Source organism: Falco peregrinus, chromosome 2 (assembly GCF_023634155.1).
Source record: "Falco peregrinus isolate bFalPer1 chromosome 2, bFalPer1.pri, whole genome shotgun sequence".
NCBI lineage: Eukaryota > Metazoa > Chordata > Aves > Falconiformes > Falconidae > Falco > Falco peregrinus.
In genome coordinates this window covers 36,213,493-36,790,208 of record NC_073722.1, presented here as the reverse complement: position 1 = coordinate 36,790,208, position 576,716 = coordinate 36,213,493, and the positions used below count along the sequence as shown (strand labels likewise).

At 37.4% G+C, this 576,716-nt stretch overlaps 1 protein-coding gene across 1 annotated transcript; it reads left to right on the top strand.

Annotated features, from left to right (window-relative positions):
- The first annotated feature begins 90,862 nt into the window (after positions 1–90,862).
- On the top strand, positions 90,863–575,834 carry GALNTL6 (polypeptide N-acetylgalactosaminyltransferase like 6). Its single transcript, XM_055798003.1, has 12 exons — positions 90,863–91,239; positions 261,690–261,798; positions 286,985–287,123; positions 305,090–305,256; positions 493,053–493,238; positions 498,779–498,962; positions 531,512–531,629; positions 541,991–542,098; positions 554,223–554,444; positions 562,698–562,814; positions 569,511–569,660; positions 575,351–575,834. Exons 1-12 carry the CDS (start codon positions 91,111–91,113, stop codon positions 575,516–575,518), a joined length of 1,797 nt encoding a protein of 598 aa, XP_055653978.1. The 5' UTR covers positions 90,863–91,110; the 3' UTR covers positions 575,519–575,834.
- The last annotated feature ends 882 nt before the right edge of the window (positions 575,835–576,716 follow it).

Sequence of the window (576,716 nt, the reverse complement as noted above, 5' to 3'; positions counted from 1 at the left end):
GAGCTTAATTAGAAATGGTTATTTTTGACAGAAATTTTGCAGTTTTACTTAACAAACATAATAAAATATTCACACTAGGAATTAAAAATAATTTTTCCTTTACTCTTTGAGACAGGACTTAAGTGGGAATGTAACACATACAGGGATTTTTTATTATTATTATTTAGCAGTACATTAATGCAATGTTATAGCCAAAAAAGAATCTTCAGTGTAGCAATCTTTTTACATTACCATATAGGCTGTGGTTTAATAGTATATTGACAGAATACCTAACATGTTTGATCACTGCAGTGTTTCTCAGAACCACTCATCACCTTTAGCAATGAGTCTGCGAGAAATGTAGCCAGATATGGCCAGTATGGAGCACAGAAAGTACTTTCTGTCTTCAGGTTTTTTATTTTACATTATCACATTCTTTAAACAGTCTGCCAACCAAAAAAAATCCAGCTATTTTTTGTTATATAACCTAAGAGAAATAACAGTAATTTCATTGCAGATGATTCATTCCCATCCAAACAAATTAATGTCATTTAATAATGTCAAAAATTGATGTTCAGAATAGCAGAGAAAAATCCAAGAACAATATGTTTGCCTGTATCTGTCAATCTTTTGCAAGCCTTTTTACTCCTATCATTTCACCAAAGGTTATACATGCAATGAGATTTACGTGAACATGTCTCAGCCTTCATAATTGTGACACTGAATGTATAGTAAATATTTCAATTATAGAAAAATTCTCTTTTGGAAGCAGTGGTAACTCTTGCAATAGCCCACTGGAACAAGTTTTGGGGCTTTTGCAAAGGTTAAGTTTATGCCACATACAGATCTGTCAAGGCTCAGTGACTAAATTAGACCTGTGGTGCACTTTAATGCCGTACGATCGCTGGTTGACAAGTATTGCAGGGTGACCTCAGTAATATATAAGCATCCAATTCTCAGCCTCCATACTTCTTTAAATATTTGATATTTTCCCCTTTCCTGCTTCTAGCTGATCCAGTTATTCCTTACCTTCTGTCATGATTCCTAATGACAGGAATTGTCTGGCAGTGTATACCTGCAACATGGAATCTTGGAAACACGTCTGATCTTACCCAGCCCAACAGTTCCTGTCTCCTCTTTTCTAGTTTGCTGCAGTTCTGAGCCTTTAGGGTTAGGTTTTTTTCTTTTGTTTGGGGCTTTTTTTTTTTTTTGGTTGGCTGGTTGGGGTTTTTTTGACGGAAAAATATTAAGTGCAGAAAGGGAATGGGAATCAGAATAGTAAATACTCTCATCCTGAATAATACGATATTCCATTCAAGTGTATAGTTTGTTTATTAATATACCTCATTCTTCTAGGATGCCTAGACTGTCAGAAATGTTAAGAAAACTTGATTAAATTTATTCTCCCGAAATCTGAGCCCCAAGGTACTCATTTTGCACCTTGGTCAGCTGATTCAAACGCCAACTGATGTATAGCATGTCTGTATTACAAAAAGGTATGTCACATTGACTGTTATATTTCAACAGGCAAACACAAGGCACTGATTGTATTAGCTTCAGATGCTCACTGGTGTATCGATGATATCCTCTGTCCCATTGTGGCTGTTTGGATGCTCAGAAGACTCTGAAGGTCTCTAAAACTTGTATCTTTTACAGCTGATAGGTCGAGAGATGTGCAGATCAAAGGGCTGCTGTCCTTTCTGGCTGAAGGCCAAACAACTTAGAACAATTCAGCAGAGAATTTGAATTGCTCACTCCATCACCTATAGTGGAATAAGACTAACAGTCAAAATTCTTTTTAAATGATCAAAATTTTATGCCATGGTAGGCTCAAAATGTTGGAAACACGTCTTATATATTGGGAGTTAAAATATCAGATTTGGATACCTCTGGCAATGTCTTTGTCTGGTGCTGCTATAATTTCAGCAGCACCTGACAGCTGTAATAGAGATCGGTGAGTTATTGTAAATAAGTTGCTCACCATGTAGCTTTGCACTGGAAGAATATTTAGTGAAATTAGTGTCAGTGTTAGCGACACAGTGAAACCCTTGGGCAAATCTAGCAGGAAATTTAAAAACTAATAAAGAAAGAATATATGTATCTCACCCTCCTTGTCCCTGTAATGTATAAACCTGGGGACCCTTATATCATGTAAATCTCCCATCTAACCTGAAATAAATTTTAATAATTAATTAGTTACAACAGTATTGATATCTCTTCCAAAAATTCTGATAGCAAGTTGGCCAGAGCTATCTTTTTCTGATAAACCTTAGACATATGTATCTTTGACCTTGGGAAAAGACAATCTTTCCTATTGTCTGAGTGGCTTGACAGCCATGCAACACAAAGGCACAGTTTTCTTCCATGTTTATTAAAGATTATCTACCCTTATTTTCCTTAAATACAAAAGTACGGTTTGGTCTAAGTGGAAGAAAATACTGCTTGTCTTGGTTGCGGCTGGGGACATCCTGGTCAAAGAAAAGGAAGACCAGAATTTTTCAAAAATTATGTACCGAGTATGAAAGGTGAGAACTGGGAGCAGGGGGAGCAGGAGCAGGAGGGCTGAGGTGTTGAAATGACACAATACACGTGGAGGGATGTTCTGTCCTGGGAAGAACTCACCAGGAGGCTGCTGCTGTCTCTGCCTTCATCTGCCATAGCAAATCTGCAAGTAATGTGTTGTTTTCCTGGTGCATCAACATGCAGAGGAATCAGCCATCTTAGTAAGCCTCAGAGGTCTTCCTCCTCTCTGCTCATGACAAGAAGTGGATAACTGCCTGTCCATTGGATTATAGCAGCCACCACAGATTACTCAGGCAAGGCAAAGAAATGTCTTTACATGTGCTTTTGAATGTATCTGCCCACTAGTCTGCCCAAGTTTTACATCACATCAAGAGAGCAATTCCAGCTCTAAATTACAGTAAGATTAAGCATACACCTTTCTGGTGTTTTTGTTTTGGGTTTTTTGGGTTTGTTTTTTTGTTTGTTTGTTTGGTTTTTTTTAATGTATTACAAAGTGATTTAATTAAGTAAGGTTTGGTTGTATTAATGTCAGGTATTCACTAACAGACTTCCTGCGCTTCAGAATATCTTCAGTGCTGATAAAACCAACTCTAGCGAAGGTTTGCTAAAATGTAAATTCCATGTGTTTACTTCTGCATTTCAAACCTAAATGGTACAAGCGGTTTCCTTTTAGCATTCACATTCATTCTGGGTTTATTTATAATCTGCTGAGAACAAAAAAAAAATCTCAGTGTGAGTTGCCTTATCTTAAATAACGGACAATGGAGCCAACATGTAAAACCATCTATTAGCATGTCAGTCAGAGTGTTGTTGTACTCCCCCAAAATAGTAGGCCTACTTTAAACAAGACTGTGATTTATGATTCAGAATCACAAAAACTCTCTTTCTGAGCCACTAAAGAAGACATCTGGAAAGAGCAGATCTAAGCCTATTCAAACCTCAGAGATTTTACCTTTTATATATTCAAATTATCTGCTTTCAGAATTGAAATAGTGTTTCAGAATGACAAAAGGAACTGATCACTGGTGTACAACAGGCTTCACTGGCAGTGTACAAGAGAGGTTTTGTAAATGTGGCATTAAGAATAACTGGTACCTATTTGGTGTGAGCCAGAAAATAAATTCAAGTAAAATATAAATTATAGTTCTTAGATAGAAGCTCCCTATAAATTTATGTCTAATATTAATAATTATATTTCTGAGAAAATTAAGGAACTGGAAAGGCTATTGAATTCAGGTTTTAGGTGAAGCTTTAGGAACCTTGGGGTTTGTCACGTACACAGTAAACAAAGGCAGCTGAAGGATCCTCACACACTGAAAGTCTACGTGGTCAAAACTGAAGCTGCAGAAGGCAGAACAGAAACATGGTTAACAACTGTCTAACGTTCATAAAGTCATTGAATTCTTGTATGAAGTTTGGTGATGTTATTTTAAATGCCTACTTTGTGCTGAGTGTGAGATCTCAAGCTATAATGTAATGAATAAGGATTCTGATTCCAGCATATTTAAGGGTAAAACTTTCATTGGCTTCAGCTGAGCCAGGAAAACACCCAGTAAGTATTTTTGCATGTTGGAAATACAGTGTAAAACATAGAAACTACCAGTTCTGAAATCTGGCTCCATATATTTGAGCCCCTTGTCTCTCTTCTCCGCCTTACCATGCCACAAAATTCCTGTTCATCCCTTTTAACATGCTTGCCATACTGGTTTTTTTTAAAAAAAAAAGAAAGAAAAAAAAAGAAAAAAAAAGAAAATGGCACACTATACAGAAACTGGTAACATGCTGATAGACCAACTTCTGAACTGGAGTGGAAGTACTTTGTAGAAGGTAAGTTGGAAAAACTCACACTGAATTTGTCAATGCAAAATGTTAAGTCTTGTATCAGCTTTGTAGAGGATTTACCTACTGAATCCAAGCACGTACAGAACTGTGCCAAGAAATTTCAAAGGTGACCTTCAGCATCACTTTTGTGCAGGTGTGAACTGCCTCTCAGAAAGTGCTAATTCTGCACACACTGAAACCTACCACTGGCTTCAAGTAAGGGCAGATTTTTTCTCTAGAAGAGGCATTTCCAGTAGTGATGAATGATGTAATGGATTTTTTATGTGAGCAAATGGACATTAAGTGTACATAATTGTATTTCCTTAGTATCATTTACCGAAGTTCGAAATGTGTAATTCATTTACTGTTTTAGAAATTGTTATTTTGGAGTTGTGCCAGAAATTAGAATGAAAATTAAAATGACCATAATATTATTTTTAATATGGAGTGCACATATAAATGGAAGGAACCAAATCAAGATGTAATTCAGACTCATTATAAATAGCGTCTTAAGGCTGAAATGTGCTGATATGAAAAAACAAAATAAGTACAGGATTAATTATACAGAAAAATAAAGTGAACACATGCAATAAACTAATTAAATGTGAACTTGTTCATAGAAAAAGAATGTTTGCCCTGTCCAGAGATAGATTTAAGGCCTACTGATAATTAGAAAATGCTGCTAATATTACTACAGGACAATAAAAATTCCTATAAAATATTTCATCAAATGAAAGGATTTGTAATACAGGAAACTGCATATATTTTTCATTTCTTTTAGTACCATATGCTTCAGCAGTTTTTAGATACACTGCCTTCTAGAAGGCTGTATCTTCCGGATGGCACTGGCCTTGCAATATTTCTGGTCTGCTCTCTCTCTCCTGTAACAGATTGAATTTGGTATTGAAACTCTTCCAGGTTATTTGGAGTATTTACACCTCTTTCACCAAACAGTAATTAACTTGTTTCATGATCAAAATTCATCAGGACAACAAATTACTATAACAAATATTCACCTTTTCTGTCCTTGGAGACTTCTGAGGTGTAGTTTATGGGCAATACTAACTTTAAATGAAGAAGAAGAAATTTAGAGTTACACCAAGGGTTGTGTATCAAGAGGTACACATCCAGTAAAAGATCTTGTTGCTAGCTAATGGGGATAACACAGAACCATCAATGAAATATTTACAAGTTTTTAAAAGGCATGTAGCTGTAGCTTTTCTTGTTAGGCATGGGTTTCCTTTAGCACAGTATGGTGATTTGCTGCTATCCAAGGATGCTCTTATCACTTCAGCATTGTGTGCAATGCATTCAGATGGCATAATGTATCCAATTTTCCTGTTTGCTACATTCAGTACTTAGGGACACCTTTCAGAAAGGATCAATCATTTTGTGCATTTCTACCAACTTTTAGAAAGGTTCCCAGACTACTGTAGGACCACATTTTTTGTTATTGTTCAAATTTTCAATTTTCAATAACATCCGTAGAGCCTGGCCATTAGAATTATCGGAACGACACAGAGGTTTTTATCTAATTTTAATGACAGTTGTATTCATCTTTATTATATATATTTATGCAAATTGCTAGCTAAAATAGAGATGGCACTGAATTGAAATGTTGATTCCAAATACTCTGAAGCTTTTTAAATGGGTGAAGTACAGATTCAAATTTTGTGTTTCTCATGAGATTCTAGCTAAAAGGTAATTATTTCTGCCATAATTACTGTTAATCCCAAACTTCTAAGTATGATTCAACCCTGAAGTCTCCTCAATATTAAAGATTTGCTCTCTGTCATGGTGAAATGAATATTGATGAAAATAGAGGTTCAAGAACAATAACAGTTCTTATTAGTCAAAATTTCTGCTCCAGAGACTTCTTGGCAGGGTTTCTGAAGCACTGATCTAACTCCAGCCCAACACGCACACGAAAAAAGACAGAGTAGTTTGTGGCAGGTAGGCACTGCTCTGAGCTGGGTCTCTAAGAAGAGATTTCAAAGCATTAAGAAAGGCACAGACAAGGGTCCGAGGGTCATAGCCTTGCCTACGACATCTTGTTTGAGCAGGAGTGAGGTAGAGGCTGTTCCAGTAAGTGTGTGGAGGCACTCATCAATGAGAGAAGAGAAACAAATAATGGTCTCTAAGCACAGCAACAACAGTTGTTCTTGAGCTTTTTTGTTTCAAAGGATGGATTTTTTATTTTTTTTTTCCACCCATCTGTGTACTCTGAATACATATACATGTTCCAGGAACAGGTGAGAACCCTGTGAAATTAAATATTTTTTTTTTCTTACTTGTTATGTTTCATCCATAACTGGTGGTTGTTTTTTTTTCTTTTTTCACACTGTGCTTTTCTTTCCTGTGAAGAGGCATTTCCATTTGCATTTAACTTCAGGCCAAAGCCAAGACCCACTGATTAGAAGGAGTATTTTTTTGAGTTTTAGAGACACCTGTCTTCTACAATCCCTGAGGCAGCACCACTTATAGAGAGTGTTTTGGACCCTTTATGATGTTACATTATGGTGAATTTTATAATTTACTACTGCATAGGGTGCTAATAAATGCCTCTCTAATAGGTGAATACTTTTATTCCTAAAATGTCGATTACTGTAAGTGATTCAGAAATCCTAATGAATAGTTATGTATAAGGAAGTCATTTTGAAAATGAATTTTTGGAGCGTGTGGAAACACAAAGAAATGCAGCTTGCTTAGGAGGTGCTGATGAGATCAAACAAGTCCAGCAGAAAATGGAGTTCTTGGACTTGAGAGGAATAATTTTGTTAAGTGTGAGCAGATATGACTCTCAAAAAGAGTAAGCATCCAAATAAGAGGCATTTAATCTTACAATAAAACAGTGCTTGAAGCATTTGCAAACATTCATCAAATCCTTTCAGTATGGGCAAGGAATATTTTAGGCTAGATTGTCATGATCCTTTCTGGCAGAATTCAAGTTATGAATACAAATAGCCTCTACCTAGATGGCTAACAGCAACAGGTTACAGGATGCCTTAGGATCAGTACTGAGATTGTATCTTTGCACACACAGCTGGCTTGAAAGGAGCACGGGGAATGAGGAGGTCACAGGCTGCTCCTGGGTATGACGTTTCTTACGGCAGTGTTTAAATTTGTAATTTTGGCTGATATAATTTCCCGGTTGCTATACCACAGCTCAGACCTGCATTGTTATACATTTCTTCCCTGGGTTCATTTCTTTTGGAGAATTTATTTCTTGTCTGGGCTCAGTCCTATAATATCATTTTCCTCTCAAGCTTTCAGTAAGATTCCCATTTCACTTGTCCTCCAACTAAAAACTTTCTTCAATATTTCAGTTCTATAGTGTTTCTTCTGTCCTGTTAAACTTCAGATGCTGGGGAGCTTGGAGTTTAGTTTTTGGGTTGGATTTTTGGGGTGGGTTGGTTTTTGGTTTTTTTTTTTCAGTGAAAATGTAAGCCTTTTTTTTTTTCTGCAGGGTTTTTTGAAGCTTTCCCCAGAGTGTTTGAGAAAAATCTTCCAAATAGCTTCTGGCTTCTTGCTCTTCTTTTTTAGCTCTGCACACAACACACACAAAAGTTTCTCTCTCCATTTTTTTATTCCCCTCTGTGGAAAGAAAACCTTAAGAAAGGCTGTCTTTCTCTTTGCTTACTACCTAGTTGTCTCAAACACTCTTTTATTTCAAGTATTCAGGTAGAACTGAGTGAAATTATTTATTTTTTTATTTGCTTTCAGGTAAGACTGGATTATCTCATGATGCCTTGCATTACAATTTGAGCTATAAAGGATGCTGCTGCCTACATACTGAGCCCTGTGTGCTAAGATGCCTGAGGATATGCTGTGCCTGATGTGCAAACCGCCCTGATATCCCCTTGCACATGTCACATGCCCTCTTCTGTCCACAGTTCAGACAGGATCCTAGGAAACTAGACATAATATGAACGTTAGCAATGCCACAGCATTGTGTTCAGGCTGTGAGTCCTGTGTTGGTAAAAGTGATCTTTTAATTGCTGATTTGAATCCAGAAATTAACACAGACAAGAATTATACCGGGTGGTGTAGACTGTGAAATGAAGACAGGAACATTTGAACTGCCAGCTACTGAAATACAAATGGTTCAATATTACGCCTGTAGTTTCACTGAATAGAGTATGCTATCACTTTCGCAATAACACTTCCATGCTGACTGCTGTGTACATAAACTCTTGTTCAAAGTATCACCAATGAGAATTGTGATAGCTTGTAGACACAGATAGTTATCTCCTAGTACTTTCATCAGGACAGCAGATTTTGGCACATGGGAACACCTGAAAATGCTCTGGGGTAACCACCTGGTTTTGTGAAGGATGATTTGTTCCATAACGTTTAAGCAGTTGTTATTCTCAGAGAATATCTCTCAGAAAATTGTCATTTTGTCAGAGGATGCTATTTAGCAGACTGGCATCTAGGCAGTCAGGCAGATTCAACTAGTGTTACTTGAAAACCAAGCAACGGTTGGTTATCAGCTGCCAAAGGTTACAGTGAGGCGTATTCACCTATGGGAAGTCAGAGAAGTCTGTTTTGATAAACTAGAGCTTCTGCTTTTCTTCTGTCACTTTGGATCAGGAAAGCAATGGCTGTAACACACAGTCTCAGAAAATGCTTTTGGTAGTCAGGCAACTGTTTTCTCCAGAAAATGCAGTGAGTGACATGCATGCTCTCATGGAAGTGCCTGGGGGAGAATCCAAGATCATGCAGCTTTTGGGGGAAAAGGAAGAGCTTGACCAGTTCAGCATCTACCTAGGGACATGAAAGGTGTTCTGAGTCCTTTATGTAAGTTTTTGGTCCTAGAGGACCTGGCACTCTGCTCTGTGAACTCGTAATGGGTAGCGCAGAATTTAAGCTTCCTTCTGTGATTCTTCCTAACCTGTGTCTGCTTTTGTTCCAGACTTTACTGTCACCTATCTTTTCAGAGTGTTTTTCAGGCATCCAAATTGATGGCACCTGGGCAGGCACATCTTGACCTCAGAATTTTACTGTGAGCCCCATTATTGGTAACACCTTTGTATATATTCAATATTCTGAAAATGATGACAAAAGTCATGGTTTCACCACTGAGGAAAGAGGATAAAATTTACAATGGAGAGGGAGCACTAGCTATTTTGGAGTTTTCATACAAGTATTCAGCACATTTAGATCCCAAATTAATAGCTGATAATCAAGTTATTTGGCTTACCAAAATTTATTACATAGTGTAATATTTCTAAAATACTAAACAGGTAAAGAATGTTATTCAGACATTAGATTTTTTCAGAAAGGAAAATAATTCTTTCAGTGCAGACACTTCTGGTAACATGGTAAGAAAAAAATAAATCACATTACCAGTGGAAGAAGGAAATGATCCTAGAGGAACATTTAATCTTTCCTTTTGTATACACAAGGATAGAACCCATACTGCTTTAATCTGGGGTTGTATTGGTCTCAGTTTGCTCCAGTGATGGATAAGGATGTGATTATTTGTGACAAATATGAATTTCTTGTAGGTATTTTATATAAAAACACAGAGAAGTGACAAGAAACCTAATAGGCATTCAGGCCACAGGGGAAGTTTAATCTGGCTTTGAACCACATTTAGTTCAGAAGGAGTGTACTGCTCTCATCCCTGAATGAGATTTAGTTATTTTGTGCACAGATTATGATATCACCACAATAAGCATGACAAATGTTCCAATTTGAGCAGGAATCCTTCCTGAATGCTAAAGATCTCTTTACAGGCATTGACTCTGCATTTCTAATTTCCTAACCCTGTTCATTATGAAAAATATATGAGACATCGGCAAGTCCATATTTGAATTTAAAAAACCAAAAAAGTAAAGATGGGAAAGAAGAATTAAAATTTAAATTCCCTGGGAGAAAGGTTTCTTCCCTATAAACACCCAGACACATCTCTTTCTCCATTAGAGAATTCTTAATTATTTTGGGGGTCTCTCCAGTACAAACTCTTCAGGGGGGGCCTTCCCAGTATTGTGTTTTATCAGGTGCTCCTAAAAAGTGTTTACTGTACAATTTCTGTAGGATAGATCAGGCACGTGTAGCCTGAACACTCTGAGTCCAATCTAACAAAGTGAAAAGTGATGATATTTGCTGACAGCAAAAGTTCTTTCACAGGAAAACGCAGGTGAAAAATTAAGAGGTTTTGTACCAGGTCTCAAATATAGGTAGCCCAGTACTCTTCCAGCAAAAGTATAATGATCACTCATAAAGCTTTCCAGAGAAAGGAGGACAGAAGGTAACGTTAAGTGAATAAAAATACATTTTGCACCTTGATTAAGTTTATTTGTGAGGCATTTTGTATGACAAAGCTCTTGAATTTGGCACTTTGGAATCAAGGTATTCCTAAGACTTGTTATTAGCAAGTAAAAGATTTAGTGGTCTTAAAAAGTCCTTGAGGTGAGTACACTTCCTATTTTTTTTTCAGTATGCACACCTGCCTTGCTGAGATTCTCTATTAGTATATTCGTTGTTTTCATTTTTGTGTTTTGTGAAGCTATCCACTGGCCTCAGTCTGAATAGAGCTCTTATTTTGAACCGCTGTTGCTTGATCACTTTAATTTTAAATGCTTTTTGGCTTTTTCCTTTTGTATAATAGCTTGTCCTCATACAATAGCTGTCTATAACCAGGAGGTTCTACTGAAGATGGAAAACTAATCAAAATTTGAACTGGGAAACAGTGGCTGATGGTTTGGAGTGTCAGTTGGACTGTGTTCATTATGGTCACATGAGTTATAAAAACTAATTTTTGTTAACATACTGCATTTTTTTTTTTTCAAAATTTCTCTTAAGAATAATTGCATAAACCTAGTTGTCCTGTGTAAAATTCAGCTCAGTCACCCAAACCTCTATTTATCTTTTGGCTAAGTTCATGTGATAACACAAAATGATGCCTTTATATATACACTATGTATATATTGTATTTCCATTTGTAAAGATACTTTGATTAACTACTTGGTGAAACATAACTGCCCAAATGCAAGATGATTCTAACAGAAAAGTTTAACTGTAGTATCTATTTAGTAATAAAAGTAAACTTATTTATTAAGAAAAATAAATCTTTTATAATTGGAAGTAATCAGTGTACTTCATGTAATCTGGCAGTAAATGACTGTGCACCCACAGGGCTACTTAAGTTCAAAACCAATTTGGTAATCTTCCAACTGGAAATTACAATAAATTAAGGTCGTTTCTCCAAGGAATGACGTAAACACTTAAGTAATGGAGCTCCTCTCTTTATGTTGAATCACACAAGTAAAATTAGAGCCTGCTTAATTACATCTATTGTTGAATGTTTCGATCAGGCATTTAAATACCTGCAGTGGGGCTCACAATCACATTTCTCCTTGCTAAGCTGGAAACATTAAACCCCCATGCAATCAGGGCAGGCATATCTGTTCTGCACTAAAGACAGTGGGAGAAAACAGGCTAACTAGTAAACCTATCAAAAAAAAAAAAAAAAAAAAAAAAAGAAAGAAAAAAGCCCAACCCTATAGATTTTGGGGGTTTACACTTCATATTAAACTATATGTTGCTGTCTATTATATTTTTACACCACACTATTAAAAAACCCCATAAATTATCGGTTGCTCATAATAACTTACAATTTGTGGTTTATTTTTGCAAAAGATATAAAGGCACAGGATATAAGGCTAAGTAGGCATTTTCTCTTCTTGTTTCTCCACATGTCTATGTAATTTTGCAAAATATACCTTATCTTCAAAGGAGAGGCTGATCAGTCTGGGACCATATAGCTGGATTGTCTTTAGACTTCTCTAAACTCTGAAAATTATCATATGTAAATACTGTCTTTTTCTAGTGTGACTATATAGAAAAACTCCTTTTGGCACTCAGAATTTGTTTATTGGCATTTTTTATGGATGTGATCTTTAATCAAACAGCCAAGTTATTCAGCGACACAAACCCAGATTTTTGGAAATAAATGTTTAAGCAGCTGAAGTCCTCAATGTGCTTTCCATGTGTCAGTCCTGGTAGCCTGACTGGCTTTTGCAATCCACACAGGCTGTCTGAGAGCAGTACTGCACTAAGAAAGATGATTCAGCTTGGAGCCAGTGTGTGCCTTCTAAGAGAACAGTCCTGAGACTTCTGGTGGGATTCTTTGCTGTTCAGTTTACTCATTAACCTATGTAATTCTTCATGTCACGATTCCTTGTTCTCCTTCCTAATTTAAGACAGCAAGACCAGAAAATGCTTTCTCATAGAGCTTGGAGGGGTAGAAAGGAGGGACAGTATTGCACTGAGCAGATGGGAATGTACAGATGCAGCAGGATTTAATTCAGGCCATTAAGTTTTATAAGCAATGGACACTAAATTTACAAACACCTGTGAATATCATGTTTTTCATGTTTAAACTTTTTGGCTTTTTGAGGTAAACTGATATGCAATAAGTTGTCCTAGAAAATGCAAAGAAGGACTACATGCAGATGAATGAGACGAAAGCTAAGCCTGTGCAAACTGTAGTTCATGTTGACAAGTGAACTATGGAGCCTGTGTTTTATTGAATTTTGTTCAGTTCAATAATGTATGAAAACGACAGGAGGATACGTATTAGAGTTAATACATATGGATGTTACAGTCATGCATGAATATTCTGGACATAAAGCAGTATTTAATCATCTTTCTCAGATAATAGTGTTTGATGTTCTCAGAAGTACTTTAAATATAAGCAGGTAGCATTAATAAAGCAATAGAATTAAATTTTAACTGGAATTTTATTTAAAATTTTGAATATGTATCCAGGTATCTTCAGCTTCTGGACTAGATATCCATGATTTTCAATGGCTGCATAGCATGACCATAGTTCTAGGTAGTCAATTAAAAGCCTATTCATAACAACATATGAATAAGCCAAGACCCCCCACATGGCTACAAGTCTGTACTGTTGTAAGTAACACTCACTTTCCTGTAGACAAAATTGGATGTTTCTGAACAGTAATTATGCTTTTGCAATACATTATAATCGGATGAATAAAGTTGTGTTTTTCTTTTTATATTCTGTGGAACCAGAACAGTGGTGGTTGAGAGATATTAAAAATACATTAAATCAATTTCTCTTCCTTATTTCACATGGCATTTTATGTTTCATTGTATATTTATAATTAGACTTTGTGAGTATGTAAATGATACGCGTGAAAAAATGTTCAGTTTAGAGACTCATTCTTAGTAATGTTTAACAACTGAGTTAAAATGATTTTTAAAAGGTTCTTTTGATCTGTACAATAACATAACAAAACAAAAAAAAAGATAAAAGATATATTTCAACCTTGCTGAGCAATTAAAATTTGAAAAATATTTATACTCCTACTGTAAGTCATTATTAGTGCACAAAACATGGATGTTTCAGAAAATGGAGGAAAAAAAGACTAAATCCATTCATTGTGCAAAGATGATAAAAGACTCTGAATTTATTTAATCCTTGATGGAGGGTTTGCAAAGCCAGTCTTTATTTTATCTCAATGTTGAGATACTTGCTTCATTGAAAGAAAAAATGTTTGCCATTAGCTTCAACAGAAACCAGATTTTTCCCCTGTGAAGGGCAGAATAATGTAGAGATTTCATTTATTTTCTCAGTGGGGTGCTTCTTATAAGGTATTAGAGAAGTTTCTCTAGATATGTACTCAAGTAAATTTTGCCCAGTCAGTATTAAACATCAAGATGACATTCGGGGTTCCAGGAACTAAATTCCGCTTTTAGAATGGTTCAGTGAAAATATTTAAGCAACGGGAATCTAAAAATGTTGTGACTGAGTTCTGGCGTCCATTTCAAATACAAATGGACTTGCTTCTCTTTTCAAATTCAGCCCAGCTTCCCTTACCTGGCTGAGCATTCCCACCTGGCTGGATCCACATAGATCCCTGTTTTGTCTCCCGTGTGGGTTTTGTGTCAGAGGTGCTGGTTAGCATGAATCCCAGCAGTACTCACCATCTGGCACCTGAGCAGAAACACAAAGAAACACCAATGTTATGTGTAAAAAAAAGATTTGATTTAAGGTGCATGTAAGTCAGCAATACTTTTTAAATGAAAACTGTATGCTCTTGAGGCAAGTTGTTTCAAAATTGAGAAGGTTATGTTTTGTATTTCTGCATACAGAGCACACAATGGTCTCCTCCACAGCAGGCTACTTTGAAAGCTCAGCTAAATAGGATGAGACTGGAGCTTTCTTAGTAGTGAACTGAGCTTTGCTGTGAAACTAGTCATCCTTTTCCTAGCCAGAGACAGAGACTTAATATATACTTCAACCTGATGAAATTCTTTATAATATGGCCAGTGGTCATGGCTCAGTTTATCTCACTTCAATTTCAGTGAGGATTGGAAGGGCCTCTATATTGATTATATGGATTATTTTGAAATGCTAAAGTATAAACAAATAATTTAAAAGAGTAATTGCTTATTCTATACTGGTTGGCTGAGACCCAGTATCACCTGCCTAAACAGCTGGTTTAGCTCTAAAGTTGCAGATCATGAAGATAATTTTAAAATTATGCCAGTAAAGGAAAGTTTAGATTATTTGTTCCACTTTTTCTGTCCTTTCAGTATTTCACCATTAAACTGTTCCTGCCAGAAGCAGCTTTTTGACTAGGCTTCTGTGAATACCTCCCCACCCCCCCCCCCCACCCCCCCCCTTTAAGACAGATCTTTTCAGTTTTGTAAGGCAGAGGGGAAAAAAAACCCTTGATGATCTCAGAAAGACCTTAATATGCCTGCTCACTCTGTGTATCATAGTCTGAAATGGATACCTCGCTTTAACCATCTGTTAGTATTTCTGTTACAACAATATCTATATATTACATTTGATCAATAGTTCCTCTGTGGTAGACATTGTACCCTATAGTACAATACCATCCTACCTCCAAGAGCTTATGATCTTAAGGTCCTAGTCTTGTAATGGATCCCAGTGACCAAATGGAGCACCAGAAAGCCTAAAGAAAAGCCCATAATATTCAAACTTATGGACCTCTGATTGTAGAATCGTAAAAGCAGCAAGCAGTGCTAGCAGCAATAGGGAAGAAAAATTTCAAGCTCCTTTTGTTATTTTATAACAAGGATCTATTCAGCAGTGTCTAGCGTGCCAGCTAGCAGACTAGAGTCAGAGTACTTTAAGCAATTTCATTATAAACCCTGCTATTCAGAAATTCATAAGACTGCTATAAAACTTCACTTAAGGCTGATCAGTGCCAAAGAACATTCCTTTTCCACTTAAAAATAACATGTGGCTGCTGTTTGTAAATGATAGGGTTGCAAAAGTGGAGAAAGAGAGATATTTTCAAAGGCATAAATTGGGTTTGGACATCCAATCTCTGTTTCTTGAAATACCAGTCACTAAATTCAAAACAAAAAAGGTGAAGAAAAAACTTTTATACAATTCCTGTGTAGCAAAGCATAAATTTTGATGAATAGGAGGAAGTAACAATGGAAATTTGCCTGCATAAATTCTTTTCCCACTCAACAGGCTATTTTTTCCCCCAACTTTGTCTTTTAAAATTATAATTAGATTTTGGATTATGTTCTTTTGGTGATTTAAACTTTAAAAGGACAAGTTGCTAGAGTTTCAAAATTATCTTCTATAACTTCTCCTTCACATAATTTTATACCTGCCCATATTGTCGTTTTAACAGCTTCCTGCTGTGATAAATTGTAATGACTATCTGCCCATGATCACCTGTCAGCTATAAAATATTGCAATATACATTTTGAAATTGGACAAATTAATCTTTGTGTGATAGACTTTTCCACTGTCTTATTTCTTATATACCTCTGTAATATTTCTTCTTCTAAATTTGGCTGCCTGCTAATTAATAAAATTAAATAAGAAAAGTTAGACAAAGGAAATTAAATTCCAAGTTGCCAAAGGACATAAGAGTTTGAGTAGTATACACAAAAGGTATGACAAATCAGGGTTCCTGTTGCGCCTCTGTTCTTCAAGGATTTACAGACAATACAGGTTGTAACATCCCTTATTTTCTTTCTTTTTTAGTGTTTATAGCGAGTATATATGGTATTTATAATACTATATATTTGCTGGGTGTAGTCCTTTCCTTCAATGCTCTAATTTCTAGTAAGGTGCAGTTGGTCCTCAATGACTTGGAGATAAAAGTCTCCCTTACAAGCACTTCACCTCCTCTCCAAGAACAAATTTGTCAGATGCTTTCACAGCACATTCTTGACCCAGACACAAAAAAAGAAAGGGTAGCTCCAGATGTGAACAAAAGAGAAAGATGATTTTCAGGGAAAGGGGTTTCTGACCGTTACTCCAAAATGAACAACTGAAAAATAACTCCTAATGACTGCAGGGTTTAGCTTCCTTTCTTTTCTCTGGTGCTTCCTTGTATGGTGGAAGATCAAGAGAATGCCACTCTTGATCTCTTCCACTGTGGAAGACAATCTAGTAAAAATGAATGCAGACATATCACTACACTGACCTAGGTCCTAGGAATACTAGAGGACAGGATGTTTTTGCAACTTACCTCCATCCTTCTGAGTCCTTAGGTTTTGTGGGAATAGATTGACTTCTGCTTACAGGGTACAGAGCCTCTACCTTCTCCCTCTTAAAATCCTCAGGCACTGAAAGGGAGAATCCCATGGAGTTTCCTCTTTGCAGGAGATACAAAATATGTCTAGATCAGTAGAATTTCTTAAAATATCTTTTAGTTGCTGTTAAACCGTTAGCCAGATCAAACTCAGAATTAAAAACAACCTTGTGTCTCCTATTATATCTGATGACCTTTAGCTCAGAATCCCTAACTAATTTTAGAAAGGAAAAAAGGACCTGATACAATAGAGAGGTAAGCCTTCACTAATCTAGCACTGTGCTATTATTTCCGTTTCAGATATATATTGCTATATCCACATAAGTAATAAAGGAGAAATAACATCGCTGGATTTTCCTATACAGGTGGTTCATCATTTCATATATACGTACATCAAAAATAGTATATGTGTACTGTGTGTTTTGTTGTGACATGGAAAATCTGCTTTTCATAGTAGTACATGATGGTAGGAATCTTTTTCTCCATATATGACATGGCATTGAAATATGACGTGTATGATTTTGTGGGAGAATAACAGTTTTAACTATATTACATGTTTAAAATCCCAAGTGAACGTAATATAACTTTACTAGCTCATTTCTCCTGAGGCATCAACACCATTTATCACTACTGCTTCCATCTGGCATGTCTGAACTATCATGATCAGCATTTTATGTGAAAATGAAAGCATTCAATATGGTCTCTCTTCTCTAATGCTCTGAGGTCAGATACAATACTGCTGGAGGCAGTGAAGATGCATTTTTATCACACGCTTGAGCAACATCCATTTGACATATTTTATAGTTTTCTAGGTTAAGACCAGCCAAACTTTTTCTTCTTAGCACTGACCTGGCATGGGGTCATTTGCTTTAATAATAATCTAAGATTAATTCCAATAAATTTAATCTAAGATTAATTCCAGTAAGCTTTGTTATACTGCGGTGTTAAAAGTCTGGCACATGCAGCCAAATATTTGGGTGCTGAAAACCGAATTTCTAGTGTATTTTTTGCAGAGCTTAGAAAAGCAATGGAATCACTTGCCCAACTGTTTTCTTCCCAAGGAATGGCTGCATGTGGTTTGCTTACTTGAGGTCTTTGGGAAGAGATGTCAGATACTCTCCTTTTCTCACAGAGGATTCATGGAATATGGGCTGATGACATAGTTAAAAGTATCTTGTAGTTTAGGTTTAAAACTTCCATTTCAGTGTGTAAAAATATATGGCTGTTTCTTTTTACACTACAAATTCTTGAGTCTCTGTCAATTTCTAAGCCTCAGTAATCCATCATATGAGAAGCAGAGTTACCACAAATATGTTTTATTATCAGCTCCTTCATAGCCTTTTGGGATCATTTTAAGATAGAGGGCAAATTCCGGAATAAAATATTGAGTATGTAACTCTTTGTAGATCACACCACAATCTTTAATTCCTTTAAAATTCATTGTAATAATATATATCTACTTACATTATTTCAAACTCCATTTTTTAGTGTGATATTAAACTAAACACATTGTTTTTATTGACATTGTACAGGTCATGAAAAATTTACTATATCCAGGATGCAGTGAGTACATGGGAAGTTTTGGATATATATGAAAATTTATTCTGAGCATTGCCTTTTATTGTTTCATGCTATTTGTTGGTTGGGTTACGCTACGGGGCAAAGAATCTTCCAAAAATTGTCATTTACTAAGATTAAAGAGCTGGCACTTGATGGCAAGCACTGTGAGTTAGTCAAGAGAGAACAAGTTCTCTCTATAGACTACTGCTTCTTTTGTGCGTAAGAATTTACTCATTGTCACTCATGGTGGTTGTAAAAAAAAATAAAAATGTTCTCCATGCTTATTGATTTTCAGTAATTGCACATTAAATCTACTGAACAGTGAATAAAGGGTCAAATTCTAATACAACAGCTAGTACTTTACGCTGTTATTGATCTTGTATTCTTATAAAAACACAACCCTGGTAGCATATGATACAACACTACATGAAGACAACTATGATCTTCCTCCACACGTGTTTTAAAACTGTAATCAAATAAATGCATTCAGAAGGCTAAAAACTGCTTGATGGAAAAAGTAACTGAAAACCCTCACACCCTGTCAGTGACATTTTTTCATTCTTTATTACCTTCACAATCTCCCCGTGTTGCATAGATGCTGTCCTTTTGAAAAACAAACAGATAATTTCTGGGGTTTTCAGATATTTCCTAAATGAGAACAATCAGCAGTTATCTGCAATTTACAGCATATTTACAGTATTTACCATGTTTAAAATACAGTTGTAGTTAATAGCAGTCCCTCCTTAAAATGTAGTGATGTGACACTATCCAGGAGTTCTTACAGTGCCAGTGATTTCTACAGTCATGTTTCAGGGTGGACCTTCAGCTTAGAAACTCAAATGTTTTAGCAGATACTTCCATTACTTCTTTATAACAAAAACTTGGAATAATTCCTCACTAACTTTCCTCAATTCAAAAAAAAGTTCCTAATTCTGAAATACCTTCAAAGTCTTGGAGGAAGACTGCATGAAAACTGGCATTTTCCTTTGGTTTCAGATACTGTTAAGAAAAGAACACAGAATTTAAATAATCCAGTGTAAGCAATCTAACACAATTAAAAAAAAACCCAACAAGTTAGTGTCTTAGTTTTAAGATATTTGCATTTGATACTTTTCTGACGGTGCCTGTCTCTAACATGTAGAAAGTAGCTCAGCAGAGCAGTGGCAATATATTGGTTTTTTTCTTATTGCTGATTTTCTCTCAACTTTCTACAATCCTAATATTGAAAAAGCAAATAGTTTCTCTTTTCCTTTCTTGAATTTTCCACCGTTGTGAAATCTTTGCATATTTTTAACCTTTAAGCAGCCAGAATTCCTTATTGGTATCTGTAGTCATCTGTCCTCTTACACTTGCCAGATTAAAAACTAGAAGTTCACTATCCACTAAAATATTCAGTATTAAAGAGTCCAGAGTATGAATGTAATTCAAACACAGTACAGCATGTATATAATTTCAGATGTTGGAAGACATTTTTAGTAGGAGAGAAAATGTAAATAACTCAAACTGCCATACTCATTTCTCACTTGATATCTCTTTCCCTCTCTCTTGTGTAGTGTCAGTAACCTTGACCATAAGACAACATCCTGAGGAAGAACTGCTGAAAGGAACTAGCACCAGTGCCAAAATCAAGTTCTGCTTTTCTGGAATAATAGCTCAGGTAAACTATAAACTCAATATTCAGGCATAAGCTAAATTATATAAATATATTCAGAGTCAAATGATATCAGTAGAAAGCCTCCAACTATCTTCAGCATACTTGGATCATTCAGAAATTTTTATGAGTAATTCAAATAATAAACATGTATAAAATGAGAGTCTTTGCACATCATTCATGAAAGATATCAAAAACCTGAGATATAGTGAATACACAATATGTGATTTCTCACTAAGCTGATTCTGATGCTTACATAATTATTGGTGGTCCTTTTTACAGTCTTTCCAACTATGGCCCTTGCTCTGAGTGTTACAGGTTAATAAAACTTTGAAGTCATTAATTTTTCTTTGAAAATGAGGAATGTGTCTATATTTTAAGATAAATTTTAAGCAAATATAATTTTAAAAAGGTAGTGAATTTTTTTCAAATAAAGTAGATGAAATATTTGTGTAAAGATAAGTCTGTTCAGTTAAGATTCTTTGATTTTGATAGCTGAGGACTAAATTTTGGTAACCATTTACTGCGTCATGAAAGCAAAATGCTGAAATTGTTCATTTTACTCTGATAGCTACTGAAAATGGGACTTCTATTAAAACTGTCTTAATATTGTCTCTCTCTTTGAATTTTATTCAGAAAAGCATACATCCCTGTAGTTCTGTTATATAATATATTTGATGAAAGCTTTTTGAGGGGAGGAAGCATCTCTGTACTTATATCAAATAGGTTGAAAAAAATCAGACAGCAAATTCTCTCTAGAACTGGGAGCACTTTTTCTCAAATAATTACATTTCGCTCTTAAATGATGGTTTGGTTGGGGTTTTGGTTGTTTGGTTTGGGGATTTTCCCCAAATTCTCCCTCATTCATAGATTAAGCTAAGCACATAATTACCTTCATGAAATAAAAATCAGACTTTTTAAATATTCTTCATTCATTTTTGTGTGATTTTCAGAGATAATAGGGATATCTTGCCAAGCAACTCTTTGTTTTCATATCTCAAATAACAAAAAAATGATTAAGAGGGACATCCTACAATAACTATATTGCCAGTCCCTATGTCCAGTATGTAACAAATAGTGTTCACATTGAGGTTATTTTAATGCGACATTGTAAGAAATACAGTAAAGCATTTATTTATAAACTGGTGTTCATGCTGGTTACTTGTGTCTTTGTATCAAAATGTGAACTACTTGTTTTTATGTTATACTGGGATTATTTCAGAAAAGTCATTTTCATCACTCTTCTAGCAGATTTGAAAATAATGGAAGATCATAAAATCCTGCCTTCCACTCTATCACTTCTTTTTTTAATATGGCATTCTACTCTATTTATTGAATCAAATTATAGGAAATGTCCTGTATAGTTATGTTCAAATTATAGTCTTTAAACTCCTTCTAAAGATGCTAGGAAAAGTAACTTAGACAAGTCAGCTCATTGTCAATCAGTCTGTATGCATTAGTCAGGAGTCCACTTTACAGACTATACCAGAGGTCTCTTGTTTGGGAAAAATCACTTTTTAATGAAGTATTAATTACATAAAAATTGAGCAACTCTCTCATCAGTTTTATGGGGGACCTGAGACCAGTTGTCTGACTAAGTGTAGCTACTTCAGACAGGGAGAAAAAAAAAAAAAAGAAAAAAAAAAGGGGGAATAAAATGCCATTTAGATTTATAAAGCAAAAAAAAAAATAGGTTTCACAGGAATTCCCACAGTATCACAAGCAGCACTTTACAACAGTGAAGTGAAAAGTTACCATTAGTTCATCTTTGGAAATCACAGCTGACCGGAACACAGGCACAGCCCGAACAGATCATAAGAATAGATCTGCTGAATGTACTGTCTTCAAAAGCAACCCCCAAATCATCTGTCCTATGCTAGAATAAAACAATCAGTGAAATGGAGGGGGGGGGTGGGGGGTGGGGGTGGGGAATAAATCTCTGTGAGCAAAACCTGTGCAATAAGCAGGCTGACTCCCTACCAAACTTGTTGCTTAGATGCTGACAGGATTCATATCACCACAAACTGCAGAGTCATTGGAAATGGAAGAAATTGCAGATGTCAGTAAATCCTTCAAGGCAGCGACAATGGTAAGTTCAAGCAAGGATACAGGAGTCTACGTAATGCTTTTCTGGAAGAAACTGAGAAGCAGCCACTGGGAGCACTCACAACCGAACCAACCTCTTTCATCACCTGCTTTAGTCAGTATGTCTTGCACAGGACTGTGGCTTTATTTCCTTTACCTGCGTATGCTGTGAAGACCTCAGCTAAAGGCAGCCCTTCTTTACTTAAATCCAGATCCAGCTTATGTCAGGACATAGCTAAAGCCAGGTTAGGGCCTGAGCTCAAGCCCCAGCTCCATATTTCCACTTCAGTCTGCCAGCAAACCTGGATGCGTATGCATGTAAACATATGTATATCCCCATCCAAAAGCATCTTTAGAGAGCAAGTGAGCACAGGATAAGGGAAGCTTGGTTCCTACAGGGTTTTTTTGTTGTTGTTGTTTGGTTGTTTTTTTTTTAATTCAGGAGATTTTTATATATTCTTTGTCTAACACTGAAACCTGACTTAAGCATCTTGTCTCAGGTTTTGAGCAGAAGAACCTCTCCTCCCAGCCCCAGTTAACCACCTGTGAGCAGAAGGGAAACCATTCCAAACCTAGGAGCTTTCTGGTGCAGGTGACCTCGGCTGTGTCCTGTCTCCTCCCAGTGGTGGCACGTGGCTGACTCCACTTCTGCCTTATGATATTCTGCTTGCTGTGAGAAAGCAGTCTTGAAGTGTGACCCCACTGTCAACAGGAGCACCCAGGGGACCAGGAGCTTGAGACAAGACCCACACATACCACCTGTCCAGTGTGGATAGTCTTGATGGTGCCCAAACTCAATCTTCTCCTCTACGTTTCACTCCCATGTAATTCTAGTGTTGTATCTCTAAGGTCAAAATTCTTCATGTGTCTTCTTGGTCAGGCTGATCACTTACACTAGGATCAGAAATCCTGTTAGGAAAGCTTTTCAGAAGGGAGTATTTAGAGACGTCGCTGAAAAACCTTGTGTTAATGCAGTGCTTAGTGTTGTGCTCAGTAGCACACAGATGCAATGCATACCTCGAGGAGAAGATAACAATCGCAAAGCACTAAGAACTGTTATAAACTCTAATTTTAGCTACATTAGTTCTCTAATACAGACATTTAGTTACTTTTAGAAAATGGATATTTCCAGAATAGAGGCAAGGTTAAAAGACCTCCATTGTTATTACAATTTCTGTTAATAGCGTGAAAATTACTTCTGCTATATTAACATAATAATACCAAATACAAATATATTTACATTATCACAACTGTTTTGCACAAATTTTTGAAACATTAATCTCTGTTAATACTGACAAGTTGAATATTTTAACAATTTTTTCTTAACTCACTGCCTGGCCATTAATATTTCCAAATAGCTTTTCTCATTCTCTGAAAACACACATTTCAGTATTCATTGAAGGAATTAAAATTAGCACAGATTTGGAGAATTAAACATTACTGGCTAGGATAGCAAAGAGTCCTGAGGGAATGGTTCTTCCCAGTTTTGTGAAATACTGTTGGAAACCTGTGGGAAATAACTAATCACTGAGATTTTTTTTCTAGCTTCATATATTCTTTCATGGTCTTCCCAAGAGATAAACATGTTTTATACACTCTCTAAAGGGAAGAAAGAATGGCTTGATTCATTTTATTTATTTTTTAATCTCAGACTGGGAATCCTTTGAGCAGTCAAAACTAAAAAGGAAACTCTAAAAATAAGAGTTCCTAAATTATTACCATCCCAAATTAAACTGTGCATCTGCATGGTAGCCAACAACAACCCTGACAGAGGTCCTGAAAGGCTTTAAGTGCCCAGGTCAAAAGTAGCCATTTACTATACTAAAAAAACCCCAGAGTTTATCAGAAATATTTGCTTTTGTATTAAATAGGATGAGATTAGTGTAATATTGCATATCAAGCAGTATCTCATGAAGAGAATAATTATACATTGATTTATAATTCTTTTTCCAGATGGTTTTATGTGGTTTATATACAGAATTCATGTTGCGAATGGTGGTTTCAAGCTACCGTCTCCCTGGTGGTTTTGAAAGTTTCATTTCAGCTGTCTCTACCACCCTTCAAACATACTTATTGAATATTCCTTTTCTTTTTTTTTTTTTTTTTCTTTTTTTGCTACAAATAAGTAATACATTGGGGAAAAACATGAAAATGACCTCAGAAGAAGATACATATTTGAGTGGAAAATGCTTGTATGTTAGAATGTACGTTTGTGTTTAATCTGAGTTTATGTACCGCTTTCCTAACATACAGGATATTAGACACTGATTTATGGCCATTTCTGTAATTCCCCTGCAGTTTTATCATGACAAAATTACATCCTTAGGTAGAACTGAAATGTCAGTTGATGATTAGTGTGCTATTATACCTGTTCACTGGATGGTAATGGGAAGTGTCTATAAATCTACCTGTTAAGAAGTCAATACAGAGTACACCAGCAGTTAACTTGGGGGTTTGCTATTCTTAGGTTGGCAATTACATGTCACGTTGAAGACTTTTATTAAGCCAAATCTTGAATACCTATCAAACAGTACGCTTTTTTGCAGAAGCATCAACAAGAGCTTATTTTTCACTATTTTATGGTGATCCAACAGATGACAGTTTATTGCAAACTGGCAAAACGTACATCACAAATGAGCTGAGACAAGTTAAACAAACCTCTCAAGATCTAGGACATGGCATTCACTTTCAGTGTGTGCATGATAGTTTCTACAAGCCTGAACAAAATCCATTATGTCATCTGTGCTCAATGAGGCTAGAGAAAGCAGAAACATTAGCATCACTGAAGTGTCAAAAACCAGACCTATTTGCAAGTGTTGAGTTTGAAGCACAGAAGGGAACGTTCTGCACAGGATCACGAGCTTTGCCTAACAGAGACACGCTTGAGATGTGGGCCAAACAAGTCTCAGGCATCACAGCTTAAAGGACATATTTCACAGCACGTTCATGCCTTGGCTTTTTCTAGTTCTTTATCATGTTTCAGAGCAGTATATGGTAGAGAGATGGAACAGGAGAGGATCCACCTCTGAATTCACTGAAAGAAGGACTGTGCCCATTGCATCAGTTAAAAAAAAAAGTATTTCCTTTAACTGGGGGCAATAACAGTTAACAGAAACTACAGTTTATAATTCTAGGTTTTAAAAGATCCCACAGCAACCAATACATAGTGCCATCAAAGTTTTAATAAGTGGTCGTTACATACTTGTGTCTCAAGATCTTTTCCTTGGGCTTCCGATTGCTGTCTGTGAAGCTAATAGCACATGAAAGGAGTGAGGTGGCCAATTCACTTTTAAAAGAAGTTTTGGAACTGCTGTGCAGCTGAAGAGTGACACAGTTTGAAAAATTCCTCAATCATTGCCTTTTGGGTTTTTTTGGTCGGTCTACGCTATATCTAATTCACAGTACTAGGTCCCTGCTTATTTAGAAAAACAAATCAAAACACAAAAAGAATGTGTGGAGAAGCAAGGTTCTTTTTCATTAATGCACCAGAACAGTTCCCATAGCAAGGTGCCAAAACCCTCACTTATGATGAACGTACTTTGATGTTCATTTATTGGGAAAACCTTTGACTAATAAGGAATAAATATTTAGTGGACTTGAACCTAGGTTGTGCTTCAGCGGTTTTTTCCTGCAAAATGACAATGATATTATTTTCTTTATTCCATTCTTTGTTTACCTTATGTAAAAATAGAGGTAAAAACATTTACAGTGAGATTATATGGTTCAAACTTTTGTGCTTGACCAACTATATTGGAACTTAGTCACACATTTAAGGAATGTGAAATACTTTGTTTACAGAGGGCAATCAGTGTCTGCAAAAAATGTTGTAAAAGTATAGAAAATATCAGCTTACTATTGTGAAGTTTACAATTTATTTATGTCAGATCTCATTATGTCAATGCGGCTTTTGTGGAAAGTAAGAAAATAGTTCAATACTATTTTAAATGTCTGTCTTTCTGCCAGTTATAAAAAGAATCTTAAAGACTATTCTAAAAGAAAATGAAAATCTTATTTGAAAGCCAATTCTTAAAAGCACTGAACAGCACTCATACCAGTTTTCCTGAGCATCTTTCACCTGCTTTCTGGTCTTGCAAGCTGTTCTCCATTTCAGATATTATTTCTCATATTTTCTGTAGTTTAATACGTGTCTCCTGAGGCTGGATGTGGATTCAGCTATTCCCATCTACTCTGTAAAGCCTACAATTAAGGCTGTATCTCATTTTTAAAACTCATCTATTCCTTGGAAGAATTTTGAGCCTCTACTAATCAGTAAATGTAGGAAAAAAAATTGCTACAGTACTTATTACAGAGAAGAATGTCAGTTAGATTTGACAACTTGGACCAATTTTGTTTCACCTGGGATCTCTTACAAAATGCCATTCCTTGATTGCTTCCACTTACTTCTGCTCTCATATGACCTCTTTTCTGTCCTTCTCAGTCTTTCCTTTCTGCTACTGTTTCTCATCTCCTTTCAGCTTTCTTCTGATGCTTTTTTTGCCAGGTTTCTAGTGTTCATAACAATTTAGATTAACAGTTGACACAATGTTTCTTGCTGTATGAATATTTACCATGCATGTATTTTAATTCATATTTGCACTATTAATACATCATGATAAAATCACAATGCTGGGATTTTTGAGGGCATAATTTACATAAAGCAATTGTTCTTTATCCAGTATAATTAATTGAGTGTTATTCGGTGGGTAGATCTTCAAGGCTTTATTTCCAAATCTCTATGTTTTCTGTATCAGTAATGAAGACACTGAAAACTTAAAATTAGACTAACAAATAATGTCATGTACTTAATCAAATCTAAAAACTGTAAAGCCAAACAGTAGGTAGTAACTTACTGTTTCTTTGTACTAATTCTCTGTAGAATTAGACTGGCTTGAATTTGACATTGCTATTTTATAGGGTAACAGCACTGAAACATGTTTCAATGTTTACAGAAATTTTAGTGGGAAACTGGGAATTTCAATGCCCATAATAGATGCTGATGTTAGAGGAACTGAGGAATTACAGACATATAGAGACTCAGAGAAAGACTGGAGAAGAAAAAAAATACATGAAATCACTATTGCTTTATCAAAATGACACAATGCTTATCTATGATGGAAATTATTTTGTAAAGATATGACAAAAAGTTGTCACGCTTGAAATTATAATCCTAATTATAATCACTCCTAAAATAGGGAAAAATCAGCATGTCTAATCTCGGGTCTCTCACAGGCAAGACTGGCAAGAGAAGGGTGGATGAATTGCCAAAAAGGCAAACACTATCTTTTTAGAGAGGGGATTTTATTATGCAGCTTCTGTTTCCCCTCCCTACATCAGAAAAGGTCAGTGTTTCTGAAGAGGAGTATAACATGCCTTGTAAGACAGCTGGGACCCTCATAACACTCCCTGAAAATGATTGTGCATCTCTTGACAGCAGTAAGTATGAGTGACAGACAGCACTAAGCATTTCAGTGGTTCAATGGCATTAATAATTTCAGTCAGTGGATAGATTACAAATATTTGGAATTACACAACAGAGTTCTCTAAATTGATGTTGTCTTCTTTGCCTGGAAAAGACAGATGTGAAATTAAAACTTATATGCCCGTTTCAACAAGCACCCTAAAAGCCTCAATTTCCTGTAAACCTCATATTTTATGCTGTTTAGAACTCGCCTGGTATCTTGGTTGGTTTAGGGAGTGCGAGCCTGAAACTGCAGAAGCTCATGGATTGTTTGGTAGGTACAGGTCAAACTGACCATCGAGTAAAAGGTGCATTTCTTATGAGTATGTTGGGTCCAAACTGATTTTGTACTCAGAGGTAAATTTATGATGTATGAGATATATGTCCTTACTAAACCATAATAAGGTCCAGCGTGGTATTCTGCTACACAGTTCAGGAAGGGACCAGACTCATCCTGGTTTGTAGAAAATGAGGCAAATGCCTAAGTTAGCACAGCTTGCACTCCTTGTGTTCACAAGAAGATGAATGTCTGAGCTAATTCATGCAGTTTACTAGAAATTTAAGTTATGAGAGAGTGCATTACATACAGCTGTGGTGTCTGATGAAAGCTAGTCCCTGCACTCTGTGCTGCATAAACCAATCTCTGCTATAACTTCACTCAATTCCCCAGTTGTCTTCCTCCTCCTTCCTACCTGCTAGAGAACTGTGATGTGTTAATTACCTAATTAACACATCTCCTTTGTAATTAACCTGGCCTTCTCTTTATCCTGACCATTCACACCAGAAAGAAGGATGTCAGGTAGATCAATTTACAGCAATCTAAGCTGTTTACAAGCATATTGGCAGTTTAAAACAAATAGCATGTTAAAAAGGTCTCAATAAGGAAACAAGTTTTATTATAAGCTACTGAGGTAGCAAAAAATGGCATTTTCATTAAAGTAATATCTATGCTTGTCTTGGTTTCAGCTGGGATAGAGTTAATTTTCATCCTAGTAGATGGTGCAGTGCTGTGTTTTGGGTTTAGTAGGAGAACAAAGTTGATAACACCCTGATCTTTTCAGTTGTCACTGGGTAATGTTCACACTAAGTCAAGGACTTTTCAGCTTCTCAGGCCCCACCAGCAAGAAGGTGGGAGGGACACAGCCAGGACAGCTGACCTGCACCAGCCAAAGGGATATTCTATGCCACAGAGTGTCATGCTTGGCATGTAAACGGGGGGGCAGTTGGCTGGGGGTGGATTGCTGCTTGGGGACTGGCTGGGCATCCATTAGTGGGTGGTGAGCTATTGTACTGAGCATCTTTTTTTTTTTTGTTTAGTTTGTTGGTTGGTTTTGGGGTTTTTTAAGTTTTATTTCTTTTTTTGTAATCTCTCTTTTTATTACTATTATTAGTAGTATATTTTACTTCAATTATTAAACTGTTTTTATTCCAGTCCACAGGTTTTACTTTTTTTCTGAATTCCCCTCCCCATCCTTCCAGGGCAGGTGGGTGAGCGAGTGGCTGCATGATACTTAGATGCTGGCTGGGGTTAAACCACACTACTTAGCAACAGCTAAAACATCGGTGTGTTATCAGCATTATTCTCACCCTAAATCCAAAACATGGCACTGTACCAGCTACTAGGAAGAATATTAACTCTATCCTAGCTGAAACCAGGATAATGCTGTATTCTGTAATGCCCAGGTTGGAAAAAGGTAAGGAGCATTTGCTAGAAAAAAAATAAAAATATGGAAAACATGTTCCACTGGGCAGAAAAAAGGAAAACAAAAAGATTAGTCTGAAACAATCACCTGCTGGAAGGGTGCAGGATCAGAGAGAACATTTCGTGGCCGCAGCCTTTGGGTGAGGCACTGCTCATTCTCTCCTGTTTGGAGCATGCTGCTTTGTGTAGGTGGGCCTCCTGGGGAAAATCCTGCTAAAGGGTGGTTGAGAGCAAGAGATTTTTGGAGGTACACTACTGCTTTATTCTATTTGATTTAAGTGGATGTTGTTATGGAGGGATTTCATTTTTAATTTGTATGGTTGTGAGTGTAACAAAACATTATTAAACAACTAAGGCCAATTCAAAAAGGAGTTCTTTGTTACATGCGCATTGCTACAAAATGCTGCCTGTGCCTTGCTGTTAAGTGACTGATCTCATGTGTGGCATCCAAAACCTGATGGGAACTGTCCAGTGTAGAGTTGTATTTTAAATTGTTCCCTTCCCAGACCGTAGGTGACCTACCTTCCAGAGGCTCAAAGTTTTATCTACTTTGGAACTCTGGTATGGAGAGATTTGTTGACAGTTCTTCTTTAGAAAGAAACGTTAAAGAAATGAGGGGGGGGGGGGAAACGACAACGACGACGACACACGACATGGGACCAAACAACCCAATAGTTACATTTCTGTGCTGTCAATGGTAACTGATTACCATGAGAAGTCTAGTCTGTAGTAATTTAGGTATCTTACCCAGTTAAAGTTTCATAAAAATATATAAATAGCCTTGGCACCGGCTACTTCCCTTTGTAGGCAAGTTTTTTGGGGGTTCTTTTTGTTTCTTTTTATTTCACTAGTTCTGTATGTCCTCTTTTTGTTTCTTTTTTTACAGGGTCTTTCTAACAACTGAGTTACTGTGTAAAAAGAGTATTCCCATGCCATGGTTAGAAGAATTAAGAGGCCACTTAGAACAACATTATGTGTAGCTATATTCTGGAGGCATTCTGTGAACGCTTTCAAGCAGTAAGAACTACAGAAAAAAAAATAATACTGTTTTTGTATATGATATTAGGTTTAGGTGGGAGACTCTATCATCTTGTCTGCTCATCTCTGTCGGTACTGAGGTGTTTGTGGAAATGCACTGAAGAAAAACTTTCAGCCCTTGAGAAACTATTAGGATAAAGAAGTGGCAGCAACAATGACGATTTGAAGTGTTTTAAGTGTGCTGAGATAGATAAACAGGGATTTCCAGAACTGTAAATTCTGACTTAAGTGGCTGTCTTCTGTCTAAGTTGTGCTTTAGATACTGAAAATTTGTGTTAAATCAGGCTACTAAAGCTTAGGTAGGTGTGGTATAAACCCAAAAGAGTCATAGTTCTAAAGCTTAGGTAGGTGTGGTATAAACCCAAAAGAGTCATAGTTCTATATTCCTTGGGTGCAATGAAGAACAAGTCAGACCTTTTTTTTTTTTTTTTTTTTTTGGTTTGGTGGTTTGTGGTTTTTTTTACTTCTTTTCTCCCCACCCTTCTCACAGTCTGACAGCCTTTTTCTTAAGGAAAAGTGAGAGCTGGGTTTGAAAAAGCTTCCAGCAAGCCTTTTCAGCTTATTTCTAGAAATTTGGCCAGTGTTCAAATGCAATGTAGTAATTAACTCATCCCCAAACTAGGTGATTTTTCAACTCTTTTCTAAAGATAAAATTCTTTCTATTGGAAATGAAATTTCAGGAGCACCCTCTTGAGTGCAGTGCACACTGTTTGGTGATGCATGGCATGAAGGATGCAGTCCATATGCTGCTGTGTGACTCACAGCAGAGAATGTCCTCAGTGCGAGGGGATGCTGTCAGTTTATGTTGCTTTTTAAATTTGAGTTCCTTTGCTGTAGTTGTTATTCTGGAAACATGATCAACTTAAAAAATTAGTGCCTGAGTTACACCTTTAACAGATATGGATACTTTGCTGAAAGAAAGCAAAACCCCATGACATTTTTCACTTTGCTCTATTGCAGTCACCTGCCTTGGCCAGAGCTTAGGACTAAGCCTGTAGATGTAAAGCTTTGTCTTACCTGTATTTCTGCAGAGGTTGCTAGGACAGGAACACAGGCTGTCAGAAATTAGTGTGCATTATTCCAAACTTCATGTCATCAGGAACTGATGTTAATGAGTCCAGGCGCTTGGTATGCTGCAGGACCTGCCTACCAACTCGTACAACTGTGGGGAATGGACTTGGCCAAGCAAGCACAGATACTGTTCTCCGTGCGGTCTTTGAAAGTGCATCTGTGTGATTCTGAATGCCCTTACCAGCTCTGGGCAACTCGGTCTTTGAAGTTGATGGGGGTGTGCAGCAATAGCTCTTGGTATCGACTCCTTCATTTGTTGGGAAGGATCTGTACCTTTGCATTCTAGCTAAGAGCTGGCTGCCTTCAGACAGGAAGAAATTGGCTTCCCAGTGTTCCTGTAGGAATGCTACCTGCCTTACAGCTCTTATTGTGTGTTCTTCAGTCCACTTTAAAGCAGTATGAGGAATTTTCATTCATACCAGCACAAATGTTCATTGAAGACAGTAGGTGGCCCTGTACCTGTGCTATGTCCCGCTGCCTTTAAAGTCAGCATCACGAAGTAACCACACGGCTCTCAGGAATGAGGTTCTGTGTGAGCCTTAGTGTTGTTTCTTTATTGAGCACATTACTGCTCCAAAATGATGGGGAGAGATGACGAGCATGGACAGTTGTAGATCTCCAAGTTAAAAAATCCTGACCATTGAAGAGTGAAATAAACTACACATTGTACCCTGAGCAACAGCCAACTAAATCACCCCTGATTGTTCCTGACATCAGCCTTTGGGATTCCCTCTTTCCCCCTGAACTGTGCTTTGTAAGAGGAATTTACAAAATAAAAAAATTGCCAACTGCTATTCAAATGATAAGTGGTGCATGCTAATTACATTTTATATGGTGATTAATTAAAAATAACCATGCAAATGTCTAATTTAAGAGTTGCTCAATTCACTAAGTCTTCAGACACTGCCTAGCTGCCCTAGGCATTTGGTGGTTAGGCAATTTATTCAAGCTTTCAAAATATTCTCAAAATGTCTAAGATAATGAAGGTTCTTGAAAAACTTCCAGCTAGCTCGGAATATATAAACAGAGGTTTCAGAACAGTAAAATAGCACTGCATATATTTGCATTTTTGAGCCGAAGTATTCTGTGTATACATAAAAATAGACCGGGAAGGGAATAATAGACATTCTAAATAATCTGGATATTTAGCTGCACCACATAGTGGACTAGTTCATAGATTATTTCATCGGCTGAAGAAAAATAAATATGAACTTACTTAGATCCAACATTTTTATTTTTATTTTTATTTTTTTTAAATAAGGAGCTTTTCATACAGATGTGGGCAGGGACTTTGCCTTATTCACAAATAAATATAATTTTATCAGGAGAGCTACATCATAACTATTACTTGGTTCAAATATAGTGAATTTTAGTTGGTGGAATATGCAGTTTACACAATAGATTATGATGGCCTAGTGGATGGCAGATGAAAATACACAATAGTGCTGCTTTTGGCCGGGGCAGAGTTAATTTTTTTCATAGTAGCTGGTATGGGGCTATGCTTTAGATTTGTGCTGGAACCAGTGCTGGTAACACAGGGATGTTTCAGTAGCTGCTGAGCAGCGCTGGCACAGAGCCGAGGCCTCTTCTGCCTCTCACCCACCCAGCAGCGAGCAGGCTGGGGGGCACAAGGAGCTGGGGGGGACACAGCCGGGACAGCTGGCCCCAGCTGACCCAAGGGATGTTCCAGACCATGTGGCATCATGCTCAGGGTATAAAGCTGGGGGAAGGAGAAGGAAGGGGGGCATGTTTGGAGTGATGGCATTTGCCTTCCCAAGCCACCGTTACATGTGATGGAGCCCTGCTTTCCTGGGGATGGCTGATCACTTACCTGCCCATGGGAAGCGGTGAATGGTTTCCTTGTTTTGCTTTGCTGGTGTGTGCAGCATTTGCTTTACCTATTAAACTGTCTTTATCTCAACCCGCAAGTTTTTTTTCCAGTTCTCTTCCCCATGCCCCTGCAGGTGGGGAGGGAGGGAGTGGCTGTGTGGTGCTTAGTTGCCAGCTGGGATTAAACCACCACAAGAATTTGGTTGAATTAATGAAGAACCTTTTCAGAAAGTAATGATTAAAAGTTTACAGAAATATAATTCCCCGTTTTTGCTAATAGTAAATTAATGTTAATACTTTAATTGCTATTTTAGAATCTCCATATGCCTTTGGTAGAATTTTTATTGAATTTGATCAATAAATAACCAAAAATAAGAGAATTAATATGTCCCCAAGAAAACCTCTGCATTTAATTTCATGTTTCTGCTTATGTAGGAAACAGTACTGTAATGGCTATTGCCATAATTCTTCATAGACAAAATGCTTGCAGTATCTCTGTCATACAACAGAATATATGATGTTCCACAGCACGATACTCTCATGACTTACCTTTTTTTTTAGGTCTTTACCAGATATACAAATGTTTTCCACAGAGGTGAATGAGTCTTGGATTATGAAAAATGGTATTAAAAGCATCTTGACTAGGGCAGATTCCCCAGTAAAGGAATAATCAATACAGCCATCCTGAAAAAGAGAATTATGTTGTGAGGGCATTAACCATGCCATTCTGGGCCAGTTGAGAATTGTTTCATCTCTGAAACTGTTCCAGTAAATTCTACATATACAGCAAGTTTATGTGCAGGAATATGTTGTTATTAAAACAGAGAAAATTTAGATCAATAAATGCAGAATGCGCTTATTTTACCATGCATTACTGATGTTCCTACTGCTCTCCAAATATTCCATCCAATTTTTCAAAAATTAATTTAGTAATAAGAGATATTTGTTTTCTGGGACTATTCTAGTTTACGGAAGGTTATAAATAGAGTGATAAGATTCTGTATCTGCAGACATTCCTACCTGCAAACACTTCACAAGCATAAAAATAAAATTTATTAGTTATAGTATTAATTATGAAGTATTTCTCCAGGTTTTATAAATAGCACTGTTTCTTGCCACATACAGTGAAACCCACAGTAGCTGAGATTATATAATGACACTTTCCATTGTTCTCTAAAATGAGTTTTACACACAGAATAATTGTTCTACTTTTAATGTTTAAATTAAACTTATTGTTGAAATACTTTGCATAGTGGTTGCATAGAATCATGAATAGCAGATAGAAAAGACATAACATGGTAGATTTTTTATATAGATAAATAGATATTTTTTTTTTAGTTATCCCTTTTTTAATAAAAAAAAAAGTTACTGGTTTTGTAAATTATTTTTTTTTTGTTCTGAATTATTCAAGCATTTCAAGTGATGGGATTCAGGTTACTTCCCACTTGCAGCACCCATTGTACCCATTCCATCAACACTGGAATCTTCACGTGTCTGCCAACCCCCCTCTTTGTGTGTCCGGAAGTTATGTTTGGTATCTATTATTCTAATATTTTCCCAAAATTAAAAGAGTTTTTGCTGTTTGCTGATGACCTGCCACCTGTGGAGGTGTCTGGTGTAGTTCAAGACTTTACTAGGTAATAATTCAAATACCATACTTATTACAGAGAAGTATTTAATAAGCTCTGTCATCTCACAACATTCTCTATTTCCAAATGGAGATGCTTCTTCATTGAGCTAAGGTCCTGGGTTTTCTTAAGGAGTGCATTTAATCTGTAATTGTTTTAACTTGGGATGAGGTGCCAGAATACACATCTGTAGCTTTCTCCAGATTTGCAAATACAGCTCAGACCCAGTTTTTGGATTCTTAATGACCAAAACCAGTTTTCTGAAGCAGCTATTTTTTTCCAATAAAAATTTTATATATATAAAAACATCCCAGATCTCACCCATAGCCCAGCAATTAGAAGTGATTCCTTTTTCCAGGATTTCTCCAGGATGTTTGAATTAGAAAATTATTTTTTTAAAACATCCATAGAATAATAACACAAAAGATGGAAAACATAATACATATCTTTAACAAATTATTCTACTGCTTTTCCATCTTTTGATTAAATTCCTCCACACTGAAAGTCCTCCAGATTGGTTTCATCATAATATTAGTCCAAATCAGGCATGATCTTAGGTCAAAATTAGTGATCATCAATTAAGTACCTCCAGTATGTAAAACAGAGGTATACTATTCTGGGTTTCTACCATTTCTTTTTCCTTTTCTCATGTGTTTTTGCAGTCACAGGAGGTTTTACTGCTACAGTTTCATAAGTATGTTTTATTTTCACCTGGTATTTGGCAGACTAGCTCTCAGCATGGAAAATATTTCCTGGGAAGCTTGAAAAGTCCATTGAACCATTGTTGAGAATCAGCAGAGTAAGGAATAGAGTTGCTGTTTTAGGCAGAGCACTGTACATCCAGCCCTACTCAGGCCTGTTTTACGTTGGTCAGCAGCATGAGAGAACTAGCCAGGACCAGGCGGCAATCAGCAACTCTAAAACATCCATGTGTCATCTTCCAACCACACTCTCTTTGTTGAGACAATGATAAAGGACAAGGCTACTTGGGAAGGTGTATTACTGCACTGAGCCTCCTGCCGGTATGGTCAAGGGAGTCCACAACTTCCCTCTCTCATCCCACTGGAGCCTGCTGGCACCCGCTTCCAGCCTTTGCTGGTAGCCCCTGCAGGTCAGGTTCCACCCTGGGCTCTGGGCGGGCAAACACAGACAGCCGGTCTGTGAAACGGGATTGCATCGGGCAGATCTTAACTCCCCTTGTCCAGGCATCTACACTTGCCTCCTGCGTGTTGACAACAGGTACCTCTAGCCTGCAGAACAGTATATGTCAACTGATTTGCTAATTCTGATGAGCCCTAAACAATGCTGTTAATTAAATTGCTGTTCCAATGGCCTCAACATGACTGACCTGTTTTTTCTCCACCCCACCCCAACCCACCCCTTATTTTTTGGTCAAATCTTAAAACCTGAATGAAATGGGAAACTGCCTAATAGATGTCTTGCTGAGCTTGTTCTTCCTTTTCTTTCAGGGTATACAATGTTACATATCCATTAACGTATAAAGAGTATAAATCTAATATTTCAGAACAATCATGACTCCATCTAATTCTTTGCAATTCTTTTGTTCTGTACTTTATCCCCTGAATTATTTCTAAAGAATTTTAGTAGAAAAACTTCATTTAAAAATTCTGCAGAGAAAAATACCTGAACATTTTCTAAGCTCATTTACCCTTTTTACAGACCCAGTTACCATAACAACTTGTATTGTCACTATAGTAATATTCTTTTATTATGAAACACAGGGTTTTTTGTGCACAAGATATTTTCATCAGCATCTTGACCTTCAAAGTTAAAGTTATTTTAAAGTATTTTCTGGAAAGTATTTCATGGTTTCACAGGACTATATATGCAAGGGATAATTTTTTTAAAAAGGGGGGGCGTGGCTCTTATTTAAAAAAAATCAAAAAGCTTCTCCTCAGAAATAACTGAAATCGTACATACTTGTATTGTTAGGCTCTTTACTATCCCCCTACAAATTTATTTTATTTACTTCCTTAATTCATTGTGCTATGAAAAGTAGAAAAGGTAAATTTTTTTAAAAAGCTTCTTTTTGCTTCTCACATAGTTCTCTTCTCACCTTTACAAGGGTTTTGCTTGAAAGCTGATAATTTCTATTTATATATGTAAGAACCTGAGGATAAAAAAAATAAAAAATATTTTGCAGGGGTTTAGGAAATGCTTTCTGTTTCAAACAAAAAAATACATAGAGATAAGTATTGTAAAATAATAATATGTCGATATAATAAAAATATAAATGATAGAATATGTGTTATTGCATATAATATATAATTTATAAAATAATAGTTTGCTCTTTCTTGTGAGAAATGTCTAAATTTTTGGTAAAATGATTAATTTTTCCTAGACCCAAACAATGTATAGTAAGGACACTATTTTTCTACCAGCTTCTGTTTATTTCTTGCTTTAGTTCCCTTCCCCACTCCCCTCCCCTGCCCCCCCCCCCCCCCTTGTGAAATTTTGTCTTGCTTTTGCTGTATAATGAGAAGCTGGTTCCCAGCTCTTACTCTGAGTCTCCATGGATAGAAGACAGTCGATCCCCACTACTGTATTCTAAAGAGAGACTTGGCAAAGGAATCAAAGCAGTTAAAAGTCAGGTTCTCTACAGCAAGCTGTTTCTTTAAAAACAAGCAAACCAATCACCTGAAAAAATAGAATTGAGGTTTTCAGAGAGATGTTATTCTTAAGCAAGGTGGTTTTTAAACTTATACATAAACAATGTTCCCTATCAGAATTCTAATGTTTGTTAAAAAGTCAATTTGATTAGGAGGTTGATAAAGCAAGTTAGATATTTTAATTTCATAATGTCTGGTAATGTTTCTGATATCTATTTTTGGAATAATCTTTTCCTCATTGGTGTGTCCTGCCTGGGGGCCACATGTTTTGAAGGTACTGTCCTGGGAGGTGAGAAATATGAAACTGAACATTTCCGCCTGCTTTTTGTGACATTTTAATGGGTAGGGTCTGTGCAAGAAGGTTTAGCAACGACATCATGACTGTCCTGAAAACAAGTGATTGCTACCAGTTCTTTTTCTTGTTAGTCTCATCCTTTAATACATAAAAAACAAAGTTTAAGACCAGCAAATTGAGTTCTTTGGGCGATTTACTGGAAGAATGTGTGTTTTATGGCTCTTAAACAGACTGAACATAAGCGTTGAGCAGTGAAATATTTTTTCTCAGAACAAGGACATATGTAAATAACTTTAAGACCAAAAATGTTTTTTAAAGACAGTGTAATTAAACTGCATTATGAGATGGAATTTGAGTAGATGTTAATGCTTGCAATGTTGGAGTTGGACTGTTGGAAAACTCCAGCCAAGTCCTGATTCAGCTGTCTTCCTTCCTACCATTAATGATACCCTTTCTGCAGTTGTAATAAGTGTTGGTAAATTTTCTCTATGTCATCACATAAAGACTGTAGAATATATTTGTTCTGATGTAAAAAGTTTTTAAAGGTGCATTATTTCAATATTGAAGTTTTCTGGTCCTGAGCATCTTTTTAGATGACACTTTCTGCTTCAGCATAGCCACAGCTATATGCTCCATAATGAAGCCACTAAGATAGTTCACTTATCTCTTGTTCATAGACAACTTTTTTTTGTTGAATTTTGTGTAGAAGACTACAGTCACTAATCAGATGCTCTTCATCTGAGCTATTTTACACTGCTTTAATTATTAATGTATTGACCTATGCAAATGTAACAATGCTAAGAATGCTATAGGTCATCTTTGAATGCATTTTAATGCCATGATTGCAAAATCTATGAGTGTTCATTTTCTAGAAAGAAGGTCTACAAGGCATTTAGGTTATGAAGAATTTCCAAATTGTATTCAGTTATTTTCTGTTCACACATTTGGCATTTTGTGGATTTCTTTTTTCATACTGTACAACCTTGTAAAAAATATTCATGCTTCCAGTAATTGCACCGATAAAACACCAAAATGACTTTTAGTACTGCCTTTCACTATTTTTCATTTTCATCTTACCATCATTATCTCATTTCTTATTACTGTCTAGTCTGAGACTATATAATAGGTCTTTAGGAGAAAGAATGCTAGCTTTCAAGTAGGTATGAGACAATTTTTATTCCAAATATTTATCTCTATAAGAGTATATCTACTGTATATACACTGATAGTATGTGTGCATAACAGTATTAGTTATATATATCTAGCAATTCCTAGTGCACATACACTATCAGTGTGTATATAATACTCTATTTCTATATAATACCATGGATTAACAACAGTATTGCAGTTGCAAATTTATGGTCGCAACATAGAGCCTCTGAAGCGATTACACTGATAGGTCTTTGTTTTATAAATGTGAAAATTTATCTTCTACATGTTAAAAGCAAAAGTTCAACAGTATTTTTTCTAATAGCTTTTCTGATAAGTTGTTATTTATGTAAGAAAGGTATTAAGTTTTTGGTTTAATGTTTGCATTAGAGGGTATACTACATTCAACAAGGGTTTAAATAGTGTATACCCATGAAATACTTTTATGCCTTGAAGGGGCCAGGACCATATGCAGTGACTGTTAGTCGTCTCTGGAAATGTTTAATTTTTATTAGAAACAATGAGGGAATTCTTACAACAAAAATTGATTTGGACTTAACTCTGGTTTCCTTTTATCCTAGTAAATAATAAATTCTGTGAAAAATAAAGTTACCTATATGAGATCAAAGGCTGATACTAACATTAGGTTTGTTCTGGACAGAACTGTGTTTTACTCCCAGTTATGTCCTGTGCACAGGCTGTTGGAATATAGGATTGTGTTTACGCTGCTGTGGAGGAAAACTTGGGTACAGGAACCCAGAAGGACTCCTAATTGCAGAAGCCCAGCAGAGGTATACTCAGCCCAAGCTTGCCACTGTGTATTTCTTCTGCCCTGCAGCAACATCAAATGATCAATGTCACACAGAAAATCTGGGACCCTGTAAGGGTTCTAGTATTGTATTTGCAAAGGGGCCAGTAAGATCTGTAACTCAGCCTGTGCTCAGGTTAGACCAATGTGGCTGCAATGTGTAAAACTAGATGTCATTCGGCTACTAAGATAGGTGTCTGGTGCAGGGGTTGGGGAAAATGCTATACAGTAATCTCCACCTTAACATACATAACACCTGAATTTTAATGTTAGAGAAGTCTGGGGAACACAAGGACTGAGGCCGTACTAGGTGAAGTCAACATTCATGAGAGAAAGTAGATTGACTAGATTTTCATGTACTGTCTTATATTCATTTTCTCAACAAGATTTGTTAACAAGAGGACTAACAAGAGGACTCTCCTGCGTTCCCCTTCTCTCTTCCCGCATCTCATTTCTCACTAGAGATACTGTAAGTAAAGCTGTTTGCAAGTCTATGCCATCTTTTGCATCTGAGATACTAAGAATGTTAATTAATGAGCTTCCTTTCCAGCCCCACCCCCCTCATTTGTAAGCATTCTATAAGCCTGCCAGAACAGTCATGCAGTACTTGTCAAACAGGCTTGTTAAGAATTAGCTTGTATTTTCAGGGTCAGTTTGAGGAACTTTTTTTTTTTTTTCTTTATGTTATGCACTTTCTAAACACAGTCAAGGAACTTTTTGGGTCTCATTTTGCTCTCTTAACATGCCCATTCACAGGTTTTAATGAAAAACCTACTCAATGATGCTGTACGATTAACCACTCACTATTTTCTTTTAAGTGTGAAGAGAAAGATATGCAACCATGTTGGGTTTCATAGTTAATTATAGGATTTTTCTACAAATAAAGCCAAGTATGTACACCTAAAACAAGTTCTAAATTATCAAGTTATAACAATGATGTTGTATCTTTCAGTGGTATTGGAACTAGAGACCCACAGCACTAAATTTGGTCCCATAAAGTTCCACTTAGACTTCTGAATTTAAAAACACAGTCCACTACTGTTTGAACCTCAGTATGAGGATCAGTTATGTGAAGGCAACAGCTGATTCCAGACTCCACACAGAGACCTACCACTTGTCCAGGTGTTGGTGGAAAAGAAGAAAATGTCCCAGCACATTAGAAAATGTTACAATTTTGAGGGTCTTAGGGCTCTGGTGACAAAACTACATATGTGTTCTGGTTTCAGCTGGGATAAAGTAGCTAATAGCTGGTACTGTGCCATGTTTTGGATTTAGGCTGAGAACAATGTTAACACACTGATGGTTTAGTTGTTGCTAAATAGTGCTTACACTAAGTTGACGACTTTTCAGCTTCTCACATCACCCCACCAGGTAGGAGGCTGGGGGTGCACAAGAAGCTGGGAGGGGGCACAGCCGGGACAACTGACCCCAGCTGGCCAAAGGGATATTCCAGACCATATGGCATCATGCTCAGGATATAAACTAGAGGGAAAGCTGGCCGGGGGCTGCTGCTTGGGAGCAGGCTGGGCAGTGGTTGGTTGGTGGTAAGTAACTGGTTTTCATTTGCACCACTTGTTTTGCTTGGGTTTTATTTCTCTCTCTTTTTGTTCTCTTCCTTTTCATAACAATTTATTATTAATAGTTTATTCTATTTCAGGTTTTAAACTGTTCTTATCTCAACCCATGAGTTTTCTTACTTTAACCCTTCTGATTCTCTCCCCCATCCCACCGGGGAGGGAAGCAAGTGATAAGCTGTGTGGTGCTTAGTTGTCAGCTGGGGTTAGATGATGGCAGTATCATAGAATCATAGAATGGTTTGGGTTGGAAGGGACTTTACAGATCATCCAGTTCCAACCCCCCTGCCATGGGCAGGGACACCTTCCACTAAACCAGGCTGCTCAAAGCCCCATCCAACCCAGTTTTGAACACTTCCAGGGATGGGGCATCCAGAGCTTCTCTGGGCAACCTGTGCCAGTGCCTCACCACACTCACAGTAAAGAATTTCTTCCTAATATCTAATCTAAATCAGTTTTAAACCATCACCACTTGTCCTATCGCTACAGGCCCTACTGAAAAGTCTGTCCTCATCTTTCTTATTAACACCCTTTAAGTAATGGAAGGCCACCATAAGGTCTCACTGGAGCCTTCTCTTCTCCAGACTGAACAAACCCAATTGTCTCAGCCTGTCTTCATAGGAGAGGTTCTCCAGCCCTCTGATCATCTTCATGGCCCTCCTCTGGACTTGCTCCAACAGGTCCGTGTCCTTCTTATGTTGGCATCCCTAGAGCTGAACACAGTGTTCCAGGTAGGGTCTCATGAGAGTGGAGTAGAGAGGGAGAATCAACTCCTTCAAGCTGCTGGCCAGGCTTCCTTTGATGCAGCCCAGGATTTGGTTGGCTTTCTGGGCTGCAAGTGCACATTGTCAGGCCCTGTTGAGCTTCTTGTATGCCCACCAACGCCCTCAAGTAATCTGCTCAGGGCTGCTCTCGAATCCATTCTCCACCCAGCCTGTATTGATACTGGGGCTTGCCCCGACACATGTGCAGGAACTTGCGCTTGGCCTTGTTGAACTTCATGAGGTTCACATGGGCCGACCTGTCAAGGTCCCTCTGGATGACATCCCTTCTCTCCAGCATGTCAACCACACCACGCAGCTTGGTGTTGTCAGTGAACTTGCAGAAACTGCACTCAATCCCAGTGTCCATGTCACTGACGAAGGTATTGAAGAGCACCAATCCCAGTACCAGCTCCTGAGGAATGCCACTCATCACCTGTCTCCACTTGGACATTGAGCTGCTGACTGTGGCTCTTTGAGTGCAACCATACAGCAAATTCCTTGTCCACCAAGTGGTACACCTGTCAAATTCATGTCTCTCCAGTTTAGAAACAAGGATGTCATGCAGGACAGTGTCAAAAGCTTCGCACAAATCCAGGTAGATGACATATGATTAAATCAAATGAACATTACACTGGTTTCTCCTCCCCCATCTGCTGGAGGGTATTGAAGTTATAGGTTTTAACAGCATGAAAATAGTTTTGTGCGCTAAACTGTAAGAGTGCAATTCTACTAATCTGAAACCTAGTTAAACTGAGCATATGCTACTTTTAATCCAAAATTCAGCAATCTCTATTTCATTCTTTTCAAGATTTTTTTTAATGTTAGCTCAGGTAAGGCTAACTGGAAATTCAGATCATCATGTATCTGCTTTCCCTAGAGATATTTTGCTGCCTTGAGACAGAACCATATTTTTACAGCCTTTTTTCCCCCCACCTATTAGCAATAATCTATAAGGAGCTATAATAACATCATATAGTTTTTGTCACTCAGGAGATCAGGTGGTAAAACATCTACCAATACCTTCCCTAGTGAGAGAAGCTTCATGCAACTTATATAAATATCAATTTTTATGAATTTAGCCACCATAGATTTTTTTCTTACATGGTCTAAAATGAAATATTTAGGTAAGTCTGCACATGTTCTGCTTCAGTTCTTATGCAAAACCTCTGTATAATATTAAGCTAACTGTTTGAGCACTTGCACACTTTAACATTCGCATCACCAAGGACAAATTAGGGGTAGTAGGTAGATCATATTAACATTAATGATATTTTAGAAATAAAACACAAGACTGTAGTAAATAATAGAATGCACCATCCATCAATTCTCTGAGTCTTATGGCAGTCTAACTGGAACAGTTCCTGTTACTGTCACACTTCTATTACTAGCATGAAAACAAACAAGCCAAGCCAGAAAGACTCCTTCAGGAAGAACAGATACAACTTGGAGTCATTTCATGCCCACTTCAATGAAGATTTTGAAAGACAAATAGAAGTATTTCTGTTCAAATGGCTTGTAAATCTTGAAACTACTTGTAACAGTTTTGGAGAACAGTTAATCTCAAAAAAACATGAAAGTAACCTAAAAGTTACAGGTCTGTCTTCAGACTATATACCTCTTTATCTTGTTGAATTCAAATGACATTGGTGACACTATATAATTCATTAACCAAGACACTGTGAGTTTGGGCTTTTCTCCTGTTCTTAAAAGTATCATTCAGGAATGTTAGATTAAATTAAACTCGAATTCTACTTTCAAATATTTCCCAATAAATCCAAATAACATCAGGTAAATCACTTAAATTACTCTTTCTTCCACCATTATTAATTAGCACACAGTATGGCCAAGTTTATCCTTTTTGACAATGAAGCAGTGTATCTACAAATCTACATTATGTAGTATTTCATTAACTTACTAAAAAAAATGTTGTTTATAATAGAAGATTTCTATACAGGCTTAGACACCTTAAAATTTAAAAGAAACACTTTAAGAATCACCTTGCTGAATTTAAGAAATTCTGTTTCCCATGTCATGGTGCCCATAGGTGACTAAATACATATTATCTGAAGCTAAAATGAGGAAGAGAACTGCTAAATCCTTAATGGTTATATAGAAAACCTTCAGATATTCAAAGCAACTGTTTAAGGGGCTAATCTCAAACAACATGAGCTTGCCACTGATTTCTGAAGGTCAGAGGATAGTCGGAAAAGGTGGAAAGTCTTAAAATGCTCGCTAAGAATCAGAGATAAATTAGTCTGTAGTTTTTAAGGAATGCCTTAGAGGTGGGGTCATCGTGTGAAGGAAATAGGATGAGAGTTACCTTTGTAGTGTTGGCACATGAGGAAGAATTCATAATAATAAAATATTCTTGTATATTTTCAGAGAAAAATGAATAATACTGAATTAGGAAGAGGAGCATAACAGTAAGAACTTGTTTCAAATAAACTCCCCATTTCTCATGACTCTCACATCCTTGATTCCTAATGATTCCTAGCACAATAAAATGAGTAAGTAATGACAGCTCAATTTCATGCTTTTCAGCAGTAGTAGCTGAGTCTTGCTCACAAATGGGAAAGCTTGAAGCCCAAATCATTCCAAAGTTCCCCCACAACAGTGATTGTGCATTTGCATTACTGCTTATGTTGTCTGTTTAGATAGCAACAGAGCCAACAACCCATTCGGTGCCTTCTGAAGCACAAGTGTGTTGTTTTTAAAAGATTAATGGTTCTGTAAAGCAGTAACATGCGTAATTAAGAAGCCTACATTCCTACACCTAACCTGATTCAGTGCCCTACACTTAAAAGAAACATAAAATTTGGCATTCTAGTTGAGTTGTGTCACAATATAAACCAATAGTAATTCAGTTATAGAGCCTACAACAAAGTAGAATGAAAGCAAGACTGAGATTAACTTGATCTAGTTAGAATCAAAGGCACCTTTTTATCAGGTAAGATAGAGGTCAAATTATGGAGAACAGTGATACAATTGTTGGATCTGGAAAAATTAGGAACAGTATCACAAAAGGAAGGCTATGGCTAATGGCAGCATTTACAATGGGTACTTGCGAGGTAATGGAGCCTTCAGTGGTTAGCACGGCAATAAGCTAAAGGTAAGCCATTATACTCCAAATAACATGTAACTGTAACCAGCAGGTAGCCATAAATTCTGAGGTTACTGTGGAGGATATTCAAAGCTGTCTGAATAGCTGTTTCTTGCTTAACCGTAACCAATACACAGCACAAATGCACCAGAGGGCACCAAGGGCAGCCATAACTTTTCTTTATCTTTGTATTTTGTTTGCTTAGTGTGGGAGATGGGCTTTCTTTCCCCGTTTATGCATTATTTTAACCCACTAAAACTATGGATATATCTAAATTGGCCCTGATTATGACTGAAACCAATAATTGTAAAGGAATACATATATTGTGTGTTATGGTATGTGGAAGTTTAGTATATTCCATCCAAGAAATGTTGAAATGTTGGTTAGAAAATCTTGTTATAAATCTTGCATTAATCCTTTCTCATTGAGTGGTTATTCATCTCTGAGACCATTTCAGTGATTAAAAAGTAATTAATTCTAACCTTGTGAAAAAGTTTAGTTTGTGTAGATAGATTTCAGAGTAACACGTGCATGTGGGAAAAAAGAAAGGGGGGAAGCGTCATGTGCAAAACCAGGATGCAGCAAGTAAACCACACAAATATCACAGGACATAAAGTACTTTAAACAAACTGTAGTGACTAGAAATATGGGGCTGATAAGCATGCAGAGATAATTCTGAGCTAGTTCCAGAAATTCCAAAGGAAACTAGCATCTTTCTAAGTGATAGTTCTTTAATAATGTATCCTGAATAAACTGCCAAGAATTACAAAACAGTATGTTATGCACTAATATAAAGCTATTGGAAAGATATAAAAAACAGACTGCCTTTTAAAAAAGGCTTTCTTGATTTTTATGGGTAAAATAATAATCTTGAACACGTAGGGGATTCTTCTCCCCTCTACCCAGCACCGGTAAGACACATCTGGAGTGCTGTGTCTCAGCCTGGGCTCCTCACTACGAGGGAGACATGGACATACTGAAGCCAGTCCAGCAAAGGGCCATGAATATGATAAAGGGTTTGGAGAACTTTTCATATGAGGAAAGTTGGGACTGTTCAGCCCAGAGAAAAGGAGGCTCAGGCTTAGCCATGTGTACAAATACCTGATGGCAGGGAGGGATGGAAAGTAAAGACAACAGATGGTATTTACTGTTGCTTTTTTTACGATTGCCCCTAATGGATATAACATTAGTCATGAAAAAATTAGGGATCTTGGTAGCTGTAGGCAGCTCCAGTTAAATAATTACAAATAGTGTAAAGGTTATCGTATCTGATTAGACTAGTAGTAAGAGAAAATATTGCTATGGTTAGGTAAATGAAAATGAAAAGGCAGAGTTCTGGAGATCTCTGTAAGGAAATGTGCCATGATTAAAAAAATAAATAAATTTGCATGGCCTCTTCTACTCCTGAAATAAGATTAGAGTGGACATAGTCTTCACAAAATGATTTCTTGTTAGTGTCCAGCATCTCTATAGTAAACACTCTGGTAAGGCATGGGAAGAGAATAGGAGGAAAGCTGGTAAATAGTAATAATATTTGGGAAACCTTCATAAAGGCTTTTGTAATGGTAATTGTTATATAAATGTCTACAGAAGTTGAAAATCTCAGTGGACCTCTGATAATAAACATGATCGGTAAGAAGTCCAGAAAATTGCACTGCATGGTTGCTACTACCTGGGAAGGTATGTTCACTCAATGACTCACTGCTATATTATAGTTTCTCTGCCTGAAACTTAACGCCAATTTAACAGACATTGACCTTCAATCATCTGTGTCTTACAAAGCTTTTGATCCTTCTTTCTTTCTTACTTTTAAAAATCAGCCGTGTTTACATTAGTACTTTATACACGAATAACTCACAGATCTTGTGTACTTCCTGAATTCATAGTGCAGCTTCTTGACCCAGAAACTACAATGGTTCAAGTGCATCCATATTATACTGTGTGAGGCTATATTTTGAGTTCTCAGCAAGATGCAGTATTCAAATAGTAAACCACACTATTTTTCAGCGTAAAACAGCTCCCACATTTATGTTGTTTTCTCGAGACTGTAGGTTTGGATAGCAAGTCCTGAATTATGGAACAGGTTTTCAGCTGAAATTTGCTGTCCTAAGGAAGAATGGCATATGAATGCTTTTGTATTTCCAGCTATTTAACTAGTGTAGCACTTTCAGATCATTAGTCTTTGCTGACAGAACGGTAGAGTTTACATCAGTTTAAAAGTCTACAAGAAAGAATTGTGGAAAGGCAGGCTGATTCACATAGCATTGCTTCAGCTTGCTTACTAACTGAAGATTTTCTTAAAAGGTATGATAATCCCTCGATTAAATCCTTCAGTGAAAGATAAAAAGTAATGAAACTTTGGAAGTCCATAGAAATACCTGTACCATGAGCTAATAGTCTTTCAGTTCATTAGTTGAGGAGAATGTATTGTAAGGTTAACTTGGTGATGTGCTGAGAAATTGCAAGACCAGACTGGAATGGTGCTGCACTCTCTAAGAATCTGATACACAGAAGGATTAAAATAAAATAATTTGTAATATCATATTTAGTGATTGTTATACCTTTCAGTATTTACTTATCTCATAACACAGAAGGTGTTGTGGGTTTTTTACCATAGCCCAAAGGGAAAATGCTTGAATATGACTTGCTAAAATTGACCTTTACTTACACATTGTGACTTTTACATGGCAGTATTATGATAAACTGACTCTAGCCTCAGATTTATTACTCCATCCAGACCTTTGGTTATATTAGAATATTGCTTTCAACCAGACTAAATAATAATGTCTCTGTGAATGTAAGGAACTGGCAGATCTGAGATGTCAATTGCCAGCTCAATTTTCCTTTCACCTGGGAGTACAGCATGTCACAGCACTTTATTGATCTAAGAGCCATTAGAGTTCAGTGTTATAACTCTTCAGTTTTCCACACAGTGCAGTACACTGCACTGTAAAAAAGATGAAGCATGAACTAGAGCATGACTCCAGTCAAGACTGGTCAAAATCTGGAATGTCTGTTTCATCAGAAATAAGTAAAATTATTTTGAAATTTTTGTTTTCCTAAGTTGGAACACGCCATCAAAATCTCTTAGGAAAGATATTTTAAAAGATCCTTCAAAAAGTATTATTGCACAGTATTTTTAGAATATTCTGGAAACACACTTTTTTTAAGATTTAAGTTTTAAGTGCTTAGTTTTGATGTTACTGGAACACTTCAAACAATTGCATTGTTGCAACTACATTATGCTCATTTTGTGTACGATACAGTAAAATATTTTGATTTCATGATTGAATGTAATATTCCAAATGAAGGACATCATTTCACTGCAAAGAAACTTCTTGAGAATTTTTTCCCCTAAATGTCAGTGATTTTGATAGATTTTGGTGATACATTTTGATTTAATGAAATTGGTATCTGCTGATAGAAACTGTTTAAGTAAAGAGAAATTTTTCAATCTGCTGTAAACTAGAGGATAATAATGAATAAAACCACCTCACTTCAGAAGAATGTTTGTATTTCTGTATAAGAATGTCTTTCTGTTGCAGTAGCTTCATGTGCCATTGCTTTTCAAATAGGGATTGAAATCAGCAGGATCCTTACTTTAGAAAGGACTATGATTATGATCCTATAGAAACTTGTATTATAAAAATAATAATTCATTTACATAAATGTAATTTACATCTACATAAAGATTAAAGAGGTTGGCCTACTATTCTTATTGTGCTGTTGGTGCCAGGATTCTTCCGGATACTGAAGCACATGACTGCTAGCATTCAGGCCTACACCAATTTTTAAACATGTTCATAAAACTGTTAGTTGTTATTGAGTCTTAAAACAACTTGTCACATGCTTCTGTCTACTGTGCTGTTCTATGGATAAAGAGCAGAGCAACTTATTTTTCCTTTTTATGAGGCCCTGTAACTTTTATAATTTAATACTTTAATATTTAATATGCAGATTAAGCTATGCTGTCTCTATTAGAATTATTTCTCAGGTATTCATGCTGGCTCAAAGTGAAAGTAAGTAAGTAGGTAAGTATCCATAAAATAGAGATAATTTAACCAGGTGTTTTCTAGAAGACACATTGTTGAATTCTTCTGTTCTTCCAATGACATTTAATTAGTAGTGGAAAAGGAAAGAATTTCTCCATAGATCAGCAGTGTATAGTTTTGTGGTTTGATATTTCCTTCAAACTAAATACATATTGCTCAGTTTTTGTTAATATCTTAGGTAGTTTTGTGCAATTATTTTAAGTGCACATTTTTTCTTCCTTACTCTTGGTGGATACAAACATACTTTAGAATCTACCAAAGCAACTTAGGAATGGAGGTGATAAATAAAATAAAAAGTATTGATACTGTCTTACAAATAGCAATATCTTTCAGATTCCTATTTGTTAAAACCTAATTCTTTCATTATTATACTTTAATACATACTTAGGCACTGTATGTGATGTTCTACACTTAAATATCATCTGTAAAGTTCACTGGCAGTCATTTCACCATCACAAAGAGGTCTCCAGTCATCTTGCTTTAAAATCAGAACTTGCTTTAAAATCAGACACAGGATTTCACTAGTTTGTTGGCAGTAACAAGGTTATCTTTAAAATGTTCCTGTTAAAGCAGAAGTACTTTCTGGAAACAAAGTCAGTATGTGATGCCTTGAAAGCAGCCATCAGTCAGCAAAATTGTTGTAGAAAAATATTCCACCAACAGTTCCTCATTTCATTTTACTGATGAGATAAGGCCAGTATGGCAGAAACAGTTTGCTATTCCAAGACTCTAAACTTAATCTCACTTAAGGAAAAAAAAAATAATGGTGGGGGGAATCAATTGTCATTTTCATCTTTTTAGAAGACTGCATCTTATTTTACAAAACAAATACATGTTTTTATTATAATGGAGGAAATAAAAATGAAACTTCTATCTAGAAATTACTGCTTAGCTTATTGCTATTTTATGAGCATTTCTTCCCCCTGACTGAGAGCACAGTTTAATTGCTCAATAAAATTGGAAGGTTTTAAGACAAAAAATCTACTATAAAATTAAATGAGATTTTAAAAATGTATGCTAAACAATGTGTCAGTTCATTACACCAGTGTTGGTGGTTTTGAGAGCTGAGAATTAAAGGGTCAGATTCATTAAAAATATTTTGATGTCAGATGAAGTTGAGGCAGCTTTTTGTCCTAAGTTTACAGCATACTCATGTTCAGCAAAACACTGAAACAAAAATTTTGAGGAACCAATCACTACTGGGGGATGTGAGGTCTTCATTCAAAGATAACTCCATTTTTCCAAACGAAAGAAAAGAATCGGATTGCAACACTGTGTTGTTTGGGCTCTGTGACATTTTGTCTGTGAACTTCATTTGCTGAGCAGTGATAAGGTAGACAAATAGAATTCTCCGTGCCTACTCTACTCTTCAAAAATTAATGAGAAAAACAGTAAAGCCTAGGTTTCAAAGCTCCTGAGAAGAGGATGTTGGAGATGCACCATAGGGGAAGGATTTTTGCCTGCAGCATTCTTACAGATTCACAAAATTTGTGAATAAAGCCAGTGCCTGACAGTTCAATACGACGGCACTCCGCAAAGCCTCGCTCAGCCATTGCATTCATCTCCACAAGGTGTTTCTGTGCTGGAAGGAATGCTCCAGGTTCTTTAACCCTCAGACTATAACCAGGGTGCTCTTTCACGCTGGCACTGGCACCCTGTCAAAGGAAAAGTCAAGATTTTCAGGACTGTGGCCAGACAGCGGTCTGAAGGACAGGCCCAGGACTGCTGTCCAGCCTGGGTTTCCCCCTTGTGTGCTTGCACAGGAGACAGGTGCTCCCGCCTCTGGCAGGACCTGGGCTGCCAGGGGCCATGCCCCCAGGCACACTATGGGCCATGCCCCCAGGCACGGTGGGTGCAGGCCATGCCCCCAGGCACAGTATGGGCCATGCCCCCAGGCGCGGTGGGTGCAGGCCATGCCCCCAGGCACAGTATGGGCCATGCCCCCAGGCGCGGTGCAGGCCATGCCCCCAGGCACTGTGTGGGCAGGCAGCAGTGCTGCAGGGTGCAGGCTGCCAGAAACCCTTGAGGAAAAAGTTTGAGGTCAAGCAGAGACTTCCAGTCCCATTTTGATATAAAATCAGAAAACTTGGGAGCATTTGGGGTTTTTTAGAATTACTTATACCAAAGGAAAATTCAGGGGGTTTATGAGCCAATGTGATATTAAATTGTGAATCCTTTTGAGAATCCTGGCCAGGATTAAAGTGTATCGATGAAAGAAATATTATGGACAGTTTTACACATTTTTGCTCTCATTTTTTATATATATTTCATTGTCTGTTAAGCCCTTGCACCACTAGAGAGCCTAAAATAACTTTCTTCTAAAGCTGAAACCAAATGGACTTCATTATAATGAAAATAGCATACTTTATTCTTCATTATTTCTTTGTTTCACTGTTAACCTTTGTACCTCATAGCTTTCCATCTGCTACTTGTCTTTGTTCTACAGGATCTGAATTCCACCCTAATAAGCCCAAACTGAGTAACAAGATAAACTCACTGGCCCTACTCTCATCTTCAACCATGGAGGTAGGACATTTTTTACCTTTTTTTTTACATTTGCATGTTTTACCCCTAAATCTCAGGCATGCTTGTCAGAGAAGTATAAAACTTTATAGGGATATGCTAGCAGAACTGCTGAATCTCTTTCAGTTCTCATAATCTGCACTTAAATTTAGACTCCATTTTGTGGATATTGCATGAATTTTTGAATTTTTTCCTTGGTGAATGATTACGTCGTAACAACACAATATCTTTTACCACACTGCTGAGCAAAAGGTGGTACAAATTTTAAGTCACTGACGACTTCGGAATGAATCATCTACCATCAGGGAACACTTCTCTGGACATGTTACTCCATTTGACACCTCTGCTTTTCTGAGATTAAGTCTATTTACAGATTTCCTCTCAATATTTGCTGTAACAAAAATATATGCATGGAGCATGTGGAAGAATGCCTTTTATAGAAATGGAAAAGGGGAGAAAGATCCAACTCAGAAAATTTCTGGACAATAATACCTATTGATGCTTCTCTACAAAAAGGTAACTATTAGATACTACTTTATCTGTTGCAACCTTGTAAAATGCAGGTAGAGATAAGCTGCCTTTTCAATTCATGCTTCCAGTTCCTTTAACACACTGTTGCAACCCCAAAAGGAGTCATTTAGGACAACCTCCCTCCCCTTGGGACCAATGACCAAGTTTGTGATTCCCCTGGACTGAATTAAGGTGAAATGACACCAACCAGCTAGTTTCATGATTTATTAATACAAAATATAATGCATGTGGTTAGATACGATAGCTCAATGGTGATTACTTTAACTGGATAAAGTCCCATGCCAGGTGTTGGTACTTAGATCTGGTCACTACTCAATAAAAAGAAAGAGAGGAGAAGGGGGGATGGGGAGAGAGACAGAAGAGATATTACCACCCATGTTTCCAGTAGTGTCCCGTTGCTCCTCTTTACCTTAGATGTCTTGATGGTAGGGGTCCCACATGAGCTTTTATCGACTTGAGCTTTATGCTCTCAAGAGGACACCACCTCCTTGATTACATACAAAGCGAGGGTGGGTGTAGTCTGTGTCTGTGCAAGTTCAACATGTGAGTGGTGGTCACAGGGAGTCCTCACTGGTGGTCATCAGGGGTATTAGGCAACCTCTGCTGTGCACAGGAGCAGCTGCCTGATGTTACCACAGCAGTTTTTTCCAGGAAGTGCTAGCACTAGCTAGAACTTGCCTTTGGGAGAGCTAAAGCCATTCCCCCCTGGACCACAGTGTGGTTGCTAAGTCACGCACCAGCGGCTCACTTTGCAGCTACAGCTCCTTTCAGTTCCTCTCCAGTTTGAGCAGAACAGCTTTGCACCAGCTCCGCTTGACTTTGTGCACTAAGCAGTGTTTAAGATAATCATCAGTATATCAGTTCTTTACACATACCTTTGATACCTGAGAGACAAGAAAGAATATTTATTTTAATTTGTACAACAGTGAAACAGTGGCTTTGAAATCAGCCATTAGCACCATAAAATGAATGGCCTAGTGTTGCAGCTCCTGAGCAGAGAAATCCTGTTGACTTGCATGGGAATTCTCAGATTACAGCTGAAAAATTTAATTTTGGATTGATCCTGATAAATTTTCTCCTTATAAATGCTTCATGTTACAATCAAAAAAGGTGATGATAGTCATTCTTCTACCTACTTCTAGAACTTCAGGAAAAAAAATACCATCTTCCTTCCTTTATTCCAGAACGTGGAAACTTTTAATTAAAAACAAGTCCTAATATTTGGACATTAAATATTGCAAACATTATGTGAAAATTAAGAATCTTATAGCCATTTTTACAGCTAAATGATTTTAGGGTTTTATATACATTTCATTGTCTGTTAAACTTTTGCATCACTAAAAAGCATAAAATCACATCTTCATATCTATGTGGCCAAATCTGTGCTTAACAACTGTTAGTGGACCAGGGGCTTTTGATAGCTCTTGATAATGAGTTATGTAAAATGACACAGTTTATGACTGCTACTGAGCTTGCAGCCAGATGGTTAGTCTCACTTAATTTTCCGTATTATCTTTAACTATTTTTGTGAGTCAAGAGAGTCAAATATTTATTAGTGCAATTACATGTGTGATTGTACTATAGGTATCTGAGTAAGAGATGTATGCCTTCCTGTATAGATCTTTTGTTGAGAAATGCCCTATGGTTTGCTGAATAAATCGATCATTCAGAATTTCAAATGTTTTCTAAATAGCGTTGGAATAACATCTACCAAAGAACTCTTTCACCACTTCTGTATTCCCAAGGCTTTTAACTGTTTAACGTACCTGGAAAGTGGTTGAGTTGTGAGTGACTTAAAGCATTGTGCAAATTAACATTTTCTATTTTGATAAAACTATATGGTAAGCAACGCACTCATTCATTTTGAATAAGCATTGCAAAATCTGAAATTGATGGGCACTGAATCTCCCACTGTGTCACTTTCTGAACCAGCCTCAGTACTGAGTCTGAAGTACTTTTTCAAGCTTTTTGGTACATAAATTATGAAGACATACTCTAATATTTTATTTCATTTTAGAAAACCGCGACCAAAAATCAGAAGGAACCCCACTGCTCTTCAGAACATGTAGGACTCAGCAGACAGAAGTGAAAGAAACTTTTCTATTTTCCTCTGCCAAGACAGCTGGGTCAGTGAATGCAGCAGGCAATGTACTGAAAAGGTACCTGTCTTCACCCTAAAGCACTGAGAGAGATAATTCTTGGTTGTTGTGTTTTCTGTGATTAGAATATAATTTTCAATCATTCTGGGTGCACTTAAGTTGTAAGTGGCTCAGGATGCACGTAGCAAGTTATTATACTGCTGGTCAATACTGAAAGCTTTATGAGCCATTCTGTATCCTGATTTGTTAAAGGAAGATAAAACAACATAAAAATCAAGATGAAAGGTACAAAAAGCATTGCTACTTTGGTTTTCCTATTTATGAAGCACTGAAGTGTAGAGTACTGTAATGATAGCTTGTATTAATTTTAACAAACTTGAAAATCTTGCTGACTAACATTTAGGTGCTTTTTCATTCTTTCTCATCAACCTTTAGCTTTCTGCTGGAGGCACCACATTTGTTATGTTAATGTATACAGATAATTACAATGGTAAAATGAACCACCACCACTGGTAAAGCTAAGAGGCTTTAGAAAGTTTCATCCCACTCAGTTAAAAAAAAATATTTATATTAGAATACATGAATTGTGAAAATACCAGTTTTATTAAGACAAAACCCATTTTTATGCTGCTTGCTAAAGAGCTCCAATTCTGTTAGAAAATATTCTGCTTCTTAAAACTAGCATTTTCTGGTTCTTGCTTTCTACTTACACATGAGCAGTGGAATTTTTCTTCAGAAACTACCCAGGGGATTTGAAAAAAAAAAATGTAATGACTCTTCTCACAGATTGGTCTTTAACTAAAGGTTAAATTGTATAGCAGGTGAAACTCTGGTGATCCCAAGTCATCTGTTGGAGGTGATCTTTAGCCTTTTGTAAGCAGAGCTTTATTTTGCAAAGACACAGGGGACATGTTGTAGGGGTGATAGGGTATAATGCCTATGTGTTGTACTGGAGAACTGAAGAAGAAAATACTAAAAAGGGAATAATAAGTGTTAAGAGAGTAACATATAGCACAGAAAGCCCCTCCTCTTCATTTCAGCTTAGGAAATAGAAAAAAACACTGGTGGTTCATTTGGAACCTTAATCCATAGCTGCATCTACTGATGCTGCTTCAAAATCTGCTTATGTCTAGGCAGAATATTTTTTATATATGTCCTGTAAACACTACAGCTCTTAATGTTTTCTTTGGCCTTTGTTCTATATTCTGTTACCCCATGTGAAATTCAACCTGGGAGCAGACACTGGGGACAGGATTGCATGACAGTCAATGAAGTTGTCAAATTAAAACTTAAACATGACATGGACTCTGTGTTGGCCCTTTTCTGAGGTGGAATTTGACCTTTTTTGGCATGAATTTCTGACTTCTTCCTTTGTGAGAGGCCTTCTATTTTGGTTATGGAGTCTTTGAGCTCTTTACAAATGAATATATATTTTAGTCCTTTACTAAAGAAAGTGACAAGAATACTGACAATGAAGTAATGTCTTTCCTTTCCATCCTTATATTTTAGTGACACTCGTCAGGGAAAAAGAAAAAGGAGGAAACACAAATATACCGTACCTTCATAATAATTATTTGTAAATAATATCTTAAAAATCTTCTTCCCTTTTTTTTTTTAACCCTTTCTGTCCTGTTTCAATATCAACATATGCCCTAAGGGGACATTACAAAGAGTGTAAATATGTTATTACCATTTTTTCTATTTCCGTGCTATGCAACAGAGTAATCAATATTGCAACACTGTAATTTTTTTTTTTATCCTCCTGATTTTATTAGGCACAAAGAAGGCATATTGCATCCACAGGTATTTGCTACTAACCTTGCCTTCATATGATTCTTGATAAAAATAAGGATAATATCCTGTTTTAAATCTGCAGACGTGGATGTGTTCTGCAGTAAAGTTTTTCTAAATACCAAGTTATAGAACTTACTTTTAAAGCCTGTTTAGCAATGACCTATCAATACCTGTATTCCAGAACTTAATTAATGTGCTGTTTTTTCAAATACTGTGGTGATTTTTAAAGAATTTTTTTTACACAAAAAGTTTGTAAGGAAATATTTATGCATATAGCAATTTAATTTCCTGTATACTTTGTGAAGGTCACATTTTTAAAGAAAGCATAAACAATTCAGGGGGAAAAAATCCTACATACACACAAGCACACATGCAATCTTATGACATAGTTTGTTGTGATAAAACCAGAAATCAAGTATAGTAGGTATAAGGGAAATGTTTAGGCTAAAGAACAGTGGTTGGCCTTGTGTGAAGAGAAGAGGAGAAACAGTAACCATAAGCAGTTTTCCAGGGTTATTAAAACAGTCAAGTGTTAGAACTGTGTACTGCCAGACAGAAACAAGGCATATGGCAAAGTTGTTGAATATCTTATTGCAGGAGTTGTAAACTGGTTTCAGCTTAGGCCAGTCACTGACATTCCCCAGAACTCAAACCACAGCTTCTATAATCCTTCTACAGTATTCTGCACTTGTGACATATGTAGTGGGGTTTTTGAAAAAAATAGGAATAACGGTCTTGCATTTTTAAAGTACCTTTAAGAGGCAAAAACACAAAGGAAGTGCTTGATATCAAGCTAAATAACTGAAAAAAGGAAAGTGTTGTTTTCCAACTTTTTATGCTACAGCTTCAAAGTGTGATTAACTGGTTGTTACACTCTGTTATAAATATGCTTCAACTGAAGAGCTGCTCAATTGGCTGTTAACACTTTAAATTAATCAGTGTGTACCTCACATTCAGCTAAAACTCATTTTTGTGACTGTAAAGTGCCATCTTTGTCTTTCTCTAGTACAATATATATACATGCTTTTCTCCACAATATCTTTTAAATGGCTCTAAAGTGATCTCCAGGGAGCACACTTGTCATGAGATAATTACTGTCCTGTAGTATATGAAACTCTTGGCTGCACTTCATATTTTAGGATATCCCAGGAGAATAATCACTGTATTACAATGTCTTTTCTGTTGTGATTTAATATCTTCTTACACTGATTGACAAAGCAGTCAAGATGAAATTAATTTACCTTGTACAACTAGTTCCCCAGCACAGTTTGAAGTGAAACGACATTGGGTAATGCTGTTCAGAAGTGTATGACAGCCCTCCTTTCTGAAATTACACTTCAGCTACCAGCATTTAAAAAGCTATGAAACATGACATCTGGCAAGCTTATTCTTCTCAACCTCTTTTTATAATTAGGCTTAAGATCTCACTGGATATCCCCTAGCTGAAGATGCACAAAGCATAGCTGCTGATGCACAGATAGGTATGTTGATGCACAGATGCTGACTGAAGATCTAAGTCTTCAGATCTTAACATACATAGGTGGTACATTAACACAGAGCTGGAGAAGATGCTGACATTCAGCACTTGAGCAATGCACAGTATGGGCCTTGTTGGGGTTAGGTCCCCACTGCCAGGTGGGGCTGGCTCCTGCAAAGCTAAACCAGATTCCTAAATACAGGAGTGAGTAAATCAAGAGGAACTGTGCGGGCTGACTTCACTGACTGGTGAAGGGAGCCGGTAATTGCTGAGGAAACCCCTGTGGTTATGTCCACTTCTTTCCTCAGAGATTCATACCGCTGCTTCTCTTAGGCTCTCCCAGGGGTGTGAAACGCATCTCAGCCAGACTAAAACCTGGGCACACAGCTGCTGGGGCTAAAATGGTTACCATTCCTGACTACATATCACCCTCGCTGAGCTTCGGTGTCATATACCAGCATTACACGGTGCAGCTCTTCACCTTGTTCCCCTCCCAGCCTCGGCGGTGCCTAGCTGCCAGAACAGCACCTTCTTGCTCAGGGGGCGTCAGTAAAAAGACCTGTTCATAGTACTTTGAAAGGAAAAGGAAACCAGGTCAGAGGCAACTTGGGAAACAGAAAAGAAAAAGAAGCATTTGCAAATTCAAATGAGTATTCTAATTGTCAAAAGAAGGATGACTGCTTTTTAAAGACAGGAGTTTGGTTTTATGAATGCTTTTGTGATTGCATGTGTTCTTGAAGTATATCCACCTGCTTTCACAAAAAATAAACAACACACCTTAATTTTTAGTATGGAAAGGAGGCTGAAAACCATTTAAATCACTGTGTGATTTACTATGAAAGGAAAAGTAAAGTTATATGAGAATTTCTGATTCCTCTTTCTCCATCTGAAAGACAGAGAAAAAGAAAAATATAGCAATGATTCGTGATGAAATTTATGATTTGCCCTTAAGATATTTATGAAACTATTATCTTTATTTCCCCTTTTTCTTCTCATATAATTTGATTTGTTGGAAAATTAATAAAAGAAATTACATACACAAAAGCATAGCCCATAACTGCTGCGTACTCAAATTGATAAATGTGAACCATACTCAGTGTGATATTTAACAGAAATGAAAATGTGACGGTACTAAAGTTATATCTCTCTTTTTTTTCTCTTCATTGGCTCTGCTATTAAATAAAAGGAAATCAGAATATTATGCATCTTGACAATGGACTCTTATGTAGTGAAACAGAATTTAACATTATTAAAATGTGAGTTATTCTTGTAATTGCAATTTTTCTTCAACACTGAAACAGTGATTGATGTACATAATATTCACTCCATAAGTCACAGAAAATATAGTAACAATAAATTTCTTAAAGCAATTAAGTTGTCTTTTCTTAACACTGAAATTACAGTTAAAGAATGCTTATTAGGTTAATAAATGTTTTTGTTGCATATATAATTGAGATTAAGGTCAAAACTGATCTACAGTGAATCAAAGTGTATTTTTACACATAATACGCTTTTAATAATATGTCTGCTTGCTTATACAGATAACCACAAGCTCAGTCTATGCACTTTGATCCAGAAGTGGAAACACACCACTGGAAAAATCACAGAAATAAAGCTTTGAAAACAGATAAGCCATTCCAGTGCTTTCTTCTTTGATGCTGTAGTAATGTGTTTTCTCTGTTTTGCATGTAGAAAATAAGAATAAGAACTTTTTCCTACCTTTCTGCTATGTTGATCTTCGTCTCTTGTACCATCATAAAGAAAGGTCTCAGATGCAATGGTAACAGTGGCTTATGAACCTGAGATCACTAAAAACACTTTATCATTTGAATAAAATGAAGAATGTGTTTTCTTGTGGAGCCTAAGGAAATCAAAAGAGGGTAGAAAGGCCTGGAAGAATGATTTGCACAAAACAACGCAAGCACAGCATGCAGGTATAACAGTGCCGTGGTGTCATGCAACAGACTTTCATAGCTCAAATAAGAGTGACTTTTAGAATCACTTTAAAAACAGAAATTATATAGATCCTTCCCATTGTGGCTAAGAAACCATTTGCCGTACTTTGGTAATGCATGTTCTGTGATTGTTACATGTTTCACAGAAAAAGTACTTAGAAAATATTTTCTTCTTAGTTATTTTTGCTACCACTTCTTGTGATTATTAACACTGAATTGTCAGTATGTGACTCAAAATATATAATGAGGGCATTTCAGAAATCCACAAAATTATCTGAAAAAAAGCTTTAGTCTTACTCTCATAATCCAAAGTCTCACTGCCTCTTTATAGGTTATAAAATAGAGGCCTCTTGTGAGTTTGGAGGTTAGACTTCTTGAATTCCTATTATTGGAGGCTCAGTAAAGCATCATGTGCCAAATATTTCCCTAATGCAAACTTAAATGTTGCTAGTTTAAGATTGAATCTTGGAGGGAAAATTCCACGTGTGAAAGCAAAGCACCTTATTTTCTTTAAAATATTGTTGTTGTTTGAAGCTGTTCAGGGTGTATACCACAGCTTTGTCAAATTTTCTACCTTTTTCTTAGAAAAATTTCTGAAGTGTGTTTCTAAGCAAATAACAACTCTGTTGTGTGCATATGCATGATGTTTGTTCTAGGTAAATAGTGGCCGTGAAGTCTTGCCATGTTTATTTCTGGATTTCCTGATCTGGATTTGCTGAATCTGCCTAAAGCACTGTTTTTCACCCATGAGCAGACTTTTGACATAAAGAGCAAAAGAACTGACAGGCAGGAAAGGCTTTGCTTCTCTGGGAGTCTAGGTCTTCATAATTTATTCCAAGAAGATCCACATGAATTTTCCTGGATGAAGTGATTAACAACAGGAGGTTTGCTGTTGTTCAATGGGATCAAAGCTTCACACCAAACTGCTGCCTGTAATTCAGTTACACAGCGTCAACAGCAGAAAAACCCCAGCCTTTTCTTCATATATGACTTGTCTGCATCTTTGCTTTCTACTGATTTGTAAAGTAAGTGAAATATGTATGCCTGAGCATCCAGCTGTTACTGTTGGCGAGCCTCCAGTAGCACAGGTTATAGCATCCCAGGGTTACAAATTAACACTATCATACTAGGAATGTGGTTGGTTGGTTGGTTGGTTGGTTGTGGGTTTTTTTTTTTCTCATTCTAAATTTCTGCAAATGTAGCTCAGCGTAAAGCTATGTGTTTGTTCTCTCCTGGATGGTAGCTCTGACCTTCAACCAAATATTTAAGAAACTCTGCAGAGCCTGATGTGCTCCACACTGCATGATTCAATGGGAAGGAAGCCTACATCTACAGGAGGTCATCGAGAAAGTAAAATAAAGCAGCACTCTGAAAGGAACAGCAGCAGGACATGGCTCAAAATATTATCAAAGGAAAAAATCTGTTTTCTTAGAGGGCAGCAGTTTCCATTGCAGAGATAATATATTTATCTTTTAGATAGGTATGTTATTTTCAGTGGGGTGTCATGGCATTCAGACAAAATGCCCCACACTTAAAAAGAGTTTTTTAGGACTTATTGTATGTTCTTAAAAACTGCCTGAATGTGTGTCTGCTGCTAGGAAGATTCTAAGAGTTTAAAAAGAAAATTCTGCAGCTTCCTCACCTAAACAAAAATTGTTTCTTTTTGCTTTAAAGGAAGGGACACAGGTAAGTATTAGAAGTATTGGTTGCAACTTGAACTATAGATCTTGTATAGGGTGGATGTGGTAAAAGCATATTACAGAAAATGCTTCTTTACGGTCTCTTTTTTTTCTTCAGAACTTATTTCTAAAGGGAGAATTTAGGCTCTCATGTACAGGTCACGAGCAATACTTTTAAAGAAAGACACAAAACCAACACGTTGCTGTGCGACTTTGTGATTTATGGCAGCACAGTAAGGCCTTTGCTAAGTTTCACGTGACCTCACTAAGCTCCTTGAGTCCTGCTTGAGCAAGTGTATAAGCAGTTAAAGAATGTATGTCATAACAAAAACACTAGTATCTGATTGTCTTCCTTTGTGCTTTTGAGTGGTGTTATACAGAATTTGAGTCACCCGGACTTTCCTCATGCTCCTTCAAACTATTCTGCTTTAACACAGCTGCTTTAGATAGATATCGAAATTTTGAGCGAAGGCACAAGTGACAGAAAACATGAGAGCAGAGCCGAGGGAAGGAAGGAAGGCTTCCTCTGACTCTGCACTGGTGTGAGAACCTCTTCAGTCCTCGTCTCTAAGACAGTAGCTGCTGGGGAGGATGATTGCACCTGTTTAATTAGATGTTTATGCAACAGCGCTATACCAGCTGTCAGTTCTAAAAGTCCACTCACTGAATGTAAGGGAAGATGTTTCTTTTCCCTACTGTTAATTACCCTATGTAGTTCTATGTTAGATTCATCTCAGTTAATTGTTCAAAAGACTTGAGGATGTGTAGCATTATCTTTTGCATTGTGTTTTTTTTTTCCATAAAGCTACACATAGGTGTCTCATATATGCATGTATACACACAAATGTTTACACACATATGTACATATACTCACACATAATTGAACCCAAATTTATAATAGATTTTAAAGTGTAGATACTGCCATTAATATTAAAGCATTCATTAAACATCTTATTTAAAAGTAAATTTTTATAATCCTATATACACGTACTGTCATTAAATATTGCAGTATGTTTTAAATATTGTTTGAATGTTCTATGATTATAATAAATATATACATTAAGACTGCCTGAAGGCAAAGGAATGTCAGAAGGAAAACATGATGGGAATAAAAATTACATTAAACTAGCCTTCTGTTACTTAACAGGCATGGCACTGGCAAATGTCAAAACAAATAATGATTACTGTGTGCAAATACATATCTGAATGATATTATAGAGTGATTATGCCATGAAGCCTGTACCTTTCTGAATGTTATATAACCTCTCCCTCAGATTTTGCCCAATTTGTTTGCACTACTCTAGGTTTTAATATGAAATACGGTAAAATAAATGTAAACATCTAAAATTAAATGCTGTGCATAGTAGTTTTCTTTTTAGGAAAAAAACCAAAACATAATACCCTCCCCCCCAAAAAAAAAATCCACCTCCCACCTTTTAAAAATCATAGCCATGAGCAGATTTATTAAAACTGCTAACTGAATTATTCCAGTTATCAAAAAGCACTTTGCAACTTGAAACTTTAGATACAAGTATGTGATATGAATGCTTAACCATCCTGTTTTATCTGAACATGATTTGATTGGCTTAGCATCCCCTGCTGCCAAAGTGCTGTAGCATTAGAAATGTAGCAATAGCAGTTGTGTTGGGATGATCCTACTGATCGGAGCAACAAGCCGTCACTGCTGTATCCCATCTCTGACAGTGGCCAGGCACAGGTGCATAGGGAAAACAGTGAAAATGAAGGTAGATGCATGATCCTTTAATATTTCCTACAAGTTTTTTCTTAAAAATCAATAATTTATGTCTTACATAATTTTCTTCTGCATCACATACACTAGCGTTTGATGGGGTTTTTTTGTTACTTCTGTAATTATTTCTTAACTCATTTTGGCCACTGCTATATGCCATGGCAGATTTATGCAATTTTACAGCTGGTATTTTCTTTCGCTTGTTTTAAATCTGTTGCTTGATAGTTTAAGTGTGTGTCACCTAGTGCAGGGTTTTTTTATAGGAAAAAGTGAATAGATTTTTTTTTTCCACTTAATTCAGAACTTTCATAAGCCTATAGCACTCTATCAGATTCTGTCCGAGCCACCCCTTTCTTAAGGTGGATAATATACAAGAACCTTTAGATTCTTACATAGAAGCCACTCAGGGGTTAGCCTCATCACCCTTTTTTTTCTAACTGTAGGGGTTTTTTGAAAGTACTATATCTGTATTACAGAATTTATAATTTTTATTTGCACATTGTTGCAGAACAACCTGGATTTCTCTGGGAAGCTGAAATTCTACCAGTGATCTTCCTTTCCTCTGGCAGTAAAGGTGATTTAAAGGGTAACTAATATTCTTAACATGTTGGCAATTTCACATTGAAATATTGAGCAAATATCACATGATCTGTGTGTTTTATTAATATTCAATTTATTGATCTGTTTTTTAAAATGATCTATTAACCTATTTAACTGAAATGATTCCTCAGACTTATCTCCTATAAAGAAAGCTCATGGTATCAGCTTTCCTTAGGCTTCTCTGTTATGAACATCGAGGCATTGGGATGCTCAAATTTTCTGTGATGACTTTTTCTTCCCATAGCATCCTTTATGTACCTGCAGGATCTATTGAACCTGAAATTGCTGATTTTTGGCACAAGATTGCAAGGCCATACAGCTATTTGGCAGATTCCATGATAAGTCTGTAGAATTAGTCATAGCTTTGGGGTATTTACTAAGACTCCTCAAATCTTTTCTTTGCCTGGCATCGTTAATGGTTTCATATTTACGTTATGCAAGATAATGATTCTCCTGGTCTGATTTGCTCCTAAATTCCCTGTCTTTTATGTATTTTTCTTGTATGATCCTCCTGTTTCATTTAATTATGGTACATCCTAAAAATAAGATGGCCCCTTTGTCAGAGCAGGGGCTTTTTAGATGTGATTTTGGTGTGATGTTTTTTTTATTCTGATAGGCTAATGCGGTGTCTTTAACTATTTTCCATGCTGTGTTTTACCCTTTCAGCTGCTCATTTTCATTTCCTTTTTTTACAAGCTTCACATTTTTATGTACTGCTGCTCATTGGAGGTAAGAAATAGTATTATGAATAGTGAATACTGTATCTCTTTTCTTCTATAAGGATATAGGTCACTGTTACAAAGTCACTATTTGATTGGGGTATTTTGAACCAAATCCTGCCCTTGTTCTGAACTAAATCAGGCAGGTTTTTTTTCTCTTTTTGTGAATTCTGCAATGAGTTGCTTTTATCAGCAGTCATATATGACCTCAAAAATCTATGCTTTGCATTATATGCCATCTGACATTTATCCACTGTGGATTATGTTCTCATTTATGGTTTTATTGACCACTCTTGGAACAAGATATCCATTAATCAATTTAATTGAGCCTTTCTTCCGACCTAAAAATAGATCAATCAAACTTCTGATCTTATTTACTCATATACAGTAAACTGCACTTGCTATTAAAATGGATCCCAGAATTACTTTGGGAACTTTAATTTCAAAACGGCCATGGGAAATCTAGTCCACGGATAAGGAATGGAAAGAAATCAGTTTTTAAACAGGGAAGGGAGGAAGGAATACTCCATAAGCTGAAGAAACTGGTATCAGGACATGTTTAAAGATCAAAGCAAATTTCTCCAGAGTGGGTAAAGATAGCCCACAGAGGAACTGTGGAGTTCTAGAAGAGCGAAATAAACTTGCCTACAGAGAATAGCAGATAATATTGTAAAACTTAATGATTATGAGGTTACACAAGACCCAAACAATAACTCTGAAAATTCCCCCTTTCCCCAAAAACTGCCGGACAATAAATGGCTTTTTATGTGGAGAAAGAAGAGCTAGAAACTGTATTTTAATTTAAACTTTTGTCAGTTGTTTCAGGTGGATTTTGTAATTTGATGTGACAAGGTTTCAAGATAAATGAAAGAAATAAGCATTTTCCCAAATTACTAAGGTATGTATCTCTTGTGCTGAGTCTGTGCACTCACTATGACTAGATTTATACTTAACTCTAGTATTCCTTCCCTGAAATGGCAAACACACCCATGGCAATTCATACAGATGTCATTGTAAATGAAATGCTAAAGTACTAGCTATGAATTACCTATCTACATAACCTGTACATTACTTTTAATAATCCATTAAAGGAAACAGACTGTGTCATGTTCAAGGTTTGTGCTATATCTCAATGAGCAGAAGTCACTTGAGCTCTACAGTTGCGTTCATGCACTCTAGGAACATGTCCTCATGCCTCAGGTGGAGAAAGGTCTTCAGCATCTAATCCTTGTAGCCCAGATCTCCAAGGCTGCAAGAAAAAGATGTTCCTGTAGCTGTTCAGAAAATACAGTCTCCCTCCCTGGGCCACAATCCTGGAATGAATAGTTGAAGTCTAGGGCATAACATGGCATAACTGAACAGGGAAGAAATGGAAATAATAACATATCATTCTGATTTACTACACAGCATAAATGCATGTATGAAAAAAAAAAAAAAAAGACCTTTCTTTGATAACTCTGCAGAAGTGCAGTGGTCACTTTGAGGGTTTTCTTATATGTCAACGTACTTCTGCCTCAGAACCCTCTTGATGCCACACTAAAGTTAACGTTACTACATAACATATGCATACCATAATTCCATCTCTGGAATACAGCCAGGCTGGGTCCTCTTAGAGAAGAGGTCTTTTGTAAAGCTGGTGTCAGATCTTACAGCTTCTGTATATACTAGCCAGCCTCAGTCACTAAGGACTACTCAAGTGTTTACAGTGAATTACAAAGAATTTACAGGATCATTGTGAGAGAGAAAAAAAAAGTTTTGTCTTCAGAAATGCTGACAATCTCTTAATACAGAAAGACCAGTATGGGTGCTTTATGATCCATATCAAAGAAAGATTTTGATGGTGCTGATATTTTAGTACAGCATACAGTTTAGTACATAACAAGAAACAGTCAAAAGAATAAAACTACATGGCTGGGATTCAAATATGCTCATAAAGCATAGTGTTTGGATGCTCAGTGAGCTTTGTAGCCCAAATAATTCTCACTTGTATCACATCAGAAGCCTTAGGCACTCTTGTCCTATGATGGCATCTTGTTAGCAAGCAGCACACCCCAGCAGAAACAAAAGCTTAGGGCATCTCTGCCTAACTGCCCATGAACTCTAGTTTCGTTAGAATTCTGCCTACAAGAGACTTGGTTACTAATTTGATTTGTAGAAGAGCAAAACCCCGGCAAATTAAAAGCAGCAAACACTCCCAAGCAATTTACTGCAAAACAGAATAAATGGGTAACGGCTTTAAATGAATCATATTCCATTAATGTCACGTAACAGCAAAAATAGGATTTTTTTCCTAGTTTATGAGTAATGCTGTCTTGTTTGAAAACATCCATTATTGGAAGCATCAATAGTAAAGATGGTTTATAGACAAGAGTTGATTATGTTAATCCTCGATTCAGAAGTTGCCATTTACACAGTATTGTCAATTTCAGGGGACAATCAAGTCATCATCACCTTACTCAAAAAGTGTTTTAGAGTTCACAAGAGAAATGTATTTGGAAAACAATAGGAAGATTTTCATGTTTAACTTCGTTACCACACACTTACAAGTCATGAGAGGTATTTCTCACATGTATGACTTGTAGTCTAGTGAAATAATTGCTCAGACACCTAGGTTCAAGATCAAATAAGCTGGGCACCCTCACAGTGTATTTTGCCATTGTTTTCCCATTACAAGTTTTACAGGACATTGTAACAATAGCCAACTGCAGTAAAAGAAATTAAACAGGCAAAAACTGGAACAGATCAGTCTATTCTAGGTTTTGACATACAGAAGGATTTGAGAATCCAGAATGTCTTGACACAATTTTCAGGGTCAGAGCTAAGGCAAAAATTCTCAATTATTTCTTGAAATAGGAACATTCCCTACAGATATAAAAATATAGAAGATATGAGGACTTCCAACTACAATGCTAGATAGAATGAAACATTTCTTTTAGCACTGGCATGCTGTGCTCTTATTCATTCTCCATGCACTCATTCTCCACCATCTTACTGGGTTTTTTTCCACAATTTCTGGTACTTTTCCATAAGCAAAATAAAACAGATGTGTCAATTTTCACACAGAAATCTCTGCTTTTGATGCTCAGCATCATTCATTGTTTTATTTCCCTTTTTTTCAAAAACTTTATTTTAAAGCTAAGATAAAGTGTAAATTGTTGAAATTACTCCTCTCCTGATTTTAGTTTGTGTATCAATTTTTACTCATTTTAACAGTGCCACTATCGTCTTATGCTTAATTTACATTAATAATCCCAATGTCTTCATTTGGTTCCTGTTGCGGGACCGAAAGCCAAATATGCATCTTTAATCACATGCCTGATGAGCCCATTTGGCATTCAGTCCCACAACAGGAACCAGATGAAGTAATTTGGATTATTAATGCGAGTTAAACACGTAAGTATTTTTCTGGAATAATAGTCAATTGTACTTAACCGTTCCTCACACTCAGTAGAGATTACTAAAGTGAATTGTGATTAGCCTATAATTTCTAACAATCATGGAAGCAAACTACAAATTCTCCTTGGAGGCTGTTGAGGATTGGTTTTTATTCTGAACTATAAAAGATACAAACTACAGAGTAGGTACAGCCTATAGAGATGCATGCTATGAGTAATACTTGAAAGCGTATCTGGCTGATACCTGTGTGAAATACGGTAATATGCCCTTGCCATAGAGGGTGCTTAACTGCTACAAACCCTAGTGTTATTTCTATGTTCTTAGTTATTAAAATATCTACTTACTAGCTAGAAATAAAGAGTGGGTTTTCTGTAGAAGGAGGTCGATAGTGGATTCCCACCAGAATCTCTGTTTGAACCCATGTTGATTAATGTATTCCTAAATACCCTGGAAAGGAAGTCAAGGAAGTGTGAGTTAATGGTTTTATGTTAAACCAAAATTATGGGAGTGTAGTAAAGAAAAGGACCAACTGTGAGTAATTATAAAAGGACAAAAAACCCCACTGAGTGACTGGGTGATAAAATGGCTGATGAAAATAACACTGTGCAATGTAAAGTAATAGAAGGAAAATATTTCAACTTTATGTATGCAGTGATGAGCTCTGAGCTGACTATTATTATTCAGGGATGAGATTATGAGACTGCAGCAGATAAAGCCATCCACATTACGATAAATGTTTTCTAAGAAAGCAATATTTCAGTGTACAGTGTTCTGAAAAAGCAAGCAATGTCAAAAAGAGGAGCAAACAGAAAAAGTCAATCTGCCACTCTGAAATTATGGCATCCCCTTCTTTTGCAAACAGCACAGTGCTCTGGTTCATCTTGTCAAAAGGGATAGAGTGGACCTGCATGGCAAGGTGTGACAAGGGTTCAACAGGATGCAGGACTTGACTGGGCATTTGGTCTTGCACACTGTGGCTGTTTTCACAGACTAGCCAACCTGTCAGCAAGGTGAATGCCTGGGAGAGAAAACACCCAATTTGGCCCAAATGTCCAGTCCACTTGCAGAGCTGTGGGACACAGAGAAGCCCCTGCATAAGACAGAACATCCCTCTGGGATTGGTGTCACACAACCAGAGTGACTGTGCAACCTAGTGCTGATTTGTTGTTTTCTGTCTCGGTGCTCCTTCAACTCTTCAAGGTTCATTCAGCTTGTTGGTGACAAGTTTCTCATGTCCCTGTGACAGGCTATCACAATTTAATAAAGAAAAACACTCTTTATGAATGATACAGGTACCACACTGCTTAGTCTGTGATACATCTCAACCTCTCAGCCATTTTTTCCCGTTTTTCCGTGCTTTTAAGTGCCGCTTTAGATGACAGTGGAACTAGCTTGACACTTGCTCAGCAGCAGTTAACCACAGACTAAAAAAGCTTTTATAACACTGATTATAGCTAGTTGCAGTAACATTCAGATTTTTCATGTAAAGTGGAGTGCTCTTTTTTTCTTTCTTCTGAAAGTTGTATTCACATAGTTAAGCAGAATAACTTTTCATTTGTGATGCAGAAATAATTTTCAGGTCTGGAAAGGTCAAACGGCTCATGGTCTGTACTATTTCGACAAATTGGCACCAAAAAAAAAAAAAAAAAAAGAAAAAGAAAAAAAAAAAGAAAAAAGCTTGGAAATTCGCAAGAAGAAAATCCTGTCTGCAGAGAACCTGCCCATGGAAAGGAGCTGGGTACTAAGTGACAAAGGAGAAATACGTTTCCTGTCCTCAGCCATTTGTGCCTTTCCTAAAAAGAAAGAGGGAGGGAAGGCAGTTCTCACCATTTAGAAGCTTTGTGCAATAGAGACTACTACAGCAATAAAAACCACAGTAAGGATCCTTAGGGTAAGAGTGGATAATCAAAGGAACTAAGTTACTGTGTCCTAGATAGATACCACTTAAGAACTGACAGTGCAGGCTCCCTTTATCTCATTCAGCTATGAAATGCACTGGTTTAATATACCGTGCTTTGGTTTTTAAAAATCTGGATTTTGATAATTTCCTCTGTTAGGCTGAATTTGCTGGGGAAGCTACATTTTTATTTGTAAGCAAAAATGCATTGGTTAATCATAAAGCGTGGTGTACTCTGTAATGTGGCAGATGGGCATGGACCAGCTAATGCCTCTGACTGAGTCCTACTACCTCTAAGATGGTTGTGAGAAACTGCACCGATGAGACCCACCATCGCCCCAGCAGATGTATTGTCTCAACATTGCTATGGCAGGAAACTCATGCCATCACCACAGTGAATGACTACTGCCCCAGAAGAGATTTAAGGCAGGAAGACAGCACCGCTGCCACCGCAGAGATTTATCTATACATTGTTAAAGGAGGAAACTGACTGATGCCATGGAGCAACGGGGCAGGCTGATCCTGCAAAACTTCACCAAACCCCTGTGCACGTGCCCAGACTTGGGGTCAGGGGGGTCAAGGTGCCCGGAGGCCCCTGAGGAATGTTGGGCACATGCATCATTGCCGGGTGGAAGGTGTGCTTGAGCAGAACAGCTTGTAACGACTCTATGAAAAAAACGGAACCAACTAACATGGAACGGAACATTTGCCCACCAGACTTGGAAACGAATCGGACTGTCGGGATGCCGCAGCTCCAGGGCGGTAGCTATTGCTTTGAACTCTTTCCTTTTCTTTCCTTCTTTCTTTCCTTCTTTTCTCTCTCTTTATCTCTCACTCTCTCTCTCTCCCTTTGCATTCACAGATTTATTGTTGGACAAAGTTCCTTGGCTGTTGACTCCGTTTTGAGCCTTAATTCTGTTCCCAAGAATACAAACAGAACCACGCTCCGGTCTCAGACTGACATGTGACAATGGCAGGCATTAATCTAGGGCTGAATAGCTGTGAAGCAATGGACTTTTTCAGATATGCATAATCCTGTTTAATATGGTCATTACAATAAAAAAGCAGAACAGTCAGAGTTGATCGTATCTAATCTTTCATATGGTCTTCTTGATAATCATTATCCACTAGAGGGAGCTGCTCTAGAAATATTTAAAAAAATAGGTTTTATTGTCAATTTTGGCTTCAAGGTATAATTCTTTCTTACCTTCAGCCTAAAGGAATTGGGATGTTTTAGAAGTATGTGTGCTAAAGTAAAAGATGAATCTTAATACATGCAGTATGCCTTTTTATAACCATGTGTCATGCTTTTATCCTTTTTATAAACAACTTTCAGTCCTTGGGTTCATGAGAAAAGCTAATGCACAAGGCTCTGTGCCAGTCTGAGGGCATAGTTATTAAGATATGATATTAATGGAAATGACCTCTGTCAGTAAGATGGACTAAGCTTGCTTCTGAAAGCCTATCTGGTCTTTACCAGTTTTGTATTTAGATGCTCCCTTAGGCACATCAGTGCACTGGCACATAAAGTTACAGAATTAAAGGAATGTAAATTCACCACTAAAAGTATTGCTAGAAATAAAGAAGTGAAAAAGTGCACACTTGTTCAAACTTTGTTAAGCCAGTGACTTCTGAATACCAAATATTTCCTCTTCTAAAATGTAGACTGGACTGCGTAGAAGTAATTGAATCTTTTAGTATTAGACTAATTTGATGTCAAACTTTACCGGTGTGGTATCTTCCTCTTGCTTTTCTTTGTTTCCCAGTGCTGTGAAAGAATTCAACTGGGTTATAGATAAATTTTATTATACTTAGTTATAATTAAAGCTTACTCATCAGAATAATCCTGTCAATCCTGAAAATTAGATACATGTATCATCATATATTAAGCTGTCTACATCTACACCAAATATTTCCCAAATCAACACTTTTAACAGCAAATTACATAGCAATTTAGGTCAAGTCTGCGGTTTTTAAATTCCAACTATTTATCTTGATCATCCATTGGATTATTTTTCCAGAATGTGTAAATGAATAGGTGTTTTTAAGAATTAGTTGCTGGAAGTGTTTGGTTTTCCTTATTTTTCCACTGAGAGCAAATACAATTGTGTTTTAAGTTGATTTAAGAGACTTTTGACTTCATAGTTGTCGTGGTCTACATCTATAGGGCAAACAGGATTGGCCCTCAGAAAATATTACTTTCTATATGAATTTTAAAGTTCCCTGTATGTAGAACAAAAAGAGCCACCAGATGCATTTTACAGTATGTATTTTATCTGTCTCCCTCACAAAGAAATATAATTACCCACCTCTAGAGGACACTGAGAAAGGACAAAACGCAAAATACTTTGAGAGAAATACCTTAACAGCCAGGGACTAAATTTCTTTGCTGGAATGCTAAAGCTGTAGTACCTTATTTTCTAAGGTTATATAAAATGGTAATATACCCTAAATGTTTTGATGCTTTGTTATCTACAGAAAATCAATATTTCTTGCAAGTAGCCACTGAGTCTGATCAATACATTCTGCTCCAAAGTCTGTGGATGTGTTTTCTAAAAAAGAAGATCTTTTGTATCCAAACAGTAGACTGATTAAATGCAATTGCCTGAGATTAAGTTTGAGGCAGATTTCTGAGTTGATGTGCCAGTTGCATCTTTTTGAAAAGCTACAGGTAGCTGCAGCAAAATGCATTTACAGCTTCCAATATGCTTAAACCTAAATGATCAGCAGCATGCCTGAGGCTGTGGTGAAAAACTAGGGCAGATTCACTACCTTAGAAGCCAATAAAGGCAACTTTGCTACATGCTACAGCTGCTGGAAAGGGAGAGCATCCATTCAGCACCTGCTATATTTCAAGCTCTATTGAGCTTCTTCTGGGCAGCTCATCTGATAGCCCTGAAGGAGAGTTTAAATTTGAGTGAAGCCCAAAGAAAAAAACAAACAAATGTTTTGTGCCTCAAAGCACTAGATAGAAAGACATTTTATACATTGCATAAAGTAGTAGCTAACATACATCTGTATATGCTTTACATAATTTTATAAGTTAGTCTTCTGTTTAAGTGACAAAGGGAATGCCTGTAAGCCTGACATCACCACTTCTTTTTGACAGTTCTTGCAGCAGAAAGAGGCACTTTGGATACAATGTGATGCCATGGGATCATTCCTGTGAGTACCTTTAGTGGTCACAGTTCCCAAAAGTCCCAAGTCTGGATACTGGTCTTAAGACATAAATTTGTAATAGGAAATTTATAATAAGGAAGAGTTATTACTTGAACTGTTGTTGAAATTTCTACTTTAATGTCTTTTCTGCCTTGATGCATTGTGTATAAATTCTTGGTACAGCTTCCACATTGGGAAAGAGCATCAAAGTATGTGCTTTGGAGTTCAAAATACATTAATGCAGGTGATTCATGAGATTCCCCAATCATCATGGCTTTCTTAAATCAGGACTGGTTGTCCCAGCTTTACACCAGATTATCAGCAAAGTATTTCATTGTTGCCTTAGGCTTTTTTGCCAAGAATTATCCTTTAATTTAATGTCAACATTATCAGTTCATGACATGGTATTTTTCAGACAGAAATGTCATGTGTCAGACACAAACTGTGGGTTTTTTAATATTATTTGATTTCCTGCTTTTTTCTATATTCAACGGCATACACAAAACTGCATGAAAATACACGGGGTTTTTTTTCCATTCCAACTAATCAAACTAGAAGGGCTGCTGAGGCAATTAGTGCAGAAAGGTATGGAAGGAAAAGGAAACTTATTTTTTCAATTAATTTATTTTTCATAGAGATAACTTTTTCTGAAGTGTGATTAGAGCTGAAGAAAGAAAAATAATTGCACAGAACCAAAAATTTCTGGAAAGCAGCTTCCCAGTTACTATAGAGGAAGGATTTTAAAAGCCTTGTAAAAATCTGGAGTTTATCTCCAAAGCATCTGTCTGCTACTTCAGATTTGTGAAAACTGAGAGTCACCAAGAACACTGAAACATTAAAAGCGGTAAGGTTATTTTATGTTCCCAGCACAGAGAAAAGCTATAGCTGCTTCACAGATACAGAAAGGCAAAAAGGAATATTCTGAGACTGAGACTATTTAGTCAATATATTCTCTAGGGAAATTACGAAGTGATTAACAACATGAAGCAGACCCAGAGCATACAGCCAGGAATTTATCTCTTCTAGTAAGCAAGACATGAGAAGAGGCTATTGCAATGGTGTTATTCAAAGTTTCACTGGATGCAGGTATTATTGGAGCATTTAGCCTGACCTCCATAGTAACCACTCTTTATCTTTTGCCAAGATATCCTGTTCTGAACCCCAAAATATTCCTGTATAAAGCATGTCTTCCAGAAAAGTAGCGGGTGAGTCCACCTGTTGTTTTAATAAGGCACTGCAAGAGTTAATCCCACTCATTTTTGAGATTGCATGCCTTTTCTCGTATGACTGTGGGTGATCCTAGACTTTCAGTGCCTGTTTCTTAATCTTGTCTTTTTTAAAGTGTTATGTGGTGTATTCTCCTTGTGAAGGTACTTTGGCACTACTTGAATCACCACTACTGGTGGTAGGGGCTGAGGAAACAAAAGCAGTTTGCAGTCTCGCACTGTAAGCAGTTACTTTGTCACATCCATCAGAAGATGCATCTAATTACCACCAACACATTTGACCTAGTAATGCTTAAATCTTCTAACTCTGTAGGTCCATTCTGCTATGCATTTTCCACAACACCTTTAACTTCTTTTATCAGGTTTCTATATTCCATAGGTTTGAAGTTTACATTGATTTATTTTCTATTTCCTCCTTGCTGTTTTCTTTTGCTGTTAAGTACAGTCCTTACAGTGCCCTGAACCAGGATGTGCTTTTGGATGTAAATCTCATCTTTGTAACAGGATTATCGCCACACAATTCTTCCTCTCCAGCTGCCACCTTGTTGTTAAAGAATTTCCACAATATTTTGACAGCCTTATCTTTACACATTGTTTTCTAACCTATTTTGCTTACTATGGCCTTCATTTGGGGGAAAATCACTCCTTCGGAAATGTATTATTAACCCAATTCCTAGTGGCTGGGACTCTGTTCTTCTCCCTTACGGAAAATCAGTGGGCAGCTGCATCACTGCTATTGGTTTGTAGGTTCCAAAACAATGTCCAGTTCTGTTATTGATTAATCTTTATTCAACATAATGACATAGAACTTAAATTAGAATAGCAATTAAGAGCAGCATCTTTTGAGCTTGTAAGTTATCTTCTTCATTTAGTGTTACAATTATTCTACTGTTTGGTACCCTACATGCTTTAATCAAACTGTATTGCCCAAAATCCAGGTTTTCTTAATGCATGTTAGAAAAATACTTAAGAATTACCTTGTCCTGGTAATATATTTTTTTTAAAATGACTGTTTCAAATATTTGTATGATCTTTCTTAATTATCAGAGTTTTTTAAATATGTTTTTTTAAAGTTATTTATTGCATTGATTCACATGCATTAAGGTTCTGAATTATCAGTACTTGATTTAGAGATTTGTCTAGTATGAAATTACTCCCTCCACATTTTTTTTTCTCTTTTTTTTTTTTTGTTGTTTGTTTGGTTGGTTTTTTACCTTATGTTTTTAACATTGCAATGAACTGACTTGTTCTGCCAGGTTTCAGGCAATTCCTTTCCTCTTCTTGTGAGTCATAACAATTATTTTCCTTAGCAAAACAACTGGCACTGGTTATATAAGCAGTTTCATATTCCTTGTCAGCTCAGCTGAACTTATTTGCAATATGCTGAGTAGGAGTTTGCATGACAGTTGTCATCGCAGCACTCTTTTCTCCCTGTTGCTAATGCAACAGCCTCCTTGATGTCCAGCTAGTCTCTGAGATCATTAGCTTATTATCATCATCAGTGGAAATGCAGACTGCTCTCATTGTCTAGCCTCCTCCCTTATGGGGATGTTGTATGCTATTTTGCAAAAGCAAATCTTCCACTTTGCACCAACTATGCAAATATTGGTATGTCTTCAGCATTTGCAATAGCAAATTGTGCTGCAAGAATAGCTCTAGAACTTTGCTAATTTCTGAAATCTTCTGTTATTGAGGTAAGTTTCTGATAGAAAAGTATGTCATTAGAGGCAGCATATAATTTTATAATTTCATGCAATGTACAGTTGCATTTTTACTTTTGCTCCAGGCAATTGGCACAGTATCTTGTACTTAGTACTGAGAGCCTTTGCTCTTACCTTAGCTGCAGTAATGCTTCCATCTCTTTTTCTCCAGTCTGAAATACTGTGTAAGTAGATACATCTCTTAACTGAAGAGCTTACAAATTAGAAAGGTATATTTCAGTTCAAACGGTACTTCTCAGGATTGATTCTTACTTCAGAGCTTACTTAACCTCTAACACTAAGACAAATGGAAATTCACTACTAACTTGCAATGTATATTTCAATAGCTAGTTTTTCCTCATGTTTAAATGAATGGTTTAAATGAATGGAGATGGATTGAGTATGATAGGCCATCAGCTATGTATGAAAATGTACTCTGTTAGCATTCTACATCCATCTCTGAATAGGAAGTACCCCCTCCAAAATGAGTACAGGATGTTCATGCCTGTTGCACATGCAACCTGAAATTTTATAGTCCCCTAACTGCTAATATACTGAATGACTCTCATACATACAAATGAACATTTCACACATTTTTGTAGCTCATTTGCCTTTATAAGTATTTTTAAAGGGCACAGCCCTGAAAATTATATCTCCAGAAATTTGCAGAAGTGCCATCCTGTTACCACTCTTAAAATGAGAGAGAACTGTCATTCCTAGTGTGTTAGTTACCAGCGAAGACACTGTAGAGCCTGGGAGGATGCTGTTAAGTTTTTTATATCAGCCAGGCAAAACTAGCGCAAAGTCAAAGGAGTCTTCTCCAGCTGTAAGAAGAAACCGAAACCTGGGCTCATCTCAAAGAGTGCTCTTTGCTGGCTTTGAGGCAAGAAACAACCCACTGTAATTAGACATAAGTGAGTTCTTCTGATAACATGATTTTTAGAAGGTTTAAAAGTGAAGGTGCACAAAGCCATAAAGTTGTACTGCCACATGCAATAACAAGAATGCTTTCTCTCAAATATGTAGCTGTTAACTGGTTTAGGAAACTGTTACCCTATGCCTGCATCAAATAGGCTGGACTGTCTGTGATACTCAGGGGTTCATCCAGAGTAGTAACTTGGCATTTAACTCTTGTTCCACAAATTCACAAGCAAAGTAGTAAACTGTTAGGGCTTTTTCTTTTGGGTATCCCCATCCATTCACCTTCTAAGAACAATCCAGCCTGACATGGGAAGCAGTATCATGCTTCACTCGTAACTTCAGTTTTGGTGCTTTTTGTTTGTTCGTTTGCTCTTTCGATGAAGAGGCAGCACACAGCTAGTACAAAATAACCTAGAATTGCTTGTATTTTACATCATTATTTTTTACTCGTACCATTTTAATGTATATCTGAATGTTAACATTTATAATGCTTCAAATACAGTAATTTTAAAGAGCAAAACAGCTTTCGGTTTTGGAAATGAGATTAAGGCTTACTAAAAGCTGATGTATATGGTGCTTTGTATTTTAAAATGTTTGTGAATAGGGAAAAAACAGGTTTTGCTTTATGAAGTTACTTTTGGAATGGTACTTTAACAAAGCAGTGTTTTACATACTCCCTCTCGGTTAAGATGCTTTACATTGAATAATGCTTTTCATTGGCATATAAAAGTATTTATCTAAAACCAAAGATGCTGCCTGTCTCCAGGATACTTGATTTTAGTCTGAAATCTTTGTGGAATGGCTTTGTTTGTATGATTTCCTATTTGAAATGGGAATTTGCCCCTTGCTGTGGTATACCTATGATATAATCCACATTCAGCAGCCATGAAACTTAATGACTGTCACTCTACATAAACAACTAGCTATTTCAGTTAATGAAGTCTGTTTCATTAGAAATAGAAACACTTCTGCAATTGCAGCTAGGTCTAAGAAATCACGATTATGTAGGGTATGCTGGAACAAAGCATTCCTGTAGAAAGCTGGATGCTCTCACACTTACATTATGTTTCTGATTCTCTCTCAGCAATAAGTGTAAAGCTCATGCTTTTGGCTCCACCATGGAGCTACCAACTGTAACTGCAGCTGCACTGTTGGCACATCATACAACTTGAATCTTAAACTCAAATGTCTTTATATTACTACCTCTACCCTACCTATTTGTAGTGTGACTTCAGACAGTCGTAAGACATTTTAAAGCACATGATGTTTTATCCGGCAATAGTTAGGAAGAGTAGAAGGATTGGTCAGCTATCAAAAGTAATAATTATAGTTTGCAAGTTAATGCATTTTTTTAGACTTTATTTAGAAATACAAACATGATGAAAAAAGATATTGTAAATTCTCAGAGAAGAAACTGGTTTAGTACATTCTTATTCATCAGACACTCTAACTTTCTGAAGTTCTTTAACTTCATCATCATTTTCCTGTGCTTATGAACTTTTGGTAGTCATAAAAATGTGCTCTCTTAGTGAACCATTTTGGTACATATTTGTTTACATATATACATACATACACATTTGCTGAAATTTGGTCAGCTTTGGTGAAGTTTTTTTTTTCATGTTGTTTCCATCTTGAAAATTGTTATATACCATTTATTTCATGTTTCATACTGTGCCATTTCCACATTAGCCTTAGCTTTTTAATTCTGTTGCTGTCTTCCACAAAGGGGATAACTCCTTCCTCACATGCCTGTAACAAAAATCTCTAAAAATTAAGCTCAATGCATTTTGAAATATAACAAAATGATCACAAATACTGACATGTGACATAATACTACTCTCTTGGTATTCCCTCAGATAAGGACATAGCACAGTTACATTGTTAGATTCACTGTGTTTTAGACACAGGTAGCTGAAATGGCAGTTATTAGTTTTAGGACACACTTTGTGTGTATTGGGAAAATTTAAAAGTCCTTCCATCTGATACAGACTGCTGTGTGCAGACTAATCAAGGAGGATGACTAACCAAGCCTGCCCAGGGTCACGATATTTTGAAATAGATTCTTTTGTTCCAAAATATTGGCAACTTATTCACGAGTCGCTTTATGAATTTACATTTTTCAGAATTTTAAGCGTTCCATGACTATGCCATATTAATAAAGTAATTGTGTGCAAAGCCTAATTCCACCTTATGTCAGGCACCCTCTTTATAAAGTAGGATCTCTGATGTATACTTTTCTGAAACTTACTGGCATGTAAAATTCTGCTGAACTTCTGTGGAGCTTAGGCTGTGAAAAACACCTGGCATTCCAGCTGGGGAAAAAACAGCATTTGAGACCTTGTTAACCCAGGAGATCTTTCTGGGGTGGATCCCCTGCAAAAAGAAGAATTTTCATATGTTTTAATTTATCATGATGTATACCGAGGAACTTGGACATTTTCCAACTTATCATCAATGTCCTTATACAATCACAATGACCAAAATTACTCAGGCTGTGTACACAGCTTGCTCCCTTCAAAGATAAGCAAACAGCAACAAAAAGAATCTTAAGATCTATTTTGTCTTCCGTTTTTTGACCTTTGTTCTGAATCAGCTGGAGTAGAAATAGTAAGCTTGGGTGACTCCATACATCGTGGGTGACCCAATACTCAGAAGTAGCTTTATTGTTCCCCTTAAAAGGGACTGTGACCCAGCTCCAGCTTGGTTTCAATAAGTTTTCATTTGGACAGAAACAACATTTCTCTTTCTGTACTTTGCCTCCTTCATGTGCTGTTCTTTTCCTTTAGCATCTGACTTGTCAAAGTGACTAAGCCATCAGAGGTTTGAATTGTAAGCATTTTCAAAAGTATCCAGTTCCAAAATTCTAATTCTTGAAGGAAGTACACAATTGGAAAACTAAGTATGTTTTCCAATGCTCCTGGCCCTTGAGTAGAAAGGCAATACACAATTTTGAAACTTTTAGACTTCTTCATAACATTCATTAAGAAAGGAGGTAGAAGTATCATTAGTCAAAGAGATTAAACAAGTCAGTCGAACCCCTCAGGCTGGAAAGGGACCCTTGGATCTATTAGGTGAGGTCTCTGCTATTGTATGTAGCCGCAATGCATTTTCCTAATCATAAAGTAAATAAGAGCCTCTTAAAACAAACTAAGTTGTTTTCTCTTAATACTTGATGGAATTTTAGTCTACTAGCTAAAATTTCATTCACAATTTTCATATTTTTTTTTCCTGGACATTTTATATATGACCTTGTCCCAGACTATACAAAGACTATATTCATTTTTATTATTCTAGCCCTCAAGGTCAGCTATCTCTTCCTATATAACATTCTAATCTTCTCCTTTATTGCTGGTGACTCAAAATGTCATTATCATACACCACCTTTCTGCCAAGATCACTAACATAATATAGAACAGTATTTTTCCCCAAGACTGATGCTTGACCAGCCTCTACAAGAGCTGGATTTTACACAGTGAAGGTAGATTTATTTTTTTTAAAAAAGCATATATCTAAATTATAATCTGAAATAGTGCATACCCCCTAAAGACATAAGTATATTTCTTAGTCAAATTGATTGACTACAATCAAGAACGGAGCTGAAGGAAAAGTAAAATACCAAATAACTCATGCCAATAAAGAAAAGTGCTTCTAAATGCAGTTCTATATGCTGATGGCTTCCCTTTTCTTTCATAATATCATTTAATATGGGATATGGATTAAGTTGTTTTCTCTGTAAAGAACCTCAAGAGACCAGAGGAAATTTTTCAGACTGAAATTTGAATTAGCTTGTGCTAGGAATAATGTTTTGACTGACACGAGGCTGACCAAAGTCTGACGTAGTGCTGCTTTATTAATCACAAAAAACTAGGTAAGCTTGGTTGAGGCCCTTTCCCTTCTTGAGAATTTTTTTTTCCATTGTCTTCTGCACTGGCAAAATAAACCTATTGCCAAATAGATAGGTGCAGCATTTCTGAAAATTACGTATTATAGATGTGCCTCTGTAACAACAATACGCCATTATGTTTGATAAACCTACCATGAAAACCACTCATGACAATAAATGCACATTTTCTACATGCTGCCTGTGAGCATCTCCTGCAAAACATGCTTCCCTTCTATGATTTTAGGATACTTTTCAAGGTGTTCAAACAAGTGTGCTTAAGCAGCTTTTTAAGTGTAGACGAATAAAAGTGGTCAGCAACTGTATTAAAACTGTGTATTAAAAGCTGTTGGAACGCCAGCTAAGCAAGGGCTGCTGCAAAATACAGAAGAATTTTTCTTGTGAAAGTATGGGGTGTTGGTTGCAAAACAGATTTGTGTTCACAGTGAAGACAGGTCCTTAGATGCAGTCACCTAAGTCAGCAATTACATGCTAACAGATATAGGCTGGGTAGTTGACTCATGCACAATGGCAGTTCCATCTTCACTCAAAACAGACATAAGCAGCACTCAGAAAACTCTTTAAACACTGTGGGGGTTTTTTCCCTTTTTTTATCAATAAAATTTGTGCCTCCTTGCAAGATATAAGAGTATGTGTCATTGTTATTCATGGAAACTGTCAGGCTTTTTAACTCCGCCGAGAAACATGAAAAGTGAATGACAGATGGGGACCGCTATCTTGGGAAGGAAGTTCTCCGCTAGCAGAATGCCATGGTATGAGACCCGAAAGAAAGAAAGAAGAGATGACAATTTAACTTGTTCTTATACATAAACGTTATCTGAAAAGAGACATTTCATTGTGAAGTAGCCTGAGATACCATGATATTACTCCTATGTATATAGGTTGATAGTCTCTTCAGTCTTACCCTTAGATGCCAAACGGTCTTGAAAGGCTTGAAGCATATAAATTAGGCTTAATACCACCAAAGCAAACTGCTCTGGTGGCTTCCTAAAGGCTGGAAAGTATTTAACTCAGGTGTGATATCTTGAGAACATAAGCTTCAAGATTTTATATGAAACTTCAAAATCCCTACCTGTTGCTGAGGTGTTCAAACTGTGACTCTTTATCTTGATAAGTACTTTGTATGGTACGTTTTCACATGCCTGTTATATGCTCTTCAGGTCGGGAACATGTATCAGAGTAATTAGCTCCAGTATTACACATCTACATTCATGATGTCCCAATGTCCTCAATGCAAGGTCATTTAAAGCATGGGAAGGACATAAGTGAAAAACATCTCTCAACTAAGCATGTGCGTGTGGGAACACAGGTGGGCAGGTGAAGGAGGCTGATGGTCTTTCTGATGGGTGAAAGAAAAAGCTGAAAAAGAAAATTAATTTTATGCTAAACAAAATCCATTTATATACATTGAAATGAGGAACTTTCTTTGAACTTTGCTAAAAAAGGTCTTAGGGGTTTTTGCTATTTCAGATTTTTAAAGCTTCCTTACCATGTAGACATTTTGCTCTTTTTTTTTAAGGGTTTTTTTGTTGTTTAGTTTTTAACCAATTCATTTGCTTCCATATAATTCAAATTTCTGATTTTTTTTTTCATTAGGTAGAATCTACAATTACAGCAGAAAGCTTCTTCCTAATTTTTTTCTCTCTCCTTTAGTATATATAAAATTGCAGATGCATGTACCCGGAAAAAGTTCTAGAGAATTTGGGAATTACTGCTTGACAGGCTTCATTAATCACTTCATAAAGAGCTCTTAACATTAGCTATTCTTAAATTTATCATTAGCTTCAGGATGAAAGTTTTTTGAAAATCCATTTGGCTCTATTCTTAGCTATTTTTTTATCCTTGAACATAGAATGATCCTCTTGATACCATATTAAGTAACTAAAATTAGCTTCCCAAGGTGTGGAAGGCCCTCTGTATCCTAGTTATAAAAAAATGTTTCCTCTAAACAATGGGGGGGAGGGGGGGGGGGAATTTTAAGCTACTTTTATGAAGATTGGGCATTACCATAGAACAATGTTTCTGTTACAGTGTTAGCATTTTTTAAAGGATAAGTTTGTCAAGCCACACAAACAAGTACTGTTTTATTGCCTGTAGCCTGATTCATTTCTGATTTACTTTGGATTGCTGTAGCTAAAATGAAGCTGTTCGTGTTCTTGCTTTCAGTAAAAACTTCAAGCCAGCTACATGCATTCGAGAGCTCTAACTCTGAAGTGAAAGGACAGGACAGAACGCTTATTGATTCACATTACAGCAGCAGAGGATGTTATTGGCTTCCCCCATGTACATTTCGGTGTTGTCTAAGGACTATCAGCTCTTCAGTTAAGTTACTGCAGTTCCAGCACCTGGTGCCGCTTCTGAGTGTTTTGAGGCAAAACAAGACTCGGAAACATACAGTAAGCTGCATATTTCAAAACAATGGATTAGTGGGTATTTTAGCACCAGAAATTGCCAGCTGTCATGAATATTCACAAAAGGGATAAGCATGAGTTCATGGAGATGTCCACACATTTGTTAAAATTGTCTCTGCCCTCAGTTTCTTGATAGTTATTACCTCGATTCTTACTCACAGAATGAGAACTCCTCCCCACCCCCACCCACCACCCACCACCCCCCCAAAAAAATATTTTAAACCCCTCAGCTTCTTCAAATTCAGGGCCACTTAGATGTAACATATTTTTATATCTGATAGCCATTAATGCTTGATTTTATCACCGTTGTGCTATGATGGAACTCATTGAAATTAAATGTTTTAGTTCAAAATTTTCAATAAGCTTTTGGTTAATTTTATCTTTACCTCCTTCACAATAATCGATGATGTCTGCATTTCTTATGTTTGATCCCTTAATGTATTCTGAGTCCTACTACTGTTGAATATCCTATGAGCCTGAATGAAGTCTGAGACCAAAAAGACAACTTGCGATGTCTGAATTGAAATAACCAAAAAAAATCTTCCAGTTCTCATGATGGCTATTTTGAAATGTGGATAACAACTTCCATGGAAAATGCTAAATATCTGGTTAGTAAGACTGTAGATCAACTTGACAGTATCTATTGGTTATAAAGAAACTAGTAAACATTTTTCTGCATGGCGTCCTAGTCCTTTATGGTTTACATTTTGTTGGCTTATCTCTGTTCTTCAACGTTTGCATGGAAAATGTCAAATATTTTAATCATTAAAAAGTGGGAAAACCTCCTACTAACCCCCCTTACAAAAAATACTTTCTAATATAAAGTATTTACATTGAGCCTCGTTTCTTTCAGCATTTATTTTCTTACCTGAATATGGTGAAATCAATATTGCAAATCATTCTGATCAAGTCACACAGCTGATCAGAAATCACTGGATTTGGTGATTATAATTTTAAATAACATGACATTTTCTCCTTAATGATGGAGCAATACATAGTCATTTGAATGCAGGTTATGTAATCGCTGAGTTGTATCCAGAATGTAAAACCATCACCTTGCCTTCTATGGCATCTGTGATGCCTTCCTATAGCACACAATGGAATTCAGTGCAGTAATGTAGTATAACTGTACTGCTTCTTACTCGCTTCATGTTTTTGTATATATGTTTATACTAGAAGTCTTCACTGATGGAACTGGAGCTGTCAGCATTATGGTCTCCATTTAAATTCTCTTTGACAGTTTCCTCACCTTTAGATAGCATTTGCTGTCCCAGGTATACCTCTTAGAAATCAATAGTCAGCCATCAGAGAGTTAGGGAAATGCTACATGTTATTAGCGTTGAACTGTTAGTAAGAAACCAACATTTTAATTTGCTCACATTTCAAGCTGATGTCTTGATCTGTGACACAACAAGGAGAGGAAAAGCTGTAGGCTATTGAAGTGTTTCAGGAGACAGGAGGTCTCTGAGCAAGCCACTAAAGTGATTTTCTTCAGACATCAAGGATGTGTAACGTACCTATGGAATGGCAGAAAGGCATGGCAAGGGTTGGGGCATGTGGTGCTCAGCTGGCTGGGAGTGCATGGAGGATGGCAGAGTGCCATCTCATTCATTCACCCTGTTCTATGGTTAACTGAAATAACTGATTCCCAGTGCCAGACCTGGACTTAGTCTTGGAAAGAATGGTTTGGAGCAACCCAAAACAAAACTGGAGGCAAACAAGCAACTAAGCAATATGGAGCTCCCTCTAGTCCATTCTCCTCTCCTGTTTATCAACACAGACATCTCCAAAGTTTGTTGGCGATGTCTCTAGTGCGAAATCAGAACTGAAGGTGACATCTGCTACCTTTTGATATATTCTGCACATTTTACAAATTTGGTGAGATAAGGCTCCCAATCTTGTTAAGGAAGCTTTGCAGAATGTACTGTTTTATTTCCAGTAATATGATGCTATTTTAGATCCAACCTGGATCAGGTTGTGTGGTGAGCATGAAGGCCTTGTGTATCATCAGGCAGAGGAAACTTGGATGAGAAGAGGAATGTTGATGTGAGCCTTTACTAGATACTTGGAAAATGTATACCGAGCTTTCTGAAATGGGCCAGAGAGAAAACATAAAAGGAGGGTAGAACTTCAAAAACACTGAACGTTTTTCCTAGCTAACGCAGAGTTCAGTTTGTTCTGTTCTTGTAAAGCTAATATGTTGCTTCTGTTTGTTGAAAAAGATGATCTAAAAGAAGACAACTTTTTTTTCATCCAACTTCCTGCAAATGCCATGTTCCTGCTCCATATTTAGGTCCAAATTACTGTGGATTTTTGTGAAAGGAAGAAAGCAACTATTTTCCCTGACATCAGTGTTTTATGATTACTGAGCTATTTAGAAATATTTGACATTGTACTGATTTTCTCTCTCAAAATAAATTTTTCTGATTACCCTTACATTTCTGTGATTTCTTTTGTGCAGTAGTGAATCTGCAGCTTGTGAGGTAACTGGCAGAAAGTCTGATCCATCAGCACTTTTGTTTGCTTTCTTGAGTTTGTAGTGGCACAGCAACAATGAAGAAGCAATCATCCATCATCCAGCTAGTCAAACAAATAAAGATTTAAATGTTGAAATAATCAGGGTGTTAGCATTGCCCATTTAAGTTCTATGTGACTTTTGCTGGAGCAATAGTTTTTCTTTGGAATTTAAACACAACTTTATAATTCTGAAATAGGAATGACATTATTTTCTAAATGCCAAAAATTTTGGGAGGGACTTCCCCAATAATCCTGTCATATAATTTAGTTCTTTGCATTGCTATTAAACTTTTTATTTAAGGTAATGAACCCTTAAGTGTACTAAGACTAGAAGATCTCCACCAGCTAAAATGAAGATGTCTTCAGACTTACAACTACTTCAATTTTAATAAATGTTTGTAGTATACATCTCAAGTAAATTTTGTGGCTCTGTGCAATATTGCTAAACCAAATAACTTGAAAAATACAAGTCAGGATCCAAAAATCTTGATAAAAGGAACTTCTTTTCAGTTTGTCTCCCAGGACTGAATTACTGTATTACCTATATGGGTAGGAGGGCTCTTGGCTTTCCCTTCCACTGAAGTTCTTAGTTAGCTTTGAGAATAAGAGTTTGATTCTAAAAAAAAACCAACCCAATGAATTAGATTTTAAAAAAATATTTCCACAGTTAGCAGCAGTACAAGTATGTGATGATGATTTTGAAACTTGATGACAAAACTGGAGACAGAGGAGGCCAAAATGACTTAGAAACAGAAGGTCAATAAAAAACCTGTTACATTATTGTTATTTATAGCAGTGTGTATATATGAATGAGCATTTCAGTTTTTGAGATGGATATGTTGAAACTTTCCTTTGCAGAAGACATTGAAAATATATGTTCTCTATGGGAGTTTGGAGATTCTTGGATTTTGAACTTTTGTAAAAGAGTACTTCCCTATCACATTGAATTTCCATTTCTATTTCTAGTATGCTACCAGTGTCATGTCTTTCCCTTGAGGTTTTGATTGATCTTAAGACAAGTGATACAGAGAGGGGGTGTGAGGTGCTGTGAGGGACCCTTGCACATCTGAGGATGAAAACCAGCCATGATAAGAGCATGTCAGTTCCCTAAATACCAGAATTGCCAATTGTTTGCGACTCCATTTCAGATCTGGGTTATACTAGTAAAAGAACAGATGCCTTTGCTCCTCTTCGTGCCTTTGAGAGTGGTTTGCAACACTACATATTTTCTCTAGCTAAGCAGGCTGAAACAAAACATGGGCGCTGACCTGGTCATTTTACATCCCAAGTTACCTGGAGGTAAATACTATAATTAAAGAAAACTCCCATTCCATTACCTTTATTCACTCTTTTACACAGCAATATTACAGATGGTTAATCATCGTTTTACTAGATTCATTCTCTGTTTAGAGCACATCAACCTCTGCTGTTTTTAATGGTGAACATGAAGGTGGGTACTTTATCTGGCTCCTGCAATATATGCACTGAATAGTGGCTTGCCTGCATGAAGGATATTGATCAGCCATGAGCTGGAGCCACTTTTGAGTAGTTCTATAAGTAAAGCTCTGATCATCAAATTTACCTTGCAGGCTGAGTTCAGCTTCTAGGTTTGAAACACGTGGCTGAACAGCTTCTTGTAGTGTTCTCGCTTGGTAGCTCGCATCCCTGCTAGGATTTACACTCTGCTCTGATCTTCTGTCCTAGGTCGTATCAGAAGTCTTTGTGTAATTTTTGGCTTAGGAGGTCATGTAGCAGCGGAAATGAAAATATGTTCCCAATACACTAAATTGTGGTGCCAAGGTTTGAAAAGCTTCAGAATGCACCTCTTTCAATTTTTTTCATATATGGCTTGAGATTTCAAACAGCAAATATTTGAAGGCTTGAATGCCTTCCCACTGAAAAAACTGTATATTCTGCAGCTCCACCACAAGCTCTTCTAGGGGAAGCATACGTTATTGCCACATGCCCTGATGTGTGTTCGCAGCTTTTAACTCACAGAACAGTGACACTTTTTACTTTTATTTTTCCTTCCTTTAAACTAATTCAGTAGTTAAAAATTCAGCAATTCTTATTAGGGCTAGGAGGCTTATGATTGCATGAAAAAAATATTTGCTGAAAAATTGCCTTTATTCTTTACAAACCTGGCCTGAATTTGCCAGTTGTGGGACTATGACCTTTACTGCAAAATCATTCTCAGGATTCAGGAAATTAAATTGAATTTCATCTCCTGGGGGTGAATGTGTGCATTCACTTCGACCTCTGGAGGAGTACTTAACTGGCATGCCGTGGAATTCCAGTATGCGACATCACCTAAATCCTTCCTGCCAGTAGACCTACTTTTCTATACAATTACATGATTTCATAGCGATCATTTCTATACTTAGGATGGTACTAGCTATTATGCTTCTCACACTGAGTGGAAGAACATCAGGGCTGAATCCCTTCAGACAAAAAGGCAGCTGAATCAAAATCTTCTGTATGCTGGGGTAAGTTTCCTAACCCTGGATGAAGAGCTAAAAAAAAGTGGAATTTCTGGCAAGGAGACCAACGCCCTTTGGTTTTGTGAATACTTCTAATATTTTGGTGGATTCAGCTCTTGACTACAAACCCAAATTTTAAAAATGTGATTGTGCTGAATACCTTCTTGGTTAGCTGCAACAATCAAAAACCGTGAGTGCTTGCATAGTGTTTTTGGTGATCTTCCATGACATCCTTATAGGCTGGTGTGGGTGAAAAGAAGACAATGACATATATCCTTTGTCACTAAGACAACAGAGCAAATCCTTGCACGTGACACTCTTCTAAGCAAGATTAGTTTATGTAGGTTTTGCAGCTATCAGGGTGAGTGCAAAATTGTCTGGAAACTACAGAGAGAGTAAAGTATCAATGGCTCACTCCCGGTGTGGGAGGATACATATTGCAAAGCTCTGCAATGATCTGTGCTGCATCTGAACATGCTGAAGTTCTTGTTAACAGTCTGGATTACAAAATATTAAATTTGTATATGACAGATAGGCTTAAATTCAAAGTGGTTTTGACAAACTGGATAATTTTTTGGGGGAAAAAATGATGATGTTCAATGAAGACAGTGCAAAAGGGAGAAGTATTCAGCTGCATATATAGAGAGATAGGAACAAAGAATTAGGTGGTAGTTCATTTGATTAGTGAACTAATCCAACCAGAGCTTAAATTGTATCACAAAATGGCCATTAGTTAACGGCCTACTGCTGTTATGCATTCTATGTGGAAGCATGGAAAAAGAGAAGAGACTGTGACACATGCGCAATTACACTGCTTTTCTTAAAAACACTTACAAGGTCCCACATAGCATATTATGTCCACTTTGAACATTGCACTTCAAGAAATTTACAAATCAGTTGAAGACAGTCCTGATGAAAGTGGTAAGAGACATCAGCTGTTGAGATCTTCTGGAGTTCCTATGGAACAGTACGTGGAAGCGGGCTTTAGCTATGTAAAGACAATACTCTGCTTGCTGTCTCTTAGGCCATTAATGTAACACTGTAATCATAGCAAGGAAGATTCGGATTAAACATTAAGGAAAAGTTTGTAACTGCAAGTCAGAACAGACTGCCTGAGGAGGCTGCAGCAGCCCTATCGCTGGAGGACTTCAGCATGGGTTAGAGAAACACTTGTCAAGAATGACAGAGATGTAGCCGATGGTGCCTTGGAGCAGAGCCACGGAGGAGCTGCCCTTGCAAGGTCCCTTCCAGTCCTACGTTTACATGAAGAGCATTTACATGAAGAACACCTTCAGGGTTCTGTTCCTCCCACAAGCTTTCCTTCATCTCCATCTACCCTCCTAAAAATACTATTTCACCACCTCTTGTACCGTTTTATGCACGTGTAGGAAATACTTTCCACACAAGACCGTGCTGTGGATGCACAGGACTGATCTCACCTGTGGGAAGGGGCAGGGACAGTTCCCACCATGTGGAGAGGTACACTTTGGTTAAAGAGGATTCCCACTGCAGGTTTGAGACCTAGACACTCAGAAATATTTTAGCCACCGACAGAAATATGGACTGTAATTGACGGATGGGTTTTTATACGCAGGAAGTTAGAGACACCTTTATTTTTCCAACATTCATTCTAGACACGTTAATGTGACCAGCCTGGTACACATTTCCCCACCGTTTGATGTGACTAAGCTGAGAGGGCACTAAGTCCTAGGGAGCTTAACCTAAGCGTCGCCCTGCTTTGCCAAGAGGAGTTAGTTTGGGAAGGAAGGGTAATTGCACCGCGTAGTCGGAACCAGCAGCTGAACTCAGACCAGAAGCCAAAACGGGTCCGATGCAACAAGCCGGGCAGAGGCGACAGCCGGAGCGACATCGCTGTGGACATCTCCTCGCGCGGTGCCGCTCCCCAAGCCGGGGATGGCAGCCCCGCGGCCGGGAAGGCAGGTGCTGGCGGGGCTGCCGGGGCCGCGGCCGGGCGGGCGGGGGGCGGCGCTGCGGGGGTTGCCCGCCAGGTGAGCGCCCCGGCACCGCCTGGCGCAGCGTACCGGGCCCCGGGCAGGGAGCCGCCCGCGGGCGCTCGACGCGGTTCCCCCCGCGTTTCGCGCGGCGCCGAGGAGGGCAGACCGGAACGGGAATTGCAAGCTCCGCTCCCTCTGTGCGGCGGCGGCGGCGGCGGCACCGCCCGGCTCCGGCCCGCGGTCCCCGCGGCAGGGACGGCCCCTGCGGGGCTGGAGGCCGCGGGCGCGGGCAGGCGCGGAGCCGGCGGACGGCACACTCGGGCCGGCCGGGACGAGGGGGCGCGGCCGGGATGAGGGGGCGCGGCGGGGCGGGCCCGGCGCTGCACGCCCCCGGCCCGGGAGCCGCACGTGGTGGCGGGGGGCGCAGGGGCCACCCCTCTCCGCTCGCCTCCCCGGCGCGGAGGGGCGCGCTGTGCCGCGACACCGGCCTCTGCGCCCCTCTTTGTGGTTTTTGGGTTTTTTCCCCTTATTTTATTTAAACTCTTGCTTAGCAAATTGCGCGTGATGAGCTCATGATGCCGCGCCCCCCCGCCCCGGGCCCGGGCAGGCAGGGGGGCGTGAGGCGGGCGGGCGCGGCGAGCCGCGGGGGCTGTGCGCAGTGATAGCGCTCCCGCCGTGGCCGGGAGCCGGGGGAGGGGGCGCTCTCTCGGGCCAGCGCTGCTCGCTGGACTCGGCTTGTGTGTGTGTGTGTGTGTGGCTGCCTCTTTCTTTTTTTTTTCCTTTCTTCACCCCCCCCCCCCCCCCCCCCCTTTATTGCTCCCCCTCCCGCTGCGCGTCGGGCTGTTTGCCGCTCCGTGCGCAGATGGATCCATGAGCTCCCCCGGGAGCGGCACCGCCACCGCGCAGCGCCGTGCCGGGGCGGGGGGAGCAGCCGTCAGCTTCGGCCCCGCCGCTGCCGCCGCCGCCGCTGCCGCCGCGGGGGGCGGCCCCGCCCGGGCACGGGGCGGGCGGCCGTGAGGCGGGCGAAGTTTCTCCGCGACGCCGGGCGCCTCCGAGGGAGAGCGGGGAGGGAAGGACCTGGCCCCGTGGTGCTGGGGTAGCTGCCGCCGCCGCCACCGGAGCAGCCCGGCTTTGGCCATGAAGAGGAAACAGAAGAGGTTTCTGCAAATGACGCTGCTCTTCACCGCGGCTCTGATTTTCCTGCCCGACATCGGCCTCTGGTCGCTCTACAAGGAGAAGCACCTGGTGAAGCCCGCCGAGCCGCAGGTAGGTGCGAAGCCGCCCGGGAGCGCTGTCCCGCGGCGCTCCGCCGTGCCTCGCTGCGCCGGACGGGCGCCGGGCTGCCGCCTCTCGGGGCGCGGCGCCGGGGAAGAGCGGGGCCCGGGGCCGGCGGGGGTCGGGCCGGCGGGGGCCGAGGCGCGGCGCCGGTGGAGCGGAGCGGAGCGGCGGCACCTGTGCCTGTCCCAGCGCCGCGCGGGGGGGAGAAAGTTGTGGGCGCCCAGCCGAGCGGGCCGGGCCGGGTGTCGCCGGGCAGGGCGGGGGTGGGCAGCCCAGGGGATTAGGAGGCTGCGAAATGAGGAGGACGTGGGATTTTGCACGCTTCGCTGGTTCGCCCGGCGTGGTGCCGAGCTCTGGTTTTCATGAGGGGGAGCGGAGTGTTCACCGCAACTTCTGTCCGCCTGCCTGTGACGCCTTCCGAGCTGCGGGTGGCTGGCGCCCGCTGACACCGCCCGGGGCCGCCGGGGTAACCCGCCGCCTCGCTGCTCGGTTTGCTCGCCCTTGCCGTTTCAAACTCGGCAGAAGTGAGTGACAGCCTTTTCCTCTCCTGAACGTTACTAATGTGACCCGGTACAACCGCGCCGTGTGTAACTGCTTGTCAGACTGGTGTCACAACGAACTTTCAGGTATTTCCAGTTCGCAGGCTGTTCCATCACCCTTATGCCTAACAGCAGTTGACATAAGCTGTTTTTTTCTTAAGTTATTCCCCAGCTCCTTGGGTTTATGTGTGGCTCATAAATCCCGGTATGACCTGCGTTAGGCGAAGTTTAGTTTTGGGGAGTTGTTGTAATGCAGTGCTTTAAAACCCTGCCTGTAATTTACCAAGGCTTATATTTGTTCTGCTCAACGGTGCTAATGCTCCTACACTGTAATCATCAGCGTAATTTAATTGTGACATAAATATTTCATAGATCATTAGTAAGAAATCACGGGATTGTTTGATGTTTTAGCTTGTTTACCACTTGCGTAGCCTTCGTGTTAAGAGTGTATTAGACAGCATCATGCATCATTTCAGTGTGTTAGTAGTCTTAATTTCAAGGGTCATCACCCATGTATATAATGCACTTTCCACATAGTAAAGGTATTTAAGTCAGTGGCTTCAGCTGAACAATAACACATTTGATTCTTTGTTAGTACGCCTTCCCGTTGCAGAAGTCAGTCCTCCAAAGTATGGTAACTTGGGTTAATGAAATATGCTGAATGGAAGATGCCTTATCACTACAGGAGGAAGTTTGAGATTGCTTCTTAATTTGAAGCTTTATCTTTCCAAGGGTTTAAAATGCAGTAGTTGTCAGGTGCTAGATTTTAGTTGGAAGTGATTTCTGCTGAAAGAAAATTATACATGATCATAAGTGTCTGTCATTAGTTTACAAGGTGCATAATGTAGGCTTTGCAGTTTCCAATTTCCTTTGCAATTTAGGAAAGCTAAGGTATTCAATGCAAATAAAGATTTCCATGTTTGTTGCATAGCTCTTTAAATGACACATGCCTTGACATAAGGTGAAATTTCTAATGGTCAGGACTGCATTCTTAAGTAGAGCATGACTGGATAATACTCAAAGGGAACTAACTTTTTTTTTTTTAAAAAAAAAAAAGAATTCTGGGTAAAATGGTGGAAGAAAACCTTGGAGATCAGCAGTTAAGCATACATGAAAGGATAGAGAGACTTGTTAAGGAGACCCCAGCAAATTTTAAATCCTAAGTTTTCTGGAAGGGGTTTTTTACTAGCTTCCTTTTTTCTCTCTTTTTTTTTTTTTCTTTTTTCTTTTTCTCCCCACTGCATATTAATTGAGCAGCAATGGTACTGTTTAATGGTAAAACAATAAAAATGAGCAATGAAGCTTTGAACCTTACAGCTGACTCTAATGTAATTTCATTATCGTGGTCAGAATTGAAGTCATGTTGGCAACATGTCATTACCCAGTGAGGATAGCAGGTTGAGGTATAGGTGAGTAATGCAGTTATGGTACTTGTGTCTTTTGATATGCATGTTATAACGCAAGATGTGTACAAGGAACAAGGGTTGAAATAAAAGTTTGGAGTTGAACTCCTTAAAATTTCCTTTATATTTAAAAAAGATGGTCAGTGTGTTTCTTTGGGACTACATTAGAAATGAGGTCATACTAGGAAGGGACTGCATTAGAAACAGTGAAATAGTATCGTAGCAGAAATATGTATTTTTCTCTCTGTTAAGTTAGTAGGAAATGCAAGAACTTAAAACACTCAACAAAGTCATTCTTTGCCCTTGAGGTGTTCAATTACTTGATACTTGGTGTGACCTGACATGAGTTTAAAGGTCAGCCCTACTGAAACTGCAGCAGACTTTTCTTATATATTCTAAAGTTGCGTTAAGTTACATAGATATGTATGTAGAGTCAGCATGTGACAGTGATGTACAGTCAGACTGCTATGGTATATCCTGACTACGGGAGAGGGGCTGAGCTGTCAATGACTTTAATCAGTTAGCTGTAGGCTGAACTGGTTTGCCACTGTGGGTAAAATGTGTATCTAGTGGTATTTTGATGCTGGCAGTAATGTTTATAAATGTGCCATGCTGTTTGAAGAACAGTTAAATTCGTGTTCTTAATCATCAGGTGCTTTTGAGGAGATGACATGGTATGATTCTGATTTTCTGACTAGTTCCGAGTTAAACTTTCCAATTCATTGCTAAAGCAGACACCCCTAAACTTCCGTGTGAATGAGGGCTCTGTCAGTCAGCCTCTCCCACCATCTCAGCTGCTTCCCACAGCACCAGAGTGAAGGAGGGATAGCAGGCTGATGGAGGAGGCATTGATATCCTGACAGCAGTAAGCAGAGAAGCCGTTCAAAAGCAGTCCACAGTACAAAAATAGGCTGTTTCTATCAGTGCTAAAACAGTGTCACCTGGGGACTTTGTCATTAGCAGTGCCTAGAAGAGAGCACTTGTGCTCTTTAGTGCTATCTAGAAATTCTAATATGACAAAATAAGTTGACTTTTTTATTCTTTAAAACAGTGCTGCAATAAGTTATGTAAGAGTATTATTGTCCGTGTGTCGTTGTCCGTTGTCCCCCCCCCCCCCCCCCCCCCCCCGCAGTGTCTGTTTCTGAGCAGAGAAGCTCTTCTTTAGGAAAGATAAAAAGATGAGAAAATGATAATGACAACCCTGATTTCAGACAGCATTAATTAGTTTGATCACTGTACATTAATTATATAAGCATTATTAACCTCTAAATGTTTCATACAAACTTACTTTTTATACCTGTCATGTTTTCCTAAGGTTTTCAGTTGTGAACTCGATAGGCTTGGTCTTTATATTTTTATAATTGTTATTTACTTCTGGTTTATCATAGTATTTAAAATGGAGCTTCAAGGCTAAATGTACAGATATTAAAGTTCTGAGTTACATGGAGCAACAAACTCTCCTTAAAATACAGCTTGACCATAAAACAGTACACATGAAGCAAAAATAAATATAATTGATTTCTGGTTTAATTCTTTTTAAGTCAGTCTTCCTTGCTGTACTATGGGAATAAGGGAAACTGAATAGGGTATTTCTATTGCCTTTTTTAAAAAGCCTTGTAAATTCCTTAATAGATTATGGTGTCCTTGAATTTTGATTACAGCTTTTACAGTTAGTTTAAGGGGGTTTGGGCGGGTTATTGTTCTGGTTTGTTTTTTTTTTTTTTTTTTTTTTTTTGTTTTTTTTTTTTTTTTTTTTTTTTTTTTTGTCACTGCAGTATTACGCATGTGATACAAGTAGCTGTCTGATCTTTTCTTTTGATAAAATCCGAAGGCCGAAGTGTTTGGATAGTAAGTTATACTGATAAAACTTTTAATTTCGGTTTTGTTTTGTGTGGAGGAAAAGCAGCAATGCAGTGCAGCCAGTAGGATGTAATCCTAGTCCAAACCTGGTTAACTGATGCTACTTAAGTGTAGTGCTACTTTATTTGGCTACAGTAAGGCTTTATCCTTGTATGCTTATATACTTTCAGTATATGAGAAATAACTTCATGTAAAGGAACTACATTTCTTGCAGCAGTGTTCCAGCATCCTTAAAACGGGTATTTGGTGAAAAGTGTTGTGAGATCTGTTTCTTTCTGTTTTTGTGGGATGCTGGCGTGGTTGGCTGAAGAGAGGGCAGTCTAGCCAAGTAACCCCTAATGCATTTAAACTTCATTCGGGACTTTTTCCGTTCAGTTGTCATCTCTCTGGTTCCCAGTGTCAAATCTCCTCACTTAAAGTTGAACAGCAGCACCTCTTAGCCACAGGTGCTCTGGAATACTTATTCACAGGTGCATGACTGAGATGCTTTGTGATGTGTGAAGGAGAGAGGACGGGTTTCTGGCTTTGTGTCACTCACGCTGTCGCGCAGCGGGGCGCGCTGCTTCGGCCGCCTGGTGGAGGCGGTTCTGCGGGAGGAGCTGTCCGTGGTGCTGCGCTTCACAGCGGCGTGCGCGCCGTGCCCGCAGCCGGACGGGGACTGCCGCGCCGGGTGGGCAAGCGCTGTTCCTCCGCGGGGGGAGTCACAGTCCCCCTCGTCCTGCGAATTGTGTATTGCTCTCTGGTTAGCCCCAGGTCTTTCTCTTGGGATATGTCAGGTATGGATTTAAATGAACTCCTCAGGATAAAGAGAACTTAGTTCGCACAAATCCTGGGCCCATATTGTATTGGCAAACAAAATCTGCTTTCCAAGCCTGGTGGCTGTGAAAGTACTAATTTTGGCTTCTTGCTCCAGGAAGCGGTTGCAGCCTGAAATCTGTCTTGCAAACAGTCATAAGTTTCTGAAGTCCGTGAAAGAGGTGAAAATTCAAATTTAAGCCCAAAGTGCAGTGTTTCCTACTGTTTGGTACTCGGGTTCTGAAAATCATAATTGTTTCAGGACACTTAACTGCTTACTTGTAATAGATGCCAGTGAAGTACAAAGCTTGGGTTGGTGAATTCTGTTTCTGGAGCTGCATAAAAGCTGCATCTTGAAAGTGAAACTTTCTTCCCTTAGCCCCCCCTTAGCTGTATTTCCCTTGCTTTTCCAGTTGATTTCAACAGCTACAAAATCTTTAAGTAAGTGTGGTTTGCTTAGGGCACAAACAGATACCTCCTTCCTGTGATTGCACTGTCAGGACGCTGTGACTTACTTACATATTTACTTCCACTGTCTTACTTAGTTACGTTTGCTTTCACCACAAACTCGTGAGGCAGGAGAGTTTTGTTTCTCTTTAACAGAGGAGTAGAGTGACAAACAGGCCCATATCTACAAAAGTAGCTGCTTAACTATTGCTGACATTAATTTGTATTATTTTGGGAGAGTGCATGGATGACCAATAAAAAACAGTGATAAAATGAAGCCTCACTTTCTATGCTCAGTTTCTCAGTTTCTATGCATGTGCTGTTCAGAGTAAGTCCTCATTTACCTCCCCAGAGCAGCAGCTGGCGCCAGGTGCGTTCAGTCCTCTTTTATTCTACAGCCCTGTTTGTTGCTTTGCTGGTATGTCAGCTCCAAGAGCCCCTATACATGACATGACAAAACAGAGCTTGATGTCTTAAAATGCAGTGCATTGGCAATCTGCGTTTGCCATTTAAGTATTTAACAGTCGTACAGTTAACACTTCTGTAATTCACTACTTTATTTGAATTGTTCATGTATAATTTTATTACCCTGTATATATTGGAGCCTATTGAGGAAAATATTGTTCGAGGTCTAAAACCTTTGTTACATTTAGATACAATATAATTTTTGGCAATTAACAGTTTCTGTTGTATTCAGAATATCAGAGAGAGCCCTCCTGTGGTTAATTTAATACCTATCAGGAATGTTACTAAACAAAGTATATCTTACGGGGTAAAATGGACTGGTTTCTATACTTAGTTTGCTTTTCTTTTTACTTGGTGTTTGTAGTGCATGTCAGCTAATATTACTGTGTGTACTTATCCTTTTTTATTATTATTTTTTTTAAGCGCAGTTATTTTAGGTTAATCCAAATCAAAACACATCATCAAGAAACCTCTGTGCATGCCAACATTTGGACTTGTAGAAAGACCACTGTGATGAGGGGGACACCATGGCTTTATTGAGGCAGTGGGATGCAAGATTGCTCACTGATTAAGGGGGCATACCCCAGCTCTGTTTTGTCTCATGGGGACATGATGCCTCACTGGGACATGATGATCACTCCTTCCCTAAACTTCCCCATCTCCTTGTGCAGGGAATGTACCTCTTTGTCTGGGTGTGGGGACGTTCAGTGGGTACTGTAGTTGCATCCTGGTTGGGAGCCAGGCTGCACTGTGCCATTGCATGTGCCATTCAGCGAAGATGCAACCATGTGTGTAAGCAGATGTCTGTTTGCATATAGAAGAAGAAAGAACAATGCAGCTTTTCTTTTCTTTATTCTCTTTTTTTTCCCTTCTACTCTCTATTCCCTCCCTTTCCCTGCCCAGACAGGTAACTTATGGTCTTTGTCTAGCAATATGCCGATGCATATACTTACACCAATTGACTTCAGCAAAACTGAGTGTATGCTAACTATTTTGATGGATCAGGGCCAGAAGCAGGCATGTTTGGTTACTTTAAATAAGGTGAAAAAAATTAACTCAGAGGTTGACAAGTTGAATACAATGCAGCTCAGGAATCCCAAGCTAAAAATGCTGTATTGGTTGTAAATGTTTCTCACTGTTCGGAGACCAAATTAGGCTGACTGAAGGAAATAGCTGTCCCAGTACTTTAATGTTTCTTTAAAATGTGAAAAGGCTTTATTAGGAGATGTCAACCTGCTGAACCAACTCCTTTCTGAGAATTCCAGTGTAAACTGTTTTTTGAGGTCAAGTTCTTTTGTGGTAAGATTTCAGACTGGTTTTGACAATTGTCACGTTTGGAGGAGTTTCACTAGGTGATGGCCTTGGCTGGGTCATCTTTCTCAAAACATCTTCAACAGAGAAATCCTTTCCCTCTTCTATATGAAAAAAAAACACTGTAGAAGAGACCTACTTGAGGTTTGTTCAAGAGGTAAAGGAGAGGAAGAAAATCTGTTGCAGGAATTTAACAGGATTTCATACTTCTCTTTCAAATTCTTCACCTCCATTCAAGATTTTCACACATCTTGACATGACTCCAAGTCTATGCAAACACATGGTAATTCACATCAGCTATTTAATTGCCAAACTAATAGCAATATATTAAGAGAACTGTAGGAATAAAACCGATGAGGTGTATATGCAGCCAGCAGAAATAGGTAGGCTACAGTATCCCACTCTTGTTCTGATTGTTTGTATTCTGCAAGGTCAGAATTGCCACTGTTCAAGGACAATTGAATTGTTTCATAGGGACACTGTTATCTTACACTCCCATTTTAAGATCTCTTGGCAGATGTTATTGAAGGAATTTCCTGTCTCCTCTTTCTCCTGGTCAGATCCTGTGTTTTGAAGGCCTCTGCCCTAACTTTAGGAAGCAGCCACTAGCTGAAATATGAGGCTTTCATCTAGCCACGTGTGGATGTAATAGGTAAGTATAGCATCCCTCTGCCCCCTTCAGCTTCAGCTGTTGGTTGCCATCCAATGCTTGAATTTTTCAGCCAAATCTGTGGTGATGGGACATAACAGCATTTGGCAGATGCTTCACTGTGTCATCTGAAACGACCTTTACAACAGTTTAAGCCTATCTGCCAGACTTCTCCCTGACATAGCTGAAGAATATTTGCATGTCTTCTTCAGAGCCACATGAGCAGTAACCCCAGTGAGAGCTGCAGCAACAAGGACTTTGGAGATTGGTTACAGTGGCAGTGCCATGAATGTGCAGTGCCCTGAAATGTCTGTCAGGTTTGTGCCAGCTAAGAGTTACCATTTCCAGTGCAGTTTCCTACACTTTGCTAATTGTGGGTTATTTTGGTTTTGGTTTGGTTTTTTGTTTTTTTTTTTTTAATGCCAAATTTACAGTGCAAATTGGACATAGTAGACTAGAAAATCTGGCCCATACAACTTAAATGTTTAATCAATCAGTGATAAACTGTTGATTCTGTGCTTAAGATGTAATGGCAATTTAACAGTTTATTTCTGTGCTGTACAATGGTTTATGACAGGATGCGATACTGCTAAGAGATTTAGCTAGGCAGAGTAATTACCTGAACTAGAATTTGGTCAGGACACCAGTGCTAATACAGGGTGCTTCAGAAATTGGATTGCTCACTGGAGCGTGTATGTGTAGATTTGTCAGGCTAACTTAAGGCACTCATTTGCTTAAAGAAGCATAATTTTTCACACTTGTACTTAAAATAGAATAACAGACTAGTTTGTTTAGAAAATTTTAGCCTGTTTACTTATTGTTGCTCTCTGAAGATAGTTTGCTAGAAATTGAGTACTAGGAGAATGCAAACAAATGTTTAGGACAAGCAAGAACATTTTATACCAAGCCTGGGACAAGTTCTGTTTGTAGATGAAGATGGGGAAGAGCAAGGGCTCCCTGTGTCTCTGTTCAGAGCCAATGTCTGGGAAATACAGGCCCTGCACATGTATTACTGCAATGTTAACAGCCTCTGTAGTGTGAGGTAAGTTTTTTATTCCCTATGCTTTTGCCTCACTGTGATTAAAATCTCCCGGTTTTGCATTAGATAAGGTAATTGTCTGTCACAGGCAGTTTGTCTTTCTGTTTTGTTATCCAGTCACTGGGCTAAAAGTTTGCCTGTAATGTGACACTTGGGTAATGCTGCTGAAGCTTTACACCGTTGTGTTGGGGAAGACAAAGTCAAATGTGTGCAGGTCTACTTGAGAGGTTTGAGGTATTCCTGCCCACAAGTTAGCTCCAATGGATACTGGCAGCTGAAGTCGCCTTTCTGCAAGATTTTTTGCCAGACCCTGGCAAAGCCTGCACAGATGCACCAGGTTAGTCAGAACTAGATAACTTGAGAAGAGACTATAAATTGTACCAAGTCTTGTGCTGAAGCAGTGTCCTTCAGTCGTTCACCAGCTCTGAATCATCTGTCTTGCATGGAATGTAGTACATGGTTTAATGCAATAGTTCACTTTTTATATATATAAAATGGTTTATATGAGAGGCAACATACCCACTGTGGTCCTTCAGTGGGGAAGCCCTCTTATTTTCAACGTAGCACCACACCCCTGTCTCTTGCTTCTTTCTCCCCTTTTTATTTGCTTTTCTGGGAAGAAACACATTTCAGTTTCTTTAATGTTTTTGATATCTCACTTGATTGCTGGGTAAATGATTATGTTGGATTGAATCTTGAAAATTTTTAGATTGCTTTTTCTACAGAGTGATAGTTTCACATCAGCATGGGGAATGCATGAAAAAGACACATTAATGCCATCCTACATGAAATATATTGCTATTTTTCAGGCTCTGATAAATGACTACATTTTAAGTTGCATTTGATATGGATACAAAATGAATGACAGGCTTGAACGGATGTTGTTTTTCCAGAATTGCTCAACATAAACTAAAGTGGCAGTCAAATTGCTGATCAAATTTTGCAATTATAACAGCAGTATAAAAATGTAAATCCAGAACTTTTATGACATTAACGAATTCTCCAATAAAGTTACAAAATTGTTAGACACACAACATACGTGGACATAAAAAGTACTTGAGGTGGCTGTGAAAATTAGCAGAAAACTAAAGAATGACATTAAAAAGCCTCACAGCAATATATTCCTGCAGTATATTTGACCTGTGTTTCATATCAGATTAAATCTTTTTCAGCATGAGGTCGTCCTTGACATAATTGCCAATGATGGTGAAGCGGTGGGAATTTCTCCAAGTATATGGAGACGCTCCTAAATATGGTCAGATTTTATTTTGATCAATATTACTTCTTGATCTATCTAGTAGTCTGAGAGAAGAGTGGTTTTACCTCTCTATTTTCCTTAAAATAATCAATTCAAGAGATAAAAGTCCAATGAACATGCAGGCAGAGCACGTATATTAGCCTATGCTTTGCTAACATGAAAGTGAAATTGTGCTCACCTCCAACAGCTGCCTATACTAATGGAATTTAAGAACAAAATTGAAAGCTGCCATCTTCAGCACTGCAAATAGGCATGCTGTCTGTGCAGGAAGGGCTGCAGAGGAGGGCAGGAAACTTCTGCAGCTCCATCAGAGAAAACAGAAAAGCTGCAGAGGGGTGGGAAATAAGTCTGACTGGAGCACAATCCACTCCCTTATGTGATCTTTCTCCATCTTCCTTGTCTCCTTGCTTCATGAGGAGAGGATGCACCAAGAGCAATAAAGATGCTGAGACATTGTTTAAACCATTTCTTAGACAAAGCGTGAAGAGAAACTGCTTGACAGAGGGTTGTTATTAACATGAGAATTACTTTTTATAAAACTGAAGTGGTATCTCAGCAAATTAGTACTCTGAAATTCCGAGCTGCAGTTCAAGTGCTGACATCACACAGAGTAATAGTGCAGTCACTAAAGAGAAACGTGTTTTCATTGAAGTAACTTCAGTGTGAACAAGGGAGAGAAATTTTTCTCAAATGCACAAGACATACAACAGATGTCTCCTTCAGAAGCAATGAAGAAAAATTGTATTTTATATTGGGAGAAGGGAAATGGAGATGGCATCATGCTAAGCAGCAACCTGCTTCTGCATCTGGAATGGATGTGCGTGGCAAATGAACATAGGAGATCAAGCCCAGGACACACGTATTTACTGCCTGTGCGCATTGTAACCCCTTCAGACAGAGGTCTAGGAAAAAATTGTCTTTTTCTTGTGTTGCAGTAACACTTCTTTGTGATTTATGAGAGCAAAATGTTACTGAGTTAAGTTTAAAACTAAAATTCAATGAATTAAGACTCTTCAATGCATTTTAAAGAAATTATTAGTAGGATAGATTATTCAGAAATGGTTATTAATGTGGGCTTTGAGTTTTTCCTTTTATTTATAAATATATGTGTATACACACACGCACACCCCTACACACGTTTATGCTTGTTTATGGGCAGGAGGAGGTAAGGAGACCATATTTGCTTTCTACAGGGAGAGGGAGTTTATTTTTCTTAATGTAGCGTGCCCTAACAATCTTATGAGGAATGGAATGATTTTGTGAAAGACACCATGTGAATACATGGGAAAGCCTATGTTTGTGAGTATAAATTCAGTACAATCTACAGTGGTTTTGGCATTTTCCAGGCACGCTGCTTTTTTTTTTTTTTTAATAAATATGGGGTTTTGGTTTGCTTCTGTCTCTTCTCCCTCTTTATGCACAGATTGTATGTGGGCTGGCTATATGTTTGGTTTTTGAGCAGTGATAACTTTAGACGATCTACTGAACTTTTTCTTTCTCTCTACCTAAGTCTTGAAATATGTAGGAAATAAAGATGTTGGCTTATTTTGTTTAAGCCCTTGATTCTTTCCAATCTTTCCTGTTAGTTGCTTCTACTCTTCAGACAATAAACTCTCGTATAGATTTCTTTAGGAGACCATACACAAGTTTTTTCAATAAATACTTTCCCCAGGCCACCGTCTTTACAATATACTTTGCTAACCTGCTTTCCTTCAGACTTTTGGGATCTAAAATAATCAGACAATTGACCTTCTCTTCCATTTAGTAACCTTTTTCATCTTGCAGATTAACCTCCAATTTACTGATCTGGTTGTTAAAGAGACCAGCTACCCTCTTTTAATGATAACAGAGAGTGAGAAGCTGCCAGAGTGTAAGGATGGAAATGACAGGAGAAAACATGAAAGAAAGGAAAATGTACAGCCAGAAGAATAGTAAGGAAAATACATCTCATCAAATGTATTTCTGGAACTTCTAAGTCATGTTGCTATCATGTTTCCTATGCTTTCTCTTTCATGTTGCTTTAATCTGCATCTCTGGCACATCTTGTTATCATATCATTATTTTTTAAATACATCCTACCTGCAACCTTGCTTCACTATTCTAATTTATTATAGCATATTAGTAAAGCTGCTTTGGAATACCCTGGATTAATGATGCATTTAAACTCTTCTAAAATGACCCTGGGCTAGGTCAATTATTGAAGTAGTGCCAGTGAGGAATATTTTATTTTGACTTCAGTAAGCTCTTAGTTTTATGTTAACCGCATCGTACAAACATGACCTGTGGGCTTTTAATGTTTCAGTGAATTGAAAATGTGTGAATAAAGCATGCTTCATGTTTTTATATAGCAAACCAAGGCTTCTTCTTGAGAGGAGACTCTATAATCTTGTTTTCTTCTGTAGCGCATGCAGTCATCTTTTTGCACTAGTGTTCTGAGAAACTAGGCTGCCCTTTTTGATATAAAGGGGAAACTTAGTGAGGTGCAGGTGCTGCTTATGGCATGCTTAGGAATCAATGCACTTGCCCCTTCTGTATCCCCCTGGTTTAACAGATCCATGCTACTAGACCAGTACTTGGACAAAATAGTCCCTCTCTTCCTTTGCGGCCCAAAGACTGGAAGGACTGAGTAGTTCAGGATGTTTTGGTGTGGGAACTATACCTTGGTGATTCCGTTTGAGCTCCTACGAAACCCAAGGGAAGATTCTCAGTGGGGCTGCCTTACTTTTCTTCCTGAAGCTTTGTGATGTTTTTGATGTCCGTAGCCAGAGACAGGACTTGCAGAAGATATCCAAAGAACAGCAGTGCATGTGGAGAGGAGAGCCTGGGTTCCCCTGTGGCACTGTGGAGGCAGACAGCTTTGACACCTGGTAATATGCTGATACAGGGCTTGGGGTGACCTCCCTGAATCACATCTGTCATGTCTGGGCAGAGTGTGTTGTCAAGCAGTGTTTAAGTGGAAGTGATGTAGCTGTTAAGGTGGCCTACGAGGTACACCAGGATGAAAATAGTAAGAAGGAAGTGCGTTTTATGCCCAGCTTTGGTTCACGAGTGGGAAATTACTATTATTTGTGATGCAGGGTTGGGGAATTCTGTAATACAGATTGTTTCCCAAGCCTTTATTTGTAAAAGCAGTGTATTTAATTTTTTCATGTAAAATTCACATCCTTAATTATTGTGCAGGTAGCTTTATTTTTCTTTTCCATTTTTGAAGTGGGAAGTGTTACTTACTGTGTTCCGCTTTAGAACTGCGCTGGAATAAAGGCTTATTGCATATTTTTCAAAATGCAGGAATGTGTTTTTTCACATCCCAAATATGTCTCTGTGTTTTAATCTAGTCTGCTTTTCTGTGCAAAGCTGTACTGTAGTTTCTCCACTAGACTCTAAAGCAGGGGTCCTCAAACTTTTTAACCGGGGGGCCGGCGCGCGGATGCAGTGGCAGGCAGTCATCTGCGGCTGCTTGGTTTCCCCCCGCAACCCCCGGTTTCTGTAAATACCGGGGGCCGGATTGAGGACCCTGGGGGGCCATATCCGGCCCGTGGGCCATAGTTTGAGGACCCCTGATCTAACATTATGGGCAGTTTATGCTGCAAATTTAAACAACAAAAATCAGCTCAGTGACAAAATTTATTAATGCAGTCTCATCTCAGTAAGACTGGCATTGCCCACCCTTCAATGGCCTTTGACTTCACAGGTCTGGCAGTGCTTTGGAAGCTTGAGTAACTCAAGTTTCACCAGTACCTTTAGGTTTGATTGTACATTTTGTTAAATTAGTCTTCTGGAAGAGGAGCTGAAAACTGGTTCCAGTCATGGCCCAAAAGTGCACCTACACAGAACTTGTAGAAATTTGCTGAAAGTAAACAGAACATGCACCTCTGCAGAAGAATGTTTTCAACTAATTTAGAGGTCTTTTAACTGTCTAAGAGGGATGAAAACAGTGTTGAAAATTAAGATTCCTACCTTATATAGGAGAACAGGGATTTGGTAGTTACTGAGATGCTCAAGAGATCGACAGAGATCTTGAACAGCAAACCACTTAAGAGGAGAAACAAAATGTGCAACAGGACTAGAAAGATTCACTCCAATTGCTTCAGAAGAACCATGGGAAGGAAAATAAAAACGCTTTTATGTTTTGGGGTTGTTATTAGTACCTCCAAGATGTTTGAAAACTAAGATAGTCCATGCCAAGGAAACAGGGGCATAAACAAATGATCTGTGGGATCAGTAACCAGTGTTTGGAAGATTCATTATATTGGGCAGAGTTTATATAATGGAACAGAGAGAAAATAAAAAATGGGAAGTTTGGGGTAGGATACAGGCAAGGTTTTACTGCTGTAGCTAAAGATCTCTTCACATAATCTTCTGTCTTTCTTTGTCTAGCCCTCTGAAGTAAAATGTGGATAAATATAATGTATACGGGGAAGTAAATAATCCTAGTTTTACATATATAGCAATAACTTTTGACATAGTAATTGCTACTCAGGAAAGAGCTCTTGATGCTTGTATTAGTTTTATGAAAATGTTAACTTTCAAAGAGGGTAACATAGTTATGACTACTGTGTAAATTCATTGGGTACTCTCAAATACTGTATGCAATTCTTGTGCAGTCGTAATCATCACAGATGGGGTGGAAAAGTTACCTATCAAAGATGACTGAATTAAGTAAAGGCTTCATTGCTGAGTGACTGGTAAGAGACTGAGAATGCAATAGATGTATCTGAGAAGAGAGTAACACTGAAAAGATTTGAAAGAATAATTTTATTCACTTTGTCTTTCAATAGAAATAATAGCATCAAACTAAATACTGTACCAGGTTCAAAACAAGTGGCAGATACAGGTTTTTGTACGATAGGTTATTAAGCTGGGGAGCTTTCTGAACCAGGGATTGTGGATATTGAAAGCTTACATGGCTTCAAGGAACAATTGGATACATTCATGGAAGAAAAATCCATTAGGACTAAAGACAGCACCTCTGGCTTGCAGTGTCCCTGAACCACCAGTTGCTGGAGGCTGGAACGGTATTGTAGGGAAGTGAAGTTGGTTTTGCCGTGTATTTATATCTTTCTTTAGGATTTGTTGTTGATTGCTGCCAGAAATAGATAGTTGGCTAGATGGACCTTTTTGTATGACTTCAGTCATTCTTAAACTAATAATGTGTAGGTTAAAGTCATCCATAATAGCTGCTGATAGGAAATCAAGTTGTGGAACAGGAGATTTTGAATGAGTTATGCAATGCTGGAGAGTGTTGTGGTAAGCCAGAAAGAGTAATAAATGCCAGATAGGTTCAGTGTTGCAGCTCCACAATGAATTTGAGGTGTGGCACACCCAGAAAGCACACACCTTAGGCTAACTGTAACAATATGCATTTTCCTATTATAAATGCGTGTGTCTTCGTGCGTGTGTTAATAATTGAAGGAGACTGAAGACACAATTCCACAATTCTAAACGTTGATACTTATCGGGGCATTGATCTCCATCATCTCCATCCTCTGTTAGGTTCTAGCAATAGGATCCCAGAGTCTTCCGATCATCCTCCTGTACTCGGCACTGGTGAGGCCATGCTTTGAATCCTGTGTTCAGTTTTGGGCCCCTTGCTACAAGAAAGACATTGAGGTGCTGGAGCGTGTCCAGAGAAGGGCAGCGAAGCTGAACTTGGAGCACAAGTCTTAATGAGGAGCAGCTGAGAGAACTGGGGTTGCTTAACCGGGGTTGAGGAGGAGGCTCAGGGGCCTTGCACTTGGTATTGTTGACCTTTGTGATGTTCACACAGGCCCACCTCTCAAGCCTGTCAAGGTCCCTCTGCCATCCCTTCCCTTCCAGCGTGTCAACCACACCACATCTTCGTGTTGTCGACAGACTTGCTGGGGGTGCACTCAACCCCAGTGTCCATGTCACTAACAGATGTTGAACAGCACTGGTTGCAGTACCGACCCCTGACGAATGCCACTTGTCACTGATCTCTGCTTGGACATCAAGCTGTTGGCTGTAAATCTTCAATGCGACCATCCGGCCAGTTCCTTATCCACTGAGGCTTCTGTCCATCAAATCCATGTCTCTCCAATTTAGAGATAAGCATGTCACATGTGTAGTGTCAAATGCTTTGCACAAATCCAGGTCTTCTGGATCTTTCCTTACTTACTTGCTAAAACTTGCTCCTGCACTGCACTTTTATTTATGGTGTAGAATTTTGTTTTCTCTCCTTCTTTAAATACATGTCTACTATATAGTCCTAGCTTGCAGTGTGGTACTGTCAGCCATACTGTTGACCAGGTGTCAGGGCTTGAATTTTAGAATTATACAAGTTCTTGCAGAGTATTTTGTAACAAAACAACAGGATATTAAAAAAATAGACTTCATTGCCGTCATCCTCATTACTGAGTAAAGCCCCTGTTGCCTTCAATGGGAACTGAGTTTTGTAATCAGTGCTGTCAGTCACCATCTGGACTGACTTTCTCTTTCATATCTGAATCTTACCATAGAGTCCTTCCTTTCTGGGATGCCATCTGTCAGGCAGTTTCTTTTGACTTGTTTCCAGCATCAACCTTTGTACTTTCTTTCATGTCCTCTTTTGTGCTCCAAGCAACCTCTTAAATCTTCATTCTCCCCGCTGTTTTCAAAATACATTTTGAACACTGGTGTACAAAATGAAGTACCCTAGCAATAATAGCTATTACGAAACCCTAGGCAACATCACAGTCATCTGAAGAAAATCTGTCAGGAGGCCAAGGCTTGGAAGGCCTTGACCCCAAACCCTTTTCCAGTTCCTACAAGTATAATTCAAAGCAGTGGCTGAGGGAGAAGTTTGAACCTCTGATTACTTTGAGGTTTTGCTGCGAATAAAATATATCAGTTAGTACAGCAGTTAACCTAACAGTAGCTTATTAAAGTATCACAGCACTTAGAGTTTTAAAAATAAGATCAAGTAGCCTTAATCTAACTTCATAACTTTTTTTGAAAGGCTTTTGCTCTGTAAAGTCGTATTTATGAATACTTAAAAAAAATCTGGTTTTGAGCTGATGGTAACAGTCCTGCACACAGTTTTTTCACCCTGACATAGTTAACATTAAATGCCAACAATTTATGTGGCACTTTATAAGGAAATAGAATGACAAATGTCAACCCAAACCCTTGCAGTTTGAAAGAGAAAACAAAACATAACAATGTGTTAGAAATAATAAATACGTAACTTAGAAAAAAAATTTGGGGAAAAGTAAATCCGAGATAAGTTTAAAAACAGATGCATCTTAATGAAATAGAATAGTAGTTAGCATGTGGTTTAATTACCAAGTTTTAAGTGTAATTCAGGCCTGATTCTCACGAACTCATGCATGAAAGAGATTTGTATGTATCTGAACAGCAGCCTTTCTTCCAAGTGGTGTCAGGGATGTGATTTTTCCAAACAAAATTTGAGTGAACTCTTGTTGGTTTATGAATTTGATTTGAACTATAATAAGGATGATTTAGAGTTTCAAAGAGATAGAAAAAGCAGTAATTTTTTATAGCAGTAGGCTTTTTTAGTGTATGTATTAAAAAAACCAAAAAAACAACCCAGACTCTCTCACATTGTGACTAGATAGCCTACAGGTAGAAACAAACCAATTACTGTGTTCATATTGTATTCATTCTTGAAGGAAAATATTATCTAGTATGAAAAGCCGTGCTTCTTTCAAAGGTTAGAAAATGTGGCAACAGACAATTGTGTAACAGAAAATTGAAATATAGATTTTACAGGATCAAGACTTGCCAACACCTTACCATGCTATATTTGTTCATGGTTATTTTGCATAAAAAATAATACTAGAAGACTCTGTTGGAAAAGTATAGCTACATTGCAGAATGATTGAAAACTGACATGCAATATCTGTAGATACTTCTGTATATTTAAATGTATTGAAATGAGAATAAGCAATATTATTCGTGAGAAGCTAAATTGGCATAAGGCATGTTCCCTTTTCCAAATAGCAAATCAATTTCTTGCTGGGAGGTGGTGTGAATGACCAAGTACTAGCCTGTCTCTGGGTGACTGAGGCTCCATTCACGACTCTTCAGTTCCTCTGTTGCAGTGTCTATCTTATCACTTGTCTCTCTGTGATTAGCTTCCCTTATTTTTAAGATGTGGCTAGGAAAACTTCCTCTGGAAAGCAGTTTTCAATTGCAGTTGAAGAGAGTGACATGTAAGAACCAGATGACTAATAATTACCGTGTGACTGATACTACTGCTCAGCTTTACCTTACAGTGATTTCTTGAAAGCTTTTTGCTTTCTGGTAGATGTTGCAGAGATCTGGCAACTTCTGTGCTTTTTTCTTAGGATAAGATAGTTGTGGTTATCTTACACCTCCAACTGTATGGTGTTATTCTTGTACTGTTCCTCCTTGAGAGGAAAATGAAAAAAAAATGTCTGGCAGAAAGAGGGTTTTTTTTTCCACCCAGGTTAGTGACACACTTAAGTATGGTTCAGTCTTACATTAAATCCCCCAGGGTTACTCAAGCAGTCAGTCAGAAATATATCAGTTATGGAAAACTGCTCATCTCCCTCTTCCTTCTGAGTAGCCAAATAGACATGAAAAAAAGTATCATTTGAACTTTGCCACCAAATTTAGTTGTGTCTTTCTGTGGAACAGTAATAGGTGGGAGCAGGGATGAGGAATCTGGCTGAGTATATTGGCTTTCAGCAGCTCTGATAGTTTACCAGACATATTTTTCAATGCAAAGCTATGGCAGCTCCTAATTTGACTTTTTGTCTGTCTTGGATTTTTTCTGATTCAGTTCAAGCACGGTTATCTGAAATGGGGTAAAAAATTTAAAGTCTGAGGGATGACCACTGTCCTGTTGTTACCTGACTGCTTCCCTCTTCCCAGTCATATTCCATAGGGTGGTGCCAGCCCTCACTCCAGTGGCCAGTGAGCTTGTGATGTCATAATCTATATAGAAAGGTCACGTATATGATTAGGTTTTCTTTGCAGGCAGTGAATGTTACAGTGTTAAGATGCTGCTTGGAACCATAATAGAGCAATGCACAGGAGGTTTTCACGTGCACTAGAAAAATTTGTTGTTGCTACAGGCTTTGTTGTATGTTTCTGCTTTGAGTGATCTCTTCAAGTGTATTTGTCAGAATGGGGGCTTTCACTTTGCTTATTTGTGGACACAATTCCATCATTTTATCACATTTTTCAGTATTTTTTTTTTTTTTTTAGACGAAGCCCTGAGCTGTTATAAGCCACGAGTCAGTCTTGTTCCTGCAAAAGTAGCTCATTTCAAACGCCTTCTGTGGTACGGTAACCAAATATATACACAGTCATCTGGGAATTGCAAAAAGACAAGGCATTTAATAGTGAGGGATCATATCTAGAGCAAAAGGATTTTACAATTAGGAAAGATGCTTTAGTGGGTCTGATGTACTTCTGTTTCTTACTTAAGTCCTTAGATGGTACTCGGTCTGACTGAGCTTTTTCAGATAGTTCAGCAACATGCCTGTGTTTTAGAAGTCCTCTGAGGCAATGGTTTCCCCAGGAAAGTTCCCCACCCTTTATAAAAGTCACTTTAAAAATTTGGTCATTACTAAGAACTAAGTAAAAGTTACTGCTACTTAATTTTACTATGTACACTTTTATTTTTTAATGAACATTGGTTATCTTTTGTTTGTAATTATTAGTTTTTGTTGTTGCTATTTGCCTTTTTCACTTTATTTACAATGAATAGTCACAGTATGTTTACAAAATACGAACTTCTGTGTTGGATAGCTGTTTTTATATCAGTTTCATCAGCCTCTCTCCAGCTCTGGCTAGTAAGAGGTGTTAGAGAAGATTTATATTTCCCCCCCCCGCCCCCCCTAGTTCCTGTGATGGATGGTTATGGAATAACGTGCCCACAGGGAAAATTATTTCTTCCTAATCCTTGTCAGTTAGTGGTTGGCTCATGTCCTGTAGCCTGAAGACTTATATCCCATATACTTTAAAGCTAAGTTCATATAGTACTTCATTTTAGCTGACTTCAAATTTTGTTCATTACTGACTCCCAGCTTGGGAATATTATTATTCCTTATTGTTCTGCACTTTGGCAAAATCAGTCAAGAGGACATCATTCTAACAGAAAGCTGTGACCGATTGCTTTAAAAATAAATGATACTTGCACTGACACAAGAGAGAAAAAAGGTTCATTAAAACTCATGTTGGAGAACTCTCATCACTCTTTTTCCATTGCATTTGACATTGCCTGAAAGACTGTTATATATTATGTTTATTTTTAGAGACTATTGTTCTCTTTAAACTTGCTCTGCAACTTGAGGAAAGCAATAATGCTTTCAAACAGAACTTAAATTCACAGGAGCCAAGACATTGCATCTTTCTGTTATAGTAAGGGGCTATCTCATGAAAAATCTTTTTAAAAATCAGTTTGGCTTTGGCAGGGAAGAAAAAAATCCTGCAGAACATAAAATGAATCGCAGGCTGCTTTAAGGCATACGGATTGAAAACCTGTACACCTTTTATCAATAATGTAATGACGTTACAAGTGAGACCTTCAGCACCTCATGCTCATTTTAATAATTTATTTTGAAGTTCTGAAAAAAAAAAAGTAGTTTCACTTAGTTTACTTTTTCCCCCCAGGTTGACCTATTCTGCTACTCAATGTCCTGCTGATGTACACAGCTCATATGAAACTAATGTGTAATCGTACAGCTGGAAAGCCAAAATAAGCCTTTTGGAGTTAAATAGAGTAAATAGATTGGAAAATGTTTCAATTCTTTTTTTTAAGGTATGTAATAGAAAACTGTAAGAAAATGACAAATTACTTTTAGCATAGACCAAAGCTAAAATACAACTGGTTTCAATTAAAGACTATTTAAATACACAGGAAAAAGTATATGGCTTAACCAGACAAATTGTGAAACAGCAAATTTACTACATTTTTGAAATGGATAAACAGATTCAGGGAAAGCCACACTTGCCTTGTAAAACTGCACGCATAATTGCTAAGAAAAGGAAATGTGTTGCAAAGTGATGCTTTTAATGGAAAAAGTAGTGGGTCTGTCCTGGCTTTTCCCCCATCCCCCTCTTCTGATTTTATTAAACCATCAGAGTTTCTTCAGGCATGTCAGGTCTCTGATTTCCTTGAAATTGTCTGTCTAGATAGTTTTTTTTTCTCCATATCTTTCTGTCTTTCCTTAATTTATTCTGCATGCAAGGATACACTAATTACAGTAATACCACCCTTGTTAATGCCCCTGGAATAATGTAGAGAGCACATGGGCTTCTCTGTAGAAGAGTTAGTAGAAGCAACATGTCAAGAAGATGTGATTTTGCTTATGCGCTTTTTTTTTTAATGCCTTCAAAATCTCAGCAGATAATTTGGTACACTGAACAGAGTATTCCTGTTATTTCTCATTGATTTTCTGGTCTAGGACTTGTCTTGAGACTTCATGATACAAAAGTCAGCTTAGAAACTTGCTTATGGGTTTTAACCACCTTGGAGCCCTAGGGTAGTGTCTCAGCTCTGGTAAAGTCATAGAAATCCACCTTTGGAATTTGTGAGTTTGTGCTTTGACTTGATCAGCTTAAGGCTAGGTGTGAAAAGAGGTCTGGGTGTTAGAAGTGCTGAGCTTTTCAACATTTAAGACTTAGGACAACTGCAAAGTGATCCAGAAGCCTGTTTGACCTTGAGGATTCAGTGCCTTGATCATATGCTTATTTGTGACATTTTTAACTGAAGGACAGGGGGAATGGGATGCATACAAGGAGCTGCAAAAAAATGCTGCTCAAAATGTGATTCCTTCACTACATCCTTCTTAAGAAACCAGGCTGAGGGGAGATGTAGACAGCTTTCACCGATAGTGACCCTGAAGCCATATTTTAACATCCTTTCTATGAAGGAGATGCAGTGGTGGTATTTTTTTCCTCAGCATTTTTCTTTCAGACACTAACACAGCGATGAGAGCATGTGTAGACTCAGGTTCAATTCCCTTCTTTGCTGAAGGGAGCTAAGGTTCAGTTTTTATCTTTCTAGAGAAAGAACCTACCAATTTTCAGGCAGTTTTAAGACAAGAATGCTCTTCTTGCTCCCTGCTGAAGCTACAACTGAAAAGAATTAATTCAACACTTGTTGGTTACTGTCTAGGGAAATGATGTTATTTCAGGGTCTGTCTCTCAAGTGGCTTAACTTTTGTGTATGCTCAGTGTCCACAGTACCTAACTGGCTGAAGAAATAGGGGGTACTGGGCAACTTCCATGCTGTGCATAGATAAAAGGTTTCATGCAACTGGGTTAACTGCTGGGTAGTCAAGAGGCAGGTGTGTTTCTGAACTAAGGGAGCCTGCAGGTGAGGTCAGCCCACTTAACGTGACTTCTGGAAATACATTATCAAATCTCTTTGCTTAGTTTGACAACAACAACAAAAAGCTTCCTTACTGGTTTTCTTGATATATCAACAAAGCCTGTCTTGAAACATCCTCACTGTGTTCTACTGGGACATCTCGTTGTGTCACAGTTCCTGCTTCATTATCTTTCTGCAGTGTATTTTGTCAGATTTTAATTTTTTTTAGGCTAATCCATTAACAAAATGGGCTTGTCAAATCTCTTCGTCATGGTTTAGAAAGGGAATAAATTTAGTAATTGTGAAGTTATTTAAAGATTAGTCAGTCTCTGTGATAGTCTCCTATGTTTTGCCAGCAGAGTAGCATCGTTAGCCAAATTTAGGGTCTTAGTTTCATCTGTATAATCCCCACTGGTGTTAACAGAAGCACACAGCTGTACCTAAGAATAACTTGAGCCAGAATACATAAACGCAGAAGTCATCTGCAAAGAACTCTAATGGCAATGCTTTTTTCATCATTAAAGAGTGTGTAAATTTTAAACAGTTGTGGGGGTTTTGGTTGAATTAAAGATTTGGCAGCTGAGATGGAAAACTTGCAGTGCTGTGCATTTTTTTCTGGTGACACAATAACTGACAGAACTCATGTGCTGTGCTGATGAGATTTCTTGGGGGTAATTAACTTGGGGTTTTAGACTTTTTTGGCATATATATATATGTGTGTATATATATATATCTGTCACTAATGTTGAAGCCTGGAAACTGGAACAATATGGTTTATTATGATAGAAATATCTGAAATGTTTACAATAAACAGGGAACAGCTGAGTTCTGATGTTATTAGACAACTTTGTATCAATGTAGTACTTCTATTTTTCTTATAGACAGGCATTTTAAAGGTACAAAGAAAAATTATTCCCTAAAACCAATAGGTACCCATGTTAAAGGAAGACAAGCTGAACTATTTGTATGTCTAGAGTTGTTCTATGAAAATGAAAGATGTTTTTAGGACTGGAAGAATTCTTTAAACCTCAGATGTCTGTATTTTATATGTGTAAAACCCCCTAAAAAGGGAAAGGGCATAATAGCATAGGGCACTCAAGAGTATCTAGCACTATAACACAACTATTTTCAACGGTACCAGGAAATAACACTGCTTCTCAAAGATGAGATATTGTCTGAACTATGTAGAATCTTCTTGTTTATGTGGGTTTGCTTCCCTTGAAACTGCTGCAAGGTCCTGTCACTGGACCTTGATGACCTCCTAAGGCCTAAGTAAGCAACTTGAATCCCATGGATATCAATGTGAGGTCATGGAGGGAGAAAAATTAGAAGGGTGCTGGTGAGGCTGCACCTCAAAACCTGTGTTCAGTTTTGGGCCCCTCCCGACAAGAAAGACATTGAGGTGCTGGACCGTGTCCAGAGAAGAGCAGTGAAGCTGGTGAAGGGTCTAGAGAACAAGTCCTGTGAGGAGCAGTTGAGGGAACTGGGATTGTTCAGCCTGGAGAAGAGACACAGGGGAGACCTTATTGCCCTCTACAACTACCTGAAAGGAGGTTCTAGTGAGGTGGGTGTCAGTCTCTTTGCCCAAGTAACAAGAGATAGGATGAGAGGAAATGGCCTCCAGATGTGCCAAGGAAGGTTTAGATTTGATATTAGGAAAAATTTCTTTGCTGAAAGGGTGGTCAAGCATTGGAACAGGCTGCCTAGGGAGGTGGTTGAGTCAACATCCATGGAGGCATTTAAAAGACGTGTAGCTGTGGTGCTCAGGGACATGGTTCCTGTTGGACTTGATAGTGCTAGGTTAATGGTTGGACTCAGTGATCTTAAAGGTCTTTTCCAGCCTGAACAATTCTGTGACTCTGTCCGTGGAGAGTGAGCATACACGTGTGCTGGAGAGAGGCTGAACAAGCAAAATCCTTTAGACTCTGGGGTATGAGTGTCTGTGTGCTGCCACATGTGAAATATCATCTGAGGAATGCCAGCACTCTTCTACTAGCTGAAGAGAGTAAAGGCTTGTGACAGGGTGGAAAGTGCTGCATAAAAGCCTGAAATTTCAGTTTGGTTTTGCATGGCGATTTAAAGACTCATTAGTAAAATATTGAGTGAAGTATCAAGTATCGTGAGTAATGAGAAGAGTGCTGCTTTTAGACATCCTCAGTTGTGCTGGGGGAAAAATGAGTAATTTTACCTTCTTGTTAAAAGACCCACCATGATGCTTTTTGTTTTCTGAGGGTTTTCCTTGAAAGGAGGAAAAATGGCAATAATGCTGAATGGTGTCTTGCCAAGAGCACAGACGTATACAACCAAGTCAACAGTAAACCAAGAAGGTTCTAAAGAGAATATAGGAAATATGTAAGTAAAAGTGAGAGATTCAGAGATATGTCCCCACCACATTAGAGATTCTTAGGACTAAATTTTATCAAACAGCAATGCTAAAAATCTGTTAAAAATAGATACAATTGAAAAACAGTTGTTAAATATGGTATGGAAGGAAAACTTCATAGGCTGTGCAGGTACAATGTGAACGTTTTCTGACTGCTTCCATGGGAGTTTCTAGCTGGCAAAATGTCTACTTTGAAGTAGACATGTCTACATAAAGAGTCATGGCCGTGGACTTCAATACCATTGCCCATTACGGAATTCTCCTGGGCAGTCTCCCATTCCACTTTTGTATGTGTGGTATTGCAAAAATGGATACTTTAGATTTCCCATCACCCTGGTCATCTGTCAGGGGTTTACTCCTGTGATTCACCAGGCAACCAAGAACAATGGAATTCTGTTTACTCATCCTTCACTCACTTTCCCCTACTCCCTAAAACAGGGGTCCTCAAACTTTTTAAACAGGGGGCTGGCGCGCAGATGCAGTGGCAGGCAGTCATCTGCGGCTGCTTCGTTCCCCCCCCAACCCCCAGCAGGTGGGGTGGGGGTGGGGGGTGTTCTCTAAATACCAGGGGCCGGATTGAGGACCCTGGGGGGCCGTATCTGGCCCACGGGCCGTAGTTTGAGGACCCCTGCCCTAAAACATATTCGATCTCCAGTTCTTCACATGCATGGGATTGGTCTTGGAGGATGAATTTGCACTGAGAATAGATACAAAAATTTACCATGGCTTTCTGCAAGCAATAAATAAGTGAGAGAGGGGATAAAATCTTGAATTAATAGCAAATAGCCAGCACTATTTGACTATGACTAAAATTTTGTGAAGACAACAATTGAAAAATATATCTGGGTCAGCACATTTTCAATTGAGAGCCAAAATCTAACCCAAATAATAGTCACACACCTTGAAATCTATGTCCAAAATATTTTAAAGGCTTCTGTTTGTTCTGCTGTCTTTCAAAGGAGATCTGATTCATTATGTATCTTTTTAGTGAAGATAAAAAAACCAAACTGTTAATTTGTAAATGATTCATTTGCAATGTGCAGTATGACTCAAGGAGTCTGTCTGGTTCTAAAACACAAGGTCGATTCCTTCCTAAGAAGCTTGAAAGCACAGTCTCTGGGAAAAAAACCAAACAACTTGCCATCAAAATTCTGTGTCTTTCACGTTCATTTTTAGATGACAGAAAGAGTGGGCGATGCTCTTTGGTTGGGGTGGTGACCACCTGCAGAGTTGCAAGGCTCTTGACTGTAGCTAAGGCTGCTTATTCTCTCAGAGGCAAATTAATCTCTGGGTAGTGCCCTGTGCTGCAGTTGCTGTGCTTAAATCATTAACCTGCAATGTGAACATTTTTGGGAATGGAATAGCGTGATTCTTGTCTTTCTACATAGCTGCTTTGGTAGTACTTGAAATAACAACCTTAGTGTCATAATTTCTACAAATATATATGCTGAAATGTAATAAAGCTTCAGACCTAGCATAGGAAGCTAATGTCTCATCAAGGTTACTATTTAAGTTTACTATTTTCTGCTCAGAATCTGAATAACATGCTATAAAGCAATTCAGTTATTTGGAGAATAATATAAAACTAGGAAACATGAGATTAATCCAGCAGATGGGGGTAAATGTATTGCAGTGAAGGTGATTGATTTGGGGTTTGGTTTTGGTTGTTTTTTAATGCTTCCAAGTTCTGTTTTCAGGGTGATTTTACTTTATTGAAAGTTCTTCATCTATTTTTCAAGGACTAAAGGACTCAATATTGTTGTGCTGTGGGGTTTTTGAGATTGTTGTTATTTCATTTTTGGTTTTATCCACATTTTAGACATAAGGAACCAGTTTTCCTGTGTGTTGTTTGGGTTTTGGTTTAGTTTGGTTTTTAAACCTTGTGTTGTCACCTATGGGTTTTTAAAGTGGGAATAAAATGCTATCAAACCAGAACAGCTGTTTTGCATCTGCTTTGCACCTGGCTTGGAAAGTAGGAGTCTTAACACACAATATGTATCATGCTCCTATGCTTTATTTTTGACCAGAATTTTTTTTTTTAATGGAAAATAAAGCAACCTATTTTTCTGTTTGTTGATGTAGGGAGTTGCCAGATAAATATTTACTTGTATAGCTATAGTGGCAGACCTTTATAAGACAGGCCTTTGCTTTTGCTCATACGAAACCTCATACACTTTTAAAATAAATAAAATCCAATCTGATCTAAGCATAGTTTCCCATGTTTGTTTTTGTAACAGAATAATCATGACATAGAAGCATACACAATCTTAATCTTTAGGCCATAGTCTGACACATGGACAGATTGCCTAGTTGCACCCTGTGCTAACAAAACCAGAGCTATTAAAGGTAAATGTTTCTTTCACAGAAATCGTATCTAATGTATAGAATGAACACCCAGGGATTTTATCAGATTTGAGGAATTTAATAAGTTAGATATTTCTGTCTCATTCATTTATTTAGATTGCAATACTGTTACTTTTAGGAGTTTTTTTAATCCTTTTGTAAGGAGAGTATGGGAGGATTTTAATAACAATTTCTTGTGGCATCTGATACATTCTAGATACTCAAACCCTGGAATGTTACTCACAGCTTTATGCTGTGGAGGAGAGCAGCTGGTATTTTCCTCTCTCCTGCAGGCTATGACAATCTCTTGCCAGATTGGGGTATTGTGCCTCTTGCTTTCAGACAGATTTGGCTAGTTCATGCTCTGGTGTCTGTCACCTTTTTGTGGTGGTAATCCTCTACACCCATCTGTGCAGAAGTTAGTGGTTATTCAGGTATTGAGGTGGAAGGAAAACAAAATAGCAAGTTGGATTAAGAGGAATTCACAAAGGAATGTTAAATGAAAATAACTTCCCTGATAAAGAAAGCTCTCTGGTGAAGAGCAGGAGGGAAGTTGTTGAAAGAGCATAGAAAGGGAGGGGAGGTAACTGCTAAAAGCAGACATAAGTAGATGAGCCTTTGAGTAGATTTTAGTTTTTGTCTCTACCATGTTGGGAGTTTGCAAAAACAACAAAAAAAAAAAAGAAAAGGGGGGTGGGGTGGGGAGAACAATGTAATCTCTGTTGTCAGCCAAGTATATACTCCTTGTTTAAAAAAAAAAAAAAGAAAACAAAAAAGGAAGTATGATCCTATAGAGGTCCTGGAACAAAATTAAATAATCCATTTCTGCTTTGGAGGGCAGCTTCTGATCTGTATGCAAGTCCATGGCTTGTAGAAATCTTAAAAAAAAATCACATAGGAAACCTAAGTGAATTCACTCTATCGCTATTGCTGATAGGCCAGATACAGTGTGAAGGATACAGAAACTTCATTAATTTGGGCTTTTTGTATCACCGTGCAATGCAGGACAACGAATTAATCAAAACAATCCTGCGGAAAGTCAGAGACCTACATTTACTTTTTTTGGAATGTATTTTCTCACATAATTCTGCATTGCCAAAGCAGCTGATTGTACTGGATTCTCATATAAAAAAGTAAGTCAATGTTTGTTGAGCTCAATATGATATTAAATAAAAAAAACCCACATGTTGGTTTCACTTTAGAATTGCATATTTGAATATGAAGTCAGAATTTATGCAGGTGGGTATAGTAACTAAATTTTTGCTTATCCTTAGTGATTTTCTATACTTGTGTTTCTGTGATTTCTTTTCTAATTTTGGAATGAACTTGGTACCTTTAAAGAAAGGAAAACCATTTAGCACACAAGGTTCAAATGCTTTTTATGTCTTTTAAATAAGGTTCCCGTTAACTTCTGGTGTTATATTATTAGTGTTATTATAACTGTGTAGTATTTGAAGAATTTAGTGCCTTTTATCTTGGCAACTCCAAGGTTGACACAAAAGAACTATTTTTTGTCTTGTAGATATTCTGTCAGTTTAAAACATTAATTTGTAGGAATAATTAAATAATTAAAACATTATTTGTCAGAATATTTCAGTGTATTCCATGTCCTTCTCTCATGGAATATTTAATTACAGTAATATTTCAAAGAATTTATTTTTTTTTTATGGCATACTACAGTGGGAGGAAGGGTCAGCATCACAGCTACTTGTTTTATACTCCTTTGACTTTCCTCTCAAAAACATATGCATCAATTTTGGTTGAAAATGGGAATTCAGTGGCTTTGTACAAACACTTAACCATATGCATGGGTTTCCGTATGATCATTCTAAAGGACTTATGCTGAATTTGTGACTTGAATGAAAAATTGGTCAAAAGGAGTATAAAATCGCATAAACCTTGCTGCAAGTCAGTTCCAACACAACTGTTCAGAGCTATTTTGTTCCACATTTCCTCAGAGTTTAAAATAATAATAAAAAAGCGATTAGGAGGTCTGTCTCTCCCTCTAGCCCAAATTTCTGAACTCAAGGTCTGTTTGCTCAGCCTGGCTCACTTGTCATTAAAGCTCCATGAAACTTGAAAAGCATTTGGGAAAGGTCTTGGTAGGGCAGTTTGAAATTAACCTAGGCCAACTACAGTTTGCTTATTCTACTCTATAGATGTTGGGGTTTTTACTGATTATCTTTATGAGGTTGCAGGGTTGTTCCATTTATAGGTCTGAGTTAATGTATACTTTGGAAAATAACTGGATTTAAAATAATGCTGATATATAATGATTAATTGATTAAAATCAATTATCATTTATATAATTTATACATTTTTTCTATTACTTTAGTGTTGAATTTTTAATTTTTCCTTTTTTGCCCATGTTTTAATATGTTCTGCTTGCCCTAAAATAAAAAATGGTTTCCTGTTGCATACATATTGGGAGGGGGAAAAAGGCATTTTTAAAAGCTATTTAGAGGACTTCACAGTTGCCTCTAGAAAAAGACCTACACCTCTTTAGATTAACTTCAGTTAGTGATGTTCTGCTAGGTTTGTGAGAAACTGGTTTCATAGGATCTGCACAGATGGATCCCTGCACCGTTTCAACAGTCCCTCCTGATCTTTTTGTGTCTATATATCCATGTTTTAACAAAATGACTCACCAGCATTGAATCCTAGATGTAATAGTCTGGGCTTCTAGTGTTCAGCTGGGAATGATTTAGTCTGGTTGGTGTCTGACAACTCATGTAATCACTGAGGTTTTTAAGTATTAGTCTCTCTTTTTTTTTTTCTTTTCTTTTGTACTTCAGTTTTGTACACTGAAAGAAAAACAATTTGAGGTCTTATATGGTTAAAAAAATATGACATAACTGTGGCTTAGTTTAGGAGTGAAAATAGTGATGTTTGCAAGCTGTGGGAGAGGAGCGGTTGTTTGCAGGATGGCGCTGTCACTGAGGTGGCCGTGGTGGTGCCGCCTGGCTGCAGCCTTCTGCTGGAAACACAGCCCATCCAAGAGCCATTTTCATTTGGCAGATCCAAATTCACCTTTTGAATAATGAGCCAAACCAACCAGAACACTGCTTTGTCAGTCTGCACCAAAGAGTTTGATAGCACTGTGATGCTAGTTTTGAGGGTGTGGGGAAGAAGGAAGGGTGATGTATTTCTGGGGATAATTTTCTATACTGTCCTAGTGGAAACAGTTGTGCTGACAGTGTTTCAGTGCAGGCATAAGTCAGTCCTCTAGCTGTGGGCTGTACTGAAAACAAAGTGGGTTTTACAGGCAGAAAGTCAGCTGTCGGGAACATGGCTTTCATGAGAAAGTGCTGACTGAAGGACTTGAGCATGGCTGTTGGCCAGCTCCTGGGGGAAGGCAGAGGGGGGGTGCGTGTCCTGTGCCCTGCCCCTTACACTGCACCGGCTGGCGGAGGTGGTGTGGAGGGGAAGTGGTAAGGGGTGTTAATCTGCAGTGCACCGCCAGCCATGCAGAACTGGTAGGAAGCAGGATCTGTGCCTGATGCTATCCATGAAGCTGTTTGGACTATGTGCGGTGGTGTGCCAGGCAAGGGAAGCATCGGAAGTCACACACACACACAGACCAACCAAGGTCGTTTAAATCAGGTATGAAATACAAACCCAACTTGAATAATCAGCAAGTTGTGGATTGCCTTTTTGCAGGCACTTGTTGATACATAAACCCCATTTCAAATAAAACAAGCTTCTAAAATATAGGAGCTTGACTTAGCCCATAAGTGAACTTCTGTTGAAAGGCAATAATTACTTGTATAGCAGTATTTCACTAAATGAACAGTGTATTGAGTGGGTTAAATTTGCAGTGGTTCTTGACACTCCTTACAGGTTTCTCCTCTTTTAAGTATGACAGCAATGAATGCATTTTGCATAGCTATTGATGTGCTGTCACTGCATGTTTACTTTTTAAACAGAACCTTTTTCCCTGAAATTACTCAATGTTGTGGACTAAGTCTTTAACTCTGCTCTATTGCATGGAATCATCCTGCCACTACAAAGTAATTTTTAAATTGTCTTAACTGGACCCTTGTGTTTTTCTTTGCCCTGATTCTACGTCACTGTTTAAGAGCACATCACAGGTGTGGCCCTCGCCTGCAGGAGAGTGGTAATTTCATCACTGACAATAGAATAACGTGCTTTAATTTGAAGATGCAAATGTAGTTAGGGTAGAACAATGAGTCAGTTCCTCGATCATGTAGATGGTAGCAGCACCATTGACTTCAACAGACCTGTGCAATTATCTATCAAGTGAGAATTTGACTCAAAGCCTGACTAATGAACTCATTTAACTCCTGTGACTCAGAAATATGACTTTTTTTTACTGTAGCGTAAAGGGTGAGGTGTATTTAAACAGATTTAATTAACCTGTCTAAATCTGGTGAGCTGACTAACAGGTGTTCCTATTCATTTAGAGATGAGGCAGAATGATTGTGTGTTCTAATTAAGAACTAAACTTAAGGCTGTGTTTGAAATACGTAGCGTTTAGATTGGAATGGGATATTTGGAAAGAAAAGAATGCCATCTGAACACTTAATAGAAAGGAACTTGGCTAGGAAGGAAGTGTAAGCATTGCTGGTCATTACTACAAGATAAAAACGTAGTCTTTAATCTCTTTGTTGTTATTTCATGTATTTTGCAGTGGTCCTGTGTGAGGGCTTGCACACCTGGTGTTTTATTTCTCTTTGAAATTTACATCTCGTTTGATTTTCTCCTTTTTCCTGGTTCTCCCTATAAGAATGGAAGCTGTGGGAAGGCTGGGTTTAAGATTACCTCTTTCAAGAGAGCTCTGATTCATCCCACCTCTGCCTCCAGCTTAAATAAAGCATTGACAATGTAATTGTGATTTTATTTTTTTTTTCCCTGCCCCCCCCGCCTTTATTTTCTTTCCCTGTTCTCCCCAGTCCCCTGTGCCTGACAGCTCAGGGTCTCCTTTACTGAACTTATCACCTGCTTCCATGCCCTTGTTATGTGTTTTACCAGTTTCAGTGCTTCCATGGCATTTCTCTAAATCATGGGGAAATTCTGTCTTATTTCTCTCTCCCTAGGGCAACTTTGTTTTCCCTTCGACTGAATCTGAACTACTTACTCTTGTCTCTCTCTTCCTCCCTCTGCCCCCTAAACCATCATCTCGTTCCCTGTGAGCTGAAGTGACATTGCGAATGCTTTCTCTGTCTGGCTCCTTGTTGTTCTTGGGTCATTTCTTTGCTTCTGGTTCCCTCTGTGTGCTCTGACCTTGTAACAGCTATTCTTCTTCCTGCTGTCTATCCTCTTCTCTCTGGGATGCTCTGGAACTACTAGGAGGGATATTTAGTGCAACACAAATTAGGTATATGAGCAACTCTCGATGCTACTGTTCCTTTATAAGGTGATCATGGCCATCATGATAAGAAAAATACATTGTCTGTGGCCTCTACTCTCACAGTTTCTTGTGCTTGCCTTTTTGTTATATAAAACACATCTTAATTTCTGCTGTTTAAAGCTGCTTTCAATCTGGATCCTTGTTTGCCATGCAACACTGGGATGACTTTTCTGTTCTCTTTATTTCTCTCAGTTGGTGAGTGTCCTGGTTTCAGCTGAGAGAGAGTTAATTTTCTTCTTAGTAGTTAGTACAGTGCTGTGTTTTGGCTCTGATGTGAGAACAATGTTGATAGGACACTGATGTTTTTAGTTGTTGCTGGGTGATATTTATACTAAATCAAGGACTTTTCAGTTCCTTGGGCCCTGCCAGCCAGAGGGCTGGGGGACACTGGAAACTGGGAGGGGACACAGCCGGGACAGGTGACCCAAGCTAGCCAAAGAGGTATTCCATACCATATGACTTCATGCTGAGTATATAAACTGGGGGAAGAAGGAGGAACGGGTGGGGGGGGTGGGGGGGTGGGGCACTGGGCATTATGGCATTTGTCTTCCCGAGTAACCGTTAACGTGTGACGGAGCCCTGCTGTCCTGGGGATGGCCGAACACCTGCCTGCCCATGGGAAGTGGTGAATGGATTCCTTGCTTTGCTTTGCTTGCATGTGCGGCTTTACCTATTAAATTGTTCTTATCTCAACCCTTGAGTTTTACATTCCGATTCTCTTCCCCATCCCTCTGGGTGGGGGGGAGTGAGCAGCTGGCTGTGTGGTGCTTGGTTGCCAGCCGGGGTTAAACCACAACAGTCCTTTCTGGTGCCCAATGTGGGGCACGAAGGGTTCGAGTTAACAGATCTGATTGGAATGTGCTAGTTTGAATTTATAGTTGTTATTACCGTTTAGCTATTAAGGGGCGGGTTTCTGTGCTTACCATGGGGCTTGCTTGCCTTACTGTGTATTAGTCTAGTGCTTGTTAGTGGCTGCTTCTTGCTTTTGCTGCTTGCTGTACTGCTTATCATCTCACTGTGCTGTGCCCGGGAACATTCTGGTAACAGCAATGGCGATGTGCTGGGGCTGGCAGATGGCCAGGGCATCGCTGATGTTTCTGTGCTGCTGTACTGGATAGGCTGGAACTCCAGTGTGAACTCGAGTCAAAGGGGCTGTGACCTGTGGATGAGTGCACATGGGAGCAGGACACCCCAAAGCCCCTGTAGCTGTGAATAAGTCCCAGCCAGAGCAGGTATATCTGGGAGTGTCTGTGGCCATGGTTGTGTCTGTGCTGCAGCAGGTATGAAGGAACTGTAGCCCAAGGACAAGTCAATGTTGGAGAAGGTACACCTCGAAGCATCTGTGGCTGTGGATAAGTCTGTGCTGCAGCAGGTAGACCTTGAAGCATCAGTGGCTGTTCGTGAGGTCATGCTGGAGCACCTCAAAGTGTGTGGCCATGGGATAAGCCCATGACAGAGCAGGGACAGCCCTGGAGGCAGCCAGGGTTAAGGCCATGTTGGAACAGGTGCACCTTGAAGTGGCTGTGGCTGTGGATGAGTCTGTGCCGCAGCAGGAATACCCCTGGAGAGACTGTGGCTCATAGCTGAGGCTCCACCTGGAGCAGGTTGCAGTCTGTGCGTAAGTCCAAGCCAGAGCAGGGGCAAGGGAAAGGAGTTCATTGCAATGTTAAACCCTGCGGGGTGGTCCAAAGGGGCCAGGGGCAGAGACTGTAATGGATATATCTTTAAATTGTTGTAACCTGTGATTTGCGTTTCATGTTATAGGAATGACTATAGCAGCAACCACCTGAACCACTGGAGGACAAGCCTTATAAGCAGCAGTGCAGGTGCAGCAGTGACCCGATCTGAGCTGACTTTGATGCCCAGTAACCCCTTACAACACACAACCTCTCCTCTCCTGAGTGACCACTATAAGAGATTGTGTTCATGGACTAAATGAACTCAGTGGACATTTTTACAGGGGTGGTGCATGGACTAGGGGAATGATGTCTGTGTATTATATCAAAGAATGGGAAGCCAATACACCCTCATTAATTGATCTTTACTGAAATTTGCTGTATTGAGGGCTTTGTGGAGAATGTATTTTTTCGGTGTGCTAGTAACTGAAAATTGAAACTAGAACTGAAAACTAGGAATTTAAATGAGTTTTAAAATACATACTGAATAATCATTTATCCTTCTCATTCTGTTATATTAATGCTGTTTAGAGATTTTCAGACATCTATCCTGTTTTCTCCTCAGTCATCATCTTCCCAAGATGGAGAATCCCAGTCTATTTAAGCTTGCCTTGTAAGAAGGCAGGTTGTGTGTTTGTGATCATCTGTTCCCAACGCTACTAAAGCTTATGAAATTAGGAAGGACCAAAATTTCATCCATCCTTCAAAATGTAGATACACCGTGACTTACACAGCAGCATAGTAATGTTCTGTTATTACCTTTTGAATAATTCTTAGCATTCTGAGTATGTTCTTGGGTATCTGCTAAGCGGTGTCTCTAGTATGTACTTCACTTTTCCCTAGCACGTATGATTTGTAATTCTGGCCAGTAACTGAAAAGAACGTGTCAGTGCACTGACAGTTTCAGGCAGGTAAAAATGCAAACCATGGAACTGGGGTAAAATACTGCTATTAATAGACTGGTGTAACTGAGTTTAAGTACATGTATCAGCTGAAGAATTGGAGATCACTGTGATGGGAGTGTTTAGAAAGCTGATGCATCAGGCCAGTTCCAAACTTTAAAACTAAACTTTACTAAGCTAGGCAATCACTAACACCGCACCTCCAGCTAATAGTTTTCTTGTACATTATTAATCTTTAACACTGTGTTTTCAAAGCATTCCATCTGTAAAACTTGAATTCTGCATAAGTTGTGAATATACAATAGCACAGAGCTGACGCAGTAGGAGATGACAAGGGCTGGTAACACAAACATCATTAGCATGAGCCAAGACAGCTTGAGGTTTTCCCCACCTTCCTATTCTACTCTTTGACTTTTCACAGCAGGTCTGGAGGAAGTTTGTTTTCTCACTCTGAGTCATAACTAGGTGGTTGTCAGAGGAAATGATGAGAGGAGCTGGGTGGCTCAGAAGTGCAGTCAGGAATTCAGATATAGTTGGTCTTCAGATCCTTGTGACCTGACTCTGCTCTTAGCAGCATGTGTAGAAAGATTCGCCTTTGCTTCAGTGTCAAGTGGGTCCTTACAGAGCTCTGTTGTTTGAATGATAGACTGCATGAATTAATGCACCCAAAAACTCTCTCCGTGTTGGGAACTGCAAATCTCAGTTCTGATAGCACTTGTTCAAGGCAAGCAGACATTGGCTGTATGGTTCAAGGCGGCAAATATTGACTTTATTTGTGATAATGGCTGTCAACTCTGGAAAACTAAGTATGTACAATATTTACAAAATTTCAAATTTGTGAGATTCAATAACATTTAAAACCCCCCCTTGAACTGGTACATCACTAATGTCAGAAGAATTTTGGCTGAGGTTAAGGACCAAAAAAAAAAGAACACATACTGTGACTGATCTTCGGTTACTGTAACTTGTAGTTTGTAATTTCAAGCTGATGGAGCTGTAAAAGTTTACACTGGCTGAGAAACTCCTTAGTTTTTAAAAATACAGCAACACAATCAGGTTCTGTAAATATGGCGTTTAGGCACCCAGGAATAAGAACTGCGCAAGCTGATTCTTTGTACTAAAAATGTGAAACATCTTCAGTGGGAATTCTGGATGTGATGAGCCCTTTAGAATAAAAACCATATTTAGGCATCAAATTCAAATACTTTGGCTATATTTTTTAACACACAAACACACATACATGTATATTAAAGATACATATTTCTCTCTCTCTGTATGTCATTAAATTCAATTGCATCAGTCTATCTGCAGTATTTTACATGGTTTGCATTTTGCAAATGTTAAACTGTCAGAATATATTTGTAAATAATGTATCCAGATATATGCAGAAATGTATGTTTTCAGGATGGAAAGCTATGGTATAAATTCTTACTAGAACATTGGAATTACTGTATACAGAATTTTACATATGCCCTTGAGAAATGAAGCTTTCAAAGTTAAAAAAAAAAAAATGGAGGGAAAGAAAAGAAAGTGACAGCAGCTTGTCAACAAAACCTAATAAAGTACTTCAACGAAATTTTCACACATTTTATATTGGGAAATATGATACTTTTTGCATTTAAAATAGAATTCAAAAAAGTGAGTTTAAAGTGTCAGTTAATGGACTGTGGCATCTGGCTATACTGCCAGACTTGCAAGAAAGGGACTGAAGTTGCTGTGACTTCAAACAAAGTATTTCAGGGTTTTTTTTTTTTTGTGATCTGAAATATTTAGGTTTAGTTCAAAACAATTCTTAAGAAAAAAATATTTTAAATTTTCTATTTTCTACAACAACCTGAAATTTTTCCCAAAGGGGGAAAAATAATACTGGTTTCATGGAAAGCATTTTTGAAAATTCCCAATGAGATTAAATTATTATACTTTTTATTATTATTATTTTGGGTTTATAATAAAGGTTTATGAAGCCGTTATCAATATGGATATGTAGCCATTTACAAACTCATTTAATACTGTTAAATTAGTACTGAGAGATTTGATGTGTATAGAACTCATCTTTATTTTGATTATACTGTTTGTTGTTGGCCTCAGAATTTTGGGGAAGGAGAGTTATCTGATATATTCTACAAATATTGTTCTGATTTTCTACATTTTTTTGCCTTTAGTCACACAACAGAAGCTTCATAGCGTCTCTACATTGCAGTCAGTTTGCAGAATTGAAAATGTGGTGGTACATCTGAAAATTACATGCAAAAATTTTCTACTCGTGATACCAATAAGCCACTAGAACTGTATTATAACTTCATTGCAAAGCTGGGAGGGTTCATACCTACCAAAAAAAGAATTTCCTTGAGGTAAGGGGCTAGGAAATGAAATTATATTATACAATAATACATAAGGTGTTTTATCTAGAGCTTAATTTTTTTTTTTTTCTCTGAAAAGAGGACTAATCACCTGGATAGCTGAAAAAAACACCTAGTCTTATGAGGTTATTACATAATTGCAATCGACTTATGTGATCAGCAAGAAAAAGACATGTGTGACTGTAATTTTATGAGGAAAGAGAAAGGGACATGCTAACACAAACCCCACACATTGCTGGCAGTACTCTACCCTGGTAGACCCTCTTCCTGAATGATGAATATAAACACATGTGCGGAGAGACCTCTTGGGTAACGAGAGAGGGGAGATGGAGTATGCAGAAGGAGATCTAAAGATCCTTTTGTGTTTTGCTAATCAGGAAAAAAAAAACAAACCTCAACAAACCACAACCCACCTTCAGATATCCAGCACAACTGCAGAAAAGAGCCCAAAAAATTACAGGAGTGGTCAGGAACACATTAAGTTGGAAATGTGAAGAAGGTCCTTAAATGTAAGAATCATGCAGAAATAGCCCATCAGTGCAGTAATAAAGGGGTAAAGAATCCTTGGAAGTCTCTGTTTGACTGGTTTATGGAGTTGTTGAGGTAGTAGGCAGCTGGAGTTAGTGTCTTGGGGGTTCCCTAGCTGTTTCTACCCTACAGAATACTAAATTATATTGAAGGCACGGTCAAAACGTAATGCAAAAAGTAGAGATGCCACAGAAATGCCCAAGGACTAATCTGTTTGATATTGAAGTTTTTAGCTGTATTTAAAAATGCAAACAGCAGTTGTGATTTTAGAAGACTTTCTAAGTCAGTATTTTCAAGCTTGGTATTGTAATATGCTGGATGCTTCTATAACACCAGTTTTGTGAAAGTTCAGGGTGTCAGCCCCTCACATGGTTGTACTTTCTTTCATTCCGATTTGGTTTGATTTAATTATGTAAGGTTTCTTTGAAATGGCCAAGTTACTCTGTGTGATAATAGCGATCTCTTATGCATAGGGGGTTGCAGACTTTGCATAAATATTCAGAAAGAGAATTTTAATAAGCAGACTTACTATGCATACCAGGAACAATAATTTACAACCTAATACCAACCACTGTGTTTCAGGACACAATTAATGCATTAGGTGTCAGCACTTATATATTTCATTGGTGGTTATGTACTATTTTAAGAAGTCTTCTAACCTCCTACATGGTATTTAGATACCTAATTATTATAGGAAATCTGCCTCCTGATTTTTAAATCTATTCAGTATCATTTAAAATAAGCCAGAAAAGAGGAAGATGGCTTGCTAGCAGTATAAATCACAGAAATTAATTTATAAGAAACAGTCTTGAGTTGTTTTTCTGATAAAAGGTTAAGCCGTGAATCTGTGCTTGTTTTCCGAAGCTTGCAATGCCATTCTGACAGAAACACCCCATTAAAATATTTCCATTCGTATTATATGAAAGGATACATGGGACAAGTTTCAGGTCTCTTAGAGGGTGCCAGAAAGCCTCCAGAGTAGGATGTTTCTCTTGTGTGTGGAAAAGGGAACTAATTGCAGCCGCTCTGTGACAGCTTGGGCGGCAGCCGCAGAGGCTTCGCTGAGGCACGGCCTGGCCCCATGGCGAGGCGGGGGCTGCTGGGGCCCTCAGTGGCGGCCGGGGCACTTCTTGCCGCAGTGGTGGGCGCAGCTCCACCTGTGGGACTTCAGCGAGGGCTGCCTAGCACCTCACACCTCCAGCGGAGGCCGACTTGATCCTAAAATGTACGTACTGTAATGGTTGAAGCCTTTCTGTACCCATTAAAAACAAGATTGTTGTTGCTAATCACCTTAAGCTTGCTGTGCCTTGCATGAGCAGGCATTATGCTAACGGTACGGGGCCTGCTCCTGGCCTTGTCTTAGGCTCATTATCAACTAATTATGAGGACTTGCTGTGTAAACAGGGTCCTGGTGCTGGGTGCTGCAATGGTGTTGTATGGTCTAAGGGTAGGGGTAACAGCAAAGACCTGGAAAGTGTGGCATGCAAGCAGAGGCCCCACAGCCACTGTGCCCCACTGATGGGTGATGAAAAGGACAGCCTGGAGATCTGGGAAAGGACTGGTTTTGTTTTAAAAACAATTAATTAAGCAACAGGATGAGGCAGGTGCTGTGGGCTGGGAAAGAAATGCCTGGCAAGCACCTTGCAGCAGGTGGTGCCAGCCAAGGGGCAGCAGTTGTCTGCAAAATCCAGGGCCTGGCAAAAGCACAAGATCCCAAATGTGGGAGGGGGCAAAACCCCCTTTTGATTCTGGCTCCCTGCCCAGATGAGCTCTCTTGAGTCTGTCTGCTTTGCCCTTGAGGGTTGAGACCATCAAAACTGAGGTGAACATCAGCTGAACAGAATCGGAAGATTTGAACCAAAAAGAAACCCCACCCCAAAAAATTTCTCTTGTGCTGTTAAAATGAATGTCTAATTTCATATAGCATTATTGATAGTGTCGTGTTTCCATAATCTCTGTAGTACAGTTGTGTTGCACCTTTACTGACAGAATAACCTTAGCTCATATTTTTGAGTCGTGGTTGGCAGATGTCTGTTCATGTCAAGCCCCGGACTGCAGAGTAGGAGCTTGTGGGGGACAGAGCTCCATCTATTAAAGCAACCTACACTATAGTAGGATGTAGTAGATATATTATTATGGTGAAATATGAGAAGTGTGTAACTAAGAAATAGTATATACAAAATGCAATATACAGTTGAGCCATAGGATGGACTTTTAAATTCTGCAAAGTGCTTTGCTCTGGTCTAATACTAGTAATTGCAGTGTGGAGCCATTTACTTGTAGGGCATGAGCTCAAGTTGAGTACTGGTCGTTGCTTGCTGCCTACAAGCTGCAGGAAGTGCCAGATCCAGTCCAGCTTCCAATAGACAAAACCTTGTTTGTGTAAAGAGAATTGCGATCCTAGAGGTGGAGATGCTTAAAATCACCAAGAAATATTTTAAAAATGCCCTGTCATTTCCCTGTCCTAGATTGTAAAGGGAGAGGCTTATTTTTCAGCATGCCTGAGAACCAGTTCATATTACTTTAGGGAGTCTGACTAATAATTCGCAAGGAAGAAGCTGGAGTGATCTGAAAGGTTCAGGAAAAGAAGAGTACTTTTTCTTTGTGAGTTATTGAATATAAAAGACTGATTATATCTCTTGTTTTTGTGGGGGACAGAACTCATCATCACAACAGTACCAACACCATCAATCTGGAAAGCCCAACGATTTAAAAACATTCTGTCATAGCTTGTGGTTGCATAGTTGTTCAGCTCCTTTCTCTAGAGTGAAATAATCTGATGTAGTATTGAAACTGCCACTAAGAATTGTTAATGTATAATTTATCCTTGCAATTAAAAAGCATTTGTAACCAAGTGTCACAACACAGTGACAAGTAAATTAGGCTGTGATTTACATTACAGTGCTTTGCAACTTGATTTAGTGTCACTCTGGAGGAACTGACAAACAGCCTCAGTGGAGTACGACAGTGCTTTCAGTAAAGAATGAATTTATTTCCCATGTGTTTGAAAGATAGTTGCTGCCTGGTACTGAAACAATGATTCATATTTTTTGTTTGTTTTCTAAAATGTTAAGCAATACAATATCAAAACTTTTAGACAGACAGAACACTTGGATCAGACACAGTGATTGATAACTTGGTGTTCTTATAAAATAAAACTTACTTTAATACCTTAAGGCTTTTTTTCTTGTTGTAGAAAGGAAGATGAATCTGGTTATTTTGTATTTTCCTCAGTCATTGTCTAAAACAGGGAGCTTTGGAACATCACAGTATGAAACCCATGAAGAAGTCAGGTTAAATGCTCCTATATGAAACTCAGGAAATGTAGGTTAGGTGGAACACTATTGCCATTACATTGAGAAAAAATACAGTCCCTTAAATATCGTAAGCAATATCAAATATTCAATACATTAATATTTCGGGATATCATTCACTGTTTATTTTGGATGCTTCCATTTTTTCTTGTTGTATCTTCTTTTCAATGAAAACAATGATATTATAGAAAATAAATGTGAAACTATAATGCTGTTGAGATTTTTGTTGAGGGCGAAAAGGAGGAAAAAATTCTCATACAATGAGCTAAATGAGTCATTCTTTCCCCTCATTAGCTATAGTTAGCTGTTTCTAGGGAAACTAAACCAACAGTTATGGAGCGAGATATACCAATTTGTTCCACCTGTACTTGGCTCTGCTTCAGTAACTGAAAGTAGCTGAATGAACTTTTCAGTGCCCTAGCAATGTGAGAGGTGTTCTTTTGGTTCATGGGATGACTTGGTAGTTGCAGTCACTAGAGATGATTAAGCAAAGACCATTTCTGGAGTGGGAAGGAAACTTCCATTATTGCGAGATACTCATAATGTTCAGTCCTTTAATCCACAGTTCTTCCCACTTCTTGCTTTTAAAAAAAAAAAAAAAGAAAAAAAAAGGAGAAATTGTTGATTAATTATAAACACTTTATGGACACATTCATCAAAGTTTCTGGAAGTGTAAGATGTTCAGGAAAGACTGTGCAAGTGGATGGCATTCAGTGGTTTACTGATTGACAGCTCTTCATTGCTGTTCAGCTGCCTGTTGCTAAAGGATAAAGCAAGGAGGAAAAACACTGTAAAAAGTTAAGAGTCCAGCCATGACTTTTGTTAAAACACAAGCTTTCACACTCCTTAAAATCAGCAAGACATTTTGATTTACAAATACTTCTTGTTGCAAACTTAGAAGAAAAATAGATTATGATTTAACTGGGTCTCTTTATTATTTTGTACTGCAAGAAAACTTATCATTTGGAAAGAGATGCTATTGTAGAGAGGAAAAATTGTGTGTGTATGTAGGTAGCATGTTAAGCATTTTAGGGGGCCTTGGAGAGGGTTTTGCAGTAGTATTTTATACAAAGGAGTATGTCTTGCTGTAGAAAATAATAATAGTAGTATGATTACATATAAACAATTCTTAGGTAAGATGTTATGACTGGCATATTTTAATGGCTTGCGAGACAATAGGAAAGTTACAGACCTTAGGAACAACTGGCAGTGTACTTTTCTATGTAACCAAAATGTTGCATAACAATTTGGAAAGGTATGTACTGATTGGCGTTCTTGGAGGAAGTACTGGAAAGCCTGTGGGTAGAAACTCTTTTAAGAAGGGATAAGGTGACATTTTGTGCCTTTGCGTCATCTTGGCTTATGTCTGCTATGTGAATTACACTCTGTCATATTCAGATGAGTTTCCTGAAAATGAGACAGGTATGTATTTTGGCTGCTTGTTTTTCTGCAGGTAATCTTAGTTTCACTTCATGAAGGGTAGGGATTTTTCTCCCCAGCTCCCTTTAGTTTCTCTTCAAGAAAGATGATGAAAAACTGACAACAAATCAATCTTATCCAAACAGTTGGAGACAAGTTAAAAAAAGGTGACATTAATTCCACATTCTAAGCACATTAACTGTCTTTCACAGTAAATTATCACAGTGGATACTTGTACACAAATACACAACATCAGCTACAAACCATTAAGTAAGAGTTCTGCAGGGCATGCTGTGACCTGCTTACTCTAAGGTCAAAAACCCTCAAGAGCCTGTGAGGAAAGAAGTGTTCTTCACAGTTTACAAAAGCTAGTTTCCCCACCATTTTTCAAACTGGAGTCAGAGCAAATTATGTCAATTTTGGCAAAAATTGTAATCCTTTATGTCACAGAGTGATTTGGCATTACCATGACTTGAGCTCAAGTGCCAGCTATCTTTATACAAAACATGGATTATAAGCAGGCAGCTCTAGTGCCTAATGGTATTACAAGAACTTTTTCTTCATGAAGGGTTACTCCTGTTTTTCTCATTCATCTGCTGTAGCCTTAGTACCTTAATAAAGTGTCTTCAAAGATCTAGAAACAAATGGAGTAAACTGGAACCAATTACATGAGGTTTTTTTTCCCCAGGGAATATTAGTTTGGCCCTAAATACAAATTCTTAGCTTGGACTTACTGTACATGATCTTGTTAGACAAATGTCTTGTATGCCAGAAGAAGTATGGCAGCAGGAAGACAAGATTATCTTTTAGTAAAGCTCACTTGTAGCAGCTTTATTTCCTGATTTTTCAGGATGAAAGCTTGAGTACTTTGGATGTATAAGGCAAGGTGTGCCTTGGCATCGTCTGCTCCAGAACACTGTAAGTCAGAAATAAACACACCATAAAGTGAAATTTTCTTCTTGAGGAGATTTCCTTCTGTTCCTGCTCCTACTATCAGTGAAGTCAATAACAGGGCTGACTTCAGAGCTGGAAGTTCAGTCATCTTTAGTCCTTCCTGTGCAAAACTCAGGGAGCAGAACAGTGGTAAGACTGGAGCAAGAGGTGTTTATTATATACTGATACATCTTTATTAGGAGAGCTATGCTCTCAGTCACACTGAAGAAGGAAATACTTGTGACCTGCCCAACAAGAACAACGTTAAGCTTCTGCACAGTTTGTAACTCTGGGAAGTTAACAAATTTTCAAACTTTTTTGTTTTTGGGTTTTTTTTCCTGTGTTTTTTTCCCCCCTCCTCATTTCAATTCTCATAGGGTATTTTTTTTGCATGTTGGTGATCGAATACGTTGAAAAGACACTTAACATAAATGGAACAGTGTAGAGGAATGAAGGCAGTGGGTTGATTAGCATTGATAACATGCAGCTGTGGCCTTGCCGCAGAGGCAGTGGGTTGACTGACATGGATGATGTGCAGCTGTAGCTCGTTCCTGCTAAGTGGTTAAATAGCCCTGAGGACTGGGGGTGGGGTTTGAATAGAGGAGTAGTAGTAGTGTGGTCTGACCTCTGGAGGAAGGAGGAACAGAATGGACAGTAGAATCTGACTGATGGCAAGAGCCTTGTTGCAGCCTACTAGTTTGTTTTTGCTGCAACAATGGTGCCCCATGTGAGGCTGACTGAGTTGGACTCAGACTATGACAACCGGCGCCCAACGTAGCTGAGACAAGTGGGAGAGCCTGCGACCCGTAACAGACACCATGAGAGGTGAGCCGTTGACAACTAATCGATATGGGTGTATTGCAATATTTCTTGTCCATCTTAACTCAAATTGCAACTTTTGGTGCCCAGCGTGGATGGGGACTATTTAATATGAGTGCAGAAGAAGAAAATTCTCTGTTAACGATGCTTATAGATATATTTGAAAAACGAAGCCTAAAGTATAACAAGAGGGCAATAAGAACTTTGCTAGGATGGTGCAAAGTAAATGATGCGTTAGTTGCGCCGAATAAAGTCACATGCGTTCAGACATGGGAAAACACTGGAAAATTACTTTCTGAGGCTTTCTCGAGGGGCGATAAAATTGCAACAACATCGCTAACAACATGGAGATTAGTCTTAGACTTACTAGAATGATTAAAAGCGGACAGGGAGACAAATTCTATATTTGCAATGCTTATGGATATATTTGAAAAAACAGGTGTAAAATATAATGTAACGGCAATAAGAATTCTGCTAGTGTGGTGTAAATGTATGATTTGCCAGTTATGGTGAAAAGGTTTTCAGCATTCAGACATGGCGAAGCGTTGGAAAGGTACTTCTTGAGGCTGCCTCGTGGGGAGACAAAATTGCTACAGCGTCATTAACAACATGGAGATTGATCATAGACTTTCTAGAACAGTCAGAAGTGGACAGAGATAAACCCTTTATTAATAATGCTAATCAACACACTGCCTTCATTCCTCTACAAAAGAACAGTGCCCTGTCAGTACCTTTTTTTTTTTTCTGGGTAGTCCAATTGAAGTAATAGAGGTGTAAACCCAGATGTGTGGTGAGCTTTGGAAAGAGAGAGCTTCATACTGAAAAGCTGGGTGGACCAATGCCTGTTCTTTCCCAGTTTTGGTATCAGAAGGATATGTTTTGTGTTAAAAAAACAACTAGATAAGTCCTCCTTTCAAAAACTATGAAATATGGTTGGGGAGTACAGGAGCCAAATTTGATATTACTGATCTTTATAGATGTGGCTTGAAAAGTAGCCAGACTTTCGGATTTTCTGGGTTTAAATTAATGAGATAGGGTTATTGGTACTGTGTTCTCCTTGGTAACTTGCACTCGACTTGTGCCCTCCTTTATTTCTCTGTATGGCATAGGTCAGCATTACAGAAAACCTCTCTTACATCTGTCTAAACTGATTGTATTTTGCTATTGATTTATGTATGAAATATATCTGTGTTATTGTCCAATGTAAGCTAGGTTATATAAGCCACATTACCGGAATGTATATTGTTTTCTCAAAGTACCTGATGATAGCTTTACAGACCAAATACCAGAACATGTGAAAAAAACCTGAAATATGGGTAGCAACGAATAGAGAGAAAAGGAAAATCCTGTAGTGTGTATTAAGTATTGAATAGAGAGCTCACTGGCAAACCGTGCTGAGAGGAGGAACTGATTTATTTCTCTGTTTTGTGTGTGAGAGACAGAGGTATTGGTGGACCTGCATTTAGCACTGTGCTTATAAAAACAAAATATATGAGATATTAAAAGATAATCTAGTTTAACTAGCTGGAGGCACAAACTAGTGTCTCCATCCTTTCATTTCTGCCTTTCTTCATAGATCTGAGAACTGTGTAGCATTTAGTAAGAATGAACTGCTTCAGGAGCTGGGCTTCATACTTTCCATAAGACTGTGTGTGGTTTACACGTTTATGTACAAAGTAACTTGGTTATCTGCTGTGATTTATTTATGAGTTAAAACTCATTTTCTGGTGCAGTTAGGGTGGATTAGAAACAGGAAGGAGGTAGCGGGAAGGAAAAACGGTAGTAGTAGTAGGGTAGGAGACTTCAGGAGAAAGGTGGTATGGCAATAACGGGAAAGAATCCTTCCCCCCAAAACCCCCCGTGTTTATTACTAATGGAAAGCCAAAGGTGCCTCTGGGGCTGATAAAGAGTGTGAAAGAAAGAAAATCATAGTAACTTTGAGTTTTCTGCTATGAAGGAGGTTACAGCCCCTTTATCACAGGACATGGACGAAGGAGGAGGAAACAATTTTCTCTCAGGACTGCTTGGCTTGTTTCTATTTGGTGTTTTAAAATACACACTAAATACACTAATTGCACTGTTACGAGTATTGTTATAAACCACAAAAATCAGGAGGCAAATTTCTGTGGTGTGTTTCTTTCACACCAATGGTTTGGGAGGGTGATAAAGGAAATGGGCATTTTGGAATCAATAAACAAAATATTTCAGAAAATGTATTAAAGCAGGTATAATTTCCAAGCCAGTTTATTTTTAATTGAAAATATCAACATGTTGATAATTTTTATTTAACCTCAGCTCAGGCAAACTAGAGTGCAAAATCTGTCCTAAATATTGTTAGATTATTCATAAATTATAGGAATATTTGCAATACTGTTTGAATATGATAGGAGCATTGCTTACAGAAGACATATTGTGGTTACCTAGTCTATGTGATTATATATGCTTAAAGCTGTTTCATATGTGGTTAGTGATAGTTTGAAGGCATTTAAGTTTGTACAATGCAAAGATAGGTGAAACAAGGAAAGCATTTGCATTATTAATATTTCTCTTTTTGTAGGTCTTGAAAACTATAACAGCACTGGAGGGAATAAAAACTTGAAAAATGTTGGGATACATAGTGGGATACATTCTTTAAGAAATTGCTATTAAGTGTGATGAAATCATGCTTTTGTACTCTCAAATTCGCCGGTTTGTTTCTATATCCTAGTCTTTCAATCTTATCCCAGTAAGCATCTTTTGTCCTGAAATTTCTCTGTGTACCCTTATGGCATCCAACAGAAGTCTTCAGCACTGTGTTACAAATGTACTGGCAAGTTGCACCACAGCCTTCGCAGTGCTTCAGGTACCCGGAACTGCAAAACACAAAATTATGTCTTGGGCCATAGGAGGCTCCCAGCTGGGGCCGAGTACCATGCCGTGAAGTCCCTTCTGTGAGCAGCGTCCATGTGAGCAACTCTGGCCTGAGAAGCTACGGAGTTCTATTACGGGAGATTGTTTCCAAGTGTGAGAATGTGCAACGTGGTAGATAAATATCAGAAAAATATGTGATGTAAGCTATTTGATTTTACACTGACACAGAGTGGAGAATTGTTCTTAAAGCCAACAGCTGGTATTCAGCACAGAGCTGGAAACTACCAGCGCAGCAGAGCCCAAGTAAAATGTCTGCGGTCTCTCAACTGATAACAGTACCTGTCTGGATGGGCTTTTTTTTCATCTGCTTCCATCCAGCTCAGAAGAGTGCTCCAGACAGTGTAAGTTAAAACTATCTGAGATTTTGTGGAGCAGAGGGGAACTGGAACGAGCACACTTCCTCCTCTCTGCTAGGAGGCCACTTGCTGAGGGTGCTGCCTGACTCAACTCTTTGTTACCAGTGGTTCTCAGAAGCTAATCTCCTTGCTTCTCGTAGAAGATGTTTAGCTCCATCCAAAGTGTCAGAGGAAGCTTTCTTGTCTGTGAAGTAGGGATAAAGTTTTCTATGACTGCGAGCCTAAGTAATGATCGAATATGCAACCTGTGCCTTTGATAGTCTGCCACAAAGAGGTAACTCCCAGGCTGAAGCAGGGAAAGATAGAGAGTCACTTTTTGTAGTAAAATACAAGAGTATGCAAATGGGCATTCAGGGAGACATCTTATTAAGAAACTAGAAGAAACGTGGATAAATGTTTACATGTGTGAAAGAGCAATATTGTGTGTTTTCAGGACTTCATCTTATATTTCTTATGCAGTCAGTATGGTTTTTTGTTAGATTCTAGTAGTGTATCTGAAATCTCAGCATGGTACTTTGAGCAATTTATATTATAGCCACAGACAATGACTGCAGTCTTTCATTCCGCTTTTCATCCCCTTTCCTCCCTTTCCCTTCTCTCCATTTATCTTTACAAGGGAAATAATGGTAGATTTTTGTATTTATGTACTAAGTATTTTCCAGTACTCAGCGTAAAATCCCAGCCAAAAGACTTCATAATATTTGATGTCAGAGAGGAGAAGTGAGTCGGGAATGGTTCTAGCTGTTGTGGAACTGAAACCCAAAAGACAGAAATATTTAATGCATAGGATGTCTGTGATAGTTATTAATGTTTGGTGCTTCTAATTTCTAGCAATTATTTTGTTTATAAATGCATTTTATGTTGGCTAAGAGAGAAAAAAGTGGTAATAGGAAGCATGTCATAAAACTATCTGATCTTGAATTCATAGTTTTTTAATTTACTCCAATAATCTGCTAGTTGTAGTTTTGTTGCAGAGTTGCAAGTTCTAGCCATTTAAAGAATTACGACAGCCATAACATTGTAATACTATTCACTTTCAATTTTAAAAAAATTAAAACGTTCCCAAGACATACAAAACTTCAGGTAAACACTTAAAACACCTGTACCAGATTTTAAGTGGTATAAAGTGCTGTAATTTTACTGACTTAAGAATTAATTCTAATGCATTGTGAAACTCTCTCTTTACTTTGAATCTTCAATAATTTATCGCAGTAGCTGATCTCAGGGGAAATTGCCGTTAGATTCCAAAAATCTGACAGAAATTGCAAAAACTGTATAGGGGAAAAAATATTCAAGTGAATGTTTACAATAATTGATGTTTGACATCCTGTTGGTGAGTGAAGATGTTTATTAATGCTGTTTATGTAATGGAAAAGGCATTCTATTTGAAAACACAGAATGACCTCAGAAACTGTTTAAGGAGTCACTGAACAGTTTTTCGTGAATTTTCTTAGGAGAGGAAATTCTTCAATGCTTGCTCTTTCAGTAACAGCTTTTTAAATGATTTATCTGCTGTTGAAATATAGTTTTTGATACACCTTATTAAAAAAGTGACGGTAGGTCATACCGCTGAAGCAAACAATTAACATAAATACCGTTATAAAAGGCTCTTCTTTCTGTTCCCTCACATTCAAGTAAGTGACATGTGTGGTGCTGATTACTACCTGCCAAAAATATAAATGCTGGAGAGTTGTTGGTTTTGGAGCATGTGTATTTGTAGCATTAGAATCTTTTGTGTGAATCATTCTACACTGAATGCGAACCAATAAGAAGGTGTTTTCTCACATTAACCGGTGATGCTCTGTGGTAGAAGATGCTATGTGTAGAAGACTCAGTAAAGAAAGTACAGGCATAAAAAATGTCAGGGAAATATGCAAAAGTTTCAGGCTGGAAAGAGATCAGTAAGAATAAAGATTTTTTTTTTTCACAGAAAAAGAAAAAAAAACCCCGAAATAGATTTACAGGTAAAAACACTCAAATAGACTGTCCAGCAGAAACACAAAATTTTGTATGTGTATGTGCAGAGCTCTTCATGCAATTTTGTCATTTTTATAGTCAGTGGCTAAGCTATATAGTCCCTGGAACCTTTAGAGTAGTTTATCCTGAGAAGGATTAGTTCTGATAGTCAACAGAGGAGAGAAGGAAACAAGCAGATTAATACGTTTGTGATTTGTAGTCTGGATTATATAGAAACTCCAGTGAGGAAATAAGTATGTTTTTCAGACACTTGGAAGTGAATCTACAGTACTCACAGTAAAATCTTGTAAACTGTAGAAATACATAAATTGTCAGAAGGGGGAAAAAAAGGTACTTTGCAGATAAAGCAGTTATTTTGGATGCTGTGATAATAAAAGATGATCTGCGGGAGGGGAGTAACGACAGTGCATTAATGAGCTCTGAAGGGGAGAGTGGCAAAAAAAAGTGTTAACTTAAAATTGCCACAGATGTAGGTCTTTTAATTGGGGCTGCATTTGCTGCTCTTAAGGACAGTGAGTAAGGGTTTAGTTCGTGATTTTTATGAAGGTATCAGCTGGGCTACCTCAACAGTTTTATTTTGAATATCATCCCTGCAGTTTTGTGCAACTCATAGCATTCTGTCTTTTCTTTCTTGATCTTTTTATGGTCACGTCATTTCTTTCAGACAGTAGAAGGATGACTGAGGGAGACAGGCACCTGGTGCAATGAAACTATCATTAGCAAAGGTACAAATATTGAAAGGTGTTATAAACTAACATTTAATATTTAGGGTTTTTTGCAGCATGATTTCCCTCTTTTCCTTCTTCTCCCTGCATGAAACCACCCCACCCTACCACCCCACCCCCAAGTGGAAATATGTAACTGGTCTCTTTATTAAGTAAAAGTTACTTTGCTTATTTTTTTAAGTGAAAATATATTTTTCAGTTTGAAATGGGCTGTGCTTTCTGTACCTCTTTTACAAAGATCATTCATACACAGGCACACAAGGATATGTTTTTTTCTGTGTACAGACACTGTAGCAGTTTTGTGAGAATACAAAGTCTGCATTGTTTGAATTAAGGATACTGGTAATGTATTGTAGTATTTTTTTTTTTTTTATTGCACAGGTTGCAAAACCAAACAAAGAACCTGAGCTGGACAGCAGCCTTACACATTTATAGTAAAGGGATAGTGTTCTGAACTGTAATCTATAGAGTTGATCTGCTTATTGTCAAAAACATTTTGAAATGTCCAATTTAATTTGAGGGTCATGAGAGATCTGGTTGGGAATCCCAATAAGAATTGGGTTCTTTATTTTTATTGCCTAACATCTTATAGGTTTTTAGGAGGAAACCAGCAGAGATGATTCCACAGTGCATTCAATAAAAATGAAAGATATAACCTTCATGTTTGGAGAGAGGGGGAAAAGTAAAATCTCTGCAAACTGTAGTCTGTATCCCAGGGGAGTATAAGAGTTTTGCATGCTATGAATACATTGAGTATGTATGCTAATGCAACACTATCAGTACAGTGATCTCCAGCAGTATTGAAATATACATTCCACGTATTGCACTTGACTAAATTTGTTAATTAAATACTGCATTTTATATTTGAAAAAGTATGTTTTCTGTGTGTTAAGGGCTAACAAGTGTGGCACACTATCTTCTAGTGATCAGCAATTTATCTGGAACCAAGTTGTAATGGAAACCTCTGCTCTCTTCTGAATACTTCAGAAGGGGACTTTAAAAATAGAAAGCGTAGCTGGAGCAATCATTAAAAGCGGCAAGGAACACCTGAGGAAGTTTTGTGCAATGTGGTGTTTTATAGTTCATATTTGTCACTAATTTTGAATGCTAGATCTTTAACTTTCTTAGTATTAATAGCTGCAGTGTCTTGGACTTGTAACAGTACATTTTTCTTCCATAATAGATTTCTACAGAAGGGCTTACTGCTTTCACTTGAACAAAATGCTAGTGACATCCACTAGTATGCAACTGGTCCTTGTGTGTGCCATTTGGAAGCTGGAGACCTTTGAGATTCATATCTGATGAAGCATTTCAAAACCTACTGATCTCTAAGCACAGGATTTTTACCAGGCCATTTCAAAGTGAGAGAATGTGTCACTTGATAAAAGGAGGCCTGAGAAATTTTAAGTTAAAAACAAAAAAAGAATAGCAAAAGAATTTATCTCCTATTAAGATTCTGAAAGTGACTTCTTTCAGAGTGTTGGTCCAGAGAGGAGCAATGCACCCTTGCTGCAGCTGAGAAGGCTTGCAAATCTTATTTGCTCTGTATTGCAATGAAAAGAATAACTTTGGCATGTTGTTTATAAAATGCCACAATCCTCCAGTGTCTTCCCTTTAGCCTGATGATAGGGCTGAATCTGTAGCACAGGAGCATTACAACTTGTTCAAGTTCAAGGCAATGTCTTACTTGATTAAGGTAAGAATTATTTATATTAGCAACCCACCTAAAATGTCAGGGATACTTGAATTGATACTGCCCAAGTAACTAAATGTAACTGACATCAGTATTAGAGATTAGCAATGATGTTTAACAGCAATTGCTTACTGCTTCTGTGTTTGAAACTGCATCTACTCTGCTTCTTTATGGTGTCATTTGGAGTCACCAGGTTGCTTAGCTCTAACTCTGGTATTTTGGGATTGTACAGTGTAAACCTTACCTCAGTGGGAAGAGCAAAGACCAGTCTTCCCCAGACACATGAACCTTGATCATCTGTGTTTAAGGAAAGAAAGTGCTGTTTCAGGCACAACACCAAATAACATAAGGCATCATGACTATAACCTGTCATTTTGTAGCAGGATGCATATACTGTATAAGTTTTCCAAGGTGGCTGGAGAGAACACCATTGCACAAAATCTGTGATAGTGGAAACACTTGCTGAGTACCACTGTAATGGATGCTTTCCATGAGTAGGGTTCCTGTCTTTGTAACACAATGAAGTTACCCTGCCAACACTGAAATATGTACCCAGCTAGTCTAAAATTATTAATATGCCTTGTTCCTTCAAGCCAATGGAGATAACACAAAAGAATAAAGTTGTTCATGTGTTGGTGTGTTGGTGAGTTTGTATATCAAATATTTAACTGGAGAGTTGGGTTTTTTTCTGGAAAAAAAAAAAAAAAATTACCCAAACTTAACACCTACTGAAGAAGGTTTCTGAATTCTGACAAAGAATGAACCAGAGAGTAAAGGAATAATCATTGGCATATTTTCAGGAGAGAGAAGAAAGTGTAACTTAAACATATTTTGCACAGTGAGGCACTGTCTACACTCAGATTCTAATTATATTAAAATATAGAGGGGTAACAAAGTTTGCCAGGTATAGGTATAATTTAAAAGGAAGAAAAAAGTGATTCTGCAAAGACTGGTAAAGTTTTTTTTGCTACTAAAGTACCATAGTAAAATCTGATCTAATCAGACAGAGTAACTTGTGGCATAAGGCATTTTGTCTAGACGAAAGCAGATTACTCCAGAGGTGTCAATAGCTTAAGTATAATTTAAGAAGACACCCTATACACACCACAGTTACCTAGTAAAATTTTAGAGCTATAAAGCCAGCTTCTCATAAACATTTCAGCATCAGCCTGATTTCTCTGATGCTGTAATGTCTCTGCATGTCAAATGGGCAGTGATTACCCAGATGGATGCGCGCAGCTGTTCATTCCATAGGCAGCAACCTTCAGTGGAGAGATACTTCATGTCCTCAAAGATGATTTTTTCATGACCATGCTGTGTAAATATAAAGGGCAAAAGGCAGACCACTAAAAAAAAATAAGTATCACAAACTTAGAGTCCAGGAGTAAACTTTGAAAGTCATTGCTCTACAATTGTAAACCATTGTTTAATTATTTCATTAATGGAGTTAATTGAAATTATATTGAATTGATTTCATAATAAATTTCTTTAATTCAATTTAGTGGAAAAAATATGGTGTGGAGAAAGCATATCTAATTATTAGTGAATGTCTAGTACTGCAGTTAAAATCCTCTCCAAATAGAATGTGCTGTATGTCTTAAAACAAGTTTTATTCTCAAGAAAACTACCTCCTCTCCTGTCATAGGATAGAGTTGTTCTTGCATTTCTTAGATCTGTCATTTTTATAACTAGGTAACTTCAATGGACTTTAACTTTCTTGTCGTAAACTAATACTTATGCATATTAGCCATCTTCTTAAAATGTCTGAAGCACCAAGAGCTTCAGCTTTGAAATACCAGGGACAGATGAACGTATAAAGCATGAATCTTTACAGTAGTTTCGAGAGTAGGCTTTAAAATTATTAATAATGTTTCTTTCATATAATAAACTATTGACTGGAAAAGCCCAATTCAGGAAAAGTTTTTTAAAAGCTTTTACGGATCACCCTATTCCGTGTATGCACATACGTCTGTATCCATGTTCAGTGGCAAAAATATTTGGTGTTTTGTAAACTCTTCTGAAACTGGAATTAAGAGTAGGTGTTGCTCTAAGCTATTGCTTTTGAAAGCAAGGAAGTTATATTTTAAAAAATGCTGCCTGTGCTTAAATGGAAGTAATGTATATCCCTTATTCACAGGTGATTTAAACACGAGACCCACATCCTTGGAGAACTAAATCTTGATTTTTTTAATTTTAAATTCAGAGCTTAACTCCTTCAAGGCTCTGACCAATGGAAACCAAGATCTTATGTAAACAGTAAGACTTATTATTTTAAGTGCTTCCTTGTATTTATTTATAAATAAATACAACTTTTCTATATTTTATATAAACAGTATAAATTATTTTCATCTTGAAATTAACTGAAAGATTGAGTTGATTTGGTAGCTCAGAATGAAAGCTTTGGAAATCTGAAATCATGCTAATAACTCATTTTCCAAAGTAATATTTTGTGCAGATCTTTTTAATAAATGGTTAATAAAGTATGTTAAAAATCTCATCATTCTGTACTACCTAACTGCGTAATACCGTGCCATGCAGTTTGTAGTGTGAAAATTTAAATTAATTCCATCACTTCATTACTGATTATTGATAAAATTATTCTTTGTAGGTATTTATTTCTTACATGTCTAATTTTCTCAGATTGCTGGGTTCTTGCAATAAACTTCATAGGAGCCTTAAATGACACTTGGAACAGATGTTCTTCCAGAGTACTGACCCTCCTTGCAAGTCCAGTTTATTTAGTCTCTGCTTAAACTTGTGTATGGCTCAGTCCAACTATTTTAAATGAATTTGCAATTAGGACAGCTTTAAAATTGGAGTTTCCAAATGTGCCTGCTTTTTAGAAAATAATGGAGAAATGAGATTATAATGTCTCTAATTGTTTTTGTATAGGATAAGCAGAAAAATAACTGTGGCAAATGTTTCATACTGCTGCCAACTTTTTTCACTAGGACAAGATTGGTGTGGTTGATAAGCATCATTGCCAAATGGGGGTTAAGAATATGAGAGCATTACTAATGTTCTCATTCATTTCCAGTTATAGGATGGTATGTTCAATCTTAATTGACAGTACTTTAAGTTAAACCTGAGATTTGGTTGCATAAGTGGCAAAATTTTCAGTAGACAGAGACATCAAGTAGAGAAGGGTATTCTGTTCTGTGTTCAAATGCTTGTTTCTTATATGCAGTTCTCAATTTTCAGTGGTGGTAATTACCAGGTTAGAAAAAGGGGCCATTTTAGTTATTTGTAATGTGGAAGTGTGTAAACAATTATGTATGAGATGTATGAATGTATGCATGCAATTTAGTGTAGGTATAATGTTTAGTGTCCAACATATTTTCATATATGTAGATGTAAATTCTTTCCTTATTGATCTGTCACATCTCTGTACTACCCACACACAGTGTGACTGGTAGTATAATTTTTTTATAAACAGGTTATTCAATATACAGCTACCCAGCAAAAGAAAATATGGTAATCTAAATGATAGTTTATGAATTACAGTGACTACACATTTTATTATATGATACACTTTACATTTTAGATTTTATTATAATGTACATTTAATGATTATTATGAATACTGTAGCTCCTGAAGTAATTGAAATGTTGATTTGATAGTGGTACTAAATTGCTCCTTACTTTTAGCTGATAAAGCTGTAGTTGTTACTCATTCTGTTGTCTGGTGGAAAATGAATAAACAGAAATTAATGGGAACAAAAGATTCTTAGGCCCAGACTAAGTTTTGCATGTTCAGACTGCAGTTCCAGTGAAGTAAAAGAGAATAAAACTGTTGTCTGGCAGCATAATAGCAACATGGATATAGTTTAGTGGAGAGCTCTGAAACAAAGAAGACCAAAGATATGAAGTGCCGTATTATCTAGCAGGTAGCATAGCAAAGGACCACAAGCCTATTGCTTAGAAGCTGTCTGTGACTGATGAAGTTGAGTCAATATAGGAGAAAGTATAACACTTCATGATTTGGTTTGAACACAACTATATATGTTGAGTTGTATGATGAGTATTGTCTGTTAACAGGAGGCTGGGCTATTGCATACTGTCAGTTTTCAAGCAAGGATGCCATTACAGGTGTTTGTAAGCGATGGAATGAACTCGGAATTTCTGTGTAAAGGATGAATGTTTTTCCTACTGTTTTGAAGTGTGTTTGTATAGCTTCTTGTTTTCAGCAGAGAGAGTGTCTCTAGTCATACACTGTGTGCTTAATGAAATGCCCTCTGACTTCTGTCTTCTGTGAGGATGATATAAGTTCATATTTTCAAGAATATTTTTAAACATAGGGAGTCCTGATAAACAGTCTTCACTTAATCTTACTGACTTCCATGGGCATATTGCCAATGATCCATTGCCAGTGGATCCAGCAAATACATTTGGTTTGGTACTTGATGCAAGACTGTTCAGGAACTTTAAATTGAGATGAAAACTGAGGAGCAAGCAGGGATGGAACTTCAACTCCTTGAACTATTTAACAAACAGGGTGGAAATCTGCTCTGTTGAAGTATGAATCAGCTTTAATCCCATCTGTGCCCACTTGCTTTCATGTCTTTATTGATATGGCATAGGATTCTTTCATTTCTAATTGGTGCAGCATTTGCACAGTGAGCCTTATGCTTCTGGCTTATTGTGAGTGTGTTGGCACAGTTGCTAATTCAGTGTGGTCTGGGTTTGCAGGTTGAGCCTGGCAAGTCAAAGGAGTTGTGATGATGCTGGACTCAATATGCAGCTGTCAATTTTACTGCACAGTAAAGTCATCATGGATATGTTGGACTCACTATTAGCACACAGCCAGTCCTGTGCTTATGCTTTTATACTGTGTGGTTTTATTTTCTTTACTCTGGACAAATTTCTGAGGGGAACAAAAAGCAGACTGCATGTTGCAGTTCTGACTTCAAACCCTTTAAGTTGTTGCGTATTTTTTGTTGTGAGCAAAATGCTTCTTTGTTGCAGCAATGAACTGGTATTTGTAGAATATCAAAGGAAAGTTGAGATGACTTGTTGCAAACCTTTCCTTTCAAAACAAAATTCTGAGCTTTTTCAGTCTTCGCTCATGTCAAAGTATAGTTGAATGGGTTGCTTTATGACTTCAAGCATTAGTTGGCAATCTAGGACACTGAAGGTTTCTAAGTAGAGACTTTTTCTATAAGAGTAAAATGTTTCACACGCTGTCTCTCAACTTATGCATAAGTTTATTTCCAGGTAGATTGCACAACAAACTGGTAACAAACCAGTCTTTTGTAAAGTTTATGCACAGAGGCTTTTTAATCCATGCCAAGTAGTAATATGTGAAGACTAAATGGGCACAGATACCTGAATTTTCTAGAACCAGGAATATATAGGAAAGGAAATAATCATGAGAGCGATACAACTTTGTGTCATCAGCATAACAGTGAAAGAGGAGAAGGTAACAAACCATAATTTTCCTGTGGGGTGGGATGTAAAAAAAAAAACCAAAAACAAACAAAACAAACAAACAAAAAAAAAAAAAACAACAAAAAAAAACTGGAGAGGAGACACAGACAGTCTTGCTTCTTTTTTTTATCCTCTGACATCTGGATAGGGGCAAAGAACGAGTGGGCTCCCCTCTCCTCCCCTCCCACCCCCCATTAGTAAGTTCAGTGGGGACTGATTGTGGAACTGATAAATCTGGATAGGAATTTCTGATGTTCATGCATAAATAGTTAATCTTTTTATAAAGATTATAGGCTCTCTAGTTAGTTTTATTTAAATTGTGCATCTGACATGATTTCATTAGTCATCTGATAACTCTAATCAGCATCACTGTACTAGTGTGTATCCTTAAAAAAAATGAGGTTCTGGTCAAAGTCGACAGTCACTGGAAGGTTCTTTTGATTATACAGTCTTTTAAATTTACATGTCAACTCTGAGGGGTATTGGGCATGGGAACAGCTTGTACTTGACTTGGCATATCTGTGGTTGTGCTGTGTATCTTCAGATGGTATTCCCTGGAGCTGAACGACTGTATCACTCTGATTCTGAAAAGGGTAGAAATTGTGGCCATTTCTGATGTTAGAAGTACTTCTTTCTTTTAATTTTAAAACCTGTCTTTCTAACTCACAAATGGAAAACATGAAACGACATAAAATTCAACAGGATCTCTTCCTTACTTGGATAATGACTTGCTGAACAGAACTCCCAAGCTTGATGAAGTTCCACTGTTAGATGTCTAGACTATGTGACAAAAAAAATAGAATTTTAGGTATTTCAGTATTACTTCAGGTAGTTTCTTTCATCTGATTGGAAGGGGCCAAAGAGAAATTAAAGACCTGCCTTCTAGCTTTCCAAGTGCTTGTGGGGGTTCAGTGGAACATCATGCTGACCCAGTTCTGTTAAAGTGATTTGGAGCTTCAGAGGAGATGTACCTCATTGCTTTTCCTTTTGAAGCACAGCTGAGGTCAACTGTCTTCTGAAGCCCCACAGTTACCAAGAACCAGCCAAACTCCTATCTGCCTGATCTAGCCTTTTCCAACCACTGCTGAGTGCTCTTGCCCATCTGTGTGAATATGCATCTGTGATTTGCCTTTGTGTAGTGTCTGGGCTTGTTGATTAATTGTGTGTTAATACATTACACTGTCATACAGTTAATTTAGTTGTTTTCCTTTGGTCTCCTTCCTTGCCCAATATTTGAAGAATTATTTCCATCAAGACTATACTAATGTCCTGACCAATTAAGTCGGTGCTGGACAGTAACTCTGCTTAAACGTAAACATGGGAATAAATCTATTGAGAGTATTTCCTTTCTTAAATATGGAATTTATTTCCCTAAAATTACATTTGGGTTTAGAGTTAAAAGTCTTTGTTCCTAGGTTAGTAATTGCTTTAGGCACTAGGCTGAAAATGAGAGCTCTGCTGTTGATATCAAAGGCATACCAAATGCAGTGGGGAAGAGGAACGGGAAAGACTTCTACAGATTTCTATTTTTTCATAAGTAATTTAAATGGAATGAGTTAGGTTCATATAATTTCCTAGTCATGAAAAATTCTTGGAACAAATCCCTTTGCTTTAAGTGTATTTTAGCATAGAAAAAATATTACGGTGTAAATTAGTTGGGTTTATTTGATTTTTTAATTGTACAATACAACTCCAGTCATTTCAAATTGTAAAAAATAAATTTAAACAAGATCTATGAAACATTGTGGTATAATCCCTGACCTTAAAAGTGTATGAGACTTAAAAAAATTAATATAATTCACTTCAAAACTGCAAATTGTTTGACAGATTGCTGGACTTATTTTAGATATTGTATGGTTATATCATTGAGTAATCTTTAAGTGATATTGATGGTGAAGAGAGGCAAGCAGTGTGTTGAAAGCAACTTTACCATGCAGTTAAGTGTTCTCTCTTCATAGATTAATGCAACTTACTTAATTAGAGAAAATTTCATTTCTGTGGTGGATCACTTCTCTACAGATGTTGCTGAGACAGTCTTATCCTTGGGCTTGCTCCATTTAGTCAGAGCTCTCAAAATCATTAAGGTGGCTCACAGCAGCTTGCAAAACTGGGATTTTGCATGTAAGTCCAGATGGCCTAAATTCCACCCAGGTTCCCACTTCATCTTTGTTTCTTTATTGACTGTGCCTTTAAGCCTCTAGAACTGAAGGTCTCGGTAACATGAATAGGATTCAGACTATCTGGACCTGAGCTTTTGTCCTCAGGATAAAATGAGATTCATAGCATGTACAAATTGGTGGTTGTGTCCTTTAAAAGTGAATTTCATCCTTTAAAAATGCATTAGTGTCTGCAGTTTTTGAAACAGAGGTTTTCATCCTGAAGTTTTGAGTTTTCTTTAAATAGCTCAATGCTAAACTTCTAGTAAATAGGGAAAATTCTGCTTTCATCTAGTCTCCTGTGACTCTTTTTGGTAAATAAATAGACAACACTGAGAGAATACAGAAACCATGTCCAAAACAGACAGAGCACATTTAATAGGGAAACTTGGGATATCTGGCCTCTCTACACATAACTTTCATAATTCCTTTATGTATGTTTTTTGTGGAAAAGTTTGTGATAATGTGCTTAAGGAGCATCTTAATTTTAAGTTGTCATGCCTGTGAATTTCCCCTTGAAAATAAGGGGAGAGGAATTGTTACTCTGTTTTATATTTTAATTTCCAGTGATCTTTTGAAAGGAGTTTGCAGTCTTTCACTTTTGTGCCAGGAGAAAACTATTTAGGGGGAAAAAATGCACCTTCAAAAAAGTTCTGTTGAGTAGAATTCTACCATCTCTCATTAGACAAATGAAAAAGACTTTTCAGCCTTGATGAATAAAGTAGGATAGAGCAGTGTAGAGTAAAAGAACACCATAGGAGTTGCAAACTCCTTTTGAATTCAGTGTTTAATTGCAATAGGAACCTTTTTTTTATTATTTTACTCATGACATTTTTTTAAATTACGATTGGGCTAACTAGGTAGGAGGTAGACTATAATTTATGCTTTTTCCCCTCTCCATACTCTTGTAGAACAAAACTCCAAGCAGTATCTTCCCCCACCCTAGAATCTGTGTGTGTCTCTATTTCAGTAGTTTATCTGAGTCCTTTTCCACAGGCTCCGTTAGTGGAAATGAGAATATTGAATAGCCTTTGAAAGAGAAGTGATGGTGAACTCTCATGTCACATGAGAGGTGCAAAGGGAACAATGGAAAAATGGAATATTCCCCTGCTTCTGCTCTTGTATCCTTACAGAACAGCCAAGCAGAAATCAGTCCTATGCTAGTACTTAATTTCTTTTTATGTGGTAATGGATAGCAACAGATGTGTCTTGACTGAATGCAGGTAGAAGGAAGGAACCCTTTTGTTTCCTATGCTTTCTGTAAATATTGCCTTAATCTGCATTCAGACCACTGAAATTAAAGAAATGTCTTTTGCTATCATGTATCAACTGGGACAAAGTGTACCAGAATCTGTCCCAGTGATTCCCATGAATGAAAGGCTTTCATAATATTTAGTTATTTTAAAGAATATTAAAGAGTAGTAATAAAATTAGAAAACCATTTTATTCCTCACTTCATCTTACAGAATGTTTCTCTGCTAAAGTGAGAAAATAAAGTGCTTATAAAAATGAGTTACTGTATTTCGTACAAGCAATAATGTGTAATTCTAGGTATATGTGTAGTGGATACTACAAGGAGATTAATTGTCGGTTCATAGAAGATTAGCAGGAAAACATGCCTTACCTTCCAAAGGCATGTGGGGGCTTTTTCCTGAAAATTCCCAGTAAATATTCTGTTCCTCGGAAATACAAGGGAGTTTTATGCCCTGTATCTGTGTAATCTTTGCTGTAAGAGCAGAGAAGGACAAGAGTACAAAAACTATAGCATGGTTAGTAACCAAAGAGATGTAATGAATTGACATCAAGGAAGGAAAGATAGATAATATAAATAATTTTGAATTGTTTTAAAACATAGGCCTAAAATATTGTATGGCTTAGAAATTGCTTAATTTCCCTTTGGACTGAAGTTCTTCAAACTTATGTCTTGTTTTCCTTATACTTCAATACTAATGATACAGCAAGGTGTAAAATTTAAGCTTTGTTATTATGGTTGGATGATTAAGTATAATTGGAAAGTAAATGATAATGTACTTTCTTAATCTCCAGTTATCTTTTCTACTATTATAATATATTGTCTTTGTTTCATAGTATGCCTAACATTAAAGGAATATTAATACATCCACAGTGAATAGCATTGAAAAATCAGTCATATGCTTTTATTTTGCTATTGAATACTTGTTTGCAAACCAATCTGCTGCAGAAAGACAATCACTATGAATCAGCAGCTGCTATTACCATTAAATAGATGCTGTTGGTTGCTCTGAAGATGGAGTTTTCTAGTCTTTGTAAGATTTACATAAGTGTTTTTCTGAACAGAATGAACAGTTACAATCTAGACATTTGGTGTTTTCATCTCGATCTTCCAGTTGCTTTTGCTTCCACGAGACCTATCATAATGCAGATGAAATCCATACAAATAATCAAATAAGAACAAGTCTTTTTCTTCAGCAGCTTGCATGTAAAATCTGATCTTTCTCATCAAAGTCACTAGCTAAGCTTAGAGTTAAAAAAAACCCAGAAACAAAAATACAGAATTTGAAATTCATGTCTTTTGTCATTCTTGTTGTTTTAGTGAGTTTATTTCACAAAAAGATGCATGCTCTGTGCTTTCAGCTGGTGACAGCATTCATAAAGAGTCTCCAGCTAAGGCTTATGTAATTGGAGCTTTTACAAGAGGATTTGCATTTCTCTGTGTGGCAACCCCACAATAACTAGTAGCAGGTAGAGAGAGCCCTAGGAAGGTTCATGGTCAATAGAGAGCTATAACCTTGCAAAGGTAAGATCTGTCCTGGATGGGAAACAGCTGGTAGATGGGATATCCTGTTTGTATGAAGGTCTCATGTAGTGAAGCCCTTCAAAGAAAGGGAATTGCTTTGGAGGCAGAATGGTCGTGGAGAATTTTTTTGCACTATTTGAGTTAATACTCATGGAAGGCTGGAGTAAATGAATATTAGAAAGGACTAAGATTGAAGGAATATTTTAGTAATATGAGATAGAGGTAATATGTGGAATATGATTTAATGTTTCTGAAGTCTGTGTAATAAAGCATAGATATTTTTAAATAATCATGTTTATTACAGTAATACTTAAGTATTGGTGAAGTATATGATTCCATAGCTCTATAGTCCCCATCCCACTGTAACTGTAGACGCAATAGTATGTATGGAAAAAGATGAGCGGTATAGGCTATATAATGTGCAATAGTGTGATTATTGCACATTTAAAGACTATTGGCTCCCCAGGGAGGCCAGAAAAGCTCATTATAAAATGTCACACAGATTTGTAGTGTAAGATGTTGTGATCCATACCAGTGATAAGGGACCAAAATATCTCTCCCCTTATCTTCAGAGTACTTCCATGACAGATGTCAACAATATGGATGATTACTATGTCATTTCAAAGGGAAAACAGAATGCTAAATAAATATATGGCACAACTGAATATATTATATGATTGTATTTTGAATATGATTGTTATTTTCAATATTAGCCTCAATTTTAGTTTGTTCCCTGTTGGTTAGCTAAGTCATGGTATTATTTCTAATGTTTGAAAGAACACGTATGTTACAGGAAGGAATCATGAGACATTTCCATAGCTTTTTCACTGAGAATGGAAGTTGTATTTTAGAACACGTGCAGTTTATATATATATTTTGTATACCTGTAATATTAATTCCCCCTTAATTTTTGTACCTCTAACTGACCAGAGAAAGCACTGCAATGATATTTTCACAGAACCAAGCCTGTAATTCTGGTAAAAGCTAATGTTATAATGTAAGTGCAGTTTTTTGTTGTTGGTTGTTCTTGTTAGTGTGTTCCCCTCCTCCCAAATGTAGAAGCACTGCATTAAACAGTGCTATGGATTTGTCTGTCTTGCTTCCTTTTTTCTTTTCCCATTTACAATTTCCTACCACTTCAGTCTCTAGTATTTGTAGAATCAAAGCTTGAGTTGACTGAAATCTTTCCTAAGAAAGTAAAAACTAATTAATTTTCTTTCTTTTTTCCCCCTCCTCCAACTTTCAGTGACACTTGGGTAGGTCAAAATTTCAGTCATATTTTTCAAACAAAAAGCTTTCTGAGCACATTTTTTTCCACAAAAGCAATGAAGTAAAAGAAAAGAAACAAACTCCTACAATATGCAGTAGATAATATATACTTTGCAACTTGTGTCTTCTTTTGAATGTGATTCTTTGTGTGTTTTTATGTGTATGTAATTGTAAATGTGATGGAAATGATACATACTACTGTGAAAAATACAATAATATTGTTACAGTGATTGCAAGCACTATTCTGAGAAAAGCAGGGAAGAAACGGGTATCACCTTTTACCTTAACACTCCCAAACTTTTTTTCATTGATTTGAATAACCAAAAATTTAATGAAACCATTTTGACAAGCTGAAAGAAATTATACTCTCTTCCTCTGCCTGTTCTTTTGTTGTATCTCAAAACTTCTACCTAAGTAGGTCAGAAATTTCCATCATTTTCACTGTGATTTCTCCATGCAGTGAACTTCCTTTGTAGTCAGTGAGAATTTGAACAAAGAACAGCTGTAAATTCAACCTCTTCTGTAGAAATATTTTTGCATCGTTGACGCAAAATAGCTGAGGATGTGGCCCACAGTGATTTAGAGGCTTTGTTGGGTTTTTTTTGGTCTCAGGCATCTCCACCAGACTGTTTCATATAAATGAACATGCCATGTTTAGTGCTAATAAAACAGATGGATGTAGAACTGTTATCAAAATGGACTGTATCAGAATAGAAGTTGTGCAGAACACCTTAGGCTAAGTACCTTTTTGTTCTTTTGTAACTGCATATGCAAATATATATCCTCTCAATGTTTCTCTTCCAGCAGCTGGCTTTTTTCCTTTATCTACAAATCATTAACCAAGCAAATGTCAAAATCCTGAGAAGAAAGGCTTGTGTGGAAAAAATACTGTATATTATAAACATGTGTACTGACATGATTTATGTATATTCACTGTGGGAAATTTTCTTTGTGTTTTTGAAGGAGTACCTTTTAAACAATTGTTTACCTATAGCAACAAATCAATGTGTTACATCTGTGAATAGATTTTGAAGTGTCCACTGGAACATAAAAATTATCATAGATATTAAAAGCCCTTTATCATAGATATTAGAAGCCCTTATGTTCTGAAACTGTAACATACCTTGAGCTTCTTAAACAAGATGTTCTTAATATAATCAGATCTATTTGCTGTAGTTACTAAAAATATTCTTGACACTGAGGTGGAATTTAATTTAATAATTTTAAAATCAAAATTTCTTTTTTTATGGAGTGTCTGTAAATGATTGAGGTTTCATTTATAATTGTTTTGGAAGCAAGTTTCTTGTTCATGTAACTGGCTGATTTTTGTGCATGTGTAAGTTGTATTCTTTAAAACATAAAGTGGTACTTCGTATTTTATGAATGGTTAGTGCTTGCTTTTCTCCTCCCCCCCAATCCCCATGTGTCTCTATGCTGTTAACCTATGATTACAAATCAAATACAAAGCATGCTGCACTATTACCAATTTGAAGAGTGATACCAGTATCAAGAGCTGTTGTAATTCAGAACCACCCCTCACACACACACACAAAAAGTATCTTTTTTTCCATTTAGGAATTGAAAATCAAGCATTTTGATGAAACAAACTCATTTACTCTTAATACCCATGAATTAAGGAGCACCCTGTTACTGATTAGTTACTGATTACTGTTCAACTTCCCAGTAGTCAAAGGTGACAGAAGTGGCTGCTGACCTGGGCAGGTTTTTTGTGCACAGATGCATGGGTGCAGGTGTGCACATGATTCTGTGCTTAACTACTATACCTTACATATTCCCAGACTGCTTCCAGGAATGCTGTAGAAATGGTGGTGGGATTATTTACCAGCTAGTGACACGATATTGGATTGCTGTTCTCTTAGCACTAGTCTGACTAAGTGTCAGACCTACGTATTAAGTTGCCCTAGCTTTGACAGTCGGAGACTGTTGGTATTTTAATGTGGGATGTTGAAATAGTTTAATGTACTGTTCATTAATAGAAAGTGCTTATAAAAGGAGTAATACCTGGTATAGAAATATGTAAAAATTACTTCAGTTCCTCTAACTTAATTTTTTTAATTCTTGCATATAAAAGCTATGTTGTTCCACACATCTTAGGCTATAACGTGTCTTTCTCTGCTCAGGAGATTCCTTGAGTTATTATTGTGGAACTACTCTATTTGAAAAAGAAAATCAAGCTTTACATTTGTTGTTATTCCTGGTGAAATGCTATGCATTTGACAAAGACTGTAATCTTCAAGGATCCAAATTGCTGTTTTTTCTTTTCCCTAAGACCTTGTGGTATTCTGGTTTCCAAATTGTGGATGACACTGTCTTTTTATCACTAGCATTAGTTTTTTATTGCAAAACAGGTTGCACAAGGTGAAGCAGATTCATTATAGCAACTCTATGTCCCTACATAGTAACAAAATCTACTTTCCTCTTGGGTATGATCTCATCGGGCAGACAAGATAGAGAAAGGAACAAGACTCCTATGTGATGCTGTGCTGTATTAACAAATCCCAGCTTGGAGTTAAAAGAAAGCGTAAGTGTGTGTATTCATAAATGTCTTACATATACTTTAGAAAGTGATTTAGGAACAAGTAACCTCTAAAATACAGTGCCATCTGTATACTCTACAAACATTAAATTGAAGAATCTTGTAAACACTTTGTAAACCACAACATACACAGTCTTCAAGCTGTATTTAAGCTGAGCTAAATTTTTTGCGTAAGTTTGCCAAATTGAAAGGATAACATTGCACAACTTTTTCAAAAGTAGTGAGCTGGTGTCATGGTTTAATACCAGCCAGTAACTAAGCACCACCCCGCCACTTGCTCACTCTCTCCCCAGTAGGATGGGAGAGAGAATCAGAAGAGTACAAGTAAGGAAATTTGTGGGATGAGAGAAAAACAGTTTAACGGGTAAAGTAAAAGCTGCGCGCACCAGCAAAACAAAACAATGAATTCATTCACCACTTCTCATGGGTGGCAGGCAGGTGTTCAGCCATCCCCAGTAAAGCAGGGCTTCTTCATGTTGTAATGGTTACGTGGGAGGGCAAACACCATCACCCTGAATGTACCTCCTTCCTTCTTCCCCCAGCTGTCCCGGCTGTGTCCATCCCCCCCCCAGCCTGCTCGCTGCTGGGTGGGTGAGAGGCAGAAGAGGCCTCGGCTCTGTGCCAGCGCTGCTCTGCAGCTACTGAAACATCCCTGTGTTACCAGCACTGGTTCCAGCACAAATCCAAAATGTAGCCCCACATCAGCTCCTATGAAGAAAATTAACTCTATTCCAGCCAAAACCAGTCCCTCTATTCATTATTGTGAACACCAAAGATGAGATGCTCTGCTTTAAATGTTTTTCCCCCGTGCAATCTGGCAATTCTCCACAAGAACAATTTTTCCGAGTTACTTAAATATGAGCAAGTAGGTGTATTTGCCTTTTAATCACTCTCTAAAGAGCCTTTCCTCTAAAGCACTGTGCAGAGCACTGGGTAGAATGCCAGAGAACTGATTACAAAGACATCCATAAAAGAAAAATACCGGTCTCACAATTCTGTATTGATTGTCTAAGCATTAGTGACTGCTGCACACCATGTCTCATGAAATCACTGGATATGAAGTGTGAATACTCTTTAAAAATTTTATTGACCTCAATCTGACAGTTTTATTCTCACATTAGTAAATAATCTCAGGAGTGCAGCCTTTTTCATATGACATGTCTAGAAATTCGGTTATTATTAACAGAACAAAGGCTATATTGCAAGTGTACTCTTATCAATAACTAAGAAAAATACTATCTCCAAGTGCCAAAAAATGCAGAAGAGCCTGTGTACCTAGCTACTGAATAACTGAAAATTCCTTATTGTAAATATTTCAGTGTTTTTTATGAGGGCAAATGAAATGTTTCCCTTATTCTGTACACCCACCTTCCAGGATCCTGTGGTGTGTGGTTTCCAAATGACAAATAAGGGTATTTTTCATTTTTATCATCAACTTGTGACTGCACACCAGGTTTCCTCATATGATTCCTATTTATTTTTGTTTGTTTGCTTCTGTGGCTGCCATTTGGGTATCTAAGCTCTGTTTTATTCTGATGAACCAAATGTCATGAGGTGCATCCCTCTCTTAATGATGAAAGCTTATTTGTTTTAAAAGTCATATCATTTGGGTTTTAACTGCTTTCTTGTCATTTATGCCATGGAAAGGTCTCCAGAAAAGTGAAAAATACTAGTCCTGATTTTCCTTTTCCCCTCTTTCTGCGGGCATGAGTCTGTCCCAGCTGATGGCAGAGTACCACATACATTGTTGCTGCTGGAGAAAGCAGAGCTTTCACCACTCAGCTTCCTACTATCTCCCAGAAGGTTTGTGTTATGATGTCAAGATAAAACTCCCTTCTTTTTGTACAGCAGGAAAGGTCCAAATGAAACTTAGGATTTGTTTTTATTTTTATTGAGGGGTAGCTGTTGCTACAATACATCTTAATGTGATTATAGTACAGTTCCTTTTCTGCTAAATCAAAATAAATGCTCCAGCTGTTCTTAGTGTTTGTAGAGGTTTTGATCTAGACATGGCCTGTGTAAACTCAGAAACCTAGTGAACAATTAAAAAACACCAGCTCTGAAATATCTGTGAAATTACGTAGCCAGTCATTTGTATCCTTTTTTAAGTCCCACTGGTTGTTCTGGTTTTGTGTATGTGGTTGGAGAGAGGGGGTATTTGTCAGGCTCTCTTTATTTAGTTTTGTGCTTATTTGGTGGGTTTTGTTTTTGCAAAGCTAGGGAGGCAAGTTTCTCCACAGGGAAGAAATAATGAACGAGTGTTTTTTCTTTTTCTCATCTTGTTTGTAAAGACATTACAAGGAAAGTAAGGTTAAAATCAAAATATGATTTCCTGTGAAAGTGACAGTAAATAAGAAAGATATATTGTTTATTTTTCTTGAACTAGTAGGGGAGACAGACAAAAATAAATGTTGCTTTGAGTCAGCCTATGGTACTTGTCTTATGAAATAAAACTTTTGCATGAATTCCTTTTATTTGTTCTAACATTACAGAGTTCTTCAATTTGAAGCTAAGTAGCATATATAGTAATTTGTATATGCCAGTGTGTTCAGTATTAAAAAAAATTATGACAGGTCAGAAAATGTATGGTATATTTAGTAATGGTTAGACTCTTTAAGTTCAGAAACATACACAGCTTTTTTCTTTGAAGAAAGTAGTTTTAAGAGATGCTCATTCATTTAGATTTGCTGAGAATATTCATTCAGAATTCACAAATTTCTCATTTGCATGAAAGAATGCACAAGAATATTGATTTCAGAATGCACATTTTTAAAAACACAATTTCTAAATGTACTTACCTCAGTGCAGTAATGGCAATGATCTAAAGCATGCATTTGCACGTGTGTGTGTTCCTTTGCATCTAGGGAGCAGTTATCCAATTTGTAGCATAACTAATTTCAAAATGTGTCTCTGGAGCAACAGTGTTGTTCTTTTCCACACTTGCAGAAGAAACTGGTTTGACTTCTCTGTAAATGGCTTGTCACTTTGAAGGCTTTGCTTGTTTTTTTAGCAAGTTGCTGCTAGTGCCAGAACTGCTGTGCAAAGAGGCAATCCTTCCCCAAGTGCCTGAGCTGGTGCAAATGCTTGCTTTTCGGGTGACGTCTGCTGCGTCAATGGCACTTGATACTATCCCAGGCTCGATGAGCTATCTGAGAACCTCCTTATTTTCAAATACAGATTTAGGGGTAATTTAAATAAAATTGAGAGTTTGCTTACACCCTTTGCTAAATTGGTCACTGCTAGGTGATGAATGGAGATAAGAACCCAGGCCTGCAATGTAAGGTTAGGAATTAGGGGTGCTTAGAGCCCCTGCAAGTATTTGGGTTATAGACAAGATAGATCCTTGGAGTTTTCTGCTTACTCTAGCTGTGAGAGGGCAAAGAGTTTCATGAGGTTAAGATTTGCTCAGAAGATGTATTTTGTAAGTGATCTTTTTACTACTTCTGTGGACTTGGGTATTTGAAAGTCCTATCTGTTTCTTACAGAACTCTTTTCTTCAAAGATAAGCACACCCTGATGTAGTATCATTGGCATATTGTAGACCAAAGTCTCGTATATATGTATTTTATATTATCATAATTTATATTATACGGAAAGCTTTTTTGAGATCTAAGTGTCATAATGTCTAAAATAAATAACGAAGAGAACATGGATAAAGCAATTTATCACTGTGCTTACAAAAATAACTTGGATTGTGATCTCTGAATCAAGATTTCAATGTTTGTTCATGTTCTCTTATAGTATGTTGTTTCCTGCAGACCTTTGTAAATCCTGTAACTGTATGTCGTATATCCAAAATTATGTAGCTACTGTATACTTGTCTGATAGTATTGAAAAATGGAGAATACGCTGCTCATTCTAAGGATATTTTTACTCCAGTTTTTAGCTGACAGAATAGGTATAATTAGAGTGGACTGATTTCCTGGATATATTTGAAAGTCTTTACAGAAAACTATCAGTTTTCCTTTTTCTTTAACAAATAAAATAAATACTTTGTTGCTATTGTGTTCTGTTGGCAGAGGCGCAGTGGAGCAGGTGACAACATGAGCATCAAATCCTACTACAGAGGCTACTGTTTACAGGTTTCTTTTACTAATGGAATTAAACAAGGCTGTAGGTCAAAATTTTCTTCTTCAGAGTCAGGTTAATTAAGGCCATCATTGTTATGGTTAAATTCTACTGCTATTTCAAAGTTTTGTCAAACAGTATTGGTTACTTGGTAAATTGGATTAATCTCTTCTCAAAGCAACGTTTGGTTTGGAGATAGACATTTTCAGGGGTTTCATAATTTCTTTATCGCTGTCCAAGTACTACTTTGGTTTGTTTTCAGTTTTAGAAAACTGAACAGCAGCCGAGAAGCAGTTATTTAATTATGATCCTAACTAAAATGTGCCGTATGAGGTGACATTGATGGTTTACAGTTGATTTCTTATTTTCAAAATGTAGTGATAAATGTGTTGAGTTGATTTTCCCCTCTAAAGGTGAAGAATTGCTAACATGAAGGGATAAATTAACTTCGTTTAAGGGATTGTTTTTGGTTTTGGTAAAGAATTAACTTTTCTTTTTCCAGTTTAATGTTGAGGTTTCTCTGCTTTCACTTCTACTCACTTCATTACTTTAAGTGGATCACCTTTTCTCCTCTAAACATTAAGATGCCCATATTAAAAGTAGGAGAAATCTTTATGAGAAAATGTTCGTTTTTCATTGGAAAAAAATATCTGGAAGAAACACTTGAAAGTAGAAGGTATAGTAAAATTTCTTGTGTGGGAACATTGCATCTGGAGGGATTTTTTTAGCCCTAGAGCTACTTTATGTAACCTGAAAGCTTTTCTTTTTTCTTTAGAATATCTGGAAAAATAGAAATTTCTACAAAACACAAGATTTCTGCCTTCTAATGAATTTTTACCACTGTCCAATCTTTAATAACCCTTTAATATATCTGGCTTCCACAGTGCCCTACATTGGCAGGTTGGAATATAAACTACCTATGATGTATGGCATATCTTGGAAGAGGGCCTTCCTAGGAATCCTTCTTCCAATATAACTTTTTAAGAACAGACACCATCCTCATCTTTAGCTCAAGGGCATAAAGGAAATAATATTCACCTTCTTTACAGAGAAGTTCTTTACCTGTAACGTTCATTAATTAATGTCTGTTCAGTGGTTCTTCTGCTGAGATTTCCAGAAACTCTGAATCTACAAAATATAATGGACTTTATAATTCATATGACATCTGAGAAAGTATCTGTTTTGGTTTTTGTTTTTCCTGTTACTTTTGAGGGTGCTCCTTTACAGCTTGCATTATAAAAAGTGGTAAGTAATGTTTCCTTATTCAACTTCTTGATACCATTCATTATTTCTATAGCCCACTAAGCTGAAGAGTCTTGAATCTGTTCTTGGAAGCTTTTCATGTCTTTGATCACCCTTGTTGCCTTTCTTTTTTTTTTAAAAACAGGAGGCTTTAAGCTTAGTTGTAGTTTAGTCATATGTTTTTGAGATAGGGTGAACATTATGGTAGGTGAGCACCTAGAGTACTGCACAGAGTTATATAGCGAATGGCCTAATAATTTATTCTCTTTTTCATTATAATAATTCCAGAAGTTTTGATACCCTTTTGGCTTCTACTGAAAAGAGGAATTTCTGTTGGTTTTGGTTTTTTTTTTCTAAGAGATAATAACAAATTTTCAATTTATCACAAAATTATCATGTGTCATCTTTGTCGACACTCTATTTCAGTTCTTGTTTTATCAACTTGTGCCTCTTTTCCATTTAGCCTTACTTTTCATTATTCTGAATAATTTCAGGTCATTGTTAAACTTTGATATAACATTCATTCATTCCCTCTTCCATAGCATTGTTGAACATAGTGAAAAACGGAGATCTTAAGGCAGATACTGTAAAATTTGTAAATACTGGTTGTTGTAGAAATTACCATAGGTTCTTCTCTTTCATTTCCAATCTTTAATACTTATCTTCCACAAGAATGCCTTTGATTTTATTGCATGACAAATTAGTTTCTTTAAGAAAATTTTGAAAAACTGTGAAAGCATTTTGGGAATTCAGGTAGGCAGTAAGACCAGCCTATTCTTTCCATACTAATTAATTTTAAGAATCCAAATACATTTGTGAAATACAGCTTTCTTCAAGCTGGTACTTACTATGCACCATTACATGGAATGCCACCTGAAGTGCTGTTCTGGTGGATGAAATTTACTCTGAGTCCTTTAACTTGGGGATTTTGTTTAGAGGGTATGTAATCAATTGTTTATGGTGCTATATAAAATATATGTGGGGTAATGATTAATAGAGATGTTACTGCATGCCCTCTTTATAGAGGTTTCTGTCTGCTGGCAATGTATTTGCCTGAAAAGGCCAGGGGCCAACATTATGACTTGACAATTCCAGATAAATGCTGCAGTGAGGTCTTTTATGCCACCAGTGTCTCCCATGAATTAAACAATACCAATGCAATCGCTCTGATCTGCAATAGTTTAATGAGAACAAATAGGTTCTCAGAGCTGATCTGTAAAAAATGTCATGTACGTTCTCTGTATGGCTATTCAAGTGTCTTCTGTGGTCCTGATGCCACATTGTTGTAACATGTGAACGCACTTGGGGCTGTATGGTTGTGACATTACTGGGTGTAGAAGGCCAGTGATTATAACCAGTCATTACAACAAAACCCTATAGCCACAACACAGGATGTAAAAGAGCATGAATGGTAAAGAAGTGTTCTTTTAAAAATGCTTTAACACAATATAAATAAGTGTTCATCAGGCTCATAGTTAGATTTGCCAGCAGGAGTAAACTCCATTAACCTAATCAGACATTAATATCTGCTTTTCATTGACATTACAGTAATGCTGTGAATACTTGAAAACTGTAACAAGAAAACATCTTCTATCTACTTTGTTAGCAAACAGCAATATAATATTTTTTTCTTCAATCTTTTCATCTCTCCATCTGAGGTGCTCAGCATAGTTCTCTCCGGTCTCCATGCTGTATTTTTGCTTTGATGGGTAAGTAGAAGCTGTAAACCAGTGTGACTAAAGCCGTAACTTTAAGCTTACAATTTCTGTAGCTCATTACTATTCTTTAGCAGCAAACACTCATATAATATAAAGCAGGTATATTTCCTGTTTCACTGCATCTCAGCTCTATCTGGTGTTCTGCTGCTAAGGACAGCTTCACAGAAAAGACCATTTAGTGGATATATTTGGAAATGTATCTTTTAAATTATTATTCTAAATATCATGAGTGTGTAAATCAGAAATAATTTTCCTATATGATGTTTGTGAGACATACAGATGGTCTGATATCTTAGTCGCTTAGGTCTCCATTCAGCCAAAAACCCAGACAAACTGTGCCATAAGCTGGATAGCAGATGAAGGCAGGCTTCCTAACTCATTCAGGTGGCTATAGCAGGAAAGGGAGTGAAGCACTGTGCCTTACATGCAAAAGAGCAATGTAGAGAAATTTTCTGTTTGCCAGAACTTGTGGGAATAATCTTTAAACTTTTAATTCACGACAGTATTGCATATTCTGGAATATCTGGAGCATTCAATATAGAGTTGTTAAAGCTCTGTCTGTGGAAATGTCATGTAGACACTGAATTTTTGATTTTTTTTTTTATAAGCAGTCGTGTCACATAATTAAAATTGCTAACTTTTTAGTTAGTATTTTAGCACTATTGTTCTAGTTTTAGTACTATTTATTTGCTGTCTTCATAACTTTTGCTTTTTGGCTTACCTCAACAAATGTTATGAGGCTCAGCAAACTATCTAATGCGTAAATAATTATCATCTGGAAATCCTTTAACTTAACCTCTTTGCAGCATACTCAGGTCTCCATACAGAGCTTTCCACTTTTTATTGCTCATTGTACGAGGTAGGATATATTGGGTCAAATGCTACCAGGGGATGTACAGAAGCATGCAATAAAGCTGTAACCTGGGAAGGTCTTTCCAGCTCACACTGTATGGATGTTGCTTCAGGATCCTAGGTATCACCCGATGAGTCAGAAAAACACTGCTTACGGTGATCCAGGAAATCTCCAGGTTCATATCACTGTGATGTGTACAGAAATTCAGGCATTGTAACAGAAAGCTTGAGGTTGTGGATAATCACACAGTATTTGGGAATGGTAAGAAGATCCAAGGTAATTTTGGGGAAGCAAGAAGAAAGTGTCTTTGTATTTCTGAGAGGTGCAGCAGTAATAACAATTTGTTACTGATCCACTGAGGTTAGCAGACTTGCTCAAGATCACAGGACTGAGTGAATTTCCCAGTGTTACACTAAACCTGTGGCAAGAAGGGAAACAAAGCAAAAGCAACTGTCATCTCCCTCCCCCCCCCCCCCCTCTATTTTAAAAATAGCTTTTAAAGTTTCAGGTGGTTTTAATTGTGATTTTTGAATTTCTTTATTCATGTTTCAAGTCCTAGTGGAGGTAGTAATTCTGATGACTGGGGGGTGTGTGTGGTGGTGGGTTTTTTTGGTTTTGTGGTGGGGTTTTTTTGTGTGGGATTTAGTGGTTTGGGGCGATTTTTTTTTTTTTTTATATACATATGTTGGATAATCCAGAAAGTAGGTTTGTATATCTGGCTAATGTAATACCATATGATAAATGAAGTTCTGCACTAGGGATACTTTGACATTACAGGGTGTCTTGACATTATAAATGTGTGCTTTAAATGCTGATGCAGAAGTAGTAGGATGTTTGCTTTAGGTTTTGGGTTGTGGGGTTTTTTTTTTTCCTTCAAAAGAAGCTACAATACTATTCATAAGATTTGATACATGAGGAGGCTTGGAAGAAGAGCAGAAGGGAGATGGGTACTCTAGCTACTAATAACAGTAAATAAAGTGACAAAGTAAAACACATGGAGGAAGTAGGACAAGAGGATTAACATGGGATACAGTGTGCTTGCGGTTTTTGCCAGCCCAAGTGGCACAATATGGAAATCCTTCTGCCTAAATTGAACTGTGAAAGATATAAATGCATATAAATATCACCTTTGTCACATAAGATAGGTTGTTTGTGTATAATGGAGGCCAGAGGAATAAGAGTTATCTAAAACTATTCTTTATCTTGCTGAAAATGGCGTGATTGGTAGAATAAGGAGAGTGAAATGAATGCTGAAACAGGTGTAACAATCTGCTGGGAGTCCAGAAGCTCTTAAAGAGTGTGAGAAGTAATCCATTGGAAATGGTTGAGAAAAAAACTGTAAATGTATTACGACACTCGCTATAGAACTATACACATACTTCCTAGTTACTCTCTCAAGTGTTGTCAAAGTTTAGCAGTAGAATATCTTTTGTGTAAGTTGTACTTCAATTTTATAATGAGCTGCTAGTTTATCTAAATGACCCCAATAGAGAATGCTGTGCTGAGTGTCAACAGGTGAACTAGTTTCATGGTTTGGCATAGCAATGTGGGATACTCTAGATTAAATCTGTAAATAAAGAAAAATCCCAACATATAGGTTGTGTGTGAGGGGGTATTTTTATTTTGAAGATTTCAGGAGTGTTTTTTCCTGTTGAATATTTGATCTTTTCGTTCTCTGTAACTAGGACAACTGACTTCAGTTACAAAAATTTAGAACAACTTAAAATTTTGCTTTGCAATTATTTCATTATTGTATCATGCCCTTCTATGAAGAACTTCATTGAACTAATGTTACCTTTCTTACCCTTTTTGACAGTGCTGCACTTGCTTTGCTGTGTTTTCACGTTCAGTTGTTGATCCTTGCAAAAACTTGCCTATAATCTTATCTGTTTATGTAATTTCTGCATAAGACAGGAACAAGTTCCAACTACTGGTTTAAATGGCCCAAGCCTTCTAATAGTACACTTCTTGAGATATATTCTGAGTATAAATGATCACAGGGTCAAAAGTATAAAAATTGGTTTAGTTTGCTGAGGGGCTGTTGCTTAGACAATGCCAGTTCTTGCATGGTAATGAGGCAATTTTTTATTGTATGTTGTTAATCTGTTATTTTTCTATTTTAAAATTATAATAAATGCTTGATAGGTTGAAATATATTTGCATAAACTGTTATGGGTCAAATTCATGGATTCTTCTTTCTGAGTTAGTAATGGGACATGAAAATAAGCTAATTGAAAGTTTCTTAATATGGTACTAGAGGAATGTGACTGTGAAATGTGTCATGCGAAATGGATCAAAAAGAGAACAAGATAGTTTTCTCTGAAAGAGATTTTTATAAAGCAAACAAACAACCTTCCTTATCAGGAGAGCTTCTTACACTGTTTTTTCTCTGACCCGTTTCAAACTTGATTGAAGTGACCAATGGAAAAAGATAGTAATGGAGAAACCAATTAAGAATTTAGTAAATTCATTCATTTATGATGTGAGACAGGGAAGACGCATACATTATTTCAGTCAATAGAAAGACGGATTTGCTGGCTTATAAGTAAAGAAATAGGGTCAAGGCACTAGCACCCAGTTTACCATATTGCTGTACAGCGAGCAATGTAAACAACATGGTATTGCTTATGGCAGCTACCACTTCAACAGTGTATCAACAAAATGCAGGACTTGGGATGGCTGGTCACCACTGACAAATTTGTTTGTAAGTGTCTGCACTGATTTGAGGGCTTGGAGAGTTGCACATGGTGTGTCAGTTAGTTTTGGGGGCAGAGAATGGTGTCTGACCAGTTGTATTTACTGGTGTAGATACAGGTTAAATGAGTGACTGCAAATGAAGTAATAATCTCATTTTTGCTCATCTTTGTTAGCTAATGGTGAATTTATGTACTGATTATTCCAGTTTAGTATACACAACACTGGTTTCCTTGAACTGAATTTAAAACTCTTGGCCAGGACTCAAACCTGTCTGTGAATTTAGCTCTTAATTTATGAAAGTTGTAGCTCACAGCATTAAGTACTTAAACAACCTATAGTAACAGGGAGAATAAGAAAATCTAGGTATAGAGTATTTCTTAAAGTGATGAATCATTCAACAAAATAATTTCAGTTTTAAGAGTTATGCAGTTGTAAGGTATCCATCAAATTCTATAATGTCATAAATATTGATAGAGCAGTTACTTATTTTAAGACTAAGACAATCTGAAAGATCATGTGAATGACTGAATAATATCAGAAAACATGAGTTACTGGACAATTTTTCAGCAGCTCTCCTGAAAAAAACTACTGAAGCTATGCTGGCTTCTCCTCTCATGATGCCTTGTGTGCCAGTGCAACTAAAAGAGTACATTTATCTCCCTACACCTCATCTGAGTCTCTTATTAATGCTGACATCTGTTCAAATCTTAATTACCACATTACCACAAATAGTCCCTTGTCAAATCAAATCCAATTTAAAAATAGCTCAAAAACAGAAGTGCAAAATGTGTCTCTATGTAATACAGTGATGTTTCATTAATAAAGTAAAAGGATAAATCATTTACATAATATTAAAAGCATCAAGAATTACAAAGCTTTTTATTCCATTTTGGAGACTTTTGGCATGAAAACCTATATTGTTGATAACTTCTGTATATATGAAAACTGACTCAAAGGCATTGTGCATGGAAGGATGATCCATAATCTTCCTAGAGAGACTTTTTGGGGATGATATACAGTCACTTCCTAGTTATGTATCCCTAGGGGATGTCTTTTACAGAATTGGAAACATTATTATTAAAAAAGAAAAAAAAAAAAACAACACGAGGACTGAAGATTTTGTGCCATTTTTTTATACAAATATTGAGCACATTATCAAGTGTTTGAAATGAGTATTTGCATAGCAGAAACAGAATGTTAGAATTCCCTGTCATCCAACAAAGTTAGAGTAAATCAATGTCCTTTCTTCCTTGATGCTCATTTTCAGAGGCATTGAAAGACCTTTAAAGGTCATTACCAGGTGTATGCAGCTCCAGATGTGCCTGCCAAGCATCACACTGTTTATCTTTCTTAATGATACTGTTCAAGCCTTTGCACAGTCTTGTGACCTTTAACTATCAGGTGAGGTGGCAAAATCTTGATGGTTAAAATCACAGCAAAAGTCAAACTTTGCCCCTTAGGTTCATACAGATGGATTTGTAGGGCTTTCAAGTGCATCTAACCCTTGATCAGCTGCAAAAGAGAGATGTAAAGAATCTCAAAGATGTGTTCTTCAGGTTAAGAATAAAGGGTGCCTTCTGGTATACTGCTCATCTACTTGCAACTAAACAAAACCAAAAATTGTGAAATGGACAGAGGAGAAGTGTATATGTGTATCTGTACCTGGACCTTCCTGCCTGGGCATTTAGAGCTTGATTACCAAGGCTGCTATCCAAAATGTGATTGTTAACTATGGTCTCACTCTAGCTGCTGGCAAAATAAAAGCTGTATCAGCAACTTAAAAAATTCCCTTACTACATGAATCAGGGCTTCTGGGGAAGGTTTTGAGGCAAAATTACCAAACTGGATTTGAGACCTTGATAATCCTTAGGGTTTTCCTTTGGTACAGCTCATCTGTGCAAAGGGACTTTATTAATACTTCTGTCAAACCTAAGAATACAAAAAAATCACTTTGCAGACTACAACTTTATAAAATGTCAGTTAGTTATTTTTCTGTCAAGTTGAATGAAGCTGCGTCAGAGTAGTCTGTGAACTTGCTTGGTTGTTTCTGAAGAGGTGTTCAGAGCACTTCTGATGTGGGGATCTAAATGTTTGGGAGATGGGGGATTTCATCTCTGTTCTTTGTGTTGCTTTCAAGCTGTAAAAAGCAATTACTATTTAGATACTTCTGTTGGTTTTGGTGAATTATATTATTGTGGTAGTCAGGAGGACAGTGTTGTAAATCAATTTCAGTAATAAAATTTATGAGAATTGTTCATTTGGTATCTGTGCTTTAAGACCTCAGGCCACTGCACTGTATGAACCTGTTTGATTTTAAGCACATAAGCACTCTTACTGACTTTTCTGATTATTTAGTCTTTTCTCGTAAATATGTTCAATCTCTGTATCTTGCCATTGAATAGCCACCTAAATATGTACTTACATGATACATTTCCCTTGGATGTGTGTCTTTAAAATAGCGTACAGTGAATAACATGGTGCCAAGATACCATAAAGAAATAGAGGTAACATTTTTTTTTGTGTGGTTCCAAACATATAACATTACAGATCATGCCCTCTGATTGCATAAAACTTTATTCCCCCCAAATCAAAGTTGTAATCATTGTTGCTTTAAATTTAATTGTAAAGCACAAATAGACTGTTATGTTGCCTTCCATGATTATGCATACACTTGTATTTAGTTTGCAAGCTGAGAATACTCATACAATCCTACAAAGATTTAAGTGAAAAGTTACTTCATGTAAGCCTGTAAAGAAAAGGAAAATCTCAACTTTGGTCTTGCATTTTCAGTTCTCTATAATATGTTTTAACTTCATCTACCACCTGACTGTTAGAAGACTCAGGTTTTTTTTCTTTGAAGGCTTTTAAAGCTGAGATCATGTCTTCCAAGAAGTCTGATGAATGTTGGTATTTGGATAATCTATTGTGTATTGAGAATGAGTTTTTCTGCTGGCTTGTCATACATCAATAACACTGAATTTTTCTTGGTAATGACTTGTGAATAAAAACTTGTGAATATCTCTGGAAGTTTTGAATGAGACAAATCATTGAGCTGAAAAAATCAAAATAATGTTGTCTTCCTAAAAAATATATTCTCTTGAGGTATTAAAAATATGAAATTATGACTAAAGCAGACAGCTGAATTTGCTAGTTTCTCATCCCTATATTATCAGTAAAAAAGAATGTGTTCTGTTAATTTTCTCAAACTCTTGAGTGTATTGTCTATCAAAGATTTTTAAAGAACTTGAGAGTGAAGCTGCTGAACCTAAGATGATGTCTCTCAGATAGCCCTTTTTATGCTAAAAAACCAGCAAACAAGTATTTGCTTTTTTTCATGTCTCTTTGTTATACAGAAAATAACTTATGTCTATGATCCAGTGCATGCTAGATTCCTTCCTCCAAAACCCGCACAAACCTTCCCGCTCTCCCCACCTAAATAAAAGGACCAAAGGGTGAGGCATGCAAGAGAAACAAGTTATCCTTACCTGTGGGTCACCTGATCTGTGTTCAATTAAATAGGATGTTCTTTGGCTGAATGTTACTCTGCTCAAAACTACATGTGTAAAAATGATACCAGGGTGGTGAGTAGTTTCTAGTTTTGCGTATTTTGTTACATCTAGTGCTTAATTTCATTTTATTGTTTATTCTAGCACTGTTTAATACCATTCATACATCATCAGATGAGTTGGCCGAATTCTCTTCTAGAGCAGAATGGCTTAGCCACAACTAATAAGTTACATCTGTGAGGCTCCAGCCAAAGCAGCTGATGCTTAGATTCCATTTTGGATTACCAAACCTTTATTATGTAAAATCACATGATAGCAAAAAGCCTACTGACCTCTCTAGCCCACAGCTACCTGCTGGGGGGAAATAATCTGTTTTCACTTTAAAATGCAGCCAGTGTTTTTGATAGCCAGTGGAAAACGGAGTGTTTGGTGATTCATAGTTTTAAAGTTTATATTTTCTAATGGGTATCTAAGTAATTGCTTGCTTTTGCCTGATAGAAACAAGTGAATGAGGCAATAATTTTGAACAGCATTCCCTGATTGTTTTCTAATTATTGAGCCAACTACCTGAAAATATACCCGCAGCTCTCAATCCCTTCTAATTTCTGTCACCTTGCATCTTCTTTCTTAGTCCCCTCAAGAGCATTTAAGAACAACAATGCTTTTTATCAGTCACAGATTGCTGTCTATGTCAGGAGTGCTAAGACTAAGATCAATACCATGTACTCTACCTCCAGAGGAGATCAGTGCATTTTATGCTTAAAACTTGGTGTGTCATCAGCACTCCTGTTTTAGAAATGATGATATAAGCCTGCAGCACTAAGGACCTTGCTGAAGGCGTACACACTTGAAAGCAGCAGCAAGTCTGTTGCTGTAATGGTCGTGTGGTGTTGCTGAATTTTATGCCTGTTGTGTGGGTTGCTTTAAATGTGTGCATCTTTTTCCATCTTTTCATGTGTCAGTCTCTCCGAAGTTTGGAGGGTCTTTAAAAACACAGTGAGATTCAGTAAATGCATAGGTGACAGTCCGTAACTTTTGATGCATTAAAAAAGAGGTAAAGTTCTGAAATGCAAAATGAAGCTTTAGCTTTTTTCCCCCAGCAGTGAAATATTTTAGTCTCCTGGTCCTATTTGCTTACTTTTACAAATATAGTATAAAGTGTCATATCACTATATTGTAAAATACAGTCTATGTGTCTCAGCAACTAATTGATTAATTATCTTTTCATCTGCAATAATCCAACTGCCAAAATTGTAGATCTGTAAATCAAGATATATCTGTTTTTCAAGATTGGCTATCCAAATGTTTAGTGAAATGGGTAGAGCTGATCATTGCAGTCCCTTGAACAAAAACGTGTTGTAAGAGACGCTGCTTTCCTGAGGAGCGTGTACTTGCTCAGGAGCTTGTATTGGATCCACTGCATTTTCTCGTAGGTCTTAAAAATTAAAATGCCTATGTAAAATAGTAAAATAGGTAAATAGTAATGTTTGCTATTCCATTAACAAAATAGTATGGTAGTTGTATGGTCTGCACACGCTATTGTGAGATAAATTTATTCTGTTTGAGTATGATGCATCTCCTTGGTCATGACTGTCCAGTAGAGGTGTCCTCAGTTGGCAGAAATGCTTCTGTTACTCAGTGTGTTGATTTCTGAGACAGTATCTGTACAGGGACATCAAATATATCTTGCTCCTCCTTCTCTGTTGATGTTCACCTGTATGTACCATACTGAAAAGACTGATTTTAATCCTGGCAATGACCTTTTTCCTGTAAGTTTGTGTTCCACGCTGATATTTCAGGCAGTGTAACATGTCAGTTTTGAACCATGGAGCTTGTGTTGCTGGAATTGCATTTCTGAAATGGCTGCTCACTCAGCATTGCATGCTGCAAAGATAAGAATAATTCAAACTAATTATTCTTTTTTACTTGACTGTTACCTTGATTTGATACTACCTGCATGTATTTATCATTACTCCATGTTGGACTTCTTTTCGAGACCTATTTGTCACCTTTCTTTCCAATTCAGTGCTCACGCAGCACCAGTGAAGTCAGATATTCAGTGTCTTCATTCTCTTCTAATTCTCATTCTTTCCTGAAGGAGAATGTCTATTCGTTCATCACAGAAGCACAGTTCTCTGGCTTCTCAAGTGAGTATTGCTTTTCTTTGAACACAGAGGATGTATGTTCTAAATTCTTGTTCACTGATGGGATCATATTTTTTTCTTGAGTATGTTCAATGGACCCCATCTGCTGTGTGCATCAGATTTTTCTGAGCATGTACCTACCTGTGTACACGCATAATTATAATTTTATAGATGTACATACATATTTACACATGTGTTTTTTTTCCAGTGTCCTATGAATTTTGTCTTGGCTTTGCCACTGCCTCTGATCTTGTCACCCTTGGTGCTTCTATTCTGGCCTGTAAACAACATCCTTGTTGCCCACACATAGATAGATGTTGATCTTCCATCAATTCGGGTTATATTTACCTAATGGAGCATCTGTTAAATGCTGCTGTTGCTGAATTTTTTTGTCTGTCCTTAAAAGTGGGACTGTCTTCTCTTGTGTCTGTGAAAGATGTGCATCTTTGACATTACAGTAAACACATCACCTCAGGTTGGAAAGCAGCATGAGATTCATCTCCCAACACTAATTTTTCCATCCTGTTAGGTGTCAGATTCCTATTTGCTGCTTACCAAATACAAAGTAAAGTGCTTGTCTTCCACATAGTTGTATATAAAAGCATATTTCTTGAAACAAAACGTAAGAGTGTATTTATTAGAATATTCTTAGTAATGTAGTAGTGGCATTGTCATTTGACCAGTTTTGGCAAAACAATCAATTTTTAGTGTCTCTTGAAGGTGGGGATACCTGGTTTTCAGTTTAGATTAAATGCAGCTTTGATTTTTTTTCTAAGAAAAAAATCCTGCATTGCATATCCAAAACCAATTAGCTCTGCATCCTGTTCCCATATGTAGAACACCAGTTTTAAGTTATTATTATTAACACTCATCACTACATGTTTAATTATTAAAATTCTTGAGTAAGTGTTAAAACATTTTTAATATATGTTGAAGTAGCAGCTTAGGTGAAAATGCTTTTACTTAGATAAAAATAGGTACGCTGAAGCATTTGAACATGCAGCATTTTTCTCCCACCTATAAAATCGGTATAACTTTGGTTAATACAGTATGTATATTTTATTCCATGTAGTATATAATAGAATAACTGGTAAGGGAAGCGTTTGTTGCACTTAGCTTATTGTGATTACTGTATAAATCTCTATAGCTTTCAGTGTGCAGACAGCACCATCCAACTAACATTCTTTTTGTTTCATTAATAAAATGAGGAAACGTTATTTATGATAAAACTTATAGTTTTTGAGAACACATCACTTTTTTTTGAGAACACTTCTGAGAACACATCACAGTTTTGAGAACACATATATGGGCAGAAGAAACTTAATTATACAAATTTTTCTGAATGACAGAAAATATTTTTTGAATTCTGTTTTAATTTAGGATTATTTTTTTTCATATAAGGATCGATGTGATGGAACTTTTGCTAGGTTTCTCTATTCAGTTTGGCCATGATTAAGCAGTTCTGCATTCTATACAGTTGCTGTTAATTGTCTGTGTGCTAAAAACTATTCCTTGCACTACACTACCGGCTATGTGGATTTACAATTCCTGACACTACATACTGAAAGTGGCAAGAAAATTTTTGCGGTCACCAACAATGCATAAGCAAGTTCAAATGGTGTATCTTCCTCCTCCTGTGTTCAAGGTATTCTGTCTCATGGGAAGTCATAAAATAGTTTTCAATTTTTCAGCAGTTTTAGAATGGATGAAGAGAGTTTTTCTTTCCAGCCTGCAGGTAATACACACTCTTTTCAAGGTGATTGTGATGCTTGTCTGTGTCCCTAAGCCACGTGGTCACTCTTAGCTCCACTTCACTTGAAAAACTGTGTTTTTCCATCATAGCAAGCATTTATCTTCCTTTGCTGAGAGTGACTTTGCTAAGTGTACTCCACTGAGTACAAATACAATAAATCCCAAATGAGTGTTAGGAACCTTTCCTTCTCATCTGTAACTTCCACTAATCTGTTTTCCTGGTGCTCAGAACGTTGTTTCATCATAGTCAGTTATCCTTCATGGGAAGAAGTACTCAATTCTGGATGTAAACTTTTGTTCATGAATTCAGTAAATAACAACTCCTAACTTCTTTTGGAGTTTATATTTTATTTTTTTTTTAATTGTCCATGACATAGACAAAGAGAGTGCCCATGGCACAGTGCATGGTGGCCATGGCTGTGTGGGTACACAGCTTCCCATTTAGATTTGCATCCATTCTTTACAGTAAGCATGTTTAATTCTGGTAGATCACATCACCTTATAGTTACAAGGGTTGAAACAATGCTCAAGGTAAATTTCCTTTAGAAAAGGATTGGGGTATTCTGGTATCTTTCAGGCAAATTCACTGATTTGTATTTGCCTGCTTTGGTTTTCATCATACTTCTCTTAAAAAAAAGAAAACCTTTTTTATAGTATTTAAATGCAGTAGATGCTTCTTTTGGAGTGTTGATACTGTCCTCTTAAACACATCTTACCCAATTAACCACTGCATTTCACAAAAATAGTATCTCAGGGCTACGTTAACACTGAGTAGTCAGTTCTTTGTATGGTCATCAGTATTGTGGTGGGGTTTTTTTGTTTGTTTGTTTTTCCTTAGAGCCTTCAATCAAAGGTATCCTATAAAGAAGTTTTAGTCTTTGTAAAGGAGCATTCTCCTTGGTGGAAGAGCACCATATTGAGCTCTCGGGGAGTCTGATTACCTGCCAACTGAATTACTTTATGAACAAATCCCTAGTAGTCTCTCTGACAAAAGGTTTTGGTAGCGGTTTTGGTAGCTGTTTTGGGGGTTTTCTTTTTAATTCCGTGAGATTTATGAAAGAACAGACACAGCAGTCATGCTGTAAGCCTATACAGGAGGAAATGGAAGAAGGAATTAAAACTAGGGTTTATTTCTTACTTTGAAAGATACCAACTTCATTGGTGTTGGAAGGAAAAAGTCAATTCACAAATCTATGTTCATGTTTGAGTATGTCTTTTAAGTGATCAAAAATTATAAATAAGAGTTATGATAAAGTGTATTCCTTTTCATAAAGGAGACATTTTGCGTGTAAGTTTTTGTCTTTTAGCTTTTTACAAAGCGCTCTCTTAGAATAATTCTATTAAACCTCAGTTTTAGGTAAGCTGATACCTTGGTGAAGAGCACTGATTTCTAATTATTTCTTCTGCTTGTTTTGATGTAAGAGCTTTAACATGCCATTATTTGTCTGCTTTTTTCTGGGGTTGAGTTACCCTAAGAAATACTCAGTATATTCAGACCCAAATGAGCTCCACTCTTGCAGGTTGCCACATGTATATTCAACTCTGGGATCCCAAGGACCCTGATTCTTGCAGAATGCTGATCTTTAAATGTGTGAATCTGCCCTAGCTCCGTATTTCCTTAGAGAGATGTTTGTATTTAAGAAGTTATATACTGATGTGGCATTACTTTGCTATTTCTTAAATACGTACTTAAGATGCTGGATTACCATGGAGTGTGTGTTTTGAAGATTAGAGCTTTCCTGTAAAATCTTCTAACAATAGGGAGACCAGAAAATGGGAGGTTTACTTAGGTAAGCAAGAACTGGATAGGCCTCTGAATTGCTAAAAGGTATCAAAGCTGATCTGAGATTCTGAGAGTTCTTAAATCTGGTGGTGTTAATTAGAGCAAGATTTCAGTGTTAACAAAGTTGTCTGTCCTTGTTTTGGTCATCTTAGATTGTGAAGATCTCTTATCTCTCAACTGCCATAGATCAATTTACATCTATGACAAGTGGAAAATGACTGCAAAACTGAAAAATCTTTGCCCGTACTTTAAGAAAACATATATATTCATCAAAGAGGATGTATGCTTTAGTAGTCTTACCTTTTTATGACAGCCATTCCATTTGACATTTACTGCACTGCCCAAAGAAAAAGAACCATCTCTCTTAGGTTTTGCTTTCATTACTTGAGTTATTTTAAAGAATAAATGTAAATTGTGGTTCTGTTGTCGGTGTGTGCCGCAGCTGACAGCGTTTAATTCTGCTCTCCTGTTTTTTCATAGCATAAGCAGTAGCTGAATTATTTTATTGACATTCTCTTTATATTACATTTATTTAAAAATCAATAAATAAGCCATATTAACTAAATTTACTTTTTAAACTGTGTACTTTGTTTTTTCTGTAACTGTCTATGCTGACTTTTTTGTAGGAAAACAACCAACCAACAACAAAAATACTATGTGTCTCTTGTTACTTTGCAGTAGTGTCAGTTAAGGAGTTTATTCATGAATCCGTTAGGAAGGCTTTCATCTCAGTTACAGAATTGCTTATACAATAGAAGTCAGTTAAGTCTGAAGCCTTGCAAGTTGGAAAAACTTTTCAAACTTATATAAGCTGAGCTCACAACTGTTTTGTGATAATTATCTGGAACTGTATTGGGAATATGAGAGATGTGAAAGCTGATTAATATTTGTAGCTAACCTACAGCATTCTGTCAAAAAAAGGTGGTTTTTTAACAGTGACTTTATAATATATGTTTAAATTAAGCTTTTCCTTAAGTTAGTTTTATTTTATAGAATAGCATTAAAATGTAATGAGAAATTTTGTTTTCACTTATGCCATTTTGATTCCATTAGCTAGCAACAGAATATGGTCACTGGTGTTTCAAAAACATGTATCACAATTAAATACTTTGTCTTAGGGCAGGGGTCCTCAAACTGTGGCCCCCCAGGGTCCTCAATCCGGCCCCCGGTATTTACAGACCCCCCACCCGCCACCGGGGGTTGGGGGGGGAACCAAGCAGCCGCAGATGACTGCCTGCCACTGCATCCGCGCGCCGGCCCCCTGGTTAAAAAGTTTGAGGACCCCTGTCTTAGGGCAACGTGCTTTCAGGAAATTGATTTTCGAGTTAAACACTGAACATGGTAACTCTGGGAAGCCTTTATATGCTATTAATGCTATTTATTATTTGTCAGACTTCCATGTTCTGGAATGAAGTCATCCTTTGCTTCCTGATTGAAGAAAACCTGGACACAGTCATTCAAAAGCATAGTACTAGTCACATTGGGGTAAATCTTTCAGAGTGGTGCTTGTGCTGGTATCACTGAGAATGCCAGGTGAAAATTGCTTTCTCTTTCTTCTTGATCAGTGGGCGTAGGCTACAAGAAAGACCATGAACCCCCATTTCCATTATATCTACAAAACAGCACAGAACATTACTGTTTGTTTTGGCAGCATTTTTGTGTCTTTAACTCCACACAGGGTTATGAATACCTACCGAGCCATCCCCCACCAATTGCCAGTGTTTTATGTTGTACAGGAACTGGCATATTTTGAGCTCATTACACTCTGTTTATTGTACCAGATATATCATCACAATGAAGTGAGTGATATTACAAAGATGGTAAAGTACGTTAGGTTGAATCAACTGGAGAATTCAGCAGCATGTTACTTGGTCATGTCTTCAGCTACCGAAAATACAGTTGAAGTCTTCCAGTTTGAAACATTTCTGACAATAGTTGTTCATGTGTAGGAAACAAAAAGACTTGAGGTAACCACTATTTTTGGTTTTTAACTTTAAAAAAACCCAACAACTATAGGGACATGGGATTGTTTGCTTTTGGATTAAAATGTGCTTCACTCACAGCTCTTCACAGTGTCTATTTAGACTTGATTTTCTGCCTTTCATACAATTTTGTTGTCTTTGCATGATGGTGGTGGTGTGTGTTTTTTTTTCCTCTAATTGCCAGCTGCATTCGCTAACCAGCCTATCAGGCTTAAGGCTTTCATCACTTTCTGGAGGATTTCAATTTTTTAATTAGGAAGTAACTTTCTTCTATCAGTATTTCAGAGATCCTAAAATGTTCTCTGAGAATATCCAGTTTGGTTTTTACTGAATATCACTGTGTCTTAGGCTTGTCGGTTTCTGTGATGCAGTCACCTTTTAGCAAACATCTCTATGTATGTGGTGTGAGTAAATGGTCTGATTGGTTTTGCTCTTTTTCTGTGTGCAGTTCCTTATATGCAGCCTTGTATACCAAAGGAAGTCTTGAAGGTGTTTAGGCAATGGTCCACTTGATTCTGGAAGTGATAGCAGATAAGGTATTTTATGCACAAGGACTATTTTAAATGTAGTGGAAGTAAGTTATTTATTGCTTTTTGTCTGTTTGTGCATCTTGTTCCTAATTACAGTCAGTTATTAAGATTAATGCTTTCCCTGAGCAAGCAGTGTTTGCCAAGTTTACCTTTTGTTTTGTCTGCTTGATGGATGTATAGAAGGGAGAAGGCTTACAGGATTCCCCCTCAAAAACAGGGAAGATTGATCAACTGTAATGATAAGAACAGCAGGATCTTTTTGGTTTTACAATGGAGTAAAAGCCCATCAAAATGATATAGTTAAACAAAAGTGAAAATCAATTAGTCAGTGACTGTAGTTTTTCTGTAAGGATATTTTAATGTTTTATCACCTGATTAAATTTGTTTCATACAGCTGTTGAAAACAGAAAAATGTGTGCTCATTTTTTTGCTTGGTTTGACTGAAACAGGTGATACATTCTTTTAGCATTAACTTTTTGGTTTTTCATTCACAGACTGTCAATTCCATTCCAAAAGTAGATAACACTTGCAGTCATCTCAGCACAATAAACACATTGAAGCTCAATGACCTAAACCCCGAGTTTAGTTAGAGGGAGGAGTTTTAAAATCTACCCCAAGGTGGGAGCGGAATGAGAAAAAAAAAAAGAAAGCTGTCAGTGTGCTTTTTGAATCTTAGACCTGTGAAATTTGATGTTTCCTTACTTCTGTAGGTTCTGCATGTGTACAGAGGCCTGTCTTTCCTCCTTCCTTGTGAAGAGATACATGCTGTATACAGGACAGTGATGCCGGTTTGTTCAGTTGGGCCGTCTTTGACTTTAAATTATGGTGTCAGGAGTTGACCCAAAATGATTAAAAACCTGTTGTGAGTGTAGTCTTGAAGTTGACACACCTTGACCTTTAATTAAAAAAAAGAATAACTGCTGTTAAATAATCTCACTAAGAAATGATACACAGTCATAGATCTCTGCACCACCCCTGCCCCCTGCTTTTTCTAAATGTTATTGGAAGGACTGAAAGACTGAGTAATCAAAAATCAAGTAATGGCTCTATCCTCTTGAAAAGCTGCATCATTAACTCCATTGCCTATAAATTGTAATTAGGGTAGGCATGGTTGATATGCTGGTGCATGTGGGTAGTGCTCCGTTGAGCACACCAGGTTTTGGTTAGGGTTTGACTGGCTGCCCACAGTGCTTTTTGGGAGCGTGCGGAGGGCAGGTGTGAGGTTCCTGTGTCAGAGGCAAGCAGCTCCCTTGGGGACAGGCACTCTGATCGTACAACACAGAGGTGGCCATGCTAGAAAATCAGAAGAGCTGCCTGTGTACGGGCATTTGTAAAGGAGCGGTGTAACTGGTGGTGTGCGCTGCACATCAGCCTGGTGCGAGCACTGAGAGACTCGGGGTGCTCCAGACAAAGGCATTCTGCAAGGCAGGCCCTGCAGGAAGCAGCAAGGCTCAGCTGCTTTTAATACTTCATGCTATATCATATATAGCATACCAGCTAGGAACTCCTAGTTCTCAAGAAGAAATATTGGTCCATGTTGTATACAGGAGGTTACTACTGCCAAGGTAGTCCTTTTCCCATCTTGTTCTTTGAAGAGTGGATGCTCCCAACATTTTGCACTTGTCCTTACTGGTCTAATATCCCCTCTAAACAATTTTTTTGATTTGTTTAAAAATATTCTGTATTCTGTTGAATCACAGAATGTTTGTGCCCCTAGAACTTGACATTGCCTGCAAATTGAATGAGTCATAATTGAAAGCATTAAATAACATGCTGTCTTATTTGATAAGGAACCATTTGCGATGAGTTTTCAGGTACATTTCCCACAGTCCATACATGAAAAACTTTGTTAATTAATTGCCCACCTCATTTTTTAAAGGTGGCTCCCAACACATCCCAGGAACTTGTTGGACATCTGTTTTCAGCTGTGTCCCTTATCAAATGTACCTGGTTAACTGAAACTTCCCATTCACACTTAAGTCTGGGGTGTTGGATGCTTCCGTTTAATCATTTCAAAAGAAACTCTCACCCATACAACTTTTTTTGATGATCCGTAATATCAAAAATTTATTATGAATCATAGGTATGCATTTATATATGGCCAACTAAATAGCCTTGATAGAAAGAACAAATGTGTAGCCTATCTGTAGGATAGGCAAAGCTTATTTTTCTAACTACTGCTGCTTCAAATTGGTATGGTCTTTGGAGAATATTTTTTAAAAATGCTAGTTTGTTGAAAATATATTAAAATCATGAATATTTAAAAAAATGTTCCACCTGAAAAGTACAGAAAACAGTTCAAAAAAATCCAGTCTTACTCTATAAATTATCACCAAATAAAGCTTTTGTCTAATTTGGACACTTTGTTTCCTTTGTAATACTTCATATGAAAAGTGTGTCTTTGTATTGTAGTGGGGATGCTAAAGTAAGTTTCCCCAAATCCAGGCAAATCAGAAGTCCTATGTTAGTATGATCTGTTAAATGGAAAGCTATATGACTGTTGGTTTGATGATAAACTCCTGTTTAATTTAATCCATTTTTCTATAAATATTATACATGTATATCTTAAAAACGAAACAACAGATTATTTAATGAAGTACTAAAAAACAATGAGACTTAAGAAAAGACTGAATTATGCTTTTGAGATTTTAATTCCAGCTACCATCCTTTCAACAAGTGCTCTTAATAAAAGCCTAATTTGCATTGTTCCTTTCTATTGTCCTTTGCTTTTTCTCCCAAAGCTAAATGTGCCAGACATTCTAACAAATTCATTATACATAGATGTCAGAATTGGCTTTGGCTCTTCACATTTGCTAACAGGTAATGAACTAGAACAATTGACAGTCTGTGGAGATTTCTTACTGTGAAGGCAGTTTCTTTAATGTGAACAGATGACCTGAGTACAGGGTTCATTAGCATAACCATAGATGGTGTGCAAGGGGTCTTTAGCAAGAGGAGTTTCTTAGTATTTTTTCTTTTTCCTCCTTTTGATAAAATCCAGTAACACTTGATTTTGCAATTGCTTTAAGCCAAGAATGCTTTTCTCAAGCACAGTGTTTCACTAACAGAAGTTCCTAAAAAATCTTAAGATCAAAATTTGTTTTCTTCATGTGGAATATCTTTACTGATATGTTGTATAATGATCATCCCACAATATACCACAAATAAGTTGCTTATTGAATTAAAATAGGAAAGACAAACTGCGGAGCATAGGGATCTGATCCTGGAGTGTGACACTGTCTTTTATATTTAATTCTGTAGGCAGACTAATTCATTTGCATCCTTCCCAGGCATTATTTCCCTCAACTTTTACCTGCTGTCATCTTCATAATTTTCTATTTCTTTTTGATTGTTAAGAAAGTGTAAGGATTTTCATCTCATGATTCCATCTATACAATTTTATCCTGTTGAGATTGAATACATTTTTATAAATAGCAGTGAAAATATCCGGAGTTGTATTTTGCACATGAAGGGTCAGAGCTTTGTGTATGTCTGAATTGAGCATTGCAATGATGATAAACATGGCTATTAGGATAATTTGTTGGGTGCTGACAACACGATATAAACCAGGAAGACATGACCCATGTTGTAAAACAGCTTGTAAGGGTTAATTCCTGCCTCTGGCTTAGCAGGAATGCAAGGAGAGAAAAAGCCCCTACAGTTCTCAGTTAGTAGTTAAAAGTCTCCTCGGGTGGTAGATGTCAGGATTTTGTGTAAGTGTTCCGGTAACCCAAAGACAAGTAGAGGAAAAAAGAATTGGAAGGAAAAAAACTCTGCAAAATCACAGCCACCTAAAGGATTGCGGAGTTTCTGTGCCAAACCCTAGATGGTATTTGCCTTGCTTCTAGGTGGCCTGTGTGATTCCTAACATCTGCCTGTAAGCTGTGATACTGCTTCCATTGCCTTGGCTTTTTGGTAAGTTTAACTAGGAAAGCAAAACAATGAAGGCAAGTCAATACATTTTACTTTCCATATTGTAATCTCCAAGCTTAGCTGTCTGAGAAGAGAAAGAAGGAAAAAAGAGGGAGTCTGTCTTTGTCATTGCTATCCCATCTAAGAACTTGCAATGTTTTGTTAAATGGGGATAAGCAAGTGTATTGTAAAGTAAAACTGGAAATCATTAAAAGGCAGCAAACTGGGTGTCTTCAGTTAGTTCCTCAATTAGTGAGTACTAATGCAGAAAATCATCGAAGAGGATCTAATTCACTAACAAGTGTGAAACTTTTCTGAAGACCTCTTGATTAAAGGCTGGCTTTTTTCAGTTCTTAGAAAGTGCTACCTGGGGAAAACTGGCCACGCCCTTCATAAGCAGCAGGTATATTTTAAGGCTGATGAAGTATGTTTTAAACTGGAAGCAAAAAAATTCCATGAAGTCACAATTTTAAATCCAGTAAACTAAATCTCCTTCAGTTATCAATCTTTTTCTCATATTCTTTTGACCTATAATGTTACGTTTTTCTTCTCAGATAAAAATTCAAATGGTCTCTATGCTGTGTCTACTGGCTCCTGAAGGCTTCTTTGCACCCAGCAACTAATTCTAAGGTTTCCAGTTCTTCCCATTTCTTGCCTGCAGCAAGCAATAAAGATTTGCAGATACCTATGTTCAGGTCAAAGTTCAGAAGGAACAAAACCATTTGCTGGCATTGCATACTGTCTTGAATGTTCTCATTTTTCTTCCTTTCCAGAACTGTCCTTTTTTATCAATTTATTCCAGATTGCAAAAATGCCTGGATATGCTGGAATAACAGAAAACATTTCTATTTTAAACAAAGCCTAGAACTATACATGCTACAGATGGAATGCCGGATTTAAGCTCCACCTCATTCAAGCAATTTGGTTTAGCAGACCTTAATACACAAATTAAGTCTAAAGTAGAGACAGGTGCTAACTAACCATTCAGCTACTAAAACAGAGTGGATAAAATGGAAAAAAAAATGGTATATATACGCTTTTCTATCCCTAACTCTGCCTTCCAGTTCTGAAGAAATGGGGACTCAAGTAATTAACACTGGACTTCATCAGAGTGTTAATAATGACTTGTTAAGAGAGCTGAAACTTCCTACATTTCAGCAAAAAACACCGAAAAAATCAGAAAGTAATTGTGGTCAAAATGAACTCTGTAGCAAATAAGCTTCCGATGCATTTATCTGTGGTTTGGGTTTTTTGTTCTGGTTTTGGTGGGTTGCATTTGGTTTTGGTGTTTGTTTTTTTTCCTGTGTCCCCCTTGGGTTTTTTTCAGATCTAAATTGATTACTGCTGTTTTTAAAATTATTTATCAATTTGTGGCCTAGCAGACGCATTTCATCTTACAACACAGTGTTTAATATGTGATGGTGAGGGGCAAAGATTTATCCCTGGCATATTAATCACAGGTAAAATAATAAAAGGGATGCTGTAAATTTTTTTAGGTTCTTGAGCATACAGTAGTAATAAGGTACATTACCAGTAAGGTGGCAGTCTAGATGTGCAGTGCTCCATACAACCTTTGCAAATTTTCTATTACTCTTGTTCAAAAATCTGAATCGTGATTCTCTGCCATCCCTGGTGGTGGCGAGATGGTGAAATGTTGTTCTTTTTACTGACTTACTGAGATAAGCTGAGACAGCTGCTTCAGTAAACCTTGGACTAGTGTAGTTGTTTATTATTCTTAATTTAATTTATAAATGTGAGAAAGGCTACTGCTGGTAAATTGTCTAGATACACATTTAGAAAGACTTCATGGAAGCTCAGGTCTTACTAGCAATGTTCTCATGAATGTAGAGTTTTTTCAAGAAAAAAGCAGAGATCAGTTCTTTTTTTTTTTTTAAAAAAATGTTATGAGCTGCAATAATTGGTTATTTTGAACCAAAGTAAAAAGTTTAAATCCAGAGCTTACATTCAGAGAAGATGAAACAGTTACACTGCTTTTGTGCTGCTGGTGGTGATAGGAACAAACTGAAGGACAGACAGCAGTAGTTACGTGTGAAACCAAGCTGTCATCTCTCCAGGTCTTTATTCAGTGCATAATCACAGAAGGTCTGTTGTCAGGAGATTACAGAACTCTGTAAATAAAGCTAGAGAACATGCCAAAAATTTGCCATCTCTACACCAACTGTTAAAGGAAGTTTAAGGTAGCTTGTCTTGCATAATTTTCAAAAGAAGAGATGAACATTCTTTCTGATGATCGTAAGAAAGATTATTAAGCCAACTGGAGCAAGATTTGCTGGAAAATATGGTTGGGCTGCTAATTCACTAGCAAGTTAGTTTTGTGAACTACAACAAATGGAAATGATTGATCTACCTTACTTTTTTTTTTTTACAAGTGAACTGCATCAGGAGGCATGCATAAGTAATGCTAAATGGTGTAGCAAAACCATGATTTTTTCTTTTCTGTTTTTAATAGGGAGATAACTAGAGCAGCCATACCAAAGTGCGCTGCATGGAACTGACTCATGATGGTAATTAACAAAGTCAGCAACTAAGTGTGTGGCCATCAATCATCCTAAAGAATTAAAGCAAAATCAATTAATAGTTTAATTAAAAGTCATTTGATGACCTCAGTTATTCTGTTTAAATAAGATCATCATTTTGCTTCCCAGTTTAGAATTTAGACCAATTATGTAATTAAAATGCCAATGAAATATTGACCTAGTGAAACCTGTATTCTAAGTGTTTTAAATATAGATGATCAAATTATGTTAACTACTACATATCCCATGAGATAAGAATAGCGGTGTTTCTTTTATTTTATGAAAGATTCTACGGCTGGTGTTATCCTTTGGATGTTTTCTGGCAGAAAAGCACTCTGGCTACCTTTATCTGTTCCTCAAATTTTTAGCTGTTATCTGAGGGCTATTTTTCTTTTACTCATCTACAGTCCTTGTCCATTTTTTGTCACTTTCCTCTGATGGGGAAAGTGCACAGGGAATTAATTAGTAGGTTTTGCTAATTCTTTTCCAAATGTTTTTACTGCTGTTGTTTGTCCTTTCCTTATATACAAGAGGCATCTCAGCCCTTCACCTGGTTCTGTCTCTTGTCTGTAGGAAATTCTATTTTCCCAGATAAGATTTTGGATTTGCAAGACATTGTTAACACTCAGTTCAGTTATCTAAACTTTATTTTTTTTTCTTTATGCGATTAGATTAAATTAAAATAGAATATTTTACTGTTTAGGCAATAGACATGAATCAGTTCCTGTGGTTTTGTTTGTTTGTTTTCTAATTGTAAATAAACTATTTTTAAAAATTCTGCAGAGTTGTAAAGCTTCCTCTTGCACTTCCATCTCCCTGTATTTCTGCTAGTAAAGGTTAAAAAAACTATTGAATGTAAAAGAAACATTGAAACTCATATTTCTTGAATACTTTCATGTCTTGAGCAAAGAAGGTGGAGGATAAAAATACAGAATATTAAGTAAGACAGTAAATTGGCAGTCCTGTCTTGCTGCTGACACAGTTAAGATAGTGGGAGACCTAATATGAAGGAAGCAATTGCCACTTGCCCTGTCTGCATTCTGTCCTGGCGCACACAAGCGTCTGCAATGACAAACATGTATTTCCTCGTTGCTGAAGTACAAGTTTCTGATAACAGGTCATCCACATTTATCTCCAGTTGTCATGGATGGGAAGAGAAGAATTTGATAACTTGATCTTAATAATTTCCTAGGTGTCACTTGGCGGTAGGACAAGCACAAACATATCAAGCAGAAATGGTGTATTCAAGCCAAGAACAGCTAGTTAATGTAGGTATTTGCCATTATGAAACATATTACAAAACTTTAAGCGATGTTTCTGTACTTCCCTTGAGTAAATTTCAGGAAATCTTTATTTGTTTGCATACATTGAGATATTTCTAACAGGCCCTGCTGATCAACATTCATGTGGGGGGAAAAAAGTTTGGTGTATTTAGGCTGAGGATTAACTTTAAGTGCCCTTTTATGCCAATGAAGATTCTGCTTTTGGCAGTGGTCACCAGTAGGATATTGGGCTACATGGACCCAGTATAATATTATTAAATTACTTCAAAAAATCACTGAATCAGTAATACAAATAGACCATCAAGTTCAGTGCACCATCTTCCCCTGTACCTCTTGAAGGTGACAAAGTATGCAGTCTTTCTGCACAGCTCCTGTGCGCAAAGGAACTCTGTCCCTCCCCATCGCTTAATAAAACATAGCTTGTTTTATTAAGTAGAAAGAAGGCAGTTTACAAAATGTTAGTTTTACAGCTCCCTTTGCTGACACAAGGCAACACTGATTAATTTTTTTTTCCAGATTTATATTACAAAACAAGCTTGAACTCTTTTTAAAAAGCTCTAAAAGCCCCAACTGGTATCTGTGAGGACTTACACTAGAAAATGAATAATATGAGCAGTGTTGGATTTTTTTTTATATGTAAGTTATTCATTAAACTGACTTTTTACTTTAGACTGTTAAAAATAAGGAAGATGCATAATGTGATATCTTAGTCACTGATGTTTTGAAGATCACATTAAATATTTACTGGGAACAAATTGAAATATTACTGAATGAGTCTTTTGGGACTAGGGGCCTCCATCCTGCAATCCATGAAAGCAAGCTTAACATTCAGAGCTCTCCTTTCTTACGTTGCATTTGTATATAACATAAAACAGATACCAGAATATACAGCCCAAAGGCTAATGATTTATTTAAAAAAAAAAAAAAAAAAGAAAACAAAAAACCACGAACCCTGAAGTCAATAGGAGTATGAGATTTATATGAAGAGCTGAATTATAAACAGCCACTGTATGTATATACACAGTGCACTCAGTAGTTGCACTACAGATATCTATGCCATGGTAGATCTGGTACTTCAAGTCAGTTGCTATTAAAATTTGATGTTCTAACTAAATCTTGCCCACAGTATGTGTAGTTTTAATGTACTGAAATATACTTGAAATGTGATTAAATTGGTTGTCATGTGCTTTGGAACATTTTACATCCTCTTGTCTGTCGATATGTATTCTGGATATGCTCACCCTTGAACGCTTTTAAACATCTTGTTTCTCTTAAGCAATTGTAGTCAGCTGTTATACATCCATTTTTATTTCACTTGTAGACCTTTATATTGCACCCTGTCATTATGTGCCACTTCACAATTTATTTTATAACACTCAGCTATAAGACAAGGACTATATCTTGTAGTTTTCTGCACTAATCCAAATGATGTACTGCATGATTTAATAGACCGGGTCATGACCCAGGCTTGGTTCTGCTAGCTGGAGTTTATTTATACTCCTTTTAAATGTGCATTTATCCCCTTCATTTTTTTTTTCTGCCTCTAGCTGTGATGATTTTGTGATTCTGCATTTTCATCTTGGTTTAAATATTAAAGCTAATCTCACTGTAAGAGTATACAATCAGTTTTAGTTTTTTAACTTTAATTCAGTCTTAGTGTTGGATACTTGAAATGTGATTTTTTAAAAAAAAATATTTTTCTGCGTAGAGCCTGTTTCTCTAAGTTGCTTAATCATCTGGCTGCGTTGAACTTCAGTAAAAATGTATTTTTACAGTGTTATATGTGATTTTGATAATGGTGGCTTGCTGGTTGGTTGGTTGTTTTTAAATATCTTTTTGTAGGCACTATATGAGTTTTACTTTGTGTTTCTGTTAGTTTTATGTTAATTCAGGCATACTGTGTTCTCACAAACATTGGGAATTAGGGTAGGCTCTCCTGACAGAGGCATCATTAGCATTAAAGACTGCAACTTGCTTGTCATTTCTGCTGACAATGAATGATCTTGAGTAGTTTTTCTGTTGTCTAGATCCATAATGGTACTGCAAGCAAAACACAGCAATAATTCATTTTTATCATTGTAAGAAAACAAATTTTATGTTGATGTATGTCATACATCTGTTGACAAAAGTGTTGCTGATTTACTAATACTTTTTCTAAGCAGAGGTTTATGTAAATGTATTTATCCTAAACTAAATAGACAAAGATTCAAACATTTATTTAGGCAAACTAGCCTAATGCTGTCCCTCCATAAGTACCAGCTAGCGCAGTATTTACAATACCAGGACATGCAGTCCCACCTCTGCCCCATTTCCTGCTTCACCGCTGCCCCTCCCCCCCCCCCCCCAGCAGTTTCTGTCTCATACTGCTCAAAATGTCATGAAAATTCATATTTATGTGTTTCCTAAACAAGTTTAGCAATCACAAATGCAGTTGTAAATCCTCTTTTGTCTGCAACTTACTTAAATTGGGGGGGGTGGGGGTGTGGTGTCTGCTTGTAACTTTGTTGTATGTGACTGAGTATGCTTTTGTCATGGTTTCACTAAGTTGTGAAAATAGTGTGTTCTCTTTTGAATCGGCTCCAAACATACAGTTGATTTTAAAACTTTTAGGTTTCCATGGTCATAATTCTGTGCCTTTTTTTTCTTCATCTTCAAGAAACTAGAGGTACATTTAGCTAAGTAAAAGGTAGGGTTTTCATCAAATTGAGTGATTCAAGGAGCCAGAGATTAACTGAGCCACTCTAATATGTTCTTTGGAAATAAGAATCATTAACATTTTAATTTTCTGTGCCATTTCCTTACTCATTAACGTTTTCCTTCACTTCTGATGGTGTCTGCATGCAACTCCTTTTATTTTGAACAGTTTTCATTCTGTTTTAAGACTAAACTTAGCTATTTATATGTATTCATATTTTTCTTCATCATCATACAATATAAAAGGGGTTTTACTTGTTATATGATTTTCTTCTTTACTTCATAGTCCTTTTACCACTGCTGTAAACTTTGATTTTGTGAAGTATTTTAGCATACGCTTTCAGTGAAAGATACAATATTGTATGAAATTATATTGTCGTCTTTAAGATTGTGAAGACATCCTGTTAAGTGTAGTAAATTGTTTTAATGTATGGCAATGACTATTAAGAATAATATAGGAACATAAAGCACCAGGAACGTATATTTATAGTGGAAAGTTTGGTGATAATTATCTTTCACACTGCATGATGAATGCTTCGGTACGTAAGTGGTGGCAATTTCTTTGTGATAAATCTCTCAGGTATTATAAAGGCTAAGAGCAAAACTTTCACATCAGAAGCTGTCATTCTCTTCTGGTACAGCTATTTGTAGAGGCAGCCTGGAAAACAAGGCTTTCTTTGTAATGACACCTGAAGTTTCACAGCATGATTTTTTTATCAGTATTTCATTTTCTTAACAGACCATGCTAAAGGTTCTAGTTTCAGCCTTATGTGGAGATCATTAGTGTAGCGAAACAATGATAACGTGGCAAAACTATCTGAGCTGTGGCTTATATTTCCACCACATAATGACAGAGGGGTGACAAAGACTTTACCTTCCAGACGTGGTTTTCCTTGAAGTGCATGTGAATCTTCTTAATATGAAGCTTGATACACTTTTTTTTTTATCATACTTCCTGTAAGATAATACATATCTTTGCATGAAAATTTGGTCATATTTAAAGAATATTTAACATAAGTAGAACTTTTCTGAATGAAATTGTGACCTTGAAAACTTCTAGAACCGGTAGAGCATTGTTACACAAAAGGCCACTGCTTCTGCCATTAATCATAATAGGCTGTGCCTACAGCTATTGTTGGCTTTTCAAAGTGAATTATTAAAGATAGAGGAACATGAGAAGTATTTATTGCAGATGATTTTATCAAGTAAAAGGGCAGGAGTCATTTGGTATGGACTACAAAAAAGGGATGTTTTTCCTGTCTGCGTTTGCAGTAGGCCTGCAACTTGTGTTTGTAGAATGTCATCTTAAAATCTATGTGCTATTTAAGGAATACGGGTTTTATAAACCAACTGCTAAATACTAGTGTCTTTATTCACATAGGTATTTTTGGGGTCCTTTATTCCCAATGCATGCAAGCCATGTCATCTGAAATCTCCCTGCATATTTAAGGAGCTCTCTTTTTCTATTCCTGTGTATTTTTGGAAGCATACAGGATGTCATCACAAACTCCTAGGGGCTATCTGACAGATAAAGAAACAAATACTTCACTGCCTTTTTATCTTAATTATATCCTCATTGGAAAAATGATGTATTGATTTATAGCTCACAGACATGCCAGGAACTTGATGTTTTAGCCTCAAATGACAATACTAAAAGTACTTTCCTAAAAGAAAATGAAAATTGAACAATAATATTACTTTCCCCAAAAGCTTATCGTTCTCTTCCTGTTGGGTTTAATTAGTTGAACCAAGGCCAGAAGAAAAAAGTATAATCAGCAGTTCTAAGAAATACATCATTTAAGTGACAGATAAATATAGATAGTGAAGACTTCTGACAGGTCAAAAGGAGGCCCCTTTAAGATGCATGCTGAAGTTTTTGAGCAGGTGGATAGGATTTTCCTGGGGAAGGTATGCATGAGAGTGTTGGATGCTGCACTAGGATGAACCAATCAGGAATTTTCAGTAAATTTCCTGAATTCCATTTACTGGAAATTCCTAACTGGTGCATCCAATGGCCATGGCTGTTCAGAATGGAGTATTACCATGTGAGATGACTAACAGGTTTTCCTATGAAATTATAGCTTGCTTTATCTATGTCTGCAGATATATATTTGCTTATTCAGCCTCAGGCACTTAAGAGCTCGGCTCAGTGCAAGTACATTGTGTGGCAGAGGGGCAGCTAGTGCCTTCAGAAAGTTCCAGAGCAGAGCGGTACCATAGAGATGAGTTGATTCCTGCAGGTAAGTCTAGAGTAAAAGTGAAAGCCATCACCACTGATGGTACTGCAAGTGTTTCGGTTTCTTCGAGTTTTGATAAGTCAAAAGGTAAATGAGTGCAAGTGCTAACTGCATCATTCCTTTGTGCACCCATTGAATATGCTCAGATGGCCTATGGCTGACACTTTTATATTTATATGTATATGAAAATATAAACACATCTTTATTTATATTTCATATTTATGATTGCTATCTAATCTTCATACTTGGTTGGATTCTGTCAGTTGCACAGTTAGATGGTGTTTCTGTTAGTCAATGCTTGTTGTAAGGTTATGGATGCAGATGTTCCCCAAAACCTATTTCTAATGCACTCTTGTGAGTCTCAAATCAGAAAGATTTTAAACTTACATGTGCTAAACATTTAATTGCATAACTGTTCACAAATTATGTGCATGTAAGAATGCACCAATGGTATGACTTTGCAGAGAAAGATATGACCAAGGTCTACTCTTGTAACATGGCAAATTAAGTTTAGAGAATTTTTGTGCTACAATTATCAACTTCATTCAGCCATCTGAAATTCACTGCTCAGGTCTGTGTGGATTGCAAGTGAGAATGTGCATCTCATCTTTGGAACTAACTTTGAAAACCAAGGATTACAGTATTAATAGTACTGAGAAGTACAGTGGCTGGTAAGGCACAGTTGTGCTTTGCCTTCTTTGTGTCAGAGTGGAACTTGAGTTCAGAAACTTTGTGTGCAATGGCTCACACAAGGTCAATTCCCTTTTTGAAAGTATCTTCACTCTTAATATTTGGCTAGCTTAGAAAGTTTAATCTCACTTTGTCAGTGTGAAATGGAAGCTCATTTCACTGGGGTGCTGCTACTAAGGTGTCTCAAGGAAAGCAATTTTTTTTTTCTTGGAACCAAATGGAAATCCTTTTTGTCTTGCTTTTTAGAGCGATAATTTATACATAAGGTGCTGTAAACAGATACTTATATTGAACATAATAACATGTAGATTTCTTTTTTTATCTGAAAACCCAATTAAGCATTGGCCAGATAAGCTGCTAAACCCTCTTATGGATAAACATGATTTAAATTATTCCATACCTTACTCTGACAAGAAAAATCAGGAAAATAAATGTATTTGGACCTAGAAAGAGGACTGAAATGAGACATTGCAATACAGATGCTGAAAGGAGATAATGTTTTTATACATGTATAGTATTTCAAGCTGGATTTTAGCAATTGTTCAATGTTTTAGCTTTTACAGTTGTTACAGGCTTCCTGTGAATCTTTTTATTAAATGAAACTATTACACAGTGATGGATGAAAAATGAGAATGCTGTTTTTCTGAGGGGAAAAAACTAAAGGAGTGTTAGTGAACCTTAGTTTCTTATACAGTACTAGCTGAAGAGCCCCTGTTCCTAAAGAGTCTACACTAAAGTTCACTGCTTAATTATTGAGCTTGCAACAGTGTGTAGTCCATTCCAGAGCTTTATTAGAATATTATCCCTATCTAATCATGCATCTTGCAGCACTTTAAGGCCATTTCTTCTTGACCTGCTCATCAAACATATGTTTCTGCTTTACATGTTATAAACTTGCTATTGAGTCACAGCTCAGCTCTTATTTGTATGTGAGAGCATTGGTTTGGAGATGAGAATAAATTAATGACATTATCCAAAATAATGAACTGTTGTGCAAAGACAGTAATGATGATGAGAGATGGTATTTTGAAGCCTCCTCTCAGGCCCTTGGTGACAAGGTCTGAGATCTCTTGGAAGGATCAGTGTTTTCCAGGGTGTTCCCAGGGATGTATGAAGCCAGAGAACAATGTCGGTCTTCATTAGAATTTCAGTTTTAAGGAGGTAAATTTAGGATATGTAAGCTGTTGGGCCAGCCTGGGTGTGGGCAGCTGACCCCCACCAGCTGTGGCCCTGTCACTTTCAGGGCCAGGCACATGCCTTAAATTAGTTTAATGCATTAAAATGTGAATTTGGTAGGGTATTTCAGGTGTATTAAATGCATGAGTGATAAAGCAGACAGCCAGATTGTTAGTGAATTGCTTGCTAGTATATAGATCAGATAACTGTATTAAAGGTCCTATTACTGTGTTTAGATCATGTTATAAATTGGGTGACAGGCTTAGGTACATAACCCAGTCAGGCTTGATTCTTATGATTTTTATATCCTTAAACTTTGGGGAAATATCTTGTATTCCTGAAACACTTTGTTGGTTGGAGGACACAAAGTATTCTGTGTGATGAGAATTCAGATTTTCTGAGAATTTTACTCATCACAAAAAGGAGAACCAAAATAGAGATGAAGTTGAGTCTGAATTTTAGAGTCTCCTCCTATTGTATTCTCTGCTGGATTTTAATTGTAAAAAAATGTAGAATTAGAAGTAATTCAGTGACTTTGTGTTGCTGTTAGTAGGTATGAAAAAGCTGCATTAGAGTGCTCTCAGCAGAAAATTTCATTATAAATAAAAATATGCACTTGTTTTCGATAAGTATATATATCAATATTAACAGACATTTAAAATCTTCACTGTAATGTTTCATAATTTTCTTTCTGCCAAAGAAGGAATAATGTCAGCCACTAGTAATGCTTCTGAAGCAAAGTAATACAGAAAATACAGTATAGTACTCCCAGAAGATGAAGATGTGAGTTTTCCCATACATCATCTTAATGGCAACATTTTCTACAAAATGACATGGGGCACTCCTTTCATATTTCATGACTTCTATTTGCCCAGCTTCAAAATGCCAAATGTGCCAGTGAACAGCACTTTAATATTCATGGGTTTTTCAGATGGCTTTGACAGTTGTCAGCTAGAAAAATGGCTTAATTAGAAGGAATCTGACTTGTGATTTCTTCTTCATACTCAGCCAAGTACACAAACATGCAACATATATCTCCACATCTGTCTTCTACAGAAAATGTAATTCATGAGTGAGAGTATTCTTTTCCCATTACTCTCAACTATGTTGATTTAAAATGCATTTTCATTTATTAAAATTACTAGAATAGTACCTTAATGGAAAATATACTAGAAGCCGGGGGGGGGGGGGGGGGGGGAATCCTGATCAGCACTGAAACTAATGTCTTAAAAGTCTACATATGATTAAAATAGCATTAATATTGATTTATGTTATCAAAGAGACAAATATAAAACTAAATTACAGGCAGTCGTTTTGCAGACAGCTGAGCTAATTGTGTGAGAAATGGATTTTTGAAGAGATTGAAGAGGAAGTCAGACTGTTTCAAAACAATAAAGGTTCAGGTGGGGATCATGTTCATACTGATTATTAACAGCAGGAGGGGATAAGCTAACAAAAGCTTCAGAAAATAATTGGACTAATCTGTAAGGAAAATCAAAGGTAGTGGCAGATTGTGTTGTTCTGAGAGGAGGAATCAGAGTGGAATCCAAGATTTATCCTAGTGGATGAAGCCCTGTGCAGTTTGGGGGTTTTGTAACTTCTCATACGCTTTAAAGAATAAGAAAGAGACTGTCAGTATGAAAACTTGAAAAGCATTTATAATGTCAACTCGTTCCAGTTCATCCTGTGTTCATTGAAAATGAGATATGATCAGAATGTGAGCATGCCCTTTAAAGAAAGTGCATTGTTTGGACCACACCAAAGGTCCTTATTATAAGTTAGACATGAAGATGTAGGAAGGTAAGAAGCTAAGAATTGGTAAGGTAAACGTTAAATGATGACATGCTTTTAAGTCGGATATAATGTATTTTATAAATGACAGTAGAAAAAGCAAGCAGTTTTTATTCTGGCACACAACATTAAAACAAGAAACCTGAGTTTCATGATTATATAGGTACAATGACAAGACTGTAGGGTTTCACATACCACTTTATTTAAAAGCAATACAGCTAGATGGGAAAGAGTGTCTCATTAGTTAAACTATCTTTCAATGAAGAAAAAACCTCTGAATTCTATATGGATTTTATTGCAATTGGAGCTCTAAGTTTATCTCAACTTATACTGAAAAAGCTTTTTTCTTTTACAGTTTGATTTTATTTTAATTTTAATTAACATGAGAGATTCAAACATGAACAGGATTTAGATCTTTATCACTAGAATTTCATGGGTTCTACTGTGCTTCCAGCTCAAAGCAATAGCTAACTACTTCAAACTGTTGCAATTAATGGAATTTCTTCTCTGTATCTGAACCACAAGTTAGAGTGATTTTTGTCAGTTTTAATTCTCAACAAGAAATAAAATCCGAAGGACAGGTGCAGATTTAGTGATCAAAATTGCATTAAAAATAAGTAAATACATATATTTTAAAGGTTTTTTTCAACCCAGGTTGAGATTCCATTTCACCAATAGCTCTGTCAGTGTATTGTGGCTGTGCAGAGGTGGTTTTTTTCCTCCGCATTTTATTCAGTGCTTGATTGGTCCTTGTCATTGTTGGTAGAGTTCTTAAGGAGTTCTGTTGAAATCATTTTATGTGTAAACTGCAGATGCTGTACACTGCAGAGAAATTGCAAAATTGATGTTCTTACCAGTTCTTGATCAAAAATATTTTCCCCACTAAATTCACGATGAAATTTCTATAGTCGGAAATCAGTTGTTATACTACCCTAATGGGTCAGTAGTAGTAGTAGTAGATCTGAAGCTAAATTCATTGTATAGAGCTCTTCATCATTTTTGTGCTTTTCTGCTGTACAAATACTGCTATGTGAATGCACATCCTGAGCAGTGGAGATATTCATGTTGATGAGTAAGTGCTTTACTGCACCTGAGTAGTCACATGGCTGAGAGAGCAGCTCTGTAGAGCTAACTTCATGCAAAACCCATTTCAGAAAAATGAATAAACATTTTCTCCAATCCATCTGTAGTCAGGGAAGCACTTTAAACACTTGTTTGAAATACATACCTAACCTCCTTAGTATTCAGTATTCAGACATAGCATCTGAGTTATATCTTGAATTTTGAGCACAAGATTTGTTCTAGATATGATGGAGGATCAATCCTGAAGTTTCTCTTCAATTGCAAAATCTGAAAAAGCATGTGATCTTTTGATAATATCAGCTGTAAAATCTGGGACAGTGGTCATTCATCTGCCCTTACAGTATTTCAGACTTCTGTGAGTTACTTCACAATATTTTATTTGGATTTTAGTTGCTATAGAATTCTAATACATGGTTTTGTAGCTTCTAGAATTTTTTTTGGTTTTTAATTGTTTATTCCTTGTAAAAATTACTTTTTGAAGAAAGACCTTTGGCTTATCTCATACATACATTTTACCACAAGAGAACCTTGACTTTAATATATTAATTGTGGCCAGTGCCACAGATAATTAAACCTTAAGAGAGAGGGACAGCAGGGTATGAATTGTTTTTATTAAGAAATGAACATTAAGATTCATAACATTTTGTGGTTAACCTCATCATTTTTTACTACACTGGCTTATGTTTCCATTCATCAATAATTACTGTTATTTCTGGACTTAAATACTGATCCTCTAAACACTTTTGTGTGTCTGTATATAAATTCAAATGAACTTCCATTAACTTCAAGAAGAGTTCTCATGAAATTTTATATGCATAAGCTTTGCAGAAGTGGCATTTCAGATTGTTAATATTCTAGACAGAAACCAGAGAATTAACTTCCACCTGGCATTAGCTGAAATAAAGCCAGAGCTTTCACTGAAACTGAAGTGTTTTAGATCAGCTGATTTTTTCCTTAAAAGTTTTTTTAATTTGATGATTATAAAAATTTGCATTTAGTCAATTGGTATTAGCAATGTTCAAGATCAGCTTTGCTTGAGAATGGGAAGTGAAGGCAATTATAAAGATACTCAGGTAACTGTATTTATCTTGGGATCCCTAGTATGCAGGTATTTCCCTGCCTTTTTCTCATAGCACAGCATTGTGTTACATAAGTAATATATTATATTCCAGAACAATATATTAAAGTTAAAAAAATTAAAAATTGCAATTCTGTAGTTACTGTTGTCTGATGTGAGACAATCCAGACATTTTTCAGTGCTATGGCACATTTAAGTAAGGAATACTAATCAGACTCTCTCATCTTCTGGATGAGGAATAGGTCACTAGAGAATATAACATCCTTGGGTGACATGCCATTATACAACAGGGACATCACTGAGAAATTCTTTGATGTGGCAGTATTTCTTAACATGATTTGCCCAGAGCTGAAGTCAAATTTATTGTAATCCTGCACAGCTAGTAAATCTGCTATCAATCTGTCAGTTACATCAGTAAAGCTACCTTTTCCCAGATGTCAGTCCATAAATCCTTTATTGTATTTATTGAGACAGAGATTATTTCACCTCTGGCCTTCAGTTTCTGACAAAAGAACAGAAAGAATTTGTTTTTTCTTCAAAAAAGGATGTTAGATTTAAATTGTGGGTTACATACGATGAAAAAAATCTGCATGCTGTTTACATGTTGGCCTTGATATAATTCATCTTTTTTACTTGTGAATAAAGTTTAGCAAAGTGTGAGTATTTTTCATGAATTTACAAGTGATTTTGTTAAAAGAAGTAGCAGACTTCAGTGGAAACTCTTGAACTTTAAATTAATCTTGCCTGTTCCATTTAGAACATGTAGTACTTACTACATGTTCAGAAAACAACACGGAAGTGAGTGGGGGAAAAATTGGACTTGCTGCTGTGATGTGATGTATACACTAAAAAGACATGAAACAATGTGAAATACACTGGACTTTTGCTCATAAAAGCTAATATCATTGCATCTAGGGTTACTTACAATAATTGTGTATTGAGGGGAAAAGAAGTCTGCACCAGTTAGCTGTAAAACAAAACCAGAGAAAAGCTGTACTTTGAAAGCAGTTGCTCAGAACAGTCAGCAATGTACATTTCCCGCATGACTGTTATTTTTCGTCAAGCTTCTGCATGACTTCATATTACTGCACTATAGACATGCTCGTTTGCTGTTACAGTATTTTGAACAGACCTTAAATTTCAGGTTATTCTCCAGAGTACAAGCTATGAAAGGAGGGGATTTAATTTTTTTCAGTGACAAGCAGTTAAATTCACGTGTAGATATTCTTGAGTCATTCTTTTTTTTGTTTTATACAAGTAAGAATTTGTTATGGTACTAATTTTACATAAAACAATAAATCATGCAGGTAACGTGAATAATTAGGAACACATACCTTAGGCAAGTAATTGTAATCTTCCATATTATTAAGTAAAGGCATTTTTTAAAATGTATTCATTTTAATGTTGGCAAGCAATGATAGCTAATTAATCATGCTATTAAATGGGGCACTGACACTACAGTGATACAAGTCATCAGGTGCAGTCTTCGCCAGTGGCAGTTTTTGACTGTTATATAATGTATGTTGTATTGTGTATATGTGTATATATAAAAATTTTATAATTATGAGATTGTTAAAACAGGATGGACGTGAGACTGAAAATTCAGAAGAAATGATTGCAGCTTGCGTGTTTTCTTTCTCTATTCCTTGGCAGCATCAGGAAGGGTTCTCAGAAAATACTTAAAATGTTAGTAGCTTTGATGTCAATGAAGATGCGAAGATGGGCCTTGGGAAGTGGGGTGAAGATACAAATCCAAGCCAATGCCTTTTAGCCTGCAATCTGCTAAATTTAACATTGACGAACTCAGCAGGATAGCATGAAATTAGTGAGTCTTCAGTTTGTGATGTTTGAGAAGGTTGTGCTGAACACTGAACAAATAACTTTGAATTCTGAATTTGGAATTTAAATAATAATAATAATGATAATTCTTTATACAACATCATGTGTGGTATACATGATTTATACAACATTAATGTGGTAATTTCCCCACATCTGAAATGTATGCCTATTTTCTTTTAGAAAGATATGGAACAGGTTAATGTGTGCTGTGAGTCAGTACCATACCATTTCAATCATTTATTGAGTTCATCAGTCTTGATTGACTTCTCAAAGCCACATCTTTTGGCACTTACTTCACCAGCTGTCCTCCTCTCTGCCTCGGCCATCTCTGATCCCCATTGCACCACCCTCCTCTGTCCTCCCCTCTGTTCAGAGCTTCCTCAGGCCCTGCCCACCGTTCATTATTCATTGCTTCACAGTGTCCACTGACTGCTGTGGATCTCTGGCACAGTCATCAAAAAGAGTCTGTTTTCCTTCTCTTTTCTAACCTGAGTTCCCAAAAAGTTGCATTGGTCCTTCCCGATTATTTCAGATCTTTCTGAGACTGTTGGGATATCCCTGTTACCACAGAAGGTGTATCATCCCTGTGGCAAGGAAACTCCCTGTCGCCTACATGCAGAGAAGTTTTGATGTGCCTGTGACTAAATTATTGTAGCAATCAGCAAAGTAGAAAATAGAAAAAAAAAAAAAATATCCAGTAAGCCGTTATCTTACAGCATCTCTTCTTTCTTGCCAGGCCTGTGTGACTTTTTTTTTTTTAACTCTTTCAGGGTAAAAACTTTTCTATTACATTCTGACTTAATTTCTTTCCTTCAAGTTGTAGCCTAATATTGCAGCTAGTTTAATAATAAGGACAGTAGTAAATCCTGAAAAGTAACTCTACCTATCTACCTACTTATCTATTTGTATCTCTGTATTTCCAGTTAACTCGGGTAGACTGTTAGTGTACTTGTTAGCAGGGCAAAAGTTAAACAATTAAGTAATAAAAAAAGAAATATACAAGGAAGAAATTACGAGTAGAAGTGTAATCTAGAAATTTATTATAAAGCTGAGATCCTGTCTTTATGCTGAAGATTTAAATTAAAAGGTCAATACTTTAATATTCTCTTTGGCTAATCAGATATGCTATTAAATGTCAGGAATTTACTAAGGTGCATACTAAACTAGTCTCCAATCTTTTGGTCTCTTGGTCTTTGTCTGGGTCTATTGTTTTTCCAAAGTGGCAGATCACAGGTCATCATTTTAAGGCTTCCAACAGTAAGTGTAATCGGGAAATTTTGAAGGGAGAGGTGAATCCCACATTTTGTGTGATAGTAGAAACCTTACCAGGGATGGTGTTTCTCAGCATCGTTACACTGAGCTTAAGCATGGAAAGGGCACCTGCTTTCTTTATCTTCTACTTACTTTTGCTATTTAATTGACTGACCCATCAGCTGCTGTTGTTCAATTGCTGTCCCCCCTGCAGCTCTCTATCGATTTTCTGGTTAAAAAAGTTCACTGAGACAGCTGCACTTGAATCTCGGGGTGGGTGGTGTTGGGTTTTGTGTTTGATTAGTTTAAACTTGTCTTGTGTTCTCTTGCAATGCATATATAGTGTAGAAATATATTAAACTATTATGGTGGTCTAAACCATTGAAATTGAAATACAGTAAACATTTATTATATCAGCAATAGGAGGCTGCACACCACTGGCTAAATAACAAATGTGTCAACAAGATGTATTAGTGGAATTCTATTTGGCTTTTTTTCTTACACTGCAACCTGGAAGAGAAACTCAAAATCTCAGAACAAGGGTTAGGAAGGTAGCTGAGATACAGACTGAATTGTTAAATGGATTACATAAAAAGTATATGTTTATTTCATAAGAATAAATGGGTAGATTTTTTTATATATAGATTTTAGCCTGATGGTTTCATAACCAAAATGGAAATCATGTTTTCCATTAAGTTGTAAATTCCTTGGTAAGGAAGTTCTATATGGTATTACCCTTTTTTTAAAAATGAGTAATATATTTTCAGAAAATAAAAGCATTTTGAACAGTTAGATTTTAATTTAATTAGGGATTCACCTCCCTTCAGCTGTAAATGGAATAGAAAAGTGGGTGTTTGAACTCTTGCTCTGTAATTGTCTCTATTTGCACATGCCTAGCACCTATGCTCATCTATATCAAGAAGGCATTCAGGATTAGATACACAGAGTTTGCAAGTGTGAAAGATTTTGTTCCATATCATGACCTATTTTTCCAAGCTGCTAAGAATTTGGAAATCTCCAAATCCAACTGTTTATGGGGTTGTAGAAAACCTCCCCCTGCCATCTCACAGACACAATTCTAGTCAGGACTGGAACACATGATCTCTCAAGCCAACATTACAACTTACCTCCTGGTATAAAATCAGTTGTGTATCTAGGCCTTCAGATCAATAGAGAGTCTGAGCAGGGCAGTAAAGTTACTTATGGAGGGCAACCCAGATAAAATTAAATCAGGACACATTCAATTAGGTTTATCAGAGACATCAGGAGGAAGCACAGTGTGAAAAAGAGCAGGAGAATTGTGACAGCATTGCATTACTGCTGACAGCTGATGTGCACTGTAAGTGTCTTTTAGATCTGCCTACACAAATACTATTTATTTGCTCTTGGGCTGTTTTTAGTATTATATGGGATGCAGTAGTAGTATCATCACATATAAAACCAAATAGTAATCTAACATTAATACAGTAGCTGTATGTAAAACACTTGGTTGTTTCGAAGCCACAAGTTTATGAAGGCCATCAGTCAAATCTGACTTTCTCAAGAATTGTATCAATTGTATCTAAAACTAAAACTGTATGCTGCATATACTATTTCAAAATAAGTAAACAGAACACAGAAATTTAAGTGTTTGTCCGTTTGAACAGAGGGATAGAGTCTAACCAGGAGTTTTTTCTTGATACAAGAGCATATGACAAAGTTGTCCCGTTGGCACTGAGGGAATTATTCTAGCCAGAAGAATTCCTGGTCCCTTCTATCTATTTACGATTGTGCACTGCCTACTATGACTTCTTACTTGATTTTATAAAGTCACATGTCACATAAATAGTAAAATGTAGTAGATTGGAGGGAGAGAGAGAAATAGAATTCTATCAAATAATGTTTCTTCTTTTTTCCTTTTTCTACCACACACACACACACAGTTGAATAGTGTATCTTGGATTGGTTTAGAAGAAATGTTGAGGTCACAGATAATTCTTTTCCTTTATATAAAACTTTACTCACTACCCTCAAATGAGAATGAATTAAATCTCTTCAGTATTTTCAAAAGGCTTTTTAAGTATCCTTAGTACTTCAAAATAAAACTATTATAATTTCCAATTACTTGATCTCATTCACAACTATCTGTGGCTTGTCCAGCTAATTTTAACTAGTTGATGTCTGTATTTTGTGTGAAAATTAGGAACTGCAACGTATTATATGAATATTACAAACCTGTTGTATGACCAGAGTTACATGAGATCTTGCAAATGGACATAACCCTTGCTAGAGATTGTGGTATTTTAAAAGGATTGCCATATCTTTTTTCTTAATTTTGTTTTTAAAGATTGAGTTACATTATGATTACCTACATTAACTTATACTACAATATGGTGAATAATTGTAACATTGCTATCAAAATGTACAAAGGCCACAGACAGTTTTAGGGACCATAGCATGCAGTGCTGTACCAGCCTCCTCTAAGTCATAGCTGGCTCTGTCAAAAGTTCTCCCGTGAGGTTTTCAAGGCTTGCTAACTAAGCCAGTATGTTATGTTATTATGTGTTTAGAGCCCGCATGTGTGGTCAGCATGGGATATCCAGAGGAATTAAGCACCAGCTCAGTGGTGGACTGAAATTTGGGGTTTCAGACTCCCATCGTGATCAGAGTTCTGGTCCCAGGAGTGAGTACTTGCTATTTCAGTCTCTTGAACATACTGGGTGGTGGTTTACCTTTTTACTCTTGGACACCCTTACAGCTCCCTGGGCTGTACAGTAAAGAAATCTTACCATCGGTGGCACGGTGCGACAGGTGAGCTAGGAGAGCTGTGGCCTAAAATAGTGATGCTGCAATAAATACTGTCACAGAGTTCCATATCAGTGAATTTCATCCCCATATGTTTTTCTCAAGAGTATATTTCTGAGTACATTGAAGGTAAAAATCAAAATCTAAAAGAATTAGGATGACAGAAAGTAATCTTCTTTCATCCTCTTCGCTGCTGGATGAGAGAGCTCTGATCCTGCCCTCCAGCTGCTGCATAACCCACTGCTGTCAGCTGGAAACAGAGATACAATCTGTATTTTATACATTAATATCCTATATGTAACAGTCAACTCTTGGACTGTTGCCAAGAATTTCCTGAGCCTCTTGTTTTGCTGTCAGGATTACAAGCTCTACTTTTTTTAAAGCAACCTCTTGGAAAACAATTTGTGCGGAGCAGCAATAAGGTACAGCTGTGAACTCTGCAGACAGTAAGAGCAGGAAGCTTGGACGTCAGATTTGCATTTCTTTTATTCTGCAAGTACTAATACTTAAAGTTGTTTTGTGCAGGGTAATTTTTAAGCAACTCCTCAAGAGATTAAATGTTCAGGTTAAAAATTAATTACATTCTTCATTATCTACTGGCAGTTTGATTGGATCCATGCTGCCCTGTGTAGCATGTGAAAATATTGACAAATTGGTTGGACATTTTTAAATTATTAGCTCAACAGAGAAAAAAATCCTGAGTTTTCTTATGTCTGAAGTGTACACTGCTCACACAGTGAGCAATTCAGTGTGATGTCTAAGTGTGAAATGAATATGAAAAGATCAATGAAAATGGTGGAAAAGTTTTGGAGCAGCATTGGGTTTAAATTTGTTCTGGGTACAAAATACATAATTATAAGTCCTGTAATTTTTTTTGCTTTAATTATATTCAAAAATTACAGGATAATTAGTGCTAAGAAGCATTACCTTGTATTCATTTCTAACTACGTGCTTTCTAAAACATTCTCAAGTCATTGCATTCAAGGAAGTACTGCATTTAAATTATGTGTAATCCTTTGTATTCTAACCTTGATGTGGTTTTCATGAATTGAAAACAAGGCTATTCTTCCTGATTCTGAAGTGCCAAGTGGGGCTTGAATATATGTTTTCTCTTGAGCATTGCCTTTTTTGAGGTGTCTGTATGTGCAGTTCTGCCATGGCTCCAAGGTCTGAAATGCAGCCAGGTCCCCTGTGGGTCCTGCTCACTCAGGAAATGTACCTATAAGGTACCTTCTCTGTTATCAGCAGAAGAAAAGCTCATTCAGAGTTCACTCTTGATTGAACATCAAAACTGAAATCTCCTTACACTTTCTCCTTAGTCTGAATTGGAACACTTAACCTCCATTGGCCAATTCTAAAAGAGAAAATTATCAGTCACAATTTAGTTTTCTTCTGAAGGCTTATAATGGGACTTGGAAAATTTAGACTCTGATCCTTTGGAGTGCTAGATGCTTCGTTGCTAGTGGCATCAATAGCAACTCCTTTTGAAAAGGTTCTGGATCGGATGTTATGACATTAAATACTTTAAAAATTCAAATTGAAGGTCTAAACCAATTTAGAAATACTTTAAATTGCATGTTCACATTTTTTTTAATGTATTATTTTGAAATGGGTTATATTGTATTAATATAGTGTAAGTAGTAACAAGAGCTAGCAAAGATGATGTCTCTTAATAGAAGAAAAAAGGTGAGCAGCCTTGTTAAAGCATCAAGAGGAAAAAATATGTGTGCTTTCTGATCAGAGATAAACCCACTTATTAGAAGAATATAATCTTTTGCATTCAGAAACTAATGTTTACTTACTGCATTCCATGAGAGTTTAGAAATTTATGTATCTATAACATTTTTAAGTACTGTTGTAAATAATTCCCATTGATGGCCTTCACTTTTTTTAAACCTTTTTTTATTATTATTTTTTGAAGTTAGAGCAGGGCTGGAATTTATGCTCTGCTCTGTTACTATTTCCTGGGCAGGTCTGACAGCTGAGCTATTGGCTTGACTGTAAGATTTAGAAGTCTGAGGAAGAAAGAGGACAATTCATCTCTCAACCCCAAATTAAAGTCTTCCCGACATTTTGATGTAATACTTCACACCCCACTAAGTGAGTGTCGAGTGGAGGCACTGACATCTGACACTACAAAGACTAAAATATTCATGCGTATTATAAATACAGAATGTAAGAAATAGTGCTCTCTACCCGTATTCATTGCTAGGAGTTAGGGCCAATATATTAATCATGCCTTGGTATTCCCCTCTGCACCTTCACTCACTTGCCCAGAACCAAAGATAAGACATGCAGCATTTGAGCAAGTTTTCATCTTGTTTTGAATGCTAATCATGTTGGAAAAAGAAAGCAGCAAATCTCCATTTAAAATTTCCAGTATTCATCCTTTGTACAATCCTCTTCAAAAAATAATCTTTTAAAAGAAGGAGAAAGAAAAGGAATCCAAGATTAAATTTGTATTCTATATTGTCTTAGAGTAATTATTAATATTTCTTTTCTCTCTCACTTCTGTGCTTTGGCAAATCAGAAACTATAGTGTCTCTTCAAAATCTCTCTAAGTAATTAAAAATCTCTCACTCTGTAATGATTAGATGGAGCCATTCAGCATGTCATTGGCATATCCACTAGTCAAAAAAAGCCATATACAGAGGAACTGTATCAATCTGAAGAAGGCCTAACGTCTTTCAAAAATTCTGTTGCACACAGGAAAAGCTATTCTTTCTATTGTATTCTGTTTTCATATTTCTGTGCACCATTTAGTTTATCTTTGGAAATAAAGAGCCGGCATTTGTTCTGTATCTTTCTTTACTCTTGAACAGGTATTGGGGCAAGCAAGTCAATGTACAGTACAAACTGTACCAGAGTTATAATTTCTGCTATTGTCCCACTGCTCCAATACAAATCTTCTTTTGTTAATATTTCTCCAAAGTGGTAATACTTCTGGTTCTGACAGCTCTTGTACTGCCGTTGAAATGCTTTATTATTATGTATGCTTGTGGGAAGGAGCTGGAGTAAAGTGAAAGAGAGGGAAAGATATTTTTCTGTCCTCGCTTAGGACACTTGGTGATTTTAGCTTAATGAGAGGAACAGACAAAGGCTGTGTTCCACGAAGACAAAAACCATTAATTTCAAAGAGTATTTCAAATATAAAGAACATTCAAATAGGGTTTTTTTGTTGTTCTTTCAGACAGTTTTATTTCTGTGATGGAAAAGAGAGGCAGATAATTACTTTTTGATTTGTAGGGTCAGCAATATTGCTCTTTATAAAACTGATATTTATTTTCATTTCTGGTTTCTGAATTCAGTTATCTGATGGGTTTGTGCAAATGTCAGGTTTCAGAATGAATTATATGTGACTGACATTCGTATACCAACAAAATGCATTATTTCAGCTGTGTTGAATATTGCTCATGTACTTCAATTCAGTCGCTGCCCAGTCAGTTTTTATCACTTTTTTTTTACCTTTTAAGTATAATTATAAGATATCGTTTTTTGTCAAAGTATAAGCATTTAAACAGTTATAAAAGGGAAAAAGAGGAAAATAAGTTCAGTTAGCTTGGGAAAGTATATTTTAAAGTTTCTGCGGGTTTTGGTTGGGGTAGAGTTAATTTTCTTAATAGTAGCTGGTATGGGGCTGTGCTTTGGATTTGTGCTGGAACCAGTGCTGGTAACACAGGGATGTTTCAGTAGCTGCAGAGCAGCGCTGGCACAGAGCCGAGGCCTCTTCTGCCTCTCACCCACCCAGCAGCGACCAGGCTGGGGGGGGGACACAGCTGGAACAGCTGGCCCCAGCTGACCCAAGGGATGTTCCAGACCATGTGGCATCATGCGCAGCCTGTAAACGAGGGGTGAAGTTGGCCGAGGGCTGCTTTTCTTAGCGTCTGGCTGGTTATCAGTTGGTTGGTGGTAAGGAGTTGTTTTTCATTTGTATCAATTGTCTGTTTTGTAGTTTATTTCTCTTGTTTATTTTTATTCTCATTGCAAGTTATTATTTTATTTCAATTATTAAACTGTTCTTATTTCAACTCATGAGTTTTCTCACTTGTACCCCTCTGATTCTCTCCCCCATCCCAGCTGGGGGGGGTGAGAGTGAGCAGCTGTATGGTGCTTAGTGGCCAGCTGGGGTTAAACCATGACACAGTTACACACAAACTGACTCCCAGCAAATTTGGGAGACATTAATTTTTATTTGGTGTGTGCAGAACTCAAAGATGCTGAGCTCGTCAACATGATAAATTTCTTGGTACCATTACTTTGAAGATTCCTTGAAAACTGGTAGCAGGATTTGGTATTGTTGACATCAGATTAGACTAATGAAAAAACTCAAACAGAACTATACAAGTAACTTATTACAATTCTGAAAACCGAGAGAATGTTTGCAGTCAATTGAAATCTCGGTGACTAAATATAAAACTTCTTCCACATTAATATGTGAACATTAACCCTGATATGTTAGAAGAATCTTTTTTTGCAGAAAACTAAGAAAAACATTAATAAATTATTCAGTAGAGTAAAAAATAAATATCAATAAGGATAAATATGTATCGAAGTGAATGAAACTCAATGAATTACAAGATACATGGCTGTTATGCCACAAGTACATTTTTAAAAAAGTAATAAATTAACTCTACGTGTTTTCAATAGAACCTTGATGAAAGCATAGAAATCTAGAAATGTATTTGTGAGAACTAAGAGCATCCATTTTGTCCCCATGTCTTCACTGGAACTTTATTCCAAATTCAAAAGGAAACAATACCATTTTTACTTAGAACATCATCTTTGTACTGTCACCATAACTTTTTTGCTATACCAAATATTCTTGGTTTTTCCTTGTTCTTATTTTATTATTAAATCAATCATAGAAGCATGATTATTAATATTAGGGTTAGGGTTTTTTAATTGTTGTCTGTTTTGTGTTGAATTTCTGTCCCACCAAGCAGAAAGATTTTCAAAACATTAAGGAGGTTTTCATATTTTTTGGCTAGCAGAAGAGCTCTGGGAGAGGAACAGGATTGTTAACGAAACCTAGATTACAACGATGAGATTGGTAAAACTTATGTAACTTATGAATATTGCTCGGCGTTATGGCATTTGTCTTCCCAAGTCCCCATTACGTGTGACGGAGCCCTGCTGTCCTGGGGATGGCCGAACACCTGCCTGCCCATGGGAAGTGGTAAATGGATTCCTTGTTTTGCTTTGCTTGTGTGCGCGGCTTTTGCTTTACCTATTAAACTGTCTTTATCTGAAACCACAAGTTTTCTTGCTTTTACTCTTCTCTGATCCTCTGCCTCATCCCACTGTGGGTGGAGTGAGCAAGTGGCTGTATGAGGCTTGGCTGGTAGCCAGGGTTAAACCACAGCGCTTAGTAGTTGAAGATGCTTTTAGTGCATGGATTGTGAAAGTAATTAAAACAAAAATAAAAAACAAACAACAAGTTATATTATTTCTACCAGTGAAATAATTAATATGGGTTTGTTAGACTCAAATGGTAATGATAGAAAATTCTGTAATAACTTTGTTAAGAATGAGAGATGCAGTTTCTTTGCGATTCCTCATCATTATATGAGGAATTATAGTCATTTCATGCATTTCTCCCTTATAAATCCACTCCAAAACCACTTGTCTTGATTGGTGAGCTGACATTATAGTGCATTTAAGATGTAAGCTTGTGACTTGGTAAATGTAACACTAAGAAAAATCGCAGATATTGTTTAGGTAGGACATGGCTTTGAATGCGATTTGAAAGCAGTTTTTAGAGGTTTGTTTTCATCAGTTGTTTTTTAGTTATTTAAACTGAGGAGTGTTGTGGGGGGTTTTGTTGTTGCCATTTATTTGTCTTGGGCAGTACAAAACCATTTTTTTTTCACTTTATGGGTGGTCTTTTAAGTTCTTTTTTTATCATTCTTACACAGCTTAAAGTTTTTTGTAGAGTCCAAAATTTCTTGATTTATCAGCCAATTTCTTGTTTCTATAAAATCAGGCATTTTGTCACAGGATGCAGGGAACATCCCATATGATATTTGATCTCTGTATTGTTTAAGAAGTTAAAAGCCAAGATCTATGAATTTGAAATTTTGTCTCTTCCCCAAATACGTGTATGCACTCAAAAAGAAGCGACTATGGCTCCATGACACCATTTTTGTCATTCTTCAATTTTAAGTAAGAGCAGAAAGAGGCAGGGGGACTAGATCCTCAAAGGTATGTAGAAACCTGTTTTCTTTTTTAGTCACCTGCCTCCTGGATTGAACTGTGACCATGAAATTCTTAGTCAAAAGATGACCAGTGTCAGAGCATTAAGTAAGGGCAGATCCAGAGTCTGTCTAACATCCTAACCGATGGCTCATGTGCTTTAAATAAGTACAGACATTTGTCTGTGACTACTACGATAATTCAGTTAAAAGAATCATTTTTTTTACATGTATTTCTAGATAGAACTTGTTACTTTATTTCATCTTAATAAGAGCAACTTCATGATTAATGTTATAGTGCTTTTCTTCATGTACTTCCTGTTGCTTTATTGTATTGCTGTACTTGGTAGAGCCAGGACCTACCCTGCATACTACACTGGCTTTTGCTCTTTTTTGTATATTTTTTCCACTGATTTTTTGGACAACTTCATATATTTTTGGAGCATCCCTTTTTTAATAGTTGCATCATTCATAATTCAATATCTGCATTTGTGTGTAATGGGGTGGGAAGGAGAGTCTGGTTCAATGACTGTTCCAACAGCTTCAAATTATTTATGACTTTGTACAGAATACACTTTAGACTCCCCATCTTCCTCTCTCCAGTTCTTTTGTGAACACTTTCCAAGATGGTGACCCCGTTGCCTTTCTTTCAGCAAAACAACCAAATTAGCCTCACTAAATATGCTTGCATTTGTTTAGGCTTATTTTTCTTTCCATGCTTGGAGGGCCATATCTTTGTATTCTGACAGTAACTACTTATATATACCTTTTCATGTTTTTGTTAGCTCTCCTTACGTATTTATAAACAGTTACTATATTCTTTCAATAGAATTTTTCCTCTAATGTATATTAACTCATTTCTCCGACCTGTTTCCTTATGCAGTATGCCTTCTAATTTTTATCATACTTATTGCTCTTGCGTTACAGAGTATCTTTTTACTGTTCTGCATTCTTGCTATCGCTATTCGGGCTATACAGATTAGCAGCCTATTTACAGTATTCTTTGCTTAGCTGTATCAATATATCAGAAAGGTAAATAACACTGTACAGCCTCTATGTACAATCTCTAGCCTATAGTGCTAATTCTGTAATTCTGTTCATATTCAGTATATTGTATTTTATTCCTCGTATCTTTTCCTGCAGTGCTGTTCCCTAGTCAGTATTTTCTATGTTTGTCCCTTAAAGGTTTTCCTCTCCTAGTTCATCTTGATAAAGTCTCAGTCAAATGATTGTCGTAGTTCTCCAGTAATATTTTATCTTTAGTCAACATGTTAACCGCTTTGTATCTTTGACTACAAATGAAGCTTAGAGTATATTTTCTCCTCCTAATTCTTGGGGAAAAAAAGTGATTTCACCTTAATCTTGCTTACCCCACCTCCTTCCTATTTGATAAAGCACTGGTATATTAAGACATAATCTTACTTTTTATCACTATTGTATTAATGCTGTGCATTTTTCAGATGTTCTTTTGTACTGTTTTTAAAATTCAGGGATTGCCACTGAAATTCAGGGATTGCTGCTTTCTATGGTTTTATGACGCTTGTGTTCAGGGCTATAGTATATTACCATAAATGTAGCAATAGTTTTTAATTTCTGTGGCTGTTTTATTGGTCATGCAAGCAGTTCTTAGGGTCTTAGTGAGGCACAGAGTATGGATTTGCAAATTTTTATATCTTATAATGCCTTTTAAAACTTTCCTCTTAATAGAAACACTTGCTGTAGAGGGGAAAGGAAGCAAGGCAGATGCTGACACCGTGAAGTAGCCAGTCTAATTAGGGTGAGGATGTTCAGCAGCCCATCACATGAAGAGATGTTCTAAGCAGTGGTGATTTTATGGGGTGAATGTTTAAATAAGAGCTTCTGCTTTCACTCTTTGAGACTTGACATTGAGTCAGTTAGCTGCCTTCTATGTGCTCTTCAGCTGCACTGTGGATTTGAGCTGGATTAGATGCATGGCAGTGTTGTCACCTGTTTCATGTTACTCAATTTGTTCTTCAGCAACTCTTCAGTTCAGTGTAAAAGAGCTCTTGAGTCTGTTCAAGGGTATCATTTGGGCTCTTGCTAGTAATCAGTGACATATTTAAATTGTAAATACAGTAGATACATATAGAGTTGTTTAACTTCTTGTGGAGGGAATGGAAGTCCATTAACATAATCATAAGGCTATTTAACTTCTGCAGCTATAGGGTCCTCACTAGGCGTGAATCATGGGGGAAGTGCTATACAAGCAGATATGTTCAATTCCTGAGCTTTTTCTCAGCCTTATGAAGATAAACGTAGAGTTTCTACAACAGTGGATTAAGGAACTGGGGAGAACCCAGTACATCCCAGTTGAAATCAGCTAGATAGCAAGCTAGTGTTTGAGATGTAGAAAACTGAATATGGTCTAAGATTATGCCTGTAACAGATCCATCATATTGGGAAACGCCATGAGGTGGTATGCAGAGGACCCAATTTTTGTTGTATTAGATGTTTTTTTTCTTGGACCATTAATTGACTTTTAAAATACTGCAACATGAACTATGAACATGGAGAAAAAATGGTAAGCTACTGAAAAACTTTATAATACTTAGTTTATTTTCCGGACAAAAATAAAAGTTGTTATTATATTGCAGTATCAATGCATAATTTATTTTTAACTTACCATTTTATTGATACTTTTTTCTTTTAGAATTTGAGAAAGGAACAGCTGTCATTTGATGTGGTTATATGACGTCTCACACTATACCACACAAAGTAAATATAAAAGTAGATCTCTGTAGTTTGATAAGTGTAAGGAATATAGATGTGAAATCCCCATATGCATGTTCCTCAGGGAGTTTATGTCAAGGATTCAATTATTCCTGTTACTTCCAATAGAATAATACATGAAGGAGTATTTAGTCTTGAGAAAGTAATGAATTATGTTACTGCTTAATTTAATGTAATTTAGATTACAGTAGGGCAATAAATCACATGCATCCTTGGATTAGCTTTGAAACATTTTTATGGCCAAGATCAGGATGTAAATTGAAAATCTGACATACCGTTTTAGAATAATGATACAGCTGCAACAGGGATAGAGATGGCCAAGGATAAAGAAGCACCCTCATTTTCTGAGGTAATTGCACCTCTGCTCCTCATGATTTTTGACATTGCGGGAGTGAGGCCTCAAAAAGTGACTTCAGTTTATTGCCAGTGGTTCTGTTCTTGTCTGGGACAGGGAAGGTGTAATCTTGGGGTCACATCTCTTCTGAAGTAAGTTTTATGATTAAAAAAAAAAAAAAAAAAAAGGATTTGTAATTTACCAGGAATCTGTGGGCAGTGGATAAGAAATTTTGGATGTAATTATGCAGCTCTTTGTTGCTAATCAGTTTTGCGCTTTTGACTGCTCAAGTGGTTTCTTTCTTGCTCAATTGTTCACTCAATTTCTTTCTCTTTCCTCTACCCTTTAAGTTTGGTATATGAGGTTTGGGTTGTCATATGGTATTACAGATCATCTGTAGAATAAGATACTTTGATCAAGAGCTAGCAAAGATTTTGCTTTAAGAAACTTGTATTTTTTTCTTTTTTGGAGAGTAGCCTTACCTGTGTTTAATTCTGTAGCTAACCTCACTAGCTCTAAATCAGTTGAATGAGTATTAAATAAGAACATGTATTCAGTTCATCTTTTTTTTCAGTCCTAAGAAAACTTGGATCATTGAGCATGTCACCAAACATGATATATGAGATTAGTATGGAGCTATGAGCCATTTTAAAAGTACCAATACTGTAAGAGATATTAATGATAATAATTGTGTTTAGCAAGATGCTAATTTAAAGGTAATGTGTGTATGATTTTATTTGCCTTGGAGAACCGTTTAAATGCAGATGAACAACATAAAAAACTCACATTTTAAATAAGTGGAGTTGCACTATATTCAAACTTAGAAGACATCAATATGGCATGTCTGTTAGCACCTAATTTAGCAGGCCAAATTACCTGACTAATCTCCCTAGGTTCTCTTCAAAGCATACGAGAGAAAATGGTTTCTCTAGAGAATAATTCTTGAACAGAAGCCTAATTTAAGGTTCTGAATTGTCTTCTGGAGAAGTTTATTGCCCTTATTTGAATAAGCCAGGAGCTTGGTTAGTAATTACTAATTAATTATCAGCATGCTAAGGTAGGTATCCAAAAAGGAAATCAGAATGTGTATGAAATGTTGACTGAGTTATGGCAGTTTGGGAGGTTCTGTAATTTTAGGCTAAGTGGCCCACTTTGGTCTCTTATTTCTATAGTTCCAGACTTCCTGTTGAGGAACAGCAGAAAAAGGCTTAAAACTACATTTACCAAAGTATAATATATTAAAACAGGCCTCATATCAAGAAATCACAAGAGAGCTTCACACAGGTGTTGGGCTAAACACATGGGGGAAGACCAGAAGTAGATTGAAAAAAGTTGTTTAAAACAACTCATCAATCTACAGGTTCCTGGGTGTTAGCAAGATGCACTCTTACAAGGCCTGATAGATATTCCACACCCACACCCCCCGCATTGTCTTTCAAAGACAGTCTCTGCAGGGGATGTAGAGGTAACAACACAGTCATAAATATTACCTTCCTGAAGGTAAGTGTCTTTCCCGAGACCCCATAAATAGCAACTGCCGAGTTACGAGTTACTGCTGGAGAGTTTGGCTTGGGAGTTTAATAGCTATTGCTTTGTAACTAGCAGAAGCTGTGGTGTTGGTGTGGGGATTTCATTGATTTGCCTTAAAATTGCATGATGATTACATTAATTGATATGAAATATTTTTGGAAAGTCTTTAAACTCATATGATGACTGTAGGTCATTTTCTGCTTGGTAGGTGTTTGCTGAACATTTATATTTATACAAGTGCATGAGCTCATCAAGCAAATCTCTGACATGAGTTCAGTTTCCAGGCTAGGAAAAGCTGTTGAGCAGTACTGAGCTTCCAAATGCTGGAATAAATGTCTTTTGAGATTGAGTCAGTTTATGGCCTTCTAGGACCTTCTAAAATAGATTGAATTTGAGCTAGCTCAACCTTCTGCTTAAGCTTTTTCCTAAATTGGAGTAATTGCCTTAGAACTGTGAAGAGATTCATTATCCCTTTGGTTCTTCCATATAAATAATTCTGGCCCAATTTTATCATCCTGACTTTAAAAAAAAGTAAATTACTAGTAGGGTGTAATTATTAAAAAAAAATTAATGACTACACCCTACAAAATCTACCTATTTTTTGAGACTTTGTTTTGTTTTGGGCGGGGGGCGTTGAGTGGAGGAGGGAGTGGGATAAATTTATGAAAACATTTAAAATATCACCTAGCTTTTCCTGACTATTGTGGGAATATCTGTACTGCAATTGGAACGTACAATGAGCAGATTAGTTAGGATACATGTTCTACCTTTAATTGAGCTGGCCTGGATAATCAGTGATGTCATGGTTGGAGAGATTTCTATGTGGATTATACTATTGTTACTAGACCTTGTGTATTAATTTGTGTGTTCGCTGCTATTGCTGTTTATATGATATCATAGTCATGTATTAGCAATGTAATTAGATAAAACTTCCACTGATGAATTATGGGTATGTTGATTTGCTGTAGAGATTTCTAACAGATGTTTAATGTGTTAATAGCACGTCCTATTCATTCTCTGAAAAATTAGAAGCTTGTTGAATAACGTTTATTTACTTTTGTGTAACACAACAGAGAAGAGATACTCAAGCTAGCTGAGCCTGGTAGAGCAGTATTTTTAGATGGCACTAGATAATTGCATACAGCTGCATGTTAGCAGCTAACACAGTACTCCACCTGAGTTTATATTACTCTGCTTCTCAGTGTAGGTGATTAAACAAAGCAGAAAAGATTAAATAAAATTTCCCTTTTTTACATCTATAGGCTGATACAAGTTTTTAATGTCCTGTTAAGTAAATGAGCTTAAAGTTGAAGTCTTGGGAACAATGAAAAAAAAAAAAATGTCTAATAATGTATTTACTGCTGTCCATTGTTTTATGAGGAGGTACTCTTCTTGGGACAGATGGATCATTTTGACATGATTATTTTGGCATGTCTTGTCACATAGTCAGCTATGTTTTGTAATATAGAAAGATCTATTTTTCTAATTAATCAAATATCACAACTTTCCTGTTCTCTAATGGTTGTAATTTGAGTCAGTAAACTCCATTTCCCTATCAAGATGCTTTAATTTACAGTCCTAACATGACCAATGCCAGTAAAATGTTCTAGTATATTATCTGGCAGTAAATAAAACCTGCCAAAAAAAATCAATAAAATGAGCAGTGCTTAACAAAAGACATATGCCTCATAAATAATATGTCATGAAAACTAGCAGCCATAGTAACGTATTTGAAGGAAAAGGCTTAAAAAAAGTAACCATCCAGAAGGAGCTAATGGGTTATTTTTGCTAGAGATCTGCCATAGACTTTTCCTGTCACAATATTGCATTTGTGATAAAGCAAAATGATTTGTGCTGTGTGCTGTGATTTTTCTAGCATGCTATAGATATTTCAGATAGCAAAGATCAGTTTACATTAATTTTTTATACAGTAAGGGTGTCACCCTGTCACTGATCCCTTTTTATATATTAGTATTATATTGGTATTACTCCTCTATTTTAACCCCAGACGTGACTCATTGTTTTTCAGAAGTATATGATGCACTTATGCAAAAGGCACATTTAACTACTTATGAATCATTAGTTCAAATCATAAAACATAACATTCTGGAAGAAACATATCCTAATAGTTTGGAAATGGCAGATAGCTTAATGGATTTGAGAGGAATCTGTACGTTTCACTTGAATTAGGAAACTAAACTTTCAGATCTCTTGATAGTAATGTTATTTTGATTTATTTTTATTTTTTAATGGGTATGCTGGAAATATTTCTGGTGAAGGGTCACACTTGCTTTAACACAGTATGTGATGGTGACATGTAAAATGACAATAAGGGTATGGGAGAACCACACCCCCCCACCACCAAAAAAACCCCAACCAACAAATCACAATCCTGTCTCTCCAGATCAAGATATAAAGTATTGTGAAACGCTAGCACTAGAAGTAAGCTTTTAGGGAGATTTCACATCAAGAGTTAACCAGAGACTTGGATGAAGCCAGATTTGATGTCATGGAAAACATGGAATATGAAGGCCAAAAAGTTTTTATACAGAAGATGGTGGAGACACAATCTAGGGGTAGGGTATAATGCAGTAGAAAATAGCAGTAAAATAGTAACAAAATAAAATAACAAAGGAAAGCAATTTTGGAATTGTCATCTTGAACTGATTAAAAATTAGAAATTTAGTTAGAAATGCTGGCAAGGAAGAGAGAAAGCAAAAAAAGACGTAGTATACAGCTTTAGCTATTGCAGAAGGAGGAATGGGTTATGGCACTAATGATTTCAAAGGATTTTTGTGCGTTACTTCTCATTTTTATTTTTGTGTCAGCTTTGCATTTAGCAGCTAAATTAAAATGTAAGTCTTCCATGTGTTCTCTGATGCAAAGAAAGAGGAAAGAAAGCTGTAATGTAAGTGCACAAGAGTTCCTTGAGTACTTAATGGCCTGGTTTATAAAAAAGTTCAGTACTTGTCTGATTTATCTCCATTTACTCTGTGGGTGGCAGAACAGCTATTGTGAAGTATTGTCTTCCAGTGTTAACATTTAAAAAAAAAAATAAATTACATGACATTTAAGTTAAATGTGAGGCTTCACTAATCTTAATACATTCATAATTTTCCTTTGTTTCATTTGTGATTTTACTGTACAAAGAATTCAGTGCTCCTGTTACTGCTGGTGAATTGAAAGTGTGTTATTATCACATCAGCCTTACAGAAGTTAGTATGCAAAACGGTGGCAGGAGCATAACATCACAGCCGTCCTGGTATGCAAGCTGCAGAAGTCATGCTATTTGCTAATTACGTACCTTTTCTTCTTTGAACAGAGGTACTGAATGAGACCAGAAATTACAAAGTGGTGTTGACTACCTGTAGCATATTTTCAGGGCAGCAGTATGTCACAATTCAAACAGCAAAAGAGATCTCTTCTTGAACTTTTTAAACAAGAAATTCTCCTTCTGGGATGAAAATCATTATTTCTGGTAATCCAGAGGAGAGGCAAAATAACCCAGTAACTTCATAGGTCATTCTGGACGCTTTTCAAATATGTCTGCTTCAAAAGTGCTGTGATGCTTCTGACAGATTGGGTGGTATTGAATTCATTATTTCAGTGTTTCTGTATACTTACATAAGAAACATATTTAGGAGAGATACATATTGAGAGAAAAGACCGGTTTGGGTCATGTGAATACTATAAAGAGGATCATCTCAGTACTAAAGAAGTCCAAGTAGACAGGAGTTTGGTAGGTTTTTAGTATATTTCTGTTTTAATTCTCCATTGAGAAGAAAATCTATGATAAATGAAAAAATATTTCTGGTAGAATATTACCAAGTATTACTTTGTGGTGTAAGTAGATCTTGTAGGTGGATCTCATACTGCTTAGGATTTTTTACTGTTACAGTCAGAATACAGAAAATTTTCCTACTCAAAATACTACTGCCTATAGATGAGATGGAAATGTTCATTACTCTCTATTAGAAGTGTCTCTTTTGGTGTGGGACTGAGATTAATTGTCTTCATTTTGACTTGTGCTAGGCATGGATGCATCTAATGTCATGTCTCCTGTGTGCTTATTGGCACCTTCCACTAATGTGAATGCAAGTAGCCTTGCGCACTTCCCCATGCCAGTATTGGAAATCTAAGTTAAAATATGCTCTCAGCAAGCAGTGCCGCAAAGGTCAATATGAGGCGGAATATTCTGCCTGCAATTCAGGCAGCATGAATGGTAGCCAAAGAAACCAGCTGTGGAAAACAAAAGAAAACATAAGCACATATTAAAAAATAAAAAATCATGTTTAGAAACCTCAAACGACAGACTGGAACCCTAAAAAAGGATGTATCCATTTTAATTCTGATTTGCAGTCTGTTATTATGATATAATCTATGGTTCTCTTTGGGGAACAGCAAACAGCATCTGGTAGCTCTTTGGATTCCCTCCAAACTGCTTTGAAATAGATGTGAATATAATAAAGTAGTGTGAAGGATAGGCAGCTGGTGAGTGTATCGCAACGATGAGAAATTCTAGTTTTTCGGGGGTTTCTGTTCTTTATATTCTGGTAAAGTTTATTGTTTTGAATGCTGAGTTTAAAATAAAATTTAAGTAAGCTTCTTATTTCAAGTGCTGTAACATTGCTTTGTGGTGTTAATGTGTTCACAGCTGTCATTGAAGTTTTCCATAAATTGCATAACATGGAAATGTGGAGGCTTACCAGTCAGCCTTGAGCGCTGCACTGGAATGACTGAACCGCTTTGAGGCTGTGTCTGCTTTAGGTTCGCTGTCTTTTTGAAGTGCCATGTCATGCCACAGCATCACAGTCAGGGAAGTCTGGAGACAAGGCAGTGTAACTGGGGAAGACTACTGCAGCTGGCTGACGCCTGCAGCTCCAGCAGCCTTTGAAGCCAATAGCTCAAACTACTGACAGAAAATCCACAAAACCATTTGCAGGTTGATGTGAGCTGACTCTCTCAATAGTTTAGGCTGATGCAAATGATTTTACTCCTGGGAATAACTGATTCTGTTTCCACAGTGCAGAATGCAAGCTGATGTATGCCCGTTTTTAGTTTTGGCTTTGGTGGGTGGCCATCACTGGCTAAGTTTATATCAGCAAATAGTGTTGATAGCACAGTAGCTGCTACCAAGGATGTCTAGTTTACGTGCACTCCAGAGGGATTCGCTCTGGACTAGCTCTAGATTGGTCCCATGGATGGAATGCTCGCTAGCTGTTACCTAGTAGAAGCTCTGGAAAAGCTCAGTTCTGTGAGCCTGGGCAGTTGGTTCCTGTCTCCTCACAGAAGTCTGTATAGATGTCTCCTAGCAGCCCAAGCAGAGGAAGGCTACTATGTAGGTATACCCATAATACCACATTTTCCTTCCTTTCCTTCCTTGGTATTTTCATGTAATATCATCACTTATTTTGTAAAACTCTATTACAATTTAATTAATCTCACTTTTATGGAATGCCTTTCAATGTCCTGTCCAACTTCTTGAAATAGTGTCATACTTTTAGTTATTTCTTATAATAATTTCATACAAGTTCTCTGCTTTCCTCAAGATGATTGTGCTTAAATCTATATAAAACATTTATCTTCGGCATTGTATATGATTATTTTCCATTTATAGTTATTTACTTTAAAATATGAAAAATGAATAAGTGATAAACAAGTATATAAGAAAAGTAATTACAGAGGATATATAGATGTATCAGGTAAAGTCTGATCTCCACCCCGCGCACTTTACACATAGTTTCTTATATTTTCCCTTCCAGGAAATCTCATCTCATGCTTACAGGATTTTTTTGTTTTAAGTTTATTAATAGTTGCCTCTTGCAGTGGTCCCAACTGTCATTTACTTTTAAAACTCAGTGTGCTGATCTCCAAAGATATTGATGCCTATTCAGTGACTTTATGTCAGTGAGTGCCCAATATTGGGAGTAAGGTACTTAATACAAGGTGTAGGTATTTCAATATTTATTTTTACCTTTAAAACTTGCAACCTGCATGATTAGATCAAACGTACCATATAATACATACAATGCAAATCAAAGATTTCTATAAAATCCACAGTGAGAAGGATGTAGATGAATTCTCAGGCCTTTTAGTAATGTCTCTTTTCTTCAAAAATCGCCTTAACCCTGAGCATGAATAGAAAAACAGTTAAGCTGTTTATTGCCATGTATGTCTGTGAAAATGCTTATGGCATAGAAAATCTTACATATGTTTTCATAGTGAAGAAATGCAGTCCTAAAGAGGTGGTTAGTTAATTATATGAAATACCACAGAATTTAAATAGTGAAAAACATCAGTAAAGAGCTTTATTCTTAATGCTTTCATCAGTCAGCTATGTCACAAATTTATAAAGAACTCCCATGTCAGCAGAATTGTGTAAATATTTTTGTAAGGATTTGGAGTTCCAGACATGGCGTTCAGACTGAAGATTTTGTGAAGCTGGGCTTTACTTGTAATACGAGTAATAGTAAAATAATTTACACAATAAAACAAATTTTCTTTTACTTCCATCAGCATCTTGAGATGTTCTTAAACTAGGAAAGGTTTTCTACTTTTACTGTGCAATTGGCTTGCTCAGAAACAAGTTTTTTTCTCTCTTTTATTCCAGGACAATTTATTTATTATTGGAAGGGTCAAATCATTGGGAACGGCAGTCTCATAGCCTTAGTGATTTGGAATGTAGTGAACAAGAGAGTCGCTTAATTATTTTTAAAAGCAAAGATACACACAGTAATTGGGAATGTTTATCGATGTTTCTTTATATTATAAAGTCTGCTTTAAAGTAATTTGGCAAGAAAACACAGATCCCTGTTTGAAGCAAAAGGGTTTTTTATCAAGGCCTGAATGCATGAGAATGTGTGTACAGCACTCCCGTCACAGAGGAAGAAAGAATAAGCCTTTGAAAAGCACAGTCATTAGCATGGTCAAAAGATGAGTGCTATTTGTTGTCTCTTATGAGGGAAGCTGTGTCTAAAAATGATGCTGAATCCCATCTGGTGGATACAATGGTGCTTTTGTAGGAGCAAGAAGTTTTTAATTACCTTACTCTTAAAACCTACCCGCCCATATTGGACTGAAAAATAGATTTCTTTGCTTTAATGCAGTGGGACCCTATTGGTTCCTAAAAATCTATGAAGATTATAATGGAGGTCATTAGCAAAGCAATTCTGTTACGACTTTGCATGCAGAGCATTAGCAGTAAGCATTAAAAGCTGCTGGATCAGTACCTTTGCAGTTTGCCCACTGTCTCAAGCAGAAATGGTCCTGAACTCTGTCAGAATACCTTGAGTGGTGACTTCTGTTGGGTTCTTTTCTTTTTTGAAGTTTGTTTTTGTGGGTTTGGGTGGTTTGTTTTTTTTTTCTTGGAAAGCATACTTGCTTATGCTGCGCCATTACATTATGAATTATATAACACTTAAGTTGAAATAGTAAATTGTACCAATGACAAAAAAGCCATTACTTATACTTTGCAAAATTGTATTTATGCTTAATTGTACACAAGCAGTATAAGACGTGATAGGCTTAGTTAATTATTTTCTTCCTTTCTTTCAAGTATTGTGATTTTCTGTGAATGTTGTAGCAGGAATGCATATGGCTTTCAGCAATCTTTACCAGATATTCAAGTTGTGTTCTTCTTGTTTTAGCAATGGAAAATAGGCCTGATCTTGCTTCATTGAAAGTTAATAGCACCATTTTAATTCAGGTTAGGTGAAGGAACTCAGATAATTTAAACAGATTAGTTGATGACATTATTAAGCTCTCCAAATTCATTATTACAAGTGTTGTTTGTATGTAAATCTCAAAGTGTTTAAAAGACAAATTTACAAGTGGGATGCTAGTGCCTAAATGGCCTTGCAGGCATCTAAATCAAGCATTTAAATGTCAATGTATTCATACCTCACCTGGCAAGTACTGAGAAGAAAAGTTTGGATTTTAAATCTGAAATTCCATAGCTGTATAAGCTGATAATTGACCGCTTCTCATCATTTACATGTCTTAACAAAATGTGACCAGTGAGCTGAGCTGCAAGGAACCTGTGAATCATTGGCCTTTTTTGTGAAAATGTATATGTAGCATGGATATTCATGTCCCCTATTCTGTGGTGATATGCAGAGGATGTTCTTAAATGAGCTGATGGAAAAATAGCTGCCAGAAAAGATAGTTTGAAATGGTTTTGTTTAAAGTATTTTGCTGAAATATTGGAGAGACTGAAATCACACCTCCTCTCTTTTCCAAGGGATTTACACGGAGGTTTTCATGCTAACCAATTTGTTAGTCCTTTTGGGTACTTTCACGATAGACCTGTTGTAGTTAAAATTAAGTACTTAAATATCTTTGAAGCTACAGAGAAGAACTCTTAGCCTAATGATTAAGGCAGTCCTTTGGGATGGGGAATCAGGCTTCAAATTCCATGACGATGAACATTTCAGTATCCTAAATTAAACATTCATTAGAACAGAGATTTGAACTTGGCCCACCCTCCTCCCAAGTGAATACGCTAATCGTGGAGCTATGGCAATTCCTATGTATTCATGGTGATCCAGAGGGTATCTCAGGATTCCTTGTGGTACGCTACAAGAGTATGAAGACAAATGCAGGGTCTGTTACCATGAGCTCGCTGTGGCAGTCTTCTGAAAGTGGAAAGCAATTGCTCACGTGCACTTTAGCTGAAGGCGTTTTGAACCGGTGCTTTCTGTTTTATCATGCACACGTTGTAACCAGTGAGCTACTATCAAGTAAAACAGCAACTCCATCAAACGTGTTTTCAAAGAATCAATGCTGTTCAGTTTTCAGAAGGAAGCTCAGAACCCTGTTTTAGAAGGCTGCAGTTACAAATCAGGGGATACATGCCTTCCTCTGCCAGAACTGGGCCTGTGGAAGGGAATGGGCTCAGCTTTGTCAGCCTTTTGTAGTGATAAGCATAGATGCCTTGTACTCAGTGTGCTGACTGTAGTATAAACTACATCTAGACACCTGGTTCTCCTTATACATCATGAAAGTGTCATGGTCATATATATATATATGCATTTGTAGCTTTGTCTAACCATAGAGATACATTTTGCAATAGGATTGATTTAAAGAAAACGTATACATTATTTTATATAAACGTCAAGATTCAAAATACTACATAAAAAAAAAAAAAGAACTCTCTATATAATCTTCCCTATCATTAAAACCAGCAGATTAGTTAAAAATGGTGAAATGATACTTGCAAGTGATTTACTTGGCATAAGTGTGTGCTGCTTTGTAAAACTAATTGCAGTTCTTGTGCCAAATACTTTTAATTCTCTAATTGATTTTTAATATTTTTGACAGGAGGTTCTTTTTGTGAGCTTTAAAAATATTGTAATAGAATATTCTAGGGACTTCCATGATTTAGCTCAAACATTTTACACTGTAATACATCGTAGAATTTTGCACTCAATTACTGTAAGTAGAACTGATGAAATGTCTATTAAGTTTGTTCAATATTTCTCAATATAATTTTCAATTTTAAGTGGTTTATGACACTATTGAGCATAAGGCATAATGGTTGGAATTCCTAATGTGAGATATCTGCGTCAGGTTGAATATTTAGAGGGAACTTTTAAAGCAAAATCTGTACTTCAGAAACCTTAAGCCCAGAAAACAGTTGTTTTGCTAATTTATACATGTTATTCTCCTTTAAGTAGTCTTACTGTCCTAGTTTGAAGCAGGAAGGTAAAATGGAGAAGGGGATTTTACCAAATCCATTCTTACTATCTACTTCATAAGTCCGAAGTTGCACAAGTTTTAAGACTTTTAATAATACCATGTTTTGCATTCCCAATTCAAATGTTTCACTTCTTCGTAGGTGGCTAGATCTTCAAAAATCTTTCTGTCGCTTAGCATCATTAACCTTGACTGTTCCATGGAGCATCAGAACAAAATCCTATGGACTAGTAGGTGGGAAAGATGGAGAGAAATAGGTCATGGTGTCTGCTGAGGGAAGCTTAGAACTGAAAATGGGGTGTACGAGGTCTGTGTCATAAGTGACATGGGAAAAGGAAGGGAGAAAAATGGGCATAGAATCTGATAAGATTAGGAGACAGATATGGGAAAAAGAAGCTAGGACTGGATTTACAAGTAGGAAAGGCACCAGAACAAAGAGAAGTTAGGAGTGGGAAGAGAATCTGTACAAATTTTTCTCATGGTGGTAGCACTGGGATAGGTGAGGGATTTTTGAAACAGCGCAGTGAAAGCAACATGAAGTGCAAATAAAAAAAAGAGGTTGGTGGCATCGTGGAGTCTTGATTTCAGCAATGTTGCTGGAGATTAGATTTGGGAGTTGTTTTGAATTCATCTCCTTTACTCCATGTTACAAGATCTGATTCAAAAGTAGGCATTAAGCACTGAGGATCATTTGCATTCTGGACAGTACCAAAGAACATGTTTTAAATTCCACAATAAAGTTGCCTTCTAAGTAGGGCCACAGTAGATGTGCAAAGGAAAAGATAGAAATTATTTTAACTTGATTTATTTTAACTTGATGAAATTTATCGTCAGTCTTGGCAATCCTGCCCTTGTCTCTAGAGCGGTTAGGAATCATTAATTTTAGGTATATATCCAAATGTGTGGATGGTACCTTATTGGCTGATGGCTTATTTGTTTGCGAATGAGGTGGTGCATTTATTTGTATGATAGAGATACAGCTACAAGGTGTAGCTCTTTCAGCATTAATTTTCATTTGGTAGAGATAAGATGTCTATTTTCTCACTTGATTTAGTAGCAGAGATACACACTTGAAATTGATTATTTGAAATGTTAATGCTATGGGAATCTTGAAATAGTTTAAAATGGGAAATAACATCTGTCTGTATTTATGATTTCCCAGAGGAGACAACTGTCTCTTTTCCTTGCCTAGTTTCAGGGGTAAGTTCTAGCAAAATTCGGTGTTCATCAACAATAATTATTCATTGTCTTTAAATGTACTGAGATCTTTGACAATGATACATCTAATCTACAGATTTCAAACCTAACAAATACAATTCCTTAAGATTTCCTTGAAATACAGGATCCAGAGGGAGGGTGAGTTCGTATTTCTTCTTCATTTGGGAATGCTCATTCCTGTGAGTTTTACCTGATAAGAGTGTAACCAATACCTTGATAAATCCATACTGCCGTCGCCTGGAAGCAAAACTGCACATTTCCATGAAGAGATGTGTGGCAGTTGGAGCACTTCCCCTCTCCTCACCCCTGCCCCCAAGCTTAAATGATGAAGTTGTTAGTTTTTATTTGTTGTGTATCTGAAGCCATACTTGGTAAGGCTTGTACATTTTTCAAATGTTACATTTTCTAAACTTGTAGAATCTTGTTTTATGAAAAGAAAGATACTTAATATATTTTCATAAAAATCTAGTTGCTAATGAGGAGGCTTTAACCATGATTGATAATTAACATTATTGACTTACTTCAATACCTGAAATAATGTTTCCTGCCTGAACATCACAATCACTTCAGTTACCTTCTTTGAATGTTTAGTGTATGGTCCTGTTTCTTAGTTTAGGGAAATTGAGAAAGTTTCCTTTTCCATAGAAGAGATAGGAATTGCTTCTTCTCATTGTTCCTGTCAGTTCAGTATATATAATGTCCTTGGAAGACATTAATTTTGCAAGGTTGAAAATTAGGCCAGAATTGGTGCATTTTGTGTTGTAATGTAAGGTCTATTTAAGCATAAATTACGTTAAACTGCTCATTTTCAATTATTGTATCAGTCATTAGGCAATATAATAATGTTGCTTTAGTTTGCAGTTGACAGTTCTAGACAGATTCTCTTTCTGTGCATTAGTTTTGAGCCCTGAACACTGGAAACTTTTTTATAAATGAGTTGTGAAAATGAGCTGGAGTATTTTTTTAAAAAAAATGTGAATGAAACATTTAATATTTGACATAATTAACATAATTTGTTAACAAGTTATAGGGGTTTTTTTAAAAGATAAAGGAATTTGTGCATTCAGAATCAATGAAGATGGGATAGTATATCAGTGGGCATTAACTCGGATCATAGAAGATAATTTAAGAAAAAAATTACACTAAGGATTAAAAAAAAATGGAGGCTTTAAAAGAACTGCATCATTGTTCCAAAGCACTGGCACTCTTTTTCCGGGGAGACTGTGAAATCTCCACCCTTGGAGATGCTGAAAAGCCATTTGGACATGGTCCTGGGCAACGTGCTGTAGGTGGCCCTGCCTGAGCAGTGGGGTTGGACCAGGTGACCTCCAGAGGTCCCTTCCAACCTCAGCCATTCTGTGAATCTGTGATAACCCGGTGTTAAGCCTGTATTGCTTAGAGGCTCGATTTTGGACTCTATAAGATCCTTGGAAGTCAAAAAGGCACAAACCCGTAAGTTTAAACAAACAAAACAAAACAAAAGAAAAAAACCACAACAAACCCGAAACTGACTACGTTGTGATTTCTTTATTTTTAATGATCTGTTGTAACCAGTATTCATGACTTTTATTTTCTTTTGCAGGCATTCAGAGTACAGGTGAATCTAATTCAATGTAAAGAATTAATCTCTCTGCTCGGGTTAGTCTTGGTTTTCTCTGTGGCTTGAAAGTAAAGCAGATACAACTGAAGCCAGATCTTGGCATAATTTGGAAAAAAGATTTAGTTTACTTTATAATTTATCTATTTGAGAAAATTGTATAGCTCAAGAGAATGGTAATGGTATTCTTACTTGTCACCTTGAATTAACCAGTATAAATAAGGTGACCATGATTAGTGATCAGAGAATTTTTGGCATTCCAGTGGGTCACTGAATACCTTTGTGAAATGAGATTGGTCTCAGTCCAGTACACAGATTTTCAATGTTTCTTTACTTTGGGAAACATCAGCTTTTGCTGACAGCTTCCACAGACAGATAAGAACTTTTGTGGTCAATCTGTTTGAGAGAAGTGCTGCAAGTGTAATGTATTTAGGTATGTTTTGATGCTGCCTGATGCTATAGTTGTATAAAGCAGGTTGTTTCAGGGTCACCAGGATAGATAATGTCTCTGGGTTTTGTTTGGTTTTAGAAATAATATGTTATTAATTTTAAGCAAAGATCTATAGCTTTTAATGATACCTCATCTTAATTTTTTTATTGTAACAAATCAATTCACTTTGAAACAATTTATTTAAAATTTTATTGCTAACAATGTTTAATTACATACACAAAGCTGATTTGGATTCTGAGCTTCTCTGCTTTTTCTGCTTTTTTTAGACTTGCAGGGGGTTTTTTGGTTTTTAATGATTAGATCCTGTCAAAAATCTTGAGTTAGTAAACTCTTGAATTAGTAAAAATCAAGATCATGAATAGCAAAATACCTTAATTACAGGGTGTGAATAAGCATGATTTTCCTGAGAATTTTACTTGGAGATTTAGTAAGAAAAGAATCCTCTTCTATGTTCACTGAGGCTGATGAAGTAATATATACTGTGAAGGCTGATGCAAGACATACCTGTGGCAACTTAACTGGATCAAACCTCTATCGCTTCTGCCATCCAATCTACTGATTCTTCAACAGAGAAGCTACAAAGTTATTTCTTGCATGCCAGAGTATGAAGTACCAGCTTGTTCTGCTTTCCTGCTGCCAACCATTCTAGACAATAAAATTGTGATGTTTTTTAAACATCTGTAGCAATAAAAGAATATAATTTACAAGTTATGCATAGATAATTGTTATTTTGGATAGGAACACACGCATATGAAAAAAGGAGATTCTAAGTTAAATGCTCATGAAAAATTAAACTCATTTTATATTCAGTTCATTCCTTGCAGGTAAGAGGTTTGTGATTTTGAAAAATGACATTTAAAAGCTCATTAAAAAATACTCAATGATTTCTCCTGCTCCCTGCATAGCATGTATAACCTCTTTCTTGTGTAACCAAACATGCTCGCTATTGCCTGTCACTTCATTCCTTATCTTGTAATAGAGACGTTGAGGTCTTTGTTTTATTCTTCAGCTAATACTTCTGTCCTGGTTTAGACATCTCCGGTGTGTTCATTGCAGTACTCACTTTCATATCTCAAGAAATAATTATACAAAGACATCATTAGCAGTCATAAGTTTTTTCCATACAGACATAATAAATACTTAATTTGATGGAGGGGACTTCTTTGCAATATATTCTCCATCAAAGTCATTGGTAATTACAACTTATCATGAGACTTTCCAGAGTATAGTTGAGTAACAGAAATAGAAGCAGGGACATTCTCCTCTGGTGTATGAAAAGTATGAGATATTTTTAAACTCTGTGCTGCTGATTCCACAAACATATACTGTCCAAACAAGATAACTGTTCGCATTGTTTTGGATTGTGCAGAAAGAATTTCAAGAGTCAGTGGAAGCTCCTCCATTAAAACTTTTTCCTCATCCTCAGTGTTAACATTTATTTAAGCCTTATCCTCTGGTTTGTCCCCTCTCTTTCGATTCTTGACCTTCAAAGATCTTAGATGTTAATTATTCCCACTAAAATGTTCTAAAATATTCACAAAGTGCCTGATAGCTGTATTAAAGAGCGTGCCTGGAATGATACTTGTTAATTTATCTTGCTTAGTTTGTATCCAAAACATATACAGTATGTGAAGATCTTTTTTATTTCATCATTTGTGTGCTCAGAGAGAGGAAATAATAGAGATTTTATATTTTTCTGCAGACATTTTTGTGATGTAAACATAAAGTTGAAAGTTGAGCTCCTTATACTTTTCCTGCCTTTGTGACATATACATCATCTTGTACTCAGTTGCACTTCCTAATTTCTGTCCTATTTTGTACTCACCTTCTACTGAACGATTTTTTTGCTGGTGTGTGTCAGCTGATAAAAGTTCTCTCTCAAGTTGATTCAGGCCTATGTAGAGGCAGGCAGTTAAAAAAAACATTGCTTCAGCCATGTCCTTTTAAAATAAATTTCTCATTAAACTGTGTGCATTCAGGCAGTGCCCCAAAGTCCCATAACATCTAGGACAGTGATTTCATTTTTCCAAACGTCTGTGCCATTCCATTTTGTGCCAATATAAACTTGCCATCATACCTATAATAAATATATTAACTGTGCTGAGTACAAGGTTTTTGGGATAGAAGGCAAAAATCATACACACCTGCCAAAATATATAAGCCTTCATTCACAGAGCTCAAATAAGTTATTGCAGTCCAAGTCTATAACAACATAGCAAAAAATAATCATCCACTTTTTCTGTGTAGTACTCTGTCTCCTGACTGCTATTATCCAGCTAATATGGTTATCCAGATTTTCAATACAGTGTGTAGGAGTGAAATAAAAATTATTTAAACCATCAAGACAGACTACCTGGAAAGATGATTTTTTTTTTTTTTGAGTTAAGTTGCACCTCATATTTTACTATATTTGTAATTCAGTCATTGTGGATGTGAAAGTGTTACCGAAATCTCGGAATGAGGAACTTGTCGACACCAATGTGATGTAGATAAGCAGACACTTCTTTATTAACGGCCGGGTGCGTGAGCGAGTCCTCTCACGATCAATGCACGCCAGGTCTCAAAATCAAATACCATATATAAAACTTATTCATACATATTCATTAAGTATTCATGCATAACCGTGATATTTCCCATAAATCATTAACATATTCTCCTCCTATATCCGATTCTGCACAGTAGAGCTTAGAAGGGTCTAGAAATGGGTCTGGGGCACGATTTGGGTAGGTGGTATATGAGTCGGTGGTCGCGATCTCCCCCTGCCAGAATTACCTTTTACTAAAGTTGACGATTTCTTGGCAGGTAACTACAAGCTGTTCCGGTCGACTCTCCCCAGTTTCCATTAGTCTCGTATTCTGACATTTCAATACACTTCTACATACAGAAGACTGGTCAAATACAAAGAAACCTTTCAAACCCTAAAGTTATTACCTAAGTTTTAACATTGGTTCTAGCCCCTTCTTCTAGCCTTGGTACAAGACGTACAGAAGATCTCATAGCAGCTTTTACTGTGCAACTATAAGTTTCATTAAAAATATTTCTTATCCTTCTATTTTTCAATTTTATAAAATGATTTTATAAAATCAATTAATCAATCAAGGTCAATCAATCTTAACTTACAAATCGATAACAAAAGCAGGTATGGTGCTCTTAAGTTTTTCGAAGAGACTGTTCGTTTGGTTGGAAAGATAAGGTTTTTCTTTCAAGTCCTCAATGGGTGACAGTCTTGCAACTGTTGAGCTTTGGGAAGAGACTGAAAGTCAATACCATGCAGTATGAAGAGCTAAAAGGTTCTTGAGAAAAACTTGCAACGTGGTTTCTTTGGCTAACTACAGGAGTCTCTGGGACTTGCTAGTTGCAAATGTGTTCCCCAGCTAAGCTTTCTTAATGTTGCAGTATAGTGCAAAAAGAGCTTATAAAAGTGTCATGGAAACTAAATCCGTTCCAGATAGTTTAAATTATTTTATTGTTGCTCTAATATTGAGTTTGAAGGAAAGGCTAACTGAAATGAAGAGTAATACTTCATCCACCTTCAAGTAACACTGGAGTAACTATTCACAGTTTTCTATTGAAGTAAAAAAAAGGAAAAAAAAACCTGTGAAAGATATTCTGGTGGCATTTCTTTATTTTTTCATATATATACTTTTAAAGGAATTCTCTGTATCGATGATAACTAAGAGTACATAATTAAGACAAAATAGTTACCATACTTTTAGATGTAAAATCCACACTTAAGTAAGTCCACACATTCAGACAGTCCTCTCCTAATCAATGTCAAAAGCAGGGAGGGTTGAAAAGCAAGACAGGTTTTGTAGTAGTGGAAATAAGGCAGGGATGAATAATAGCAAGATTACCATTGAGAGATGCAGATTATGCTATGGAGGACCAGGCTGTGGGAGGCAGAGAAGCAGCTTTGACATAAACTTCTCTTTATATTACTTCCGTGTATACACAACCACAGTGCAGTTGCATCACAGTTTTGTTTTTTTAATGTATGATCTCCAAGCCGTAGATATGAAAACAGTGTAAACTGAAAAGTAAATCTGAAGGATAAAATTACCTTTAAAATAGGCTTTCATCTAGCAGTATATGGCTTTTCATTGATATGATAATGTAATTAATTTAAAATGAACACTGGAATAAAACAGTAAAATGTGTATCAAAACTGTGAGGACCACTTCTGCGCTTAACAGTTATCAGAGCTGCTGTGAACACAGTTCACCTTGTGCCTCGTGTCTTTTTTGGTACTTTCATCATAACTATTTCTGATCTGCCTTTCAAGCTGACCCTTTTGTGGAGTCACATTTGGCAGACATCATAGACAATGGCATTTGACAAATTAATTATTTTGTCACTGGAATCACTGCTACTATTCTTCTAATAACTATTTTTATCTTGTATCTTCATGGCTCTGAACTACTTGCATTCTTGAAAGTCTCCATGTTAAAGCAAAGCAGAACATATAGACTCAGCAATGGAATATTCAACTAATAAGCGCTTTGTGGTGTTGGGAACTGTATTACTTTATTTTAATTGAAATAGGAATGCTGAATAGAAGCTGCAGGTCTACTTTTTAGAAGTGCTTGGGACTGTTGTTGTCTAAGATGTTGTCTTTTAAGTGCCCTGTAATCCAGCTTTTGAATGTCAAACTCTACAGTTACAGCAGGCTCATCTCTCTACACCTCAGTCTTTGTTTGCACTCAGTCATTTGTGGAGGGGACTTCTGTCCTTCTTGGTCTTGTTTTGTTCCTGGTGGTCCATTCAGACTCCATTTTGCAAAGAAACAGACTATTTAAAAACCAAAATGGGATGTGTTCCCATTGTTGCTCTGCTGCTAAAATGTATCCAGTTCCCTATGAGTAAATGGACATTCAGAGTTAATAGCCATGCTGGCAGGAAATGCTATTTCAGTACAGAAGAGCTGTTAAATGCCTAAACCTCTTGATTCTTCTGTCGTAGTTTACCAGACAGAGAGCGTCTGCTACCTGTCAAGCTTTTGATAATTTGCAGGGAGGGTTTTGATCATAAATAGCCCTTGCATCAAAATTAAATTCGTAACCTGAGACAAAGTATCTTGGAAACTCCCATAAAAATAATGCTTCTTTCTTTGAATATAGGAAATCAAGATTCCGGAACTCAGTTAAATTATTGCAATTGACAAAGTAATTCCTGTCATATTTTGTGGTTTTGATTTTATTTTGGGATGACACAGTACTAAGAAGCCCCAGTCTTGGAGCACATTTCTCTGCCATAGGCAGAATAAGGCTCCAAGGGCAGCCCTTAATTGCTGTTGCATCATCTTCACTAAAAATCTTAAAACCTTTGTAACATCGATGTCCTCCTGTTTTCTTCATATTGTCTACCATGATGAAGTGTTTATACAATTCTCAGGTGTTAAGACATTAAGAACTGATTTTAAGTAATTGTGTTATTGCTGCAGAAAAAGTAACAGAATGTAGCATACTTTATTGCTCATAAGACCCTGCAAGCAGTACTCTTTAATAAAAGTTGGTAATTGTAATTATCACCACTGAAGTAAGCAAGCAGGGCTCTAATTATAATCCAAAAGCTATAATTTGTTGTAAAAAGTTGATATTGCAACACAGAAAATTTTTATAGAGTTGAATGTTACTTTGAAAGATCTAAATTATACCGGTAGTCCTGTGACAGGTTTACAATTAAGGAAATGGTTGAAACCTGTGCCCCACAGGAAACCCAGTCCAATATCTATTTTCAGTAGGTTTATGGTATTGCTGTCTTAAGTTTTATTTGGTATATAATCCCTTTAAGTGTCTTTTTTTTTTTTTTTTCAATTTGATATACTGAAGCTTCTTGTACACTAATGTTAATAGGAATTAAGTATAAGAGTTTAAATCAGCGTCTTATTCACTATCATTGACAGGGCTGGAAAGACCAGGGAGTATACTTTATAAAAGAATCTATAATGAAATTCTAATACTAATTCCAGGCAATTCTTTCTTTTATAGAGATCTTGCAGGATTGGAGTTGCCAGTTTTCATTGTTTTCATTCCAGCAAACGTAACTTTTGAGACTAGTCTGAATTTTTAATATAAAGTTTTTAGACAGAAATGTGAAAAACATCCCATTTTAATTAAAAAAACACCTTGAGACTAAACAACTGAAACTTCTAAATCAAAAGGCTCTAAGATGCAAAGTGTAGAAGTTCCACAATGCTTATGGAAAGGCATCACTTATTTTCATTACCTAAAATCTGCATTAGGTAGAAAGCTGTAGTTCATTCAGGAATGTGACAGCTGAGGGTAGAGGTATTTTCTTATGAGAGCATAGTGATGCTATCAGAGAAGGAAATAAGGCATCTGCAGAATTCTGATTAAAAAAAAAATTGTGTGTCTTGATGATTTTAAGCCTGTGGAAAAAGCCTGTCTAATCTATCTCAACAGTTACTAAAGCAGCTGAACTCATTATTGAAAGGTTGACCTATCTGCTGGTACTGCCTATTCAGTTCTGTATCTTTCAGGAACAGTTGTAAAAGGATCATGGATGTACTCCATATCACATGCTTCAGTCTCAACATTACTGAGTTTTTGGTACAGTGATTATGACTGAAAGACCTAAACCAAAAGAACTGAAGTGCCATTTATCTCCTCCTGTGAAATTCTGCAGTTACCTGTTAGTGATGTTTTTTAAAAAAATTAAAATTACTGTCCTGACAGTAATGGGTCACTCACTGTTTGCATTTCCTCTGTCTACAGTTCTTATTACAAGTGCCTCATGTTATTAATACAAATTTACATGCAAATAGTAAGATATATATTATGGTATATGAAGCTGGTAAGTTGTTGGTTTAAAATATACTAGAGGTTGTTTCAGTCAGGTCAAATTCTGTCAGCTAGATATGATTATCTTCTATTGTTATTTACTTATCTTCTCAGGTATAAGCCCATGGAAATTTGGTCAACCTCAGAGAGAATCATGACATCCAAGCCTCATCTGGGGGTCACATGAATTAAATTAAGACATTTTGAACGACTGTTTCAAGTCTAGTATCCCCTTGACTAAATATATTTCAGTTTTATTTTTCAGATTGCAACATAAGTAGTATAATTGCACAGTATCAGAACAGGGCTGAACAAAATTGGTTCTGAAAGGTTAAAATGGTTCATTTTGAAACCTCTGACCTCAGATGGTTTTGGTTTATGATTTCTATACACACATACACACACACAATTTTAAGCAATCTGGAATTTCCTTTGTGTTCTTTCAGGCAACGAATATAGGAAAAAACCATGAATATTCATGCATCTGATCATCATATCTGCATGCAGAATCACATGTATTTTCACAGCATATAAGTTAGGTTATTCCTAGTGATGATGACAGGAGTAGGGTGGTTAATGGTTTCTAGGTCAATGACAGAAAAATCTCAATTGTAGATAACATTTTCATATGTTTTTTCCTCTTCTGTACTGTCAGCATGTGTAGGGCATATTGGCATATTCTTTTCTCTTCTTTTTTTTCCCCTTTGCTTTCTGAGGCATTCATTGCACTTGGACTCCACTCTGGAACCTGATCTGCTTACTATTCTATCACTGTATTACAGGTGTGAATAATGCTTGTGAGGAGGTGGGGAACTGCTGAAGGTGTCCCCTCACTTTCTGTCCCACAGTTAGTTGCTAGCTCCTGGTGTGGCTGAGAGCTAGACAGACGATTAGTTCTGAGCCCTGAGTGTGTCCAATGAATTTCATTCTGCTGTATGAGTTTCTTTCGTCTGCAACATACAGGACATGTCTGTGAGTATTCTTAACTTCACCATGCTTGTAATAATCATTCACTGTGCCCTGTTTGCACTATATCAAATCAAACTTAAAAACCTATGACATGATGAAGGAATGCATTATGTAGCCTGTATGTTTAGACAAAAGCACATGAACAGAAATATGGATGTGTAATGCAAACTGATAGTGCAATTAGTATGGATTATAGTCAAATGAGTACATTTATGATTGCTTGCTATCACAGAAATACACATTCTTTTCATCATCAGTATTCACACTATCTGGAAAAGGTTATGTACTTGTCGCAATGAATAAGATTTTTAATAACACAAGAAATCTCTTGCACATCATTTTAAAAATGCAATGGTGCATCATTTGTTCTAGCAGAGCAAGAATGTATATTTTATAGTTCCATAAACATTGATCATGGGTAGATTTTCATTTGTTTACAATTTAATATGTACCCCTGTAACAAAATCTATCAAGATTCAAAGCATTACTCTATAACAAGTAACTCATCATAAATGAAGGTCAGACATAAATTGAAATGTAATATGTTTTATATATATATAACACATGCATGTTTTATATGTGTGTAATATATATACACACCAATCTGAAATAATTTGTTACATTAGGGTAATGTAGGTCTGTTACATAATTAATACAATTTTAAAAAATATAGGATGTTTTAAGTAAAAAAATACAGTGATTATGTCAAATAAAGCTTTTGAACATAACCATCGTGCTTCAGTTCCCATCCTCTGAAATCTGCTCTTTGTGTTTACGTATTACCCAGTCCTGTGTAAGTTAAGAGTACAAGTTTAGTTGTCCTGATACCTGCACAGGGAACTTGGGCTGCTATAAGCTTTAGACATTCAGAGGTGTTCATGACAATTTGGAGGATGAGCAGGTGGAGAGGATGACATCTGCTAATTAGGGTTGTCACAGCCCAAAGCGGTACTGTAGCAGCTATTTACACAGCCCTTGTTTAAAAGCTCCAGACCCACTCCTTGGCACATCGAAAAAGTAGATCTAAGTAAATTCTTCTGACTCTAGTTTAATTCAAACAGGAAGAGTGGATTTAACAATGTGGCTTGAGGTAGTGTTGCACAATTCTAACTAAAAGAAAGTTAATCTCATAGCCAAAATGTAGCCTGACTGATAAAAAAATCAAACTTTGACTACAGCTCCAGAGGATATGTGAGAGAAGCAGCAATAATACCTGGCAACTTGAAATTCATTATTCAAAACACGTCCATACATGTTACTGCCTTGCCTACAAGCATGTGGTCACCGGGCTGTTGGTCTGAAGCATTCTGAAATCCTCCACCTAAGGAGAGAAGAATTAACTGTTTCTGTTGTGTGTTTATGGCCACTCCTGTAGTCTCAGGTCTCTGTTCCAACATCCTTCCTTTACACAAGCAGACTGCAGTGTTTCAACTCTGAAATCAGTGTCTTGGGTCTCCCATGTGTCTACCCCATGCTCACCCATGCATACGTTCCCTCAGCATCAGATGATACTCAGGCATCGAGTTTAACTCATTTGTGGATACACTGGATAGCAAACAGTGCAGGCACAGTGGAGCAGCTTCATAGCAATAGCCAATTTCAAAAGCACTTGGATAAAGATATTTTAAAATAATGCCCTTACAGTTCAAGCTGAGCATTTGGATTGGGCAGAGAGAGAGCCTTGCCCTTTATTTTCCAGTATATGACATCAATACATGATATATGGTGTCAGTAAAAAACATCCTCTTCCTTTAAAAAGAATCTCTTTATTTCCACAAGTTCAGCTGGGAAAATCAAGCCTTTTCCTTAGTCCCACTCATCCCATCTGTGCAAAGAAAATGTATTGCTCCAGGGAACAGATGGAGTCAGTGGCTGTGGTTTGTTGTGCTGTGGGCAACTCGTTCTGAATTAGTCACATTCCTTGAGTAGGGTACTTTTCTACAGTATAATATAGCAAGCACGATTATGTAAGTTTACTAGATACTCAGCATGTAACAAAAAATTAGAGTTCAAAGTACTATTCAACGGGGCTCCATTCTGCCCTATTAGAATTTCTGTCTGGATGGATTTGAATTTTAATAATACCTACCTAAATGCTATATATAGCTATGTGTGTGCTCATAATTTTCTCTAGTTTTGCATTTTAATTATATATCTGCCCTGGAAAAAATAAGTCAACAAACCATTCTAAAAATAAAAAGAAATCCACCCCTTGTAATTTGACTTTAACAATGTTTGCAATCCCAAAAAGAACAGTAGTCACCATGCAGAAATTAGTTTCAAGAGAAATTTATGATCAAAATGATACTTCTCAGCTTGTTAAACAAGGATATATTTAAAAAATTGTAGAAACAAATGCATAAGGGCAGTGTATGGACAGTATCACAGCTACAATATTTATCCCTTGCGTGAAGTTAGTTTCTGTGAGAGTTTGCTGTGTGACTTGATAGAAATTGGATAATTAGAGCAGCCACAAAGAAAACATGAAAAAAACTTTCACGAGTATGTGAATTATCATGTTCCAATACTACAGCTTTCTATAGAAGACTTAGGCTTTCTTGTTACAACTGTGAAGTTATTTTAAGCTAAACTTCTACATCTTCTGAGTTTGGGTTAAGCATTGTATTAAATCTTGAGCATTAACCAAAACACCTTCTTTTTTCTTTTGTAGAAAAAATGCATTTATTTTATCAATGAAATAAAGCTTCCACCATTTTTTAGTACAGATGGATTTTTTTTTCTGAGAACAGTGAAAATAGTGTATTGCATATATTACTAAAATTTAATTCTATGTTAATGAGTTTGCAAATAGCAAACTTTCAAAAGTAAACTCAGAAAATGTAAAATAATATAAATAAAATAGGCATTGGATTCTTTATGCCAAAGTGTAACCCATTTAATTTTTCTGTGGTGGGAATGGGCAAATTAATGCTCAAAACGAATAGGTAGAACATTGACGTAGTTTATTGTCCTGGTTTCAACTGGGATAGAGTTAATTTTCTTCTTAGTAGCTGGTGCAGTGCTGTGCTTTGTATGTGGTGTAAGAACAGTGTTGATAGCACACTGATGTTTTTAATTCTTGCTAAGCAGTGTTTGTGCTAAGTCAAGGATTTTTCAGGTTTTTGGGCCCTGCCAGTGACAGGGCTGGAGAGACACAAGAAATTGGGAGGGGACACAGCCAGGACAGGTGATCCGAACTACCCAAAGGTATATTCCATACCTTGGGATGTCATGCTCTGTATATAAACTGGGGCAGTTGGCCAGATCTGGCCGATGCTCAGGGACTGGCTGGGCATCAGTCAGTGGGTGGTGAGTAGTTGTACTGCAAATCACTTGTTTTCTTTTCTCCCTTCACTCTGGATTCCGTTCCTCTCCCTTTCTCCCTCCTTTGCATTATAACTATTGCTGTTGTTGTCATTATATTGGGGGTGGGGGGGTGTTGTAGCTTTATTTTATTTCAATTATTATTTTTTTCTTATCTTAGCACTTGGGTTTTACATTCCTTCCCGATTCTCCTCCCCATCCCTCTGGGTGAGGGGGGAGTGGGTGAGCAACTTGTGTGGTACTTAGTTACCGACTGGGGCTGAACCATGACATTTATATTTTGCTGTCATAAACACATAGGATAGCCTTGTATGGAAATGATATGCCTTTACAATGGAAATTATATGCTTTTACATCCACCTGTTTCCTAGAAAATACTCAGTCTCACAGTTGGTAGTACGCAAAGGACCTTGTATTATCCTCAGAAAAGGGAGACCTGGGAACTTCTAAGCTGACAAAGCCTTTGCTAACTGATGTGTCATTGCTTAGGTCATCCACATTGCTTGCAAGCTGGAAATGCTAGCAGTTTGTGAATAAGGCATATTTTTGCATAATTATGCCCTTTTTTTTGCCCTCTCATTTAAAAGCAAATACTCATTATTCTCTGGAGTCACTGTCTTTTGACACTTGGAGAATGTTGGAGCTTTTTGCTGGTACATATCCTGAGTTATAATCATAGCTGGACACACAAACAAATTTCTGCAGCTTGCCAGCATTTTTGAAAATAATGTGTTGTTACCTGAGAACTGTATATAGGTGAAAAATTTAAAAAGCTGATGAAAATCCTAGGTGGCAGCTTTGCAGGAAATCAGACAGACAGAAAGGCAAGAATAATTTTAAGGGTAACACTGTTTTCACATCTCCCAGTTAAAATACTTTCTAAGGTGCTTTACAATACTACATAAAAACACTTTTTTCGACACTTCTTGAACGAAGTTCCAGTGCACCCTCTGTATTTATTTCTGAAAAGCACATTAAAGTATGGTGTACTCAGGCTGTAGTCTGGGCTATATTTGCATTTTCCTACATTTTCACCCTGTAGGAAAGGCTGTTGCACTCATATGGGCATCTTCTGGGTCTTCCCCATACAAAGGTACTGCACCATGCTGGAATTATTTCATACACATGGGCTAATATATTTCCTCCTGGTACAACATTTTAGCATGCTAGACTGCATAGAATCTAAAATATTTGTCCCCACTGTTGGTTCTATATGCACCAACAGAACACCATGCCCATAAGCAATTATTATGTAGTATAATCCCTTGTGGACAACATACAAGTAAAATAAGGAACATGGGCTTTGCATAACATGCAAAAGGTCAGGTGTCTAGGGCATATGAAAGTTTTAGATCTTCAGGAAAGCAACAAAACACAGCAAAGTCTCCTGTCTGTGTCTGCCCACTCCTTAGATTAGCTGTTCTTTCGGGCCAGGCCCTTTCTTGCATCTACAGGTCCTCTTTGGTAATGGTGGTTAACCAAGAGAAAGGCTTTATTTAGTAAAGTTTCTTTCTGATCTAATGTCACCCACCACTCAGAGTCACTTCAGCCATGCTCTTTAGCAAAACCTTCTTTTAAGGGAGAAGTCCTTACGCTGAGATGACAGTCACCACCGGTGACCCTTGTGTAAGCCATCCAAAAAGGTGACAGGCATTCCAATAACCTGTCAGCAGCTTACCTGTGACAGCTACTCACAATTAAAATGTGTTCTTGAAACATAGGTCACCTTTCCAAAGGTAGCTATAAAGTCAAATGAAGGTCACAGCTTTGACACAGATGTGTACAGACGTGTCTATTATACTAAACTGTGAGGATTAAGCAGAAAACAATGAGGTGGTATTTAGAATAAGTTAGAGACCATGAAGACTTTCTTCTGTCTGCATACATTTTTGATTGAATAGTAACTGTAATACTTCAATATTTGTGATTAAATTATTTTCATACAACATTTGTAGTACTGGTATTTGATATGTTAAGTAACAGGAAGGTATAGGAAACACCTTCGGCACTTTAATTCTCTCTTCTTTCAGTTAATACTCATCCAAGTTATAGTAGCTATCAATACATGATAAACAATGTAACTACAGGTTTTACTTCTGTGTCTGCAAAAGATTGTATTATAGAAATGTACCAACTGAAGATTCAAACCTTGTGAATTAACTGCAGTGATGAAAGTTTTTTTTTTTGTGTGCTGTTCAGTGCTTTACTACGCACTATGAGTAATGCCTGTAGTCTTTTCAGAAGGCATTTTGAGGATTCAACATTACTGAGATTAAAAATGAAAGTTAAGAGTGTTACAGCTAACATACTTGTAAATTTTTGTCATGGATTCAGTTAACTGTATTTTACAGGTATGAAACTTTGCTAACATTTTTCACATTAGTTAAATTTAAATGTTAGAACAGAAAAATAGGATGACACAATGTGACAGCTGGGATTTGACTGCGTTGCATTAACACTCTGTCCAAGCAGTGCTTTTATTGTATGTAATACCCCAAATTTTTAACTCTGCCATGAATGCTGGCCAACTATTACAGAGTGGCCAGCATCCACACTATAGAGCTCCTGGTCTCCAAAATAGGATGTCTCAATGAAAAACACCTGATAGGAGTTGGTGCTCATGTGGGGTAGTTGGCAAGGGACGAAAGCGTGACAGGTGGTTCTAACGGTTCTCAGGGTGTGGGGCCATGTTCCCTTGCCCAAAAATGCACCCAGGCACTTTTAAATATATTAGTGCAGATATAGCCTGTCACCTTTATTAGGCTGCAATCTACCCTGTCAGAGTATTATCCTTTCTAAAGCAACAAATTACATCAGTTGTCAGTGCTTTAAGCAACTAATTACATCAGTTGTCAGTACTTTCATGTAGTGCCTTGTTTAGTAATACCTCCATGATGACGGGGGGGGGGGTTTCTAATACTGATTTGACTTATGTGCAGTGCGAATGATTTTTCTTTATGATTTTCCCTTCCCTTATTGGTTTTATTTTACCTTACCTTCCCTTTTTTATGACTGAAATGTGTGATAGCAAGTATATTCTGTGATGTGTGTTCTTCCTTTTTCTTTTTAGTAGATAGTGCTGTGTGGCTGTAGCCTCCTATTTTCTGCAAAGGGAGGCTGCTGTTTATGGCATTTTTCAGGTACGTTAATTTAATCGAGTGCATTATGGCCTTAGCATCATGGCGTTTTTCTTGTAAATGATTCGTGTCGGGTCCAGAAATCAGCTGGCTGTGTGGTTTCACTAGAGGCATTTTGAGAAAGCCTCTAGGCCACCATAAAATCAGGTTCATCATGAGCCACAGAAAATTGACCTCCATCTGTTGTTCCCTGGATTTCGTTCACCCCAGGCTTAGCGTATTTCTTGGGTAACATTTAATGAGCAACTTGAGCAGATGGTCTGCTATGGATGGTGGTGGGTTTCGGGGTTTTGTATGGGAGATCACCATGTGGACGGATGACTCTCAGGCCTCAAGAACAACTCTCTGGAGAAAACCCTACCAAAGGTGTAACCTGTTCCGTCATTTCCAGTTCACAAGGGTGATCCTGTAGCAGAGGTTGCGTGGCCACAGTTGTTGACTTTTTAGCGGATTTTATGCTGCTCTTACTTCATATCCTTGTGAATATGCTAAGCATTAATTCGCATTATATAACAACCCACCTACTGATTTACATTTCTGTGGATAACATATCTCCAGCTTTCTGGTGAGTTAAGTGCCTTTTAAAGATAAAACTGTTTTTCAGGCCTTTTGAACTTGGGAAAGTGAGGAATGTTGTCGGTGTAGGATTGGCCAGGGGGCAGTGGGGGCCCAGCAGGCCAGGCCGCTGCTCAGGAGCCTGGTGGTGGGGCAGAGCCGTGCCACCGGCACACGGGTGAGGGTCGGGATGGGCGCCGGTGAGGAGAGCCAGGGTGAGGCGCAGCCCAGGGTGGCCAGGTGGGGCCCAGGAGGCAGCCGGTGGGTTGGGGCCCGGCTCCCGGGGCCATGGACATTCTCAGTTCAGCAGCGGCAGCTGCCTGTGTAAGGCCTGGCCACCCCTAGCCAGACCTCAGGGTGGGAGGTGTGACATGCCAGGGCCCTGACAGAATTATTCAGTATTGAAAGTATCTTAGATAATATAGTTTCTTAATATACCGATTTGTTCTAAAAAGCATGAAGCATTAAAAGAATGACTGCAGTGTGATCATTTGCCATCAAGTTATGCTTTAGTAATTAAGATACAATGTTTGCAAAAAAGATTTTATTATAGCATTCATAACAAATACATTATAGTTATCTAAATTCTGTTTTGACAATCACAGTTTTTTTCAGATAATATTAATTCACTGACAGAAAAAAGCTGTGTGTAAATACAAATTCAAGTAAAACCCTTCCAAAAGACTTTTCTGCAGTGAGTTTTCCCTTTCCACATGTGCTTTAGCTACAGGCACCTGGTGATTAATCAAGCACTGATTCAAAGGACGATCCCATCCTTTAAAGCAGGGGTCCTCAAACTACGGCCCACAGGCCGGATACGGCCCCCCAGGGTCCTCAATCTGGCCCCCGGTGTTTACAGACCCCCCTGCCCCCCCGCCCCCCCCGCCTCACTGGGGGTTGGGGGGGGAAACAAGCAGCCGCAGATGACTGCCTGCCACTGCATCCGCACGCTGGCCCCTGGTTTAAAAAGTTTGAGGACCCCTGCTTTAAAGAGATGTAGAAAATGTTAATGGATGAGAAAGAAGTTACACCTAGTTGCCACAGAAATTGAATGAGTCTTGAGTTGAAATGCTTGTTGAATGAATTGCTTAAGTTTCACTTGCTACAGATATTGATATTAGATATAGATTAGAGATGAAATGGTATTTTTCATCTCGGAAGAGACTGTTAACAATAACTGAAGGGCTTTTGCTCCCCTCTGGTATGAAAAGGACTAGGTTATAACTTCTCTTGAAGCTCTTGTTTCCTCTTCAGGTCACCTTAAGGAGAACTGTTCTCACTTACAGTGAGAATTGTGTGCTTAACTGAAATTGGGTGACAGAAACATTAAAAGAAAATTGTTCTTAAATGATTTATATATGGTACTAAATACAGACAATTTGACATAGATGAATGACAAGTACTGACTTACACTGGTACTGAATAGCAACAGGGCAAGAGGAAACAAACTGAAGTCGCGCCAGGAAGGGTTTGGATTGGATATTAGGAAAAATTTCTTCACTGAAAGGGTGGTCAAGCATTGGAACAGGTTCCCCAGGGAGGTGGTGGAACCATCCCTGGAGGTGTTTAAAAAATGTACAAATGCAGTGCTTAAGGATGGACCCAGCAGTCCTGGGTTAACAGTTGGACTTGATGATCTCAAAGGTCTTTTCCGACCTAAATGATTCTATGAATCAGTACTGAATGGTAATGAATATAGAGCAGCTGATGAAAATTAAACTGTGAATGCATGACTGGTGCATGTGTTTGCATGGCAGGAGGAGTGCTGGAGGACTTCTCCAAGACATACCATGGGGGAGATGTTGCAATACCCAAGTGATGCACTTTCTGTAGGGTTTATAGGTGCAGTATGGGCATATAGACCTGACAGAGTGCTGTATCATGCACATATTCCCCAGGAAGAGCACAGTGATATGAAGCCTTTACTGATAGTGCAATTTGATGACACCACCTGTGTCATCAGTGCCATGCCTGTGTGAGCAGGATAAAGAGGTACTGGGGAGCAGTAATGCGTGAGTCTAGTTGACTGTCTAAAAGCCAACCAGCATGCTTAATATACAATGGTGTGTATGAAGAAAATCGTATCTTAAAAAAATTCCAGACCAATTATAAGAAAACTCAGGGAGATAAAGAGTTCTGATTTAAGGATAGCATGTAACATCCTTTTTGAAGACAAATTGAAAACTTAAGGTTTTTTTCTCTACATCTACAGGGAGGTGCAACCTTTTCTGTTCATCCATAGAGCTGAATATTTGTTCAGGCATCAAGCATCTCAATTACTGTTTTATCTTTCTCACTGGAATTGACAAAGAACAAGGAGAGGGCTACTGCCTTGACTGTGCCACTCTGTTGTCCCTAATATAAAACATGAAGCATTCTCTGCTTGATTTTAATCCCCAAGTGGTTCAGAGATAACCCCAACTCTTTCATTAGGTCTTGAAACATCGACTCTCATCAGACAATGGAAGTCAGCCTAAACCCTGATCTCCCTTTTATGTAGGTGCCTGGGAGGAGCACAAGGGAAGTTTCTATGAAATACCGTAACTATTCCTTAATTGAAAAGAAAAATCCTTTGTTGTGGTGGCTGTATCTTGAATGTAGTACTAGTTAGGTTCATAGTGCACTGAAAATACAATTTTCCGTGCTGAATGATACTGTCTCATTGCTTATATTTCTCTGCTTATCTGTTTAGGATGAGATTGTAAACACATTTGGGCCAAAACTAGGTTTTGCTGCTGAGCACTTTAGGCTTATGATTCTTAAATAGGGATGTTAGACACTGTCATGGTGAAGGATTTATCATAAAACTTTAATTACAGCTGTTCTTAATGCTGTTGCTGAAAATGCATCTGTGGTAAAAGCTTAATAAGATTTGCTTTCACTCTGAAATTCCATTAAAAGAAGAGAATTCTTCCATTCAGTAAATTTGCTGTTAGAATGAATGTGCAGATGTGTGGGTGTTCAATTTAGTAATGAAACCATCTCCTTTTGTTTTACTTCTCTTTAACATCATTCATGCTGAGCACAGTGAAGAGCATAGCTTCAGTTTATTCCTTCTCCTTCACCCTGACTGGATTTGATAATTCACCTGCAATTAGGGAATTAACATGCTTCACCTGTGTAAACTCAGAGATGTACATGACTATGCACAAGTGTTTCTGGGGTCTCAGATTTTGCTGCTCAGAAAATGACTTGGAGTAAAAGACTGTCAGAGGTTTGTTTCATTTAGGGTTCATGGTGGCCTGATCAGCTTTATGTAAGTTCTTTTCATTGAAGCTTCTTCAAATGGTTTTATCCAAGATCTAAGGGTACAGATGTTGATATCTCTCTTCTGAAGTCCAGTGCATTGGTGACCATTAATATTAATGTGGTGATAGATATTGTAATATAATAAAAGGACCTTACTGTATATCTATCACTAAATGTATTTCTGAGATTTTTTACAACTTAGTAGTGAGTTGTTAGTATTTCATTGTATGGTATGTGTGCCAGGCCATGGTATACCAGAGTAATAATATAACATTTAGAAGTGAAAATTTTCCAGTTAAATGGATACTATGCATTCAGAATATGCTGTGCTAGACATCTCATGCTAGTAACTCTGATTTTACAGAATTACATCTTTAAATACAGCCTGGATACAAAATTCTTGTTTCTATATAAAGTTAGGGAGAGCTGTGACTTTCAGTTTTGGTTTTTATCTATGGAACGTCTAGTATCACATTTTGCCTTGCTGTATTTCTGTCAAATGTGCTACACTCTGCCTCCAAACAGTGAATATCTCCCAGATGGGTTTTCTTTTTGTAACTAGAAATCTTTATCTTTGGGGGTGGAGGAAAGGAATATCTGCTTTTATACCAGTACGGAGGGGTGGTGTGTATGAATAAGGTGGTTGAGGAAGAAAAGTAGATTACAAATGTACAAAAAATAAGCTGTCACTTCACCTATGATCTTTTGCTCTCCTATTCATCTTTAGATATTTCTTCCCTTGTATTTTTGGTCAGCTGCCATGCAAAGAGTGCATATTACCTTATTATCTTTTTGTCTAATCACTGTGTGTTTGGGGTTTTTGAATTACTATGTTTGTAGCTGTAGGCATTGGAGTCTTCAGAACTGGAAACATGGGAGGAATAAAGGACATCAGGATGCAGCTATAGCTTTGATTTTGTTTGTGCTTATGAATTCTTCATTTTAAGGTTTGTCAGCTTCCTCTACAAGTTGTTCTCAAGTTACCCAAGAGATGTTTGTGGGCCCTCACTCTGAACATTACTTTGTTAGAAATACGTAAGTGAATAGGACTATGTATTTAATTACTGTCCATTTCTTTGTGTTTTACATGAAAATTCTGCTTGTGGAAGTGTGTATATGTTTCTTAATAGACCTTTTAAAATCAGGTTTACTTGAATCTCTTTTTCATCTGTTGTATGTTCTGGTTTTACGGTAGCTCTGTGGTTTTGACCTTTATTAGCTTCCCTTGTGAACTTTCTTTCGCTGTATACGAGCTAAGTCATAGCTCTCTGATGTTTCACTTTAATGTCTTTGTACCTGAGACCTCATTAATGTTTAATATTTATAGATGAAAAGTGAAATTTAATGTCTCCATGGATTCTAATATATATTAAACTGACAATTTAATGTGTTTCCGTTTTGACTCTTCCCCAGACCTGAGGTATTTTAAAGTTCAGGGGTTTGGGGTATTGAAATATCCAGCTAAGAGAAAAAGGGGGCTAATAATATTAATCCCTGTAATTGTAACAGTCATCAGTAAAAAGACAGTTTTTAAAGGACAGCAACTTCATGGTGCTATGTGAGATAATACAATTTTTTCTGTATGTCTATATCCTGGTAATGGTCCTGATTGTAGAGAGAATTGCCCTTTAAGGGAGCTCTGGAGTTTGCCTTAGAGCCAGTGAAGCATAGCTGGATATCAGATCTGCTGGGGAACATAAGGATACTGAGTTCAGCTAAGGTAGTGCAGAGGGAATCAGTGTTTTATGTTTATGCATAGAGACTTAGCAAAGGCAGAGCAGAGACTTTCCTAAGCTCTCAGCCAGAAGCCAGAAGAGCCAGCCTGTAGGAAGACGTGAGCTGTCTGGAATGAAATCCTCTGCAAGGGCCAGGGTTAACCAGCACCACAGCTGTGATCCAGCAGGAGGCTGGCAGGAAGGTCTGTTGTCTTGAGTTTACTGGAAAAACTGCCCTCAGAGGAGAGGGGGTTGTGGAAACGGTGTGCAAGATCATGCTGCAGCACCTTTTTCAGGGGTGAGGGCTATGGAAAAGTGCAGTACCATTTTTCTGTCTGCCATGACTTTGGCAGAACTTGCATAGCTCTTGAGCACAGTCTTTGATTCCTCCGTGCAATGCCACAGGAGGGTCTCAAGTACAAGTGACTTAAATACACTAGCTAACACTAACATTTTCAGACTTAAATGCTGACATCAGTAGGAGATGTGGGTGTGCCTATGAAAATTAGGCAGCCTATATTAACATAAGTAACACCAATGTAAATACCTAGCTTTGGACATAGGGTGGGTTCTATTTCTTAGAAGACTAAAGGTCTTCTTTAATTAACTCAAGTCATGAACCCATATTGGAAAAGAATTATTATCTTGCATTTTAAAGAAGACTTTTTCAAAACCTATAAAAGTAGTCTGTAGCAAAGGTGGATATAGATTCTTCTGCCAAAAGAACTGATAATTAATTTTAATGTCAGTCTTGTTGTTCTTTTAATAACTGTTCTGTGTTTAAAGCCTGTCCACATAGCTCCATACCTATTAATCTGATGTCTATGTACTGCAGAGGGAGGGGGGAAGTCTGAGAAAAACTGAAGGTCAAATCTTTGAAGCTATGTTTGAGTTACAGTAGCTTTTCCTGTTCAATGATGTGTAACTTTCAATTCCTACCAAAAGAGTGGGAGACAAGGAATTAGAAATTAAAACTCAATGTATCAATCAAAGCTGTTCATCCTACTTTAATATGCTATTCACATTCTGGCTGTTGATAAAATTAGATGTGACTAATCACAGTACTCCGTTTAGTGAAATACACTCTGATTGGTTTTGTAATTGAAAACTATTGGCATAAAATGGAAAGGTCAGCTTAAATGGCATTAGACAGAGATGATCATCTGTTTGTCCAATTTCAAAGGGTTTGGGTCAGAGGAAAAAAATTAGGTCATTTTTTAATTTGAAAGAGTTCATTAAAACCTCTCATAACTCTTTCCTCCTTCCACTGTTGTTCCTATTTTCCCACTTGGGGAAGATTTTCTGCGCATATCTGAATTCTTTAAATATGCTTTTGCTGCTAGGGGAAAAATCAGCATTCATTCATGCACATGCTGAAGTACAAGACCTGTTAGATCATCTTCCTAGTAGTCTGGTGATTTTAAGTATATGAATCCTATTGAACTTCAGTATCTTTTCAGGTTTGACATAACTTAATCTTCATTGCCTTAATTATGTATAAACATTTAAGTAATTTGTCCACTTTAATTAAGAGAATTCACTGTTGCTTCATAAAATAGTGTGAGGTAGGGTTTGAAGTATGAAGTGTATGAATGCACAACATGGGTATGTTGTTGCTATTTTATTGTCAGTCAGAGAGGGAAAAAGCATGTTACAATAAATAATCTTTCTTATTTTCAGGAAATGGTCACCTGCAGTTACTTGTCTTAGTTCTTTTTCCAGGTAGTAGTAATGTTTCTTGTTGGTTTGTTTGGGTTCTTTTAATAAGCAGTTTATACTTGCTATTCTTAGTCTTACCCAATTGCTAACAAACTAATGTTGTTCTCTTCAAAGTTTCATATACTCCCAGGGTCAGCAACAAGAGCTGAGAAGAATTTTAAAAAATAAGAGCATTTAGTCTAGAGGAGAGAATAATTTTCATGTCCATGAAATGTAGCTGCTGGAAAGGAAATATGTTCTTCCTGTCCCTGGTGAAAAGAACAAAGAAATAAAAGGCTTAAATTATGGCAAGTAATACAGGTTAGATGAAAGGGGAAGTTATCTAATTGCAAAAATAATGAAGTATTGAAGTAGATTGCCTTGAGAGATTGTGCAGTCTCTGCTATGGAGGTCTGCAAGGGCATATTAGTTAGACACTTCAGGGAAGTGATTTAGGCATACCCAGTTCTGATTGGAGGTGGGAAAAGATTGTATCTCAAAGGACCTTCCAGATACATTTTTATGATTCTGTGCCTGGAATCACTAGCAAGACTGCTGTTGGCCTTAGTAAACCTGTAATGGGTTCACACAAAGCACAGAAATTCTCATGCTTCCAAAGACCTTGGAAGAGGTCTCCTTATCAGCTTTGTATTGTCTTGAGAAGGCTGAAGAAGAATGTAAACCTGTCGGCTACGTTTAATCAGCTTGCTTTCTGCAGCAGTCTGTGGAGTTTGTTTGAAAGTCTCTTAAACTATGGAAATTACTATCCAATGCCCTCATAAACAAAGAATTCTTCTAGAGATCAAGTAATGATACATTTGCTGCAGCATCAGAAGCCTACAGATACGAGTTGGCACTTGCATTTGGGCAGGTTAGTTTGATTCAAGGTCTTTAAAGTGCAAGATAATTCTTTTCCAATGTGGCATCATTACTTTAGTTAATTAAACAGTAGGGTTTTTTCTTTAATCCAGTGTAACCTAAACTGCAAATTCCAAAATTAGGTATTAATGATGCATTTAATTGGTATGTTTTAATACCAGTTCTTGAACTGATGGATGTTTTTGCAGGAAGGGACTTCTAGTAGGAGTAGTATTACTTTCCGTGCTTTGTGGGGTTTTTTTTATAGAAGTTTACTTTTTAATATAGATAGTCTGGAGTATTTGTGAATAGATTAGCACTGTGTGACACGCAGCAAGACAGTAAGGTTTTTTCCTCCTCCATATGGGCATTGGCAAAAGCTTGAGTATTCTGCAAATCAGTGCCCTTGGAACATGAATTCTGTTGTGTCATGGATCAGCACAAACTTCAAAAATACTATTTAAACAAATCAGTGTTTTCTTTCTGCTGTTTGTAAAAATGTTCAGACAATTACATAAAATAAAAAGTTACTCTTTCACCTGTGTGCAGAGGCTGTCTTACAGTATGGCAGCTTATCTGTAGAGATCGGAATGTAAAGCTCATCAAAACTCTAATTTAGAAATCTATTACTTTTCTATTGTAACAATTAAAATATGTACTTATAGAAGTCTATTAGCTTTTGCAAATACTCTTGAGTGGCCAAATTAATTTTTATCTTATACTGCAGTCAAAAATATGGAATATGCTATACCATTGCTGCAGAAACTGATTTTTTTGTAGCAGATTTTTTATTTAGTGCTAAAACATGCTGGGTAGCAAGTTTGGCTGGAGTTAGCTTCTTCATCTGACCTTTCTCTTACAATGTTTCTATTACAACAGAATATGCCCAAAAAAATCCATTTCTATTGAAAGTATTGGTCAGCTTATGTTATCTTAAAAAAAGCAATAATAAAGGGTAGCTATATTTTTTTCTAATATTACTGGGTCTGCTGGGTAACTGGTATCAAATATACTGCAAAGCTGTAATCAGCTGTACTACAGAGATTTGAAGAAATCTTCAGAGATCATTTTTTTATAAGTAATAGGTGCACCAAAGGAGAAAAAAAAAATGGAAAATGCTTATGAAATTGTTGTTTTCTCATGCAACAACAAATAAGTTGCAATTTTCTCATTAGTGATAATCTAATTGTAGTGATCATGCTGTACTGTTTTTAAAATGTGTTCAGTAATCTGTGAATGTTACCTAAGAGAGGATGTGCTTTTATTAAAAATTCAAAGGCAAGTTACTTTAAATGTAATTTAGCATAAGACAATATGATTGTTAATCACCATTGAACAGATTTGTCAAAATGAGAAATTATTTCCTGCTTAAAAGACCTGACATTTGAATCCTACAAAAGCACTTTTTGTCTTGAGTTGGTGCAGTGGCCAATCTAAAACCATGTGATTCTTAGCATAGTGAAAATCTAAAGACATTATTCTAAACTTGAGGAAAAATGGGTAATCTGAAAAGTCTGTTAACAACAAGCACTATTACAACTTCATTATTCATCCTTGCAATATTGCAAACTGGCAATCATCAAAAAATGGATCAGTCCCAAAACTGTAAATAAATTTCTCTCTGGGTTTTGGTTGGTTGGGTTTTTTTGCTTTTTAAATTAAATAAAAAAAATTAAATTAGCAAAATTAGCATGGTAAAAAAAGACCCAGAAAGTTATATAATAAATTCTTTCAGGAGTAACTAAAAATCATTGTTTATAGTGTTCATCCAGTGGCTTATATAAAGACCCGTGCTGGTTCAAAAAATAACCAGTAGCCATGCTGGCAAAAATCCTGCCAGGTCTCTTCAAACCCTTTTAATGTCTTTTGATGTAAAAAATAATTTCTGAAAAAGCCAGTCATTAATGTGTAGTATTAATAAAACATGAGTATGATGTAAAACTTCCTGAAAACGAATAGTGAAGTATGGATACAGGCTCCTTCTGCAAGCTTACCCTATTGCACTGGCAAAGCACTCCTGAGCTGAAGGAAAAGACTGTAGAGGAATGAAGGCAGTGGGTTGATTAGCATTGATAACATGCAGCTGTGGCCTTGCTGCAGAGGCAGTGGGTTGACTGACATGGATGATGTGCAGCTGTAGCTCCTTCCCGCTGAGGGTTGTGGGAGAGGGGGTCAGATTGAGGAGGAGCAGTGTGGTCTGACCTCTGGAGGAAGGAGGAACAGAATGGACAGTAGAATCTGACTGATGGTAAGAGCCTTGTTGCAGCCTACTAGTTTGTTTTTGCTGCAACAATGGTGCCCCATGTGAGGCTGACTGAGTTGGACTCAGACTATGACAACCGGCGCCCAACGTAGCTGAGACAAGTGGGAGAGCCTGCGACCCGTAACAGACACCATGAGAGGTGAGCCGTTGACAACTAATCGATATGGGTGCATTGCAATATTTCTTGTCCATCTTAACTCAAATTGCAACTTTTGGTGCCCAGCGTGGATGGGGACTATTTAATATGAGTGCAGAAGAAGAAAATTCTCTGTTAACGATGCTTATAGATATATTTGAAAAACGAAGCCTAAAGTATAACAAGAGGGCAATAAGAACTTTGCTAGGATGGTGCAAAGTAAATGATGCGTTAGTTACGCCAAAAAAAGTCACATGCGTTCAGACATGGCAAAACACTGGAAAATTACTTTCTGAGGCTGCCTCGAGGGGCGATAAAATTGCAACAACATCGCTAACAACATGGAGATTAGTTTTAGACTTACCAGAACGATTAAAAGCGGAGAGGGAGACAAATTCTATATTTGCAATGCTTATGGATATATTTGAAAAAACAGGTGTAAAATATAATGTAACGGCAATAAGAATTCTGCTAGTGTGGTGTAAATGTAATTTGCTAGTTATGGTGAAAAAGGTTTTCAGCATTCAGACATGGCAAAGCGTTGGAAAGGTACTTCTTGAGGCTGCCTCGTGGGGAGACAAAATTGCTACAGCGTTGTTAACAACATGGAGATTGATCATAGACTTTCTAGAACAGTCAGAAGTGGACAGAGAGATAAACCCTGTATTATCAATGCTAATCAACCCACTGCCTTCATTCCTCTACAAAAGACCTGGAGTAGCAGCACTTTGTCAGTGTGTGTTTTGGTTTATTTGGATCTGTCATAGACACTTGTGTTACTTGAGTTTGATTTCATTTCACCAAGCTGGAATTCAGAGAAGTTAAAACATTAGGAAAAGATTGGTTTAGGTGATTTAGTTATTGAACAAATCTGTCAGCAGCTTAGACCAGCAGGCAGAAAGAGATGGGAGTTGCTTGCCCTGAGGAATCATTTTTATTATCATTTCAGTTTATACCCTTCCTCCTGTCCCACAGGCAGTTGAAGTTGTGTCATTTAGGAAGCCAAGATTCACTGCCAGACTTCATAGGTCACCTTTGGCAATTCATGGTGGTTCAGAATCAACAGATGTTGAATCCAAACTCCTTTGGAATTCCGTGCATTTTATACCTTGCCTGTGGAACTAGTAAAACCCTCGTCCCCCTCCAAAGGGACCAGAGCATCTGTGTTACAGGGAGAAGCTGAGGGAGCTGGATCTATGTAGTCTTATCAAGACAAAGTATTTAAACCCAGTGGGTATAAATACCTGACTGCAGGGGGTAAAAAAAATAAAGCCAGACCTTTCTCAGTGGTGGCAAGGAAAAGGTGAAAGGCAATGGGCACTGACTGAAATACAGAAGAATCCATGTATGCATACTGTAATGTGCCCAGGATAACCACTTGGTGCTATTCTGCCCCGCTCTGCTGTATTCTTTTGGGGATTTAGAATACTTTTTGCCTGTGTTACCCAAGTCGTTTGTAGCAGTCAGGAAATACAAATGTCAACAACATCAAGGTGATAATGGATGTTTTGGAAATACTAGAAGTTAAATGAGAAATAATTTTTTGAGGATAGTTTCAACATACATAAGAGTTGCAAAGCACAGGAATTTCCATGGGGTATCACTTGATATAGTCAACATAATAGGATTCCATGAACTCTTTTCCTGATAACTTGCAAAATGTGTGTGTTTAAAATTCTACATCATGAATGGCAGTGCATACTGCAAGCTTTTAGTTCGTGAGTGATGGATGCAAGACAGCATCTGTGCTAAAGAAGCTTTTACTGTTCTTATACCAATATATATTATTAAACATCTCTAATCTTCCATAATTTGACATGATAACTCACAACTTCCCAGCATGGAAATGCATCCTTACAGAATTGTCATTCACCCAATGCTCAAGCACTCATACACTGGGTCAATAGGAAATTGCGATGTTTTTAAAACCTGTTTTAATTTAGTTTTTTCTGCAGTTTTGTTACTTCAACAATATAACTGTAGTGCAGCAATAACAGGTTTTATACCTGTCTATAAAAATCTCAGTAATGAGAAGCTTGGGGAGCTTGGCATTTTCAAAATAACATTATTAACAGCTTTAGTCTGGAATTGATGGCATGATGCTACTGGGTTGTCCATGATGATCTAGAAAATAAAAGCACAGAAAGCCTGAAAGTGTTTCAAAAATGAAATAACCTTGAGTCACTCAGATGGTGCAGACTAAATCAAGTACTGCCCTTTTTTGATGTGCCGGGCTAATTATTTCTAGTAATGTAAATGTCAGTGCAGTGAACGCTTATTTGCTGTGGCATAACAAATAAATGGCACATGAAATCTGAGCATATGAAGAATTCATCATGTCCTCAACTCTCTATTATATTGCTTCAAGGTAAAGATTTGGAAAATAATTCAGGTTTTTATTTTTAAAAATGTTGTAAAGTACTTAAAGTAAAAATAAAATTAAAAGGCAGTAGTTATATCTGAATGTATTCTGGTTTTTTCCTTCTTTTTGAAAGATAATAGGCTTTAGAGCCTTTACCACCTTCTCTTGAGAGCAAATAGTAGTTCTCTACATTTTACTGAACAACGTTTTCTTCATCCTCAGCATCTTCCAACCTAATGAGGGTATCCAGATCTACAGCAACCATTTCTTTGAAGTATGTAGGAGGGTGGCATTGTAGGATGAGGTCCCTCAAGTGTCCCTCCAGCTCTCTCATCTCTCCACTTCTCCCTGGGCATCTTTTGTATGTCCCTCAAGTGCTACCCCAATGGGCAGTGGTTTTGGTGTAGCCAGCATCTGGCCAGCAGCAGCACAGGACTGACCGGAACACTCAGTGAATGGCATCAAGAGGTGGGTGCCCTGGGTGGGCAGGGTGGCTGCTGCCCACCCATCCCCCACAGCCTACCACTGCACTCGCTGCAGCCACTGCTTCCCTCCTAGAGGGATAGCATCCCAGAGAAGGACCCTGAAAAACACGTAGCCTGGGGGTTCAAAACTATCAGCTTTCAAAACTATCAAAACTTTCAGGTGTTGCAATGCCTGCCCCTGACATCTTAAGGAAAGATCGTGGTGGAGCCAAATTACTAGGTGGAATAGTTTCATTTTATGATGGTGAGGACTTCACAGGCGTTTAAGGCCTGTATTGCACCTATTTGCTCAGCATTACTACTTGTACACTGATCTCTGTTCTATTTGGCAATTCAGATATGAGACCTTTTTTGTTTGTTAGTCTAATACTGAAGAGCAATAGGAAAGGAGGGCTATGCAGGTGTCGTTCAGAAGCTTAAACATAAAGGCATAGAGATGAGACTGTGTGATGTTTGGATTTTATACCCTTTCTATAGAACAGACTGCCTTATATCAAGCACATTCTTAGGGAAAATAATATTTTGGTTTTCATCTCATATTCTCAGCCAGTCCCTGCACCAGAATAGAGTTTGCTTGTGTTTGGAGGTGGGAGAGCACTTGAATTCAGATTTAAGTGCTGTAATACTAACGTTTCACTTGAATGGTCTTGGGCTAAAATTTAGCATAAACAGAGTAAGGAGAAATCATTCAAAATTAGTCTTCATGACCATTCCAACTCTTGGGGAAGAAGCTTCATGAGAATGTCTGTCTTCCTATGTTTGTGATAATACCAGAACAGAAATACAGGAAATGGGCATGTTGTGATTTTGCAGCAGATTTATAATAAACATATGATAGAATATCCAGTGACATCACTCTTTAAAAAGTGATCCATAAATTTATTCTGATGAAGAAATGGATTTAATTGCTTAGTGGGGAATCTTGTATTTAAAAACAAAGGAAAATCAAAGGCTGGCTGTTTTTGTGCTTGTCTTGAAGTATCTGTGAAGGTGTCTAATTCAGTACTTTACCATCTTTTTTCCTTTTTTTACCACATTTTTTCCTGAGCAGGAAGAAGTGATTATTGCTAAAATTTTCTGAATTAATTACTTCCTAAAATTCATTTTTAAAATGGAAATTATTATGCTGATCAGAATATGATGCTTTGTTAATGTACTGTTATGGTTTAACCACAACCGGCAACTAAGCACTACATAGCTGCTCACTTGCTACCCGTTGTTGGGATAGGGGAGAGGATCAGAAGGGTTAAAGTGAGAAAACTCAAGGGTTGAGATAAAGACAGTTTAATAGGTAATGCAAAATCCAAGTGCACAATCAAAGCAAAACAAGGAATTCATTCTTCCCGTGGGCAGGCAGGTGTTCCGCCATCGGAAGGGCTCCATCAAACGTGGCGGTTACTTGAGCAAATGCCATGACTCCAAATATGTCCCCACTTTCCTTCTCCTCCCTCCCACTTTATATGCTAAGCACGATGCTACATGGTCTGAAATATCTCGTGGGTTATTTTGGGCCATCTGTCCCAGCTGTGTCCCCCCCCAAGCTCCTTGTGCCCCCCAGCCTGCTCGTAGGTGGGTGGGTGAGAGGCAGAAAAGGTCTCGACTGTGCAAGCGCTGATCAGCGATAACGAAAACATCCCTGTATTATCAACACTGTTTTCTGCACTAATGCAAAGTATAGCTGCATATCAGCTACTAAGAAGAAAATTAACTCTGTCCCAGCCAAAACAAGCATATGCAGTATTTGATTGTATATTGTTGTTCAGTAAAATAACCCTAGAGCTAGTGAGAAGATCCTCAGGCTCAAAGTGAATCTGTAATTATCACTTCTTTTTTTTTTTTAGAAAGGTGCATTTCCATTAATACATCATCTTCCTTTGCTTGAGTCCCCTTTAATTGTCTGCCTCTGCAGAGTGAAATTAAAAATAAATGAGTTAGTCAATGAAGACAATTGTTTCTGAGTTCAAGCTTTCAAATGTCACAGCAGAGAAGCTTTTTTATCCCCTCTGAGGGATCTAATAGTCTGTGGGTGAGTTTTTGATAATTATACTATTTTGGGGGCTTATCATATTCTCTGTAATTGAACCAGATGTTGAGTCTTCTCTAGAGGACAAGGATCTTCTGAGTCTGTGTAGTACTGTATCAGTCTTGCATCCCAAAAGATTTGAGGTTAATGTGAAAATGAAATAGTAAGGCAGATGCTGTATGTAATGTTGCTGCAGGTGGGTAATCCCTTTTAGACAGAAACACTTAAAAATGTGCAACTCACAGCTTCATACTATCTGTAACAAATGGTTGGATGATAAATTGTTGTAGGATTTCTTTGACAGTCAGTCAAAATCCAGCTCTTTGTATGCAGAGTTATATTTGGTGTTATAATAGTGCTGCAATTATAAAAATAGTTCTCAAGTTCAAGAGACTAAGGGCTGTAGAGGCAGACTGTGGTATTTGTGGGTGACTTAGAAATGTTTTGGAAGGGAAAACCTTGAGTATATTTCAGTTAACCAGCTGTGCTGGTTTCTTATTCCTATATATTGATATATCACTAAAGCATACATATAAGCATCGCTTTTCTGTTATGGTGAGGTACTTGAGGGGGTGGGGGTGCCTGAGCCTTCTTTTCTCATACCTTGGTTTCCCCTGGAAAGAATCCCTAGTGCATATTTTGGAAGGAACCATAATTTTCTCTAGTCATGCTTCTGCATTTCTTAGGCCATCACGTATACCAAAAGATTATTATTGCACATGTCAAACTAACTCTTCACACCAATCTTGCAGTGTTCATACTACTTAAATACATGAGAACCCAGAATGTGGAAATAATGAACATGTATTCTCCAGAATACTCTGTCTGTGATAATTTGCTTAGCCACAGGTTAATAATCCTTAATAAATTTTTATTTTATGGGCTGGAACCCAAGCTTATTTGATTATATGTTTAAATGTCTAAACCCAATTTTGTGCTGAAGTCATAGGGTATTTTATAGCACGAATATAGCTTTTGGTCTAGCTGCTCATACGTTACCCCTAAAATGAAGAATTCCTGTTGTTGCCGCCTTTAGCACTTCTACTTATGCAGTGTGGTTAATTTTATTTCAGCTTAGCACATCAACTTGTGGTCAGATATGTGTTCAGCAAAAATTCAGAATCGGGATCTGTTAGCATATTCCATCTTGTGAAGTGACTTTGTATTCATCTGCTCAGAACATGTCTTTCTGAGATTGACCACAGAGGTGAGGATGTGGTTTCTGAGCTTTCTTGTGTGTACTTACCAATAGCAGCACTATCTTGGTTGGTATTATTATCTAGCCATTACACCAGTCATAGCCTGTGTATAACAAAACCAGAGGTTTTTTTCTCATTTGATGCAAAATACTGTAAATTATCGGTGTATCCAAAAAGACAGAGAACTGAGAAAGAAAAGCAGAGAGTATGTAGGGGGAAGACAAGGTTAGATTAAGACTGTTTTGTTTGTTTTTTTCTTTTCCTTCCTTTGCTTACTTTCCAGCTAGAGATGCTTTAGAAACAGGGGCTCTTCCAGTCATCATCATCTGGAAGAATGAAGCATGTTTAGCATACTTAGAGTTTTACAATGGAGCCTTTTAGCAGTTTTAAAACATTCCAGAAACTCTGCTTTAAGGTCTCTCAAAATGCAATTTGTTTACCCTTAGGCAGAAGTGAAATGGAGGAACCAGTTTTCTCAAGTGCTTTTGTATCTTGTTAGGCATGTAGCAACATCAAAAAGAAAAAAAAACCTTCAGTTGCTGACAAGGGAGATATTTAGTTGAGGGACTGAAGGCAGTCCTGATTTCTTCAGAGCTATAGAATTTCTACTGCAAAACTCTTTCCGGAGTGTTTGACTGAAACTCTACATCCCTTCTTAAGCCCTGCTTCACGCCCACTGCAGAAGTAAAACCAATGTGTCCACAGGGAGAATTTCATGAAGTCTAGTCCCTCAAAAGGCCAGAGTGTTTGGTCCCCATTGAGATTATACTGTCTGAATAGCAATCCTTTTGCTAGACTAATTTTAATGTATTTAATGAATGTATTTAACTAGATTATGCTTGCAAGAGGGCATCCTGGTACATGAGACTTGTAAATGTTATCAGGTACAGTAACTACGAGTAATTAATATTTTTTTTTAAAGTAATGGCATCAAAATGCAAATAGGCAACAGGAAACCAGCTGTAAACTCTACTACTCAGCTTTCTTTCTGTGTGTGGCAAACTTGCCATTTAAATCGCTACTTTTAGGGAACAAAGCCAGCACAGGAATAAAGGGTCACAAAAGTAAAGTTTGTGCTGCTTTTGATAGCTGTGATTTTTTGGGACTGAGAGGTTCACACCAGCTATACCCATATTGACAAGGGATAGGAATTTAGCTGATCTGTCTGGCCCTGACTTTTAAATAGCCAGTTAGTGCTTCAGAGTGGATTATTTTATGACTTTGGGTTCAATAATCACGCTTAACGCTGTTGCAGTCTCCATAGTACCTTGTGCTTCTGACTTTTAACAAACAAGCTACTTCAGATCACTATTGGAACATTACTATTATTTGAATTCAAGAATTATTGAAATTAATGACTTCATTTCAAGGACAGGAAAAGTTAGATATTTTGATAACATGAAATACTTTTATCAGGGTATCTTCAGTTTTTCTTCAGTTTTTCCAGGTTTGAACCTCTGGCTTGTATGATATTAAAACAACGCAACGGAGTCTTTTCTTGGAATACGACTGCAAAAGTTTTAGTAATGGAAGAAACACAGGTTGGATTACACTTCGGTGATATGTAACATAACGTACCTTTAACATTAAAACTAGAAAAAGTAGGTAATGCTGGAAGAATGTGGTGGCTTTGACTCAGTATCACAGGGATTTATTGGAGAGCACTAGCTCACAACACTTTGCCCTGAATATCCAACATTATCAGAAACATCAGCTGACCCAAAGCAGAGATTTTCTGCATAGATCTATGTCAGCTAGGATTTCTAGCATCCTTTGCCCAAAGGTAACCAGCCATGCCTGGCATTACTCGCTTCTTGCTTACAATCTGAAAGCCTTCAAACCCCTGTTTTAAGGATGGCTTAGCTACCAGATCCACATCATATAGCCTGGCAAACACATGTCTCTCCTGAAAAGAGAAACCCTAACTGAAAATGCTGGGGCAGCTTCACTCGAAGCCACCATCTCCCAGCTTTGTGGTGCCAGTAGTGTAAAATCAGTAAAAGATGGGTGAGTCCAATATTCATTTGGTTTACATACTTGAAGTTCAGAGCATTGTTCTTACATATGCACAAGATTTTTTTAGAGCTTTCAATATTGCCTAGTAGAAGACTGATGAAATGTTGCTTTCCTGGAACTGCTTTTCAAGTTTGTTTTCACATATACTTTGATAACTACATTTGTAACATCCATTAGACATATACCCTTCATTCTGGGTAACTTACTGGTTCAAACCTAGAATTAACAGAACTAGAATTTTCATGTTACTCCTAAGCAGCACTGAATCGCTTCCTCACTTTCTTCAGCACAGATGTGGTAGATTGTCTCCTTTGTTTATCAAAATTTTCTCCATTTCTTTTACCATATTTTTTTGTAAATTAAGTATTTAGGAAAAGGCTATATTTATTTGAAAACTTCTGCAGCTTTGTACTACTTCCTATGCATCCAAATTTTGTCTACTTCTAATACTAGTTTTCTATTTTATTTTTTATAAAAAACACCAGCATTTCGCAGAAAAAAATGACAAGAAAAGCTCTAGAAAGGTAAAATTGCTTAGAAGGGAAAAGTGGTTCTTAGCTTTACCTGAGAATTTAGAGTCTGGAAAGGGGAAGTCAATTTACCAACTTTGTGTTGCATGGGGGCTTTTTTGCTGGGTACTTTTTGAGGGGATGGGTTTGTTTGGGTTTCTTTCCCCCTTATCTTTTACAAAATAAAAGATCTACAGGATTTGAAAGTGTTTTGAGGGTCTCTTTGCTCTGTGCATCTGATGCAGTAAGCCTGGCCATGTGTGAATAGCAGTAGCTCATCATTAGCTATCAAAAAAAAAAAAGCCCGAAAAAAACCCACCACCAAAAAAACCCCAACCAACCCCAAAAAAACACCAACCCCAAAAATCAAGGGGAACACTGAAAGGTGCTTAGTAACTATAACTCCAGCTTTGCACAAGTGGTAGTTTATGGAAAAAAATCAAGTACTTCATGAATTGAAGGATGAGACATTTTTGAAACCTGATTAATTTTAGTCATCCATTTAACTTCCATGAGCTTCTTGCCAAGCAGTGATAGCAGGACACTGATGGAAAGAAATGTTAAGTACAAATTGTTTGACATACTTCGATTAATTGTTTGTCAAGAAATAAATTAATGGTTTTCTTACACTGTTTAGAAAAATAGCTTCATTTAAGTTTCAGTATTTGCATTGGATACACTGAATGTTTTATTGGCTTCTGCTGTATATTAAGTGTTCTTCTGTAATAATGCAAGCTATGTATGTATGTATATATTTATTTGTTTGTTTGCTGTTTTCACAGACACTTCCATTGGGGCTGGGAGATGGACAGCTCTTTACCTGGACTGATGGCTTGAAAAGGAAGGACTGGCATGATTATGAAAGCATTCAAAAAGATGCTATGCGTTCAGGTATACATAAGTTCAGAGCAAATTGAAATGGTTTATTCATTCTTTCTTCATATTGTTATGGGGGTTTATTTGAGTCAGCTGAAAAGCATTCATAACAGCCTTTTTTTGATTACAGCACTTCACAAGGACATATTGTTCTGAAACGAGGGGTCAGACCAAGCACAAATACCTTATCTCTGAAAACAGCCAAGCAAAAATACAAATAATGGGTCATGTTAATAGCTATATAATGATTGTACAAGGAAATGGGCAAAAATATTAACAAAATATTTTTCATGTTGAGATGAGTTGTTATACTGTGACCAGATATAAGCAAAAGTGTTGGTTTCCAAAGGAACATGTGTTACAATTGAAGCTGAGCTGTCCTTAAATCAGTGGATAAAACCCGAGTCCGGTACCTGTAACTGCTAAGAACATCCAAGGTTATGTTAGAAAGAAACTTTGACCCTTTTACCATTGTCAAACTCCAATCCTTTAGTCCTGCTAAAGCTACTTCACTTCATTCTGACAGTCTAAAATTATTTGAAAATGGGAGCAAATTGTATTTGCAGATACTGTAACAAGGTATCCTTCAGTGTAAGTAATGTAATTTTAATGTACCTCACATGCTGTATGCCATGTGTGCGAAGAAAGGTTTGTGTTCCTCTGTCATCAGAGCATGTTCACATTTGAATCTTTCTTTCATAGTATAATTTACAACTATTCAATGTAAGATGAATTAAATTAAAAGGAAGGAAGAGTAACAGCAGTTGAATTGCACCTTAATCAGTGTCTGAAAGTCATTATTTTACAAAGGCCAATCTAATATTATAAAATAAATCATGCTGTCTTGATTCCGCTGTCGGAAGACAGCCAACACCTCCCCCAAAATACCTCTATAACTGAATCCAGTTGACAGATTCATAAGACTTGGTAAGTACTTAATTTTGCAGGGGCCTGAACCAGTAAAATATTGCAAGTGTAGGTTCATTTTATAAACCATTTTTCCCTGTCTTTGGAATCTTTTTGATCACTAACTAAAAAAATTATCCTTCCCTCCCACATGTGCTTTGGAGGAAAAAAAGTGGGGAGAGGGAGGAAGTTACTCTAGGCATCTTAGAAGTTGTCAGATCAATGTTAATTGTGTTCCAAATTGCTAAGTGTAAAACGACAAATATCTAAGAGAGAATGTACAAAATAGAAACAGCATGTATGTAGAAACATACACATATGTAACGAATATCAACACGAATGTGATAGCTAACATGTTACTTGGTTAAATGGACCTTTTTGAGGCATGTGGACTGATGCTCTGGCAATGTACTTTTGATTCCTAAAAATGTAGTATGGACCCCATATGTTTTGAAAAATAAACAGTAATACTTATGGTTGTCTGATGGATAGCTATAGAATTACCAATGTAATGCAAGTCATTGCATGGAGTCGACTAAGAAGTTAGCAAAACATGTTATGTAGCTTTGTAATTCCCAGTCCTACTCCTAACATAACTCCAGTAGAATGCCCTAGTACGTGAATATTTTTTCCAATAAACTTCTATTCTTGGTAATAATAATAATAATCATACTTAAAATATTCTAAGTTATTTATGTTTTTATTGACTTCCTTGTGATACTATTTGCTGAGTTTGACCACTTAATAAATCTTTTGAATGATTTCTATCATTATTATTCATTAGATTAAATTGACTTTTAATGATTTTTTTTCTTTGAAAATCACAATATAGTAATACCAATGCAAAGCTAGATTATTTCAGTGCACTCCTTTGGGACATACTATGTAATTTCTGTCCCTAATAACAAATCAAAATATAGCTGAAATCAACTTTTAGTTTAAAATCAATCTGAAGGTATGAAATAACAACACTGAAAGGGCTTCTCGGGACATTTCAGGAAAGGCAGCCAATGCTCATTACACAGAAAAGAAGAAAGGAGTGAAGTCTTTTTTGAATTTAGTTTAGCTGTATATCTGTAAGGCTTACAATTTCCTAAGTGCTGGGACTGTGAATTTCATAAATCTAATTATGGTGAGGTGCTGGTTTCTCTATGGCTAGCTGCACCAAATTAAAATCAATGTTCCTGAATTTGAGTGGTCTCTCCTCAGTGGGAATCGTTCAATTACTTTAAAGCTAAAGAGAAAAGCCATTTGCAAGATATGCAGAAAAATAATACTATTTCTATTTATTTCAAGTGTTCTAGCTTTTTTTTTTTTTTTTTTTTTGCTTTACAATTACACATGGTCTTGCATATAAATGTCGAAGTGAGTTCAGGTTACTTTTGGTTTTGTGGGTCTTTGTTGGACCACCTGGAGTTCAAATGTATGTTTGTGGTGTTTTTACCATTAGTTCACATTCTGTTCACATGATGAAGGTGCTTGAGAACAACTGAAGTGAATGGTGGGGTGGCAAGGCTTTACATCTAGCCAAAACGTTATTAATATTTGAAGACTCTTGCAGAGACAAAGGCTTCAATAACTGGTACTGCTTTTTGAGCTTCTCATTTATATGCAATTTGCTTATGCTGTAGATCCTTCCAAGGTCAGTTTCCTTCAGCTGGAATTATTTGCTGAAGTCCTTTTGAGGGGAAAACAGGGAAAACACCCTTGTGGGCTTCCCACTAGACAAAACAAAGGATAGTACGGATGCAATCACACCGTAACTGCTGCTTTAGTGTCACTGTTCCGTCAGTGAGGTTCTGAATCTGTCGGGTGTCCAGTTGTGCTGCACACACAAGTTGTTTAACATCCTTTGATAGCTTTGAGTCCCACTCTGTAGGATATCATTTTTACAGCAGAATACACATCAAATAGCAGCTACACTTGTAATCTAAAGACCTATGATATGTTTCCATGGTGGGTATTTCTTGGGATGAGGTACTTACTTTTGGAAAATACATATCTTTTGTTTTAAGAAGGAGAAGCACATCTGAAGTTGTTTCACATAGTAAAGTCCAGGCAAGCGTCTTCAAATGTGTGTAAGATTACATCTGGACTTGGACATCGTCGTCATTTTTTAATGCCTTTGTGGATTGTTGCTCCGTTCTCACTGCAGAAGCAATGTACTCTTACTGGAGATATATATATATATATGCGTGTATATGTGTCTGTGTGTGTAGATATATATTATATGTATATATATATTATGAAATTACAGAAAGAGGGAAGCTCCTCAAGGAGTAAGATGTCACAGGTGACATGACTTGTAATTAAGACAGCAGTATGGGAGTCTATAAAATTAAATTTCCAGTTTTCTCACAGGTATTTCATCTTCTCTGTGACTTGATTTCTTGGAAGGAGATAAGACTTTCTGGCTCTGTTAAGAATGTTGTAGGATAATGTTTCTTACTGGTGGAGATAATGCAAAGCAGTCTTTGAAGTCATAATTCCATAATAGCCATATTTTTTTCTGTACCCTTGTAAAAAATCTTAAATTAGCATGTGATATGGGACTACACTGCTGTCAGTTTTGCTCATAACAGCAAGGTCCAGTGTTCTACACACAGGTTTCTCTTCAAATACTGCCATGGTCTCACTGATACTCTTGCCCACAGATGCACAGAACAGCAGTTAGCTCCTATACCTATAAACAGCTGTATCTTGTGTAAGAGAATACCTACCGTACAGCCACCACTGAAAGGAAATTATCATCCAGTCTGCTTGTATTTTCCTCTCTGACTGCAAACAATATGTCATTTTGATTTAGGGAAAAAACCCCCACAAACCCACAACCAAATCACCCAGCTCTATAACCAATAACTTGCATTTTTTAAAGTTTACTGGACACACAGATGGGTTAAAAATTCCTCATTTACAGATCTGCACATACAGTTGCCATGTGAGCAATTCCTTCATCTCCAGAAATGATGATGCAATACCACCAAAATGGTTATAATTTAATAAATTATTTCTTAGTAGTCAAATACAATGTTAGTGAAACAGATAATTCATACCATCCCAGTTAAGTCATTTTCTTGCAAAGTGACTTGGGAATCCACAGATTACTTGTGAAGTATCTTCTGCTGTGAATAAAAAGACTGAAGTGGTCCTAGATACATACAGAAAGAAATTAATGTACATGATACTGGTAAAAGTATTATTTAGTCAGTGAAGGTAGATGGAATGCCCAACCTTTCTTAAAGAAATTATGTATGGATCTTTGCTGAAGAAAAACCCCAAAATACGAAATTGAAAGTATCATGATGTTTAGTCCTGAATCCAAATAAGACATCCCATTTGTTTATTTGAAAATTATGCTTTTTCTAGGAATCTGATTGGTTTAAAATCCCGATACTGTAGAATTTTAAGTGAGTTATTTCTAAATCCCCAAACTGATATTTTTTTCTTTGTTTAGAAAATAGGAAATTAGTTATTCATTTGTTCCTGTTGCTTACCTTAACTATAGGGAACTTTTGAAACACAGGGCAGCCAGGTGAGACACAGGAATGATAGTGGTCCAGATGGTTGAGAGATGAGTCTGTTGTGTTTGTGAAGGTTTCCCCATGCTTATTTGTATTGCTGAATGTTGTTCTTTAAAGAGAAAAAACAAACAAGACCCACACCAACAAAAATAAATAAAATAATAATAAAATAAAAAAAACACACTGAGACACAGTATTAACAATATTTCTGCTAGATATTATGCTTCAGTTTATGTTCCTTAAAAGACTAATCAAAGACCACCCCTATTTTAAATGTACATATAAACAGACTAACCGGTGTCTGTACCATCTGTTATTGGAAGGAAACACTGTACCTGGTTAAACCGTTGATTTAGGAAATATATTTCTTGCTCTTTTTAGATGCTTTGATAAGTAACCTTTCATAGAGCCAAATTTTTCATCCCCTAGCCATGTCACCGCAGGTATTCCATTCCAAAATTTCTAATTCTTTCTGGAATCTTGGTAGTTCTTTGTCTTCTATGATAGAATGATTTTGACAAGTTAATTGTATGGGTTTTGTATGCTGTCATGTTTACTCTTGCTTTTAATACAAGTTAGAAAAAGCACCGGAACTACTTTTCTCATACCAATTAATTTGCTGTTTTACATGCAGCTTATTTTTCTTCCCCAAGTTTTTAATGCAGTTTCAATGCTTTCAATCTCTTTGTAAACTAAAACAGTTCTAAGAATTTTGGTTGGTGAGTTTTGATACCAGAATGGAGGAAGCCAATAGGGGGAATTTGATGTTGGATTGGAGGAGTACTAAATTGCTATACAGTTGCTAGAACAGGGAAGATAGCTGCATAGTTGCCAGTTATCCAAGTCCTGATTTGGATAGAAAGGAGCATTTAATGACTTAGATTATTTCATTCAGTCAACATAATCACTTCCATTTTTCTCTGAATATTATTCTGTCATTACCTCAAAACCAGTGATTGAGATATAGGAAAAGGAATGCAAAAGTTTACCTTTAAAAAAATCACAAACAAGTAGTTCCTGACTAAACAGTTGTGATAGATATTTAGGAAGAAAAAAAATAGAAGCTTAATTGTTTCCATTTTCTGAAGTAAGTCAATCAGATATTACAATGGAGGGGGAAGGAACAGCCTAAGCTAATCAGAGAAACAGACTTTATTGGAGCTGATATGTCATGCCATCTTTTTGACAAGAAATCAGCATTTAAAATAAGAGCTGTTTCTATTAATTTATTTTGCTCTGGGAATACAACTGATGACGTGCCTTGATGAAGAATATGCTTAATTTGCATTAAAAAAGTGAGAACTCTAAACAAATGCAAATCCTACATCTGTCATAATTTTTGTTTCAGTAGTAAACAGTCTTATGCATATCAGAAGAGCGTTCTTGCATTGCAGTTCAGAGTTGTGAGTGCACCCTATGTAAATGCAACTTGTGTAAACTAGGTAGCTACCAGTATGCGTATTAGTCCAGCTATAGCGACGCTGATTGTATCAGGGCAGTGTAAATCTGCCTGCATCGCTGGATAGAGTAGAGATCCTGGATGCTGAAGCCCCTGATACTGTCACTTATCAGCTACTGACTTGACAAATTTGTTCATTTGATCAGAGATTTCCCTACTTCCCTTCAGTTGTTTGGGGAGGACTCTGAGGACATGCCTAGCAAGATGTTCATTTCATGGCAACTGCTGTGGCACCAATGGCCACTGATTTTTCCAGGATTTCTATGTAGAGCTAGGAATCTGAGGTCCCTGAATGCTCCCATGAGGGATGAGATTCACAGAAGAGAGCCATGAAGGTCTAAGGTAGTAATTCAAAAGCATCCATGAAAAGAAATTCTGTTGATTCCATCTCTATGTCCTGGCTTGTGAGACTAAAAGTCCTAGAGAATCAGTCAACATCATTGTTTCTCTAGTTCTGAAAGTTATTTATTTCCCTCAAGAAATTCTCAGCTGTACGTGCTCATCAGTTATGAGTAATAGCAATAACGATGAATTAAAGACCTTCTCAGATGAGAGGAAGGATTCAAATGTGTAATTCTTGGGCTTTTAAAGAAGTACAGGTTGAATGTTTATATTTAAATATGGTGCTATTTGTGATTGTGAAAATCTATTTCTAACTACAAGTGATAGCTTTTCCATTGTACAGTGCTGCAAATGGGAAAAGGGAATACAAAAATGGATTTTTCAGCTGAGCAGAACTGATGGAAAACAAAAAATAAGGTTTAATTTCTGAAATTTTATCAATTCTATTCACAAAATTAATAGCCTATAAAGTGATGTAGAAAGATTGCATATTACAAGTTCTGTAGTGGTTTTGGTTTGGTTTTTTTTTTCTTTTCTTTAAATACTGCCTTTTTATTTTCTCTTTTTTTTCCTTTATAGTGATCTGCCTGCTTGCATGTGTATGCTGAATGATTATGTTCTATGATTGGCATTGAAAATTCAGTATAATTGAAAGCAAATTTCTGAGAGAATGGTAACAGGTAAGGAGCTGTGTTCATAGCACTAAATAGAAATTTATAAAAATTTTTGTCTTCAAAAGAAATCGGTTAAGGAATTGATAAAGTGACTTCTAAGATGTGGCTGTCAATACTTTTATGTTTAACTGTTGAGCCATTTTGCTGCTGTCTGCTACTAAAATCTCAGGAAAAAAGTTTTAGAATGCACTGTGTCACTCAATAGTTATCCCAGCAATTATCGAGCCATTTCCACAGTCTTTGTTCCTCGCATTTCTATATTTAAATAGCATGTGGAAGCCTTATGTGGAGGGAAGGAATGAAAGTTTTAATTCTTTCCTGTATTCAGTATAGTCTTTACTTTTTTCCTTCTTCAAAACGTTATCTTGACCAGGAGAAGGGGATTTTAAAGATCTTGACCTTTACATGCCTCAGTGCAGACATTTCATAAAGATTAGTCCTATAAACAAACAGACAGTATGTTGTATAGTTCTACAAACAAACATTCATACAGATTATTTATATAAACAAACTAAACAGACATTGAAAAAGAAATTACCTGTATGTGTTTGTGATGAAAATGAAAATAGAATGAAACTATATTCTCAGGGTGGAACATTAAAAGGAGGCAGAAGAATCAAGTGTGCTTGTGTAAAATAAAAAGTAGTAAACACCTGAGATGTGACTTGTGTGACCTAAAGAAATTGTGCATTACTGGTTTATTCCACCACTTCTGTTCAAGAATTTTTGAGCATAAAGTACAGAAGAATAATTCCCCCAAACTTCTGTAATTAATCCTTATCATGCTGAACAGTGCCCATTCTTAAAATCAGAATAACTTGTCAAAGTAAAGACTAGCACAAGAGTGCCTCTAGAAGATAGGAGGCAGCATCATACAGATAGCAACATTAAATGTAATTCCCTATTGGTTATGAAAAAATTAGTTCTGTGATACTTATACAGATAAATATAATCAAAGTAGTTCAGGGAGCGAAGCGTATACTAAAATATGGATTCAGTTATCCCATATTTCAGATGGGATTACGCACTGGGAATTTTGTCAGCATTATACATTAAACAAATACACTAAATTTAATTTAGGCCTCTGAACTTGCAATTCTTTTAGAAAGGATTTTAGAACTTGCAATATAATTGGAACTGCAGTGGTAGCCAAGGTCTCAATAAACAGTCATAACCTAATTGTTCATAGCATTAGTCGTGAATATGCTTTGTTCAATTTAAAATACAGCGTTTTGTAAAAGGGAAAACCATTCATCAGTTTATCTTAATGCAAATCTATCATGATTAGAAAATTCTAAAATGTAATGTTAATCAATGCTTGTCAAGGAGACAGCATATAAAGGAAGCAGAAAGAGATGGTTACAATCTACTGCAGTTACATAAAGTGTTTCTCATATTAAAACACATTAGCTCTCTTAAATATAAAGCACTGTAGACTATGATCTGATTCTACCATTTTTATTCAAGCTTAATGGTCTGGATGTTCTATTGAAAATAGTGAGCTCAGTTTGGAGCCAGGTGTAAGGATTTTACGCTTTCAAACACTGATTTAGAAAGAGATTTTTCAATTATGCCTTCTCCAGATGTTTAAATCCCAATATCTAGAAAATGTAGTTTGGTTTGGGTTTTTTTTTCCACAAGTGCTTAACTTTTTTCCTGGACAACTACAGTCTTGCTTGCTCAGATTGTGAAATGGCATCTCATAGTATTATTTAAGTTGTAATTTGGGGTTAGTACACACCCCCACTGGATCTTAAGTTACAACCTATTATTACACTGCTGGAGAAGCCAGGGAGTGTAAGACTGGCTGTATAGCATTTATCTCTGTCGGAAAATGGTGCCCATGCTTGAGCTAACTCTTGCCACTTAAATATATATGTAAAAAAGTGTTTGTGTGTCTTTAAGTCAGAGTGAAGCTTCCTTGTTAGAGCACAATGAGTCTGTGGTCTCAGTACTTGCAGCAAGGATTTGAGGCACTTGTGGCTGAAGTTAACTAGATTCTTCCCTGTTCTTCCCACATGTTAAAACTCATCACTGATGTACCACTTAAATGTAATTGGTAAGCTAATTTTTAAGGACTACCAGAGAGGCCAAGAAAGGGGGAAAAGAGTTCATAATACATCTCATTGACTCATGAATTAGTGTTGAAAATTATTTTCAGTGTACCCTTCTGTACTGAGCTTTGGCATGTTGATTTTTACCAGGACAGGTAGAAAGGAAATTGTATTTCCAGTAACTTGGCAAGAAATGTGTATGACTGTGCTGTAAACCAATACATAAGCTAGCTTGAAACTAATGTCCAAATTTCAAGTTCTCTGTTAGAAAAGTTATTAAAGTTACTACTCTTTCGTCTTTCTCTGTAGTTTCATCTGTGAAGGGAAGAATAGTGTCAAATCCTTAATAGACCAAACTTTCCTCCCTGGTACATTTTCCCCTTGTATTTGAATTTTGATCTCAATGCTCACACATTTTTTTAAAAGAAAGAGAGAAACAAACAAGCCAAAGCAAAAAAAGGAGGAGATGCTAATTGCTCGTTAGCCTGTGATAGTCCCAAGTATATTTTTACCCCTTCTGTATGGTGGTAAAGATTTGTCAGTGGACTCACATCAGTGTTAGTGATGAAGTGCTGATGTTGGTGAATGTATCCAATATGTAATATTTAGGGGTTTAATAGAGCTGCTGCCTGGAAGTGAAAAAGAAAGGAAAGTAGACTTTAGAATTTTTAGGTTTGGGGGGTTTTTTGGGGGAGGGGGGTGAGCAGAGGTCTTGGCTTGAATCTGTCTTTTAATTTGTCAGTTGCAGTCTGTGAGGGTGTTCTGGTTTGGGCGCTGTTAGCACCCTGTTGCTGTTCTCCTTTTGCTTAAAGTTTTCAGGGCAAGACTGTCTTCAGTGAAATTTAATAGGAGTTCATCTGTACATTCTAGGTTTTGTGTTGTTTGTTTGGTTTTTTTTAAGAGAATTATGTTTAATAGTAATTCTGGAAAAGGAATTTTATCTGAGTAGTCTTTTAAAACGTGGCCCATTTGCTGGGAGAATTTGAAATGAACAGCTGAGTGACCTTCAGACAAGACTTGTCTGTGTGGAAGGAGAAGGACAGCTCTATAGACTGTCTGAATTGAGTTGGTTGTCCGTTGCGATAGGTGTAAAAATGATCAAGTTTGTCAGTTCAGAGCAATTACTGCTTGACTCTGTGGCACAAAGAGACATGGTTTTCATTTGTACTTCAGTTTCTAGGTGTTGCTTGTTTAGCTATGAAAATTCCAATTCAAAGAAGGAGGAAATTAATCTTGACCAAACTGTGGCAAAAAGAGCTGGAATAAGTACTTGACAGCAATTATAACATATGAAGACTGTACTTTTCAATTCAGAAGCCATGACAAAAAGAATTTTTTCCTTACTACTGTTGTGTCATCTTTTAAGTTTAAAACATGGAATAAACTGCTGTCAACCAGCTTTAAAAACTATTTTAATGATTTAAGGCAGGCATTCATTTAACCTGAATACAGGTCAAGACAGACCCATAAGATAACTTCAGCTTTAAAGGTTTGCCAAATGACTGACCCAGACTCTTTTTGGTTTAATCTGCTTAATACTTGAGGGAATTTGCCAGTGCCACATATTACCTGCACGGTAGTCAATAACCTTGCATGTTGCAGACTTCATCATCCAGAATAATCATTATGATAGTCACAAGCAGGTCATTCCAAAGAAATTAGAAAACTCAAAGCTTTCATTAAAGAAGCTGACAGAGGAAAATTATTGGACTGGTTAAACAATTTGCCTGACGTCCAGTCAACATGTTTGAAGAGGCAGAGATATATGGTTGTTTTGCTATAATTTACTTTATAGACACTAGTTCATCAAATGATGCTCTGTAATTACTGCTTCTCAAGGAACATGACTAACTTTTGACTGTGGTTATGCGACACGAAGGAGTGCTATCTGGGAGAATTGTCCTTCCTTCGAAGAAAAAGACAGCAAAGAAAGAAACCACATTTCTAGAGTGGCATTTTGTTCTGCCAACTTGCGTGAAAGTTCTGCTGTGTGCAAGCTGGAAACAAACTTTTTTTAGGCGATCTTCACTAAAAGTCATGCAGGTGATACTGAAATTTGAATAGTAAGACTTGCCAGGAAATTCAATGGAAAAACAAACTAATATTATTGCTCAGATTAAACAAAAGTAATTGAGGTATACATTTAAATTGCATTATCGGTACTCTTAAAACATGGAGACAGTCTTACTTTTGGTATTTCTCAGTTAATTTGCTCTTAAAAGAGGTTTATATTTTATATTTTTAAATGATAGCTAAAGTAATTTCAGGTTACCCGGACTATTCTATTTTACGTGCTAATTAATTGCATAGTATGTGTGTGTTTTGGAAACTTTGTTCAATGTATCTGAGGCTACTGATACTTCTAGTTGCTCCTTGCGCTGTTGTTCCATGGCAGCTTACAAAAGGTGAGACCGATTGTGAAGCACAGTGAGTACTGGGTTATAAATCAAGGAAGGAATAGTCTCTAGAGGGTAAGTTGCAGACACTAAAAGGATGCTGATTCCCATGTCCTCCCAGGTCTGCTTTTCCAGTCTTTTGAAGAAAGGCTGTTCTGGTTATTGAATACTTCGAGTCACTCTTCAGGATTTTTTCAGTGGAGAGAGCAACTTAATTTTAATATTTTTATGCAAAAATTAAAGAAAGCCTCTAAATAAATATTTTTGGGTTTCTTTATATACTTTATTCCAGGTTTTTACTAAAGCAGTTAGACTGGGATGAAATCCAAACTTTACATGCTTGAGAAAAAAGAGTGAAAGCTGGGAGCTGTTAAAGTTCTAGAGGGCTGACATTTTAATTAGCTGCTATTAATCAGTAAATTAAGCATGTTACTAACATACTGCCATTTCAGTATGGTATTTAAATTACTTTTTTTCCCCAGTTTATACAACCATAAACTTTTTGAAAAGTTTGTAATAGACTGTGATACAGACAATTTCATCTGTTTCTTCATGAGAAATCTGAAGTTTTTACGTGGAAATTAAGAGACTCTGAGCATTTCTTGGCAATGTCATATACTTAAGTAACATTTTTTTTATTTTCTATCTGTTCTATTTAGTGGATAATAATCTCAAAAGTGGTAATAAGAATACCAATAAAAGGATAGATTTTTGGCTACAATTTTAGCCTACTGGCATAGTTCAGTTCAGACCTATCATTTGAGGGAAGCTTAACCTCTCAGTCCTAAAAGCTAAGTTCAGGAGATGAATCCGCATTTTGAGAAAGTCCTTTAATGATAATCCTCTGAATGCCTGGATGAAGAATGGTTCATGTTTTCAAATATTTCTTGGTCAACTGATACAAATGAAAGGGAAAAGAGAGAAGGAAAGGACTGATTGGAAGGTTTCTCATTACTTAGTGTAAAACCTGAATGTACCATGTAGGGATTTTTTTTTTTTATTCATTTATTTATTTTTAGCAAAGACTCTTAAAAACATATTGAAGGATAGATTCTTTCAGTTACTTTATTTCATGCATTTTCACAGACCATTAGGGTGGTGACTGTTGCAAAGGAAGTGAGCTCATTAGAAGTGATCTCTGTCAGCACCAAGTATGATTTTAGCAAAAGTATAATGGATTTTGGAAAATATATTCTGGAAATAAACTAAAAAAAAACCAAAATAAAAAAAAAAAACAACAAAAACCAAAAACTCTGTAATTGTAATGAATATCAAAAACCAAAAACATTTTGAAATGCCACATATAACCTTATACAGAAAGACGTCTGCATGAATGTTTTGGGATTGCATGGCAAGGTTTTGGTAGCTGGGGAGCTACAGGGGCGGCTTCTGTGAGAAGCTGCTGCAAGTTGCTCCGATGTCCAACAGCCAATGCCAGCCGTCTCCAAGATGGACCCACCGCTGGCCAGGGCTGAGCCTATCAGTGACGGTGGTAGTGCCTCTGGGATAGCATATTTAAGAAAGGGCGGGGGGAGCGGTGCAGGGGTGCCAGGGTACTGCACAACAAAATTGTAGCTGGAGGGAGTAGAGAGAGGAGTGAGAATATGGGACAGCAGCAGCCCTGCAGGCACCCAGGTCAGTGCAGGAGGAAGGGCAGGAGGTGCTCCAGGCGCCGGAGCAGAGGTTCCTCTGCAGCCTGTGGCAAAGACAACGGTGAGGCAGGCTGTGCCCCTGCAGCCCACAGAGGACCCCGTGCCACAGCGGGTGGATGTGTCGAAAGGAGGCTGTGAGCTCGTGGGAAGCCCGTTCCGGAGCAGGTTCCTGGCAGGACCTGTGGACCCATGGAGAGAGGAGTCCACAAGGGAGAAGGTTTGCTGGCAGGATTTGCAACCCCATATGGGGGACCCACATTGGAGCAGTCTGTTCCTGAGGGACTGCACTCCCATAGAAGGGACCCAGGCTGGAGCAGTTTGTGGACTGCAGCCTGTGGAAAGGACTTATGTTGGAGAAGTCCATGGAGGACTGTCTCCTGTGGGAGGGACCCCACGCTGGAGCAGGGGCAGAGTGTGAGGAGCCCTCCCCGTGAGGGGGAAGGAGAGGCGAGACAGCGTGTGATGAACTGACTGGAGCCCCGTTCCCCGTTATCCTGCACCACTGAGAGAAAAAATCATGAGTGAAGTTGAGCCTGGGAAGAAGAAGGGGTGGGGGAAGGGTGTTTTAAGGTTTGATTCAATTTCTTATTACTCTACTCTGATTTGCAATAAATTATTTTTCTTGGAGTCTGGTCCAGTTTGCCCATGGCAGTAATTGGCGAGTGATCTCTCCCTGTCCGTATTTTGACCCATGAGCCTTTCACTGTATTTTTTTCTCCCCTGTCCAGCTGAGGAGGGGAGTGATAGAGCAGCTGTGGTGGGCACATGGCACCCAGCCACAGTCAACCCACCACAGTGGAACACCATTTCTTATCCAGTCCAAGTCCTCTGTCATAACTTCTCTTAGTTGTAACAATACACAGTGAGGCTTTTAACTATTTTTAAAGATCTATGTTTACTATCAAAGAAAGTACAGGAAAAATTAAATTAAACGTGCAGAAACACTTTCTGTAAGTTAAAGCATATCAAATTAATGCAGAGTTGAATAAATGGCAACAAAATAGACAGGTGGTGTTTTTTTCCTCTGGAAAATATGAGGAAAAATAATTTCTTTCTGCTTTTCCAGGTTCAAATACATTTGACAAATTAAAAAATGGAATTTCTGGTGATGCTTCTAAAACAAAGCCTACAATTTAAGTTAGTCTGTTTTATGTCCTGTTCCTCTGTTACCTGTGGTTATGGAGGGCTAGGGAAGCGTATGCTTGCTCTTTTAGCATGGTTGCTGAAGATACCCTCCAGTCTCCTCAAAAACTGGATTTATTGAGGGGCTTTTGATCATACTGACAAAAGTAGAATTGAGAATTACCCTGTGCTGTGTAAATACATCATGAATCTGCAAATTGGAATTCAGCATTTTTCAATTTTTCTCAGCAAGAAATAAATTTTTAGGGAGTTGCTTCATGTACATCTTAAAGTTAAAGCTATCTGTGTGTAAGACTTTGCAGGTTGATACTTGAAAATTTTTTTGTGTCTGATAAAATGAGAAAGTAAGGTTTTGGTTCCCAAACAGGATTTTTAACTCGGATATCTATCCTTTGATAATGTTAGTTAATTTGTCATTTATATAAGATTTTGAAAAGCAGAGACTGTAATTTCAAAAGTTTCGTTTTCAAAATATATTTTTTATTTGCTTCTTTTAACCCAAACAGCAACAAAATTGAAAAAAAAATTATCAGCAGATAGTTTTGGCTGAATCCAAACATCAGTTTTCAGTAAATTAACTTTTTCAAAAATGTTCCCAAAGGGCATATGTGGATTCCTGCTAAATTATGCATAAATGTGGCCTTGACATAAATATTTAGCTATGTTCTGTAGGTGACGTGTTTTCCTTTTGAATAGAAAATATTTTAAAACTAATTAGTTGAAAATCTGTTCAATTCATGGCTGAAGGTAATTTTTCAAGTCTCCACATCTGCCTCTGCTTGACTCCACAGTATATATTGACTGGAAGTTTCAGTTGGCTTTAGTACAGTAAATTTACTCAAATTTGTGTCAGGGATTTGAAAAATAGTTGGCATTAATTAGACTCCTGTTATTCAGAAAGATGTGAATCAATGGCAAGGGAGGAAAAGGTCTTTGTAGAGCCATGCTCATAGCAGGTCAAGCATTAAGTTTAGTTCTCCTTACCCCAAGAATGTCAGTCAGTCATAAGGCTCTTTCAAATGAAGATTGTGTTTTAGACTACAAAGTTAATTATAAAAGGCAATAGTAATGATTGCAGCATTAGTGTATCTTAGAAGAAGAGGGAAAGGCAGTCACTAGGTGTGGTAACTGAGTATATGCAGCAGTGTATGTAGTATCGAAACAGTTTTCAGAAGAGTAATGTGTCTGATTTGCCAAAAGAAAACATGGAAGGAGCAGCATTGAGATTCAAAGTGTTATTTTAGATGTGTTTTAAGTAAAGCAAAATGACTTGGGTAGACCAGTCCCAAGAACGTGACATAACTTGAGTTTCAGTTGTTTATCCGCCATAACTGCACCTTGCTATATCTTAGCATGTTAGTACAGTTCCCTGGGCTTATGTTATTTGTCTGGAGGATAATTTTAGTGTCTTTGAATTTGTGAGGATTGGGTTGTCTGGTTTTTTATTAAACCAGGTAATTATTTGCATGTTCAGCTTCAGTTTCATATTAAATTATCATCTGAGAAATACGGCACTGTATTTTGTAGTGTATAGATTCAGGTGTACCTGAAACAGCAATAGAACACAAATGTACTACCTGAGGAAGCTGCCTTCTTGGCCCTGAGTGTTCAAACTCTACTTGCTTATAAGCACTCTTCTCAGCTTTATGGAAGGAAGAAGGATGGCCTTGTCACTGAGTCACCATGTGGGGAGTCAGGTGGCATAGTTCTTGTGTCTCGGTCTGCCTCAAACTTTAGCTGTGAATATTTACTATCTCTGTATGTAAGGGTGGGGGGGGTTATATTTTTTTTCTGATAGGGGTCTTGCAGTCTAACTATAAATTCAGCGGGAGTTGTGACAGCTCATGTATTCTTCCTCTGTAGGGCACACATCATGTAGTGCTTCTACTGCAAGATTGACTGTGCTTTTGCATGCCGTTGATTCATACATAGGTAAATTCATTTTTACAGGTTATTCCCTCTTTTGTGCAACAGCCACAAAGCCAGCTTCTAGAGCTAGTTAGGGTTGAATTCATGGAAAAAAAAAAAAAACCCAACAAAAAAACCACCAACCAAAAAAACCTGTTAATAGATTTGTTCCTTGGAAAAATCCTGTTTGTTTTCCTGTGATGGTATGTGACAAATGACACGTAGTTATAATACATTTTAAAATGAAGAAAAAAAGAGGGGGAGGGAAAAGTCTCGGGTTAATCACAGCTGTTAGAACCCTATCATTTTGTATTTTGGGGCTTTCTAAAACTGTACCTACATAACTGTAATTTTGCATTTACTTTGTGAAGCTGTTTAGTTCCTGTATAAACCATGTTAATAACACATTAATTTGAGCTTTTCTGAGAGATTGACTTGGACACGTGCATTGATTATACCCACTGGTACTAGAGACTATTTAAATGCCATTCTTGATGCATTTTGTGTGAATTAATTTATTTGAGCACCGAAGCAAACACCTTATCGCTATTTGTAGATTATTTTCAGGTCATCTTGTTCCATAGAAGGTCCTTTTTATCCTAGCAGATTGTTCAGTTACAAAACCAAACTGTGAAGCCTTTTTTATGGTTGAGTTCTGTTTCTCACATGCTTGCTCATTCAGTGTTTGGCTCTGATTAATGGTGTACAGCCAGTCTGTTCTAACATTAAATGAAAAAAGCATTCTGGTGGCTGTGGTATTTGGTGATAAGTAGTTAGACTAAATGGAAGATGTACTGTGCATCCCTTGGCTACAGAGTTATGATTAGATTCAGCTTAGCTTCCAGAATGCTACTGAGGATATTGCTGCTCTGCTGTAGTGATAGGGCAACTCGTATCAGAACAGCATGTGTTGCTGTTTATCTTGCATTGCACACTGGCATTCTAAATACACTGGACATACAAAATAGCATGATCTATTCTTCCTCTCTTTTCTAGACTTATTAAAGTGGTAGAGGAAGTAGAGCGAGTCTGCCTGCCTGCCAAGCCATTGTAGTACTTGCAGCAAGTGTTAAAAGGCATAGATTTTTAAAAAAAATATTCTTATTTCTTTTTGTGAAGTGTTTGTTCAAGCTTTCAGATAATTTACTTATCAGAGTTCATATACAGTCACTCTTCTGCTGAAACACAGTTAACTTCATGATGTATTTTAAAGCAATCGCTTTTCCCACACACACTGTTTTTACTCCGCAATGCATATGTTGGAAATTCAGAGACTGCTTTTTTGTTTCAAATGGATGATAAAGGTGAGGGATACACTACTCTAATGTTCCATAAAGCACAGGCTGTAAGATTAAGGGATTAATTATTGATTGAGAAAATACACATATTAACATAAAGCACAGTGTCTTGATTTCAAATAACCACAATGAAATCAGTGATATAAAAATTATCATAAGCAGTGTTGGGTTGTTCTAACAGCTGTATAATGCACCTTTCTTGACAGGACACAACTGCCAACAGCAAAGGCCATGTTGAAATAGTGATGTCTAGTAGAATTCCTAGACACCTGCAAGAATTAACCTCAAGAGCACTGTGCTCATTTTTTCTTCTTGCCAATTAATTGACTCAGCAAACAATATTTTATTCAAGATAAAAAAAATAACATGTAAGGGCCAATTCCCTAAGTATAACAAACAATAATTTTGCAGTCCTTTTTGGCAAGGCAGCAGCTAGGCCAGCTGATTGTTCCCCATTCCTGCACTAAAACCTTCCATACTTTTGCAAACTGTGCAGTCCTGTGAGGCAACAAAGTCCAATTCAAGCTGCCAGAGTTTTGGTGCTGCAACTCGGGGCATCTGCCACTCTGCCAGATGTTGCTGGTTTTTGCTCTGCTTGCTATGCTGCTTCATTCATCACTACTGCTCTTTTAGCTGCCTTGCCTCACCACTGTGTCTTTTGGTAGCAGTTTTGTTGTTTCAGGTTTTAAGAAGAGCACATGAAGCACTGCCATGCCCTTAATGTACTTCATAGACTCTTAAAAAAATATTTTGCTGGTTTTTTGCTTGCATTCTGACACAGAAGTTATGATCTTAGGTCAACATTAAGAGTCATCCCAGGTCTCGTTAGTCTATGGAAATCTGGAAATTACATCTAATGCAGTTAAAAAGCTGAATTTTACTTTTTTGTTGTTTTTCACATTGGTATGCATTTCTTTTTACAGAAATGCTTCTCAGACATATCTAAAATAAGTACATTTCAGAGGTTCCCCTTTGTCCCTCTCATCTCCTCTCCAGGAAATGCTCTTTTTATGTACCCCCTACCCAGTACAGATTTGTTCCTGTTGAGGAATGGTGAAATGCATCACTGCTATAAGTGATTTCTGTGTTAGCAGCAAGTTCCTTTCATTTTTTCACATGTGAATTATAAGCAAGCAATAATCTAAAGATGCAACTACAGTACAATATGAATGTACCCTTTAACATTTTTGACGGAGCATATTCTTCTCTTCTCTGGTGTTTTTTTTGTTCTTGTAATTTAGTATTTTTCAGTTCTGGATTTGAGCAGGCAGTCAAATAACAAAATCTAAAATTAAATTTTCTCCTCTTTTCTCCCAACCTATGCTATTTGTATAAAACCATTCCTGAAGAGAGAAGCATTTGAGTTCATATTTCTCCAGCTGGCTGTCATGTTACTGTAGCAGCAATCTGGACAACACCTCATATTCACTCCTAGTAACATTTCTACATCGTTTACTGAGGACTGCATGGTCCTTGAAAAGGAAACCAGTATATGCTACTGTTATCTGAAGGTTAATAAAGCAGTAGGAATTTCAATGCTTTCTACCAGAAAACTGGAGTGAATTCTGGTATTTTTGTTTTCTGTAATAGTTCAATTTTGAAACAGTAGTAAATAAATTTTGTTATATGTTTGTAAGTAAATAATTCAGTCTTGCTTGAAAATGTATTGTTCAGGATTTCCATGACAGGGTTTTTATTCTTCCCCATTGCATAGGTAAGATTTGATTACAGCTGTATCTGTAATGCTAACGAAAAGCCTTTTATATTGCCTCAGACCTTGACAGTTATGTAATAAATAAATAAAAGTATTTCAGGTCTTACTACAATGTCTTTCTAAGCTGTTACTAGGTAGAGTAGCAAAAAAAAATAGGACCAGTAGGTATTTTTAATCCTATTTCCACTGATATAAAATCAATTAAATTGCTTTCCTATAAATTAGGCTCATGAAGTTATGCAACTAGTGGAATACTCAGAGTAGAAAAGTAGAACAGGCTTGTGATAAATATATTTCAGTTTCTGTTACAAGTTTTATTGACTCTGAGGGGAAAATGCAATTCCACCAACTTATCCCCAGTCGTCCTCCTATTTCTCACAGAGTTCATAGAAATTTAAGATTGGGATCAAACTCAATAGATGACCAAGGTTGTATCAATCGTCTCTGAGGGATGGTATTTCTTTCTTGACTATTCATGGATTCAACAGCTCCCTAGGTTATGCATCCCATTGTTTCACTAGTCATATGGTCAGAAAAATATTTGTATTTTCTGTCTGAGAAGAAATAATGTATATATACACACACTTTTTTTTACTGCTTGGATAGTCCCATTTGATATGAAGGCAATTACTTTCATGTGAGACATGCAGAGTTTTAATTTTCTCTCTTCATAACACATTGGCAAAGAAAATTCATACATTTACTGAAGAAAAGTTTTCATACTTTTTACTGGAAACATGCAAAACCACAAAAGGCATTTGTTCAAAGCAAGTAGTTCCTTTCCTAGTATGAAAGGAGAAAGTGATTTGATAAAACTACTTACTTTTTTCCCTTTTTTCCCCAAGGACTAGTCTGTACTAGTCCCTGATTTGACTTCTTGAACTAATGTTACATAAAAATTGCTCACCTGTGTGTATTCTAAAGGTTTCATTATACAAAATTTGTAAACAGGATGAGAACTCCACCAAGTGTAGACACTCCAGGAGAATCTGAGACATTTACTTTTAAAAAAAGAAAAAAATCCTTATTTTGTGCATTTATCAAATCACCTCTCTGTTCAAAATAATTTAACCAGTATTTTAGCAGATGCACTGCACCCCACCCTCCTGTCTGTGAGGAAAGGGAAAAATGAAGAAAATTATTTTGTTTGCACTCAAATGGAAATTCACTTCCTAAAAGAGCAGAACATGGTGGCAGCTTGAATTGATAATCTGTTATACTTATTCATCAAAATAATACAAAGTCCATCTCCATAGCATGAGATGGCAAACTTGTATACAGCTGTGCTGTAGGGAGATTCACAAATTATGTAAAAGATACTACACATGACTTTAAACAGGGCTTTTGCCCTCTGACTTGGTCGGCTACACTCTGACTGTCCCATCAGGGACCATAAAAGGTTGTTGTGTAGAAGCTTACGTGGCAAGAAGGTGAAAGATGATGTCTGACTCAATGTTTTTATTCAGCTGATGATCTTTATTTCCCCTTTTACACTTTTTTTTTTTTTTAAGCTGGTGCGTAACTGCATTAATTTCGAATTTGTGTTCCTCTGTCTACCCTTGCTAAGAATACAATCACTCTCCCCCCATGGGACTTCAGCTCTGTACTGATATGTTGCTCTAGGGTAAGATATCTGTTCTCGCTACAAGAGCTCTGTGTTTACATGTGATGTGCACAGACAACACTGTAGTAGATTCTGGATTAAAAATGTAAAGGTAGCAGACAAAATTCCCAATATATTTTTTAAAAAGGCAGAAATATCCAGATTCATAAGATGCACTGTAAGTAAGAAGACTTACTTATTTGTACGTTCATGTGTTAAAATAAACTCCTTTTATTTAGTAAAGCAATTAGCACGTGGAGACTTCTTAATTCCCCATTATAAATGCTGTTGGCTTAAAGGATGCTTGAATGCTGGAATTAAAAGGTGTACTTAATTTTTTTCAAACTACAGTCTTGACTTGGTGTGACTGTCAAGTCTTGACTGAGTAAACTAATAGGAGTGAGTATAAATAGTAAATAATTCAGATTTGTACACAGTTCTTCCTCACAGAGTGGTTATGTTCTTTATCCACTTAGTTTTGTGTTAAGATGTCAAGCAGTTGCTTAACTTGCTTTAACTTATATTGCAAAACCATTTTTTTTACCATGCCTGTTGAATTTTAAATAATGTTCATCTGAATTATAAAAACAAACCCAAAAACCAAAATCCATAAGACCCTGAAGCCAAAACCTGCTGCAATGTGTTTTGTGGTTTGTAATTTTGGGTGAAGTCCCCTATCCATTGCATGCAGAAGTAGTGCAGAACTCCTGTTGCATGTTCGAATTTATTTACAGCTGATCAATTTTACCAACAATATCCCTGTTCTCTTTGTAATTTTCATACCTGGCAACTATACCCATCCCATTATTCTGCTATTACACATTTGTACTGAGTATGCAGAATGATTTTCTGTTTTCCTGTCTCACTTAATCCTCTTCTATTTGTGCCATCTGTTGAACAAGAGGGTTTTTTCTCCTGCTGCTGTGTCTGTATTTAATATAAGCACAAGGTGCTTTAACTGAGGTGTCCTTGAACTATCAGTTATCACAAGTTGTCAAGCATAAAACTTAAACCCTTTAGAGCTAGGTATAGAGTGTATTGTTCCCTAGGAGACAGTAACATCCTTAAGCGGGAATAAAAAAGCCTTATAGAGTGTCTGATATTTGGTGAAGCCAGTACTTTATCTGGATGGATGTAATATCTTTTGTTACTTTTTTTTTAAAAAAAAATCTGAGTACCTATGGAGAAACATTTTGAGATGGTGTATTATACAATAAAAAATACTAAATACTGTAGAGATGTCAATTCCAAAACGATCATAGTATTTTAAGAAAAAAACCTCCACCAGCATATTTTTGAAATGTTGCATATATTGAGTACTGAGTTAAAAATCAGTGTAATAAACCTGTAGTCACAAGGTTAGACAGTTCTGCATGAATTAAACAGTGCTGTTAGGGTTCCCATGCAATGGAGCATTTTGACACAGGATGTTTGGCTTCTCCTCCTCCTTTCTTGGTGAACTAAAACTTTGGATTGTCCTTTAATTTATGGGGTTATTTATGTAGCGGTTGTAAATCAGCCTCAGAGTGAGTTACTATCAAGTCTTAGTGCTGGGTTGGTTTTATGCATCACATTTGGGTCAGCCTACTTCTAAACCCAAACAGGCCAAAAATTCAGTCAGACTTTTTTTACTCTCTTGGTTCTTTACAGTAATTTATATCCCGGATTCACTTTCTGAATTGCTATGCTGCCTTCACTAGAACAAACTGTATAGAAGAGCTTATATCTGTCTATCAATGAGTTTAAAGTACCCTTCTGTAGCCAGTAACGGGATGTTAAATTCCTTCATGCTTCTTTTCACCAGAATTTTGCTGCTCTTCCATTGTGAAGTTTCCCCTTGTCACGCTGGCATTTTAGGTAAACTTTTGGATAGTCCTGCTCCAAACCAGTGTGCAGTGCAATTAGTGTCAGTCATCTAGGAAAACAAATCAGTGACCGGAAAGAGTTTTAATGTGCTTATGATAATTTGTAATGCTGAGGAGACTCACAGATAGCAATTTTCTGTATAAACAGAACCCTTCAGGCCTACTGATTATCCAAAAGTTGTACTATTTTTTTTTCCCTAATACTTAACATTTGAGCTCTCTATTTCTCTTCTCCCGTGGTCACTCATAAGAAATGGTCTCTTTTTACCTGAGCTCTTTTTAGAGAAATTAGCCAACTGCTTTCAGCTGGATCTGGTAGATCACCACCTGATCCCTAGGTAATCAGGAGGAGCTTCAGGGTGAAAGAGCAAGCAAAGAAGGTAGGGGATACATTCATGGGATTCATAAAAGCTCAGAGGCCTCTGTTAATGCTCTTTGTGTATATTTTGATATAGTGTTAGAAGACTCGTGCTTCACAACTTCTAGTGCACCTCATGGGCCAACTTACGATATAAGTGCAATAGCAATTTATAGACTGCAATTGGTCAAATACTTCTGCAGCACCGTATGAAAAAAGTTCAGTCCCTTCCTGAGTTGCCCTAGATAACAACTGTGATATTTAATCTTTTGGCTTATGCACTTATTGCTGCCTACTTAGTGAGGAAGAGTTGGAAGGCTACTTTAAAAGTACTTGTCTTCAATTTCACTATGAAGAAACTGTAGTATTATAAAAAATAGTCATCTCCTGAATAGACAAATGGACTCTTTGAACAAAAGTAAAGCAAGGAATCCACCTTTCTTCATACATGGTGACTAGCTGGAATATACAGAAAATTATATTGTAAGAACATTGGTTAGCAATTATATGTCTTACGACCTTATAGGTAGTTTATTCTGGAATGTCCGTTCTATTAGAAACTACCTGGGTAAATCTTTTCTTAAAAGCAAATCAAAATAGTTACCTTGGGTGTATTTAGAACACGTGCTGAAAGAGAGGGACTACAAATTCTGTCTTGGGGGTTGAGCAACATTAGCTTATTGTTACTGTATTATGAAACAGATTTGATATAATTGTACTACTGAATTTTGAGTAGTGCTCTGACTCATCAGCTGCTCCTTAATACTATAGTTCCTCCCGATATTTAGTATGAAATTGTAAAGACTCACATAGAAACTTAGTCCCAGATTTTGTATTATGTTAGTGTACTATGTGCATTTGGGGGTGTTTGAAAATAAAAGATACCTGTTAGTAATGAAACAGCATAAACAAAGAGTGTTTCATAATACAAGCTTTTTCCCTTAATAAGTAACACTGCTTATTTCACAAAGTATTTAAATGAAACTGTAGCTATATGCACAAAGTTTGAAATAAAAGAATTATTATTTTATCAGCATAGAATTCTATAATCAAGTAACTACAGCATTTTTAATTGCATATTCTATGTTTTTAATGTTTTGTGTGTGTATGCAATATGAAACAGAGCATTGCAAGAGGCTCATGGGCTTTAAGGATACCACTAAGTGACTCTCTCAGCTCGCAGTTGCTTTCTTCTTCATCCCCTCCTGCAGCTGCTCCTGATTAGCTGAAGATCAGGTGTCCTTGGTCACTTATAAAATCCAGCTGAGAAATTGATTAATTTCTCTAAAAGAGCTCAGGTAAAAGGAAGTATTTTCTTGTGAGTGGGCTCAGAGGGAGAGGGCCAGAGGTTATAAGCTGATTGATTAGATGTAGAGGAAAGTGTGTCTTCTTGAGAACCTGAGTAGCTATGAACGGCTTAGAAACTCCTGGAGTTCATCTTCTGTGAGAATGAGAAGAATAAAAATAGTTGAGAAGAAGCAAAGGCTTTTATTTTCTGATTTTCTTTGAAGTGTTTTTGTTTGTTCTCTGCTCTCTGACTGGAAGAGAGAGAGGTATAGTTGCCTGAGGTAGGTACTAAACAAGCCAAGTGACTGATGAGGAGAACTAACTTGGGAATAAAAAGCTGGAGTAGAAAGCCTGTGCTTTGCCAGTGAACAAGCAGATGATTTCTTTAGGGAACCAAATCAACTGGTTTCTGAAACCAAATCAGCAGTGCTGAGACATTAGAAGTACTGAATACATCTGGCTGGTCTGTTGGAGTGCAAGGGTGTTCAAAGAGCCCAGAGCAAAACATTTGGTTTCCTTACCATTTTTTCTGGAAAATTGGACACTAAACTTCAAATGTTAAAGTTGTTTTTGTAAGGGTGTGCGGGTGTTCTGACTGCTAAAATGTAGAGTTCACCGAGTAATCGGTTTCCTTGTATCAATCATAAGGAATATTGCTGGAACTGATCCGTTTGTTCATAATTTTGCTGTGAAAGCTTGATTGTGATGCAGAAAGATCTTAGCTTAATTTACAATTCAAACTTTTATGTATAAAATAGCTTTAAGTTGATTGTGTCTCTGGAAAGAAGGAAAGCTAGATGAATTGGGTGAATTCAGAGGGACTTCTGAGTCCTATTATTTGTACCTCCTTTGTATTTTTGTATTGGGAGTAACGTGAGTGTCACTAAAGACATCGCAAGAAATTCCTTAGAGATGGTCCAGATGCGGTGTCCTAATTGAAGTTCAGTCTAACTTATTTTTCTCTTTGTAGTCTATTTTGTGCTGTCAGTTTGAGGTAAATAATTGTTTTGTTTCATTGTAGGGAAAGGTGAACATGGAAAGCCATACCCTCTTACAGAGGAAGACCATGATGATTCTGCTTATAGGGAAAATGGCTTCAACATATTTGTTAGCAACAATATAGCACTGGAACGATCCCTGCCAGACATCCGACATCCTAAGTATGTAAATTTTTTCTTGAACTACTTGATTCTAAGCTTTTATCTTTGTATATCTCTAAATAACCTGTTTTCCTGGAAGGTCAAACATAGACTCTATGCTGACAAAAAGGGACTGTTCCATTAAATAGGAAATGAAAAATTTATCACTTTTGTTAAATCATTTGCTCTATCTGTCTTTTAAAGTGACCTCTCATGTTATTAGTAACATGTTAAGACTACAGAAGGTCCCTTAATTGCAGAATTATTTTCATGGTATTTCTGGATAGTGATTTGTTAGGTACCAGTAAATAACATTTCACGTAGTTTTTTCAGGTTCTTATTTGGTAATCGCTGCAGCCCTTGGGGCTAGGGGGCAGGGTGACAAGTGGCATAAAAATTTTGGCTAAACGTTTGGACCTCTGTTCCCGAAATGTTTCTTTTGGTTTTGTTACATAAAAAGTGAAAGCAATCCAATAGCTACAGCTTATCAGGTGCTAATAATACAGCTGATATACGCAGTTGTTTAACCCTAGTCAGCAACCAAGCCCCACACAGCCACTTGCTTACTCCATCCACACTCGGGTGGGGGAGAGGATCAGAAGAGTAAAAGTGAGAAAACTCGTGGGTTGAGATAGACAGTTTAATAGGTAAAGCAAAAGCCGCATGTGCAAGCAAAGCAAAACAAGGAATTCATTCACCACTTCCCATGGGCAGGCAGGTGCTCAGCCATCCCCAGGACAGCAGGGCTCCGTCACGTGTAATGGTTATTTGGGAAGAGAAATACTATAATGCCAAATGTCTTCACCCAAGTTATATATACTCAGCATGACATCGTATGGTATGGAATATCCCTTTGGCTAGTTGGGGTCAGCTGTTCTGGCAGTGTCCCCTCCGTTTCCTATCCCCCTCCAGCCCTCTCCTTGGCTGAACCTGAAAAGTCCTTGACTTCATATAAACATTACGTAGCAGCAACTATAAACATCAGTGTGCTGTCAACATTGTTCTCACACCAAATCCAAAACACAGCACTGCACCAGCTATTAAGAAGAAAATTAACTATCCCAGCTGAAACCAGGACAGCAGTGTAGAATTACATAAAAACAGAATGAACAATGATGAAAAGCACTTGCAGAATTTGGGCAGGTTAGATAATGGTATTGTTCCTTAATGGTAGTAATTGCCTAAAGAGAAATAGGATAAAGATTATTCTGAAAAATAACTACTGGGCTAAAAATAGTCATGCAATTCTCAGCAAACATAACTTGCTTTTCATGTTCTGTAATTTTTGGCTCCCTTATACGAAGAGTAAAGCTTTCTGTCTGTAACAGGAAAGGCAATCTACGCCTCTCTAAGCTTCTCACTGTAGTCCTTTAAGGTCATTCTGAGCTCTGAAGGGAGGGGTGATTTCGTCTGTCTATTTACATGGCATTTTTCCCTCTTTTAATTGAGTGTTATGCAACTAGTGTGTGGGGGAAAGGTACAGGAGCGTGACAAAACTACTTGTCTCTATGTCTCTTGGATACAATTTCCTTTGTTATAGGATGTTTCAGGTTAAGATATCTACTCGCTTCTTAACCTTTACAATGTGAATTAGTTTGAAATTCTTCAGGGAACTGAACAGAACTTGAGAGCTTGACAGAAGTTCTCAGGAGGTGGAGGGGGAAGAATATCATGGCAACTAACATTTCTCACTCTGTCAGATGTGGCACTGTCCTTTTCAAAGAATGGACTGTATATACAAGTTTGCTTTGTCAGATTTTTTAAAATAATTCACAGTGGAGGAATTAACCAAGAAAATAATTTTTTAGTGGGAAAAAAAATATCTTTTGTTTCTTACTTAATTGCCATGTTGCATTATTGTGAGAAAACACTGTTTATCTTTTATTTTTTATATATTTATATTGTTTGTATAGAATTGAGTCAAAAGAAATAACTTTTTTTAATAAGTTGTATGTTCTGTATACTTTGTTTCCCTTCTATTTTGCCAGGTTACCTGAAGTTATTTATAGCTTCCATGATGTTTGAGTTTTAATGTACAGCATCACATTGTTGTCATAATAAATATGCTCATCAAGCATCCTTCTCTATCAGCAAAGCTGCAGAGGACAATTACTAAATACAAAAGGAAGCTGACATGTTTATCCTCCCTTCGTGTGTTTGTAAGCTGCTCTTCTGGCAACTTGTTTCTCACCCACTACTGTCCACACAGTCAATGACATTTCCATGCATGTCCCCAGAAGCAATGTCAGCAATGTGTTGTCAGAAGTGACATATTAGGAACAAGTCAGTGCTGCACCAGCCTTTCTCAGCCCCCTCTTTCCCCCGCACAAATCCTGAAGTGACTTCCACCTAAGCATCTCATTTGGGAAGCTTGAATCCTTGGGTATTTGCATCATTTTCATGTTCTAATTCAAATAGGTTCCTATGGCATTCAGTGTATGGTGGATGTTTTGGTAGTGTCCTGAGTGAACTGACTTGTTTCATGTCCTAATCTTCCTCATGTTAAACACTCATAACACAAGTACTCCCTTAGTTAATTGACTATATCACTCATCTAAATGTAAAGATCAAAAATGTTTTTGTGCTAAATTTGTGTACTTGGTAGTACACTGATTAAGGTGGCAAAGCTGGGTTCTATACTTGTAATGGTTACACCTTGAAGCAAGTCTGTATCTTGAACTTCCAAGACACAGAAGTCTGACAATGTTTTCTGATTTACTGTCAGAAACAAACCCGTCTCTCGGCTGCTGTGTGTTAAATATCATGCAGGCTAGTCTCAGACTGCACTTCACGTCTGCAAATACGTCTTCTCTTCAGAAGCGTGTGTGAAATATGAAACAGTTTGTAGCTCATAAGGTTGCTGTCAGTGAAACTCATTGGAAAACTATGTAATTTTTATGCCAGAAAAGGGTATTCTTAATGAAATAAAGTTAGAGTATGTAATTCAGGTGATCTATAGCAGGCAAGATCTAGTTTGGTGAGTTTCTGAGTGTTATGAAGGGCTTTTGCTTTGTGGAGATTTTAACTATCTTCTTTTCCATATTTGTGGGGGATACTATTACAGACTTAGAGACAGAAGATCAAAAATTCAATTTAGTATATACCATTTGCAAAGGGCCTTGTCTGCTGTTTCATGAAAAAGTGATCTAGGATTTGTTTTAAAGAACAAATAGAATAGTTGTATTGCCATCAGTAGAGATAATTCACAAAACGAACCTTCAAATACAACCCAAACTGAGTGGTGAATCCTGTAATTTGGATCAAATGTTATTTTAGTTGGAAAAGCTGCTACAGTAATTTCTGTATTTCTCTGATATAACTTCATGGAAATGTTTTATTTGAAAGTCTTAGCACAAAGGAATTTTAAGTCCCGCTTCTAAATTTTTGGTTTTCTGGGAAGTATGCAAAGGTAGCAGATAACCAAAATTTGGTCTTTTTAATCCAAAAGAACTCTTTCCTTGGATCTTTGGAAATTTGTCTCAGGTTTTGCAAAATACATCTTCTTGGAGGGGGAGGGGTGGAATTACGTAAATGCTTAGATCATTGATGTTTGAGAAATAGTTTTTCAATTTTTTTTTTCTTATAATCTTCTTGGGGTTTTTTTCCTTTAAGTGTGATATTTAAAGCACTTCAGCAAGATCTTTTCAGATTGATGCTTCTTTCCTTTTTAAGACACTAAAATGTGTGCGCTGTAAAAAAAATCCCTAGAGAAATTTAACAGTTAACTTCTATTTTAAGGCTGACTTAAAAGCTTTCCTGTGTCCTTAGCATGTTTATATTGCATCCCTCTAATATTTATTTATGTCTTTCATAGCTACACTTGAATATTTTTTTCCATTTCCAAGTGGTCTTTGGTATCTTGTTTCTGTCTCAGTCTCGTGCAAAAGTCTTCTCACAGGTAGTGCTCTCGCCAAGTTACACTAGCTAATTCCCTTTCTTTGCCCACAATCACCCCCAGCTTTTAAGTTGAGGGGGAAAAAAAACCACCAAACCCCAACTTTTCTATTTAACTCCAAATAACCACCTAAAACAGGATTATCATCTGATTATCGCCCAAGTTCATTGGGTTTCAAGGCTGATGTATTGAAAATAAGAGTTCTGGTCACCTAAAGTGGAAGGTGACGTTGAGTTTTGGGTAGTATTGAGAGTTGGCATTAGAATTACTATTTAAGACTTAGAAGTTCTGTACCAGTATGAAAAATATTTCAAAACCCACAGAATAGCGTTTGTCTTTTCACCTGCCCCGTGCCACTTTCTGCAGTCTGGAATACAAAAATCCTGTTAAAGCTAGGGAAAATTCTGACAGTATTGTTTTCTATTGTAGAGACAAATGCTACTTATTCTAATTATTGACTATAGCAGTTACCATTAATTCTTCTCTTCTCAACATTATTAAATATTCTGCAGTTCCTACCAGTTTTGTTCAAAAAAAAAAAAAAATCGAATCTGATTCACATTTTGAATTGTATTTAAAATGTGATTTTAGTGAGGCTTGGGGAATGATTGCAATCATCTAGTCTGAGAAGTGAATATAAATTTGGTGGTATTTCCTGTATCAAACGCCTAAGCCATTGTAAACTAGAGAATCCAACTTTTTAGCTTTTCATTCTTGAATCAAGGAATTCAAGTTAATTGCTGATATCTATTGAGTGGCGAGCATCATCATTTTAAATCTTTGCATTTGATGTACTTGTATAGCTTGATTTCAACAATAGGTTTCCTTTTAGCTACAATTTGTGGACTAATTGTTGGTAACTTGTGTAGTCACAGATCAGATGCACAAATTCTTGTTGGCTTGCCTGAATGATCATTCAGAAGAAATCCCATCCTTTTTAGGTTTCTCTGGGCAGAGATAGATTCATTTTGTACTGAAATTTTTAATGTTCATATTGTACATTAAGGACGCCCAACCTGGTTTTTGTGGTGTCTTGCTTTTAGCCTCTATGGGCTGGAGTCAGTGTTTCCAAGTGTTGTCTGCTTGTCTTGCTGTTGCTATGTGAAGTGGTGGCCCTTCACTGTCACTCCCAGCAGTATTCCTTTTCAGAAGTCCGAGCTATGCTCATTTTCCTTACACGTTAAATTTTTCACGGGCCTCAGAAGAAGTGCATTTTCATATTCAAAGAAATATGAGTGATTAACTAAAGGCTGTGAGGATCTTCTGTGTCCTGAACACTAATGAGATTTCTTTATAAATAATAAAAAAAAGCAAATTTCACTACCTGTTCTGCATAACTGAATTTCTCCAACTGTCCCTCCTTGTCAGTAGCAGAATCTGAGAGAATGCCTGAATGTTCTCGAAATATTTGAATGCAAAGTGATTGCTGTCCCTTGTATTTTTAAAAGAGGCTAAAATGAATATGCGATAAAGATTTCTTAGGGGGATTTCTTTGGGTTTTGTTCGGCTGTATTTTTTTGTGTCTGAAATTGTTGCAGAGTTACCATTAATCCTTAATTTGTTTCTGTAAACTTTGAAGAAAGACTAGAATTACTAGATTCATGTGTGAAAGGGATATATTATGTAGTTACACAGTTAATCAGCAGTTTGTATCTGAATCCTTTAAAAAAATTTTGGTTATTGCATTGAATGTATTTAATTACTTTCTTTTTATAAATGCAGGGCATTTGTCACAGTTTAAGCTATGTATATTGTCCTTAAAATTTAATAATCCATCTTTAATCCAGTACTGCAAGACAGATTCCAATGAATTCACTTGGCATTCTATGATCTTAGGCTTAGGTTGTCCTGCTGCAAGACACTAAAAGAAAAATTAATCTAATTTAAGTATGCTGAACTTCACAATATTTAATAAGGCTTATGGAAATAATTGTTTGGATCAATCTTGTGCTGAACTTTTTATTATATCCTGGAATAAACTAAGAGAGTATAAAGTTTCTTTCTAGTTCTCATTTCACTGTGGGAAATCAGAAATGTCTTCATACGCACATCCATGCTGCATTGCTTCATACTGCTGTTTACTAGTGTTACCTTAACCTCATCTGGCCACATAGCAACTGGTTAGACTCAGATTATGCTTTTCGTAGGGTAGTGAGAAAGCTGGTGGTCATTACTCTGACCATATTTCAAAGCATTTTGTGTAATTACTGAATAATGTAGTGAAGATGGGAAGTCATGCAGTCCAAAATATTCTAGCCAATGTTCCTGTTTGCAAGCCTCACCAGATTGTTCTCTACAATGGCTTAAGAGCATCCTATTCAAAGTGCAGCTCCTCAAAACAGGATGAGGAATATTTTATACTTGATAAAACTTGTGGCCTTCTGTCTCTGTCATGCCTTCTGTCAGTTCCTCTGCATGACATGTATTGGTAGTAACAAATAACGTGGAATAATTTCCAAGTACTTTCTGGGTGCTTTGTGTATCTCTTTGGAGTGGTTTTATGTTGTGTGGTTTGGTTTTGGTTTTGGTTTTTTTTATGGCAGCAACAGCTAAAATGTGGCTGAAGATTGATGTTTCCCTTTCTATCCTTTTGGTGATAAAGAGGCTGCAGTGTTTAACAGGCCAGCTCAGAGTCCAAGCCTGATGGGTCTGTTTCTGTTTACTGAAATTAATTTGTTAAAAAAAAAAGCAAGCTGTTTATACAACTGGAGGAAAGTATTGCTTGTGTGTTTAGATGTCTTGCATGTTACTTAGAATCCAGTAAAGCCTCCCACGCTGCTCAGAACATAGCAAGCTGCAGTAAACCGAACTGTGAAATCTAAACTTAATAGAGACAGGAATACTGAAGGATATTTACCCTCCAGCCAGTTCTGTGCATGTGGAATAGCTGAGTCTATTAGCATTTGACAGTGGTTAAAGCCAGAACTTTTAACTCTCAAATAATACAATACGAAAATTGGAAAGTACATGTAACTTCTCTAAGATCTGTGAGAAAGGTAGAAAGTTCTGGGGATCTTTACCTTTGCATTTCACAGGTGAAAGTGATGTTATATGCTGTTAATTTAATAGTTTTATGAAAAGCCTCAGTATACCTTCCTTTTTCTTACATGTCCATTCTTGCTTCCTCTCCAAATATTTTTTTTCATGTGGTTAGGCATGTATCTAATGTGAATTTGCGTAAAACTGGATATTTTATAAGCAAATGAAATTTCAGCTCTCACATTAAGAAAACACAGCAAGTGCCAGCAGTACATTCTCACTGGCAACAACATGAGCCATTATACCTCATGTAATAAGGACAACAATGTGCAGCAAAGCTGGAATGAAAAAGCAACTTCTTTCTATATTGCCAGGTTTGATTATGAATAATCCCATCAAACTAATCTTCTAAAGACTGCGCTGGCTACAAGATGTGTTAGCAAGCATGAGAACTTACTGATCATGTTGGCACGTGTGATCCATGACGCCTATGAGTGGCACTCTCTGTGTTTGCTCCCATGTCTCTACCAGCTGTCGTTTTGGTGTTAGTAGGCACTGGTCAGACCCAGTAGTGTCTTGCCCATTATTTTGTCTCATATATTGTGTATGAGAGGTAATGTTGAGAGGGAGGTGTGAGTCGGGTCACATATTGCCGTGAAAGGGAGTGGAGAAGAGATGCAAGTTGGTCACAAAAGGACTGTCTTAAAATAATTAAGCAATCTGGACACAGTAATGTCCATGAGCTCTGATGGGATATACCCATAAATCCTGAAGGAACTGATACCATTTTGAGGCCACTCTCAACTGTCTTTGAATGATTATGGCAATTGGGAGAGGTACTTGAGGACTGGCACAAAACTGGGAGTAGTGGCTGATACGCTGGAGGATTCCTAGAAGCCTTTGGAATAGCTTTGGAATGGAAGGGCAAGCAGTAAAAGGATAATTAGGATTTCTGAAATGGAAGTTAAAGGGTAATTGAATGTCATGGGTTGGTTCATTCCTGAAGTAGCGTGCTTAAAATGCACTTAGAGATGACAGAAAACTGAGATTCTAATCCTGTTTCTTCTTCAGCCAGGAAAATGCATCTAGGCTCAAAACAGGGGCTTCTTATTGATCCTGTTACGGTCTGCCTGACTTTTGAGATACAACCAGATAAGTGTGCTTGGTATGAATGAAAGAATTTTTAGTACATTGATATTTCTGTATCTTCTCTATCAAAAAAAAAAAAAAGGTGGTTTGAGGGTATGTATATGTTATATAAATAGGACTGCTTGCTGATATTTTGGAATTCATAGATAGTAAAGTGCAAGGTTTAAGCTGAAATATAATTATAGCATGAAGATATCTGCTGATGTAAGTTTGTGAGGGATTTTGAGATGGTACAAAGTTACTATATATATTCTTTTTTTTTTTTTTTTTTTTTCCCCCAAGCCTAGATTTAATATGTATGGATGAGTAGATAAGTTTCATAAAGCATGTTAGTGATTTATTTTTTAATTTTTTGGTAAGATGTTTCCATGAGTGACGATGGTTTTATGCCTCACTGTCACGTAAAACAAAGCTTTGCAAACATAAACGGGCTTTGTGTCACAAGGCTTATCTGCCCGCTGTGTTCTTCCCTCGGTTAGAGAAACTTTTTAGTTGGAAGAATGGAGTGAGGCAAACTCACTGACTTTGATGTCTCTGAAGACGTGCAGTACTGCTAGAAAGACTGTCCACAACAGACCAAAATGATGTAACGTGCCATAAAGTAGCGAGCACCTAATTCAGCTTGATCAGCTTTGATTAAGTCCACACTGAGGGAAACCTACATAGAGAATGCCGGGCTTTGCTTGTCTAGTTTACAAGCTGTTTATTAGTGCATTTAATAGCAATTATGCAAAATATTTCTACTGTACAATTTAATCTTCTGGGGTTTTTTCCACCCATGAAAATAGTAATAATGTTTTAAGAGAAGGTTTATTTGTTCTAGTAGGGAAAAGTGTTGTGACATTTATTGAGACCATACCCAGTAATGCCTGCTTGCTTCCCAGCTGTGAGCCACGGTGAAAATAAAGATTACTTCCCTTCCATCAGCTCACACCCAAGCTAATTTTACAGCCTTGTCAAATGGCAGCAGAAATTGCTGGTTATCACTACTTTATCAGGCTCGGCTGACAAGGCTAGATTTGAACAGAAACATGGTGTGACTGAAGCTTAGTGCTGTAAATTGAATACTTTGACATGCTAAGACAATTACTATGTAAATCTTCACTGGAAAATGTTTTGTCCTGGTAGCTTGTAGAGGGCTTGTCAGTAGCTGGGAGCCCAGTGGGTGCTGAAGTTCCTTTATTAAAAGGGAAAGAAAAGGTCAGATCCGAAAAAGCAGCTCCTCTAAGAGTGTGTGCAGACAAAGCCAGTGGGGGAAAAGAAGGTTGAAAAATCTTTCTGTTTTGCTCTAACTTTCTCTGGCACTTCCTGTAAGAGGAGAAAATTGGAAGTGGGCTACTTCTGTGATCCAGTAACTGCCATAGTAGGCTGCTACCTGGCTGCTTAAATGCAGCAAAGGGATGTCTGCAAGACATTTAACTTGTCTTATGCTATTATCTATCAGAAAGGGTGGTTGATGTATCTAGAAGGCACAGAACCTGGTAACTGGCCAAGGCATTGCTATTGGCATCCCTTAATGTGCGTAAAATATTGTTGTTGTTATTATATCCACAGGGTCAAACAAATTGCTGCTTTTATGAATCGGCTTTTGCTGTAAAGTAGCTGAAGTGATGCCAGCCCTTTTTCATCACTTCAGAAGCCCGTTCTCTTTCATTTGCTCTTCTACAGAGTCAGTAGACTTCTGCATGTTTCTGTAAAGGTGGAGAACTTTGCAGTTCTACATCTTGTCTTAAGCTAGTGTGATGTTTTAGGAATTTTTTCCCTACTTATAAACTCCGTCAGGGAATTAAAAAGAGCTATCCCTATCTCTTGAATTAAAAGGATGCTATTTATTTTTGCCCATTAGAGCAGCAGTATTCAGTAGTGTATAACAAGGAAGTGCAATTGTAACTCCTTTTTACTACCTCCTCTTTTTCTGAGTAGTCCTTTTTTTCAAGTTGTACTTTATTACTGCCTGCTGCAAATAGCTTCTAGGTGTTTCTGTGACATTTTTTTTTTCTCCTCCTTGGGCAGGTTAATATTTTGGGAGTAGAGGAATTTCTTACTGCTCTTTTAACCTTCTAAAAGTCCCCCTGCAACTTTGAAATGAACTCTAAAATTGTTTTATTCAGAAACTTGGTTTTGATTCTTGTTTCAACCCAGCAGCAGAATTCTGTATCTCAAAGGAATAACTAAATCAGTATTAAGTGTTTGAAAGGGAGTTAAAGGGTGTGACAGTGTGTCATTTTTATGAATAAGCCTTGAACTGGAGCCAAATACCCGGTTGCAATAATAAACTATAGGAAAAGCATACCAAATACAAAGCTGGTAGAAATTTCCCCTTTGTCAGTTACGTATATTTAACATTTTTCACTATGCAAATTATTTAGAAATAAATTCTACCGTACCTTTTTCAAAGAATTTTTATTTCGTAGTAACCATTTTCTAGTGACTCTTTGGTAGGTGTGTATAATAAACAGCATTTTGCAGCTTTTCAGGTTCAGTTTTTCAAAACAGTAGTATATACATACTTGAATCATACATAGTACTGAGTAATGTATCTAATAATGGAAGGGAGAGAGGAAGGAGATTCGTTGGACAAGATAGTGAAGCGGTACTTACTGCTGTGAAAATTAATTTGGAAACAGCCCTGGTAGAGAGGTCCTCTGTTTTTAAAAATCTCATCTGAAAGTCTCAAAGGGACACATTTAATGATGTTGTAGTGTTCTTTGATAAGAAATATCAGATAAAGTTCTGAAATATCATGGAAAGAAAATCAAGATTAATAAAGGGTAGCAATATTTTAAAGTATAATTCAAGGTTCATAACTCTTGATTCATGATGATAATCTGGAAAATGTCATTATATCTCTTTCACCAGAAAATTCATCTGGTGCCAATTTTTTTCATACATATGTACACAAGTGTTTGTGTCTGTAAAATATTTTTCTGGCAAAGTCAAAAGTGCTAATGTTATTTCATAATTCTGCGAATTTCTGCAAGGGAAATGCCTAACGTCCCTTGCACGTTCTCATTTTCTGAATTCCCTTTGTTCTGAATGCTAATTTAATAAGTTCAGTAAGAAAATAGAGGTGTGAGCTACTTACCTAGCAGGATGACCGTTGCTTATCATCGTTATTTTCTTCCTAGGTATTTCTACCATTACATTTGTATATAATTTTCAGACTTACACAGAAATTATTCTGAGATTTAAGGGTTTATTAAATAATATGTTTGCAGAAATCTATTAATATTTATGCTAAGAAATTGTCATTAGCTACTGAACCTATCATTCAGCATTGTTCCACAAATAAGTGCTGCTGTGCTCCACTTAAGTATGTGATGTTTAAGTACAAGAAAAGACACATCTCTCAGAAAGCATGCATAGTACTTTATTAAGGTCAGTCTGCAGCATTCTATTATACTTAAGTAGTAAATGCTTATGCTGAATAGGAGTGCTTTTCTAGTTTAAATCATCAGGTTCTTCTCCTCCTTGAATAGTATTCCTGCCATGAGTCCTAGATACAGACAGTTGTTTCTTCATCCCCTTACCTGCTCCCAACTTGTTGATTCAGGTATTTGATACTGCATTCTTGAGATAAATGACCTTGTTTTCCAAGGTCTTAAAATAATCTTCTTTTAATGGCAGCCACTTACTCAGAAGTACAATCAAAAAACTAGTTATGATTTGACTGAACTTTGTCTAAACAGTTCTGCATTTGTAAGTGTCTAGGGCAAGTACATGGTTTTAAAAATACAAAAAAAAATAATGAACTACACACTTCCTTCAAATTAAAAAATAAAAAGGCCACCTGGAGAACACAATGGATTTCCACTTCCCCTTTGCCTTTATAATGGTACCACAACTCAGTAGGATTATACTGCAAAGACAAATTGTTTTGGTTTAATAGCTATATATACACACGTACTTGCCATATAGAGTAATGGTAAACTAGGTTTTTCCCTTGTTCTGTGTGTTCTTTTCTGAGTACAAGCTCTGTGTGTGTGTGTTTAGGGTTGGAAGGAGATATCCTTAAGAGTAGCTTGTGTATTAGTTGTATCTTCAGGCTTACTAGGAGGAAATAGAATAGGCATATCGGTGCAGTATGCATGTCTGATACAAATATTCTCACAGTTACATAGTGCTAGAAACCATAACCAAAATAAAAATGTCGCTGTGAAAGTCAGTAGTGAGTGGAGTCCCTGCCTACGAGAAAGCAGGTATTGGGAAAAGGCTGTGTGAGATTTTTCTGCCTATGCTACTAATCTTCACTTAGACCTAATTGCTGAAAGTCACTGGATCTTAAAATGTGGGATATTGCATGGGTATGATGAAACTGCATGGTGTAAGAATGAGATAACATTCCCATATATAGCTGGGTTCCAGTTCTGGCCATGAAACAGGTAAGCTGCTTGAATTCACCACCCTAGTCTGTCAGTTTGTAAAGCTAGGAATAATCCCAAATCCACCCTCTGTAGAAGACTGGAGCCTCGGGTCTATTTGGTTAGGATGTGCCACAGGATGTGCAGGTGCCTCCTGTCCCACTGCACTGGGTGCTGATGGTGTAGTGTGGCATATACCTAGAGATACAAGCATGAATGGGAACTAAAACGACTGATCAGGATCTCTCAGAATACTTGGGGGAAGACCGCACCAAATGTTGAACAATTAACCCTCCAGTTCTGTAAGTGGTCACTTACCAGCCATTGAAGAGGAGGCTGCATTAGTCATGTAACTGAACAAGGGAAACTGAGGAAAAGGTAGTATGAGGTTTCCTAAGTCTAGCAATTTAACTTATTAGGGAGCTGTTACCTCAAATACAACTTCGTCTGTTCCTGAGCAAAGTAAATGAATAGTACATTAAACATTAAAAACTAAAAAATCTACTGAGCTATTTGGTTGTCTGAGGAAGCACAAGTATGGAGGTAAGGATAAAAGGGAGGAAAAATATAATGAAAATGGTCAAATAATAGGCTCTTAGCATCCTTAAATATTTATCCTTTTGTCAGTATGGGCATGATAAGTATACATACATAGCCAGGCGTGGTTGCTGAGAATGCTTTCATGGAATTTGTGATCAAAACTGAAGCAAAAAATCAGTTTGGTTTCCTAATTTCAAGTTGACTGATTTATTTTTCTACTCTCACTCCCATAGGCAAAATCATCAAATTTCCTGGGAGGTTTTTCTTCTGAGACTTTGCATGTGTTTGTTCTAACACATACTTCATTTAGACAAGCTATTTTATAACACATACAGAACCAAGTTAACAGTCAAATGACTGTCTTCATCTTCATTTATCATTCAAATCAAGCTTGTTCCTGTAAACTTCTGATGAGGTATTTTAAAAGGTAATCCAGATTAAAATACTACTAGGATAAAAACTGGTCCTGATGGAAACAAATTAAAAATAACAAATAATACCTTTAGTATTAAAAAATATTTTGAGACTTAGCAGTTTTGCACCCTTTTCTCATTTCCCCACCAAAAAAAAAAAGTTTCATTTTAATTCCTTAATCAGAATATGATGTGATACTAAAGCTCTACAGTAATACAATAATTCTAAACCATAGTTGCATTATGATTTGATAATGAAAAGGATACCATAAGGTAACATTCATTGACATAAACTATGTTACAATCTTTTCTAATGCTGAGTTACATCTTGGAGAAAACTCTTACTCAACTGAAAGTGGCTCAACTGCATATCCTGTCTGACTTACATCTACCAGCCTTCTTTGAATATCTATTTTAGGATTTATTTCCAGGCCTTTGTGGATTTCCTAGTATTCCAAGCTTTAATGAAAGTCAGTATGTTCTTTGGACACTTTATTCTGCCATTCAAACTACCTGAATAACACTTACTGTCCACATAGTGCCTACATTTGTTTAAAGTGTGCAAGTAACTTGCAGCCTTCAGATAGGGGCTGACAATTAAGAGTTCATGTGTGCAAGTAGTATGGCTTTCTAAATTGATACAAAATTTTCCACTGAAATTTTGAGGCTTGGAAAATAATTTTTTTTGCTCAGCAGTATTTGAAATATTTCTATAGGAAGTCAGTTCAGTTTCATTTAACGTATTATACCATAATTCAGAAACTTTACTTAATGAGTATTAGTGCTAATTTAAACTGGATGGTAATGGTAATCTTTTAAACCTAGCATTTTTCCTTTCTACAGTAAACCTTGCTTTATTTTTTAATAAATTTTGGTTAGCATTGCATTATTCAGAAAATATGAAAAACTTGAATTATAATTTCTCATTTCTTTGTAGAATCAAGAATCTCACTTTTAAAATATTCATTCCACATGTTAGTTAAGCTATTAACCAAATTAATTTTAGAAAGTAGACATACTGAAATCAGGCTCTGCATTTTGCCTGGGAATGCTTAAAACACTGTTGTTAGGATTATTTTGGTGAGAGCAAAAAGCATGTAGTCTTGAAAGTATGACTTTATGGTGGCTGAAAAATAAAATACTTATTTAAGAGGTATGTTAGAATCTTGGAACCAGCATAAGAAATAAAGCAAGAGTAGTTTGAACCTATGATCAAACTTTTATGTCAGCACCTCTCCAAATGCACTTTTAAATTTTTGGTAGTGAACTAGTGTTGAAAGAACACTTCCAAAAGTCTTTGATGCTGATTCAATATTGTTGCAGCTAATGGCAAAAATATCTTTCTAGTAGCTTATCTGATAACTTGCGAATGCTTCTTAGTTTTAAACATTCTCATCAGTAAAACAATGAGTTGAAATATTAGATAAGAAATCTATTTATGTCAAGTTCTGTGGCTTTATGTCAAATACCGTTGCGTATTAAACCTGTTATCTTTTCTGCTTAATACATGAACTGAACATCTGCCTTGACTGGTTTATTCTATGTCATAGGCATCATTAATAAATTTAAATATAATAATAGTTTATGACAATGAACTTCACTCTGACCTAGTGACATGATGAAAAGTTCTTTGTTCTAGACACAAAGACCTGATCGTTATTTCAAAGACTAGCAATGGCTTACAAGAAGCAATGTCTGTGCTTCCAAGTAGTAGTCTTGCAGCCAGGGTATTTGGCATCACTTCTAAAATGCAGGATATGAAGAACCACACTGATGGATTTTGAACAAATGCTGCATGCATATATGATTATTCTCTTGGTAAATCCAGTCTCTCAGCAGTGGATGTCTAATTGCATCTTCATTGCAATTCCTGGGCCTTTCCTGAGCATTACAGTTATTCATCAGATCTGTCCTGCTGCCCAGCACAGCACAGAGCCAGCTATGCTCTGCTGTAGATAATGCTGAATACAACTTAAAATAAAATGGATTTCTGTGTTATGCCTTCTAAAACATAGTGATCTTCTGTTGTAGTTATGCCATAGTTAGTCTTATGTCAGAAAGCAAGGGGCCAAAAATGAGCAGAATTTAGCTTGCTGAAGAAAGGCAAGTAGACCATCGCTATGAAACTTAACAGGCCATCTTAACAATAGAAGATGGTGAAATTTAACATTTCATTTCTGTGAGTTTGAGAATCTGACGAGCTCTTCTGAGAAAAGTAGGAAAAAGGCATTTTGGTCATTTGTGGCTCTTACTAAAAATCTATTCACATATAGCCAGGTACCTTTGCACTGGCTATCAAAGTAAAAGTAAATATAAATGAGAACTGAAGGTTAAAGTGGAATGATGGTAAGATGTTTTCCTCTTTTTGCTTCTTTAGGGTTAATAGAGCAATCTATTCTGTAGGAAGAAAGAGTTTTAAGCTGAGTCTATCAATGTTGCTTCTCCTTCTCAAACTTAAACTACGCAATTACTCTGAAACCATTGATGAGAATATCCAAGTCCAGTCACCTTCCCCATCTGTATGTACTTAAGATTACAATATTGACCATGCAAATACACAAATTTCAGTACAACCTCTTTCAAGAGGTATGTTGTTACACAGAGGGGCAATATTTATTTTTTAAAAAAACAATATTCTCATGTATTTGGGTGTGTTTCCTATTTTTTTCCCCTACTTACTGTTTAGAAGTTGCAGTCTGGTGTGTGGCATTCTTTTGCTTGGTTTTATGGGGCATTTTTAGGTTTTGTTTGTTGCGTTAGGTTTTTATGGAGATGGAGGACTTGCTAGTTCTAAGATCATACTTACTGGGAGTTCAAGATTTTTTTCCTTTGCCATTTTTCTTTCAATAGTACTATAAGAATTACATGTACACATAGTAGTTACATTTGTTCTAGTTCAAGACACATCATTGTCGGCAAACAGCTGGCAACAGCAGGGGGTGGTTGTGGTAGATGGTTTCCTTAATTTGCCAGCTGAAACAGCTACATGTTAGTAATGGGCTTCCTTTGTTGCACTTCCTACAAATAAGAAAAATAATTTTTAGTTAATTCAAATGCTGCATTGTATTTTTTTCCTTCCAAAATGTTAGAATATAGGCTTAGCCTTTTCTGTCACTAGGTAATGAGCACTGTTTTCTCCAGAACTTCACGTACTTGCAAAGCAACTGCCTTTTCCCCAGTATGCATATGTGTCCCACCAGCAAACTGGTTATTAAAAAGTTTCCAAAAGTATTATTTTTGCAGACAGCTTGTCATTAAACTCATTGTTTCCACGTTTTAGGAAGAAATCTCTGAATTACAAATTTAAATCTTTTTTTTTTTTTTTTAGGAAGGCATCCAAAAACTTGATTGTTCATTCACAACTACATAAAAGTTAGTATTTTGCAAATATAACTGTAGTACCTGTGAGGGTTTATTATTTCTCTGGACCATTTCTTCAGTGTGTTAGCTGTACAATAAACCGCTAAATATTGATTTTGAAGTGACATTTATAAAATGGAAATGCAAAATAAGCTGCAAATATATGTAAATCAACATTATAATCTACAGCGGCTATTGATATGCATAGTTACTCTTTCTGAAAAGCAGCAAAGATACCTATACATTTTTAAACATAGTTGGTTGGGGATTTTTTTCTTCTGCTTTTGTTTATTGTAAAGGTGATGTGTTGCTGCTTGTACAGATACCTTTATCAGGACTTGACCTTTCTCCTGGGGAATGTGAAATCATTCAGTTACTTTGTCCCAGAGCTGAAAATGTCGTGTTAAAAACAGAGGAATCTGTCCCTTCCCCCTCCCCTTTTTATTTTTTTCCAAAAAAAGAGAGATCCTATGAGTTTCAGTAACCTAAACATTAGTTATGAAATATTCTCAGTCAGTTGAGAAACTGAATTGTAAGACCATTATTTATCTTTGAAGAATGGTCTTTTTGCTCAGATGTGTAAGCAACACAGTAGTGAAAATTGTAAAGATAGGCACTGATGTTACATTGATGCTCTTCAGCGAAGATGCTGAAGGTGCAGTGCTTTCCTTTCAAAAATGAAAGGTTAAGTTGTATTAATTGTATCAGTCTGTGTTTTCGGATTCATGTGTGGTTTTATCTCTCTAATAGCAGCAATCGTTTTGGATATCTAGATGTGGAGTTGTATTTGTGGATGTTGTTGTTTTGCATATTGCAAGCACATCACCCAGGATAATAGTGCAGTTTTCTAGAGTTTGTCTTTCAGTATAGTACACTGTTATTGCAAATTTTGCCCTGGTATGGACAAAAACAGGATCATTTCACATTTTCTTTTGCTTCATATTATGTTTCAGAAATATTTCTGATAAGAGGATTTGTTTTCTGGAAATAACATTGTAGAAGATATGTCCTCTGTCATTTTGCAGGAAAGTTTCCAGTGAAGGAAAAGAATCTAATTCCAGCCAGTTAAATTTTCATTCATTCACCTTAAATTTGTCATTGTTCAGATTTATTGTATGTTGTAAGCAATATAAGTATTTTAACTAGTTATTGTCACATGAAAGTACTGATTGATTACACTCTTGGATTTTATGCTAGAAACAATGATGGTTGAATGTCCCAAGTGATTGGCAGTGTATGCCAACTCAGACTCCTCAGTATGCTTATACAAATATTTTCTTGTTTCTCCAGCTGTAAGCACAAGGTGTACTTGGAAAAGCTACCAAATACTAGCATAATTATCCCATTTCATAATGAAGGCTGGACTTCACTCTTGCGAACAATACACAGTATTATCAACCGCACTCCAGACAGCCTGATAGCAGAAATCATTCTTGTGGATGACTTCAGTGACAGAGGTAAGGTTTTTTTTAACTCAAAACTTGTAATGCAGTGTGGTTCTTATAGAAACTAAAAGGGAAGCATGAAGTGAGCAGACCGTAGCTGCTGGACTGCTTGCTGTGCGTAATAATGTTTACTTGTGAGCTGGAATAAATGTGTGTAAGTGGCTTTTGGTTTACTTTGCATGACTACTGAAATTCACGGTAAAAGGAAGAGACTGAACTGTTCATTGACACTTATTAATATAGTAAGTTTAATGTATTATTTCTGAAATACTGCAGATTTTGGTGTTTCAACATTTTTTCCTTAGGCTTCCCTTTTACTCCAAAAGCCTATTAACTGACAATTTTGGATGCAATTCATTTAGATTTTAATCCTGGAAATTTATTGAGTTAGACAGCTTCATATACTAGGACAAAATAGCCATACAGATAAATGAGACCCTTTTGAGTGGAATGTGAAAAACTGCTTTAGAATAGTTAACCAAGGTTTACATCATCTATATATCATAAAATTAAGGAAACTGCAATCACTTTATGACTTCTGCTATCATTACTTCTTTAATGCAATACAAGAAATGAATGCTCTATCTAAGCTCCTTAAATGAAATGTAATTCCTTGGGTAAAATTCGTCCATATCATTAACATGGAACTGGGAAATTGTTTTTCTTTGAAATTTCAGTACATCTTTTAGAACTTCAAGCATGAGACACTTTGACATTTCTTTGGTGTTTGTGGGTTTTTTTGGTTGTTTCTGTTGAAACGTCACTTGCTATTCTGTATGTGAGCCTTGTTCTGAGTAGATTGATAGCAAAAGAGGGAATTGTGCTCATTGCTAATGTTTTAGATAAAACCTTTGTGTCAGCTAGAAACTTACAGGAACAAATCTCTGACCTACTATTTTGAGAAGCCCCTGGGTGAATGAGAGGCATATTAGTAGAGCGCTACAGTGGAATAATTTTTTTTAGATTTTTAACTTGATATTTCAGGGGTTAGAAAAGATTAATGCTGCACACATCTATCTTACCCTCTCATATCTGCCAGTTGAAGTATGTCCTTTGATGAACTGCCTCTCTATCTGTAATGCAATTTAAGTGAAATTGTAAAGTGAGTACAGTTCTGGCTAGTCTACATTTATAAAATCTAGACCATGGATGAAAGTTTTTAAAACAACTGTAAAGTAGCACAACAACTTTTCTGCAGGCTAACAATTTCCTAGTAGTAAACAACTTATGGGGAAGCCAGTAAGTTGGTTTTATGAGGTGTCTGACAAGTAAAAATGCCTCTTATACTGAGAGAGTAGCTATTCAGGTTATGCTTGCTCAATATGGTGATACTGTAGCATTTTTTGTAATGAAGATCATACTGACTATTGTTGATATATTTCTAAATGTATTAATATTTTAGAAAGCTTATCTACGTCACAGTTTTAGAAAAACAATTAATGCCAGTAAACATGGAGTATTGTACTTTCTGATGTTTTCTTGCCTGCCCTAACTTACTTTCAGCCAGCAGCAGAACCTATTTTGGAGTAAATACTAACTGTAATAGTAATTCCTATAACACTATAATAATCTCTCCAATCTTCCTCATTTCCGTTTCTATAAACCTATCTAGCTGTTCAGTGGAATGGTTTTCAGCTGGAAGAAGTTGTTCATATAACATAGAAGTGCTTAACATAAGTGTCTGGTTTGAAAATCTGAAAAAAATCTATTAAGAAGACTTGTATCGAGTTGAGCCTAGAACTGTTGTACCGTTAGGAAGATTTACTCTTCTGTGGTTTTGTATTATTCAAATAAAGATTAGAAATGTGTTTTTGAATGGTTGCCAGTCCTGAACTTGAGCATGTTTGGTAGCATGTTTGATACTGTGTGTTTTAAGAACAAACACACAAGAAAAATGTGCTGGCATCTCTACTCTGAATTCAGTGACATAGAATTTCAAGTTGGATGGATTAATTTGGGGCATCTAAAGTGGTTTAATTCTTGTATTTGTGATCCTCTGAACTGCACTTAACTGAACCTATACCATGTCATCTAGCGTGTTTTCCTTTTTCATGAAGTGGCCACACTTAATACAGTTGGGTTAATTTATATTGACAAAATGATGACTGATACCTGTCCTCCTTCCCTCACAGTTCATAAAATAATCTTCTTTAAAAGTGATTGAATAGATGACTAGTTTAATGTTACTAGTCATCACCCTTTAGTTGCTTTTGCCTAGACCGAGAGCGTTAAAGCAGTGTGAAAGGCATTGAAGACAGATTAGGTAAAAAATTAAATACAGGTATGTTCAGTTGTCAAAACTGAGAGTCATTGCAAGCAAAGTTTACTGCAGTGTTGAAGCAGTATAGCAATTAGTGATACATCTGTATCCTTTCTTCTCATTGTATAATTTCTTCACCGAGCTCCATATGTCACATAGCTGACAAATGGCTATTACTTTCTTTTGTGAAATCAGTTATATATTATTTAAGTGATACTGTGTATGCTGTACTTGTTCTACAACTTTGTATTATAGAGAGTTTTCTGCTAGGAACTTAAACATAATTTGTAAATAGTTGAAAGTAAGAATGGGATATTTCAGTAGAACTGTTACCTTAAAAGTAGTGAATAAATGACAATCTATTTTTCTAGGGTTTTCTAATAATCAAACTTTCCCTTTTTAAAAAAGTCTTAGAAATTGTTATGAAAAGCCAGTCCCTGTTCAAAATAGAGTAGATGAGAAAAAGTGGAAAATTGATAGATAAAAATGTAGTAAAAGATAGATTAAAATGGTGGAGTGTTTTTGTTTTCTTAACTCATGCAAATATAGATACTGAAACGCACATAAAGAACTTTTGATAACAGATGATGAAAATGTTTTAGTGCACAGCCAGGTACCCAGCAGGCTGCTGGTTTGTCTGTAAAATTATTTGTGTGCCTTCATTTTATGCATATTCGCTTCTTTGGCTTTTGTGACCAAGCCCAAAAACTTTAGATAATTCGTCCATAATATTCACCATAAATTATGACATTTAGAAGTTATAAAAGTAAAAGGACAGCTGCACCTTTTTAAATATCAATATAATGCAGATGAGAGACTTGGGATTAAGAGGGAGGTAAGCAAATGTTACGAAATTTGGAAGTGCAATATTTGGTTACAGACAAATTTAATACAAAAAACCCATATGAATATAAAAAGTTATCTGGGACAGTTGGAAGGAAATGTAGACTTAAATATAGGTATCCAGAGTTGCAAAGTATCTTTATTCATATAATTCACAGAGTTTATATACTTAATAATGATGAAGGAATGGGATGGCAAAAATTGATTGAATTAATGGAACTCTGTTTCAACATAACATTTCTGATTTACATTGTAAACACAAATGGTGGTGTCCAGCAAGATGAAAGGGAACCAAATCTAGAGCTGATAACCGAATCTAAAATTCATAGAAGTTTTAACACACATAAAAGAAATACGTTGTCACTTAACAAGCTCTATAAGAGAGAGACAAGTATTAGACTTCTACTTAGTTTGCCTTAGAAAGCTATTGGTAAGGGAGCTGGCTATGCTGTGTGCTGGCAGACAAATGTAAGAATCTTTTTACTCTTTCCAACTGATTTAGCAGTCAGGTCTTCATTAGAGACTTCCACTGAATAACCCCATTGTAGGTCCAAGTACTGTAGCTTTTGCACAAAAGTTCAATGATATACATATCTCTGCAAACTAAGGTATGCAGAATATTTCTTTGTGATGGATTCTGAGTTGCAATTGCAATACCCATTTCATGTAAACTCTGTATTGCAAACTCTGTGTAAGTTAAAGACCTCTCAGTTTCCGTAAGTGTCACCTGCCATCGAAGATGAACACCTTTATGTTGGAGGTACCAGCATACCTCTATGTCAGCTATTTCTGCAGTGGGTTTGTGTGCAGCTCTGGTTTTGAGAGCCTGTTTCTGTGAAAATGAGCCTTGTGGAAAGCGATCTTTTTTCGGGGGGGATTTGTTTTTTTGGTGGGAGAGGGAAGATGATTTGGCATTGGCTTGCAGGTTTATATTGGGGGGTGGGCGTGTTTATTATTGGCATAGTTTGCTCTGAAATTACAGGCTGTTGGCAGACAGAGCTCTGAAAACATGGCAAGAAGCAGAATGTGGGCAACAGTTTTAGAGGAAAGGGCAAAATGAAAAAGGAAGCAAGTTTTCATTTGTTCTGCTATGGAACAGCTTGAATTTACAAAGAAATACTAAAAATTCTAATTACTGTTTTATAAACTTCAGGGGAGCATTGATTTGCATAATTAATTAATTAAACAGTTTATGTAGGTTGTCAACACATGATAGGTTTTTACATCAACCTTTATTCCTTTTGTGTTTTAATGAGTTTATTAGCTTAGTCAGGCCTGTGAACTGTTACTAACACATGTGCCCGTGCATGTAAAATTGACTTACCGAGCATTTTTACTTTACCCTGTAGTTCTCTAACTGGCACAGCACCTGTTATAAGAAAAAATAAACAACGCCATAGCCAGCAATGAATTCATTAACAGTAACAATTATTAGGCCATCTTTTATTTTGCAAAAAAATGAATTGTATTTGCCAAGGAAAAATAAAATGATAAATTAGCAGCCGACAGCTTAATGCAGGAAAGAACTAGTTTCTGCCACTGGCAATGAGCTGGTCTTTTGGTGGAAAATTACAAACTGGGAAGCTTTCCTTTGTGTTGCTATGCCACTCCCTTCTCATTTTGTCATCTATAATGTTCTCCTATCTCTGTTGTCTTGCTTAGCGCTTTTTTTTTTTTTTGCATCACCATTCATTTGAGCATATCATACTGTCCCGTATCAGATACCATATGCTTTGTGCCAGATCTCTGAATATCCCAGATTAATAGCATGCATGTTAATCTGCAAAAGCAGCTACCTGTGACTCTGATCAGAGCTCAGTTTAGTCAGTCAGTGAATTTCAGTGCCAGCACTGTGCTTTGTTTTGTGTGAATGTGGAGGAAGATACGATCTATGGCCCAATTACCCTAATAGCCTGGTAAAGCCTTTTTGGCCTTATTGAGGTTGTCTGATTTTGGTTTTGAGAGTTTTGAAGGTTTTGGGGGTTAACTGTAGTTGTGTAAATTATATTAGTCGTACTGTACAATAACATTAGGGTAAGGGAGTTTGTGCTAAAAGCAAAGCAGCTCTATTAGAACACCAGATTGTACAACTTTCCACTCAATAAATACCTGCTATTTGTTGCATGAAGATGAAAATCCTGTATTTTGCTTGCAGACAGATAGTTTATGCAACATGTCACTTGCGATTCCAGTTTATGGATGCTTGGCTTCAGATCACGGCTGGATATAACTTTTCTGATGAAATGAAAGTGAAGGTTATATTGTATGATTGTCATAGCAAACCTCTGCTATAGGCAGCAATACTCCGATACAGTGAAAGCGCGCTTCTCCAAAAATTTCCAGTATTGTCAAAATATGCAACATTTAAAACAGAAAATCGGAAGGGGGTGTTGTAATGTTGTGAAAGTCAAACTCTATTTAAGGAAATGCTTTTAAGTCTGTCCCTTAACTTTAGGAGCCTGTTTTTCAAGAGAGTATATAATAGCTCAATGACTTTCTTTTAAGCTGAGCAATTTAAAGCTACACAAGGGATTTATTTTTTTTCTTGGATATTAATAATTCTTCATCTTTATATACTGTACTTTTGAACTCGGATGTCTGCCCATCCCTGAAAACTAACCACCCTTCTGCTCAAAAAAAGTGTGCCTGTGGGGTTTGGGGCACCGAACAGAACACTTCTAACAACATCCATGCTAAATGAATGCATCTAAAGAAGTCACGGACACAGCTCACTAGCTCTCTTTCTGGAGGCACAGTAGGACAAGAAGAATGGGGCGTTATTAACTGTTAATGGGAAGGTATCTGGGATTGCCTCCTGGTGTTGTGTATGGTCGCAGTGGCTGCAGCCAGGAATATTTTCGATGACAGGCTTTTCTTTTGAATAGAAAGGGTATAACTAAAAAGAGTTTAGTAGGAACAGAAGTCAGAACCTGGACAAGACATGCTGGAAGGCAGAGAAAAGGCCTAGCTGTCATCAGTGGTATGTGTGGAGGCAACAATGGTGAGAAATGGAGGGGCTGTGGAACATGCTTGCTCTTTATGGCAAGTTAACAGCTGCCTGACTGTATGGCTTCTCAGAAAGCTGAGAAACAAGCTTTTAAAAATATGAAAAAATAATTCCATGCAAGTAATCGTGGCATATTTTGTGACAAATCACTGGGTTTGTATTTGATGGTGGGAGGTTTTGTTTTCATTTTTTGTTGTCGTTCCCCGTGCTGTGATAATAAGGGACATTGAGAGTATTCAGAATTGTTTATGTGATTAGAATCTGCCTCTGTGGCAGAAAGGAGAGAGCGGGGAAAAAAAAGTGAGAGGAGAAAGGTGTAAGCAGGAGCATCCCTGTGTCTACAGGTATTACTGTACTAAAACTGGGGTTTACAAGTACCCAACAGCTGCTGAGTGATGTTAATGGGCTGGAAGGAAATGCTGTGCTTATGAGACTAGACTGCTTTTGGAACTGATGCTAGCTTGACTGTCTCACTGGCATTATGTTGTACAGCATAAATATCTATCATAGGAGAGCTGTTATGATGCCACTTTCTGCTACCTACGTAAGGTTGTCCCATGTTTGGAAGTTTATGCAATAGGAAGAACTTCAGAAATCACCTTCTATACAGTAGGATAGACTGTAACAAGTGTTGAGAATTAAAAAGGAATGGGATAAAGGTGTACAGAAATCTGTTGCCTTGACAGAATACTAAATTGAATTAATTCAGTTGAAAAATTAAGGGTAATTAGCTTAACAGATGAAAACAATTTGTTAGTGCTGTAGTATGTGTGCATCAATATTTACACCAGTGCACTTAAGCTGCCTTCAATATACAATAGTCCTCTGGAGAACACTAGTCTTTTGGTAGACTAGAGAGATCAGCTTCCTTTTGGAACAGCTGAGAAAGAAAATAAAACTAAGCAGTGAAAATTGAGTTTGAAGTGTACTTATTCCAATAGAAGGCATAAGGAGCTGCATTATCTTTTCATAACTATATTTCGTTTATCATATTGCCAAGAACTTTGAGAGATGACCAATGTTATTCCTATATCATGAGCAAAATCTGAGTGTGGTGTTACAACTTTCTGAAGCTAACTGCTTGGTATTGTTAATAAAAAAAAAATGTCGGGTAATTGGAAAATAAATGCTAAGAAAAGTTCTTGGATAAGGATAAGAATTGGTACTTGATTTGGTTCTGAAATATTTGAAATCATTGTCTTTTTTAAGAACAAACCGTGTGTCTGGAACTGTAATGAAAACAGCAATTAAACAAGCATATGCTTTTGCAAATGGAATTTTATTATTCTTCCCCCCTCTGACCTCCTTCCTACATTTACCCAAAATACAGCACTGCCAGAGAAGTTTGTGGTGAAAAGCATTGTTGTATCAGCAGGGAGAGGCTCACCAAAGTAAGTTACCGATCAGCTGAAAGTGCTAGTCGAGGTCTTGCCATCTTTTGAAGTAGCTGGAGACTGTGGAACCTGGAAGTGGCTTGCAAGGAGCAATCTGTGCCTGAAATGTAAAATGACCCTTCTGTGAGGGATTGTGCATACAGACTCGTCTTGCCACAGAAGAACACTCTTGGTGTTTACCATTCATGTCTCCTTGAAGTATCTGTCCTTGTGGATGTCATGGATTGAAGGGAGACTGCTGAGAACAAGAGAACCCTATCTGCTAGACCAGTCCAGGTTTTTCTCAATCTGGGAAGGATTAATGAGCTGTTAGTAATAAGGCTTCTTGGTGACCCTATCAATTACAGTGTGATTCTTGCAGTAGATGCAAATCCTCTTTCTAAGTATCACAAATGAATTGGTGTTATCCAAGTCATCACAAATGTAGTTGCTGACACCCTAGGTATTTGAAACCTGTAAATGTGAGAGCGCTAACATTGCTATCTTGAAAACTCTTCTCAGGTCAGGTGTGCTCTTAGTAACCATGGTGTTGGCAGGTATTTGCGATGCTAGACCTGACTCACATAGACATTATGTGTTAGAAAGTAACTGTGAATCCCATACCTATATAGGTTTATAGCTGAGCAGTTATACCTAAAGCACATAACCTTACCATCTGGGAAACCTTTTGCTGCAGTCAAGCAATTATGCAAAGGTAAAGATAAATCTTTTCTACTTCCCTAAAGAATTTTTTGGTGGCCTCACCCCTGCTTAGTGAAACATCCCGGAATCCAGCAGCAACCTCAGCTGTACTGTTCGTATCACTGAAAGGGTAAGCAAATCTTTACAGAAGTAGTTTAATGCAACAGTTAACTTTAGCATATTACCACTTCATGTGCAATACATCAGAAAAATCAAGAGACTGACCCTCATATAGGGTTAAAAATTAAGTCTCTTTATTCAAAGCTGAAAAAACAATACATCACTATATTTAAAAGGAGATTTTTAAAAAAGTAAAAGACCAAACAGAAAATGAAACAAATCAAATTTCAAGATGTCTGTATTGACTAGACATCTAACTAAACATAGGATTTACATTTTTATACTTGGTATATTGAGCTATAAAATGCCCCTTTATTTTCCTCTGTAATGTACGCACACAGATGTTGTTTGAATTTTATTAAACTTGGACTACTTTCTGGTCAAAATAAAGTACTGTCACTCTAACAAGTACAATTTAAAAGATATCCGAGCATGAGTTGGAATACACTGATGGGAATCCGTAATACTATGTTTTCTGTTCATCACTATCTGTTCTCAATTTTGATTATTTAATGTTATGATTTCTGTTACAGGGCATTCATTCTCAAATTAGAGTATAGGCTTTTGCCTTCAGCTCCTTCATGAACCTTGCAATAACAGTTTCATTACTGAAGGCATTCTGACTTGACAGAATGGCTTTACCAATGGGAAAAGAAAGGGTTGCCCTGAGGTTGAGGACAGTTCAGCGCTAAGAATAATGACCATATTGAAGGCATCTGCAGCTTATCTCAAAATGCATTTCATTTGCTGGAGCATAAGAATATTGTCACGTTGTGAGAAAAGGAGAAGTGGGAAGAACTTGAAATAATTTAAATTGTATGCTTTACCTAGACAGAATTAATTGGAAATATGGCTGCTGTGGGAGAAAGTTAGGAATACCCCCACGTCCAAATGCTGCACACACTCAGGCAACTCAAATACAGCTCAGCTGTAAAAATGAAAATTTCAGTCATGCAATGTTAATATGAAAACAAATTTTTACATTTCGCGTACTTCCTGGAAATGGTTGTAATAGATAAGCAGTTTCATTTTTGAGTACTTGTGGAGTCAGAATACGAAGGTTGTGTTTCCTCAAGCTCTGTATTGGTCAATCTTTCCTGGCTTGCCTACCCTATGAAGGGCTTGCTGGGTGTGCATCGTGCTAATAGCTATAGGCTGCATCCCTTTCTCCTCTGAACATGCAAAGAATTTTTGAGATGGGAAACAATTGGCATCCTGTACTTAGCAAGTTTTGTTCTCTGTGTGTCAACTTAAATGTTTTTGTCATACTTGTATGAAGTGTTGTTCTGAAGATACCTGAAGCAGATTTGGAAATAAATCAGTGTATTTGCTCTGAGTATTCTTGAAATACTAGAAGTTTATTTATTCATGTATTAAATTAAATACATTCTAGTTTTGTATCTCCTACTATGCATCTCAGCTTTGATTTACATGTCTTTGACCTTAAAATCGAATTATGGTAAAATTATATTAAAATTTTTCATGTGGAATACTCAAATCTGATCTCATAAATAGGGAAAAAAAATCCAAACCTGAGTAAACATTGGGGTTTATGTTGGCCATTGGCTTTTATCTCAAACATCAGCTGTTTACCTTCCACTTGAAAAAGCATTATTATATTGCAGTGATACTTTAAACAACTTGACAAGATGCTTGAACAATTACCTTACAGTTACCACCTTCAGCTATTGTAATTAATGAACTATGGAAAAGATGCACATTAGGAGCTGAAAAAATGGAAAAGATATAGTGCATACACATTTCACTGTATTTCTTTCTCTCTTAGTGTTAAAAATTTGGTTTTAATTATTTTTTTGAATTTCAAAGTTGATGATACCGATTAGGTGATCTTGGGAATCTCATTGGCATTTAGCTATTCTTAGCTAGTACTCCAGATCTATTACTTTCACAACTTCATTGAGTAGTATAATGGAGTTGTTAATTAACTTTTACATCTTTGGATGGTATGTCTCATGAGTAAAGTATTCAGCATGAAAACCTGTAGTCGGGTAAGGTAGGGTAGCAGTTGAAGTCCATCACTTTGGACCTCTTGCAAACAGTGCATCTAAACCCATCAAATTTTCTTTCCTGCAGTGTTCTTTGTTATTATGTGTCAAGAGTACAGGCCTAAGATGTTATATAGTAGTCTTTTCCATGCGCTAATCAGCTGGGGTTCGCCTTAGTAACAACATCAAGGGTTCCTGCCAAACATTATTTGTCTGTTATTTAGAAACTTTCTTTTAATTTACAATTGAAATTTATTCATGATCTTTTTCATTCTTGACTGTTGTTTCAGTGTTATCCTTACTTTAAATAACTCACTATCTTCTCGTTGTACGCAGAAAGGCTAGCAGCTTTCAGTTTTCAAAGTTCAATGCAGTTTAATACGGTGTGACAAGCTTTTGAATGAACATTCTAGTAGTCTTTCCAAAGATGGTAGTCTGTTACAGTCAGGGTTGTCTTAATTGCAACATTTGAGTTCACCTAAGCAGACTTGAGAAATCTTTTCCCCTTTCCTGAGTGCAGACTTTCAAGTATGCTTGTAATCACCAAGCAAAACAGTAACATCCTTAAAGAACAGGCAGTAGCATTGTGCATGCTACGGGTTACCTTTTATGCATCTTAAAGAAAGTAACTTCAGAAAAACTTTTACATTATTTTGCCATATAATGGTTTGGTTTGTCCTTCCCCTCCCCCACCAGCTTGTGGTTTAACCCCAGCCATCAGCTAAGTATTACTCCACTGCGCACTCAGTCCTCCTCCAGGGAGGCAGGGGAGGGGGGAAGGTAAAGCTCACAGGTTGAGATAAAAACAGTTTAATGATTAAAATGAATTACAGTACAATAATAATAATAATAATTTTCATGGAAAGTGAAATAACAAGAAGATAAATAAAACTCGGGGTGAGGGGAATGGGGGACACAGACAAACCCCAAACCAACCAAGTGATGCATAGTACAGTTGTTCGCCACCTGCTGATGGATGTTCAGCTGGTCCCTGAGTAGCAATCTCCTCCACCTCACCTGGCTCAGTTTATATACCAAGTGTGGTGTCCCATGGTATGGAATACCCCTTTGACTAGTTCAGGTCAGCTGTCCAGGCTGTGTCCCCTCCCAGTTTCTTGTGCCCTTCCATCTTTCTTGCTGGCAGGGCCTGAGAAGCTGAAAAGTCCTTGACTTAGCACGAACACTGCTTAGCAACAACTAAAAATGTCAGTTCTCATCCTAAATCCAAAACACAGCACTGCAACAGCTACTAGGAAGAAAATTAACTGTCCCAGCCAAAACAAGGACATCCCTCCTATTTGCAAATCATGGGCAAGCCTGCGATCTGCTAACATTATTCCAAATACATTACCAACAGTATAAATGAGTAGCTCTTTTCCTGTTCATTCACTGGTACCAAATTTGACATAAAGGTAAGAAATAAAGGTTGGTAGTATAAGGAAAACTGTGAGATAGCCATAGCAGCAAAGTATTATGGTCACTTGTAAAATAATTTTAAACCTACACTTCTGGTAGTAAAACACTGTGTATTGGCCTGTAAAAGCTCTTACAGTCAGATATCAGGTATACAAAGTAGCTTCTAATAATTTCTGTGGAAGACAGCTGGGAAAATGTTGATTTGGTTGCTAACTATATGCAATTTTTTCCATATGCGTTTTGCTGGTGTCCTGTCTAGACTGCTTCTTATGTGTAGCATTCCCAGTGAGTGTTTAATTTTCAAATCTTAACAAGGCCTAGGGAAAGAAAAATCCTGTAACGAGTTTAGCAAATGAATGCCTTCAAAGCTTTGTATGTGAAGAACAAAGGCTTTTCCTGTCCTATTAATTTGGTAACTCTAACAAAATCAGAAATATTTAAAGAGTTGTAATAGCTATTTTGACCTTGCTTCAGACATAGAGTAAACTAGAAAATAATTTAAGTTTCCATTAAGGCTCTGGTGTATTCTATTTCTGTCAAAACAAAAAAAAACCAAAACAACTGTAGAGTACTAAAGGAGCTGCAATTCATTTGTATTCATTTAATCTTGATGGTTTTCTGAGATAACACAATACATAATTTGACATTTGTTTCTGATGATTCTTTCCTGGCTAATGGCAAGCAGTTCCACAATCATCTGTAATTATTTAATTTATTTATCTTGCATAAATGAAGACCCTGTTGTCAAAAGCATCTATTTTGTTTAGTGTTGCATGTATTTATGCAGATTATTTTTTTTTGTGGAGTCAAAAATCAGAAGTGTACTTGTACGTGTTTGTTCATTGCTCTGTGCATCTTGCATGTCTCACAGGAAGCATTAGTGATGTATGGAATTGTCTAGTTACAAATATTCTTGTACAACAATTATAATTTTGATTAGCTTGAAAAGAAATATTTTGGTTTTCTCCAAAATCACTATCCAGACATTTCAGTCAACTTTGGGGGATTTTCTGTATGTGCTGTTTTTCCAAGTTCAGTTCATGCATCTTTCGGGCAGATGGGCAATTTTATGAAGCTTATAAATGGCTGAACGCTTTAATGGATCTGTCATGCACAGCTTGTTTTTTAAATATTACTGATTCATGAGCAAAACATTAGTAACTTGCATCTAGTAATTATAAAGGATTTATTTTAATAGGACTGGGTCAAATCAGGCTTTTTAAATTCAAATAAGTTCTACATACAGTGGAAGATTTTGGTGAAGGAGAGTGCCAGAAGCAAGATGGTTTGGTACGCACCATGAGTTTTTGCAAACTCCTCTCTGCATTCCCAAGTCACAGATATAAAATATTTTTACCAGGGGTTGTGATTTTTTTTCTCTTTATATCCTGTTGTATGATAATGTATTGTGAGAGTACGTGCTTCAGTTTTTTCAGCTTTGTAGGGCTGCTGCATAATTCCACCAAGACACAGACAGCACACGGAGGCAAACAAATCTGTTGATTTCCTTTATGGCCAGTGACTTAGCAACTTTTGTTCACCTGGTGTAGAAACCCCCATAATAACTGCCCTCCCTTGCCTTCCCTGTGCACTAATTCAAGAAATAAGCCTTGGGACAAATGCATCAAACTTGAAATTGAGTTAATAATGAGAATAAAATGCATTCATCTGTCTAAATATATATATATATTAAAGTAGAAAATGTTTATGAAAAGCTAATATATAATGTAAAGTTTATATGAAGGTAGTATCTCTAGTCTATTGGCATTATTTTGTTCCATAATATAACACTGGCTGGAGAGGCAATCAGACCACCCAGGTTTGAGAAAGGCCAGACTCCTACAGTGTTTCAGCAAAGCAGAATGTGCTACACGATACAGAAAATCCTAACCATTTAGAACAGGAAATTGTTAGGGATTTTGCTTTTATATGATGGAGAGAACACTTCTAACCACACCTGTAAAACATACTGCAGCTAAGTGCATGGCGTTCAGGCATGCAGATTTCCAGAATCTGCTGGTGCCTCGTTTTGGAAGCTTAAGTGTTGCTATTATCAGAGAGGTGTGTGGGGCTTTGGGGCCGGGGGTGTTTTGGTTTGTTCTGGGTTTGTAAGATTTATAAGATGATTTCTCTTACTGCTAGGTCAGGATGCTTTTCCACAGTATTGTCTATCTCTGAAAAAAAAAAAATCAAAGGGAATGCATAATATTAATTGTAGGGGAAGTGCTGATTATTTACTAGGACCTAATAATCTTTAGTGGGTAGAAATCTCTCAACAAATCTGGAAAAGACTCTGGCTAAAGTTTCTTCTTCCCCTTTGTTTGAAGGGCAACATGCCTAATTTAGAAAACAGTTGACATTCTTTGTAAAAGTGCTGTTTGTGCACAGCTATAAAACTTTAGATATTAGCAGGATGGAAAATAGTTTACTGTTTTACTATATTTCTGCATCATTTAATTACAAAGAGACCCAAATTAATAATTTTTAGATGTTTGCAGGTGTGGAGGTCTTTTAAAGAGAGCCCTCCCATGCTTCATGGATTTTCGTGATGTCCTCTGGCTATGCTGAGGGAAGTGGTTGACTGTTCAGTATCTTATTGTAAGAAATGTAGGATGTCATTGCTGATGCTTTTTCTTTAAGGATTTCGGAATGTTCTGATCAACTAATTAATTATCATTGCCTGTAGGGAATGCAGCCTGTACAATGGCTGGGTGAGGGAGTGTTTTATAACAGTGGGGAACGTTTCTCAGTATCATATGCATGCAAATCTTGAAGGCCAAAATACCATTACAGTTTTCTTCCTGACAGAAATGAAATTAGTTGTGTCTTCCATTTTAGAAGTCGTATAACACATCATCTTTCAGATTGAAAATCAGTATTGATGGAGAAGGCAAGTTAAAGGAGAAATAATAAGACATAAGTTTTCTAACTTCCCATGATGTATATAAGTAGCAGCTGTTTCTGCTGCAGCTCCACAGACAAGCTGTGAGCAACATCCCTTTGCCTTTTGCAGCATTTTCTGTATTTGTGTTACAGTATTTCTAGTCAGAAAGGAAAGCCACTCACATCTAAGACAAATTTGTAACCTCACAGAGTTTCTTTGTTAAAATATACAGTTCTAAGGGAAAGCAGTGGTGCTTTAAAACATGTTACAAGTACAACTCAATCATTTAGATGATTATTTTAAACAATTATTCAAGTATCTTAGTCCCATAGTCTGTTCCACAAAGTAGTTCCAGGTGTATGAGAAGAGATACTGTGTACAAACAAAAAAATGATACTGAAGTCAGTATCCTTTAGCACTGAAAAATAATTCAGAACAGATATTAGTCTTGTTCTTGAGTTGTTTACCTATGGCAATTTATAGAATCACAGAATCATTTAGGTTGGAAAAGAACTCTGAAATGATCAAGGCCAGTTATTAACCCAGGGCTGCCGAGTCCATCACTAAACCATGTCCCTAAGCACCGCATCTGCATGCTTTTTTAAACACCTCCAGAGATGGTGATTGCACCACCTCCCTGGGCAGCCTGTTCCAATGCTTGACCACCTTTCACTGAAGAAGTTTTTCCTAATATCCAATCAAAACCTCCCTTGGCACAACTTGAGGCCGTTTCCTCTTGTCCTGTCACTTGTTATCTGGGAGAAGAGACCGACCCCCACCAGCCTACAGCCTCTGTCAGGCAGCTGTAGGGAGCAATAAGGTCCCCCCTGAGCCTCCTCCTCTCCAGGCTGAACAGCCCTAGTTCCCTCAGCTGCTCCTTATAAGACTTTCATTTTTAATTGAAGAAAGTGATGGTAGATGATACTAATGAATGGGAAAATTAAAGTAATCCAAACTTATATTTGAGTGTAAAACTATTACTGTCCTCAAATATATTTGAAAACACTAACCGAAGTGCGTGCTTCTTATCTGCAAACCTCCTTCTTCTGTTTTTTTGTTGGCAGTTTAATATTAATTTTATGAAAGAGATTTTGTGCTACAAACTGTCATAATACATGAACACGACATCGAAGTGTACTGCAGGACAAATTAAAATATGTGCATCTATTCAGTGTTATTAACAGGACCTTAAATATCCTCTTTTGATGTAATCCCTGGTTTGTTTGGGTTTTTTCTTTGGAGGAAAGTTAAACATGTTTTTAACCAGTGAGTGACAATCTGGATGCCAGCTGTGAATGTGAAGGCATGAATTGTAATATAGATTGACAGTGCCAGTTATGCTGGACCCCTTTATTTTTTTAATGTTTACTCCTGTAGTAAAGTTGATTAAATTTTGAAGTAAATCATGACTATTACTTCTGAACTGAATAGAATATTTCTGTAGAGTTTTGTCAGTTTTGCTAGTTGAAGTAATTTTAACTGAATTTAGAGCTTCAACAAGTACTGTGAGCTCATTTCTTCTTACCCTTTCTCATGTCTCCACCCTTTTTGTGTTTATTTTAGTTTTTTTAAGTGTTACCTATTTCAACTTTTTTTCTTTCTTGGAGTGGGCAACTTATGCTTTACCTGCCAATTATATATTCTAAAATGGTATGACTTGGTTCTGAATAACAGTAAAATAACATTAATTATAAAAATGCAATTAAAAACAACTTTCCTTTGTTTCAGTGGGATAGAGTTTGGGAGCCCTTTGAAGATGTGTGAAACTGTAAACTGTATGCAAATACCAAATTGTAAACTTGCCCATTTGTTGGTCATCATATCATCTTCATTTTTTCATATGGACAATCACTTGTGTTCCTCTGTGCTATAGTGGTTTGTGTTTGTCCTTTTGGATGCTTTCAGAATTTGTGTAAAGCTCAGTAGAAGAGATGGGCTTGTCCTAGTATAAAAAAATTACATTGACTGAAAAAGATCTGAGATGAAATGGCTTGTATCTCTTGTAGCATATCTAATTAAGCTGGCATGTACCAGGCTGAATTGTATCAGGCAACATGAGATAAAAAAATCAAACCTGTGATGCCCAAGAACTATTACTAAAGACTTCACCTCCCTCCACCCCAAGAAAAGAAAAACAAACCCCCAAATCAAACCAAAAAAACCACCCAAAACCAAACTACTACCACGACCATATGCTATATTATGAAATCTTTGAAAAATTATGATGTTTTGTTTTCAGTCTGGTTTTACAATCATTTTTCTTTTTTACCATGTGGTGTTTCATTTCAGGATAGTCACCTCTGTTCTAACATTTTGCCTGCCTCATAGTCTCTCTGTGATGTGGCACTCCTGCATTACACAAGCAGCAGCGTGAGCTATGAGGCAAGTCACGGGTGCAGCGATCTAACAGCATACTAGTCTGTATGAAATAATTTTTAACTCTAAGTTGCCTGGCTAACCTCTCTGTCTGTTATAACTCATATTGCAGATGCACACATGTTTTTTTGATAATGCATCCTTGCAGAGTGTTTCTGTAAAGCCACTTAAATTTGTATGCCATCTTTTCATAAAAAGATAAATACAAGTGAGGTAGCAGAACCCTTCAAAGTTACATCCCCACAAGCATATGAGAGATAAGTAGTTGAGGAGAAGCAGAAATTGGTTTTTTCCTGTCTTCAGTGTTCTCCTTCAGGCTGCATTCTTTAGCATCACAGGAAACAGATTTTCTTGCTTCTTTTAGATTTTTGTCCAAAAAAGTGCCCCTGAAGCAGAAACCCCTTCATAGCTATGGAATAGGCTACAAAATCCCAGGGAACCTGAATGATTCCAGGTTTCAGTAGTTGAGGAGAAAGAATAGTGATGGATGGTGGTGCAGTTATTCTTGGAAAAATGTGTGTCAAAAGGGATCTTGATCAGTACAATCTGGAGGGAGCTGAGGGACAAGAATGAGAATCTGTTTTGCAGGAAATACAGAGGGGGATCATACCAAAAGGGGTGAATGGCAGAAAAACTTGGACCAGTTGGACCAGAAACATAGTTCTGATAAAATTATTTTGAATTTGAGATGTATTTTCTTTTTTAGTTTCATCTTTCTGCATAAGGTTGCATTTTAAGATGGATCAGCAGTATTTATCTTTATTTCTCAGTATATTAATCAGGTATCTGTCAGATGTCTAAAAGCCAGTTCCCATTTGCTGTAAAGGTAAAAGCCAATTTTCTGATTATATGCAAATACAAATACATAACTGCAATTCTTCCTGTCTGCTTTAAATAGCTGGACAGAGCTTTGGAATTATAAGATTGTGCTAGTTTCTGATCAGTATGCAATATATAAATCTCATTGGTGTGACCCTCTAACATATTTGTGAGTTTAAATGGAATTATTTAAGTATTAAATGTAAATATAAACAGTCCAGTAGATTTAGTATTCTCGATCACAGGCATATTTCAAAAAAACAAGTCCAGAACTATGAGCAATTTTGGTTGTTTGACAGTAGCGCTCTCATTTATTTAACTGACCATTTTATTCAAACCATGTTGTGAGAAGTATATGATGCTTTCTAAATCATTCAAAGAGTAAAAATATTCCCATTGAATGTTCAAATACAGCCTTGTGGATTGCTGCCAAATATATATTATTTTAACTCTGATGCTTTTAGAAATATTACACAGAATAAAACCTAGTGTTAGATTTATGGAAATTGTCCTTGAATTCAATTACTCTTCTATTGGTTTGTCAATGTATATAATAAAAAAGGTATTTAGTATGTCTGTTTTTCTGAAGGAATAAGCTGTTCTAAAATCACCAAAATGAGCATACCTTTCCTGTGACATGCCAATTCTTGTCTCAATGCCAACTCCCTTCAAATTAAAGAAATGCACTGTGTGAAGAAAAATGTTGAGGCTTTTATGAGCAACGCACTTGCTTTTGCCCAGCTTCATAAGAAATATTACTGAAAGAGTACTGAAATAGGCATTTTTGTTTTCTTTTGTATTTAAATAGAACTAAGTTGCTTCAGAACCAAAGTCAATATCTCTGACCAGTAGTTTACAGCTGCCTCACCATGTCTCATGAAGGCGATGGTTGGTTGGCTGGCACCCAGACCTGACCAAGCACAGCAAATGCAGAGGGAAATGGATTAACGTGACTGATAGTAATGACCTGCAAATCTGATTTTCCTTCTTTGTGTAAAACTCAGAAAGTGCAGGGCTAATTAAAATACTTAGATTAAGCCATGAGAAATCAGAGAGATGCAAAATGGCTTATTTCTGGGTCTCTGTTGAAGTAGCTCTGGGATGATATAAAATGCCATTCTTTGCTGTTTTTCTGCACGGCTTTTGGGAACTAGTAGTTGTCAAGGAGAATTGAAGTAGAGCGATTGATGTGTTAAGGTAAAAAGTCAGTGATGTAATCTTCATCCCAGAAGGCATGTTGTTCCTTGGTATATTGCCTGTTTTACAAGGAAAGGCTTAGAGTAGATTGATTATGTATAAGGAGGAGTAAGCTAGAATTAGCCAAGAGAGTATAGTGTTCACCTAGACAGTTTCTTTCTAAAATTGAACCAAAAAAGTCTATGCAAGTGATGATAATGAAAAGCAAATAACCTTAGGCTGAAACATACGTGAATAATTTGTTGTGTGGAAAAAAGAAGAAATAAGTTGTCTTTGTATTCATTGCAACAGGAACATGTGTTTCCAACTATACAAGGATCTGTCTATCCCTTCCGTGTTGCACGATTTTGTAGGGCAAACTATTGGATCTGATGGCATCTAGAGAGTAGTTTGAAAAACCATTAGGACAGTACTGTTGCTTTCATGTTGTGTATCTTTCTAACGAAAACTACAGTTTTATTTCTAACTTCATAATTCCTGTTAATTATAGCCTGTGGATATACAAAGTTGTCTAATCAGAGAATCGCGGGTAGAAGGGAGCTCTGGAGATCAGCTAGTCCAACCCCACTGCTAAAGCAGATTGACCTACAGCAGGTGGCACAGAGTTCTGTCCAGGTGGGGTTTGAATGTCTCTAAAGAAGGAGACACCACCACCTCCCTGGGCAGCCTGTTCCAGTGCTCTGTCACCCTAAGGGTAAAAAAGTTCTTCCCCCTGTTCAGATGGAACTTCTTGTGTTGTAGTTTGTGCCCGTTGCGCTTGTCCTGTCACAGAACACCACTGAAAAGAGCCTGGCCCCGTCCTCCTGACACTTGCCCTTAAGGTATCTGTAGACATTGGTAAGGTCTCCTCATAGTCTTCCCTTCCCCAAAATAAACAGGCCCAGCTCTCTCAGCCTTTCCTCATAAGGTGGGTGCTTCAGGCCCCTAATCCTCTTTGTAGCCCTGCACTGGACCCCCTCCAGTAGTTCCCTGTCTCTCTGGAACTGGGGAGCCCAGAACTGGGCACAGGACTCACCAGGGCAGAGTAGAGGGGGAGGATACCGTCCCTCGACCCTCTGGCCCCGCTCCTCCTGATGCACCCCAGGATCCCCTTGGCCCTCTTGGCCACCAGGGCACACTGCTGGTTCATGGGCAGCTTGCTGTCCACCAGAACTCCAAGGTCCTTCTCCACAGAGCTGCATTCCAGCAGGTCAGCCCCAGCCTGTCCTGCAGGACCTTACACTTGCCTGTGCTGAGCTTCATGAGGTTCTAGCCTGTCCAGGTCTTGCTGAATGGCAGTGAAGCCTTGTGATTTTTGTCTTGTTTTTTGAGTTTGTAGTGCTAGGTGGCTGCCTTTCAAGATTTATTTGGGGAAGGGGGGAAGGCGAGGGGGAAGGCAACACAAAACCCCCCAAATGAAAATCTTTGTACCTAAAAAAACCTTAGGGAATAATACATCTTACTGATTCTTATGTTGATTATATTATTTCCTTCTGTGTCAGTGGGACTTCTGTTCCATAAAGCTGTCTTAATTTTATGCTGAAAGCTGGTGAGTGCTGCGTGCTTTTGAGAAATTGTACTTCCTTTCTGAGCAGTGCATCTAAGCACTGCCTTTTGCTGATTTAGGAAAGATCCAGTAGAGCAAAAATTAAACTACAAGACAAAATTAAGTATCATTAATTTATGGGAAACATATTTAGATTTTCTTTTGGATATTTAAAGTAATTCCTTTTCCGTTGAGCAATCTGGTATACAAGAAAATTATTTTTAATTGGAGCATGTCTTAGGAGAGAGGATTTTTTACCTTAATCCCATTTTGAGGTTTTAAGATTTTTTTTGTCATGAATTTCTTTTCTTCATATTGGACATCTGTGAGCATATTTAACTTCGAAGTCATTCTTGTCTGCCTGGTATTTTGATACCATGTAGTACATTTGCTTTGCCAGTGTCATAATCTAGTTTTATTTTTGTCTTTTTCCAATAATTTTACAACAGAGAAACCAACATCATCTTATCTAATTGAGCAGAATGAGCTCAGCCTCTTTAAAATTCCTGTTGCTTTGTGTGATGGTCTCATACCAGGGAAAGTATCTCACTACTTTGCCCAGAAGTACCTCTAGCCAACTGGAATACTAACCCAGCGGATAAGATTATGCATTTGAGAAGCTTCATGCCGAATGGGTATTACTGCTTTTGGTATCCAGCGATATTCCACAGGCGCAGAACATCTTATGTTAACATCTTATTGTTAACATAATATGAGCAGGGAAAAAGAGATTTGCTGTGGGAACGTTCTCAAATGGGCATCAAGATTTGCATACATTTATGCTTGTTTTGTGTTTTAAACTTCTACATGGTTCCCTGGTGCTCTGATCAGATCTCTTGCCTTGCTAGCAGATTATCACACAGCAATTGAAAACATTCGGCGTGCCGTGCCTCAAAGCACATGTTAGCAACTCCAACATCTGAACAGTAAGACAAATGTTTGTCGGCTGTGTGATGCAATGAAAACAAGATGTGTGTAAAGTGTGATGTACTCTGGTGATACAACACGAACAAGGTATAATAAGGAACGTTTAAATTGGTTTTGCACAATGTGTTGGAGAAGGTTAGTGTCTTCCCCTTATGCCTATGTTTTATTACTGTCAAATACCCACCATCTTGGGAATATGACTGTTACTTGAATGACTTACATTTCTCTGCTCCTTTTGTTTTAATGGCCAGTGCAGTTTTAACTTCTGTTTTAACCTCAGTTCTGTAGAGGCTGCAAATGTTAGGAAAATTGGTTTTGGTGGGGATGCCTCAGGTGAGTCACTACAGGAACTAAGGCAGGGCATACTTTTTTCTTAAGCCTGCACTCAGCAGGCATCAGGGCAGATACCCTCCCTGCAGTTTGTAATACCATGAGTGTCACTGTACTGCTGTTATGGCAGCGTAAGTATCGTGTATTGGGAAAAAGTTAACCGTATAAATGTTTTTTATAAAACTGCCCACACTGAAGTGATAACAATCTTCTGAACAGGTTTCCTTAAGTGTTTAATGCAGGATAAACACTGAGGTGAATCGTTAGGCTTGTTGACCTTACATTGAAGTGGAACTTCAGCAGCTATGTAGAGCAAGTTGCTTCATTAACTTGGCAGACATTTGCATTATATTAGTGATCTGCAATTTCAGATTATGTCTAGCCTCAGGATAGAAGTCAGGCTTGAAAAGAATTTGATAAATCTTTAAAATAGTAGATTATGACTAAAGAGTTACAGTGGTAAAGTTATTTTGGTCATAGAACTGTAGTAGAGCACTGAAATTGGTTTTAATAGAATAAATTATTCAATTATCGGTTTAATTTTTCCATAAAGTAAATGTTACAAAGAGTGTCTCTTCAGGATATTAGTGAATACACCAATATAGCAGCATAGCATAAATTATAAAGTAAACAAGGACTTTTATTTGGTGCACTTGATCCTTAAAACCAATCATCGCTGCCTCAACATTTCCCTCACTCATTATGGAAATCTAACTCTGCTTGGGTTTTTTTCTGAAAAGCTGTGCATTGCAGGCAGAATATAAAACAAGGGTGGTGGAGATAGACAGGAAGGAGTTACCTGTGATAGGAAGAAGGGGACCAGTTACTCTGAATTTTCTCCTTTTTTCTAATGTCTCAACAAAGGCTTCAACGCAGGCTCTTCTCACTTCTCTCCTCCTTGCCAGTACTTCCCTGGTTTTCTTTCCTGATGCTGAGACACAGCTTGGTCTGGGACTGTCTAGTGATGTGATAGACTCAAGCATTTTTTAGTAACAGACAGAAACTGCTCCCAGGGTGACAATAAATTATTTGGGTGTTTTCAGTGTTCCTAATTGCTGCTTTTACAGCCTTTCTGCTGGGTTGTCAGGTGTGATTTAAGCTGACTGTAGGTCATGACTGAAGCAAGAAAAGACAATGAAAATGTAAAGGACAAAAAGGCATAACGAATTCCTGACATTATCAGTGCTTAACTTTCCTCTCAGACCATTATGGGTACTTGAAACATCATCTTAACTTTTAAAGCACATACTTTCATGGGAATTAATTCTATTTAGTGTATGATGTTGTATGAAGTATACTGTAATTTGTAATGTGTTGCTATTTTAAACACTGAATGAGAAACTATATATGCATTTCTCATCCATCTGGCATCCACCAGACTTGTAGGCTGCAGATCAAGTATAAGTTCTGCATTAAATGTGGTCACACATCTGGAGTATGCTGCTAGACAGATGATTGTAAACCATCAATTTGCTTTGCAAGGTGAATGCTGACTTTAACTGTTCAGATACTGGAGTCTTTTGCTCTTAACTTTTAAGAAAGGAAGTGAAAATGGGTTATGTTCCCTGTGCAATTTCTAAAGCTTTGTACTTCTATCCAAGTTTCTCCTCAGTTGGCGTGGTTTGGGTTTTTTTGGTGTTTTTTGAAATCTGTAATGATGTTATAATGTCACATGTGAAAATGAAATGCTAGGGGCTTCTGATGGGACCAACTTACATAGAAGAAAGTAGACTTTTGAATAAACTACAGGGTTTATTCCTTTCCGCTCCTGTCTATTCCTTAACACTTTTGCAATAATGCTGCAGTCTGGGACAGTCTTCAACTTGTATCTGTTTGCATAGATGCTGTGTCAGATAAACAAGGAATGTAGGAGAAATTAAAATAGGTAATCTTCTCGGGAGTCTGGATTCAGCAGGTATATGGGCAGAGTTGTCTTGACGGCCTTCTGATTTAGCTAAGCCTAATTGCACTTTTCTCTCAAAAGTGATCATTATTCTAGGCATTAACTCAAATTTGGCTTTTAATGTTTTTTAGGAAATTATCTACTGAAACTTACAGAACAGCATCTATATTCACTTCTTATTTTTGGAGACATTTTATGCTCTAGGTAGTTTTAAACTGCCCATTAATAACAGCAGCAAAATTCTTTCAGTAAAGACAGAAATTATGAGACAAGGGAAACTTCCTTTTTTTCTTTTCCTTTTTTTCTTAGAAACACACTGTTGAACTGTCCTTGAGACTGTTTTTAATATTTCTCCAAAATGTTTTTAGATGCACGCAAATGTCTTGCAAGTGAACAGATGCAAGTACTGAAACAGTGAAGTAAAATAAGAAATAAATGCCAATGGCCCCTTTAGGGCTGAGTTTCTTCAGTTATCATTTTATCCTGTTGTATGAGCCTGCAGTCAGCTGCAGACTCTGAAGCAAGAACTGGTTTTGGGAGGGCATGTTTGTCTGTACATGGCTAACATGGTCCTGATTTCAACTTATGCATGTAGGAATTACTGTGAAGCATATGAAGATATAAAGAAATGGCTTGCCTCACAAACAATTAATATTAATTGTTTCTTTTAAAGATAACTAGTAGCAATAGCTTGAATGTTACAGAATGCCTTAGTCTGAATGAAGCTTGCCATTACGGGAGGCAGTTACGCTTTTCATGAATTATTTAATTCCTTTCTCATTTTTTGTGACAGGTGGTATCTTCCTGGAAACACATATAGTTTTCCATGGAAATAGCTTGCAATTTTTTCTAACCCTATATATTCTGAACTATGGTATTCCGAGTAGTAAATGATTATTTGAAGCTGTTAACTGTTCCTGTTTCATGCTCATGTGTGCAGTTAACCCCATGCTCCTCAGTTCTTAAAATTTCCTTCTGGAGCATGAATGTTGATGTGTATAGATGGTTCAGTCTCAGTACTTATTAAAACACTTTTGTTAGAATTGGAACATGGTTTGCAAACTTCATTAAATTTCAATTAATTCCCCGTTTAGCTATGCACAAACTAATTCCTGGACTCCTTAGATCAATGAAGGTTGCTCACTTCGTCTTGTCATTTCCTAGGATTAATTGTCACAACCCAGGCAACCAGATTTATTCCAGTTATGAAACATGAGTCAAACTTAATTTTTGGAGGTGAAAGCCAGTAGTGTATATTAACACATCCTGCCACCTCCCTCCCTAGTCCTAGTTAGCAGTATTGTTTGCACTGTGAAGATTACAGGGTTAATGTGTTTTACTTTATGATAAGAAACTGGGAGATAATTACTTTATTTCTGACATAAAATTGGGAGAGAGAAGGAATGGAAACATAGTAGGAAACTGGTGACGTTTTGCAAAAGAACTCAGAGAAGCTTCTGTTTGTTTGACAAACAAAACCAGCTTATAAGTTTTTCCATAAAGTAAAAGTGAAAAGAAAGTAGGCAGCTGTCTTCAAAACAGAACTACAGTTCCATTTAAAAAAAATCTGCTATGAAATTCAATTATAACAGTATCCCTGTTTGATAAAGAATGCAGTAGAAAGTAAAAACAGAATTTATTTTAAGGTTATATGTCTTTTTATTTCTTTTTTTATTCTACTACTTCTACACCTGTCCTTGCATAGACAGCATTTTCATGGTAAGTACACAATGTACACACTTTATTTATTTTTTATATAGCTCTTAGCTCTGTAACATTTTTCTCCATCCTTTCCACTTCTCCAGGTCCACTTTGCAGCATTTGTGTTTCTACTTGCTCTCATATTTATTGAGGCATAAACCAAATCTGTGGGCAGCAAACTGTTCTCTTTAAGTAGGTGTGTTAGGATTGCATCCCCACAATAGCTTTTTACTGTTTTTAAAAGTATGTTTGGTTGTGAAGGTAGTATCTTTACTGGTCTTCATAATTATTTCATTTATGTAACTGTAATATATACATAGACATATATAAACAAGCCTATTAATCTCATTTCAGTTGATTTTAAACTACTTTATCATCTCTGCTAATCTGCATGCTTTGAGTTCTAGTTGAAAGCAAAATAAACAACCCCTCTGTGCCCCCATTACAATGGCTTATGTTCTTTGTAAATATCAAATATGCAAATTTAAGATCTACCAGGTCTATTTGGATTGCCTAATCACAGCTGAATGTTTTCCACTGCAGCTATTCTTCTGGTGTGTTACTGATCTGAATAATTCTTTAAAGTTTTGCTTGCAAAAGACTTGACTGTATTTCTACAAAACACCTCTAGTAGCCCATTGCTTCTATGAAATGCTCAAGATCTTTCTAAGGCAACTTTCATCAATAACTCATTACTACAGATGGGTTATAAAGAAAGCATACTCTTACAGAGATATTAAGTTGATTCTTTCATATCGGGATTTTTAAATGTTCTAAAATGTTTGCTTTTTGCCTAGGGAATGTAATGGCAACTTCATTGCAGTGAAATGAATTTATCAAGAGATGTTATATTTGCAAAACTTGTACAAAAATAGCAAATACAGATACAGATGTTTAAATAGTGTAAATCACAGTAAATTAGTGTAAAACCAGTAAACTAATATATGTATCCTTAAAACTATCTAGAATTAAATATCTAAATGCTAATGAGATGAAAAGAATAACTTCTCAACAACCATGTGATAATCACCAGTCAGTGTAATATTAACTGTCAGCTTATGTCACCATTGTTATAATAGTCTTCTCAACTTTTGTAATTTTCTTTTTTTTTAAAAAAAAAAAAGGTTTTTTTCTTACACTGCCAAGGTCAGCAGTTCCACATATTTTATACCAATCTGGACAGTATACTCAAAACTGGAATTTTGCACAAAACAGATTCAGAGACCTCAGTCCTTAAACTAACACATTAAAACAATCAGTGAATTCATTTTTCCACTTGCTTGTATCCTTTACAGTAAAACACTATTATAAATAAAGGTCTCTTCAGTGCTAGCTGCAGTACACCATTTGACTTTGTGATCATATAATGTACAATTTAAAAAATTTACAAAGACAGGAGTACCATCCAGATTTGTAGGTAGCAAAAAGTATTGTTACTCATTGTTGATCTTTCAGTTATTCTGAAGAATCTGGAAACTAAATAAAATTATGCTCTCCCCTTTTGAATATCCACAGAAAATCAGCAATCTTCATACGATTTCTTGCTTTGTTTTCCCTGTTGAACTGACTGGATGCCACTGACCAAGAATTATAGTTACCTATCATTAAAGTGTACTGGATGTCTGGGACCCAATTCTTAATTACTAATTCCAGTGGAATCTAAGAGTTACTGTACTGGGTCAGAGCAGTGCTTCGTGTCCTGTCCCCATGAGGTTGATAACACATACTTAGGAAAGAGTGAAACAGATCAAAAAATTAGTGATGATTAGGTGAAATAACTTTTCAGCAATCTGTGGCTTAGTGCCTCTGTTTGAGGCAGAAGTAGTAACATCTTTCTTTTTAGAACTTGGTGAATTTTTCTTCCAGGAACTTGTGTAATTCTTTTGAACAGTGCTTGGCAGTACTAAGTTTTGGTTTTAAATGCATGTAGTGTAGAACAAGCACCCTTTCAGTTCACTTGCATTTGCTTTGATACTTGTTGGTTCTATTAGAAGAAACAGTAAATAAAAGCAGGGTTATCTCCCTACCTTTCTTCCATTATTCATGATTTCACACATAAAGTTTGCCTTCAGTCTTCAGTCACCTCTTCTGCACTGAAGAGTCTTAGTCTGTCTACCATTCCTATCATTCCTTGTTCAGAAATATTTTTTCTACCATCTCTTGCTTTTTTATTTTGCTGTTTCTACTTGTCCTGTATCTTGGGTGATGGCAGAGAGAGCACTGTAGCTAGTACTAAAGGTGCAGGCACACAATAGATTTGAGTGGCATAAGAAAGTTTTATATTTTCTTTGCAGTCTTACTTTGATTACTAGTGAACATTGAGCTGTCATTTCCACTGAGATATCTATTTCTATCTAGTATCATTTTTTCTGCATAGTAGTGGTTGTCAGCTCAGTCCACCACATATTTGAAGTTAACCTTTTCTTTCCCATATGAGTTATCTACATTGAAATTCATCTGCCATCCAGTTATTGATGAAAGAATTTCAAGTTGTCTTTACTAGCCTCTTAGTCAGCAAAAAAAGTCATTTCGCTATTAACTCTTTTCTGAATCATATATGAATAAGCTGAAAAGCAGTCCTTAAATAGGTCTTTGTAGTATTCCAGTGTTGGTTTCCCTCTGATGTAAAAACTAGCAATTTGCCTGCTATTAATCTGGTGAATAGGCATTAATCCTTTCATGAAAGGAATTTTCCCTCCCTAGCATTTTAGTTGCTTTGCCTTTTTATGTTTGGTAAAAAACAACAGACAGGTTCTGTAGGATGATATATTATCCATATTGTGCATAAATTCTGTAGGTTTTTATACTTTGTCAGTTTTCTTGATAGTGGTGTCAGACTTCAGAAGGTGGAGATTTCTACAACCTGCAAGTATGCTTCTTGAATACTGAGGCTATATTTGACACCTACTCTTTCTCTAGGATCAAAATGCTAAGTGGTAGGTATCTGCTGCGGTTCCAATTCAGCCATCTCATGATAGGGTTCCCTTAAACTCCAACTGGAATAGCCTCTGTTTCTGACTTTCTGATACTGATTGTATTATAAACGTGTTTTACAGCTGCTTCTGCTAATGTTTAATTTCAAGAGATATCTTCCACTGTGTCTGTGACAAATAGAAGTTGTAATGTGAAAGTCACCAAAATCTCTTCTACTGTGGATGCAGATGCCACATAACTTGCATATTTTCTCACATTGTCTTATCTGATTGTAGTCTTACTTCTTGGCAAGCTTCCCTCTTTGGAAAATTTATTTGGAATTTATTATTAGGCACGTATACCTTTGCAAGCTTTCTTCAACATCTTTTTTCATTTTTGTCCTACTTTCTTAAGGTAGGGGACACAATTTTCTAGCTATGAGGGGTTTTTACTCATTGAGATTTGACTTCGATTATCACCTTATTTTAAACAGGCTTTGATGCCTTGCTGTTTGACCAGGCAAACTTCTTCCTCTCACACTTCTTTAAATCTGTTGTACGTTTATTATTCTGAGACAGAAGTGTGGTTTGTTTCAAACAGGATAAAGACTACCAAAACCAGAAATCCGTCAGTGCTTCAGGGGTGCTTTTTACCCTTTCAGATGTTTCTCTTAACATTCTCTTAACTGAACTTTGTTGTTTTGACATAATTTTTCTTTGACTATCCTCAGTCTTCTGCACATATGTAGAATACAGGCAATTTAAAAATCTGTGTGGAAGTTGCATTAAATTATTCAAACCATATCTTGAGTCTTGCTAAGGATCAAGTAAAAAGTTGTTTCTCTATGTACTTTTCTTCACTGTGTGCTAACATATAGCACTTATTTATGATATCAAAAAATAAGCCTTTGAAATTGTGTCCTGACCTTAACTTTAGATAAATTGCATTGGTAATGAAGTCATTGCTGATTCTGTAACGTTTCCTACCCACAAGTCTTTCTAATGTCCATTAGCATATCACAGTCATTGATACAATCCTGGTCATCATTTAATTTGTAGCACAGTACTATTTTTCCCTGATCAGACCTGAAATGTCAGTCCATGTTTGCTATCTGCCATTAAAAAAAAAAAAAAAAAAAGGAAATTTTGCTGCACTGTTAGATGCTAGATTGCCAAATACTGAGCGAATTGGAGCTGTCTGTTTATACTGATAGGTGGCTTACCATGGTCTTTACCCTTAGCAAAAAGTGAATGGCTTGGTGCTGCTCAACAACTCGAATGACTGTTAGTCTTTATAATTTGTTTTGGAATTTTTTACAAATAGGATCTATATGCGTATGGTCTTTAAGCCTTTAGCCTCTTGGCATCTCTTCTGGCAAGCCAATAGAATCCCAAACCCACAGGATTTAGTAACCCTGCTATGTAAAGAGGACAATAGGTACAGTCTTGGCAAAACAGTGGAAGAGCTGATTATCCCTCATTGCTATTGTGAATATATTGGGCTGGCTCATCGTAGTAGATACTGGACTTGTTAGGTGTTTGCCTCTTCAGTGTCAGCCGATACAGTATCTCCAAGACATTCAGATGTCTATCTGATCCATTAGAGTAGCATAGTATAAATATACCTGAATGTCCTTATAAGTAAACTGTCTACAGGGGTTATTTGTGGGTTGGCTTTTTTTTCACAACCTCATCTGTTTCCTCTTTCTAACATTTGTTATATGTTTTTACTTCTTGATGTTAATGTCTCTATTATAAATGAATGAATGTACACACAGCACTGTGCTTTCCTGTATCCTGTAGAGCCTGGCCCCAAGTCATCATGTAAGGGAAGAACTCCCATTGGTTAACCACTTCCATTTAGGCTTCTTTGCTACATTCAAACAGTTGACTTGCTCCTCTTTTGCTCTTACTTATCCACAAGACTGATGTGAAATATTTCAGATTTTTTTTTATAAAATGTAAAGAGCGAAGATTGTTATGTTTAGTTTTATTAAGGATGTGTGGAAACAAAGACATAGCTAAAGCTGTCTGCTCCTCTTGATCTGAATAGGCTTAAGTCTTTAGTGCTGACTGTAGAATAAATCCCTATGAAGCAAATGTTTGCTCCTTTAACTATTTCCTCACTGCAATTTTTAGCTTATTTCTGTATCGTTAGGTGTTATCAACTTTGAACTTAAGCTTATGGAGAGTTTGTGGTGCATAAATCTTGGCTCCTTTTTTAATTGCAAAGAATTGTGGCTATTATGTAGCTGATCTTGCAAATTCAAAAATATTCAGTACTTTAATTATGCTTACTTTATTTAAGTGCTAAAGGCTGCAACAGGCCTGCAATTGCTAGAATGCTAACAGCATATAATACAACCAATTGCAAACAGCAGTCTAATTTGTTGATTTCGAGTGAGGTGTAATTATATTGCTTCATTTGCTGAGCAAATCATATGAGAGCTTCTCTAAATCAGCCTGATTGTGTAATGAAGAGCTAATTACAAACAGCAGTGTTCTTGCAGTAAATTTATGGTGACTGCTAATGCCAGATTGGCACCAGTATGACAATGGCTCATTAGTACATTTACAAAAGCAACAGTGGAACTCTGCCCAAAGCACAGCAACTGTTCACTATTTCGGGAGACCAGAGTGACTGCCTCTCTCCCTTCCATTGTTATTACTTACAACAACAAAACAAACAAAACAAAAAAACCCAAGCAACAACAAAAAGAAAAACCCCACATTTTTGTCATTCCTTGGAAGAAATTAAATAGCGCTTCTAGAAAAGCCCACCATAAAACAGAATTGCTTGGAAAACATTCTTCTTAACCTTTAAGGCAGGTAGGCATTGAAGATGATGTTTGACCAGAAGCCTTTGTCATTAGTGACAACTGGAGGTCTGGTATGTCCTTTTGCAGTTCCTTGTCTCCCACTGTACCTTTGCTACATGGAGTCAAGGGTTGTCTTGGCAGTCACAAGGCTGAAAGAGAATACCTGATAGAATTATATTTGTGTCGGCCCTGTGATGATTAAAAGATTTTTAGATTTCTACATTTTAATATTTTTTTTCTGTTTAAGTTGAAATTGATGGTGACCTAATACAGCTTCTGTTACTTAATTCTAAATTATGTTTACTGTCAGATAAACCAACTTGAGCAGAGGGATTAACTGGTCACTGTACAAATTCACAGCACAAGATAAGTTCTCTAGTTTTTCTGAAGTTTCCATTAATCTTTGGGGTTTTATTAATTTCTTTGAGTTCCATGAAGCATACTTTCTTATAGGTGCTTTCAAGCAATTGGAATAATTTATTTCTGAATAGATGTGTGTAATTGCCTGTTCGATTTTAAGCTTGACACCCACAGTAGATTGAATGCTGTTTTACACAAAGGCTACTAATCTATTAAATGGTGCACTAGGACTGATTTCCTATGAAATTGCCTGATACACTTTCTCTCTTGGCACAATAGCATGGAATAAATTTCTTCCTGTATATCTCCATCCAGCTTTTTTCTCCTGTAATGCTGAATAATGAAGCTATGGACTCTTATTATTTCCTCTCTAATCCTGCTCAATGATAGGTTACCTTTGATAAATGGTCTGATTTGAACAACCACCCCAAATACAGAAATAATGTATTCATTAGATCAGCAGCAATGGACTTGAACTTATATCAAGCAGACTTCTTGGAAAAATACTTGATGTTTAACTCCAGCAAAGTTGTTTTGGGGTTTTCCCCCACAAACTCCAAAATGTCTGTTTGCTCTGGTACCTTTTAGTTTTGGCTGGTTTTGGAGCTTGTATGTAGCATGAAGACAGCCTAGGCCAAATTTCTAGATCAATGCCTTGTGGTCAGTAGTGAATTCTTGGAGAAAGAATTTTTAAGTTAGTAGGAATAATATAGAGTCAATAACTACCAGTGACTACTATCTGGGCTGTCATCTTGTACAGCCTTTAACAGAAGGTATGTATGTACAATATTAAAATTCCAATGAGGAAATTAATAGATGCAAATTTCAACTAATTATACATTTGTTAGGCATGGAGTACAGCATTTTTTAAAAATCACAATTTACAAAATGTTTTGCCTCAGTCTTGTGAAGTATACATTCTCAATGAGAGATTATAGATGCTCTCAATTTTAGCACCATGTTCTAACATCAAACTTATTTCACTAAACAGATCTGCTCCAAAAGGAGTACATTACTAACTGGTAGTAAGGCTGTCAAAGGAACCATGTTTTTGTTTCTCATAATACCCAAAATATTGCAGTAGAGAATTTCATAGTTATTTTTATATTTCCTTAATTGTTTCTTTGTTCTCTGGAGAATGTGAGAGGGAGGTTGCAAAGGCACAGCAGAAGTTATTTCCCAAAGTTATTCTCAGGTTTTGGACTAGATATCAGACCGAATGGAAAAGTACCATGGTTGTGTATTAACCCAACATGCATGTTCACCATACTACTGTAGAGATAATCTGTAGACAGCTACATTTCTTTCTCCTCACCCTTTCTACCTGATAGATGAATGCTATCAGCACAGTACTAAATTGTTACTGTACTGTACTGAAGTATTCTTTTCTCATTTATGGGTGGTCTTCCTGGTAATCTGCAGGGTTAGAGTTCAGTAATTTCAGCTGACTCCAAAATAATTTTGACAGAACCCTTCATATTCCAGAAAGTTTGTGCTTGGTATGAAGAGTGGTCTGACTCTTAGAGGTGGCTTAGGGCTTTCTCTTTTGATCTTGGATTTGCAGTCTACTCTCCTTATCCATGCTTTCAAAGAGAAAACATTCATCTACTTCTTCCTTGATCTCACTTACCAAGATTAGTTAGAGATAGAACTTTCACAAATTACTCTTTTACTTTGAATTCCCATGAAACTGAATTCTAAAGCTGAGTTCAAAACAAATTATTCCTTCAAGTGGGGTGGGAGAATGGGACAGAGGAGCAGACACCTCAAAATGGGCTGATGCCTGAGGTATCTGCATGAATTTTTGTCTAGTTTCTCATGAGCGCCAGCGCTGACACTTTGTTCCCTTTGGTATTTGCTTTTATCACTTTTTGTTATTGTCCTGTATGAAATCTAGATCATGATTCCTCTGAGGAAAGGACCTGGGATTTTTGTGTTTCTGTAAAATAAAACGTACAGATCTTCTTGCTCTATTGCTATCTCTCTTTTTCACTCTTTGTTTTATTTTGTTGAGGGGGGCACAACATGGACAGGAAGGGACATCCATATCAGACCCATAAACAAAAAAAAAAAAAAAAGAAAGAAAAAAGAAACCAAACCAAAAAACTCCACAATAAATAAAAAATTATGATGTTTTGGAAGTTAATAAAAACTGGTTTTATTTAGAGTAAATGTAAAATCAAATTTAAACACAAGCCTATAGCTCTAAGAACTGTCTGAAAGTCATTGGGTGGGATGAAATGGCGTTGTATAGGGGTGGAAAAATAGAATAATGAAAAGCTTTATTTGTGAAACCCTCATGTGAACCAGCCCAGATAAACTTGATCTAACAGATGTTTCTATGAAAGTATTTTTGAGTCAGAATGCTAATTGTGGTACTCAAGTTTCCCAATGCTGTATCTGTACCGTATCTTATTTTGCTACTTTGTATTGCTTAAATTTGATACATCTTTTAATTTTCATGCCTGTAATGCCCTCTTGGGTGTACTTTACAAACTGGTGTCTGGGGTTTTGTTTGCTACTGAAGAAAAAGGGAATGATGTGGCAAGATTGATTAATGATTTGGCCCACAGAGCAGGCTTCATTTATTCCAAAGTCATAGCGAGTCAGTTGACTGGAGATGACGAACGAGTGTTAGCTGCAGGTTTATTCATGCATGTTTCTGTGGCAACAATACCGCTGAAAAGTATTAATGTAGATTATGGATAAATAAGGCATTTCGTCTAGGAATGCTCATACTATCTGTTGTGTTGCAGGACTTCACTAATTCAGTTGTATCTGATGTTCACTGTCAAGGAATGATTTTACTTTTTTTTTTAAAGAACGTGAGAAATACTTTCAAAGAGTTTGAAGTGTATGTGGGGCATCAGAAGTGGAAGATACATGAGATGTATGACTTTCTACTTTGATTGTATAAGTTTGCACATTTGGATAAGGTTTGCATGTGAATATGTATGCATGCATGATGAATGCATTCATACTCCACATATTCTAGGTTGTACGATACCATTAAATCACAACTGTCTTTGTAAGTAATTATTAAGTAGGGATCGTGCTTAGTGCTTTCATGTAAGTAGCAGTTTTTACTGGTAGAAGAGTACCTCATTTTGGTTGAGTGATTGCCAATCATTCTGACTGAAATAATCTTGCATTCATGATCCTGTTGTGGAACTGTTTAATTTGAGGTCTCCTGAAGCCAGCTGTACTTGAGTGTTACCTGTGTGTGTTTAAGTCTATGTCTATCCTTTAACTGTGCATTTGACAATTTGTGTATTAAAGGATAAGGGTTAACAACTGATTTCTATTTATCACTTCATTAAACACCCCTTCATGCTATCCAAAATCCATTACATTGATTTCATGCTACTAGCGTCCTGTTTTAGTAACACTCACTGCTATTCCATATTGTTAGCTGCATCAGTTTCCTGGGACTTCTTAATAAAACGGCAGTCCTAGTTCAGCATAGCCCAATTAAGCCAAGTATTTTGTAGCAATGTATTACACTTACACAGCAGTTCTCATGAAGCGTTTTACAATCACACGTCTAGAACCACCGGACTACAGCTCCCTAAGTGGTAGAGGGCAGCTGTTACCTGAGATTTTAAACAGCGCAGGTTAATGACAAGAGGAGAAAGCTCAGTTACATTAAGGCAAACATGTTATTTTAACACACACTACAGGCTCTTCAGCACCAGCTCAATTCAGTCAGTGCTGGAGTTTGAGAACTTGCCTGAAAAGCCTTGGATATATTATCTAAGATTTTGTCATTAAAAGACCTTCATTTTCCTGATCCCATACTGGTCTCCCTTGAAGGAGAGGAAGTTTTATTTCCTGTGAGAGGTTGCTTTGCTTTGAGACTTTTTTGTAATTTTGCAAATATGCTATTAGCACATTGGTGCTACTGAAGTACTTGACGTGCCTCTGAAGTATTAATAGCTTGTCACTCGTTTCAACTTGCCATCTTCAAAAGGAATATTGATTGGACTGTTACACACACATACACACACTGGTTTTCACAAGTACTGGCAATAGCCTGGCATTTGGCTGTTTCTCATCCTTATTTCTTTAAAAGTGCTTATGTATTTCCTCTGTCTAGAACAAACTATAGATGCATGTCAGTAATAACAACTGTAAATGAAAATATGTTCATACACTTTCTTGGAAAATAAAATTCATATTCGTGCCAATTTCTGGTTGAACGGGGTAGCAACTTCAATCATCAGTGCTTTTCTGCTGCCTTGAATCTATGTAATAAATGTTTTCTTCCTAAGGTGAAAAAAGAGGGGTTTAAGTATAAAGGTCATATATAGACTCCAACAAGAAAACCCATTGCATGAGCTTTGTTATCCTGATAATCAATCGGGGTGGATCACTCACCACAAGATGTCTCAGAAGAAAACCATCACTGAAATAAGCAGTTGAGATCAGTAACAATCTGAAAGTGTCCAGTTTAAGAAACTAGAATTAGTTTTCACTAGTACTTGCAAAACAAATTTTGTCCAAGAGAAGAAGAGAGGAGGAAATTAGGTTTTTCAGTCTCAGTTTGTGTTGCAGCTGCAGTGAGATGAAGTTCTCCAAAGAAATCAGATAACTGGAAGTGGGATGCCAGTAGGGCACAGAAACTCCTTCCCCTCTTCTGGTAGTGTCACTCCCAAGTTTTTATGGTAGTGGTGTTATTCAGGTAGCAGAAATGTTTTGTGTTATCAATATCATGAGGATAGACTTTGAGGGAAAAGGGCCCAGAACTGTCAGTTCACCCCTTAGGAAGTAAAGCTGAAAGTCACATAATAGTGAAAGGAAACAAATAGGCATACAAAAAAATTTAAAGCCAACAAGTGAGACATTGTGTGCATGAATTTCAGATAAGCTTTAAAAAAATACAGTTATAACAGTGACAAATATGTTGCTTTTCTGAAACACAAATAAAATTATGTAGTCATGTCCACATCTCATATATATCAGATTCTTCTCTTAATATCTGAGCAGAAAAAGACAGAGTTGTCAAACTATCATTTTCTCTTGGGATATATAAATTGCAATATATATTATGTCATACTTGGAGGAAAATATTAAGTAGAAAGTGATGTTAGTTTGCTTTTTTAAATGGAATGGAAATTTATTAAAATATTTGGATCAAGGACTTCTAGATGATATGAAAAAACAGTACAATGGGTTTCAAGTGTTAAAAAGATTATACTTATTTAAGCATGTGGAATCTTGACTAAAATCTGATGTGCTTTTTGCTATTACAGTATTTTCAATGCTGGTTCCAGAGTATTATTTAAACAATTTTTAACTTCAATAAGAAATTAAGATTATACTTATTTAAGCATGTGGAATCATGACTAAAATCTGATGTGCTTTTTGCTATCACAGTATTTTTAATGCTGGTTCCAGAGTATTATTTAAACAATTTTAAATTTCAATAAGAAATTGTCTGAATTATAGCAAATATTTTTTGAGTATACTTTTCATTATTTTTCTAGTAAACTTGTTTACTGGTGAAAATAATAATAAAAAAATGAATTTTTAAAAAAATATTGCTTCATTTCTGTTCTTAGAAACATCTTAAACTATAATTCTATTGAAACTAAAAGCTGTGCTTACACCTTTACATATCTGAAGCGTGTTATTTCTACTCAAGTTTTGATCTGAGTATGAACCCATTACCAAGCAGAAATCAATTGCATAAATTAATTGGCCCATGATTATTACAAATTCATACATGGAAATCCTGATAAGTTCACAGATACTGCATGAACAGACTGAGAGAAATGACCAGTTAGCAGATCAGTTACAACCTTGCAGAAGACTTTATCTTAAAGTTTGGTGGCATGTGTAGAAATGGTAAATATCTCTAACTATGCAAAAGTACCACATTCCTTAATTACAGGGAAACTGCTGTCAAATGTTGTAAAATAAAATGGCCAATATTTATGAACATACTAGTCATCCTCCAGTATCTTCCAGTCATTCAGTATAGCCTTGAAGTCTGACTTCATACCATCCTACAGAAGTATTTGTTTTTTCATCAAATATCACCAGAATCAAAGTCAATAAACCATCATTACTTCAAGTTAATGAATCAGACCATGGGCAAAGTCCCTTCTCCTAAGCCAGACATATTCTAAATTGACAAACACCAATTCTTTTCAACAGGAATTCATGCAGCACTATCTAAATCTTTATTTAAAGAAGCTAGAATGGTACAAGCTGCTGAAATGGAAATTGATTTTCTCTTTTTCTCTTGTTTGGTAGTGATGTTGGTTAAAGAGATCCCCAGTACTCTTTTACACCTGCATTTGCACTCTTCATGACATGTTTGTAATACTTGACTCTGACACAGTCTATTTCAAACTGCTGGTAAGAATACTTTACGAGGGAGGCTAGCATTACTGTCCCGATTCTGCAGATAGGAGCGCAAACACAGTTTCTCTGAGATCGCTAAACATACCAGTAGCCAGAGAAGGAATAGAAGTCTGGAGGTTTTTTTGGTCTTGTTTTTTAAATGCAGTTCTTGAAATTGAAAGAAAAAAACAAAACAAAACAAAACACATGTTCAGTCCTTTATATGAAATTATGTTATTTGGAATCTTCTCATGTCAAATTACTGGCTTAAAAGCCCTGTTATCTGATTTTACAGTACAGACAATATACCTTCCTACCTTCCTTTTCTTTCTTCAAATACAGTATTACATAAAATAAACTTTAAAAAAGTCTCATTTCATGTTTTGCCATTAGTGAACGTAATTTTTTAAATACTTTTTTAGTCTTAGAAAGTAAATTGGCTTTTATATCCAGGTAAATTCAAATGCTACATTATTTTGATATAACTAACTAGGCAGGGTGTTTTCTCATTTTGCCCGTCCTACTCGGTGCCTGTCAGCATGCAGCTCTGTTTGTGGGAGCCTTAGGAAAATTACATTTAAAAGTCTCAGGAAGTATTAATGTGGATTGTTTTCTGCAGAGAGACTTGGGTTTGACAAGCAGCTGCTGGAAACATGGGAAGTCTCAGTCCTTTGCAGCATCCAACTTGCATACCAGTCAGCTGGATACTGAGATAAATCTCTGCCTCTAGAATAGGAGGTAAATGCTTAGTATAGTGTGTCAGTATCTCCTGTTTTCTGATTCCAAGATTCATAGTAGATTGCATTACCTGTTTGGAAATATCAGTCAACTCGTTCTCATCTCTAAAGTAGCATAGTATTTACGTTTAAACCCTTGGAGGGCAAGTGAGCTGTGTGCAGGAAATACTCAGGAGATTTGAATTCATGTTCTTTTCTCATAGGTCACTCTTAACAAGTGAAGTATTCCTTTACCTGTATGCACAATTTAGTTTCACACTTTGAAGGTTGATTTAGCTCACAGCAGAATTACAATGGCAGATAACGTAAACGTGACCACATGTGAATATTCTCATATAAGAAACCCTGCCCTTGGTTCTCATGTTTCTTAAGCTACATGATAGTTTACTGATGAACACTTACAGCCATCTGTGAAGATGGCATGTAGCCCATTTCTAATAGGTGCCAAATAAACATGTTTTTAGATGGGAATCTTGTGCAATACTGCAAATGCTATCTCAGCTACAGAAAGGTCCTGCATTTTCACAGTTTTGCCAAGCATCCTTTTACACTTCATAATACTTGTTGACACTAACACCAGAAAAAGAGGATTTCTCTTAAACAGATAAAGTAGGCACCTGTGCCTGCCCACAAGGAAAATATAATTGTAGGAGTAACCTCGAATAACAGAATTTGTCAGAAAATTAACATACAAAAGTCCTGTAGTAATTCTCTATTATTAATCTAATTCCAGAGTGCATTAGTAAATTAAAGACCAGGGCACCGATTTCAAACTTTTCAAAAAAATTAGTAACTGGTAATGAAAACAGAGTGCTCCCTCCCACAGATTGTCATCTTTGGGTTTTGGCATTGTGGTTAGATGAAAAGGGATATTACATATTTGCCATTTGTCACGAAGTTTAGTCATCTTTATTACAGTCAGCTTAATTAGAGTTGTAATTCAGCTCAGAAAAGTTGTATTCTTTGGAAAATATGTAACTGATAAAGTTAGTTGATAAAGTGAAACTTTCTGCTTTGTGGGTTTTTATCACCTTTTTTTTCCTTTAAATGCCCACCTGCCTTTTAGCATTTCTCAAGGAATTACTTGTCATGTGCCATCTACTGTAATTTTCAGCACATTCAGTGCACCAGCTTGCTAACAGGGCGTATTTAAAATTTTATCATGACATAGAAGCCTTTGAAGAAATTTTGTATCTTCGATATATTTTTTTAAGAAACAAATAGGCCAAAAACCATGCTGTAGATGTTTAGTATCTGGAAATTTTGCTTATGTGAAGAAATAGTGTATGTTTGAGCAGCCTGATACATAATTTCAACCATATTTTGTAATTTCAGAATTCATCAAAAATTCTCTTACACTTATTTCCTCTTTAGAATCTTAATAAAAATTCAGGCATGTTTTTACCCAGAAATTATATTAGATTAAGTAACTCATTTGGACCAATCATTTCTCTGTGCAACATTAACATCATCAATCTTATGTTAGAACTCCAGTTTCTTTCTTTTTTTTCTCTATTGTATAAGAATCTAAGATTTCTGAGAAGAAACACTGGAACAATGTTAATCAAAACATAAATAATTGTTTGATAGTCATACTGCTCCCTACTGCATATGCACGGTTTACACATGGCTGAAGTACCAGAAGAAATCGTTAATTTCTCTAACTTGATTGTCTCAAAGAGAATAACCTGACTCACAAAATGGACTGGTAGAATAATTCAAATTGAACCTGTTCAACTTACTCATAAATCCAAATGCAAGTAAAGATAAAAATTAATTTATCTTGGACAGAAAAAAAAATTAGTGTCTTTTAGAAAATGGTTCCGTTTTGAGTAGCGAAAATTTACGGTACAAAAATAGATGAACTAATTATTATTTGTGAAAGTTTCTGCCTTGACTATGCTGATGAACTGTGATCCCAAGTCTTTCATAGCTGTAAGCTATTTGTACAGGTGCTGCAAGATCTGCTCTTATATTTCAGCTGAGGACATGATTATGGTGCAATATAATCAGTACTACTAGTGCCATAAACTGCAAGGGCATAATCTCTACCATCTGTGGAATATCAGGAACTATAACACTCTGCGTTGGTATGCAGTTGGAGTTAAGGTATTGTCCTCAGTAATGAATACAAAATTATTGTTTTGTTTGCCCTCAGTTATGACTGATTTATGAATCTCGAATACAGAAGAAGAATTGGTGCAAAATTGTGTGAGGGAAGGCCAGTGACCAGCTTAGAGGTTGTAGTTGCTGATGAGACATGGAAGCATGAAGGAAGCCTAAAATGTGGATTTGTTGTAGGCTCTTGCACCAATATTCAATGTGCAAGAAGTGTAGTCCTTGCAAACAGCTCTGAGCTTGTGTTCAGGCACCTTTGAGCAGTTGTGGCCTTTGCCACTGACCTGCTGTGTATATATTGGCAACAATATTTTTTATCTTCAATAGCCATTCTTTTCTGATGAAATCATATATTACTGGGCAGGGACTCTTTGTTATTCTGTACAGGGACTGGTATAACACATTCTGAAACCTGATTAGCTCCACCTTATACATTGCTGTAATAGGCCCTCCTCATCCCCCCCACCCCCCAAAAAAGTTTTGTAAGTGTAACTGATTTTTTTCTCATCTTTCATTATTTTCCATGGTTTGTAGCACATTGTTAAAGGATTTAAATTCAAAGAATTAATTTTTGTGGAACAGAGTTTAAATTCTGTTTGTTCATACTGGTTTTATGTATAAGCCTTTTATTTTTATATGTGTAACTAACATTTTTAGTAATATGCAGTGTCAATATAATAAATTTTTGAGCACGTAGATGCTACTGGATACATAATGAATGAAACATGATGGAAACTGATACTTAAACTAGATTGATTTTTTTTTTTCTTTTTAATTTAGTGTGCTGATGGTATGTTGTCCTAGTGGAGTCTTCAGTCTAGCAATTTTTTTTAAAAAAGTTTGTCCTTCCTAAAAAAGGACTAGTCATTCACAGGATTTGAGCTATAGACTTTGAGAATCTCTTAAGTACATGATCAGAATTAAAGCCAAATTTCATTTAATGTTGCTGCTGTTTGTCTTCACTTTCATTAATTTCACTGCTACTCCATCATGGTTGGGAACTCTGAATCATAATTTTTTTCAATCTCTAACACATTTTTTCCCCCAAGGAGACACTACATTTAAAAGTTAATTAGTTTCCTCACAAATGTGCAAGTCAATAAAATTGACTTATGATTATTAAAATCATAAAAATGACATCAATTCTACAGATCTGGAATATTTCTGAACATGTATTCATCACATGCAAATTTCATTGGGATACAGATCATCTGCACTTCATGCTCTGACAAGACAATACGCTAAGACAGGGATGAGCTCAAAAAAAAAAGAGAAAAGAAAAAAAGAGACAAGGATATGTTTAAAAAAAAAAAAGTTAACTGGTGCCAACTTGCAGAGCTCTTTTACTGTTTGACCTCTCCTTGTCTTCTCTTTCACTTTTCTTTCGTGTTTGTAGTTTTCATTTGGATGATTTTGGAAGAGCGATTAAGTTACTTGCCTGTGTATATGTAATGTGCTGATAATAACAGGATGGTAAATGTTTGAACCAGCAGTGAATAACTTTGCTATGAGTATCTGAAGGAAGAAAAATAAAAACAGGAAGCAAACAGCAAGTTACCAGAAATTTGTATGTGTCAAATACATTAAAGTTCCAAATTGCAAACTTTGGCAAACATAATTCCTTAAATAGCGCAATAGTATATTTGATCTCTTTTTTTCCCTTCTGCTACTTTCCTTTGCATGAGATTAAGCTATTGTATTTTATTCCCTTCCTCCTGGACTAAATTTCTGAAGCTGTTGCTGCTATCGGTTTGCAATTTATGTTGCTGCACTTTTCTAGAGTTCTAGTTATGGATCATTTCCACTGTGGCTGACGGTGTCAAGACATGATTTTCAGTTTGAAAACTCATTAATGACATCCATGTAAGTTAGTAACTCACAGTATATATGGAACTCCTTTTGCATGTGCAGCTGTGCTAACAGTGATGCTCAGCAGCTCCTAATCAAGATAGCAAGGTGTATGTGGATATCCGTAGGGTTGTGCTCTGGTTCTGGTAGAATTATGTACTTTTTGCTATGGGAAGATGGAATAGGATGTGTGCCTGTTAAATCTAATGACAACCAGAAGCTGGGAGGGAAGCTAAGCAGATTTGGTTGCACAATTGCAATTTTAAAAGATCTTGACCATTTGGAGAAAAGACCTGGAAAAAGAAATAATTCATTTTTTGCAACAAGGCAGTTTACAAGGACAGATGTGTTGGTGTTCATTTTAACAAAAATATTCAACTTCTTAAGTATAAGATGAGGAAATCTTGGGTCTAAGTAGGCTTGAGAAAGTGTGTGTAAATATCTATGTCTGTCATGTACATGTATGTATGAGTAAGGTATAATGAAGGTAAAGCAACCAATGAGTAAAAAAAAAAAGCACAGTTGTATAAAAAATTTAAAATATGTAGTGGTCCATATAAATACCTGTACAAAAGATGATGCAAAATGCTTTTTCCTCTGCTCAGTTTTAGTCTTCACAAACCTTCATAAAAAGAGGAAGCTTGTAGATTTCTCCCTAGCTTTGTGCTAAAGGAATTTTTTTCCCATCATCTGGATTTCACAGTGGTTGCTCTTTCTTCTACTATGAAAGTACAAGAAAGCTTTAAAGGATCCATAGTGGCCTCCAAGTATAAGATATGTTCTCATGTCTAAAATGTATGTCTATATTTTTCCTAAAGTATTCGTGGTATGGACATTAAAATTAATATTGTGCCAACTCTCCTTCATTTTTATATTAAATGTTTTGACGCAAATACTAAAAATAAGGGTGTCCTAAAGCACGGCACACCTATGCAAAGCTTACTTCCCTCCATTTATTTTTTCTTCCGGAAAGCATAATTTATTTCTATGCAGCTATCGCTAAATGATACTGTGAAATTAATTCTGTAATACAGCAGGGAAGAAACTGTTCATAAGAGTTCATACGTTCAGAAGAAACAGACTTTTTCATTAGAAAAGCTTTATGCTTTTTTAGTAAATAAGGTTTTTAAATATATTATAGTAGTATTTGAAATCCTCACTGAGATACTAGCATCTGTACAAAAGGTAATAAAGGTCAAAGAAGAGACATGGGCAAAATGTGACAAATCGGCGTAGTTTCCACATGGTTTTCAGCCTTTCCCAAGGAGGATTAGCAGCTTTGTAGCTAGTACCAATGAGTCCTGATACCTTTTTTGTGTTATTGCTTAAATAATGTCCTTTTTCTTTAAACTTCAGTGTGTAATTTTGACTTCAGTTTGAAAGGGATTTTTCATAATGGAAATTTTTCTCTTTCAACAAAGTTGCATTTTATGAACTTTCTATCAGAATGGATTTTCAGAAATTATGTACTTGATGGTAGAAGACATCAACAACCAGACTTCTAGCCCTGTTTAAAAGAAAGAAAAGAAAAGGGGGGGGGGGGAGTCCATTTCCTTCCAAAGAACAAAATACAGCATGTCTTCCAAAATTTGATGGCATCACTGCTCTTTCATTTCTAACTTGTAACAGCCATAAATGATAACAAAAATATATTCCTCTGCACACAGCCAAAAACATTAGAAAATCTACTAATCCTTTTTGGTATCCTGTGTTGCACCAATACTGGCTTTTGTTTGGTTGAGGTTTTTTTCTTTTCAAGAGGAAAACCATGTGAGGGATCTTTCATCTCACTGATTTTCTAGCATAAATGGAACTTGCAAATTACACAAATTTAGCTTTTTTTTTTTTTTTAATTCACTTGCATTGTTTAAGCTGTAACTGCCAAATACCTATAGCATATAATTTATTAGGTGTGTTTAAGCAGTTATATGTTTGTTCTAGTTTTTTAGAAACTGAGGCAACTGAATGTTAGGGTTTGGTTTCCCAATATTTTGAGTGAATGCTCTGAAATACCTTATTTCTGTCTCACTTTCAATAAGGGTTTCTGTGGTAGTTTAGTAGCATCTCTCTTGCACAGTGGAGCTGGCCAGATGTCCCTTATAATTATGTAGCAGTCATGTGTGCCAAAAATCCTTGTCAAATTATAACTACGCACTTCGGAGGTAGATAATTTAATGGTATCAACTCGTAGCTGTGCATGTTAATGCAAAAGGAAAATCAAATACGTAAAGCGTAAGTATTTTTAGTGTATATATAAACCTATATACACTGTTTTATTACAAAGGGAGCTACTGAGATTTATTATTTTTTTTTTATTTTATTCTTTAAATTTTTACTCTTCACTTTCAGTTGTATTGACCAAGCAAGCAAGATGCCCAGTAGCAGTACAAGGGATATAGCTGTTGAGGTGAATTTGTAATCACAGATTTATAATTATAGTACAGACTTGTACTTCAGCCTCATAGGGTTATCGGACTGCAGTGTTACTTTAAGTGCTGAGGCATTTTCCAATAGCAGCAAGAATTTTTAATTTTATGCTAAGAATATGCTCAAAATCATATCAACTGGTCTTAATATTTATCTTAACTGTTCAAATCACTTTAGCTTTTAAAGTATGTTGTATTTCACGCTGCTGTGTTTGCATCGAGTCCTTGTTTATATCAACTGCTACATTATCCCTTCTTCTAACTGAATTCCTCTGATTTCTTATGCATTATTTTTTAATAAACTGAAATATGATTTGGCATTTTTGTTTTTCAAATTTATTGTTAGAAGCATATCTTGATGCTAATAAATAAATATCATAAAGTCCAAGTTTGCCTGCTGGTAATTAAGCATACTTGCACATCCTCGTAGGAACATGATGGGAATATTTTAATTTTTATTATTTAATAAACATTATTTATGTTGTACAATAGGTGGAGAATATCTCTTGATTCTGGTAGAAGCTGGTTTCTATGTACAGCGAAGGCAGGGAATTTTTTTATGAAACACAGATCATGTAGCTGTACAATTTAGCAGGCAATTCTGTGTATGCTAACAGTGTAGATGAGTTCAAGGCAAAACTGGAAAATTCACTCAGAAATACATAGAAGCCAGGTGGCTCCAAAACTACTCTTAATGGTAATGGTTAGAGTCTCAAAGAGCTTTGGGGGAAGTAATGTGTACATTTGCCCTATTTTTCTTTAATTTTCCCTGGACATCTCTTTAACGCTTTTGGAGCCAGGATAGTTGAATCAAGTGGTTGCGTAGTCTTAATTCTGTATGCCTGTTCTTACACTGCACCATGAGCCATAGCTGAATTAGCTTTTGAAAGAAAATTGTTCTTGTTTTCTTCCCTACTCCCTAGATTTATTCATAGTCTAAAGTATTCATGAAAGGCTGTTCACACCAAAAACACTTGTAAAAGCTCAGTGTTTGATTTTGATCTGAGTGGAAATGTTGTATTGAAATGAAGTTGATTGGAAAATCAAGGTTCTACTTACACATGTTGGGGAAATGGTAATAATTTACAAATTAAATTTGTAATATATATATACACTGCATACTGCAGTCCTGGTGTGTAGTACATACCTGAATTTTATTTGTCTAAACTTCCAGTGGAGTCTAGAAAGTTATTCCTGACTCTCAACTAAAGCATAAAGGGCAAACTGCAAAGTCAAAACCTATAAATAGACCAATTAAGAGTAATTAGAATTAAATTTGTTTAGGTATAGTATGGAGAGAATGACAGACACTTTCAAATCGATCAAAAAGTGATATGTAAAATGTTGTAAGTTTCCGCTGTGAAATGATGTGTTTGTGCAGCTATGTCTTGCTTTTTCTTGTTCATGAGATTCCAGCAACCTACATCTTTGTTCACATTTCCTGTGATTTACACTGTTATTGTAGTTGTACTGTGTGTTCAGGCTTAATCGGTACAATGAACCATACAGAAAACTGATGTAGCTTTTAGGAAAAGAAAGTACCCTTCTGAGTAATACAAGTCTGAGTTAATTTGAAGAAAAATTTTAATCCTTTTGGAGTACTTGCTGGGAGAATGAGACATTCTTCTGGAACCAATGGTGAAAAGAAGCATTTGATCATTTCGTACCCTTTTAAAGTTGTGGTAATATTTTCTTGGAATATAAAGCAGATAAGAAAGAGTTATCATTTTAAGTGCTCTTTTGATCGTTGTAAAAGAGATTCAACATCAGAGTCAAGTGTATTAGATTTCAGTGAGGAAGGCTTTTATCTTGCAATATGCAATACCCACTTGGTGCCTTAACGAGGCTTAACAGGATCCTGCTGAAAAATTTTAAGAGAACTGCTTCAGGCAAATGTTTCATGGTGCATTACCTAAACATATATCATTTGGGATCTGATGGCCTCAGTTACTGGAGAAACACTAGATTTAGTGTCAGTAATGTAGCCAATTTATCAAATCACAGAAGGTAGACTGTTTTCCTACCATTAATTTCTTCACATTATGCTAAAAAAGTTATCATGCTTCATCTTATTTAGAGAAAGTGGAACTTTGTTTGATTGCTAAATAAGTGAGGTGCAATAAAAAGAAAATTGTAGCAGATACTGCTGGTTTTCATTCATGCATATGCATATATGTATGTGTATGTATGTGTGCAGTGGTCTATTTTAATGTAGACCCGAACTCAGAGATGGTTTACTTTTTTCTAAGCCTACTTGTAGCGGAGAAGAGTAATATCTATGTGACTATTAGTAGCCAGTTACTTTCTATTTAATTTGCTTTTATTCAAATCTTAAAACTTGAATTTTATTGAAAGTTTTCTTATGATGAGTAAAGAGAATTGAAAATTCCATTTTGTAAATAATTTTTCCCTAAATCAGGGAGTTGGAAAACCAGCTTGAAAACATCTTTTTTTTTCTTTTTCTTGAAAACATGAGTAAAACATTATGCAAAATTTGCTTCTTTACGTAAAACATTTAATTATGCTGAAGGAAAATACTACTTTTTAACCTTCAAATAACAAAAATAAACTCCAAGATAACTGTTGCATTTAACGCATTTTAAATGAAAATTCTGACTTCAATTTTTACTTTTATAATCAGAACAATTTACTAAATTTAACATGAACTTCTGTGCAACTATTTGACTCCAAAATGCATTGCTCAGCAAATAAATGATTTTTTTAAATCTTAGCAAGATGTGTTATTGAGTCTGATTTAGTTATAAGTGCTGATGTGTTAACAGCTACCATCTGCTATATGTAAATGGAAGAAGGGAAATACAAAATAGAAATAGTTAATGATGTACCCTTGTCATATTACAGGCTATACATTTACTTGTCTATTCCACAGTTTGGTGAGATGAATTTTTTACTGAAAATAAAGTTACAGATCAGAAGTATAAATATTTTTCATATTTCTTACATCCCAAGTCTGACATCATAACTGTCTCCTGACTGTGCCAGTTCGTCTATTAATAGTATTTCCTTCTTAAAGGTTGTTTCTAATTTTGTGTCTGTAATTACAATAGCAAAGTATCAGATATAGTTGCTTAACTAATTACTTCTGTGTAGGTTCTATTATCTGTGCTTTCAATTGATTGTGTGCAAAAATAAATCTAAGGACCAAGACTGTCTCTGAAAATTAGAAATGGAGGTTTAAAACCTTTTTAAACATATGGTTTCCCACGTAAAGAGTTGTTATTCATGTTATGCCACTTAATTATAGACTACACTTAGAAACAAAACTATAGTGTAAAATCTTTAGCATTTAGAGATATGTAGGCTGTGGGATGACAAGCTGCCTCTGTCTAGTAGGTGTGAGTCTGCTTGTGTCAGACTTACAAATGCTCTTGAACCAGAGCTGTGTGTGGATCTATTGAGAACAAGAGAGTTTAAATCCGAAGGACAGACACTAATGTGCTTGGATTTACTGTCCTTTTTTACTGTATATATACTTAATTCAGTGTGTTGGACTTGTATTATATAATATTACAAAATCATAGATGAACATTTCTGGCCTTCCAGATGCTTCAGGCAGGCCTGTCCATAAACTGCATCACTGTTGTAATGAGTGATATCACTGACATTGTTAGATTTTGCTAATTTCCTTATTTCTCTGTTTGCATATAACTTGCATCGTGTTAGATCTTTCCTTTGCCTGACTCATGGTCACAAGGCTGTGCAAAGGAAAGGAGTTGACAGTAAACCTAGAAGGGAGTTGCACAATCTGGACTGAAATTGGAGGCCATATGAAAACCCCTTTCAAGATCAGCACCTGTGTTTATCACATTCCAAAAATAATTTCTTATTTAGAGACTGAATTCTAATACAATAGTTATTTCAGAGCAAGACAAGATATATTCCTGTACTCTTTGTTAGTAGGCTATTCAATAATTTTTCAGCAACAGCATCAATAAATGTCAGGTATACTCTTTGTGTTGTGGTGACCCAATCTGAACCTCAGTGTAGACAACTAACCAGATTTTCTGGGTTTATTTGGAGTACTTCAGTGCGATATAGCAAAACAATACCTGTACAGAATCTGTTCTCACTAGCAGTAGTATGGAAAGATAGTCTCCAAACCTGGGTGCCTATTTTTTTTACCATTTCTAAGGTAACTACATTGCCTCATGTAAGCTCAAAGTAGTAACTATGTTATAACTATTTAGCTAAGTTTTTTACATATGTTTTTTCTTTTCTTTTACTTTTTCTTTCTTTTTTTTTTTTTTGCTTGCCTAAAACTTTAATGATTTCTGTAAAATTTTAATTGTTAATCATGGTGAGCTATTCTTATTGAAGGCTTTCAGATTTAGATTTCTTTAGTGGTTTTTGATTGATACCAACAAATTCACATGCAGTTTATAGGCATGTATAGACATTTTCTTCCCCACTTTTAAACATGAATTGAAAACATTATACGGAAGACAGAGCAATCATACCACATGAGTGTTTCCTTTGCAGTTGAATTGAATGTTTCTTAACTAACACTACAGGTTTAAGCTTTCTTAAAATAACACTGTTCAAATCTCACTTGAACATTATGTGAATTGTAATTATACCAGTGACTAATAAACAGCCGTCATTTATAAAGCATCCTAATCAGAAATGTTGCTGATGCTAAATAAAAAGTAATGAAAACATTTCCAGATTTTCAAATTAAAGTCAAAATGAGTAGTTGAATTAGTCAAAATAATTGTCTAATTTGGACAATGTATCCTTAGTTTTGATAAGTCTGCCTTGAATAAGTATCTTCATTGGTAGACAAAGGATAGTGATTTCTGTTTGTTATAAACATTATTTTGGCATGTTTATTGAACACCAGTGGATTAAATCTAATTGAATTTTGATTGCCTAGGAGACTTGCAATGGATTACATAGCAGGAGTCATTGGCTTATATTTACAGCTATAACATACTGCTAAATTTCAGCATCATCATAAAACAGTTTAATTTAATGATTCTATTTGGCATATTAGAATCAGCGATGGATTGCAAGGACTTGCCTATTGCCTGTCATACTCATGCTTTTATAGAACAAGAAAATAATTTTTTTTTCTCTATTTGAGTGAAGGGAAAATCAACTTTAATTATGACTGATTTATTTCCTACTGATAAATAAGGAATATATCATATTGGGAAAATGGCAGGGACAGATGAGCAAGAATTTAATTTCCTTTTTTTATCTCATTATACTGTGTGGCTAAACTTCATGAAGAAATGCTCACTTCTTGATTTAGATTAATTTTTGATCTATGTTTATAATAGCCTGTTTCCAACAATAACTTATCAGCAGCCTTTCAGTTAGCACAAAATTTCTTAGAGTCATTGACCCAATTTGACTAAATAGATTAGGCAAGTCTCGCTAGTAAATCTTTCAGTGGGTAAAAACACACAGGGAAAAGTACATTCTGGGGACTTTTCAGAGAGTTTCTGTTTGTGCAGAAAAGGTGGAACAACTGAGGCATCAAATGTAAAAGGAAAGGAGTCGACAGCTGCAGGAGCAGACCTGGAGTGAGATCACTGTATATAAGAGATTTGGGTAGGAGGAGGAAAGTGCCTAACCTCCCGCCTTGGCAGCCAGATGTGCCCACACTTACGCTTTTTTTTAGGCGCTGCAGATCTCCCCCAGCAGTTTTATTTGGAGTCAGTGCTGAAAAGTGGAAGTATCATGTCCTGATGCTAGGGTCTCTCCTACTAAGCTGTGAGCTCATTGTCCAGAGCTGACAGTTTTACCAGGAACCAGTTTGTCAGCGTGGTATTCATTCTGAATTCTAGTTCACATGCCTTCTTTCTGGTTTGAAGAAGGAATTTTGCTGCACACTTCAGGTCTAGCAAATTTTCTTCCTATTGATGTATATATTCTGATTTTTCAGCTGTACAATAAGCAGTAGCAGCAGGCTGCTCATTGACCTTTAAAAACAGTCCCTTAATGTTTTGCTGTATGTGTAAATGTTCTTTAAAAAATTCCTCATGTTTATTACATGGGTGTTAATGGACCCTGAAAATAGAAACAGCTTTATTTTTGTGATGACTTCTTCTTTCCTTTGTAGTTCATAACTGTTTATATACAACATTGTGAAATGGTTGCTGTACTTCAGCAGCTGCCAGAACTCTAGATACACCAAAGTATTCTAAGATGACAGAACAGATACTATTCACGTAGAGCTCCATGGACTTTTGACGATGTTCTGTAGCAGGAGCTTGAATAACCAGTTTCCATGAATGGTCATTGGGCACTACAATCAAATATAGAAGGCCCACATTAGAAGTTAAACATTAGACCTGCCTAGTTATTTCTCAGATGAGGCTTTATGATCTCAGGAAAAAAATGTACTTATTTTAACTTTGAGAAGCAACTTCATCATTAGCCTTGGGTATGGACCTTTTTAATACAACCTGCTCTTGTTTATGTTGCTGTTGTAGCTTGTAATGTTCCTAGTACTTCTGCTGAGCTTGAGTCATTCTTTAAGGAGCTTTTTCTGCCACAGATTTAGAAAGAAACAGAGAGAAATAAGGTTCAGAAAGAAAGAAATAACTACACAAAATCTGAGTGTTTCCTGGGAGGAAGGAGGCAATAGCTTCATCTCTTGGTCATTTGGCGCTAGCACTTGTCTTCCAAATGTGCTGCAGCAGCTTCTTTGAGGGTCCACGCACATCAAGTGAACGGCCAGAAAGCAGAGGAAGGCATTATCACTCTTCTCAGGGTGGTGATGCACTCAAGGCTGTCTCTGATAACTACTGCAGCTCAGGGTGGGGTTTGGTTGCCTTGTACTGCTACGGTAGAAAAAGGCTTTGCCTCTGTTACCATTGCCCTCTCTAGGTCTCGGCTAGAGAATTGCACAAATAGCAGGGCATAAGTAGAGTTAAAAGTGCAGGTTTCTTCTGCATTCGAGAGTCTTCTGGATGGCACATGGCTCAGAAGAGAAAGTGACAGAAGTTGCCGGGTTGTGACAAGTTGAGGGGAGAGGTAACAAAAGAATATTCCATAGAGAAATGGGTATAATAGTTTATTGCTTGTAGCAAATCTGTAAAGGTGAGCATTTGTTTGACCCTTTGCCATGTCAGTCAGCCATATAATGACTTCCAGAAGAAGTCTGATGGCTGGGAAGCCTCAGCTATTACCACTTTCACTGTTGGTAACAAATTGGAACCAGAAGCTGCTAAGTTGTCTTTCTAAGTGCCTTAAATAGGAGATCTGTGTGACAACCTTTTGCTGCGTCATCCAAAGAAAGCTGCCAGCCTTGTATAGCTTAGAAGTTTGGCAGGAAGTAGTTCCTACAGGTACCAAGTTTAAAGTTAAAATTAAAAAAAAAAATTAATCTTGGGTTGTTCAGCTTTTCTCCTTTGCCAGACTTTGCAATGCAAACAAGTGGTTGTTACATATGTATGCTTGTATTAGTTGATTATTTATGTGAATTGTTATTATTAGGTTTCATCCTACGTACTGGCAGTTATACACTCCATGGACAAACGAAGATTACAAGAGGTCTCACTCTGGGACCTGGATTGTGTATTTGCTGGACAAATAACCCAACAGATAAATTACTGTTTTTTTCTCTCGAGAACCTGTTTTTCTACCACATAGATTAATCCTTCTGATGTAAAGATTTTATGGATGTCTGAAAATACAGAACATGCATTTTTGTGCCTAACAATTAACTATTATGTAAAGGCGGAATTTGGAGGTTATTTGAAAACTTGATTTTAGCTGACTTACATTGATACTTTTCTAAATACGAGTGTGAAAGCAAGCAAAACTTCCAAACTATTTGACTAGGGAATAGTTGTGGTCTTCTGAAACAGTGGAGACTTCTTTATTTTTTAATAGAAATTTGTGTAACCAGTACTTAATATAGTGTGTATTGTGCTGCTTTATTTCTTCCCTGCTGAGAGGTTCTTTACCAGAGTAATTTGATGAAAACTTCCTCAGATATGCTGTGCCATGTTTCACTACTTGTAAGTCAGCTGGTCAGACATCATAGAGGTTTACAGTATTACCTTCATGTGCTGAGCACTGTATTTACCAAATGATCTTTAATCAGTTTGGTAGCAGCAGGCAAGATTCTGAATTTGGTGCATCTTTGTTTCAATGTGCTGGCATCTGTGTCCTTGGTTTTGCATCTGTGCTTATCTATTAACAACTGATCCATTTGAATCAAATTTCCTGAGCGCTAAATTCTGGCAATTCTTTCCCAGGCCTTGGGGAATAAAGAAGAAAATTTATTTTTTTGCTGGGTCTGTCCCTCCAATTTCTTATGAATAAAATTCTAGTAAATAAAGCGCAGCTAAATACACTTATTCACCCTGACCCTTCTGAGAGAGTGTTTCATGTCAAGTAGACTTATAGATGCACTAGACTCTTAATTTGAGGTCTAGGTTTGGCACAAGAATTATTCTTCCATCCTTTCACATGTGAAATTGAAGGTTCCCTGCTGGTTTAACACAGCCCTTAACAGCTGAGCACTTGGCCAGAGTGCTCAAGCTGCAAGTATCTTCCTACAAATAATTCGTCCCCATGGCTGCTAATCTGGGGAGGCTGAGAGAGGCAGCCCAGCGTATGCCTATTGCAGATTTCTCTACAGTTCTGCTGGCATTTAGGGAAAGAACCGAGCCATACAATTCAGTGGATCTTTTTCCTTTATAATGAATATTTGTACCAGAGGTCTGTATTCAGAGGTCTCAGAGCATTTCCAAAAATGACTGTTTGATAAATATTTAAAAATGAGAAATAAAGTAAAATTAATTAGTGTAGTTATTTGTGAGTACTGTAAAATTCTGCCATTATTAAAACAACAGCTGCAATGGACAGTGTATGTGTGAAAACCTGGTTTGTGCCAAGTGTGTTATTAGTATCAATGTGAAAGATCAATAGGTACAATGGCTTAATTCTATCATCATATATTTAAAGAGTCAACAAAGATTTTATTTATTTACAGTAAGAAATTTGTATAAGAACTAAGCATTTTTCCAGGGTGCCTGTTCCTTCTATGAAATGTTTAGGTGATAGTTGCTGACCCTTCTTGGTTCAGCCAGTTTTTATGTATGATCGAAATCAAAAACCTGCTTATAGCTGGGAAAGCTAACCTCACAAACGAAAACACTGTTTGCTAGCTCTCATAATACTAAGGCAAAGAAATTATTTCGAAGCATTGGTACAGTGAAATGATTTCTTCGTGTTCTTGTGCTCTCACTGACATATTCATAGATACTTATAGACCGTGATGTTCTATTTCAAACAATTCCATACATACCTATTATACTTTTAGATGGAAATCATCTGTGCTCTCTCCATCTTCTTCCTTACTGCCCCAGACTTGGAAGACACCCAACTAGACAGTAAAACCATGTTTTGTAGCATGGCCACCAGGCAGAATAAGCTTTATCTACATACATTGCATTTCAACCTTAGGACAAATACCATACAAACACAAAATATACAGGTATAATTAAAATCATTACACCAGCATTACCCTTTTGCAGTTTCTTAAATGTGGAGTGGGATCTAAGTGTCTTTTAAAAAAAAAAATTTAAAAAAACCCAACAGAGAAAGCTCAAAGTCTGGACTCCATGATCCAATAATTCTATTATAAAAGATCTCATAACCTTTCAAGACTTTATAGATAAATTTATTGTATCTTGCTCTGCCTAAAAATGCACAAGAATCTAGTGCAAGTGATGATGCATTAGCATAATTTTTGATTGTTTTTTGTAGAGCATAATTTTTGTACATGATTTTTGTTTCTGACTGTGTTTTGTCAGGGTACTTTTGAAATCACCATCCTGTCCAAAATGAATTCTGCACTTGTGAACCAAGATCCATAACATTAAAAATTTATTTGGGTGTCTGTCTGCATATTTGAAGCACATCAAATAAAGTAGATGAAGAATATATATAGTTATTCACAACTCAACGTTTTCAAAAGGCCATTAAAAGATAAATTTCCATTTTGCATTTTGAAAATTTCTACTGATATTTACTGAAATAAAGTAGCTGAGAGTAGCAAGTTATGTTTCCTAATTAAAATAACATAAACATTATGTTCTCAAAGAAAATTTTCCCAGCTTTTAGGAATAGTGACACTGGGCTAGAAGTTAGGAATTCCCTCTCACCATGTCACTTTTCGAGAAAAGCCATCATGCAACAGATAGCTTACCAGACGTGAGAGTATATGTTAAAGGGCATAGAAACATAGCACACACAAGGTATTGCTTTGTGCAGATACATCATTTCCATTTTAAATTTTAACCAGCAGCAACAAAGATTTAAAAATTACACTGCAAAGAAACATGATGATGGATGTTTTATACAATACCTTATATATATATATATTAAAAAATGTAATTAAACATTATTATATGAACAGTCCTTAGATTAATTTTTGCTCCCAATAAATTACATCCTTTTTATAGTTTGAGATCATTTTCTATCCTTCCATCTGCTATACTGTCTCTTACTGCATATCTGAAATGAAAGTGAAATAATTTTCCTCTGTACTCATGCTAACGTTATTCCTCTTCCCCCATGCATAATTTACACAACGTGTTCAATAAATACATGGTATGAGTTATTTAAAATTCTGTGATTGTACCTAGCAACATATTGTTTTGAACATGTTTTTGAACATTGACTTTTGTGCCTTCCTTTTTAAATGTGTTGTTGTTTGCTGCAAAGCTGAAGTCTGCTGTATTTGTCTCGAGATTTTTTACATTCAAATAATAGTTTAAGAGGCTTTTGGAAAATATACGCTACAATCTTACATAGGGATATTCAGTACTTATAGCTGAGGGAGCATCTCTTTTTATAAAACTTCTGTCATTATAAAATACATTCATGTCTTTAATGCAAATACCTAAAGTAGCAAAATACAATTAGGTGAGAGGTAAGATTTTGAGAACCAATTGATTGTTTTATTAAATAAATAAAATCTAATAGTATGTACACATTTTGGGGGGGGAAAGTATTTTGTGTAGCACAGTTCTTCAAGGTGTGAAGAATTCATTAAATATAGAATTGGCTCAATACTAAAGAACCAGAGTTTGATTCAAGTGTAAAGAAACAGGAGACTACAAGTGATTGCTAAAACACTTTAAATTTGGGAACGGTCTTTTTTTCAGGAGTCAAATATTAAAAGAGCATCAAAACATAAGAATTAACTGCTGTCATCCTTTGTCTTTGAGATTAACAGTGTAATGAGCCTAAGGATGAAATCTGAACAATTGTTCTTGTTTACCTATATTAGGATATACCATTAATTATAAAGAATATGTTCTGCTAAAGCTAATAAATGTAAATGATATTTTTATGAAATCAGTAGCAGTATACGAAATGCATTTTAGATTAATACATTGCCTGAATAAAAGTTCTATTCAGGGCAACTTCATGAGCCTTGGAGGTCATACTGTAACTTTATAAATTTTTCATGATTAAAAGTTAAGAAGTACATGTTAGTTGATGTGGGTCAGTGCATGCTCACCATGTAAAGTGCATTTCAATTATCACTGAACGGCCAGGATTCCAAATGTTACTGGAGTCCACTAACATGTGAAGGCTTTTATTCATTGCACTGTGGTCCCTTTCTTGGGACCACGCTGGAGAGTGACTTTTATTGTAAAACTCTTGACAGACAAATTCTTAAGATGAAAATTCAATTCAATTTTCATTCAAATGGTTTCATTTTATTTGGTGTAAGCAGTTCTCCATCTTAAACTTTGTTATAAACTTAAAAATTATATTAACCTCTGAAAATTGAAATTTCTTTGCCCACTTTCACATATGTGCCATTGTAATGATTCCTCAAACTGTTTTACTGGATGAAGGTGTTAGTGTGGCAACTTTATTTGATCTCCACCCTAATAGGCAGGAGGGGAGAGTAAATGGGGTCGGTCCATTTATATATATATGTCCAGTCAGGTTTTTCATTTTCAGACTAACTACATGAGCATGAGTTCCATTCCAAATTGAAGGGGTGTCTTAGGGTTTGGAGTTTGGGTTTTAAGTTTTGGGTTTTTTTCCAGTCTTGAAGGGAATTTAGTCTTAGGCCAAAACCTTGTCACACTTATGATTGCCTTACTTACACTCATTTGGATGCTTAAATCCCCAATTAGTATAAGTCTTGGTGGCAGTAGTAATTTAATTAGTCCTCAATGCAATGTTTCTGACTGAAAGTTAAGAACTCCAGAATCCCTTCACAGACTTGTATTAGCTAAAAAAGGTATTTATAAAGTGTATAAAAATATATATGAGGGAAAAAATGAGAACTTTCTTACTTTAAAAGTATGAAATCCTTACTGTCTACTTAGTGCTTGAGATTTTCAGTCTTTATTCTAGAGAAAGCCTTCTACTATTCCACTTCTAGGAACAATTTCCATTGGAGTCATTGTGCTATTCATATGCCTGAAATTACATCTGTGCTTAAATGACTTCTGGGTCAAGGAAATTATCAAAGATATAAGCAATTGGTTCATTGCTATTTCATTTTCTCCTTTTACCCTCTGTTCACTAGAACTTTGTCTATTTGAGATACTTTGTCTACAGAGAACTAGATCATGTTACTGAAACTAATAATGAAGCTATAGATAACAAAAATTTACACATTCCTGCTACTTGAGAAGTAGCTTGTAGTGCAAGTAAAAATACTTGTCTGTGTCCATCAAGTTCTGCTTCTACAGAAATTAATTATTTTGAAAATCTTCCTTCTGAAAATACCAGGCTACTCAATGCACAGTGGATAGCAGAGGGAAATCAACTAGCTTATACACCTCCTAATTCTAAAATATGAATATTACATTGTTTAAAATACAGGTGACCTGACTATTTATGGTATATTCCAGTAGTTCTCTAAATCGTTGCACTGTACAAACATACTTTTTGTTGCAGAAAGATCTTCTGTTACCTGTGTATATTGGAAAAGAGAATTTGTTGTAGATGATCATTGCCTTATTGCAAGGCCATATACACTCATGAGCATTATTGTATTCATATAATTGTGCTTTTAGTAGTTTCTTTCACCATGATGGCAAAGGGGTAGATCCGTGTGTCTGAGGGATTCCACAGAGTGTCACAAAACCTTGTCACAATACCACATCTGAATGGAAATCTGACCTGGTTCTGGAATGAGCAGTCTCAGATATGGGTGTGACTCCATCCTGGTGTCTGGTGCATGTATTTATTCCTTGTTTGAATATAGCGACCAAAATACTATTTAAAACTTCAGTGTCAACAGCTTTGTGTTTATGTAAACATCCCAGGCTGCACTTGAAAATGTGTGTGTGTTTAGAACAGGTTCCTTTATGCACTTGCCTATATCCTAATATTCTGATCTGTTTAAGATATATACTACTGTCTTATGGCATAGAGCTGTAATGGAAAAGAACAAAACTTAAGATAGTACTGAAAAAAGTTTTCTTTTAGAAAGTCCATTGACTGCCTTTTTTTGTAAATATGGATGTAGGTCCATGCACCATAATCTTCAATGCTTCTATCATCTCTTTTGGTTTCTCTTTAAGAGACTAATAAGGAAGAATTATGTTTGAAGTAAGGAGAAATTTTCACTTATTACTATTATATGCATTTTATGTCTTTTTTTCATTGCTCAGTTTGAATAGTCTGAACAATGTAATTTATAACAATAGGCTAGAATGACTAAATGATTGGCTGGCCAGCCTGCAGACTCTGAATTTCTGCTATTCAGAGATGACAGAATTTTTCAAATCTGTTTCTTTGTTTCGTGTGCTTTCATGGAGACACACTTCCCATTACCACAGTGATGGCTTTGTAAAAGTAATTTGGAAACTTAAAAAAAAAAAAAAACCAAATCACATACTTAAAATGTGATGACATTTCTATCTTCACTATCTTTTGAATTTCCTTTTCATTTTACTAATTTATTTCCATATATTAAGTGCTAGTATGTTGCAGTTGGGTTTGGGGAGGTTCACAGGGATTTATTTATATTTTCTTTAGTTCAAGAACTTCAAGCTATTTATTCTCCTTGGAAAGTATGTTTTCTTCCTTAAATCACCGAAATCCTTAAACCGTGCTGCACAGGGGAATATGAGATACTGAGAAACATGTGGTTGAGCATTCAGAATTTGAAAGTTTTTTCTTCCTGTTAAAACTTCTAAATTTTAACTTCTGTGTCCCCTAAGCAATTTGAAACTAATGCGCAGACATCTTAGTCGTGCACTGTGAGCAATCTGTTGTTCCGCATATAATACACGAACATCCTAGTGACCAAAACCAAGGTTCTGTTCTTCTCAGTGTAACAGTGCGGTGCTGGCAGGAATAGTACCACACTGTTCCTACTCATGGCAATGCTTCCAAAGTTGTTGGATATTCGTCCAGTGAGATAGTACCTCTAAGGCTTGTAAAAACTTTATTTACTAGAGTCTTTCGCCTAGCATGCTGAGGTGGTGAGAGGCAGCTCAGTATCAAAACTCCTGTTCAGTGAGAAATGGCTAAAAGAATAATTGAACTGTCCTGAGCAAAACCTGGTTTGCATTTCTTAATAGAGTTAGCAGAACAGATGATACCACTAGGAAACATTTCTGGCTTAGATGTAATGGTGTGAGGGAAAAATTGTGAAAGACACTTGTTTTAATCATTTATTATCAGCCAGAAGAAATGACACTATCAGAATCTCTAGACTAATGGAACTGTGTGAATAGGTTGGCTGTTCTTCCTTTATCTAGTGAGTTGATACTTGGGGTATGGAATGCTACCGTGCATTTTGTCAATTTTACTGTTTGTGGTTCCCTGTGGAAAGAATAAATTAGTAAATATTTTCTACTTAAACAGACACAAAAATGTGATACAAAGAATGAAGTAGCAAATTCCTCTTCTCAATACATTTTCTTGGCTTATTTTTTTTGTTCTACTACTTCTCTTTCCAAATTAATTTGCTTCCTATCATTTGCTGTTCTTTTTTCATTAATAGCTGGGATTCCATTTTTTTTTTTCTATTGAGCAATGATTCAGTCTGTGTACTACACAAAAGCAGAACAGTTTAAATGTTCTTTTACCTTTTGATGTAATTAATAATTAATGCAGTTCATGTAATTAATCAAAATCATTCAAGTGAGATCTTTGGTTTTAACCAAAATAAATTTCCAATTAAATAGGGAGAAAAATACTTTTAAATCATTATATCAACTTTGATGTGTAGTTCCATAGCTCTTCAACAGCCAGGTGATAATAATCCTAGTACCTTTGATTATGTGAAGACTGGTCACTCTTAAATCTCTTCTTTCTTGATGCTTTGAGTTAATTACCTCTCAGGTTTGTCACTCTATGGTAGGTACTGGGATGCAGGCAGGCAGGATTCGGCCTGCTGGTGCCAGCCTAGTGGCTTGAATCACTAGGGTTACAGTAGTTGTTTGACAATGCTGAGCCACTTTTTTGGATGCCTTTGTCATGGTGAAGTCTGTTCAGTACTTCTTTGCATCATCAGAGTTCTGGGTGATGAGTCTGGGACATGGACTAAGAACAATGGAGAAGAGTTTCCAGCGTGGTCACAACCAGGTTCTTGATTTCTCAGCTTTGATTTCCTCCACACCTGATAAGCCCGAGTCAGATGACAGTGAGAACTATTGGGTCACCATCATCCGTCAAATTACATATGTTAACAATATTGTCAAGCAAAACATAACCTCAGTGAAGTATCTTAGTTCCTAGTGAACAGCTATACAAGTGCTGATTAAATTCTGCATAGTGCATATATCTGTAAAGGGAAAGTAACTTGTGATTCGGGAATCATGGTGGTTCTCTCTCTGATCAGACCAACAGGCCAGATGTTACCCGACACGTGTGTTACACTAGTCAAAGCCTACAGTTGTTTCATTTCTGTATCAGGTCCTTTAGCACATTTACAATCTGGTTTCAGGAGAGGAGTTCCTTTGCCCAAGCTGTGGTGCAGTGTCGATCCCTGAGGTTACACTGCATGAACTAGACTTGGTGGACTAAAGGACTAAAATGATGACATTTTGACAGGGAAACGGACAGTTTTAAATGCCCTTTGACAGATTCAGCTATTTTGTTCATTTAATCTGTTATGTATTAGAGAGAGAAGACAAGGAATTTCTTCCACATATGTATAGTCCTTTCACTCAATTTAAGCCGCAGTATTTGAGCAGCCTCTGTGCATGGTTGTAGTAAACATGAGGCGTAGTCAATATAGTGTGAACATGCCAACACAGGGGAAGGGATTACACAGAAATGATTCTTAAGAGGTGAGCAGCAATTGTGACTCTAATTTCTTCTCATGCATTAACTTGTCCAGTTATTCAACTCTCATATTCTGGAATTACACAGAAGCTGCATGGAAGGCTAGGGGAAGATATAAAAGTAATGCAGAGGAATTTTTTTCTGCTTTGCAGTCTCACTTGTGTTGCTTGGAGAAGACCAGGTCTCTATCTTCAATTCTCATGGAGAATTGAAATCTCCATGCTTTTATGTCTATGCAGTCTAAAATGGGAATTAAGGAAAAAAAGCAGTGGAAAAGAAAACAGCAACATGTCAGCAATTTCCCTACTTCTGACTTTCTCCTCCTCTGTTGGTACTACTGCTGATACGCAGAATTGATGAAAATAGGTATGGCTCAGATAAAGGAGAACAGAATGGTGGAAGGTGGAATTTATTTCCAACTGTATATAGTGCATCCTTCTGCAAATTCACATCTTTATATGAAAATAATGTTTACACACAACGCATAAACTGATATGTTGCCAAAGGCAGTAAACATCTCCATATGCAAAGCAATGAGAACCACCCAATGAATGCGTCCTGAATGTCAGCATTTATTTTGACAAGTCTGTGTGTTTGCATGTGCTTGCATATGTATGTCCATACTTATTTAAAGTTTTTCAATATGAACTAAATTCTTACCACTAAAACCTCAGTTACTTTTGCTTTTCTAGGAAGATAGAGTTTTACTATTTAATTTCTGGATGTACTTTGACCTGACATGTCCACATACTCAATAGATCTAGGAGGAGGTCCTCACCGGATATACTTGTGAGTCAGTGGAGCTACAGCAATACTAATTTATCAGCTATAAATAATTTATAAAATGGCTCTTTTTCTTTTCCTGAGAATTTTTGTGCCGTTTTTCTACACATCTTTCCTCTGGCTAGCCAGTACAGAATCACAGTCTTAAAATGTTTACAGCTCTTAATTTTTTTCATTTTCAGAATTTTGTATAAATGGTTATGCTCTAGGTGTTTACTTTCTGAATATATATTAATTCCACATACCTTTTAAAACAAAGTTAAGGAATAAGGATCCATTTTGATACAATATGCTGATTAAGCCTGCCTTGAATTTTTCTGTTCCTTTATTCCAATTGAAGCCTCTTATGATATATTGCCACCTTTTTTTTGTTAGTATATTTTCATCAATGATGTTTGTCTGGATTTTGTTTATTACAACTGAGAGCAGAATTCAGCCTCATTATTGAGGGTGTCTGAGTAAAAGTTACTGCATTTTTTCATTATTTTCTAATTATTTGAGCCAATCCTCCACTAACTCTGAGTGAGCTAGCTTGAATTTTACCCATTGAGATTCAACAAAAAAATAACAATATTTCAAGAGATTTCACAGTCAAGGTTTGAAAGTTCTTTTCCATTCTCCTTTATGGATCTGACATGCACAAGAAAGCAACCTAATGTTAATTATGATACTAGCATGGTTGTGCAATTAGAGAACTCTTCAAAAATATATAAAAGGGAGGTCAGTGAAAGAGCCAAAAACTCTTTAATACAGTTATTAAATTTAATACAGGTATTAAATCCACAAAATTAAACTACCTTAGAAATATATATTATTCATTGTCATTGCCTCATTACCTTTGCCTTGGTGCTTCTAAGGAGATGGTAGGGATGGATCTCAAGAAAGCCTTCTGCGGGGAGAGTGTGGAAGCAAATCAGGCTTACACTCAGAAATGCTGAACTGTTAATGCATGTGAAAAATGTGTTTTCCAATGTTCGTGAATGAGAGAGTCTGCTATGTTTTGTGCTTGTGTGGTGCTTGTTTGCTGCCTTCCTCAGTGGGCTTCTCCGTGGCAGGAGTTTCACAAGCAGCCAAACAGAAAGCAGCAGCAGCAGAAAGCTGGTTGGAAAGTCACCACTGCTAATAGTGCAACTTACTGCACAAAAATCCTTAGTGACATATTTTAATTTTCATATCCATGTGCTTTCTTTCCATAAGTAACTGGAAAAATAATCAAAACATTGTACTACTGCTATTCTTGTGCAAAAGAATCCTGACAATGGAGCCCACCTGCAGTTTCTTCGGATAAGGAGGTTAGAAACCATCTAGAAACCTATGCCACTTGTGACAGGAGGCTTTTCAAAGAAACCACCAGAAAATTTGTAGCTGAAAAGAAAAAAGCAACAAACCTTGTTCAAAATATTCTGAATGAGCATAGGTGATAGAAAGATGTTTAGGAAAAAAAAAAACCAACCCCACAATAAAACCTGAAATTCTGATTTGGGTGCAGTACTGTGCTTGTACCAAGCAAAATCATAAAACAATAACGAAGAACACTGGTAGATACTTATAGATGAGAATACGATTTTTCTGTCTAAAATCAGAATATCTATTTGTTCTTTTTCACTTAAAGGATTTGGGTGCTGTTAATGCATGCTACTATGTTGAACTGTCCCAGGCCAAGAGCTTTTTGCTATTTCCCTTTCCCCAAAAGCAAGCCTTAAGTATCTAAAAATTCAGCAATAGGGAGCAGAAAAGTAGAAAACCACAAATAAACATACATGTCAGATTGCGTACAGTTTGCATTTCCCCATAGGCCATCAAGGGTAGGCTGTTTTCCGTTTCTGTTACAGAAAACGAGAAAGCACCATACGTTCTCTCAAGCAGAAGATCCTCCTGTGGCCCACCGGAGTCAGAGCTGACAGCCTGTCCCACTGTTTTCCTGTGTTGCCTCCACTCCAGAGTGGATGCGTGTGTCCTCCTAAAGCAGAACAGACACATGGCTCTCCCACTGGGAGTCTATTACCATATTGTCCTATATTGTCTTTGTTTCTGATGATGTTCTGTTCAAAGAGTGCCTACTGCAAAAGCAGGTGCTCTGTTCTCAACAGCACTTTTCCCATGGGATTCCCATCTTCACAAGTATAATGCTGCAGGAGGTAACATTCCCCTATTTCAGTTAATGGGTTGTGGTTTTCACTTTTAAGTGCCTGCAGCTCATTACTGCTTTATCTTCTGACGTGTGCATAAGGCTAAAATAGAACAGCTTTAGCCCTTTTCTCTTTTCCACCAATCTCTGAACTATTCTCCATTAATACTTGGTATAAATCTTGCAAGGTTAGTCACCAAGCAGGAGAGCCCCAGGCTTTGTTTAATACCTCATTGCAGTATCTTCAACATTTTCCTCATAAAACCCCTTTTATATGTGTTCTAGTAGAATTGCTGTAGTATTTGTCTGTGTTTCAAGGGAAGTTCAGATCCCTTTTACAAGTTTTCTTCTCCCCACCTTGCCTATAAGCTATTGTATACTTTTCTGATTTTTTTTATCCTTGTGGGTTCTTCATCCCTCTCCTGCAAGAATCCAAGCCTTTTTGTTCCTGTATTTTTAGGATTCCAGCCTTTACCATAACAATTTTCTTCCACAAAACTGAAGGACAGATGAAATGCATTTCAGTGCCTAGTAGAATTTGCAAGCATTTGCATCTGCTTTTGTGACTCCTAACGTCTGTGAAAACAAAAGTTAGTAAAGTGATTGCTACAAGAGTATCAAATCCATAAGGATTAATGTGAGTCAGCTTTAAGTCAGGTGTTTGCCTTTTTGATGTTTTCCTGCAGGTACTTGCAAACTTGTGAGTGCCTTTTGTGTCAGATACCATGTTACCAAAACTGAGTTCACAAACATGGCCTCCTAACCAGATTGTGTATATCTATTTAAAAGGGCTTGTGCAATCCTTTAAAAATATTGACATACGAAATGGAGTAGTATTTCAAAGTGTGAGTTTTTTGTGGTTCTATTTAAATTTTTTTTCTTGATTTTTTTTCTATCATCAACACAAGTCTTGCTCATGGCAGTTTTCTTAGTTTTCACATTCAGACTTTATCCTAGCCAGTTCCTTGCTCCTGAATCTCAGTATATGTCAGTCTGGTCTGGGTTATCCTACATTGTGCTTCATGGCTGTTCTGAAATCTTTCTTTGATAACTGTAAATCTTACAGTGCTTTTTCCCACAAGCAGCTGTAGACTAAGTGCTATGTCTTTCTTGATTGTAAATTAATCCCAATCCCTGTGTTCTTAATTTTGTGTTGCTAAATCTATGTGCTTGATTTTGACCTTAAAAACTTTTATGTGTCCTTTTATATAGAGGGAAAGCAAGAACTGGAGTTATTTGTGTATCATAAGGCTTTAATGTTCTGAAATGTTTGTGGCTATCAGGCAGCACTCATTACAAGTCCTAGAACATCATGCAAATAACCTTGCTAAAATCAAGATGTACTGCATTTCTACAGCATCTCATCCAGTTGAGAGTTAACCTGTTTTAAGAAGAACACTGAAGTGTTTGCGATACTTCTCTGTTGACAAACCTGTGGTGGTGGTTTCTCATCATCTTTTTTGTAGGTTTTCATGTTTTTGACTATTGTGGGTTTTGGTTTGGCTTTTCCTTTTTCTTTTGCTCTAGTATTGTTCTGGGGATTTAATCAATTTGGACTGGTCTGTAAATTCTCAGGTCCTCAATTGTTCTTCTGTTCTGTAAAAGTAGGTTCCATGTTTGCCCTTTTCCAGTCCTCTGGGATGCTCATCATCCATAACTTCACAATGATAGTGTAGAGATTGCTTCACGTGCTTGCTTAGTTACTCTAGTGTGTTTCATTAAGTGCTGTGGGCTCGGCTGGGCCAGGCCCTTCTGTCCTTAAGATTAATCTTGTTGAGTAACTATACATAATCTTGTTGAGTAACTATACATAATTTCTTGTTCTTATGGATATTCTTTTTTCGTTCAAGTCTTCTTGGGTCACAAAGATCTCCTTAAAGCAGTTACGTTATGTCCCTTACGTCACAGTGTCTTTCTACTACATCAGGTTAGTTTTTCAGTAAAGCATTTCATGTTCCTTTCTAGCAATTTTCACCCTTGCTTAAAGTCTGTGGTTTTCTCAGCAACCCTATTTTGTAAAACTCTGTGCCATGATGTTCCTCTGGATGCCATCTCCAGTGCTGTGCATTTGCCTCTGCTGGTATTTGAATGAATCTCCACATAGTTGAGGGATCCGAGCCTGCAGCAAGTAATGTAGGGCAGCAGAAAATGCTTTGCAGAAGGAAACAGTAGGTGCTGAGGAGCCAAAATCTGCATTGTTGTTATTAGGGAAATTTACTTTAGACTTGTTTTACTCTCACCCCATTGCTTGAACATCCAATACCAACAAAAGGATATTGGATGTGCTTCTGGAGAACATCTGATGTAATATTGTCCGAAAGCAATCCATTTTGCTTTCACTGACCCTGTTCCACAAAGTGTCCCAAAGCACAGTAGTAAGTGGAGACTAATGGGAGAGTAATTTCAGAAGTATTTCTGATTTTGGCAGCTTCTACGTTTAGTTCTAGTTAATTTCTTACAGTTTGGTTCCTGCCAAGTAATTAGTTTATACAGATAATGAGCTGAACATCAGGCAATGCCTTTGTTTCAATCCTCCTCCAAGTGATGTTTTTGTAATTTGCTGCTTTGGGGAGTTGAATCCTCACCCAAAGTTTCAGAGATTTCCTCCTCTGTATGACAGTGATATGATCTGCATCTTTTGTTTAATTAGGGGGGTTTCCTAATCATCACACTGTGGGTTATTCTAGGTTCGGTGCCCTGCTGTTATTTTCCCTCCTAAGGCTGCACCACTTCCCATGGCAATAAGGCAGAGTGAGAGCAAGAATGACTCTGGTCTGCTCCTAGAGGGTTTCATTCCAATGCTGATTTCTGAAAAGAATGTGTTTCACTACACTTCCTTGTATGCTTGGAGAAAGCCTTTCTTACATTGTGGACTTTTTTGAGATAGAAACTTCAAAATGTCAAATCCCAACCAAAATATTTTATTTCATTCCTTGGCTATTGACCTCCAAAAAAACAATTATTTCCAGAGCCAAAAGTCATTCATTGTCATTGCCCTGAATCTGATCAGCTGAATCCCATTTGATTGTGGGACACTGTTTTGAGCTTTGGTAAGAAGGTGAAGAAAAAATGATTTGCACCTTTTCTTAAACAAAGCCAACAACAAAAAAAAATCTTACAGGCGAAGACTGGCAATAAGATTAATGCTTTTCTAATTATTTTTTATATGTTTTTAACTGGTCTTCAGGGAACACACAGACTGTTTTATCCATTGATCTGTAAAATAAAATTACCTTGATTTTTTTTATCCATGAGTTAACCGGTTGAAGTGAGATGGTTTTAGCTATGAATTTCCTTCATTGTAGCAATGTGTATACTTTTGGTTTACTTTTTCTATTATTTAAAGTAAAACAATAAGCTTTAGCTAGGATAATTTTGTGTTGTCAAAAATAAAATGGGGTATGTAGTTTCCTATTTCAGTATTATGCATAAGCTTAGACTAAGTGCTAAGATAAAGAAAAATGAGAGTAAATGCTAAATATGGTTGCATAGATTAAATATCTATAGGATGCTGAGCGTCTTAGTGAAAGATTTAGTGCATTGAAGTGGAATTACCTAATTAGTCCTGGTCTACACATGTGCAAAAGAAGATGGTGAGGAAAATGTTGACATCATTTCTCATTGTCTTGATGTTACAATGGAGAGATATTTAAGACATTATTAGGCTGACAGCATAAAGGAAGAAGAATTGCTCTTTATCCTATGAACTATAACTACAACATGGAACTCATTATTTCAAGATACTATGGATGCTGTATGTGTAACTGTATGTGCCAAAATTTCATCAGGTGAAGTCATACAGACTAGATTTATTGATTAATGAGAAAAATTATGTTTCTGATGCAACTACTTAGCCTGTATTTTACCCAATTGCTAGCTAGGGAAGCATTACTGTGGAGGGACCACTCTATACCCATCTGTTTCCTTCTGATTCTCTGCTACTGGGCAATGTAAGAAGTGGGACAGTGCACCACTATGCTTTCCTCTGATCCTGAGTCGGAGCAGTTTTGTCTTCAGTGAAACCTGAATGGATGTGAGCTGGATCTGGTCCCTGGCAGGTGGACACATCCATCTGAAGCACCAAGCCTGGCCTTTCAGCACCACAGTTGCGCGTCTCTCAGGCTTTCCAGCCAAAAGGCTTGGAACTACCCAACTATAAAGTCAGTTTTGTGACACCTGCTTCTACCAAAATTGGTGCTTTTGCTATGGGACAGAATCAATTCAAATTTCCTTAACATGAACCATTTTTATAGTACAGGTGATCTGCCTGCTTAGGTAGCACCAAACTTAATGTTCTCAATTCAGAGGAGTTGAGATAGAAGGATTACAGTTTAGCAACACATTATTGACCTAATACATTTGGTGTTTAGGGAGGCTGAGCACGTAGCTGACTATATTTTTGCCATTGAAAGATTCTGTACCGCTTTTCATTTCTGTTGTATGGATATTAAGGTAATAGTTTCTTAGCTTACATTTCATCTGTATTTCCACTGATTCTTTGCAAAGTCAACTTCGATGTTGTTCGCATAATAGACACAAAATAGATTCTTGTCTCAACTGTTCAGCAATAAGAATGAAGTGCTCTTACAAACTCCAAATGTGTCCTAATAGGTCTTTAGAATATTTTTACTGCTTTCCCCGCCTACTCCACTAAATTCATGTTCAATTGTTACAGCTGAAATTGTGTATGTTCTAGTATATATTATACTGCAGAAAACTCTTTTCTTTGTGCAGTAGGAAGAAAAACAGTCTGCTTTCAATTTAAAAGAAACGCAAAGGCCTCAAAGAGGGACAAAAGCAGCATGTTGATGCCAAAGTCATGCTGTTTTCAAGAAATTAGTATCATGTCAATACTGAAGGAATGAACTCAGTTCTGAAAGTCATTCTCACAGAAGGTAGAGAAGGCATTTCATCTTTGTAGTCTTGCTACTACTTTTCTTTGACTCTCTGTTTAGGAAGACCATTAACTTCCATAGTAATTCTGCTGACATGTTTCATAAAAAAATTTCCCCATGGAAAGAGAGAAAGACATCAATATTGTGTAACTATAGTTACCTTCCATAATCAATAATGTCATTAGACTATATAAACTTACTTACTATAACCTATAATGCTATTACAGTGATTTAATGCAGAGTCTTTTACATCAGGCAAACCAACCATCAACTGTAGAATACTTTCGTGATTCTGAATTCAAAATAACATAAGAACTGATGGTTCATTTTTATCTTTTAAAGTAGTTGGAAGGATGTGAAGATTTACAGATGCCAGCCCATGTTATTTAGCAGATTAATGCAATTGTTGTTATTTTACTGTGGTGTTGATTTCCAGATATATTTTTATTTCTGGAAAGGAGATGTTCTTGTCTTGCCTTCCAAATGGATGTTAAGTCTGTGTAAAATCTATCCCAGATTACTGTTATTTAAACAACTATGTATACAAATGCAATGTACTATGTATCTATTCCATGTACTTTGATGATGTTTGCTCTGTTTCAGCTTTCCCTCAACAAATGTGGTCATAAATAAGCCTCATTCACAAGGGTTTGGGAACTACTACTGTAAAACAGAAATCCGTAAAGTTGCCTTTTACTGTAATTGTTTCATTTTCCTAGTCCTCCCAGGATTATTTTGCTTATGCATTTCTCTTAGTCATCAATTTGATTATTTTGCTACAGTGATTTACTCTAAGAAAATTAATATAACCTCTTCAAAACTCTCAGCTGTGAGATGTAACTCTGAACTGCTGTTTAACTCTCCAAGGCTATAGATTTTATTTATAAATGCGATTCCAAACCCAATTTATAAATGAATTTCCCTAGCTGCTCCATGTGGAAGTTATCTCATAGCAAAGTGTCCCAGTGGACTGATGGCATAGGGTAATAATAAGTGCTAATAGTAAATATTTTTAAGATTTGCAGTACAACAGTCACAGAATGCCACCCCATTTGTGAGAAGCATTGAAGTTGTAAGTTTGTATTTTAAACTTAAAATCCTGTCCTGAGTGTGAGATGTGATGTTTCAAACAAGTTCAGAGCTACATAACCTGCTGATATGGCCTCATGAAAATGAACTCAGTAACTTTTTGGATAGCTTTTTTGACATAAAATCCATGAATTATATATTTTGTTATGTAGATGTTATGTAGATTGTTATGAAGATGTAGGAAAAGTATGAGAGCTATCTAGTGCATCAAAGAATATTCCAGATCTTAGAATCTTAATGAATAATACTGTTGTGTTGCACACCTTTAAGTGCAAAAGACAAACAATTAGCAGGCCAAAAATACATACTTTTTTGCCATATATACCTGATCATATATATATATATATACACATACACATATATTTTCCCATATATACCTCATCAGATACTTCATGGAATACCATTAAAGTGCTTCAAATAGCAGTTGCTTTAAATATTAATTTGTAATTGCTTCAAATACTGTGTTTCTAAGCATTATGCTTCTTGTTCCAATTATTTTATTACAGTATTTTCAATTTATATGTAGTCAGTTTTTTTGTTATGCTGGTGGGGAGGAATCCTTACCAAGCTCTGTAAAAACTCTGAATCATGATTCCCAGTGATAAAAATTGTGTAAAGAAGGAGTTTTACATGCAGAGACACAGACACACACATATATGCTTTCTGTGTATAATATCTATGCAGAAAAATTGTAACATGTTTATTTTTCTTGAATTTTCTTTTAAGAACCTCTAAATTAACTTAATGTCTGTTACCAAGAAGAGAGAGTTAGTATGCAGCGGTGAGAACAGAGATGTCAAAGGGTGAATACTGTTTATAGTAGGAGGCACTGAATTCTTGTCACCTTGTTATCATCCCTTGTGATTATACACCTTTTGAAGATGGTTAAGTATAGGATTGTATTTTGCTGAATACTGCTTTAAAATATGAAATGACAAAAAAATGTACAGCTTAGATAGAAAAGCAATGCATTTGTTCTCTCCAAATCTGAAGTGAAGACTTCTCAAGAGGAATTTCAGAAGGGTGTATGTTTGTTTTCTTTGAAGAGGGATTGAAAAAGAAAGAAAATTCTTTTATGTTTGTACAAAGTAGAAGAAAAAGGTATCAGTTATAATAGAGCTGAAGATTTCAGGTACTGTACAGAAGCTGTGTTACCAGACCTTTAAGATGCCTGTGACAGCAAGGGCTGTGGCCCGAAAAGTTCCTTCGAGATCAGTGGTGTTAAGGATAAGGAGTGGTATACATTTACATAACCTGCAAGAAGAAATTAGATTATCTGGTGTTCAGGGTAGGGTGATTTTGTTCTTTAACACTCCATAGGGTGGGTTTCCTCTTCTCTGCCGTGTGTAAGCTATTCTGCTAGGACAGGCATGGAGGCCAGGGGGGAGGAATTGGAAAGGGCAAGACAACTGTCTTGTTCTTACTTGCATTTCATGGAAACTACACCTGTCTTTAGTGCAAATGCCTTTAGGATAAACTGTGAGCTTTGTAAGGCAGTGAAATTAGTGTAATGTATGAACTGTAAATCTGTGTTGTATCAGGTATTTAACGAAAAAATACAGAAACAAGTTACACAGTTTTTCAAGGCTCTGTTGGTCATAAACCCTGTCATAGGCAGGCATATACTGATGACTGCAAGCCTTGCATTTCTACAGTTTCTTGTTGGGTATCTGTGATATTTAAAACTGTATTTAAATATGTTCATGCTCAAAACAAATTATTCTCTACTCGTTACTTATAATGGTTTGGTTTATACAGAAGTTTCAAGTGTCTCATGGTGGGATTACTTGAAAACATTTAAAAACTTCATAATGCATGCTGAGGACTGCTTATATTAGTTTTCCTCTATTAGTACAACATTATTTCAGTATGTACGTTTGGGGTATGTGTAAATGCATACACAACATGTTGCTTTGCAATACGTTGCCTGTAAAAACATGTATTCTTCAGTTTTCCTAATGCTGGAAGTGAGCATGTATCATGAATTTATTTTTCTATTTCTAAAACACCACCACAAGGTTTCTTTTCCATCTGTTATAGTGTTTCTGTATTCAGATAAGCTTCTTTATGCTACCTGTATTTTCCTCTGTCAGATGTAATATCTCTTCTAAGAGAAACCTCCACCTTTTTCAATGAGCACTGTGAGGCGGAGGTTCTCACCAACAAAAAGCAGACTGGTGGCTGCAGTGAGATCATCTGGATTGAAGCTGGTTCTTACTTAGTAGCTTGTTATGCAGTAAAAACAAACAGCTGCACTTTATTAAAAAAGTGAAATTCAATAAAAGCAAATAGAACTTGATAATCTATGAAATTAACCTTACCTTAGACTTTCCAAAGGATGTTATAAAAACTTAATTATCATTGTAAATTAAGGCGATGTAATGCTACTGACAAGGGTCATAAATGTGTTTTCCCATTAGTGGTCACTATGATGTTTCTATTTTCATAGAAATTTGCCATCATTTGTAAATTTACTGTAGTTCAGTTTTTCAGATTATCTCATCGATAGATGCACCACATCTTCATGGTCTTCTGAACACTACAGGAATTTATTAGTCTTCCCATTGTCCCATCTCTACATAGAATACTTGCTGCTCTGATAACTTAAAAGCATAACAGCTTTTTAAATCAGCACTGTTCCATTCACTTCACTGAAGTGGTACCAGTTTACAACAGCTGAATTGTTGTCATTTACATACCAGTGATGAGGAAAAGCCTTATACAAGTGTGAAGCTCTGCTGGGCTATGCAACTGCCCATGCATTATTTAACAATTATCAAGTAAATAATACATGCTGTAATAATTCTAAAATGAATAGCAGTACATGTATGACCAAGGGTAAAGGCTGTGTAAATGATTTTTTGTTTTGAAGCAGACAATCCTAATGCTAATTCCAAATTAGGTTAGGCTGGTTCTACAGCCTAGAGCACTCGACTAATTTATTCCTGTACATTTGCCCTTGGCTACCAAGATTCAGAGAACATCTTCATTACGGGTATAAGAATTTGCATAAATAAGCACCACAAAATTATTGCCACAGGAGTTTGTTTCAAGGTTGCTTTACTGTAGACAGTGATAGTGGTGTAATAATACATATTCTCTAAGCTACTGCTGTAATTTTTATTTTATTTTTTAGTCATAGGTGAGTATTCTGAGGATCCTGTCTTGACAGCTTTTCTTATAACTGGCCACAAATTTACATTCAAAATTTCTTTGCCTCTTAGTGGCCCAATGACAGTGGTGACAAATCTTGCAGTAAGTAAGCAGCAGTTGGTCCTTTTGTCTCCTGCTGGGAAGAGAACCTCCTGTCTCATTCAGAAGACCTGTACCTGACTTCTTATGATACACTGGTCAGAACCTCTTTCATCATTCCATGACAAAACTTGCTTTCAACCCAAGTAGGTTGTCTTTTATCTTCCTTATTCCTTTTTATTACCTAGCATACTCATCTTGTTAATGTGTGGCACTGCATACCCACTTTACCTTTTATTTTCACCCTTCTTGAGCAGGATGTGTCTGTATCAACCATGACTGCTAGTCCTTGCTGCTCCTAGTGCATGTAGCATCTGATTTCATATCATGTAGTTCTTTGATCACCTAGATGTGCCTCCTTTGTGGCACTAGGGTACAAATTGTATCAGTTGCTTCTCACTGACCTTGATGGCAAACAGCAACTCTAGGCTAAATGAACTTAATTAGTTTGTCAGCCTTGAACGACTGCCTTTCAAGTCTCTCTACAATATGGCAATTGAGGGAAACAAAAGGTGTGGGGGGAGACAGAAAAAAGAATAGTGATACTGTACAGGATGTAGCAGGGGAACCTGGAGACAGGTCAAAATGAGACAGAAAGGAGAAAGGGCTATTAGGTGAATGACTGATTGATTTGTCAGCATCCCTTACACATCTAAATTAATTCATCATTAATAATTTCCATGATTAGGGTTTAAACAATGCATGCAAGTAAGATGTTCTGAAAACTAATATGTTTTGTACTGTGGTGTTCTTGGGAATAGAACTGTTAAAATGCTCATTATTCACAGCCGGGGGGTGGGGATGTTCAAGAGATTGAAGTATAGAACAAAATAATTTTACTCCTGAAACAGGACCTGTTTTGGTGAATTGCATATATGTCCATGTTGGAGTCATACTGAAAAAAGATTTAAAAGTTATTATTGTTTTACTGTCTCAGGCTATAAATGCAAATGCAAAATGAACTTTCACTGTGCATATCTGCATCTTGTCAGGATATGCTATTACAGACTGATCCCTGCTCAGCTCTTCACTATCCGCCTCCTGCTTATGTGTATTCTGGAAACATTAAAGTGATCAATAATTTTGCTGCCAGTGTACACTGCTTTAGTGGATAAATTGCTCAGATAGATTGTCACATATTTATTAAATAATGCAGTGATTATTTTGCTTGCAAATTCTTATGCTGTTGTGTTAGCCACATAAATTGTAGTTCAATGCATGTGAGTTCCTGAATAATTAGGTACTGTAGGAGCTGGGTGAAAATGTGGGTGAGCAGTCGGTGTTGTTCCTTTAAACATACGCAGCTTGAAAAGCAGATGGAATTGTGTTCTCATGATGTTTAAGGACTTTTAGAGCACTGCATATCACCAGCATCTGGAGACCAATTACTGAAGAGGCTCCATAGGGGTCCTGCTTCAGGGTTTTTAGTTGGATGAATAATATATAAACTCTATAGTTCCCCACAGAGAGCAACTGGAGCAGTATCAGAAGGAAATAAGCCTTTTAGGAGTTGAACTGAAAATGAAATAACAGCACAGGATTTAAAATCTGGCAGTTCTGCTTTTACATACAAAGTCAAACATAGTATATTAGTTACGTGAATTCTGATTCTTTTTTTGCCTCTATCATTTCAGAGTCTTGCTTTTCCGAGTTTTGCCACAAATCTATCTGAAAGCCTTAGCAAAATACTATAAGGTTTATTCAATTACTCTAAGAACTAGTATACTAAATTTCCTTTTAAAGAAGTGGTGGAAATGATCTTTAACGTGCATCATTTATTTTATAACACAGATAGTACTCAAACCTTAATCAGTTTTTATCCCACCTATCATTGTGTCTGGTTCTTGGTTTACTCCCTGCACTTTTTACAACTAGAAACAGATTGCAAAATGGCATACCCAGTATATTCAAAATCCTCTTTCAACTCATGATATCCCTTCAAATTCCTAATCATTGCCCTCTGTTTCAGTTTACTTGAAAACAGATGCATTTGGAAAGGAAATAAAAACAACTGAATGGAGATACTTGGATCTGAGAATAAATTTCTGCCTTTTGCCTAGTTATAAATCCCTTTCTACTTGTTCATGGCAAGAGATGCAAGTGAAAAATCACTGAGTGGGCACTTCAGAGCTGAAGCGTACATTAGCTGGAGAACGCTACTGAGACCTATGCAGAAGAAAACAAATGAGAGTGTAGCTTTTACTGCAAACAAAACTAAACAAAACCAAAAACCAGCACTGTCATTGGTGCTATGCTTGTTTTAGTTTACAGCTTCCTGTTAGATATTTTGGGTAATTCTGGAAGCTCAGTTCCTTGAATTTTTAATTGTGGTAATAATCTTCATGAGGCAAGTATTCTTAATAACTTCACCATAACTATTCAGCTGATTATGCAGCTGAAGCATTTGCAGATTTGATCATGACACCAAAATCACCTAAATGAAATCAAAGTTGAAGAGAAAAAGGTAGCAGTAGAGTGACATACCTGGGAGAAGAGGATCGGAACCTATCCGGAAGCTATATGTTGTAATAATATTGATCAATTTCATATTCAGAGCTTCAGAAAAAACAAATGCAGCTTACCCTCCAATAGAATAGAAAGTGCTGTATTATTAATTGAATAACAATTGGCATGCAGTGGAATGCTAGACCTACAACAAAAGTCAGGGTGTAGTTGTGCCAGATTACAGATCAAACTGTATTGAAAGTAAGCTAGTTATCTAGCTTTTTTTGAGTGAGAAACTACCCACGTAGCAAAGGGAAAGAAAAGTAGCTACCCAGACTAAGTATCAGGTTAATTTAAACCTGGCTAATTCAGCAGAGTTCAAGTTGCGCTTCAATGAAATTAGCACAGTCCCATGGCTTTGACTGTTCCAAAACCTGTATCCTTATCTGAATTTTATAGTTGTGCATGAGCATCATTGCTGTCTAGTCTTGGTAGTCTTATTTCTGATGATGTTTGAAAATGTCATTGATCATCTCTCCTCCATTCCCTGTTTTCTTTACAGCCTCCATTTTCATTCATGAATCTAGTATGTTAGTGGTACCTAATCATCCTTCATCTGCTCATAGTCAGTGCACTCTGCCACCACTTCTTTGTGAAAACTCTATCAAGAAGGTTATTGACCTTGAAGCTTAAAAGTGGCTGATGCTAAACTTCATGCCTCCAAGTTTACTGTGGGAGTTTAAAAGGGAAGGAAAAGGTTTGGTTGGTCACAGCAATAGAAATGAAAATGTGTAGAGGTAAGTCAAAGTATCAAGGGAAATAAATTGCGGTGAGTGTTGGAGCAAGGTACTGAAAACTGGTGAATAAAAGTGAGAAGGCTTCCAGGTCTTACCTCAAAAAAAAAAAAAAATTAAATTCATGCTCCCATTACATATCTAGCCTAAGGAGCGCAAGTCAGCCTCCAATTATTTTTTTTTTTTCCTGTCTGTTCTTCACCTCTTGGTCCTGAGTGTCTAATATTGATTGACACCTGAGCTACAGAAACCATTATGAACTGGCCAAGATGTCTAAGGTGATTCAGGAAAAATGAAAGGACCAACAAAGTCATTGCAAAGTCAACTGTGAAATCCCTCTCTATAAGGAAAAAAACAGTGTGGAGGGGGAATTTGGGGCATGCAGGTGTGTTATTGGTTTGTGGTGTGTTTGGGTGGGTTTTTTTGACTAAGAAGCCTGAAGACTTCAAAATAAATCAAAACTTGATTTATGTGGAAATAGAATCTCCTGATAACTTCTTATACCCTCCCAGAACATGCAGGTGAGCTGAATCTAAATCCCTGAGAGCACAGAAGTACGTGGCTCAGGTATACACTGTCTCCGTAACGTGACTTGAGCCTGCAGTCTGGAGTGATGCTGCTACAAAGCAGTAAAGTAGCTTAGAAGCATTTCTGCCTCTATTGATGCTATAAAAGGGAATAGAAACAGTGCGGGTGGTCCCCATAAATCCATCACTATCTATCTCTGTGCAGAATGCCAGCTCAAGTCAGGCCAGGAAGAGAGGAGCTGCTTGTTTCTGCCACCAACGCACAGGGACAGAAATCCTCTCAGGGAGGATTGTACACAAGACATTTCCTTTCCTTATCCATTGGTCAGCCTCGGGGGCTGCAGCTGAATATGCCACCTTTCTTCTGAGCCTCTTTCATGGCAAGACGAATGGCAACCCTGTGGGCACAGCATAGTAAGTCCGTAAGGTGAGAAGGCTGTAAAAATAGTCAGTAACAAGGTATACTCAGTCCCTCCAGGTACAAGGAGACACAGGTCTGCTAAGCTGCTGGAATGAGTCCTTCCACTCTTTGGTATAATGTAGTTATGTCTCTTGAAATAAGGACTGTTGGACGCGTGGGAATGGAAATGCACGCACCAAAATAAAAGTACAAAGAAAAAAGGTAGAACATGTCCATTTTGAATGCTTTTGTTTCTACTTATGACAGCACTTTTACTATGCCATTACAATTCCTGCAGATGGGAGACAAAATGATGCCAGGTTTAGTGTGTTATCTTAGTAGCTGTTTCTGCTCCATGCCCTTCCATCCGTGAGAACTAACTTACACTAACTTTACACAGCAGCTGAATATAAAAGATGTAAGCTTAGCCTATTCCCAGTTTTAAATCGGCTTTTATCCATCTAGCATCTTCACACACTCATTTTAGTATCAGAGATACTTCAGAATCTATTTATCAATTAAACATAATTCTTATCCTGATTTGTCTTATATGATTCTTTTATTGTTTCTCAGTTTCTGCATAATCGAAATGCATTTTGCAGAAAATCATAGCTTACAAACTTTCTTCTGTGTAAAGCTTTGTGTAAAGTATTTGACTCAACTAGTAAAACTGTTAGTTAATTTACAAAAGCAAAACCTTTTCTGGCAATGGTAGAAAAAGAAAAGATTCATTTGATTTCAGTTCTGGACTTTATAGCATTAAAAATGAGAAAAAGTACTTCTTGATTTCTGAATTGAAGTACTTCTCTCTTGGACCGGTTTGGGGAAAGTAGGTATAGATACTGAACAAATTCGTCTTTATGAATTTTTGTTTTTTGTTTGGTTTTTTTTTTGAAGAAAACACAGTTCACACTGTTCCAACAAGTTGAGAGATGCTTCCTTCATGTTCTGGGTCTCAGCCTCTGGAGAGCTTGCTTTCTCCGGTAGCCTGTAGTTATAAGCAGGGCTGTCGAGACTCTGATTTTCATCTCCTTACAACTCTGGCACTAGACACTTCCTTTTAAAGTTTTGTGAAATATTAAAAACCTGTTTCCTCTGATATTTCTCATTTAATTCAACACATATGTATGCATTTCAAACAGATATCATATATATAACTTTTTCAAATTTCTCTCTAAAATAGTTGGGTCTTATAGGAGTACTTTTGAGCATTCTGTAATGATAAAACTCTAAAACCCAAAGGAGATCTGTGACTACTAATTGCAATATATGGCTTTTTTCTTTTTTTTTTTTCCAAAAGAACTGAATACATTACTTCTTTTTTCTGTTAGTCATGCTGGAAGAATTTTTGGGTAAAAATAGTTGTGTTTGCATGTAAGTATGTATAGATATGTAAAAATGACAATACTACATATGTATCTGTTTCCATCTTTTTCTAATGGGTGTAAGGTAGAATTAAGAGTAATCTTAATTCTATTCCACAGTATGCAGCAGTTTTACATTTTTAAGGTTTGTTTAGCCTTTTAAAGCTGGTTTAGCATCTTAAAGAAGAAACAAGTGTTTCAGCTGCCATATGTAGCGTATATATGATTGTACTCCATAGATATATAGTATATTTATTAAATAACCTCATTCCTTTTTTTTTTCCCCTGCTGGTTGTTCTGCCAAGAAATGTTTAGTCAAAAAACTGTCATTTTCCCAGCAGACTAGCTCCTTTGTCTGATTTATGCCTTGCTATAGGAACATGGCATTGTGACTACTCAGCCATTTACCTGGAGGTGAATTGTGAAGTTCCAAGCATTTAGATAATTTTCTCTCCGTGTTTTTGGCATTGTATTAAAGCAGACTGGTCTCACAAAGAAAAGAAAAAAAACTCTTTGACCAGAGATACCTTGCAGGCTACTTTGACAAAGAGAAATTGCGGGGGGGGGTTTACTGTTTACCACAGTGTGGCAGCAGTTCTTTTTGACTCCCCTGAGCTGATCTTGGCTTCTGGTGCAAAACTTGGGCATTTACTACTTGGCATCCATCTGATACTTCCCAACAAATGCCAGCTCTTGTCCTGTTGATAGTGGCCAGGTACCAGGAGGATTAACTGTAGTATAGTAGAGCTATAGTTATGATCTTTTAGCATTCAGAGTATTTTCCTCCTTCCCCTTTTCATGGATATTCAGTGCAGAATTTTCTTACTTTGTTAAACAGGTAATCGAGGCTGGGGCATCTCTGGCAGGATTTTCTTGGGACACACCTCCCTGCATTTCTGTTGGAAGTAACTACTTCCAGCTTGGAGCAGCTCCCCTCTACACTCTTCCTTCAGGTTCTTTGCTGCTGTTTCCTCCATTTCATCTTTCTTTGGTGATCATGGTAATGGTCACGCTCTATCTCCCTGTACCTGTTGATTCAAAAGGCCGTCACAGACTTGCAGCTTTCATTTTTTATTTGCTTGTTATTCTAGCCTTACAGGGGTATGAACTCTAGATGCAATATTACTGTGTCAAGGAATGCCTTTGTGACTAAGTTCTGTTTAGTCCAATATCACAGTCTGGTTTAAATCTATAGACTAGAAAGAAAACTTACTACACAATTATAAACAATAGGTTAAATTACTGAAATATTAAAAATATTGTACCGTCTTCCTTTCACTCAGTAGAAATATACTCATTCACAAAACTTTTAGAAGTGAGGTCTCTCTAAGATTGTGAGACACAATAGCACCTGATAACGTGTTCTCTTAGAAAGGTCAGTCGGAGATAGCAGCCTGCTGCTTGCTTCCTGCAGGTACCTGCACATGAGCAACTGCACTTTGGATGTTGCATGTTACTAGAAGTTTTCATTTACACTCAGAGCAACCAGAGAAAGGCAACCAGTTGTTACATACTTATAAATAATAATAGTTGTGTGTATTATGAACTACATCTTTAGAACAAATGCTAGGCATTAAACAAAAATAATGTAATTCCTTTTGAGTGAAATTTCAGACCCCTGTATGAATCTTGCCTATCTACCAGGTCATTCTTATGAAAATTCCTTGTCTGTTGATGAAAGTGAGAGTATCTGAAGTAGACATGTTCAATGACTTTAAAATATGGAAGCTGAAATTACTTTTTTTTTTTTTTTTTTATAATTCCAACTGGTGACTAGGTGCAGTGCACAACAATGTATGCTTATGGAAGTAACTAGACTGTTTTGTCAGCAGCTGTACTGCTTAGTCTTCAGAATAGCCAGGGAGTACGATGCCTGTAAGATGAAAAGGTGTTTTGTTTTGTTTTGATTTTAATTTGGAGAGCTGGTATATGCACTAGGCACAATGAATGAGTATGTGCCTGTATGACTTGTTAAGAGAGGAAGGTTTGTCAGGAAGAGGCAGGGGTTTTATATAGAAAATGTCTTAAGCATCTGAATTGTGGGATTTCATAGAAGTTGATGTGCAAAATTCATTAACGGAAAAACTAACTGAGAATCAGCTGGAGGTTTGTGAAACTTTCTCAAGCTATGTAGTAGCTCAGCCACTGGAGGATGAAAGGATGAGACAATTGCTGATTACTGGGTTACGTGAATGATGTTGCACCTCAAGCTGTATCAGCAGTGATCAAAGGAAATAATTTCAACTGTGTCGGCTGTATAAGATTTGCTGACAACTCCAGGAATCCAACATTTCTTAAAGGGAAAGTAGCCATAAATTATATCAGTAAATTTCTACAAAGCTTTGAAAAGTTTCATAACTCTTCTTCAAAGGGGAGGGAAAGAAGGAGGGAGTAAGAATTGTTAGCTGAAAAAACGGCACTGTAGAATAGTCAAAGATCTGATGAATCCTTTTTGTCATCTCTCATGTTTGTGACTTCTTCAAAGAGAGACAGTGTACTTACTTCTTAGCTATTAAAAATGAACTGGCTGCAGAAAATAGATAGCAATTTGAAAATGCCCTCTGATGTTTTGCTGACTAAAAGATGGAGCTATGCTGACTACAATTAATTCTGCGCACAGTGCCTGGAGTTTCAGGGCATGTGTAAAGTTTTGAGGTAGTTCTTCATCTCACATAGTGTTTCCCATAAGGACCGTGTTTCCTCAGTTCCTTGAGTTATGATATTATAGTTAGGGATATCTTTTTTCCCTCTCCATATAGTTTAACTTGCTGATATCAACTTACAGGTATAGCTAAAAGCGGGTAATGTTGACTGAAAGGTTGACCCTGAAGTAGTGGCCAAAAATGCGAATTAGAAAAGGAGTTGTGTAAAGAAAACAGAAACATTGTTCTGCCATTAAGGTACCCTTGATCCATCCCCAAGCTGACCCCTGCATACAATGCTCACATCTCAAAAAATGCCATGACAGAATGGGTATAGATTTGTAGAAGAGTAGCATGAATGCTCAAAGAAATGAAATTGCTTTGCTACAAGTGTAATAAATGCTAAATCATTATATCAGTTTGTGAGACTGGAAAAATTTGAGGCAAATTCATTGAGGGCTCATAAACACATAGGCAAACCTTTCATCTCGGGACACTGTGAGGTTCACATTTCTAGAAGCAGAGAGAGATGTGGGAAGATATAATGGTAAACTCATCTGTTCTCATATGCTTTCAAAGTTACCTGCTGTCAATCACTCAGGAGGTGCTGGACTAACTGAATTCACAAAGGACTTCTGATCCGAACTGGTTCATGGTAAAAGTGAAGCTGAGAAATTACATACACTAAAAATCCCTTTTACAATAAAATAAAATAAAGTTAGAATAATATACAATAAAATCCAGGTTTAGAAACAACTTTCACACAGGTGTGTTAATCTGGGCATGTAACCCTGCCTTACAGCACTTATAAACCCTCTCTGAAGTGAATTAAATTTTCCCTGGTTTATGACTGCAGAGTTTATTTTTCCATGGAATATAATTTCTAAAGGTATGGTCTGAGCAGGCAAAAATTAGATCAGTGAGTAAATATTTAATGGGAGAGGAATATTTATGGGAGAAGAGATGCTGTTCTAAGAAAGTGCATTTTTAAGAAAGGGATTGAGCTTAATGTAAACCCATTTCTTGGTTTCCCTACTGTTATTGAGGTATCATGATCAAGATTTACTTTTAAATGACCATCTTATAAATTCTTTATGAAAACTCTTAAATTTAATGATTCAGGGCTGAATTCTGCTGCTCAAATGTAAATCTGGAGACTTGTGTCTAATTATTACAGGTTTACTCCAAGTTAATCAAGGGGCAGTTTTGAGCCTCTTTTTTTCTCAGTAAAAAGAGATTAAATAATCCAAAATAGAAATTTAAACTTTCCAAGTAATGAAAAATTAACCTGTTCTTTGAAAGGTAAAAAAGAGTTCATGTGTAGTATGTTTTCTCAGTCTTTCATTGCCACCTTCTCTCTCTTTGTCACAATAGGGATCGTAGACAAGTTAGTCTTCAAAAGTCTGGTCCCTTTCAGGTCTATGAAACGTGGGACATTATTTCACTTCTGTGAAATAAAAGTACTGGCTTTTCTTATTCATTTTTCCTTTTGGTCTGGGATCTACAGCAAAGGAATAACACTTGAAGAAAACAATACAGCTGGAGATACAGGCGTAACAAATTCAAAAAATACAAAACTATCTGCCAGGGAGTGGAGTTAGACAGGATGTAAAGGAAACTGAGCTCATGGTGTTCTGAAAGCCCATAAAGGAGTAGTAGAAAAATCAGAAAGAAACATTAGACAAAATGTCATAATCACTTCCTAATTATTAAAATAGAAATAGTTCTATTGGTTTTTTTTCTAATTTTATTCTGCATATATGATATTAATGTGTACATCCGATACTAGTTGTGTAAACTGTCCAGAATTTGAAACTTTAAATTAAAAAAAAAACCACATAATTTCCACAATGCCAAGGTTAAATGTTGAGACCAATTGTCATTTATTTATTGCTACTTTTTAGTTCCTACTGTAGTTGTATATAGAACATGTTAATCATTATAAAAACAGAAAGACTGTTCTTGCCTCAGGATTTTTCTCTTTGTCTTTCAGATATTTTGGACTGGCATTTACAGATTGTACAGCAAAGCTGTTAATTTAATTTTGACGTTTGTTAGCCAAGGGAAAGAAAATAATTTCTGCTGTGAAAATAATACAGAAAGTCTTCATAATTTTTTATTGAAATGTTTCCCCTTTGGAAAATATGGTTTTCTGAAAGTTAGTCTTTTGTTATGTGAAGAGTCATTGCTTTCACTGAAACACTTCAACAGTCTAATAATAGAAATAAATAATAATAATAAAAAAAAAGAGATGAGAAGCAATTTCAAAACCATTTTCACTTTACCTTGCATCTTAGTTTACTCTTGGAAATGAAAACAGTTCTGACCCATTCTCCGATTTTAGGATTGCATATATTATAACTTTTTAGCTTTGCTAAACAGTTTGGAAGATGTTCAAAGAAGTCAGCCTGTAATTAGTGCTACATCTCTGTTCTTGTTTTGCTTAGCTTTACCAAACAGACAAATACAAATAAGAAACAGTAATAAATTATGAAGCATCTGAACACCAACTTGCAGACAGTATTATGCCTTGAAAGCTTTGTAACAAAGACATATCAGAAAGTAGCCCTGCTGTTCTATTTTAAGGCTTGGGAAATCTGCATTTTGAACAATATATTAATGGAAATAGGATTTCCAACTATTTATTAAAGTCTAGAGACATTTTAAATTAAGTCTAATTCGACTTTAATGAATGTAGAACATTTTAATACTAGTACCGTGTTGTGCTCTGTATGTCTGGTGTGACAGTGCATGCTATTGTGAATTAGTTGGCAGAACATAGGCTTTTATAGTTCGCAGCTACAGCTTTCATAAAACTCTTTTCATTTTGCCAGTTCTACATGTCTTTAGAAAGCATGAGCAATTTGGAAGAAGCATTGTAATCTAGTGCCCAGGCTGAAAAATTTGTTTTCTCTTTAGTTGCAGTTCTTTATCTCCTTTGTACTTTTAGTATGATATTTGTGCACCTTGGATCTGTAAATGCCTTTTTTGCTGCAGCTGTTGCTCCTTGTTAACAGTTAATTTTAAACCCACAGCTGATGTAAAAATGTTGAACTATTAACACCACCAACAGAACCAATACTTTATGAAAAATACTGTAGGTTGTACTAATAGTGCTTCCTAAAAGGCTGTAAAAGCATCAATATGCAGAAGGTAACTATGGGCTGAGTTAAAACTAACCTACACGGTATCAAACCCCAATAGCTCTCTAGCTCCTGTGGTACCAAACCTCTCTACAACAGCACAAGTGTATGAACCACACATTACCAGGGCACTCAAAACTCTAGAAAGTCTCTTTCTTTTACTGTTTTCCAAGATGCAAATTTTACAGCTTCCTCATCACTTGCTTGTACAAACAGGATGAGGTTTAGATGTTATCTAGAAAATCGAGTTTGTAAGTGTCTCAGGCAGTCAAGTACAAACTGGCTTGTCTTTTTCAATTTAAACTGCCTGTTAAGATTTGAACAGTCTTTGTAATATAGAAATGTTATGTTTGAACAACTTTGAGAAGTTGGTCATTCTTAATACTGTGGGTTAACCTCATCGAAGTAGTTACTAGAGTAGGTTGCAGGATCTGCTTTGCAAGGTGTCATGATTTAACCCCAGCGAGCAACTAAGTACCACACAGCCGCTTGTTCGCTGCCCCCCGCCTCCCCAGCAGGATGGGGAGGAGAATCAGAAAAAGATAAAACTCATGGGTTGAGATAAGCACAATTTAATAATTGAAATAAAATATTATTAGAATAATTATCATAACAACAATTGTAATGACAAGGGGAGAGAGCAATAAAATCCAAAATATGGAAAAACCAAGTAATGTACAATACAACCGCCCCCCACCCACTCACCAATGCCCAGACAGTCCCCAAGCAGCAATCAGCCAGCCCTGGCCACCCCACCTCACCCCAGTTTATATGCAGAGTATGACGTTCTGTGGTATGGAATATCCTTTTAGCTGGTTCAGGCCAGCTGTCCTAGCTGTGTCCCCTCCCAGTTTCTTGTGCCCCTCCAGCCCTCTTGCTGGCAGGGCCTGAGAAACTGACCATTACACAGCAACAACTGAAAACATCAGTGTGTTATCAACTATTCTCATCCTAAACACAGCATTGTACCAGCTACTGAAAAGAAAACTAAGTCTATCCCACCTGAAACCAGAACACAAGGTTTGATTGCATACATCTGTATAGATAATATTTTGTGTATTTCCAGAGCATTTCCTGTACCTGAACTTTCTGTTTTCTGTCTACGGAGAATTGGCCAAATACATTTGGAAAACTATAGCAATCATAAGCGATTATATTCTGTATAGATTATTATTGGGTTTTTTTCCCATAGTTCAAATAGATGTCACTTTAAAAAAAAATTCAAATTCCTTGTAACACAAATACTTCCTTATAAAACTGTAGAAAGTAGATCAAAAAAAGTTCTAGAGAAAAAAATTAAATAGGTGTTTTATTGTATTTACACATTTTGTGGCTGTTAGATACAAACCAAGTAAAACATTTAACAAAACACATTGGACACTAAAGTATATAGCTATGTCTGTTTTTTCCCAATGTACTTGTTATGAGGAAGCTTCAGAATGTTTGAACCTGTGTTTATCTTCAGTGACCTTTGTTTTACCATTTGTGCCACCCCCTTGCAAACATTTTTTTTAGCCCTTCGAAGGACTAAAGAACTCTAAATTTAAAATTGGGCGGGGGGGGGGGGGGGGAATCTTTCAGCACAAACAGACCTTTGGCAGGTTTAATATATCTGTAACAGCTGTTATAATTTGCCATAATTTTTTATGCAACATCATAAAGAAAAGGCCATAACTCCCATCTCTAAATGCAACTGGCATATTTCTTCCTGCTTCTCCTGCTGTGGACTGCCAATTATCAAGAGTGAGTAATGAAAGAGTGAAGCTTTTGGAGCAGCCAATTCTCAGAACCATTAGTTTTCTTTTATACTGTAGCCTAATTCCAGGAATGTGCTAGATGAGAAATAAGACATATCATGTCATTTCAGGATAATACCATGTAATTTCGGGGTAATAAAGAATTCATTTCTGGAGAGAGAAGTGATCTGATATGGAAAAGTTCAATTTCTTTCTCTCCGGAGAGCTCTATCTCTTCAGATGTGACCTTGTATAATTAAATATATTTCAAATATCAAGAGAAATGGCAGCAGAGCAGACAATGGAATTCTCTATTTTATGTAGAAATGAAATGAAATTATATGAAGCAGTCAGTGTAATATAAGATGAAGTAGATTGCTACTATTCATTGTTTCCAGTGGAATTCCTGCTGTTTGATTTTATTCATTACAGTTTCATGAGAAAGCAATTGTATTGTGTCTCTGTGACTAGTTTTAGACTCACGTTTAATTGCATTAATTCAGAAAGTACTGGCAAGAATCAGTACTTAATTGCTGTTATTACTTGAATATAAAAGAGAAAAGAGATGGTGTCCACTACATGAGAAGTTACAAATTTCACACATGAAATAACCGGTGCTTGGAAGGTACAGTTCTGATTCTTAAAGGAATATGTGTTTAATACACAAGAATTTAAATTCCCTTATATTCCAACAATAGATTAAATATATTTCAAAATAAATAAAAGAATTTCTTTTCCAAAACACCCATTTTTTCCTAAAAACAACAAGCCTCTCTAAGTCAGATAGTTTTGACTGTTTTAAGATGACAGGCTTGGACAGAAAAATTCCATTATTTTCTTTAGTTTGAATCCTTTTGCATTAACATACTTGATAAGATAATGACAAACTGGGATTGTTTCAACATGGTTTTAAATCTGATTTAGTAACTGTCAGTCTTTTATTACATTCCTTATACTAAAGGAAAGTGACAAAAGTTAATGGTTGGTGACATGTTAACTGCTGGAAAGGAGTGAGAATGGCTGAAAATATTTTTCCTGAAACCGGCATGCATCCTCTGTTGCATTTTCACCTTTCACATTCAGTCTTTTTGAGCTGTTACTTAGCTATAGTTAACAGTGCTCAGCTACTAATCTTTATTGTGGTATTCATTGGGTTCTTTTCTGAGTGGAAGCTTAGGGTTCCTTCTCAGGCTCAAGCTCACGTCTAATTTGGGGGAGCTTTGGTGCACGCTGAGGGGGGAGGAATGAGTGTGCATTAGCCTGTGTCCTCACATTGTGTCTCCCCTGCTTGAAACATGGCTGGAATGGCGATGGCAGGCATGTTCTGGGGCCATCCAGGCCCGCTCATCCTGAATTGGCAGGTGTTTTGCAGGTGGCAATGTGGATGCACAGAGTCCAAGTTACACTTTAGACTGCACTGGGACATGATCACCAAAAGGCATGGCAAACATAATTTTGTGAATGTCGTCTTTAGCTCTGGTTTCACAGCTTTGGCACCAAGTGATATGGTAACGTCAGATGCTATCTAGAAAATATATAATAGCTGAAACTCCTTGCAATTGGTTCTAGACCTTTTCTTTATGAGTAGTGTCATTTTTAAAGCAATAACATAACTTAATGTAACATGGTAAATTCTATTCTATAAATGAAGCCTGCTAGAAAATCAGATTTAGATTTCCATTCACTTAGGGTACTTGTGGTTAATGGCATTTCAATACTTGCTGAAAAGGCAGTTTTAGGAACTTGTGGTCTGAGGTAGATTAATAATACAGCAAGGTGACTCTTGGTATTGAGGCGGACTTTTTGTTTCCTTCACATCATATCAAATGTTAAGGAATGAAAGGCTTGAGCATAAAAATTTATTAATGTTTTTCTGCATGTTTTGCTACAAAAAGGGATGTGCCAATTTCAGCATAAAGTGTGGGGTGGGTTTCTGGATTGGTTTTTGTTTTTGGTTTTTTTTTCCCATGGCATTGATTATGTATTATGCTCCACTCTGGGGCAGGGGAGTAATGTGTCGAAGAAAGTCTGTCTCAAAACAGTACCTTATGTTTTGCTAAATATAAACTCATGTTTTATGCCAAGATAAAGGCAGGAGTTAGACCTTACTCTTGTGGAAAGCAGCTTCTTAGAGTTCCACAGGGAGATGAACCATTAAAACCTCTTTGAAGAGAAGGGCTGCTACATGTTCTCGACTCCAGCATGGTAGCCTTTTACTCTACAAAAAAAAATGTTAATTTTCCCATGATGTTGCTTCCTTTAAGAAGGATAGTGGATTTTAGAATTAGATGCAAAAAGACAGGCATTTTGAGCTGATTTACTTTGTTCGTGTCTCAGCTGTTGGCTGATACATCTGTGTTCAAAAGAAAGTTTCTTTTGCAAGAGTCCTTCTGTGGGCATGATCTAAACAAGGGTTAAGATAGGAAAGCATTTAATTACAGAGCCCCAAATACATGCCAGCTAGTTTAATTCCCTCTTGTAATTTGAGGTCTAGTATCTTGTGAAGTCAATGTGAGGAACAGTTTTGAAATAGATGGCTTCAATGTAACCACAAAATTAATGTTGCATTCATTACCTTTTGAACTATATTACATCCTTTGCGGAAGTCATGCTTTGCCAAGAGTTTAAATCATTTCAAACGTACAGTGTTGCTGGGCTTTTGTAACTGATGTACAACTCAATTCAGTTCATAAAAGTTTGTCATCTTTCTAACACTAATAAAAATAAATTTTATTGAAGTTGCTAATTCACAAATTTTTGTACTGCTAAAATAGTCACTTTTATTCTGTAAATTGCATTTTTACATTTCAGTTGGTTCTAAAATTATATGATTTACTGTTCATTCATGTTCAGTGTAATATAAAAAGTCCTAGTTCAAGCTTATTAATTTCACTAATATGACTTAGTATCAGCTACACATATGAATTTGTTTGAAATGCTTAAGTTACTCATATTACAAGGGTCCTGGGAATTTAAGTAGTATTTTCTGCAACCCCAAGGGTGCAGAATACGTAGAATAAACATATATGAGAGGAATACATGAAGCCACCATTATTTTGGTGGTTTGTAGTCAAACAGTCGGGAATTGGAGATGAAGAGTTAGTTTCATACAGATGTGTGCATAGTTCCCATTTGTATTTCCAAAGGTAAAGTAGTTCATAATGTGATGCCAGAATTCTATAAGAGATAAGTGCAGAATAAAAAGATTTTTCAATAATGGCTGCTACCAGCAGGATAGAGATCTGACAATGCATGTCATATGTTTCCCCATCTGTTCATGTGTGTTGCCACAAAATGACATGATGATGATAACAAAGGATTTAATAAGAGGATGAATGCTCTATTTGGTTTTGGTTGTTTGGTGGTTGTTTTTTTTACATCATGGCAGTGCAAATATTTGCATGAGATTATAGTAGTCTTTGGCAGAAAATCTCAGTAACTGACCTTTTCTAGCTTTTCACCCTTACCTCTGTGTGAGCCTAATATGCTCTCAGTTATCTTGGTAGCTGAAAAAATTGCAATGATTATGAAGAGTTTATGTTGATGTGTTCAGATGTAGTCCTGCACTTTTACATGCATGTGCCAAAGTAGAAAGAATGTATTTCCTTAGAAGAGTTTTAAATTTTATTTCAGTAATACTGTTTTATAAAGGAATGTTTAAAATAAAATAAAAGACTTTAAATATAACATTAATTTTTGTGTTGCCAGTATGTGAAGTAAAGGTAGATACGGATTTTCAATGAAAGTGCTATCTTTACTCTAAATTTACATACATTAATCAAAACTGATTTTCAGCTATTTACATTTATGAAAGGTAATTTCTCTGTTCTCCCTTTTTCTTCTGTTCACATTTTCTTTCTTGAATAAGTTTGTCTGTATAGAGAGTATTTTTATGTGTGATGGGGCAATAAATCTGTAGGTATATGTATGTAACTGTTGTTAACTTCCTTTCAAAGTGATTGCCTGTAAATGAAAGATATGGAGACCACATATATATATACACATATATATATATATATATGTGTGTCAGGCAAGTGCAGCATCTTCTGTCTGGTACCCTGAAAACTCCCCGATCCAACTGAGTCCTACTAATAGTATGAATTTTTACTCTAAAATTTCTCAAGGATGAACACAAATGACACTGTAATGACCTAATTGTGATCTCCTATTTAGGTTAATCCAAATACTATTCTTTGTTTTATTAACTATATAATGGCACAATGTAGCTTCACTATAGACTGGCCTTGAAAAATGCTTGTCCTGAGAAGGGGTCTTGTGGATGTTCACTAAAGCTGTAATCACAAGGACTATAAAGTAGAAAGAGGGAAGAGAAGCTCCAAAGAACTTAGCTGCTAAAAGCTCTGTCTCTAGGGAACATACGCAAGCTACGTTGAAAAGACTGCCACAGGAATGACAAAAAACAAACCTCTGAAACAAGGCTCACCCACTTCTGTCAAATTGCAATTCTCTGTTGTGAATCAAAGATTCTCGAGAGGATTTTTTTCCTTTTTCTTTTTTTCCAAAGCAAAGATGCTGAGAATTGTTTTTCTTAAAGAAATAATGTAATTTTTCCATTTATTCATAAGCTTGTGAACCATTTTCTGGTTACTCTGATGATAAAAAAATGAAAATAAATCTTCATGAAGTCCATGACACAGAAAATGTCAGTACTGATCATTAAATTTTTGTAAGGTTGACATACTGAAAGCAGTCTTGTAAGAAGAAATTGTGGTGAAACTTCATTAGTAAATAATACTACAATTTCCTCTGCAAAAAATAATTAGCAAACACATTCAGAATGTACTCAGCACTTTTTAATAGTAATGTATTAGGCCCACTATGGATTAGTATGACACCATTTTCTTCCAAAAGGTAGATAACCTGTGAAATACAGAATTTGGTGAATTACCAACAGGGGGATTTTGTAAAACAGGCAATGGAAGAGTCTAGATTTTTCAGTTCCTTGTACTTTGACTTACCTGTACAGCCATGATGACGCATTGAGCAAAGAATCAAGTTTCTTAAACATTAGTATTCCATGACAGTTCATATATACTTATTCATTTACAAATGTAAAATAAGACAAGTTTTTAGTCCTACTATTTTTCATTCTGTTTAGAAACCCAGTAGTCAGCAGCATACATTCTTTAATATCACAGGGGAAAAAAATAGGGAAAAATAATTAAATTAGTTCAGAATAACTGTATGGAATTCTTGTATTCATGTGCTACCTTAACCTTAAATGAAAATACCTAACTAACTGAAGCCCTGGATCATGCTACTTATAAAAGAACAGAAAAAACCTTTTCGTTTTGATTAATGTTTTCCTTTGATCTTCCTTTTGAAAGGCAAAGGAATTTTAAGCACAGGTGTTATTGTTGTCGTTACCCACAGTTCTCCTCTAGTGACTCTTTTCTCATGGGTTCCTAAGAAATTACTTGATTTATAATAAATTTACAGATTAGAAGAGTAAAAATTAGTAGTGTTTCAATCATTTTGTGAAATACTATGTTTTGAAGTGCCTTTTTCTTTGTTCTTTACCTTACAAAGTTAAATTTTTATGAAGTTAAAATTAGACTATGTCTCAGATACTAAAAAATGAGACTCTTCCAACTATATAGTGGGGAACCACCTCATATTAAAGTTTTCATTTAATAATAGTTTTCCAGTATTTACTTATTGAGTAGAAGAGATGATAGAAGATAACAATGTAATCTTAAATAATGTACAAAATAAACAAAGTATGTATTGTTAAACTATCCACTTAATTAGCATCTCCAGCAGTCTAGGTGTGACTTAGTCCTGAAAATAAGTCAGGATCAACAAGCTTAATGAACCTCAAGGTCTTACAAATCCTCTGGCCCTATGAAGACAAGGATTCTTTCATCTCTGTGCCCTGCACATGAATGCCCTCCATCAAATAATCCAAATAGACAGAAGACTAGCATTGAGCATATTACCTTTTTTTTAACACAGAGAAGCAAATGAGTCGTAGAAAGACTGGACAGAAGCAAAGCTTATGCTTTCACAGAGCTAATTATTTGCTTTTTAAGGTGTTTTTCCGCAGTACTTCAGAAGGGAAAGTGAGATGAATCTTTGAATGTTTGCTCTGAGAAAAAGCAAGCTAGTGTATAACAAAAATGTATATTATTAGCTCTGAAGATTTTGCATGAGTGCGCCTTTTCAGTTTGTAGCACCAGCTAAACTGGACAGTATTCAGGTGTTAGTAGGGGCACTCAAAGTTACCAATCCTGTGTAGATTTGAAGAGCTGCAGGATCCTGGTAAGTTTTTAGAAATCCATCATATTTCAGTCAGGTTTCTAAACTTTTCGTAACAAAACTACTTATTGTGATCATCCTTAGCTAATGCATTCTTCATACCAGTAAAGAGCTACAGGACTTGGTAAAAGTGGTTGTGCTGGGTTTAACACAATCCCCATGGGATTTCTTAAAAAAACTAAGAGAAGCCCACTTCACATTCAACGCTTGTGCTCCCTTCTGGCTTTCATTACTTGTGTTCAGACCAAAACATTACATTACCTCTCTATTTAGACAACTGTGCAATGAGAAAGTATTACAAAGTTCTCTGTTTAGGTGAGACAATTGCCAGACACTTGGTGTCTCTGGAGAACAGTTGAAAAACAGAGCTGTGCTGCTCCTTTTACCTCTCTTACCATCTTCAATTATTTAGCGTTAGGTGGATATTTTCAAAGATATAGAAGAGTAGGGAGTCACAACTTGTGCTGTATGAAATCAAAAAGGTAAATGTTTATTCATAAATATTTTTATGTGGAAAACAATAAAATTTACATTTCCATCTCAAATATATACAGCTATTTTTGAGGTTTTGAAAGTGGTCACCAGTACTATGGTTTTGGATTTCTTATAATATGATTTTTTTTGTTGCGATTTAGGATTTCCCAGCTACAGAGTTAGCTGTGCATTTGTCTCCTCCTGCATGTCTCTGAATGCTTCTGTAGAGGTTTTAAGACATGAACCGTTCTTTCTCATGTAATAGTTTCAACTGGCAACAGTACTGTGATGTAGCAACCAGTTTTGTTCAGCGAGTCTGCCGATCTTTAGTGCTTGTGATTCGTTTCTTGGCTGTAGGCACTAGCATATGTAACAATCAGCAAGCTTTTTGAAATAGGAGTGTTTGTATTAACAATAGACAAGGCCTTTTAAGAAGAAAAACATGTTTAAAAACACTCCACATGTTTATTTTCCTGAAGGTCTTGCGTATACTAGCTTGCTTTTTCTCAAAGCAAACATTCAGAGATTCATCTCATTTTCCCTTCTGAAGTACTGCAGAAAAAACACTTTAAAAAACAAATAATTAGCTCTGCGAAAGCATCAGTTTTGCTGCTTTCCAGTCTTTCTCTGTAATTTCTAGCTGAACAGACTTGCTTTCAGTTAACCTTAGTAAATTGTGTCTTTCCTTCCTTTTCCTTGCTTTCCCTGTTCCTAGTTCCCTATTGTGTCGAGTGTTACTTTCCAAACCTCTGCATTCTTTTGATGTTTGTTATGCTTCAACTGTCACCTAAAATTAATCTTTTTCTTTGCAGAATTATCTCTTGCCACTCCTTTAGTGTTTGCAGAGAACTGACTTATCCTGAACAGTTCTTCATTTCTATCTTTGTACCAGACCTTAAACCAAATTAATGTATGTATTTAGTAAACTGTGCACCAATCACCTGGTGTATAGGTAAGCAATTCTATAATTCCTAATTGTTGTTGAATATTTCTAGGTTAAAATTATTTTACTGTCAATTTTGAGGCTTTGAGCTTATTCTGCATCTTGCAGAGTAGTTTGAGCAAAATTGTTTCAGCTTCTAAGGTGAGTTGAAGTACTGCCACGAAGGACCTAGCAAGACATAAACAGTATTCTCTGTTGTGTACTGATATCCTAATCTACATTAAATCATAGATTAAATTATCATTTTACATAAATAAGTATCATTCTGTTTAATTCAATATAGGCATATGGATTAACTCCAGCTGAGGTTCTGTTTCAGTAAATTCCTCTTCAGCTTACAAGTACGTAAGCTTGGACCATTGTAATGTACATAGTGGCTATGTATTACTCCAGACCACCAGACTCCTTGGAGTGATGAAAGAAAGAAGCTATTCTAAAGGATGTTATTGAACCTTTTCTGTAACTTCAAAATGGCTGAAATAGCTACATCATTATTAGCTAATTCTGGCCGTTGCTAACAGCACAAAATACAATGATTCCAATACTTACTTTCTACTGTCTGCTTTCCCACCAATAATGTTCCCTATGGTAGATTTGCAGGGAGAGTAATTTCCATTTCTCTAAACTCAGCTAAAGCAGTTTTTAATTATTATCTTGGTACCACTTTAACCTGCCACAGGTTAAGACATTTTCCTGGCTAACACTGGCTCTTGAAGATGTGTCTTCACAGACTGTAATTACCAGCTAAAGCATATTAAGGGGCATTAACAGTCTGATATTTTCTGAGTATCCCACAAAAACAGGTACTACTGTTTGGCTTAATGCAAAGCACTGTAGTATCCAGGATTTACAAGCTGCCACTATGATGGAATGTTCTGATCTTATTCCATACCCATGAAATCTTTCTTAACACAATTAAAATTGAGATAAATGATGCCTATTAATGTACAAAATCCATAAATAACTATACACAATTTAATGAAGGACAGAAAAACATGGTTAATTTACCTATCCCTAAACCAAAAGCAAAAACCTGCTGATCCCTTGCTCCTTCCTTTATGCAGCTGACAATTAATGTGATAAGGAATTCAACCCTGGTACAACTTTGTTATCTTTTAATTTTTTGGAGGGAATGTTCAAATTCAAATTTCCTCCTGAAAAGGGTTTTTGATCATTCAACACTCTCCTCTTCTGAAAATATTCCCTAAAATTAAGTGACAAATTAAGCTGTAATTCCTAATTTGCCATGTTAACATTTTGCACCCAAGAATTGATTCCACTGAGTTAGAAGAAATAACATACCAGGAGAACATTACTTACAGTTTTCCTCTGTCATATCCCTCTGGGTTTTTGACTGTGGTGAATATGCATGGTCACGTGAAGACGACAGTCCTACATCACTTCTTTACCTGCATCCCTTAGGTTACACATGGCAATGTGTGCCCTGCCTGAATTCCTTGCATACTGTGAGAATAAGACAGGGTAAGATCTCATTTTCCTTCCACATTACTCCTGATGACTAGCACCTCCAATTAAATCAAAGGCTATAAACCCACAAGTTTAAAATTATTCATGCTGAAATTATTTTGTGCCAAAAGATGAGCCGGGGAGAAGAAGACCAGCTGGGCTGAACAGAGAGCTTTGGCTGGAACTCAGAGGGGAAAAAAAGGAGAGTTTACCACCTTTGGAAGAAGGGGTAGGCAACTCTGGAGGACTGTAAGGATGTTGCAAGGTTATGCAGGGCAAACGTTCGAGAGACAAAAGCTGCTGCTGTAGAAGATAACAAAAAATGTTTTTAAAAATGCATTAGAACCAAAAGGAGGGCCAAGGGTAATCTGCATCCTTTATTGGATGCATGGAGAACATTGCCACAAAGGCTGAAGCACTTAATGCTGTCTTTGCCTCAGTCTTTAGTAGTCAGACCAGTTACCCTCAGGGTACTCAGCCCCCTGAGCTGGAAGACAGGGACAAAGAGCAGAACGAAGTCCCCAGGGTCCAGGAGGACAGTGACCTACTGCTCCATTTGACATGCACAAGTCTGTGGGGCTGGATGGGATCCATCTGAGGGTACTGAGGGAGCTGGCGGAGGAGCTTGGCAAGCCACTCTCCATCATTTATCAGCAGTCCTGGCTCACTAGGGAGGTCCCAGAAGACTGGAGGTTAGCCAGTGTGACACATAACTGCAAGAAGGGCTGGAAGAAGGATCCAGGGTACTACAGGCCTGTCAGCCTGACCTCGGTACCAGGGAAGGTTATGGAGCAGATCATCCTGAGCACCATCACATGGCACGTGCCGTACATACAGGACAACTAGGTGATTAGAGCCAGCCAAAAAGGGTTTATGAAAGGCAGGTCCTGCTTGACAAACCCAGTCTCCTTCTAGGACAAGGTGACCTGCTTAGTGGATTAGGGAAAGGCTGTGGATGTTGTCTGCTTGGACTTTAGTAAAGCCTTTGACACCGTTTCCCACAGCATTCTCCTGCAGGAGCTGGCTGGCCACGGCTGGGGCAGGTGCGCTCTGTGCTGGGTTAAAAGCTGGCTGGGCAGCCGGGCCCAAGGAGCGGTGGGGAGTGGAGCTACACCCAGCTGGCAGCTGGTCACACGTGGCGTTCCCCAGGGCTCGGTGTTGGGGCCAGTCCTGTTCAGTGTCTTTATGGAGGATCTGGACAAGGGGATCAAGTGCACCCTCAGCAAGTTTGCAGGTGACACCAAGCTGGGCAGGAGTGTTGATCTACCTGAGGGCAGGAAGGCTCTACTGAAGGATCTGGACAGGCTGCACTGATGGGCTGAGGCTGAACAAGGCTCAGTGCCGGGTCCCGCACCTGGGTCACACCAGCCCCACGCAGCGCTGCAGGCTGGGGCAGAGCGGCTGGGAAGGGCCTGGTGGGAAAGGGCCTGGGGGTGCTGGGTGACGGCCGGCTGGGCAGGAGCCAGCTCTGTGCCCAGGTGGCCGAGGAGGCCAACAGCATGCTGGCCTGGGTCAGAAACAGTGTGGCCAGCAGGACTGGGGGAGTGATCGTCCCCCTGTACTGGGCACTGCTGAGGCCGCACTTCAAATCCTGTGTTCAGCTTTGGGCCCCTCACTGCAAGGAAGACACTGAGGTGCTGGAGCTTGTCCAGAGATGGGCAACGGGGCTGGTGAAGGGTCTGGAGCACAAGTCCTATGAGGAGCAGCTGAGGGAATGGGGGCTGTTCAACCTGGAGAAAAGGATGCTCAGGGGGGACCTTATTGCTCTCTATAGCCACCTGACAGAGGCTGTAGGCAGGTGGGGGTCGGTCTCATCTCCCAGGTAACAAGCGACAGGACAAGAGGAAATGTCTTCAAGTTGTGCCAGAGGAGGTTTAGATTGGATATTAGAAAAAATGTTTTCACTGCAAGGGTGGTCAAGCATTAGAACAGGCTGCCCAGGGAGGTGGTGGGATCACTGTCTCTTGACTTGTTTAAAAAATGCCTAGATACAGCACTTAGTGACATGGTTCAGTGGTGGACTTTGCAGTCCTGGGTTAACGGTTAGGCTTGATGATCTTAAATGTCTTTTCCAACCTAAATGATTTGATGATTCTATTCTGGCTTCTCCTCTTCATCAGAAGATAGTTTTAGAAATAGTTAATTGGCAAATATTTCAAAGGCTCTTATTATACTTCAGATAGTAGAAGATTTTGCTGTTATCAGGGATGTATTTTCTCCCCTCAGCTGGATTTCAGTCTCTTGTCTGCAGTCACTCAGTTATCACCATAGAACAGGAATGTTTTCATCAATGTGAGTTGCTCACCATTTATAGATTTTGGTTATTACTACCAAATTCTCTGAAATGCATACAGTTAAGAATTCTAGAGGTTGGGAATGTGGTGTTTGGTGCTTAATCTAAGGAAGAGTTGTAATTTTTGCACTGTAAATGAAAAGATTTTGCAAACAGGCTAATATCCAGACATCCTGTCATCAAATGCTATCAGATTAGTGTTATTCACCATCTTGGTTATAAATGCGTCTCACTAATGAAAAGATGCCACTAATCTTTTCAGAGGCATCTATTGTTATGAAAAGAGGATATCATCTATCAAAATAAAAAAAAAATGTTTAATGAACAAAACTTGGAAGCAGATTTGAAAGAAACTATTTTTCTTATTCTAAAATTATACTAAATGATTTCTGTAACACACATACAGGAAAAATAAGATTAAGCACTTTTTTGCCCTAATTATTTCTGTTTTGTTTTCTTTGTTTTTGTTTTTCATCCTCATTATTGGAAGAAACAAAGAAATATGGGTTTCCACGATTTTAATTGCTGTATATTAACTAGTACATCTAGCAGGAAGATTCAAGATTGTGTGAAGTCATACCTGCAAATCTGTGATTGTGAATCAAATGCAGTATCCACTCTCATAAATGATCTTAAAGGACCTTTCGGTGACCAGTTTTAATGTTTAATGACAAGGGAGTGGTTGCATTGCAAGGCAGATTCTAAAAACTAATTTTATAATACTTAATACTATGAAACTTGAACAGCTACAAAAGCTTTCATTTCAATAATTGTTGATTCCAGTTCAATTATTTTCTTTACTACTTACATTTACTTTAATAGTCCAAGTATCTCAATACTATGATACATTGCTGCTCTCTGTTTCATGTAAAAGGTCACTTGATAAAAACAAAGTACTTTAAAATATTACATTCATTGGTGAAAGGAAGTGAAGCTACAGAGGTGACTTGAAAGTCTCCTGCAGTTCATAGTAATTAGTTAACATAACATAAAGTCCTGTACGTGTAAGGGCATATGCACTGCTACTGAGTATTCCATGCTAATGAATTGGGGATAAGGTCTTTGATGTTATGTCTTTTAACCTTCTAGGAACTTTGTGAGTTTGACGCATTATTAGTAGTAGTTGTTTGAAATACTGAAATATTCTTTGACTCGCAGAACTCAGATACGTACACAGGTGCATTGGAAGTGTAAGGCTGCTTACCACATAAACTAATCTCATTAAGAAATATTACTCATTAAGAGATATTACAGTATCAATATACAATTAACATTTTTCAGTGGCACTAGGTAAGCAAAAATGCTGCAGTAATAGTCAGAGTTGTATTTGGGCAGATGATGTTTAATGGTAGCCTCACTGTCAAGTCCTACTGTTATTAATTAGCTAGCCTTGGTTTTGAAATAAATAGTTCTGTCTTTTAAATCCTACCCCAATATTCATGAAACACAGAATCTGAATTTCCCGCAGCCATAGACTGAATCTTCTGAAATTAAAGCTTCCAAAGAAAAGGAACTTCCCAGATGGTGGATCAGGCTGTTACGGTGCGGATGATTTTCAAGGGTGGTAAAATGAGTAAGATAAAGTACTTTTAATTATTATGTATGTTAATTTCAAATGTCCTCTCAATATTCAAGCATTTATTCATTCATATTATACAAGCTGATAGTTTTTTGAGATGGTCACGCTCTTTTACCTGCAGAAGCAGAGACCTTGTGTGATTTTGTCATACAGAAACACAGCAGGATTACATTTTCCTGATAGTTATGAAGATTTCAAAAAAGGTGTATTAAAAACAACTGAACTCTGAATGCAGGAAGGCAGGCAAATCAACTTTTTCCCCCTTTTGGTTTGTATGGCTTAAGAATGCTAAGAATCAAACTGAAATCAGACAATCACGGTAATACTGATAAATTCTATTTTTTTAAGTCCTTCAGTAAGTAGTGCAACTAAAATTGTGTCTTACTTGCAATGATGGAGAATAGCATAGCGTACTTCTTAGTGCAAAAATAGGTGGAGAATCATTATGTCATAGAAAAACTCATGGTGTTTTCTTGAAATGAAGAAAACAAAAATCCCTGTTTCTTTCTCTCAGTCTGTCTGTCTTCTCATGTTCTCAGTGCAGATGTTGAGTAACCAAAGTCATCTGGAGGCCAGGCTGGTCCTCATGGTTCTGACCCTGCAAAATCATTTAAGCATTTGCATGACTGGTTATTTAGTCTGAATTTATTGTGGAATAGCCTTTGTTTGTTTTTCTGCCTAAACCTTTCGAAGACAACAGTGCTTAATCAAGGGAATTGTTTTTATTGAAACTTGGCTGACAGGAAGAGTCTAATACCTGCAGTGACTCTCTGTGCTGCCAATAATCTTCAAACCATACTTGAATCTGGGATTTGCCTATATTTTTAGATATACTTAAGTAGCAAGGAATTAGCTGAAGCGGGAAAAAATGCTGAAGATAATTTGCCAGGCCCTGTCTAATCTATATGATGTAACAGAGTGTGTGTGGTACATGCTTCTTTCAAAGTCAGTTACTGCCAGTAACTGTAGTAAGTGTTGAATTAGAGGGAACGAGAATATTTTGAGAAACTTTTACTTGAAATTTTGGTGTTTGTGGGGGAGAGAAGGAAAGATGCCCTGTAATGCTTACAATGTGGACATGATCATGATGCAGCACCACTGCAGCTATAGTATTTAAGAAGCTGTCAGTAACCCTTAAACTAGATTACAAAATAAATGCTAGAATTGCAAATAGAATTACGTACATAAAAAAAAAACTGTTCAAAAGTAATAAAGCTGGAAGTCACACAGCAGGAAATTCTCAATGGAACAAATGTCCCAGAGTATAGTAATTATTTTCTCAGTTCTTCATATCAGACCTATATGAGTGCTTAATTACAGTTCCCTGGGAAGAGGTTTTGCTAAGTTATCCAAAAAAAGAAACACAAAACAGAAGATTCTTTAAAGTCTAGGTGTGCAAGAACCTCTGAAATGTAATGCCTGCTCAAAAGCTGCTCTCTGTTTCATTTCATAATGGGCAGCAAAAGATGTTTTTATGGAGGTAGAGCAACATGCAAAAGAAAAAAATATTTTTTCAAATTCTTCCTATGCAAAAGTTTTACATTTGAAAAACTTTTCAAAGATCGAAAGGTTTTGTGAAAAGCTTTTTTGTAATCTAAAATTAGAAGTCAAACCTTTAAAAGATTTAAGAATTGAATAGCTGAGATTCATCAAAAAGGCATATTTTGATCATGCACCACAAAGGAAAAAAGGACATTGCTTTGTAATTATTGTATGTACAGGGCTGCTTTTGAAATTCATGTTGTAAAAATTGTCTTGAGTTTGGCATACTTGCTTATATCTAAGCTCACAGCAAGCCATCATGCATTTGATACCATAATTTTCATGTGACAGAATACAGATGTTAACATGGAGAATACAGGGAAAAGAGAGAAAAACTTACTGGGCGAGCTAATTATTATAGGAGCCACCAGTGGTTTGCATACAATACAGGGTTCCATCAGTACTCTTGGGGGGAAAACCAAACAGTTTTGCTGCTTGTTTCACCACATGGGGAGAATGGTACTTATCCTCCTGTCCCGGTTTCAACTGGGACAGAGTTAATTTTCTTCTTAGTAGCTGGTGCAGTGCTGTGTTTTGGATTTGGTGTGAGAGCAACGTTGATAGCAACAACTAAAACCATCAGTGTGATAGGTAATACTTAATACTAAGTCAAGGATCTTTCAGTTTCTCAGGCCCTGCCAGCAAGAGGGCTGGAGGGCCACAAGAAATTGGGAGGGGACACAGCCAGGACAGCTGACCCGAACTGGCCAGAGGTATTCCATACCATAGCACATCATGCTCAGTATATAAACTGGGGGGAGCTGGCCAGGTCTGCCGATCACTGCTCAGGAACTGGCTGGGCATTGGTCAGCAGGCGATGAGGAGCTGTATTGTGTGTCACTTGTTTTCTTTTCTCCCTTCCCTTTGGATTTCATTCTTCTCCCCTTCTTCCTCCTTTTTCATTGTAACTATTGTTAGTAGTATTATTATTGGTTTTGGTTTTGTTTTATTTCAGTTATTAAATTGTTCTTATCTCAACTCTTGAGATACAATTCCTTTTTACATTCCTTTACAATTCTTCTCCCCATGCCTCGGAGGGGTGTGATCAGCTGTGTGGCACTTAATTACCGGCCAGGGTTAAACCACAGCAGTCCTTTTTGGCACCCAACATGGGGCACGAAGGGTTGAGATAACCACAGGTCCAACTAGAGTGTGTTAGAACAAAATTGTTGTCAGTATTCAGTGTATTGGATTAATAATCATTGGCCACAACACTGATTTCTCTGCTGCCTATGGTCTCAGGGTTGCATCATTTACTTTACTTGCAGTATGTATTCCCTGTTGTGCTGTTTGTTGTTCTTGGGACCTGGGCTAAAGTTATTACAGTCTTGTAATATATAGTACTGGTTTATGGTATCATGGACTTGCTGGTCATAAAACTAATCTGGTCTGTGTAGGCAGCGTTGTCATTGCCCCTGTGTGTTGGGTGGTCCCTGGTGGGGAATGCCAACAACTGCACTTGTGGCTTTTCTTTCCTGGAGAGCCAGCCTATGGGTGGGGTCCACACCTCCTCCTTCTCCCCAGGGCTAATTACTGAAGCATTTAGGATTTTTTGAAGTTCTAAGTATCTTCGGGTTGTTGGAACCACCATAGCAGAGGTCCTGATCCTAGTGCTAGGAATACTGAATGTGGTTTTCACCTCCTGGACAATGTGGAGATTTAAGAAACTAATTGTAATTACTCTAGCCTCTGTGGTGCAAACAACAGCTGTTCCAGCCCCCACAGCAGGCGTTGCAGCTACTTCAACCCCTGTGGCAGGTAATGCACCTACCACAAGTGATGCAGAAGGCTGACCCATGATTAGTATCAGTGGCCCCTATACAAATGAAGAAATGGAAATGCAAAACAGCTCATTTAGTAAAGGATGATGAAGCAGGGCCATCACAGGAACAAGATGAAGGTGGCAAATGAGGTAACCTCTCAGTCCCTATCCCTGAATGAACTGTGGGATATGCGGAAAGATTATACCCATCAGGTGAACACATTGTCACCTGGTTGCTTTGATGCTGGGATAATGGGGCTAACAGGGTAGAACTGGAGAGAAGGGGAGCCAAACCGCTGGGATCACTTTCTAAAGGGGGCATTGACAAGGCAATTGGAAAAGGAACACAAACCTCAGCATCTGGAAGTGACTCCTGTCAAGCATTAAGGAAAGGTATCCTTACAAGGAGGATATTGCATGTTGCCCAAGCAAGCGGACTACAATAGAGAAAAGCATCCGGTACTTGAGGGAATTAGCCATGAAAAAGATGATCTGTTATGATCAGGATGGTCCAGTCACAGATCCCAACAAAATCCTGTGCCCACCACATATGTGGCAGAAATTCATGTAGAGCGCACCATCATCATATGCCAACTCATTGGCAGTAATGAGCTGGAGAAACGACGCACTACTAGCAGTGGATGAAGTGGTTCTCCATCTCCTGATTATGAAGGTAGCATCTCTACCTCCATCATCTCAGCTGTGGAGACGCTGGTCCAGCAACTTAATGAGGATATATCCTACACTCCACCTGTACAGACCCACATTTCAGCTATCAACAGTAGATGCCCTTCTGTTTGGGAGGGAGAATATAGGAGATACCGTGGGGTACCCTGTGGTTTTAACTGCGAGGCCACTGAGAGGACACGAGGACATGGCATGGAAAACCTACTTCAATCCTGGAGGCACGGGTGCATGAATTACAAGAGTAAACAATCACAAACAGGGAGTCTTCCAGGAAGGCTGCTGTTCCAGTCTCCAGAGGGCAGTTTTCCGGAGTGATAGGGCTGAATTTAGTCTTGATCCTGAGAAAAGGAGTTCTAATCCATTCTTGCAACACATAACTGAGCAGGACTACTCCATGTCACATCTACTTCATACCACTTGCCATCCTGGTGGAGCATCCTACAACCAAGATTAGAGGGACTGTGCCTTCAGCCAGGTGGAGGACAGGGATAACTAGGTTGACTGGACTGTGTGGATCTGATGGCTTGGCACATCAGACCCACAGGAATGTAAAGCTCTAGTAGCTACTGGTGCACGGTGTACTCTAATGCCATCAAGCTTTGAAGGGGCAGAGCCAATCAGTATTTCTGGAGTGATAGGGGATCTCAACCATTAGCTGTATTGGAGGCTGAAATAAGCGTGACTGGGAATGAGTGGCAAAAAACATCCCATTGCGACTGGCCCAGAGGCTCCATGTATCCTTGAAATAAGCGTGACTGGGAATGAGTGGCAAAAAACATCCCATTGCGACTGGCCCAGAGGCTCCATGTATCCTTGGCATAGACTATCTTAGGAGAGGGTATTTCAAGGATCTGAACGGGTGCCGGTGGGCTTTTGGTATAGTTACCTTGGAAACAGAGGAAATTAAGCAGCTGTCTACTTTGCCTGGCCTTTCAGAAGACCCCTATGTGGTAGGGGTACTGAAAGTCAAAGAACAGGTGCTGATGGCTACTACAGCGTGGCACCAGCAGCAATACTGCACCAGCCGAGACTCCCTGATTCCCATCCATAAGCTGATTTGTCTACTGGAGAGCCAAGGAGCGATCAGAAGAACCCATTCACACTTTCACAGCCCCATATGGCCGGCGTGAAAACCTGATGGAGAACGGAGATTTACAGTGGACTATCATGGCCTGAATGAAGTCACGCTGCTGCTGAGCTCTGCCGTACCAGATATGCTAGAACTTCAGTATGAACGGGAATCAAAGGCAGCTAAGTGGTACGCCACCATTAATACTGCAAATGCATTTTTCTCTAAGGCCTTTAGCTGCAGAGTGCAGGCCACAGTTTGCCTTCGCCTGGAGGAGTGTCCAATACACCTGGAATCAACTGCCCCAGAGGGAAACTGTGAATGTTGAACAGTTAATTTGATGAGCTTAGAAGGTGAAAAGTGGTTCAGCAGTACTAGGTTTTGAGGATACTTTTTAAGGTATCTAGCAAAATTACTTGGTGTCTAACTATTATGTAAAATAAGCAAAAGTGTTTTGTTGTAGTAATTCAGTATTATCTATTCATTAGTAATACTGAACTCCTATTGACCCTAGATATTTCCACTTGCTTCAGTAATAGGAGGCCTCTGTTTATGGTCTTTGAGTTAAACCTATTGATCTAAATAGGATATTCTGAGAATGTGGAGAAGTAACCACTCTGATAAACACACTGAAGAGATTTCCGTAAGTGGTTTTGCATTCCTTAAATACAGTGCTATTCCCTATGGTATCTTGACAATGTAGGAAGCCTGTTGTGTTGATGCTATACGGTTACTCCCACAGTTTATAAGCAGCTGTTTTGTGTATTGTGTCTGAGTGAAACACTGGCCTTTTCTACAATTTCAATCCCTAATTGATCTGTTTGTCCTGCTTCTATAGATTTATTATTATTAATTCTCAGAAGGCTTGCTAGTGGTTGTATTTAGTTCAGGAGAGTTGATACAATGTGATGTTACAGCCACAACCTACTCAAAGCAAAAGAAAAGTAAAAAAATGGCAGACTGTCAGAAATATTAGTTGATGGGAAGAAAGGTGGGAAAATGTAATGGTGTCAGGTTGACTCCAACAGGGTAGTTTCAAGGATAAAGGATATCTGTTATGGAAGTATGAGCAAAGGCTGACTATCCAAGCTCTCTCTCTAGCTCTATTCTAGTTCCCTGAAGCCTTTTTATTTGTGAAAAATGGCCTAGGACTCATCCCTGTGACAGAAAATTCATTTTTGCACGTTGAACTGAGGAGTGTTGAAGTAGTTCTGGCAACTACTGTGAGACTTATGCAAGGATCCAGCTTTCAGATTAGTCCCTGGCACTCAAAACCAGCATAAGAAAGCACTTCCAACAAGTTGGCTAGCGGTGTCATATTTTATCTTTTTAATGTTTGAGGTCCACTAGTGTAGTACTGTTAATTTTTTTTTTAAATGTGGATCACTTGTTTTGGTAGTAAACATGTTTGGAAAAAAGCAAGTGAGGAAAGTATGTTGTGATGGAGGAGGGGAAAGGGAAAGCTCATTTGCCTGAAATACTGCCATTTTTTTCCAATCTGAAGTAATGCAACTATTATGATAGGTTATTTAGGATTATTAGGCTTGATCAGTCAGTTTCTTGTGGACTATAGAAATCAAATCTATGAAAAAGATTGCTGCTTGTGTTATCCCCATTGATGAGAAGACCCTCGTTACAACAATTCTTTGCCTTTTCTTCCAAAAGCTTTCTAATATTCATGGCAAAACTTTGTCACTTGTCATTTAGTAGTGAGCATCCACTCAGATGTTCTAGTGTCTGAAACACTGTGTAGATTTGGGCCACATGCAAAATATTAAAATATTTTCATTCCTTCTGTTTTTCTGTGAGGATACTGGTGATCAGGCAAATCACCAGATTTTCTGACATTGCTGTCCGTATAGAAGAAGTTTCAGAGAACGTGGTGAGAAAAATTGTCAGTCACTTGAACTGTCATTATGTAGGTGGATGAGAGGATTCCTGTCATAGCCTTGCACAGTCATCTTGCCAATTGGAGTAGGTCTGTATGACCACTGAGGAGCACATGTAACTCTCTATATAGAGATTCACTGCTTGCTCTGTTTTGTTACAGCATAGTGCCAAGGACCAAGCTCAGTACCCAGTCTGGCCATAGCAGACCATGTTAATTCTGTTGGCTTTGTGTTAGCTGCTTCCATCATGTATGTGGCCTCTGGTCAGTCTAGTGTCTTTGAGAGCTCAGGTTGTCCCCTTTGTTGTTTGGATACCGTTCAGAAGCTAGGAATCAGGGAGCAGTCACAGTCAGTTCAGGGTCTTAGTTTCAGTTGATGGACCTTGCACAGTGTGTATGAGGTCACAGTTTCAGAAGGATTTCAAAAGAATTTTCATATTAAGGCTTCTCCATATCAATACCATATTATAATATCCATAAAATTAATACAGTGCAAAATTTCAAATACCTATAATATATGAACTAATTTTCAGTGACTCTCCCAAGATGCCTTGCTTTAGTGTCTTGAAAACATGCTGTTTTCAAGAGGTGAGAAATTCCTCAGCTCTGTCATCTCCTGAGAAGAAGCTTTCTCATGCTGACTTGCATGTTGTCTGAGACTTTCTCAGGCAAAACACCGATTTAGTGCCCTCGATCACATTTCTTCATTTTTAAATTAAATACTCCTCTCCCTGCAGTATGTCACTGTGTGGGTAACCTTGTTGTACATTTATAAGCTCACCTTTTATGTCAGAAGGTTGAGTGTTGTTTTCTGATACAGACATACATGATGAGTTTCAAGTAGCTGTAAGAACTCTCATGTCTTGATTGCTATTGATCAGCTAATGACGGAGATGATTGTGTATCTAAGCAGGCTCCACTTTTCCTGTGATATCAGACAGATGTGCTTGGGTCTTTTTCCTTTTTGAACAAGCAATCTAGTTATGAGTCTTGCTTAGCAGCATCTTTTCTTCAGAAATCTATCTCTGAAGCTGTATTTGTAAAAGAAAAAAACCCCAGTGTATTTTCTAGGGAATGTTTATTAGGACCTGTTTGGTTATAATACTAGCAGTTTGCAGTTTGCCTTACATAAGGCATGTTTTCATGTGAATAGACTTTTTTTTGTGCTGATGGACTACTGTCAAAACCAACCATTCTGTTTGAGTATAATGAATATGGTACAAGTATATAATCATATAGCAAGTATTACTCTGTGAGATGCAAAACGCCTGGGGTTTGCTGTGTAAGTATTTTTTTTTGTGCCAGATATGTATGATAACGTCAGTTTTGGTGCACACTGCCACAAAGACTTAGTTCTTTCAGTATCTTAAAAATCTTCATCTTTTTTTCTTTAGATTTCCTTTGTTAACTAGAGAGCTCTCAGGTTTCTTCTCAAGGACAAGCAAACTACAAATTTCTCTATCAAACTCACCTCTGCAAGGTATCTTGATCTCTTTGGTATTTTGGGGCACAGGTGGTGTTGTATCAATTTTGCTAATACTTACTGGCACCATTCATTTGATAAATTCTCTTGAACAGAAATCATATACTTAGGGGAGACATTGCAATTTTCCTCTGTTTGGGGTTAGTTAGGTATTTCGGCCCTTTCTAGAATGGTTCCATGTCTGTAGTTATGTTGTTCTACAGAACATAATCTCCTGAATACCTTATACTACATTGCATGTGATTATGTGAAGTTCTTTACGTACTGACTACCATCCAAATGGCTAAAATGGATTTAAGGACACAAGTGAATGTTGTGACCTGTTGTAGCACATGACAAAATCTTGCTACCGTCTCAAATGTTTAGCATCCATCATCTTTCCTACAATTTCTTCTCATGTATTTGTTGATAGTACAAAATGTTCCATCCTTGATCTTTAAACACAGAAGTCTATCAACTCTTACTGTGACTAATTAATCCTTTAACTCCAACATCTAGAAAAAACATATTTCATTACTGCTTTCACCAACCATCTCTGTAGGTTTTAGCATTAACTATTTAAAAATACTACTTCATGCAATGTTACCTCAGTACTTTGATGCTGAGATTCTTAGGTATAATCATGGTGTAGATATATCAAAAGGTTAGCGGAACTCTAAATACTGTCAGAAGCTGGCTTCTATTTGTCTTTTGGGGGTTGTAGTGCTTGGTTTGTGTTAATATTTTGCACATTATAAGAATGTAAATGTCAGCAATTTACAATGAATGTATCTGATTGCCAGAGAAATTGTGAAAGAAATCTTTTTTTTAAAAAATGACGTATCAGAAATACTGTCTTGATTTGAAAGCTAGCGTATCATCAACAAGGTATTCCCCAGCAGACAATAAAATAAAACATGTTCCAGAGAGAATTGGAGACAAAGACAATTGTGTTTGTCATGTCTTTGAAAGAACTGGTTCACAGTTTGTTGTAGGATATGGAGGGGAGGGAGAAGGCATCATAGTAATCAGGTCAAATGTAATGTAATGGTAAGAAGTAAAATGTGGGCTTGAATAAGGAGCACGGTTCTTCCTCAAAATAAAAGCTACATAATTAAATCCAGTTATTTATGTTACAAAGGGAGGGCTGGGATTAAATTTCTGAGCAGTATTAAAAATGCAAAATCATAGTAATTAGACTCATGTTCTTAATGTTAGAATCTGTTTGTTATTCTCTGATAATATTAGCATTCTCATATGCTTAACTTGCTTCAGTACATTTTATTTTCTACCATTAGATTACCCTATATATCAGCTCTCCAAGGTTTTAAGAGATTAATTATATTTTAGTCATGCAATAGTCCATACTTCTATGGCCTAATTAAACACATCTTCACTGCTAATTCAGACAGGTAATTTATAATAATATTGACATATAAAAGTAAACTGTTCTCTGAGCTGTGTATGCAGAAGGGGTGTAGCTGCGTGCCGAGGGTAGAGTTAACAACTGTTTTACAGGCAACATCTGCTGATGGATTGACTGGGGCAGCAGTGGGTACCTCTCTCAGAGGAAGCTCTTGGTCCAGGAAATGAGAGCAAGGCTGACACGATCTGGATTTTAGAAATGGAGAAAATGCGTCCCCAGCATATACAAAGGCAACTGAGTTGTCAGCTGTCTGACACTAAATGTCAGGAGACCATTAGTTCTATGTTTGCAAAGCAGTAGATCTGATGGTGTGTCCTGCCAGGAGCTGAATAATTACTTTCTGTTAGTTTCTGTGAGGATCTGCTGTGCAGGCAGATCACCTCTGACTTTTTAGCTGGTCATCCTGTAAATCTCTCCTAAAATAACAGCCTGTGCTGGAACGCCTGCAGAATACCTGTCTTTCCTCTATTGGTGGTGCTGATCACTGGATTAGTCAGACTAGCTGCTCTGTTATCCTGATTATCCTCTTGTTGCCTGTTTTGTCTTATGCATAAACTGCAGAGCTCTGTATTGTGTGCTTTGTGTAGTGGTGACTGGAACTGAGTCTCAGTCAAGCCATGCGTGTAGGTTCCATGGTTTTTTGCATATGGTTTGCTTCTTTTCTGTGCCTTGAGAATACATTGGTGGACAGAACCGTGACAGAGCTGATACAAACGTGTAACCTCTGCTTCCACTTACTACAGCTCTTAAACATGGTGCACTCTCATGAACAAAGTCCTCCAATCTGGTGATTATCTACTGAGGGACAGAGGGCCACATACATTGATACACATTCTTTCTTTGCAGTGCTGCATAACTTCCAGTATTTTGTACAAGATTATGAGCAGTGGAAAAATAAAGTAAGCAAAACTGCTTTAGCTTTGGTTTAAGAATGAATTGAATTATTCAGGTTTGATTTGCTAGGTAAGATGTACCATTCCCTGTGTCTAGCAGGTCTCTGAATCTTCTTAATGGACAGATTATGGAAATACTTCTCTTTTCTCTGCATTTCCTAAGCATTCCCGAGTTTCAGAAAAACAAAAAGCTGAAGGACCAAGAAACTTGTAAATTGGTTTAGCTTCTCATCAATAATGTATTCTCCAGGGTATTAACGTTTTCTTTTGTAGTCATAAAGATACTTTTTTCTGTTGTTGTTTACCTATTAAAGCTATTTTTTTGTTGTTTCTGAATTCATAGGCTTCTTTTCTCCTTACAAGATCCATTTAATTGTTTTATTGTCTACATTTTTCTCTGTATGTCTTCTGCATTGTATTTTAAGCTTCTAAAGTAAATGGTTGCCATTTTTATTTCTTTGTAACTGGTTTCAAAGCTTTCTCTTCTAAGACGTAATTCACTGACATGCTTGGGACTCTCTGCTCTCCATAGTCAGTGTATGACAACACTCCCAGTGGCCCCGCTTGTAGTTAGTGTGGAATGAGAAACTGGCAAGTAGTGCTTTGTTGGGATGGAGTTATTACACTTTGGATACTGGATGATTAATGAGGTTTAGGTCTAGAAAGGATTATTATCATAATCTGATTTCTCTTTTACACTTGTATACAGTATACCTGTGTTTTTTAGAGATCATATTCTCAGTAACACCAGTGCAGCTAGAATGTATTTCCTCTCCCCCTGCACTGAAAATGTCAATAATTTCAGATTAATAAACCTGCCATGCAACCAAGCCTCTACAGCAGACAGCAAAGCTTATCTGAAGAGTTAATCTTTGGCTGCCAGTGTGTCCACATTATCAGCCTGAGCAATGATTGATTTTTCTAACAGAGCCTGAAGAGAGAATAATGCCAGTATGATTTCTCGTAGCTGTATAAATAATACGGTGATGTATAATATTTTCTGACTGCCTAACTTTGTACTCTTGTTTAAAGTTTTTATGTGGGTGGCAATTTTCCTATGTGTTTGTTTAATTTGTGTCTCTTGATTTCTCTGAGTAAGAAAAGTTTTCCTCTTTGAAACTCAGGATAGGGACAGTGTTTATCTTATTGTGCTTAAACTATGTTGCATACATTTTTCGTATCTGGCTTCCTTGACTTTCCTGATGCTGTGCTCTCCACAGGATTTCGAAGGCTGGTGTCTTGTCATTTTCTCTCTCTGTTTTTTAAAGCTACTAAGAAAGAACAGAGAATAATTGCTGCCATAATTACTGAAATTGTTTACACAGCTATACTGTTTGTCAAATTTCATTCTGCTTAAAAATCGTTCTTTATCGATCCAATTCACAAAGCATCAATAAAGAATAAGGACAATTAAAAATTGAATTTCAATGCAAATGTGGCCTTTTCCCTATTCTGCATGAACGCACATTTATCAGGCTCATAAATGCTGCTGTTGACAGCATAGCATCGAAACAACCAAAAAACAGCCCTACTGTTATTGTTTCATGAGCCTTTGATATCCTGATTCATTTCCCTCTAGAAAAAGATTGCAAAAGGTCAGTAACATGTCATAGGAGTCTGTGCAGAAACAGCCTGGGGACATATTTCCCTAAATTTTCAAAGAGTATGCTACACTGCTGAGCCTGAGGCCTGGGGAATGACTTGCTTGAACAAGCATTTAACACAAAACTGATCTTGTCCTTCGTTTGTTTACTCCATTATTATTGACAACTTGTGGTTATAGAATCCAAAAATGGTTGAGGTTGGAAGGGACCTCTTGAGACCATCTCATCCAGTGCTCCTGCTTAAATAGGGTCAGCTAGACTAAGTTGCCCAGGACTATGTTGAGTCAGGTGTCCTGGTTTCAGCTGGGATAGAGTTAACTCTCTTCCTAGTATCTGGTATAGTGCTGTGTTTTGAATTTAATGTTACTAACACGCTGATGTTTTAGTTGTTGTTGATCAGCGCTTGCACAGAGCCGAGGCCTTTTCTGCCTCTCATCCACCCACCAGCGAGCAGGCTGGGGGCGACACAGCCAGGACAGCTGGCCCCAGCTGACCCAAGGGATATTTCAGACCATGTGGCATCATGCTCAGGATATAAACTAGTGGGAACGCTGGCCAGGGGCTTTCCTAGCTCAGCAGCTGGCTGGCATTGATTGGCAGGTGGTGAGCAATTGCCTTGTGCAGCACTTGTATTGAATATTCTAATTATTTTATCATCATTATTATTATTATTACTATTATTATTTCGTTTTCCCTTCTGTTTCTGTCTTACCAAACTGTCTTTATGACAGCTCACAAATTTTACTTTTTTTATTATTTTTTTTCCCAGTTCTTTCCCCCATCCACTGGAGGTGACGGGGTGAGCAGAGTAAGCAAGCAGCTGTGTGCTGTTTAGCTACCTGCAAGGTTAAACTACAACATCGGGTTTTGAGTATCTCCACAGATGAAGGCACCAAAACCTCTCTGGGCATTCTGTTCCAGTGTTTGGCTAAATTCACTGTAAAACACAGCAGATTTTTCATGTTCAGATTGAATTTCATGTGTTTTCATTTGTGAAGTTAATGTGGTTCTTAAACCTTACAATAATCCTGTGTATGGGAGATGTAACAGATAGGACATATCCTTCTGTGTATAGAAATCTGACAGTGTTTCAGCAAATATTACAGTTTGATATTTTCTTCTTTAAGACTTGTATTAGTTTTTAATTAATGAAATATATGCCAACCATTTAGGCAAGGACAGGCAGTGGAAATTTAGTTTTCTGTTTATTCTGTAGGGCTGTGCTTTTACATAAGGTTCTTTGCAAACTAACAAATTCTTAGATGAACTTCACTGACTAAGACTATTAAAAATTATTTTTCAGTTTCACACTCAAAGGTTCTGTAATAAGGAGATGTAGATGCTTACATTTTAAGCCACGCTAAATGGACTTCTTATATTTAAAATCTGAATGTTTATTTACATTCAGTAGATGCCCTAAAATGAGGCCTCTGAAAGGCAAACGATGAGCTACGAGACTCATGTCACGGGGAAAATTCAGTTGTATTCTCACAATGAGATGTAATAATAACTTCTGTGGAATCTAGAATTGTAAAATATGTTTAATGCATTGATGCATGAGATCCACAGTGAAAAGTAGACGGTATCAGTCTTGTTGAGACTGTACCACCAAGCAATTCATTAATGTACAGGGAGGCTAGAGGTTAGAGTGAGCATGACAGTTTGTGACCGAGCAGCTATTGAGTTCCCAGAACAAGCCTACAGCTCTTGATCAGAAATACATGCTGTTCAAGTTAAGGGCAGAAGTGATAAGAAATTTAACGGTACTTTCCAAAGTATAGATTTATTTTTTTAAAATGCTTTACTCCTTAACGGCAGTCACGAAAATTTTCTCACACTTTTTCCTTATCTTCTCCTCTATTATCAGGTAGAGGCTGGTACTGACTGCTCATATTTATTATTTTTTTTAGTAGTATTATTGGGATTTTTCTGCTAGCACCAGAACTCCCTTGATCAAAGTCCTCTTACAGTTCAATACTGAAAAACAGTTCCATAGCAGTGATTTAAGAGATTTCACACTCAGGAGCTTAGACTCCTTTCCAGCCAGCAGCCAAATTCAGAATGGAATTAAATGGTCTGCCATACTTGGAGCTAAGCCTGACTACTACATACAGTTTGGGATTTGGATTTTTAAAATTGTTGTTAAACTTTGTGATTAAAACCAAGAAAAACATGATGCCGAGAGCAGTTTATTACATTAAAGGATCATTTTACATTGTGTTATTTATACAGTTACGTGTAGGCATGTTTCACTTAGAAGAACAAATGTCTGAAATTGCCATATATAGCTGTGTGATCCTTTAGTAGTAATAACGTAAAAAAGTGTTAACTTTGTTACAGTAACAATACTGCTTGAAAGATTTCCATGGCAGACATCATCATCATCATATTTTTACAGAAGTTTGTGAGCTACTGTCATCTGAAGTGATGTGCCCACAGTGGTCTGTTTGCCCATGAGATTTGGGTGCTAAGCAGTAAGGACAGAACCGTACAGCTTATATTGAATCTGAGCTGCATAGTTGATTTTTAGAAAGGCAAAGTGTGTTCAGTACTCTGAATGTGTTAGCCGTTCACAGTCTTTGTTGTTAGTGATTCTCTACAATGATACTATTTTTAAAATCATAAATACTAAAGAGATTCTCCTTAGAGCTTGGAAAAGCATATTTATGTGCACACCAAAACTGGAGAAGGAAGGAAAAAACACTGTCTCCCGTAAATTTTTCCTATTAAAAAATATATATATTTTGCAGTTGTGTCATAAAAGTTTTTTTGCTGGAGGACAAAGAGAGTGAGAATTTATTTGGGAATTAAATATAGTCATGGGTCTGTTTAAGATTTTCTGTATTTAAAGAACAAAATTAAAAACTCATCTCCCTACTTTTAGAGGAAACTTGTATGGTTTCCATCCATGTTTGACAGTTGTTTCATTTATAATGGTAGTTCCTTAGATCAGCTTCATATGTGGTTCTTCTTTTGCTTTGTAAACCCTTTGTTTGGATAGAAACAACATAAAATTCCACTGCTGGGTGAATGTGATGGAGGATAAAGGATTATTCCATCTCAAAAGATGAAATGCATTTGTGAGGCTAGAATTCTTTTATGTTTTTTGAACATCAAAAAGTCACCCTATTACAACAGGAAATGTAATTTAGCCCATTGGGAAGAAAAATCTATAACTTTATTATATAGCTATTGGAGCAGTGATTTTTTCAATGGATGACTTTCCAAGTGAATATTGATTGAAATCTAAAGGTATAATTATTAAACTCTTGGTAGTCTTGATTATCACTCATGCAATTGGTTCCAGTGGATTTGAATGGAATTATCGTTATGAATAATTGCTCCACCTGCCTGAGCCAACGTCACGGAATAGAGCCCCTGAGCATTCAGGTCAGACAGATTTTACTCTTTACATCCCCAAGCCCTACAAAAACAAACTTCACAATGTAAAGACGCACAAGTAAAGCAGTTTAAGAAGGGTTTTTTTATAAGTAGAGATACAGAAGATACAAATATGTGAAAGTTAAAAAGCAGCATTAGGAGAAAATTCATACAGGTAACTTCAGTTAGCTTTCACGGAGATCATGGAGATTGATAGCTAGCACAGGCAATACAGAGGCCTGGGTTTGCTGCTTGTTAGTGATGAGCTGGTCATTATCAGCAGGTTAGAACATTTTATGTAGACAGCCTGTGATGCTGAGCACGTGTGAACTCTTTGTGTTAGTTTCATGCTATTTTGTACACTTTCAGTGATGACGTGCCATAATTTGCTTAAGGCTTTTGTTACAGGTTTTGATACAAATTCCAAATTGAATTGCTAATAGAACTTTGTTGTTCAGTAATATAAATGAAAACAGTTATGTAAGTATTGCCACATGCAATTCATGTCCCCAGTGCACTATTAATTTGCATCCTCCTGGATCCCAGATGCAAAATAATCGATTTGCTACCATGGGACATTAATTGGGTGTGGCACTACTTTAGCTTTGTGCACATTCCTTTTCAATTGTCTTTATTGTAACTTGATTACTTTTCCTTCAATTCTAAAAATTGCATTATATCAAATTACCATAGCATAGCTTCTGATATGATTTTCTTACAAATTAAAGTACTTGTTATCCCTGTACTTGGGTTAACTTAAATCGTTAATCATGCTATATTTCAGTATTCCCTGGAGGAATATTTCAGGAACCACCAATAACCCGGTATTGCTTTAGTATCATTAAATATGTTATTTGTGCTTTGAGTAATATACAGAGAACTGTATTATCATGATGGAGGAACTGAATGTCAATATTTAAAGTTATGGAGGATATATTTTAATGGATAATTGTATTCAGTTTGCAACTTTTCATTTACCAGGTTACATGGCACTGAGATAGGAATAATTGTCATATGTTTAATGATTTGGTTATTTATATACTTTAATTTGATGAGCTTTGAGTTTGCTGCAGGACTAATTTTTGTTTATTTTACTGATAACAAAGATAGACATATATAGCATTTTCTAGTCAAAACACTCTATCTCCTAACATCTTTAAGCCTAATAAAACCTTTAGTAGGTATGATTTTCCTCAGGCTCAGTGACTGTTACTTAAATGCTAACACAGACTTTACAGACCAGACCAGAGTACCTGCTGCTTTGGCAACGCTACTAATTCAGATGCCCTCTTGCCATTACAGAACACAAACAAATGGCACCTTACTGGGCTCCCACTGCTTTTTCCAGAATCTGTCTCTCTGTCAGTTCAGTATTCAAGGTGCCCAAGCACATCAGCAACCGCAGCATTGCCTATGACCATCCAAACCAGTTGATTTCATACAAGACAAATGCAGTTTACCAGGCCAAGGGTGATGTGTGTGACAGCCAGAGATAAAGTGGTCTTGGCTGAGGAATATTGGTTGTAGAAAAAGCCTTTTATGGAGACTGATGTATGCCTTCCACGTTCTCTTCACAGGGGAGGTATTTTACAGTGCCTTTTATTGATAAAGCTTTCGCACCATAACATGAATAACTTGCTTTCATAACGGCAGATGGCGGAGAGAATGATTTTCAACCAGGTCAGCTTGGAACATTTTAGGGCAGATTAACACTGCTTGCATGGTGATCGGTTCTATAGGTGAATTATCCTACTTTTAATTTGATAGCTAGGTCATTTAATCTAAGAAGGTAAAATATCTTTCTGTCTAATTTGAGCTGTTTGGCTCATTATCTAGTCATCTTTGTTTTCTTCTTCACAGCGTCCTGAAGTTGTCTAATTTGAGCTGTTTGGCTCATTATCTAGTCATCTTTGTTTTCTTCTTCACAGCGTCCTGAAGTAGGGAAGCACCCTAGCCCTGTTATAAGCATGGTGAACATAGTTAAGAAAAGTAGTGAACTCCAGCTTTGATTCAGTGTTAGATTTCCAGGCTGCAGTGTTTACTTTTATCTGCCCTGGCTCTCTAAATTTTCTCCTACATTTAGGCTACAAAGCTCTCTGTTCAATGCAGGTGGAGAATTTGGCAGTTCACGGGGTAATACAAAATGCTGTACTCATCAGGAATTCGCTCCAGAAAGGTCTGAGCCTTGACTTACCAAATCTCAGCCCTGCTTCTATGCCTTACCCACAGTGGGTTCCACTTCAGTAAGTCAGAAGCAGGCATGTGCTTTTAAAGAAAATCTCCCCGTCGTCCCACTTGACTGTGCTTTGTCTCACACCATGAATCTTCCTGGACTGAATCAGTTCACCTTCTTTTGCAGCCTGGTTGCTCTGCAGAGTGATCACAGACTTACAGAATAGTGGAGGTTGGAAGGGACCTATGGAGCTCAAACAGAGGCAACTTGGGCAACTAGTCAGTTGCCCAAGACTAGTCAGGCAGCTTTTGAGTATCTCCAAGGATGGTGGCTCCAATTAGCTGATCATTGTGGAGAAAAACTGGAGAACAAAAGGCAACACAAAAAAACTATATAAAGCAAAAAGTTTCAATAAATAGCCAATTCTATGGCAAAAATAGTATCCTGTGTATAAAATAAAAATATATCCTAAAAATATGTTCTCTAGGATCACGGAAAAAAGAGAAATTATATCACTGCAGCATGGAGATTATGACATTCCCATAAAAGGGAGAAGTTTATGATACAGGAACTACTGTTTGGATGCTGTGTGTTTTCTACCTTTTGTTTGTGATTAGCTTTTGTTACACAATTTTTAATGTCTTTAAAAAGTACTTGATTTCTAGGCAATTCATAGGCCTTATGTGAACACCAGGCTTGACCTGTTCTTTCAAGTCTGTATTTAGAATGTCAAACAGTCTGTAGTTTCTTGGAGGTGGGGGGCAGGTGGTAAAGAAATCTGCCCCTCCAAAAATGCTGTAATATTATTTGTTCTTCCATCATATAAACAGGAGAGAGTAACATTGATAACCTTCAAGATGAGCACAATGATCCTCCAAATTATAGTCAGTTATATCAGATTATTTGATAAAATTTTATGTATTATTTCAACAATTTTTCTCTGTCATCACAGTTTTCAGATGTCTTTATAGAGCGGATGTAATTAAAGGAGTTGTAATTTTATTTTTTCTTTCACTAAAATCATGAGGTCTACCTCCTCTCACTACTCAGAATTCTGGTGATTTCTGCATGTTTGATCGGTAGTTTTTAGACTTTCTTGTCATGTAGTCCTTCAGGATTTAAAACCCAAACCAGTGGTTTTAAAGTGGGCATTTGTATTTGAAAAATGCATCTGGGAGACAGTCATGAATAAAACTAGTATACAGACAGAGGTTTAATACATTTAGTTTAGCTTTTGAAAGGTGGGTAAGAACAGCCTCTGATGCTCCAGTTACAATTCTGAGTTAAGCAGTGGTAGAGCAGGTAGTAGAACCGTGACTGTCCTGTTGAGTATTTAGCAAGGCAGTCTTTTTCACCTCAAATATGGGAGTATGTGTTCTATTTGGGGCTTTAAGACTCTTTTCTGGAGCAATGGGGAACTAGGAAGACAATTCTAAGCAAGTAATAAGAGCTTTTGGTTAATGGGGCTCTGAACAAAGCTCCTCTCTCACTTTCCTATATAAGCTTTGGTACAGTAATAGAGTTCCTGAAGTTTTCTTTAATACAACTTTTCATGTCTTCAATTTAAGTAAAGACATCATTTCAAAGTAATTTTCTTTAAACGATATTATTCTCACTCCTTTTTTATGTTCTCTCTATACATTTCTGTGCTCTGTTAATAAGTTCTTTCCACACAACCACTAAAGCATACGATAAATCTCTAATTGTTCTGTCATCTGTTTCTCTTCCTTTTCTGAAAAATCACAGAATTTTAGGGGTTTCTGTTTTATTGCCATCCCATGATTCCTGGATCAGAATATTTTGTTGTATGTGTGACCAATGTGGTGTTCAGTTAAAAAAAAAAAAAAAAGAGAGAGAAAGAAAGAAAAAAAATCTGTGTATATTCTAATAGCAGGTTACCTCCTATTTCTGCCTCAAATACTGTCTAACTTTTCCTGAAATACATACTTCTCAAGGGGGAAAAATGCATTATATGCGGTGACTCACCACACAGTTAATCTGTAACTCATTCATTAATCTCTGTGATATTGTAGGCATTCATCCCTTGACACAGAAGGGCAGTATTTTGTCTTCCTCCTTCAAGTGTCTGCTGTGGGATAGCAGATTATTCTTTAAGCAGCAATGCCTCAAGCTGGAACTGCCATCTCACATCACAGTTTGTGTTGGGTGGGAACTGAGTTGGTAGGTTCACTTTAGCTTATCCATGCCATCAAAGGATGTTCTAATCCTCTTAATCAGAGATATGCAAAACATAGGGCAAGTTCCATCCTTTCCATATGAGTAACTGTTGTAGTAATGGATCTCTGAATTTGTTGTTGCTGAGATTGCTGGGTAAAGGCAGCACAGGAAGTACTCTTCCCAATTCTTGTCTTTTTGGAAAAATCTGTGTTATTTTGTGAGGCTCATGAAGACAGAAATGCTGTTTGCTACTGCATCCTGTTTTGCAGGGTTTTTCAGTTGCACTTCTTAGCATGTCTTTTCAACACATTGATCATATGAGCACAAAATTCTGCTTATACATTTGAGGAATGAAAATTGAATGTGATATCATTGAAAATGAAGGCAAAACTGAGAACAAAACTATGCGGAAAAGTTGATGTACGCTATTTCTAAGAACCACATTCAGATAATATTGTCAGCAATGGTTATTCAATGGGACAGCGCTTACATTTCAGGGACATTTAAAAAAGTAACTTTAGCTGCCCCTCAACTTTATGTCTGAAGGAAAGAGCCTACAACATAGATTTTTAAAGGATATATTGCGCTGAGACAAAAATCTGTCATCCAGTCCTTTGGGAGTTAGTATGTCAAATTGTTTTAATTCTTAAGCAGTAGTCTTAAAATAACCAGATGGGCTGCACTTCTGAGTAAAATTAGGGAAGTGTTGTCAGCATTGTAAACTTAATAAGGTAGGTGATGTGGATCAATTCATGCTGTCCTTGACTTTCTGCTTCTATTAGAATTCTGGAAGATCATTAGCCACCTCTGGGACGTATTTGATTAATAGGCTTGGTTAAACAAAAGAGGTGAGGTCAAGCGTGATCTGAAATTATGAAAAATGTGTATTCCAAAGGGAATTTCCACTTTCCAAGTTATGAATGTGGGAAAGTACCTTCCCTCTTTGGATTCTGATTAATTTAATTGTGTTTTATCGTACTGGTAACCTGTAAGAACTTTGGTTTTCTATAAATAAATAGGTTCTATAAACCTATAAATAAGTTTTTCTGATATAATGCACTGTTTAAAAGCAGTATGTTCAAGTATGTACTGTTAATATGCTTGTTAAGGAATAATAAAAGATAGTTCTAAGGAACTAGTGTATTTAAAAACACCGTGCAGATTCTTCCACTCAGAATAAGACAGGGAAGTGCACATCTTCATGGTGTCCTGTTCGTCCTCTGAAGATGATGATGTAGACTTTATTTTGGATCTGCATAATTTCATACAGAAGACAATTCAGCCAATTCACATTTCATTATCTATGTGCACGTATTTATCTGTGCTAGAGATGGAGCTATTGGCTGGTTGTTAAAAATGATGTTGTGGTGGCGCAGAAAGAGTGAAAATGTATTTTAACCATTAGTAATCTTCATATTTTTCTCTTCAATCCTTTCTCTTCCAAAATTTATCAAGCAGATCATTTATTTTAAGCAGTGATAAAAAGCAGAAATTATGGAGAAACATGAGCAACACTGTAGTTTGCTTATCAGTAGCTTTGCGTTTTTTCTGTTGCTCCTATTTTCTTCTTCAGGTCCATTGCTTTGTGCAGATTAAGCGTGCTTTATAGCCTAAAGATGCTATTTCCGTCTACTTAGTTCCCCATGAGATGAAAGCAATGAGTTTCATTGTCTTTATTTCTGTGCTATTCGCAATTAGTTTTATGATCTATAACAACAATGTCTGTGTCTTGTAAGTCCAATCCATAACTCTCACTTCTCTGATGATGGCAGTGAGTCCCTGGAGATACAATATGACTTAATTTCCTTATTATAACATCCTCCTTTTCAGCTTCTAAATTACTGCTGTTCTAAAAAATGCTGCCAACACACATAGCGGGTTTTTGCTAGCTGGATCTTAATGCAGAACATTGGTATCATTCTCCTAATTAATAACATGAATAATTTTTTGTTTATTAGCCTCCACAGGCATGAATTTGTCGTGTTTGATTAGGTAGTTTTGCCTTTTTTATGCAATTTTTATTTGCAAAACTTTGACACTTACATCAAATGTTTTACCAGTAGAGTAAAACTTAAGTGAATTTTCATCTTTTCAGAGCCAGCTTGATCAGCTTGTGTTTGCTCACAGCTTAAAGATCTGGACCAGTTTCTTTAATAAGAAGAACTTGTTACTGAGATACCTTCTTTCTGCAACTGTCTTGGTTGCACTCTAAACAAATAATTTGAATTTTCACTAGGTACAAATGAAATTCAGTGTAATTACATATGTTTACCACAGCTGTTTTGTTTATTGATAGACTTCACAAAATCTATTTCCAGCTCCATCTGCTGTTTCTGACACAAAAACTGCAACATTCTCTTAAATGCAGTCACATCAATAAAGCAAGATGTGCCAGAAACTATTTAAAGCCCAGTGCAGGGGTTTTATTCAGTTGATACCAGTTTTCCCAGAGTTGTTCAGATGTTATTGTCATATGTTATATTTTACAACTGATCTGTTCAGACATTGGGTCATTGTACAGTGAGCTTCACAAAACAGAATGTAGATTCTGAGTGCCACCAGTGGAAAAAACCCACTAAATATAATAGTAAGTGGCCATAAAGTCTTAATCTATTGCCTATGGGAAGGCCTTTGCTTTTCAACCCAGAGTCATATTGCTGGAATACATTTTACATAGTATCTAAGTTGTTATAAATTTAAGCAACTGTCACTTTTAGGGTTTTTTTCTTTTTTTTTTTTTTATACATGGAGAATCGCATGGAAAAAATAGTGATGAAGGAAAATCTCCCATTCATTTAGCAAAAGGGCTCTTTTCAAACTGCCACCTCAGTGAAAAGAGCATTTAAATTTACTTAAGGGAAAATAATGTTACAGGAGAAAAAAATTACAGCTTTCTCATAGAAGCTTTTTAAGACGATGACTATCTTTTTCAAATTTATAATCTAATAGTTTTCAGACTTTTATTGCAGCAGATGGGTGCTGGTACATCAGGCCCAAGTATTGCCCAGGCTCCTTTTATGGGTTTTCCCATGATTCTTCACAACTGACCCTTGACTTCATTGCATTTAAAAACACCCTTCATATCATCAACAAACTTATATCACCCTGCGGTTTACCCCTTGTTTTCCAGGTAGTTCTTTTCATATATTGAGTGGTACAGGTACTAGTGCATGCTATGGCAAATCTTCACTGGCAATATTCTTTAGGAACGACCAAATTTTACCCTCTACACTGTGTATTTCACTCACTGCATATTAATATATCACAGGTTTTTCATCTTATGCTATGGCTTATTAAATTCCTTTAAAAACATCATGGAAATCCAAGTGGAATATGTCAGCTAGACCACCCTTATCTCTGTGCAGAGAAGTCTGAAATTTAGGCAGGGCAGGATTTCCTTTCTCAGGAGCCAAGTGAGGTGTCCTTCAGTTATACCTTCTCATGATTTGTCACTGAAGCCTGTAATTCCCAAGGTGATCTCTGAAACTTTCTCTGAAGATTGGTACCTGAGTAAGAGATTTTGAAGATGGGCAGACTTTAAAAGCTTTTGTCTTCCACTTATATGTAAAGCATACAGCTTTCGTACCCTTTATTACAAGCAGAGCTATTAGTGGTGTAACTGTGCTGGCCTGAGGGCATCAGTGAGGCAAGGAACAGGTCTTTTAAGTAAAAGAAAACTTAAATTTCTTGAGCCCCTGCTTTTATAGTTACATATGTGTAAGTATTGATTACTGTTACTGCAGATTCTATGTGTAATTGTATATACATACATGTATATGCATATATGCATGGTACATAATTACATTTGGAATATAACTCTGTATTGTATTATATGTGACTATACCTATATAAAAGGATATGTTTGTGGTTGTGAATTTACATATGATTGTGCATATTTATTTAAACTTCCATCTAAGTTGTTTTAACATGGAAGATTTTTCTTTCCTTGTTTCATACGCAGACAGAAAAAAGGCCATTTTTTATTATGCTGCGTTCTGGGACACTGACCCATGCAAGTATACAAACTAAATCTGAGAGCTTTTAAGAGCCTGGAAATTAGGCATCACAGGGAAAACATCTGCTACACCAGGGAGAGCTAAGTTTGGTTAAGCGTCTTGCCTGTGCTGTTTCTACTACTGTGCCTTTTCCCCTTACTGCTGAAATGGAATGTGCTTTCTCCAGTTGTTAAATTCTTTATATCATTTTATTGCCATGTGAAGGCTGACAGATAGAGCTTTACCATAATACCTCTTCATGGTACCTATTTATGAAGCACATCATTTCTGTTAACCACACATTTATCATCTACTCCATGCAAACTACAATAGTCCTCTTTCCTCTTTATCACATTTTTGGTTGCTCTATAATAATCACGTCAATCTAATGTAAAAAGAAGGAAACTGTCTATAATATATATTACTTTTAAAGTGTTTAAAAGAACTTTAAATATGGCAGTGCTGAGTTTCTGTTTTGTTCTCCTGAATCCCTATCTTGTAATTAGAGGAAGACTTTTATGAATTATAAAACTTGTTTATTTATTTATTCGTTTGTTTTTAAGGAAACAATATGGAGTAACTGCTTTTGTGAGTGCCATTCAAGTCAGACTAATAAAATATGAATTAACATCTCTTTCAAAATAAATTGGAAGCAAACGTGCTCATTTGCTCTTGTTATCTAATGTTTCTTTTCCATCTTATCTTTCACATAGGATATTATAAATTTATTTATTATTAAAATGTGTATTCTATGTTACTAGATCTACAGAGCTCATTTCAGACATGTGGGTTTTTAAGAACTAAGATCTTTCAAAAAAAAAGTAGGGAAGATTTCTATCTACACTGTCTCCCTTTCCCAGAAAGCACAGATATATACCTGCCTGAAATGGCAGTATGATAGTAGGTGTTAGACAGTTTCATCTGCATGGTGCATATGAAATATTTGAAGTGACATTTCTGTTGATCCATACTTTCAGTAAGTTTTGTTTGTTTTGATTGTTTTTTAATGCAAAGTATGTCTTTAATGTTTTTAATTTAGAATTATGTTTTGCTCCTTGGCTGTAGAAAAGAGGATTTCATGCCTTCACAGTCACTCAGGAAACGTGCTTCTTGTGCTTTTGCAGACAGCAGAAGCTTGGAGGGCTTGCAAAGACATGGAGGGACAAGATTAACATTGAAAATTATGTTGTCAAATAAGGAAATTAGTAGGGAGATGCTACTCAGTAAGGGCAAGTGCAATGTTGTTTCTGTGCTTTGAAATAATGTATATTAATACATATATAAATAAGTATAAAGTAATCGGCAAGTAGAGAATAGGGAAGCTTACTCGGCAGCAATTTAGAACCGGAGCTTGGAGTTAGAGTGCTTCACAATCAGTGTGTGACTTAATAGTCTTTTTGTGTTGCTAACAGTTAAAATGGTTGAAGGTGATATTCCTATACATACATCCTATATTTCACAGATATGGCAATGCCTCCATTGACATACGCTGATTTTGGTTCCAAGTTGCAAAAGTTTCTGGAGTTAATGTTTTAAAAAATGTGGAAAACTCAGATCTGTAAGGCTACACTGTATTTCATTTGTTCTGTTCTTTAACAACACGATCTCTTACCATTTGGTAACGCTGGAAAACCACAGGACAAATATATTGATTTGGTTTCAATACACAAAATTTGAAGGGAAATTTTTAATCAAAGGGCCCTGGTAAGGGTAGGTAGTTGCTTCTTGTGGAAGATTTTTGGGTTTTTTTAATTGTAAAAAGAAAATAAAAATCCATGGTAGACTGGCAGTGCAAATCAGTTGCTGCAAGTCATGCAGAAGAGCACAAAAGGCATCTTTTATGGCATCCTTTGTCTATATTTCTTCCTGCTTTTGCTGTTTCTTAGCCTTCCCTCAATTTGGTGCTTCAGATGAAATGCTGCCTGGCAAACTGCTTTCCACCATGCACACCACTTGCATTTCTAGATGCTTTCTTGGGCAGCCATTCTTTCATTTGACATCTATATCGAGAACCACAAAATTCAAAGTTTATGGTGAAGAATCCATTCCTATTTGGCTATGTGCACTTTCACACCTACCCCCATAGTGAAATAAGCCTCTGTAAGCTAGTTCACAATTTTTGTTTCAGACTTCATTGCATCAGAGCTTTATGGGAAAGCAGTATGAAATGAAACAGAAAGAAATCAGTAGCATTGATAAGTTCCATGTTTGTGTGTTTTCCCGTATACTTTTTTTAGCAGGAAATTTTCTTGGATGCCTTTTTCTCTGCTGCCTGGAGGCTTCAAATGTCTTAAATCATTATTTTGCTGGTGTTTTAATCTCCAGACCTATAGCAGAAAATACAAACTTTTTCCCAGCTGTTTTACTGTAGCAGTATTTATTTTACCCTTGTTTGCTGACCTGGTTTTCCACTTAGAGCAACAGTAGACATTCCATATCTGGAACCCACCATCCTTCAGATTTCTGCTGTTCTTTTTCCTGTGAAAAAAAGTTAATAAGCATAATTAATGGGTTAACATAACTAATGAAACAGAGAAAAAAGGTTCTGTAATCACGGGAGAAGTAATTTTGTTAGAGCTTATAATGTCTGGCAAAAAAATTTAACAATGGTTGTAGTGCCAGGTTGATGAGAAAAATGAGAGGCAGCCAGTTGTTCGTGATGGCTCTCTGAGAAGCTGCAACTTCTTAGATATATTTTGCAAATAGACTTTTTTGTGCTGCTTCACATGATTTAAGATACAGAATTTAAACAACCGTATCCATGTTAAAATCAAGCAACTTCCCCATGCGTTCTTCCTCTCATAATGGTCCAGTCTCTCTTCACAGACACATTTATTTCACTTTTTATTATCCATAGATTGACTTTGGAGAAAATCTCAAATGAGAGAGAAAAAACGCTGGGGGGGTGGGGGTGCGGGTGGGGAATGCAGCATTGATTTCCTGTACACTTCAAATAAATCTGATGCCTCCAGTTTTAAGGCATTACTTAAACAACTTTCTATAATATCAAACTAGTAATTAGTTAAACTAAATTGAGGAATTTCATAGGGTGTGGCTCTTTCATGTAAATTCAGAAATGTAGACATTCTGATGAAGCCACAGGATTTCACTCCCATATGTGCTGAAAATGTAAAGGATCATAGCTTTACTGTTTTGAGCAAATCTGTGTTATCTGCTATTAAAAAAAAATAAAAAATTAAACATTTAAAAAGTAGATGCTTTGAAATTATAGAGAATACTTTAAGCCCTACAACACTTTTAGTGTGCAACACTTACTAGTGTGATTGAGAGAGGAATTATTTCTGACCACTAAGTAATCATTTTACATGCTGAAATGTGAGATTTGATCACCATTGTTAAAATAGCGAAAAATGTAGTTGGAAGTTATAAAACTGCTGGGCAGCTCTTTCAGCCTGGGAACCAGCAGCTTCCTCCACTATTGATCCTGAAGTCAACTACCAACAACCTCAAAACCTCTTGTTTAGTTTGGGCTGTCCATCGTAACGTGTTTTGTCCCTCAGTTGGCTCTTGACTAGATTTACATAGAAAAGTGTTTCTGGGTGGTTTTAGGAATAGGTGCTTTCTTTAATAGCATATAATAGAAATTCAGCTAATGGGTTGCATGTTTCTCTTCTGAGCCTGAATATATGGTTTCCAAGCCATTAATCTTAAAATTTTATTTTAAAACTTTTGCATGTACATGGATGGAAGTACTTTATGTAGAAAGTCATGGTACTTCAGGTAAAGCCTGTAGAGTATTATAGCCATTCAACTTACAGTTTTAAACTGATATTTTAAGTGCAATAATTTAGACCATATGCAATAATTAATACAAAAATTAAATAATAAACTTCAAGTGGATAAAGATAGAACTTTAGTAAGACTATAATGTTTAGGATCATACATTGATTAAAAAATCTGACTTGACTCTTCCACTTAAAGAAGTTCTTATTGACTTTGTGCTAGATTCTAAGTCTTTCAGAGAAAGGTTGTGCAACAAAGTAATTAATTTGGAGTGTTGTTTCTGGCCTTTTTACTTACCCTAGAAATATCATTAAGAAGTTCCCCTCTGCTGGTGTACAGTATTAATGGGAATTATATATGTAAAATTCTTTGGTTTATATGTTATATGAAATTTTATTAAGAGTTTTAGAGAATCTTATAGACACAGAAAAGAGACATATTTTTATCCATTTGTAAAAAAGAAGGAAGATAGACTTGGAAAATGGAAAGTGAAAGATGACCAGCACAAATATATAGTCTTCCTCTGTACACCATTGTTAAATGTAGGAATGAAAATTATAGGTATTTCTATGTAGTTAGCACAGTTTTGTACTAGAGCATACCACAGATAATTACAGCTCTTTTTAATCTCCAAAAACTTCTGTAGTTTGACATAATCAGACAAATCTCCTTTCATAGTAATGGGTTTTTTTCTAAATGATCTGGCCGTATTAGGTTATAAATGTTATTAGAATAGTAACTCAAATAACGATAATTGAAATATTAATAATTTTAACTTTTTAATCAAATAATTTCTAGGTAATTTGTTGCTCTGACATGTGTCTAAGCTTATAAAGAAAAGAATATTGGGTCCATATTTTTTTAAAACCTAAATTGCTTCCTTTCAGAAATACACAAGAACAGGGTGAAATGTTTTAGCAATAATATCTAAAAAAGTGTGCCATATTTTCTCATACTGTTGTATCTTGAACATGCATTCTATGGCATGACAAACAACTGAAACCATACATTGTCAGGATTTTATCAACAACTGTTAGCCAGGAGGTTTTTTAATAGAAATTGCCCATAAATAACATAACATGTATAAAAGAATCGGTCTTGGCCATGATGATGATAGTTTTGGATATCTTGGTTATTAACAGCAGAATACAATATTTTACACTACAAGGTATTTCAGTGCTTACAGTTCACACACAAATCTGTTTCATAAATTTTGGAAGCCATGTACCTTTCTGCAGAATTTATCAGTGATGAATCTTAAGATGATCATTTATTAAATGGTGATAAGTGGTGTGTAACACTTCCTTGTCTCACATGTATGAAGGTTTTTTCCAGTATGAATGAAGACTATGGATAGGATATCTTTAGGAAAATGTGTTTATAGGATCTCCCTCTCTTAATCAGAACATTTGTGGACTGCTTGAACTTGCATTAAAACATGCATACAACCCCCTCCCTTCTTAAGGTGCTTTCATATTTCCCTGGAATTTGTCCTCCAATAGCTGTGAAACTGAATTTCAGCTTGTGGTCTTGGAATAGAAAAAACATGTATGATTCAGTTCTCTTCTAAAAGTCAAAGATCTCCATGGTAAAGCACATGTCAAATTACTTGCACAAGAGAAATTTTAACATAGGTGTATAAATGACAGAGCCATTTCAAATAGGAAAACAAAAGCTTATTTAATTACTGAGATTTACCATTTCTTGGGAGGTGAACCATGACTGACACTGGAGACCTCATTCCACAGGTTTCTTGTTTCAAAGAAATACTTGTGTATTCTGTGCTTCTGTTAGAGTGTAGCCATCTGGCTTAAACTTGCACAACCTGTTACTGTTCTGAAATGTGCTTTGGTGACATGTATGAAGGGCACAATGCTTCCTGTCTGAAAGACGTTGCATAGAAACACTGCAGTGGAATAAGGGAATATGTATTTCCTTACCTAATGGAATGTAGTCCCTACATAATGGCATATCTGTTGCCTAACCCTGCCTAATTTTAATAAACCTGTGATATTTGAGAGAATCAGGTATCTTTCTCATTGTGATATATAGGCTAAGCTTTCATGCGTTACCTTTGCCTGCAGTTGGGGATGTTTTCTATGAGCTGGTTATTGTCTTGTCAAATTACAGAGTTTTTAAAAGTCCTAATCCTTGGCTGTTGATCCCTAATAATAATGAGTTCTACAATTTAATATCATTATCTTCACTGTTAGTACAGTAATTACTTTTTTATTCTTTGCTAAGGACATGCCTATTGAGTAGATACTGATAAACAAATGGTGGCGTTTCTGAGTAAAATTTCTCAGTGTAATCTTACAAAAACAAATCAGATGTTTGCTTTTTGCAATGCAATATTCAGAACTGTTCTAAGCAATTGCAAGCTGCCAGTCTTCGTGCCCGACCATGCTGATTTACCACCCATGTCAGGCAGTGCTGTCATTTATTTTATGAAAATGGAAAGCTCTTCAATAAAACACTCTTAGTTTTAAAAAATAGCAAGAATAATAGAAAACCCTTTTTGTTGTTGTTTTTTTTACCTAGTTAATTAGATTACAGCTAAATTCCTTAGACGAGACAGTAAAAATTTCTGTATGTGTAATCTCATTTTGTAATTTTGCATCTGCAGTTGTTAGTGGAAAACTACAAGAACATACTATTGCTTACAATGTTCTAAGTAGGGAGCAGTTACAGTTATTATTCCTGATTGGCCCAGCTTAGAGAGCAGTTGGGTTGCTGAATGGCAGATCCACTTTGTAACCAAGTACAAGTTGATCTTGATGCTACAAGAAAACCTCAAGACATCCATCCCCCTCCCTCTTTTTTTTTTCTTTTTTCCCTTAAAACCTCATTTTAGCCTGCCACTGTCTTAAGTTTCAACATATGACTCAGTGGTATACAACCAATCTATGCTTTTCATGGTCTGTCATCATGTGTCATAAAAGAGCATGCATACACAGCTTTCTCTGCAGCAGGATTTTTCTTCTCTATCCTCACCATTCTCATTTCACCTTAATTAAGAGCTCCACTCAATGTTTATATTTCTGTTAAAAAAAAATCACACTAGTAGGAGAGGAGAATAAAAAGTTATGCTTTGAAGGGCAAATTCATTAAGATAAAAAAAATATACTACCTTTGTTTTCTGGTGACAGCTGACAAGTAGAGCTGAGTGCCTATGTCTGTGTCTTCCATACAGCATGTGTCTGGCTTTAACAGAATTTAATCTGCACTGGACATGAACAGGCGTAACGTTTTCTCAACCACCAAGTTACTTTCTTGAAATGCCTGTTGCTCCTACCTACTTTCATTTGACGTGGGAATCAATCTAAAGAGGTAGGCTCAGAAGGCAACAGTCTCCTCAGATTCTTTAAGGCCGCTGAAGGCAAGTAAAGAGTGCAAACAGAGGTCTGAAAGCAGCTTTTATAAGTCAGAACTATGAGAATCCCACTTTGTGTGACTGAATTTGCTGTAGGCTACTGAAGAGTGAAATAATAGGTTGTGTCCAGCCCCATCAATAGGTGTCCTTCTGTTGACCTATTGACTTCAGTTTTAAACTCTAAGAATAAAGCTTGAACCTAAATATAAAGTAACACTCAGAAGTTTTACAGTTTGTCATTGTTCAGAATCCAATTTTTCTTTGTCATCTTCAGAAGAAAGCCACAATCACTGTAAAGAGTTTCAAAGTTTTCAAGTCTTTATAACTATGGTTCATTCCATCAAGGATCAGAAAAAGTTATGTGATTTTTTAGAAACAATTAAACAACACACTCAAATTCTAAATGTTGGATGCTATAGACTATGGAGTCTATAGACTCAGCATCTAAAGACCCTGCATTTCCTAAATGATTTGTTGTGAATTAGTCACTCTCCTGTCAACTGTTGGTCCATACAGCTGAGGGACTATGCAAACTGCTTTGCTAGGTCTTCCTTTTTCTAATTGCATTTCTTTGCCCTGTCTTACAAAGTATTTTTATTCACCTCTCAGTCCTATGGGTTGGTTGCTCCAGTAACAAGAACTGTCAATGACTGTGGTTAGTAATTATGCTGATGCGGGCAGACAATCCATCATGGTGGATTTTGCATGTGGCAGCTGATAATTAATCATGGGGGCCCATGGTGCAGAAACTACACAGTAGAGCAGAAATTTGTCTTCTAAAGGCCAGTTCAGGGTTGGAGCATAAAGAATAATGAGCCCATAGCTGGTAGCTCTTGTCTACCAATCAATCTTCCTCTTTTGCCTTTTAAACTCTTTTGTAAGGTTTGATGAAATCATCCATGGAAGTGATAATAGCTCAGTGGAAGAAATACACAATTGTCAATTTTACTTTGATATTCTCAGGTGGTAATGTTTTGGGTTTTGGCCCGGGGGGTTGGGGGGCTGGGTGTGGTTGTTGTTTGTTTCCATCTAGTATATAGTAAGAGGAGTTAGATATCTGATAAATTAGAGTGGATATATTAGTTTTGGCACCAGGTGAGAGGGGAGAAGTCTGTGCAAGGGTGGAAGGTCTTGTTCCTATCCTCAGGACAGAAAGCATCCCCATAAGATTAATAGAAGATGCCTGAAAGGAACATGAATATTTGCTATCAGTCTTTGGCAGTATATCTGGAGATGACTGATGTTCCATCAAGGCACCTCCACTCAGATTCATTGAAAATGTTCTTCCTTCTAAGGATTCAGTACCTTGAATATAAGTTATTGCATGAAAACTATTACAAAGCATTACGTTCTTTGCGGCTTTTTCCCTGAACTTGCTTACTACTGGCTAAGGCAGCATCATTCCCACAGATGTTGTAGCCCAATGTTTCCATAATGATAGGATCCCTTAGCCACATGTAGTCGTGGAGAACAGATTTCACTGTTGCAGCCTATGCTTGTTTCTACCTGAAAGAGTTCTGTCACAAAAGGCAGATGAGATTGGATTCCACTTTTTCCTTCCTGATGAACACTCCAGATGAAGTTAGCCTGGCAGAAAGCCAGTCCAAAAGCTTAGTCTCTTTATTTTACTTTAAAGAAAAATATTTTTTAAAAGTCTATAAAAAGCAGCACTTTGGAAAACAATTAAACTGAATGTAGTTTCTGTGGTGTTTTAAAAGTCAGTGTCTGTCTGACAGAAGTAGGATATTGAGCGAGATGGACCTTAAGTCTGACTCAGAATGGCTGTCTTATTGATAAGGCTACAATCCATGTTCCTTTGAAAGCCCCATGGCCACTTATGTTCTTTAGACCCGAAGTTGTAGTGCCTCCATTATATCCAGTGAACCTTGAACTAGTCCTCAAATATACCCTAAATAAGCCTCGTCTTCCAACCCAGTGGGTTGAGCAGGTGACTTCTGACTACCTCATCTATGGCTATACAATGGGTGCTCAATTACACTGTCCTTTCCTCCTAGAATGAGAAGTGATTGTTTCATCTGCTGATAACTACCTGGACTTCTAATGTTCTTTCACTGGTGACACTTCCACTGAGTAATTTTAAGTATATATGAAATAAGTATCTGCCATAAAAATGAAATTAAAGTTCCTCTTGCTTCAGAGTAGAGTGATGGTCTAGCTACCTCTTAAGGACCCTTTCAGCTCTCTTTAGTGTATTTTGATCTATATTTTACATAAAGATACAATAGCTTCTCAGTAGTGCTTCTGGACAAAATTTGACATCCGCATATGTATGTTATTTATTGAGACTATGTAATTTACATGGAGTATGTACTCTGCTTCACATGCTGCTTAGACAATTTCTAAACATATGCATTTTGTGTCATGTAGTTCACTGAATGCAAAGCACTGAGTTCATTGTTCCGTTATTGTTTAAATCCTGCCTTTAATTGGCAGAGTTCACAGAATGTATATGGACCTTCCTGTCCATATATCACTATTTTCAGTGATAACTATATAATTCTGCCAATGTTTTCTTTCATACTCTGTCTTTTCTGTTCCAATGGAATATTTCATAACCTCAACACGTTATACCAGAACTTCATTTGCTTTCTGGGATGCTTCTTTACCTTGCTGTCACAACCATACTCAACTGGGTTTTTTTCACATTCTGGATGCTTGAAATCCTTGCTCCTTATTTGCTAGAATTCTGTAAAACTGACCTGTTATGTATTAAATAGTAATCATTTTGATGAACTACAGCCTTCTCAGAGATACTACTGTCTGACGATGAGAAAGTAGTGAAAGTCCAGCATCTAGAGGACTCTGGATAAAATTTTTCGTCTGGACTTTTGTACAGCTGCTACCTGATGTTGAGCAAGTGACTTTCCTCTCTGTTTTGCAGTCTGTAAAATGGGGCAAGATTGCCCTCATCTTTGATAATTATAAAAATAAAATGTTCTTGATTTTGATATTATTTAGGCATCCTAGGCAAAAAAAATAGAACCAGAGAAAGGAAAAATGGCAGGAGGAAACATCTTCTTTGTTTTATTGTTCTCTTAAGTGGGAATTGGGTAGTATGCTTGGATTATTTCTCCCACCCTACACATAAAACTCATAAGTAATGAAGTAGTACTGTCTTATGTACTGATTTTAATCTTTTTTTAAACCATGAAAAATAGTGTTAAATTAGTGGATTATAAAAATTAAGATGCAGAAGTAAAAAGGTCACTGAAGAGCAGTCAATGATATCACAAGCAATTATGCTCTAAGGACAGATTTAAAAGTTGCAAGAGCAAGATGCATTTTAATTAAGGTAAAACTACCTGTAAAAAAGAGGGACTGCAAAGCTGAAATAAGCTGTAAAAATATATTGTGGACAACCTTGAGATCTTCCATGACTACTCTCCATGTTTATTCTTTCCTTTTGCATTTGCCTTTCCTTTACCGGTGGCACCCATCTACCTCTCCATCCAGTCAATCTCTCCATTGCGTCTTTTGACAAACCTACAGCTACCTAAAAGGGACCTCTCTCCTTTTCACTTGTCTCTAATCCACCTTGGCTTGTTTCTTCATTTAGCTCATTAGGACCACCACTAAGCAACTTTCAAATATTTTTAAAAATCCTATTGGTCTTTTGTTTTAAAAGTGAGAGCAAGGAGGTGAGTACATATCACAAGGTGAAGCACAGGAAATCTATTTAGAAGCAGCACAACTTAGTACAAGTGTCAGAAGTTGTCTGGTTTGAATCAGTTTTACAGATTACTAAAACTTTTGAATTTCTGTGTGTGCCATTTAGATGTTCTAAACCTACCTACAGACAATGCTGTCAACTAGTAAAGAGTAAGATATTTTCATTCTGTTTGTGGTTAATACTCAACTACCTTATAATTTCTACCATTGTAGCACGGAAGCCCTTCTTGCCCTTCATCACTTGTGTATCCGTGTTTGTTGAACAAAAAACAGTTGCTGTAGTTTCAGAGGTAAAAATGCTACCTGTAAAGATTGTTTCCTGACCGTTCATCTGGTCATACTGTAGTTACCATCATGTAATTCAGTACTTGAGCAGATGCCTAGAGGTGAGTATCACATGCAGCAGTGCAGCAACAGAATTTAAAATGCACCAGACTGACCTGCATAAAGCTACATTAATTGAAGTTGGTACACTGTAAATTGGCAGAGTGGAACTAATGAAATGTTGAGATTAAAAATGTGTGAGTCAACATAACAGTTATCATTAATCTATAATAAAGAGAACAGCCTCAAAATGAGTTGAGGCTACCAAACACTGTTTTGGCTGCACTGTTACAATAAGATTTGTAAAGACCCAACAGGATTCTGTAGCTTTGTGTATTGTAGGAGTTAAACATTTGTATGGTGGCACTAAGCATAAAGATTAGAGGAGCAGATTGATTAAGTAATGCCTCATAATATCAGAAAAAAGTATTTATTTTTTTACTAATATATATCCTATTTGAGACATGACCCCAAAAAATATATTTCTCCTATATCACTGAAGTGCTGCCTACCACTGCACTAAAAGTACAAGAGTATCTGTTATGCACAAATGAGAGATCAGTATAAAACAATAAATAGAAAACTCTCAGCTGCTCTTGTAAGAGTATTTGCCATGCCCAAACAGTTATTATTTGGGTGTAGAGGAAAGGTCTAATAGCCATTGCATTCTCCCATTTAGTATTTCTCACTGATTATGTACACAGTGTCAGGTTTTAAAGGTATGCTGTACTGTTTAGCTGTGGGGGGTTTTCCCCACTGTATATGCTGTAAATCAGTGTTATCCTACCTGTGATCCACTTAACCATGGCAATTCTGTTTACACTAAGTTTTTATTAAGAGCTGTTTCCATATTTTTTCCAGGGGTTGAAAGACATAATGCTGAGTTTATAGTGTATAAAAAGAGGATAGGGTAATAAGTGGGAAGGGCCTTGGAGCTAGAAGGAGGGGCAGAAGGGGACTAGCAAGCTGATGCAGCAACGAGGCATCAAGAAATTGAGTTACATGTGTCCAGTAAGAGAGGCAGTCATGTTGACATCTAGTTTCAGAGGTGAGATCCCTGAAATATGAAAGCTTTTAAGGATGGTTTCCAAGCTTCAGTAACAGTTTTAGTTGGTGGGGAGGTCTAAAAGGGAGCAAACAGAATGTTTTTGAGCTGTTTTGCTGACTGAACACCAAGGAAAAATGGACTCCAAGTCAAATATAAGAATAAATGTAGTTTATTATAGTACAATATAATAAAGGAAAATAGCATGCAATATGATAAAAGAGAACAGTACTAGTTATTATGCACAATATGATAAAAAAGCAAAAGGGGCGAAGCATCAAGTCATTACTGCAAAGTGTTACAGAGACTGCAAAAAGAATACGTCACCAGCTACCACCTTAATAACATCATCCAGGCCCACACTTCAGCTGGGAAGCCCCATTGCAGCCAGTGACAGGAATCTCTAGGTAACTGGGAAATTCCTACACAGTGCATCCACCCATAGATGAGGCTTCTGTTCCAGTCCCAGAGCTTTCCTGCCTTTATACTTCAGCAAAACCAAAAACAGTTTACCTACCTAGTGTATGCAAACTTTAATTTTGTGCTAAGTGCAGGCGTGCAGTCTCGTGATCCGTAAGGCCCACACACGCCAGGGACCTTGGCCAGATGCCCGAGCATGATAGGGTTACTGTCATGACACAGCTGAACAAGTGGATCAGAAGAAAACTGGTTTGAACTGAACAGCTTCTGGGACCACTGCAGGACTGTAAGGTAGATACACCATGTATTTCTGGGAACTGTATTGGCAGGAAGGAAAAAATGGGATTTTTCTTCATGCTTAAGGTTTGGAAAAGTGGCAGTGTATTAGCTGTGGGAAGAATGTGGTGATTAATAACTTTTGCAGACAGGAACTGCCCACAGGCAGACTTGAAAACTGAACCCATTACTGCTTCTTTTTCTTGTCCTAGGGAATTTCTAGAACCTGAGCCTGGAACTTGGTGTGAGACACAGGCTGGGACTTCGTTAAGAGCAAGCTTCCGTTCTTTGAGTTAATTCCTAAGAATTTAGGAAAAGTGAGGTAGAAATCAAAGATAAAGAAAGGCCATTTGACCTGCTTCCTGCCTTCTGTATTTCTTCCAAGTAGAATACACTGCACATCATTTCTTGAAGATCTTTTAGTGGTAGCACAGTGTGACTCAAGAGAAATTGAAGGGATGTTAGTTTTGGGTTGGGTTTTTTGGTTTGTTTTTTTTTTTCATAAAGGAGGATTGATGCAAAAACTGTTTTAGCAACAAACTTGGGAAGAGCATGGTATTTCCAGAATAAAGAAAGTGAAGTGTTTCAGGGAGAAAGAACTGCTGATGTTTTCCACACCTTGGACTACTACTTCCCCATTTGAGGACATTTCTGATGTTGATATTCACATTTATGCTATAGTAGTTTCATGCTTATCAGAGTTTTATAGAAATTTGACATATCTTTGGATGTTGCTCTGGGTATAGTAGAAGTATGTTCATTATCTACCAGGATGTGTGTTAGTTACTTGGGGTATAATATAGAGGAGGAGTCGTGGTTGCATGTGATACTACCAGCTGGAGCACTCAGGGGAAAATTGCTGGCTTAGTGTATGCTCTGGAAAATTGTGGTTGAAATAGTAAAATATGTGCCTGGAAGAACAAAAATTACTTTTAGAAAAAAAAATAGCAAAAAACCTAAAATAAATAAAACTAATACTTCATGAAAATTCTTACTGAAAGCCTACAGAATGGGGAGGGGGGAGAATATGTATCCAATTTTCATGATCTTTCAGAATTCCTGCTACACAGAGTCACAGAATATAGAATCATTTAGGTTGGAAAAGACTTTTTAAGATCATAAAGTCCAACACTTAATGTAGCACTGCAAAGTCCACCACTGAACCATGTCCCCAAGTGCCATGTCTCAACCACCTCACTGGGCAGCCTGTTCCAAGGCTTGACCAGCCTTTTAGCAAAGAAATTTTTCCTTATGCCAAATCAGCCTCCCCTGGCACAACTTCAACCTGTTTCCTTTTGTCCTATCGCTTGTTACCTGGGAGAAGAGACCAACCCCCACCTGTCTACAACCTCCTTCCAGGAGGTTGTAGGGCGCAGTAAGGTCCCCCTGATCCTCCTCCTCTCCAGGCTGAACAACCCCCGTTCCCTCAGCTGCTCCTCATAGGACTTGTGCTCCAGACCCTTCACCAGCCCCGTTGCCCATCTCTGGACAAGCTCCAGCACCTCAGTGTCTTCCTTGCAAGTGAGGGGCCCAAAGCTGAACACAGGATTTGAAGTGCGGCCTCACCAGTGCCCAGTACAGGGGGATGATCACTCCCCCAGTCCTGCTGGCCACACTGTTTCTGACCCAGGCCAGGATGCTGCTGGCCTCCTCAGCCACCTGGGCACAGAGCTGGCTCCTGCCCAGCCGGCCGTCACCCAGCACCCCCAGGCCCTTTCCCACCAGGCACTTCCCAGCCGCTCTGCCCCAGCCTGCAGCGCTGCGTGGGGCTGGTGTGACCCAGGTGCGGGACCCGGCACTGAGCCTTGTTCAACCTCATACAACTGTTTAGCCGGCCAGTCTTCCCTGCCAGCTCATCTTTCGACACATGGGGACGGCCTGCTCCTGCACCTTTAAGATTTCATTCCAGAAGAATATACTCCTTTGCCCTTCAGGACTGCCTCCCAAGGTTCTCTGTCAACCAGCCTCCTAAACAGGCCAAAGTCTGCCCTCGGAAGTCCAGAACAGTCTTTCCTCTGATCTGCCCTCCTTCTCCAAGAAGCAAAAATACTATCATTTTGCAATCGCTCTGCCCAAGACGGCCTCCAACCATCACATCGCCTACAAGTCCTTCTCTGTTCACAAGCAACAGGTCCAGCAGGGCACCCTCCCTAGCTGGCTCACTCACCAGCTCTGTAAGGAAGATATCTTCCACACACTCCAGAAACCGCCGCCTAGATCGTTTTCTCTCTGCAACACTGTATTTCCAGCAGACATCTTTTAAGTTGAAGTTCCTTATGAGTGAAAGGGCTGGTGATAGTGAGACTTCTCCCAACTTCTTATAGAATCTTTCATCTGCCTCTTCATCCTGGTTGGGTGGTCTATAACGGACTCCCACCATGATATCTGCCTTGTTGGCCTTCCCCCTGATTCTTACCCATAAAAGCTCAACCCTATCACCAGTATCATTAAGCTCTAGACAGTCAAAACTCTCCCTAACACACAGGGCTACCCTGCCACTGCTCCTTCTTTGCCTATTCCTTCTAAGAGTTAGCATAACCTTTAACAAACCTCTCCATAAATACCATAAATCTCCACTGCTCAATATCATCACAGCTTGGAGCTTCAACCTTCTCTTTGGCCTCAGGAGAAAAAGTGTAGCAGATCCTTTTGAAACATTAGCAGTTATTTTAGAAGCATCATATCAGATTGCTTCATTACTTTTTTCTCACGTAAATGAGAAATAACTGTTATTTCTGAAAATAACTTTTTGATTTAATTAAACATTTTGATCAAAAGGAGATTTTGATTTTGAGAGTGCTTAAATATTTTTTGACTTTTCATGAAATCGTGACATGAAAGTGAAATGCATGATTAAGTTGTAAAGTGGAAATGTTTCATTTGAAAATTGGTTTGACTATACATTTCAGTGGTGGGGGTGTACCCAGAACTTTTTTACTTCATTTGACAAGAATGGCACGGTAGCTCTAAGACTAAGAGGATGCTTTGTTAATGCCACATTTTTAGAGGAAAAATATTTAGTTAGATTTAGTTTTCTGCAATTGTTTATTGCCATATATATTTTTAATCTACTGTGTCCTTGATGTTCCTGTTGGCTGGGGTTTGGAAAGGAAGAAAAGGAAATGCAAGGAGACAGTTGCTCTCCATTCTGATATGGACCTGTTGAATCCAGTTGAAGAACAGCAAAAACGGAGACAAAAAGGTCTACGTGTTCCTGGGCCTTGTTTATTTCTTTACACCTTTGCAAAATCAATGTGAAGCATAAGCATACTGATTACTGTGGTATGCCAACTTTTCACTTGGTTTTCACAAAATAAATTGCAATGAACAGTTGTCCTTTGAGCAACCACAGCACAGCATGCTTTGACTCTCTTCTGATAAGTAGTAGTATTGTGCATATAATTTTTTCTGCGTCCTGTAAGAGCATGTTAGACTCTGCCATTTTAAATAATGTTCTTAGTGGTGTGTGTTGTGACCCAGAAGTTAGTTTAATTAGCTTTAGTCCAGCAGGTTCATTCAAAACTAAAATTCTCTGGCATGATCCAGTACACTTAAATTAAGCAAAGTAAGTGTGTAAAAATGGCTTTATAATCAAATAATTAATTGAAGAGTCTCAAGGACATTTATTAAGTGAAATACGTGTGTAGAGAGCACAGGCAAATGCCAGAGAGGAGTCCTTAATTAGTACTCCAAATGTTTTTTTCATGAGCTTTCCATTAAGTCAAAGTAAACTAGATGATTACTTGGGGAAGCATTTAGTTTGGTATCACACCATGCTGGAGGGAAGTCCACAAAATAAACTAGGCTTGAGTGAGTCTATGGAAGGCATTGGCAACAAACTTCCAAGACTTCAAAACCAGGGTGCAGAGATCTGTGACTCCTGTCCTCTGCAAAAAGCAACTTGGTTTTGTATGCACACATGTAGTCACACATGTAAAACATTTGGGTAAAAGCCACTACACTGAAGGCACTAGGCAGAGGAGAATTCATACATTATGTGATCCTAGCCATCAAATACGGAGATTCTGTTGTTATGTTACAGATGCTTATTTTTCTTGGGATGTTTTCAGTTATAGGTGGCAAAAAAATTAACTGATTTTGTATGGCAGTCAAAAATAGTTGAACTGTGATGAAGTTTTTTCAAATGCTTTAGAACTGTAAGAATTATTTTTTTCTTGAACAGAATTAAGTGCAGATATTTTCTGAACTCACCAACAGTATGCATCACATTCTGCTTACTGTGTCTTGCCAGTTTCTTACCACTATCAGGTGGGCTTTACTGCTTTATGTTTAAAGTATCAGCCCAGATCAATCTTATGCATTATCCCTCAGGCTTAACTAAGTATTTGTAAAGAGAAAAGCTGACCTGTGCACAGAGAAATTGCCATTCATTTTTAATTATTAAGACAGAGTAAAGCAATTCTTTATTTGTTTGCAAGTATTAATATTAATATGTCCTTCTGGAAATAGCTTAGTACAATTTAATTAATAATATATAGTGATTCTTAAGCAGAAAACCTTTTAAGGTCTGTAAATAAAATAATTGCATTAATGGGTAACTGAATTAATTACACTTTCCTGTGAAGAAAATACCGCTAAAAGAGAGCAGGTTTGGGCATCTTAGTTAAATTCTTGACTCTAACAGCTTTCATGACTAATTTTGGCACATTTCTGGTTGTCTGTACATCATTCCCTTTCCTCATCTAAAAAATCTCCAGTGGTGCTGTCAGGAATAATTCACTAATGCCTGTGAAAGTAAAATGACCTAAAAATGAATAAATAAACACAATAGTTTTGACCTGGATTTCTCTAATCTGATTTACAACACAGCTGCATAAATGCTTGTGCTAGCATAAAAGCAACAAGATCAAGTGGTGGGGTGAAAGGGTGGGGAAATTGCTTCTTTTGGAACTACCAGCTTAAAATGTTCATGAAACATCACCTTTATTGGATCGTAGGGCCCCTGAATACACCACAAAGAGGAGTTGCAACCTGTTTTAATCATACACAACCAGTTATTGCTAAAGTTAGAAGGAACACTCACCGTGACTTCAAAACAAACAAGGGTTTAACTCACCTAAAAGAATATAATTGCCTAAACTGTTCCCCATCAAAACCATGTAATTCAAGATTAAAAATGTTTAATAGTGTAACAGCTCTGCACAAGTACTAATCATTTTCCAAATTTGGAAGCTTTTTTTTCCTTACTTTCTTTATTTTTTCTTTCTTCTTTTTTCTTTCATCTTCTCTTTTTTCTTTCTCTTTTTCTTCCCTTTTCTTCTTTCTTCTTTCTCATTTCTTTTTTTCTTTTTTTCTCTTTTTATTTCTTCCCTTTTTTCTTTTTTCTCTTTTTTTTTCCTTTTTTTTTTTAAATGAAGGATCAAAAAGTAATTGAGGTTAGAAGGGAAGGGGCCAACTTCAGAAGTAAAGCAGGTTCCTCAGGACCTTGTCCAGTTCAGTTTTGAATATTTCTAATGGTGGAGATTCCACAATCTACATGGTCAAGTGTTTGATCCATGAAAAGCTACTTCAACAGAAACAACACTGGTTGTCAAGCATTAGATTTATATACTTTGATAAATCTTTCCTGGCTTATCATATCATTGATTTTAGAGAAGTGCTTCAGACCGTTTGCACACAGTCTGACATTGACATGTTCCCATTCCTCATCCTTTTTTGAAAATAACACCTTTTTCAGGGTTGCTGGCTTTGCCTGCAGTTTTTCACCCGTGGTGATATAGCAATGTTCAGTAGTTGTCATGCAGGAAAGCTAAGGTTTGTTTCATGAAGTTAATTCTGTAACTGTGTCACTTAATTGAGAGCCTGCAATACCTTTTAAACAGTAGTGTAATAATAGTCAATCCACTAGGAAAAAACACCTAAATACTCGAGCAAATTTCTTGTAAAACGTGCAGGATTTAGAAGAGACAAACAATATAAAAGGCATTTAATTAGCTGTAAATTTAAATTTAATTTAACTAGTGTTTCTTCATCAATTCATTGAATTTTGCACATTGAGTTTCTTCTGTTAATTGCCCTTTCTTCTATCTCTGTCAACAGAATTAGAATGGAATGGAGCTCTTGTCTTTGTTTCTAAGATATTCCAAGTGAAATCCTTCTGGTGCTGAATCTTTTTTGACAATTATCCCAATATGAAGAGTTGTCTTTTAATTGCCCCACTCCAGCGTATTAAAATGTGGCAAGCCAGGTGTTCGGGAGTTTGAGAACAACTACTGTTGTTGCAGTGAAGACAGGTACAATGTTTTTATTCATGCTGTGGTAGCAGCTAACCCAAGAGAGGCTAAGGAAATCTGTCAGACAGGAATCTAGTTCTCTGAGGTTAAGAGCTGCATGGGAAGGCTGGATGTAAGCTCAGGCACTTCTCTCCCTCTGAATACTGCAGAGGACCTGAATGTGGTCTGACAAGGCATTAATACTTAGCATTGTAATATTTATACACTGGCATGGTTTACAAAGGCTCTCTTAAATATTCTGTATTTCAGTGGGCTCAAATGGGAGTTATAAAATGCATAATATCTGTTGGCTTTGCTTCCAGATTATATTAAGATACATTGCTTTTTCTATAGCATTTTGTACAGAATATGTGCCATGCTGTCTTTTTATGGAGGACGAAAACTAGTCTTGTTCTTCTTACTGTTTTGGAGAGGGAAATTGTGTCTATTTTTGTAGGCAGTTATTGACAAATTTTTTACGTGCTCCCTTAATAGAAAAAATATGGTGTACCCATATGTTACAGCTGAAAAAGCTGTAACGAGTCTTATCCTACAGTATTAGGACTTTGAAAGAGAAAGGGAATAAATATAATAAATTGTGCTGCTTTTGTTAATGTGTTGATACATTCAGAAGATAAAAAAATATTTTACAAGAGCATGTGCAGCTAACTGTTTTCCATTTACTAATTCTAAGTTTGATTACATGTAACCTAAGCTTGATTATGTGTGACAAAATGGATTTTTGTCTTATAAATTGTGGAATTGACACCACTTTGAGTAAGCAGGGCAGAAAACCCACCAGCATTGGGAAGAATGGCAGAAGATCTATTGGTGTAAATGGCTGTTTTCATTTATCTTACAAAGTGATTCCTGAAGTATTTGTGCAAGGTCTGTAGCTGTAAGCTGAACAGTACCAGGCACACATATAAATACTTAAACACAGTGATCTAGATGCCTAAACATTTTAAATTTATAGAAGGGTTCCTTTAGCCAGAGACAATCAACCATACAAAACAGTTCTCAGGCATGGTTCGGAAGATAGCAAGGACCAGAACTATTCCTGTTACACAGTTTGGGGGTTGATGTGCTTGTTTTGGAGGTTCAAAGAGATTAATAGCATGGTTGTCACCGATCCTCAGCTGGCCTGAGGGCAAAATTTGGCAATATATTATTATGATAGATTCAGTCTGTGAGCTTTGTGTCACACTGACCCTTATTTCACAGGCTACTTGATTATGCCTACCTTCTGGCCAAGCTCCTGTACACCACACCGGTACCATACTGAACCAACAGACATCCTCAGGTGCCTGAACCTCCAACTATGGCCCTGCATTCAAGTTTGAAGAGAAGGCTGCTGTGGATCTGGTCTTGACTCTCAGCCACATCTCACATGCAGTCCACCAGGGCTAGCTTCCCATTCCATATTTCTGCAGTATGAGAGTCATAACAACTCTAGTAGTAACCAAAAACAGACAGGGAAAATCAGGGAAAAACCTTAACAGAAGGTATGCTAGCCATAGTCTGTGCATTAGTGGGAGAAATACATAGAAAATTCCATGGCTTTGACAACCCTATCAGTCCATTGCTATGGATTCAAATGCAGATTCGCTGCTGAATAGCATAAGAATCATAGCACAATTCTGATAGCATGCGTAGCAGCATATAATGAAAGCCAAAGAAAATAGTGGAATGCTTATGTGAGACATCGTGATATCCAAGTTCAGTTTGCCCTGGAAGTGGGACATTCCTACCTTTCTGGATGTCAAAGAGGAAATCACAGAGTAAAATTGTGTGATCTATATTACAGACAGAGTCTTGTTAAATAGTAGGAACCATCTCTTCTGGTCCTAAAACTACTGCTTTCATTTAGCTGAATGTGAGCTGTTCTGCAGTCCTTTCAGTGTGATGCTGGAACATCTAACAGTTATTAATCAATGCATGCACACAGCCTCTTAATCAAATAGATTTAAATATAAACAATTCAGGTTTCAAGAGCAGGAATTAAGCAGCAGGAATCGCATTGCATGTGAGAGAATCTGCAACAAAACCAAAAGCAGAACTCAGCACATGCTATTGTGAGGTGCACTAGACAGATATACAGATACACGTATGTTATAAATCAATTTTCTAGTCCAGGAGGACTAATATTTAATAAGATTGCAGCTGTTACACTGGTATCTGAAGTTAGTTGAACTCTTTGTAGCAGTAATAAATACAGATATCTCTGTTCCTTATTATGTGTGGGGTGATGTGTTTTCTTGCAGTCAAATACAGGGGTATGTCTGTTCCCTCAGACTCTGAGGTATTAACCCTTAGCCAATCATGGATAACAGGATTGGAAGGATCCTTATTAAACCATCTTGTCTGTCTCCTGCTTCATGACAGGATGCCTGTGTGCTTATCCCTGCTGACAGATGTTTGTCTTAACTTGCCATTGTGGTGCTCCCAGAACCACCTAGGCTTGCTTATCCCTCTTGCTCACTTTCAATTTCATTCATATTTCTAGACTGAATCTCCTCTATTGCAGTTTAAATGCATTGCTCCTTTTCTTACGTGTCATGATACCTCTTTCTATTTTATAAAGTTAATGCTTGACAATGAGGAAAAATAATTGAACTTATGCTATGTGTAATTTTTAGTGGCTAAGAAAAAAAAAACTATGCAGAATGAGTTGCACATTTGTAAAAGGTTTCAAGTTCAACTCATTTAACCTCCTTTAATTTAAACAATGTTCTGTATGAATCTGAAAGGTGTGATGGGAATGAATGACAAGTATGTGGCTCTAAAATTCAAGTTCTATTAGTTAAATGTTCATATATAGCTCGAGTTTGTCATTCTTCCCTGATATTTAATTCTTTAACTTTTCATCACATCTCCTTTCTGAGGCCTGATTTTAGGCTATAAAAGTTTGAAAACTGGGGGGAAATAGGGAGGTAGTGTAACATCTTTCTGATCTCTGGTATCAGGAACCATGTACAGACCATCAAGTCATCTGAAAACTTTAAAGCTACTCAGAGGAGCTTGAATAGGATAAAGGTTCAGTTCTATTAATCAGTCTAATTGAAAATCTCATCCTCTGTTAATCAGGTTTTCTTCTATTAGTTTTAATATACTCCAGTATTATCCTGGAATCATTTATGATCAAAGAAACACCTTGTGGCTTTCTAATATTAAAAACAAGCAATACCAGGTGGAACAAGAGAAAAATAAACCTGGTGCAGGTCTTAACATGACAAAAAGCAAATAGACTCCTAAGGTCCAAGACTCCATTAACACTGAAGGCTGATAATGTGCTGTGTTACCTGCTAAATCTGAGACAGGCACAGGGCAGTTCAGTTATTCCTCTGATAAACTTGAGCTCCTATTTCTGTGGTTTCTCCTTCAGACTGGATGAACTGCTTGAGAGAGTGGACATGTGAAGGTAATACTTTTTTCTTTGGCTAGCAGCTGCCAGATACCACAGAAATATCTGATTTAATTCCTTTCCTTAGGCTGTGTGGAAGCATCTGAGGACAACAAATTCTGTCACGTATTAACAGCCTTATAAATACTGAAATCCCTGATTTTCTCTGTAAAGACAGTGACTGTGTATTTTCATACCCATAAATAGAGCTGTGTGTACACTCACTAGGAGCTTTATGATTGCTATCTTTTAACACATATGGGGGGGGGGGGGGAGGCAGAAAAAAAAAGAGAAAAAAGTGCCATAATGATCTGGCATTAAAAGATAGTAGTTAAAATTCCTTCTGATATTTATATTTAGAGAGAATTATGAAATGGCACTCTCAGGCACAGAATATCTTGCTGCTGGTTTCCCTGCACCTGATATTTTCACTTGCATTCAGTCAGATGTGGAGAGATCACATTTGAATTCAGTGGGAGGATGTGGAAGCAGGTGTGCAAGAGGAAGGTGTGCAAGAGGAACGCTGCACAGCTTCCCCAGCTGCAGAGCAGCCACTAAGGACTTGTGTACGGGAGGTGGGATTTGGATATTTCTCAGTGGTTCACGTGGAATAGAGAAGACCACTGTTCCAGCCTGCAAATCAGTTTTCTAACACAGAAACTTGCCCAATAAGGGGTGTGCTAAAACTGGGAAGAATCAGGAGATTACAGACCAAGGACTTGTTCTGTCCCACTGATCTTATGAAAGAGCATGTAGCAGCTCCTGAATCGCCACTTGCTGCCTATGATATTTTTCTACTGTACACTGGAAGAAGCCAGAGCTGGTTTTTCTCCAGTGGCTTAGAAAAGTTTACTTTTTGCTTTCGGTCAGATCAAACTACAGCAGTCATGAAACCTCTTGTGCAGCCTTCTAGGAAGATAAGCAGCTTTAAATCTTAAATCTGTAAATCTTTACAGATATTTGTAGGCCAACCAAGCAGAAAGGAAATCATTGATGCATGAGAAGTTTTCCACTGGTCATCAACAACAGGCAACCAAGAGTTGAGCCAGAAGTCCTTCCAGAATTTGACAAAGTTTCAGATGTGTGGAGATTGTTTGAAGAGGTCTTGGATGTCTTAGACATCTGCACTGAAGGAAGTGACAGGTCTTAAAGTACAGAGGTCTTGGATGTCTTGGACATCTGCACTGAAGGAAGTGACAAGTCTTAAAGTACATAAAAAGCCGCTTTGTAGAAGAAAAGGCCATCTCAAATTCATGGTGGACAGGATAGGGTAAGATGCTCCTAACTGCCTGCAGCAAGGTAGATTAAGGTAGGTCTAATTGACATTAGACTGTAGCAAAAACTTTCTCACTGCAAGAGGCACAAAGCATTGGAGTAGATGGCTATAGAAAGTGAATACATCTTTATTCATAAAAACAGATTAAGCAAAAATACATCAGGACTTTTGTCCATATAGGTATCCCACCTTGGGTAGTGAGAGACTTGTAATCTTGAAAGCAAAAGTACCTTACTTAGATATTCAGTCCTAGTGCACAGCTGCTGAAATAGAGTGTCTGATTTTGGAGTTTGTAGTTCAGGAAAGGCAGTGATAAAAATATAAGAACATGGATTATACAGGAGCACAACCTATGTAAATTAACAATGCAAATTTTAGTTATCTGTAGATGTCCACACAAAAAATAGAAATGTGGTACTAGAACCTTAAAGCTGCAAAACAAAGATGTAATCCAACAACTGACAATTGAACATAACAAGAACTCTGCTGGAATCACCTCCCTGGCAATATTTAAATCAAGTTTGGATATTCTTTAAAGAAGAACAAAAATACTCCAGTAGGAATTAACTGATATATAGACTACTAGCAGATTAGATCAGACAATAGTTCTAGATTTATGCTGGAGGACCTGTCATTTAAGTGTGACAGAATACCCCTCTTCATGAATTTAAGGAAAAAAAAAAAGATAAAAAATAAAAAAGGGCAGAGATGGATTTTTTCACGACTTTTTTAAACATAGCAAGAGGAGTAGAAAGGAAGTGAGAAAGTACAGTCATGTATTTGTATGACTCTAGAAGGGTTTCATTGTAAGCATGCTTCAAGCCAGTTGAGGGGTATGGCAAAGGAAATTGTTTGGATTTTCTTTTTCTTTTTAAATCTGGTGTCTGTTTTAATGCACGCAGTAATCTAATTCATTTCCATGAAATAAATTATTAAAAATAAAAAGAGAAAAACAAGAAGTAATCAAGATAAAAGAAAGATTTTTAATTTTTTCCAGTAAATATAAGAGGGTTCAAGGACAGCTGAGTCACAGATTACTGAATCTTTATATTAATAGTCAGTTCAACAATCCCTTATCCATCAAACAGAACTTCTGTGTTTATTAGCTTGGGAAAGGAATGTGTTAGAAATAATACATATGGTAGTCATAATTATCTAAGCGATATAAAAATATTTAAGTATCAGTTCATTTGGTAGACCATTTCATGATACAATACAATTATTACTTAGTTTTAAATATTATCTGTTGGTTGCATGTACCCTCTTTCTCTCTTCTTATCTTCTCAAAGTCACCTGAGTTGTAAGTACTAAGGACAAGGTGAACTCAAAAAGCATTATCTAAGCCTTTCTAGACTTCAAACTTGCAATGTTTCTATGTTTAAGACTGATCTTTTACATAGGCTGCTTTTATAGCTTCACCTGTATGTATTTCATATTTTTGTTGTTTATTTGGGGTTTGGGGGAGGCAGGGGCCTAGCTTCTGTTTCTGCTGAAAGGTTTCTAACATGAAGTTACAACTCTTGAAACCTCAGCCTATGGCTTGCTCTTTGGAATGCAACATCTTTAGTTATTTTGTGTGTTGAGAGACAAATTCTGCTAACAGAGATTTGTTCTGGATGACAGCAGCTGATTCATCAACCTGAGGTGTTTTGATTTTTTTAGTTTTCTTTTTTGTGTAAGAGCTTAATTTAAATCTTGCAAAATGCAGACGTTCATAGAATGCTTTAAAAGTGGAAATATTTAAATGCATTATTTATTAATGTGAGTTCATAAAGTTTGGGGGTTTTTGTCTGTGCAGTAGCCAGTAGATATATAGGATGCTATCAGAAACTACTTCAGAAGCAATATACTAACATAATGACTTCCTAGAGTTGAGGATATCTGTGTGCAAATTAACAATTTAGAAAGTTTTAGTGTATTTTAGGCCCACTTAGATTAATATTTCACCATAATTTTAGTAGCTTTTCAGTGTAATAGAAACTTAAGATCTAGGCTTTCTCTCAGTGATTGCAACAGGGAGCTCTAAGAACTAATTCGTAAATATCTTTATATTGGAAGCATACCGTATGTGTTGTTGTAGAAAGGTACCCACCATAAAATGAATTATTTATTACAAATATTTAAGTGGTTGGGGTACACTAACGTATGAACTGTATATCAATTTTGGAGTGCTTAGCCTTATCAATGTCACTTGAAAGAGCCCAGATCTTGAACAAACAGATGCCTTTTATTATCTTTGTAAGCTATACAAGATTAATTTTCATGCTGCCGCAAACATCTTTATATGTATTTATCGTATCCTTGTTTTGCTAAGATTTGGGCACAAACCATGCAGACTCTGTGAGCATATTATGGTGCAGGAACGTCAAAGTTTGGAACTAAGATTTGCTACATATAGGGGTCAACTGAAGAACACCAATATGAGGCAGGCTCAACACTGGCCAGCTGAGCCCCCGTCGTTCAGAGTTGTCAGAAGCAGGCATGCAGTCTATGTGAAAATCATCTGTGTTTGATGGCAGGGGCCTGCTGCATTTCAGTCATACCTGGAAACTGCAGTTCCCCTGTCACTTACTGGCAGTGCTTCAAGGTAACTCCCCTCCCCTTAAGATCTGGCTTATCTGGTACGTTTGGCACTGTGAGGTTGGATATGACCAACCTGAGTTGAAATGTATGCTTTGAGAGCATGGAAATTAATATTCGACCATGTATTGCAAGGGTCCTCAAACTTTTTAACCAGGGGGCCGGCGCGCGGATGCAGTGGCAGGCAGTCATCTGCAGCTGCTTGGTTTCCCCCCTCAACCCGCGGCGGGGGAGCCGGGGGGGTCTGTAAATACCAGGGGCCGGATTGAGGACCCTGGGGGGCCGTATCCAGCCCGCAAGCCGTAGTTTGAGGACCCCTGATGTATTGGGTATTGATCTGGCCTACAGGTATGGAGTCCAGAAGACAGTTCCTCTCAAGCTTGCTGTTCTGCTTCTGAATGGCTTTTTTTGAGCTAAATGATGTTACGAGAGACAGAGCGCTTCTCCCCAGCCTGGTGCACTAGGGAAGAGGACTAGTAGGGTTAGTACGATATTTAAAACAATCATAAACTGCAGATTATTCCAGGGCTTTTTGATACTTCCTTATCATGTTGTTTCAAGGCAAATGGGCAGTATGGTAACAGTTAGACATGTTGACTGACATTTTTTTTGTGATGGGTTGTGACCAGCTTTGCCCAGTCCTTCACTTTCTCCTCACGCTAATGGGATGTACCTATGAGTAGTAAATCTATCCATTCAAATACCACTTTAATTGCTTTTTTCAGGATCTATTGAACTACAAAAGGATTTGCACATATTAGATGCTGAATCTTAATATTTTCTAGGTGCAAGCACACTCTTCTATCCCAGGCCGATATCTGCTGGGAAGATGATTTTCAACTTTAGCATCTGTGCAATGATCAACCCTTTTCCAGAAAGAATTCATCTGGGAAAATATGCGTGTGAAACATTAAATTTTAAGGAGAATAAAATATTTTAAAATATTGCCAAAGAAAAATTTCCTGCATCACTATAAACCCTTCTCAGCCAAAGGTACAGCTCATTTCTTTTCTGATGTATGAGGTCTTACAAGATGTCTCTTCATTTTCATCGGATGGTATTGAAGTTCTGAATGATAAATCCAGCTTATTGGAGTACTGAAGGACTTTCAGTGTTAAATTACTCTGAAGATTCCTTTCCTGCATTTGAACCTCTCCTTGAGACCTTAAATGAGCAGAAAGAACTAAAAGCAAGTGTGCTGCAGAAACTGTAATGGCAATTTCTTTGTTTCATTTGAGCACAAATCAGAATAAATAGGTCTTTCTTTTATGTTCTGTGAAAATAGAAATGGTTTCCCCCTTAATATTGCACTGTTGTTAAGACTTTCTCTGCGTATTCTTGCAAAGTTGCACAAGTAGAGGCACAAATATTCAGTTCACTGCAACAACAGTGAAAGGTCTTTTTAAATAACAAGGAATTGTTATGAAAAGCTCAAGAAAGAACAGAAACAGCTGTACAGATGATAGAACTAGTTGGGGCAGAGCTGACAGCAGTCTGTGAGCCTCCAATTTCATCCTCACACAACCACAACTTGCAAGCTAAAGACAATACAAGAAAAAAAAAAAAAAAGAAAAAAAAAAGACAGACAGACAGTCATGGGGAGGAAAAAAAAAACCGAGAATGGAAAAATTCCTGTGTATCACACAGCATTGCATGCACTCAGAATACTTCCCTTTCCCCATTCCTTTAAAAAGAAAATCTTCGGGAGTTTTTTTTGGGGGGTGAGGCTTGTGCAACATTTACCAGACAGCTCTGCTTTAAAATTTCACTTTGATTTGAGAAATGCTTGTGCTGTAATACTGTAATATACATTAAAGTGAGCTATATTAAAAATTTATGTTAAACTTGTAATTCTCACCAACAAAATGAAAAAAAAAAATCAAAATGCTGCCAATCTATGCTTGATGCAAGTAATCTATCTAAAAATAATAATATGCATGGGAAAACATACTTCCAAAGACTTGGTGGCACTTTCAAGGGGTGGTGACATTTGAAAAGCAGTTTGCAGGTTCACCTTAATGAAGCACTTCTTAAGCTTTTTTGGAGTGGGGAGGAGGATCATGTGGGGGGAAAACCTGATTTTGGACTGCATTTTAGCAACCAGTTTCTACTCCAGTGCCACCATTTCAAACAAAGTCTGCTTGGAAAACAGAAAATTCTTGGAAGCAAGTCCTGTAAAAAGACACGTAGGTGACAGTGGAATTAAAGCCAACAGTCTTCTGCAGTACTCCTTGATATGATGTAGTATGCTGTGTTGCTAGTTCTGTCATTTTTCAGTGACACTGCAAACCAGAATTCTGCAAAACCACTGCCATGCCACTTTTGTCCCCGCTCCACCTACCACCTCCTCATACAGTTTGTGAGTTAACTAAATTTTCTTGGGTCAATTCTGTTGTAAAGATTATTTACAGAAGTACAACAGCTTCAAATGAGTATGGCTCTGGGAGCTTTTTGGTGCTTTCTATCTTCAGTTACTATGACATTGTTTTACTCTTGAATTTAATAACAGCTTTTTGTTTCTGAAGAGTGTATCTTTTGAAATGAGATTAAAAATCAGTCAACTTAAAAATCTGTTTACTCAGTGTCAAAACTGCATGGAGCAGGAGCATGAGATACCTTCTTACACATGACCAGAATGATTTTAAGGGGGAGGTATTAGTTTTGCTGTAGATGAAATATATATGGTAAAAAAAGCTGAAATAAAAAATATAAGATGAAATGCAAATTCAAGGACTAAAAAGAGAACAAAAACAAAGTGAAACCCACCAGACATAAAAAGAGGAAAGTAAAAACTGCATATCATATTACACACTGGATTTATCTGTGTCATAATTAGGTCTGCCAGCAATGTGCTGTGCAAATATGAAACGATATGTCATTCTAGAATTCATAAAAACATTTGTATCCAAATAGTTATGTGTAGGGCATATTTAATTAAAAAACAACTGCCACTGATGCTAAAGGTTGTACACCTATTGCAGCAAGACATTTCTAATGCAGATAGATGTAGCCAAATATCTTGAAATGTGTCAAGTTCACCCTTCAACAGTATCACAGTGGAAGGTCCTCTGTACCTAAATCTTAATGTCAGCATATCTCTTTTTGTAGGTCGTGTTAACAACACTATGATAAGGGTCATCACTTCTTGAAAGGGAAGAAAATTGTTTTCATGATGTAAAACTTGTGGCGTATGAAACTTCTACTGAACTCCATAGAATTGAAAGTATTTTCCCTTTCTTGGGCAATCAAGTGTCGCAACCTGAGCCTGATGTATACTAATACATTGGAAGAAAGTTGAAGAGTAAATGATCTCTTTTCCTATGTATTTAGGTTATTAAAAACCTTTAGATGGATGTAAAGTGCTTTGAAGAAAGTTAAGTCTGTGATAATGTTCCCTAAGTTGCTCAGGTGCTCACAGTGGCTAAGACCCTGTTCCCAGACAATGGTGGCCTTGGGAATAGGTCTCAGTATTCTTTGGAGGACAGCAGACAATTTCAAACACTTTCCTACCTTTGATGTCTCCTGTGATTGAGATGTGGATGAATTGTGGGTAAAACCAGCATAAACTTGGCTGAAAGTGTATATAAGGAACAGCATTTTAAGATGTCCCTATACCTGTGAAAGCTGTAACTGATGCCTCTCGCATTCCTCTTGACTGTGAAGTCAGTACCGTGTCTTCATCCACATGGTGTGAATTAATCTGACCTGATGACACAGTGGAGGAGGAGCAGTCTCACACTTGGGCATCAGTTTCACCTTCAAGACGTGATTAATAGCTGTGGTGTGATTTAAGATGGTCCTTGCCATTGGCCACTGTTGCTGTCTCGCTGCTGTCTCACTTCTGAGATGAAGTAATTAGCATTTCTGCATCATACTGTGCCGTCACCTATCTTATCAGTGTCCTTTACCCTCAGATTCTCAGGTTATTACAGGCATAACAAGAAAATGTTTATATTGTACCAAAGTGACTTTTGAGTTAGGGACTTCAAAACACTCTAGCTGAACATACTGAATATCTGCTTATTACTCAGTTTTAGTAGTGCTGTGTTGTGATCTGAAAAGAGGGATTTAATCTTTTTGGAGATGTGAGAAACTTTATCATAGATTATTTCTTCACTGTAGTCTTTCAGATTCTAAGGGTCTGAATTTTTGAGTTTATAAGGAGAGTATAAAATTGAAAACTTAGATTTCAAAGTTATTAGGTTTCAGGTCTTTATCATCTTTGTATAAGTCTTATCAATCTTATTAATGAACTTTGGTAAAATTTGTTTAAAGAATCCAGGTAAGAGTTGTAAGCCAAAGCAGGTGACATTTTTTTGGTTTTGGATTTATTTGCATACACTTCATAGAGTTCACGTCACAATGTCTGTGCTATTAGTTTTTGTAGGAATTTTGTATCGCCAGTTCCTTTAATAGAACTTCAAGCCAGTTTGTGTTTGTGTGTTGTGCAGGGGAAGATAAGAATCGGCAAGATTATTTTAATAGAATGATGTCCAGAAAATGTGTTTGACAGTACTATATAAGTGTCTATCGTTTTGTTATTTCTTTTTGTTCATTGCTGGTCTTACGTCAATGGCTCAAGATTCTTTTGGGTTTGGAGGGTGGTCTATTACAGGTGAAACAGGTGAGCCAAATGGCAAGCAAAATAAAATGTTGTATTAACCCTGGACTGATTCAATACTTCCTGTTGATGAGCTTATGGTTATGATGAACTTATGCTGAGATCCTGAGCTCCTGCCGCTCAATAACCTCCACAGTGTTCCTTTTGCATTGGGAAGTTTTGATAAAAGCATGGAGTTTAATGATACAGAAAAGTCAGTATCTAAGCTAAATAGCAAGCAGTAAAATAAGGGGGGGAAAGGCCACCGGAAAGGTTGTCCAAGCTAATTATTAATTTGTTTACAACAGTGTTGAAAAGACCATGACAAACTTTTAATTACTGGTGTTGAACATGGATTTAATGGAGCAAAGAGAGCAAATAGTTGCAAGAATAACTAGTTTTCTGTAATTGCACTGTTATTTCTTGGGACAATGTAGTCTAATCAGTGCCATGTAAGATAATTTAGAAAAAATGTCATTGTAATCTAAAACAGAACTGTAAGTGCTGCCCTCTGTGTGGTCACATAGCTGATGATTTCATCTGTTACACTCCTGCTAGCTTTGAAAAGCCAAAGTAGCTCTGAATGATTGAACAGTATTGTATTCCAAGTCAGCAGAACTGTTTCTTAAAACAAAGCCAGCCCAATTAATAAGTAAGTAGAGTTACTTTGGCTCATAACTGCAGAATTAATTAATAAATACTACATTTGGGGGAGTATAAACAAGAACAAAAATGTAAGGTACTCCTAATTGTAGGACATGACCTCTTAGGGGGATGAGTGTGATACTTTTTAAAGGTGCTATATGGTTGAATTATCACATTGGAGGGTAAAGCCCTAGAAAAGAGATGGAGACACAAAGACTCTGTCGGCATCCCTTTTAGATGCTTAGAGAGTGCTTCCTCTATACCAGTTGACGTATTTAATGACTGTAATGTTTATACATACGCATGTCTGCATGGATTGCTGCTGCTAAGTGGCATTCAAAAGAACCATTACACTGCCCCTTGCTTCTGGTAGGAAACTCTGATTTGAGGGATTTACGTAAAGTCCCTTTATTATCTTGGGCAGGCTACAAATGCCTGTTTGCTTGCCTTTGGCAAGAACTGCTAGGATCTGTCTTCTGGAGTTACACACTTCCAAATAATAGGAAAGCCTAAGACCATTCTTTTAAAGAATGATAAATGTGGGAGTAAAAATGGTGCCATATATACTTGCCAGAGGAAGGGGAAGTTAGTGAGTTATCACTATGTAGCATAGTTTCCCTATGGAAGTAGAAGTTTTTATTCGACAGACAGTTTACATATTTTATCCAATGGATATTTTATGCAGTATCAGCAGCAGGGTGTGAAAAAGCTACCCTGTATCAGGCAAAGTGGGTATTTCCATATAGCTGGATATATGCACGATGCTGGGGGCCTTGGAAAATGTATTACTGACTACTTGGGTACTGCAAAGATTAGGTGGATTCCAAGGACCACAGCCCTAGACAGAGACACTTACACTTTTCATGGGGGGTTTTGTGGGTGTCTTAATATTTATTGTTATAGGTCGAGACTGAAGATTTTGTATAGGTCAGTTGTCTAAAAGTGGTAGTAGTTTGCTCAATTAACTGTGTGCATGTTGTTCACAGGTGTAATCAAGAAACATCCATGTACTCAGTATTCTCTATCTGGCAGCAATGGATATAACTTTGTAATCCTACCACCCAGTCTATCATTTTCAAACAATGTTTTGGCCCATGCTATCAAAAATAATTCTTTCTTCAGTACTTTTTAAGAATGATTTCTATGCTGTTAAATCATTCTAAAATTCAAATTGCTATCATAAAAACAGTGCATTACAACATTTGCAATTTTTTTCAAAAACACTACTCTTACAGCATCAAAATGGATATAAGCCAATATTTCCCCCTTTGAAAGGCCTCTTGGCATGAGTCTGGTGAATTTCTTGAACACAATATAAATACAACTTAGAGCCAAGCGTGGTTCACAGCTTTGAAAGCTAACTGATTTAGATTTATTGAACTAAAGCGTTAGATACGACATTAGTTTATAGCCAAAATGTTGTCATCTATGGTTTCCAAAAGTTTACATTTTTATTTATTGGAAGGAGACTTCATGCTATGCTGGGTGTTAGTCTGAAGCTTGTAGTTAGTACTGACAAAGATCATCCCACTCTACTGTGCATGAAGTCAGGAGCACCAAATCCCAGACCTTTTCCACCACCCAGAAGGCAGCTGAACTTTTTGAAGTTTTATTTCATTTTTGAAGTGTATGTTTAAGACACTTGTGTTTCAGGCAGGCCAGATACCATATAGTGTGAACCAAAAGTCGTACAGTAATTGTGGTTATCATGGTGTGTCTGAACAAGCCCAATTCAGTTGTGCAGGAATCGTGCCTGTTTTGGAGCTGGATAGTGTCAGGTCTGTTTGCAGAGTGGCCCGAGCAAATGCACATAAAATCTTTCATGTAAATATGTAAGCCTTATGACTGATCCTCCAGCTTAAAAAGCCATTGTATTTTTTAGGCTTTCAGATTAACTTCCAGTAGCAGGTCTCGAAGTCTATTCACTAGAATGAGGATGCACCAGGCGCACTGCTATTGATTCTCAGTACATTATTTTTCTTGTCTTTGCCCTTGAGTCTTTTGGATGAGCAATGAGGTCTTGACCACTCGGGAGAATGGGATATGATCTCATTTATACTGCTGTATCTTCTGGCTTAAATCCAAAGAAGTTATTTGACCGCAGGACTTGCAGGCAGTGTGGTTGATCTAGATTTATGTTACAGTGCAGTGTATGAAATCTACTCTGTTTTATTTAAGAGTCATAAAATTATAGGCCTTAATAACTTGGGGATATTTGAGTTCCTGTGATTTTTTCATAAAAATAATGTCTGTATTCTCAATTATGCAGAGTAGTCTTCCTTTTCTCCTCTGTACTTCTCCATTGAGTAATGTGCTGTGAAATATTTCTTAAGCTGCTTGAGAGAACCAGTTTTTAATCCTGAGAATCAATTCCTCAGCAGTTTAAGAACAAAATGCAACACTGAGTTACGCGAACATAAATCCAGGTTAGCTCCGCTAGTTTCTGTTGCCTGTACATGTAATGATACAACTGAAGACAAAATTTCATCTTATATAAAAACACTTCTGCAAGTCAATTTTAGCCTTTATCAAAACACCATTTTATATACAGTTGTTGGTGCATAAATCATTAATCATGTTAACAACAGTCTGACAGGGAGGTCTCAGATTTTCCCTAGCTTGCACCCTGTTTTATTCCCCAATATTGAAACATATACATGATTTATGCTACAAAACATCTTGAAAAATGCTACGTCCTGCAGATGGGTGTACATTTTGGAGAGGCATCTTAGCTCATTTTCTCCCTTCCATCCTACCTCAGAAACCAGGACAAATTTAAAGCTGTTCTCGTAAGCTTTCCTTCAACCTTCACACTTTTTCCGCATTGCTTAATTGCATCTAATAACCATGAATGGTATGCAGTGTCATAAAGGCTGAACATCGTTTGCTCAGCCAAAAGCCAGAATACATTTAACAACATATTGAGAGTGAAGTCGTATCAATTCAAATGTTTAGTAGCTATGCATATTAATTGGCTGTTGGTAGAATCATCAAAATCAATACTTCATTTGTCTCTCAGGATGTGACTGCACTGGAGTTTCATTCATTCCTTGTCTAATTATCCCTAATCTGCTGCTCCACATGCTCAGCAAGTGAAGCAATTGAGATAATAAAGTTGTATTAAGGCGACCCTGGCAATAATGCAAGTGGTTTGGATAATAGAAGAATTCTGTTCATTTTGTTGCTTAGTAACAAAAATATTGCAAATAGGTTGTGTAAAAAAAAATGTTATTTTTAGTGAGGTATTCATATTCTGCATATTTATAGACCATGATTAATGTTGCTGCTCAATTTTTACAAGACACCATGTTTAGGTTTTGATTCTGCAGTAAATCAGCAAACGGAAAAGCCACTTGGCTTGAAATGTTATTTATATATTCATTTGTTAAGATCCCAAAGTGTCTAATATTAATTTGTTTGAGGGCAAAATGATTTTGAATTTTATACGTATGGAATGATGTTTTCCTCCCTGTAGAGAACCCCCAAGTATGTTTTAAATACTTTTACTGGTTGTCCAGAGAAGCTGTGGATGCTCCATCCGTGGAGGTGTTGAAGGCCAGGCTGGATGGGGCTTTGAGCAGCCTGGTCTAGTGGAAGGTGTCCCTGCCCATGGTGGGGGCATTGGAACCAGGTGATCTTTAAGGTCCCTTCCAACCCAAACCATTATATGGTTCTATGATTTTGTTAGGCTGGGCAAGAGACTCTCTAATGGGTGTGAGTGCTGGCAAGAGAGGAATGCAGAGCATGATATAGCAAATGTGTATGCACATGCTTGGCTTTCTGTACCATGAGAACATCTCACATACCATGAGAGCACCTTGATTTGTCCTGGGGTCCCTCATGCTGTGTACAGAATAGGCACAAGAGTTTGTAGCTTTAGGCCAGTGGATTCTTCTACCTCTTTCTTTGTGTGATGGGACAGGTTTGTTAAGCCGGGCGCAGTGAGAAACTCAGAAATGTACTGCTGGATCTTAGCAGCAGTTTCAGTGAGAAGAGCCCAGCACAGTGTTTCAGTAACAGAGTAAAGCTGCCAGTACTAATTTCCATAAAATAAAAACAATTGCATACATAATAAGCATAAATTTTTCAGACTACTGCTACCCCATTTTGCATGTGAGCTTATGTGTGTATTTTTCTACAACCTTGGCCTTAAGAGGCAAAATCAATCCCTGAACTGTAACCCTGGCTTTTGTGCCTAGTGGGATGGCCATGGGCACCATAAAGCCTATATATAACCCCTTGACCCATAAAAATTGGTGCGGAGTGTGTTCATGTAAGAGATCGACCTATAAATATGGAGACAGAAGTTTTTGCCTTGATATGCAGGAGGTTTGCTGTTGACTTCACCTGAGATTTGAGAGTTTTGGAGTATTTCCCACACTTAAATAGCTTTGTGAAAGGCTTGTAGTAGCTGTTATGAATTATGTGTAAAAAATATATTGAATTAATGTGTTATTTGAAATACCACTTTAAAAGTGGTATTTGTGAGTTTTTCTCCATTATAAATGACCAACCTGGAGGTCATTTTCGTTATCTGCAGTTCTTCTGACTTTGTTTGCTAAATGTATAAATCATTTGGTTTTGTTACTCATCCCGAAGTAGCTTAGTGCAACATATTTTCAGGTTGTTTTGCCCTCAGTAATAATAACTTACTCCATTTATTAGTGTGGCTGGCAAAGAGTGTAATTGCTACTCTCAGTAGCAGAATTATGACTGTCAGAAAACATGATAATTAACCCCCAAATATTCTAATAATATATATTCCTAACGAACAGTCAGTATTTTGAGAGAAGCATTCACTTTTTCTGAATGATGTTGACTAGTAAAGCTTGTGTTGAAGTACACTAGATATCTCAATGTAAGTTTTGGGGTTTTTTAAACAATTAACTTTTGAAATGTAATTATTTGTGATATTATTTTAAACAGTATTACTTCTATTCCATGTTATTTCTAATAATTTTAAAATAATTATTGATATTACAAAAATTCAATAGGAAACCAAACAAATGTTATATTATTGTCTTCTAAGACACCTTGCATTAATTATGACAGCAAAGTATAGGCAATGTTAAGCTTGAATTTTGAATTTTAACTGCCTTTCAGTAAAAAGCAAAACATTTCAATGGTGCTGAATTTCTTCAGCACTTCTAGGGAGCCCAGATTGTTAGTGCCTGGAGTAAAATATTTGAAATGTTTATTTTTTCCTAAAGGTCAGTCAAAATAAATATTATTGAGAAACTATTGCTATTGAAGCAAATGAAAAATTTCTATTTTTTTATAAAATTCATTATCAGCATTATTCCAGGGCTTCCTGCCTTCCCAAGAATTCAGTTATGATTGAATTTTCATGATATCACAGTTCTATAGAAAAAACGTTAATTGTGAAATATTATGGTCCTTGGGCTAAACTGTTGAGGCTTCATTTGAGGCTTCATGTTTTCATCGAGAGGTCCATTTTTAGAGGCTTAAAATCCAGAGTTTCACACCATTGGTAAATTTTAAGCATTCAAAGTGAATCCCAAAAGCCACCTTCTTATTTGATTTTCATGCATTTTAAGAGCATCGGATAAGATCCAATTACTGTAACCTTTGAGGCAAACTTGTTTCTCTCTTTTTTCATAATTATGATATTTCCTAGTATTTTGTCTTGTTACTTTTAAATATGCTGGGATGACTGGATTTAAGTAATGATGTCAGTAGCTTATAACAAGTGTGTAAACATTCATGTCAGCTATGGTATGTGTAACAAGGTGCTGAATATTTTTTTTATTTCCAGTTAGTTAGTAGGTGGAATAACTATGAACGTGCTGTTATAATAGCAAGGACAGAGAAAGCCAAGATGTGCTGCTTCAAAAGTGAGGAAGAAGGGACGTCAGCGTTTGTTTAAGTTCAAGAGGATAGTTCCCTTTTGGCAGCTGGCAGTATCCCGTAGTGACAGTGTTGTGTACACTCTTATCAAGGAATAGTGTAAGCTGTATCTTAAGGTGATAGGAACATAATAGCCAGTTGTTTCATCTGCCTCTTCCTTAATCAAAGGACACTGCAACAAATAATACAGGAAAAATACTGCTCAACCTGATAGAAATCTTTAAATGGATGGAGAATTCCTTGATCTTCCTTGAAACAAATCTGCATTGTATTTACTTTGTCTGTAAAATAATGCTACCCCAATATATACAGCAGATTATTCATAAACCTGGATCACCAGCCCATCTGTTCAAAGTTTGTTTTTCTTCTTACTCTCTATTTATGTTTCTGTTTATTTTAACTTACTCAAGGGTAGAACATCTGTTGCTAACACTGGTAGCAAAAGATCATTTCATCTAATACGCCTGTATTCACTCCTTGAATTTTTTCTCTGCTGTGTAAATTATTTTGCAGCAATATTCATATAAATTCTTTCACATCTATAAATGTTTGAGCTGTTGTGATTCAGCAAGCATTGAATTTCTCTTCATTATTTTTCTATTTTTTCAAAGTGTAAGGAGAGCATTACATTGTTATAATACAAGAATCTTTAGTTATCTTCTACAGGTCACTTCAGGACTATGTTACCTGAGAAATTAAAAATGCAGTATTTTGAGTGCTTTGAAAATTCTTTATGGTTTTGCAAGTACATGTTGCTAAATGCCTTGGACATGTATCACTTATAATTACAGACTGCTAACTTGAATTCATCCCACTCTCTCAAAGTGAGCTTACTTTTTATTAACGATTATTTTATTTTTGTATTCTCTTCTATTAGACCTGGTGATTTAATTGAAAAAAAAGCTATAGCCATTATATCACCTACTTTAATGGAAGATTTGATCTGTACTGCGAACCCTTGTTTCCCCTGTACTCTCAGAATGTTGCACACTGACGTTAGTAATGCTCATGCAGACATAATTTTCCTAATTTCTTCCTCTTTTCCCTTCTGGGTTTTATCTTGTGTCTTGTGTCTCATATCTTCAGACTTCTGCCTTAGCATAATAAAAGGTGAAACTTGCTCTCAGCTTCTCAGAAGTCCTATCCTCATATATGAGAAATTAAACTGTATCTCTTCTTTTTTGGAGTAGCATTAATAGTTCCTGACATTCTGTGTATGCTACATATTTTAAATTACCAATTCTTTTATAGACATACTGATAAAGCTTCTCAGAATTGATTTCTCATGACGTTCAATCAATATCTGACTCAAGCGCCTACCACCCTGTTCTCTCATCACTTGCCTGAGCAGCAGACGATGAAATTCTTCAACTAACTTAAGTAAGAATATTTTAAGGATATCTCTGAAAGCTTAACACTGGAAGTTTGATTTTGCCTGTTTTCTTAGCCTTAGCACTGACCTGCAAGCTTATAAAAAGCATTCTAAACTTAAAGTCCGATTTACCTGAATTAGACTGTCCAGATTCTTAAAGCAAAGATTAAGCATAAATATCTGCAGCATTACATCTTTTTGTGATTGTCTCAAAATAGATGAGCCTTCTTTGGTCTTCTGCAAGATCACTCCATGTTTTCCAATTATTGTGTGAATGAAAAACTTTTTATGTTTAATACAATCTGTTTCTCTCAGAAATTAACATTTTGTTCATCTCTGGTAAGTCATTTTTAGGTGTAGTTGGACATAATTTGTAATGTTCTGGACCACAAATCACAGAATCACAGAATGGTCAAGGTTGGAAGGGACCTCTGGAGAACATCTAGTCCAACCCACTACTAAATCAGGTTCACCTACAGCAGGTTGCACAGAGTCCTGTCCAGGTGGGGTTTGAACATCTCCAGAGGAGACTCCACCACCTCCCTGGGCAGCCTGTCCCAGGGCTCTGTCACCCTCAACGTAAAGAAGTTCTTCCTCACATTCAGGTGGAACTGCCTGTGTTGCATTTGGTGCCCATTGCCCTTGTCCTGTCACTGGGCACCACTGAAAAGAGCCTGGCCCCATCCTCCTGACCCTCGCCCTTAAGGTATCTGTAGACATTGGTAAGATCCCCTCTCAGGCTTCACCAGGCTAAATAGCCCCAGCTCCCTCAGCATTTCCTCATAAGGGAGGTGCTCCAGTCCCCTCATTGTCTTTGTAGCCCTCTGCTGGACCATCCCCAGTAGTTCCCTGTCTCTCCTGAACTGGGGAGCCCAGCACTCCAGGTGTGGCCTCACCAGGGCAAAGCAGTGGGGGTGGATACCCTCCCTCAACCTGCTGGCCCTACTCCTCTTAATGCACCCCAGGATCTCACTGGCCTTCTTGGCCACCAGGGCACACCGCTGGCTCATGGGCTGCTTGCTGTCCACCAGAACTCCCAGGTCCTTCTCTGTAGAGCTGCCTTCCAGCAGGTCAGCCCCAGCCTGTAGCCCCAGCCTGTGCTGGTGCGTGGGGTTGTCCCTCCCTCAGTGCTGCAGGACCTTACATGTGCCTTTGTTGAACTTCATGAGGTTCCTCCCTGCCCAAATCTCCAGCCTGTCCCGGTCTCTCTGAATGGCAGCACAGCCGGCTGGGGTGTCAGCTGCTCCTCCCAGTTTTGTGTCATCCACAAACTTGCTGTGGGTACACTGGACTGGACCCAGTACCGACCCCTGGGGCACACAGCTGGCTACAGGCCCCCAGCTGGGCTCTGCACCACTGATCACAGACCTCTGAGCTCTGCCATCCAGCCAGTTCTCAGTCCACCCCACTGTCCCCTCACCTGACACACACTGCTTGAGCTTCTGTATGAGGATGTTATGGGAGACAGCATCAAAAGCCTTGCTGAGGTCAAGGTAGACAACATCCACTGCTCTCCCCTCGTCTACCCAGCCAGTCATTCCATCACAGAATACCAGTATGAGAAGATCTACAGTAAAGAGTGTAAAAATGATGTGGTAAAGTGTAAAGGTTTAAATTAGCAAGAAAAAAACACTAGACTTTCAGTGAATCCCAAGTTACATTATTGTATTTATTATACCTAATAATTTGTATGTGCCCCATATTATGTATACAAGATACTTAAGAAATTTTTTAAACTTTGAAAGATATATCATTTTGGCATCTTGACTCATAATGCAAAGGACTGCTGCTAGGTTAAATATAAAATTCCATGAAGTGGTTAATAACTTTTAATATTATTATTGAGTGTGTAAGGATTTATGTTCATTATAAACACCATTACCATTATCATCATTATCATCCTGTATGTTCATCATTATCATTTTCTTTTCCTGTATCCAGTCCAAACACCATAGATCTGTCTCCTCTAGGACCTAAATCTTCTCTTTCCAGACCCGTATCATGACTGAAGTTATCAACTCCACTTGCTCAGTGCACAAACTAGTCTGATTTTGCAGATGTGGAAAGGGAAATATTTATGGAACTGAATGTATTTGAGGGGGAGAGCCTGTAGCCACTGCACTGTTATGCTGGAGTAAGTTCCAAAGGCCAGAAGAGGAGCCTTGCATAGCAAAGAAAGTTTTGCACAGGCAAATTAGTAAATAAATTAGTCTTTATGCTCACAGCATGGATAAATGTCTACCATCTCAGTGCTTAAGTAACTGCATCATGATGGAATTTTTAATGGGTAATGCCTCTATTAACATTTATAAATCCCTTTATTATATGCATTATTTCAGTGCCCAAATTTATTCTTATTTCACAGGTTTTTTCTTATTCTGACCCTTCCTTGCAAAACTGATTTTCTAATGCATGGGGCATAATATGATAATGAAGGTTGTGCCCCAAATCATTAGACACAAGTTTTCTTCAATACACACCAGTAATTTGGAGAACCAATCTAAACTGCCAAATAGGGATTCAGATTCTAAATTAATTAAGCTTATAGAGTTCAGACCTGGAATGTTACTTTATTTGTTTGCTTGTTTTTTCCCAGCGGAATGAAAAATGCAAAATTCAAATGCATATTGATACTTAGAATCCTTCATGGGCCAAAGTTCAGAGATAATAACTACTGGAATTTTTATTAGTTAAAACTGTCTTCATTTTCTAGTCGGTATGATCTTAGGTTCAGCCTTCACAGGCAGCCAGGGTCTGTTCATCTCTAAGCAGACTGCAGAGTCCCAGGCATCCCTGGACTTGCAGAGATACGTGTGCACCACTGGCTTCATCCCAATTTCAGCACCTGAACATGTACCTGCCCTGGGCTTTGGTGTCCACTGGAAAGAGACCTACCCAGAGAGGGGCCACAGAAAGCTGGCTCAAAATGGGGAAGATGGTAGGATGGTCCAGAACTGGAGGCACCCTCCATACAGTTTGACTTTCAACAACCTGAATATCAGTGAGCCACAAATGCTCATACAGCACAGTAATTACGTAATGAAGGCTAAATTGGCCAAAAGAGCTTACTTTTTGTGCAAGTCGGATAATTCCTAATGACCAAAAGTGATTTCACTACTTAAATTGCCTTGTACAGCATTAGGTACATCAATAGGACTTTTGTCAGTTAAAGCTGTTGGATCAAATTGTTAATTTGTGCAGATATTGCGACAAATTTGCTTACAGTACGCTAACTTCTGACTAAAGAGTTTCTTCATTGTGTACATTTAATTTTAGTTTAACATTAGGATGTCTTAAAGCAGGGGTAAAATGTATAGTCCTGCACTGTAAATATCAGAGGCTATAAAAACATCCTTTCTGAGGCATATGAAATGTAGCTATGTACCATTTCGTTCATCTTTGTCTCAAAACCTGCTGAATAGTTTTTGGTCACCACAAATTGGTTATGTCAAGTCAGAGAAAAAGGAAATATTTCTGTAACTTTTCCACCTCTCTTTCACCCTGTTTTTACCACTGAATAAATGCCAATGGAATATGCTTTAATGGTTGGTACCTTAACAATTTGTAGACAGTTCGAGAGAAATATTTTCACAGTGTGAATCAGACTGATAGCAATCACAAAACCATGCAGTTAGCTTGGAAGCTGACTATAAAGTCTGTGTGTTGTGAGTCAGGGAGTGGTAATTATCACTTCTAATGAAGAGCATCTTCTAAGGCCTTGTTTAAGATGTACAGATTAACATTTTACTTTTTGAGATTTGTCAAGAGCATGGATCAAGTCTCTTTCTGTATTTTTTTGCTAGTGATGGACTGTTTCCATATTATTAGTATTACTAGATTGCATTATCCAGTAACATTTGCAAATCTACTTGAAAAATTACAAAGCCTTTTCTGAACGTGCTAGAGAGTGTAACAATGGTACTTCCTCACTGTCTTAATCTGCCTGAAGCCATCAGTGTGCAAACTTTATTTCTACTCGTTATCTAATATTCTGTCAATCTGCATTTGTCTGGTCTCCATGTCCTCGTCCATGTGCAAGTTTTGTCACCTACACTAGTAAAGGTGCTTTGGTTTTTTTCATTTTTTTCTGACATTTGGCCCATTTGAAATAAGCTAAGCCTTACTGTCTGAAGTCCCATCAGCATTGTGAAAGTATGTTCTAGCATGTGTTTGTGCAGCTGTTCCTCAGCGTGTATTTTGCACTTCAGTCTCCACGTCCCATTGCCATGCTCTACCTTGCACTCAGCACCCATGGCAAATCCGGTGGCACGTGGAAGGAACAAGAGATTTTTAGTAACTACCAATGACCAAAATGTTCTGTTCACAAAGAAAGATAATTGTAAACCATAGACAATTTGTAACATAATATTTCAGTCTATTAAATTAAGAGCAATGCTGAAAATTCTGAGTTTGCTCACAACTCTCCTCCTTATCTGAGTTATGGTGCTCGGATTAGTAAGTGCTTGTGCACTGCTTTTAAGTCATTGTACAGTGATAAATATTGCTCACTAATTATATCAATTCCATTTTTCAAGAAGCTTTTACAAATTGATGAAGAAAAATAGCAGAAAGTGAGGTCAGAATATTTTTACCTATTAAACTTTTTCATTATTAATGAGATTTTTAAAAGTATTTAGTTATCTCTCATTGTTATCAAGGACCGCTCAATGCTTCAAGACCTTTAGCATTCTGACCATTACTTACCGATTAGCTTATCTGACATGGTGATTCCTTGTTAAACGATTTTCTCTACTTAGTTTAGCCATATCGTTTAATGAGAACTTACAAATGTAAGCAAGGAAACTTTTCTAAAAGCACCTGACTGACTACCATTAATTCCTTTCATTTCAGATAAAGAAGCAAAGTGATCTTCAGAGATTAAATAAATGACATGTCTTTTCCTAATGCTCTGCAACTTGTGGCTGAACTGTGAAAATTTTAGATTATGTAGAAAAATCTTCCTGCCTGGTGTGTGCAATTCATAGCTGTCTGAGGTTGTTAATGTGAGGAATTGTTGCTAAAGCGTATATTCATAAGTTATCCTTGCAGGGATGAATTGTGCAAAGTAAAAAGAACATGAATCTTTCAGTGAGGTCTTTTTGAAAACAGTCTGCAGTTTGCCTTCAGCAAGAACATTTATAGGATCTAGATTATACTTGGGGAGAAATTTCCAGTTCCACAAGACAGTAATTTAATTGCTACTGCAGGTTGTATCATTCCGTGCTTCCCATAAGCATTGATCTGTGATAACAGCAGTTGCAGTTTTCCAACTCTACATTGTCCTGCAGACAGTTCAGATTCAAGAGCAGGTGTTAATGTGGCAATTAAAGGGGAAAACGCAGCAAGCAAGTAGAAGGCAAGTCATTTAGATGACATGAAAAATGAGGAAATACAGACTACAGTGATACAGAAAAAATATAAAATACAGAAAGCCTGTATCCATGTATTTCTGATGGGTCAAATGCGATGTTGTTTGAAACTTGAGATGCTTAACAGAAAGAAAACAACAAAGCGAGTTGTTCTTTACGTACAATTTTCATGACTAATGACAGAAAAATCTGAGAGAAATGATACTGTGGATCAGACAACTATATACAGATATTTCTGCTTTGCTATGTTAGCTGAAGTTTTCCAGGAGAAACTCAGTGCAAGCTAACCATTTTTTAAATGCAGATGTATTCACCTTCAGTTTCTTTCAGAAAAATTGAGAACAGTCATAAAAACTTCGTGGGTGTTTAAAAGTGCATGTGGGAGTATTATAAAATATTTTTTTTTTAAATAAAATTTGTTCCTGTTTGTTCCTGTGAAGTTTTTTTAGTTTGGGCAATTTTGCAAGTCTTACGCAACACGCAATACATGATTCATTCCAAAACAAAGTAAGAGTGTTTCACAAAGTTACCAATAGTAGCCATTCTCTATTTTTAAAACAGCAGTCGCCTTTTTCATTCAGAAATACAAAAAGAACTTTAGCTTATAATAATGAAAAATAACAAGTGATGTCTTTTTCCTTAAAACAGTTCCTACAGTCTGGTTTTATTATTTAATCTCTTGTAACTGTAGCTGTTATGGCAATAATGTAGACTGTGTGAAAATGTACAAATACGTAATTGACTGACTAAAAATCCCTCTCCATTTTTTTGCAATATGTCCATTTTTGTCAAGGAAGAGAGACGGTGAAGAAATGTGAAACCCATGGAAAAATTAAATTAAATTAATTAGAAGCATACAATAAATTCAAAGTTATAGTTATTCTAGGAAGATATGTTTAAAACATAGGTGAAGTTTTGGACAAACAAACAAACAGACTGGGATTCATTGAAAAAGAGAAATGAAAGTTTCTGCAGCCTGACAGAGATGTTCTCACTTTGGTGAGAACATCAGTGTAGCAGAAATACTTAGAAAAGCTCAGTCACGGCATTAAATTGACTCATAACTGTTTTGCCAAATCTTACTTGTATTAACATCCAACTTAATAATTAATAGAGAATTATTTCCTCCATGAACATAATTTGTTTTTCAGTGTTTAGTGTCATGGAGGCTTTGACTGGGTTTATGTATCAGTTTCTTCCTTAATACTATTTTCCAGGTTACTTTTGTGAAGGTGTTTTGGTGCACATGTGGTTTTTCCCTGTCTGTGGTTAAATTCATGGCAAATAGTTTTGGATAAGCTACCTAGTTCACTTCAGTGGGTGGATCCCAAGGTATAACTTACAATCTAGGGCTCCAGGGATATGACTTAAGAGTAACCCCTTTCATGCATATGTTTGCCATCATCAGTTCCTGGTACCTTTGGTTCAGAAAACTCGTCGTAAAATGAATAGCCCTAAGTTTGAGTATAATTATTTGTTCTGAGCTTTAGCCACCTCAGATGGTAATTCCTTCACTTTTGTTGTCTAACCAGTCAATGGAGTGAGATGGAAGCTTCACAGGGAGTGAATTTCACCTCTGCTGTCACCTCCCATCCTCATGTATGTACAGACACAGGTAGAGAGTTTTGTATTATTATTGGGGGCAATGTCTTAAAGACTTAGTGCCATCTTTTGCAGTCTTGAGGCTACACTGGCTCATTGGAGTCAGAAATTTCCTTGCCTCCCCAGCAGTTCTTAAAGCTCCTCTTTGTAGTGACTTTTGAGCCCTTCGCACTCCGCAGAAACAAGGCCCAGGAAAAATGAAGTGAGACAGGAACTGAATGGGGTCCTGCAGTACCTTAGAAGCTCTGATGAACAGCATCTCTTGGAGACATTGTACCTGGCTGAGGTTTAGTGAAGCTCGTGCCTGTCTGAGCCATCAAATACGGAGGTGGCATTGTAAATTCTACCTCCTGCTCTTCTGTGTATGCTGAAGTTTTCCCTGTAGAGTTCACAAATTAACTGTGTTATATGAAAGTCCTTTTCAGAGGATTGTGGTTTCAAACGAAGTGCATTTTCATAAACTCACTAGATGTATAAAGCTATTTTTTGTGTGTGTAAAGCTGCCTCAGTCTTATGGCAGATACTGAATCATTACACTAACAAGCCCTAAGTCCCATAGTAAACCATTGTCTGATGAAACAGCTCTGGTGTTCAGAGGCTGCAAAGGGGTTTAAAAGTAAAAACAATATTGACATTGATGAATAGATGAAATGCTGCCTTACTGACTTTGTTACTTTCAAAGTATTCTGCAGAGTTTTACTAGAGTAGTTGCTAAACAAAAACATTCAGTAGGGTTATTGAAACAAGAGGTTATGAAAAGTCACTAAGACACGTTCAAAGGAAACAAGTATTTTTAATTTTTCTCATGTTCAGTGAAATCCTTCTAAAACCATAATGTAAGTGTACTGCTATATATACAATTTAGTCATGAAAAACAAAAGAGCATACCTTTGTATACAAGAATCTTAATTTAATGTTTTAATTGCCTAATCAAAATACCACAGTTAATTTATTACAATTTAAATTGTATTTACAGTTATGCAAAGTATCTAATTATTCCTTATCCTTATTAATGATGCAATTGAAATAATTGTAAGCTGGCATCCTATTATCTACTCTTTTCTCTGGTGTTATGCTCACCTTCCCTATGCGTGCCTCCATTGAGTTCTTTGCCAGCAGGAGTATGAAGTTGAGGGTAAGGGTTTCTTCCTCCCAGGGTTAGTTACTTAGGTTTTTTAATCCTTCTCTGTAGACGCTTTGGTTTCCTTTTAGGAGGAGAACCATGCAACTACACAAAGCTAAACAAAGTACAATGAAAAAAAATATTAAATAATGTAAATAAACTTAGAAGCACGGGATAAGCAGCAGCCAAGTTACCACCAGTAATTGTGGTGTTACAGCTAGGGCAAGCTAGACAATAATCATCAGATCTTTAAGCAGGGTTGCAGGCATGATCCTTGTTCCTTATGTATTTTTACAGACACAGCAAATCAAGATACAGTAACTTCAAGACACAGTATAACAAGTCCTGTATGCTGACATGTTGAATTTTTTGTTATAAAGACTGAGGCCTGTTGCTAGCACTTGACAATGCCAAACTTGAGTGGTCCACCGAGCTACAATATAAATGAGCACTTCATTCCTTAATTCCCTTTAAAATGAAATTTCTACTTGTGTGAAGCTCTTGTTTTAAAGAGTTAGCTGATAATCTTAATAAATGGAGCACATGACCTTTGTACTGAGGGAAATTTCCTGTTAAGGGAGTTTCTTTTCCTCAGAAGAATTTCCTCTGGGCAGTGAAGCATGTGACAGTGAAAGAAAATAGGTAGCACGTTATTTCCTTCTTCTTAACATCTCCAGCTGTTCATTTGGAAATCAGGTTCATTTGTGTTTCATTTGTCTGTGAGTTTCAAGTGTTCTCCCTTTCACTCCGAGCAACAAAGTGAACCAAATTACAAGACGTATTGCTAAGATGGTCTGCCCTTTACAGCAGAATTAAAAAGCATTTTCTTCAGCAGAATGATAGCCTGGTATGAATAGAAGTCGTTAATTTCAGTATATTGTAGTTACTTGTATTTTACCTTTTAGTTATGTACTCTCTACTGTTTTGGGTTTTATGGTTTTCCTGTATTCAGCTTCACCCACTGTAACTTCCATTTACTCCCCTGTTATTTTTGTGTTGCTTTCAGTTCCTTTCAACAGCTTCCAAGAAAATATGAACACAGAAACATAACTCTAGAAAAGAATTCAGAGCTCTTGCACTCAGATAGCTTTGAAATGAAGCTAAATGTGTTCCTTTACCTATAAACACTGTCACGGTTTACATCCCAGAGCCTGACAAGCATCTACCACTCTAGCTGATGATAAACGAATCTAAGAATGTGTAAGTTAATCAGAAAATTTAGTCAAATTTAATTGTTTTGGCAATTTTTTAAATGAGGACAGTTACAAAACTGGTATGTGAGTCACTGGTGGCATTATTTCTGTTTGGTTGTACCTGCTTTTACCTATACGTATTCTGCATGGTTTTTACCTGTTTTAATTGGACCTAAGTGCTCCCTTGCAAGAAAAGGAAAAAAAACAATCCTCAGGGAATAAGTTATTAAAAATTAAAGAAACCCTGGAAAAAATTGAGAGAGAGAAGTGATTACAACATTTGCATGGAAAAACTACCAACTCTACAGGTCAAACTACAGGTAAAATTCAAAAAATACTGGTGGTTTTCCCAGACAAGCCATTGCTGGAGCTGCCATAGGGACTAGTGAGGTGACTATTAGAAAGGGACAGCTGCCCAGGTGATTCTGAATAGTTGGAGGATGTTCTCTATAATACAGTACATCTCTTGATATGTGACTCACACAATGAAAAGTTTTCCCAGGAAAGTATTTTCTGCTTTGATGTTTTTTTTACACTGCATTTACATGCTTACTGCAGTAGATCTTCATATGGCTGGTTTTCAGCTTAGAGTGCAGAAGATACATTGATTAAAAATATTAAATGTTTGCAGCAAATGGCAACAACTTTCCCACTCCTTTATTACACTTTTTTTTTTTAAAGACATTCTCTGCTAAAGGTGGGAATACTCACACTAGCACAAAACTGGGGGAAATATAAGTGGTGAACTGTGTGTGAACCACAACGCTTCCAGTTCAATGAAAAGGTGATGAGGAGAAAATGCATATAGTTCTGGTCAGGACCAGTGGGGCTTCTTGGATCAGCCGAGGTATTGATAGTCTTCTGAATAATTTCAGTAAAAGGTGCTTTAAAATTAAAATGAGAATATCTTGGTTTTCTGTTCGTATATTTCCTAAATTCAGGTATTTCTGTTATGGATTTAAATGCAGTTTTGCACAAAGTTATTTTTTATCTAAGGAAATCTGAAATACAAAGATTATTTCCTCGGTTCAATCTGTAATCTCTAGTTTTAACGGTAATAAAGGTATGAAAACTGTATTCACAGGTACAGCATTTTGTCCATCTTTAAGGATCAGTAAAATGCTGAAAGCAGATATGACCGGTCCAGTTTTGAAATAGCTTTGCACTTTCCAAGAGCAGTAAGACTTGTTCATGGCAGTGATTTATTTTTCACTTTCTATCTGCTAATCTGTTAGTCTTTTACTTACGAAAGATTTGAAAAGTTCACTAGGAGGAGACTGTGTTCATACAATTAAAACCAGATATAACAAATTATTGTGTAGGGATCTGGACTCACGTGGCTGCCCAGACGAAGATGGAACGAGCCTAAGGCTCAGCTTTCCAAAGGGATTTAAAAGTTGAATGCATCCTTATTCCTTGTATCCAGAGATGACAGCGTTACCATAAACTTTGTTAACATACAAAGTAAAAAATAGTAGATCATAATCTATATCACGTCCTCTTTCTTTTGACATTGCAAGACAGACAGCAGTTTGGGAGAGAAGGTGGTGGAAGAGCGTTAAAAATAAGCTGCATAGAAATGTACAGGCATAGTCTGAGCCTTATCCATTGTCACCATATTAAAGTTGCTAGGGGCTTGGATCTGCTAACTAATAGTCAATATAATATTTATTTATTTATCTAAACTTTGGATCTTAGCTGTTCATTTAATATTCAGTATTTCTGTTTCTTAAATTCACATCCTTAATGAGGGAACCTGCGGGACGAAAGAGGATGTGAAGAGCATCAGTGATACTGCAGAACAGTTGTGACAGCTGAAAGAGAGGAAAAGACAGGTTGATTCAATGTGTAAAACAAAGGGAGAAAAAAGATAAAGAAAAGAAAGAACTGGATGTCTGCTCTTCCAAATCTTGATTTATGCAGCAGCTCATTTATTTGTTCTTTTCCTTGTTTTAAATAAAAAGTGAAAAGCCAATCATCTATCCATGAAAAAAACATGGTGTTATTGTTTGATTAATAGCTTATACTGATGTTAATAGAGGCCCAATTATGCATCAGTGTTTGCCTCATTATGTAGAGGAGCCTCATCATAGCAGATTATTCTATGAACAGGGAATGGTTTCCTTTTTGATAATTAATTCTCATGCTTCAAAGTATATAACCCAAACAGCACTCCAGTTCTTTCATTGTAAGATTCCTATACACCTAATTTTGGAAGAAAACTGTTTGTTGTGAATAATGAAAGGAAAAGAAAGGGGGGGGGGGGGGGGGGGGGGGAAGACACCTAACCTCAAAAACATGACTTAAAGAGATTGCTTTTCTTTGCCAGTAGATTGTTAGAGAATTCCATTGGACTGCAGCTTTCTGAAAACCTCTTCAGCAATACTAACTCCATCTTCTTTCACTGCACTCCTTGATATAGCAATGACTGCAAAGGTTATGCAAAGAACATGGCTAACTTTTGCAAATAAATGAGTGAAACAATTTTGAGAACTACAGTTCTGGCTTAGTAAAGACAGAAACTTTTTAGTATCAGTTTCAGAAGAAGGGTTGCATTTCTGCTCCAGACAAAGCTGAGAAAGGTAAAACTCTTGAAATAAAGAAAATAAATAAGAAAATAAAATGTTTGGATGATGTAATGCAGCAATCAAGAGAAGAAACTGGATACTTGCTTCAGCAATTAGTGTTCTTGACGCTTATAAATGCATGTATTCCAGCTGTGAAAAGTCCAGTAATGGCAGATGCTGTGTTGTAGGAAATAAAATTCAGGAGATACAAAGGATATTTAAAAGTTTATGGCTACCTACTTAGATCTAACATTTGCACTACTAGGAATTTAAGGCCTCTTTCACCGAGTTAGAGAAACCTCTTAGAGTATCTTCATGTTTTATCCTGCTGCAGTATGCAGGGCTTAGGTAAATTTATCACTCCATAGTAAAGCCTCAGAACTCCAATACTGTGTCAGAGAGGGCATTTTTAAAAAGACAAATGTTGATACAAAAGTTGGAAGACAAGAAACTTCAAGGAGAATAAGGTATTGCCCAAACTCTCCTTTGTATTTTGAAGTCTCAGTTTCAAAGCATATTTCAAGGACTTCTCTTATTTACAAGAACAAGCCCCTGCACTAGGAAAAAATATCCACTGAATTCTTGAAGAGAAGAACTAATTGCAAGTTCTTTTTAGGACCTGACAATTTGCCTGGGATGGTTAGCACATAGAATGGACAAAAACTACAGAAGTGTAGCATCTTCAGTTACACAGAAGGTTATTCAAATATTCCATTAGGAGATGGCCATATTCCAATATCTTTAGGTTAGTAGAGCCTAAGGTTTGCAGTGAGTTGCAATGTCAGTAGAATTACTCTGGGAAATAAGTGTGTAGTGTAGGGAGCTGTACCAGAATTTGATGCTACTTAAAAAGTAATTACATGAGTCATATGACTTTTGTTTCCCCCCTTCCCAAGGACCAACGTTACTGTCCTATGTAGATATAAGGTCAGTGGCATCCTCACAGCAGTGTTTCACCAGTTCTCCAGTACAATATGTTCTTAGCATTTGAGAGGTTAAAAAGATCAGTATGAGAAAAAACTGTTCTCTGAAGGCAGCGCCTACTGTAAAAGTCAGTGATATATTTTGGAGGAAGAACTAAAAATATGTCAAAGATAGTTTCAGGCAAAACAGAGAAAATGTCAGTACTAACGACAGGTCTCAAAATCTGCAAGACTGTTTGCAGTGTTAGAAATATGTTCCCAAAAAAAGTATTGTTTGACAGGTCATCGTTTACAATTCCTAACAATTAATATTGTCAGGATGCAAAAGTGTGACTGAAAACAAGAGGATGGCATTTGTGAGTAATGTATTGATCTCAAGGAAAGTTACACTTTCCTGGACTCACTTCAAAATAACATTGGGCTTGCAGCCTGGAAGAAATCTCACAACATGCTTCCCCTGGGGACAACTTACTGTATAAATACCTGCGTAGTAAACAGACCTGTTAAAAAGAATCAAATTTTAATACAGCAAGGTCACCCTTTTGACAGGTCTGTAAAATGTAATTGTGTCCAGAGAATGATCTGCAAAGGCAGCTGTACATTTCTTTCGTTCCTTACTGTATACATATCATAGTTTCCCTGGTAACTAGTCTAGTAACCCAGATTCTTCTTTGAGCTGCAGCCACAGTTACATTTGTTGACTTAGTGGTGTGAGAAAGTGCCAAAGTAAGGGTGTCCATCCACCTCTTCTGCCATCCTTCTCATCACCCAAGTGGGCAGTGTGTCCCTGAGAACATATGCTTCTGTGGATCACATGACATTCAGGACTACCGAGATGGCACTGGGAAGAAATTCTTCCCAGTTTGGTTGAACTTTATTCTATGAGCCATGCTGCTGCAGTACTGAAGCTGTTCTAGGAAGCAAAATGTTCTACCAAGTGGAACATGAGTTGAATGGCTTCTTTTCACCATTAAGGTCAGGCACTGTATTTTTAATCCTCTCAACCCTACAAGCAGGGAGGAATCACAGAGTGGTCAGGGTTGGAAGGGACCACTAGAGATCATCTAGTCCAACCCTGTGCTAAAGCAGGTTCTCCTAGAGCAGGTTGCACAGAGTCATGTCCAGGTGGGTTTTGAACATCTCCAGGAAAGGAGACTCCACAACCTCCCTGGGCAGCCTGTTCCAGTGCTCTCAGCATTTCCTCATAAGGGAGATGCTCCAGTCCCCTCATTGTCTTTGTAGCCCTCTGCTGGACCATCCCCAGTAGTTCCCTGTCTCTCCTGAACTGGGGAGCCCAGCACTCCAGGTGTGGCCTCACCAGGGCAAAGCAGTGGGGGTGGATACCCTCCCTCAACCTGCTGGCCCTACTCCTCTTAATGCACCCCAGGATCTCACTGGCCTTCTTGGCCACCAGGGCACACCGCTGGCTCATGGGCTGCTTGCTGTCCACCAGAACTCCCAGGTCCTTCTCTGTAGAGCTGCCTTCCAGCAGGTCAGCCCCAGCCTGTAGCCCCAGCCTGTGCTGGTGCGTGGGGTTGTCCCTCCCTCAGTGCTGCAGGACCTTACATGTGCCTTTGTTGAACTTCATGAGGTTCCTCCCTGCCCAACTCTCCAGCCTGTCCAGGTCTTGCTCAATGGCAGCGTAGCTGGCTGGGGTATCAAATGTAGCTTTTGTTTCCTGTTTGTGCCCTAAAAGCTCTCTCCTGTTTATCTTTTGTATCATTGATTGGGTTCAGTTTCTTGATCACATTCCAATTCATGTGATTATTATATTTACCTTATGGCAGAAATAATTTCCTTCTGATTAATTTTTACTTCCCATTTAAGACCACTTCACTGTCTATTCTCAAGCAACTTCCTCATCCAGCATAAGGTAATTGCGTTTTACAATATGTATTCCTCTGGCGAACAAAATTATTCCTCCACATGCTATACCTGGCAAACCATTTGGATACCATCAGAGGAACAGAGCTATAAAAATGTATTTCCTTACTCTTTTTTTCAAAGCTGGTATTGGGGAATCACTGAGAAATAGGTATGGACACATATATGAAGAAGTAGTTCATAGGCTTTCTTCAAGCAGTTCCAAAACTCTTTTCTGAACATGGACATTAACGGGATGTGAATAGCCTGACCACATAAAAGGTAATTGCTTTAAAATTAGATACAAAGAAAATACAAAGAAATAGTAACTGTCTTTATCTAAAATATTTTAGTTTAAAAGATCTTTTTTTGTGGGGAGGACACATTTAATTATCATGCCTGCAACAGACAGGCCAAAAAGAGGTGGATACAAGGGGGTTTGTAAAATTTGTTTGATTCTATGTATTGAGCATATAAGATCTATTAATAAGGATTAAGTGTGTAAGTTCTTTTTGTCTCCATTTTAAGGTATAAAATACGTTGAGCATTGATTAATTCCCGGAACGTTTTAACCATGTTATGTAAAATACATTTTTGGTAATTTGGGTACTTTGGAGGCTTTCAGATGATAAGTAATGATTAGATCATTTACTTTTTGGGTGCGGTAGCCCCACCTTTCTCCCAGCTGGACACCCCTTTCTTAGAGCTAGATTGATGCAAACATAGCAAATGAAGGAGTCTGCTCTCAGCTGTGGAAAATACTTGAGTTACCATACTAAAACACCAGTGAGGGTATCAACAATTACCTTGTACAACTGGCAGCTGGAATGTACCCATGCAAACAAATAACCATCTTTCATTCTTTCATTCATTCCTTATGAAAAGTGAGAACTTGGAGCTGTGTCAGCACTACCAAAAAACTAGCAGGCCAGCCCTAGCTGCTTGTGGCATGGTGTAACTTACTATGCTAAATTACTGCAACCTAAAAATGAAGTGTTTCGCTCCTTTCCCTGTTCAGAAAATCTGGAATGGAAAAGTACCTCGAGAGTTTAATGATCCTTCTGCGTCATCTGTATAAGTCACCTCACCTTATATTTGAGTAATCACCTGTGTGTATTCAATTACCTGAACACTCACCTTGTTGACAAAGAGGTCCGAGGTGCTTCTGTGCTAGTGACAGAATGACTGTGATAACAGTCACAATTACATGGGCTCAGGGAAGTGGAACAAAGAGATACCAGGTTCTCTGCGTGTCTCTGTTGACTGGAGCTATAGTCTGAGAAATTCACAGCAAATCTAGCTAGCGTGACAGATTCTGCAGCCCCAGTCACTCCTTTCATGACTATATGAAAGCCCATACACTTCGAAACAGATTTGTTCGGAGAAGTTTATCTTAAGTCTACCATGAATGACATCAAGTTAAGCTATGTATTCATCTACTCTGTTCAGCCTCCTGCTCTTAGTAATGCTGACCTTTTCAGGCTGTGGCAAAGGAATGTGCATTTACTTTCAAGTTTGGAGGTTCTTTCAACTTTAACGGGCTGTAGTTGAAACTCAAAATCAAAATGAAGGTGCTATCTGGAAGTTTATAGTTGTCAATGCACAAGTGATGAATGGAACTATTGCACATTCAGGGTACTCTCCGTAGCTTTGTAGTATATCATCCAAGGACTTTGGCTCATTGTTAAAATCAGAAAAAGAGACTGCATTTTAGCTTGCCATAAGCCAGCTAACCTAAACATCACAACGAGGAGAACAAGTTTCCAAGTGATTGGCACAAATGTCTCTCTAAATAATGCTACTTCCAGATCATCAGTAACTACATAGCCTTTCTCAAGTGATCTTATTCTTTGTGTGCAAAACTGTTTGGAAAGAATGGGTTATCTAGGGCTCAAATGAGATTACTGTTAGCCAATTGCTATTATATCAAGCGGTTAGAAATTTTGCTCTCATTTATCAGTCTGTGTCAGACTTACCATATCCAACAGTTTTCGCAGTACCTGTCTGCTTCTGGAACTTGTTTTAGTCTGGCATGGCTGTGGTCTAAATGCTAAAGTCTGTCTGGCAGAAAGCCTCCCCATCATTCCTCCAGGATTACTCCGTCAGGACTAATTAGGAGTATATACTATCACAGTTTTCCAGGTGAAAAGTAAAGGCGCAATGGAAGATAACCAAAAGACTGGGGAACCACTGGAAATGGCAGTCAGCTAGAATGGGTGACCCACTAGAAAAAGGTACTACTTACATGTTTGAGAAAGAGAAAGAAGTGGATCCAGTAACTGCAGACCAACAAACCTAAGCTCACTGCCTGGAAGGATCATGAAGGACATCTTGTTGGGTGGTGCCTAGCCATCTGCAAATACATGAAAAAGAAAATAATGTAGGATGGTCATCACATATTTACCAACAAAACTGCAAATCATTTTTTTAACAGTCTGATTGCCTTTTACGATGATGGTGGTCAAGGGAAAGGTGATAGATATAACTTGCCTTGACTTTAAGAAGTTTTAGTCCCTGTAGCATGCTCACTGGTAGACAAAAGAAGCATGTGCTGCACAAAAAGACTGTTAGGTGGGTTGGGTCGAAGGACTCAAATGTTAGTTAATCAGTGGCTTGATGTCTGTCTGGCAGAACATCTTAAGTAAGTACTGGGGGCAATGTCAGTCAGTATCTTTATCAATAACCTGGATGATCTGTATCCTTAGCAAATCTGTGGATGATACTAAAATAGAGAAAGTGGTTGACACATCAGATAGTACAGTGTCAGTCTAGAGAAGCTCTAGGATTAGGCAAAATAAATCTCATGAAGTTCAACAAGGAGTGCTAAATTCTGTACCTAGGTGAATACCACGCATTCACCATGGGTACATATACCATGTACCCATGTACCAGTAAAAATGTGAACTGGGTAGCTGGTGTGCCATGAAGGACCTGCAAAGGTCATAGTGGATACTAGGTGAAAAGGAGAAAGTAGTGGCCTTTAATCACCAGGAAGGCAAACTGGATTGGCCTATGCTAGGATGAGAGTGAGCAGATGAAATTATGTGTTTTGTGATGTTGGTGCTGCATACACCTGTAAGTCTGCATCCAGTTTGGGGCTCTGCGGTTCAAGGACGACAAAAGCTGGAGTCAGTTTAACAGAGGACTAGCAAGTGTCATGGACCAGGCGTATGTGACCTTTGAGAAGAGGCTGAGAAACCTGGGCTTGTTTAGTTTGGCAAAGCAGCAGCTCAGTGGTGATCTAACAGCTGCCCACACAGCAGCTTGAATGGGAATCGCACAGATGGCAGAACCAAATTCCTGCTGGTAATGGCAGATGGTACAGTAAGAAGCAACCCCAAGATGCAGCTTGAAAGATTCAGTTTGGACTTTAGGAAAAAGTTATTCACCAGAAGGGTAGTGCAGCAGTGGAGTAGCTTACCCAGAGGTGCAACCAGGGGAGTTGTCCTCCTTGCCTAGACTGGGCTGGAGAAAGTGGCAGCTGACCTGTTACAGCCGTTGCAACTAGCATTTCCAACCAGCCTTCTGCAATTAAGAAACTTGAAGGGAAACTGGGAGAAAGAAAGATGACGTACCCAAACTCATGGGCTCACCTTGTATTCTCTCTTCAGACCGATTTACTTTTATGGTAGCATTTAGACAGTGAAAATAAAAATAATGACACTGCAGTGGAGAGAGCTGTTTTGTCAATTGCAGCAGAAAACAAATAATCATAGGCCACTGAGTTTCCTTTATGTGTTTCCTGTCAAGCTTAAGACTTAAACCAGACAGAAGCATTTCAATTGTCAAAAGATTAAGCAGAGCTGTTCCAGGAAAAATATATGCTCAAGGTCTCAGGACAGGAATAGCAGGTGTCGATGCTAATTTTACCTGAGAAGATAATCCCATCTTGCAAAAAAGGGCATAAAGTGGTGGAGGTCGTTTTCACAATGAGAGCCGTGGATGTTGCATAAATGTACTTGCAGGTTTTTCTGTGCATATTGGGCACAAAGCTCCCTGCTGCTGGCCAGAAAGAAAAAAGATTGCGAAAAATCCTGAGCTGGCCTCATTATTGTGGCATGTCAAAACAGCCATTTGACCACTTTTATTTTTCACCAAGAGAAACAGCCACTTGCATGTTATTTTACTGACCTAAGATCATGGAATACTATCGTTTTGGTCATGTTGCTTCCCCCTGTATGCCTGTGCTGAGGTAAGAGGAGAGGCTAGCATACCATTTCTACTGCTTTAACTTTTTCTTCAACTGTTTTTATATGTCTCATGTTGGGAATGGCAGAACAGCTGAAATGGCATGCTCCTTAGTGAAGTAAAGTTAAAATGAAACAGATGTAGTTCAGATTGTTTATCAGGGCATTTAGCAGGCTCTGTTGCTGTTCTTAATTATCTGATAATTTGCAAGTCAATGGTACTATAACAGAGGTCGTCAGTACTTTTGTGCAGAAACTGGAGGTCCTTACGGGGGTACAGAGGGTGAGGTGTGTTACAGGCCCAGATTTGGGATGGACCTGCCTGGCTGTCCAGAAGAGGGTCTTAACAAGAGGTTTCATTTTCTTTGTATTTTCCTTTCTCTTTCACGGTTCATGCTGCAGACAAGCAATTCCTGAAGACCAGCTCCAGCTTTCACGTTATCTTTTAAGTCTCTCTTAACACCTTCTCAGTAACCTTGGAGGAACGTTGCTTGTCACATAGCACATGCTGCCATGGGGTACCAGTGTGATAATGAAATATTCCCTGTCTGCCTCCCAACAGGAAAGAATTGCAGTTCTGCTTTTTATTACTATGTGGGGTTTTTTTCCTGACAAAGGCAGGACTTTGATTTCCAATTTAGTTCTGGGCGCCAAGTTAAGTAACTGGGTACTCTGCTTGAGTAGATCTTTAATTACTATGACCAGGCAATTGTGTCTCTGCTATTCTTTTAGAAAAACTTCTCCAGACTTTAAATGAAGACAGAGAAGGCCCACACAAAGCAATTACAATGGGGAATTTGTTTACAGGCTGTTGCTAGAAGAGACATAATGCTTCCTTTTATCATCACTTGTCATAGCAGTGACAGCCTGTAAACCTCCTGCCCATGCATTATTCTTTATTTGTCACTGCCCGTGCCAGCTCTTGCCCTGGCAGGTGCCTGGCATGTGTCAAGCATATGATTCATGGGTTTATTTGATCAAGACTGTCAAGAAAAGAATTATGTATTTTCTTTTAAATTACAGATCAGACATTTACTCTCCATACCTAGTGACAGGGGTTTTGGCTTCTTCATATCCAAAGTGCACCATTTATACCTCACTGTAGAATTTAAACACTGGCTTCTCTCTCATGCCTAACTCTGAATGTGAAATTCTTGTAATATTACAGCATATGAATGAAACCATCCTACCTCCCTGTTTTATTGTCATGGCAAGCTTGCTTCAGCTGTTTCCTTTGGTAATAAATGGGCAGAATGCATCGTCCCCTGGACATTTAAAGGCCTTTTATTACAGGTTGCTTTCTGGTTTACACAACACATTATAATTTCTTTCAGAGAACTTCTTTAGAATTACATTTTCGCGCTGACATTGATTCATGCCTGTTTACTTGGGCGCTTGAGTTTACTGGCTTCTAAATGTATGTGTGTAATATATAGGTTTTGTGTGTAAAGATGCTGCTTCTGGAGAAATATTAGCAAAAAAATAATTGGGAACTGTGAGAAAATGCTGTTGTGTTACAGGAAATAAAATAACATTTGATGTTCTGTTCTGTGAAGGAGATCTGTGGAGTTCTGTGAAAAAAGGACAGTTTATTTTGATATTTTGGGGAAAAGACGAGGTTAAGAAAATTGAAACTGGTTAGTTTTAACACCTAGATAATTTATTAATCAAAATTGTTCCCATAAAGAGAATTCTGAAGTCTTGTCTAGTCTGTCTTAAGCAACACTTGAACTGTGAGATTCCCAGGTATTTTCTTTGTCAGAGCATCTATATCTTCATGACCCTGGCTCAAACACAGGCTCTGTTATTAAGTACTTAGCCTTTAAAGCCAGCTGCTGACTGCAGGTCCTGCAGAATTGCTTTGCTTTAGAAAGTCTGGCCTATAATAATACCAGTATATTGAGTAATGCAGGAGTGGCTTTAATGAGTTGTTACACATGAAATAGATGGGTTTACTACTTCTATAAATAGTAGAAAATACAACAGTTTTCTTTAAAACTATTACTGCTTTACTGTCTCTGGCTGTTATTCTGTGTTTGTGTATGCTTTCAGAGATTGGTAAGATTTGAAACAGGTAGTACCACAAGACATTGCAGGGGAAAATACAATGTGTGAGCACTTTCATATTGATTTAAGTTAAAAAAATCATTACTTATGGATCCAAAAAGGATTTTTTTCCCTCCACTCTAAGATATTTTCATTCTTACAACCATACTGGAGTTGGTCTTTGAACTTAAATACTTCATAATGTTTTTGAAGTTATTGAGAATTTTTCTCAAATAAATTCCCAAACAGTCTTCCTGGCCAAATTTCAAAACTAGAGATATGGTAGGTGTTACTGGTATTGGTTTGACTGTGTCATGATTTATTGTTAGGTTATTACTAACATGTAGATGTTTTTTAACAAATTTAGATACCTTATGGATCTCTAGTAATCCATATAGTTTGATTCGTATGTAGACCTGATCATTTTATGTTACCTAAGCTCTATAAAATTGAACACTTACTACTTTTGTTTTCTTCCTGGTTACTTCCAGATGTGTCTAAATGAGTATCATTTAGAATTCTGTGTGAGCAAGATGTGCAAATTTTGTTTGTATACTTCTGCTTTTTTGTGAGCTGTTCTTTGAGTGAAAAGGAAAAAAATAATAAAATTATTCAGTCATGGGACTAGTTGACTGGATGAAAACAATTTTGGGATATGTGATTCTGGCATCAAAAGATGTGCTGGATGTTTTAATGCAGTTCTTCAAAAATCAGATTACGTGCTGTCTGAAATGTGTGAAGAGCTATCTGAGAGAGAGGGAGGAAGGTGGTACAGAGAACTCTTGTTTGTTCCAAGAATTTCAGATATTATTCTCACTGAAAATTATATTACAATATTTAAAATTTAAGACACCGCTTTTCCTGAGTTTGCAAGGAACCTCAAGCAATCGACGAAAGAACAGAACTACTGTTGATTTCATTGAGTTCAAGCTCCAGTATGACTGATAACAATCACATTATATTAGTCTACTCTTGTTATTTAACAATTGATAAAAGAACAGACAAGACTGTATCGTAATACAGTTTACATCACCTCTCCCTGAAGTGTTTTCTCGAAGAGATAGGTACTCAGCTTTCAGAATTTGCTCATTGCAAGATGTGAAAGGAATGAAATTAAGTCCTTTGTATGAGACTGAATTTATTTGGCCCAAGATAAGTGATAACAATCAGAACACATAAAAAGAGTGTGTTTGTATTAGTTTATTTAAATATCAATGGTGGCCATCTTCAGACTGTCTATTGCAAGTGCCTTACCTTAGCCATTGTCACACCCAACGAGTGAAGATCCAATTCAAGTTTCTGCACAGGCAACAGAGAGCCTACCAACACCACAGACAACTTAGATTGTCCAAGTAAGGCTCCTTCTTCTCTCCATGAGAAAGTTTAGGTGCGTCCTTGGTAGCTCTCTTCATGTACAAAAAGGTGAACTGCCTAGAACCAGTTCACAGGGAATAGTAAAGCAATAGTATCTGATACGTAGCCAAATTCAGAGCTATGTAGTAGGATCCTCTGATCAGCTGGAGTCTCATCAGTGAACTTATCTCTGAGGGCAAGGAGGTGAAGATGGAGGATTTGTACTATAGCCAAGGTGAAGTGCTTGCTGCCATAGTTGAAGAGTTGTGTTCAAGCTGAGTGTCCTAGTTTTGGCTGGGGTAGAGTTAATTTTCTTCTTAGTAGCTGGAACAGTGCTGAATTTGGGGTTTAGTATGAGAATAATGTTGATAACACATTGATGTTTTAGTTGTTGCTAAGTAGAGCTTACTTTAAGTCAAGGACTTTTCAGTTTCCCATGCTCTGCCAGTGAGCAGGTGCACAAGAAGCCAGGAGGGGACACAGCCAGGACAGCTGACCCCAACTAGCCAAAGGGATATTCCATACCGTAGAACGTCATGCTCAGTATATAAACTGGGGGGAGTTGGCCAGGGGCCACCAGTTGCTGCTCAGGGACTGACTGGGCTTCAGCAAGTGCGTGGTCAGCAGTTGTATTGAGCATCACTTGGTTTTGTCTTGAGTTTTAGTCCTCTCTTTCTTTCTCCTCCCTCTTTTCATTATAATTATTTTTGTTATTGTTGTTGTTATTATATTTTGCTTGATTTAAATTATTAAATTGTTCTTATCTCAACCCATGAGTTTTACCTTTTTCTGATTCTCTTCCCCGTACTACCAGGGGCAAGGAGTGAGCAAGCAGCTGTGTGGTACTAAGTTGCTGGCTGGGGTTAAACCACAGCACTGAGCAACCTGAATCTTTTTACTAGATGTCTGTACAGTATGCATGGTGTGGTCTTGCTCTTGGTGCATTATGCACTATGCACTATTCACAAACAGGATTTGTGGGTAGAAGTGGTCAGAGGAGAGGAGTTAGATGACCTTAGAGAACTACAGGAAATTTTCAGTGTCTGAGAACTAACAGAAGCTATGGTACTGAACCGATTACATTTGATTTACTTTGGAAATACATAATATCCTGTCTTTTTGAAACTGTTTTGTTTTTCATTGCTATAAAATGATACAATTTACAATATAGAAAAAAATCAGACTGACAGCCCTAACAGACTTTCTTATATTACATGCAAGGTCTTTGTATCTTTGTTTTTAAGGTTTATTTCCCTTCTTCTGTATTCCTGTGCTATGGGAATAGCCTCAATGGAGATCATAAAAACAAGAAAACAGTTCGATATATAGATGCTTTAGACAGGCTTGTACGTGGGCACAGAATGATCTAAGACTTGATTTAACCTCAGTTCAGTCATGATACTGAGTTGTAGCTGGTACCTAAAATGAGTCAGAGTGGCACACAACCCTTGTCCCATGAATATGGTTAGTCATACAAAGACCACCATTCAAAGACACAGTACATCTCTGGTCACTGTGACTGTTGGGGGATTGTGTTGTTTCTTTGAGGATGTAAGTAACAAAATATGATGAAAAAAGGGATACCTCTTTTTTTTATTATTTCAGAACTTAAATGTCTATTCTACAATCAATAACAGAGTAGATGACAAAAATATTGTATATTTATCTGAATATCTTTCTTTACTTCTTTGTCTCAGACTTGGCCTTCCTCGCTTAATCTAATACCTCTACCAGGTAGTACTATGAACACAAACCACTCTCTTGACTCAGCAGGTCCCCACAGTGTTGAGTTTCTCTTCACAAAACTCCCAACCTGTTCTGTAATCCTTGCAGGCTGATGTTCCTAGGTCTCAGGCTGATCCCTCTTCTATGTCAGTGTACATCAGGACGGCTCAGTGCAGGGAAGCACCCCATGCAGTACTCTCCCACTAAATATGTATAACTACACACCAGTGTTTCTACTCCTTCCTAATCCGCAGGTAGATTTGGAAAGTCTTTTGTGTTGGCTAGCTAGGAAGTAAAGGAGCAAAGACAAGGAGCACGTGCAGGGAGCTCTATTTCAGTGGAACTTGATTTTATTTCAACACAAGATCCTGTATTCTTTGCACTGTGACTTGTTTGCTTGTTGCCTTGAGTTTATGTGTCAGTGTTATACACTCCAGGGTACTGCTAAATGGTAGTCCTTTGGGGTAGTCCATAGCAAACTTTTTGCATTCTATAATGATGTAAGGTCTGGATCGAGGCTTGTACTGACCATACCAGTCCCAAGAATTAGTAGCTGATGTAAGAAGCAATTATAACCTGGCAAACCCATTTCAATGAGGCTTAGCTTGCAACCCTTGGCATTGCTAAATGTGGCTTATCACCAGTTCTAATTATTGGAAGCTAAGCTTTTCTCTCCCTCATTCCTGCCAAATGAAATTATCAGATTTTTCCAAAGTAATGAGCGTGACAAGCTGAGGTGTTACATCAAAGTCAAAAGATCAGGATTTCTGTTGTAGATGTATTGAGGAAGAGGCAAAACTTTAGGGTGTTTTTTGTTGTTGGGGTTTTTTTAATGATCCTTAGTGTGTATTTCTAGTCAGAAGAAAAAATGTTCCCAAAGATGCTGTTTTGTAACACAAACAGAGCCAGATTATGCAGATAAGAGAACCTACCAACTATTCTACATTTGCACTTAATTTTGTTAGGAAGTCAGCTGTCCATTTGCTGTTTGCTGATATCCAGCTATTAAGATCTTCCTTCATGTCTGTTTCCCTTCCCATTGCAAAAACAATCAAATCATGCTAGGTTAATGCTTACTGTTTAAAAATTTCTTTCCACACATAGTTCTTCATAATTAGTTGATATAGGAAACCCACTTAGAAAGGACACTGTTTATAAAACGGCCTGCCAGAATGTTTATCTGGCCTTGGGCTGCAGGAACCTGAGGATGAATGAATATCCTGCAGTTGTTTTGGCCATGGTCATATTGTGGATGGCAGGTTGCCAGTAGCAACTGCAGCAAAAGGTCCAGAGTGTCAGTGTCTTCCTCTGTGTGATAAAACAGAGAACATTTGAACTTTCCAAATCGTCTTAGGGAGAATTTGTGGCAGATTTTGGAGGACTCAAAGCAACAAGAGATGGAAGTAGATAAGCTGCTTGCAGGTTGCATGCCAACCTGTCCTTCTATGGGCTCCTCCAGGCCTGGTACCACTGACGCTTTTTTTGCCCTTCTTTCTAGAACATTTAAAAGAGAAGCTGGAGGAGTACATGGTCCGTTTTGCCAAAGTGAGGATTGTACGTACCAAGAAACGAGAAGGGCTCATTCGGACCAGACTGCTAGGAGCCTCGCTGGCTAGAGGAGAAGTCTTGACATTTCTGGATTCCCATTGCGAAGTCAACGTGAATTGGCTGCCTCCCTTGCTTAGTAAGTGTCTGAGCGTTTGTCAGCCATTAAAATTAGAGCATACAGTATAGCTTAAGCAATCAGTCATGTCCCACAATAAGCAGGACATACACTGTATAGAAGCGTTTGGAACTCTGCTGCAGGTTCTGAAGAGTCAGTATGAGAGAGAGCTCAAGAGAAATGCGAGCAGCTCCATTTTACAGTTCTTGTGACTAAAGAACTGGTAGAAATTTGAAGCATCACTTTGGCCTGTTAGAGTTACAAATTATTTTATTATTACTACTACTAAATACACTACTAAATCTAGTATTATGCTATGCCCTTGCTATACACCTGAAAACTTTTGTTATGCAGGTATTTTACTCCTTCCTAGTCCTCCACATTCTATTAAAACAGCTTTTGCTGTAAATGTATCCAAGACCTCAGAGTTAAATCCAACTGTATTCACAATAGGAAGCTTAGAAAGAATGATTTGCTATTGACTGCTTTGCTGGATTCCAGCTGCAGCTGGCAAAGCTCCATTAGTCAAAGGAATGGAAAGAATCAATTGTTGTAGTCTAGGATTTCACTTCAGGAAACAATATCCCTTTTTCTACACACCTGACTACATGCGAAGTATACGTGCTTTGCAAAGTGAGTGCTTTTTTGCTAGCAAAAACAAAATTTCTGACTTTACTATTGAAGAAATTTGTATTAATTAAGAGTACATCATAAGTGTACAATGGGATAGGGTTTCACCAGTTAATGGCTATTGTTTCTTGAATTTTGTTGCTAGGACAGTTTGGCCACACAGTAAGCTGGTAAAGCATTAGCAGCCAAGAAGAGATGCTGTTCTGCTAATGAACTATCACTTGAAACCCACCCGCCCCCCCCCCCCCAAAAAAAAAAAAACCAAACAACAAACTAGTAACTAGTTTTTTCTTCAGATCAGTAACAAGATAATGTACAAAATTCCAAATTTATATCCTTTCTGGCTTCCATGTCAAATTATGCATACAGTCTTTGCCCTTGTTACCACTTTGCGCTTAATCGTAACATCAGTGTTTTTAAAAATAACCTCTGTGGATTTATGTAAAGACCAAATGGCATAAAGGAGCAGAGGGAAATAGAAGTTTCAACATGCCTTCCACAAGCAGCCCCAACAAGTAGCTGTTAAACACTCTGGAGTACTCTACATATACAGGCATCTTTGGTCTGCTTTCTGATTTTGCCCCACTAATGAAAACAATCTCAAGATTCTCACTCTTGTCCTCTGAAATCTTTCGCTAAGCTACTGCAGATGAGGCATAACCCTTCTATTTTGCTTAGACATGGGAGAATTGCAAGTTGCAAAAACAGTTCCTTTTCTTGCTTTCTCGTCTGAAATGAAGATACATCTAGCTGAGTTACACCCTATAAAAAAATGAAAAATAAATACAATTGTCACAAAGGATTCATAATTGCAGTTAGGTTGCAGTTGGGTGTTGAACTGATGATCAGAACCCTCAGCCTCAAGCCAGAAAACTGGAAAGATGGGAGTAGCTTCATCAGGGACGAAGTTCCAGTTCTCTCGTTAGTTCTCAAGTGTACATATAGTACATATAGTAGAAATATCCACAGCTAACCAGCCAGAGGGTCTAGAAATACTGGAGCTCATAATCAACAGCCTTTACTTTAAAAGAAAAAGTAGATCATTACGTGAAGAAGGACAAATAGAGAATGAACACACAGCTAGTATATTCAAGGATGCCCTGTGCCCTGTTTTCCTACAGGGATGAGAGAACTTTCTTATAACCATTAGGTGGCAAATATTTACTATACTGAAACCAGATGACATCTGGCTACTAATAATAGTAATGTATTTTTGCAAGTGTTTATCTAAAGATCCATCTCATGATTCACTCAGCACTGCATGTGACTGAATGTCATTCAAGGAAACCACAGCAGAGGTTGTGCTAGGCAGTTATTGAAGCTGCCCTATTTTAGCTCTGATTATATCTGCCATGTGTAGTGAAAAGTCCTCAACGAGAGCACAGTTCAGTCCTGCTCTGGGGTGAAGACTGCCAGTCTTCACTGAGAGGGGCAGAGTTTCCACTGTTCCAAACCAGGTTTTGCTCAAAATGAGACCTTGAAAGTTAGAGGACAGGAAGGTGGTGAGGAAACCAAGAGCAATCACATGAAGATGATTCTCAAAGTTACGTAAGTATCTAACTTACATTTTCAGAATGGGCTGTCACGTTTTAGACCAAAGGAAGACTGAGTTATTTCAGTACTTGTTAGGTACCTAAATAGCTCTCTAGAACTGAGCCACAGTTGTTTTCAGTCACAGTCCTTTGTTCTGTTTTCTTAAAAACAGGTGCAAAATGGCTTTCCTCTATTTTCTTTAAGCTTTATTTAGTTTATTTCTTTAGCTTAAATGGGTTTCTAAACTGTAACAAGCCACTGAGATCTCAGAGAGTTTTGCCTGATGTTCACCAAGCAGGCAGCTGTAGTCATGTAAAAAATGTTGGCAAACACAGCTGTTTGTTATCACTCCCCAGTAGTACAGAGTCAGCAGAAGGAAAGATGTTACTTGGGCTCCAGCTGCTGTAGTTGAGAATGTAGTGTGGTGTGAAGTCACAGTTACTGTAGGTAAGAAACTGAGCTGCAAAGCAGCTGAAAGATGCAGGTACATCTTTCCTTCTGCCGATGTTGCTGCAGGAGCAATGAGAGGAGCTGGAAAATAGATCGGTAGTGCCATAGGCTGCCAGAACTAGGTTTGTCAAAACAAGGTTTGTTCCCCCTCACCAAGGCTTAAAACTATATCATGATTAGATCACACTTAGCCAGTTATCAAGACACCTAGTAGCTATAGCTGTCCACCTCCACAACATTTACGTGATACTTTACTTGCCAGTGGGGGAGACTGAGAGTACAAGTACTTATGACTACTCAGATAAGAGATAATTTGCTGAGCCACTCAAATGTTGTCACCATCTGTAATCACATATTTAAGTAGGAAAACAAGAATATTCACTCTGCAGCATTGTTACTTTGCAGGCCAATTTGAGACAAGCACTTGAAATTAAAGGGGTGCATCTTTCTCATAAAGATAAAACCTACATTTTTGAGATAATGAGTCAGCCAATATTGAAAACTTCTGTTTATTGTCATATATGCACACTCTGCTTGACACTAAAAGTGCTAAATTCAAATATGTATGTATATATTGCGTAAAATTGCTAGGGAGAAAGATTTAAGCAATGTTCCCTCTTGTTCCCAGGCTTTCCATCAAATCTGCAAGATTTTTACAGGTATGATGATGCTTATCTGTTGTTCTTCCTTTTAACTGCATTATATACGCATTGAAATAATGCATAGAAATGTTCGGACCAGTAAGAATCTGTGAGAAGATGATGAGTAAAGGCAATGGAAAAGAAACTGTAAAGCATTTCAGCTGTGGCTTTCAGTGTCTTGCATTAGGAGCAGGTGAGATAAAAAGCAGTGGCTGGTAGAGGCAGCAGTATGTCCTCACCTATAAAGCTACAGTACTAACACTCTTGTGAGATGTAGGTTAGCCCTACACTTCTCTTTTTCTGTTTGTTAGATTTGTATTGGGGCTACATTTAAGCCTAGGAAGCATGTATACAAAATTCATTATTTTAGGCATACCGAAAGAATCATTGAGGCTGCAAGTTTGATTGCTCTGCTTTTTGGTGTGCACAACTACAAACACCCTGATTTCTTCAACAGTCAAGATCTTCCTGTGGTTCCTCATCACATCTAAAATATTTTGGGGGGCTGAGAAGTAACTTCTGCAGAAACACAGAAGAACCGGCAGGTTAAGCATCATTTTACTTGCAGAATTCTTGCAGCGTTGTAGTAATGAAGACTGGGATTGAGTCTGAGCATTGCTTAAATAATTTTCTCCCTGGCTGTGCATGTGACTTAGAGTTCTAATCCTTCAGACTATTTAAAGGCAACAGCTTTTAAAGATCAAGAGAAGTATGTTACTGTATGAGTCTACTTTTGACCTTCTCCAGCCAAATCAATCCCATTTAGTTTCTGTCCCCCAGTCAATTTGGAAGGGGGAAGGAAGGGGGAGGGGAGATCAGAGACAGATTATTATAAGCCCTTTAACTATTAGCAGGACCATCACAGGAAAGAGATTATGAAAAAATGACTTTACATAATGATTACAGATAACACTACACAGTATACCGCTGAATGTAATTACATTTGACAGTAGCAATAGTAATGCAGCTGTTATGTCTGGGATGAGTTTCCTAGAATCTTGTGAGAGCCTGTGCTTTAAATTTATTTTGCTATTAAAGGATAAGGATGTAAAAACCTGCTCATTAATTTCTCACTAGCGGTCAGCATTGTTCCCCCATTTGGACAATCTCTAAACAACAGCTGAGGATAAATATGAAGACTACAGTTGTTTTGCTAAAATAATCTTTTTTCTTAATTTCAATCCTTCAGAAGCAAGGAAGGAGAATCTGTGTTATTAGTCATTACACCGGTATTATATACTTTCCTAAGTGTTCATTCCACACTCAGCCCTCTCATTTTTTTAGCTTATTATCAAGCACTAGTGAAATTTAGTCCTTAAAAACAAAAAATACATTTTCCACATAAGCCCTATATGTATTACATTTTGTAAATAATCTAGGCTACCATTTGGAGAAAAAGCTTTATTATACTTGGAATTTTGAGATTTTGTTTTTTCAAGGGTCCATATTTTTTTCTACTGTTCTTTCACACCAACACAGCTACAAATTTTCCCTTCACTTCCTCATTTCAAACCATTATTCTTCTGCCTAGTTCTTGCAGTAGAGATATCTTCTTTACTTGTCTTTCTTTTCTGAGGAGCTCTATGGTATTAAGCAATAGGATTCACCAAGGCAGACTCAGGCCCACCCTGTTTTTATAGTAGAGATGGGAATTTGATTTAGCCTCACAGTTCTGATTTTTTTTAAAAAAAGCAAAAACAAACTCCTTTCTTTAGCAAACAGGTGAGCAAGAATAGTACTGTGGGGCCTTCTTTGTATCTCAAAGATTGGTACAAAAAAAGGACACAAGCCCTGTTTTGTTCATGTTGGAGTTTGCCTTTAATTTGTAGCATTTGATCTCAAAGCTGATGCACACTAGAGCCACAGGAAGAGCAGCTGAATGGTTGCAAGGGCTGAGATTCACATTTAGGAACACAAATCTCTCTCACAGGAGCTTGCCATACACACTCCCCACAGCTGAAGGAGTATTTTTACATTTTGCTTGCTGGCTTGTTCTGTAGCTGACAGATTGGGGACAGCTCAGAGTAGCAAAGTGAGGGAGATATAGATGACTGGACTCCTGTGGATCTCACAGGAATATACCTCCCTTTAAAGAACCGTAAATGCTTCTAATCATTGCCCAACTGCATTAAGTCCTCTTTAGATAAAGGTCTGATACAGATTTGAAAAATGAAATTATTTGGGGGCCACAGGGAACAAAGCAAGCAATCTTCAAACATCAGAAAACCTGTGGGATTCACTTTGCAGTAATATGATAGATGGCTTGACTAGACATGCCGTTTCCTATTTTCTACTTTCATTTTTCAGACCAGATTGCACTAAACCACAAAACCATCGTGTGTCCTATGATCGATGTCATTGACCACAATCACTTTGGCTACGAGGCACAGGCGGGGGATGCCATGCGAGGAGCTTTTGACTGGGAAATGTACTACAAAAGAATACCGATTCCTCCAGAGCTCCAGAGAGCTGATCCCAGCGACCCCTTTGAGTAAGTAGCAATAAAGGGGAGAGTGGGAACATGAAGCAGAACAAACAAAGACGGTAACTGTAGCAGAAGAATCCAAGCCCAGAAATTTCCATGTAGGCCACTTTGTACTAATGAAAAGCAGTAGAAGCAAACAGCTTTTATGCAGGTTTATAAAACCTCAAAACTAGGGAAAAGATCAGGGCCATAAGTTGCAGAATTCACAAGCTGCCTGGAAACACAAACCTTCCCCATCTTTTCTGGCCCTGGTTGTACATAAAAGAAACAGCCACATACCTGTAGTTAACAGAAAGTATTGGCGTTGGACAAGGAGTGAATGTGACTCTAGTTATTCCGTTTATTCCACAGAGTGCTTCCTGAACAGGCTTTAGCTTAATGTTTTATTTGCTGGAGGTTGATGCAATACATACATCAATAGCTGAGTCCACATTCTGCCAGCAGATGCTTTGTTTATGACTAGTGTATTGCTAGTGTATATGTATTGCTGTAACTTAAACACCAGGCTGTCAACCGTGAACGGTGTCAAGCTGATCTGTAAATGTTTTTTGATAAGCCAGCCTCTGACCCCAGTACTGTATAGATCAGCTCTTTCAGAGGAATGATCTTCTACTTTTCAGAAAGGTAGATCCTTTTTTCTTTTCTTTTAATTTTTCTCATGTAAGGATCAGCTAGAATGAATCTGCATCAGCAGAGAGAGGACAGACAAACAGACATGGTTCAGTGGGGCAGAGTCTCCAAGTGTCTCACACAGCACCATCTCAGCAGCAGGACTGGCCCCGATGCTGTCAGTAGCCCTGGCTGAAATGCCGCGTTGCAGGTTTTGACAATTTAAAAACTCAGCATTTTCCTCTCCCCAGCACAAAACCTGGAAACAATAGCAACAGAAAAACCTGTGTCTCTGACCGAGACTCTGCACTATTTTGAAGTAATGGATCTGATTTGTGCAGAAATTTACACTTCTATCCAGGGCATGACCAGCTCTGTTAGGGAGAAGTAGGTGATTGTGACATGCGGTGGGCTTATTTTCATTATTCTGCTTGTTCCTTTTTTCTTATCTCAATATTGGCCCATCAGTCTTCATCTTGCATTGGTGTTAAGTGCTGATGAAGTACTTCACATCAGCTGCCATTGTGACGACTCCACAACGCATACAGAGTTGGTGGAATCACATAAAGCTCCAGAGTTGCTAGAGCCTCCATTGCTCTTCCTGGTCCTCTGAGCAGCGGTAATTTCTTGCCACTTACTGAAAGTCACCTAGAAAACAGTATCATTTGGTTCAACATTCAAAGTTTGTGTGTAAGTAAAACTTTTATATTGCCAGCGTAGCTACAGGGTTGCTTATCAGCCATTTCACACATTTGCTGTTGGTAGTATGCATCTCTCAAAGACAAGAGCGCCCTGAAGAGGAGGCACTCATAGGAAACTTTCTAGAACATGAGGCTTTGCACAGTACAGAACAGATTTTATGGTTTTGCATGAACTGATGTTATGATCAGCGTGGCAGCAGCTGATACACAACTTGCCCTGCCTGCAGTCATAAGACACATAGATAAATAGCTTCACAAAGAACACATAGGACAATGCAACCTAAAAATCACTTGTAATCTGAGTAGTCATCTCCCCAGAAAGGTGGAAGGGCTTTCCAGTTCTTACAGAAATCAGTAAGAGTCTTCCTATTTTTTCCCCATCACAGGATTCACATCAGAGTGATGCAGGCAGAAAAGCAGCATTGCACATGGAACCACATTCCCACACGTGGCAGCAGGGTTGAAGGCTGACTCAGCTCGTACAGTATCTTTGATTAGAAGTGATTGACTAGAACAGTGAGGATATAAGGTGTTTTAAATAATCAGTATGAATTTTGCTTAGGGGAGGAATTACTTTCTAATTCAAAGTCAGTACTGCTTTTCTCCTAGGGCCTTCTCTGTGGACACCTTGAGTGTTTAATACCTTGCTTATAAGAAGTACTTGAAATGTTACTAACCATTTTAGATATTAGTAACTTAATTGACAAAGACAGCTTCTGTGGAATTAAAGACACAGAACTGTTTTCCTTTCCTTTAGGTGCATATACATTAAAACTAGAAATGGCTTCAGCCAGCACCATAATTATTATGTTACTGTTTTGTAAGCAGTAGGGATTTTATTTTTTATTTAGGTTAAATATTTTACTATTGGTATCCTAATAGCTTTATTTCTTGCCATCAGCAACAGATCTGAGCTGATCTTTATGAACTGGAAAATTGCCAGCATTTTTAGTAAAACACCAGCAAATAATGGGTACGTGATCCAAAAACTGTGCTGATGAGTTTTTTGCCTCACTTAAAATGCCAACTCATTATGTATGTTAAGCAGGAAAGGTCACATCAGCCTAAGAAATAATCTGCATAAAACTGGATCAAATTACAGAAGACCTAAGAGCAGTCATTGTATTACCCAAATAATACATTTGCTTTCTGTCTGCATATGCTCAAAATACTGCAGCTGCAGCAGGCATCAGCAGAGCATTTGCTGTTGACACAATAAACCAAAGTGTTCTCAGGTAGACATGTGGTGTGGCAGTAGCATGGAGCTTACTGTGCTCCAGTGCCAGCTAGGCTAGTGTTTCTGGAATTAATTTTTCCCCACTTTTTTAATTTATTATTTTTAACTGTACTGCACTATGGTCAGTGGTTGGCAGGAACTCTCCTGTTGGGCATCATCTATCCAGACAGTCTTTCAGTTCAAAATCCATCTTGTGAAGAATCTAGACAATCTCACCCATCTGTGGTGTGAGCATGGGCATGGTTTGCTGTTCATACACCTGCAGTGTCACTCGGGCAGCATCTCCACCTTATGCTGTGACAGAACTTGCAGCTTCATTCCACATCTCAGCTTTTCCTTATATACACCCACAGCCATTCTCAGGCCATCTGCATTTGTTCATGACAAGTGGCTTTACACCAAGGTCTGGCTTGCCGTTTAGGACTGTATAACATCCTCAAAAGCTTCCAGCCCATGCAGTGTCAAATTCAGGTACAGATGATGTACTAGTACCAACCTGAGGGTCACATGACAAATTTATAACTGCATCTCAATCAGGCTGCATTCAGCTACAAAGTTCATCAATTGGTTCACATGTAGTTTGTCACTGGCCACACCAAGTTTCCCATAGGTTTCCAAAACGTATTTTCAATCAAACCTTTTACGTGAATTATTGTTCTATGCTCATTGTAGTGTTTAGGAAAGTTTAACAACTATTCCTGAAATGGATCTTGCGTAGCCTTTAAGATTAGCTATTTTTCTGAAAGATCTGTGTTGCTGTTTTTCAGGATACATTGAATCTTTACAGGCATAGAATTGGACTTCACCCCTAATGTGTTGCCTTCCCATCCAGAGGCTAAATCTGCGAATTACTTGTTGATTTCCATTTTTTATGTGCCACAACAGATGTTTCATGTTGCATTCAACTGTTCTGTCACACTTGCAGCTCATCGCAGTTGGCTGTAGTGATTTTTCTCTTGCGATTCATGTACAACTACCCCAATGTATTCTGAAGGAGGCTCATGCTATTTTCCTCTGATGCATTTCAGGGTTGTGTAAACGACACAGAGCAAATTGGTCTTCTGATACATTGTGGGAAATTGTCAGACAATCGTGAAATCATCATCGTGTCATGATGCTGCTCACAGTCTTGATCCCACGGTCAACAATCATTCAGCAGAATTTAAGATGGCTTGGGGAAATTATCTTCAGCTCTGTAAGCAGGGAGGACCAGAGATGTTTACCTCCTTTGTGGCAAGGATCATCTTGGCTTACTGTCTCTCGCTGGTTTGTTTCTCTGTCATGGCAGAGGTTTGAGAGCATGCCCTTATGAGACATGGCTTTGGGACATAGAAGCATGCTCTCGTGTGGCTGTTTGTTTCTGTGGTGCAAGCACTGTAGTCTCTGGAGTAGTTTGCTTAACCCAAGCAATTGCCACTTAAACTAATAGGGTAACCTTGTTACTATAATGGACTGTGATATACAGCATGTCAGTTTATATGATGTAATAGCCTGTCTGGGTTAAAAGCTCTGTGGAAGTTTAAAGCAGAGGTTTGATATGCTGAAGCTTGCTGGAGATGGCTGTTCTTTATTTCCTGGCAGCAGTTAGATTACATCAATTCATGTTATCACATGCCTGATCTGGAGATAGGCATCAGTGTCCATTCATGCCAGCAGCAACAGAAGAAAACATCAACAATTCAACTCAAAAACTCTATTTGGAAAACCACAAACTAATCGAGAGGATTAATATAGTGCAGATCAATTAGGGTAGGAAAGGGCTGCGCAGCTCCTAGGAGCAGTTTTATGGGAGGGAAAGGTGCCAGTGAGACCTAACAGCATTGCTATTGGATTGCAACTCAAGATGGACATCCTAACCGACAAGAGAAGTGTTGTGCGACTTACTGGATTGCGAGACTTCTAGCACCTATCTGGGAAAGTTAGTAGTTCTCTGGTATATGACTGCTTCGTAGTCTCCAAGAATTCCTTGTTTGCCTTCTGATGTTGAGCTGTCATCTCCAGACCTCCCTGAAGAGAAACAAAGCTGAAGAATTGTGTAATTCTAGTGAAGGACCAGAACAATAACTTGGCAAATATTGGGCTAGCCAAGGAAGTAGAAGCAACTTCATAACCTCTGATGAGTCATTTTAGTTCCTGTACTCAGTTTCCTATTTATAAAATAGGAACAGAATCACTCCACCATCACAAAGCTGCTTTGCATATGAGTCTGGCAAAGGTCTCACAGTAATAGGGGCCACTTAGGGTTTCTGGATATACCTTTTGGTAAAATTTTGGACAAGCTCAAGGGATGAAATTGGGTGATCAGTACATCTTTCTCTTCTGTTGCATCACAGACTCTCAACCATGTATGACCTTAATGTAGCCAGTTGTGTATTAGATTGGAAGATTACTTGGCACTTTCTGTTGAATTGCATATCTAGAATCGTATTATTCTTATTATGCAAGCTGTTGTCAGCGTGCTTTTTATTTGAATTTGACATACTCTCAGAAATACTCTTTTATTCTGCAGCTCCTTTCAGTATTTATATATACTTTTTACAACACGTTGATGTGAAGAGTCTTTGCTAAGACTGCATTTCAAATCTGACAAGTACTTTTACAATTTTATGATCGTTTTCTGAAGTTTAGAAAGTGCTTTGGACAATGATTTCTGTTCTATAGCTCCCAGTGCTTTATAGTCTGTGTCTTTTATGGCTGATTTCTGCCTATAAACATATTCATAAAACCTCTCAGAACCAGAAACAATCATCTATTTTTTTAATCTACTGTTTTGAACTGTGCTACAGGAATCTTTGATGCAAAGGCATTGCTCTACAGAGAAGCAGTCTCCAGCCAGTGCGAGTTTGTGTAATTTAAGGTCTTGATTTATTTTTTTGACAAGCTATGGTAATGTAGGAGACCATTAGTGGAGATAACAATAGCTTTTACAAACTGCCGTCTACCCATGGCCCCATGAAAATCTCAGAATATTTTTCAATCAAAAGTACTGACACTGACACACCATTTATGAGTGAAGATATGCATATTTGATCATTTTCTCCTGCCTTTGGTGGGATTTCAGTGTAAAGGTTCTGTACAAACTGCATTTTTTCTGAAGGCCAGTTCAGAAGAGAGAACTCTACAGAGAGTGAAACCTGTCAGAATTAAAAAAAAAATAATCAACGATAAAAAGCTGCTGCTGGTATAATTTTTGGAACTTCACAAGAGTCACTCAAGGAATTAGTCAAATTCTACATACTAGTTGAATTGGGTAGATTCAGGTTTAATACACAACTTCTCGCTTGAATATTGCTGGTGTCTCATGCCTCCTAATACAAAAGGGAACTAATTTTGTTCATAATGCCTTGATGCTGCAGTGCCAAAGTAGCTTATGTTTTTTTGCTTCTGTGGAAACTTGTATTTCTGATTTTCTTTCACACTTGAAGCTTCATGGTTAGCATAAAAATGTAAACAAACATCTTGAATGTAACGTTTCTAGAGCTGTTAGCCTGCTACTTCACACAAGTGTTAACTTTAGAGCTTGACAGTCTATATGCCCGTATTCTGGGGCAGATTCATAGAGTGGGTCACCAAAACTACCAGTAATTAGAAAATTAAGTAGTTTCTGGGCATGAATTTAATATTTCTTTACATAAAAATGACTGGGATGGTGGCCAAGAAGACGACAGAGGTATGCCGCTCAGTGTGTACAGGTGAGCTATTTAACACTATCGAGATGTTATTGATCAGATGACTTGGCTTTCAAAATTATAAAATCATGTCTGAACAATCTTCCATGAAAAAAAAATTGTTATTTCTATTTTTAATTGTATATTCTCAAGCCAATTTCTCTGGCAACTTCATGGAGAATTTGGTGACACATATTGGTACTAAGAAACAGAAAACCAACACCCTTCTCTTAAATTTTATAGTGTTTACCAGCATAAAGTTGGGAGTGACCTCTGTATCCATTTCCGTTTCTGTTTGTTTGGTTTTGTGGGGTTTTTTTAAAGAATGATCTATTGCTATGTAAAGCCTTTATCTAGTGCTACAGTTGCTTCCAACAGAAGAGAGAACAAAGACTGATTTTGTCAGACCCCCCTGTTCCAAACCACTTTCAAATCTGTACATTGATCCAAGTTCCACACATGCTCGTTGGCTCAAGTTTACTAATATTCTTAAGCGTCTGCCCAGTATGAGCAGCTGGGGTCGGGGGGGTGGGGTGTGTCTTTTCCCCCTTGCTGTACTGGGTCTGCCAGGTACAGCACAGCATCACAACGCTTTTCTTCCTTTCCCCTCCAATGCCCATGGTTTGTTTTTCAGAGGCAGTGATCAACTAAGCATGGCATAGAAGCATCTTCTGCCAATATATACCTTATGATTTCTTGTGTACATAGAATGATTTGGGCTGTCCAGCTGTCTTGGCTTAGTACCACCTTAGCCCTGAGGTGAAGAGATTTTTCTGGCTTCCACTCTGAAGAAATTAAGCTGCTAATGCAGTGTGTGCTGGAAGCATGAAAAGAAGGGGCTGAGAAGAAATTTATGTATTGCCAGTGTTTCAGTGCTTATTCTTATCATATCTAACCAGAAACTTTGCTGCCACAGCTTTAACACCTTTATGTTTTGTCATGTACACTATATTCTGGGAAAAGACCTTTTAAGTACTTGAGGACTCATGTCAGGTCAGTCCATTTTTCATTTTCAGGTAAATTGTCTTCTTTTTTTCGGTGTTTCTTAATAACTCCTATTTTCTAGATCTGTGCTTATTACCTTTTCTCTTCTCTGGACTTTTTCCACACTGAGAGGGGATATCGCACCAGCCAAAGCCTTATCATTGCCTGGTAGAGTAGGCGGGTGAATTTGCCCGTCCCAGAGGCTGTATTCCTGTTTATATTTCCTTGACATTGTTGATTCTTGCCAGGCTTGTGCTGTGGTGTAGCCTCCACATCATTTTCTGCAGAGCTGGTATCTAGCCAAGTATTCATCATCTTCCTTTTGTAATTCAGATTTTACATATCTGAAGGCAAGGCATTTGTCTTCATATCTATTTGAAGTGCCATGTCCAAAAAGGTGATCTGTCTTCATTATCCCTAGACCGGTATGATACTTTGTAGCTGAACGTTTTATCTTTTTTGCCTTTGTTTACTTTGCTTCCCCAGTTTACTAAGATTTTTGATTTCTGATTATCCCTCCAATTTTTACAGCCTTATTGCAGTATTATTGAAGCTCTATTTGAGGTTCATGCAAACAGTAAAATCTGTTCTAAATCCTGACGGTAAGAATGTCTGTGTGGTCCATGCTACACATCAAGATATGTGAAGTCTCTGGCTTTCCAGCAACACATCCAGTAGTTCCTCTGTTTTCTCAGCCAAAAACACAGCATGTACCACTTCTGTGGCCCTGAAGTGGGGTTGCTGAATTGCACCATGTGTTTTTTTAATGCAACGCTGAACTGAATCAGGTGCAGGACAATGTTTTCAGATACCCTCTCAAGACAATTTCCATTTTGATGTTGAGTTATAGGTGATTGCTTTTTAGTAATGGCTATCAGCAGGTTTTGCATCTCTCTGACAGTCATTAGGTCTTTTCCATGTTTCTGTAATTGTTAACCCTGGCAGTTATTTGTGAATCAGATTTTTTTGTCTGAGGCTTCAGTGAGAAAAAGAGAGTTAATACAAATTTTGTTTTAATATTAGGAGAGTTCAGTGTAGGCATTGACATGATGAGGACCTTAGAAATAAGACATGCAAGATCACATTCTGAATTGTCCCCAGACATACTAGCATCTGTTTCCTTTTCGTGCAAGTAACCACATATCATTACTCTAGCTGGAAAACAAATTTTGTCAAGAGGCAAAGGCAAATGCTTCCAGCAACCTGTGAGGTGAAAATTATGATAAACACTCTAAATTTTGCTGTGTTAGTTTATTTATTAAATGCTATGTGTATCTTTTGAGAGACCAGGAACAAATGAGGTTCAGAACTGTTGGCATCTGTTATTCCATAAACTGCCAAGACAGTGTCCTTTATTAGGGAGCAAGACTTCTGTATCAGCTTTGCTCATTTCTAAAAATAGCTATTTCCTTTGTGGGAAAACAGCATGTAACTATCTCTTCAAGTGATTTTTTTTGAAAATCAACCCTTCTGATGTTTTTTGTTGTTAAGCTGGTTGATGTGTCAGTGTTCTTTTCGGTGCTGGAGAGGTGCTGTGGGCATTACATTGCACAAGTCCATTGGCCCCATGCAGAGATTGAGGTGCCTGCAAGGAGAGAGGAAACCCCACTACCTCTGCTCTCCTGGCCCTCCAGCAGAAAGTTTAGCTGATTCTGCAGAACTTCCCTGGCGTTTTTGTGCTAGGGCAAATAACCACTCTGTTTTCCCATGAGTACAAACGACCTGTCCGCATGGAGTGAATTAGGAGTGGAAGAGGTGGTGATAAGCCACGAGCACAGTGGGAGAACTCTTAACAGCAATTTTCCCTTGCAAAGCATTGCGAACATGCGAAGGACCTCTCAGAGTACCCGAGGAAAAGGTAAACAGCAGGGAAGAAAGTATAGTTTGGAGCAGTATTTTCAGACCACTGTCTGGGGACCTCAGGGTGGCGGTTTTGGAGAGACTCCCGGAAGGCACAGAAGGAGAGCAAACTTCCTAAGTTCTCAGCCCACAAGAAATGTTTGGAGTCCCCAGCTTGCTGTTTTGCAGTAGGTTTTAATGCCTAGCCCATTTTGTGGTGATTCTTTTTCACAGAGTGGTGGTTTAAACAGCAAAACTCTTCAAAGCACAATCTTTGTTCCTGGCTCATTCAAAGGGCATTCAGGGAAGAATAGTCCTTTGTTAGTTGTCGTTACAATGTATATAATTATTTGTTATAGCTAAATCGTATGGGCACTGCTATTTCAGGGGTATTCTCGTTTGACCTTAAATCAGACAGCATAACAGAAATTATTGTAAATGTCCAACTATATTGCCTTAATTTTTACACCTCATCTTATATTCCTGTAATTGTTTGCCTTTCCATTTCTGCTAAATATGGATATTATTATTCCATAGCAGAGTGATGTTAAGAGACATGATTGCGTTTTTCGTAAATCAGAATGTATTACTGCTATTGCAACCAATTTCCAGTATGAGTTGCTGTAATGATAATTTAATAGATTCATAAATTTTTAATACCAAAACAGAGTATTGTGACTGTCTTAATGGAAGTGGTAATACTTTAAGACCATTCATATGTCTACTGGAGGGTAATAACATTCTCATAATTTCTGTAGGTATGAAAGGACTCAAAACTTGTCAAAATGTGGGTATTGGGATGATTGAGACTATACTTTTTTATGCTGCTTTTTATTTTTTTTAATGTGGTATAACAGAATACTGATCAAGCTTTTTTAAAATACTTGACAGCACGTGGTCAGGTATTAGAAGATCTTTTGATCACCTATTTAACTTTTCACCTTTTTACTATTATTAACAGTAGAATGTGAAAGTTTCCTAAGCTCCATGGGCACAGCTGACCGTAGGCTGTAAGGATGTCTGTGGCAAGGAGGGCTGATAGATGGGCATTAACTGCAGACAGATTTCATCTGTCTCATCTAATGCTTATTAAGAAATCTAACCTCAGTTAAATTGTATTATGCAAACCTTCAATTGTATCAAAGACTGTCGAATAGCTGTTTTCTGCAGCAATTACTGGAGTTACATCTCCACCTACTGGCAATAGGGGCAAAGTCCCACTCAATGTTCGTTTAAATGAAATCCAAGTAGTGTTTTGCCTGCAAAAGCTTTCCTTGTATTAGAATAATTTACAATTTTCAGGGGAAGTTTGTTCAGAGTTGTTTGGCCACATATATAAGGAAGCCACTGACTTCAAACTCATTGACCTGCGCATATTAGCCTAGGTCTTAATAAAGAAAAAAAAAAAAGACAGGCTTTTTAAATAAAAAAATGTATTTAAACCCACCTACAGGTCGTTTCAGTGGGGATGCATGAGCACATCCAAGAGCCAAGTACACAGCATACCTGTAGAAAGTTATTCTTATGTAACTCAATAAAGCTTAATAGTATAACAAGAATGATGTCACTAAAGAAATGATTTTTTGAAAAAAAGAAACAAAAAAATCTGTTGTAGCAAGTAACTCTGACAGCTGACCCATAGGGTGATTATCACTGTTGGCATCCAGTAGAGGAAAAAAAGGAAAAAAAAGAAAAATCCCAATAGGAATTTAGATGTTAGCAAGGAGGAGAGGCTGAAATTTAGTAACAAGTTTGTAGTCAAAGTGGACTGATAATGAGACTTTCTTTCAGAATTCATTTCATCCATTGGTAACAGTAGAGAAAGAGGAACCCTGTTTGTAAAAGCTGCTGATCTTAGACAACATCAACTCTCCAATGTGAAAACAGCTGTGAAAAGGGCAAATACAATCCCGGAACTTATTTTGCTGTAGCCCTTGGCCCTCTGTGGTTAGAGAATATTTCAGAATGTCAGCAATGTCAGCTGCCCCCTACCCCTTTTCCTCACAAGTCAGGGTGTCATCTCCTCTCAGCCTAAGATGGAATCTTTCATGCTTCTGTTGTCTTTTAGACACTACAACCTCTTCCTTATTTCCCCAGGGAGAAGGGGAGAACATCGAATAAATAGACAGAAAAGTACAGCATAGGGTGTTCTTTTTAACTTTCTCCAGAGATTCTGCTTTCTTGTTCGTTATGATGGGCACTCACCTGCAAGAGCTGATGTTATGTCCTCTCAACCTGCACCTTAAAATCTTTTGACTGGCATTTCTGCTTAATGTCTGCTGAATTAGCAAGTTTCTGGCTTCAGAAAGCTTCCTACTAAAGGTAAATTGGTAAAATCATAACTACTGTGGGAAATATTAAGTACACAATCTCCTTAGTAGTCATATAAAGGATAAACATGGGACAGTGCATGGTGAAACTCGAAACCTGATGCTTGGGCTGAGTAATAGTAACTCACACACACACACACTGTTAGTTTCACAGACATTCAGTTTAGATCAAACACCCCATAAGGTGCATCTACAACAAAGTCATAGAATTAAATATCTTTTTCTGCAGAAGTTCTTGTTAAACAGTGCTAGAATTCAGATGTTAAATGAAGTAGGTTTCTTCTAATGCTTTTTTGGCTTTGGTTTGGTTTTTTTGCTCTGAGCAATTTCTTCAAATAGTCACAGAAATAACACAAAATAGGAGCGTGCTCTGAATGGAAAAACAGCTATTACCCAGCTGGAAAAGAAATTTTCCAGAAATGTGGAAAATAACTGAAAGAAGCCTCAAAGGCACTTCGCTGTGTATCTGTAAACAATAGGCACCAGCAGAAGTATTAATAACCTAGTGAGACAGTAGCTGTAGTTCTCAAGATAGCTGTTTTTTTAATGGTTTCATTTGACTTACATGGGGGAAGTTTATTATGAAATATTATTAACTTAATTTGTAACTTTCTGCATATTTTGACATTCTGGAAATAACAGAGAATCCAAAATACCCTGAGAGCAGAACTGAAGCAGAAAGATGTGGAGTTCAACCCATAAAGCTGTGACACCAGCAGGACTAGAGGGCCTCCTGCAACATGACAGCAGCAGAGGTGATGCCTCAGATCTCTCTCTGAAAACGCTGGTCTTTCTGGAAATGAATTGAACACACCTAAGCATGCAGGCTTTTTAAAAATATTTGATCTGTCAGATAACTCCTGGTCTGTTGCTAAAGCGAAATCACATCCTGTTTCAGTCTTCACTTCGGTGGCCTTCTTCAGCCTCTTTTCATAAAATACTGGATCCATAATTCCTCTGGTTGTTCTGGTATGGCTCTAAGTTTAGCTTCATTTCTCCTTTTTCGAAAATAGCAGGCCAGATTTGTATGTAGCATCATACTGCAGCAGTGCTATTGATCTATATCTGCTGGAAAGAGCTCTGATAATAGATCTTAAAGCTGTTTGCCCTTTCCAAAGCTTACCTGATATTTGTTTCATCCATTCCTGAACTATCTGACCTTGTGTGTCTCAGATACTTGGAACAGCTATTCTTGCAAAAGTTCAAATGATCCAGTCTTGGGTCTGATGAGGTAACGAGCACAAGACATACAGGAGAGCAGCAAGATGAGATGTATTTGAAAGATCCCCCAAGAACTTTGACGTTGGCTTTGCAATACTTGAGTCTATTTTCATTCAATAAGTGTTGGTGGTTCTTCACTTCTGTTTCTAATGAAGCCTGAAATTAACATAGCTTTCTTGTTTACTTCCTTATTTGCAACAATATCACTGATAGTAATAGCATGGCACTGGGAATAGTTCTCATAAAGCTGAAGGCAAAAGTGAAAAGTGTTTTGCATAGGTCAAATATGTTGGGAGGAGCATTCTTAGTTGTCCCAGCACTCTCCAAACTATCAAGCTGCAACAAGGTCTTTCACCATCTCATACCAACACACTGTTCATGCCAGTCCCTCTGCTGCCTTCTCCTCGTCTCACCTCATCCAGGATGCGTGTTCTCGCTCCCTCTTACTTCTTCCTCAGCTGCTCTCTCTTCATTGGCTCTCAACTGCTTAACCAGCCACAGCTGCACCTTATCTATATTGGCCAACCCACCGTCCCTGAAGCCAGCCCACAGCTGGCCCACATATTATCAATGCTAATTAACCCAGCTTCATGCCTCTACACTTAGTTATGTGGTCCTAAAACTAATATTTAATATTTTTGCCTTTAAAGTACTATTTGTTTGAGAGGGGGAGGCAATCCATGCGAATCTAAGTTAAAAGCTATTTTGACTCTGAACCCTTCAGTAGAATCACTTTAGCTTAGCACAGATGCTGGTTTATTAAAAAGCTCAAGTAAACATATGAATTTTCTTTTTGTGATTTAATTTTCTTATTGTGATTTTCAAGTGTAATAGCATGGAAAAAGCAATACATTTTTAAGGGAATAATTATAGCAGTTAAGTAATCTGAAAACCATAGATGAGGATGTATTACCGGTGAGCAAGGTTTTGGTAAGTAAATTTTGCCAGCTGGTAGTGTGACAAGGGAGTCTAGCATTTTGATATTCAGGATACACCTTGAAACTTCTGGTGTCTTGTATATTTACTGTCTGTTTAAATAAACTTGGTGTTAGCCATAAGGTCAGAGTCTGTTAATATTTACTTTGGAGAGTCTTGCCTTTCTGAGCCTTTTTTTTATCTCTGTCTGGTTTCTGTCCCTGTTAAGAGTAATGTTAACAGTACACACATCCTTCCAGAGATATGATAGTAACGGAAAAAGTAAACTTTTGTGTCCTTAACCCATTTTTCAAAGTTAGGTGTTTCAGTCTGAAGAATGTGCTGTTTTGGAGATTCTCTTGTTGGGACTCAAAAAATCTGTAGATGATAACAGTAGCTGGAGCAGCAGTAGCTCATCACAGTGCCAAAGGCAGGGCTAGTAACTGATGTGCTGTCAGATTTTTTAGCTAAAACAGAGCCCTGGAAATTTTCATGACAGCTTGCCTTTCTGCATGTTTGATATTTCTTCCTTCAGAATTATTCAGCATTGCTGCTGCTAAGTCAGAGAGTGTCTCTGGAGCATAATTAGTTAAACAACGGTTTTGTGAGTATTTGAATAGCAAATTAAATACCAACTATAGTGCACAGGCACCTGCAAGGCAGGGCTGGGAAACTGTGGAAAAGATATCCTGAGTTCAGTCAAGTTAATATCAAAACTTCTGTTGTATAAAACAGGGCAAAAGGTAAAACCTCTCAGGATATGTAAAAACAGACCTAAACTAATGCTGAAAAGTGATCTGTCCTACGTCTATCTGTTAAAAGAAATGGAAAGACAGTCCCTTTCTCCTTGCGTTGAATGCTTTGGTTGTTCTTTTTCCATGTCTCACCTTTTTTGGAAGCTGAAATTAATTTAGTTCTCACAAAGATATTAATGAGAACATTTAGCTAGTGTTTGATCTATGGCTTTTATTGCTGGAGCTGTGTTTTGCTAAAAAAAGGAATGACATTTCAGCATTGGGAGCTTGGTAAGCTTTTGATTAGGTATCTAGGTGCTTTAATGTTTGTCTCATGGTAAGTCAGAGTGTTCCCAGTTGGTTTCCTTTCAAAATGAATAGGCTGGTTCAGCTTAAAAAGCATTGTTCTTCTTGGCAATCATCATGCATCTCTGATCTATGGCAAAATGTGCTATCAGGTATGCAGAACATAACCTCTGTCATTGCTGTGACTGATGTATATGAGAGAAATAGGCTTTGCTGCTGGTCCCTTGCTCATTGCCAAGTGAACCCACTTTGTTTTTTCCTTTGGAAGACAGATATTTGTGTCAGATGGCCGTTGGCTAAAATGAACCCTTGGAAATCTCTGAAAGACATTGGACACACTTCTTGGGCTTGGAACAAAGTTTTAAGAAATTAAATGAGAAAACTATTTTTTTAATTCCGTGAACACTTGATGAAAGGAATTACTTCTTGTTTCTTTGACCATTTGCTGGGAGCTTTTAAAGATCCTTCTTATAGGCTTTTGTTTGTATCACAAGCTTTTGTGTTATCAAAGCATCCCACTGAAGTAGAAAGATACTAATATTGACTTCAATATATAAAGCACAGAACAAGTGACTTACCAGAGGTGCATGTGGCAAAGCTAGGAACAGAGCAAAATTCAGTGTAATTATTGCAGATACCTCCTCCCTGTCTTGACAGAAGAGTTAAGACATTCTGGATTTGGGTCATTTTGATATTTTGAACCACTATTACATCTAGGGTCTTGAGGAAAAACATAATACTTTCCCACTGGAATACAGGACTTCTTATTGCTGGATGTCGGTGGTAGTGCATATGCTTTGTGCAGCTATCTGCATTTTGAATTTGTCAAGAATTTGTCAACCATTCAATTGTTTATAAACTGTGTCATACTAAACTCGGTACACAACGGTGCTGAAGTCAAATGGAAGTGTCCACAGAGGACTGTTGAGGCAACATTTTCCTACCACATCTCAGGCCTTCTTCCCACATTTCCTCCAGCTGTTAACCTTCTTTATAATTTAAGTAACTTAAATTAGCAAGTTAATAAGCTTTTTAGCAAAAATTAAAAAAATAAAAATCAAAATCAAGCATTTCCTAAAAAAATTTTGGACTTTTAACTGTCATGTATAAATTTAAGGAAATAGGACAAAAATAAATTCCACCGACATTTAACATTGTCTACAACCCCTTTCAGTTTGTCTTCAGTTGATGCATACATGGCTTTTTTATCTCAAAAGTGCATGGAAATTATGTTTCAGCTTTCTGTGTACAAGCCTTATTGGAAAGCAAATGGGCAGCTGTATATTTACACTGAAGCAAGGAGAGATGGTAATAACATACCAGGTGACTCAGCTGACTGGTCACAACAAATACAGCTCAGAGCAGGGAACTTTTGATCCATGAAGATCAATTTCAAAATATTATTAATGGAATAATTTTGAATTACAAAGTTACTTGGAGAAAAGTGTGCACAAGTATTTTATAAGCCTATAAAGAAGCTGATTTTCATCAAGGAAAATATTTTGAATTTGAGATTTCCAAATGCAAATGTCCAAGTTATAGAAAATAGATGAGAAGAATCAGAAATGCTGGTATAAAACTGAATGTATTGCTAGAATTGTTATGTTTTATCTTTATCAGAAGTAAGCTTGATTACTGAGTAGAACGTCCTGGAGGACAGACTTAAAGCCAAATTAGCCATCTGTCCTTATTAGTTACCTGCAGAAGTGATATCAGAGCTGGCTCCAGGGACACTCCAGCTGGTGTTCTCCAAGGGAAATACTGGATGTCATCAGTCTCAGCGCACCTTGCAGACACACTTTCCTGCCCTGAAGGTAGGGTCAACAGACATAACAGTAACAAGCAGAAGAGGTGAGCCAGTGAAAAGTTGCTTGAGGCGGAGGTTGTACTGGCTGTGGCTTCCCCTGGTTCTTCCAAAACTGAACTGATTCTGCTGTTCTGATTTCAAGCACCCAAGAAGCCTGCAGATTTGGGGAATCATTGCAGGTACACATGATACTGCTGGATACAGCATGACTGGAAAGGGTGGGTGTACTGCAACCTAAAATTCATAATGTTCCCAGGAATGCTCTGTCAGGTATAGCAGATGCAGGGGTTTCCCCAGTCATTTTTAAGTCTCATCTAGAGAGTGAGAAGGAGGAGGGTTTCTGTGGTATACAAGGTTATGTATACTTGCTATGAAATTTTGGGACAGGCAAGAGGCAATTTATTGAGTGGCTCTGGATGAGGGAAGAAGGGAAAAGAAAATTATAATGGTAGATGCGATAGAAGACTTATTCTGTGTACCTAATCAGAAAGAAGTGAATAAGGCTGTCTTTGAGCATGGATTAAAAAGTAGAAAAAAATACTAAATAATCCACTTAAGTTATCTAAAAATAATTACATTATTAATACGGGCTTGCCAGGAACTGACCCTGTCATAGAACTTTTCTCTTTTGAGAAACATAGAAATATAGAAAGTTTTCTCCTTTGACAGAGGACGTGGTGCCATGAGGTGCAGGGAGAACATGACCAGCTCCCTGCCACCAGGCTGGGGAGAGGCTGCTCCTGCTGTGGGACAGTCTGTCACGCTGCTGGCTTAGCGTTGCCTCCTGTGCTTTACGGTATCCACCTCCAGGAGCCATATAAACTCACTGCAATGGCAATAAAACCCCCACGCTTGGGGGGAAAAAAGGTCTCGTTTTCATGCATTTGGGTGAATTAAGCAGCTTGAGCAAAACAAAGCTGTTCCATGGGGAGGGACCAGACACTGCAAGCTACAGTGGGGAGGATCAGAGGAGTGGGCAGTGACTTCTCCCCCTTTGGTAGCAGCAAGACATTAGATGCGTTAAGCCATATTAGGAGCTCAGCTACATAGAAGAGTAGGGAGGCAGTAAATGTAACCTTCCTTCCAAGGCTTTTGGTGTTGCCAGTCGTGCGTACACCTTTCATTTTCATCAGATGACTGCACGGCAGGTTGAGAAGGAATTGCTGTCAAAGAGTAGCTGGGAATGGTTTGATGTTAAACTGTGAGATTGTCTTGAATACTGGCACAATCCAGTTCATCAGCCCGTAATATTTTAAGGAGTGCTATTTAAAATTTCAGTGGTGGTGGTTTAGTTGTGCACAATGGTTTATTTTGCTATGAAAACTGCATTTCCATAGACAAAGAACAGTGCTTAGTGATTTCTTGAGCTCTTCAGCCTAATCAAGAGATGTGATTTAGTAACTGAGTCATAGGGAGGAGCATTCTTAATTCACTGAAGTACTTCGTTTATGTGTTTGCTTCCAAAGAGGGAAATATAATGTAGTAATCAAACCTTTTGTGATAAAGTCAGTTTGCAAGACTTACAATAACAGGAAATGCTTAACTTTAAAAAGTTTCATTTTAAAGATGAAGATTCATAGTACTGAAAAGTAATTCATTCAAAAACTCAGACAATATATTCAATGTTAACATTAGGGGGGGGTGTGAAATTGTATTTCACAGGATTTTTTTAAAATGTAGCTTCCTGCATAGTAGCTCTGAACACATTTTATTTGGTATTATATGTCAGTATTTTAATTCTTATAATGCAAAATAACACTTCTTAAAATAAGACGTTTTCAACAGCTAACCAGATTGTCATGAACGCAGGATGTCTGATTGCACTGAGGCTGTAGGAGACAGGCCCAGCTAGAGCAGTTCAGTGACTGAGGAAAGCCCTCCTCGTGTATCAATTTCTAAACAAACACACTTTTGGCAAGAATTGATGTTTCAAAGGATTATTTATATCAGCAGACAAGCCATGCACTTCCTGAAAGTGGATTATTTTTATGTTTTGCTACTTACTGCAATAGATTGCATGCTGAACTCCTTATTAGAAAATATATTTAAAAAATCTTACATTAATCTCCACCTAGACTACACATTAGCTGTGCTTCATTGATAAAACTCTGTAGCTGGAAAACTAAACTCAAAATCTTTCATGCAAGAAGAAAAATTTTCTTGATTACAATCCTTTCTCTGAAACGGGAGCTTTTTATTACTTACGCTATTTGTCAAGAATATGATGCATATTTCCTGCTGAATACTTGGCTGTTGGCTTTTATCGGAATAATGAAATATATATACACATGGCTTGAACATATCTTGACAGTGGAGTGAACTTCGTTATTCCACAGAGATGTGAAGATCTATTGTAGGAGTACTAGCTCAGTTGCAGAGTGTTCATCATGTGGACACCATTGCTCATGGCAATAGGAGTTTGTGGAGGCTGATGATATTCATTTGGAGTTTTGCATGGCACCCATCTTTATTATTAGCACACAAAAAAAAATGTGTTGATCTTAAAGAACTACCAGGAATGCATACATGAATCTTTTGCTGGCATCTACTGTGTACTTTCAGAGTTCCTCAAGTTGCCAAAGGAAAAACAGGAAGTCTTTTTTAACTGTTTCTTGATTTTTTTCTTAGTCTTTACTTCAGGTGGCACCTGTACAGTTGGTAATGAGAGTCTGCGTCCCACAGCAATTGTCTTTAAAAACTGAACCCCAAACAGACGGTGCATCTCTTGCTTCATTGCTCTCTGATTTAATAAATCCCTGCAGGAAGTGAAATCAAGTCCCGAGGTGAATCCCTCTCCTGTGGTGCAGGGAGAAAAAGGTTGTTTTGTGTGTTGCTTCTGTGTGGGGAGCTGGAATATGCTGAGTTTTCTCCTTGGGAAATGCAGGTGTACGAGCCACTCCCGGATTAATGGGAACGTACCTAAAGGGTATTGGTACAGACAGGGTGATGTATGGAGGAAGCAAACCACTCATGCAGAGCATGCCGTGTCAGATTTGCTTGAAGCTGCTGTCCCTGCACTGGAAAGGGAAGCAACAAAGACAAAGTGCTGACCTCTATGAAGCTCATTCTTCTTCGAAGAAAATGTACTCGGTCTTTCTTTGTTGCTATTACTCTTTGTCAAGAAATTGTGTCTTCCAGCTAGAGCAGGTTTTGGTCTCAGTTGCATCTGCAAGTGATTGAAAGATGTTGTCAGGAATCCGCTTCACCTGACCCCAAAACACAGCCTAGTTGTGACTGTATTGCTTTTCTGCCTCCATTGAGACATTAAGCCTCATCAGACTTAGTTATGAATGGGGTTCTTTTAGCAAGTCTTGGAAGCAGATTTTTTCCCTTTGGCTTGTTTGCTTTCCTGCTTGCTCCTACTATTAGTTGTTAATGGAATAACATCTTATGTAATTGCAGTGGAGGTATGGTTCTGCTTTTAAAATATAGTTATGAGGGGAAAATATTTGCAGTGTTCTGTTTCGTTTTATATTTATTTAGAATAGCATCCTGTGTGTAGCTTCAGAAGGAAAACTGTAAAAGTGATTCTGTCAATGCTAATAATTTCAATCTTTGACCTGCAATTCTGTGTTTTATAATGTACTTACTTGTGTTTTGCAATTTGTATTTAATTGCATATCTGAGAAGGCTCATACATAACATTCTTCCTTTAAATCTTTCTTCAGTTTTATTTTCTTGCCAGCAGAATATGGCTGAATGCTACAGCAGCTGCTTTGCAACTATAACTCTTCTCTCTTATTACTGGTAATGACAGCCAACAATTTACTGGGTGTATTAAGTTTGGTTATGTGTTGTTATATAACTGAAGTTTTCAGGAAAATACTTTCACAAACATAGGGCCACAAATGTCAGGCTGACCTAATTACTGTTCTGCTCTACAGTTTCTATGGGCTCTCCTCTCTTCTGCTAGCTGGAGATGATGGTTTGAAAATGTATTCGCTGGCAAAGTATTCAGATTTATTATCCTGCTATTTAGGGCATCATAATTCCCATTTCTGTTTAGCTGGTAGCCAGGGAATGTTTTTTCTTATGAAAGTAAAGGAAGGACTGCTCTAAGTGGAGGGAATAAAAGCTGCTGGTGAGATTGATGCTTCCCAGCTTACACTAGCCACAGAGAGAAGCGTCCTGGGAGAGTTCCCCCCTTTCAGGGGAGCTGGCGGAGTTTCCCAGGGGAAGCTGGGGAACGAGCTGGGATGGGGTCAGAGCAGGCAGTCAGGGGACTCAGGTCAAGAGAACAGAAAGGAAGGAGGTTATGGTGACAATGTAGACACAAGCAGTCCTCTTATCAGAGGACTCCTGTCCTTCAGAAGCATACAGTTTGTATTCAGTTAGCATAATCCGTGCTGACTGTGGCCATTGCCACTGAATAACAGGGTAGGTTACTGAGCAACACAAACTGAGGTGATGTAAGCACCTGCAGGGCTAAAGTGATGTCCCACGGTGAGAAGGGCAGATGAAGCAGTTTGGCTCTGTGGGGAAAACAGATGATCTGAGGTGTGAAGCCCATCTATGCGCTGACACAGTGTGGGTTACAGCAGCACCTTGACAGTTTACCAAGATTACGTTCACACTTGCAAGGACAGCCTCTGCATTCGAGGCTGAGAAGATGGGGAAAAGTGGAAACACCTCCAGGTGTGGACTTAGGGCCTTAAAGCAGCCACTGACAATCCTCTTTGATTCTGCATTTGAAGCATTTCCATGAGGAGCTAAGAAACCTGTTGGATCTGAAGCACTGAGCACTCTTTGTGTAGTCTGTAAAATGATAACAGTATTACCAGTTGCCTCCTATGAATATCATCTGCTAACGAGGTTATCTGTCAGTAACCATCTGGATAACATAGAGCCCATTTGTTCATGGTGGTGAATGTAACATTAATGGAGGAGATCAGATGAAATGACAGTTTCGCTGGGGCTGGGAGCTGCCATTCCTGACAAAGATTATTCTGATTATTTGTTATTCAGGAATTCCGTTTTCTGTTGTGGTTTTTGTGTTGGGTTTTTTTTTGTGGGGTTGGGTTGGGGGGTTTTTGTCAACTCTTAACAATAAAGCCTTTATAGGTCAGTTGCAAGAGTAAACATTATTATTGTCCAGCTTACCTTTCTGCCAGTTCAGGATTTGATATGCCTTTTGTGTGCTTTTTTATTTAATTCTGAAGTGATAGGGCTTTCACTAACAAACTTTTAGACATGATTCAGGGATGACTGCCCCAAATTTCTCCAAGTCTTCAGGTGTTTCTTAAAATAATGATATCATGTATTTTATCCGTATGCTATTAGTTTAGATAAATGTAAAAGAATAGTGTTTCCTGGAAGTGAGTATAGACAGGAGTCTTGGGTTTTGAGTTAATGCAGTTGCAGTGCTTATATGTTACTGTTTTCAGTTCTTAATTTTTTTCTTGCAGTATTTTCATTATAGGTACATATAGGTTAGGGTGACCCCTCCTGATCCTTGCACTGTCACATGGCAGGCAGTGGGACGATGCTGACACAAGCGTAGCTGGACTGTGTGAGCTTCTGGATCCAGGAGGGAGAAAGCCTGCAAGGCAACTGCGGTCTCTATCGGTGAGTCACCCAAAAGCCAGCTTTGTATCCAGTCCAACCCTATCCCACATGAGGCAGGATTACTTCTGGGAAACTGCCATCATCCTGCTTTTGAATTACTCCCAGAGGTCCCCTTCTGCTTGCTGTTCTCAGAAGTATAGCTTGTACCTTCCAGTGATATGAAAATTTTAGTGTGCATCTCCTAGGGTCAAGGAGGTTGGCCATCTCAACGGATGGAGGTAGTCTTCTGTGTGGGGGCAGTTATACTACGTAGGGGTTCTTGTTTGCAACTCTGAGATTAGTATGTTGTGTTCAGAATAGGTTCTGCTATGGTCTGTACAAATTAGCAGCACTCTCTGGCAAATTCATTACCCTTATTTGCTTTCAAGATCAGGTCCAGAGTTCATGTACAACAGCATAATTTCACTGGCAATGTGTTCTTCGTGCACTTAAACCACCTAAAGATCCAGCTGCAAGTCTGCAAGGCACACTGGTTGGAAGCAGAATGGTGTATTCAGCCATACAGATTTCTAGTGCTTCACCTCTAGATGTGACCATTTATCAGTAAATAGTGTAATAAGTGTACTTGTGACACTTATGTAAATATACACTTATATTTAGAATAAAAGAAGGATGTGATATTTCAACTGGGATAGACCATTTTCCTCACAGCTGCATATCAAAATATTCACATAGCTGAAAGAGTTTCCGACAGAAGTGAGCATTCGTAGCAGCAATCAGCAACTCTTCCATCAGAACATTTTGCTAATAGTTGATGAAAACTGTCTGTTTCTGAAAACAACCAGTTCACATCCAAATTCTGAAAGCAAAACACTAGATATAACTCTTTTGAGGAAATAAAAGAAGCTATTGGGTGTCTTCTACAATTCCTGACAGCCTTGCTGTTGAAAACCTCAAAAATATTAATCTCCCATAGATCAAAATGTAGATATTCTCTCTCTAGCTCGTTATTGCTATGGCGCATTTCCATGCATTTTTAGTGCAGAGAGAATGAGTTTATGCAAATGTGGAGAACTATCCCTAGACCAGACTTTCATTTTATTTTTATTATCAAATGGAGATATTTTTTTAATGTGATTTATTATGATGATAAAACAGGAAGGTTCATTTCCCTGCATTTCCACAGCCCTGCCTGCCCATCTTTAAAACAACATCAAATTAAGAGCAGATGCTGTCATGGGACAATGAAGTGCTCAACCTCATCAGTTTTCAGCTCCTTCATCCTTCATTGTGAAGTGCTTTCCAGTGTTTTTCTGTCACTTCCATTTCTGAAAAACTGCTTTCACTGTTTCAGTTTTTACAGGAAAATATTGTTGTCCTCTGGTACAGACAAGGAGAAATCTTATTTTGTTTTAGTGAAGTGTCTGCCTCCCCATTACCCTCCATAATAAGGTAACACAGCAAATTATAGAGCTTTAATAAATGGCACTGGTGCACCTAGGAGCACATTTCCAGGATCCCAGAATACCTTTGACTGCATATTTGCCTCTTCAGGCATGGTTTTTTTGGTTGTTTTTTTTTTGCCTTCTTAAAACTTAATGTCCTTGAAATCTTTGACCACCGGCAAATGGACGACCTGCTTTTTGTAGCGATGGCACGGCTACGCAGGCTCCAGTCTCCCTCCCTGTCAGCATGTAATCGTTTCAAGCTTCTACATTAACCCCCAAAGACAGACACAAATGAAATATTGAAATTACCTTTTGTCCCTATTTGCTGCCTGCATTTGAAGCGGTGTGTGTGCACAGGGGTAGAGTGGGGGCAGTTGCTGACAGTGCTACTGAAGAACTGATCAAAGGAGTAATATTCATCCATATGCTCAGCTTCATGGCAGATCACAGGCCGTATCATTAACTGTGTGTCTGATCCACTTAGCCTAATGTGAGGGCTCTATCTTCTTGAGAAAAGGCTTCTGTTTTGCATGGAGTTGATGGTGGTGATTGTACTTCAGCTGCCTTGTTCTTTTTTCAACATGCCAAACCATTGCAAACATGCATATGGTGCTATACAGTAGCATGTAGTATAGTTATTCAAATGACCTCTTTTCCTCACCTGGCATCCATAAAGAGACCCAAGCAGCTGTTTTACTGGCCCCCATGGGGTGCATATGGCACAGGAGCCAAGGCAGTCCTGACGGACAGGGCCCCGCCGGCGCTGCCTGCAGAGCAGATGCTGCCGTGAGCCCCACTGCCGGAGCCCTCCATGCCCCAGCTGGCTCGGTCCGCCTGTGAAGTTGTGCTGGAAGGTGTGAGCAGTGAAGTCACTTTTACACGTTGTGTGCAAAGCTGTTTTCCTGGGTTGTGGTGCCTTTAAATCTGCTTTAATATGGAATAAGTACCTAATGGTTTAGAGTCACAGAAATTGGAGTCGTAGAGTTATAGTCATCCAGATAACTTCATAATAATCACCTGTAACTTTTAATCGCAGACTGCTAACCGGCTGGATTTGTTATCATTGTTTATCTAGGAATATCTCTTGGGAGGGCAAGGTCTGAATTAAAGGACTATTTTGGAAATAAGAACCTATATTCTGCCCAGTGGCTACGTTTTAAGAGGAATCATTTCTCATCTTCAGTGACGTTCAAAAATTTCTCCTTGAGTTTAAACTTCTCTTATGATGCTATATTCGGCTTAAGTAAATCAATAAAGCAAAAGTAAGCACTGGGAAAGGAAGATAGTTCTGGGGTTTATACCTTTGCATCTAAAGAGGAGAAGATAATGTTGAAATTCATTAGTAATTCTGTGCAGCTACTGCCCCCATATATTCTGAAAGAACATCCTTGAAGGTAGTGATGGGGTTTAATGAACTGTTGTTACTCCCTCATGTTGGAGAGGTGGTGATGGAGTGCAACCAGGACGGATAATCTAAAGATATGCTGCTGACCTTGTTCCTTATTTGAAAATAGAAGTTTAATCTCAGGTGAGATGATGTCAGTTTACCTAAGTGTTACTTTTCATAGACGTGGATTTCTGTGTTAGCTTGGACAGATTTTTCCTGTTTAAAAGTAGGGTGTACACTCAGATTAAAGGATTGGCCTTGACTTAAAATTCCAGCTTCAGGTTTTGTAATGACCCAGAGGCAAAAGATCGTAGTAGGAAGTTCATTGTGCCTTCATAATTAAAATAATTGTCTTTTCACAAGAGCGAGAAACAGGGTGACTTCCTACAATTCTGAAATTCTTATATTGTGCAAAACACTACTTACCTGTTTGAATTTTGACCTTGGGTTACCTTAAATGCCAGAGGGCTAAAGTAAGCTCCTGTTTTAGGGACAGTTGATAATATTTTGCCCCCAATCGGTCTTTATTTCTGTTTTAAAGATTATATTTTCAAGGGACGACCCTGAATACAAATGATAGCAATCAATATGAAAATGTACTAAATTGAAAGAGTTGTTTCAAATTTTGCTTGGAGTTCATTTCTGTTTTCCCTGGCAGTTCTTACTCACTTCCTACTAATAGGCTGAAGGGGGTTTTGCTGCAGTTGAGCTCCACATGTCCAAGATACATCCCCCCTCATGACATAGACGTGGCTTAGCTGAAGTGCTGCTCTCAGATCTCCATTCTTGCTTTTACAGCACTCAAGCCTCAGTGTTGCAATACTGCTCGTATGTTGGACTTGTCTCTTTAGTATGACTTGCAGCATAGTATTCCAGCTGTTCTTTTGTTCCTCATTTTTATCCTTCTGAACACCTTTGCCTGTAGGAAATTTCCAGAAGCTTTCATTTACTTTTTGCTGCAGGATGCTCATTTCTGCCAACCCACCTGCTTAGTTTGAGTCCTGTAGATCTCTTTTAGCAATAATTCAAATAGATTTCCCTTGGATTATGAGAGGTGATTATGAAAGGTAATAATGAGAAGGGGAAACCTCCTCTTTAGAGTCTTCCATCTCTACCCAACTGACTCACCTTTTCTACAGCTTCATTAATTTTCTGAAAATGAGAGGGAAGGTTAAATGGGCCTCAGCATCATTGCCAACATAAGGGATGATCACTCTTTTACGATACGTTTTTTTCAATGTAGTTTAGCAATGTGCTAAGAAAAATATGGAAAATATGCAAAGAAGTCATGTGATGAAATCACAGTGCAAACTTCTATAAACTGAACCTGAAACACTTTTAGAGCTTTCTTTATAGCTGACTCTCTGCAGCTCACTTTCTGGCTGTCTATGTGAGAAGAATGGGATTTTATCTTAATATATCTCAAACAAAGGTCTAGTTTAAAAATGAAATTTAATTATATAGGGACTTCGGAGTTAATTTGAAGCAATACAACTTATCTGCTATGTATTTCAGGACAATGATATTGTGAACTGATAGGTTACATAAAAACTAAGCTTGATGGTTTGGGTTTGTTGTTTTTTTTTTTTTTACATACCTGTAAGAATATTTGCTTAAATGCCAAAAATTTATACTTTTCAGCTTCAAGTGAGTGAGAAACATGTATAATGCCCCTTATACAGGATTTGTGTAGTGAAACAAATGGGTGATAATCTCCAACAACAGTCACTACAACAAAATGCAAATTTTTATCAGAACTTTTTGATTTCTGCTGGTCATGAAAACTTTGTCACATTTGGCATCAAAATGAGGCCTCATTGCAATTTTAATAGAGAGACTGTTCATTATGTGGAGATGCAAGCTACAAAAGTACTGATCAAAGTAAATTAGCTTGGATCTCCATCCTGCATAATAGTGCCTTCTGCGCTAGGAAGCAGCATTCAGAAAAAGCTTGTGTGGCTTTGTCATAACCTGTCACAAGCAGCTACTCTCACCGGTGGGTACTGTTGGGTACATATCTGCTTTTCTGCCACACTAGCATTTCACAGGTTTGAGTTGTCCAGGAAAGATGTTGCTAGAAGTTAAAACATAATGCAACTCTGCTCTGGAAAAGGGAATTATTTTGTTGTTAACATTACAGAGAATTTCAATGGACCTGCTTAAAAAACAAGATATTTATCATTGGAATGCTAAGTCATTTTGTGAGTGCTCTTTTAGATTGAGTATTTTACAGATCATTTAAAAAAAAAAAACAGGAGGACATTTAGCACTGAAATAAACATGGGTGAAATTTTAGTGCTGTGCCTCTTAAAGGACAGGTATCTCGCAATTTAATTGTCACTTGTAAAACAGCTGACTGGATGCCAGTGAGTAGAAATGTATGAAACATGCATGCATATATGCAGGTATTTATTGTAGGTAAGATGGAGACATTGTGCATCTATATTAAATCTATGAACATATGAAGAAGTTTGCAAACGACTCATTAGAAAGACATAGCAAAGGAAAATTAACATAAGAATATCCCAACTGCTTAAGAGTGACAATAAAATTATGCAACAGTTTAATAAGAGAACACAGATTACTGAAACCAGCTGGATACATAGAAGGAGCCTACACAGTGGGACACAGCTCTACAAATTTGCATTTGCAAGAGAGTAGCTTCAGTTTGCTTTGTGGAAATTGCTGGGGTACCTTATCATACACAGCCAGCAGTTCAGCATCACATACATCAACAGAGTTAAAAAATCAGCTGGCGATTTACAGTGTAGTGTGGTGACAGCTTTGAATGTACAGTGAATGAACTGGGTGGAAGCAGTTTTCATGGGGAGCAAACCAACTCTAAGACATACCTTTTCCTTACACAGTTTATCTGCTATTTAAGATACTGTTTCTAGACTCTAAGGAGATAATGATGTGGATATCAGGAATGCAGTGGTTTGCAAAACCTATGTGATCATTTGGTACAGATGGGCACAAATTCATCAAAGGTAAAAGGTGTTCGGATAACTGGACACTTGTTGAGGAAAAAAAGAAAGAGTAAATCCCCTAGGCTAATGTCACAGATACAGGTTTTACTTTTTAAATTTTGATGATTTTATAAACATGCAAATTTCTCATATTGTTAGATTGGATAAAAGATGGAGCCTTATAGAAATATTAAATGTAAAAAAGTCAGTACATTTTAAAAATACTTTAAAATAATTTGTTTAAAGAGTTTAGTATATAAACGATTCTGCTTTTTACTTCTTGAAAAATTTAGTGTGTTCCATATTCGTTCCAGCTACACCAACATCTTTTTCTATGCACAGCATAGAATCTGTCCTTCAGTTCATCTTTAACTGGAGTAACCTTTAGGTTCATATTTTCTTGATTTATTTTATTAATATGTATCTCTTCCTGCCATTTGATCACCTCATGTTATTTTCGGTTTCCTCTATTTCTGCATTCACTTCATGTGAGTGACTGAATCTCTCTTACATTACACGTACATAGATTTTAATTTTTAGTTTTATTAGACCCTTTTATTATCTAGGATTAGAGTTAGCTTCTACCATTTACTTAAGAAAGCTTTGGTGCAGTAGCAGGAATCACTGCAGAGAGCACCAGGAGCAGTAACCACTGGAACAGGTATCTGCATTTACTCACTTTTCTGAGGTGCCTTTGTGTGGCATCACTAGGGTGGAGGGGCACTCTCCTTCATTAACAAGACATTGAAATTCAGTATAAAAATTGCTCAAGCCCAGCTCAAGGCTGTGCTCAGTAGGTCACTAGTCATTTCTGGGACTCTCACTGTGCCAGCAGCAGCGTGGCCCCCTTCCTCCTCCTCTTTCACATCCCTGGCTCCTCAAGGTCAACAGGAGCCAGCACTGACTCCTGATGTGGGCTGACATTTACCCCACTTTCTGTTCTGCATGTCAGTTGGTTTGGCACTGAAGGTCAGTTTGTCTAACATATCCTGCATGAGATGAACACCTCTTTCCCACATTCATCCGTTTCCGTTCAGTAGTTCAGCACAGAGCTTTTAATCAGTGTGGATTATACAAAGACATGCACAGTGCAATATGCCATTCACTAGATACGATTATGATGACCAAATTTCAGCTGTTTGAGGCAGGTAATTCCTATCAGTCCTTTCCAAAGCACCCCAGTTCAACAATGGTTTGTGCACACTGCAATATTTGCTTTATGTTGAATAACAGGTGACATAAACCTTTGTTCACATACTGACATGGTATGACAGTAAATAGAAGTGTCATACATTGGACATCTTCCAGTCTCCACATCAGCGTACCTACTGGACATGTCATCTAGCACAAGTGCTTTCCCATTTTCATTTCCTAAGTGTCTTTCTACGCGCTGTCAAAGCCTCTTTCCTTTTCACAAATCCTTTAGTTCCACTGTATGCATCACTCTTGTAAAATAATGATTCCAAACCCTGCTATGCCATTCATTTGTTTGCAATATACCACATTTGTTTCTAAGGCAAGTAACTTCATGCTCCTTTTAAGTCCATGTCATTCTTTCTCTTACCTTGAAAATTCATGGATGAGATTATCTCTTTGCTTCCTCTGCATGTAAATTACAAGAAGTTACAAAATTCTTCACTGGCTACAGTTTAAGCTATTGCTATGTTTCTTTTGTGCCCTTTTTTAATTTGTGTGAGTTATCTTTTCACAGTAAGCATTTTCCTGCCTTTTCCTCAGTCTATCTTTTTTTGCAAAACATGATTTGTTGGAGGTTTTCTTGCACACTCACTATATCAAACTCATTCTCTGTCTCGGCACAGCGATCTGTGACCTGTTGGGCCAATTTTGGATCAGCTGTCTTTTATTTGCAATATTGTTCTTTTAGGTATAGTCAGTGAGTCTGTGCAGTACTTCTCACATGGGAGGTTTTATAACTATTTTTAAATTTAGCAGCCTTAGCTTTGCACCTTTTCTGAAGTTTTGGGAGTCTTTGTCCTTTTCAGTTTGTGACTATAAGTATTTTACAGCTTCCACTGTAATTAGTCACATAATGTTATGCTACAGTAGGTTAAGTCTGGTTGTGAATGTCTGAGTAAGACATTTCATGAAAAATCACTTGTACAGACACAGCTTTGTACTGGACATTTCTATACAGAAGCCATTACACAAGAGATTAATTCTTCTCCTTTGGGCTCGCTGCAGTTTTTATCCATGTGAGTGATCCTATTGACTACAAAAGGACTTTTCATATCAGTCATGATTGTAGGACTGAACTCTTGTCTTCGTATTTTGGAGACAATTTAAGGCCTGTTCAGCAGCAGCTGCTTGTGGCATGGAGTGGAATACATATCCTGTGCCAAGTGGTCAGGTTCACACAGCTTATTGCTCATCCCAATCTGATGAAAACCAAAAAGCTGCCCTGTTTGTCCTTTCCATTGCTCTTCCTGCAAAACAAATGTCAGAACACGTTGTGGAATAAGAACGAATGGAGCAACATTAGTTGCAATTTTTTTTCTTCTTCATTTTTAAGTAAGTGCAAAAGCTATGAGTCTGCTGCTGTTCCAGTTATTTGGTAGTTTCACTAATTGTAATAAATGTTCAGAACTTTCGCATCTAAATAACAAGGGGTTTCTTTACTCAGTATGATCACTGGAAAATCTAGAGATTAGTTATAAAGTATCATTCGTAAGTATTTGCCAATTATTTTGCAATTTGAAGTATCTGATTTTTTCATCTTTCATCCGGTTCACCTGCAGGGACAGCCTTTTTCTGAGGCCATTCACTGTGTCAAGAGAAATGCTCATGAAAGTTATTGTTCCTGAGAGAAATAGAGAAATCCTGCATTTACCCAGTGATTTCTGGGACTATGTTTCTTCTGCCAGTAATGATTTAGTTATAAGCATTCTCCATGCAAGTCCATCTTTATAAAAGGACATTGTGTTTTGATTATTTAGAATCTGAAGTCACAAAGGGCATGTTGTAATTAGATTTACTTCGGTAGGTATTTTAGTAGGCAGAATCCCCAGGGGAAGGTTTCTAATAAAATCTGTATTGAATATATTCATATGTGGAAAGAACAGTCAATATTTGAGATATGAAATGTCAATAAAAGTAAGAAAGTATTAGCATTCAGTCTATGTTACAGTGCACAGCCTCGTCAGAATATTGCAGCTTTGTTTCACGAAGTTTCTATGTGCTTTTAAAAATATAATCTCTAAAGGAAAATAGAATTAGGCGGTTAAAGACAGAGCTCCCTAGTCGTGAAAAAGGGTAGCTTAACGTAAGAGAAGATATAAACTAAAATACATATATATTTTAAAAACTAACTTATGGAAATGAAAGGTAAGGTAATGGTACTGTTTTTCATTACTGTGAATGCAGATGAGAGAGCCCCTTTCTAGCATTCAGGCGTGTGGCGAGTCACTGGCATCCTAATGGTGGCAGAGGCCACTCAGCAGTCTGCTTGTTATTTTGTCTTTCTCCACTGGCTTGGATAAAAGATAGCAATATAAAAAGGGTTAAGGCAGTGAAAATATAGCAGAATGTTGTTCCATTAGCTTGATGTCCTCTTTAATAAACTTTTAACCTATGTATGGATTCCTGTGATACCTACCAGTCCTGAGTTCACTGTCAAATCCTAAATCAGTGGCAGAGGAGGAAGTTTTTATTTTCCAGTCAGTTCTTCAGGGATGGTACCATCTGCTTCCATAGTCCCAAACAAATCACCAACAGGAATTCAGAACAGAAACGCCCCTAGACAGGATAATTTTCCCTCAGGGCCTGCAGTGTTACAAAGCACATGGCATAGGATGCAATTTCATGTCTATTCTCCGGTAAGCAAGCACTGCCTGGAAGCCATCCAGGTCTCTTACATTATGTCTTTTCTCTTGCTGACCAGCCATCAACAGTAATCTGTTCCTTCTAGCCTCTCGCTCTAAAACTCATAAGGCGAGTGTTGACCTGCACTGATTGAACTGCACAGTTGGGTTGGACTTCCTTCAGCCTGTTGTCTCCTTCCCGGTCAGTGCAGATCCATTTGTATCCCCCTTCCACCACAGCTGCAAGGAATCAATGAGCAACATTTAAATCCTGAGAGCTGTCAATGTATTTACTGCATTGGAACCAGTCTGGGGGGGGGGGGGGGGGGGGGGGGGGAAGAAAAAAAAAAACCCACACTTAGTTTCCAGTACAAAATTCCTACTTATAAATTTAAAATATACCCCTCATGAATATTCTCTAACACTAACTGTAAGTATCCCATTTGTTTTCTATATTATCTGTGGAAAAGGCTGAGTTAATTCAAATAAATTCCATGTGTTTATTCATGGAATAAAGGGAAACAAGGGAAACACAGCAAATTATTTGCGTATGAGTTAAATTACCACTATGGGACAAAGTTTAGGAGTTTTAAATGATGCTGTAGAAAAGCAGATGTTTAACTCCCAACAGCTGCTCTGTAGATAGCCACGGTCACCTTTCTGTCTTTCTCTAGCCAGCACCTATGAGACTGACATGAATTGAAAACTTTTGCTAAGTTTCAAATATGAGTTACTTCACATCAAGTGCTGAGATGACATTAAATACTTCAGCACGTTTCCAGAGTCCCTTTCTTTTTCTGTTATATGGTTTTATTTAGTAATGAGCAGAATTTGTTGGATTTTTTTTTAAAGGAGTTTGTGCATGACTGTCTACCATGCTCTGTATCTATCTACATGTCTATCACATCGCCTGTTTCTCATCTGGAGTCCATTTCGGGGTGAATAAAGGTAAATGTTTGTTTACAGTATCCTTTGCCTACACCTTTCATAGCTTTGCAATTCACGCAGCATTCACACAAACGCACGCAGAGTCCAAACATCTTCATTAATGTTTGTATTGTTTTATTCAACCTGTAGGTCTCCTGTAATGGCTGGAGGTCTGTTTGCCGTTAACCGGAGATGGTTTTGGGAGCTAGGAGGCTATGATCCAGGATTAGAAATATGGGGAGGAGAGCAATATGAAATCTCCTTTAAGGTAAGTCATCAAGTCACCTTATATGATACTTCCTTACTTGTTTGGTGTAAGACTCATGTAGTCATGATGCTTTCATTCATACTGACTTTTGTCCTTTAACTAAAATTAATTTACTACAATACTACTTTTTTCTTTAGGAATTCCCACTAGTTTCACAGAGAATTATGCCATAAACATGTGCTCCAGAAGCCATACAAAAATAACAGAGAGTACAGTTCCCTCTGAAAAATGTGGTAGCTTACCATCATCAAAGAATGACTTCGTACCTTGTTCCTTTTATTATCTTCTCCTCTTACCTTCTCTCTGACACTGCATTGACTTCATACTCAAGTGTTGAGCAAGTTATTGAGCTCAGCTCAATAAGCCAACAGAGAACTAATCCAGAAGAAAAGAAAATTGCATCATTTTCTGCCCATATCAAGAAATTTAATCACCTCTGGGAGCAGGCTTCCCTGGAGTCAGCTCAGGGAAATGGGTGGACATGGAAAGAGAAAGTCTTAGGAAGAGGGAGCCCTTTCGGTAGCAGTGAATCACTAATGACCTCGGCTGCTATGACCTGTTATCTACAGGCCAGCTTTTCAAACTCAGATGATTTTTTTTAATTGCATTTCAATTATTGTAATGACAAAATATGTGGGGAGTTTTCAAGTGCTCAGGTTATGTACAGCCAGCCCTGGTATATCCTTCTATCTTCTATGTGGACATATGTATTCAAATCAGTTACATGGCTTTTACGTGTTGAGTTGAAAGTCTTGTTACTTTCCACATGTAAAATAGGTATTTGCATTAGTTTGGTGAGGACTAACATTTCTAATTTTGAAAACTGAGTTTATTGTGTTCCAGTATACCCCAAGACGTAAGAACTTGACCTCATAGCCTTTATGCAAATGTCTTGGTAGAATTTCATCACATAGGTGAATCGAGTCAAGTGTATTTGGATAAAGCTTGGAACTGAAATTAGAATTTACGTTTAGCTTCAGGATCTTTCCAACCTACTTCCAAACTCTGGCAGTGTAAAGCTCAGTAAATAAATTTAATATGTCAGCCATGACTAATATCATACATCTTGCTGAATCTGAGTTTCAACAGCGATTAAAACAGAGCTGAGGCTGTTCTGTTGAATGAAACATACAGAATGACCTGACACTGGACTGCCAGGCTGTCTTTACAGGAGTTATCAAGAACAGCAAAATGGTTTAGTGTTAACTGTGCAACTCTCTTGTTTCTCCCAATCATTTTTATACCGCAGCAAAATAAAACAGGAAGGCAGGGGAAAGCAAACAGCTAGACAGTGTACTGAGAATATATTGATTTACCTTCTGTCCGTTTAGATTGTTTCAGAAGGAAATGTAGGTAGCTGCTAGTAGCTGACACAGCGGTCTGTCACAGGTCACCCATGATTTTATTGTCCTATTTCACATATTCCTTTTATTTGTTATCACAAAGAATATACTTGTAATGCTCTCCAGTCTTTATATAGAAACCATGGTAACAGCAGTGGAAACTGAGATACTTGATTGTCCCAGTGTGTTTTGCCCAAGTGATAGATTTTTTTCTGGAGGCAGCTGTGTCACACTGGGTCTCATTTCAGTCATATCTCCTGATTCATCTCATTGGTGTATACTGACTTTAGGGTCCCTGTCCTTTCTTATTAGCATTGAAAGAAGAAAAAAAATACTCTTTAGAAATTATTGCCAAATAGGAATGACTTTCTATTAGAAGAATTTAGCAGATGTAAGTTTTTAAAAAGAAGACTGCTGTTTGGTTTGGAGTAACAAAAAAATGGAGAAGAATCATGGAGGCAGAAAGGAGAAACAGTTAAGATTAGTTTTTTATTATATCAGAATCACCAATATCAGCTTGGAAAAGGTTTCTGCTTCAACAGTTTCTACAGTAGCTATAGATTCAGTCATCTTAGAACTTACTTAAATTGAGGACAGGTTAGCCAGGCAGTTTAATTTACCATCTTTATGCACAAACCTTGGGAAGATGGTGAACTTGCCATCTCTCTGTTATTCACTAAGTCAGTGAAAAGGCCAGATGACCAGCCTGGTTCAGTTCCCTCAGTTGCTTGAGTGGGTCTGAAACTACATCTTACCTGTTCTTAGAGTGTGCACGTCTACAATTTGTGGAAGTGTCATAGGATGGGTGCCCTGTGTTAATGCCATGTCTCGCATTAATGTTACATTGCTTGGCAAATACTTATTTGGAGTATCCTGCCTCAAGAGCTCTCTAACCACCAGATAGTTAGCTATTTAGCTATTCCTACACATTTCTTCTTTGATTCAACATAAAGTATTTTGTAAAAATGCGACTGGTTTTCTTCAGGAAGTTGCAGAAAGAAGCCAATTTGAAATGCCCCATAATTGTGGAAAGTTTGTATTTAGAGGACTATTTCAGGCTGATCTTTAACCTCAGAGACAGTCACAGTGTTCGTTTCATGTTCATATATCTTTTTTTTAACTTTGAGATTCATTTGTATGAAAGCTGCAGTATAAGGGTAGATAAACAGTCTGTCTACTATAAACAGAGACCAGGCTGATGACACAACCCTCCCAGCATCAGGCTGGGGATTCTTGTGGTTAATTCAGACACAGTGATGTAGTTACAGAGGGATGCATGCCAGGGTGAGAGCGGTCAGGAGCTCCCTGAAATGAAGTAGTGTCTGGTTCATCTTGAACTGGTTGCCCTTCTGTGTGAGCTGGAGTGAGGAGTGTTTGCAGACCGTTTCTGGTCCTCACTGATGCATTTTAAACTCTATGGATCGACTAACTACTGTAACCCTTCTGCTGAACATTTCAACAGTAGGTCCAGGAACTAGAGAATCCAGGTAAGCTGTGGCACATCTTTAATTAGCACACTAATGTTTTGATGCAAAGGAAAGCTTACAGGTATGTTCAGGAAGATTTTTGTGTGTCATGTTTATATGTCTAAATTCACTGGTGACAAACATGGAATAACATTTAAGAAACAGTATATGTTTGATATTCTGTGTCCTAATCTTATTTGGAGAACAGCTCCCTAGATGTTGGAATGCAACTTCACAGAAACGTTCACACATTATACAGGGAAAAGATCACTTATCAAGTTCTTGTTAAGGAAAAACATCTTCTCAACCAGAAGCCTCTGGATTACTGTACCAGAGACATCCACAGTTATCCCCATGCCTCAGCTTACAGGAGTGTTTGCTACAAAGCAAGTGGGAAGCCATGAGTGCCCAGTGAGGGCATAGAGAGTCAGAGAAATTGGATCTTTCAGAAAAGTGTGATGGCTAGATCTGTGCTAGTCAAGATTCAGTAATACAGTTTGTCTAAAGTCCTCTGACTTAAGGAATTACTAGCTGCTTCATTGTGAACTTACTGTCAACCACTCGGCTCTTCTCACTGTAATCTTCCACTGTACTTGGCAAGCCCCAGACATGCAGTGAATTAAAATCTGGTGCTGGATCAAGGGCCATCATGCAAGCTCAAAGGAATCACTAATAATAACAAAGCCGTATTGCTTTATGAGTTCAAGATGCTACGACAGAGTTCAAGGACTGATTAAAAATTCGATTAGCAGGACAAGTGCTTGCCTGGGGAGTCAGGCAGCAGTTCCTGACAGGAAGAGGCCAGACCAGATTTAGGAAAGGTACTCGGGCTGGGGAGCTTGGAAGGGAAGTGTCAATTCTGATGTTTCTCTCGGGCTGTTTCACTAGACTTGGGGTGACAGACACCGGGCTTCAGTGCAGAGGACATTCCTAACCAAAAGTCTTTTTCTGGGGGAGAGGTTGCATTATCTTATTGTATAGAGGCAGAAGGTGGTGTGAGCAAAAATACATGTTTGGGTGTGTTTGGGGGAGAAGGGTATTCGATGGGGAGCGGGGGAGAGACTACAGAGAGTCAGTCTGCAGTGAATCTGAATTTACTGCAGCATAATTCAGTAAGTTTCTCTGAAATACAGTACGCTTTATAATGTCTCTGTGACATTTGGAATTGTGCCACAGCAGAAAGAAAACTTCCTCAAACTTCAGGCATGACTATTCCAGGTGCTGAGTTGTCAAGAACACAGAAAGACAGGTTAAAAAAAAAAAAAGCCTCTGCTTAAAAAAATTTGCTTGACCTTTATTTCTTTGACTACAAAACCCAACATATTTCTCTCTTGTTCTTTTCTTGCTTGCAAACATCACTAGAGAGACTAGCAGCAAGCGTAGCACTGGGTGCCATGATGTTTAACTGCTGTTTTCAAATCAGGGTGTATGCATGCACATTCAATGGATGGTGAGGCAGCCGTAACCCGTGTCTCCAAATATGACCTCTCATTAAGTAGTTTGTTCGATTAATTTTTACATAAGAAATAATGTGCAGTTTTTAAATTTTTTTTGGCAGCATAACCTCGGGATCAATTTTTTAATTAAAAAGATGTATGATCTCTTCCTGACTGTACTGCTCAGGATGTGCTAGACTTGTGAAAGCTGGCAAAACACTGGAACTGACCTGATTACTAGTGTCTCTTCTCAATAACCAGGGATACTGCTGTTTAGGAAATCCTGTAATTTACATCTGTTAGAAAGGCACAGTTTATCTAGTAGTCTCCAAAATAAGAGTAACGAAAGACACTGATTTCCTGTGTTTGCTGAAGATCTTGGTGGTGGGTTGACCCTTGGCTGGATGCCAGGTGCCCGCCAAAGCTGCTTTATCGCTCCCCTCCTCAGCTGGGCAGGGGAGAGAGAATATAACAGGGCTGCAGGGGCACAGTCTGCCTCACCATAGTCTTCGTCATGGGCTGCAGGGGAATCTCTGCTGCAGAACCTGGAGCACCTCCTGGCCCTCCTTCTTCACTGACCTTGGGGTCTGTAGAGTTGTTGCTCTTTACATAGTCTCTCTCTTCTTTCCGGCTGCAGGTGTGCAGGTTTTTTCCCCCTTCTTAAATATGTTATCCCAGAAGCACTACCACTGTCACTGCTGGGCTGAGCCCTGGCCAGCAGCAGGTCCATCTTGGAACTGGCTGGGAAACTTCTAGCAGCTTTTCACAGGCCACCCCTGTAGACCCTCCCTCCCCTGCTACCAAAACCTTGCCATGCGAATGCAATACAGTCTTTTACAGTGGTCGTTCCTTAGGGATTGTAAACCCTACCTTAACAAAAACGCTAGTGGTGATACCCTGGCCTCTCTGAAGATAGTCACCTGTATCTAGAGTTGTTTTATACTTCTCCCTGCTGACACGTCTTCTAGGTTCTCTTCATCTCTGTTTCCTAACACACACCTCCAAGTTCATTAATCCCTTTCTTTATCATCATTATCAACATCATTATTAACTCCCTCCACTGCTGGCAATCTTGGCAGGAGATAGGGAGTAAGGGCGCATTGCAACTTGTCAGTGCAGTTATAATCCATATGAAGAACTGAAAAACATGGAATATTGCCACTTTCCTCAGCATTTTAGAGGTGCCGGTGAGTATTGCTGAAATACTCACAGTCATCAGTTCCCAGTTTACATGATGTGGCTTTAATAATATCCCTGACAGGAAATCCCACTCCACCACAACTAAATGGTTTTGCTGTTTGTGAACCCATTGCAGATTTGCAGTCAGTGATCCTATTTTTCAATTTTGTTCTTGCATTTAGCTGAACGTTCTCACTACATGTAAAATTTCACAGGAAAGTATTCTTTCTCCTTTTCTACAACTGCTAAATCTGTTCTTTCGGCTTGCATTTCAGGAAGTGTGACTGAAAAATCCCATAAAGTTTTTATATTCTTATTTTCTGCAACTTTTTGAGCCCCATTGTGGTAATACATTTCACCTGCTTGTAGTCCATCCTTCTTGCACAATGCTGAGAGCACCAAGCTGCCAGCTTTGCATGACATACTTTATATTCCTCTTTTGCCAGTTTACTGTTTGTTTTTTTCTTCCATCCATTTCAGTTTTCTCACTGTTGTCTGTCTTGCTACTGACTCTCAGCAGCAGTATATTTCTCAGTTAGTTTTGAAGCCTGATCCAAAATCCATTCAGTCCCCCCTCAATCTTCCACATAATTTGCTGTATGTTTATGTTCCTGTTCACAGCAACACATCCTCTGCTGCTCAAAAATCATGAGTCTATTACTGCAGTAATTATGATTACAGTGTAGTATATGGATTGGAGTCTCTTTCTTGCACACACAGTATTTACGCTTTCCAGATAGTCCCCAGGCTGGATCACCAGTAACTGGAGAGATAAGAGGGGGGGACACGACACAGGACAGGACATGACGGATGACACAAGACTAAGCAGAATGTAATTTTAAAGACAAAAAAGTGGTGTGAAAAGAGGGTGATTCACCCAAAATCCCACAAGAGCTCTATGACAGAGCCAAAAAAATGCATCTATGATGTCTAAGCTCCAGTCAGGAGCAAAGCCACATAACCACAACTTAATTTCTTTTAAAGCTTGTGTTAACGCCTGCCTTTTGCTTTCAACCATCCCTAAAAAGTCTTTTGCAGCATTCTCTTGGAAGAAGCTATATAAAGCTAAACTGTGATACAATATATAGTTGACACGTAAACTACTGTTCTTTTCGACTTTCCAAGCTGAAATTGCATTGGGTTGGTTTCATCTTTGGTTTTTGTACCTCAGCTGCAGACCAGGTTCATTGTTTTTGAAAGAGGGAAGTATTAGGGATCTTGAGAGTTTCATTGTTTCCTACTTAGGTAAACAGAGAGGCATGTGTTGTGATACCATTTTGCCAAATGTCCCACACCACCTGAATTCCTTTCCTGGTACACTGGAGGCCTGCAATACTTAACACAGAAGTCGTTCTCCAATTTCTTGCATTTAGTGCATGTGACATAAAAATGCACATTTTAAAGGCAAAGTTGCCAGAATTCATCTTCCCAGGAAAATAGAAAAAATGCTTTTCAAATCATTCTGAACCTGGAAGATAAACAGGAACAGCTGCTAAATGTCTTTCAAGGCAGCCCAAGATTCATTTCAATTACCCCGCACGGTGCACCTCAGGTGCAGCACAGTATTTTCAAGTTTTATATCTATCAAATATAAGCCTAACACAAAGTGTTATTTTCTCCCACGTGTTATCGCCTCAACATATCTGACAGGTTTTTTTCTAATTTCTTTTCTTTCTTTCTTTTTTTTTTTAACCGATATCCTACTGCTTTAGGAGAAATACAATATATGTCTACTTCAGCTCTCATCGTCTGAGTTAAAGTCATACTGGCCTATATATATGTATCTTTATATATATTTATTTCTGCTTTCTTGTCTTTTAAATTTGTTCTGTAGCTAAACCTTTGCCTGAGTCAGAATGCTGTGCTGTCCACTCTTCAAAGGCTAAGAAATCTTGATTAATCACTGTAATATCTCCTCTAGCCTTTGAAATAACACCTTAATTTAAAAAACAAGAACAAACAGTAAATATAGGTCTGTACTTTTGTTGGTGCACTAGGTTGTTTTGAAGACAGCCAGAGAGGAGGTTCCTGCTAAAAAAGGTACAAGTGTTGTAACATACAAACAAAATATTGGTAGAAAGGTGAATAACATATTTTTTTTTTTAAGAAGGGCATTACACAACTTACTTTAACACTATCATTTTAATGATTTTTGATATGTTTATGAACATGTTTTCCAGTGAATTAGGTAATGGGATTAAATGGGTGAGGATTTAAAGGTTTTCTTTAAGAAACAAATTTTACAAAATGTTTTTGAGAAGAAATAATGATCATGTCTGTATGGCATTGCAAGACTGCTCTAGGCAGTAATGAACTATTTTGGTATGGAGAGAGAGCATTGGTTTGGGTCTCCATTTCCAACCTACCAGTAAATTTCCCCCTGGGAAGGACTGTGTTCACTAGGAGACCAGGTGGGATATCCTCACCGCAGACACAGCTACTGAAATACTCTTGATTCCGTTAACATACGTGCTTCCATTTGGCAGAGTGATGCCCAGGACAGCTGCCTTTATTACCCTGTGCCACTAACCCACAAAAATTTTCTCCTGAGATGCTAGTGTGTGCACTGTAAGCACCTCCCCTGAGCTCCTATGCCTTAGTTAACTCTGTGGTGGGAGGTGGTAAGTAGCAGATTCCCAAGTAGCTCTCAGCTGTACCTGACTGCACAAGGGTGTCTGTGGAATTTCAGGGCAATGCCAAGCCCATGATCATGCCCCACTTTTGGTGGTTTCAAACCTTCCTTAAACATTTACACTAGTGTATTTAGGTTTGTCCTGCAATGAGGACAGACCTCATCCTCAAACATTTCATTATCATGTCTCAGCTGGATGGTACAGCTAACAGCTAAGGGACTGTAGGGGCTACTACACAAATTACCTATAACAGGCAGCTACCTGAATCAACTTTGCAACTCAAGCCTTCACTTTAACCCCCATTTTCTCCATTCACAGTACGAACAGCACAGTCAGGTCTCAGGGACTGAATTCCAGCATGCTACCTTCAGCAAGTGCTTTAAGTCACAGTCAAGTGCTAAATTATCCCATACTGCAGTACTTAACATCTGCATGTTCAGATTACTATAATCTAGTCCCAAACTCACAGCCACACTGCCAGGACCAAGCAGATATAACCACTGTAACACAAACAGGCAAGCAGAGCGAAAGAGGCCAAACTCTTGCCCATTGTCACTATTGTTTTAAATGAATGGAATTGATCATTTTTGTTTTCTGTGATCTCAAAAAGCCAGTAGCTACAGCCAGCTGGTAGGCAGGACAAAAGAGACAGTATAAGAAATGCATGGTAAAAAAGTGTAGAGGTGCACATTGCTCTCTGCAGACTTCATGCAGAATGTCAAGTATTTGTGATCACATCATATTTTCCGATACATTTTTTTAAGCGTCTGGTTACTGGTGTTTTTAATTCAGAGCACACCAACTTTTGGATTGATTGCTTTCTATATGGAAATTGTTGCTGAAACTTTTGGTTGTCTATGTTCTGCTCTGCTTTAGCCTCAGTCGCAAACTTATTTCACACCATGTTGCTGCAGAGTGCATCAAATACAGATAAAATTCCTTTGTATGTGTAATGCATGGACCTAAATTCTCATCCAGAATTACAGAGATGTTTCATGAAGCATCTTTATGTATGTCCATATAAAAAGACATGGAAAAGACAAGTCATCTCTCCTTCTCAGCTTTGGTGTGGTTTTCTTTTAAATTGGGTGGGAAGAGGGTTGGGTTGCTGGTTTTTTTGTTTTCAATCTAAAGGCTGAAAGCTGAGACCACAAGTGTCCCTTACACGGAATAACAGCCATTCTGTTCTAAATTTGTTGGGAACAAAAAAAATTTTAGCCAGGATTAGGAAATATTTTTTATAATACCAATTTTTTCACTCTAAATTAATTCAAACTCTTGCTGCGTGGTTGGTTTAGGATACTTAAAGACTCCTGGGGTTTTGGAGGGAGTTGTTTTGGTTTCCATTTCCCTGATTTGCAAAGTCAGATTGCTTTTTTTGAAATCACAAAGTTATGAAAATTGTCAGTGTGCTATGTAAGTCATCTGGTAGGCAGGTTGGGTGGTGTTTGGTGGCTTTGCATTGCCACAGCATAGAAAATCACACCCGTAGGTTGGCATGATTCCCATAGTTCCGCTGACACGGCACGTAACCTTGCTCTCACATACGCTTTGCAAAACCTAGTCATGCTAGGTGAAGAACTGTGAAGAATTCCTTACTTGCTGTCCATCAAGATACAGCTTGATTTTTAGAGCCGTGAAGTACTTGCGGCTCTCATCAGTTTTGACTGAGTTTTGGTTTCTCAGACCTGAAGCATCAAACCTGTGTAGTCCAGAGGGTTCCATCTGTTTCAGTATTAAAGTATTAATGATGAAACGTAGTGGCATGCTCCTTTTCCTCTGTCTATGTAAATTTCATGATAAGGAAATTTATTTTTGTTCCTTTTACTTTACAAAATGAAGAGCATCCTTACAAAATGAAGAATGTCTTAGTATTTGAGCTCTGTATTCACTGTTCAAAATATAAGCCAGGTGTTTGGGGGGAAAAAAAAACTTCCAATTGACGGCTTGTTTTACTCACATAGCCTTCTTCTGAAATTTTGATCCTGTATGTTTTAAACAATAGACACAATCATATCTTGATTGTGTTGCAGGAGGACCATTGATAGGTGTTCTAAATTTGTTATATGTCTTCATTTTGAACATACTCTGCTTTTGCACAGTGAGATTCCAGGTAGGAGAGCCTGCCGTCTTACCCAGTCCCAGCTATTTATGTTAGCATGCTAAGAAGGCCACCACGATGACTATGGAAGGGGACAGTACAGGATAGCATGTTGTTTTCACATATGGATTACTTCAAATTCCATTTTTGCCTCATTTGTTTCCAGGAATCATTCTTTCACTTTCTTTCTGTCTCCTTTGCAGGTGTGGATGTGCGGAGGTGGCATGTTTGATGTTCCATGCTCTCGAGTTGGGCACATCTACAGGAAGTATGTCCCGTATAAAGTCCCTTCTGGAACCAGCCTAGCACGGGTGAGTAATTGGGTCTTGCTGTTTTTCCTTTTCATTCATCATCAGTTTCTTCATGCTCTGTAAACCCTTAAAACGGAAAATGATAATTTCTTTATTTTTCTGAAATGAGATGTGCAATTGCTGCACTTGTGCTGCCTTCCAGAAATAAGATTGCCAAGAATAAAATGGAAGCTTAAGAATACAGGGTTGGATGTCTCAGCACAGGAGTGCATTTCATGCTGATCCAAAAGAATCTAGGAGCAACCTAAGGCTTATGGCTCTCAAATTGCAGTGTTGTCAGTCATAGTTTTTACAAGCAGGACCAATTTGAATGCATTTTCTTACCAGTCAGCAGAACAGGCAGAATCTCAGCGAATGGAGGTGTTCTGAGGTAAAAGGACTGAGTAACAACGATTTGAGCAACTGTCTAATCATTGCGTAAAACCTGGTTGTGGAATACAGCCAGCTTAGAGCCATGTAAGTGCGAAATTACAAGACCTCTAGACATTTCTCAAAGACTGCTGAACACATCCATATCCATGAGGGGCTTTTTGCTCAAGAGAAAATGTTCTATAACTTTCTGGAGATGTTCACAGGATGTCAAAAGATGGGAGACAAAGGGCACAGATGTAGCTTCCAGGCAGATACTAGCATTTGTTCATGTTTGAGTTTAATCTTTTCTCTTTTAGAGGATTTTTTTTTAATAAAATGGCATTAATATTAAAGTCTGTATGTTGCCATAGGGTAATATTCTATGAATCATAATTTTTCTTAATAATGAAAATGTGGTAGGAACAAAAGAATAAATGTCTTGCTTTAAGGGGGAGATATGTTGGTTCCAGCACCACAGGACCAGGCTTGCTGTAGTAACTGCAGCAGAGGAAAGGAGCTGCCTGTGCTGCCTGCCTGACAGCTGGCTAGGCAGAAAGGATTTGCCTTAAAAGAGCATCAGTGCAGACAGTGCAACACAAGGCACAGTAATGGGATTAGTGGTGGCCACAAAAACTGCATTGACTAAATTGTGAGATGAAAATCCGTACAACTCTGTGTAGTATCAGAGTTTCCCCATCCAGATTTTTGTACTGGCTGAACTAAACTGCTTTGTTTATAGTATCCCTTGCAAAAATCACGTACAACTTGAAACAAGAATTCCAAACCTCAGTCTCTGTTTTCCTCTATTACAGCACAAAGTATCTCATTAGAGAATATGCTGTCTCATGCATTACCTGTAGAAGCAAAATACAATTATTTCTATTTGGACTGCTAGCATCTTGTACAGTTGAACACTTAAGTAGCTTTCATGGAAGCACTGTGAGTACCTAAAGCTATCAGGTAGCCACAGCCTGCAGCCTCCCTGTATTATTTGCTTTAGCTTGATTTCAATAGATCACTCGTGAAATATTACCAAAAACATTCCGTTATAAAAGTCTCTGCCCATGCACAGGCTGACTGCCCTGTATCTTGTGGGGAGAGATCCAATGAGCTGATAGAGTGGGTCTCATGCTTCCCACTCAAATAATGGATAGTTTCTTCTGTGTTGTGGCATCCAAAACATGATGCTTAGATAAATTTCTGGCATATATTTATCACTGAAGGAAGATTTGAGTTCTCAAGTTCCCAGCTTCTTTTCAGTACAATATTCTAAACCAAAACATTGGTTACATACATTGCATCAAGGCTGCCAAGAGCACAAGATCTTCTGTGCATTTGAGTATTTGGTCCCCAACCCATCAAACTGTCTGTCAGTTTAAGCCTGAAAATATCCTCTATTCTCTCATCCAAGCCAGAAAAGGAAAAGCAAGGGCATATTCATCCTCAGTGTGTCAATCCTTTTGATACACATCATTTGTGTTTCAAATAAACTGCCCCGGGTGGAGCTGTTAAGCAGCATAATATTAGGGGAGTATGCACAGGAGTGGCCCAGATATCCCAGCTATCTTTGCATTATCCTCCAAATATTATATTCACCAAAGATTATAGCTTACCCTTTGTAAGTATTTTATCTAAAACTTCCCTCTAGTTCAAGAGTATAATGAATAACACACTCAAGAATATCTGGAAGTATTATTCCTGCTGCCAAAAACAATGCTTTTACTACTAAATAGTTTCTGCAAAGGGTTTTGCTAAATCTTTTTCCATCTCTGCTATGTAAAGGAAAATGCTGGAGATGCTCTTCACAAAGGATTGAGCCCTAGGAAGCTAATTTTAAAAATGATTGCAAGTGCCCCTTCATTAATCAAGGAAAAATTTCCCCTCGTGCAGATACTTGTGCGTTAAAGAATAACAGATTTTCCCATCCTATCCCACAGCAGCAGCACAAGGGATATGAAGACTGGAGATTGGAAAAGTACAGAGCTTCTAGACAAATTCAGGCATAGATCAAATCATGCCATGGGTTTCCTTTCAAGCTGTTTCAGCTTAGGTTCGCCCTTAATAAACAATGCTTACAGTGAACATTTTACTGTCCCTTGGGATTTCACCTCTCTGTGTCTTTTAGCAGCAAGTTTCAACAGACAATTTCAGCCAGCTACGTCATGCCCGACCAATCTAGATGTCTTTTTAAAGGGCTGTGACCTGGCATGGAAATCACATACACTTCTATAAATGAGAAACTTGTCAAAAACTCTGTCTCACCTCCCCATCATTCAATAACCATTAGTGTACCACGTGCAATAGTATGTATCATGACATCCGTTTTCTATGTCCTTCTTATTATATTTCCTACCTTCTGATCTGTTACTCAAGACCTGCAAGGCCTACGGGTATTTTTTGCTGGCACATACCTCATAAATTGAAAAGCATCTGCATAGGAAACACCCCGTCAGTGAAACTGGTTGGTGGCACAGTGCAAAAGTAAAGCAAGCTGTAGACATGTGTAGTAGATTTATAAATCAGACTGTGACAACCAAATGCAGATAAAAAAGCTGAACACTTTTCTCTGGATATGTCTGAAGATGTTGCTGTGTGCCAAATGAAGTCAGTGTCCGATTTACAGGTGATTGCAGATAAAGGAAGATTAATAGGTACCCAGGTGTCAGCACTGATTCCACATTATGATGTGGAAGCACCACATAATTATTCATTCATTTCAAACCTGTCACCCTCTGCACAGGACTGCAGTGACTAATAACTACTTTTGCCTGTTTGTTTTAGGTAAGACATATATAGAAAGGGACCCTCCAAATCTTAGAGTCCTATGCCCTATTGCCCTGTTAAAAACTTCTGAATTGTTTTACTCAATTATTTTAGTTGCTTTGTGGTATTCTTGACTGTTGCTTCCTTTTTAACAATTCTAGCTATGTAATTTTCTTTTAGCCAGTTATCTATAAAATATTATTAGCATTTTCTTGTAGGTGTATCTCAGTTTATTATTTTATTTTGTTTGCTGTTTGGGGGAGATTTTTTTCTATTTGTGATTCTATGAAAGCCTTAAGAAATTCATCAGTAAAGCTCACTGTTCCGTAGGATATGCAGAGATGAACTAAGAATTTTAAAATATATCTACAGAAATCTTTTTTGTTTGCAGGTATTTTACACAGCATTTTAGCATTAACTACAGAATATTAGAGCATTAGGCCTTTCTGAAGGGAGAGGCAAGCCCACTGAAGTTCAAGTCTGGATGCTAGCCCAGCAGTGTGGTGAATCCTAACCTTAAGTTGAATTCCTCCCTGCACGCCAGGACGTGGAATCCCACAGCACAGTGATCCTTTGACCCACGGTGACATTTGCCTCATTACACAGTGTCGCTGATTTGGAACTTGCGTGAGTTTGGGTTCATGAATTCATCTGATAAAGGTGGGTTCAGATTTCCCACCTGAACCATTTGCTCAATCTTTTTGCGTGGCTTCAAAGGGGAACTTCAAAGAAATTTTCTGTAGCTATACCATCTGGTTCTGTGTCAACATTTGCATTTTTGACAGAGCTTCCTTTAATATTATGACCATTTTGGTCGTGTTTTGGGTTTTTTTGTTTGTTTGGTTTTTTCCCCCCAGCTACAAATAATGTTTGGGGTTTTCTTAAAAGTCACGAACATTTTCTTTCCAGTTTCCAGACACAGTAAAGAACCAAGGAGAACTGGTTAAGTAACAGCTATGTTTTCTCATAACCGGGGTGCAACCCGATAGATGTGGCATGTAGTTAAGGGAGCGCTGCTGGCACTTTCGCAGTCACCTCTGTAGCACAAAGTCCGTTATGATTCAGCAGTGACAGTAGGCAGCTGAATCATCAGCTTAGAATAAGCAAATTATTTAAGAATCAAGCAAGAATCAACTTCTTGCAACAGCACAGCTATATGGTAATTATGATTATACAATGCAGCTTTTAAGTTTCCATTCAAACTTTTTTCATTTAACAGATTTATAAATTCATCATTAAAATTAATTAAACCAAGATCTCAAGGAGAGCACTTACCAAAGAAAATCCTCAAATTAGTATCTTCTAATCTTTGAATACAAGAAAATCAAAGTAATTTCTTTAATGCTTTTTTATTATTATTTTCTCCAATAGCAATAGTTTTGCTTTTAAGATAATAAACGCAACAGGACAGGCAGCTTAGCTATGCAAAAGGAATACAAAGAAGATGGAGAACTAGATGCTGCTGGACAATAACAACATCAGAGTAGTGGTAGCTACTTTCCAGGATCTGTTCAATAGTCTAGCACTGGAACCAAAGTTACGTGGGTAAAAAAATTTATTGGGAATCAGGGCCCTAAACTCTCTTCCAGGCTTAGCTGCAGAGGTGGGTTATGGGCCTGTATGTGCCCACAGGGTATGGGTCTGTAAAGGGAACATGGCAGTAGCCAACAAATCTGCAGAGACATTGTTACACTGTGTGACTGCTTTCCACAGCTCCCCTACAACCAGCCTGCAGAGACCTGCAGCCGCAGAGCTGGGGGCAGGCAGCATCCTCATGGGGACCGTGGCCATCCCTGCCCTCCAAGCCCCACGGACTGTCCTCAAGGGAGCCAAGGAGCAGAGATGTAGCTTTTAGGTAGTGGGCTGGTTTTTTGGCTTTTTTCCTCTTTTTTACAATGTGTAGATCTTACAGATTTTTGTGGTGGAAATGAAAACCTTTATAGAGAGAATGAAATCCTGGCTGTTTTCAGATGACATCTGTGGAATTTCAGTTCTAGGTATTTGCAGACTACAAGCTGAGAATAAATAGTCTCTTGCTTCTCTGCCAGCTGTGCTAACTCTCACAAGATTTATTTATATACACCGCCAGCTTTGTCACCTAGTTAGCATGCTGTCTTCCATGGAGAAGCATTTCTTTTATGCCTGCAGACATCTCACTATTTGGTTGGGGTTTTTTTACACAAATACAAACTATTGCTGGAATGGAACCCAGTTAAGTTCTAAACACAGTTAAGTGTAAAGGACCAAAATAAGATACCCAACAGGGGGAAAGGCTGACAAACACTAGCTCTGCCTAAGTTAAAGGCAGTTAGGCAAGAAAGGGAAAGGGATGAAAACCCCCATTTAGACATAACTGGTGTGGGCAGCTTAGGTGTTGAGATCTGAACGCCACAAAGCTGTAATGAGTATCCAGGAAATGTTTTATTGTGCTTTCACTGTGGAAATAACACAGAAATGAGAAATGATTGTGTTCTGACACTGATGGAAGGACCTTTGCATGAAATTGAGAGTAACGTTTTTCTCCTTGAGTGCTCTGGAGTTTTGTACCATGCTGCCTCTGGCATATTAATCCATACTTGTTGGATGGGCTCCTCCAGTCATACTTTGTTCTGCTCCTTCCTGATGATTTATTGTGACATTATGCTACCCATATTCCAGTGGATCATGAAGTATAGTTGTCTTGACTGGATGGATCCCAATGCACTTTTAAAATACATTTTATGTAAAACAAACTATATTATATTATTTCCAGCCAAATTAAATACAGCTGCTTCCAGAAGTAAATAGGGCACCCATTCTGAAGTAGCAACACTGTTCTTCACAAAACAAACAATAAAAAACATTTAAATTAGGAAGATGATGTAGGTGGAGTAAAAATAAACCCCACTGGAATTTTACTTGGAAGGAAAAGAGATTAATATGTCAGTTGTTGCAGAGACTGTTGTGTTATTTTTAGCAAATAAACAGTCGTGTCCTCTCTTACATTTCACAACTGCAATACAGTCAGGCCCCAGACATGCTGTGGTGATTCATATTTAATTGGTATAATTAAAGTGATTTTTTATGTGCTAGCTGATGAGAGAAATTACTACCATGACAAATAAGACGACACCAGCTGGTGATCCAGCTTCCTGGAAATTGTTCAGATTATGTGTAGGACAACAGGAGCTCATTACAGGATCCAAATGTTCCTGTAGTAGTTTAATATTGACGAAAGTAAAGTCAGTGGATTGGGGTCAGGGCTGGTTTCATGCAAACAGTGAGACAAGCACAAAAGTGGAAAAAAAACCAGGTTATGCAGATGAAATGAAACAAATAATAAAATCATTGTGCTGCTTTAGTGCCACCAGATAACAAAAATTACTTTAGAACACCTGGAGAAATTGAAAACAGGAATTAAATTTTTATATTAGTTTAACTGCTGTATCTAGACATCTAGAATGTCAATTGGAAAAGATGCAACTAGAGGATGGAGCTGTGCTGGTTTGCAATGAGGAATACAGTACAGCTAGGTAGCTCTCTTACTAGTGCTGTCATTGCTGTCCAGCACACCAGCTACAGGTACAGAATGTGGAACTACCCCTCCCGTATTAGGGACCAATCTAGTTGAAGCTTGCTTAGAGGGAATATTTATTAATCTGTCCTTTGACATGTTCCTGCTTGCTCTACTTCTCCATTCTCATTGCCAGCGTCTACTTTCTTCTCACTGTGCTTATTTGAGTAATACCACGTCTCTTGAAAATGACAGATGTTCGTACACGCTTAAAAAGGACAGTCATTTGATCAGAGAGGTGTATCTTCCCTACTCACTGAAGAAAGTGAAAGGGACAAAATGGTCCATGAAAATTTTCTTCAAGTGGAGAAGTCCTCATTTATGTCTCTCTTTCACCAGTCAAGTTGATTTAATCTCTTTTATTGAAGTCCAGTGTGCTGATTTCAGGTGGGGTAGAGTTAATTTTCTTCATAGCAGCAAGCATGGGGCTATGCTTTGGATTTGTGCTGGAAACAGAGTTGATAATGCAGGGATGCTTTAATTATTGCTGAGCAGTGCTGGCACAGAGCCAAGGCCTCTCCTGCCTCTCACCCACCCACCAGCGAGCAGGCTGGGGGGCACAGCTAGGACAGCTGGCCCCAGCTGACCCAAGGGATGTTCCAGACCATATGGTGTCATGTTCAGCTTATAAAGCTGGGGGAAGAAGGAGGAAGGGGGGATGTTCAGAGTGATGGTGTTTCTCTTCCCAAGCAACCGTTAAGAGATGACAGAGCCCGGCTTTCCTGGAGATGGCTGAACACCTGCCTGCCCACGGGAAGTAGTAAACGAATTCCTGGTTTTGCTTTGCTTGCATGGGTGACTTTTGCTTTACCTATTAAAATGTCTTTACCTCAATCCACGGGTTTTCTCACCTATTCTTTTTCCATCTCACTGGGGGGAGTGAGCAAGCAGCTATGTGGAGCTAAATTTCTGGCTGGGATTAAACCACAACATCCAGGTATCAGTGACATTATGACTTACTGTCTTGTAGGCTGTTGCTGAGTGAAAATAGAAAACAAAGTCAGTCTTAAATGTGTGAGTTTATACAAACTTAAAGAAAACTTGTCTACATATAAGCCTGACAATAAATGATTTACCAGAGAGTAAAATTGTAACAGTGACACAAAACTTAATTATATCAAGAATGCATATGTGGGCAATTGATGACAGCTGATGAGTCAGTGTGGTTTCCATCACTGTTGTATGAATCTCACAGCTTCTTGGTGACAACTGTCACAACCTCACATATAGAAATATGCATCTACTGAAATGTCATTGTGCCTTATTTATTCTCATACAGAAATTTTTCACTGAAAATTCCAAGAGAGAGAACAAGTTATCATTGGACTGTCATGGATAGGTCCTGAGAAACTCCTTAAATGTCCATCTAGATTTCCTCTGATTTCTTTACATTGTGTGGCAATTCATGTAACTGATTAATATTGAATTCATTTAATTGCTTCTATTTTATTTTTATTTTTCCTTTTTTTCTATTAAAAGATCTATTAAAAGATCAGGGTAACCAATCTTGTAGTTAGTAGCCTTGCAATGGATTTAACAATGAGGCTAAGCTACAGCAGTTTTCAGCTGTAGAGGCATGTCTCATTTTTCCTTTCCATATGCATTTAGATGAGGTGTTCACATTGAATCCAAGTAAGTACAAAACTGATTCTTCTTATTGATAAAGATGTTTAATGCCATTTGAGAAACTGGCATTTAAAGGAGTTTTCTTTAGAAGATTATGCAGAGAGTAACAAAGACAGAAATCAAGAAGATTCAAATCTAAGTCTTATTTTGTTTGTTCTAAATTCTTTGTAGATTAGTTTCACTGTGAAACTGGAGTGCTTAAATGATGCTATAAGACGTTCACAAAATGCCACCTAATCTACTAGGCTCTTAAACTTCTTTGACCTATATGTTCTGTGGCAGTATACACACACATGGTAAGATCCTAACAAAGGCGAACTGCTTAGCATCTGTTTTGCAGCTAAACTCTCAAGATTTGGTAGCTATTCATAAGCATTCCTGCTTGTGGGGCTTAGTATACTGATGTGCTCAGATTGTGTCTGGCCTTGCCCAAGGCTCAGGCAAGGAGGAAGTGACCGTCCTTTCTCCACCGCGTCAGACATTCAGCCAGATTGTGGGAAGGGCAACTCTGGGAGACTCATAAAGAACTTGAAATTACATCCTTACCTCACAGTAAGTCACTTGATAGTTAGGCCTTAAAGTGTTCAGAGATCGGTGCTTTTGTTTTGGTTGTGCTCCTCTGCCTTTCTGTTGTGATAAGGTGAGTAAAAGACCAGCAGCTCATTGACATAATTTGGAGAGAAGAGTTACATTCCTAGGAGGTTTCTCACGTAGGGCAACTTTTCATGCTGTTAAAACAGCCACAGAACAGGGAAGTCAACTTACAAGAGTTCACTCATCTCATCTTGGGCAGCCTGTATTTTTGCTCCAGGAACATGCTAGGCTGGCATGTTCTAGATAGGAATGTAAATGCTGTTTGCCTTTATTGTGCAAGGTTGCACCAGACTAGCTTTCAGGACAGCAGCTCTTCCTGATTGCATTCAATTTAAGTATGGGGATTCACTGCAATCTGAAGTTTTCCTACTAGTCTGTACGCATTTATGTTTAAAAGGAAATGTGGTGATTACTGAGCTTGCATAGTCATAAGGTTAAGAAACCCATGCTAACTGAAGTCAACAAACCTCTTTAAAACTAATGCGTTTGGATGCCAAGTGCTTCCTTCCTAGTAACTGGCAACTTCAGAGAGTCCTTCCCACTACTCCAGGGCAGAGTTCCTGCAGTCATGTTCATAAACAGTCTGGAGATTTAGAGCTGGCAAACCAAGAGTTTATTTTTTTAAAGGGGAACCTGTTGAAATTCAAAGGGCTGGCTCATAAGGGTTCAGATTATGACAGCAATGTATAAATATGCTAAGGATGACATAGAGGTTTGTTGTAGAATCTAGCAAAGTTTGGGAAGAAATTTAGCATATGATGGAGAGAATGGTCTTGGAAGAACTGGGGAACAAAGTTTCAAATAGATTTGTCTAAAGTGTCTTACCTGATACTTGGGTAGTGGTGGGAAGAACTGAATTATCTTTTTTTTAATGCAATGTCTTCATGAGTTTACACAGAGAGAGAGAGAAAGAACTTATTGGAAAACAAAGAGGTTTTGATTGGTGAATGAGAATTTTGAACTAGTGACCAGGTATAATATCAAGATTTCTGTTAGATTCTTGTTTTACTCTGTTATAATCATCTAAAGCAGAATGCAGTTCTTTTAGTGCAGCCAAATACTAAAGCAAAAATTCCATCAGAGCCTACTCTTAATATTGATAGGGTAAGTTGCTGCTGGAGTTGCTTTGAATTTTTCTTTCCTAAGACAATTTTTTTACCGCACTTTTACTGTATGGGGGTTTTTACAGTATGGTTTTTAAATATGAGAATAGCACTATCCGATAAAGTGATTGCAAAAATAGTATAATATTTTCTAGAACAGCCTTAAACTATTTGCATTGTACTAAATGAGGTGTACAGCATTTCAATGGAAGATATGCTGGAAAGATCACACCTATTTTCATTATTTTGGCTTCTTAGTTTAATGTACTTAATCGTATTTTGGCCTCATCTACAAAGTCTCATCACAGTATTTTTTCTTGTCGGGAGAATTCTGTTACAGGATTTCTGCCAGAAAGGTGGAATTGTCATTTGGATGTTGTTCTTTAATTTGTTCTGGTTTTCTCTGTCAAACTCAGTTCCTGTATTCTTGAATTCTAATTTCTGGTAAAGTTATTTAGGTTTTCATGAAATTACAACAAAAGTCAACCTTATGTGGGGCATGAGCCATTTCTGAATAGAGGTATAAGTGTTGAGAATTCTTATACTGCTTTAATTTAACTTGCTTTATCCCTGCAGGTTTTAACGTATTTGCTTCACAGAGGGAAAACACATAGAAACTTATCTTGCAGTGTCAGCTAAAAGTACTTTGTTTGTTCTGTATCTTGCTGTCTTTGTATTCAGATAAGCTTTATTAGTTCAGAGACGTTTAGTTTGCATGGATTAATAAAATTCAGGAAAGGAACTTTCAAATGAATCTTGAAAGCAAATCGGAGTATGAATCAGGCTTACTTAGATGCAGAGAATGTTCTGAGAGGAAACATTACCTTATGTTGATGATAATCAGATGTATATTGTCCTCCAGCTTATTACAGAGTAAATCTCAGCATTTTGCAGTTAGCGTTCTATAAAAAGAATATTACAAAACTTGATGATCTTGTTTTTACAAACAAAGCAACAAGAACACCCTAGCATCTCAATGTCATCCAGTGAGATGTTGCTTTGTTGGTGGGATAAAAGGTTATTGGGCATCTGTGAAAATGCAGAATAGACTAAGCCTGTACTCCACTGCAACGTCTGCATATAAATTTGCGTGGATTGAGTTGCAGGAGGAATTTTGAAAACAAAAATACAGAAAAATTTTCGTCCAGCCTATTTAGACTCCATGACTTTAAATAACAATAAAACATATTCTTCAGTCTCTATTCAGGAATTTTTCTTACTTTTTTTTAATTTATTTATTTTATAACTTGAGTCAGCTAATTTAGTGAATTGTAATTTGAATAGATTCTTTTGTAGCAAAATAGGTAATTCTGTTTCCTGTAAAATGCCAACAAAAACAAACTTTGTGAGACGTAAGCCAGAACTGGGTTTCATTGAACAGTAACAGTCTTAGGTAAGTCTACAGGATGAGTGCAGAAAGGCACAAATTGCAGTACCTGTCCTGTGAGCTGCTTTGCTTCAGGTCACCTCCACTTCAGGGTTATGTGCTATGCTTTTGCACAGACCTACTTGCACACCAGCACACCAAAGCTCCCAGTCCAAAGGTAGAGCAAAACCAGCTGTGAGATGGGGCAGAGCAAGGTCATGACTGTTTGCTCCTATACATGTGCATGTGAGACGTGACCCTAAAATTTAGGTAAGGATTGCTAAGTGATTAAGCAGTATGATGACAGCTGAAAAATCAGATGCCTTTCAAATGCAAAGTGAAATACATCAGAAGGAATAATTTGAACAATTCATGCATGTTAGTAGGTTCTGAACTAACAGGAAAAAAACATAGGTGCCAGTACGAGCAGCTGAAAGAAAATTTCTGTTCAACATCTATCATTAATCAAAAGTCCATGTGAAGATGCATAAAGAGTATGGAGGAAAATAAGATGTTCAACAGACAGAAGACTATTTTACAAAGTCAGCAGGAAATCAGAGTACTTAACACTGTATAGTGTTTGCTCAGCACTATAATGAAGATAGCATACATTTACCAGTGTTTTAAGACTGAGAAATTAGACCAGCTAAGCTTCGAAGTTGTGTGGACTACTGAATTTTATTATTTTTTTTGTTTAATTTTCCTTGTTAGAAACACCGTTCACTCAAAGCATGACAAAATTAATGATTACTTTTTTCTGCTGCACAGAACCTGAAGCGCGTGGCAGAGACGTGGATGGATGAGTTTGCAGAATACATTTACCAGCGACGGCCTGAGTACAGACATCTCTCAACTGGTGATATCTCTGCCCAGAAGGAACTTCGCAAGCACCTTAAATGTAAAGATTTCAAGTGGTTCATGGCTGCAGTGGCTTGGGATGTCCCTAAATATTACCCTCCTGTGGAGCCTCCACCTGCTGCCTGGGGGGAGGTGAGGAATACACAAATTACATAAATATTTAAATGAGCCTAACATTTTACATTGTAGGAAATTAGAATTAGGAAATTAGATTTAGCTGCTGTGATACTTAGTGTTATTAAGGAAGTTCACAGTTATTAGAACAATCCCTGGGCTAACCATTAAAATGAGAAAAGATCATGTATTAGAACTGTCGCTGTCGCTTTTATAATTCATTACACTTTTGTATGTACAGGCCATAAGATGCATGCACAATGAAGACAAGAATGTGGAAAAGACTATGTAGCTCTTATTACTGCATGTCACAAGATGATTTCAGATGCTGAGAATCACCTTAGTAAAAAGGAGGTCTGCAGTCAGCACTTTGGTTTGCATATCCACTTAAATGCCTCCTCCTGTTCTTACAAGGACAGTTGTATGTAGGTGGAGTTAGGTTTGCTCTGTTTCGCTCACATGTGCAAGTGTGACAAGCAAAGCCTGGTGCTTTTCTTTCTAAAAGACTGGTTTTGCTCAGCTTGTGGTAGGTAGGTGCTATCGTGACCAAGTACCAGTAGCAGATAAATGCAGTTTCTTGATTGAGGAGTGAGGGGAGGGAGAGACCACCAAAGAGAAGTTAATATCCAAGTGCCATTCCAGAGCAGGGAGTGAGCAAACACCCTGCTGTAGCTCTCCACCCTTGATCAAAGATGTTCTGTATCCAGATCTCTCTGAAGAGCAGAGCCGTGGCACATCTTCCTTTGACAGTTTGTTTTGTGTGGAAGAAATGAAAACACAAAGAGTTCAGGGACAGGAAATTCCTTCTGTAGCTGCGCTGGAAAATTGCAGTAGCCTTTTACCCCTCGGAACGACAGCAGATTCACTCCATGGAAAGGTGGCATGCAGAGGGCTTTTTCCTCTCAGTTCATATATAAAGAAGGCTTTGCTCTTTTTGTGTATTGTGCTCCTTTAAAAAAAAAAACATAGGAATATCTGCACTGTGAGTTCTGGCCTTCCCTGATTTTTCTGGAGATGTTCTTGAGGCTCTCAGACAATTATCTTTTAGATTTGAAACGAAAGGATGAAGTTGAAACTTTGATCGAAATATTTGGAAAGACCCCTCACACCTCTGCATAGGGGTGTGATCAAGGCTGGACCACGTAGGGGATTTCTAAACACAGATGCATCTATTATTCTCCGGAATTTCTTTTTTAAAAAGCAAATTACCTCAATGCAAAATTTTTAACATAACTTTCTATGGTAGTAGCAGTCCTTAATTCTTCTTCGTAAGCTTCCAGTTACAGATGTTCAAAGGAACTTCAATTTATATGTGTCTTCCTGTTTGCTACTTCTTGGCAATAATTAATTACTTTGTTGTTAAAGTTTCTTCCATCTTTGATGCTGCTGCTCACACTTGATGGGATTAATGTATACCAAGAGGGAAGGAGTTTATCAGTAGAAGTCAGGCTGGACCAGGGTGCTGTGACTGACACTGTGATCTTCCTTCACTGTCTTCCACATGCATACATGTGCGTCCTTGGAGAACTGGGATCATGAGATGTGTAATTTCTCTGGCCAGCTGAACCATCCTTAACTCAGTCAGAGGGTCTAAGTGGAAGGGTTTGTGATTCAGGCATTCATTCTTTTCACAGAGATATTAATATACTCTTTGTGAGTATATTAATAAAAAAAGAAAAAAGCAAGACTTTTTGAAAGTAAATCTAAGATCATAGCAGTGGTACCAAATCTCTACCTTAAAAGCATTTACTGAGTTCTTAGGAAGGAAGACCAGGGGCTTTCTTTTTCCTCCAAAATGTACTTTCTCTAAAATAACAAGAGAAGTCTCAGGCCTCCTACTCTATTTTTTCCTGAGACTGTCACGTTCCTGTGAAGTCTTAATTACTTTTTTGGCACTTGCAAGGAACTTGAACAAACTTGAAGGTCAATGGCTGTCATAATTAGAAGCTAAAAGAGGAAAACAGACTGTGTGTTACTGCTTTGTAAGAATCAAGCAGCTCTAGAAACCTTGCTGATTATACACACCGAAAGTCTGTGCCAAGACTGACTATCAGTTAGTACCCTCTTTGCTTCCACTTGGAAAGACTTTACATCTGCTTGACTATGCCAGTCTGGGAAAGAATAAACAATGAGGTACTCAGGCAATTTTTTGCTCTAGCTGGTGAAAGTGTGTGGTGTGAAAACAGACATCTCATGAACAGCTTCTGTACAGCTCCTTGTTTTTTGCAAACACGTTTATTTAAAATCTGACTCTTGCATTTCTTGACAAAATCTGGTCAAGATGGAAAAGAAGGAAATTTGAAAAACAAAACCCAGTCTTCTTCACTACACTTGTCACGGCCTTATCTCTTCTGAATGTTTGTGCCTTTTGTCCTTTGTAGCTGGCAGGGTGTATGTTGCCTTGCTATTCTGTTCTACCTTGTAACATCTCAAATATGTGCTGTAAAGCAACAACAGCAAATCCAGACAGATTAAGGTTAGTGAGACTATCAGTTCTGTGTCTGGGTGAGGTAAGTGTACTCTTTTCTCTCCCACCAGGGAGAAAAGGAAGGCTTTCAATTTGGTTTTGTTCTTATCCGTCCAAATTTATACTGGAAAGTATGTTACCAGTTGAAAAACAGTAATACCCATCCCATTACCTTTTTAAGACAGAATAATTTATTTGTAATGTGCATTTGAAATCCTGTTGAAGGAAGTTAAAACAATAGCTGCATTAGGTGAGATTTGGACACCAAATGATTTCTTAGGAAGTACTCATGAATCTAAAAGCTGTGATCCAGCATGAGTATATTGTGCGGATATCACAGCTTCCAACAGTATCTTTGAAAACACATTTTACAGTAAATCAATCCTATAATGTTAGCCATTGTCATTTACTTTAGACTTCATAAGTCCTAGAGTCAAGGTGATACGGAAAAAAATTATGTTTCCCTCAGTCAAAAGGGAAATATTTAAGCTTAGTTTCATTTGCTGTTACGTGAACTTGTCATTCAGCGATTTAATACACAGCCAGTCTCTCAGTCACCACAGCAGTGCTAAGCTGTGGGACCTGAAAATACTCCTTTCGCAGTCCTGAACTCATGGATTTCACAGAACTGTTTTACAGCACTGACATGACAATGTCACCCAGGAAGTTAAGTCAAGTAGCACATTTGAAAAAGGATTAAAGCCTAAGGACTCACTAAATTCTCTTTTGATTACTTCCTTTTTTTAAAATGACATCCTCATACCCTTAATGAGTCAATCTCAGCCCACCCAGTGTCACATGTCTGTTGTACAAAAGCTATACAGCCAGCTATTCCCCACCCTGCACAGACACAGTGCTGCACAGCTGGGCTGTTCAAATTCTTTCATCAGGATCAGTGTCGCACCGAGTAACAGAGTCCCCCGTTTCTTCAGTGAGGTCTTTGGCAGTGCTCAACTTCTTTTAACTTCAACTTTTCCTTTTTATGACTCACACAAAGGATGCATACCTTTAAAATTACTATGTATTAGTTGACAGGAAATGTGGCCCATTTTTCCATACTTGATCGGTAGACGTTGATGGCCTTAGGGTTATCTGAAAATGTGAGTGGTGCACTAAAAGTGGCTTTAAATGCTGCTCAAATGAAAAAAGCAACATAAATGAACATTGCTAATGTCTTCTAAGAGCTACAGCTGCGTTCTTGCTTGAGGCATTAAATCAGATGTATGGAAAGTATTATATAAACTGATAGCACCAAGGTGCCTCTCTTGTTGCTGTATTGGGGCACCCTAAGGAATAGTGCCAGCACCATCTTCCACATTCATCTTTCTGACAGATGACCATACTGAACATAAAGTTGTCTTTAGATTACTAAGCTTTCCCACTTTTTGCTTGTGATTCAGACAGTTTCATGCCATGATAAGCATACAGAGTAGCTCCCAGGACCCCTTGTGAGTCCCTCTCCTGCTCTGGCTCACCCCTCTCTGCCCCCAGGATGTCTGAAGTGTCCCTGGGTGACAGCCTGACTCTGATGCAGACAGGGCAAGGCTGCAAGAGCCAGGACATCACCCACTACCTCAACAGCAAATCTTGCAGGAACTCGTTTGCCTGTGAACAAAGTAGTAGTCTTAGAATTGTCAAGAATATTGGTCGGTATAACCACTGGACCCTGGGAAGCTTTAATTTCCCCCTGTAATTTCTTTTTCAGCGTGAAATACATTCTTTTCAAAGGAAAAGGGGAAATTCTTTGCTTTAAAGTATAAGGGTGTGGGAGGAGGTTGTCTTGGTGTTTTCTCATTTAACATGGAGCATGTTAGTGTGTCCATTAAACAGCTCCCACCAAATGTTCAAAGATCTCAAAATTGATGCTAGCAAATTGTATCAATAACCTGTGACCCTTGCTTTTCCTCAGAAGACTGTTGCTTTTCTGACAAGAAGATTGTCATAGTAATCAACACATCCATTGCTTTCCAGTTTCCATTCCGTGCTCGTGTACTAATAACAAAGACTATGTTTTTGAGAGTGTAGTGCTAGACCATCTCAATCTGCCTCTCACACAGGGAGCTTCTTAGGTCATATAACTGCTAGCTTTCTGCAAAACTCCAACAGCAGTTCAACCAGATGTCAAGTTATCTGGGAGACCATATCTTCTGCAATATGTAAACACTGTTTGGGAACCCCTGATTTTTATAATATTGTTTTTCCTGTCTTGATAGGTGTCCAAAAATGTCTGTCTTACCCCCCCACCCCCCGTTTGAATACCTGTCTATTAAATCAGCAGCTTCAAATGTCAAGAGGTAGTAGTGTCGTCTTCAAACCTAAGGTCTAGGCATTCAAGCTTTCTGTCCTCCCATGTTCCAGCTCCTATTTTGTGTCACGTTCCTCTTTTCCCATCGCAGTGCCAGTGAGACAAGCTACTTCTTTCTCAAGGCCTGGTCTGCTCTGGAGAAAAGGACTTTTAACACAGGCTGGCTAACTTAGAGAAAGCAAGCTATAGTTTTAATGTAAATTCACTGCTTTTTGTAAAACCCAAGGATTACTGTATCTAAGCTTACTCCGTGATTTCCCTTTATGGCTTGCTACCTCATTTCAACCACAGAAGTCAGATGCTACACCAGCAGAAATCCTACTCAGATGACATGGTTTTGTTTCCTGAGCATTACTGCAGCACTGGGAAGCGCATCCTTGCTTGGGCCCCTGCAGCATAGAAGAGGGAGAAAACAGACCCCTTAGAGTTTGTATTCTCTGTGACTTTATGCCTCAGCTGCTCTCTATAAGGACTACAGGACCCATTGTCTTGGTATCTATGTCCCAACATGTGTTAGGATGACATTTCAAGAGCTAAACACACATCATGACTTAAATATAGTATGCTTTTTTCAGAATGTTTAATTCTGAAACAGCCTTTAAGATCACCACTAACCATCTTTGTTAGAGTCCTCAAAAGCATGCTTTTCACGTATGCTTATCTGCATGTACAAATGATAGTATTTAATGTTGAGCACATAAGCTTTGTATGAGGCAACTCATTCCCTACCTGCATGGGTGATAAAATCTGTCTCTTCTTCATCCCGAATCTCTATAGTTGCACAATATGAATGTTGGAAATGTGAGTGTATTAGGATCACTAGCTATTTCTTTGCTAGTTACAACTCAAAACCTCAAAAATTTGAAATCCATTGTGCTGTGTGACTGGAGACAAGGCAGTTCAAATGCATATTAATGTATAAATGAGAAAAAAGCCTCTCCTTGCTGTGCTTCTGCTTTCCTTCCTTTGTCCATGAAAGCATCTTAGGGGATTTGCAGGCTGTGTGGTGCTGGTGCGCAACAGAATATTCCCCATGGCTCTGGCAGCAACACGATGGCTCAGTTCAATTTCTAGCAGCTGCCAAGGCCACACAGAAACGCCAAAGAACAAAAGCACAAGCTTAACTGAAATGCCTGTATTACAAAAAGAAAATGAAAAACAAACCTCAACCCCTCTGCAGTTGAAAGGAAGGATAAAACAACAACAACAACAACAAAAAAAAAGGATAAGCTAACATGTAAGCTGCAACAAGGCAGAGGAAAATCTAACTCAAGGAAACCTTTCAGGAGCAGAGGGAAGAGGAGAGGAAATAAAGAACAGGGAAGACAGATTCCAGGACTGAAGGAACTAAATGTAGCTTCAGCTCAAACCTGTTCCAGAAATGCATTGAACATACCTACCGCATAGTCCAAATGACTGAGAATGGGATGGACTGATGCCATTGAGACAAAATTATGAAAGCTGTTTAATCCAATAAGCATTCATTGGGCATGGACTGTATTCACTGTCATTTTAGAATTCTGAATCACATAAATATACCCCAATTATTAATGGCAATTGTTAGCAGCTCCGTTGTAATTAGCTCACGTGCTCTAGAACATTAGTTCTATTCTTATATATCATTTAATTTTGTATTAGGCCAGAAATTTTTGTTTCTACAATGTAAATTTAAGTGCACTGAGAAATGATTGAACACTCTCGAAAAATTGTCCTTGAGGTAGGTATGAAGCTTTACAAATATAAAATTAAATTCTATTCCCTTCATTATTCTTTCCTGTCTCTCTTGCTGGGTGACATGAAAATGAAGGCAGGGTTTTTGAGAACTAATTACCTTTCATCCTTTTCATCAGTTAATGTGTCCCTTTGTACTGTGGGGCTGCTCAGTGCTGGCTTTCTGCATCTGTTTGTGTGTATGAAATGCTAGTGGTTTACCTCATCTATAATAATTTTTATTGTCTTGAGAAAACTAAAAAAAAAAGAAAAAAAAAGGAACTGGGCTTGTCCAAGCTTTACAAGAATAATTCTCTGAGCTCTGGTGAAAGCTCAAAAGTTCTTGGAACCAATGGCTCAGAGTGATACTCCCCCATCATTTGACCAATCTTTGCTTTTCTAGGCTAAACAAATGCAGCTCCTAAAATCTTTCTTGAAGGTGATGCTTTTAACATTTTCTCCACTTCCTATTGCTTTCCCATCTGTCTAAATCTTTCTTAGATATTTCTTAGAATAGATTTGATTCTGGTCCCTCAGAATCAGAAAAAGAGTAGAGTAGGTCTCCCATGTGTCTTGCAAGCGTGAAGATTGCCCCTCCCTGCGTTGTTTTGTGCTATGCTGAGAAATCTTCCATCTTTGGATGTGTATGAGGTATGCAGCAGCAACATTTATGTTTTTCTAATATAATATGGCAACAACAATGACTTCTAAAATATTTTCCATGGAAAGATACAAATGTCAACTCAACTGCGTCTCCATTTGACATCTAGCTTTTCTTTTTTTAAAATAAGAATCAAAGTAGTGGCCAGAATGTCAAAATATTCACCTGCTTTCTATATGTTACAAATACTGAATTTGTGCATGTTTCCATGTGTGTATGTGCACTTTAATTATCAGTTTCTGTGTATCTCATTGACAGGGTAATTTTTTTAAAGAATTCCTCTTTATTATGGAGGTGTCTATAGGGATTTTAAATAGCCCAACTAAGGTACTCAAGGAGAAATGTGCATGTATTTGCAAAATAAAGTTGTGATTTCACTCTTTTTGGTGGCAGTGGGCAACCTGCTCCTTTTCAGCTTAGTCTTTCGAACTGAGTGTGACAACAGTGGTATATAAATGGTATGACTGATAGTCACAGATTAATTATTACTCAGTTGCCTCAGTCTCAAAAACGAGACTTTTCTTTTAAGAATAAGTCACACTGAGTGTTTGCAGAAGGCATGCAGACAGCACAAGGAGCCTCCGTGGGTAAGCATAGTTTCAGTACAGATTTGTTAAGTACTTTTTAATTTTATGCACTTTGGGCACTAGCGTGTGACCTAATCTTCAATGGTGTCATTGTGTCAAAGTACAAAAAAGGATCGGAACAGGGCGTACTGAGTTTTTAAGAAATACCGCTCCAAGGCATGTGAGAGACTCGCACAGAAATCGTTTCCTCTTAATACAGTTGATCTCTCTTGCTCTGATAGAAGGAAAGAAGCAGTCAGACCAAGCTTTGAACTTCTCAGATTTTTTTTCTCTTTGTGTCTTTGCATGAAACTATTTCATACAGACCTACCTTTCATTTGTTAAGCAGAACATTTCAAACTTTGCTGCATCTAAAGCAGCTCCCAAAAAGACTACTTCGTTCCAGGACATGGCTCTCTACCCTGTAAAAAGTGATTTCCACCAGTTTTATGTAACTCGTGGTCAGTCCCAAGCCTTTCAGAGCTAAATTCCTAACCCCTAATGTTGGGAGCTTTATTCTGCAGCCTGGTTTAATGTGAAATGTTGCTGCTTGGTTTTGCAGATTCGAAATGTGGCAGCCAACCTCTGTGTGGACAGTAAACATGGAGCCACAGGGACTGAGCTGAGGCTGGACATCTGTGTGAAGGATGGCTCAGAACGGACATGGTCACATGAACAGGTATTTTAACAGTGGAAAGAGAAAAGCGGGGTAAAATTGTTCCTTCTCTTTTCCAGTTTCTAAACATTTCTCCAAGGGCTTCTCCTTTTCCTAAAGTAAAGCAGGGTGTAAAAACGATTTTTGGATTATTGCTGACCTTGGTAACTTTTGCAAAGAACTCTTTAAAACAACCTCAGAAATTCCAATTGCCACCTGGGCTGTACATTAGTCTTCATTTCCAAAAGGGATTGCAATGCCCAAAGAGCATTTTCATGAAAACATGTTGATTTTGATTCAGTTACTTGAAAATATTTTAAATACAGTGCCTGGGCCTGTAAAGCTCTAGTGGCTGTCTGCTTTTATGCTTTTATCTCAATAAGTGGTAACATTTTAAATGAATATGAGGCATAAGCGAGATAAATAGGTAAAAGCTAGAAAGACAGGGTTTCAGAAAGACAGGGAATGATAGAGTCAAAAAAAAGCTTTTATCTAGGTTGATTAGGTAGAAAAATATTAGCTGTCAGGAGCATGGAGGAAAAGAGCTCTGTACTCATTGTGAGTGTCATAGGAAAAGGATCATGACCCATAGGCTATGGGTCTGGCCAACGTGAGTGAAGAGAATCCAAATGAAAAGTACAGCGTAACCGTTGATTAGCAATTTCAGTGAGCATGCCTTTCACAGGGGAAGGTCCCAGATTAGAAAAAATTCTCAGTGCTGAGGAGAAAAATTGACCTGGCAGTCACACATGGCACTTTGTAAAAGCTTAGAAGTTCAGGAGGGAGGAGTTCTGATGGGTATTTGAAGTGCTGAGGTCAAGAAATCATTCTCCAAGGATACTGAGAAATGCAGGGGGAGAGGTACAAGTGCATGAAACAGAGAAGCTGAAGGACGATCCCAATTTAGGTAAGTGCCAACACGGGGAAAAGAACACTGCTGAAAGACTTCTTCACATAGCTACCAAAGATACAGCACGGTGATAGGATGCTGAGGCTAGATAAATATAATCCTGTTTTGTTCATGAAAGACATCCAGTAATTCAAGCAATTAATAGAAAATAGTTGTATGGTGTAGACTGGATCATCACGGTGCCAGTGTGTGGGTAAAACACCACCGCACCGCAATGCCACCAGCAGCCCGCCTGCCACCAAAGCCACCCCGTTTCTGCGGTTGTGGCTCATTTGTTGCCGGGGATTGGGGGGGGGGGGGGGGGGGGTGTTTTGGGCTTCCCCCCCTTCGCCAGGAGGTAGCCCTGCATTCAAAGGCTGTTATTGCCCCTGACAGGAAGACAGTTTCTAATAGTTTATCCACCTGGCAATAAAAATCCTGGAAAACAGGTGAGAAATGTTTAAGAATCTTTAGAAGGGAGTTAGGGTAATAAATATATAAAATAGGGTAATAATAAATAAAATTAGGTCAATAAATAAAATAATTCTATATAAATATAATGACTTTTATTATCACAAGCAAATAAATGTAATTTCACTTTCTTGTAGGAAGGAACCTTATTTTCTAAAGCTGGAAAATAGAAGTTTGAGAAGAAAGATGATTTTGTGTCTTACTTACTAGATAAGGACCCAGTATAATATCCATTACCGTATTGCTGAGCAACTTTTTATTTGCATAGTTTTAGTAATGGTAATATCCTGTTGGGTTTTGGATTAGTTTAGAAACAAAGAGAAACTGATTTTATTCAAGTATTCATGTTTCTGGTATGAGGCACATTCATCTGGCTGATAGATTTCAAGGGTGAGTCTGTGCAAGGTGCAGATTTTAAAAGTACCACTTCAGAAAGAAAGGAAAGAATTACAGAATCTTACATACAAAACAATGAGGCGAACAAGTGTAGTAGTAGACCTGACTGAAACTCAGAATTTCTATCCCATAGGAAACTACAGTATGTGCAAAATATTTCATCCAGAGGAGAACTTTCGGTCTTCCTCTAGAAAAGAAATTCTGAAAAAATTTAATTTTAAAAGGTCAAAACATTTTGGTGATGCAGGGCTTGGGGGATTTTTTTCAGAAACAAGATAGCATCCTTTTCCCCCTTTTTCCTGCAGTTTCCCTCAGCTCACAGTGGAGGGACCATGCACACTGCGTTAGCACCTGATGTTCCGCTGCTCCAGCCATAGCCAACGTCTCTGTGTCCTGTAGCCCACCAGGAACCTGCAAGGCAAAATAGCAAGTTCCAACTCGGCAAGCAGAATCTGTCTCTATGTTAGTGACAGCTGATAGAAGAAAAAATTCTCCCAAAAGTGTTTTAGATTGGTATATTTTGATGGAAAATTCTTGACTAGTTCCATACCCAATCCCAGAGGCTGCTCAGTCAGGAATGTTACCTGCAGTGCATGTAAGACCACAGTCTTAACAAAACGTCTCCTGAGGAGAAGGTATGTGGTCTTCCACTTGCACCACAATAAGATGTGAAGGTTAACTTTGTTAAAGAGTGTTTGGGAACAACTGCCAAACACCTGACCAACCCTCAGAGAGCTCCTCTTTATTGCTTACGTCTTCTTGAGTTTGTTGCCTGCATGATTCCTGCATATGCCAGTAGAAATTAGCAGTATTAATGAAAATATCAAGCATTTTATTATCGTATTTCAAATAGCGTGAGTTGACACTGAGTGGATCTTGTAACTTCTGGTATAAGTTTGCAGAGAGTTCAGTGGCAAAGTATAGTAGCTTGATGGGACCAGTGCAGCAGACACCAGTGCTGGTGCTGCCGCTAGACAGAGGTACCATCCTTTTCGTGACTTGATTCATGTTATATTACCAGGGCAGGAATTAAAAGCTGACCATCTCAGCAGCTGTGCTGGGGGGTCCAGCCCTTCAGCAGCCCTCAGGAGAAGGAGACCTTCTACCCCAGCACTGTAAAAGCCCGGGCAGGCAAACAGCAGACGAAAGGTTCATGGGTCACTTGCAGGCTTTCTGGTGAACTGGAGAAGGGTGGGAAGTGAGGGTGAGTGTTGCTGCGGTTTCTGGAAACTTCTCCAGAATTAAAAAACAGAGGGGAAGGGGCAGGAGGATGGCATGGCATGGCATTCTTCCACCTCTGTCTTCCCAGAGCTAACTTCTGGCTTCAGGGAAAACTGGGGCTTTGGTGGACTGATAACCAGCAGCAAAGGAAAATGACAGGCATCAGTCTCTCTTCTCAAGTCCCCCAGCCTGGCCAGGGAGCAGGTGGACAGGCACCACCTCTAACACAGCCCAACAAGTGGCGATGCAACCTGCCCAGCTCTTTCTTTTCTGCTCGGAGGTATAATTCAAGTCAGAGCCCAGTTCTGAAATGTGGTGTTTCATCTTTGTACAGGGCACACTTTGTCCACTCAAGTCTTAACGCTGTAGTCAAAGCAAAATGCCAGCTGACGGACCCCAGCCAGGCAGTGAGTAATTGAGCTACGTTGTCAGGCTGGAAAGCATTAACGGCATCAAAAGGGCCTTTGTCCTATAGACGGTCCCAAGCCAAGGCAATCATTCTTCAGGCCCTGTGCCAATTATAAATGAAGCTGGAAAGCTGTATTTTCCACAGTTACTGTGTGACAGCACTAGGCTGCATGAAAAACTAAAGCGTGAGGGCTAAGGGTTGCTTGGTTGGGGATGCAGAGAATGGGGCTGTGTTTTATGAGCTCTGTGGTATGAGAGAAGGCAGAGGAGGAGCATCCACTGAACCGGGACGGAGGGTTACTCCGGTCCAGCCGGGAGCAGTGAACAGTAGCCCCACGGGTTGCAGGTGAGGAACCAGCCTGCTGTTTGTTAATGGTGTATCTGGAAATTTAGGTGCAGCCTTGTTTCAAATCAACAAGCAGACAGGAATGAATGAAGGGTGGTACAAAAGGGTTCATCCATTTCTTGTAAAATCCAATAGAGGTAGCTCCTAACAGCTTAGGTCAAAGGAACAGCGAAATCCAAAGTGACAGGTGGTGGTAAAGCAAAGAACTACGTACTCAGGGCTTCAGCTAATAACGTGTAGCATTGTTGCACATTATGCAGTGGAGAGATAATTTTTATATTGGCCAGATTTAGTGTTAACTAGAGAGAATTTACAGTAATGGGGGGTAGCTTAAAACTATGAGTTTGAAAGGACTGTAGGCCTTAAAAGTTTGTCTGTAATTTCACAATTTTAATATTAATTGGGTGTATAGAGAAGCATAACCTTTTTTCTGAACAACTTTTTTTCTCTTCTCTCTTAGTCCTAAAACTGAGTTCCTGCTTCTCACAAGGTTGATTTTATAATAGTATCACTAGGGAGAAGACATACTTGTTGATTTAAAAATAAAACTGTTTTATGAAACAGGAGGGTAAGAGGGAGGAAAAAGAATCTGTGCTAAGCTGAACATTGAGATCTAGTATTACACAGATCCTGGTTTTCAGTGGAAGGGAATTAAAAACCCCTGTCTGTTACCACGTCATGACTTTCTAACAGGACACAACCGTGGCAGTCTTCAGAAACCACACAGGACTGGAAAGGGTAGAGGGGTAGCTGGATCAGTATGATTTGATTTGAAGGCTAGCTTGAGCTCTTTCTGGTGTACCGATGCATTCAGTGGGGTAGTAGTCCTCAAGCCAAGATCCAGAGAACAGCAGATATCGGCCCTTCAGCTCACCAGTCATGCACAGAATGAGAAATTTGGAGAGTGACCCACTGGGAAAGATGAGGAAGGTCCTGCAAGAGGATCACTTTCTTGTAGTAGTGATGAGAGTGATAACAACACAGAGCCACTATTCCACACCATTCCTCTAGGTATTTGTTATTCACCACTTTGAACTCTAGGTTTATTACTTGGCTATAGAAAGGTAAAGGGTAGGAGAAAGAAAATTGCTTTTGCTGGGCTTTCCTTAAAGGAAAATTATCTCGGGCTTCTCTTTTGCTAAGGAAACAGCAGCGTAGCTTTTTTCTGTACCAAATCTTTCTTCTGTCTTTGCTTGTGAAATGATAAGTTTAGGGAGTCCATGATGCTGCTTCCAAGAAACATGAAGAAAAGTGGAGAAAGACTTAACCTTTTGAAAAGCAGAAATTGCTTTGAAAATTAAGTTAAAGCTGTCCACTGCATTTTACTGCAGATAAATGTACAATGCACTCTGGGAGAAAGAAGAAATAAGCAGACACAGGGGCAGATTAAGAAAATGCTGTCTAGAAAACTATAATACAGAAGTAAATAGGGAGTGACAGCAGCTAACAGAAAAAACAAGGGCTTACAGTAAGACACATAAGAAAAATATTCAAATATATGCTTATATTTTGTGCTTGGAGGTCAAGGGAAACAGTAACACCTCTCAAATCTGGCATTTGGAGGGTGCATTGAAGATGCAGTGTTTTTAAAAGATGCATCTTTAGGAGGACTATGGAAAGAAGATAGCTATCACAATGAAAGAGTTAAAACCTGGGAACCACAACAGAAGTATGCAGGATCAGACCCACATGACAGAATCACAGAATGGTCAGGGTTGGAGGATACCTCTGGAGATCATCTAATCCAGCCCCCTGCTAAAGCAGGTTCACCTAGAGCAGGTTGCACAGAGTTGTGTCCAGGTGGGTTTTGAATGTCACCAGAGGAGACTCATGATGTTTAGCTTCATTCGTGGATACTGGTTCTATCAGGGAATGTACACACTGCCGGGAGCAGGGTGCTAGATAAGGACAAAAACGACCCTGAGTTGAGGTAGCTGCAGTGCTGGAGGCAGTCTGAGCACGCCATGGACTGAGTCGCTTCTCTGGATAACAAGCCTGCGTGCAGTTCCACATGAACCATCACAGCTGAACAGTTTCTACTAGCGAAGTTTGCTCGTTTGAAGAGAGCTTCACTTTCTGCATCTTATTTTTTGGTTTACACTGTAGAAAATCATGCAGGAAACAAAAGAATAGCACTGACACCACACACACACAAAAAAAAAAAAGATAAAAAAAACCCTCACAGCTCTCAGCAGAGCTTCTAGGTAATAATTTACAACGTGCAACCTGTTTTCTGCAAGGATTGGTCCATGGGAAAGGAAAATGCACTCTGCATCTTTAAATTTGGTGCTGTCAGACCTGTCACCTTCATCTGGTGATTGAAAGACTGCAATGTCACAGCATCATTTCAGGCAGCTGTTGTCTAACTGAGAAGTATTCCTCCATGGTTCCTCTCAGGCAGTGAGAAAAAAGACTTTAACAAGCTGCCTGTAGCTCACAGGTTTCACTAGCAGAAAGACGAAGATCATTTAATGTGTGCTGTTTAGGGAAAAGAAGACAGCTGAGAAAGGATATGCTAACAGTGTCCCATATAAACAGAAGGAAACTGTTCATTAAACATGGGAAAGACGCTATAATGGGAAGATCTCTCTAGGTAGCTTCTTCAGACCCAAATGGGAGAGCTAGAGGAGCATCACTGGCAGAGGCTTTCCGAGTCCTAGGTAGCTGTAGTCCTAGCGCATGCAAGTGCTGCTTAAACTGGGGTAACTAAGGGCTGTAACAGAGTATATCCCCTCTCCTCTCCACAGTAGTTGCCAGAATTTTTTTTCTTCCCTGCTGTATGGATTATGCCTTCCTGGCATATATTCTGTGACACTGCTGATGCCCTTTTAATTAAGGCAGTTGGCATCACTGAGTCGTACACAGGCAGGATCTCGTTTAACCAGCAGTTGGGATATATGGAGTAGGGAAACATGCGTCAAGCTTTATGTGTAGTTTTAAATGTTTTTCACTAGTAATACATCATTATATTGCCTGATTGTTTTTCTAGCTCTTCACCTTTGGTTGGAGGGAAGACATTCGCCCCGGGGAGCCACTTCACACCAGGAAGTTCTGCTTCGATGCCATTTCGCACAGTAGCCCTGTCACACTGTATGACTGTCACGGGATGAAGGGAAACCAGCACTGGAGCTATAGGAAGGTTGGACTCACTGGGGGGCATCTCAGAGGTTCAGACTGTCTTGAGCCTACATTTCGTTTAACGCAGGCTTGTGTTTTCCAATCAGAGAAGTTTTGTTTTAAAATCCACCCCATCTTATTCCAATTTAATTTAATCTCTCTAGAATATGTTCCTTTTGATCGTTCAGTTATTTAGGTCAAATTTACATGAAAATGGATCTGATCCAGCTCAGAGGGTGTCTGTGTTGGATCTGTTCCCTGAAAGGTGTTTTACCATTCTGGTGCTTCAAGATGTTTCTGTCATTTTAACAGAGGCACTGTTGGAAATATTTTCATCCAATGTGACAGCAGCAAATAGTGCAGCTCATGAGTGAAATATTATTTTACTACTTTTTAAAGATCACAAGTGGCAGAAAAATATCCCTTATAAAAAACCAAAACCAATCAACATTAAAAGCACTGCTGTAAGCCCAAAGAAGGCAGGAGTTCATAAACTAAAGATAAGCAGCTTAGACACTACTTTGATCTGCTAAGTTTCAGCCCGTTTTTATAAATCACTGGAAACAGGAGGTCAAGCTAGAAACTGTCAGAGCTTCATTTAGCGCAAAAAGTCCTGGTAATGCTACCAAGTTGTAGTTAGTTCTTTTAAATGGTTAATCAGCAAGTTTCCATGATTAAAGATTTCACTGATAAACTCTGTATTCTATGCAGGATAAGGGCATACGTTTCTCTGAAGCGTTGAGGATTCCTCTTGTGCATCCTACACTTTTCTTTGACTACTGTGCCATGCCCACCACCTTGCTTAAGCTGAGGCCGAAGTGCCAGGAATTGGTCTTTGCCAGTTAAACCTCAATACTGCTTTCTAGTTTGAAATTATATATAGTAGAGAACTAATTCAGAACCATTAAAAATAGTTTTGAGCCAACCCTTTTTCTGAGAGTCTGCTTATTAGCCTGTGCCTTTTTGCCCTATTTATAACATAAATTGGAGATCCACCACAAGATTTTCCAGAAGTGTAATCCCTCTGAAACTGAGGCATTACTGGCAATAAAGTTAGAATGTATGGGTGAGATGTTTAGAGGATATAAATTGTCATGGCTGCATTGCTGTATATCTGGCTTTATAATGTCATAATAATACCTTCTTGCTTCAAAATCCTTCTGATTTATCTTTTTGCCTACCCAAGCTGCATGAAAGAAGCAGTCATACCTTTAGCACTTCACTGGTGCTTAGCCAGTTCATAAGACAAAATGCAGGTCTGGAGCTGCCCTCTATAAGGCTCATCATCTTTGATGAAGACAGAATACAGCAGATAACCAAAAAAATTGACATTTGAAAAAAATACACAGTGTGAGTTCTATTAAATTCTCTGCACAGGTTCATTTTTAATTTCCAGAAGGCTGACAGGGCTCATATAAAAATTCTCAATGCAAGACAGGCATTTCCATCTCAGTAAGAAACACCAGAAAATTTCACTATGATGGAAGTACTGACACAATGTTAACTGTAAGACCATCCTGACAGCAAGCTGATTAGTTTGCATAAACCTCTGAATTAAGAAACTGCATTGGAATAATAGAATTATGCATACATTGTTTTCTTTAGGCTTAGTTTTAGTTTGGCTACAAAGTAGGTTTTTATTGTTTCACATAGCCTGTTTTCTCAGATACAGGGGAGACTTACATTAGAGATTTTTGGTAGTACACATATACCTCCAAAATCCTAACGATATAATCCTTATCTACCTTTGAAAGCATCCTGGCAATAGGTTTTGTAGTGTTTACCCACAAAAAAAAGAAAAGTACAAGAAAAGAACGTTGTATTGGTTTACTGAATCTGTACTAGAACCCTTTACCTATAGGATGGTATGCTACTAAAATTGCACCCTAAATAAATAAGAGTAGCGGTCTGGTTAAGTAAGAAGTGCCTCCTTTTAAAAAACAGAGAGCAGATCAGCAGCTGTTTTGTTCTCTGCACCACTTACAGACACTGTAGCTTCCTAATGGGCATATATCCATCCTGCCAATAATTCTTCCCATGTTTTAGGAAAAGCATCTTGTAAGATGCTTAATATGAAGCATTTCTTACCATGTTGTCATACTGTTCCTGTAAAACTAGAAGATAAGAAGGTTTTCTTCTTTTAAGGATGAGTCTCTTATCATGATCATTTGCATCCTTGAGCCACTGGTAGGAAGAACTTAGGGCTATGAAGTGATTACAAAGTGCTGCAAATACAGTTTGAAGCCAGGCACTCTTTTAAAAATGCCGTATTCTTACAGCATAGAAGCTCTTAACAACCTGTATTTGGACATTGGCAAATAAAAACAACTTAAATATTTTAGTGGTAAGTAGAATTCACTAATATTTTACTTTGGGTAAGGAGTGTTCTTCTGGAAAAAATTCCAGCTTATCCCCATTATCTGCACTTTGTTTCTCATTGCAGTCCAGTCTCAGAGTGAGCAAACCGGATTATTTTCAGATGAATGAAACCAAAACTACCACTAATAAACATCAGCCAAAAACCTATTCTTATTCTCATACTGTTTAAACTACATCTGAGCAGGTATTTGAAAGTCTAGTAAGTCTGTGATATTAAGTAATCAATTTTTTAGGATCAATCCAAAATATTGGTCTACAGCCAAGTAGAAAGTTTTCCTTTAAGGAAACCCTGTAAGAAGCAATGGAGTAGAACAAATGCAAGTAGTACCATAAACACTGCTGTGGGTTGGAAATAGGAGAAAGTGAGTTTCATACCAAGAAAAAAAATATTGACACTATAATGGGGCTCCCATCAATGGTGGGAGCAATGTGAGAAATTAGATAAATGTAAGTAACCTGAAATTATTAGAGATTTGGGATTATAGTGGCTTCCTAAAATAAAGCCATTTCCTTTACTTTATTTGAGATTCCTAAGTATGTGAGAGACAGAGTTCAACAGTGCCTACAAATTTCCATTCCTCCCAGTGAAGGAGCACGCCTCTGGTTTTCAATGTAGCATCATTCTGTGTTGACACATAATGCATTGGTTCTGATAAAGTATGATTCAGTTTCTGTGCCGTAGTCCTATTAGTGCTATTTGTAGAGCTCAAGTAACCAAGAAAGGGGTGATTTAGTAGGTCTTTAAAAGGAAACAATTTGCAAAATCAATTTCATTATATGATAATTCTACCCTCAGCCTAGTGATTATGATAGACGCGAGGCTGACAATGTCAAAAACTGTGCCCAGAACAGCGTGGTTTGCTCATACTCCTTTGACAGCTTCAGGGACAAACTGAAAGAATAAGTTCACTCTTTACACAGTAGGTGCATAGATTATTTCCTCAGACAACCGAAGACATGTCACTGTGATAGTGGGTTTTATCATATGGACATCTGTCCTGCTGAAACTGCACTGGGGCTACCAACTAATTTCAGATAAACTACTGCAGCCACCAGCTGATAATGACTTCCAGTTACTATTGACCTTGGCCATAGTTATAGCAGTGACCTAGAAGAAATGAAAAGCTCTGTGTCTCATTACCAACCCCCTGAACTGTCGAGGCCCATTATCTTACAGAGAACTTTCTCCTTCTGCAAATAATCTTCAGACTTGCCTTCATGCAGAAGAAAAAAAAAACCACCACTCTGCTGTTTTCAGATGTTAGAAGTGTCTCCACAAGAGCTCTTGTGCGTTTTTAATATTGGTGTAAAGAGGAATTTATATATTTCTCTTGGAAAATTCTCTGGGACACACAGAACTGTTACCCCTTAAAGTCCTGAGCCTGTTTCCATTGAAATCTGTAAGAGCAGCAGGCTTTGACCTTAGGTCAGCGTAAGCTTGAGATGATAAATTAATAGGCCCTTATATATAGCTAAGTCAGCCAGAAGTTTTTTCAGAGTAATAACTGTGTCCCTTTTCTTAATAGATGCTCTTCTCTCTTAATAACCAGACTTTCTAAAAGAAAGCACCATCCATGCTTCACTCAAAAATTGTATCCCCTGGATATTTCTGTGAGAAGACAGACTGCCAGATCTCTTTGGAAATGCTAGAGTGGTTTTCATAGCATGCTTTTTGTACTGAAGCAGTTTCCTTTCTTCTTGTACCAGCTATCCTGTTAAAGCTTCTAGTATTTCAGCTCTGGCTTCCTAATAGCTTGGCTGACCCTCATGCCCAGCTATAACACAAGGAAAACTGGATGCCACCTTCCTCCAAGGCCTCACAGCACGTGGGGTGGCCGTGGCAGTCACTGTGTCCTGATTTTGGGCAGTGCCACTCCATCAGTCCCTCACAGAAGGACAGGAGGAGCTGGCAAGGTGCAAATGGGTGCCTGGGCCACTCCGTACAGTGCTTTGTTGCATATGTTAATATAGAAAAGGGCATTGTACTTTTCCAGTGTTTCACAACCCCCAGAACCAATCAATTTCATCTTTCCTAAATTCAAAAAAAAAAAAAAAAAAAAACAAAACCCAAAACCTAAACTAAAACCAACTTGCTTTTTCAAAAGTGTTTTTAAATAGCTATTATTTCTTACTGGTTTATTGTGTCACATTTATTTTTGTCTTCATAATTCTTTTTTTAATGTGGGGTATTTTTAGTTAAAGAGAAGTTTCTGTATGATTGTTGCTCAGCACCCAGAGCACTTCTGTGAGTTTTTAATCAATTGCAATTTGACAAATAGCTTTTTGATTTTTTTTCCTTCTCATAAACTGGGCAAGCAGGCACATCCTGGATTACTGTTAAAATACTGGCAGAGCATTTTGGCACAGAGAGGAAAAGCCTGGATATGGTTTACCAAGAGTAAGCTGATATTTATTTCAACAGATACAATGAGTGTATAATCCCTGGAGACTTTCAAACCGTCTAATCACTCCAACATCTGTCTCTCTCTCAAACACTTGCCAAGGTGAATTAAGTACGTTGAAACTACCTAACCCACATATACCAGTTGCTCATCTGGGTAGTTTCTGCTTTACCAAAGATTCAAGGTCAGGTTACAATTCACACTAGTTTTGTGAAGTAAAATTAATAAATATAATCATTGTATCCTTTTTAATGCAACATAATACATGCTTATCCTCCCAAAATCTCCATAGGGAGCTAAAACAGTGTTAGGATTTCCTTCTTATTAGGAGACAGAGCATATTTCAGTGGCTGGTCTTATTAAGGCCGTAGGTAAAGTTTGCATTTCATGGGGAGAGAACTGAGATCATCGGTCCCATGTCCGTCTGTCCATCACACCACTTCAGCTAATAATTCATTCTTAACATCTTCATCGAGTTGAAGAGTATCCATTTTCCAGACAGATTGTTACAGATTCTCCTGCCTAGAAGCGCAATAGAAACTGTCAAATACAAATCCAAAAAATAAAAAAAACCACTTTTCGGGTTCAGAGGAGTTTTAAAGGAGCTCCAGGCAAGCATAGGATATGCGAACACTATTAAAAGACATTCTATTTTTTCATTTTATTATGTGGTTGTTAGTTAAAGACCAGAAGATGTCTCCTCATTCTTTCTTGAATCCCCAGTTTCATGAAGAATAATAACTCAAGGGTAAAAAACACTCCTTTCTCTACAGCTTCCTAATAATAGCTGTGGTTATTACGCAAGGTTAGCACAGAGACCACAAGATCATTTCACATAGGGCTGTGTTAATCCATGTTCTGTAAAATGAGAACAGTTCCAATGACTTGGCATTTGCTACGTAATCCTTTTTTTTTTTTTTCATTCCTGTAGGACAAAACTTTGTTCCATCCAGTAAGCAGCAGCTGCATAGATTGCAACCCAGCCGAGAAGAAGATTTTCATGAACAGATGTGATCCTTTATCTGAAACTCAACAGTGGATTTTTGAACATATTAATAAGACTGTTTTAGAAAAATTTAACAGCAAGGCCAGTTCCTAGAAAGAAAAATAAGAAAAAATGAACACGCCTAATTACGTACAGACTGCAGTCTACATTTTCGCCAGCATCTGGGTCGAAGGAGTCAGGAATTAAATTTCCTAGATCCAGGAAATCTGTTCTGAGGATTAAGAAAATGCCGCAGCAAGAGCCAGCAGGCTGTCCTGATGGATGTACAGTATCTGGAGAACTTGGCCAAGAGCCTCACCGGATGCTGCTGAGAACTTCAGGCTGAAAATTCCCTTGCTGGTCGAGGGAAAAACTTTGTTTAAAAACTGTTTAAAAGTACTCCAAGTTAATAAAGTAAAACAAAACTCTAGAGTTTCTCAGGTCAAATCCTGCTGTAGTGAGTAGCTCAGAACAGATGCTGTAATTTGGGGTGGGTATATGGTGTGCATGACAGCTACAGAAACCTAAAGAAATCCCAGGTTTTAGAACTAAACATGCTGGTAGAAGAATAATGATGTCCCAACACTCCCTAGACAAGATATATGCTCTGTTGACATTCTCTTAATAAAAGGTTGAGTTAAGCAGGTTTAACCCTCAGAACTGCTGCAATTAATTTGAAAGACCTCCCTTTTACATTCCATTCATTACCCAAATAGGAATGGTAGAAATCTTAGGGTCTAGAATTACACTGTAGTGAAGCATGAAATAAACTGTAAGGTTTTACCCTCTCATTTTCCCCCTTCAGGAAAAAAAGCAAAGCAATCAAATTTCTATACATTATATGTTTAGCAGTTGTGATTCAAAACCCATTGTCACAGAAGGTGAGGGTTGGGGTTTTTTTGGTGACAAATATAACAGTAGCAGCTGCAGCATAATGGAGGGCTTGTTGAGTAGCTATCTTTTCTAAAGGTAGAATCCTTAACAAAGTATAAATTAAATTCAAAATAGGCTGAGGGGAGAAAAAAAAAATCAGGAGAGTAGGAAATAATCGCATACTGCATGCTGAACTAGGTTAGTCAAATTAACATTGGTACACTGCCATCACCTAAAAGTGTGTTGAGTCCCTGTAGTGCAGCTTAAAAGAATCTTGCAGAGATCTTGCAGTGCTCTTGACAGATAGAAGTGGAGAGGAAAATTGACATGAAACTAGTTGGGTGTTTCAGACATTTTGAAATCTGTGATGGAAATCACATGAACTTTCCAGAGTTAGCAAGTGAAGGGTATTGTAGGTCTCACGATGGAGCAAACAAGT

Coding starts and splice junctions, on each gene's coding strand:
- GALNTL6 (XM_055798003.1), top strand. CDS start 91,111: ATGAAGAGGAAACAGAAGAGGTTTCTGCAAATGACGCTGCTCTTCACC. Junction 542,099..554,222: donor CTGGAACCAGCCTAGCACGG/GTGAGTAATTGG, acceptor TCTGCTGCACAG/AACCTGAAGCGCGTGGCAGA. Junction 562,815..569,510: donor GGACATGGTCACATGAACAG/GTATTTTAACAG, acceptor TTGTTTTTCTAG/CTCTTCACCTTTGGTTGGAG.